General features: G+C 40.0%; 2 protein-coding genes across 2 annotated transcripts; both read left to right on the forward strand.

Annotated features, from left to right (window-relative positions):
- The first annotated feature begins 61,170 nt into the window (after positions 1-61,170).
- On the forward strand, positions 61,171-476,677 carry TRPM3 (transient receptor potential cation channel subfamily M member 3). Its single transcript, XM_054184768.1, has 27 exons — positions 61,171-61,329; positions 336,493-336,572; positions 337,494-337,698; positions 345,064-345,277; positions 348,257-348,381; positions 357,311-357,482; positions 377,834-378,008; positions 391,969-392,092; positions 409,935-410,007; positions 418,238-418,338; positions 420,131-420,265; positions 422,854-422,904; positions 429,304-429,339; positions 429,483-429,623; positions 430,504-430,533; positions 431,655-431,944; positions 432,796-433,024; positions 435,599-435,766; positions 436,755-436,880; positions 443,179-443,319; positions 448,090-448,218; positions 450,339-450,590; positions 455,875-456,049; positions 464,979-465,129; positions 465,688-465,887; positions 467,100-467,232; positions 475,228-476,677. The coding sequence occupies exons 1-27, from the start codon at positions 61,171-61,173 to the stop codon at positions 476,675-476,677; spliced, it is 5,265 nt and encodes a 1,754-aa protein (XP_054040743.1).
- A 60,851-nt stretch (positions 476,678-537,528) lies between these two features.
- Positions 537,529-555,206, forward strand: KLF9 (KLF transcription factor 9). The gene is given in 3 exon segments (XM_054184917.1): positions 537,529-538,207; positions 538,209-538,330; positions 550,714-555,206. Coding segments are annotated over 3 exon segments (702 nt in total). The 5' UTR covers positions 537,529-537,860; the 3' UTR covers positions 550,947-555,206.
- The last annotated feature ends 5,043 nt before the right edge of the window (positions 555,207-560,249 follow it).

The raw sequence follows: 560,249 nt of genomic DNA on the forward strand, positions 1-560,249 counted from the left end.
GTTGTCATCACACAAATGCTTAACCTCTGAATAATCAGCTACACGAGCTTAAGGTCATAGGAACAAGCGTTTGAATGTAAGTGTGGGGTTTTTGTTCACGAGAATTGCTGCACAAGTCACTCAGCATTTTATACCTAAAGAGAGTGTTTAATTCTGCTTCTCTTTTTGTAGTCTGTTGATTCTTGCTTTAACTTTTACTTCTTGCAAACCCTGTTGTTATATTGGATCTATAAGGTTTCTTCTTACACAATCATTTAGCCCAACCACATGCAGAGGAACCATCAGTGAGATTTTTGAGACAAAAAGCCCCGACAAAACTCTTTCACAATGTAACAGTGGGTAGGAAGGATTGTCAGTTTTCTATGTGTACACTGATTCTCTTGCAGATCTGTCTGCATCTTCGCTAGCATTGATACGTTTGCAGTAGTACAGTTTATGTTTTCATGTGAGATAGATAGGTTGTATGGATACAATTGCACATCGTTTTTTTTGGAAGATGGGCAGACTGTTATACTGGCACCAAGAAAACGCAGCCCACATGTACATACATAATGCATTAGGATCTTCAGGATCTTCAGATCGTCAGGACTGGTCTTGAAATCCAAACCAGTAATTATATATATAAATAGTTTAATTTTCAGCCAAGTAGCCAAAGCTCATCTAGAAAGATTCTTTCATTGGTTGTGTAGAGACTGTCCCAGAGAAAATGTGGAGGGGCCACAGAACACCCAGAAAGAGAGCTGATTCATCATGGAAGAGAACGAGTTTAGGAAAGAAATGACTGTAAATGCTGGTGTGACTTTTCTTTTTCAGATAAAGTATGTCACAAACAGGAATGGGTTCCCGTGCAGGAAACAGCTCTTCCGTAAAAGGGGCCAGGGAACAGAGTGTATTAGGCCAAGGCAGTGACAGAGCAAACAAAACAAGTACAGCGGCTACTGATTTCCTTCCTCTGTCATGCCACAGTGTAATTTATTGCAGAGCTGCAAAGAAGCAATTACTCCAGCTTTTAATACAGGTGTCACCTCTGATTCAGATAGAGAGTAATGCATGCTCTCATCCTAAGAGATACTTAGATCAAAAGGTACCACCTATGCAAAGACAAATTCAGGCAGCTGAATATATTTGCTATCAAAATAGATTTCCCTGAGATATTACCAGAAAAAGGGAAGTTGTCTTCTGAAGGAAATTGTTCAAGAAAAGATTAGCATGAGGCTATAGAGTGCTTCGACTGAAGGAAGTAACATTTTTGTACCTCCAGTTAGCCGACACTCATGAAGCAAGAAGCGCTATGATGTGCAAACCCCCAACCTACCCCTACTGATTTTACAAACACTGCCAATAGATGCAGAAAAAGCCCTCCTGTGCATATTGTGGTATCACACTCAAACATACACGAGCTCCCACAAGAGCAGCAGAGGTGTCACACCTGCCTGGCCAGAGCCAGCAGCCAGTGAGAGAAAGGATGTGGCTGGGCAGCCCAGAAAAAAAGAGAATCTGTAGCCAAATATTTCTGAAACGAAATGTTTTGTAGTGAGGCAGGCTTCTTGAAGCACAACTTCCCTTGAGCTTTTTAGGAGAATTAACAGCTCCAGGGCATGTCAGACCCTGGGAGGCTTGCGCCTATGTGCGAAAGGGGGTTTTGGTGTGTCCCAGCTAAAGCCTGAAATGGTTTGCTGATAGGAGCCAGTCTGGGAGGAGCAGTCACTTGCTGGGGTGTGCTTGGACCCAGAAAAGGCAGTGCCAAATGGCAGGGATCTGGTATTGCTCTACTACTTGGCACCAGTCCAGCTGCTATTGCATCCTCTTAACAAAATCTCCCTGCCAGGCAAAGCAACAAAGAAAGGCTTGCCATCACATTAACTGATTAAGGTGAAGCTGCTATAATAAAAAGGGGGTCACTTTAATTAATGGGTTAATGTGAGCCTCTAAATTGAAATCTCGATGGAGGGAATTAGAATAACCTCTGGGTGAACTTAGTTGGAGTTATCTGCCGAGCTTTGCATCAAGAAATGTAAAGCGTGGGTTGTTGTGAGCACAGATGAAAGAGTATCTTGGGTGGGAGCGCTGGGGAAATGAAGGAAGGATTAAAAGAGACAAAACAAATTACTGAAGAAGAGATTTCTCTTGCCTCTTAGCTCCCACTCCATCTTGAGTGTTAAGTTCCAGATGTTCCCCATTGAAAATCTCCAACAGATGTCCATCTTCAAATAAAAACCTGTGAGTAGGCTGTTGAGTAAAATCTGAAGCTGTTTCTCAGCATGACTGAGGATCGTGGTTTGATCAACCAGCAAAGATGTTCTCAGATAGCTCTGCCGTAACTCTCTTGCCATTTTAACATTGTAATTAAAAACACAGCAACAAAACCTCAGAAGCTGTTGCCTCTTGAACAAAACACAGCAACAATGCATTGGAGACTAGGAGCAACTGAACTCAGTTGGGAGGTAGGAGTCTGGTTTGCTTTGCTAGCTAGTGTTTTTTTCTTTTAAAGCTATGCCTCCATCAAAGTAACAGCTATTAGTCCGTGGACTCTTAAAGAGCAGATCTGCATGGCAATAAAGAGAGCTTCAGCCTTTCAGTACCGGATTGAAAGGTACAGATGGAGACCGAGGATGGCAACTGCACTGGGATATTTGGTGCCAGGTGATAATTGAAATAACAGCCTGCTCCAAAAATGCCATAGCAGACCCTATGGAGCTGTTTATTCCTAACCCAGTGCCTATGTATCTTCTTTAAGTACTGTGCAAGGGTTCAGGCCCCATGCATTTCCTGGCACGTCAAATCTGAAGGGGCCATTTCCACCTCTGTCATCTGAATCCTTTCTTCCTTGCCTTTTCCAGAGTTCTTCCTTCTGGATCAGTTTTTCTCCAGATGTCAAATGTCTAAAGCTCATTAGTCGACATTAGTTCAGCCTTAAACATCCATAAGATGTTCTTCTCTCTCCTGTTCTTAGTCATCGTGGTTTCACACACCCATTAAGAAAAAAGGCAGTCAGCAAAACGACACTTAGTATTAACCCTCCCATTTCCAATGGGAGGGTGAGGTTAAACACTAACAGCATAGATATGATCTAGAGAACATCAATAAAAATCAAGTTTTCGGACTTTGTACTGCCTATTTTGAACTACTGCCCCCAGTTTACTGCGTTCTTCCTCTATGTAAGGGAAAGATATTTCCGCCGACATTTATATCTGCATCACTAATATCAGTAGCGCTTCTGAGGTTTTTTCATGAGCCATGCTGGACAGTTTACATAGCAGAGCAAAAAAGTTAGAATCAAAATTGTTCCCAACCACATTACTGTGAAGGGAAAGCCTAAGGTCCCAAATAGCATTTCAAAACAATTTTTATCATTTATATGTTGAATAGGAATTTTGTTATTCTTATGCCAGTTTGGTGTTTTTTTAGATATTGTTTATTTTCTCATGTAGGGCTTTAAATTTCAGCAGAGGGCACTGTGACCTTACTTAGAACTCAATCTGTTAATTGGGCTACTTGAGCATGAAAATAAATTATACCATTTTTCCACAGTGTCAGTCCTTAAATCACAGGGTTATACATGCAGGATTTACTTATTCTCCATTTGAATCACTGCCTCATCATCGTGGCTAAAAGGCTGGAAGTGAGAAAAAACACTTCATGGAATTAATATATTAAAAAAATAAATAATCTCCTTACTTTTCTGTAGGGGAAAATTAGCTAAATGAAGGCTTGGACATTTTTTCCCCCTAGGGTAATAGTTTCCCACAGTACCACCCCTGGTGTAGGCATTTTAACAAAGACTTTACAGCAGCTGCTACATCAGACAATAACAAAAAAAAGGCTTCAAAACTCCCAGACCTCACTGGTATATACAACTCCCTGAAGCACAACCTGCTGTTCTGTGCATTACCACCCACACAGGGCAAAAGCACCAAACCCACCTACACTGCAATTAAACCTGGGGGAGGCCAGGAGAGACCATCAGATTGGCATCCCCGCTCTCCTCTGGGAGCCAAGCCTGAGCTGCGAGCCTCAGCCAGCCCCCGGCTGCCTTTTGGCCTCAGCACTTGCATTTCAGCACAAGCACATTGGCTTCCAAGGCTTGCTTTGAGTCTCGGCCGCTGAAGGAGTAGGTAAGCACCAGGAGTTTGCTAAAATAAGGAAGATGCAAGGAAAAAAAAAGAAGGAAGAGGGTTTCCGCTGCCTTCCTCCCCGTCGGGCAGGGATGTCTGGCATTGTGCCAGCTTGCTCTGCGGTGGAGCCTTTCATGATGAATGTCTCACAACTAGAATGGCAGGCTCAGGTAAGAGCAGCAGAGGTAGCGCAAGATGGTGCCCTGTGGTGCAGTGAGGCCACGAGCATCACCTACTGCAAGCCAGCAGTGTGCCCTTGCCCTCACCAAAGGTATAGCAGCCACAGAGTCTCTGGCAAGAAGCTGGGTGTGAGGCGGTCCCTACTTTGTCAAATGGTGTGAGCTGAACAACTCCTGTGGGAATAGGAAGCAAAGGTGTTGCTGCCAGTTGCACTTTTACTGATTCAATTTATTCATCTGCTACACAGAAAATGCCAATAAAAGCATAGATAGCATCTAATAGAAAGAGATCTTTCATGTGAGGTGGTTTAGATAGCTGATAATATTCCCTAAAAGATCGATCAATCATTCTTTCAGGTGTGCATGTGTATATTTGTAGCTATTAACAAAGAAAAGACGAGGTCAGGATAAAGAAAATAGACTAATATAAGCTAGTAACCCCATCCTTTAAATTTTCTGCATTGAGTGGATTATATCCAAAACTTTTAGCTGCTATTTTATCCAAAGGTCATAGTTGTATTAATTCCTCAGAGACCATACATAAATTATCAGGAGGTACAATGGTTGCTTTGAGCTCCCCAACTAGAAAAGCTTATTTAAGGTATTTCCATTTGGTTTTGATGGTAGCATATGTCTGAGGAAAAACAGTTTGTTTTCTAAGAATGACCGTGTTCTTTGCCTCCCTCTCTGGGATTAAATGTGCTGTTTCTGCAAAGCAGAAATATGAGGAGCAGTCACTTGTGCTTTAGACTGCAGGATTATAATGCTGGGCACTAAGGGGTGCTGTGATGCTAGACACCTATTATGTTCTGTAGCCTGTGACCCACTCTGTATAGCTGACCAGCTGGTGTTGGTTGTGATCCATTTATTCACCAATTATGTACCAAAACACCTCTGGGAACGTGAGGCTCCTCGTTATTTACGGGCATCTAATACCAATGCTGGAAACATGTAACACAAAAAAGGAGACTTTCCTCTGGGCAACATGTTAGAGTCCTGCCATGCTGGAGTCCTATATCCTAAGCGTTATTTCTAGCCCCATGGGCATGCAACATACCTGGCAAGCACAATGGATATGCGTTGTTTGTAGCCAAAAGTTTGTGGCAAAATTGCCCACCACCTTGTTGACAGGGTGTCTTACTAGAAGCCGTCAGCAGAATCCCTCTAATGAGACAACTATTTCGTCAAAATGTACTAAATAACAGATCTACCTGCACATAAAAGCCATGTGCCATGCAACAGTGGCCTCTGGCTAGTTATTGTTCCTATTCCACCCACAGCACCCATGGGAAGAGTTGTAGAAGTTCAATTTCTCTGACCTTTTCTGTGTGTTTGGTTTTGGGGTAAACATGACAGCTGAAGCTGACAGGGATGCTCTGTGACAACTTGAGAACAATGTCTTGGTTTTTACTTCTGTTACTTTTGTTTTTCATTTGACGTTTTACCACCCTTGCTGCCGTCAGAAGATTGATGGGTTTCCCAGGCCGGCTCCATTTGCCTGGTACATTCCCCCACAGCCCCCTTCTCTGGCCACTCTGGCCAGGATGGCAAAATCAAGCAACTTCAAAACCATAATGACCCTAGCATTGGTTGCTGATTCTAAATGATGCCTTTCCCATCATGTTCAAAAGCCTCTCTGTTGTGTTTTGTTGAGAGTCTGTAGGTAGTGCTGGTTCCTAAGAAAGCAGTCTCAACTCTCTACTCTGAACACTTACAATATAGCTGTCACTTATTCTTTTCATTGGTGTTTTGTCTTGTGAAATGTACAAAGAAATCCTACCTATTACACTGCCTTTTACTTGCCACCCCCAGGCCTGTATAAAATGGGAGTCATGGAAAATAATAAGGTGGGTTGTTTGACTTTTAAAGGAAGTTCTAAATGATTATGGAAAGGAGAAGGAGGAAAAGAGACACACTGTGCACCTGTACTGGCTTGAAAAGGAACATGGGATGACCACAGTGATGAGAACAAACCATGGCATGACTGGTATAAACCCTTCACTTCATCTGAAGATGGAATCTATGTAACCAAGTTGTCATTTTTACCTATGGATTTCTCAAAAAATCATATTTTTTAGTTGATTTCTAATAATTTGTGGCAAATCCGTTGCAACAGAAATGAGTTAGAACTCCAGTCTGCCTGTGTAGCATTTTAGTCATGTAAGATTGCATCTCTTGTGGGTTAAATTTCAAATTGCAAAGTCCATGAAAGCACAGCTGTGCCCTGTCAGTCTTCAGCAGACTGCAGAAAATACTGAGTTTGGTGTAACAGCATTTCATAGAATCATAGAATCTTTATGGTTGGAAAGGACCTTTGAGATCATTGAGTCCAACCATACACACACAACCCCCCAAAAAAACCCACGAAAAACAACAATAAACCCAAACAAACCAACAAACTAAAATCTCTGCCCTTCAGCACATGCCCTGAAGTGCCAAATCTAGACACAGAGGTGTGTCTGAGAGGACAAGGTGGTCTGAGAGAGGGACAACAGTGCAGAGGAGCCGCTGCGGTGCAGAGCAGGTGCTGAGACATGGGAAACACAAGCATGAGGTTGGGTGGCCCCATCAACCCCAGGGGTAGTTGGGGGTCTGCAGGCAGGAGCTGGGGGAAATGCAGGATTGCTCACAGTGGCTGTGGGCAACTGGGGCTGGTGGTGGAGCTGGCTCTCTCAGGGCCAGAGAAGGGAGTCCAGTGCCCTCAGGGCAAGAGCATCCTGTGTCTGAGCGGTTTCCTGTGAGATCTCCCCTCAGCTGCATGTTTGGGGCATATTTCTGCCATGGCCATTGGCAGACGAAGGAGTGGGGAACTTCCACTGGGCAGAAGAGAGTGCAAGGAGACTATGGTGGGGATTTCAAGAAGGAGAAAGGTGATCTGGTTCAGCATTTGTTCCCCATCAGCTCCTTTCCTCTGCCCTCTCTCTTCTTTTCCTTACATACTCCTCCCGCAGAGGCAGCATCTCTCCCAGTGTCCCTATCAATTACACTAACTATGCTGATGACTCTGAATATACTAATATGTTTAAACCATCAATCCTATTTGATTCTTTCCTTGCAAATTGTTTAAATTGCTCCTTCAGGGCTTAATGTTCTTCCCTTTACAAATATTGCAGATTCTGTGATGATGGCTATGTTTTCATTTAAAAGGGGTACAAGGTGTTATTAAATTGTGATTATTTATTTTGTAATCACTTTTGCCTAATTTAGATCTGATAGCTGTGAAAGTGATTCCCCCTCACAGTTAACACTGGCTGTGGTTTCTCGTTAAAAATTGTGTGCAAATCCACCAATTGTTGCTGATTTCTTTCTGCTCTCCCCTTCTCCCAGTCTTTAATACAGTTCTGCAGATTTTTGGTTAGCTCGCTCAGCAGTGCTTTTCATAACAGATTTTTGTAACATCTGCTGCTACGTACACAGACTGAGTCTAGCTATTACAAACTCTCGGGATGACAACACATACATTTCATTGTGTAATATGAAGGGGGATAGCTGAAAATTGCATACCTGTTTTCTGAATACTGAGAGGCTAGCAAATATTTGCAGGCCCTGGATGTTGTGATTTAATGTAACTTATTTCTCCAAGCAGAGATTTGGTTGTCTTCGTCTAAACAGGCTACAAGACAAGCAAGGCTTTATGAAAATTTGTTGAATACAGACACCGGTTAAAGAGAAGGGTCTTCTCTGTGCTGAGGCTTGGAAACTTTGACCTGAACAGAGTGGCATAGTAAGGACAGTAAAATCTTGAGTCAGCCCAAAAGCAACTGCTTACAAAAGTACGTCCTTCAAACCCATGAGTTTACGATCTAAGCACATGTTTAACCCAGCAGGCAACACTGTATTACAAACGCTCTCAAACACAGTTTAGAGCCAAGAGCAGCAGACTATGTTTTTACCTCAAGACCTAGCTTTGTTACCCTGCAATGCTGATGGCATGAAGATCTCCAGGCATATTCACATAGAATCATAAAGCTACAGAACATCTCAAGTTGGAAGGCACCCATAAGGATCATTTAGTCCAACCATATGACTGAGACTGTCATCCAGAAGCTCCTTGAACTCTAAAAGGCTTGGTGCCGTGACCACTTCCCTGGGGAGCCTCTTCCAGTGACCCTGCTCTGTACTACCAGGATCTGATGAAGTGATTTTGAAAAAAGCCTTTCTGTGGGAAAGACATCTATTTTGGCCTGTGTAACAACTGTATTTCCCAATTAGTTCTTCTTGCTTTGTAATTGCTGGTTTCGTATTATGGCAAGAGTTTCGATGGTTGTTTTAGCAGGAGAGAACTGTTAGACAGGTAGTTATTACAATACAAATATTTTTAAACCTGTTATTTTCTGCAGGCAAGAAGTACTGTTCAGATACTGAGATACCATCCACAAGACAGAGTAAAAATGGATGCAGATAGATATTTACAGATATAAATAGTTGTGGGATCCTGGCAGTAACTTTGGCTTTCAGTGCTCATATGCAGCATGCACTGCAGCTGCTCTTTGGGACCCTCATTTGCTCAAGTTGAAATATCATCAGATTCGTGAAATTATCTCCCTTACATTGGAGGTAATTACATGAAAGCTTTTGTATCCCAACTCTGCAGAAGGCTTTTCTCTATTTTGCTCATTCCTCATTTATCACATATCAACTTGATGAGGAAACTTTCTTTCCTGAAATTTAACTTTTCTGTCACATAGCTCTGCAACAAGTAAATAAATCTTAAATGGGTATTTTTGGGAAAAAATCTTTTGAAGCAAGATTTATTTTTTCATCAAATACCTTCGAGCTATTCAAGTTAACCATGCATTTCACTATTCAACTTCCCCTGTTTATGTTGGACTTCATAAGTAATTGTGTTTTTCTTATCATGATTTAGTTCTAGGGAACTTACGGAACAAATCATTTTTCCTTTTTTCCTCCTTTGTTTTGATTCTCTGTAGTATTTATCTTTTATTTTTGTTGTTGCTCTTTTTCCCTTGTTTTGCAAAAGTGACCTAGACACAAAATAGCCTTCTGCAGAAGAGCGTGTTCTATGCCCAAAAGTGCTGGATTGCAGATTGCACAGATACTTGCAATAGGTAAGTATCGCAAAGGAGTGGTATCAGTAGCCCTCATGTGCTAGGATTCTGCTAATCGGCTACTCTAACTTAATCAGCTGCAGAACTGATGGAAGCCACTGCTTTGACATTTGAAGAAGGAAAGGGAAAAGATGAGGATCAAGCCAGAAGCAGTTTATAGGCTGAGTACCCTGTGCTCCACACCGGTTTCCATGGATGCCACAGGCAGACTGCCCTGAGGCTTTTAATGTCACTGACCCCATAACCATCCCCTTTTCCTTCTGACACTGGCGCTGCTTTGCTGCTCAGCACCTTGGGTGCTCTTACCTGCGCAAATGCCACAGCTGCTTTCTGCTCACAGCTCCATACCCTTTCACCCAGGCTGTGGAGACAGCGTTTCCCAGAGCATCCAGTGCAGTATTTTTCCCATATTTTCTCCACGCTGCTGTAGATACGCCGTTGGTCTCACGGCTTGGCACGTGCCCACCCCTGTGCTGTTGTTACTGCAGGTTCTCATGGGAAGAGGTTGCCGATGGCATGAGATCCCTTCCCTCCTTTCGCTATCCTGCATCTGCAGCTCTGGCTTTCACTTGGAGACACAGTAACGTGCCTGCACAACCCTCAACAGCTGGCCAGGTGTGCAGGACCTGCCCACACCAGAGCACACTCCTGCCAGCAGTGATGGCAGCATAAGCACAAAAGCCAGCAGGGAACTTCATGCAGGTCCTGATGAAAACCTGCAGTGTTAATATGGCAAGTTGTTTTGAGGTGGTATATCATCTGCTGCACGAGAGAGGACACCTACACCTGGGAGGATGTTCCTATGAGGACGCTCCAGCACTTTCTTCTCTCTCTCTCTCTCTCCCCGCCCCCCTTCTTTTCTGCCTGGTTTTTGTCTGTAGGTAACTTTGACCATTAGAGTTAATAAATGCCACCACCTACCGACTCTGCCAACATTTCTTTGTGCATGGGAATCTGTCTCAACACGTTTTGTACTGTGACTTTCTCCCACTGCTGTGCATTGTTGTGAAAAGCATTTTTTTGAGGCCTTACTTAAGCTGTGTAAGAATTTATAGATATGCTATATTTGTTCAGCATGCTTAGCAGTTCTGAGCCTGGAAAAGAAATAAAGGTTTTTGAAGCAAAATAAGTCGCATCCATCAAAAAGTTGTCAGATTCAAAATGGTTATCTAATTAAATTACATGCTGGGTTGCTGCCACCAATGTCTAGATTTAACCAGTTAGCCTTGTAGTAATGCTTTTTGCTCTCTGTCCTACCAGGGATACAGGGACAGCTATCATCTTATCCACTCCTTCATGTTCCTGTCTATCTCTTAAGAGTGCTTTCAATAATGAAAGCAAAGAGATGATAATGAAAGCAAAGAGATTATGCAACATTTCATTAATGGCCTGCCTGAAAAATAGAGATTTATGTCTTCCACTAAGGTTTCCAATATGTTTTTCTCTGATCATATTCTGCTCTTCCCTCTCCTGTCCGACTACATTCAAGAAGGAAAACTGTGCTCCCTGTAAGCCTTTTGCTCCAGTCTGAAGCCTGTTTTGGCATAATCATTTTCCTGTGAGTTGGCATATCACACATTCGTAAATCAGCCTTAAAAAAACATAAACTAATGAACTTTAAGATGTTCTGTAATAGTGCATGCCAGACTCTTGTAAGAAAAACATTTGATTTCAAAAGCAAAAATACTGGTGGAGATATGGTTCTTTCATGTTTCTTTCAGTTTGTGAGGACCTATATGAAAGCGAACTGTTTCGATTGATAAAGGTCATGCTCACATGGGCCCAATGAAAAAAATTGCGTGCATAGTTGTGATGCAGCAGCTACCACGTCTGCCAACTGATACAAAAGCTTTACTGTTTTCACAGTGTAAGTTCATGCCTGACTAGGGCTTTTTCGCTCACTCCAAGGTTACGTAGACATGGTAGAAAGACAAGTTCAGGGTAAGAAGGACCTCCAATCCTTGAATATGCTATTAAGACCCACTGAAGTCATCTTTGCTTTGTGAAGGGTAAGGAAACATCATGGTGCTGTTTGCAACCACTTAATGGCCCAGTTGGAGAAGCTCCCATTAGCTATTAGGAAAAATCTTTTTTTCTGTAAGAGTGGCCTGTGGCTAAGTTGGGTGGACAGTTCATGGTATCTCCACCCTTGAAACTATTACAGATGTGACAAGCTCTGAGCAAACTGCTCAAGACAACCCTGACTGAGTAAAGGGTGAGACTAGAGATCTCCTGGGGCCCCTCCAGCCTGCCAACTTCTGTCCTGTAACTGTATCAGCCCTCCACTTCCTCTTCTCTTCACCAGACTGAACCAACACTCCTCCCTCAGCCCCTCCTTGTATGCCAGGGGCTCCTGCCCTGTAACCACGTCAGTAACTTCCACCGATCATTTATGGACATCCCTCTGGTGCTGGGGAGCCCCAGGCTCCCTTCCCTCAGCCTGATGCCTGCGCTCCTGCTAACGCTGCCCAGCATGTGCTTGGCCTGTACTGGAGCTATTAACCTCAGTACTGCTTAGGCATCTCCCAGGATGCAAAACACGCAGTGCTTTTATTTGTACCAGTGAAACCCTTTGCTATTCAATAATAAAAAGACTAATTCCGGTTTGAATTTTGGAAGGCTTATCTTAATTTTTCTTGTTCAAAGTATAACCACCTGGCTCTATTTAAATGAAAAGATACATAGTCACACAGAAAAGCAGACACATACATGTATGTCTAACTCTTGCAGTCTTTTTCTTTCAAGTGCAAATATATGCCTTAAAAATATTGCAGGTGCTATACGGAAACCCTTTGAAAACTTGGCACCTTGTGCTGAAATTATTGGACTACCATTCTAGATAGTCTGAACATGTTTATATTGCAGAATACTAAAACTACACAGCTCAACATAGTCTTCTGGCTCAGTTTTATACCTATTTTAGGAGATAATAATATAATTGGAAATCTTGTGTGAAGACAGCAGTGTAGCATGTGCATCACAGTCTCCATTTGGCCTAATCTTAAACTAGACTTAAAACTTTACCTTGGCAGAAAGAGTAGAAGCACGTATTCAAGGATGGAAGTATAAGTCAAAATTTTGCAAATGACTTTTTCTAATGGCTTTTAAATATCAAGAATTGCTACCTTGCACATGACTTTCAGAACATTTTGCTGAATGAAAAATCACCGAATGAGGTTTGTCGGTACCATTTACCCTTACATGAACCCAAGCCAAGCCCTGAGTAAGTGGTATAAGGTTGAAGCATAAACATGAAATCAGAGTTATATTAGCAGTCCGATTCCTCTATGGATAAACTTTCTTTATTTGTTTTGGATTATTTTTCCCTCTCTTTGAAAGAAATTTAACACTATCTGGAAAGCTGCATGCACTATTTCACAATTAACATCCACTGTCTTGTTTTAATTTTACTGTAATATACTGATAATCACAGCTGCGTCTTATGCACAAAAGAAGATTTCGTTTCCTGAAGACATCACCTATAGGAAAGTAAATAGCAGGAATTGTGCAGCCATGGTAGTCTAGGTATGTGAGTGAGGCAAGTCTTGTGGAGACTAGTGTATAGTTTTGGGAGAGGGAGAACATTAAGTCTCAAGGACATAGCCCTATTTGGAGCCAATGTGAGGACCAAGAGGCGTTTGGTCACTTTCAGAAAAGCTTTGATTACCTGCAGTGTGAAAGTTCTCTTCCTCCAGAGGTACTCTTTGAATAGGAAAGCATGTAGTTCCCTTTGTATTTCTTTAAGAAACAGTGTTGCCTGTGCTTTGCTGCGTGTGAAATTCTGTCTAGGCTATAAGGATTTGAAATAGAACGTTATTCTAGGGTCCTCTGTATTGTATTTTATTTTGTTTTATTATTTAATGTAATGTAATGTAATATAATTTAATTTTATTTATTTATTTATTACTTTAATATCATATATACTTAATTTAATTTAATTTCATTTTACCGTTAAGGTTAACCTTTAAGATTAACCATGGTGCTTTCCCTTTCTCTCAAGTTATGAGTTAGTTCATTTTAGGTCTGAAGTGGGTAGTCTTGCCTACTCAGCACCTTAAGGGGATGGCTTTCCTAGCTGCTCATCTCACTGTTCCCTCCTGTTTCCTTGTTTTCCAATTGCTCTGTTTGGTCCAGCTCCTGCAGTGCTTCTCTTGTCTATGGCAGCAGCCCCCAGTGGCCCCCCTAACCCTGCATCCCAGCCTGTGTCTCTTCCCTGCTGATCTGGAACTTGTTCCTGCACCTGCCTGGGGCCATGGTCCCAGACCCTCTGCAGCTACTGTGTGTCTCCCCCAGCGGGAATGGGAGGCCCTATGGAGCAGTCTGCACCTCTTCCTACCGCACTGCTTCCCACCCACCACTTTGTTCTCACCCTCTAATGATGGTTTGCTTTCTGTATGGCTCCAAAGGTTTGGTGTGGCTTCCTACTCTGGACTTCCCACCTGGCATGCTTAGTGAATTTTATTTTGATTTTTTAGCTCTGCTTTGATGTTACCATCTGATAGCCATCTTATTTTGTGGACAGCAGGAGAAAGGACCTAAGACTGCTGTAGGAAAAAAAAAAAGGCAGTTTGAAAATAAATTGAGTATAAAATGCAAGCATCCTATGAGAAACTTGAATATAAGAAGTTCCATCTAAACATGAGGAGGAACTTCTTTACTTTGAGGGTGGCAGAGCACTGGCACAGGCTGCCCAGAGAGGTGGTGGAGTCTCCGTCTCTGTAGACATTCAAAACCCGCCTGGACGCGTTCCTGTGCAACCTGCTCTGGGTGACCCTGCTCTGGCAGGAGGGTTGTACCAGATGATCTCCAGAGGTCCCTTCCAACCCTGACCATTCTGTGATTCTGTGAAATGTCTGATGTAGTTCTCTATAAATTAAAAAAATTCCAGATTTACAGGTTTTTTACATGGAAAATATGGCAGATACTTATTGCAGATCCAACCATTTGTCCTCTTCTGTCAGCTGATTTTTGATGCAAACCACCTGTATTTTCAACAGCATCATCTAGTTTTCTCCTTTGTGGTTTTATTCTATATTAGCCACAGTGACAGGAGCATCCTCTAATCTGTCACTAGACTCTGGAGAAGGCTGGACTGTTTCAAAATTGTGATTAGACCCTGCTTATCTTCAATCGTTTAATCAGAAGAGCACACAAATGTAACAGGAATGGTGTAAATATTTATATCCATAACATGGTCATGACGCAGTGGCTCTCTCATCGTGCTAGTTTATTCTCAGATTTTTACTACTAGAGGGTACAAACATGAGAGAAATACAGCACGGAACTCACAGAGGCCACAAATTCTAACTTGCTGTTAAATAAATGACAGTGATCTTCATAACCTTTATTAGCATATATGCAGAGTGAATCTGATACCTTCTGCTTGATCACTAACTGTCTTTTCCAAGTCCTCCATAGATATAAGATATGTCTGCAGTGGGAGGGAAATTCTTAAAAATACAGAAAATTGATTGACTCTGTACCAAAACAAGTAAGCACCTGTAATCAGTGTACAGAATTATGTTTGAGGTGATATAAACAGCTACGAATGCTTAATTCTCTTCTCGTTAAATGCTTGCTTACACAGATTGAGTAACAGCTTAATTTGTTAATGAATCCATTATCAACTAGGTTGTTCCATCTACCTCCAAATATTAATTTGAAGCTTAAACAAAAAAACTCCATTAGTATTTTGTCTGTAAGTGTCCTATCATTTCTGAGAATGAGAAACATTGGCCAAAAAGACATCTGAAATCTGGGATTTTTTGAGGGATGTTCCCTTACAATGCCAGCCCCTCTGGAATCTTTCACCTTCCTGCATGCTGGTGGTAGGTTAGGACATCTGCTCTGCTTGTCTCAGCCATGGACAGTAGACTGCTTCTGCTACTGAACTGCAGCCACTAGAGTTTGAAAATACTGTGGTGTCTTTCTGGAGGTCTGATGTAAGAGTCTGTACATGAGCGCCACTAAAAAACAACATGCCACCTAGCTGGCTCCTTAAATCTTGGTCCAGACTCCTCTCTGCTTGAAGGATAAATTTTAAATATGTTATCAAAACAAGATGAGAAGCGTTTTGCAAATGAATTTCTGATTTTAAAAGAATGGACAAAAGTGAAGTGTCATGAGTGACCCATGTTGTCTGTCCAAGGGATTGTATTTCTTACCAGTTATATAGTTCGGAGAATAAAGTATGTGAACCATACAAAAATCTGGTTCTGTTCAGAAGTGACAACAGACGTTAACTTTCCAGGGTCAAAGGAGATAGCACCCCAGATAGGTTTTCTCAGCCAACACTAGCTATTTTGTTTTTAATCTTTTAATATACAGATTTTGTTTGAAGAATTTTAAATTACTTCATAAAAAAACACTACTCCCATGCTTGTGCTGGGAAAAAAAGTCGTTTCTGTAGTTACAAAATGCATCAGTAGTAGAGTCCTTAGTGTAGCTAGGTCTTCTGCATCTCTTCTCCAGTTGAAAGCACTGAGAATTTAAAGAAGTCTTGTCTTAAGGAAAAGTAAATAAATAAATGAAATAAATGAAATATATAAATGAAATAATAAATATATAATGAAATAATAAATGAAATTCAGAACAGCCTCACGCAATTCTATATATTTTTTAAATTATTTAAAAAATTACTATTGCCTAGTTCCCTTTATACAAGATAAAATTCCCAGCACAAAGTGCAGCACTCAGTTTTTCACAGTAGTGAAATGGCTCAAGACACCAAATATTTTCAATCTCTTTTTGAAAGTGTTTTGCATTATGGATCATCCACAAGACTACCATGCTGATCCTTTTTATTACCTAATTTACTACATTCATTGTTTTGTTTGCTTACTCTGATAATGTCAAAATCAACTATTGTTCGAACCCTTGGTGATAGGGAAGGAGAGTTTACATATGATGTTGGGATACAGAGTGCAAACGATGGCTATGCATGTTATATAAGTAATCGGTTCAACTCTCTTATTTCTGTGGGGAACAGGCTGTGCAATAAGTTCCCTGTAGTACTTAAGTGCTTGAAATGCAGTTGAAGTACATTGAGTGGTTTAGTTTTTACATCAGGGGTACTCTGTTCTGCATGTTTACAAATAGACCAAACATAACGATCTTTAGGACATAAAAATTATGTATCTTATTTACAGTTCTGTACCCAGAAAACTACTTCTTAATACACTTTTTCTAAATGTTTAATTATTATTCTCCTTCACTTAACTGAAGGAGAACCGGAAGGAGAGAAGCATGTAATGATTTTCTCCATAAAACACAAGCTTAGGTTTGTCACAGACTGAGGATGGGACTTCCGAATCCCAAACCCTGGGGTGCTCTTCAGCAGTGCACGCTGTCCCGTGTCTCCAGACAAGTTCTTCTGCAATAATAGAAACTCATAGACCAGAATAATGTTCTGAGAACAGGGCTAGCAGTTTCTGAAATGTCTGCCATAAGATCTGTAGGTCACACAACACACACGGATGGCATTCCCTTCCCATATGGCAGTACGAATGTATCATCGGACAAACGGTTCAGCTGAGATTGGCTAAGGAAGAAGCCAGGCCCTCTGGGTGCGGAGGGTGGTTGGTGCCTTGCAGCAGTGAACCCCAGCTCTTCTCTGATCTTTCACACTCACCCGTGGCTCTGAGCGCAACCAGCCTTGGGCAAGGCTCCCAGGACAACAGAGGGAACGCATGTCGTCTGGTTTACGCACGGATTTGGGGATATGTTTATGTTGATTTAGAAAGGTTTGTAGCTCTTTGGCTTGCATCAGTGAATTTATATTATCATCATGTGGCTTTCCAACACGATGGGTGATTGTTAATATTCTCTGTTGGAAAATAAAATATGGAACATTGGCTAGCTAAAGAATTCCTCCTGCCTGCTGTTCTTCTGTTTGCCTAAGATTGCCGCAACTTTTTATGAAGAAGGACACACCTTTAAAGTAAATCTCAGCTGGAATATTTTCACTAACTTTAAAGAAAGGAAGGGACAGGGTGGCAGCCTGGAGTTTTCACTGAAATTAACACAGGTGCAAGCATGTGTTGAGGGAAAGGCAGTTTAAGGCCATGTGCAGAAGCAGCACTCTGCATTTAATCAGTCTATCAGTTTCTCCCGTAGAGGTCAGAAAAAAGCCTTAAAAATGCATTTCTCTTTGCCATACTTCTGTATTTTTTTTATAAGGAGAACTTGCAGGCTAGAACAAATGCTAAGACTTTGTTGTTTAGATAGCTAAGAAAATTGGCGAAACTTAGATGATCCAAAATTATCAGCATTGCCCAGCTGTCAGCCAGCAGGGCAGGTGAAACAACTGAACGTCAAGAATGCAATGCTGGTTTTTAAAACCATGAAAAAGCCTTGATCGTTCAGTACTTCTGCTATGCATTTTCTCCGTGTCATCTCAGAGTGTTCAGAGTGGGATAGAGAGCTATCTCCCTCCTGGTGAAGAGTTAACACTAGGCAGAGATGGCAAGATGGCATGCTGAAGTGGCTTGACAGCCTCAAGCCAAAGACAAAGGGATGGGGAAAGGCATACCTGAATATTGATGTGGTTTTCTTTGAATTTGAGAAATTAAACTGTCAAGCTGGGATGCAATCTAAGTATAAAAACCCCTCAAAAATCCTCCTCGCTGTTCTGTGAACAACATCACTAACACCTTTGTAACCCCCAGGAAGACTGGTGGGTTATGCCTTTTCTAAAATTGTGTTACTGTAAGTCAAAAAACCACCAACAAAATCGTTGCTTGTATTCATTGAAGATTAAATGTGAGTGTATCTCCTGTTTAATTTTGAACCTCTCCAAAACTTACTTGCAGTTCTAGGTTTCAGCTCTCTGCTCAGCCTTTTCTCCACAAAAGCCTATCCGGCTGGCACTTCCCTTCCTTTCTTTTAAACTAGGGAAGACTCAGTTTTTGCCATGTCTGGAGTGTGTGACTACACTACCCCATCTGAACACTCAGCCTCATTTTTCTCTGTGTAGTTGCCAGCAGGCAGCTGGAAATAATGTAATATTTTTAACTTTGCAAATAAAATGGATTTTGCCTTGATTATTTTATAGTTACCTTTTTCATCAAGCTTTAGATGTCAAGAGATAGTATCTTTTGGCTCAGAGCCTGGACAGGCCTTGCCTTCAAGACTTATCTGCTTTTAGAACAGCAAAGATAAAAGAAAAGAGCAGGATGTTCATCACATCTAAATTAATTTCTGCTTTGCTGATGGGTAATTTAAATGTTGTGCTGTCCTGTGACAGGGGTTTGCATTTTGTCTTTCATTATAGATATCAGCTACATGCCAGTTGCAAAGTTTTAGCTAGATGTGTCTGTTAGAAACAGACATTTGATACAAAAGTAGATGTTTTTAGACAGAAACTCTTTGTGTTTCAGCTTTCTGGCTCCATAGAAAAGCCTACATCACATCTTAAAACTATCTTGAATGAAAGATATTTATTCTCCTTAACTTACAACATTAAAACTTTTCTTCACCGTTTTCAATAGTAGTTGAAATTACCAACTATCCCTGTAACATTTAACTCATAAAATACCTTTCTATGTGCAACCATACTTCATACAGCATCAAATTACTTTTACATGCGCTAGGTTGATCATGTTTCTTGTGTCTTTTTTAACATTTATGAGTGTTCCTAGAATAGTCCCTGCCATGTGAAAAGTACTACTGAATTTTAGACTTACTAAAGAAAGTAGTTTCAACCTAATTCAATCAAAACAGTGTTGCAGTGTATGATTCTGAGTCACACGCTATGTCTAATGAACTTCAGAACCCGTCTGTATGGTGGTGAAAGTGAAATTTATGTATTAAAATTTCCCAAGAGGAACGTGCAAAGCCAAAAGCCCTTGTCTTTTGTATCTCTGGAGGCCTGAAGGAAAAAAATGGCTTTCCAGAATCTTCAAGGCAGTTCACCATGTGGGCAGGAATCTGTGATGTGAACAAACGGGATACACAGCTTTCGCTTTCCTCTTTGCTCGCATGGTGTCTTCCAGCAAGCATAAGGGTCCTGCAGAAATTCTCCTTGTGACGTATAGCCGTGTTTCCAGCTCCTGCTCTACTACAGTCTAGCAGCCTGCAGACACTGAAGTGTCTGCAGACACCTTGCTCTTTTCAAATAGGTGCCATTTTTTTCTCCTGTCATCTATATTTCTTAACTGGAAAAGATCCTTGGCTTATTTTTTTCCCTATTTTGTTTCTGTTTTGAAATGTGTTGAGACTTGATGTGATGGGCTATAATTTACAAATTACTCAGAGCTGTAAATCACACCTATGGGTTGGAAGTGTTAAGAACAGCTTTGTGTAAATATCAGAGACTCCTTACAGGGAGCTCAGTTTTGATGTCCGATTCATCAGGAATGGTCACAAGAGATTCCAAAGTGCAAGCAGTTTGCTGAAGGAAGCACAGCACGTTAGATGTTAAACCAAGTTAGGCAGAAAATACATAATCAAAGGGGAGCTGTTAATAAGAATAACCAAACTGCAGACAAGATACAGTATTACAGCGGAATCAAATCCAAGGGAACAGGGGGGCTTGTGCCAATCCCAGAGCTCTTGGGTATGCTTGCATTTCATCTGTGCACTGCAGTGGGGCTGTTTGGTAATTATTGCCAATCGTGTGATACCGATGAATATTGTGATCCCAAACATGTCAGTGGTCCACCAAGGGTTGCTGGCTTCTCTCCCAAGCTTGCTATGCTATGCTGTGTTTGATCTTTTGGGCGGAGAAGATAGCTACGAAACCTCTCTTTTTAGAATCTAGGAGTGTGAAATCTTCAGCAGCTACACGGGAAAACTTGTTACTCTCAAGGCATTCCTGCAGCTAATGAATACGCACAGAGGCGGGCGTGGGGGGCGGGGGGTGGGGATGGGGGAGACAGAAAAGAGGCAGACCTGACAAGTGTCTTATTTGCAGTAAATAAGAAAATCACCACAAATTTGTTTTCATGTCACCGTGTGCAGAAAAAGATGGCAAACAATGGGTCTAGTTTGAGATGGGGAGAAAGAGCTCGAAAAGGACCGTGGTTGCTTATTTCAGAAACCAGTCAGAACAAAATGGGTTTGCATTGTTGCCTACAGGTCCTGCTTAGCATCAGTTAAAATAATAGATGTAATTTTCAATGCAAAAATATTTTTTTTCAAAATATACTCTGATTTTTCCTCTTCTGTTGACCTTGTTTCTTACAAAAAACTGTCCTGAATGCTCCTTTCCTGCATCACTATGTTCCTGCTAGACTTTGAGGGAGAGAGTGCAACTTTCAGGTGAAAGTGGCTTCTTGATTTTTCCACTATGCATATATCCAGAAGGTAACACATTTTCCCTCTGGGGAGGAAAAAAATATGCAAAGAAATACGAACACTGATATTAGCTTAATCCTTTTAGATTAGATCAGACAAAGCCTGCCAGTACAATCACTTTACAAGGCTGCAACACATCCAGCGAGTCCTTCCCTTTGAAAATGCTCACTGTGGCCTCTGGTCCTGTCAGAACTTAATCTGGAGGCACAAGTCCTTCTCTGAATGCCCCTTCCCCAAGACACTATGCAATTTCACTAGTTTAGATGCCTCCAAGTGCAAAACTCTGTATTTGCTACTTAATCTTAAAAGCACCTTCAGGTAGCATCCTTCTGTGCTGCTGCTTCATATCTTTAACAGGTGTTTAGCACCTCTGCTTCTGCACCCATGTGTTTTCTGACCCCTGTTTGCACCTATCCTTGCTTCCTCTGGCTGGGTGACGTTTATGTCCTGAAGCCTTGCCTTCTACCCTCTCCCCTGTGACTCCCAGGAGCCTGCACTTCTCTGGCCTGTGGACGTGCCCAGTCTCTGTCACGCTGTGGTAACAAATCTGGGCAACAAGTGTTCCTGTAATTCGTCAGTCTGCACAGTCCTCCCAGTGCTGGGGAAGAAACAAGGGGGTTTAGTTTATACAGCAGCAATAAATTCATCGAGCTATTTCCTTGGAAGCTAGGGGGCAGGAAGCAAGGAAGGCAGGTGAGGTAGTGGTGGCAGGTTAAGCTTGCGGGGGGTGACTCACAGATTTGCATTTTATCTCTGAGGTTCCAGTGATTCCTTCTTCATACGAACTATCAGAGAGGATTAAAAAGAGATAGGATAAATAATGCATGGTGTTATTGGCTGAAAAAATATTGCTAGAATTCACTTCAAACAGCATATTCTATTATATTGTTAGATTTTCAGAGCCCTTCCATTAGTGCACATTTAAACATGTAATATTTTCCAATTAAATGTGTTAGTAGGAATTATTCATTTTAATAATTAAAGCATTTCCAGAGCTCCCTGAAGAGCGTTACCATGGAGGATCGGACCCTCTGCTGGGAACACTCACAGCATGCTAGTGTACAGTATAGGCCAGCTGCTTAATGTCAGTCGTGCAGAAGCATGAAATCCAATCCTGAGGCACATTAGCGTTGGTTGCATATATCTGTCCTTTCTGTGGCTGTGTCAAAGTTAGTTTTTTGAGGTAGCTTTTGAATTCTGAGGCTTATGGAGCCTGCTACCTGAACACCCTCAGACAGGCTGCAAAGCTGCCTGTCTCCCACTGCAGTTAGATAGATTCCTCATATCTCTGACTCCTCTTCGGTCGTTCATCAAAGACAAAAATGATGGCTTTTATGCTCTGATTATTTGCCTTGTCTCTCTTTTGGAAGACTGATAGTCCAGATCATTGACGAGCTGGCATTGCCCCTACCTCTGCTAACCTGCGTTGTTGCCATGCTCCTCGTCTTTAACGATCAGAAATTAAAGCCATCTGCTCCTAGTGGATATTGAAAATCCCATGCACACTCTGGAGAGGAGGGTTTGATGTGGCATCCTTGGCCAATATTCCCCTTCCCCACTGCCATGCAGCACATTGGCTGGCTACCAGTCGGCTTGTGTGGCTGTCACCCTCCCACTAGAGATGGCTGATGCTCTATGTTTGTGTGTGGGCACATGAAATGAGACAGACAGACTGCAAAGTGCTTTAGAAACAAGAGGTATGATACAAAATTAAGCTTCACTACCATCGGAAGATATTCCATATTCAAAGACACAAACCCCCGGCTAAGTTGAACAAAAGGAAACTTGGCAAACGACAAGTGAAAATGGGTCACAGGGGCCATATATCCTTCCAACATCAAACTGTTTCTGTTTTTACTTTGTATAAATAAAAAGTAAGAGGAGCAGGGACGGTTAAGATGCTATGTTCTTTCAGGCGAGCAGACAAACCTGAGGGAAGATAAAATTATATTTTTTTGTAGCTAAGCTAAACAAATAAACCAATAAAATAATTTAAAAGATCCAAAGGGCCACAGAAAGAGCTGTCAACAAAATCATTTTATTGTTATTGCAGATCTCCTTGCACTACCTACTTCTTTATCTACAGATAGAGAAATCAGATCAGTTGGCAGTACTGATATCCCTTAAAAATGTAACAATAATCCAGACCTCCTACATTGTCACAGTGAATCAATAATGCTGTGAAATATTCAAAGGTTTTCTTCATCTGATTTTCAACATTTATTTCATACCCTCGTATCTTTGGAATGCTTACAAATAAAATTCACAGTTTGTGTTCTACAGTCTGTGATATGGAGATGTATGAATGTTTATCAACTGTTTGTGGGGAAATATCAGTGGTCAAAGCTAAAATATTTCTGAATATGTTGGCTTAAAGAAATTCCCTGGCATTGAAAGAATCCTTAGGAAAAAGAATTCTGAAACCAGCACAATCCCACTGGCAAGAACTGAGAGAATTTTTCATCTTGAAAATATCAACTAATTATATAAAAAGAGCTGAAATCTAGGCAAAACATTCAGGGCAATTGTTTAGCCATTCCATTAAGAACCAGAAACCAAAGTCTTGTCTGAATTTGGGATAGACTCTTTTGAAAGGCTTGAAAGTTCACAACAGAGAGGAAGATAATTTCCTGCCTACATATAATACTTAGTAGCAAACATTTTTATTCATTTGAGGGAAAGAAAAAAAAAAAAAAAGCCTTTCTGCTATAACGAACTCCATTTCAAGGACAAATACATTTCATTGGTCTTTCTTTTCTGATGCCTCTTTTTTTTTCCCCTGGAGAGTCAAAATACAGAATTAAATTAACTACTTACTGGTGGGATTTGGAATGCTAAACTGCCTTCTCCTGTATTATAACTGATCACTAACGTGCACACAATATGTGAGTGGAAATGTGATTATTTATTTTGGTATCTAACCAGAGCCATTGGGATATATGGGTTAGTGTACTGGCAGTACTGGCTTCAAATCTTGCCCTTTTTGCACCTAGGAGCTGTTTGACAGGAGTTAGCAGCCTGCTGCTTCAGCAGGCAAGGCAAGTAAAATCCTGGCCTGTATCTGCAAGGTCATTACTAGCAGAGGTAGAGACGTGATCATCCCATTCTACTCAGAACTTGTCAGGCCACACCTGGTGTACTGTGTTCACTTCTGGGCCCACAGTTCAAGAAAGATGCAGACAGACTGGAGAGGGTCAAAGGAGAGATATGAAGATGATCAAAGGACTGGAGAACCTGCTCTTTGGGGAAAGACTGAAGGAATTAGGTCTCTTCTCCCTGGAGAAGAAAAGGCTCGGGGGGATGACATCACAGTATTCCAGTACTTAAAGGAAGGATATGAAGAGGATGGAGGCTTTGTCTTCACAAGGAGCCGCATGGAGAAGGCAAGTGGCAATGGGTGAAATTTCCACTGGGAGAGGTTTCATCTTGACTTAAGACAGAAATTTTTCACAATCAGAACAATCAATTACTGGAACAACATCCCCAGAAACATGTTGGAGTCCCCGTCGCTGGAGGTTTTCAAGATGCAATTGGACAGGGTGCTAGATAATTTCACCTAGGCTCCCTTTCCCACAAAGGTTGGACCAGATGATCTTTTGATGTCCCTTCCAACCTGGACTGTTCTGTGATTCCATGATTCCATGGTACTGGAAAAAAATTAAACATGAAAAAAAATCTGTTTAGATAAATCCACTCATGTTTTGTGTATTTTGTATGTATCAAGTTCATAACTTCCTCTAGAATGTTATCTTTTCTTTAAATCATTCTAAAGTTACTTGAGTGTGCAGAAATAAAAACAAGTTTTATAATCAAGACTGGTGCCTGAGAGACACCAAACACAGCTAGGCTCATTTACCCAGAATCTGCACTAAGGATAGCCTGGGTCTGGCTCTGGCTCTGCTTCTGTGTAGCCTGAATAGTGCAGTCTGTATCTGATCCTCTCTCAAATGCTTCTTTGCCAAAGAAGTGACTGCCCATAATTTTGCGTAAAAATTTGTGTTTACCTGCATTTCATTATCACTTGGAAACCCTTATGAAACTGACTCTGTGAAGTGTGGGCAATTAATTCTTTGTGTTCTTTGTGCTCCTTAACTTATCATTGACGTTATCTGATGAAAACAGACTGAGCTGAGCAGCATTGAACTAACAGACAGTAAAACTTGCTTAAAATAATTCTCATTTACAATTACTTGTATTGCTGAAATGTTGCACTCACAGATGAGAGAGGTGCAAGCAGCTGATGTTACTTACACATCATTGCTTTAGCCTTGAACACTGTTTTGCACAGTTGATTTCCATCTTCTCAGTGACTTGTCTAGATGTGCAGCTTGCAGCAGGAAGCTCATTCAAGACTCTTGTTAAACTGTGGTGGAACTGGAACAAGTGAGTCAAACTAGGGGGGGAAAGAAGCAATTACAGAATCACAGAATTGCTTTATAAGTTTTAAAAAAGATAATCCACAAAGCTGTTTTACTTGTTTGATCTTCTCTGCTTTTACACTCTAAATACTGCAGCCTGCTTCAGAGCTGCCTCTTATGACAGTTCACACTGGTGCCTCCGAACTGATGAAGCAAGGTCACAGACACTTGGCAGTCTTGTCAGCCTCTTTTCTAATGGGTGAGCACGAAAGTGGCCCCGTGACAGAAGAATCCAGACTAACACCACTTAGGCAGTCAAGTGTTGCTAAAAAGTGTGGTACAGGAGAAGAAAATAGAGAGAGAGAAATAGCCCTGGCAAGCAGGCAGCTGAGTACCCATAGCTGATTAGCTGAGTAAAACAAAGCAGTGATCTCCCAGCAATGGCTGGAAACCAGAGGAGGATAACAAACTGTTGCCTTCTTCGCAGTGCAGGGATTTATTTCTGGTACACCTCACAAAGACGGTTAAATCTAAGATCAGATCTTTGTCTGTCTGTTTTAATCAGGAGCCCCTTCAGTGACCATCCCAGCTGTCAGCATATGATCTGGCACTGCATCCTCCCTCTGTGTTTGTCATCGCCACGGTTGACCTCTCCCAGCTCAACATGCTCTAGGTTGTCCCCACAGCTAGGACCAGAGGGATTTCAGTGTCTCTTGTCTCAGACATCAGCAGGTTAAATTGGAAAGGTTGACACGGTTAAAAACCCTCCAACCTGTACCTGGTAAGACCTAACTGTTCGAGACGCTTTTCCTGATCCTCTGAAGTTCACAGCAGAGTCTATAAAGGCAAATGAGCAGTAGTTTCACTGCTTCTGTCTTAATCCATCATAGCATAAACTACAGCCAATGAAGAATGATTTCCCCAAGAGTTAGGTTCATAGAATCACAGAATCATAGTATGGTTTGGGTTGGAAGGGACTTTAAAAGTTGCCTAGTTCCAGCCCCCTGCCATGGGCAGGGACCCCTTCCACTAGACCAGGTTACTCAAAGCCCCATCCAGCCTGGCCTTGAACACTTCCAGGGATGGGGCATCCACAACTTCCCTGGGCAACATGTTCCAGTGTCTCACCACCCTCATAGTGAAAAATTTCTGCCTTATGTCTAATCTAAATTTACCCTCTTTCAGTTTAAAACCATTATCCCTTGTCCTGTCACTACATACCATTGCAAAAGTCCCTCCCCATCTTTCCTGTAGGCCCCCTTTAGGTACTGGAAGGCTGTTACAAAGTCTCCCTGGAGGCTTCTCTTCTCCATGGTCAACAACCCCAACTCTCTCAGCCTCTCAGCCTCTCTCTCCTCTCTCAGCCTAGGAGAGGTGATCCAGCCCTCTGATCATCTTCATGGCCCTTTGCTGGACTCAGTCCAACAGGTCCGTGTCCCTCTTATGTTGGGGGCCCAGAGCTGGAGGCAGTACTCCAGGTGGGGTCTCAGGAGAACAGAGTCACCAGTTCTGATCCCATAGGAACTCCCTATATCTGGCACTCCTTTTTTAAGCCCAAAGCTTGCAAATGCTGTTGTTTTATAGTTAATTCTTCAGGCACATGAAGATGCATAGACTGTGACTAGACTGAAACATAAACAGTAAACATGCTTAGTGGTTGGTAACAAACTCAAATATTTGGCAAAACCATGCATGTCCCTACAAACATTTTCTTTATCTGAGTTTCTCCACCACGCTTGGTCATGGGTCAGAGTTTCCTATGTAATCCAGGGTTACCAGTCCTACAAGGGGTTTCTTCACCAAGGAGAGTGCAGAGTCTGAGTTTCTCTCTTTGTCCCCTCCATTTCCCCATAATTTTTCTTTTGCAATTAGCCACGCAATTAAACAAGAGCTCTATACTAGGAAAGCACCTTTCTTCCTCACTTCATTATCACTTCCTAGCTTATTAGACTGATACTAGTATCTCAAGCTTTGCCTAACTTAAAAAAAAATCATTATTTTGGACACCAGTTTTTCTTGAAGCTCCACCTGTCCTGTTTTCCCCAGCTTCACCTCAGTGGGAGCCGTTCAAAAGTGTGAGTCTGTGTAGTTACAGCTTGTGTGAATGCCATAACGTGGGAGAATTTAAAAATTAAAAGTTTGCATTCTGACAGAAAGAAAATTAAGGACCTAGTGCATCAAAGAAAAGTTCTTAGCAGTCCAGTAAGAGGCCCTTAATGCCACTGCACACTTTATTCTCTGTTTTTCACAATCAGAAGGATCACAGTGGCACCATTGTTGGCCAGTAAGGGCAACCAATACCTTTGAATGTATTCAAAGGCATTTCCCCCACTTTTAAAGGTAAAGGGGGGAAATGGAGAGAAGGGAGACAATGGCTCATTCTCACCAAGAAAACTTGTCTTGCTTGTTAGCTTCTAGTGTCAAGAAAAAACCCTCTGAAGTTAGTGAAGTTTGGCTGCGAAGGCTTTGAACTGGGGTATCAGGTGGCTGTCGGAGCTGGTTTGAGGAGGTGAGAGGAGCAAGCAAGAGGCATTGGTCCAATTAGAGAGCTGAAACTCATTTCTACAATGCCCTTCTCTTGTTGGTATCTTCCCTGTTAGCTGACGAGATAATTAGAATATATATAGCTGTTACTTACACCTTCCCCCAACTTTGCGGTGCAGATCTGACCTGTTTCTTCTCCACTCACCTCCCCCTCCACCCACCTCCAACTGGCTACCAATCTGTGCCATTTTTTGCTCATTTGTTACAGTTGTGCAGGCTGGCCCTGCTGTGCATGGAAAAACAAACTGGCTCATTTCCTCTCTGCATTTCTACCCCATATGCACAACATCAACACGGGTCTCTCTCAAACTATATTACTATAGCAACGGCTCTCAGTATCTCTCAGACCTATTGTTTCAGGAAAAGCATTCACAACTATATTAAAGGTTTTCTTCTGGACATATTAATCTTTTCCATTTGACCTTATTTCCAGTTTTGGTTCTGGAAAAGAAAAAAAGGAGAAGAAAATGTTCAGAATTAGAGAATCGATAAAGTCATTGGGTATCTGATAACAGACAGCAAGATAAACATATAAATGAAAAATAAAAAAGAACTAGGGTCTTTCACTTTCAAACTCTTACTTCAGGTGAGATCTTCACTTCAATTTTCAGTGTTGGAAAATCAAACACATTCTAGCAAACCTTTTCAAAGTTACTTTTCACTGGTAATAATTGTACAAGCTATGACAAGGAAGACTCAGGTTTACGAATTCAGATTTTTTTGATTCCAAGTCAGCTACTCAGCCTAATCTCACAGATATTTAGTTATGTGATTACAAAGACTAATTCTTTGAATACATGAGGATTAAGCAAAACCATGTGTTTGTAGATCCAAGTCTAATACACGATTTTGGAAAAAAGCTTTCTTAATGTGCTTGTTGTAAATTGAATGCTTCTAACTGTAGTTGGGTATCTAATAAGATTATTCCAAGGTTTTGCACTCATCGTAGTGGTGTCTCCAAGGCTTTTTAGCTGGTGAAAGTCTCAAAAGAAAATGTTGTAGTAGATTTGAATGCATGCATGCACATTTACATACCAAGCAGAGTTTTAAAAGGACAGTATTGTACAACACAAGAAAAGCATCTTTGTAAAGATGGTAAAGAAGCTTGTAACTTACTCCTATATGCCCAAGCTGCCAGTGATCATCTAGGCAAGCCTGGGAATAGTAGTAAAGTTCACAGAGAAATACTGTGTATGTTTATGGCTGCTCAAAAAGGGTCATGAATTTTAGTGTAATTAAAAAAAAAAAAAGGAGGAAGATACATTACATGCCACCTCCTTGTCATATGTCACCTCTGTTGCATTACGCTGCAACTGATTCTATGATTCCATGATTCTGTGAACCGCATGTCACTCGTAAAACAGCAGCAGCGAACGACTGTAGCAAGGGTTAAGAAGTTCTGGTGAGGTTACCCTGCTGCTTGCAAGGAAAGAGCCACCCTCATTAAAAGCAAAAATAACTTTGACTTCTACACAAGAGTAACTGTTCATTGCATTATGTGTTATAACTTAAATCCAGAGAAGAGCTAATGGCAGTGAATGCTTTGTTTATGGAGCTTACCATTTCACTTTCTTTCACGTTAAATTTCAGTGGCTACAATACAGTTTGGCCATTCTCATTGTTATTTTGTGTTTTATGCTCCAAACCAAACAATTTTAATGTCAGCCCACCACAATATTGAAACGTAAACCCTACCTTTTAAAAACCCTAAAATGTTTTAAAAATTTTTCACTGCACTACATACATATACACAAGTGAAAACTATTTCTTAAATAGTAACGTATTCATAAAATGTGAAACCCAGACATTGCTGCATGACTGAAAGAGAAGAACATAATAAATAATACAATAAATTTTCTTCCATTGCCACAACATAGAAGACTATGAGTTGTGAAGAGTGCGTGTTTTTGACAGGACAATTAAATTCTTAGGATTCATTGATTTTAGACATATTTAAGGTGGTAGGGATAATCTAAGTTTTTACATTGTAAGTTTTTAAGCTTGTACTGTAGCTTTACATTTTAATGAAAAATCTTGATTATTTAGTTTTTCTTAGCAATCCTCCTATCTTTTGTTTTAGAATAAACTGGACTTTAGTTGTTCTTCTCTCCAGGATGAAATCTGGAGAAAGGTCTGACTCACACCTGCTGTTTTGTCCACATGTTATCTTAGCTGTCAAAACCTTCGTTGGAAGCAAATATGAGTGAGATGAAGATGATGTATCTCGCCAAGATAATGTCTTTCTTTCCTTTCTTTTTTGTTCAATAATAGATATACTATTGAAAAAAAAAATTTTGTTCAAAAATTTAGAAATTTTTACCTTTTACTGCAAAAAGAGTAAAAGTCTCTGCAAATATACAAAAAATGAAGAATTCTACTTTCTTAAACATTTGACAAAAAAAAAAAAAGGAAATGTAGTTGAAATGCAGAAAGGGTCTGGATATTTGATATTTGGAATGCAGGTTTTTTTGTACCTGGAATAAAATTTGGCATGAGAACTCTCTATGTATGGTGCACCTCAGACCTCAGTTCAAAGCCCTCTACACATTGAACAACAAACTACCCGAAAACAGCACTGCCTAAAGCTAGTCAGTAAGAAAATACTGATATGAACAGGGACTTTCATTAGAGTTTCCAAATATTACACTCAAGGCTGCAGAGAGGTGTCTACACACGCTCCAGAAGAAATTCTTGAAAGGACCTGGTCCTGGTATCCTGTTTTTTCAAGGCAAAAAAATAAGACTGGCTTATAGATGCCGAAAATAGTGTTTGGGTGTCATTGTGTGTAATAGTGTCTAGAATTTCCTGAAAAAGAGAGAGTTCAGCTCCTTTCTTTGCTGTGGAGATCCACATATGAAAATCCACATGTGTATGAATGCAGTCTGCCTGCTTGGGGGGTGGTAGGCACCTGCGGGAACCCAGGGACAGGCAAGAGGAGCCAGGAACCTTACATCCCACTGGAAAATGTTCAAGGTCTGCTGGCATGGTTTGCAAGAACAACTGTTGCTCTGGGAGCAGGCAACAAGGCTGTGTCCTGCACGGAGGGAATTCTGAACCCCGTTTCTGTGATTCCTAACATTAAGTCGCCATTGGACAACACATGCATGTTCTAGCTTGTATAACAAGCCTTTGTGTGGGGATCAGAACCTGTATCCCCTCCAGGACACTTGAGCTGCACAGGGGTACCGTCCTCAGTTTCTCGCAGTCACACATGAATCTTGGCTTGTACGTTGCAGTGAAGCAGGCAGGGTGACTGCTGTGAGATGGGAGAGGTGTTTTAGATCCTCTGGAGCAGAGACAGGAACTGAATTTGGCTTTGTCATGTAACAGGTAACGCTGCTAACTGAGGGAGCTGTTTTCCTCCTCACCAGCCCTTCGTGACCATTTTAATTGGCAGCAGTGTTTGCCAGCATGTTCTGAACAGACAGAGGTCTGCTAAAAGGCTGTATCTATATTCAGACTGAGGTATAGCTTGTCTCACAGAGGCCGTTGCTAAGGAAGCTGAGGCAGGAATGTTTCTGGCTGAAGGTCACAGTCAGGCCTATGTATGAAACCTGCACCTGAGGTTCCTGTAGCTTCCTAGTATCTAGAAGGCTTTAAGGCTAAATGAATATGGGGGTATTTAAGGAACTTAGTCAAGTTTTAGAGAGTGGCAGAGAAAAGGGTCTGGGTTTACTGAGTCACTGAACTTTTTCATATTTGGTAAAATAAAATTAAATGAAGTCACATATAATTTACGGTAAAAAAAAAAATCTCATCCTTATTATTATTTCTGCTCAGAGTCTTATTTTTTACTTCACCAGTAAGTTGTTCAATATTCTGCAACTTGTGCAAAGTCACACTAAGGCAAGCTTTAGTAACACAATACAATTTTGTTCTTCTTCTGCTAACTGTGACTTGAAATGTCTTAAATCTCCTTTGCCTGCTTATGAAGAGGTGAAATGATCTGATGAGCATGTTGCTTTTGAGGGCAATAAGCAACGCTTGAAAGCAGAGCTCAGGCTGTAGGGGTGCTTTGTCTGGTAGCCCGTGACCCTCAAGATGTTAGAAAACAGCATCTTCTCAGTCCCCATGTGACACCGGCAAAGCTGATTCACTACAGCTTTTTATTTATTCAGCCATAAATAAATAAAGTGAATTGTTAAGTAACCACCAACTGTTTTATTGTAGTTTGCCATTAGTCTGAAAGGTTTGCCAATTTATGCATCCAGAAAGCAATGATACCTACTAGGAAAAGGGAGGCTCTTCTCACAAGGGAAAACTCCTGTCCCTTCCTGTATTCAACATAACTCCATAAATAGAGGAAAATTAATCTATAAATAGACCAAATGAACTCATGTGCCACAATGCCTTTCACACCAGTTTTAATAATCACGATCAGTGTCATTCATAGATTGCTTTAAGAACCAGCTGGGATAATTATCACTCGGCTTTGAATCCAGCATTAGTACTAGAATTAGGAAATTGATCATTTTATCTCAGGTGACAGGTGGCAAAACTTCTGTCCTCCCCAGGTATCGATTGTCTCCACAGTTGATAAAACACCAGGGCTTGCTGCAGGAGGCAGCTCGAGGTGCACAGTGATCAGTTGCGCTCCCCAGCTCAACAGGCAGCAATGTCAGAGGAGAGATCAGCTAAAGCCAGTCACGGGAACCTGCAGCAATAACAACACGCAAGAACTCCTAAACTGCTGTGAGGGCTGACTCTTCTGCCTCCACCCCTGCTTTTTCTGCCTCCCTGCTGTAGAAATGCACCCATGTTGCACTCTGCTGATGGACTTGAACCTGCCGCATCTCCTACGTCTCCCAGAATGAGGGGTAGGCAGCTGGATTCATAGCAGTTCATCTGTGGAGAGTTGGCTGCCCAAATGAAGAATAAACAGGTGAATTTGGTGAGTTACCCGTTATATTTAAACGTATTGAAATGAAGTAAGAGTTTTGTTGGTGGTGATTTTTTCTAAAAAAAGTTAATTTCAAATATTGGGATTGCTCTTTCCTAAGTCTCTAGAGGCTGCTATGGCTGGGAAACTCCGGAAAGGAAATTTACTTTAATAATTCCCTCTGAGATCAGGTGCACTGTGTAGCAGAATGACTGTGAAGCCACAAATCTCCGAAAATATCAGTCTTCTTGGCTGATGCAGTGTCAGGGTGGTGGAGATGTTGTATCATGCAGTGATAAGCTGTTTTCAGATTTGTTGTTCCAGGAAAGGCAAACAAAATAATGAATACAGAAAAGTTTCAAATCTCTTAAATTGACACTGTCCATGGAAGCGAAAAGATGAAGTTCAAAACTACCACACAGTTTAATGTAATATAACTTTGTTAATTAGTTCATAATGCTTAAATAATAAATACAAAATAAACAAAAGTTACATTTTTAAAGCTATCAAAGAATATTAGTGTCTTTCCTTCTCTATTCTGATTGTTGAATGTTTAATTCATGTACACAAAGTGTATACACAGAGTGCACGCTGATTTGGTCTTTGTTACCTGTAGAATTTTTGTACTTTTTCAGTAACATTTGTTGTATGGGATAGGAAGTATCCACTAGACAAAATGACAGCTTTCTTCTGCTCCCTGTTCTGTAAGCGTTATGTGAATGCCTTTCAAGGGCTGACATTTAACTGTCGAGAACTTCAAACAAGGGATGTTGGTTTTGGATACAAGTGAGAGGTTTTCATCTGGGGTTTTGCTTTGTTATTGCTTTGGACTTCACAGTTTTATATTTTAAAGAGACTATTTTATGTGCAATAATTATTTTTTATGTAATTTAGGTGATAAAATCATAGAAACATTCTTGCTCTGTGAACTGTACTTTAAATGGAACATATTCATGTATGACTAAAACTATACAAATAAAAGGAATTTTCCCACAGAAGGCTGATTTGGAAAGGGTTTCCAACTATGGTAAGACATCTTAGTACTTCTTAAAAGATAAACTGTGATGTGATTTGTCTTGCTTCCTGTGCTTTCCATACTATGATTTTATCAGAACTCTTGGTTTAGAGGCACTGCTAAGTGAGGTAAGTGCTGAGAGCTGTTGCCTGACAGTGGAAGTATTGGTGGGTGCTGAAGGAGACATTTTTGTACAGAGTAAGGGCCGGACAAGAAAAAAATATACAATATGTGGAAGCGCTGACACAGCCCCCTGGTGTAGGGGAGCAAGGACCGGCATTTTAGGTTTGTGGCTTGCTGTTTTGTTGACTTCATTAAGACCTGTCTATAGATGGCTGGAAATGGTAACATTCTCATTACTGGGACAAGGGACAGATGAAATGAAAAATGGATTCTTTGAGTCTTTCCACTTCCACCTCAGGTTTTAGAGCACAAATTTTTGAGATGCAAGAGGGGGGAGTGCCAGGTCAGTCTTGCTTCTGTGCAGTGCAGGAGGAAGAGATGTAGAAGCTTTCACATTGTAAAGCTTACCAAGGGAGCTGAAGACATCCATAAGTATTTCCCCAGCAAGTGAAAAGTATTAGAGCTTAGTTACTGCTTCTGAAGGATTCTTAAAAATACATGTTTACATTGTTAGCTATACTGCTATAAGTCTCTTTGAAAATTATATGGGGAGGGGGGGTTGGGGACCGCTCAGGACTGGACATCAAAATGGTTTGTAGCCTCCGGATCTCAAAGATACTTTCATAGTAGCTTAAAATTCTCTATAAAATTTATTTTGAAGATCTCATTTTTTATAGCTTGATGATAGACAAGAACTAGTTTTCTAATCCCACTCCCTCCATGCAATTATAATCACACAAATACCCTTTGAAAGTTGCTGGGTTTCATAAAATTGTCTCATGGAGATCTTCTGATATGCTTTTTGTATATTTATACTTTCCTCTTTTAATGCAAAGAATTGCACAAACCTAAGGTATCTGGTGATTTTTAAGGTCCTATTACTGCTGATCTCAGTGTCACATTGTTCTCCAGAGCAATACTAAATGTTATGTCACAAATGATGGAGGGGGTAATAATCAACAGGAGAGTATCACTAAAACAATAAACATAAGTTCACATGAGAACAAAATAATATTAAAAAAGGAGGAGAAATTTAAAAAAATGTTGTCTGATAGCAGGAACTCTTCTGAAGGGCAAGGCTCCTTTCAGAAAGGCAGCAGTACGTTTTATAATGGATAGGAATGAAATTTAGAAGGTTCCATTTATAATAAAGATAAAGATTGAAGGATTAATTGTTTGCATGTTTTGCTTCCGGACGTTGAAATGGGTAGTTCAGCTGTGCAATGGCACGCTCCCATGTTAAGTTTTCAGTACAGTCAGGCCAAAATGCGTGTGTGAATTAGACAACACAACACTTCCCATTCACAGATTTTAAACGGATGGATGCCTTCCCGAATCAGTACCAGATGGATCATTTTCTTGACCGTGGCCATAGCAGCCCACTGGCTTGCAGTGATTGTTAACACTGCCATTTTCCATCCATCTGGGTATCAATGCGCTTCACTTTCTGACACTGAGCTCTGCTGGTCGAGTGATTGCCTCCCTGCTTTTGGAGTGTTCCAGAGGTCAGTGCTGTTGCCGATGTGGTGTGCTGCATGGATCCTCAGTGCATACCAAACCGTATCTCACTGGAAAGTAAATGCTCTACCAGCAGGCTCACTGCTTCAGGCTGGAGAGGTAATATGCCAGTGTCTGGGCCAGCAGATATTTATTAAAACTGAAAACCAGCAGTGGTGATGGGTATGTGTGTGTGGCATGGGGGGTTGGTTATTGTCTTGAGAAGCGTTCCTGGCATGAAACAGCCTCTCCTCACTTTTGCCATGAACAGCTGGCTGCTGCTTGAGAAAAACTGTGCTAACAAAATTAGTTGGAAAGTTTAAAAGGGCTGATCATTAATTTGATTTTGTATGATCACTAATTATCTTCAGTATGAATAGCACACAGAGTGGGAAGAACATAAATACTTTGGAGGACACTGATCTGAAAGAGAGAAGGGAAGCAGCCTTTATGGAGGGCTAGGGACAGGTGTTTTGTCTGAAGTTCGGGCAGATGCAGGTGCATTTTGGTTTGCCTTAAATGAGACCTTCTCCTAAAAGATCGTGTGCGTGAATGGTCTGAAATACATTTTGGGGACTGGATACTTTCTATGGAAGAAACGCATATTTGCTAAGTTTTTCTGATAAACTTCAAATAAAAAACATCCTCTAGCTATCATCTTCAATAGGATGGGTTCTCTTGTGGCAGCTGGTTACTGTACAGTGCTTTCAGATGCGCTACATGAACACGGTGATGGGGGTAATTCAGAGCAAATAGTTCTAGAGATGAAGTTGCAAAGCTTTTCCCTCTCTAAATAAATGAGACTTCTACAGTGCAGTATCACTTAATGAGTTCAAATGAAGAATCGAAGTGCCTAACATGAAAATCATTCTGTTCCTTTTTCTCATGTCCTCCTTAATTTCTTACAGCACAATGTTTAAGATTCGCACAAGCACTGAAAGAGGTTATTAGGTTAATGAGGCTGTTGTCTAATTACACCGCCAGGCCTTTGATTCCTGATCCCAGAGATGCTGAGGCTTTCCTGAAGATGGGGTTTTTTTGGCTGCCTGGCGCTTGCAAATAGTTACAATCGTGACATGTACCGTGTGAACTGCGAGGATCCAGGGAGTTGCCAGGCTTGTCCTGAAACCCACCGCACCCTGGGCTGCAGGACAGAGCCACGGCGAGCTCAGATGTTCATGATCTGGCTTTGCCCTCTGGTGGTCCCCTCTTGAAAAATTCACCGGGCTCCAGAGAGGAAAAGGCTTCAGAGGCCGAAAAGAACCGACGAAATAGCAGGCTTGCATGATGAACGTAATAGTAAAGATTAAAGGATGGGGACGGCTTGCAGACATCAAGACTGCAGAGGCCAAGGAGGATGCTGAGGAAGAGTTTGAGACAGGAAGGTTCAGTGTTCCTCTACCGAGGCAAGCTTAACGAGGAGTTTTGCTAACATGCGGTTCCTTGATGCCCTGAGCAACGCTTTGACATGACAAACGCTTACAACTTTAAAAACCAAATACTGTTTTATTAAAGCTCAGCTCCTTACCTGGTTATGAGGTCATATCCCGCGGAGACTCTCCTGTAGCTCAGTAATAGGGAGAACTTTTGTGAATTGGGAACTTTAATCAGAGGTATTCTCTGACTGGCCTTCAGAAAGCTGCTTGCAACACTAAGGGGCTTTCATGAAGTGTGGCTGGCCTTTCATTTAACAAGAAGAGGCATTTTGAGGGGAGGTAATGGTTTGATTTTTTCCACCTGGGCAGTTTATGTGCTGGCAGTCCTATGCATGTGGGAATAAAACTTCCACTCTTGAAAAAGGAACTTGCAGCTATTTATAGCATATAAGGGAGAGAAACGCTCATCTGAGAATGTGGTTCAGATATAAATCAGGTGCTGAGCAGCAATTACAACAAAGAATGGTGTGTTGCAGTTTGAGAAGGAGAATGGTTGTTACAGGTAATATCAAAAAACTGCACGATTTGAATGTCTTGATGTAGCTTTACTTAATGTTTTCGCTGCTTTTCATGCTACTTTAAACTAGGGAGTAAAGAGATGAATACTTTTCAGAGAAAGAATGGGTTTTTTTTCTCATTAGTAAAAGATTTTTTAGTTTGGAGGAAAAAAGTTCAGAATAATTATTGTTATAACTAGTCATATAAGAAAGCAAACCAGGTCCTCCCTCTTTACTTCTTTTAGCATTCACAAGCAGAAAGCTGCCAGCTAAATGAAAATCAACATACTTACACTGGATATGCAAATGCAGGGCTAATCTGTGCAATAATTCTTTGTGGAAATATCACACAGGGAAATAGCTACTGGTAAATGACTAAATAACGTCTGGAGGATGGCACAAGAGTACTTATTTGGCCAGGTATCCTGGTAGGATAATTTTACATCACCTTCTGAAATAGCCTGGGTATAAGAGACAGACCATGGGCCTTAGTCTTGTCATGCTTGGACATTGCAGTTATCATAGCCTCCAGCCCACCTAGCTGATCTCTCAGTTTAGGTAGTTGTTACATAAACACATAAACCTCCCTTTTTGCAAGAATTTTTTTTCTTTCCTCTGTTCTGCATCCTGAATTTAATTATTTAAGCCTTGCAAAGCACTGTGCTCTGTAGAAATGAAGAGTACTGCTTTTTTTAGTCTTTCAGTATCACATCACCTGAAACCGCTCCAAGCACCCCTACACTCAGAAGATACTGTCCTGAGAAAGATGTCAAAGCACTAATAATAAGCAAAAAGCCACAATGCTCTGGAAAGCTTTAACCCTCGCATAGATCAGCTGCTTGTTGTTTTTACACCAGAGATTACAAGTTTTTGTTTACCCAAAATGATGCTGTCCATTCTATTGTAACAGGGTCCTAGAGACATTTTGTACCCATGGTAGGAGAAGGAATATACTAGAAACTGAAATATACGTATTTGCGAATATTTTAAAGTCAAATAAGATCTTTCTTGTTCTCAGCTTCAATTTTGCTGGTTTCCTCTTTAGAAACAAAAGAGAAATTACTTATCTTCTATCCCAGTGAAAAGGATCCACATTGCTATTGGTTCTGATTCCAATCTTAAAATCTTTGGCATTCCATTTTAGTAAATAGGGTTTTCTTAACATAACCATGCCTGTAATGCCCTGAAGTAAATCACTACAAGAGAAATAACCCATATAATCAGAGCTGCTGTATCAGTTATCATCTATGGTTTTGGCAAAAATTGTTTATACACTTTAAAAATCTTAAGATTTTCAGGTTTATTACATTAAAATGCTGGATGAAAGGGTGAAATAGTCCCTCCAAAACATAGCCTTTCTTTTTTTCAGTCAATTAAATTCTAGATGCTACTTACTTTAAAAACATGCTTTTCCCAATTGTTGAAGATAAATAAGCAATGCACTTCTCTTTCTTTTTTCCCTTTTCTCTTCCTTAAACTTTTATGTTTTTCTATGGGTATTTTTCTCCTTCCAAGGATAAAGGAATATAAAGATGATCGATAATTGCGTGAATCTTACAAAGCAGACATTAAGCCTGGATTTATAAACTCAGGTGGTAAGAATATCACTTATTCTGTACTACATGGAGCACTTCTCTGAAAGTAGATGACTTTGTGTCTAGCGTATGGCAGCTAAAACCACATAGAAGTACTCGTGAAAAAGCTGGCAAATGGGTAAATGAAACCACATAGAATAAATAGAAAAAAAAGAAAGATAGAATAAAGAATTGAACTTGAAGTTGGTAATAAGATTTTCACATTTTGATGCGTGAGCTGTTGGAGGGTTTCAAGAATTAAAATATGGTGAAAGTTGTAAGTAAGGAAAATGGCTTTGACAGGCACTTGATAGATGCGGCCAAGTCGGTGAGGAGGAGAGAAAATCGAGACAGATCGGGTACCTGCAAGACACGGGCAAAGAGACAGAAGGTATCCTTCTGCAGTTTGGATACCAACAGCTTCTGCAAACACTTAGGTAGTTGTGATTTGGGTTGGAAGGCCAAGTTTATTCTCTGCCTTCTGCTGCAGATGCCTTCACCTTCTGTCTGGCTGTAAAATCCCTTGCCTTTTTCTTTAGCCTCCGCCTTCTTCCCACTTCTGCTGGTTGCTGTACAAAATAGGGCAGGAACAATAAATTCTGTAGTAGAGTCACTTAAGCTTAGTGATCTTTTCCATATCGTAGTTTAAATCAACACCCAGCATATTTTAACAAAGTATCCAAATTAAGAAGAAATACAGTCACAGTTCCTTGCTATTGGCACAAGCTTGCTGAAGATTTGAGAAGCATTTTGTGGCTTAGCCGTTTAATCACAAACAATTGTAATTAGATTATGGGTTGGCATTTATGTAGCACGTAATGGCAATCTGATGACTAAATCCTTCTTGGAGAATCTGATTTAAAGTGTTATCAAGCTTCTTAAGTATCCTAATACGTGTAAATCTTTTTGTTCTGATACAACTCTTATTTTGTGCAGCTTACCCATTTATAACCTACCTTTAATGTAGGGTATAAAAAATCTAGTCTATGAAGTACTACCAGTGTTTTGTACAAGTCTTTGACTTTGACTTCAGGATACTTCTGCTAATCAAAGACTTTACTAATTCAAAATAGTCACATAAGCAACCTGAAAAAGACTTTGTCCTGATATAAGCAGGTTGATTACATTAGTTAAGCCACATTTCTATTTGAGATGGCTTCAATCCTACATAAGGCTACATGGATGATAATTTTGAGAAGATTATTTACAGTTCCAGGATGAAATGTCTTCCTCCTTTTCTCCTAAACTGGAAAGGCTGATACAGAACTCAGTCACACTAGCTTACTTAAGTATTGTAAAATCTTCATATTTTGGCTACAACGCCAAATCGTTCCTGGGTCTGTGCAGACCTGGATCTCTCCAAGGCCACTTCCCTGCCAAAACTGATCAAGAGTTGTGTTTCAAATGTCCAATAACCAGGCAGGTCTCATTCGATTAGTTCTCATAGTAGGTCTCACACAGACTTGTATGATTATAGCCTTCCCAAAATATACAGTTCTTCAGCAAAATTTCTTGTGAAATATGATAACCAGATAAGTTGTTCTGCTCAGCACCACCAGCTGTGGTTGGAGTATTTGCTCTGCCCAGGCTGATGGGGCTCAAGCACCTCCTGTAAGGCCTGGGAGAGCCCCACTCAATGATCTGGAAGTGGGTTTGAGCAGGACAAGCCCTGCACCTTCTTTTGAGCTGTGCCCTTGTGCAGAGTTAGGGTTCGTAGGATGCAGGATGTCCTCAGGTGAGTTTTCTGTTCTACCTGAGTGCCTTATCTTAGAGCCTGTGTTCTCCTGGATGATGCTTTGACCACAGTTCCACAGTTCTCTGCCTCTATATAGGGATGCACAATTTTTTTTGCATGTTTTCTCTTTAGTACCCTGGTACAAACTGTTTTATGACCAGGGAACAGACTCTGTGTCCAAGCAGAATGTGTTCAATAAAACGAAGCTGTTTTTTTCAAATGCATGTGCTATGCAATGTCTTCCTCTTACTTGTAATAACCTAAAAAACCTAGCAGGCACAATACTGCTATTAGCTTCATAAAATCCTCGTCACAGAGGCTCTGGCATACATTCTGAATTAGACACTTACTTAAATGGATTTTAGAGCATTAAGCCTTTTGTGACTCATTAACCTGTTAGACAAATCCCAGATGCAACAGAGTAACTTTAAACAAATCTAAGCTATTTCAGCTTCAGGTAAAATAAAGATCTAAAAACCATACATTTTTGAGTTTGTGAATTTGGGGAAGAGACTATTGTCTTTGTTAATGTTAAGGATTCTGTGAACTACATCAAATTGTGAGGTGGTATTAATGTGTTATGTTGTGAACGTAGCTGTTTGTCTGTTTACAGAGTACGTAGATGACAGAATAACACATAAATCCCCTTTGGAATTGACTGAAATTCAGTAATCAAAACAGAAGATAAAAAATAAGCATATGGCTAGGCAACGCATTATCTGTTACACTATGCTTTAATTAGAGCTAACTATTCAAAGTGGAAAGTTTCAGCTGTGGTGTCATAAACCTACATCATAATAATAATAAGCCTAACCATATTAAATTTCCCAATCTCTATGACAACAAGCTCTGTGACTTAAACCAGCAGCATTCAATTACTTGTAGGTAAGTAAAGCACAATAAAATACAGTGAAATGTTGTTAAGAGAAAATTTTTCCTGTACGGATTGGGATTTTCTCTCATAACTTCCACAGTGAGTACAATAGTAAAGACTAGCAAGAGGGCTTATTTAATTCCATGCTTTAAGTTTAAAAGGGAGAGACTTTGGTCCTTCATATAATTTGCTGTAGCATTTGGACAAGGTTTTTAAAATTTTAGTCAAAGCTGCTCAGTCTTACTACTGAAAAACCCCCTTGCAGGCAGATTGTTTTCCAAGTTCTGTTACCGAAAGAAGATCGGTTAAAAGAATTTGGACCTAAGCTCAATTTATGTTGCATAATGCACCAAAAGGTACTTGCATCTTTTCTGGTATGGCTTCTTTTTCCAAACCAGAAACTTAGACATTTTCAAAACTAAGCTTCTGGGGATAAAGAATTTTGTTGTAAATTGACACTGGATACGTAATGTGTATTCCAGGTTTTCTGCTCTCCTGATGATGAGTCACAAAGATAACATAGTTGAGCGATTTTGATTCTTTTCACTTTAAAACATATGCAGTTTTGGAAAATATTTACATACCTTACTGTTACCTCTTAAACTTGCCTGGAACTTGTGGGTTTGGGTGGTGGGGTTTTTTTTCTCCCCTTTTCTCCTTTTTGTCACCCAACATGCAGCAGGAAGCTTGTTATTGGTGGTTAATAGGGCAATGTTACTGCTGCTTTTGCAGAGGCCAGGTGGGACCAACAACCTTGCAGTATGTTCCAGGAGTCAAATTTTCCTCTTTCTGATGTCCTCCTAGCAGAAGGAAACTACAGGTGACTCTTTCCCATCCAAAATGGAGAAAAAAAAAGGTGGAAAGGTTGTCTCGATTTTGTGATTTGTAATCATAGAAAAGATGTTAAGGGGAAAGGTCTTCTCTCCCACCGCCATCTCCCACTCCAAAGCATGCAGTGTTTTACATGAGTTACTGGGTCAGGGTTAGTGCATTAATGTGACTGGCTCACTGAGCGATTCCTAGGAGTGGAGAGGATGTGGGTGTCATGGAAACAGCAATCATCCAGGGATGGGAGGGAGGTCAGAGCACCAGCAGATTCATCTACAGGTGTATCCATTTACAGATCTTAATGCAGGTAAGGGTGTAAGGGTTTATATAGAGGCATCTGTTTCATTAACCATTGTGATTAAGAATACCAATTTAAAATTACATAGCTACAGCTTATTTTGAAATGACCAAAGGAGTGTCAAATCACTGTACATCATCTGTAATAACTGTTGAGTATACTACAAAAAAAAAAAAGCCTCCTGGAATATGAGTACCACATACGTGCAAAATCCAGAAGGAAAATACCACAAAAATATAATTTTCCCTAATAGATTGGATAACTTTATTCTCAGTTTTTTCCTACTTTGTTATAGAGTTATTCTGCCAATGTGGAAAGGAAAGCTATGTCTGGAGCCTTTCTGGAGGAAAGCTATGTTCTGGAGCTCCTCATCCTCCAGCTGTCTCACATGGTATTGATCAGTCAACACAACTTCTGTCCTTGCTTTCCTGTGTGTCCTTGAATGCTTAGAGTGCCTTGGGTCACTTCTCATAGCACTGAACTTCATGCAGTTACCTTACAGAAACAAAAAAAAGTATCTATTATTTTATTTTCTAGATGACTCTATACCAAATGCTAGCACTGGTTGTCTTCACCTAAAACTACAAGGTTACTCTGTTACAATACAACCCTTTGCTTCATTCTTTTGCTCCTGCCCTAATTACTGTAATATCCACATTTAATTTGCATGGAAGGATATGCGATCAGCCCCCTTATTTTCTTTTTAGTCTTTCAACAGTTATGCGATTGGGCCTGACTGGCTGTATGCATGAGAATAATCTGTGCTGGAGGTCTAGGAAATATAATTGTATGTAGTTGCTATGGTAAAGCAAAAAGTTGGGGGGGAGGGGCTATAATTAATTTGGATGAATGGTTTCTTCAGGTTAGGATTTTCTCAGCTATTTGAATTATCTAGATTCTTTTTTATTGTTGTGGGACAAGTGAACATGTGTATTTAATGCTAGTGAATATATCTTACCTACATTTTTCAACGTCCTTGTTTTCATCCCAGTGGAGGGAGAACTGTCTTAGTAAACTCTGTACAGCTGCTGCTCAGTTTCCCCAGACACATTTTTTCATTCTATATTTTTGCTGAAAGTTACCCACTGGCAAGAGATATGGGATGTAGCTTTTCACATCTTATGCACCAACATGAGGAAAGGAGTTCACCAGAAGGTCATTAAATTTTCAAGATGTGCAGTACGGAAAGATAATCTTTAAAAGCAACCAGTTTGGAAAGAAACCAGCCTGAAACGACGTTATTCCCCTGAAGGCTGAACCAGGTGTAAGTGTGCCCTACAGGAGGCGACCCAAGAAAGGCAGGCAACACTCAATGAAAACCTGAGAGAAACTTTTCTCTCAACCAGGAGATATCAAAGTGGATACAGTGGGTTTTTTCCTTAAATGCAGTGTTCAGCTCTGTGACAACTGGCAACTGAGGATGCTAAGGGAGTTTCTTGGGTAATCTTAGTCATACTAAGATTCCCTCTTGCCTCTGTGTTCCTCGGTAGGTAAAAGCTCTTAGTTCCTTCCAAGAAAGGTTGCTGAACTTCAACTCCTAACCTTGTATGACAGGTATGGAGGGCACCAGTCACATAAATGTTACTTTCTACTTTAAATCAAGAATAGGCAAGTTTTATTTCACCTCCTTTCTTGTTTAAATCCTTGCAAACGAGGACAGATATCTTATGAGAGCAAAGCATTAAGTATGTAAAATCTTGGAGGATTTAAATATGAAATTGAGATTTTGTGTTCTATGTGTCTAAAAAAATATTTGAATAATGAACAAAAAACTGACTGGAGCTCTGCTGAAGGCTTCCAAGTGAGGAGGATTAACTACACATATCTTAAATTAGAATAGCTCAGTCATTGCAAAGCACTTCCCGTGTTGAGTATTATTTAAGCCTGGCCTGAAAAGTTTGAGACCTATTCTTAGCACCTTATTGAATGCCCCTTGCTGATGTCAGTCAGACTGCCACTAGAGGCTTTAATTTCAACCAGGCTCTGATATAGAAATGAAGGCCCTGCACCACAGAAACTTCCTGTAGTCACAGGAAAGAGAGACTAGAAGAGATCTGGGCCATAAAATCTCGTCATTTATTCTTGTTGGCAGCATGTTCTGTCATTCATGTCATATGTCATTCATGTTCTATGTCGTTCATGTAATGTATGGAGCAGATGCTCCTGGAAATTATGCTAAAGCACGTGGAAAGTAAGGAGGTAACTGGTGACAGCCAACATGGCTTCACTAAAGGCAAATCAGGTCTAAGAAATTTGGTGGCCTTCTAGGATGACGTTACAATGTTAGTGGATAAGGGAAGAGCAACTGACACCACCTACCTGGACTTGTGCAAAGCATTTGACACTGTCCTGCATGACATCCTTGTCTCTAAAATGGAGAGACATGGATTTGACGAATGGACCACTTCGTGGATAAGGAATTGGCTGGGTAGTCACACTAAAAATGTTGCAGTCAATGGCTCAATGTCTGGGTAGAGAGCAGTGATGAGTGGTGTTCCTCAGGGGTCTGTACTGGGAACAATGTTGTTTAACATCTTCGTTGGCAACATGGACAGTGGGATTGAGTGCACACACCCTCAGCAGGTTTACCAATGACACTAAGCTATGTGGTGTGGTCAACATGCTGGAGGGAAGGGATGCTGTCCAGAGGGACCTGGACAGGCTTGAGAAGTGGGCCCGTGAAAACCTCATGAAGTTCAACAAAGACAAGTGCAACGTCCTGCATGTGGGTTGAGGCAATCCTAGCACAAATACAGGCTGGGCGGAGAATGGATTGAGAGCAGCAGCACCAAGGAGAAGGACTTGGGGGTCTTAGTTGATGAGAAGCTCAACATCACCTGGCAATGTGTGCTCTCAGCCCAGAAAGCCAACCGCATCCTGGGCTGCATCAAAAGCAGCATGGCCAGCAGGTCAGGGGCGGTGATTCTGTCCCTCTACTCGGCTCTCCTAAGACCCCACCTGGAGTACTGCTTCCAGCCTGAGGACGCCCAACACCAGAAGGACATGGACCTGTTGGAGCAAGTCCAGAAGAGGGCCATGAAGATGATCGGAGGGCTGGAACACCTCTCCTAGGAAGACAGGCTGAGAGAGTTGGGGTTGTTCAGCCTGGAGAGGGGAAGGCTCCTGAGAGACCTTGTAGCGGCCTTCCAGTACCTGAAGGGGGCCTACAGAAAAGATGGAGAGGGACTCTATATCGGGAGTGTAGTAACAGGATGAGGGCTGATGGTTTTAAACTGAAAGAGGGTAGATTTAAATTAGATATTAAGAAGAAATTATTTGCTCTGAGAGTGGTGAGACACTGGAAGAGGTTGCCCAGAGAAGCTGTGGAAGCGCCATCCCTGGAAGTGTTCAAGGCCAGGCTGGATGGGTCTTTGAGCAACCTGGTCTAGTTGTCCCTGCCCGTGGCAGGGGTCTTGGAACTAGATGATTTTTAAGGTCCCTTCCAACCCAAACCATTCTATGATTCTATGCTTTGACCTCTAAAGTGGCTTTGGGAAAGTCGTGGGAAGTTTTCACATTTACCAGTGCTAGTTCTTAATCTTAGCAGCTACACTGCTTCATTTTGCACCAGTAATCAGGCTCTGCAAAGAAACGTAGCACAAGTCATCAGGGTTAGATTTTTTCGCCACTTCTTTTTCGGCTGTGAGTCTAAAGATGCCAATATGTATGCAATTTCTGTCTAGTTCAGCTCTTTTGATCATTAGCTGTGAAGAATGCTGATGTGGGTCTTTGCACGGGTGGTTATTTTACACAGAACTTCTCGAAGTATGCTGTCTTCACACTATATTGGTGAAGTTAATTTTCTTCTGAATTAACTAATAGAAATAAAAGGGTTTTATTTGTCGCAGAAGAAGGAGGAATGCAACAGTCTTCAAATTATGAGAAAAGCTCGAATCTTAAAACTCCTGAGAGTGGCTGGTGCTTCATCCATACTTACCTTCTGCATGTTGAACAGCTGTAGAAGACAACTGGAGATTTGTCAATTTTGAAATATCTTTGCCTGCACAAGTAATGTTGGCTGAGATATACTCTGCTACATATCAAGATATCGAGTGCTTTCAATACGACGGAAACCTCCTATAACACTGAGTCATAAAAGGCTGAAGTTTCTTATGTTTTTTGCATGTCTTGCAATTACAGGTTTACATAATTTTCAAAAATACCTGGTATTACTAAGCTACCCTCAACTGATACCAATAAACATGTAAAGTACCGATTTTTTTGCATTATTCTTTCAGCATAGTCAAGGATGACACAAGGAATCATTGCAATCTGCATAAATAGAGTGTCTTCCACATGTCCAGAATATCAACATCATTCATGTTGCTTTTCGTGAAATGGCAGTCTTGTTCTCAGTATTTTTATTTTGCTGGGTTTTTTTACCTGAGATCCCAGGCTTCTGTGATGTAAGTCACCTTCCTCTTTTACTGGAGTGAAAAATCATTTTTTGTTCCTGTGGTTATGTCTTGTCACCTAGTAAAGTTATTTTTGTGAGCGATGATGTTCAAATGTTCTTGGTGCTAGCTTCATTGTTCCCCACCTGGGGGACACTGACTGTCCCTACTTGAGTTCACTTATTCCTTTCAGTTTAAAACTTCTAGGGATAAAAAATGTACTACTTTCTTTTTTCTCTCTCTCTTCTCCGCAATTCCCTCCCCCCGCTCCCCCCCGGCCTTGACTCATGTGCAAGATAAATGAGAATTTTGGTGTAAGCAATTTAGATTTTTTTTCTTTAATTTCCGAAACATAGTGGGAACCATTAAGTTAAGAAAATATTGTTAGACTGCTTTTTACAGTAAATGAATTATGCAGTGCTTGACGCATTGACAGAGAACTTAGGAAGTTGGTTTTCCAATGTGTCTAGGAAAACATCTCCTGAACTGTAGTCTAGAAGCATGTCAAAAGTTTCTATTAATGTAATATATCTGAATTAGATTTTTAAATTATTATTTCTGAAAGTTACAAACAAAACCTGTTTTATGCATACTTTTTAAATAGCTAAACACTTCTTGATACTGAGTCTGCTGCAGCAGCACAACCAGTATCCAGAAAAATAATGTGTTTGAATGACCTTATTTTTCTTAAGTGTATAGAACAAATGTGTTCACAGAAAATAACTTGTTTGTTTTCTTATTTTTTTTTAACCTGTTGAGGGCGTCAGCAGGTTCGCAGATCATCATCATAATTTGTTATATGGGGACTGCTGGGGATTAGAAGAGGTCAAACTAAACTGTTTGCTTTTCACGCTACCATTACTTCCTAGAATTGCTCATCTGCAGAATCATAAATAGATGTTATGCATAACAAGAGCAGGTGGCCAATTAAAAAAGTACTGTACAAGGTGTTAGGGAGCTATGCAAATCAATGCAATATTAAGAATCTCAAATTATATTTTTTTGTGTAGCGTCAAATTAATGCATATTCTTTATTGGTAAATATTTATTTATATTTAGCAGGATCATTCAGTAAAATTAAAATCAGACTCATGACCCTTGAATAAGAGATTTTCAAAAATAACTTCTGCTATGTGTATTCCAAATATCAGTGCAAGCTGGGATGGCCTAATCACAACCTCTTCTCCTTGTTTTGGCAAGAGATTACAGGAATTATGCCCTATATTTCCCCACAATCTCTAAAATTACAATGGAGTGGTACACTGACATGGCCATGAAATGGGCGTGCACTATTACACTGCCACCAATACAGTATTAACCAGCAATGTCTCTAATTGATTTTCACTTGTATCTATTGATGCATACGTACGCAATCTTTTTGGTCATGAGCAATTTCAGAACCCTCTAAAATCCCTTTCAGAACAAATATCCATTTCACTTCCTTTTTTTTTATGATGGAAATTCTTCGGAATATAAGGCTTCTTAAAGTTTAAAAAAAGATCACCTTCATCACCCCTACACACCATGTCTTTATGACAGCTCTTCTCTGGCATACCGTTTTTCTCTTTGTCTCATGTAGGATCCTTTTGGCTTGTCTTCTTTTTTCCTTCAGTTCCTTGTGCTTGCTTTCTTTTCTTTCCCCATCTTCTTCCCCATCCTTCCAAGCTCATTATTTAGTCAAAAAAATAGGCTAAAATAAATTGTCTTCCTAAATTTTGTCATGCACCCCCCCCTTCTTGTTACAGCAGATTTAATACAAGATCTGATGTAAAAAACCCCTCAGCCTCAATGTAATCCCTTTATACCTGTTTATAACATCTGAATGTTTAAAAACTTCTCCTGAGACATTACAGATTCTGGGGTCTTTTTTGAAAAAGAATAGCCTAAGTAGTTAATGTTATTTGCTATATTTTTTACTCTGATACTCGCAGAAAGAAAACCCTCAGTCTGTACATTTATAACTCCGTACCTGTAAAAGCAATTAATTGCTGTGATGTGTGCCCATCCTCCCCTCATTCCACGCCCTACTAGAAGCTCTTGTTCCAGCTGCACTGTATGTACATTGAACCAGATCCTTACACTGATATGGACTGCTCATTTTAAACATTGAAATTCCTTGGCTGAGTGAGGTAAGTTTTGGCATAAATAAAGATGATTCTTTTTTTAGTCTCTAAAGTGGAGGGCTGTGGCACAGATTCTGTGTCCTCTATCTTTTTGCTTCCAATCCAAGTCTCCAGCTGGCTCCAGGGACTTTTGGACTCTGAGCTCTACTTTCTCATTGTCAAATGATCTTTAAGAATTATGCATATGTTGCAGGAAAAGTAGTGCAATATAACTCAGCGTGAAATCTTTTGGAAGGAAAATGTGATGCTTGTTTATAAAATCTTTAAGTAAGTTGGTTTTATGCATTCACACTTGTCCTCTCATGGTCTTCATGCACTCACTCTTTCACTCTCACATGCACATACTCACAAGCATCAAGATGTATGTATCCAAGCAGACACGCATGTGTTTCCATTCATACCTTACTGCATTCATACAGCAACTTTAATATTTCTGTTAAAACCCTCTACAACATCAAAAGGCAAAGTATTTGGAAAAAAAGAAACTCTGAATACTTTGCTTAGCTATCTACCTATTGTATAGTCTATGTCTTAAAAATAGGTAAAAAATCATTAATCTGTATTTCAATGTAACAAGAAGCTCTGCTATAAAATCAAAGTGACTGTCACTTCAGTAGAAAAGAAGAATGTTAGGTGGTAGCAAGCATTCTCTTGTTTATATAAATCATCAGTCATTTTGAGTATGTGATCACATTAAATGACATACCAGTACCAAATCTGTGAAAGAATTAATCTGCTAAAAGAACTTGGGGTACCATGGTAACTATTATTTCCAGAATTCACAAATTACAGTTGGAGTTGAAAAGATGTCTATCATTATTTATGGAAAATAACTTGCATAGGATAACAAGATAAAGCACAAGAAGTCCATTGTTTTATTTTTCATCCCAGTCCTGAGAAAATCTTCTGTCTATATGTTTAAGACTAACAAAAATCTTTTTACTTGTAGCTGTGTTGAAAGACTAACAACTTTTGACTGCAGTGTAAGACTTAATAGTTTAAGGCCGACATATAGAACATTAATTGGAAACAGCCCCTATAGGTCCTTTCCCCACTTATTAATTCAGTTTTTGCATAAAATACTGTTTTCTTCTACTCATTAATTAATTTCCCCTCAAAGTGCTATAAACAAAGGAATGAATAAATAGAGTAATGTCAGTGGTTCTATTTCGCAAATGTTTGTAAAGGTTCAAGTGCTAATCTATTTACACTTGTATATAGCTTCAGAGATAAACTCACCAGTGCCCAGCAAGTAATTTTTGTAATCTGGAGTTGTATCTAATAACACTATTACAGAACACAATGTATAGGACCAGCTTGCTCATCTAAAATATTGATGATGTGAAAATCAAACCTTTAATATCTTGCACTTATGTATTTCGTGTAGCTATGTTTATGTATTCAGCAGTTCTTCATGAAGCAGACGTGTAGCTTCAACAAAAATCACTCACAGTTCTATGACTTTGAAGTTCAATACGGGACCAAGTGCTTTGCTGGGTTAAGATCTTAATTTTGTTTGAAACAAAATGTTATGATGTTCAACTCAATAAAAGTCATAGTCTTCACATATGTGAAAAATACATAAATTATTAAGCTCCCTTCTGCCAGGTGTCAGAAGTAAGAATTAGATTAAAAGATCACAAAATTCTTCTTATATAAATTTAATGGCTAATGTTGGCTGGACCGTTTCAATATTGATCCTCTTCAGGGCTTCTCTTCTGCAAGGACTGATGCACAGTAGCCAGATGAAGCAGTGCTGGGGTCACTGCCATTACAGCTTGGCCTTAAGTCTGGCAGAAGGGCTAGAAGAACGAAGGCAGGCCTAAAGTGATGGATAAAGATCATGGTGGTTTTATCTAGAAAGGGGAATTAATACCTTTTGTGGGTGAGACAGACCAGTTCTGTCTAGCAGATAAACACAAACCTCATTCAAGCTGGTGACCTCTCACAAGTGTTGGGAGGTCCTCTGTGAAGAAGGGCAGTATGGCACCTCTCTCAAGGAATTCTTTTGTAGAAATACAGAAATTTTAGAAAAAAAGGAAAAAAATCTTTTAGATTAACCAAGATTTCCAGAACTTTTGCACTGAATGCCTCTACCCTTTCATTAAATAAATAAAAAGGACATTGCAGGGGCCACAGAACTGCTGTCCACTCTACGGGAAAATCGGATAAATTAGTTGAAAAATATTGTCCCTCCCTCTTTCCCTGGAAGATTTTCTTCCTTTCTTGCTAACTGTTTTCTTGATTCTGTGAGGTTCATCCTCTGCTATTCAAGCATTTTTATGACAAGATTCCTATAGAAAGAACAGACCGGTGAGTTGGTTATGATTCTGGGCGTTAGTAGCCTAACAGGGAAATGCAAATGCAAAATCAGAGCAAGGACTCAATTTTCTCTGGTCTGAATGGATTAACCTTGGCATCACTTCTGTTCCCCTCAGTGCTTCAGTGTTTTATCCCTGACAGCCAACCATGTAGCCAACGAAGATCCTTTACTCGCAATTTAAGTCACAAATACTTCAGCAATCCAAAACTGTCACAGGATGGAGTCCAGCGTTGCAACTCGTTTAAGGCCTAGTTGCATCCCAAAACTTTGCATACATTTACTAATGTATAATTGCAATAGTGGGGTGTAAAAGCAAAAGAGATAAACTTGCACAGAACATCATAGTTTGCTATATTTTTTTAATTGACAGGAATTAATTGAAAGATAACAAGTAGCAGTAGGATGAAACCTACTACTGACAGATGCAGAAGCTATTTTTTTCCATCTTTCATGTTGAACATATGGTAAATTAGTATACCTGTTTTTTAGTGAGCAATAAGGAGTCATTAATTCATATGACGAGGAAAAACACTCACTTTTTAAGTAGTGACAAAAATTTTTAAAGACATGTAACAAACAGTACTGAGATTAATCTAACTATACCGTTGTGCCTTACTTGGGACTGAAGGATTAAATACTGTGGACTTGTATTAGCACAAAATTGTTGTGTAAGGTTAGGATCACCACTCATGCTGGATTGTGAAAGTGTGATTTCATAAAATTATTGTGTAAATGTAAATTGTAGGTCTCAGTGCAGTTTGAAACTATAACTCCTCTTACTCTGTTTGAGTTTTACATGTGTGAAGAAAAGTCACTGAGAGTTGTATCCAACAATATGGCCTGACCTGCAATGCAGACCAGGGCATATAGCAGATATTTGCAACCAGGTCTTTATAGCTGCTATTGAAATGTTTTTTACCGGTGTTGTCTTTGTTCCATCACCTGCTATATTGACTTCTTTATTTGTCTCCATTAATTGACAGTTGCATATTTTTAACAAAAGCATAAATATTGTGAGAATGCCACAGTGTTTCTTAAGCACTTGATATTTTGACAGCACGCGTCCCAAGAGGAGCACTGCTTCCAAGCCTTTATATATCTTGAACTGCAAGGGCCCCTCTCGTGAACGCAGAATGAGCATCTGTGCCTTCTCTGTAGAGTAACTTTAGGAAGCATTGTTCACTTCTTCCATTACAGGCAAGTTTCATGGTCTAGGCACAAATATGTTGTGTCATCAAATGTTCTCTTTATGCTGTATTACCAACTGCTAAATGTGTCTTGAAATGAATATTCAATTTAACATTTCTGTAAAAAATAGGCTAAACTCCAAGTCAAGTGATTCTTTGTTTCCTTCTGAATCTCCTGCCTGTTTTTTTTGCATAAGATGAACAACAGCCTTAGCAAAAATACTGTACAGTATTTGTTCATGCTGTCTGCTCTCTAAGGTATTACAAATGTTTCTGAGAATACTGTAGTGGAGACCGTGACCTTTTGATGCGAACAGACGGGAGAAAGAAAAACTGAGTGTAATTAAAACTTAAATGTTGAAAGTTTGATCTTGCAGTCTGTACTCAAAATGACTTCCCTCTGTAGTGGGAGTTCAGCTTGAATAAACGCTACACTAAGGGCTTCTAAGAAACCGTACAAATCATGCCTTTGTTTATCCTGTCATACTTTAATGAGGTGTCCAGGCATGTTTCAGAAATAGATGTTATTAATTGCCACTATTTTTCTATACTGCTTCTTCCAATAGTGAGACAGAAAACAAACTAACTGTTTGTAGTGTCCCCCTGTCTAAACACTCCAAGGCAAGAATGATCAGGTGGCTTGGGCATTAGACAGAATTCAGACGATACAGGTTATCATCACCTGGTTCAGTTTTAAAGTTGTCATGACACACAGGAGGCCACTTTTACTCTGGTTTTCAGACATAAATTGCCACAGTGCTTTCCTCTTTATTCCACTATCCTACAGCAATGACTCAGGTAAACGTAAGGATATAAAGTTCATTTTCTAATGATCTGGTATAACAAAGTTCTACCTCAATATCTTTCATAAGATCGAAGTAAAAAAAATGAAACTGTTTTAACCTAATGTTTAGTTTGTTTTGAAACAAGAAGCTTATTCCTATTTGGGTTATAGAGTTTTTTTTCTATCAATGACACAAGCAGTATTTAATGTAAAAGGTTTCATCTATAACCTCCAAAATCCAGAGACTGCTGTAGCTGCGCGCTTTAGAAAATCAATTTATTGTGGTAATTACCAAGAATTTCAACATAGATATCTTTATTACCTAAAATCTGATATTTCAGAACATTTTGGTGGCCCAGTCAGAATACGAATTCTAAGTGACTTTCAGGGCTGGTTTTGTTGCCTGACATGGAAAAGTGAATGACCACCTTCCTTCATTGTGCAAGCAGTTAAGACTGGTCATACTTTTTCTTCCAAAATCAAAGTTTTGTTGGAGTCCTACCTCTCTCAAAAGGTGTTATGGTTGAACTAAACAAGCATTTTGTAAGTTTCCACCAAAGAATATTGGTATTGGCCTTGATTTATCCATCTCTCTACAGAAATGGAAGGTATAAAAAAAGAGAAAAATATGTGTTAGTTAGGCAATACAAATGATAAGCAGCAACTGTAGTACAGAATTTCTGAAAAAGACTCCTCCAAGACTTTGTTTCTGGTGTATTTAACTTTTTCTAATTAAAACCCTATAAACTGGAGAATGGAAAAAAACGTTCTATTATGCAGATGATAAAAAGCAGACGTGTATGACCCACTCCTAGCAGCAGATACATGAAAGAAACCATAACACTGTTCCCATTTTAAGAGAAGTGAATAATTTACATCTGCTCTTGGATTAATATTTTTTCTTTTTCTGTAGAAGGAGGAAACTTTGTGAGGAACTGCTTTTTTTCTAAAATGAAAAAAAAGTTTGGCAGAGAAATTTGCCTTTGAAAAACCTGTATTTTTATATTATGACCTGCACTTAGAAAAGGAGAATTCACAGACAACCCTTCCACCCCTCTGCAATTGTGTAATATCCTTGAAGTAATTACTTCCATAAAAAGCTAATCAAAGAAAACATGTAATCATTGTTTATGTCTTTTCATGGAGTTGGCAGAGTTTATGAAATAGTTGCATAATTTTGTGGAGCTTGAGGTAGTCATGAAAGCATGATCAAAGGCCTAAGAATGAAAGCCCTGCAGATATTTCATACTTGTTATCTACTTGTGATGTAAGATCTTACAAAATGTTCATACTGTAAAATAATAAAAAAAAAATGCCTGTCCAGACCCTTCTGAATAGCAGCACTGCCTTCCCCTCAGGGATCCACTGCTTTCCCTTGATGTGCTATCATTTATGAACTTACTGACAGGAAACTCCACATATGTCATTAAAGAGATTAAATAGTATTGATCCTGGAAGGATGCTACTAGTAACCAGACACAAGTTAGACTTTGTACTAACTACTAAAAAAAAAGTAGTATAGTACTAAAGTACTATACTTTATGCTGATCATAACAATGATTTAGCAGTTTCCCATCCATCTTATTATGTACTAATACAGCCCATATCTTAGCAGTTTAGCAAGAAGGGTACTATGGGAAACCATATAAAAGGCTTTGCTGTAGTCAAGCCATGCAGCATCCACTGCTCTTCCCTTGTCCCCAGAGTCAGTTATCTCATCACAAAAGGCAATTAGGTCAGTGAGGCTTGATTCCTCTATGGTAAAAGTATGCTAGCTATTCCTAATCATCATCTTATTCTTCATGATCCTGGAAATGGCTTTCAGGAGTATTTGCTTCATACTTTCCTAGGGATTGAGTTTAGATTGACTAGTCTGCAGTACTCCAGGTCTTCTTTCGCTATCTTGAATATGGGTGTGATGTTTGTTGGTTTGTTTGGTTTTTTTTTCCAGTCATCAGGAGCCTCCCCTGATTGCCATGACCTTTCAAAGGTTAATGAGAGTGGCCTCATACACTGACATCAGCCAGCTCTCCCAGCACCCTTGGATGCACCCTGTGAGGTCCCATGGACTGGAATGTGTCCAGTGGGTTAAGCATACCTTTACCATGGGCACTACCTCTGTCTTATAGAGTATGCTATACATGCATCTTAACTTCTGTATTTCTGCAACTAAAGACAGAAAACAAGAACAAAGAAGCAAAGAATTTTTTCCACTTCCAAAAATATGGATGTGACTACACATTCTAAATTACAAATCCTTAGTGCATTTTTAGTTCCACCACACTATTTCAGCTGAATTATTTCCCAAATGTCTCTGACAATAACTTTTAATTTAAATATTTGTAATTTTAATCTTGTTTATAGTTAGTTTTTAGAAGGAAAGCAAAACTGAGGAAATGACTATGAAGTATAACTAGACACTTGAACTGGTGTCCTTCCTTCCTTTTCAGGAAAGTATCCAAAGAAAACAGGCTGTCTTGTCCTCCTCTGGTTTCACTACCTAGTTTTTGAACCTATTGACCAGTTTTACCCAAACAGAAAAAAAAAAAGGGCAAAAAGTCTGATAGTTAGTTAAATTCCCATAAATCTCACAAAACAAACAAACAAAAATATTGTGCTTGTATTAAGTAGAGAGATATAAATAAGCAATAACAAATCAGAGGTTTTACACTGGCCAGTTGGGTGCTGACAAGCTATCAGTGTTCACCCAGCCCTGTGTGAGTCGAAACAAGTGTTAGCTATTGCCCAAGGAGCCTGCCACAGGAACTATTAGAATAGCTAATCATAGGTTTGCTACTTCAACGGAATGTAGAATAAGTTAATAGATACTAACACATTTGCTCCTCTTTGTTCTTTCCTTATATCATAAGAACAAAATTAAACATTTTATAGACTTCCTCCCCAAACTGCCCATGTTTCCACATGGACTTCATTTTTCCACTCTTTTGCATTTGTTTTGGGTAGTTTAGGTGCTACTTTTGATCTGTGCTAACTTTTGATCTGCTCAAGTTTCTGCTTGCTTGGTTGTAGTACACAACACGTTGTATACAAGACCCATGTAATAGTCACCATCATGTCTGATGATGAGTAGCAGAAACTTCCAAGCTTATTTGTGAAGCTGCTGAAGTAGCTTTAAAATAGACATTACATCTTAGGGTAAGCACAAATTATTTCCAATGACCGTATGTTGTAAATAGTTGGTTTTAAGAGGTAATAAAGAATAAAAATGCTGTGTTTTGGCATATTGCTCCACTGAAAGATTAAAATAATCTATCTTCAAAAGTGAGTGTCTCTTCACAGTTGATTTCATAATTCATACACATATATAGAATAATTAGTTGCAACTGTTTTCCAAGCATACGGATGCTGAAGATAAACAAAGGGACAAAACTCATCCCAGACTTTTTTCCATTAACATCAAAACCAGACGAAGGATTTGCCATCCCCTGGGAAAAGCCTACCTCTCCTCTCTCCCAATCTTAGTCTCTTTCCAGTTCCTACTTTCCTCACCATGGACCAAGGATCCTATTTCGGCAGTGGCACCGTAGCCTGCATTTAGGCTACACTCACATCACCTCGGTGCGGCTCACTGCTGCCTCTTGGTTTCATTTTCTGTCAGATAAGAGCATGGAGGACAGAGCCTGCTCTTTAGGGCCTCTTGCTTCTCAGCTGTTTCCAGGAGGTAGGCAAGACTGTCTCACTGCAGGCACGATCAGCTGAGATCGTGGTCCCAGGATTACATCCCACATATGTAGCTCCCAGGATTACATCCAGGCAAATGGCACTCCTCTGCTCTGCAGCAGACTTATAAGCACTCACCAGCAGCAACAGCGTGATCTTTTCTCTCCTGAGTTTGAGGCAAAAGCAGAATCACTTTCAAGCCACCTGTGCCAAAAGTCAGTTGCCCGTGCCCTACAACATCATAGCAATGATAGACTTGCAAAGACGGCAGTCCCAAGGAAGACTCTCAATACATCTGGCAACACCATGCTGCTGTGACAGCAATCTGACTCTGCCTAAAGCAGACATATATACAAATAAATCCAAGTCCATTCTTCACTAACAGGAACGGGATGCCAAAAACTGTTCTCAGAAACTTGGCAAGGAATAGTACATATTTACCCAGTGTTTATGACTGCTTTTCTTTTTTATTTCTTATATCACAAGTACATCACAAATATGAAATATCCACAGGGCCTTCATTCTCAGGTCTTTGATCGTGACATCCTTGCCTGATTCAACATCAGTTGGGCATTTGCTATCCTAATGTCATCCCTGTGTGCTAGGACAGTATCTCTGTATTCCTCCCAGGGTACCTGTCCCTCCTTTCACCTTCTCTATACTCACTTTTACGTCAGAGTTTTGCCTGGATCTCCTTGTTCATCCATGCAGGCCTCCTGGTCTTTTTGCCTGACTTCTTTTCTTGTTGGAATGGACCGCTCTCGAGCTCGGAGGAGGTTATCCTTGAATATCAACCAGCTCTCTTGGAACCCTCTTTGCTTTAGGTCCTTATCCCATAGGACTCTTTCAAGCAGATCCATGAAGAGACCAAATTCTGCTTATGCCTGGCTGCAGTGTTCCTCCAGCAGATACTGGGGTGGTCGAAGCTCCCCTGTGAGGACCAGGGCCTGTAAATGAGAGGCTACTTCTAGCTCTCTGTAGAAGGCCTCATCCACATGACTGACAAGAAAAGACTGGTAGAATAGGCTTGTTCAGCCCGAAGGACAGAGCCTACAGGGAGTCTCAATTGTTGCCTCTAACTGATGAACGGGAAGATGTAAAGAAGATGGAGCCAGACTGTCCTTGAAGGTGCACAGTGAAGACCGAAGCGGAAACAAACACAAGCAGGAACACGAGAAATTTCCAATCAGCTATAAGAAAAAGCTTTTTCACTGAGACCATGCTTAAACACTGAAATGTCCAGAGAAGTTATGAAGTCTTCAATTCTGGGTTTTTTCAAGATCTGGCTGGACAAAGCCTTGAGCAAGCTAATCTAAGGGGACCTAATTCAAGCAGAGGGTTGGACAGGTGACCTATAGCGGCCATTTCCAACCTAAATTACTCTCTGACTTCTGTCTTGCTAATGCAAAGTGAATTTAAGACATTTCATGGGCCCTGAACAACTGCTTCCAAGCCTCTGAGTAGTTCAAACTTGTCCCAGACAGTTCAGTGGGTTTTGGATTCTTCTAGGCTAGAAGATATAAACCAGGCAAATGGAGCCCTGTCACCGCCTATTGATGTGCCTTCTTGTAATTCATGATAAATATTTGAATGTACTTGTAAATGACTGTGAAGAACAAACATGTAGGTGGAACGAGAAAGGCTGAAATAAGGATATTGGGCTACTGTATACATAACATGCCGTCATGTCCTTCTCTGCTTAGGATGAAAATACTTTCTTGCCAGGCATACAGTATGCCTGATTAAAGCCATAACAGCAATGTTTACAAGCGTATGAGGAATAAACATATGGTGTGTATAATATAAATGTTAGAAATCAATCTCCTGTGTAGGTGGTTATTAAACATACATGTTGCATTAAATCCAGTCAGGCCATGTAACAAATTGAAACTTACTGTTATGACGGTTTATAGAAAAGATGACTGGCCTTTAGATCGTCAGGTTCAGATGAATTATGAACTGAAGTAAGAAGAAGAAAGATGTTTTCTGTGCTGAAATTTCAGCCTTAACTTCGAAAAGAAACAATATTTTCATGTTTATTGACATCTGAATTGCTTTTCACAAAATTTGACCTTCTGATGTTACTTAAATGACCCGTGTTATGTATGAGATTTACCTTAAATTGCTTTTGCTTATGATTTTGTTCTATTTTAGTTTGAAGTTTGTAGCCTATTTAAAATGGCTTTGCTATTTTAAAGAAGGATGTTTGCTTGCTTTTCTGTTGTATCTTACATGGTACTGTCAGCTGAGTAAGTAGTATAGCACTGTCTGTGTAACTAAAAAGGTGAAGGCAGCAAAATTCACATTCCAGCTGCCAAAGAATTAAACAAAACTACTGAAAAATCAGTAACACAAATATTTTTGTATCCTGTCCATGAATTCCTTTAGAGATTCTTATTCCTTGTCCTCTCAACACGACTCCTTAAGAGCATGTCTTCTGGGTTTTACGTAATTTGAGGTTTTAAAAAATAACTTGCTTACTATTTTTGTGGGATTTGAAAACTTTAGATTCCTCTAACGCATAATTAAATAAAAACACTGGAACTGGGAAATTTGATAGTTATGACTCGCAGATAGAGGAGACATCAGAGGACTTGATCTATAGATGTCATTAAAAATTATAAAGCTAATTGACTTAATCAGCAAAGCTGACCAAACGCTGATGTGCCTCAGTGGGGAATAAATGAAGCTAAAAGCACTCACGAGAATAGTTCACCCAAATGAAGTAACTTGCTACAGTTACAGGTGCTGTAAAGAAAAGACACTCCAGCTAACATTTATGTCCACTGAATGGAAGGTACTTAATCAGTCTGGAGTCTGATTAGGGGTGTGGAAGGCATTAGACTACCTAATGCCATAACAAATTCCTTAGTCATTAGTTTCCAATATGTATTTAATAGAGAATTTAACATGTTCTTTGGAAACTCTGACCCATCTTTCTTGCTTATTATTATGGAATTAGATACACTGTGAGGAAAATATATCCTCACATAAATCATTTTAAGTATGGTGGCTATAACTAGAATAATATCATCCATTATAATGTCATATCATCTTTTTATAATAGAAAGTTCAGCTACTCGAGAGAGTAGCATACATCTGACTTTTTCAGCAAAATGGTGTTCTGAGAAATCTCTGTAAGAATGGTTAAATCATAAGTACAAGTCAATGATTTACCGCCTACAAAAAGCTCACTGTATTATTAATGATCCCTGAAAACCCAAGTGTCTATCTAGATGTTTTATTTTTTTTTTTTACATGGCTGTGTAGAACAAGATGAAATGTTTACCTTGTAATGCTGTTGCCTGAGCTTGTAGGCTAACACGCTGACTTATTTCAGCCGTGGGGACTTGAGCATCCTCTCACCTTGTGAAGAAAAATCAGCAGTGATCTCAGAGGGCAGAGGAGAGGCGGCTTTCCGCTGCAGCCCTGCACCAGTGCCCTGTGCTCATCACACAGAGCTGATGAACTTGATGTGCATGTTCCTAAAGCCCTAAAGTGCCTGGTAGGGCATATTGAATCTGGGACCCTGGCCAGGACCACAGGAGACCCTTCCAGTGTTAGTGGAGAGGCTGTTAATTCCAGCGATGCTCCTCGTTGAATTTAAGAAAGAAAAGCAGGCCAGCCAAAGGTGTACCCTACCAATGGGTACCATGCTGTCTCCTCCTTCTGACTTGGTGTTTCCATCCTCCTAAGTGTAAACAGGAAGGTAAAACGCTGGAGTTGGTGTGGAAGCTGTGCACCTGTTAAGTGCTGTTGGACTTTACGAAGGAACATGTTTTATTATGGGGAAATAACTTAGTTCCATAGAACTAATGTAGTTTGGTAAGAAGAAGCCTCCTGTCAAGATTTTGACAAGATCTAGACCCTGAAGTGAACAGGTGTTGCAACCTGTCACGTTTAAGCACAGTACAGCTACCTGCCCCTTTCACTTACCCGGCTTGTTTCCCAATTCCGCCAGGCACCTTTTTCATCTCACGCCCCAGATCAAAACTTTAATTTTGCCATGGGATATGATGATCTGTAATTGCCACCAAGCACCCCACGCCTGCCCCATCACCACCCCCCCTCCCAACCCCAGGCGGGTGTCCCCCTTTCAGCCCTCCTGCAACTGCTCCCCGGGGTGTTCTCCACCCCCCCACCCCCCTCGCCGCCCCCGCGGAACTCGCGTCGCTCGCCAATCACCGAGGCACCGGGGCTCCCCCCGGGCAGTCCCGCGGCCGCGGAGGGCGGGCGACGCCGCTCCGCCCCAGCCCGCCTCCCCTACTCCCCCCCGCGCCGTGTCTCGGCAGCATCGTTAAAACTACGGGCGGCGCGCAAAGCCGCGGGGCGACCAGCCGGGGTCCGGCGGAGCCGCGGGCCATGGGGCAGCGGCGGCGGAGCCCCGGGGCGGCGGAGCGGGGCTGTGCTGCCGAGGGGGCGGCGGGCGGCGGCCGCGGGCGGCTGGCGGAGTCCTGGCGGCGGCTGAGCTCCCGGCGCGGCTCCGCCAAGCGCGGCGGACCCTCCGCGGCCGCGCCGCCGGTGAGTGCCCCGCGGCCGCGACCGGGAGCGGGATCCTCCGTCCGGGCACCTGGTGAACCCGAGCGCTGGGTGGGGGTGGTGTTAGGAGAACCTGGTGTACTTTGGGAGGAGGAATCCCCCTTCCCAAGCGCTGGTTGTAGTTACGACAGGTGCGAGTCTCCCGTTTTGCTTTCCGAGTGTGCCCGAGGGTACCTGCTTTGCCCCCGGGGGAGAGCAGCCCCGTCGCGGCCGTCGGAGCCGCCCGGCAGCGCGGCCGGAAAGTAGCGGCTGGAGGCTTGTCCTGGTGTTGTGCCGCTGAGAGGGGAAGGGGCAGCTATCACAAGCCAAAGGCTGGAAGGCAGGTAGGCTGAAAACACACGCTTGGGAAACGGAGGTTTTCTTGGGAAGGTGTCTTCTTCCTTCGTGGTGTGTCTGCCTTCAGCCAGCTTGGTGGGATCTGTCGGGAATCTCTGAGGTGGATGGCCAGACATCTTGATGAGGATGCGTGCCCACGGCATAGATTACATGTGAGGAAAACGAACATCTTGGCAAGATATGCGCGGAAATTGAGAGAATAAATTGAGTATTCAAGTAGAAGTGAGTGACGTTTATTAGAGTGCTTGACGGGCTTTTTCCTTGGGATCAGAACCCTAGTGCTAGGTGCTGAACGAACACATACAGAGATTTTGAGCGAACTGCTCCCTGTCCAAGTACAACCACACTCCTCATGTGTTTAGAAACAATGTTGTGTTTTCTTACCGAAAGCTGACTCTCGGAGATCTGGAGTGATATATGTCTTATTCAACAGATCAAATGTCTTGTTTCAAAAAGAAACATAGATTTATGAGCTTTTGAGCCGGGGAGAAGATGCTCACAGGTTGAATGCCAATTGGGAAAAGAACATGAGGGTGAAGAGACCTACAGTAGAAAAGATGCCATGGCAACAAGAAAGCATCAGAGAAAGTAACAATATTCTCATATGGAGGGAGAAGAGGAGGAGCATTGCATTCATCTGTACCATGCTGTAGATTAAAATACTATAACCAAGGGTGGGTTTTTTTCAGAATTTTTTCAGAATACACTGCTTTGCAGTAGATGCCTTAAACTTAATTTCCAGGTAAGGGTTCTATCACCAGAACTATCAGAAAAATGCACAATGCAGTGGAGGATTGAGGTTTTTTTTGTAGGGCTCGTTGAGTTTCTGTTGTTCTAAACAAAGTGGTTCTTGTTGCTTACAGCAGAGCTGAATTCTTTCTCCAGGCAGAAGCCTGAATGAGATTCAGGTTTGGCCAGAATTAAAAGTCAGTATTAATCTTTGATTAATCTTTACATTTTGAGAATCTTTCTGAATGGATGAGCAACTTCTTCCTGTTATCTTCTCTAAAGCAGTACTAAAGTGGTGTATTTATACTAGGGGATTTGCATTACACTTAAACTACTAAATTCCATAAATTGCAGGATGGATGTGAATGGTTGATTCTCAATGTTTTTTAATTTGTGTTAGTTTTTTTTATAAAACTCATTTTTTGTGAATGGGTAGCCATTAGTTTGTGTTTTCTTCATTTATACACTTCTCTTTTTTATGAGAGCATAGGATTTCTGAAGTCGCATTTTACTAAGAATAATTCACTTGGGATCATTTTCCAAAGCAATGCCAGAAAATACTAATCCTTAAGACATTTCCCACCACAAACTTCCTTTTTGTTCCCCCTTGCTCCCAAACAATCCCTGAAAGAAAGCGAAAATTTAAATCCTTTCAGCATTATGGCCTCTCCCCAGCCCTGCCTCCCTGGTTGTGTTTTTCTTGCACTAACTTTTGTTTGTCTGCCACAGTTTTACTTTTTAAAGGTTGTCACTGGTCTGAGGAGGACTTTTGGGGGTCGGTGCTGAAGTAGAAGACTGACACAAGTGACACTATGCATGTGTATTTTTTTGCTCATGGTTCTTCCCTAATCTTGTCTTAATAACAGTGTTATGGGGTCTCAGATGATTTCTGTGCCTTTTTAATTAAGCAATGCTAGTTTTGGTCACCACTTATTTAGAGCAATTGCTGGGGTTTAACCTATGTGACAAACTTACTTCTATAAAATTAAGATTTATGCAAAAGAAAAGGCAGAGTAACCAGGGAGGAGGGTGTGTTTGTTTTGCTTAAAGGATCTCATCTGAATGTCTTGCAAAACCTTTTAGGTAGCTGTTCTTGTTGTGCAAGAAAAGGCAAATTCTGTGTTTTGAAGATCTAATTTCCTCCCTATTAAGGCTTGCTTTAGTTTTTCTGTCAAATGCAGAAGTTTTAAATTAGTAATTGCACATCATGGCTAGTAGTAAGAATAGCTATGTTATTTTTCTGCGTCTTTCTTATCAGCTGCTGTCTGCCAATATCTGAATTTTCCAGCCTTCCTTTTCTTCACATGATTGTCGAAATTGCGGATCCTGATTTCTCACTTATTCAATGAAAAAGTAACAAGGAATAATCCTAAAAGTTGATTTTTTTTTTTCTTTAAGTGTTAATTTCTGAAGAATAATTTGTAGTCTTATTTCGTTACCAAAACAGTTTGTTTTTAAATTTTATTTAGCTTGTTTTTATATTAGTCATTGAGTGATAGAGAGGGAGTTGTTTTATTGGCAGGAGCTGAGGAAGGGAAGGATATTTGAGATAGAAAAGGTTTGCAAGAGCTAACATTGGCTAGATCACACATGTGGCTGCCTCTAAAAAATCTCGAACTTTAAAGCCCTTATCTTTGTTTCTAATGTACTGACTTCAGTTACATTGAGGGACTAAAGTACGGGTATTGCTTTAGAAATGAAGCCCTTGCTGCTGTTTTCCTCTCTCCGTCATCTGCTTGTGTAACTCTGGTAAAGGATAGCTGAGTCGGAACCCTGCTCAAATTGATGAAAGTTTTGCCATTCAAAACAGCAGATCACATTTTGGATCATTTTAAATTTCTACCCATAAAGAGCAATGTCTGACTTCTTTCTACTAAGATCTTGAGTGTCATTGGTACTTATGGCCTCTGAATTATGTGAGTTTTTAAACCCATTTTAACCAGGGGCTGCACAGTATAGTGTTCTAGTTTAGTAAAAAAGAAGATAAATGGCTATTCTGCTGTACAGTTTCTGATTACAGCAACTTTTTTTCTTTATTGTTCAAAGATAATATGTTTTTCTTATTGCTTTTGAGCTGAATTTTCCCACAGGATATTTACAGTAGCTCAGAAACAAAATGACAAGTGAGAAATGTATGAACACATGAAATGTAACTTTTCTCTTTTATTTTGCTGTGGCATCAATGGAATTACAGCTGTGAACCAGGTCATTGGTCCTGTCCTGGAAACTGAAAATTAGATGGGCTGAGTACAGAAGATTGGCATGGAGAAATCACGCACTTTATGGCAGAGCTCAGCTATAGTTACATGTCTATATGGCTGGGGAACGGTATACATACAGCAGTTGTCACCCAGTGAGTGAAGAGCTGGATTTCAGAGTGACTTGTGGAGCAGATTAGGGGGCCTTGAAAAAAACCTCAGCTTGCCCTCTGAGTTCCACGTTTGTGAACTTAAGAAATCAGCTGTCATTTTCTCGTTCTCACTTATTGTGGCAAAAGCATCTTTGCCAAGAGGCTGTCCAGCCTGGTGAGGACACTGTTAAATTAGGAGTGACACACGGAGAGAGATTACAGCCTGGAGTTCAGTGAGAAAATGGTGGGGCAAGGGCAGAAGGCAAAAATGCAGGGCGGGGGGAGCAAGGCAGAGCTCATGCATGTTAAAACAGGACAAAATGACACCCACCTCCAAGGTGCGTGCACATCCGCACACAGCCTGGGAGCTGAGCAGGAGGGATGAGAGCTCCGCATATGCTGATAGAGCTGCAACATTGCTGGGATACCTGTGACGTGGTGGGACAGCTCAGGTGGCTGGAGTGCTGTGACGGATGGAGACGAGCCTTTCAGGAGAGACAGGCAGGGAAGAGGAGGAAGGGAGCTGCCCTCCGAGTGAAGGAGCAGCTGAGATGTGTGGGGCTGAGGTCTGGCTAAGAGCTTGTGGGTCAGGGTCAGAGGAGAGGTCACCAAGTGTGACACTGTGGTGGGACGTGTTACAGACCACTGACTAGGGTAAGTGCAAGAATTAGGTGGCGCTTTCTCGGAAAAACCTGAAGAAGCCTCTGTGTCACAGAGCCCCATCCTCACTGGGAACTTTAATGTGTCAGGACACCAGCCATTCAGGAGATTGCTGGAGGGTGTCAAGGATAACTTCTTGTTATCAAGTGGTTCTCCAGTCCTCGTGCAGCACACCGTGCAGACCCTGTCCATAGAAAGGCTGACTCATTTTGCTCATTCAAGCTATTATACGATGTTCTTCCAAGGAAACAACTCTATTTGTCTTCTCTGCTTGCAAGCAGAAACAATGTTCTCATGAGAACTTCTTGCTGCACTTTTAGATGAACACAAGGTAGTGCAGGTGGTGTAATTGCCAGTGATGAGTGGGAGCTGCCCGCAAGCTCCCTAAAATTTGTTGGCTGAGTTTGTCCTGCGGCTAAGCAATTTGTGCAGCACAATGCAGCCTGAAGGCCAAGTCATATGTGTAGTGCAGTGCAGCACAGCATGGGCAAAGGTGTACTCGGATTAACTGGTATGTGGATCACTGACTCCTTCACGTGCAATGGTCTCCCGGTCAGGATCACTGCAGACGGAGAATGCGCTACAGCAACAGCAGACCCAGAAAAGGCAGGTCCTCACTGCCGCCTTTGTTGTCGCCAGCAATGTCTGTCAGGCCTCTGTGCTTAGTAACAGGGCTCAAGGAGGAGAGGAGCTACCAGCTGGGGATGATGGTTGAGTCTGGGATTGCTAGGGAGGACACAACCCATGCATGTCCCTGGGACCTGTCAGGCTGCACCCCAAGGTGCTGAGGGAGGTGGTTGATGTCCTTGTGCAGATGCTCTCCATCAGTTCCCAAAGGTTGTGGAGATCAGGGAGGTCCCCAACAACTGGAGAAAGGCAAATGTCACACCTGCCTTCAACCAAGGGCAAAAGCCACCCTGAGGAACCACATGCGAGCCGTCTTCCTGTCACTCCCAGGTAAAATCAAGGAGTGAGACCTCCTGGCACCCATATCTGGGAACAGCAGGGAGAAGACAGTGCCAGGGAGCTGTCGGCAAGGGTTTACCAAGGGTAAATCATGCCTAACCTACCTGACTGCCTTCTGCGACAAAATGGTGGGAATGAGAGGAAAGCAGCAGATGCCACCTACCTCTGCTATAGTCAGGCTGTTGGCACTGTCTCCCCCAATATTCTTGGACCTGGGCTGGGACATTACAGTCTGGGAAGGAGGACACGGTGGCGGGTGAGGACCCAGTTGGGTGGTGGACTCACGTGGTGGTGGTTATGGGTCAGACACTGCCTGGAGGCTGGTATCGAGTGGGGTCCTGCAGGGTCTGTGCATGGCCTGTCCTCTTCAGCATCTCCAACTTGCAACCTGGAGGAAGGGATGGCGGGCATGTGCAGCCCTGGGAGGGGGCAGCTCTGGGGCATGGCCCTGGGTGCTGGTGGGCAGTGAGCCAAGCCAGGTCTACCCGTGCGCCCAGGCAGAAATGAGGGCCAGCGGTGCCTGGGGTGGTGTGAGCAGAACATGGGCCGAGAGCCAGGGGAAGGCAGGGACTGTCACCTCTGCTTGGTGCTTGTCAGACCCTGTCTGGGTGCTGCCTCCAGTGTGGGTCCCCAACACAGGAAGAACGCTGACAAACTGGTGGGAGGTGAGGAGAGGCCACCGAGATGGTGAGGCTGGAGCCCTTACCCTACAAGGAGAGCCTGCAGGACCAGGACCAGCTGTTGGCAGGAGGAGCAATGGCTTTGGGGGCACCTAACAGCATCCCTGGCACCTATGGGAGGGGATGGAGGAGACGCAGTTGGGCTCTTCACAGTGGTGAGCAGCAGGAGGGTGAGAAGCAGCAAGACAAGCTGAAACATGGGAGGCTCAGGCTGGAGATAAGAAGCCTTTTCCCCAGGAGGACGTCTCAGTGGTGGAGCCTGTGCCTGGGGAGGGTGTGCCGTCCTTGGGGGTTTCATGTCCGGACTGGGTGAAGCCCTAAGCAGCCTGGTCTGACCCCCCAGCCAAGCCTGCTCTGGGCAGGGGCTGGGACTGCAGACCTCCCCAGGTCCCTGCCAGCCTGAGTTACCCTGTGATTGTGCAAATCAACAGTAAAAAGTCCTTTGAGAATTAGTTTATAAGACGCACAGTAGCACATGTAGCAACTCTTGTCTATAATCTTAGTAACTTCTTGAAAAACTTAGAAAAACGTACCAACAGTGGTTATCAGTAATGAAAATGCTCTTCTTAAGAAAAACAAAAAGAGTAGTTCTAGCTCAGGGCATGGACTGGTAAAATAACCTGATAACATTGTGAAATGGAAAGTAACACTTTGCCTGGCCATTCTCCCTCCTGCCCCGGCGGGAGGGTGTACGCCTCTCTCCTGCATCCCGCCCCCACCAGCCCAGACCAGGCTCCTCGCTGCCTCGGCCGGCTAGAGGACTTAGCTCACAGGAGCAAGCTAAAAGCAGGTGTCCGTTACTATTTTTATTATTTGAACGTAATACTTTTCTGATCATTTCATTCCTCAGGAAGCACAGCAATAAAAAAATCCAATAAAAATGGAAGCGAGAAATCTCTGTCAGCGGTGTGACCAGGAGGTGAGGCGAGGGCTTGGGTGGGTGAAGCCTACGAGAGGCGCTTGCGCAGGTTGCAAGTCGGAGGTTGTGCTGCTGTAGGGCTCACATCATGAGATGAGTTGTAATGAATTTTACTTCTGATCTGTTTTTACCATCTTTGAAGAAAATATTTATTTTTATCATGAATTTTTTAAAGTTCTTGGTAGCTGGAGAGAGCATAACTAATTCTTTGCACAAATACTTTGTCGTGTGACAAATTGGACATTTTGAACTGTTCCGAGGAAAATGTTTTGGCTTGCCTGTTGCCATTCTTGTGAAGGAGTTCTCTGTTGTGTGGACTGAGCTCTGCCTGATGTTGGAAAAACATCCATAATCCTCAGTTATTAGTATGAAGTGACTTTGAAATTGCTAAATTTGGGGCTGAAGGAAAAGCTTCAGATTTTGGATTTAAATAATTCTGGAAGATGCTTATATTAGGCAACCCTCGAAGTCCCTTCAATGATAAATTATGGTATGATTGTAGCTTTTGAAAGTAGTACTCTCTACCTGGTAGAGCAGAGTGTGGCATAACTGACTGCAGTCATATGTGATGGAAGTCACTGCAGAGCTAGGATGTGATTTTTAGCACAGAAGATGAGGAAAACAGGAAAAAAAAAACCCAAACGCAAATGAAGAGCAAAAACGAATTCTCATTAAAATGATAAAACAGAACAGTCGTTCAATATCCAGAATTCTCATCTGTTTGTCTCCCCTGCATCAGGGGTTATTATATTGAAGACATTGCGTCTAAGAAAATACTAAGAACTGAAGTTACTTTGCAGACTTCTTTTCTTTCTTGCGAAGATAATAATTATTAATTATTAATGTACAGTCTATTCTGTATCTGAAATCAAAGTACATGTATTTCAAAAGGAGGTGGAAGTTTAATAATTACAATGATAGTATCAAACTCCATAGGCAGAATTACAAAAATTATTAGTAATTGGGGATTTCTGACTTTACCTCATTTACTTTTTTTGGGCCTGATAATTTTGAAGTGGTGGCTGGCCTTCCTTTTTAATGAAAGATTGATTTCAAACTAAACATCCAGAATCAACAGACATCTTTTAAAATCTTGAACATTTCTAATTGTATGATGAGTTGGTGACATAGAGGTACTGTTGTCCCCAATCACCCTGCAAAAAGCCAAAACAGCCCCCTGAAGGCTGGCTTTCCTATAGGACCTTTTATCTATTATCTGTTCTGTACACTTTGCTCAGGTCTTGCCTGAAAATACTGGATTTCATTAAAAAGAGAAAAAAGTTTTAAATTACAAACAATAAGAGTAAGGAAAAAGGAAACCAAGTGGTATGGGGAGATGAGAAATCCCTACACCTGTGACTAGGACCACGAAAACTTGTGTCTAGATCAGGAGACGCTTTTACCTTTCACAGTCTCTTTTGCAAGTGAGATCTCAGTGGTCTTTTGAGTTGTGTGGTACACTTTTTTAACTTTTTTTTTTCTTCATAGGAAGAAACTACTGTGAGGCATGCATGTAGGCTTTTGGAGTTCACCCGAAGGTTATAGGATATTCTTTTATTCATCACAACATAATACAGACGAGTACTTCTCAAAGTATCTGAGATGTTAATATCAGTTAAGAAAGCAGGAGCACATTTTTAGACACAACTTGCACTTTTTAGTCTAACACTGGCTGGAAAGTGATGCAAGCGTCCCCTTTTAACCTATTTGCTGTGTTTGCAGCTGAAAGCAATGCTTTAGAGACATATATTTAATACTTCTGCTGAAGCAGCACTTCGACAATCCTTTCACTTTTCAAAATGAAAATGTAAAAAAAAAAAAAGTCTTATTCTTTTCCTGTACAAGTAGTTTTTTCTGTTCTTCTTATGTTCTTTTTGCTTTTAGATAACGGATTTGCTTTAATGACATAATGAAGTGTTGTGTAAAGAATATGCCAAGTAGGTGATCCCCTGTTGCAACTTTTTGAAGTTTATCATGAATTGCAGAGAAACTGTCTTGTTATAAAACCCTTCGAATAACAGTGACTTCAGAGGTGCAAGGAGAGAAAAATAAAATGTCTAAATAAACAACCAAATTAAAACTTTCTGCGATTTATTGCCAGACTTTAAGTGCTTGCTCTCTGGAAATAAAGTGTAATGAGAAAAAGTATCTGATGGTAATGTGCTAATTCATTATAGCTATTTATTCTGTCTTTAGTCTCTCGTTATTTCCACTGAAAATGCTAATAACATGATATTTACTGTGACTATTTTTTCAACGTTTTACTCATATATTTAATTATCTTTTATGAACACACATCAGATGATAGAGAGTTTTTATTTTTAGTGGCTGTGCTGAGCTGGTTCATAGACCATCTCAGGGAAAATTTAGGTTTTATGAAGATAGGTGAAGCTTCAGTGATGTCAGGATATTTATGCTTAATCCTGTTATACATTTAAGGTCAAGAATAAATGAATGGAGAAATATGTATGTATATATTTATATTTGCATATGTATTTCTCAACTTACTGGAAACTGATTTCCAAATCTGAGACCAAGAAAGGCAGAGAAAGTTCCTGGGAGCAGAAGCTGATTTGTCTTTATAAATGGTACCTTACTTCCAGTTGGTCATGATATTAATGTTGAAATATTGTTCTATTCATAGAAGGAGCATTAGCAGTGTTAACTAAGAGTTGAATCGCACAAGCTGTTTCTTTGTAGTTATCATCATCTGCATGTTTTAAAAATTAAAGACCTGGTTTTCATTGACTGGCAGGTCTTATGTATCCATACGTATCCATGTACATGCTCTGAAAATTTTAGCTATGGAACGATAAAGTCTGTGAACTTCACGCTCTTTTGAGGGGAGGTTTGCATTCAAAGCTTTCAAGCTTTGATGACTAAAACAAGCTTTTGACTAAAGGCTAAACCCGGACCTTCTTTATGAACAAGCAGAGGTGACTGTAATAAATCTGTGGATCTAATAGCCTAGTATTTCCATTCTCTGACTCCAAGCACAGACCTCCATTAGTATTCCTTGCAACACCAGAATGTGCCCTTACGCTGACCTAAAGGATATTCTGGCACATGGTTGACTTGTAATTTCCAAAGGGGCTGGTGGGAAGCTTTGGGTCTCAAAAATTTGTCATAGGAAATGTGTAAGGCTGTAAAAATACCAGAAATTGTGAATGGATCTTGGGGACAAGTGGAAAGCTACTGAGGCAACAAGACAGGCAAGAAAGATTTTAATGAGCTCAGCTGTGAAGGTAGATGCAGTGAAGTCCTCCTCACAGAGGTGAACATATTTATTCCCCCATTCAATTGTCAAAATTGTGACAGGGCTGGATTTGATTCAATACAATTGTTCTGGAGACAATGGCCCTTTGATTTAAGATGTGCATTTTGGTTTGAAGAAAATATTTTGCTAGTGTTTAGGTATTAGAGTTATTTTAAAAGCTAATATTAAAAGGCAGCTGTCAATCATTTACATTGACAACAGAAGAACACAGATACTGTGTTGTATGAAAATACAATTTAATCAGAATTCAAGTTTTCAGCCTCTGGACCAAGACTACAGTGGCTCAAATTCATTCCTGCCACAATGTGTTTGAAGTTGGTGGAATGTGCCCTGATGGTGAGCATATAAAACCTTTAGATATAAGAATGTAAAAGTGTAGGGACACTTGAAAGCTTTTAAAAGGTCATAGTCTTAAAATTAACTCATAGAAGCCATTAAGAAGGGAAGCCCTTAGTTATATTGTTCTCTCTGACAGTAGATTTCACAACCTTATTAAAACTCCCTGATGGTTATTTCTCTGAGGTACTGAGAGGACTTCAGAGATGTTCTGTTTCACACTATTGCATCAATTGGGTTATGATGCAAGTAGAGCAGTAATGATTTGTCCCTATGTCAGTGCTGGAGTGTGACTGTATAAATGCTAGTTCACGTTCCCAAGTAGGGTGGCACTACTTAGACTACAGAATGAGTTGGTGAAAATCTAAGATGGTTAATTAAGAAAATGCAGAATACAATAGGTGGATTGCAGTGCACAACATTCGTAAATGATGGCACAGTAGAAAGCAGTGTTTTCATTAACTGAGACACAGTGCTGCTGATCACATGATTTTTCTGCAGTAGTTAACAGACGGTAGAACTGTCAAAATACTAAAATTACAGAAGTATATATTCAAAACCTAATCGGAGAATACCCCTCTGTTGCTCAAATAAGGGATGAATTTTGAATCAGTAAAGAAGCACGCTCATTATTTTTGTTCATCAAGTGTTTTTCTTATTGTTACGAAGAAGATGCTTCTAGGCTACAGAGATGCTGGTTTGGGTTTTGGTTCAGTACAGACACAAGTTCATCACTGCGGACCAAATACACAATGGCTATGAGATATAAATTAAGTGTAAGTCACTGCTTGCGTCTCTGTAATCTACCAACCGCTGTATTGCAATTTGGTTGTGGTACCTCAATGGGAAAGTCATGGCAAAGTGGCAGCTGTACAAAAATGTCTTTTAAAGCAGAAGCTTGCCTTAGCTATTCCTTTTGCTTTTTAAAAGAAGGAGAGAGTAACAACCATCCTCCTCACTGGTGCATACTGTTGGAGGGGCTTCTCATTTGAAGAAAAACTTAGAACCCTTTAAAGATCCCTATGTGCTGTGAGTTAACTTGTCTCAGGAAAAAAATGCAGTTCACCCAGTTCCTGTAGATCGCACTAACTAAAATATCCTTATACTTCTATTTTCCCATCATAAGCACCTCTTTGTGCCACTTTTCCAGTTTCATCACTTGTGGGATGAATGGTCTGAACCTCCCTCAGCCCAGTCCCCCTTTTTAGGAGTTAATTGTGTATAGAAATGTCAGATTTTTCTTATAAGTCAGTGGTTTATCTGTGTGTGTCTTCCTTGAACTATCCTCTTTGCATGTGCTAACTGTTCTATTCTTTCCCTCAAAGAGAGACTTTCTGCAACACTGAGACTACCATCTCTGCATATTTTTCTCTTCACACTCCAATTTTTATATATATAAGTGTGTGTGTGTGTATGTATGTAAAGTCTTTTTGAAAGTTGAGTCATAAGGATGTGTTTATATTGTGCTATTTTTGGAGAATGAGCAGAAGTACTATTATACTGAAAAGCGTTGATGGGCTCATCCCACTTTTTCATTGGGTTTTAGATCTGTAGACCAGTACAGGATGCTTGAAGCAATGATTCTGCACCGTGGTTGATTGCATATCTCCTACCCACTATTTTTCTTTTGGTTCCCGCAGCCTTTCCTCCTTTGTTTCTTCTTCTTACAAACTACAGTTTAGTTCATATTATGATGCCCAAACTGTTACCTGGCTCTTTCTGAGTCAGGCGAGCTGGAGCGTGGGCTGGAGTTACAGTTGTCTCAGACCCAGCTTGCTAGGACTGAAAGGGCTAGTGAGAATATCTGGTACTACTCTATATAGTCACAATTCTTGTGACATAAAACAAATCATTTAATGCTGAAACTAGAGGCAAGGCTGAACAAAACTCCCTGTCCAAATATGTGTGACTGTTTGGCTTTTTTTTTTTTTTTAAACTTCTGGCAAAGGTTAAAAGAATGTCATGGCAAATTTGTATAAGGACATTTCCTAGACCATTTCCAGCTGTTCCAGCTGCTCACTTGGCATTTTAACAGGATAGCGAAGTGATTCTCATACCTGGACAGAGACTTCTGATAGAATTAGTCTCATAGCTGACTTTATTTAATGCCATGATATTGAGGATAATCTTTAGTCTCATGCTGAAAATATCAGGTGTATTCCCTTTGCATAAAGGTTAAAATATTTTTAATTTCCTGGAGGCGGTGACTGTAAAGAAGTGAAATCATACAGTCTTATAGGAGTGTTTTTCTCTGCTTAATAATATGGCACTAGAAAGCTATAGCTAATTGTGCCTCCTGTGCTAACGACCTTGCTGAGTATGATGTTGTCATCATACGCAGCTAGGGAGATCGCAGTTTATTACTAGTGGCTGGGGTGTGCGTTCCACTAACAGCTGCATATCTCATCACAGAATGCGTTCTAATGGAAGGAACACTTCAAGTCAAATTAAGAAAGTTGAGGATATTTCATTGTTCCAGTAATATGACTAGATGAGATGCCTATACCTTGATAATCAGATCCAGTACACTGGGAATAGGGTCTCAAATTAATTGTGTGAAAATCCATAAGTGTTTTCTTAATTCAGTTTATTAATGTCAGAACTTCAGCTGCTGTAATTGCCAGGCCCCTGGATCTTGATATTCCCCTTAACTAGAAATTGCTGTTTTGCTGTCAGATAGGGAAGGAGGTGATGAGTCTCGAATTTTGTGGGGAAAATCAGACGTTAAAATGTTGATTCTGCTGGAATCAACTGTTGTACTGCTGATGTGATAGATATGCATTCATGCACACAACGCAACATTGATGTTAAGGGCTGGTAATAGATACACAACTCATTCAGTGTAGTGGCTCTGGAAAGTATAGCTAACATGTATCTGAGTATTGTAAGTAAGTCCTCCACTTGCCTCCACCAACCCTTGTTCAATGGGCTTTGTTTATTTTTCTGGTATTTCCTAGATATCCCACAGCTATAGTTCCAGATGTGCTGTTGAGTGTTCAGAATTTCAGGTATATCTGGTACCTGTGTACATGTGTAGATGAGACATCTACCACAGGTACAGTAGATCCAATACAGATAGAAAACAAGAGTTTGCAAAGCTGGCTTGTGCACATGTGGTACATCTGGCATCTGATGCACTTGGACTGCTCTGGGATTGCACACATGGTATATAGCGCATCAACTGTTTTCTTCTTGAAAAACTCACAGTCCAGGACAGGACTTTGATCTGCATGAGGATAGGGAGGCTCTACAGAGACACTTGGATAGATTGGACCGATGGGACAACGCTAATGGAATGAGCTTCAACAAGGCCAAGTGCTGGGTCCTGCACTTGGGCCACAACAACCCCATGCATCTCTACAGGCTTGGGGAAGCGTGGCTGGAGAGCTGCCTGGCAGAAAAGGACCTGGGGGTTCTAATTGACAAGCAGCTGAACATGAGCCAGCAGTGAGCCCAGGTGGCCAAGAGGGCCAATGGCATCCTGGCATGTATTAGAAATACTGTGACCAGCAGAAGTAGGGAGGTGATTGTCCCCCTGGACTCAGCACTGGTGAGGCCACACCTTGAGTATTGTGTCCAGTTCTGGGCACCTCAATACGAGAGAGATATTGAGGTGCTGGAGCGAGTGCAGAGGAGGGCAACGAAGCTGGTGAAGGGCCTGGAGAATAAATCTTATGAGGAGCAATTGAAGGAGCTGGGACTGTTTAGTTTGAAGAAGAGGAGGCTGAGGGGAGACCTCATCACTCTCTACAACTACTTGAAAGGACATTGTAGAGAGGTTGGTGCTGGTCTCTTCTCACAGGTAATTAGCGATAGAACAAGAGGGAATGGCTTCAAGCTGCAACAGGGTAGGTTTAGACTGGACATTGGGAAAAAATTCTTCACAGAAAGAGTGGTTAGACACTGGAACAGGCTGCCCAGGGAGGTGGTGGAGTCACCATCCCTGAATGTGTTTAAGAGTCGCTTAGATGTGGTGTTGGGGGATATGGTGTAGGGGAGAAGCTGGTAGAGTGGGATTGATGGTTGGACTCGATGATCCCAAGGGTCTTTTCCAACCTAAATGATTCTATGATTCTATGACTTTGTCACAAAAGCTGTAGCTGAATTAATGAATTCATTATTGAACTAATCCACCAAGAGGATTCCCAGATTTCTAGATAGAAGAGTTTGTCCTAAACACAGTCCCCCATTCCACCGTGGTTTTAAAGTGGACTCTTCTGCTGAGGTGTGACATTGTCAAAGCCTTACTGCTTTAAGAAATGGAATATAATCTTTGTAGATTTTCCAGAGTTACTTGTCAGTACAGATGGAATTTTTTTCAAAAGGAAACTTTAGAGATAAAAGAACAAGACTTCATTTTGGGATGAGCTTGTTGTGTAAAAATACAATTCTTTTTTTAAAATTTTATTTTAGATAACTGTATGACCTCTGCATTTGTTAAAGTATGAGTATTGGACAGTGGAAGAACATGCATCTATGGCTTTCTCATATATGCAAGCAATGAAGTAACGTTTTCACAGGTGCAGTAGGGGATGTAGTGAATTTTTATGCATATTTGGAACAAGGGAGTAGTATATTTATGTGGAATTCAAAGGAAAAATGAAGAAAAATCTAAACTTTGTTGAAAAACGTACGTTGTGTTTGCTGCTTGACTTTTCTACCTCTGATGGATACAATTGCTTTTCACATTTAAATAAAATCTTTGTGACATTTAAATAAAATCTTTGTGCAGTTATCAGCATACTTTTAGACACTGATATTGTCCATCTTCTTACATAGAGAGAAACAAGACCATACACTTCCCAGGATATTGGAGAAATATTCAAAATACCTGAAATACAGATAGATGGCAATGTCACAAAGGTATGTGTTTGAAACACTTTTAAGACTATATGCTAAGTAACCTGGCATAGCAGCAATTTGCAAATAATTAAGAAATACATGGACATGAAATTGTGTCCTGGTAGTGAGAAATTCTTTCATCACACAAAGTCTTCCAAAACTGAACATCTTCATTGTTTATATCAGAAGTATGCCACTAAGAAGCCTCTCTTATGACTTATGTTTAAGGGTCAACAGTGCTGAAATCTGGAAAGGTACAGTTCTCACTTAAGAAGGAATCTTTTGTTCTTTCCCAACCCGAATTTTAAGCAGTGACTTGTTATATTATAAAATACATCCTATTGCTAACTTTAAAATTCTTGGAGAGCTGAGGATAATATGGAAGAAATAGGATATTTTAAAAATCTCTTCCAAAAAAAAGAGGGGTTTGAGGCCCTATTACAACAATGTAGGCAACCTGAGCCTGCTCATTTGATTTCATAAGACTTGCTCTGAGAGATAAGGGTTATAGTCATAATTTCAGGTAGTTTAAAGATCAAGACATTCGCTATTTTCAAGTTGCTTTTATAAATGTTTGTGTGCAGATGACCATTTGCTTTTTCTTCGTCTGCTTCAGCCTGGTACCAGGAACGGGAGAGGTCAGAAATTCTGGACTAATCATTTGCCTTGTTTCAGTGAAAGAGAGGTCAGAATTGAATTGCTAAATTGTTACCTCCACAGAGGTAAGATGAAATTGGGAAAGGGAATAATCATTGCGTATATTTTAAAACATAAAAATCCAGAGAGGTCTTAAACAGTCAGTACATTTGAAGTGTAGAGATGCTACAGAAAGGACTTAATTAAAAAGAAATGCTTAAATAAAAAGTCACTCTTGGTGTATACTGTTGTTAGTGTTTCATTTGTAACCTCAGAAATATTTATTACAGAATTATCCATCGAATTTGGAACCTGTCAGCAAATGCCAACAACAGAAGGAAAAAAGAATCCAATAAATCTGTTTTCAACACATCGTCAGGTCTGCCCTTTAAAAAAAAAGTACTATAGCTTTTGGGAGAGAAAAGAAACATAAAAAATTAATCTTTTTGAAGGGCACATCTCATCACCATTCTTTTTCACTGAACAAAGAGGACTGAAATTTTTGTTTAACATAGTCATCCAGACTTATTGTGGGATGTGTCTGGAGAACATTAGCAATAAAACATTGAAAACTTTTATTACTGTTGTAGAGAAGCACACAGTTTAGACATGTATAAATGTGTACAGGCTATGGTCTACCTATTGCAGCAAGTGGACTTAGAAATTAAAATTTTATAATAAAAAAATAACCCAATGCATTAAATCAAGTATTTAGACTCTTCAGTTCTGCATCAGAGTTCTTTATGTTAGAAAGAATCTTCTCTGCCTGTGTGCAGTGCAAAAGTGTAAATCTGATGACTTTTGTATATCACATAGAAATTTCCACTCAAATGTAACTGTATTGGACAGTATCACATGAGAACTGATTAACAAGCATAGACATAGAAGGTTAGATTACAGCCTCTCCTAATTAATAATTTTGTTTCAGCCTTGTTGGAGAGCACCTTCTGCCTTGCAAATAATTCTTGAACAGAGTCCTCAGAAACAGAGCAGAAGCTGAAGAAGTCCTGTCTAAGCTGCACAGGCGAACAAGTATTAGTCTTCTTGTTTTCAAGGGGCCCCGTGTGCAGAATATTTCAAGGCCTTTTGCGTATCATTTCTTCTGAATAGTTTGCTCTTAAGAGTGCCCTACAGGTGGTGGAGTTCCACAGAGCTTCATATGTTTTCTGCTAGGCTGGAGGTTCTTTTCTTAGATGGTAATGATTGATTTCACAAAGTTCTGTGTGTGAACACTTCAATTCTTGATTTAACCTAAATAGTATGGGCTATTGTTTGTGTGCTGTCACCTCCACAAAGTCTTCAAGCCATGACACTTGAAGAATTCTGATTCCTCTTTAGCTGCATACTCAGCGTGATACCACAAGTCAGTTGGGTTGCTTTTACTCAACCAGGATAGTATATGGAAGTGAAGCATAAGACTGGTATGTTGATGACCGGGGAATTTGTAACAGAACCTAAACACTCAGCAGACAGAAATACAAAAATTACTTGCCATTTCTAGATTCAGTTATACTTTATGTTCTAATATAGTTATACTATGTGACTATACAGTCTACATTGTACGAAGTTTGCCTTTGCCGTATATACTAATCCTGGCATCATGTTATGCATGTGTATCCTTGAATGCCTGTAGCTGTTCTAGATATCCCAAAAGAACAACGACTGATGCACAGGAATGTGAGAGAAATGCAGTCTAGGCTTCTCACTTGGTCTTGGTGACTTAGAAAATGTCTTATCATTTCCCAGTTCACATATAACTGTGCAATCAAGCTTTATCAAATTCGTAACTGTTTGTCATTTTAACAGCTACCCTGTGATTCAGCTTATGCTCAAGAGCTCACTTGCACAAGCATGTTTTGTCCTTTTTGGAAGTTTAATTTAAGTGAATGCCTGTTATGATTAGAGATGTCCTTTAGGGACCTGCTAGAGGAGATCAGCTGCTGAGAGTTTGTTTAATGTGGGCAAAACCTCAACTAATTCCAGTGTTGACTTGTATGTGACAAAAACTCTAGTTTTATGAAAGTGTTAATAAGAATGTTGCTGACTTGATTTCAGTTCCTGTAAGAACAAAAATTTTAAGCATTTTTTTTCTTGTTTTTTTAACATTTGAGACTAATATCACCTCTTTCCTTGACAAAACTTCAGTTACACAGTTCAAATATGAAATCAAAGGGGACCAGCTTTCACTCTGAAGGCTGTTTATGCCCTTATGATTGTTGGCCCAGTGGTCTGCTGTGAAACCAACAGGGGACCAGCATTCATTGAAAGCATGGAAGGTGTCTTTTGCATTGCTCTGTCTACTTTCCCTGTAATTTTAAGTACTACATTATGACCCTTTCTTAAGTATATTGATAATCACTTTAAAAGCAGCTGTGTATTTTACATGGAGTTGTTACCAATCATTCTCCTCAGTTCTAGTCTAAATTTATTCATGGCCTTGTTGACCTATTTGTTCTTGTTTTGATGTCAACCCTGAGATGAGATAGGGTTTATCCTATTGGTGTTCTTAGTAAGTGGCAACTAGAAGCTAATCTAGCTCTCCTCTTCAAACATCTTTCTCCCTCAACAGCGCTTCTCTGTGCTTACACCAAAAGAAGTGCATCTTTTTTTTTTCTTTTTTTGTTTTCAAGCATAAATGCTTAAAGACTACAGGTTACTGCTATAGAATTCAAAAATTACTTTTTCTCCTGGAAGTTTATTTCCTCATAGATCCTAGGACTCGGTGCCACATAGTCTTATCCTCTAATCCCTCTTGTCACTTAACAACTGTTGAGTGTATGATCTTGCCTTTTGTACTGTGAAAACATGTTGCTTCTGTTGGCTGACATGGATAAGTCATCCAGGTATTTCTGTGTGTGACTGCTACTTTCCAAAATTCTGTCATTGACAAATGTGACTGCTGTGGCTGGAACCGTTTTTTTAAGTTAAGGCAACTAATGAAGCTGTGGAATAAGAGTGGGCTCCAGAATGATACATGAGGAAATCTGCTGGTAACCTCCCTCTTGTCTAATGCATTTTTATGCCTAACTACCCTTTCATGTGGTTGTTTCGACTTTCTTTAAGAATTTCATTCTCCTGTAGCTTATCTGATCTCTTGCTATGTGGCAGTGTATCAAATGTTTATTACAGTCAAAAGACAAAATTTACTACACTTCCCCTTTGTTCAGAAATCTGGCTCTTTTTATCTAAGGAGCCTGTTTGGTCCATCTGACATGCTTTGTATTTGCCAAATTTCCTCAAATTTTTAGTCCTAAATGTAATGGAAACAATTAGCTGATTTTTCTCCTCAAATGTATGGAAAAGGCAGGTATTATCTTTTTCTTGGTTTTGTGGAGGAGGGTTTGGGAGGCTCCAGAAAACATATGGATGGACTAATACACTAGCAGGACTACTGATGGAGTTTAGTCTTGCACTTAAGTGGGTAAGAAGTGTCTTTACTAAAGAAAAGAACCAGGGAGACAAAACGAAGAATGAGGTGTGGCATTTATGTTCAAGCAGCCTTTTGATTGCCATTTGCATTAAAGTGTCTACAGACTCCCACATATGTGTATCTTTTCTCTTAAGTCTTCTGCTTCCACTGAAACAAGTTATAATTAAAAAATAGTCTTGAAACCTGACATATATTTGGCTTGAATAAATAGCGCTATTACATAAAATGCCAGACTTTTTGTAAAGGCAAACACTGTCATTTGTGATACAAGTTTGACAACTTACTTGAATTTTCATACTGAAACAAAGGCAGTAAGTACTGAATACATTTGACAAATAAATTTTGCTAGCAGAGGATGGCTCCCATCCTCTCTTCTGAAGAGATCTTGCTTTACGTTCTCCTTTCTGTGTATGTGAAGGTTCCTGGAAAGATACCGTGTCATCCTGGTCAGGGAGACAGAGAAGGAAGTTTGTAATGGAGTCAGATGAAAGAACCATAATTGGAAGAGGTGAACCTTCCGTGTGGCAAAGGAGGTCTATGTACATAAGTTAAAGAGAGCAGCCTTGCAAGAGCATTATGGCAATACGTGAATAACATCAAATGTAACTATGTGGCCAAGGCCTTGATATGCTGATCTGGAACAACATGGGCCTACCTTGAAATGAATTGTGTGATGTGATTTAGATGCTGCAGAGGACATTGTATGATAATTTTGAGGGACCACTGCATATCCCTAAAGCCATTTCCTCAGACCAGTCACTCACACATGACAGTAATTTTTTTAAAGTTTTAGCGCTAACCCTAGACTTACCAGAGGTGTGTAGTTTTTTGCTCTGTGTCCAGATAAGAAGGTTGGGCACATCAGAATTGTGTAGCCAAATGCAATCTGTTTTAGCCGTAGTGCCTCTTCCTTACTGAAGAATGATAACTATTTGAAGGTATCTTATATTTTATTTTTATCCAATGTTTCAAAGTCTCCATAAAAAGGCAAGGAATGTCAAAATGACAAGTATAAAACTGAATTAGATTTTTTGTACTCCATATATAAAACAGTATAATTTGCAGCTTTTGCCATCATTAAAACTACCTTGTATTGCCAGAAGGGAGAAAGCAAAGGAACCACTTCACTGCTGTTGACTGGGCAGGACATCGCACATACCTGTGCGGATCTTGCGGTGGGTTGTAGGACCTTCTATTGGAGGAAGTTGCCTAGTTGAGAGCCTGCTGAAGTTAAACCAAATTTTTTTTCAGGTTCTGTTCATGAAGTGGAATATAATCTAGATCTTTGCTAATTTTTTTTTTCTTTGCTCGTGGTCACTTCACTTCTCTGAAGGGCATTTCATACTTTTAACGAAATGGTAAATAGAATTGAACTGATTTAATGGATGGAATGGGCAAAGGGCTGACACAGTATGAATTAGTGCATGAAAGGTAATCTAACCAAGCTGAGAAAAGTCTAAGATTCTTGTTTCAACAGATTCTATACTTACTAAAGGCCTACTTACTGTTCATGAGCTTTTAAAAATTATTACTATTTTAATTGTGGTGCATGTGCATTGTGTTTCATTATACACATCAAGTTACTGTATAATTTGGAGCAAAGATTTCAAAGGTTATGGCACTGCTAATGTTTCCTAATCTTCCTCTCTGTATCTCCTTACAGTCATAAAACATAGTCAATAAAAAATTGCTATATAAATAAGTATTGTTGCATACTTAGCTTTAATATTTGTGCTATAAAGTAAATCTATTGCACAGCATTTTGTACAAGAGTGTTTAGAAGCAGTGTTGCTAAACTGCTTATAAACATTAATACGCTAGGACTGTTCTCCAGAGCAGAAGGTCCCTGATGAGGGCTAATCACAAGGAAAAAGCTCATCAGTGCATTATGTGGTTTAATTTCACCACCTGTATTACCTTAGTGTTACAAGTAATATTTATCTGACTCTACAGCCGATTTCAGGAAGCTCAGTTATTAGTTATTCCTCTAGATAGGGCACAAAGACAAAAGACTGGGAAACCATTCTTTCAATCCTGTCACTAAATAAAGTTGATGTTTCAACACTGGAAAATATCAAAGGCAATTCAAGTATTGTTTTTTAAATATGGTCCAGTTACTCCTACTACACAAACATTATTTGAAAATAACCTCTGAAAACTAGTTGAACATGTGCATTTACAGAAAAAAAATCCCAAACCAAAATAATGAAAAAACCGTAACTGAAAGTTAAAGCTGTAGTATAGAAAGAAGTATAGACTAGGTCACTTAGCGTGGGCAACTTCTCCAAGCAGCCAAGTGCTGTAGTTACAGCAATGTTGCAGTAATATTGCAGGTATTTTGAAGAATATGGGGGAGGAGGTGGGGTTTTGTGGTGTTTTCTTGTCTCACCCCTAATTATTAAATGCCAGCTTTTGCTTTTTGGAGTTTGAGAGTATGCATTATTTATGTAACAAAGTGGGCAAAAATTTCAAAGATTTTGAATGCTGGCACCCTTCCAGGAAAAGATGAGAATCCTGACATGGAGCAGATGCCCTGATTAATTCTTTCCTACAAAACTGTAAACTTTATTGTTTGATATTGTTTTTAAACCTTTTACAGTTTAACAGTAGTGGTGATTTGGCATACATCTTACAGGTGTGTGAGTTTGATTTTTTCCCAGGGCTTAATTTTATATCTATAAAGGGATGTTAATAATTCACACGTGTCCACTCATTAAAAAAAAAAAAAATTTAGGAATATATTTGTTGTTTGCATATATGATATGGATTACTTAACCATATAAAAACCAAGAGGAAAAGGCTTAGTTATTTGCATTTTCTACATTGTGTATTCTATCTGCTGGAGTCCTTGGGACCATTAGACCTCCACTCAGCACAAGGCAAGAAGGAAGTGACGGCATGATTTTCAGCACTGTAGCTCACAATCACAGATGTGTTTAGACAATCCTGTCTGTCATTTGTACTGTACGTGAACAGATTGGGCCCTTGAAAAAGTTTCTGCACTTCATTCTGCAAACTGGCACTCCAAAAACCAAACCCCTCTTCATAAATTGACATGTTGTTTCCCCCATGAAGAACTTGTGGGAGGGTTGCTCTGAGCTGTGCTGCAGTGACGTGTGATTGAACATGGGCTTCCTCTGCTGACGGCTCAGGCATCTCTGAAGGTATTAAGGGAGATAATAGGCTCCTTTGTGCATTTTTGATGAACTCGTTCTACTTATAGCATAATGAGATTCTGTTCGTAGTCTTTTCTGCTGTGTCATGTCTTAAGGCACAGGACTTGCAATAAGGGCAGGTAAGACAGGTATTGTTTTAGGTAGCACAACTAGGCTAGAGCTGTTTTCTTGCCTGGAAAAGATAACCTCTGTTCAGTGATTGGTTTTTATAGCTTCTACATAATGGGAATTAGATTTTGAAAGCATTCCCTAGACTTGGTATGAGAAATTGTGTCATTTTAAAGGGAGAGTTTTTATCTTGGTGGGTCTAGATAAACTCCTTGAATAAATTGGGCTGCTGTTGAGGCTCCAGTCAACTTTACTGTGATGTAATTTTTCACAATACAAAACTTCTCCTTCTAATATACTCCATAATTAAGAGTTTGCAAAAGGACCCTCAAAAGATTTATCTGGAAACGCTATATCAATTTATACCAGGTTAGCCTTTCTTACAATGTACATGGCTGTAAAATGGAGGGATCTTTTCCTGCCCTTATATAAAGTATAAAATTGGAGCTGACAGGAAAGAATGGATAGGTACAATCTCATGCTTATTATAGCTCTTGAATTTTAGTATTCTTAAATGAATAACATGGGGCCAGCTTGCTCTCATAAGAAGTCGACTATTCCCTGGGCCAAAGTTTCATCTTATTCTAGATCTTTTTGACCAAATACAGCCCCTGACTTAGTTTCATAGAATGGTTTGGGTTGGAAGGGACCTTAAAAATCACCTAGTTCCAAGACCCCTGCCACGGGCAGGGACAACTAGACCAGGTTGCTCAAAGACCCATCCAGCCTGGCCTTGAACACTTCCAGGGATGGCGCTTCCACAGCTTCTCTGGGCAACCTCTTCCAGTGTCTCACCACTCTCAGAGCAAATAATTTCTTCTTAATATCTAATTTAAATCTACCCTCTTTCAGTTTAAAACCATCAGCCCTCATCCTGTTACTACACTCCCGATATAGAGTCCCTCTCCATCTTTTCTGTAGGCCCCCTTCAGGTACTGGAAGGCCGCTACAAGGTCTCTCAGGAGCCTTCCCCTCTCCAGGCTGAACAACCCCAACTCTCTCAGCCTGTCTTCCTAGGAGAGGTGTTCCAGCCCTCCGATCATCTTCATGGCCCTCTTCTGGACTTGCTCCAACAGGTCCATGTCCTTCTGGTGTTGGGCGTCCTCAGGCTGGAAGCAGTACTCCAGGTGGGGTCTTAGGAGAGCCGAGTAGAGGGACAGAATCACCGCCCCTGACCTGCTGGCCATGCTGCTTTTGATGCAGCCCAGGATGCGGTTGGCTTTCTGGGCTGAGAGCACACATTGCCAGGTGATGTTGAGCTTCTCATCAACTAAGACCCCCAAGTCCTTCTCCTTGGTGCTGCAGCTCTCAATCCATTCTCTGCCCAGCCTGTATTTGTGCTTGGATTGCCTCAACCCACATGCAGGACGTTGCACTTGTCTTGGTTGAACTTCATGAGGTTTTCACGGGCCCACTTCTCAAACCTGTCCCTCTGGGTGTCCCCCCACCTGTCCAGGTCCCTCTGGACAGCATCCCTTCCCTCCAGCATGTTGACCACACCACACAGCTTAGTGTCATTGGTAAACCTGCTGAGGGTGCGTGCACTCAATCCCACTGTCCATGTTGCCAACGAAGATGTTAAACAGCACTGTTCACAGTACAGACCCCTGAGGAACACCACTCATCGCTGCGCTCTACCCAGACATTGAGCCATTGACTGCAACATTTTTAGTGTGACTACCCAGCCAATTCCTTATCCACGAAGTGGTCCATTCGTCAAATCCATGTCTCTCCATTTTAGAGACATGGATGTCATGCAGGACAGTGTCAAATGCTTTGCACAAGTCCAGGTAGGTGATGTCTGTTGCTCTCTTATCCACCAATGCTGTAATGCCATCCTAGAAGGCCACCAGATTTGTCAGACATGATGTGCCCTTAGTGAAGCCACGTTGGCTGTCACTCCTTATTTTCCTTCTTATTTTCCATATGCCTTAGCATAGTTACCAGGAGGATCTACTTCATGATCTTGCAGGCACAGAGGTGAAACTGACCAGTCTGTAGTTCCCTGGGTCTTCCTTTTTTCCCTTTTAGAAATGGGGGTTATGTTTTCCTTTTTCCAGTCAGTGGGGATACCACCAGACTGCCACAACATCTCAAATATGATGGATAGTGGCTTGGAACTTCATCCATCTGTTTCCTCAGGACCCATGGATGCATCTCATCAGGTCTCATGGATTTTTGCACCTTCAGGTGCCTTAGATGGTCTCAAACCTGATCTTCTCCTACCGTGGGTGGTACCTCATTCTCTCGGTCCCTGCCTTTGCCTTCTGTGACTTCGGCAGTGTGGCTAGAGCACTTGCTGGTAAAGATTGAGGCAAAAAAGTCATTTAGTACCTCAGCTGTTTCCATGTCCTGGGTGACCAGGTCTCCTCTTTCCTTCCAGAGAGAACGCGCATTTTCCCTAGTCTTCCTTTTATCACTTATGTGCCTGTAGAAGCTTGTTGCCCTTGACATCCCTGTCCAGATTTAGTTCTATCAGGGCTTTAGCTTTCCTAATCTGATCCCTGTCTGCTAGGACAATTTCTATTTATTCCTCTCAGGCTCCCTGTCCTTGCTTCCACCTTCTGTAGGCTTTCTTTTTGTGTTTGAGTTTGTCCAGGGGCTCCTTGCTCATCCATGCAGGCCTCTTAGCATTTTCCCCTGACTTCCTCTTTGTTGGGATGCATCGCTTCTGAGCAAGGATGAGGTGATCTTTGAATATTAACCAGCTTTATTGAGCCCCTCTTCCCTCCAGGGCTTTATCCCATGGCACTCTGCCAAGCAGATCCCTGAGGAGGCCTAAGTCTGCTCTCCTGAAGTCCAGGGTAAGGAGCTTGCTGTGAGCCCTCCTTGCTGCCCTAAGCATCTTGAACTTCACTATAGAGGAGCGTCATCCTCTCAGTGTTCCTGGTCAGATGGCCTGTAGCAGGCCTCCACTGTAATGTCCCCTGTCCCAACCCTCACTTTAATCCTGACCTGTAAGCTCTCCTTTGGCTCCTCATCCATCCCCAGGCAGAGCTCCATGCACTCCAGCTGGTCACTGACATAGAGGGCAACACCTCTTCCTTGTCTCCCCTGCCTGTCCTTCCTAAAGAGCCTGTTTCCTACCGTGCCAACACTCCAATCATAGGAGCCATCTCACTATGTCTCCATGTCTAGTTTGTGGAAGCTGCTTCAGTGAAATTGCTAAGGAAACAATTTTGGTTCCTTTTCATCAATAAGTAATGAAATGTCAGCAAAGTCATTGTGAGAAATCCCACAGCCACAGTTCTGTTGAGGCTGGCAGGCAGCTCTGAATATTGCTCAGTCCAAACCTCAGCTCAGAGTAGGGTCAGCTGCAGCAGGTTGCTTAGAACCATGCCCTTTTGATTCTGAATGTCTCCAAGGACAGACACAGCACAGTACTTCTCTGGGCAAGTTGTGCCAGTGCATAACCACCATTACAACTGAAAAGGTTCTTCCTTCTATTTAAGTGGAATTTCCTGTATTTCAGCATATGCCCATTGCCTCTTGTCCTTTAACTGGGAACCACTGAGAAGAGCCTTGGTCCGTATTCTTTTCTCTCCCCATCAGGTATTTATATACATGGCTAAGGTCCCCCGACCTTTCCCTCCCCTCAGCCTCTCCTCATATGACAGATGATCCAAGCCCTTCACCATCTTCATGGCCCTTCACTGGACTCTCTCCAGTGGCTCCATGGCTCTCTTTTAATGTGGATACCAGAATTGGACACAGCGCTCCAGATGTGGCCTCACAAGTGCTGACTAGATGCAAAGGATTACCTCCCTCCACTTGCTAGCGATGCTTTTTCTAATGCACTCAATCCCCTTGGCCTTTGCTGCAACAGTATGTTGCTGGTTCTTGGTCAGCTTTGTTGTCCACCAAGACCCCCAGGGCATTTTTCTGAGAGACACATTCCATTTGTTCAGACCTCAGCCTGTGCTGGAGCCTGGAGTTATTCCTCCCCAGGGATAGGTGAGAAATTTGTTGAACTAAATGAGGTTCCTGTAAGCCCCTTTCTCCAGCCTGTCAGGTTCCCTCTGAATGGCAGCACACCGATTTGGTCTGTCAGCCACTCCTCTCATGTTGTATCATCTGCAGCTCTAATGACAAATAGGTCTGTGCAGAAAAGCCTAATTGTCTTGCTGGAAATTACTCTATGAAGGTGACTTTATTTTCTTTCTCAAAATGCTTCAAAACTTCTGTATTTATGTTGTTACTAATCTGATTCTGTGAATTGATTTTGTCAATATCTTCAGCGCTGGCTGTTGGATGCTATTGCATTCCGTGCTGAGAAGGACAAATCCTCCTTCCACTGTGTCCTGGTTTGAGGTAAAACAGAACAAATTTTCTTTTCTGTAATTTTACTTTTCAGTTAAGTCTCCTCTAACTAATTAACTCTCTGTTTTTCAGAAAGTGTCTGCTTCTAGCAGATAAAGTCTGATGTTTATAGTTAATACCAAGGAATGGTATGCAGAGAGGCTACCGCTTATACATATTGCCATAACAGACAAGGTCAGCTCACTTTGTTATGTATCATATTGGAGGGTTGGAAGTGGGAGAATGTAGAGGGGTCGCACCTGTGGGGAGGAGCAGGCAGGATGGGTTACCCAGAACTGACCCACACGTGTTCCATCCCATCAGCAGCATGCTCAGTATAAAAGCTGAAGGGTCAAAGGGGTCATCTCTCTTTCTTCAGTGGCCGGTGTCTGAGGAGGACTCTGTCTGTTCATCTGCCTTTGATCCTGATCTGTGCATTCCTGCATCCAGATCTGGGATCTGAGTCCAGTCTGGAACCTTACCAGGGCCTGCTGGTAACATGATCATCATCCTGGGAGCTCAATATGGTTTTGTATATATTGTATATGTTTCATTATTTTCTTATTAATATTATTATCTTTTCTTATTTTTATTTTATTAATGGCATTTCATTAAAGTATTCTAGGTTCCTTTTTAATCCATAAGTCTCTCTCTGTCTCTGTCTCATTCTTTTCTCCCTTGGACGAGAAGTTAAAGAGAGCATCTGTTGTTCATTGCGTGGCCAATCCAGGCCAAACTGTGACATACTGTCAGCTCAGAAGGCTTTGAATATATAATTGAAACAGTCAATTAACATCTGAAATAGTTAATGGTATTCAGAAGATCCAGGAGACTTATCATCTGATCAGATGTCCCTTTTATCAGATCTGCCTGATAACTGAGCTCTCAGAGCCTATAGGTTACAGGCTAGGAAGGAGGTCTGATCTCTGTGAACAGTAGCATGCCAGTGCATTGCTTTCTTTCTGCGATTTGATTGCTTGTTAAACTACATCAAGCTGTATGAAACAGTTAGCCTTTTTTTTTTTTATTATTTCCTTGAAACAGGTCTTCATTCATAATTATATGGATAGAAAACATTTGATATGAATGTGATTTGAACACTTCTATTTTTTAAAAGCAAGCAAGTAAGCAGTGGAACAACCCTTAATCATCTGTAAAATGCACAGTAAAATGAAGAAAAAAAGGAAGGGAACATTTGCTTCTGGTGTGTCTTTAACTGTATTCAAATTTGTGGTTTTGAACAAAGGATATTCAGGTTTTTTATATTGCTCATGCAAGAGGAAATGAGGAAAACATATCTTGCAGTAATTTACACTAGAAGAGTATGTTGGAATTCAGTTTGAGAGGTTCTTAATAAAATGTTTCTCAGTGGCCTTTATTTCTGTTTCTTCTTAGAAGTCAGACTCTGCACCTCTTCATTTCAAATAAGCAATTCAAATAGCCAATTCAACTAACTTGCAGTGAAATGCTTATTGCAAATGCTTGAGATGTGCTTCAGGGAAGTCTTTAGGTTACATCCTTCCTTTCTTTTCAAGATGAGAGCTATTGTACTAGCAGTTTTCATTCTTTCAAAATCAAAGTGAGATTCTAATACTTGGTGATTCTAATTACTGGTGAGGAAGAGAAAATAACTTACTGGGTCGAATAGCATTAATTTGCACAAGTGTATGTGAAATTAGTCTAGGCAATTTTTAAGTAAATCCTGCTATTTAAATTACCTTTTTGTCATGTTGATCTTTGACTTCTGGATTCTTTCAAAGCTAAATGAAAATGCCTGAAAACCTCCAGCTATTTTGATAATTATTGTTTGCCTGGCTGCCCTGCATCACATTTTGGTTACAGACACATTGCAAATTCAATGTAAAATGAAGTAGGATTTTACATAGAACTGACATTGCAGAACTTGATGTTAGCTTTCCAGCAAAGCAGTCCAGTCTGGTCTCTGGCCATCACTGTGCCTGCAGCCAGTCTGTGGTGAAGGCTGTTAATGAAGTTCTGCTTCCAATCCAGCTGAAGGACAGCGTAACTCTAGTCTGGGTAACAGCACCCCCTTCCATCCCAACTCCCAAGGGAGCACCGCAACCTCCACCCCCTCCCCGTGTTCTCCTTCTCTTTGGACATCTTTGAGGAAGCATCTGCAGGGAGCTTCTCTGTGCAACTCCTGAGAAATCTGGAGCCTACTTGCATCTACAGACTGAGAATTGAGCCCTGGGCATGATTTTGTCACAGTGAGGAGCCAACGTGTCTTTCAGCTCCTTCAGGGAGTTGGTATGTTCAGCCTTCACACAAACAGGAAATGTAACTTCAATTTTTTTTTCAGATAAAGTATTGAAACCTGCTGACTGGCAGGTCTGGAGGACAAACACAGGTGAACAGAAACTTCTCTTCAATCAGGGACTTCTAACGGCCACGATGAGAGGGGTACACTGGTGGCTAATGAAGAAAAAAAAATGGCTAAAAAATCAGTTTGAAATTTAGAAAACTAGAGAGAAAGGAGTATGTGTCATGTTAATATATACACCTGAGACAAATGAAAAAATAAACAAAATGTCTTAGTAAACCCAAACAAAGTGTACTAAGTTGCAGGTATTTCTTGAAACTTTCTGTGTATCAGCAGATATTGGCAACTTGTGACTTCAAATATTTAGCCCAGTATTTAAGTATTGTTGTTTGTTGATGGCTCTTCTGTACACAGGGTAAAAATGGTGAAAGCTTCCAGCTGTGCGTATTGGAATAAAGGAAGGAGGAATACAGCAGTGCAAGCAGAGAGAAGGTTAGTCCTCTAATTGGCAGGGGCTTGTAGCCCAGTGTTATGGTTGGAGAAAAGCCGTAACAATTTATTGTTGTTTAGACAATTATTCTGTCATCTGATGACTCCTCCCCACCTGGAAAGGGGAGTCGTGGAAAGCAAGGGAACACAAGGGTTGAAATATAAATAGATTTAATAGGATAAAACTAAATAATTAACAATAGTACTAAAGAACCAGTACTAATCCCGATACCGATATAAGACATCCAGGGATTGCAGTCAGCCAATTCCACCAGCAGGAAGCTGTGCGCTCCCAGCAGTGGACAGCAAACGTGGGACACTGCGAGTGCAACGGCTTCGGGAGGAAGGGAAGGGCTCAGGGGTCCGGCACCAGGGCAAGGAGTTCGCTGGACCTCTGCCATCAAGGGAGAGAGAAACTTCTCAGCAAACTTTCTAATTTATATCGAATGTGACATTCATGGTATGAAATAATCCCATTGGCCAGCCTGGGTCAAGTGCCCAGGCCACGCTCCTCATCCCTGCACCTGGCAAGGCTTGAAAACACTCAAGCTTTGAATCCCACACAGCCTAGCTAGCAATAAAGTAAATATTTTCACAAATTCAGACACCAGTGTCTTCCAAAAGTGGAGTTTTCCCCAGCATTAGAAGAGAAATTAGTCCTGTGTCGCTCAACCCAGGACACCCATCTGTACCCCCAGGCTGTAAGGCAGAGAGGAGCAACTGTGAAAAATAGAATTGTAGCTTTATGGAGTTGCGAGTAAGAACTAGAGAGTGAAGAAAAGTTTCTGAAGTTTGAGAATTACAGTTGCAGCATATTTTTTTTTCTTCTGGCAATGTACAAATGTAGTTACTATTGCAAAGATTATTTTAGTGGGAAGATCTGAGATATACACGGACTCCGTGGTCATGTATGATCCTGACTTGAGATAAATTAGAACTGCAAGTGTGATTCCAAAGTAATCACTGCAGTGCACTTTCTATCTAGCAAAAGGGTTAAGATATTTGTATTATAATCCCACAAAGGAAGGTTATTGTCATGAAGTTAGTCATGAAATTACATTTCTGGTTTTGGAAGCAGTACTCAGAATTACAAGCAATTCACTGGAATCTTTCGGGAAAAAAGAATAACTTTCAAATCTGTTGCTGTTTTATGCAGCATATTTTTCATAAAGGTAAAATCAGATATTTTTCTTCTAGTGCTGCAGTTGTATTATGATGGTTAAGATAATTTTTTTATGCACTGTAAACCAGATACACTTACCTTTAGGGGATACCTGTTTTATTCTGCTTTTATGAAGACATTATTGCAAGACAAAATTGCAGTGTCAATTAAGATGTTATACATTTTAATGAAATAAGTCTAATGCTGCAGAACATGTAAATCATTACGAAGTGGATGTAAATTGGGAGAATCATTTGCAACCTACCAAATTTTATTTCAAAATTAATCAAATGGGTCAGTGAACATGACAGACAGGTTTTGTGTGTGTTAATGAAACAGCAAAAGTAAAAATGTGTTCTTCTGTAATATAGCAAAGGTGGCTGGTGCCATCTTCTGGCGGTGGCAGTGATGATTCAGAGCACCTAGGATTCTAGACTGAAAAACGCAGTTTTAAATGCAGTTCAGGATGTTTCAAAAAAAAAAAAAAAGTATTAGCTACAAAGCACGGAAAGAAGACATGGTGCAGCTCAGTAGCACTTGATCTATGTGGGACATTTAGGGTGCTTTTGCAGGGCTGGTTTTCAATTTTTGGCAGCCTTGACTCAAGATAGCTAGAAGCATTCATCTCTTTTTCACATAAAATGATCTCTTGGAAGTTATCTAACATTCTACACCAAATGCCCAGCATTCTTAATTTTTTCTTTGGAGGTATATCAGTACCGTGTGCCAGAGCAGAGGTCTATCTAGGATAGTTTTCCCAGAAGCAGCCTAGCCATAGAGCTGTCGGTGTGTAGAATTGGAAAGCCGTGTGGGACCAGGATCCCATCTGCTCTGCGAGATCACCATCAGGTTTTGTCATTCCTGGCAAGTTCTATTTTCACTGCTCTTGGATAGCCACGTGTTTTCTCAAGTGTATCCTTACTCACTTGTTCAAGTGAAAAGATGATATAGTCTCCTTTAAAAAAACCCATGTCCTGATCCATATTTAAATGCTGCAATTTATTCCTCTTTCTTCCATCCCCTCATTTCTTTGACAGCTGAGACGGAGCTTGTCTTCACAGTACAGTTCTGAACCTTTTGTAACAGGGTCATGTAACTTCTGTAATTCAGGCCTGCTACTTGCATAAAAGGGCTTAGAAAACAAAGCAAACACCACAAAACAAGAAAGGAAGACTGTAGCGGATATGTCTCTGAGCCTTGGGTTTTTTACAATCAGAGGGGAAGACTAGTAATTTTATAGTCTTATTTCAGGCTTCGCTACTTCAATGAGCCTCATTTTTTAAAGTTACCACTTTATTAGAATTTAATGATTCTGTCTTCACTTCTCACAGTGGTTTTGAGAGACAGACCTTAGGGTCTTGATGGGGAAACTACTGTGCTTGGCTTTTAGAGGAGGTACAGAGCAACAGCGGACAGTGCAACTGCAGAACATGGTAACTGGCAGAACGTGTTTATTTTGGTTTATGTGCAAGTGCTGCACAGAAATTGCACCCGATAGTTAATACTGAAGTAAAATAATAGATGGATGCTTTTTTTTTTTCTAGAGAGCATAGTGTCCTAGATGCTAAAGGTTGGACTCGATGATCTTAAAGGTCCCTTCCAACCTCAACAATTCTATGATTCTATGATTCTATGTTTGTGTGGCTTTGTTTTTTGTCTGTTTGTGGTTTGTGGTTTTTTTTCCCATTTCAAATTAATATGTAGAAGAAAAAATCAATCGTCTGCTTGCTGTCTTCCCTTCGGTGTTGCTGTGGTAGGATACTGCTGTGCTATGCTGGTTACTAGAAAGCTACTTAAATATGGGCCAGAGTATCTTATGCAACTTGCAGCAGGGGTCTCACAATTATGCTTTTATTTTTGTAATACGCTAGTATCCGGCTGCTAATGTGAAGGTAGTTGTTGCTAATCACCTTTCTAAGCACAGTAGTGTATCTTTTTTTTTCCCCCTAGAACACCGTGTGGGTACCTTGTCCTTAATCTGGTCTTCTGAGTGTATGTTAACGGTTGCATAGAGCAGTATAGCTTAAAGCTATACTTTGTAACATGTAAAAATGTTCATTGTTAGTAAAAGCATAAAAATCCCACTAACACAGGTCAACTATTGCATAGCTTGGTGACACTGTATCTCCTGTAGTGCAGGCTGATTCGGGTGTAAGGTGCCGAATGAAAGATAAATGCACCTAATGCTATTTAATTTCAAACCAGGTTCTTATTTGTTTGTCACTTTCTCAAAAGGTAATTTTTTCTTCAGATGTCACTGTTATTCTTGAAAGATTGTGTTATGCAGTGATGTAGAAAGGCATTGGGTAAAAACACTTCCAGTTTAAATATATGGGGAAAAAAATTGCTCTTCTAATTTGAAACATGAAGAAGTAGAAAATAAAACTTATTACTGGTATGTTGAATACAGAGAAGAAAAGTTCAGATGTCATATATGGTTGAGCAAAATTCAGTGGAACTAGTAATTAAAAAATCCCCAGCCAACACTCAGTTATGATTTAATATTCTCAGGAGAACGCCAGGATGGTCGAGGTCACTTTTAAAATATAAATTCTTTCACTTTGCAGAAGAAACACAGCATTAGTGCAGAAAAATAGCTCAGTCTTGTAAAGGGCTGAGTACCTCCTGATGTTTGCTTCAGTAAGAGGTGATGTAGTGTATATATATACATAAATACATATATATCATTCTTGCAGTGTGAAGCCCATATATAAAGCCATTTATAAGTGACATTAAACACACACAGGCTGAGGAATGTGGAAGAAATATCCTTCTGAGAAGTGCTAAGCATGTTCAACCTCCAGTGGGTAGATTTTGTAAAACTGGATTGCACTTTAATGCTTCAGGTGAATATTGAAATGGTTGAAAACAGCATTTCTTCTTGGAAATTCGATGGGGAGGTGAAAAAACAGTTTCTTTCGTTTCTTTTGGAGGGAGGCATGAGACCAAAATGCTTATTGACTGTACTGTTAATGTGTGCTCAGATAGTGATGACTCTGTAAATTAATTTGTCTGGGATTGTGGTAGAGTCAGAGATATAATCGTATATGATTAAATGACTATATGTCATGGTTTAACCCCAGCCAGCAGCTAGGACCACACAGCCGCTCACTCACTCCCCCTGGTTGGGAGTGGGGAGAGAATCAGAAAAGTAAAAGTGAGAAAACTCATGTGTTGATATAAAGACAGTTTAATAGGTAAAACAAAAGCTGTGCACACAAGCAAAGCAAAACAAGGAATTCATTCACTACTTCCTATCACCAGGCAGGTGTTCAGCCATCTCCAGGAAGGCAGGGCTCCATCATGCGTAATGGTTACCTGGGAAAACAAATGCCATCACTTGAACATGCCCCCTTCCTTCTTCTTCCCCCAGCTTTACATACAGAGCATGACGTCATATGGTATGGAATACCCCTTTGGTCAGTTGGGGTCAGCTGTCTGGGCTGTGTCTCCTCCCAGCTTTTTGTGCACCCCCACCCTACTCCCTGGTGGGGTGGTGAGAGGAGCAGAAAAGGCCTTGAGAGCTTAGCAACAACCAAAACCACCAGTGTTTTACCAACACTATTCTCATCCCAAATCCAAAACATAGCACTACACCAGCTGCTAGTAAGAAAGTCAACTCTATCCCAGCTGAAACCATGACACTATAGTATAATTGAAAGATACTAAAAGCTCAACAGTGTATAAGGAAAATATGAGAAATTACTAAATGATTGCTTTGCCAGCTGCTACAGATGCTGTGTATGCAAGGTACTTTGACATCAGGTGAGAAGTCAAGTTGCTTCATTGTCTGTCAGTAAGTATATATGCATGGAGGAGTGTCTCCTCTGTGCAGCCACACCAGGAAATTGTTCTAATTGCTCTCTGAAAATTTTCCATAAAGGCACCATTAATTGTCTAGTCAGAATATATTGAAGTATTTTTCTGGTAAATAGTGCTTGTGTAATGTGCTGCAATTATATAAAAATATACATACACACAATATATATTTATTAAAAGTACACATTTCCCTGCATATTTGAATTGCTTAAGCTAGTTTTTTCTTGTTATTTGTATCTTCAGAGAAAAACATCACATTTTTCTGAAAATATATATTCAGTTTAATTATAAATGTAGTAATTACAGTGTTTCTTTCTCAGCAGCATTTGGTTTTTTATTTAAGAATACTTGTAACTGGGAAATTGTTCCTACTGCTTATCAGTGAAAAATATTCATTCTATTTATCTGCCCTGCTGCAGTCTGCTTAGATTAAATAACAGGTTAATTCTTTACTGTGGCAATATGACAGTCCGTGGAGGCTTTGTGCATGATGCCATCAGTTTGTTTCTCAAGTCTGTAACATGAGAATTTTATCTTATTGCACATGCTAATCCCGGTCTTTTCCTAAGAAATATTGCCAAAGTTTTTGCCTATTTGTTGCTTTCAGCAGTTCATCTTCTGTCTTTCATTATCTTCACATCTTCTGACTCACTCAGATTGCACATCATTCCTGTTTTTCTGTTCAAATGTAATTTAACTGCTTAAATCGTTTTGTTTGACAGTACTTGTCACTACTCCTTTTGAATTAAATGAAGCACCTTCAACATCATGCACAAATTTTTCTAACTTACTTTCTCACCTGCTTACTTTTTATCATCCTTGCCCAGGCCTCTTTACATCATTAACGACGCTTTGACAAGATGTTTCTGTTTCCCCCACAAATGTTTCCCTGCCTCTGTCTATAAGCGCAATATGTTAAACGTTCTTCCTAAGTTAGTTTAGCTGGATAGTCTTCAAGTTTTCAGAATTAACTGTAGTTTTTTTCTCCATCTGGATCTTTATAAATACACAGACAGATCAAGGCCTACTTTTATTTATTTAATGAATGTGGCTCTTTTATTCTACCGTTTCTTGGATTTTTCTCTGAGCATATGTTCTGTGGGGAAGGACAAATTAGCCCTCTAGTATTTGTACAATATTTGGTATTCTGGGGTTTTAAAAATAAATATGTGCTTGGCAGTGCCCGCACGTAAGAGATAAATCTGGCGCCAAACCTACAGTTTAATTAAATCCATTTCATATTTTGTGCTGAAGTTTGCAGGGACATAAGGCACATAAAAATGGAAGTAATATAGTCAGGATATAATACTGACAATCACTAAGTTAACAATGCTGCCCTCAAATAAGTGTTGCAACATATGTGGGGTATGTTTAAAATCATGCTTTTACAGACCAAGATAGTTTCTCGTCATGCAATTCTGGTTGAAAATCTTGAGTACATCCATTAAAACCACAAGAGTAATCCATGGAGTTGTTACAGCTGTCTAACAGAGATCACTGTTGAATCAGAAAAGCTGAAATTGATTAATTTTGGGTTTAGCTATCCTGAGTTCATCTTCAAATTGTTGTATTTTGGACATGTAGGAGTAGATGTTTTAATATGAATGCTGTATGTAGAATATCTTACGGATTTCTAGATTAGTTCCCATTTTGGCGTATGTATTTAGGTCTGAGAAAAATAGACAATGCTGAGGATGGGGCTTTTTAATTAATTTCCAACATCTTTGGAATACTAAAAGAAGAACTCCCTTGTAGGAGAAGAATTCCCTGCTCTGTCAGAAGCTGCAGCTCGTGTTCTTGCATCAAAGCAGCATGTTGGGATATGGTCGACAGGATTCAAGACAAAGAGACAATGCAGATGCTGGTTTGTGTTGGCCTAGGTTCATGAAGTATGTTGTCAACTCTTGCAGATGATGGGCCAAGCTCAGAAAAGCTAAGATCAAGTGGGATGTACGTATAGACAAGAAAATTTAATATTTCAAAGACTATACTCTGGAGTGTTTGAAGTTTAATTACTCCTCAAATATCATTGCAATATTATTTCAAATTTATGTTTTTCTTTTAATGTCCTTTGCTTTTTAGCAGGAACGTTGCATCTGAATTCCATAATAAATCTTCATTTTTGTGGGACATGTAATTTCAATTGGAAATATTGACACAGCAAATATTCACAACTCAGTGGGAGCAAAAATATCTATTGAATGTCTCGAAAGTCGACAGTAGTTTTCATTCCTTTTTAACACAAGTTGCCACATCTCAATGAAAGGAGCAGAAAGAGAACTTCTGATGCTCTTTTATTAACTTTTAGTCATCTATGCTTCAATAGCACCCAATAAGTGTAATAATAATTAGAAAAAAAAGAAACAAAAACTCAATAGGACAAATGTGGGAGAAAAAAGCTGATGCACAGGGAAAATAAACAAATGAACAAAAAGATAATTTTAATACAAATACCTGTGTGTGTCTAAGTGATTAAGCCAAAGTAAGGAAAGCACCTATTTTGAGTGATGTTTTTTCAAAGCTATGACATAGCTGAGAATGGGCCTTCTAATTACTAGAACAAGACTGAATGGTGTTCAGTAGTTCAGGTAAAAACAAGTAGCTTCTTCCAATAAGGGAAAAATAACAGTTTTGCATTTGATCTTTTACCTCTAAAATATAGATAACAGATAAGTTGCAATCAAGAAGTATGTTGACTTTTTACTGCTTATCAACACCTTTGTTAAAATCAGTGGTGACTTTAATAAATACATTCAGGTGATGTGCATATTCTTAGATTAAAAGAGTCTTCAGTAAGTCATGAGCTTTTTGAAACCTAACATGAAAGCTAATTGTAAGATGAAGATCAGAGTAAAAGATCATTTCTACGAACTTTCTTGTCATGTCTAGTGTAGGAAATATGCTAGGAAGTGCTCCCTTAGGCATTGATGGGTATTTAACCTGCTGTTTATAAATGTCACTGCTTGGCTGATGTTCTTGTTGCTTCCTCTCCTTAAAGGCAGGAGCAGTCTCTGTTCTTAGCTCTTTAGGAACAATAATTAACATTAATTGGTGAGTCATATAATATTCTGCTGCAAGAAATAAAAGAGAGGCTTAACTCTTCTGCCATTCAAATTGCTCACTCCGAAGTATTTCCAAAGTTAAAATAATCTTTCTAATAGATCAGTGCAAGCATCCCTCCCCTGTTAATGCAGACTTTAGCTAAATTTTGTGAATCTCCAAGGGGTCTCTCTTGTTGTGAAGAAGCCCCATGCCTGTTCTCACCCATCTCACAGACCTCTGGCATGGCAGAGGGAAATCTTCACTGAACAACCACTTATGCAGGAGGTCAGCTGAGATGATTGTGAGGGTCCATGCTAGTTTACCAATGTATGAATATCATCCCAAAGTTATTGGAAGGTTTAACCTTTCATACATGTTTAAGAACTTTTTGTCCCCTGGCTGAAGTGTTATGAAGGTGTAGTGGATTGCAGCAGCATAGTCAAAGTCCTGATTAATTAAGAGAGTTTGAAAGGAAAAATCGTGAATGTCGGCTAAATGCGTGTTACACAACCACAACTATCCTACAGGTATTGTGTCTTTTGCATATCCAAGTTTTCAGTCAATCTCTATGTAAGATCTCAGTTTTGTTATTTGTTTACTTCTCAGGTGATACCATAATTTTAACTGCAATTAAAAGCATCTACTTAGAATCTACTATCTCTGCTTCTAAAAAATTACTTGTGTTCCTGCCATCTCTTTGCTGTGTTTCTGATACGTCCAGTCTTAGTTACATAAAAATTTCTATAACATTTAAAAAACTGAAGATAGTTGTCCTTTTGATTGCTGTTCTCAAATACATTGCTTTTGATGAACCAGTGCATTTGATTTCGTGAAGTCTTAAAATAGTCTTGCATCACAGGCAGAAAGGAAATGACGAATTATGTAAACAAAGGGTGTGTCTAGGCCACAGATTCGACCAGCGCGCGCTCAATTAGCTTTATTAAAAACTGTTGTGAAGGCTTTTCGAAACAAAATGCTGACCTGTGTAGACTGAGATGCCCTATGTAGCTGATCTGGTTTTTTATTCTCCTATACAACATGTGTTTGCAGGACAGTAGGAGTTTGTGGAGACAGTGCTCTTCTCAGCAGTGACTTTCCAGTATCCAAAACTTGCTGGTTATTCTCTGCTTCAGGTTTGTGTAACACGGATGGGTTATGTCATTCCTTGCTTAATCTGAGCCAGATTGCTGTGGAGCTTCCTGGCTGCCTCAGACTTCTGTGTACTTCCTCCTCTAATCTGTCATCAGTGTCCATCTTCTCTTGGCAGTGGTGAACAGCCGACGTTTCTCTCTTTTTATGCAAAACTTGTCAAAAGTAGGTGACGCTAATGTTAAGAAATAACGCAACAGTGCTGCAGTTAGACTTTTTGAGTGAAGAGATTTTATGTACTAATCTAAACTTTGAAGCTGAAGGAATAAAAATTTAATTTTGTTACTACCAGCAAAAAAAGCTGGAGGAACAGTTTTGGTCAAGGGGGAAAGGGCAAAGGAGTTTCTTTGGTGAATAAAAAGAACTATTTGAAGTCTTCTGACCATGAGAGTCTTGGGTAAAAGTGGAGCCTAAATGCTGAGAATTAATATGTATATTTTTCCTCTTTCCCATATAATGGGGTTTTATATAGCAAAGGATTGGTAAAATGCACTGTACTTGGCATCTTGGGAATGTCTTTGGCTTTCTCTGATGTTTTCTATACTCACTTACTCATAGTTTTTCCTGGTATATAGCTGATCACAAGCTTTTGATGAAAAATCATCAGTTAGCAGATGTCTTCCTTATTTGTGTATCTCCATTTTATTTGTTTTTGCATGAACAAACAAATGCACAATTACACACATCTAAAAACCATCTATTTGGTTTCTTTTGTGAGTTCATATCTTTGCTATAACAAGAAACACTTTGACGGGTCAGAGCACTGGTCTCTCTGCCTCAGTAGTCTCTCTCTGGCAGGGGCAGTAGAAAAGTCTGGTTAGAGAGAAACCACAAGCAGAGCCGTACTCTCCCGTATCATCAAATGCATCTGTTGCATCCACAGATGTCACGATTTTGTAAGCTCCAGGTGTGCTCTGCTCAGCTTTCTCCTCTCTAAATAGAGCAGTCCCTACCTGCTTTAGTCTCCCCTAGTAGGGCAGCAATTCTGTCCCCTTGATCAGTCCCTCTTTTCTGGACCTTTTCTGATGGCTATCTCTCCTCTTGGGATTCAAAGACTGGAATTGCATGAAGTATTCAAGATATGAGCACACTATGGTTTTTTATAGTGATGAAATAATGTTTTATTTCTGTTCTGGTCAACTGTTCTGACCAGCTGAAGGTCATCTTTATATATCTATTGCTGAAAGTCATTAACAATATTTTCACTAAGAACCACTATCAAAGGTTTGTTCCACCTCCATCTGAGGCTGGGTAATAAATATTCCTTCTTTTTGTGGGACGTGCTCCTATGTAGTTTTTTATAAACCCTGGAAGAAGAATGAAATTACTAGCTCAATGAGTGATGTGTATCTCCATGGAAAAAAGACATTCTATTTCATCAGGCCCCATATTGCCCAGAAGAAATGAAAATGAAAACTACAAACTGACCTGCTATTTCAGTGGTCTCAAGAGCGTGTCTCAGGTAGCAGAGCAATTCATGTGCTTGCTCAGAAGAGTGGGAGAAATCTATAACTTCACTGAACCCTGTCATTCAGTGCCTGTAATATCTGCACTTTAAAATGCTCTTTGCTTGGTCTCTGAATGTCTTTGTTTCTTTATCAGCATGGTGGAGGTCCAGAAGGTGAGAGCTGCTCTTAGGGCACTGACCCCACCATTGAATACAGTTGTTTACTAAAAGCTATTGTATACAGCATACTAAAATATCTTTGCTTTTTCTACATCGCAAGTAGAATTGGATTTCTGGAAATATTCTCATAATACAATATACGTTATTACGGAATTATATTAGGTTTATTTGAAATGCACTCTGAGTTTCAGTAACATTTAAACTTCAAAATCATAGCTCTTTTACAATGTTTAATAGTGTTTTACACTGCCATTTATTCCCCTGAAAGATTTCTCTAATGAAATATGACACCACTTGCTGATTCTGTGATCTTTCTGTGAGTTAAGCACAAGGCAGTTTTTGAACAGATAAATACTGTTTTTAAATATTAAGCTTAAAGTGATTCATATCTGTATAAAATCTTTTAATTGAGTAGTCGTATTTTATACTACACAGAACATGCTGGGGGCTTATCACAGTAAGAGGGGATAGCTGATTGAATTTGAGAGAAAAAAAGCAAGTTAAAAAGGAAAATGAGCAAAAATAGTCAATTTAGGATACAAATTAAGACAGCAAACCTGTTGGTGATGTATTGTGAAGAAATAGTGGCAGTATTTCCCTACATTTTGCATCCTGACAATACTGTTCTAGTATATATAGTTTTTTCTGCTTGAGAATTTTGATGAAAACGAGTTCAGAAGGAATGTTGTTAATGTTTTATTCACTGTATTATTTTTCTTATCAGAGATTTAAAAAAAAGAAAAAGCTCCAAACAGACTGGGAGGTGTCTTATGTCACAAATATGTGGACTAAGAAATCTGTGTCTCATCACTTGCACACTCTCCTCATATCAAGGAGTCCAGCTTTATTCTAAAGCATGCACCTTACTTGAAAGGACTGTTTAATGCCTATAAGCACATATAAATTTGATTGAAGGTAATAGTCCTGTGTGGTGGCACATGCTTAGTGATGCTAAAAGCAAGTTTTTGTAATGAAGTAGTCATTGTTCAAGACTTTTAGTGACTGAGTATCTTGAATTGCCTGGTGGTCTTAGTGCAGCTGATAGAGGATGTGCTGCCCTGGGACTTCATGGCCGTTTCTTGGCATATGTCGTAAAGAACCAGCATGAACAGGAAATGATTGTGCCAAGCCATGGGAATTAAAGGCCTGTGCAGGAAAAGGGGGAAGTGTGGCTTCCCGAAGAAAACATAAACCTGCAGAAAACAAGCACGAAAACGGCGATCATCGTTGCAGCAGTGATGTCTTCTGATTGTCACTCAGTTCTTCTGAAAGGTGCTGTAGCCTGATACAGCCTGTAGCTACTATTGCTTGGCAAGAAGCACCCCTGTCTCTCTCAAGGCCACCTGTGTTTGTCTTAGGAATGCCTCTTAAGATTTTAAACAAGTGTTGGCTATTTCATTGCCGTTCTCATGCCTATGTACCTTTCCCATCTTTTGTCATGAGTGTAATGTAAGGAATCAAAAACATGGGGTTTAATTCTTCCTCAGTAATGTTCTGGATTTCTAGGTAGAAGAAACTTGATTATGGAAGTTCCCAGGCAACTTGACCTAACCTTAAAGCTAGCCTTGCTTAGAGTAGGAGGTTGGACTGGGTGGCCAGTGTCATCAAACCTAAATGAAATATGGGTTATATCATTCCATAAGCCACATAACTAAGTAATTTGAAGAAAATCAGGCTGTCTAAAATTGTGTCCTGTGTATGGGAAAAAGCAGGAGCTTGGATCTCAACAGCACTTTAGAATTCAACAGAAGAGGAAAGCGAAATCCAGTCATCTAATATAAAGTTGCAAAGGAATTTTGTAAACGCCCACAGCTGGAGAAGCTCTTATGCAAAACAAGCTGGCAAGTGTGTGTATGTGTGCATGTGTTCAATTTCTAGCTCCAGAGCTACTTTCCGTATGGTCTTGATTATATGTATGTAAGACAAGAGTGAATTACCGATATTGTATCACGCTAGTTTTGCCTATATTGTCATGGCTTGCCCAGAGAGAGCAAACTCCTGCTGCTAAAATTTGTTCGTGTTACAGTGACTTGGAAAAGTCATTGTTTATGTAAGTATGCACTAATACTTTGATAGCTCTCTCTAATAGAATTTGGCTTACCAGTACATCATTTGTTTAGACTAAATGAGAGATTTGAGACTACCAACTCTTTGTAAATTTATGATTAAGTGGTTGATCAGTGTTAAATGTTAAACATTAAGAGAAACTGAGTCTTCTGGAAGTTTGTCTAGTCAAATAGACAGATAGATACAATCTAATACCATCTGAAGAATCAAATTGTGATGTTTTTGGACTCTAAATACACTTGCCATCAACTTATTCTATTAGCAGCAATTGCTGCAGCTAAATTTTCATATCATCTTTCTGGGATTTTTCCTCTCTGGGTACAGTTGATTATTTGTTCGATACATGCCTTGCTTTCTTGTCTTAGTATTCTGGAGATGTAGGATAGTCATGTAGTAACTATTTCTATCAGTTCTATTTCTAGATTCTGCTTTTTTTTTTTTTTGAGATTAAGTTCATCTGTAGGTAGCTATGTCTACAACTTTAAGTGGAGTGGGAAAGAGAGTGACTGAAGCTCACAGAATATGACTAGAGGAAAAGAGGTGTTTGGGGGCCTATGCTGCAGACTTCACTCAAGTAAGAAGACCAGTGCACCTCCTTGACTTGACCTCCTCCTCCAGTTCCAGGTCAGAAGTCCTGAACTCCCTGTACCTTGCTGGTCTATTGTTAGCTCTGGAGTATCGTGATTACAACTTGTCACTTTTAACACAATTTTATGTGCTTCCCGTATACTGTTTTGTGGTATGGGCTCACCTGCTGAGGAAAACAGCAAGTGCAATTGTCCAGTGCGAACTTCCAACAGACAGGTCCGATATAGAGTACCTGACTCCATGGGAACTCTTAAGTCCTGTAGGATGGGAATTGAATCCAATAGGAACCAGCCAACCAGCCAGCCAGCCAGCCAGCTTAACCAACCAAATTCATCTTAATATTGTCTGTGTCTTTCTTTTATCAGAAGGGTGGTTGTCTTGGCATCTTGTTCAAGCTTGTGTTTTATAGACAAATGTTGGAATATGTGGGATCTTGAAACCTTCTATTCAAACCCTTTAGTTTGAAGTTCAAACTTAATGAACTTGGGTACTTGGCATTAAGCACAAAAAGAGGCTGTAACGATGTTTTGTTTTAAAATCAGCTAATTTTCAGGTAGTTCAGAGTGTGTATATGTGTGTGTATGTGTGTGTACAATATATAATCTCCAGTTTTATGTGTTATAAATTATCACATAAAAAGCAAAAAAGTCTGATATAAATTCATTCAGATCTGAACAACAAGATATGGATCTAATCCCAAATTCTCACAGAATTTTGGGAAGAGGCTTTGTGTATGGGATTTAGAGCAATTTACCTTCTGTTCCATATCAAAAAGCAGCTTGTTCTTCTCAGGTCTCATTTCCATTGTGTTGTCTTTTGCTTTACATTTCTGTCTTGTTCCTCTTTCTGACCTTCTTCCTACCCACTCCTACACACAAACAACCTCTCTTGGAGACAGGAGCTTTCAGAGTAATTAAGTTTTAAAGCCCTGCCCCTTACTACTACCTGCTCTCCTTGTTCAGCTTTATGGTGTCTCTGTCCTGCCCATTCTACCAGTCTTTCAGGCTTGTCAGCTGTCAGGTAGGCGTACAAGATGCTCACCAGATGCACTTGCTCATGGCTCACCCACACGTCCATTGCCCTATCTAGTTTTAATCAGCATGATTAAATACTCACCTTTTTTTTTCTCTGCCTCTTCCTGCTCTAAGTCAAAGGCTCCTAACACCCTTGATTATGCTGTTTAATACTTTATCCTAGGCCTTTGATTGACATTTTTACCCACCCACTTCCCTACTGTTGTCTGAGAAGCAACCTTCACAAGTGAGTATGTGCAAACATTTAGCCATCTTGCTTTTTCTCTCCTTAGGCTGTTTTTCCTCCTCTTCCCTCCCTCCTTCTTAGACAGCTAGGGATGTGTCTCAACATGCAGCGAATATACTTAACATTCTGTTTAGATATGCTTGTCCCTTTAAGCGCATTGAAACAGAACAATAAACACATCTAAATAAGGTCTGATTCATCAGTTCCACAGTCCATCTATGCAGATAAATAATGGAGTTTCCACGATGTTTCAAAAAAAAAATCTTCCACAGATACCTACTGAAATATCTTGGGATGCTGGAAATTCTGTAACAGTTGACACTATTTTGATAACAAGTGATTGCATTTGAAATGTGGAATGCATATACATTCCACATTATTTGAATACATTGTCCCTCTATCTTCTACTCCTTTTTCTCCACTGAATTAGAAAACATAATTTTAAAAATTTTTTTTACAAAATCTGTTAAAATTTCAAAGTGAGGTGCTAGCATGCCAGTTTCATATGAACTGCCTGGAAAATGAAGGCCTACAACTGGAAAACTTTTCCAACTCCTCCTGGAGTTTCTTGAAGTCCTGTTGTAGTTCAGCATAAACAGTGATGTCTGTGGGAGAAAGACAAACCAAGTTATCATGTATTATTATTATTACAAAATTGTTGTGTATTATACTACAATTGTTTGTCTGCAGAAGAGGCAATGAGATCTTATGAAGGATGGGACCTATCTGTTGACAGTAAAATCTTATTGTATTGCTGTATTCTAGGGAAATGCGTCAGATTCGTCTTTAAAAGAGTAACTTCACAATAAGGCGTTGTCAAAGTTTGTTTTGTGCAGTGAAAGAAACACTTATCTGTGCTGAAAGAAAAATGTGCCTGGGGTAATGAATGTATTAGGGGTTTTATTTTTGGTCTTTTTGGTTGTGTAGTGTAATGATTGCTTTAAAGTACAAAATGTTTTGTTTTCTGAATGACAACTGTTTCTATAGCAGCTGGTAGTGATACAGTAAATGTTTTGTGCTAGATTTTCTGATGTAGATTCAGACACGTGTGCATAAATCCTCCCTTCCTCCAGCAAATGATACCTTCATCAGAAATTTTCTGTTTATGTATGTGAGCCTACCCTGAATTATTTTATTCTGGGGGGTGTCCCTGTAAATTGCAAATGAGGAAAATAAAGAGCTACAAGAGTACAAATTCTTTCAAATATAGAACAAAATCAAAAGAAAAAATCCTATTTAAAAGGAGATCTCTTTCTTTTAATTTGATCAGAATTTTAGGTAAATCAAAACATGCTTTGAATGGATGAATTTGGGGATGATCTTTTGATTATTGATGTGTATATTTCTCTATGTAACGGAGTAACAGTAGACACAGTGTATTGAGGTTTGTAGATGAAGTTGTAATATCATTAACATTGTGTCTGGCATTCCCCCCGCTCACTCCTCCCATATGTTCGGTTCACATTAAATTTAGCATTCATAACCTTAAATTACAGAAACACTAAATTACAGAATCACAGAATGGCAGGGATTGGAAGGGACCTCTGGAGATCATCTAGTCCAACCCCCCTGCCAGAGCAGCCTCTAAACGTTGTTCTGTTTTGTTTTCAAATGGCTTTTAGAAAAATACCACAAAATAAAATAATTTAATAAAATAATTTAATAAAATATCACAAAATCCCCCAAATGAAGGAAAAATTTTCATTTTGGGTAAAATAAAGAATTTCTAGTAAATGAAAAACATACTATTTGTACTTCCCCACTCAACTCTCAGGCAATTTAGGGGTGAATGATAGACCTGTTAAATTTTTTAGCTTCGCCATGTTTTGTCTCATGCTTTGTCCTAAGTAGTCACAAATTCTTAACTATCCGTACTTACATGACTATATTAACTTCCTGCTGAATTCACTTCCTTCTTTTCATTTTTAAAAGAAATAATGTAGTCCCATGATTTGCAAGTTAAATCTGAGGAAAATGTAGAATTCATCTTTATTTGAAGTCAATAACAGATAACAGAATTAGTATCTTGTGGGAAGTCAGTTGAGGAAGAGATACATGCTCACCTAAGCGTTGTTCTGAATTCTTTCTCCAAAATCTGTGTTTTGAGATGCAGGGTTAATAGGAACTGCATGAAAAGCATGTAGTGGGACATCCTGAAATCAGCTGTCATTTCAGTAATGGGTTATGAGACAGGAAGTGTTAAAAATGGCTGCTTTCAATACCTGTGAAGTGCTGCAGAGTGCAGAATACTGAAGACTAATAATTCAAAAGTGGGTTGAAGAGCTGTGAAAAATTAATGTGCCCACATAGTATATGCCCATAGCATAGAGTAAGCCTTTATGTACAGCCGTCTTCATTGCTGTAATGATAAGCATTCGAAAATATACAAAACCCCAATCTTTCAGTTGTTTAAAAAAAAAAATGCAAAAGACCTAATTAGCTGTCTGAGTTAAAATCAGTATGCTGTATTTACAGTGAATTCGTATTGTTCACAGCCTGTGGCTGTTGAAGGGGTGATATCTATCTATGAAGACTAAATCAAGGAGCCTGAGAACTATTTCAAGAAAACAAGTGTTTAATTTCACTGGAAGCACACCAGACTGCATTTTGCATCCCTAGAGCCACTGAGCTCTCTGTTTATTTAAAAAGTGAATTTCTTGTAAAGTCTCATATAGCTGCCTAATGTTCAAACAAAACACTTCCTGATGGTAAGTAATACTGAGTTACAGAGCAAAAACAATCATGGAGGAACATTAACTCCACGGTGAACATTTGCTATAATTTGAGTCTCCAATCTTTGTAAATAAGCAAATTGATCTTTCTTGAGAAACCTCATCTCTTTATCATCCGTGTAAATTTTATATGCAAATATCTGCAAACTAAAAGCAGCTGGAAAATTACCTTTTTAATGTCATACATTAATGCTTGGTGTTGTACTACAGATGGTGCGTTTCTAGTCTGGTAAACAAATGCCAGTATGATTAGGGTCTTACAAACTTTAAAAAAATTTTATTTTGTGGTAAATATGCCAATAATGCTGTTAACGTTCTTTCTAGCTGCATGTAAAGTTAGGTCTGGGGTGGATCCCATTATATTGCTATATTCTGCAAGATTGGTAGGGTGAGGTAAGTGCCCCTTGGCCATGACACCATGACGCACTGCGTGCTCCATCTTACAGCTGGAAAGAAGCGGACCCTTACTGCACTTGATGCCATGCTTAGGGCTAGGAGTAGATTAGTGTTTGAGAAATTAAATTAAAAAGATCCGATGTTTTATTGGACTCTCTCTCAGACTGGAAAAGGGACTGATGTCCTTTCAAACCCAGTTTTACCTCTATTTTACTTTAACTGGTGGGCCAGTTCCAGAGTGAGTGTAGCATTGATGGGCTAGGTTCTAAAGCTTAAAATAAATATTTACAGGTTTTCCCTGTGTATGTATTTCATATAGTTTTGAGTACAGTTTTTCTGTCCTACCTAGAGTAATAGTGCACATACTTTTCTTTCCAGTTTCTGGTTTCGATTTTTCCTGACACTTAGCAAAGATCATGATATAATGATCAAATAGAAGTGCTCAAGTCAGACAAAAGAGCAACAATATCAATATTAATTCCATATATCAAGAAAAATGAAAGGAAAGATTCAATATTTTCAAAGGAGGAAGAGGCTGATTTTCTAGGTATTTTATAATTTTAAAATCTCCCTTGACTCCAAATTGCGTAATTCTTATCATTCCAAAGAAAGTGAAATCCTTGGTCTAAAGGACTATAACTTAAAAAGTAAATGTCTTGTATTAGAGTAATTCTGTGATACAAATTTGAAAGTAATGGTTACATTACGAAAAGTGTACATATGTGTGTGTCTTTGGTAAATTGCTAGAAAATTTTAATGTGGAGAATTTGAATTCTAGTAATATAACTGAGGTGTGCCTTCATTACATTCATTGCCATTGTTGTGGATTGACATCCTTACAATGTACTGAATAATTACGCTTTGAATCACAAATTGCCAGTAAGAGAAAGAGTACTTTTTGCAGTAATGTTTTTTAGTAGTTTTAGATTAAAACTTTCAGCAGTAAGACCTGTAGATGCAATATTTTCCTATGTAGCATCTTTTAGATAGAAGATTTCCCCTCTTAATCATTCTGGTAACGTATTTCTTAGTTAATCTCTTGTAGAATGCTTTGGCAACATACATATATTCCATGGCTATCTGCCCTTAGGGAAGCAGAGTCTTACAGTTCATAAATGAGAGACGTGGGTGTGAGTGAAAGAACAACCCTCCTATCCCCAAATACAACCTTTCCTGATAGGCAGATTGTCCATTCATAGGTGTTGTGTGAAAAGGGGCAAAGCGGTTTTGGCAGAAGATAAACCCCCTTGCGTTCTAACACTCCTCACTGAGGTGGGAGGCCAGGTGCGGCTAGGTTTAAATTCTGAGTGATGCCCAATTCAGCACTATCAGTCCAATCGCGTTTAATATGTATTAAACTATTACGATTTGGATACACTAATAGTGGACTGCACCTTCAGTCTAGTCATGCTCATGAACTAGCATGGCCACTCTTGAGTCTTTGGTCGCGTTCAGTGAGAAACCAAAACGACTAGCTACTTAAAAAAAAAGTGCAGTTTATTTAAACAACAGATATATAGGTTCTTAGGATTGCCGGTGATAAATACACTGTCTGCAAAGCACGTGCAAATGAAAGTATTGTTACATATACAAAACACGCGACAAAGTTATAAACGATACAGCCTGGCTCTAAATGTAGAAAAAAGAGTCTCCAGAGAAATTTCTAAGTTTCCCGAGGAAGCACTCGGTATAATCTAAGTCTTACCCAAAGACGTCCCTATGGGGGGGAAGAATGGCTCAGCCCGTCGGCTGATCCCAGAAGTCAGTGATGTAATTCTTTATGGTGGTGTCTTCCCTGGGTATCCCCCCTCTCTCGGGCTATTTTTATACTATATGTTATCTTCAAGGTGGAGTTTGAGTGACTTTAGTCATACATACTTTTATCATGATTGGTGTAAATTTCTCTCGCTTCACAATTAAAGGTATAGTTTACGAGAAATTCAGGGCGCAGACTCAAGAAGGAGTGGTCGCACCTTGGAGGCGGGTAGCCTTCGGGATGGGGGTGTGTTTTGGTATTATAATGACATGATAATGAGCAAAGTTCGCACAAAGGACAGCATTTCATCAAAATTTGACAAAATGTTGGCTCTGAGCATCTAGCGGGCAGCTAATTGGCAGCTTATCTGTTTCATGGTATCATCCCATTCCCGTATCCGCTATACATCATAAGGTAAAGCCACGGAAGAATTGCATCCCGTCCCGTACCTCATGTAGCTTATCAGGGAACCACAGATGTTGTGTCCTTCATGCCAGCTGCGGCTATTTTCTACCTCAGAAGCCTCTTGATTTTATACTTTTCCTTAATGTGTGAACAATGCTGTACTTTTGTATTTTTTAGCCAATTTAGTGTTTATTCCACAATAGGTTGACTCAATTTTCTTTTCCTGTATATTATGCCCAATTAAAGACACAGTTTTATATACATAATCCACATTCTAAGGAAATCCAAGTTACTGAGATAATTTTGCACTTAAAGTGCAGTTATCTATTCTTCTAATTGTCATTTTGTTAGAAGATTAGTGGATGTAAATAGGAGTCATCATTTCAGGATTGCGTTTTACTGGTTTCTAGTACAGCTTCACATTTAATCAAACTTGATGCATGAACTTCTGATATGTACATGCACCCTTAATTCTTGACAGTGGAGACGCCAGCATGTATTTGGCCTGACATCTCTGGTTGCTTTAGTTGATCATAATATTCCTATGTCGTCAACCTGCAAGTTTATAATTAAATACCAAGGACTTAAATAGTAGAAAATGTCTCATCGTGTGAAGGTGCACCAGGGTATGCTGGAGCCAAATGCTGTCATCCCATGGAAAAAAACAGTTGGGTTAAAGATGATGGCCTTTCCTCAGTCTTCACATTATCACCACCACAAGCTATGATCTAAAGTGATTGCATTTCTAAACTACACTGTCCCATCCCCTCAACAATTTTAATAAGAAATAGTCAAAAAAGAGATTGTGCAACTTCTCTTTTTTACAGAATGTTTTATTCTGGTTAATTTTCTGTATATGCAATCATCACAAGATAGTTCTGCACACTGAAACTCAGTAAATGTCGAGTGAAGGTGCTACCACAGTAAATCTATTGCTGATGTCAAAACTTCCTTGTGTGGCATCAGGTTTGCAATCCTGAGCAAAATGGATTGAGTCAAGGGGTATTCTATCATCCTAATACTGATTGCCCCTACAAATGCTTACTCAGATCAGAGATTACTGTTTACATATGTCTTCTATCATGGACCTATGGTGACCATAACTAAATTATACATGTAATTATACATATACTGTCTAATGTATCTAAGGAAAAAATTAAACACTTTCATGCCCTGGTGACTTACACAGAGCTGATTTGTGTTTACACAAGGAGGAACCAGAACTGTCTTTCTGCAGAATGTATTTTTGAGTTCCTAGATTCTCTGTCTTCTTCCCCACTTTAAACTAGTCGAGTATAAGAGGAAAGATAGCATTTGAGTGGCTCTTTTCCCTGAGAAGGAAACATAGGATGAAGGAACTAGGCTGTTACATTTCTCTGGAAACAGAAAAAACTGACATTCGGTAGACATACCTAGGGAAGGATGGGAAATCTCATTTTGGACAGCTTCTCTCTGTCCACCTGATGTCTCATACAGTGACAAGGAGAGGTCAGTCTCATAAATTGTCTGGGTGATTATTGCTTTCATTAGGTATTGTGGCAAATTCTTGTTGCAAAAGTTGATGAAGTGCTCAGAGGTTAACCATTGCAAACTGTCAGGAGAATATAACTAATTTTTCCTTTTCAAAAAGATCTACGACTTTCTTAACTCCAGCAATTTGTATAGAGTCTTTTGTAAATCTTGATATATGAAAATTACTTACATTTGGGAATGTTTTGCTTTTGGCTGATTAATGGTGCAAATCATAAGTACTTCAACTGCTTGATAAGCGTGTTAAATAACACAGCAACCCTTCTAAGTCCTAGGCATTGCTTGTGCTGCTGCAGAGCATTACATCCTGTGTTTCAGGACGTAGTAACCTCCATGTGCCTCTGTTCTTGGCATGCTTGTGGACACGATTCTTGCTTTACCATTGCAGTGACTGTATTGTGTCTCCTTCCCACACCTTGTTTAAACATGTAATCCTTCATGATAATGTAATGAACACATATATGCCCTTTTTTTGAAACCCTGAGAAATATTTTTATTTGGTCTTTTTTTCATGGTGAGCATCTTAGAGGTTCATTTTAATGCAAGCCTCTCTTTGTTTAGACTTCTTTTTTTTTAACTTTAATTTCTTTTTTACCTATACCATGCTATCTTGGTGTAAAATGCACTGTAAGTTTATGTATTTATTTACACATTTCCAACTGGGGACACAATCTTAGGAGGCTTTCCTGCAGGTGGAGAATTTTAATATAAATTAATCTATTCCTCTGAGCTGGAACCATCATGAAGGGTGCAGCTAGGCGTCCTGGCCCTCTGGCTCATCATCCTGTTAGATTTCTTGAAGTCTCTTTGTGCTAATACTTTGCTTTCTTGAGTAGGTACTGTTGTCTGCTTTACATGCTGTGCACTGCTTTAAAATGAGAAGTTAGTCAACATAATTTTTTCTGGTGCTGTAATTCAGTTTATAAGTCTCTGAAAAAAAGTGTAAGTTTTAAGATGTTGCAATAAAACCCTTTTTAAAATCTTTGTAGTCAACTTACGTTATGTCAAATATGTTTTTTGCAAGTGGTAAAAACTTATATGATTGAATGCTAATAATTTGGTAGGAATTATGCATACACTCAGAGTTAGCCTTGTCTTTTTATGTGTATAAATCTTTTATGATTAAGTTGCCATTTCTATTAATAAACTAATGTCATCTTAGGGGAAAAATGTATTATACATTTAAAGGGATAGGTTATATGGACTGAAAATTGGAAGAAAAACATATCTTTGGCTCTATGCTGAAATGCATGCACCTAGAAAATACAGAGTTGAGTTAATATTTTTCACTTTTATATTAAGAAGTCATTGAGTAAGGGACTTAAATTGAAGTATGTGCATTTCTCTGTGAGCCACACCACCTGTATTGACACTCACCTACTCTGCAGGGTGCAGTAGCTTCAGTGGGGTTTTCACAGTGCCCAGCTCCAGAGGTTTCTAGACAGAAAAGGTTCTTCTGACATAGGATCTGGTCCCATTGATTTTCCTGTCCCCTTCTGCCGTTACATAGCAATGCAATTTCAGCTCCTTTGGCTTGAGCACTTCTCTCCACTGTGGTTTAAAGCACAGCAGTTCATGGCCAGCTCCAGGCTGGTATTGAGGGTAGGTTCGTTTGTATGCCACTTTATGACCATGACAAATACCCTTTCCACATTAAGTAGGCTTGCAAACCACGCCCTTATGCCCCCAGCAGGATTTTAACTGCTCCCCAATGTGATGTGGCTGAGGGAGATGGATATGTAGGGCACATGGCTGTTAAATTTTTGAAATCTTGTCTCTTTTTTGAGCGGCTCATTCCTAATGAGTCAATCAGAACTAGCCACACAATGCTTCCCCTGCTACCAGTTGCACAGACTGTGCAATAGTCCTCAAAATAGCTATGTTGTGTTAAAGTTAGAATTTTAGATTACTAAAATTAGATGCAAAAATGCATCCAGCTGATGTAGATCTTCTCCCCCTTTGGCCTGCAACATAAACATTTGAGAGTTCACATATGTATCAGAATGGAAATGAGAGATTTAAATAATTTCTGTTTAGAGTTGCTCAGCATCTTTGAGAACTTAAAAAGATTTCCAAACCAGAAAAGGGAATTTAGATGGCCTGTGATACAAATTTTGTTTTTGTAAGGTAAAATGTACTTGTTTCCTAAATAGATGTACTGAGGAAATGTGTTGACTTTCAGTAAGATTTACCAGGAACAAAAGAAAAGAGTCATCTTATCTTGTACTTCTAGCCTAAGGGAGGATATTATTTCGCTGATATGGTACAATTACATTTTATGCATTCGATGCTTCTGTTGTGTAGAAGTGGTTTCTTCTGGGACATAGACTCAATCCATATCTATGCCTCAGTCAGTAATTGCTGTTGACACTCTGGTGAAATCCAGCGGTGATTTTAAGGAGTGTAATGCACTTCCTTCGTGTCTCTTTTCATCTAACAGATTTAAAAGTTTAAGCGGAAGCCATAATTGCATGGTTTGGGATCTTGAGGTGTCAGATTAAGTTCCACGTTAATGACAACTAGGTATTATTGCCTGAATAGGGGTTAGGGCAAACAAATTGTACAAAGGTAGGAGAGACACTAAATGAGCAGAAAAGCATCTTGTTTCAGAGAGCTCGCTCAACCTCCTGGATGGGATTTGCTGGGTTAAGTATCATCTGTAAAGTCTGAAGATAGTGGAGCTGAGGCATTACAGGTATATTAAAACTGCATGAATATTAAATGAAGATAAAATCTTAACACTTTTATCAACAAAAATAATTAAACATCCTGAAGCGTATGGTGCAGCATCATTTTTCTCCAATTACGTGTTTTGGAGTTTGTAGAAACTCTCCACGAAAAATGAAAAAAAGTGCGTTTTAAACTGATTTCTGTCTAGTTTGAATAGCTGAAGGAAACAAAACATGGAGACAGTTTGTAAGATCAGAAGAATTTTATTTCCTTAAGGTAGATTCTTGTGAATGTAAGGTAGATTCTTGTGACTATATTAGTATAACGAGTTATTACCCTGTGTGTCAGGATGGAATATATACACCAGTAAAGTTTTCTTTTCGGATCACCAAAGCTAGACTAAAAAAACTTTGTCTCGAGATAAATAAGCAAGCCCTATTTGAGGCAGAGGGTACATTAGCTTCATACAGACTAATAATTAACAGAGAGGAAAGAGATATCTAGAAACAAACACAAAAAACTTTACAGTATTTCTAGACATAAAAAATCATGCTTTAATTATTAATAAACCCAATATTATCTTTGTGATCTTATAAAGAGCCTAACAGAATAGCTCTGAGAGAAGTAACCTCATTCATTTAGCTCTTGAAATGTAGATATCATTATTTAGGAGTTTTACAGGTAGAGAGAATCTTAGCAAACAAATTAAACTTGTTAAATATTAAAAAACAGAAAATCTTTGAATGGTTATTACATAGTAACCATGGAGGCAGATATGATTTTCCACTTCTACATGGAAGAACTGGAAGAATTAAGGATTAATTGGACAAAATAATGAAGTGCAAGCAAATATATTTTCAAAGAGGTACCAGAACCCTTTGCCCAGATCAGAGGTTTAGAGAACTGTGCTCATTCCTGCTGTCTTTGAATAAAGTCATTCTTTGTATATGAGCAAAGGCGAGCCTGTGGATCAAAACAAATCAACTGTTCACATTACAATCTCTGTTATCATTCTACTTTTTTTTGTAAAACTTGTGATGAATTCTGCAGTGCTGACAATGTAATCCACTTTGAAGATTCTTTCAGATTATATAGATTTAGGTAATCTTTTAGCAAATTAATTGGTTTAAGCTAATAAATTTGAACTAACAACAATATGGCAGCTTTTACAATATGGCTGTATTTGATGGAATTTAATTATAATTGCATCTTGAGCACTACAGTGTCTGTATTTTATATATTAATAGAAATTATGAGAAACTAATTAACAGAAATACACGCACAGGTGGAAATTTATATATAAACCTTTCCGAGGTGTCACAGCTTCTCTTCCAAGAATAGCATTACACAAACATTTTGAATACTGAATACAATTTTCAGCAATCTTACCTGAATAATAATTTTTATTTTTATTTTATTTGTTCTCCAAGGGACATAGTTTGGTAACATGGGTGCTAAACTTTTTGAGAGAAGGAATTTCTCCTTACGTATTGCATAGGACTGTCTGGATTGAGATAGCATGAGCAGAGACAACAAAACAAGAAAGAATAATTTTGTCAAACAATAATATAATTTGTATTGTTTGAAGGAAAAAAATAGAGATGTTACTGTAATATTTACCTCCAAGAGCTAAATTTTTTAGTTAAAATTGCCAAACATCAGATACAAATAAGTAAATTGAAGATGCTGCTTTACTATGTTTTTGTCTTGAGGACACGCTAGCCTCTGCTGTGACTCCCAGCTATTCACATTAACCTGGGACATTTGCACAGCCACATGCACCATCTATTCCACTTGCTGAAGCATCTGTCACTCCTTGAGCTGCAGCATAAACTAGAAAGTATGATTTGTTGTGTTTCAATATCAGCGAATGTGCGATCACTGTCTATAGCAACCAGCAGGCACACCAGTCTAAATGTGCCTAATAGTGCTCTGACATGTTTTTGTCTGAGATTTGTGCACGTATATACCATACTATTTTCATCCTCCGCTGTTATTTCAGACTTGCAAGTGATCTGAATTAGTATTCCTGTGACCCCAATGGTCACAATTTTTGCATTCTGGTTTTGAAGCAATGTTGTACTGGGCTGCTGTTAAGGCTGTCTGTCATAGTTACAGCCATAGATGAACACAAAAGAGTCTTAATGAAATGAACAATTTCCACTGTTGATACCATAAATGAATTGAAACTGTACAAAGTTGAGCCTAAATATCTGCAGAGCAATTGTGGGATTACATTGCTGGGATGAATTTGCATGAAGAAGATGAAGGATTGATGTAAGTGATCAGCTTGGAGTCTAATGGTTGTTAAGTAGGACGGCATTTCCTGTCACCGATGTCAGATGAACCCCATATTTTAGCATGGGCTTCACTGGGATGGATTTGAGTTCAGAACCCTGGATATCTGCCATAATATGGTTCTTTCTACCCGGAACCACCATGGTCAAACTCAGAGCAGGAGTATGGGGACTGAAGGCTCTCACCTAGGAGAGAAACCAGCTTCAGTAAATGGGTGCAGTTCTTGGAAGAACAATTGACACTTTTCAAACCCAGGTAACGGACTCATATCTTACACTGGAAATACTAAGTTGATGTCTTGGTTAGGAAGAATATTTGAATCGGTTCAAAGCCTGTAACAATAGGTCTGTCTTCTAACCGATAAGTTAGTTAATATGATTCTTATTTTGCCTGCATTCTACTTTTTCCTTCCATACTAGATTATTGTAAAAGCAGCAGATAAATAAAAGTGGGAAAATGCCAGCCCTCAACTTAAGAGTATCTGGATAAACGACATTTTAAAACAGAATTTTATTTCAAAAAAGAAGTATGTGTTGCAAATTGCATCCAAAAGACATGTTATCACAAATTACATTTACTGACATCCTACAGCTTTATTTAGGTGGTGTGCAACTGATGTAAAAACTGACTTCTGACAGATGCTGATTTGCCTCAAATCCCAATAGGCTGTATAACCTCTTATTAACTGCTCCAGTAGGAAACAGCAAAAGAACATCTTCACTGCACTGAACCTAGCTTAATTTCTGGAATGGCTTGTTATCATCTGCACATCTTGAAGGCTAAGAACAGTTGCTTAGCACAGTGGTCCATGAAGGTCTATGAAATAAAATGCAAAATCTTGCCCATTTTACATCCAGGCATAAGAAGCCTGGGCATGTACTTTAGGGACCAAAAGTTGATGGGATGTGAATATACTTCATTGTGTTCCAACAAGTCTCTCTGGTACACAGAGGGGAAATGTAATGAAAAAGTGGGACAAGTCAGCACTGTATTCTCATGGCTATGTGGGTCACACGGGCACTAGGTGGCTTAGTGAGGGGTGAATACACCATGCCGTAAACATTTTTCTGCCTTGTTGGTATTGGGGGTGTTGATAATTTCTCTTGTTGCCTGGATTTGGAAATTTGGTAACCCATGTCACTCAAATTTCTACATCTTCAGTTATTCAAGCAGAAACAGTCCAAAATCTGTTTTTATGGGCCCCATCTTCAGATATGCTTTAGGCATGCATGCTTCGGCAAAACGAAATTCATAAATTCATAATGCTATAGATGAACTGATTTTGTCATAAATGATAATGTTAGTTGTCTGGGAAAGTCTCAGAATGAGGTAGTACCATTTTCTCTGGGATTGTGTCCTCTAAGTGTGACAAATGGTGATGATGTACATTACCATCTAGTGAGGGAAAAAGCATACTATCTAATGGATGGACTTCTTAGCCAGCTGCCTTAAGGTACATGGATGCATTTTCCTTTGACAATTTTGTGTCTGTTACCTGTATAGGTATTTACTGTCGCTATGACTGAAAGACAACATTTTTTTCAGTTTATTTCTTCATGCATTTCAGAGAACAGCACAGTATAACAACAGCCACAGTTCTTAGAAAAAATTTCCACTTGTCCAAGAGCATCTACTCTAAAAAACAGAAGTAAAATCAAGACACTGCAGATACTGATGTGCACTGCAAGGAAGAAAAGGGGGAAAAGCATGCAGTTGCTTTGTGCTGCACGCCTCCCCTAAAACTCTTGTAAATGTAGTCAGGCATAACCAAAGCATTATGAAGTTGTCCAGTCTTAGCCTTACCCTGTGTCCTTGTCCATAAGCCATTCTACTGGAAGTACACTCTAAGATAGCAGTTTTCAAAGGGACTTATATAAAGCAACTAAGGTCTGTGGGTTTTGGTACGTTACAGGAGATAAGCGTACAACATGATTGACTTTAAGTTTTGGCTGAATGTCTTGGCCAGTGTTTACTGCACAGACAAAGCAAGACTTGGATTTAATCATGGATTTCAGTGCAAGTAATTCTATCTTTACCCGTTCCGTGAAGACTCATTGTGATGGAAATGAGGAAAAACTCTTTCCTGGGGATATCTCAAGATAAACAGAAACAGCTGGCTGGACTTCAAATCCCAAGGAATCAATTATCTCACCACAATGTGAAACCCTATTGCCCCTTGCTGCTTAATCTCTGTGGATTTTTTAAATTGAAACTTTGCTGTATTGTTTTTGGCCCTTTTTATGCCTCACTTGTCACTTGTTAGTTCCATTGACAGGGCACAGCAATACCGTTAGTGTCAAAGAACTCTGTTCCTATGGTTGCTGAAGTAAATTAGTTTGTAGTCAAAGCCAGAGCATGACACCTAACCTCAGTTAAAGCCTTAGCTAAATTAAAGAGGAATATTACTTAAATCTTTATATTAGAGCATATATGTGGTGCAAAACCTATTTCACCTACAGCCATCAAATGAGGGATTTTGTTTTCAATTACATGACAGCTTATTAATGTGCCGTGAGATTTGTACTATGATGTGTAAGAGGTTCTTATTGGCTGGAGTTAGTAAATATTTGCATTATCAATTGAATTTAAATTATATGTTATTACAGTTCTGGTTTTATTTCCTTGAATATTGTGTGCAGGCATTTGCTGTTCATCGGTTTCCTTTCTGATGAAAACATAATTATGGGTTATGCAGCAAATATCTAGAGTATAAGAAAAGCGTGACAAATGATTAAGTAGTTAGTATTCCAGCATTTTGAATTAGGTATTCCCAGGTAACAATGGCAGAACACATCTTAAAGATATCTTATTAAAATTTCAGGTGAAACCTAGTCAATGATCTGAACATTTACAATATCAGGAGAGAAATAGCATGGGGTGCTTAAACCCATGCTCTTCATGTTTATTTGCATTTTGAGTGTGGAAATCCAGCATGATTTTCTCAGCAGAATATGGGTTTCCAGGTATTGCACATCTATCAACAAATGTCACTTCACTGTAACAGGTGTTTCTACTTAACTAGAACAACTTTTTATTAGGGTACAGACAGAATTGTTTTCAGTTTTCTCTAATACAGATATAAAGTTAATGCCATTTTCTAGAATGATGGTATAATATTGCATAATCACTGACAGCTAGCTGCTTTTTTACAATTGTGGAAGTTAAAGAGTTGCTGATTTCAATAAGCACTGTGGGGTAATTAGAATCATAGAATTATAGAATGCTTTGGGTTGGAAGGCACCTTTAAAGATCCACCCCCCCTACCATGGGCAGGGACATCTTTCACTAGACCAGGTTGCTCAAAGCCCCATCCAGTCTGGCCTCGAACATTTCCAGGGATGGGGCATCCACAGCTTCTCTGGGCAGCCTGTTCCAGTGTCTCATCACCCACATTGTAAAAAAAAGTCTTCCTTGTGTCCAGTCTAAATGTACCCTCCTTCAGTTTAAAGCCATTGCCCCTTGTCCTGTCACTACAGGCCTTGGTAAATGTCTTTCTCTGTTTTTTTTTAAGCTCCATTTATATATTGAAAGGCCACGGTAAGGTCTTCCCTGGAGCTTTCTCTTCTCCAGGCTGAACAACCCCAACTCTCCCAGCCTTTCTTCATGGAAGAGGTGTTTCAGCCCTCTGATCATTTCTGTGGCCCTCCTCTGGACCTGCTCTAACAGGTCTGTATCTTTCTTGTACTAGGGACCCCAGAGCTGCATGCAGTACTCCTGATGAGAGCCTCACGACAGCGGACTAGAATGGGAGAATCACTTTCCTCAGCCTGCTGGCCATGTGGTTTTTTGTTTGTGCAGCCCAGGATATAACTGGCTTTCCGGGCTGCAAGCACATATTGCTGGATCATAGCTAGTTTTTCATCTACCAGGTATCCCCAAGTCCTTCCCTGCAGAGCTGTTCTCAATCCATTCATTCCTCCGTCTGTATTGATATTCCTGATTACCATGACCCACATGCAGGACCTTGCACTTAGCCTTCTTGAACTTCATGAGGGTCACATAGGCTCTCTTTTCAAGACTGTAAAGGTCCCTCTAATGGCATCCTTTACCTCAAGCTCATCAACTGCACCACTGAGTTTGATGTCATTGGCAAACTTGCTGAAGGTGCACTCAATCCTGTATGTCTATGTAAGTGATAAAGATATTTAAAAGTATTCATCCCAGTATGGACCCTTGAGGGACACCACTCACTACTGCTTTCCATTTGGACATTGAGCCATTGACTGTAACTCTTTGGATGTGGCCACCCAGCCAGTTCTTATGCATCCATCCATCAAATTCATTTTTCTCCAGTTTAGCAGCAAGAATGTTGTGTGGTACCATGTCAGAGTCCTTACAGAAGTCCAGCTAGATGATAGCAATTGCTCTTCCCTTGTCCATTGATGCAGGCACTCCATTGTAGAAGGCCATGTGGGATGCATCTGATCAAGTCCCATGGACCTGTTTATGTTCAGGTTCCTCAAGTCTTGAACATCGTCTTCTCCTACAGTGGGAGGGACTTCATTCTCCCAGTTTTATTTAAGAAAATATTCCCATACGTTTTGGGTGATAAGAACACTGATATGCTTTAAAAAGTTCTTATTTGTTATGCACTAGATTTTATCTTACATTGCTGCCTGGACACGACCATTTGGTAGTGCTGTAATTAAACAAAAGCGTTAAGATTGGAAAGGCTGTTAGGTTGGTTTTGGCTTGTGTACTCTTAAATAAAGATAACCATGAACACAAGTTGATTCCTTTTACTTTTTCTCTAATAAGTGAAAATCTTTGTTGTTACATTTGTACATTTTAACATTTAATATTGTGCTACTAACAGTAAGTAATTACTAGTGATGGACAAATGAAGAGCGTAGGTAAGTGCTGGTCATTTGTTTGCAAGCTAATACTCTGAATTATCCACTAGTGCACTAGAATAATTCCCTTGAATTAACTAGTCAGATATCAGCATTAAGTGGTGATCCCGCTTAATTTAAGAAATATTCCTCTAATTCTTATTAGAAGAAAGCTTTCAAATCCAAAAGAAATAATCCACTTTCTTCTGCACGCTATTGCCTACTAGACATACATGAGCTCACTTTATTTTCTGGTCATACATATTAAAATCTGGCTATATTATAGTAAAATTCAGTTCATTGGTAATATGCTATTGTTTCCTGTCAGCACAAACCTGGATATAACTGAAGAAAAGACAAAAATGTTTCCAAGAGGCTTTTAAAATCTTATGTTGTTTTTCTGTGCATTGCATAACTTTAGTATTGCTTGTAATTATGTGTTGCTTCTTCTGTAATGATGACAAAAATGTACAGTGCCTGATTGTGTGTTTGATTTTTCAAAAAATGTAATTATTTATTTGAATTGTTATCTTTCCATATACTGACAGATCTAAAAATCACTTCAGTAGTGAAGTAATTTGTTTTGGAACTGGAAAACTTGTTGGCCATACTTGGTGATGTGACAAACCTGGAGCTATAGGATCCAGGATGAAAGAGATGATGCTTTTGTCCTTTCTCATGCTGTGTCACCAAGAAGTACCATTAAATGAGACAAGTCCTGTTCAAAGCCCATGGGAGAGAACGGAACATTTTAAAATGGTTAGGAAGAATATTCTGAGCATCTAGTCTGTTCATTTTGGGTTTGTTTACAATGCTTTTCTGAAGTAAAATTGTAGACAGTTTTATGCTAAGGCACTGAAAAATTCTACAACATCTGAAATAAGAAGCTGTATCATGAACCAAAATTATGTGAAGTTACCACGTTTAAGACCAATGTGAAATACTGTTTTTCATTGTTTTTGTCTAGTTTTGTTCTTAAAAACTCAGCTGAAAGCATTAAAATAGTCAAAAACAGCAGCATTTTTCTTCATCACAAGAACAGCTTTTACAGCTATTCTAATTTCCAGTTCCCTCACAGAATTATTTGGGAAACCTGCCCCAACTGCTGAGTTAATTAAGGGAAGGACAAGGCATTTTGAGAGTCAGATTTTGGGTTTGGTTTGGTTGGGGTTTTTTGTTGTTTTGGGGGGCCAGTTTGGTTTGTTTAAATGAAGATTTTATCACATATTTCTTCTACTGATGCAGAATCCCTTTATTCAGATTATGTTTTACTTCTGATTCTCTCATGATAGTGGTTAAATAAAACTTCTATCTGTTGTCCTCAAAAATACCTTTTTTGCTTGATAAAGTCCTCCTGAACTTTTACAAATGTCACTTGAAAAAGACATTTGCTTTTTCCAGAAAAAAAATGACAACAACAACAAAAGAAATCAGAGTAATGACAGGGAATTTCATGTGTATAGAGATTTCATAGATCTAACAAGTAAGCTGAATGTCCTGTTTGGCATATCCTGTATATGGGGACTGCAGAGCTATTTGGAACTTAATGTCATTCTAAACAGCTCCTCCAATCCTTAATGTTTCACTGTTTAGACACGAGGATGACTGTAGTAGACGATGAGAATCTAACTGGTGATGTTCCTGTTTCATGTATTTTTTGAACGACAAAATAATTTAGTCTGGCAATGATATGGTCTAAACTTCCATTCAAATTAGGACCAACTTTGAAAGTTGAATCAAATTACTCATGGCCATGGAGTTTATGTTCAGCAGCTTCATTATCAAGGAAAATATTAATCTCCTCATGTTAAAGGAATTTTAAAATGGTGGTATTAGAGGAACCTGAGATACTACATAGCATTGTGTGAGAACAATGACATGAACACAAATAAATAAATGTTTCCTCTTAATGTGGTCTCATAGTGAGACTTGGATGAATGGATTTCACAAGGATTAGTGATACAGATGCTCAATGAGAGAAAGAGGCTGTATAAGCTGTGCAAGTCGCTGCTTATGTGCAGTTTCTTTTTAAAGTTCTGTAGCTTTCTCTGTTTCAATTTTATGGCCTGGAGAGAAAACCTGCAATGGTATGTTTTGTATTACAATATATCAGATTTTTATTTTATAACAACCCAGTTGAATCAGATGGATTACAGACTGATCTAGTTTGAAGAATTTTTGGAAAGAATATAAGGGCAAATTAAGCCTATGAGGATAATTATTCACTGTGCTTTCTAAACTCCAATTGGTTGCAGCTTGGAAATTTCTTCATAGTTATAAAAATTTAAGGAATTTGTATAGAATATATTTGAATTTTAATGCTAAATATGAGGTTTATGTATGCCTCTCTGCTAGATGTAAAGTTCCGCTTCTCTGTGCAATTTGATTGTATTTGTGTTATTCTTGTACTTCATAATGGCAATAAAATCCCTTCATTTTTAATGGAGGTGGTTTTTTTTTGAAGCAGGTGTTTCAATCTGTATTATCTTTTTTGGATTTGGTTTTGCGTTTGGTTTTAAAAAAAAAGCTGTTTTGAAAGTGACTGATTACTGCCAGATTTATTTTTTGGGGGTGGGGATGTGGGGACAAGTGAAAGGTCACTTCTAATACGTTTTGGTAGGTGTGTCCATTTTGTCTATCATTACTTCGGTGAGATGTTCAAAAACTCTCTTGGCAAAGGGGGAAAGGAGTAAATGTCAGGAGCTGCTTCATTCATGAGACTGTTTTTACTATATTAAGTTGCAGGGAATTGGCCTCTGTGGGGTAAGATCTGACTCTTTGAATGTAGAGTGGCTGACGAGTACCCTAAACTAATGCTAAATTAACCTGAAAACTAATTGTGTGTTCTGGGCTCTTGTATTCATTTTTATGTTTGAAGTGGTGCTGTTTTTGAATAAATTTACATGTTTTATGTGAAACACTCTTGTACCCTGAAGAAATTCAACCCATAAACCAAGACACATCAGAGGATTTTGATTACAAATGAGATGTTCAGTGGGCTTCAGAGAGCAACAAGTTTCCAACAAGCCTGGACATTCAGTGTTTTGATGTCCTTATAATGTCTGGAAAGTGCTCACTGGGATGAGCAAAGCATGAGACATGATTCTGTCATTTTCATTTAATTGACAGTTGCTCATCTTTTTGGTTATGTTATACTTTGGCATAAATGGATACTGCGCAACATCTTCCTTTTAGATTAGAGAATTAGATATACATTTCCATTGCATGTGCTAGCAGAACAATCCTTGTAGTAATTTTTGGGTTGAATACAGGGCAGGGGGGCAGGACAAGCTGCATTTGCTGAAGGCTTCCATGATACTGCTTTCATTGTATCTGCCTTCAAAATGCTTTTCCCTTTCCAGCCATTTCTGTTCCCTCTGTGTTTTAGTAACTGCTTGCTTGGAGTCCATACTCTGAGTCCATACTCAGCTCCCCTTTCTGTTCTGGTAGTTGTCCTGGTTTGAGGTAAAACAGAACCAATTTTCTGTTCAGTAATTTCACTTTTTAGCTAAGCCTCTTCTAACTAACTAAACTCCAAAATTAACAGCATATTGTGCAGAAACAGTTCGTTCTCAGAATGATAAGACCTATGTTTATAGTTAATGCCACTTAATGGTATGCAGAAAGGCTGTTGCTTATATTTATTGCTGTAACACCCACGGTCAGCTCACTTTCTTATTTGCCCCATTGGAGGGTGGGAGAGCGTAGAGGGGTCACATCTGTGGGGGAGGGCGGACAGGACAGGTGACCCAAAACTGTCCACCAGGGTGTTCCATCCCATCTGCCCAATGCTCAGTATAAAAGCTGAGGATCAAAGGGTTCTTCAGTGGCCAGAGTTCAAGGAGGACTGTCTCCATTCGTCTGCCTTTGATCCTGATCTGTGGGTTCCTGAATCCAGATCTGGAATCTAGTTCCCATCTGTCACTGAGGCCTGTCTGGGACTTTCCCAGTGCCTGCCAGTGATGTGATCATCATCCTGGGAGCTTGATGTGGTTTTGTAGATATTGTATATATTTCACTTTTTAAAAATTATTTCATTATTATTATTCTATTAATTTTTTTATAAACTTATAAATTTCTTTCTCTCTCTCTCTCCTCTCTTTGGAGAGAGACAGGTGTTGGGGGGGAGCATCCACAACAGTACTTAATTGCTATCGTATCTCCATTGATATGTTCATCACCAAAACTCAAAATTAGCACGATTGCTCTGCTTGGACTGTCAGCTGCATTTGCTGAAGGCTTCCATGATACTGCTTTCATTGTATCTGCCTTCAAAATGCTTTTCCCTTTTCAGCCATTTCTGTTCCCTCTGTGTTTTAGTAACTGCTTGCTTGGAGTCCATACTCTGAGTCCATACTCAGCTCCCCTTTCTGGGAGCACAGGAGCCCTTGTGCCTTCTCTGAAGAATCTCTCCTGACTTGGTTTCCACAGCTCTGACCAGTCCTCGTTCATCTGATGACACTTAAAGCATTTTGTCTATATGACCTTTTTCTCCCCAGGTTACTACTATAGGTCCCCACCTCTAGTGCCTCTTTCAGAAATTGTATTTGAAAACACAGAGTTAGTTCCTTTCCATGTCGCATTTTAATAAATCTCTCCACAGAGCTTAAAACTTTGACCACTAACACAAAGAGAAAGAAATGTTGTCTTGAAAACAGACCTGTGAATCACCCCATTGCTTCTTCCTTCACTTCACAGTAGGCAAAACTTATTTCTGTGATATTCAGCTGTCCTTTTCTGAACTCTTGAAATTTATTTCATCATTCAAGACATTTTCCTTCCTGTACCTACCATGAAACTCACATCATTTGAGCTCTAGAGGTAGTTTAGGATTAAGTAATCCCAGCTGCAGTGCAGTTTTATCTTATTTGACGCATGGTGTTGTGTTTGGGATGCAGTATATTGAATTGAAACACTGGCACTAGCACTATGCAATCTCATTCTTTTTTTCCTTTATATGATGATTTAAACTCTTTCATTTTTTTCCTTTATATGATGATTTAAACTCTTTCAGTGATATTTCTGGACCCGTTTTCTAATGTAAATATACCAGCTGCTTTTTATTATTAATGTGAAAACATGGAAAGCAACAGTTCATAAAGAAAATGTTTGATTTTAAACAAATGTAAGAATTGTTTTTAAAGGCTGTATAAAACTGGTTGAGGAATCTGTTTCTATGTCTTTGTTATGAAAAAGGGATACAGAGCTTTGTGAGGTTTTTTGTGTTGTCCATCTAAGATCAAAAGATATTTCTTAAAAATTTAAGACATGCAGCACATACTTGTTCTACTGATTCTACTTGTTCTAACCCTCTTACTGACAGCTATGAATTATACTGGAACCAGAATATTTTAAATTTCCTTTTCTGTTTTAAACAACAGGATAGCACCTTTCGTATAGAACATTGACTTTCTATTGGAGTCATAGCAAGAAACTTATGATGATTCGAGTGTTTCCAAGCAGATTTTCAAAGGTGGAGGTCGTGCGTTTTGTATGCTGTTAATTTGCCTCTATCATAAATGGAGCTAGAGACATCTAGTGGTTTAAATGAAAAAATACGGGTAATTCTACAGAGCTGAATTTTGCGTCTATCAGTTATGAAAATAGCACTGCAAACAGCATATGCAAAATATCATAATATCAAAACTAGCACTGACAATAACTAGAATTTTCACTTTTGTTGTGAATGACTGGTTTTACTCCATTCACTCATTTATTTTCAGAATAACAAAAAGTTTCACATTTTTTTGACTCACCTTGCAAAATAACTGGAAGTGCAAAGGGACATTACCTCAGGTCTCATACAGCACACGTTAATTTCTTCATTTTTATTTCTAGCGATACAATACAAATCACTTCACAGAAGGAAAAAATCACGTGTTAGTAACTTAGCAAAATGTGTAACTTAGTAATGTAACTTAGCAAAACCTGCATACATATTCATGTTGCAGGTCAATGTAACCTGCTTTTGTCTTAGCAGTGCTCATGTTCATGGTCCTCTTGTGGTCATTTCACGGCAGACTGTATGATAAGGCTCCCACTGCACACAGTGTCTTTTTCTCCCCATGGCTGAGAGAATGTCTGTAAGGACAGGTTTAATAACCTGTATGCAAGAATAAAGCCGTTTGTTTGATTAAATGCTTGGAATTTATGCCTTATGCAGTCATTACCAGTCATAATGCTGCAAGGAAAACCTGCATTCCCAGTCATTTTGCAAAGTGATTAGCTCCTCTTTGGCTTTATTGTATGTATCAAGTCTTAAGAGTAATAAATCGGCTTTACAATGTATGTCTATTCTTAAGAGTAATAGATAATATGATTCCTGTAGTATATATAATCTCTAGTATATATAACTGTGGTTCATAAGTACCCCAAAATTATTTTAATGAGTTTGACTAGCCAAAAATGTAGTTTTCTCTGCCTTCGAAGCCTTTGTGTATGTAAGACAGTTGCAGATGAGATACATATACCGTCTTCATCTGGACAGTGGCTAGACATGAGGCAACAAGCTCAAATTGTTTAAGGGGAAATTCTGTTTGGGTATTATTAAAAGATCTTTGCCATGAAAACAACTGAACATCGGAATAGGCTTCTGTCACCTCAGACAACTCTCCTTGCAGCGCGGAGGCAATGAAATCCATCTTCATTTGTAGGGTAGTTTCGACAATTAAAAATGCTGGTATAAGTGCTTCCTTTTTGTGTACTTGTTGGCAGTACTGCTTCATTTCTGAAGTATCTTAGCACATAAAGGGCTGCTTTGTGAGATTAACGATAGGTCTTTATTCGAGTTTTGCAAATGAGGAAATTTGACTCTCAGCCTTAGGTGCTGGCTTGTAATTCTGTGATTCTGGTTAACCTCAACTGTCATCCAGAAATTGTCTTCATTTTACATCAGTATAAAAAAAAAATCAAGGAACACTGGACTTCCTATGGAGTGCTGAGACAGCTCTGCCTGTTGATGGAGGGAAGGAAAAAGTATTGTTCTTTGTTTCGCTTGGATGAAAACTGGCCAGTTAAACCCCGCTCTGCTCATTGTCCTTTTCTCACTTTATTGCTTCAAGATAATACTACTTTGCCCTTTAACTCCTTAGCACTCTGTCATTTTTGGAAACAAAACCCCACCAAAATTAAGGCCCCCTTTGTGGATTTAGAGATACTGTCACCTTATTTTCTTAAAGCTACTACTTGGACATGCTAAATGAAATGTAAGAGATACAATTCATCTTTTGCAATTAAAACGCTCATTACCTCACAACTTCCTCTAACAAGGAACATTCTAGAGACAAATTGTAATTTTCCTGATGCTTACATTAATTTCCTAATCATAACCTTAACCAGCTCCGGTCAGCATCAGTCCTTCATTAGCAATCTTACTGAATAGCTGAAGATTCTTGTCACTTCATCACTGTCAACACTGTTTTGCCATTTTTTTAGGAGCTGGTTATGGCTGAGCTTATGGCTTCCCAGCTCAAAAGCAGGTCTGATATAAAGACTACTGACAAGATCAGATGCTGAAGCCGGATTTAGGAATACATTTGCTTTTACAACCAACCAGAGAAGCCACTAAGAATGAAAAATACTGCTTGGTGACTCTTCCTCTGCAGGCACATTTCTTTATGTGATTTAGTACGACTCTTTCAGTAGATGGGCAGCAATACGTAAAACTTGTTGTGTTTTGGTTTATGGTCTTTTTGTTTTTTAAGAGAAAAAAAGATTTACTGGAAATTTGGTGGTGGCTATGACAACACAGTGGTTTGCGCATTTTGAATGATCTGTTGCTGTCTGCTGTGTTTTTTAGATTAACAGTTTAATACTAGTTCAGTTATAAACTGGACATGGGAGCTACCAGGTGCTTATGAACAGGAGTTCTTCTGATGTTCAAAACTTTATATGCTTTCTTGCACATCTGTCATCAGCTGTAGAAATTCCATAAAAACTTAGAGATGTTTGTTAGTTTTTAATGATCAGTTTAGCAATGTTGCCTATTTACTAAATTCTCTTATGTATTTTTATTTTCTCAGTCTCTGGGAAAGCTTCCCTGTTCCCAGAAGAGTGTAATATTTTCTGTCTTGCACCCCTAATGAATAGTTGTTCATAACTAGTGAGAAATCAAAAATTTTTTTACTTTTCTCAACCTTCTAGAAGTCTTTGGGTATATGCCATTTGGCATGGTGTATCAATGTATTGATGAACTAGATATATTTCCTTCACTTAGCTTCTCAGTAACCTTCCTTAATGGATGACACAAACCTTTGTGAAGACACTCACCTTACAGATCCTTCTTGTTTGCAGTGTTTTCTGTAAAATGCCTTCCTTGTTTCAGCACAAGATTTAGTTGAATTCCAGCTTTTGCTCTTTGAATTTTATTCACCTTTGGGGTTGCTGTTTTCTGGAGTTTGAGGACTTTAGTTTTTTCCTGATACTTAAAAAATTTCTGCAGGGAGGCTACAGATGAAGATCCAGAAAGAAAATCCAGGTTTTAGGTATACTGCTGTAATCCACTCATTTATTCCTTGTTTTGTTTCTGCTTCCAGCTGTTATGTTGTGGTTTATCTTTGATAGAATCTATTGTCAGCAAGTGTTCTCCCATCAATACTACTGTACTCTGATCCAACTGCCTCTTCACCATTTCATTAAAATACAATTTTAAAAATTGTGTTTAAATTATATTCTTCTATGGTGAGCTATAATTAGCACTAAGATTGAAGTAATTTCCAAGGATTAAAACAAAACCAAAAAATGTTCTGCTCCAAAAGGGTGGGTTTATTTCTTCAATTTTTGTGCAGATGGTGCAACAGATGTCTCTTGTCAATAACTTCTAAACTTGTAATTCTGTTTTGAAGTTTTCTACATATGTAGATAAATATGCAAACAGCTTTGTAATTTTTTGGCACAACTTGTATTAGAGAACAACACTGATCTATACAGGAAAGGTGAAAGCTGCTTTAGGTTTATAAATTATTTTTGTTGCTACTGACTAATTTAGCAGAAATAGAGACAGCTTGTGTGAAACAGCATTGGAAGGTTGAATGCCATGGCAAAATATTCCAGGAACATCTTAAAACTAATGTGTCAAAGCTTTCTTCAGAGATTGAAAAAACAGATTGTTTTCCATTCACTGAACAGGTTCCCCATGATGTGATTTTTGCCATCTGATGTGTTGTTACAGTTGAGACTGGAGCTCCGAATTCCAAATATATTTCAATTTGTTCATTTTCATAAATGACTAGTTCTGGTAATTATAGTTCAATTTTTCACATCCCGTAGGTTGGATAAAACTTATTTAGCAAATCAGGATGGTGTCCCGTAGGCGTTACAGTACCTGTGTTGGCAGGTGGGACTTCCCACGTGTGTCCTTTGTGCTGGAGAAGACGGGCACCTGTCAGCAGCCCAGTAGAGACCCATCTGCTGTCTGTACCCTAGACCTGTCAGCCCTGTGCGACTCTGCAACCAAGGGGATAGCATACCCCCAAAGCATATACACAAATACTTTCACTTTAAAATACTTTATTTAGTTAAAATCACAATCGTTCAGCTTCTTTTCTAGGCTTAGATTCTCAAAAAATGGTTGTGCATGAGCTTGCCTAAACACAGAGGGTGCCACTGAACTTGAAGATTAGTTACACATTCAGAGCTAAGTGTCTGTATTTGTAAATTTTTGTAAGTTCAGAACTAACCCTTTTTTGCTAAACTGTTTTCTTTTTGGTATTTCGTTAGTGATTTTTAGAGCAAGAATGTGACTTGCCTCCAGAATTTACTTTTAACAAGAAAGTGTAGGGAAAAAGTCTGCAGGTCAGTACAGAAGGCTTCAGGATCCTGTGAGACCATCACTGGATAGGGTATACGGATGCTTCTTTGGCGCTTTATGAGAAAGTGTTGATGGAAATCACAGGAGATGATAGTATAAAGGACACAGTAGAGAAGGAATAGGTGGTGAATGACTATGAAACTGGTGACAAGTATTTAGCAAATGGGAGCGAGGAGAGTAGTCATCAAGTCAAAGCTGTATGCTCAAAAAAAAAAAAAAAAAGAATACCTGAACAATATTTCAAACATAAAGAAGCCAACAAGCCAGTCACAAAGTAAATCTATCTTTCTTCTTTTGCTGAAGCTTTGGTAAATAGTCTGATGTTACTTGTAAGCTCTTCTTAAACCAGAAGCGTAAGACATATGGAAATTTTCATTACTGGCAGGTCACTTCTTGTTTGACAGTAAACCAGAGCTGTGCAGAGGACAGCAATTTTATTGGATGAAACTTTACCATTTGTCTTCAAGTAAGAAAATCCAAAGTATGAAATGATCACTGAAGAATTTTTCTCTTTCTTCTTAGATTCTTCTTCTTGGATTCTAAGAATTCTTCTTAGAATTCATTTCAATCATTGTCATTAGGTATAGGTAAAGAAAAAATATTTTTAAAAAAAGAGATTAAAATATTTTCTTGATTTTTCCTCTCCTTTTTTCTTCTTCTTTCTTTTTAAAAATCTTTTTTAAATTTCCTGTGCTATCTCTAGCATAATGCTTTAGAAATGTTGCAGCTGTTGTATAAAGGATCTCGCCTTTGAAAATTTGAAGACTTCTTTGTGACTCTACAATAAATAGAAGCTTTAGAAATGGGTATACGTTTCGAAGTTGGCACAAGTTCGCATATGAAGCTGTATGCATCTATGACTAGAATGACTAGGAAGAGCATTGGTCTAATGGTATTAGGCATTTAAATGTTGCATGCAATCATTCATGCACCTTTTTAAACTGGCAAACTAATTTGCTTTTCTCTTTGTCAGATGATATTTGAAGAGTTATGCAGACAAATGCTTTGATGTTATGCTAAAGATTAAAATAAGAAAAAAATCAATTACAATTCAAGGCTCTAAACGTGTCAGAAAAGACTTTCTCTTTCCTTTGTATTTATTCTTACCAAGAGAGAATGCTGCCCTGATTGTTATAAAATTATGTGCCGAAAGAAGATATTTCTTTACGTGTATCCATGAAAAATTACTGAAGTAAATTGCAAAGATGCAGAATTTTCTATGCTATGTCAGCATTACCTTTTTAGGCCATGGTAATGTGCGTAGTCATTGTCCCAAAACTAATCTTTGAAATCTTTTCTTAGAACATTGGTTCTGACAAAATGTGCATCTGACTATATATGGGTAATAAATAGCAACAATTTCATTCTTTATAAAGGTAATAACAACTAGACCATAATACCTTCTTGTTAGCATCATTAGTTAAGAGCATTTTATATGAAAGATGCTACCCAAACACAAAGCTACTCTATGAGATAGATAGATACAGATATGTAAGAAATATGAATCCTACTTGGACTTGTGTTGCGTGAAAAAGGGCCAAGTGGTTTTGGCAGAAGATAAACCCCCTTGCGTTCTGACACTCCTCACTGAGGTGGGAGGCCAGGTGCGCTAGGTTTAAATTCTGAGTGATGCCCAATTCAGCACTATCAGCCCAATCGCGTTTAATATGTATTGAACTATTACGATTTGGATACACTAATAGTGGACTGCACCTTCAGTCTAGTCATGCTCATGAACTAGCACGGCCACTCTCGAGTCTTTGGTCGCGTTCAGTGAGAAACCGAAACGACCAGCTACTTGAACAGTGCAGTTTATTTAAACAACAGATATACAGGTTCTTAGGATCGCCGGTGATAAATACGCTGTCTGCAAATCACGTGCAAATAAAGATACTGTTAATTATACAAAACGCGTGGCAAAGTTTTGAACAATACAGCCTGGCTATAAAGGTAGGAGAGAGATTCTCCAGAGAAATTTCTGAGTTCCTTGAGGAAACACTCGGTATAGTCTAAGTCTCACCCAAAGGCGTCCCTGTGGGGGGGAAGAAAGGCTCAGCCCGTCGGCTGGTCCCGGGAGTCAGTGATGGAGTTCTCCTGACTTGTTCACGATGGTGTCTTCCCCGATATCCCCCCTCTCTTGGGCTGTTTTTACACTATTTTTTTATCTTCAAAGTGGAGTTTGAGTGACTGTAGTCATCAATACTTTTATTACGATTGGTGTACTCAAGGAGGAGTGGTGGCACCTTGGGGGCGGGTAGCCTCCATGATGGAGGTGTGTTTTGGTACATTGTAATGAGCAAAGTTCGCACAAAGGACAGCATTTCATCAACATTTGACGAGAAGTTGGCTCGGGTAGTGTGTAGGCCGCTTATCTGTCCCATAGTACCATCTCGTTCCCATATCTGCTATTTGTCACAAGGGAAGGCCACGGAACAATCACATTCCGTTCCATCCCTCGTGTAGTTTCGCAAACAACCTTGTTGCATTCTTCGTGTGCCAGCTGCGGCTGTATTCTACCTCAGAAGCCTCTTGATTTTATGACTTTCCTTAATGTGTGAACAGTGCTGTACTTTTGTGTTCTTGGCCAATTTAGTAATTATTCCACAGACTTGGGACACTGCTGTCCAGGTACATAATTTTTTCTTTATATTCCAAAGTATATTTCTGATCTTCACCTTCCTGCTTGGTCACACTCTAAGTACAGTTATTAGTAAAAACATTTTTTCTTGAACTATACCTTGCCATCTGTCAGTAATTGTTGAATCTTTTGAAAACTGTATATACTTGCAAATGATTTTCAATCCAAAACAACTCACAGTGCATTATTTTATTTATTGATGTTCTACCATGCACCTTACTCAGTATATAGTGTCAGTTCTTTATGTGCACTAATACTTTTATTGATTTCAGCAGATTTTTGCCAACCCGTCCTACTTTATAAACTGTTTTAGTGTATGTGCACAATGAAAAACATTGTCCCATTAACTTTTGTATGTGATTTTTTTTTTAATTAGCAAAGCATTTTTGTATGCTTTCCCCAGCATGATTCCTCTCTATCTGTTTTTTTCAAAAGGGAAGGTAGTCAGATATTTTCCAAGAAATCTTTTAAAGCTGGAGTGTCCTTCCTCTTAGATAAGTATAGTTACAAAGTTAAATAGATGACCCTAAAATGGAGGAAGAGCTTTTTTGCATAGTGATATGTAATGCTCAGAAGGTTTTAAACTTAGTGTCTTCAGAAGACCACAATGGTACATACTAAATACTGTAATGTCTTTCATCATCCATAAGCAGGGTTATATGAGCAGAGATACACCTCCTTTTCTCAGCAGGTAGATTCCCTTAAGTGAATGCAATTGCAGCTGCTCCTAGGGAGCTTCAAAAACTCAAAGAATATTGTTAAAAATGAAAAACGTGTTGGAGTATATATTATATAATACTGTATTGCCAGCACTCAACGTGGATTTTTTTTAAAGTGCAGTACTTGAGATACTCTGATTTGTAAAATACCATTTTAATTAATTTAATTTTAATTAAAAAAATAATTAATTTTCCTGTCAGAGAATTAATAATCTTTGACTTTTAAAAGTGCAAGATGATGTATCTTTTTTCAACCTACATAATCTTACTGAAATCAGGAACAGAAAGTATTTTATTTATTGCACTGTAAAAAGCAATTTATAGAATCTGAATATAGTATAGTCAAGCACACAAAATATGTAGGCTTAATGCAAGGTAACAGTCATAAAAATAAAAGATCATATACTTCTACTAAGAATGCCAATATCTTTCCGCCTACTTACCTACTTTGTTAAATCTTAGGAGGAGGTAGTCATAGATCATAATAGCAGCAACTGTTTTCATCCATTTAAAATGACAGCAATAGTTGCGACACAAACACCCAGGAAAAGTACATTGTACAGCTAGGAAGGCTAGCTACAGAGAATAATCTTTATTTCTGGCCAACGCTACTTATTTTATTTTATCATTGAAGAAAAATCTTAAGGTAAGAGAAGGAGAAATTGAAAATACACTTTTGCCTAGTGCTAAAAATGAATTGCACAACAACAACTGTATTATTACACAACAACCACCTTATCACGAAGTTCTAGGATCCCAAAGCCATTATTTTAAATTTTCTTTTTTATTTCTAGAACCACTTATTGTAAGAGAAATATGAACAGAGAGGCACAGAGACACTATTGATAATCATCCAACAAATATATGTGATTGCAGGATAGGATCATAGGATAATTAAGACTGACAGTGACTTCAGGAGGTTCTCTAGTCCAACCGCTTCCTCAAAGCATATGAGGCAAACCAATCTTAAGGTGTAGTCCAATATGAGAATAAGGTAAGACTTGGAACGTTTCTTCCCCTCCTCCTTTTCCAGCAGAAGAAGATAATTCTTTCATTAGGTTTAGAAAATGTTTCAGAGACATAATCAGCACGTACCTTTTAATAGTTATTTTGAATGAAGTTACAACTTCTTACTTGTGAATATGAAGAAATATAATCAGTGCTTAAGAATGAAGTGTATGCTACTGACTGGCTGTATCAAAGATCTCATTCATTTGTTATTACAGTTTTAATTGTTGAGCATACTCTGAAATGATGGTATTGCTCAAGGTTTAAAAAAGGCATTGGTGAATGTTGTGTCTTCTCATACAATGCTTGCATTGTTTTCTCTGTGTGTTATTAATCTTTTTATGTTACTCAAGAAACATATTACTGAATACAGAATAAGCACTTGGTAGAAATGAAAAGAAGGAAAAGTTGTTAACTCCTTGTATACAGATTTATTTCTTTATAGCCAGAGGAACTTTTCAAAGAATTCCCCAGCAGCAGAAATAACAGGAGCAACAATATTTTTTTCTGAAGGGAAAAAAAGTATGTCCATGTTATTTTATTCCTTTTGCAGTCTGCATCATTTTTTGGTTTTAGTACTACCCATCCAAACAGCCAAACAGTAGTAATTGAATCACAAAACCGTATGTTGTTAAAAATGAAGAATTCTATTTATTTCAAGTACATTAATTAATTCCATTCTGCATTAAATTCAGAAACTATATTTGTAGGGATACTTCTGCGTATCTAAGGATCATACAAATTTTTGAAGATGAACCCTTCCGCCTTAAACACTGTTTTTTTTGTCCCTGAATTATTCCCACTGTTTTGATAGCTTTAAACAACTTTTTTTCCTCCTTTCAACAACTTCTTACACTGTCCACAAAGATACTTTCATTTGTGCAGTGTCCCTCATTAGATCTTGAGAAACTGCTGATAGTAAGCAGCTAAGCTATTGTAAAAGACATATGGTAAAACCAACAAACATTTGATGCCCAAGCATACTGGATTTCTGACTGGTTGGTGCTGGGCTTTTGGGAAAGTGGAAATCGGGGAGGGATTGTGTGGGTTGTTTGTTTTCCACAAGACCATTGTAGTTGCCTCTCATTGCCCCTTTTTCTCCTGTTCCCCCACCCAATTGAAGCCATGGGCTGAAACAGGTCCCTGGTGATTTTTCTTTTTATTCTGTCTGGGAAACAGCCTGTATTCCACTAGGAAAGTACATCACTTGTCTGTTTTTCCATTTTTTCTTATGGTTTTATATCTCACTCAATATAAATGTAGAGATAATGCATTTCATTTCTATTGTCCCAAATTTTTACAGTGACGTTAAACCATTGCTTAGCTTGAATAATTAGCACCAGAAAGTGCACATAGGTTTTCTGCAAGATTTAGCATATACAGTATAAAACTACTAACCTCTAACTCAAATGACTGTTCCATAAATAATATTTTTCTAGGTGCAACTTCTAAGGTGGTGTTTCTAAGTATTAATCTCTTCTATGTGCTTGTGTCACGTATGGCTCTCTATTGCTCTTGGGCTGAGGTTGAAGGATACCTTAGACTGCTTAAGAACTGCTAAGTCTTTTTTTTTTATAGTTGGCAGAGGTCATGCTCAAGTAAATAAGTTTATTGAGATGAGAGAACTGAATATAGAAAACTTTTTATTTTTTCTGAATAACTATGATAGAATAGTGCTGAGAGTACAGAAAATGAAAACACTGAAAAATATCCAAATCCTCTATGCAATCGTGATTCAATCCATACAGCATGGTCTTGATTCAGGAACCAGTATTGCATTAAGATGTATGGGTTTAGACTCTGCTTTTTAGTATGCGCAACTGTTTGTACGTGTTAGTTCCGTTAAATCCTATTAACTTCTGCAGCAGCTTTTATTTGAATATTTCAGGATACTGACATTAGAAACTGGATTGCCTGTAAAACTAAAAGAGTGTGTAAGGATCACTTCAGCAGCAACCAAAGCAACATTACCAGAGACTGTAGCTGTTTAGCAACAATGCACAGTAGCTTAGGAAATGTAGAAGAAAGTTTGACTAGGGCTATTCAAAATATCGATTATTCCTTTAGAAGTGGAATTCACTGGTCACAGTTGCTTGGATTACTGTATTGCATGCAACCTAGGCATATTATTGTGTTGCATGGAAATCTATACCATTTTGTCAAACGTCCACTGGTATTTTAGTCATAAAATTGAACATTCAAGGCTTCAGTCAATAAGCATTTCTCTTCAAAATCTTTCATAAGATAAAAATCATGTTTCAGTGAATCCTGAAAAACGTATATATATTAAAAGTGGTTTTTCAAAATCCTTTCCTTCCATGAAATGCAAATGCTTTTATTCTGATTCCTAAACATTTGTAACACTGTCTTTTAATATATTGGTGAAATAGCATTAATTTTCATAAAGGTATTATTCAGTGCAAATAATTTCATTCTCATTTTTTGTGCACATACAAAAACTAAGCATCATTTGACACTATGTTGTTCTGTTCTTTTAAAAAGCTGAAGTTCTAATTAGAAGATAGATTCCTCAGGCTACTTTCCTAGTTTATTCACTCATGAGAATTGAATTTTTGTGTCTGAAAGTTTTTTTTATTCTGCTATTACTTTTAGAACAGCATTTCAGCAACATAATTACCAATTCCTTTCAATACCCGGGATATTTTTTCCAAAGAAATCACAAGATGAATGATTAATGTGAATAATATTTTGCAGAAAAAACCGTAATACTGAATGAAGAAATAGTGGAATTGGGGCATAACCCTTTCTAGCTTCTGCATAAAGAAAATTCAAAGTCAGCTTTTTCTTAATTCATACTCAAGTAATATATGCACTCAATTTGCATATAAGAGACTTGGGTGGGTGTTGCATGTTAGGCAGAAAGAACAACTTGTTCTCTTATCATGCAAATTGAATTTTGCTTTTTGTCAGAATGCTTCACAACCAGATTTTATCTGCCTGTTCTAGACATTGGTAAGAAAAAAATACACCTACTCTCTGCTAAACTTTTCCCAAGATTTTTATATTTACCCCCTCACATGTTCCCCTCTTTCTAGTGCATTATCTGTGTGTTGCACTTTGTGGCAATAATATCTTTGCCTGGTAATAAATTGTAGGTAGCTGGATAACAACACTGAGTAGTGGAAGATTTTAAGAAGGCACCTGCTATATATTTAAGGAAAATTATACAGGTATTACAATTTATTTTACTGGAATATCTTTAGAAGTGTTAGTAGTGCTAAATGATTCTTACCATATCATTTTTTTTGGTATTTTAACTTCCAAATTCACAACTACAGAAATGAAATAAAGCTTTTTATCTGGTAAATGCATCTAATGTAGTTTGAACCTCAAACTGGAGTTCAGGAGTGAAGCCAGTCCGAACAAATTTGGAAATATGTTGCCAGTTGTACATTTTCGTCTCAAAATAACAATGCATGACATTCTGGTAAAATTAACATTTGGATTGGAAAAACAGTCCTGATGATGCCAAATTCACAGTTTAATGGTGTAATGTAACAAGTTTAGAAAGTATTTTTTATATAAAAATACATTTTTTTTATAAACTATTTTTTCCTAGAAAAGTGGGAGTTTTTCTTAGCGAATAGTTTGCAAGTAAATAAATTCAAAGTTACCCTTTGTGCTCTGTGGGCTGAGTTAGAGGATGGACTCGAGAATACAGAAAAAGCTTTATAGTTTGTTGGAAAAAAATAAATCGCCCTTGGTTTAATTTAAAAAATCCAAACAAACTAACAAACCCAAATGTGACAACACTAACTTGTCACATTACTAGGACTTTAACTTCTAAGAAATGTATCTTTAAATTAATACTACTAAGGCTTCAGTATTTCTTTAAATAAAAAGGTCAATAGTTTAATATGAAGAACTGTTACCTCCTGCAGTCAATACAGCAGGAAACCATATGGCACAACTGATGTTCAGATACTTATCTTATTTATGTATAGCTTGACCTTTTATTAATAAATATTGCTCTGCCTGATGGGGGCAACTTCCACACTCAAAGACTGGCCCACAGAAGCGGGGGCAACTTCCACACTCAAAGACTGGCCCACAGAAGCGGTTTTAGATGATGGGTGGGGTCTGGCATCAAGCTCCTTTAGCAAATAATTTGAGCATTTAACCAATTTTTTAATGGGATTGTTTTTCTACAATAGTGATTGATTTATTTGAATACGGGTTCAAGATTCCTGTAATATTGGCTGTATAGAACTCTGTGTGTGTACGCTAGCTATGGTTTAGCTAAATAAAAACGTGTTATCATAATGGAGCCATTGTTTGATACCAGGTAGTTCGGGTGGCCAAACAGTATATCCTTACTGTAGGACGTGCCCTGTTTGTGTTAAAAGCTGTATTCCTTTTTTTTTTTCCATCCTGTCCACTCCTGCTACTCCTTCATTCTTACTCTGATCTTTTTCTCTATGGTGGGTTTTCTTGTGTTTTCTTTTTTTTTTTTTTTCACTGTATTTCTTGCATTTATTTATTATATTCAGTTTGTCCTAGACTAAACTCAAAAGAAAATAATCTGTGCATGTGCATGAGTATTATTCTTTCAGAGTAAACATCAATGACCAATTGGTTATCTGTTTTTCTTCAGTCTGTTTATTTTTTAACTAGATGGTGTTCTTACTCCTATGCTTTTACAGGCTTGACATCTAAGGCATGACTCCTCCAGGTTTTGGTTCACAAATCACCTGCTGTTCTTTCCATCTCCCATATTTCAAAATGAAATTCCCTGCACTTGCGAACTACAGTCTGGGTCTTTTCAACACTGCGTTTTTGGGGACTGCTGCCAGCGATGCCACATCTCTGAGCAGGAAAGCATAGCTTTCCTGATTACAATTTATTTCTTTATTTGCATAGCAATTCAGCAGTGTAATGTGTTGAACCAACACTATGATTCTTACTAATGTTGAACCAGAGGTTTAGTTCAGAGACGTATAGTGGTTGATACAACATGTACATAATTTGTACAAAATACGTAAAGCCTATAAGAAAACGTAGAAGTTACCACTTTCTTCTTCATTTAATGTTTATCTTAATTGAATAACGCTTTTCAGAGAACCTTTGTACTTGATTTAAAGACTTTTCAAAATGTGAGCACTCATTCCTTGTTTCTATGGGATCACTATCTGTCAGGTCTTTTTTGAACTGGCATACAATGTAATTGATAGTGACGTTTGTCACATGAAGTAACTAAGATGCAGCCCCTGTCTCCTGATGGAGCTTTTCAAAAGTTGGGGGTTTTTTTCTCCTTTCCCTCCTTCACATCTGGTGAGCTTTCATTGAGCATGGTATTCTTGGAATCTGCAATACCTGCATTGCAACAACTCGGGATGATCTCTTCTCTTTTAAGGCTTTTATCAGAAACAAAAATCAAATACATGCAACGGAAGAAATAATATGAAAGAAATAAGAGGAAAAGCTTCCCCCAGTTACTGAATTCATATTTTAATATAATTGGTTGTAAGGAATGTACAATGGATGTTTCAGACTTCATTTATGAGAGTACTCACTCCTATTAATACAACAAAATTATGATAAGCTGCTACCTATATTGCTATGTTGCATATAAAAATAATATGCTTCTGCAGAAATGTAATTTGTCCGATATACCAATCCATAGGGTATTTTTAATAGGGATTCCAAAGCCTCCTATAGCTTGCATTCTACAAGAATGCTTTTGGATTAAAACCTATAGGATTCATGAACCAAGTGTTACCTTTAAATGTCTTGTATGAAACTTAGCTTTACAAGCAATACTAATCTGAAAGCCGTTGGGGTAATAGAACTGTATTCATAATTTCTTTATTATTTTTGCTTTAAAATAATTTTTGTGAGTAACATATTCAGAATTACTAACAACACTGAATGATGTGCTATGACATGTTTTTAAATGAAAAAGAAATAAGATACAGCAGAATTACAGAGGTGTATTTTAAATCATACGGTGGATTAACTTGTATTTGAGTTAAAATTAGAAGTAACACTAATAAAACATCCTCTTTTTAGGTAAGTCTTCGAAACTTGTTCTACCGGTTTGATAATTTACGCCACTAGATGTCATTGTAGTTGAATCCAGCTGCCAGTTTTATATTAACTCTATGCTGCCTTCAGCCACTGGATGGCATCTTTCAATTGTTTTCAGGTACAAGGCTCTTTAATAAGCTGATTTACACAAAGCAGATTATTTTAATGCTTTATTTAATGCTAGCGTGCCTCTAAAAGCCTATGTTGTGTTTGCAGACAAAAACTAATGTGGATGTCTGAATTTTAGATTTTTAATGAAGTCTGGAAAGATAATACGCAAAAGTGAACTGTGAAGATGTACATTTCAGTAGTTATTCAATAATCTTGCTTGAGGGGTGGTTCTTTTTGATGCAGTTTCTGTGAGTGTTAGGGACATTGTGATCTGAGGAATTCTTTGAGCCTCATCAGAGGAATTTCAGGTTTCTTGAAAAGAGTATGCAGTGTACTGTGCTTAGTATGGTGTTGGAAACCATCTGTGTACTTGTTTATTTGGCATTTACCTAGCACAGTAAGTGTAATAAAGCTTCTTTTAGTACTAGGACAGGTAAGAAGGCATAGGCTGTTATATAAGCATAACCTTTCAGCAACACAAATGTTTAATAAAGAATTAAGAGTTTGGTTTTGTTGAAGGGTCTGGGGTTTTTCCAGGGTAGGTGTCTTTGTATTTTTTTCCTTCGCTTCTCCTCACTGTCGTCAATTTCCTGATCTCCTGCAAGCTCACCTCTGGCCTGGCACCAACAAGCCGACCAGGGGAGCAAGACTCCAAAGCCTCCCTCCCGTGGCCCCAGCCACCCAGAGAGGTGAGATCTCCTGCCCCCAGCTCTGGGTGGGGCGTTTTGTCCTTGCTGTATGGGTGGGTGTGCCGGCGGTGCCAAATGTGAGTCACCTGCAGTGAGAGATGGTTGGCATCCTTCGCATCTGCAAGCAAAGCCCATCTGTGCAGAGGGTGGGGAGAGAGGCTGTGCCAGCTCCTGCCTCCCTTGAGAGCCAGCAAGGCATTTTCTTCCCTTGCCCAGGTTTCCCTGCTAATCTATGCTGTCTAGCTTGTATATTTGACCGTAAATTAAGCCTATGCGTAGCTGGGTGGAGATTCGCCACGTCGTACAAGAGATCCTGCTTGGACATCTTGCACTGCAGCAGCAGCTTTGCAAGTGCTCCTACTTCCCCAAAGTTGGAGGCAGATGGCCGCCGGGCCTCCTCTTGGAGACCCAGGAGCACAGGCCATTCTGCTGATGGGCTGTGACTCTCAGTAAAGGTGTACAAGATGGGTGTGCACAGCTTTTATCTCAAGGCTCATCTCTGCTTTCAGGGTTATTTTTGCAGTACTCTCTTGTGAAAAAATCATTTTATTGGTTGTTTAATATTACATCAGAGCAATTTTAAAGCCCATTGAGATAGGGGAAGATGGTGCTTAGGTCTTCACACAGATTTTAACAAGCCCCATGGGTCACAGTGCTAAATTCAGTCTGGCTTTTTAAAATTAAAATTCACAGAATCTATTGCTTACACACCTGTATTTACTTTATTTACCTGCAAGGGACTGTAAAGACCCCTTCCTCCAAAAAAAGAAATTCAACTTATCACTTGCCTTCACATATACATCACTTTAAGTGTACTTTTAAATTGTCTCTAAAATAATAACAAATTTAATCTCCAATGTGAAATTAATGTTCTTGTGAGGTTCATGTTGATACCTGGAAACCCGGTATTTTTTCCACCTTGACTCCCTTTGCCTCAGAGTTAAAGTGTGACCTATTCTGCAATGATTTGCATGTTAAATCTAGAAGCAGAGAGATGCAGTTAGCCTTAATTATTGACAGGAACCTATCAGTGTACTTAATGGGAGAGGTATGAACCTGTCAAGTGTATCTTCATGTTTGAACAGCAAACATAATTGGGGATACCTGAGGAAACCAGAGGAATATTATGAAGCCTCAGTGGAATGCTTTCAAGCAAAAAAGTTTCAATAAATTGAGTGAATTAATTAATGAAAGGTTAAATGAGCAGCCTGAATCAGCAGTTCAGTGACTGATCATTATAGTCATAATGATAAGATTGCAGTGACTTAACCCACTAATTTATACAGTATAGTATCTACAGCACCTCCAGTTTACAAATAATTGAACACGACTTTGCTAATCCAATCTCATATTAAATCTGAAGTGATTTACTTTATTTTAGGCTGTTTGCTGTCTTCACGGTGGAGCATTTTGTACCACGACCTGGCAATTTCCTCTGCGGAGGGAAGGACTCCGCAACTTCTTTTTCTGTGTTCCTTTTTTCCGTGCCCGCTACCTGCCCCTCCAGCCCCAGCTGTGCCTTCTATCCCTCCGCGTGGACCTCTCTGCAGTAACAGTCACAGCTAGTGTTGGACTGGACAATCACCAAGAATTATGCCGCTGAATCTTCTACTTCTTGTTCTCCTGCTCCTCCTGGCTGCGTTGCCGTAGCACCCAAGGACACCATTTCCATTGTGGGAGGTGCTGTATACAGCAAAGAGCCTTTGCTGTGAAAACCAAGATCTTCCTGTTTGTTTGACATGATCAAGGTGTCTTCAGAGTGATGTGAGCTCTCAATAGCAAACTTTTTTTTTTGCTGCTGCTGACTCTTCAGCACAGGTAATTTCAGCCTGCTGGTTTTTTCTGCTCCTTACCCTATTTCTAAAATGCTTGTTTGTACCCAATAAAATTGTCTGTATTTGTTTCACTGACAATTTTATGTGGTAGGTTTCTTTTTTTGGAAATTGAGTTAAGATTTCAAGAAGAAATGCTGAGCTTCCAAATAAATTCAGAGGGGGTCAGAATTTTACCTGTTCTGCGTTATTTTTACTAAGTGTTAAGTACAATAGAAAAGTAACACTTCTGTTGAGACAAAGCTTTCAGTCAGTGAATTGAACTTACTCCGTATTTAAATTGTCTGTGAAAGTCTATTCCCTATGGTGCGATATATTTTTTACCAGGTATTCTGCCGTAAAGACAAATAAAGAGGGAGGGCAATGTGAGGGAAAAGAACAGCTATATTTGAAATCCAGGATTTTAAAAGATGGATTTAGCCTTACTGAACTCTCCTGCTCTCTTAGAATTTTAAGGAAATTTTAAGGATGTAAAGCGTACTTTTACTCCTTTTTTCCTTCACTTCTCCTCACTGTCTTTGGAGTCTCCTGACTCCGAAGGAAACCTTTGGGTAAACTGAATTCCTATCCCCTATGCCGGATTAGGAAACATAAGGATTTTTAATATCTGACAACAGAAAGAATGAATCATAGGACATTTATAAATAAAAATGAACACTCCGGTTTTCATTAGAAATTGTTGATAAGAGCTCCCTATGAAAAAGGGGAAAAAGAAAATAAATCTGGATCAACCCATTGTGTTTAAAGGTTAGAAAAATAGCTTTGTTCAATAACTTCTTTATGTGTAGTCCCTGCTTTCATTTATTATCATGCTGTTTGATGTGGCTTGCACAGGACTGCAGCAAATCAGTGTATGCGTGAACCCAGTGTGTTGCCATACTGAATTATACTCTAGAAAGCAGCAGAAAAGAGCTTTCAAGCAGCCTTTGCTGTTCTGCCATGTTCTCATGCACTAATTCATAACAAGATGCCCTGAATGTGTTCCATCAAACTTGATTTTATCATGTTGAAACATGTTTGCTGTTATAACCTTGAAACGTTTCTTCATGTCAGTCGTACAGTCCCTTCTGGGTGTTGTAACCCTTGACAGGTGCTGCCGTATTAAAAGAGAACCAAAAATGCTTTTGCTAAACAAATAGGACACACAAAAATGGTTCTGCCAGATTTGTAACAGTATCTGTAATTTACAAAGATCCAACTATTGCTGTAATGTAAGTTATGTGAGAATGATCACTTACTGTTTCCTGGTGCCTTTCAGAGGAAAAAAAATCCATAATCTTTAGCTTCTAACTAATAATTGAGAAACTAGGGAATTAAGTTTCCCTTTAAAATATGCAGAGAGGAAAAAGTATAATTTGCATTAGTCTTTCATGTTTAGTATGACTTAAATAGTAAGTGACAACGTGATAGTAAAAAAACCAAACCAAGCCACACTCAGAAACTGGTTGCAGTTTATTTATTCAACTAGGTTGTATTTCATTTACCAGAAGGTCTTTTTAGAGAAGGACATTGAAACATTTTTCTCAGATTAATATCTTGCTATGTAATTCTCTTAATACATTTGTAGAGCGCCTCTGTTTAATGACTTATTCTGTTTTAAATTAACTGAAAGCATCTTTACACAAAATCTGCATAAGTAAAGCTATAGGAGACTTAAACTTGCGGGCCATTAAGAGAGTGCCTGTTTGCAGAAGGGTGTTTCCTTTCTGAAATCAATAGGCTTTCTTAGTTACGTACATTATCTGACTGCGTCACTTTATGATAATGAGTGACACTTACTGAAGGGCTTTGTGTGACAGTGCTCAGGGTCTGAAAAGCACAATCCCTCTTCCAAAGAGCTTTTAGTTTAATGTGTAAGGCCTGGCTTTAGTGTATCTTAAAATTCTGCAGTGAAGCTTACAGGTGCCTTGAGGTGGTTGGTTTTTTACATGATTCGTAAGTATTGGCTGCGGCCTTTTTAGGAATTTCATACATTTGATGCATTCTTGACATGTATAGATTTTTTTGACACATAAATACATTTTGTTGCAATACTGAAAAGGCTGTATGATACTTCAAGGATGTGTGCTGAAGCTTTGCTTCAGTATTGGCAACTGTCAGGATTTGTGGGTAAATGCTTTCAAAACCAGTGACAGAATTTACTTCATACAGACTGTTTTGAATAGTTGCTCTCATGAGGTTGGGGAGATGTCTGTTTCAATCGAGCACTTAGCTTTCTGATTCCTTAATTTAACTGCAGTGCAGGTTTTATGCATTTATAATGCAGTTAAAAATAGAGGAGCAAGAACTAATGTTGTAAGAGTGATATATGCATGCAAACACTGTACCAACTCAACTGATAACTAAAATAACATGTCAAAAATAGGTATTGTTTCCTGTGGAGGATTTTTTCCCCCATACTAGAGTATAGAGTGACATTAAAGACCAGGGAGACACTATACCATCCAGTTATCTCAGAAAGCTCAATCCAGCAGCTCCTCAAAGGGAAAGTTAGGAGGGGATTTGATCAGTGTCAGCGCTTACTTGGTAAGAGGACATTATATACCAGGAGTCGAGGATAGAAGAGGGCAAGTTTTAATCTAAAAAAAGCACGTGCTGGCAACAACCACAGTACTGTCCATTGCAAAAGATCAGTTACCAGAAGCTACTGTTTACTGGCAATTTTTAAATTAGAATTAGATGGTTTGTGCCACATATGCATTTCCATGCAGTGGGGATCCATTCAGGAAGGCACTGCTGTTTATCCACACAGGAGATTGAACTGAATGACTTTTCCTGACATTTATAGACCCAGTATGAATCTATCCATAGCAAGGTATTTGTGCAATGATGGGTGATTTCATTTAGTTGCACTTAAACTTACTGTCATTGCCCACTTTTCCCTCTCTAGATGGGATTCAACTTTAATAGCTGAGACATTTATTCACTGGCGTGGCTTGATTCTCATGCTTTTATGGGAGCTGGTTTATAAGCAATAGGTTTGTGTTGAGGAAAACCCCCATATCCACAGTGCAGTAGGAGCAGACCCTGCTATGTACTGAGGGAGGCTGAGCGCCGCTTCTGTGGTGAGTGTCTGGTGATGTCTCGTGTTGGGTGAAACCCCACATCAATCCACCAGGCAGAGAAAGGGTGAAGGAGTTTGTAGAGCAAAAGTCAAGCACCTGTAGACAGGCTTTTAGGTGGAAAAATTGCCTTTACAGATACTGTAACTCAACACATGTTATGCTTTCATGGATAGAAAATGTAATTTTACAAGGCAATGAAAATACTCCTTTTTTAGAAACGCAGCATGAATGCATTTTTAAAAATATGTGGATGGAGGGGAATTCTAAGCTAAACAAAAGGATAACCGTCAGTGATTTCAGCACCATTTGTTTGGAAGAAACAATATGGATAGCATAAGAATTTGGGTTTGAATGCCTGCTATTGTAATGCAAGACATTTTTAAGCTGCTCAGAAATTCCCTTCTGTACTAGTTTCCTGGATCTCTATCATTAGGATTGTACAGGGCATTCATTTTAATAATGCATATTTTTTACACAGTTGTCATGTTGTTTATAAATATTTATGAACAAGTTTTTTCTGTAGTACAGATCCAAAATTGTTCAAACTTGGACGTGTCAAATTTTGGGAGATGGGCCAACATGTAAAGGGATTCTAAGTGGATGTTTTGATGTTCAGTTAAGGGTAGAAAGACACTTGAGGTTCTGATTTTATCTTCAAGAAGGTTCTGGTTTTATTTTCAGTTTTATTTTCTGAACCTTAGAGAAGATCATGGCTAAAGAAGGCTACAATAGATAACTTATGGGAAGTGTAAAATTGTAATGGATGTCTCCAGGTTGCATGTAACTATTCAACTTAGTTGTTAAATATGCTGCTGCATTTGTTGAGAAAACTGCATTTCCCTGTCCCTCTTCAGTGGCTAAAGTAATCTACCGGCATTATTTATTCATGCACAAAGATGAAAAAATCATCCTATTAGCAATTGAAAACTACAGGAAAGCCTTTTTTTTTGAAAAATAAACTCATGCTTCTCCTCAAGTTTCATAAATACTTAAGGAATGTGGCTAGTTTAATGAACTCATTATCTTTTGGCTCATGCTTTCACTTTTTCATTTTAAAAAAAAAAATATTTACTACAACTTTTCACTCTAAAGATAGTGGAAACTATTTCTATTAAAAAAAAGGAAGAAAGAAAAAAAGAGAAAAAGATATATTCCACCCTTCCCCAAATATTTTGTGTGTTGAAATTTGTCACCTCATGCATAATATGCTGAGTTTCTGTTTACTTAAAGATCAGCTAAGGAGGATTTGCTTAAGTTTTCTAGAAGCATGAACTGTGTGCATACCTCCAACACCTTGCAATAAGCTGGATTTGTTTAGGAACCTATATTCTAGTCAGCAGTTTTATGTTTCCTTTAGCTACTGAAATTTGTTAATTCTTTTTCAGTTGCCACTAAGATCTTATTTTCAGAATTCAAACATGATTAAACCCTAAAAACTGTCACATTTTGAGATCTTAGAATTGAACTTACTGATGCAAAGTACTGGCGACTGGAATGCTAAATGAATGCTGTTTCTGTGTAGTATGTAATTTTAATACATATTGATCATTGTCAACTTCAAAATACTTAGTGTTCTCATATGGTAAATTATTGTCAAGGTTATTCCAAGTACCATATCATATTAGGATTTATCATTTGCTGGTATCAGGACAGTGGAAATGGTTTAGAAGATTTTGGGATTCAAGCTCCTGTACAAAGTATGGAATTTCCTATCTTTCCTATTGCTACACTTCTTGCCAGCATGAACTGCTATATGGCTGTCATGAAACACTTTGTTAAAGAAACATACAATTTTTATTAACATCACGTGGCTTATGTGCGGCAAAAATGGGCATGTGTTACTAGGGGCTAAGCGAACAGGGAAATGTCTCTCAAAGTATTTTAAGATTTTTCATGACTGTGTCTGACAGTGCAGGGTGATTTGTCTTTTTGTTTTTCTGTTTTGCAGTAACATATTTGATGCTTGCATCTATTGTGGGAATGAGATGATGCTGAGTAGGCTATTAATGTTTTATAAATCACTGTTAAAAAAATCACACTCATGCTTTTCTAGCACACTCTGGATCCCTCTGATGGCATGCTGTTCCGAACTTTTGTTGGAGATTAAAGTAATAGTGGTGTAAGTGGGAAAAAGGCTGTGGAGCTAAAAAAGAAAAGCAAACGCCCAAAGCATCCCTTTTACATCACATAAATTAAATTCAATTTTTGTATTGTTCTGCTCGTTGTTATAATTTATTTTTTTTATTGTAACTCTTTGCAGCTAGAACACTAGGGCAATATTAGATATCTATGAGAAAATTGAGAAAATATAGGAAGTACCATACAGAAACTCTTTTACAATAGAATTAATTTCATCTGAGACTTTAGGTAGAGCACATCAGTAAAGCCTGGTTTCCCCAGCATGATTTCTGTATAGTCAAGCACCCTTCTCCCTCAAGTCCTAAAATGACATAGGCTAGTGTGATACAGTGACCCTGTCGACTGAACATATTTATGGGTATTAAGGTTCTGATTTAATGGTACTTTACTGATTTAACGGTGCTATACGAGATGTACACCCTCTTCAGTGGAAGAGGCGAAATGATACAATGCAGAGAGTCTACAGTCTTCGCAGGAACCTGGTACACTCTGGGTGTTGCTCTACAGAGTTTCTCTTGTGAATCAAGAAGCTCTGACAGGTTCTTAGTGGGTGGATACATACTCCTTCAGTATACATTCAGCTGAATGACAGATGTACCCTATTTTGTGATCAGGTTATGAAATCATTTGCTTCACCTTTTTAACAGAATTATTGGAGACAAGAATTGTATTCACAGCCAGCCACGAGTTTCCACTCGGTAGGTGTTTGCTTTCATGCCAGCAAGATGTCTGTGGCATTCTACAGATAAATTCTGAATGACAAACCACTGAGTGAAGGAGCTTGGCAGTCTCAAAACAAAGCGATGCTTTGTCTCAGGAAAAGCTGTGGCATGGGATGAATGTGGTGCGAGCACCTGTATGTATTACTCAGGTATCACTGTTATCAGGACAGTCAGAACATTTCAGGTCACTTTTTCATTGTATTTGCAAATTAAATAAAAGATGGAATAAATACAAGCAGTTTAGTAGAAAAAGTCTGTGATAGTGGAGAAGAGCTAAGAATCTCCTTGGCAAGAATTGGAACAATATTCTTGTCTCCCTCTTAGTTGGATGGATACAATTAGACTCTTCACCTGTCTTTTTCCTCATGTACAATAATACTTTGAGCTAGAAAATGTGTTCTTTATACTCTGGAATGTGTTCAGAGATCCAAAAAGTCATGTTGTGTCCAGATTCCCTCTTCAGATCAGTGCAAAGCTACCTTTTTTGGAGGAGTACATTTCATGGGTAATTGTCCTTACTGTGAACTTAGGATGAACTTTTGTAATCCTTTTGATCCACATACCCATGGGTCTCGCCCACAAGTGACTGCAGTTTAATTTTTTAAGTAAATAAGAAAATACAGCACTGGAAGCTGCAGCTCTGCAATTAGAACTGCTGTTATCCATCCTCTTGTCTTAAATGAAAGCAGTACTAAATCTTATTATTGATCTCTATGCTGAAAGAAAAATATCTTTTGTTTCTCTGAGTATTAATTTTTCCCCACTTTCATTTATCCATGAATTTGAGTTTCAACGTTTAGAGACTCTTTCATACCTCATTATGAATTGATTTTGCTAGCAATCTCAAGCTTATTCGGATTGTAGGTAACTGGCTTTTTCCATCTCTAATGAATTGTTCTCATTCTCTGCTACAGTGACCAGTTCTGTATGGCAGGAAGGATGGGCTTTAATGCAGTGCTGACACTGGAAAACTAAAATGGGGGCTATGAGCACTCCTCTCTGCAGTGAGCTCTGAGAGCATAAAGAGTAACTGTGGCCTCTCTCCTAGACCACAATGGGACTCAGTCTTCCTGGCCAGCAGGGATGCCAGGCATGATAGGATACTGAATGGCATATGGGAATAGGGCCTTGATGCTATGTCTTTTTTTGCTTCTTTCTTTTTAGCATTTCCTGACTTTCTTCCCCACTTTCTTTGGTTTTCTTTCCATTTCTTTTTTTTTTCTTTTTTTTTTTTTTTTCTGATTTATTTCCCGCCTTCCTGCTCTTTATTTTGTTGTATTTCTATTAAGTCACTGCCTAAAATCTCCATTCGCAGATCTTGATATTAGCTATTCAAATACATTCCGATAGGTTGTTCTATTCCCCCTTCCCCACCCAAAACCCCAGAAACTGAAGTGAAATATATTGATGTTATAATAGTGAGTGAAAATATGAAATGAACGAGAGAAATAATGAAGTGAAATTGAGGAAAATACATTATTTCTTAAAAAAAGGAAAAAGGGAAACCTAGAGTATTAATGGGGCAACCACGGTTAGATCAGGTACCATGGAAGAAGAGAGCTGTAAGGAATTATTTAAAGAATGCAATAAAAAAGTGTTAGTTATTAGGGAGAAGATGCATCCATGTTTGCAAGGTAGCAAAGAAGAAAAAGTAAAGTCCAAAAATTATTAAATGGAGAATGAAGTCTAGCATCTTGATTGAGGCAGATTAACGCATTGAAGTGTGTTAAGTTTATGCATTAGGAGTGATTGCCTGTGAGTGGACCAGCACACAAGAAGCAGAAGGGCTTAATGTGGTAGAGACAATCTAGCCTTTATTCTAGCATTGAAAGTACTAGCACTTCCTCTTTAATTTCTTATAAGACTCAGAAACAGTTCTGTGGCATTTTACTTGTTTTTCAAAATTGAGAGTTTCTCTGAAGAGTTTAATAGTAACACTGAACTCTGTTTTAATAAATACATTTTGCTGTATCTAGTGAAAACAATGTATATTGTGTAGACTATATTTTTGCTGTCAGGTAAAAATCTTTTATCACTGCTGAGTGCAAAGCTGATGTATGGGTTGTAAGAAGGGATGTGTGTTGCATTCATAGTCTAACTTTTCAGGTCAGGTGCAGCTAACAGGTAAATAAATAGTATAGTTTTCTTTTGATTTCACCCAATATTGTATAAAATATCCACTCCCATAAGGGTTGTGATGTGAGCTGAGAAGTGATAACTTGATTGTAAAAAATCAGGAAAAAATTATTACTTTAAACAGACCAAGTGCTTTAAAAAAAAAAAAAAGCTAGTAAGAAATAAAATACTGGCAGACATATTTCCTCCAAAAAAGATCATTCAGAAGCAAAACTGATCAGGTTTAGACTTCTAAGCCTTAGTTATTGGGGCATGGATGCAAGCAGTTGACCCCCTATGTATGGAAGAGGTAGTGCTGTCATGAGCATAGCAATGTTATGCTGTGTTTAAGGTACTACTAAGGAATGGGAGGGTGCCAGGGTCTGAAAGGCTTATTGGTGTGAGAAAGGAAAAGCTAGTCTTGAGCTGGAGGTAGTTGAAGCAGATGAAATTGTGGAAACCAAACTCCAAGCCCCCAGTTTCCAGACTGACATGCGATGCGCAGTGGGTGTTGTGATCTCTTTGCCTAAGGATGTGTTGGGTAGAAAGAAGGAGAGACCAGAGAGCGCAGTGGAATAAAACATTTAAAGAGGGCATGTTAAATAGTTTCCATCTGGGAAGGCTGCTGAACGTGACAGCAGATAGAGGATGGAAAGATGCTTACAGGAAAACCGGTAAATGACGGACTCTTCCCAGGGTCTCTGTATCTTCCAATGAGAAAATGTTAGGCTAATTAGTGTGAGTCAGTATAGCTATTTTTAGGGAGGGGTATAAGTTCAGGGAGGCAGAAGTCTGAAACTCTCAACCCCGTTGCTGTGTAAGGTTGCCCATCATAGCGTGTGCTAGAGACCTTCCAGTCCCAAATTCTTTATTCTTTTTAAAGAATACATGCAATGTTACATTTCCTGACTATTGCTGCTGATCTTGAAAGCTCCCTCAAGATGCTATGAAGCTTCTAATGTCTCTTCCGCTCCATGCGAAGACTTATGTTGTATTCCTTGTTTTCTGCCTTAAAATCTGCTACCTGTACTTGTAGGATCAGAAAACTTGACTGAAGGTTCTTGAGTGTTTTGAGACCAGTGGGGGATCCGACAGAGAGGGAGAAAGTGAACTGTCATGACAAAGGGATGAAGAGGTTAGAGGACACTGTGGTGGAAACAGGAAGACAGGAAATTATACTGAAGCATGCTTGAAACTGTTTGTCGATTGCTGTTCTAGTGGGACTCTGAAAAGCCTACAAATTGGTTTGACTTTCCAAATGACAGTGGTAAAGAAATAAAAAGCTATTAAGAGAGAAGGAAATAACAGGGAATAAAGGTGCTGAAAGTCTGAAATTGCCAGTTCACTTAGGACTTGTTATTCTTGGTAGTAGAGGTGTTCTGAAATATTTTTTTAATTCACAGAACTCCTTCAGGTAAGACTTCTCTGCCAGTAATTGTGAAGGATGCCTGCGCTTCACTTGTATGAAATGTGAAATTCCTCAGTTTGCTTTCTCTTTATTTTTAGGTTTGGTTTTCTCATATGTGTTCAGCTGTGTTTTCTCTAAGAAAGGGAGAAGGAAAATTGCTTTGATATAAGGCTAAAGTACTGGGCACAGTAAGAATGGGCTCAACTTTTAAATTCAGTTGCTCATGATGTAACTTTACCAGTGACTGTTATAAGACCTGTCTGATTCAAGTCAAACAGTTCTCTCTCTTAGTGGGTTATGGGTAATGTAGAAAGCAGCAGACATTTTTACTGTCTTGACAAGTATTTTGTACAGTAAAAGCTTTTCTTTGCTAATGAAACCTCTCTGTATTTTAGTCTTCTGTTATTTCTGACCATTATGTCTCCCTTCTCCTTTCTGATCCCTGAGAAATATTCTCTGCATTATAGCAAAGTTGCCCTACATTTACAGTCCTCCTGGGAGAGCCTTTGGAGTTTCCTATTTTTAATGTTTAAAAAATATATAGTAGTGTCTGAGTATCATCATTTCCATTATAACTCATGGGAGACGTTATCAGACAGCTGTGTTTACACATTCAAATTGCAGTTTAAAGTCTGAGACTTATGGTAATCCTTCTCATCTAATCAGATACTTATTCCAGCTAGAATTAAAACTCTAGAACTGCTTACTCGTTATCATTATTATTTCAGTAGATATCTATACAGCAATAAAGTAGGTAGGAATTTTTTGATGAACTATCTATTGGGCAGACTGAAAAATTTCGGTTAATTTAAACCAAGACTGACTTTTTTTTTTTTCCTGAAAAAAAACCCAGCCAAAACTTTTTCATTGGATCAAGAAAACTTTTTTCATAGGTTTAAGAAAATGTTTTCCATAAATGGTTGCATTAGTCAAAGGAAAAACAGAGATCTGAAACCCCCGAGCCCTCAATGGTCAGCTAATGGCTGAAGTGTTCACTGTAAATGCAGGAGATCAAGCTGATGTTTCTGTTTTACCTAGTTTACAGCAGGATCTTGAAATTGCATTTTCAGCATTGCATATTGCTGTTCTGGTCAACAGAGTATAGTGATGCTCTAGTATCAGCCTCTTACTGCCTTGATGAATATTTCACAATTAAACAGAGGGAAACATTCCAAACAGAGATAATGGCAGGAGTTATGGGAAGAAGAAAATCGCGATAACCAGATAGGCAAGGGACGATCATCTGGTCTATGGAAGACACAAATAAATGTCTTTTCAATAATTTTGAAGAAAATAATAAAATGTTTTGATCCTGTCTTTATGGGCTTTTCTTTTTGTTGCATTTTTAGTGGATTTTGTGGTGGTTGTTTTTTGGTCTGGTTCCTGATAGCCTCTACTACAACTTTTACTTTAGCTAGACATTGAAATACAGTATTAATGATATACTTAATGGGATACATTAACAGATGTAAGATATCCCTTAGTTTTCATGTTGAATGAACGATGCATTTATGATGAATGATTGTTGTACTTTTAACTCCTTAAAATACATCTCAATATCGATGTACAACTTCATTGGGTAGACTGCAGCGACCCCATTATAGAGCTATAGTATTTTCAATAGTAAATCCCTTGTTCTGTGACTCACAGGTTGATTCTTAAATAGAGTGATCATGAGTAATGATTAAAGTACAGATACAGAATTTTGAATTAATTTTATGCTGTGCACTATCCACCTTCCTTTGTATCCTTCCACGCAATAGGTGTGAATTAAAAAAAAAAAAGTGGAAATAACATGTCTTACCATGCAAAAGCATTTGGTTTAACATGTCCACTTTCCTAACCTGCTTTTTTCAAATAATAGAAAAATAAAACATGTCAATTTTTGTAAGTAATTTTCACTACCAAGAAAGTACTAGTCAGCAGACATTTGAGAAGTGTGCAAAATCTGGGATATGCCTAGGTTCAAGAAAAAAAAATATTTGCATGTATCTCTCTCCATCCTCCTTTTGTTGATTGCTCTCCTATGAAATTTTAATTCAGGCTGTTCCTGCATCTGTTACCCACTCTACCCCACCTCACCCCTAGGGAGATAAGAACCAGATAATGCTTTCTGCTTCAGAAAAGGTTAACTGGTTATGTTTTGTTTTTCCAAAAAAAAAACATTCATAGCAAATATTGAGAAGTGATGAAAAAATAATGATGCTGGTTGGTTTGCCCTAAGGATTTTTTTCTTTTTTTACTATGTAATAATTTCTGAATAACATAATTTGAAATGGTTTTACCCTGATGTCATTCCAACCTAAACTGAAAATGTAAACCAGGAAAAATCAATTAGGTATGCACTGGTTAGGATTTTGAGAGACCTTTCTAAGAATTTAATGTCAGAATTTTTCTTAAGCTCAATTACTGAACTAATCCAAGAAATATATATTTAATGCATTCCTGCAGGTTTGTCCTTAAAACTGCACTTGTTCAAAAGAAGTAAGACCACTGGCAGCAAGCCTGGATTTCAGAGCAAATAAACGGAGTGCAGGGAAGCTGCTTGCAGCCTTATTTTCAAATATGCTGAATATATAGCTGCAACTCCCAGTGCTTTAAAGCCTGGATGTGAGGCTGCAGCTGAAAATCAGGCTGTAAATGAACTCCAGAAACAAAAGGGGAAATAGTGTTCACAAACTCTTGTTTTCTGTTTTAGTAGGCGTTGATATTGTGCCACTAATTTTTTAACATACTGCTTTAATTAACACTGTTTGCTGAGGCCTCCTGTTCAAGCACTTATTTTTGCTACATTTACATAGACAGAAGGTAATGTTTTTCTGAAGCTGAAGTAGAAAAGACTACTGTGCATAAGTAGCAAATGTCTTCCTCAAGTGTCAAAAACAAACCCCCAAGTGCTAGGGATGTGTGAAAGATGTTTCTTTTTAACAGCTCAGACTAAGCACATTACTAGTTTAACAGTGAACCAGGGCCCTATGGAAAAGGATGCACTTCTAGTAGACATGAAGTCAGCCAGAAGCTTTCAGTAATTGCAAATGATATTTATATCATTTTGACCTTAACACAACAAAGCTTGGGGATATAGCAGATGCATGCAGGTTAAGTGGACACATTATTTTCCAGGAAAACACATCTGATCTGAGGCTATACTAGCATCAGTCAGATTCAAGGGTTTTCAAAATACTTGGTGTTAATAGCATCCTGTCACCCAGAAGGAATTATTTTCAGTTTGATAAGGACCCAGCTAGGACACGGTTTGAAGATAGTTATATAAAAAAGTAACTATTAATGTCCAAGTAAGATACAGTCTTATTTTAAGCATGAAGAAACAAATCCTAAACACTTGGAGCATCTCAGGTAAAAACCTATTTGGAGTTGGCTTAGGCTATATAGGATAAATAACCTGTCCTTCACCTAATAATAATTTATTATTCAAAGGCATTGTTAAAAAGTTGGCTTTTAAATTATTTTTTGCCTAGATGTCTCTAACACAGCACTAGGATGGAAGTATTATTAAGGTACCGTTCAGAGTTTAACAATGAGAAAAATCTTTCAAGTGAACACATGGAGTTTCAGGTCAAGGTGATGTGAATTAAGATCATGGGGAACCTCCGCACACCTATAGAGGTCTGGATGTGATGGTGCCTCGTACTAAAAAGCTACTGCTGAAATAAAATTTCTTTGTGATGATCCCAGGTTAATTTATACTTTCGTAAAAGTTGTGGAACTGAAAGCACTGATGGCTGTTCATGCTTTTGAAATAGTGCATGCACATGTCATGGTAGTGGTAGAGAGCCACTGAGACTTCCTTAATCTAGAGGAATGATGGAAAGGATAAAATCGTCCAGTACTACCCAAGACAGACAAGTTAATTGGCAGCTAAACCACAACAGAGTTTAGCTTGCACTGGATGGGCTTCTGCAGACAGTGAGCACTTCCAACAGCCAGAAGGCAATTACTTTTTAGGTTTATAAGGTAGAAAGAATGATTGCAAATTCGCAGAGTATAGAACAAAGCAGAAGCAACAAAAAATTCTTCAAATATTCCTTGTTAGTATTAAATAAACAGATTTAATTTCACACCAAATTGCAATGGAATTTGAATAGCAGTCCAAGATGATGTGTTTGTGAATTATCAAGGAGTTACAGGTACGCAATTAGTGCTCTGTGCTTATTTGGAATTTCCAAGTTTTCAGTGACATTGATGGGTCATATGATTCTTGCTGCTTTCACAACGATTGGCAAAAATGCCATTTTTCAGAGGTTTCCCTTTTTAAGTTCTTGCTGGAGTTGTATTTCAATTTGGCAGGTCTTTTGAACTTTCTGTTTGTAACTTAACATATGTTTCTAATAAAGCAACTACTGTCAATGTATCTGTTTTCTGACCAAAGCGATTCTCAGCTCCTTTCAGTTCTGTAGAGTTGGTATGCTAGTGGAATAAAGGCCTCAACCAATTTGTATGTTAGATGAGACTTGGAAAAAAATGTGATTGTGAGAAGCCAAATAAGAGAAAAAAGTTTCTGGATTTTTTTTTAAGTTACTGCCTAGGTTTTCAGAAAAATCATCTTTTTATTTACAAAAAAGAAGGTCTAATATGAGAGCCATTATTTGAAATAATGATACTTTTTCATTAACTTTTCATACTGTAACTGTGTCCTCAAAGCACTGTGACTATGATAGCGGTGATGATGGGAAAAATGCATAAGCTGTGAAATACCCTGAAATATGGAATCCAAGTTGCACTATAGAGTTAAAGTAACATATGTCAAAAATATTTCTAGAGGGACCTGAGAGAAGTGTAATCTAAGCTTTGAGAAAAGCATAGATTAGTTTTAGATAACGTCACTGGTTAAGACCATGTAGATGTGTAAAATAGTGATTTAATTATAGGGATTTTACTTCTAAATTTTCATTGGGTGCCTTGATTTGTGTGCCAGTCATAAATTAACAAGTTATAATTTCTGAAGTAATTCAGGATTCAGGAATGAATGTAGATTGCTTCAAAGTTGTTGATTAAACTAGGAAAGTGTAACTTGCTAACTGTGTAGCAAACACCAAAATTCACCTCCATTCAACATGAAGCCCCTAAAGAAGGAAAAAGGCATGTTCATAGATGTATCATATGCAAAAGCAATCATTTAAAAAAATGCACCAAACAACAATAAAGCACGTGGAAAATATCTGGAGTTTTTTGAGGGTTTCACAGAATTTATTTTTTGCATGACCCACCTCAATGGTGTTGTTGCAGCAAATACTTGAGAGAGATTGTAAGAGATCCATGAAGTTTCATAAATCTCTCATAGGAAAAAAGCTCAGCCTACCGTCACAGACTTCAGATGCAAGAGAAGAGTTGCAGCACTACGTCATCTAGGCTAACCATGTTTCTATTAACTTTCTTGTGAGACCACCCATATTTTGATGTAATTCACTGTCCAAGACTGCCCACTTGATAATTAGTGAGTTTTTACATTTTTTAAACCTCATTACATTCCTCCTGGCATGTAAGACTGAAAAAAGTCTTGCTAGTGTTTTGTACCCTTTGGACCAAAAAAACCCCAAACCAACCCAGCAACAAAATAGTCTTTCTCAGGCGAGTATACCTATTGAAGTTTTAATCTGTTATCATTAAATAAGGGGAGATTTAAAAAGTTTATCAGAAGAGATTAAAGAACAGTTTGAGGATTATCACATTGGAGCACCAACTCTTCAAAGTTACTGCATATTCCTGCATGAAATACAAGAACAAAATAACAGAGTGATACCACAGCTTTCCAAGTAGTGCACGAGACCTTGAAAGCAGTAATCATGCCAGGCACACAGGAACTTTGACTCGTGCAGATATTGATTCTCCCTTAAGATCCATGAATGTTTGATCACATGGCTAGAATTCATTTTCCAGTCAAACCTGAATGACATCTGCTCATGCCTGTCATCTGGCTGCTTTCCGTGCTGCTGCAGCATCTCTGAGCTGCCAGTCCTTTCCAAGCCAGTGAGGGAGAAATGGTTCGGCAGGAAAAAACTCCATCAAGCTGGAGGGTCCTGGCACACTGCATGTAATCCAGGACAGGCGGGTCAAGCTTTGAATTAGAGCACAGACACGGGAAATCTACCCACAGGAAATTATTATTCATTTGTGTAGTAGTAGTAGTAGTAGTACCAAGGGAAGCTCATTAGGAATCTGGGTCAGTTGTCGTAGGAACAGTGTGCATAATTATTTCTAAAAGAGAGCAAACATTTTAAACCATATCAGAAGCAGAAGAGCTTCTGCTGATGTGAGGGGTACTTATTAGTTGCATTCCTGTTTTCCAGGGTGTTTTCAAGGAGAAATTAGGAAACATCCTTTCCTCTCCTCTGCCAGAGAAAGCCGGGGTAAGAAGTGAAGGGATAGAATAGGGAAGTACAGAGAAGACTCTGTGTAGGAGCCACACTTCTCAGTAAAGGTGCCTGGCACTCAGGTGGAAAAGCAAAAAAGGCTGGCATATTGTTGGAGGCAGGGGGACCACTTCAGCACCTGTTTAGCATAGTACCATGTTTTTCCTTCTTGCTGGTCCACCTGTTAGATTTAGAGATCCATCTGGCTGGTTTTCAAGGTCTGAATAACACATGCTGCCAAGTCCAAGATGGCATAGAAAAATTCTCTGAGTGAAAGATGGGTACAGTTTGAATACTGCGTCGAATTTGGAAGACTGCCCAAAATGTCATGTCACTGGATGCTGTAATCATTTACTCTGCAGGAAAATGGCACTTATAGCAGTAGTCAACAGCTGATTCTGATGCTATTGGTGCTTAGGTGGGTTTTCAGTTCAAACTAAGAAGGATAAGTGAAACAGCACTATAAATGCTTTCGGAGTTTATCTCTAATAAAGCATATTTGCATAAAAATATGAACAATAAGCTTTTGAATGTAAGCAAGTTAAAAAAAAATTGAGACAGAGTGGATCAAAGTACTTACATCTAAGAGGGCAGTCAAAAATTTCTGAAGGCTAGGCTGAATGTCTGTTGAGACACTAACTCTGGTTCAGGCTGTGGGATAAAACACTCAGCGAGACAGGCCTTTCTGGGGAAAAAAAAAACAACAAACAAACAACAAAAACAAACCCACAACAAAAAACCAGAGCATTTCACCAAGCAGGTCCTTTGACACGTACCAAAGCATGGGTTGGTTGACTCTGCTTGAGACTGTATGTACTATAGGGTGCTACAAGCCAAAATCCGAACAAGAACTCAGTTGGACACCACAATACCATGAAAACAAACAGACTGAGTCAATCATGGCTTTTGGGCAAGGCAAGCCCATTTGGAAACAGATTCAAGAACTTAAATGGATTATATCCCTTTAGGGATTTGGCAACACCAGCAGGTGCTGCACAGCATATAGAAAGAGCACAGTATGGTTAAAGGCCTCATCAACATCTCTGGCATCTCTCTGGTGTAGGAAGAGAGCAGAGACAACACTGAATGATGAACTGTGCAAGGAGACTTGTGCCAAAATCAACCACGACATGAGACTGCTGTTCTGAAAAACTGACTGTGGGAAGCGATCCTGAGGGATGGGGTTTGAGAATCAGAAAAAGCATCATTAGGCGAACTTCGCTAAAAAAGATTAAAATAAGAAATGTGCATTAATATACAAAATTGCTCAATGAGGTTTTGGGGGATTTTTTTTTTAATTATTATTATTTAAGGATGAATCAGTATTCAGAAGAAAGTGACCGTAAGGCATGTATACAAAGCAAGCTGCTGATCTGAATGTTATTAGCAACTTCTGTTATGTTTTAGGGTTAGTTTCATGGAAGGAAGGAACACCGGGAAATATAAAAATCCTCTTTACAGACCTTTTGTATGAAATTATTTTGTTAATTGCCTGGTACATTTGACTCGAACATTGCGATTTGCCATCTGCCCTTACATAATGTGCCTGCTTGTTGCTGTCTTTAAATAGTCACATTTCCCACAGGTTCTTATCCCAGCTAGCTTCAGAAATGCAGAATCAGGGTTTACTTATAAGCTTGTTGGGAGAAAAGTTAGCAGAAGATGTCATATGACAGTAAAGCAAGTATTCATAGACAGGCTAAATTACATTCCTTCCTGATAAATTAATTCTTTCCTTGCAAAGTATGACAAGGCAAAGAATCATATATAGAAGTGTCTTTATTTCATGTGATCCTTTCTCCCCTCTGACTTCTGACCCTTTGAATAGTAATGAATGCTGCACAGAGCACCAATCTGTGGAAACTTATCAAGTCTATGCTCTGGATAGCCACAGGAACAGCTGAGAAAGCCATTGAAAAATTGCTAGTGTTTCTACACTTGGAAAGTTCAAGCTAAAGGTGATGTGAACTAGAAATGTGTATTATTTATAGGACACATTTGCATGGTGCTTTTATGATTAATCACAATAGACTATTGCACCCTTTCTGCCCTGCTTGTGCTAAACTGAAAGCTAGCAGTACTTAAGTAATACTATATTTTTGTTACAAATAAAAGCTGTGTCATTACTAATAATATAATTTTGTAGCATATGAACTATCTTTTTCTAAAGTATAATTTGCAATTCCTCCGTAAACTACAATCCAGGTGAATTATACTGTTGGGTAAAAAGCCCCAATGCATTTTTAAAATTTTCTTGTAAAGACATAATATATCTTAACACCATCTCTGAAAGCTTTCAGTCTCACGTCTTTTTTGTTTCTAACAATCTTTATACCCAAAAAAATATATTCCACAAACATTACAGTATGCTAGGTAGGTACAGAGAGCTGTGGATTTAAAAATGTACATATGCATTATCAATACTATATAGGGCAGGAGTTTACATGACTTGCCTACTCTTAGCTAGTTGGCAAGCATATAATGTATGTGTGGGGATGTCCTCCAAAAAACTATATTTCCCATGCTGGAAAACTCGCCTCTCTTTCCTCATTGTAAAAAGAGCCAAGGTGACTAGCTGAGATGTGGTGCCTGGCTGGTGTTGTTGTTAATATCCCATTCTTACTTCCTTTCTTAACTTAGTTTTTATGCAAGTTACTGCTTTGTTGCTTTGTTGTCTGTCCCTCAAATGAAAACAGTGTCTAGGACAGCATTAGGGAGTAATACAGTACACATTTTCCCAGTGCTGCTAACAGAAAGAACATACTGGATTACGTGGAACAATATATGAACTACGGCGGCCGTTCATAAATAGGTGGTCTTGCTTACTGAGTTCGTTTTTTCCTCTTTTTAACATTTCTTTTTTTAGCCTGGGCATTCTGTAATCATCTGTTTTCTAAAGTATTTTCCAGAGGTGAATTTTTCAAATAGTGAAAAATGTTTGGCAGTCATTATTTATTTATGTGGTGTAACCTTGGTAATGGGAACACTTAAAATGAAATATTTTTAGTGTTATATTTCTGACACAACATCAACATCATTCCTTCATCCTATAGTTTTAATCTAAAGTGCTCTTAATGTAAGCACTTCACTATAATCCCTTTGAGTTTTTAGCCAGTGGCACCATGCCTGTATGTGCAAAATTTATACATTTTAATAAAATTCCTTAGAAAAACAGCAGCAAGGAGCATTAAAACCCATCCTGCCTTTATTTTCTGATACCTGTGAAATTTTCAAGCCCTTCCAGAATAATTCTCTGCCTGGCTTAGAGAGATGTGTATTTGTCATGTATACTGTCATGTTTGTGGTAAAGTTTCTCATTAGACCCTCCTTTAGTGCCATGTTTATCATATCAGAGTAATCTAACATGTTCTGGAATGTTATTTCTCTCTGTCAGTATGTGCAACCCATATTTAGGATCCTACTAGATCTCAGTTAAGATCTTCAAAGGATACAATTCCACTTGCCTTTTGTTTACTTTTACCGTTCTACTTGGAAGGACATTGTTAGCTTATTTATCTTCTGTATTATTCATTTCCTACTTCTTATTGGACTCTTAGATTTTTTTACAGCAAAAGCAAACAGAAATATATTTAAAGTGCAGGAAATGTAAGTAAATCTAGAAAAAACAGAGACTCACAGACATCTGCAGTATCTGAAATGATATGTAGACAGAGAAACTGAGAATTTTGAATAATCGGCTTTAACCAGACCTGCAACTTGTTGCTGAAATGAATGTTTCCCCGAAACTCTTACAGATTTTTCAGTGGCTGGCTAGGCTAGGTTGAGTCAAGAAGAGGAGAAAAACATGTAAGTTGTAGAGAGCCAGGGCTGATTCACTGCTTTTCATGATCCAAGACTGAGCCTCCTACTCATTCCACATCACACTTAAATTTCCTAATCAGACACAAACTTTCCGCTCCTAAATGAGCCATGTTGGTTGTAATTTGTTTACAAGAAAAGAAAACTTGGTAGCTTTCCCGAATCTGTGTTTTGATTTGTGATAAGTGTATTTGTTTTTAGCTGTGACAACCCTTAGTAGGCTTTAGTGTCCTGCTAAAACTGTGCTGCTAATGCTCTTTCTCTGACATTCTCTAAAAATAATTTCCTTGTCCTTTGCTACCTGCATATGTGATCTGAATCATTTTTGGTGTGAATCGTGACTGCACCTTATCTTGGCCATGTGATTGGCGTTTTGATCTCCTCTCAAGTTTGTCAGCTTAGCTCTCACCTTTCATCTTCTCCACAAAAATGCTCCATCACACAAGGAAACGCAACACAAACAGTGAACGGCAGAGTTAACGAGTGGCCCTGCAGGTGCCTGCTCTGGCGAAATGCCGGTTCAGGACAAAGTACCTGTCCCGAGAAGCTTGTCTGTCTGAAGTTTTCAAAGCAAAATCTCTTGCGAAAGGTAACTGCCTCTTAAGATAACAGTTACATTGTTGGAAAAAAAAATGGTCAGTCCTTTAGGCACATTTTGTATACCCATGACCTCACCTGTGTTCTTTTTGACAAAATACCTAAGTCTTTATAAAAAAACCCACGTATTAAGTGACATAGACCAGCTTGCAGTAAATCTGTTTACTGCCTAAGTTACCCCACTAACGAGCCAGGGGTTGTGATGGTTCATGTTACACAGAAGGAAGTGTGCAGTCGTTGCATTAATGATTTTTAAGTTGCTGTGTTGCTGTTAGAAGCAGGCCAGCCTTCTGATTTATCTATGAATACATTGGATGTGTTAGGAAAAATAAGTTGTCTTCTGTCTTCTTATCTCAATACTGCTCTCCTCAGTTGATTTTAGCTTATAACATGCAGATATAAATTGAGTGTACTTATGAAATTCGATGCTCAGTCACTCACATTTTTCTCACTCTGCAGTTTTCTGGCATTTTGCATGAAAACTCAGACTCAGTTGTAAAAGGTGAGTGAAAGAAGATGCCAGTTTTAGCTTTTTACTAAAAAAACCTAAATGGTGCTGAAAGCTGAGAAAGGCTTAAAATCGCATCATTTCTAATGACTGATGGAAATATGTGTAATTAAAAATATTTCCTATAACTTTGTTGATGACTGATGCTATACACAGCATATCCTAAATTCTAGAAAAATTAATTTCTGGTCGAAAGTAATTACATTTTATGGAATATAAGAACAGCCATAGCTTAGATCCCTCTGAATTATATGACTGGCTTTATTTTAATGAAACTGCGTATCCTAGCCTTCATTGCCAACCATCTCTTGCTCTCAGAAGATGCAGCTAATAAATATGTGACGTATATAAAGCATAAGAAAGTGCCAATATTTTCACTTGGGGTGAGATTCAGCTGATACTCTTCCTAAGACTTCAGTATATGGTGTTCATAGTGGGATTAGCTACATGTGATAGATTTTCCACTAGATCTATTTTCCTCCGTCAGGAGCAATGCTTTTCTGACAGACTTTTAGTCTGCCCTGTAGAAGAGTTCTTGCGCAGCTGCTTGCTGATAAACTTTTCTCCATTAGAAGCAATTTTCCTGATACTGATCCTTCCTCACATTCCCCGAGTCTCCACACCTACTGTTAAAGCATTAAAGAGCCTAAAAAGTGGTATTTAAAAAGTCATCACCAAGCAGCAGAGGCAGCTAAAAATAACCTTCAATCCAAACTGCAAAGCCACGAAAATGAATTTCTAAGCCAATGAAAGTCTAGCTTTGCTACTCCTCTCCCTAAAGGGATGCAGCACGGAATGTGCACCAGAAGCCTAACTTCGTTCCCCTCCTCGGTCTTGAGTCCTTGCATTTTTGGGTGCACACCTTTCCTTTCACAGCACAAGTTGTTAAGCCAAAATGGGTGCGTAGGATGGGAATGCCTGAAGAAAGGAGGAAAACTTTGAACTGGCAGGTTCTGAGGAAGACTCTTTTAAGACAGGTGTGGTAAAATGCCTCCCCTCCCCCACAGTGTGCAGAATAGTAATACGGGTATATAATTGGTGACTTAATCCCTTGTTTTTTCACTTTCTGTGTCTTGCAACAAAGGTATATGTAGAGACGTGTCTTTTCCTGAAGTTACATCTCATATATTAATACTTGCATTGTATATCAAATTATATTACACACTACTCCCAGCCACTGGCAGCTCCTCTGGTATGCGCTCCTGGTGGTGAATGCTTCTATAGCTGCTCCGGAAGGAGCATGGTCACAGTGTTTTCACAATTGCTTGTTATTTTAGCTGCCTGTCAAAACTTTTTGAAAGAGCCCTTGCAAGAAATGGGAGAAATGAGCTTTTTATCTCAGGTAGGTAGAGTACAGCTTCATGAGATGTAGCCTTGGACACTCTCCTTGCTGTATTTGAAAGGCTTGCCTCAGATGATGGAGATATTCAAAAAATCGTAGGAATTCTGTGGCCTGGAAAGTTAGAGGAAACTTGAACACAGCCATTGCTTATTGTAGAGTCATGTGTATGGAAAAAAAGTGGGTTTACTGTATAGACCAAGAAGCTTTGTAATTAAAAATGCTCTCGTGGATTTGCTGCTGCTTTAGGCAATATCACATGAAACACTTGTCGTTGTTTCTAAACAAACAGACAGGATGAGACACTACTCTACTTCAGACATAACTTAAATTTTGCTACCTCAGTATTTTTTTCAAAGCAATAATTAATACTTCTGAAGTAACAGGTACAGTGTCACTAGAACAGTCTGGACATTTTGTGAAAGAATTCTTGCAAGACTATTTTTACTGCCTGCTAAAATATCTCTTAATAAAGGAGGGGAAAAATCCATGAGCATAAACAGCTTATGTCATGATATTGTGTAGATGTACTGCAATTTGTTAATCTTTTTCATAGGTCTCTGAATCATTTTATTTGTAAAGCTCAGGGACTTGGGCCGCTGCTGTTCAAACCATGCCAACACAGGTTTCAGTGACTTGGTGTGTGCGGATGCCCCCACTGCACGGCCTAACGGGACTACTCATATGCCTTGCACTACTCATGCACTCATTTGCAGAATGGGGGCTTTTATCTGCCCCTCAGCATACTTAGGCATTCATACAACTATGATTTCAATTTAATGAATTCTTCCACTTCCCCTTAAATGCTGAAGACAAATGTGTGCAGATAAAAATTAATTTCTACTGCCTAGACAAGAATACTGTAGCCAACTCACTGTTCCTCATGGAGGAAATGTTGGGGGTTTCTTTCTTTTTTGTTTGCTTTAACAATAAGTGAAGATAGTTTTCTTTATTATTATTATTATTCTAAGTATTCTTACTATTTTATTTTTACAGTCCTCTTGTGCCTTCTTCAGTGTTCATTTGCCGATTGTACATCCAATGATTAAAAAAGTTATCTGTGTAAAATTAAAAAATACTCCAAAGTTCAATATTCATGGACATTTCTGCATATCCTTTCCATATGACACGCTAAGCTAACGTAATCCTCCTACAATATTCAAGAAACTGTCAAATAAGCATCTCATTAAATAGATCAGTAAGCCCTCTTGGTTAAAACCATAGACTTAGGCATAAATCCTTCCCGTGCAGTGAGATTCTGCATGGAGTGACAGGATGGTTTGATTGTAGCAGAAACTCAGTATTCCTGAACCACATGAAAGTCTGAGATAGTCATTTATTGCTCAACATTAGAATAAGAAATGATAGCTTTAGTTTTCTTTGCAAAAGAAATAACTTTGAATATTCTAGAAATCTTTATAATGTGTTTTAATTTTTCATTTTAATGATTTTTTAATATTTTTCTTTTATTTGTTCTGATTTGTGGTTATTTTGGTTTTGTTTTACAATACACCAGTGAAAGTAGCACATTTTATGACAAGTACTACAATCTGACTTTACATAAGGCATATAAAACCTCAGAAATATTGCTTTATTCATTAATTTACTACTCATGTACTATGGTATATTAAAAAATTAAGATTATTTAATGACAGCATTTGGTGTGAAACAATACCTTAAAATTTTGCTGATGCTGAATTCTAAGTAACAATGTTTCCACTTTTTAAATTTTTTTGCAGAAAAAGACCATTAATTAAATAATGCAATATAGATAAAACAGATTAATAGCAGACAAAGTTCCGGGATTGTTTTTTTATTTCAATTATATGATTGGTTTATAATGCATACTAGAAAAAAGGGAAAGGTTTTTCTAAGTAGTACAGAGTCTGGGGTTTGTGTAATACTTCAGTCATACTTCACAAAAGAAGTAGTTACTAACTTGACATGTTAGTCTTTCTGACATTTTATGTCTGTTTAAAAACAATTAGAGTTACCAATATAACATATGCTTTAGCATGCTTAGTAATATGCTTCTTGATATGCACAGCTTTATTTTATGATTTCTTGGTAATTTTTTTTAATGAAGCTAAGCTGTGTAACACCACTACCTGATGCTGTCTCGTATGTGTATTCTTAACATGTCTGCGTCACCACAGAATATTTTTGGTGTTTGTGCAGCCTTTTTCCAGCATAAGCTCTCAACATACACCATAAGTATTGATTAATTAACATTTTTGTGCAGAAGGTCATCACACTGGGAAGTTTGATCCTGGGAAGGATTGAAGAGCCACAGAGAGTGTGGCTCACAGCTGATTCCAGAAGCTGTCTTTACTACTGCTGCTAAATGCAGGATATTCTGCCTTCGCCTTCCAAAAATGAGTGGCTTTTGAGGCCTAATGGTTAGAAATCAACAACTGTTATTTTAATTTAACTTCATCTACCGTTCTTCAACAAAGGGAAGAAAGAAATTCAGGGGGTGGGGAGAGCTAGCAGGGATGTAGTTGTGTGCCTCTATGGAGAGAAATTTCAGAAAATGGGTGTGATGAGGCTTGCAGTACAGAGCCACAGACACTGGTAACAGGACTAGATGTCAGGCTGTGACCTGCCTGAGTCTGTCCCCTGCCCTAAAAAGCTGCTTGTGTTTCAATAGCCCCATCCAGATTGTTGCTCTTCTCTGCCTCATTATGCCTCTTGTCTCTGGCTCGACTTCTACCACTTTCTAAAGCTACTAATGAACTCCATGCATTTCATTCTTGAAAAAAAATTAGCAATAAAGAATTTAAGCATTTGCATGGTCTGTTTTCTTTGTTTCCTCTCTCTTGTCTTTCTTATAAACACATGACTCTGAAGTTGTATCTGAAAGAACTGCTGGTGGGGCCACATGAAAGAGAACTACTTGCATGTGAGGAAACATGTTGGGAAAATTGGGTAAATCTCTTTTGGTTGTGGCTGGTGGTAAGATGCTGGTCACCAGGAATTTGAGAAGCCGGGCCAGAAGGAAGGAATTCCTTTCAAGTGCAAAGAATGGCAGTAGTAGAGAAGGTCCCTTATGAAAGTTGTGCCATGATTCGATAGTTGGTGAAGATTGACCCTGAGGAAACTACACTTCTGTCTTTATTAGAGAAGAAAAAAAATAATTTTCAGAGTTTTCGTGGTGTTTATTTGTATTGTATCAGTAGTCAAAATTATATTAAGATAAAAAGAAGCCAAATTGATCCAATGAAGTCAGGAGATGAGAAAAATGTTTTGGAGAACAATGTAATTTTCTAAAAATATGAGGAAAATATTTAAATATTTCCAAAAGTCTCTGCATTCTCTTTTTGTACTCTTCAACTTTTCAATCTGTTCTAGATATAACATTTAATTTTATAATTTGTTTTCTAAATATCTTTGTGTGACCTTTTCTGTAGTATTAATCCTTCAAAACAGGACTAGCTGACATATTTGTTGTTGTGCGCCCTTGCCCAGTAACACCCTGTTGAAACATTGAGCATCAGCAAGGCATGCATTCTTACTAGCACTTCCTTTAAATAAATCTCTTGATGGTGTATTTGTAGACATTTGTTTTGTCATGTAGGACACTAAATTCAGCTTTGTGCGTAATCAATTTTAACAGTACCTATAATGAGCCTAACATAGTCACAGATTGAAATAGATACCTTTCCATGACTTCGTTCTGTTCATGGCCAGAAAAAATCCCTGGAAAAAATTAAAAAATGCAGGCGATTTGAAGTCAGTCATCTTATACGCATTATTGCTTAAGCTGAAATATTTGTGGAAGGAAAGAAGAAAACAATATGTTTGCAATTACTTGCTATTAGAAATGCTAAGGAAATTATTTTGGTTCAATTTTCCATGTGCTAGGTATGCAAGCATGTAGTCATGATGGTCTAAGAGATGAAGCTCTCCAGGAAAAAAAAAATGGATTTAATTAAATGACTAATTTTTTTTTTTCTTCGGAGGAACACAGTTCCATGATGAGATGAAAGGATTCTGTTTGAAGATATGTCATCTAATTTTTTCTGAAACAGTGTACATCTGAGTGAAAAAGATAGAACCTGCATGCTTTCTTAGTTTTTCATTAGTCAGTGTTTTTTTCATTTGTCAATCTGTTTTGATCTATAGCTAAGACACACCCAGCTCATTTATAGATAGTTATTGATAACATTCAGAATTCACACATTCAAGCATGAACTCATTTTTTAGCAAAAGACAAAACAATATTCTGGGGGCAGGAGGGAGTGGAGGGTAGTACAGTTTGTCAATCTGCATTGATTGTCAATCAATGAAACAATACCTCATGTTGAATGTCTACTCTAAAAATTAGTGTTAAAACATTACTTATACATGTCTGATTTCAACAAACAAGGAAATAGAAGTTGGGCCACAGGAATCAAAGTCGGAAAATATTTGTTTGATTTACAGTCATTCTGATTAAAAGTCTCTGTCTGAACTGTGATTTCAATGAATCATAGAATTATAGATCATTGAGTCCAACCAACCAACCTACAATCTCTGCCACTAGAGCATGCCCTGAAGTGCCACATCTAGACATTTCTTAAACACCTCTAGGGATGGTGACTCAACCACCTCCCTGGGCAGGCTGTTCCAGTGCCTGAACACTCTTTCAGTAAAGTAATTCTTCCTAACATCTAATCTAAACCTCCCCTGCCGCAACTTCAGACCATTTGCTCTGGTCCTGTCATTATTCACCTGGGAGAAGAGGCCAACACCCACCTCTCTCCAACCTCCTTTCAGGTAGTTGTAGAGGGCCATGAGGTCTCCCCTCAGCCTCCTCTTCTCCAAGCTAAACATGCCCAGCTCCCTCAGCCTCTCCTCATATGACCTGGTCTCCAGACCCCTCCCCAGCCTGGTAGCTCTCCTCTGGACACGCTCCAGCACTTCAATGTCCCTCTTGTACAGAGGGGCCCAGAACTGAACACAGCACTCGAGGTGAGGCCTCACCAGTGCCGAGTACAGAGGCACCATCACTCCCCTGCTCCTGCTGACCACGCTATTCCTGAGACAAGCCAGAATGCTGTTGGCCTTCTTGGCCACCTGGGCACACTGCTGGCTCATGTTAAGCTGGCCGTCCACCAGCACCCCCAGGTCCTTTTCTGCCGGGCAGCTTTCCAGCCACTCTTCCCGAAGCCTGTAGCGCTGCTTGGGGTTGTTGTGACCGAAATGCAGGACCCAGCACTTGGCCTTACTAAACCTCACACAGTTGGCCTTGGCCCATCGATCCAGCCTGTTCAGGTCCCTCTGTAGAGCCTTCCTACCCTCAAGCAGATCAACACTCCCACCTAGTTTGGTGTCGTCTGCAAGCTTACTGAGGCTGCACTCAATCCCCTCATCCAGATCACAATTTTAAGCCTGGTATAATACTGAAATATTTTCAGTTGGTTCATAGGTGTAGCTTTTACTTGTACAGAAACATCCAAGAAACAAAAGGTAGTGACTTAGTGTTCGATCTATTTGATGCTTGTCATTTGATGAACAATAGTGTTCCTGGCGAATATTCACTTTCACTTTTCAGTGGTCATTTCTCAGCTAGGCAGTCAGCTTGTCTGATACAACATTAGTCATGGGAATTCACTGAGATTGGATAACAACATTGTTGCATTGACAGTAATCCTCCTTAATTTTAGCATTCAGAGAGAAAATAACACTACATTAGAGCTGTTAGTAACTGTGGATAATAACAGATACATATCTAATTATGCAGTTAAATGTGAAAACATCTGATAAACTATATTTAGCATCACAAGCATACTATAATCTCCAAAATAAAGTTAAAAGATAATGTTTAAATCCCAAAATCCAATATCCTCTTCTGTTCACAAATAAAAGATGCCAGAACAATAATTTCAATCAATACAGAATTCTAACACAGTTGGGGAATGCTAGAAAGCGTATGGGTTATACTCTGAAAAATAATATGCAAAGCTGCTTATCTCTTGCCTCAGAATTTGAAGTGTTTCCCTCTGCAGGGATTCCAGCTTGATCTCTCCAGATCAGGAGGGGTTTCTTGCAGATATCTGCAGTACCAGTGTGGAGAAGCAAACTAAGAAAATTTCACTGAGATTATGGTATTCTTGCAGGAACACAAACAATGTCAAAATGTATTTTTAGCTCTTCAAAATATCACTGATAATCTTCATTAGGCAATAATGTCAGAAGCCTGTGTTTATCCAAGGTAAATCTTGCATAATCCCCAAGGTATTGTGCATGTTGCAAACCATGGAAATGGCACTGAATGTTTCCTGATGTCTGGTTCCAATCTATCTCCGCAGAAAGAAGAGCAGGACAACCTCAGGCACTTAAGTTAGGACCTGAGAAAAACAGGGAGGCAAGAAGAGGCTTAGAGAAGGGAAGAAAATCAGATGGTATGGATAAGGATTCATTATTAAGGGTGAATGTTCTAAATAATTTCAGCTGCGAACAGATTTCAGTGCCATCTGAGACCGACATTAATAGTTTTCCCTCTAAATAAAAAATGTGGAAGTGCATTTACTTCTAGTTCCAGCAAATGAAATCACTGCAGATAGGCTGATATTGTATTGCTCACAATGATTTTTTTTCTTTCTAACCTAGGATGTTTATTTAGGTTTAAACACTATTTTTTTTTTTGTTCCTCTGCAGAAAAGAACTCCTGCATTATTAGGCTTCATGCTTTAAAAATAAATGCATCGGGTTATATTTATAGCAGAGCTTTGGGGGAATTTTTTATGTGATTTTTATTAGATTTCTTCAGTGTGTGCCAGCATAGAAGTATGTACATCTGTGTTTAAAGCAAATGCGGCACGTGGTACCCCATAGTAACCCCATGATTTCATACAAAAATCAGAAGGAAAAAAATAATTCTTCTTCTTACTGGAATGATAAGATGACTTATAAAAGGCTGTACAAAATGTACAAAAGAGTTAGTGTTTGCTGTTCTCCTTTTGCAGCTAAATCTATTAAAATTGTAAACCACTTTTTACGACATGAGTGTATTTTTTTTCAAAATATTTATACAAGTAATTTCATTTTGAGAAGAATAATGTCAAATATGAAATATAAACCATTCAAATATCTTTTTCCTCCACACAAGAAGCTTTTCCCACATAACTGAACTAATGTATGCAGTAACAGTTTTCATGAATCTCAAACAAACAAACAAAAATGCCTGAGGAAACTTAGGTAGGATCCCCATTAGCTTAATCAGTATTTAGACCTAAGAGATTATTAGACAGTCCTATAAAGAAGTATAAAGCTTAAGTGCATTCTTCACTGCCTACCACCAGTATAATATGGCTGGTTTTGGCTGGGAGAAAGCCCTGTACCTGGGATTGTTGTACAGTATGACTTTTCATTTTGGAATTGTATTACAATTCTGTGGAGCTTACTTATGTCACTTCCTCTCTTATTTTTGTTTCTCACCTGTATATTACTGGACTGTTTAATCTTTTTCGCTGTTTATCTGATGGTGTTGGGGAAATGTTAGGCCTTGAGTTTTGCTTTTAGTGAGGGAAGTAGAGAGTAGAGCCTTCTTTACAGCTGTCTTCACATAAGAATATATTCCACTTTAATTTGGGCATTAAGTCCTATAACTTCATAAAAGGAAAATAGAGCAAAATAAGTGTGAAGAGAGAATAGAAAATGTAACAACAGAGAACTCTTGAGGTGGCTATGGGACGGTTGTACGTGCCTCGTGCTTACTACTTTGTCATACTGTAGATGACAGTTCTAAGTAGTACCTAAATTTTTCACTGAGCAGAGCGTGGAAACCACGGAGAGATACAATATAGAGATTTTCAGAACAGACAGTATAATGTTATTTCTAGCTGGAATAAAACAGAAATATTCACAGTTGCAGAAATAAACTTGTTTTGTGCTTTTGGATCAATATTCATCTTTTACTTTTTTCTTCTTGCAAATTCAGATTGAATTTACGACAGCAATACGAGAGAGAGAAGAAGATATCTTTAAAAATCTAATTTTCAGTAAGGCAGCTATTGCAGAAATTTCAAGATTGCCACATTATTAAAAGGAAATCCACGTATAATGTTCAAGTATAAGCAGGTTATTGCAAAAGTTATGTTCACAGCACCTAATGGAAAAACACGAGCAGCTAAAGTTGCGCAGCTTTAAGGACTGAAGCATGGATTTCTCTAGGATGCTGTTACCATTCTCCCAGGCTGCTTTGTCTTCAAGACATCGGTTTGGTTTTCCGACTCACTCTGCAGCACTCTTCCCTAACCACCGGGGAATGCACGCGATGCTTGAGATGCATTGGAGCTGCTTTGCTGAGGCTGGCAGAGAGCTGTGGAGATGGAAGTTGGCAAAATGCTGCAAGGTACCCTGAGGAAAAGCATTCATCCACAGCCTTTCTTTTTAAACAGACTCCAGCCATATTTCTACCTCACCACTCCCATGAAAACAGTGTCCAGTGTAAGGGAAATGCAGTGGGGTTTACATTTGTGTTGTGCTCATGTGTGGTACACGCACCTAAATAATTATGGTAGCCCTAATGTCTGCCCACTGTAACATTAAAACCTGAAACAGTGACTTGTGCTTTTCTTAGTGGTAAGCACAGAGTCTCAGCGAAACACTGAGCATCGTGCCAGGATAGCTGATAAAATCATCCAGTGACTGCCTTCTGTTCACTGGTGTCAACTTGTAAATCTTTCCATTGCGCAAAGAGATCTCTTTATTCTTTATGTAGACTCCAGCAACAGAATGTGTGGGCAGTGCAATGTTCCCTGACTTCAGAAATTACTATTTGCTTCTAGTTTGAGCCAGTGTCAGTAGAATGTCACTAATTAAAGTGAAAAGTTAAGCTTCTCAAAAGCTGTAGAGAAAAATCATGTCTTCTGGTTCAGCCTTATTTCTCTTATATACCCTGTTCATATCTAAGGAATGTTCTTACTCCTTTCAGGATTATTCCTTACCACATATTATCCAGGAACAAAAGTAGCAGTAAGCTACCTTGAGCTGATTTTGCTTTAAACAGTAAACCTAATGAGGTCCTATCCTTCTGCAGGCGCAAACGACAGATGTCATTACAGTGAGAGTCTGAGGTCATTCTTACTACCGTACTAGTAAATTACATAGCCATTCCCTACTCTTCCAAGATTCAGAGGCAAATTTACCATGGCATGCTTCCCTGGGAGAAGGGAGCACAGATCCTTGCTCTCTAGGTAGGTTTTTATTATAAATAGTCTGTATGACTACAGTCCAGAACAGCCGAGAGACTTTTCCCCAGCCCTACCTTGGAGTTGGTTGTCTAGGCTTTGGGACAGTTCAGAATCCCTGGTGATTCCTTTGGCTTCATAAATTAGCATCTGCTCTGAGTGGCACCAGCAGAAGTCTGCTTTTTTGTCAGCTTCTACATTTCACTGAGGGACTAACCAATGTTTAGTGCTTGTCTTGAGGATTTTTTTCTTAAGATAATGAAATAATCCTTTATAAAATTGATTTTGTGCCAAAATATTATCTTCAATCCATCCTTTTAATCAGCCATGTATTCTGTCAAACTCATGAGCAGTTTTTGTAATCAGGGAAATCAAATTCACATTTCACAGGGCTCAAAATCTGAAGGATCTTAAGTAAATACCTGACTATTTCCTGAAATCTAAATGTTCATTTTTTATGGATATTTGCAAAGAATTTTTACTTATCTTCAGTTTTACACAGTAATTCAGGTGTTTCAAGAACCAGAAGGGTGACACTGCTTAAGTCAGCCTTTTAGCCATAGCAGTCTATCTCCAAAGGAAAGAAAGTTAAACATACCAATTATTAAATGCTTTCAGATAGATTCTTCTTAAAAAATGTAAAGGAAATGTAGGCAGTCTAGACCCGGAAAAATAAGAAATTGCCTTCAAACAAAATGCTAGCTGAACTAGAAACAGACTAGAAATAGAGAGAAAATTTTCCTTATATGAAGGAAATTCAAAGGAGAGTGTTGATTTCTTCACACCTTGCTAGAACAAATTGTATTTCTAGACAGCTGCAGATAATCTATATGGACAAAGTCTATATAGATGTCTATCAAAGACATCTGTTAAACAAATGAAGTGAATCATTCTTGCAGAATAAAACTGTGGTTAAAACTACCTTATGAAGTTCTCTTAGCCTCCTTTGTCAATGTAAAAATTGAGGTCATAAAATCAATCAACACAGTGTTTTTCCTTTCTAATTTTGTGTTTGTGTGACATTTCTCTGGCAGCGTTATCAGATATGCAGGCTGCATAAGCCCCACAGGTCAGGAGAGGAAGACAACTGAAGTACTCTGAGATTTCAGTTTCACGTTAGTGTTCCTAAATTTTTTTATTCCCTTCCATTTGGGCACTGAAAAATACCACTGGCACCAAAAAAAAATCCCAAACACCAAAATAAAACCAAACCCCAAAGTAGACTCCACATAGAACTTCTACTAAACTGTGATGCAAATTCATTTTCTGTTACTAAGCACAAATGAAAATAGAAAAAGGGCTGAGCCTACTAGCATTTCTTTGTTCTTCATTTGTGCGCAACATGCCAGAAGTAGGCTAGGTTTTTAACAGAGAATAAGAAAACATTCCTATTATATCTTTCAGATGGCCAACACAAAGGAAATGATGGAGTGGTGAGGCTTACATACAGCTTGCTGTTTTCCCTTTTAAAAAAATTTCTTTTGATCCACTCATTTTGACAACCCTTGCTTGAGAGCAAGGATATAAATGTACAAAAGAGAGAGAAAATGGCGTGCTAATTACACATTTGGAGCTGAAATATGAAATGATACAGTATGGATTCAAGACAGTGTAGATTCTAAGTGGTAGAATCCCAGTGATCCGGTTTTCTCAGATACGATTTCTGTTGTACAAATTTTCATTGCACAATGTCACAACCCTTTCAGATGTCAGTCTATTACCTGCTCAGTTTCCCTCTTACCTGTTATGTATTAGTCACTGGGCATTGATTCATAGAACAATAATATTTTTCTAGGAAAAAAAAGCAATTGAATAGATTAATCCAAGGGAGCTTTTCTCATTCGTGCATATGCAAATGCTAATTAATACTTTACAATAATATCCAGTGAATGCTGACATCTCCAGTGGGTTGGAAAATCCTGCCACTCACTCTGTGAAGTTGGGAGGAGGGGATTCTAATGGGGAAAAATCCAATTTAGCAAGATTATACATTCAATGTGCAACTGCACCTTCAAGAGTCAAAGAGAACAAAGTGGCTGTGGACTTCTTATGGAGATGTTAAATGCCAGAGAATCTGTACACCAGTTTTTCACTCTTTGAAAAAAACAGCCCACACAATTAGTACTATGCTTGCTTTTCAAAGAACTGTTAGCTCATGTTCTATCCACATGAATGCATGTATCAAAAAAACAAACTTTCTAGGGGTGTTTATGGTTTGTTTTAATAGACATAAAGCATATCTCTATCTCCATAGGTCATACATCTCAAACTGCATATATAGAGACCAAATTATTTCTGAAATTTTCTAGTTGTTGCTTCTGTGGAACTTGCAAAGCATGTGCACAGTAAATTCCTTCCTTCCATTGTGAAGACTTACAGGGCTAGATTTGTATGAATAAAGCTAGTTTTGTGTTAGTGCAATTCCAGTGTTGCAGTAGTAACTACCAATCAAATGTAAACAGCGAATAAGGAATGTCTGGACAACACTTTTAGTCACATGATTTAGCTTTAGGTAGTCCCACGAGGATCAGGGAGTTGGACTCAATGATCGTTATGAGCCCCTTCCAACGTGAGATATTCTATGATTCTATAATTTTATGACTATACCAATGTGAGGTACAGAATTATGTGGGAGAAGGGGTTGTTTTTCTTGTTTCAGGCATGCTTGTTAGTTCTTACAAGTAAGGTCTGTGTCTCTGTTTCTCTTCACCATGTCAAGACTGAGCTAGGAGGAAAGAGCTGAGGAGAAGCTGTAGGATAGTGGCAGCAGTTTGGGGTTGTCCTGTGGCATCCCATTCACTCAGTGCTGTGTGATATACTTATTGTTGTGTAGCTATGCAGTTTGTGCACACACACATACACACTCATGCATAAATACATCTAACATCAGATGAGATGCCATGAAGTCTTAAGAAGGTTTGCCTTGCCAAAGTAGCAGTGCTTTCACCTTACTGCAGGTCAGGTAATCATTTGTCTGAAGACTTAAAATGCTTTCAAGTCCTGTGACACAGGCTTACAGCATCTTCAGCTGCCTTACGCATCCGACAGTGCCAATGCAACTGCAGTACGGTTGGATGGCCAATGATTCAGATACTGAATACTCCATTAAATAAAGGAGTTACAGACTTCTTATAGCAGACAAACAGACTCAGTGACCCAGAAGGTCCCTTCTGGTTTGGTGCAAAGTGTTCTTCTTATCAGGACAAAGATCCCTTTCTGTAGCACATCCTGACAGCATCTCTCTTTATGAAGTGGGAAAGAAATACAAAAGTTTCTGCAAATGGTAGCTATGGTAATAGGGCATGGAAAATGAAGAAAATGAAGCATTCTTTTAAGTAGTGCAGTATAGAGCTGGTTTAGGTTTTATGGGTCACAGTCTTAAAGCCAACCCAGGTAGAAGCAGGAGACCCCGGGATATCACAGAACAGAGGTGGTATATATTGTCTCTTGGAGTCTTACTGCCAGCAAGCCGTATTCCCATATTCTGTACTATTTTGAGCTCCTAAGCAGATGCAGTCTGTATTGCCTCCTCTGATCTGAAGAGGCTTTTAAAAGCCACAGTTTTACTATCCAGTTTGGATGTGAATATTCACACGTTAGTGTGCTTCTTTCAGGCTCTTATGTACAAATTATTTTAGTTCTAATTTATATTCTGTTAATAATGACAGATTTTACAGTATGTTTATTTTTAACGAGTCAATGCTATGGTAATTATCTAGGTGTTTGACCAAGGAGAGTGAGGCCTTACACATAGAAATGGTGTTATGTTGTGCAACATGATGCCTGAAAATTGTAACTCCCAAAAGAAATGGAGTACAGTTTACAAACATTAGAAGCTTGATTATTACCATGCTGATTCATCACATTAAGACAGATTTCACAAGCTGATGAAAATGTGCTTTCCTTCCAAACTGCAAATATAAAGGGATATATAATTATAGATGCTCTGAACTGTGTTGCTCCTTCTAAGTCTTTTCTAATGCCTATTGAAATCAAAGAGAGTACTCCCCCAGCTTCAATAATCTTTAAGTTTGGCCTTTGGTTATCTTCTTTTTGGTTGTGTTCTGAAACCATTTAATCAGCCATGGTATGTAGGGCAAGTTGCTGTAAATAGTTGCTAACTACACTAAATTCTACAGAACTTCCTTTTCACTAGATATCTTATAATAGGTAACAAATTATCTCTGCTTTTGCAGTGGTTTATTTAGATGTTATTTTTAGTGGAAATTAACCTTTTCAAATGTTTGTGATGCTGAAACTTGTTTGCAAGTTGCATAACGGCAGCCTTAGGAAATGAGTGTGACAGCTGCAATAATCAGGCAAGCTTAGGAAGAGATACACTTCTTAAAAAGTAGTTTTTTCCTTGCTGAATCATAATGCACCTTTGTTACATCATTTATGTACTCTGACTTTTCCTCTAACTGCCTTCTTGTGGTTAGCAACTTGTTTTACATTTATTTTAATAAGTTGTTCAGTCTGCTGGTATGGGTACCAGACTTTCCTATTCTTTGTGGTCTGTAATGTAATTGTAACCTACAATTCCATCTAATAGTGGGAGAGAAGGAGTTGGAAAATATTTAATTCCCTCTGTAGACAGAAAGCTTTCAAGCTTCCTTCATTTTTCTTCTTTTAAATCAGCATACTGCTTGGTGGGGTTTTTTGCTTAAATATTAATATGGCTAGAAATTTCTAGACCTTTTGAAGACAAGTTTGTACAGCAGTCAAGGTTGCTTATCCTGTAGTATTTGTCTATAAAGGTTATCGTATCATGGCTAAGAACAGTCACTACCAAGGTCCACCCACGCCATTTATCTCTCTCCGATATTGCCCATTAGGGAAGACTGAGAACAGGACAACCATACAGTGAGACTTATTAAGGACACCCTCCAGCCTCCTGCATTTTGGCACAAAGTCATTTAGACCACAATTTTGTCATTCTGTATTTAACAGAACTTGATGGACTTTTTCTTTCCCCCATGAATTTGTTAAATTTCTTCCAATACCACAGTGACTTCTGTGTACCTGACATGTCCTGGGACAAAGCATTCCACACTGAGTACAGGCTGTGCAGAGGAGCAGGTTTTTTGTTTATTTTGTACCAGCTAGTTTTCTTTAATGTCTCTTAGTTCTTGTAAAGAAGAAAACCAAATTCAAAACTGAACAATTGTTTCCTGTGCACTTTTGATATTCCATTGGCAAGTTTATGTCTTGCTATCGTACCTGTTCTGCTTATCTTTTTCCCAGGGCAATGACTCCTTGTCAGGTTAATCATTCCGATTTATGCTTAGAATTATCAATGCCACCTTCCTCAGAACTTTATGTACTGTTTTCAGATGAAGAATCAAACCCTACTCAATATTGAAGATGAAATGTACTATGGATTTATATAGTAGAAAATATCATTATGCTGTTAAGCTTTTTCCTTTCCTAATAAATCTAGCATCTGATTTACTTTTTTTTATCTCTGCTGAGCTCTGAGATGACAGTTTCATGGAACTACCTATTATAGTCCTGAAATCTCATTTTTAAGTAGTAAAAGCCACCTCAGAGACTATCATTAGATATATAAAAATAGGATTGGGGTTTGTTTGTATGCATTACTTTGACTGCATGAAAGTTCATCATTTTATCAGTAATTAAGTCTTGAAAGGTCTTTCTGACTTTCTTCGTGTTAGGGCATCATCTTTAATTTTTTTGCCTAATAGCAAATGTCAGAAAACTTTGTCACTTACTATTTTTTACTTTTCTAGGGCATTCATAAATCTGATGAATAGCATGAGAACAAAACACAATGTGAATATTGCTGACCTTTCTCTAGGGCAAAATTTGCCTTTCAACTAATTTTTTTTTTTATTCCAGTAGTGTTTAGCTGATAGTTTTCCTGGTTTTAGTTTCTTTAAGGATTTGTAATATGAAATCTCTCTCAAGTACCTTTTGAAAACTCATATAAACTTTGTCAGCCCCATTTGCACGTCAAATATCCTGAAGAACTCTTGTGCTTGTGAGGATTGTCTTTCCTGCAGAAAACTCTGTCAATGGTTTTACTATGTCTGTGTTTCCACTGGTTCTGTTCTAGAGCAGCTTGCCTCACAAATGCATGAGCGTTTCTGGCGTTTTCTTCCCTAAATCTTCTCCTGAACCCTGTAAAAATTTTGTCACCACCTTTGATGCCTTATAGTTTTTCTGATGTTATGCAGTTTCAAGCCAGATGAACATAAATTGAATGTAATCTGTCCCTAGTGTTATATTGTTGTTCATTTTGTCAACGCATTTTCTATTTCATTTGACTTCACTTTAAGTCAGAGGTAATTCCTCAGAAAGGACTCCAACATGAGAAGCATCCTTCTGCTGTCCATTGTGAATGTAGCTATGAAAAATTTGCTTGCTTTCTGTTATAAACTTATCTTCTCTGGGAGATCTTTTATATTCTGTCAGTCATCTGCTAGCTTTACAAACTCTATGGCAGACTTCCTCCTCCTTAATGTGCTTAAATACGCATATATATATATTTATACCTTCTGCAAGAGCTTCTCAAATTCACTTTTTGCTGCCTTGTGTTTTTAACCTGCTAGAGTTTATAATCCTTTTTATTACCCTTCCTTAAACATGCCTTTGGCTTTTTAAAGATGCCCTCTTATTTCTAACATCCTCTTTTATCCTGTAGTGCCATGCAGGCTTTATTTTGGTCTTCCTGAAATGTTCTTGGACAGGTGCTGTGCATTTGACCTCAGTTGCTAATAAATACTTTCTGTTCTGTCTTTAAACATTTTAGTTCTTCTTCATTGCTTCTTTTTAGAGCGTTTCTTCTCCAAAGGACTAGCATAATGAAGTTGTTGGCTTTTTTTTTCTCATGCAAGGAAGCTGAATCAAAGTATACTTTTGACATCTTTGGAAACTTTTCACTGGAAACATTTTGAATAAAAAGTCCTGTGTGCTACTCAGGATAGCTTTTTCTCTCCTAGGTTCCCTGTATAATTCTGCCTCAGCGTTAGTATTTGTTTTCGTATGGACTGAATCTAATTGGAGGTAGTCACAGTCTTCTTTTGTTATCATGTTTCTTGCCCTCCCAGACACACTGATCTCCCTAAGCAAGTCATAGTCACTTCCTATCTTGGTAAGTTGATAATAAGATTGTATATGCAAAAAAGTCACTTTGCTTAGCTGAATTTCACAGAGATAGAATTAATGTTACCATCAGAATTTATCTCAGTCCCAATAGTTTAAAATCTAAATCTAAAAAATTAAATTTCAGGACACAGTTAGTTCCATCTATTTGGACATCAGTGATCCACTAAGCTAAAATAGGCAGTAGATGGGGCTATTTAAGTAGACTCAAAATTCTCCTTTTAGCACATTTCTTGTATTCCTATTTATGAAATATTAAACACACATTACTATTTAAACGTGTCTGCAGTAGTATTTTGTTACTGGTTAATAGCTCAAATGCTGAAACATACATACCTGCTGGTCATGTATCTTATGGATAAACAGCACAGAGAAATGCTTGTAAAGGTCACTGTATTGAAATGGTGACATGCTGCAGCATCCGTTCTGCTGATTCTTTGCTTTTTTGCCTGAACAGCACATTCACAGTGGAATCTGACTTTGCTCCACTTGTTCCCATCCTTGTGCACAGCAATACAGCAAAAGTAGCTCAGCCGTTGCCACTGATTTACCACATAAGGATCTTGTATGCTGCCGCTGGTGATCACTTTTGGTTAGTGTAAGAATCAGACTTTTCCTCACGTCCGTGAATTTCTCATCTGTCGAGTGCTTACCTGTAGAATACAACAAAGAGATAAAACGGAGGTGTGAATCTAGCTCGCAGGATTATAGTGGGTGAAGGCATCTTGTGAGTGGGCACATACTGCTAACGCAGACAGCTGGATTGCATAGGCAAAGTCACTTGAGAGTACGTGCTCTGGTAGCTATGCCAGACATGGGTTATACTAATACAGCAAGTGGTGTGTGGGAATGAGTTTTGCTGACAAGTGGTACAGCTTATGTACCAGGAGCGGTCTGTGACTCCCAAGGAGCTGTGGAACCAAGTGTTAATCATTCCAAAACTGGTTAGTTCTTCTGTAGTGATTTCAGTATGAATACCTCTTCCTTGTTTGGAACATGCAACACCATATATATGGTAAAACCCCACTTTTTACAAAACACCCTCAGTAACTATTTGAGAATAACTCACAGAAGAAGGTCCACAATGATAATTAGTCACTTAGGGTTCAGACATGAATAAAATCATCAATATTATTTTTCACTATGTAAATTTTAATAAACTAGTGCTAAATTGCAATGGCAAATTTATAGGTTTCCACTTAGACTTATTTATCCTAATCCCTCTCCTCAAAAAAGTCAAAGTTCATATAATCCTCACTGGTCTTTATTACCTGATCGTTATTTAACCAACCACAGCAATCTCTTATATTGAAACCTCTGAAAGCTCTTAGTGTGGCTGCATGGATCCTTTTTTAATCCAGGTCTGCCAGGAGAGTGGCTTGTAGACCTACTGTGTAATGGATAAGTAGAAGTTCTACTGTGTGGTTATTTATACATTTTGCAGCAGTCTCTTGAGAGTGTCAATACCTTCACCATTCCTGTCTTGGGTAACTATTTGCATGCTGTTTATCTCCCAGTTATAATACACTATGGAAAAGGATTTATTAACTGGACTCATTTCCTTTCCTTATCTGTTGCATACAGTTGCTGTGCAAAACTAGCTAGTCATTCATATCCTGTGGATAGGTCTACCTTTCAGTGAAAAAGGACGTGAGATGATTAAATAGGGATTTTAAAAATTTTAACATTGAAATGGCTGAATTTTTTAATTTTTCAGGATGAAAAACATTGCATGAACTTAAATTTACAGCCAGTAAAGTTCCAGTGTCAATCAAAAAATCTGCCATTCTTCTTTATAAGCCTAAAGAGGCTGTTTAAGTACCTAGAGTTACTGTAAACCAAACCAAACCAAGTTCAACCCAAAAACGTTCTTATGTAAAACACTTCATGAGTTCAAATGGACTTTGTGTAAAGTCTACCAGTTACAAAACATGGTTTTAATTTGTAAAAAAAGAACAACCAGGCCTTACTGGTGTGAATGTACCTTACTGTATCTCATCTTAGAACTTACAGTCCTGCAATGGCAAGAGGCAAGCTACTCCAGGATTCAGATATCATTGCTGTGAGCCAAGGAGCATTTGTTTGTCTCCAAATGTTCATCCACAGACTCTGAAGGTGTGAAAAGACTCGTATCCTCTCTGTAAAACCTGTCAGCTTCAAAAATAAGAATAGATATGTTCTTCAAGGCTGGAGCATGTACCTTTTCCTGATCAGGAAGACAAAGTAGTTGGTGTCTCCTTCAAAAATGGGAAGAAACCTCATGTTCACAAGTCTGGGTATTCTGAGAGTGTCTCTCTGGGATACTGAGACTTGTATCAGACTGGTATCTGCTAGACGGGCAGCACAGGAAGCATGAGTGATCCAGGAGGTTTATGACAGAATTAATCAAGGAGCCAAAGAGTTCCCCTCTTTACAAAGAGCTCCATTCTGCTGAAACTCATATTTACAAACAAGGATGTGAAGGGTCAAGTATGGCTGCAATGACAATCAGATGATGGATTCCAGGATCCCAATGGCAGGAGAAAAAAGCAAAAAGCAAGATCACAACCCTGGACTTCAGGAGCACAGTTTGGTCTGTTCAGGGTCCTACTTGGAAGAATCCTATGGGAAATGGTCTTGGAGAGAAGAAGGGTCCAGGAGAGATGGTTAATTTTCAAGGTGATCCACACCCAAGATCAAGAATGGCCTGATCTCAACAAGCTGGAAATCATGCAGAAGGCCTACATGGATAAACGAGTTGCTCCTGACAAAATTTAGACATAAAAAAAGAAGTGCATAAGAGGCAGAAGTCGGGTTAGGTGTCCCAGGAGGAATTCAGAGACACACTCTGAGCATGCAGGGATGGGATTAGGAAAGCCAAAGTTAGTTTGGAGTTGAATCTGGTGAAGAAATTGAAGGGTAACAAGAAAGGCTTTTATGGGTGTATCAGCCAAAAAGGAAGAATAGGACACGTGTGGGCCCATTAGTGAACGGGGCAGAGAACCTGGTGACAAAGGAGACAGGAAAAACAATGTATTTCTTGCTTTCTTTGCTTTAGTTTTTGCTGGGAAGACTTGCTCTCAGGAATCCAAGGCCACAGAGACTACTGGGACATTCCAGAGAAAGGAAGACTTACCTTAGTGGAGAAGGATCAGGTTAGGGAGCATTTAAGCAGATTGAACACACACAAGTCCATGGGCCCTGATGGAATACACCCACAAGCAAGGAAGTTGGCTGATACCGTTGCGAGATTTACCTGGACCCAGTCCTGGGTAACCTGCTGACCCTGCTCTTTGTCTGTGTTAAGTATGCAATACTCAGGTGTTTTGGGTGCACTCAATTACTGGTCAGTCATAACAGTGAGTTGTTCATCAAAAAAAATCATGATTTTGAAGAGATTTTTTTATTTTCCATTATTGGCTGATGGAATTATCAAATAACTTGACCAGTTGATCAAATGTATATATGATATTTTTCTTTAAAGTATTAATCAATTGCTCTTAATTTTTTTGTCAATTCTGGTTATATATATAGTAGTTTCATATTGTTCCTGAAATATGTTCTTAATGATATTCCAAAAGCAGCTGTATGATTTAGCAATATTCTATTTGGTTTCGTAAAAGGTATCCTAAATGCTTAATAATGCAAGCTAATATGTGCAATGCTATTCTTGAAAAAGGTCTTTTTCTTCCTCTAATTAGAGTTGCTTAGTAGCATTTAAAGTAATTTCACTGAGTTGGTCTTTCTAACTCAGATGAACATGGAAAAGCAGCACCAAGGCAGACGACTGAAATTTGTACTAATAACACTTATTTCCATTTAACATTTCATTGTGGCCAGCCTTTGTCATGTGACATTGTTCAAGCTTGCTTCGTAAGAGCTGTTAGACAGGAACCATATTTTAAAGTGGTCTTTGAAAAATTGTAACTTTCAAGGTAATTTTTTCTTGTTATTGAAACAGAGCAAAAGAAAAGCTCTTCATTTGCTGTGTAGAGGATAACTGTAGACAACCAGATCCAGATGTAACTTTATGGTATCTAAATGTTTTCCACTCCTCCATGCACAATTGCTTGACACTGTCTTTAATCTACACCAAAGGAAACACATCAAATAAGCCTGATTAATAATTTCAAATAGTGCACTTAAATTGCACAGAATTTTATGTAGCATCACTCTTGCATGGCATGGCATCCTTATGAGGGTTTTAACCCTCATAAGCATTTACATATGATGGCCCTCAAGCCATTGCTATCTGCACAAAAACAATATATGTCAATTTTATTGGTTCATGGGTGTATGATAGGTAATATATTTAATGGGCCACAAATTAACTTCCATGCAAAACCATTGGATATCAGAGGAATGGACAGTTTAACGAATTATGCTAAACCTACTGCTAAACTTACCATCTAAAATATGAAGAATAAAAGTTGCATAAACATATTCTAAAATTTTCCTCTTAAAATTTTCCATTTACCAAACATCTAGCAATGTATAAGGTTCTTAGCACTGTAAATTTTATTTATTACTTATGATTATATCTGACTAACAACACAAATTCAGATGTGGCTGTGTTGCTTTTGTGATGCCTTTGTATGTTTTTTGACGCAGGCTCTTTAGAAAGGATGACCTTTTCATTATAGGTACAGGCATCTAGTTCAGTCAATATGGGGCAGGGCAGGACAGGACTCGAGATCGTCTTGTTGCATGTGTATGAACTAGCAGCATTCTCAAGACTTTTTGTTGAAATGCATGTTATTGTCACAAAATTTCAGGAGAGATTATTAACGCTGATGGCTCTTGATTAAGGGATTTCATTTCTGCTGCACATTTTCTGCTCTTTCATGGAGAACTGAAAGAAGCTAAAGACAGACACAAGTTTGTACGATATTAGTTAAGCTAGAAAGTGTTGAATAGTGTCAATAAATGACATTTCATTAAATAAAATGTAGCATTGGGCTGTAGAAACTCATTTACTGTAGTATGCCAAGAAAAAGAAATTAAGTGAATTTTTTTATATGTTTATAATGATGTTTTGGTACCGAATCCTTCCCATAAAATCAGTATCCTTGCCTACTTAAGGCTCTTACAGTATGAAAGCCTTACGTGAACTGTGACCAGAAATATTTGTATGAGTGACTAAAATTACATTTCGCTTATATAGAAAATTAGTCTTCAGGTTGCCCAAACACAGCTAGAAAAAAGAGCCAGGGAGCTGCCAAGACCCCCTCGGTTCTTACTTTGCACATCCAGGCCATTGTTTGAGATAAGAAGGGAGAGCCATAGAGTTACTATTTCCCACCCATCAGGAAATGAGAGAGGAGACAACAGGCCACAAAAGACCAAGGCTGACCAGCTGGGGACACGTGCAGGGTAAACGTCCCTCTCACTTGCTGGTTCTGCTTCAGGAGCATGGTCTGGAAACCTCGTGCCGTCCCAGTATCTGTTATTTTTCTCTGTTATTTTTCTGTGGTTGTAAGAGGATTTTGCAAAATGGAGCTCATGGCGGGGCTGTGGTCCTTGAAGCCTATGTATGGGTCTTACAGAGGAACTTTGTGTTGCTGCATTTGATGGAGATACTGAATTTTACTTTAATCTTGTGGGGCAGCCCTTAGCTAGATGTCACTCTCTCCACTGGGGATCCCTCATGAACAGAGCCCCTGAGGCCCCGGTGTGGCTGTAGGAATAAAGAACCCACACCGTGCCAGGCTGCCTGGCAATGTGTCACCCAAGCATTGCATCACTGATGTAAAGAACTTTTTCTCTCAACAGAGAGTTCAAGGGAAGACTCTTTTATGAGCTTGTCTTTTTGCTTTCCTGGCTTGGAGTCTGAAGCAGTAGACTCTGCTCAGAACAATTTTCATAGAGGCTGTAGTTGTTGTTAACGGCACTTAATACTTTGCAGCGTGTTAAAGAGTTAATGAAATGATGGTATCTCTCTTCCCTCAGAGTCTCTTTCCAAGGTAGATAATACATTGATTTGACAAAAATGCTAGGGAAGTCGCTGATATTCGTTTTGGAAAATCTCATGAAGTGTCTTCTCACTCTTTCCATTTTGTACTTGGAAATTGCCTGCTGTGTTAATCTAGTATATAAATAATATACAACGCCCGTCAAGTCAAACTCAAAAAGAAAGTATGAATAAGAGAAATGCAGTTTTAGTACTGCTCATATAGTGAAAGCAGGCCCTTTTCCCTAGGTAAGAGAGAAAGAAAAAAAAATAGGTTGCCTGTGCCCAAAGCAGTCCAGATGGAATCCCAGTAGGCAGCACACTAGTGTAAATGAAAGGAGTTTTATTTATTTCAGGCAATGTACGCTTCACATTTCTGTTATGCTTCTTTACTTTCCCAACTATGGCATGCTAATATTCAATTAGTAATTCTTCAGCGATTTTTTTAATTTCCAGTGTGCTTTGTCATAAAAAGCTTCTACATTTTCCTTGTATTAAAAATATGTTTACTTTATGACAAGGCTGTTTCAAAACACTGCACGGTGCTTTTGTTTTCCTGTATGCTTCAATATAGTTGAAATACTACATATTATGCCAAATAAAATACCTCAGGTAGCAAACCATCTTATCTTGTTACATTCTTTAAAGTAATTTATGTAAGCTGTGCTGTAACAACTTTCTGGAGCTCAAAATATAAATCTAGGTTGTCATGGATACACGCATGAGAAGGCTTTCTTTATAAATATGTTATGAGTCTGACAATTTATTTTTAGTACATAAAAGTAGATTTTTCAAAAATAAAGATGTAGTACATAACTAGGGTCATTATTGGTTACTCTGATTGCACTTAAATGTAATTTCTTTTTCTTCCTGTTCATCATCTCAAAATATTTTTAAACATTGAGGTTTATGTGGATTTCAAAATGGCTGATGAGAGCCCTAGGCTTTTCTCTCACCCGTTTGACCCCTCTTTGTACCAAGTATGCCTGAAGTGGCATTTGTATATTGCTTACTACCAGTTAGAAAGTTAGGCTTTTTTATCTAGCACCGGGTCCAGCAATGCTTTCAGGTCTGAAGATATTCCAGCTGGCATTTTTCTCTCCCAGTAGCTAAACTGGATACAGTAATTATAACATGTAGCTGGATAAGCTAAATAATTCATGGAACTTTCAAGTAAGTGGATACCTTCTGGTATCATATGTTGTATTTTGCTCCCCCTTCTCTGCTGCATCACTAATGCAAGAGGCAATGCCCTAATATGTGATTTTCTGCTTCTGGTGATTATAAAACAGAAAGTGATAAGCCTGTGATTAAAAAAAAAAATAGGAAAATAGATTGCTAAGAATAATTCACAGTAATAAAATAAAAGTTCACTAAACAAATGATGCTTTTAACACTTTTGATCTGTAGATCTTTATAGAACACCAAACAGAGGAGATGCTAGTTTAGAACTCTCGAACTGGGTGTGTCTTGATATAAAGTAAAACAAAACAAAGCAAACCCTTAAAGAGGGTAAGCGGAGGATTTCCATAGAATAAGCACAAAATATTAACAATTATTTAGAAGATCACATTTCTTCCAAGAATACATAAGTGCTGATCTCCTGCTTGTTGCATGAACTGTGGTGGAAAGCCAGATTGTATTTAGAATTTGTGCAGTTCTTTTCATGGAAACATTATGTTAACCAGAAATTTATGAAAAATTCCACATATGAAAATATACTCCCAAGGGCTGACTTGGTTGAAGTTTGTATCAGACATCAAATAATTTTGAAAAACAGGTATCAAAGATGTTGATGCAAATACTTGTACAGATGTTCATTGTTATTTTCTAGAAGGCTTTTCTCCCAAGAATTTCTAACTTGCTCATGTTTGTCCAGCTTCAATAGTCAGTTTTCATTTTTTTCTCCTCTGAATTAGCTTAATAGCTGTAGTAAAATGGTACATAAATCATATCCATAGATGCTCTGTTCCATTAAGAATCAGAAAGTCTTTTTTATGAGTCTGAAAAATAATTCATTACTTGTATCCTAAATATAACAGATACTTTATGCATAACACAATAGCTGCATAAAGTCTAGTGCCAACAAACCAGGAAGAATCTGTTTGTTTGCCTTCTGGGACTACGGCATAAATCACAAAGCCAAAATTTCTGACCTATCATATTAAGAAAGTGCTAAAAACATGAAAGAGTGGGTGAAATCGCAGTCCTGGAGAGAATATGTCATCTGTTTGGCTGCCAGCATCACCGTTTGATGAAACAGAACATGGGATTACTACAATAGGAAACTGCTGTCCCTCGATTTTCTTTTCAGGTTCTAGTGGTAGAGAAAGGGCCTAAAATACAATATACATGTACTGCTTTTGCTTGTGATTTGAAAATCTTACTAATGAGGATTCAGAAGTAGGAGTAGAATTAGTAGAATTGTACAAATCATGTGACTCAAATAACAGAGTGCTTTAAAAATAACTAATATGCTATGCCTGGTGGAAGTTACAAGACAGTCTACAATGAGGACATTAACTTGACGGAGACTTGGCAGGTATGCCAAGAAAGCTCCTCCAGAAAAGCCTTCAGCATCTCTATATTGCCAGTGGAATCTGTCCTTTAGCTATTGCCATGAGCGGCCAGAGTTTCGTAGTAGTGATAGGGGAGCCATGAGCACACTGCAGTGTTAGAAAATGCATGCTTAAAGGCTATGGCAAAGACCAACTGCATAACTGAATGACAGTTTTAAGAAAAATAATCCTCTTTCCTCATCCTTTGTGCTGTTTTCCTGCTCCTGTGGATTCGCTGTTGCTATGTCTGAAAAGTTATGTGTGTTCACTTTGGAGATGTGGAAGAGCATGGGCAGCTTGTCTCCTTAAATAAACAAGTGTTAGTCTGTTATGAGTAGTATTACAGTTGTGCTCTACCAAAAAAGATAGATTCTTTTGCAGTGCAGTTTTATATGCCAGTTCGACTCTGCTGTCTGGTTTAAGAGTTTGGAACTGCATGAATAGGGGACTATAGTTGCTACTCACTTAGTATGGAGGTTCACAAACAAATATTTTAAAATCACCCCCAAAAGTGATATAGTTTGGGCAGACATTTTGGGAGTATGAGTAATAGCTTTTCAAATGGACTGATTTCATTAATCCATAAAATGTGAATCGGATGTGATGCAATGTAAAAATGACAAGGAGGATTTAGTTTCTGATTTCCTAATTTCTGTGGTTTCTTTTGAGCAAGGAACTGAACTATGCTTTACATCTGAGCAGGGAAAGAGTTTAAATCCTGTAACAACAACAACAAAAGGGATTTAAAAAAGACAAGCAGAGTTTTATACTATCTTTCCAAGAAAAAAATTACTGGAAATTGTTTCCTCCTGACGAGCAATTTTTTTCAGTAATTTCCCAGTTATCCACAATCACAGGACTTTGTAAATATATCATTTACATGCAATATCAGACTCCAGTAATAAATTGCCTATAATATAAGACACTATGAAAGAATGTCATGTTTAATGATGGTATATGCACTTGATAGGTTTGAGTCTTTTGTCAGAACTAGAAGGATTTTTAGTAAGCCAGTGCCGACCATTCCTCTAATTTTTACAGGCATCTGCCTTGGTGCCGTCAAACAGCATCCCTAGGAAGCGGTTAGGCAAGTGCAAGCTGAGAGTACAGCTTATTTGGTGTAATTGATGCTTTTTTTACTGTTGCCCTCATCTGGCACTTTTCGTGTCACCCATCTGTTGTGTCTGGGTAAGAAACTAGATTACTGTCTCTGGAGGGCATGAACTACTTTTCCTACAGCCTTGATCAGTGATCAGCCTAAAAGGGCCCAAACTTTGGTTTTGTCCCCAGTGGGCTACTGAATGCAAATACATAAAAAATACACCAGACACTATGAAAAACACCTATATTGCACAATCCAGAGTTTGTCACTGTCCAGATGTGGTTATAATTGTCCCAGTGAAAATGTAGGTGTAAAATTGCAGGTCTAAAATTGTGGGTGATTGTGAGCCTAAGATATAACATAAATGTATGCGGACTTGGTATGTGACTTTAAAATTAAATCCAAACAAAACCTGTAAAGTGCTAAAGATAGACTTGATTAAGGTGGTCAGTTTGAAAGTGTATTTTAAAGTAGACCACAAGAGTTATTTATAAATGTGTGAAAAGTGTGGTTTTGAATAATACTTTTTGTTGCATAACTTGGTCCAGCTTTTGCCATCCCCCTTTTGTTTAATTTCGCGAAGATCCCAATCTTAAACTTTTCCTTGTGTTGTTTTTTTAAAAGGAAAACATAAATTTCTCAGGGGATGCAGAGGATCAGCAGCTCTGTAAGTCATCTTCCTGTTGTGTGGTAGAAGACATTGCTGCTGAAAATGTGTGAGGAAAAAATAATTAAAACTCTCGTGCAAACTTTATTTTCCAGTGAGTCTGAAACTTCTGTGAAGGATATCCTAATAAATGTTCAAGTATACAGTTAGGCAATTTGTAGCACCTGTATCATAAGCGTAGTTTTACCTCTTTACCAAAGACTTTTTCCTTTTAGTTGCTAGCACTACACCTGTTTGTATTAAATTGATTTGACAGTCTTCCTGCAGCTGCCCCGGTGGTGCTACCTGCAGTGTCTGTCTGTTCTGGGCCATCAGTCATTGGGGTAAACTGGCAAGTGCGAGGATGCCCCAGTATGGTCTTTTCCGTTGTGGCGACTGAACCATTCCACTGGCAGGCACCCTTCACCATAAGCACTTGGCGGACAGGTTAGTTCCTCCAACCGATATGAATCCTGGTACACAGCTAACTGAGCAGCTGGGGAAAGTACTAAAGGCAGCGCAGGATTAGCTGTATGCACTGATGCATGCTGGAGGTGATAAAAATTTGGTGGAAGGGAATTCTCATGAAAGCAGGCGGGCCAGTAATGTAACACCAAATGAACTCAACCCTGCAAGTCTGAGCCAAGTGGCTGCAGGAGGCTTAATCATGAGAGACAGTGTCCACTCTCGGGCAGGGCTGTTGTCTTTGGGAGGAGGGTAAAGCTGCTGTGGGGGATGCGTGCAGATACATGGTCCATGTGGAAAATACCATTTGGTTATCTTGGTTCCCTATCACCCCATTGCAGAAGGCATTAGAGATTTTTGTAATCCTTTGCCACTTTCAAAGGATACTAAACTACTTTCCAGTTCTGGAGGACTATGAGCTGAGGTGAGAGAGATGCTCTCGTAGCATACTGCATCTCTCTGTTGCAAATGAAGAGAAGTGCCCTATTGCAAGATAGTTGCTGTGTGGGGTCTTTGTTGAAATGCTTAACAGTCCAGTTGAATTACTCCTTTCCCTGAAGTTTCTTTTTTTTTTTTTTGCATTTTGTTTACCAAGATAATCAAGACTAGAAAATGTTTCCCATTTATCCATAGGAAAATATTACGCCAACATAACTCAGTAACTTGATATCTGAGCTGGAAATGACAGAGAAAATGAGGTTACAAGTCAAAACTGAGAAAGCATTAACACAAAGTTAAAGACTGCAGATAAAACTGGTGGCTTAGATGGAGAGAAACTTTTAGCATGAACAGAAATCTGAATGTTTGAGCAGCCTAATTTCTGCTGTATACTGTAGAGGTTACAGAACTAACAGCTTGCCTACACTTGAAAGTCGATTTAAATTAAGGTAGATTGCAATTTAAAATGCAGTATTTGTTTCTAAGTAACATCAACCATGGGTATTTCTAGTTCCAAAATACAAGTGTTATAGGCCTATGTGTTTTAATCCCTTTCAAAGATAAACTCTAAAAGACTGCAAACTGCGATTAAAGGGGAATGTGTGGTGAAATACACCATTCAAGGATACAGCTTCAATAGTTAGTGGTAGGCAGATTTACAAGTACCAGGAGAGCAACTGAAGGTAAAATGGTGCAAATTATCAGGACTTTCTGACAGTAGTTGCGGAAGTGAAACCACAAATAATGGTGAAGGCTGCTGGTGACATGTCTGCTCAAATTTCCATTTTCTGTGTGTATCGTCTGACTTTGAGCCTGCAGGTCCCCTTGCTTATTTTGGAACCAGGAACAATCTAACAGGGTCTCTAGGAGAATACAGGGGAGCATGGGCTGTGTCTGCACCGCCCAGACTTGTCTCACAAGTCCACTGCCCCTGGTTCTCTGCAGTGGCTGTGTGCTGTCGTACCCCAGAGATCTCTTGTGGTAGCGCAGTGACATCCTTTCCCAGGCAAAAGCCAGATGCAAAGCAGTTAAAGGTGGCCTCAAGGGGGTAGTGAGCAGGCATATAAAATAATCTAATCATATTTGATATTCACCACACACATGTAAGTCTTAAGTTAACAGAAAGAATAACCTTTATTCTTCTGGCTTTTCAGTCAGTTGCCAAAAGCCATAATTTATAGCTACATACAATACTGTTTATGCGTGTGCTTGAAACCGTCTACAGAATTGTCTGCATCTAGGACAAATTATTTAATTAATATTTAATAAGTATATAGACATTACATTAATATGTGTGCCTGTGTCTGGGGGAGAGGGAGTAATGGATATGAGCATGTGGCAGAAGACCTGTGAAATACCTTAGCAAAGGTAACAGCAGAAAAAGCTACCTCAGGCATGCTATGAATAAAAACGACGCGAGAGCAGTGGAGAAATTTTATGAATTATCAGTTGAGTTAAGCTTCAAGAAAATCTGAGTCCATTAAGATGTTATGGCAGGCATGAACTTAAGCATAGTTTATCCAAACTTTATAACATTTCCTTATCTTTCTATTCTCTGTTTTTTGCAAGAAAACACACAAAATAAAGGTAAATAAGGCTTCTGTTCATTGATGTACTCTTCAATATTGTTTAGTTTACAGACCTGCAAAGCGACTGGGTAGTAAGATGGCCGATACTTATTGACTATACCTTTGTAATGCTTTGTTAGCTCTGACTTTTAAATAAGAGCTTCTGAATGACTTCTTTTTTCTATTGCCATCCTGACGTTTCCTCCGCAAACCTAGAAGATGACCAAAGTGTGTTGTGAAGAGCCACCACCTCTGCTTCAGCATGTCTCTGTAGTACTCCCGTGATGAGCACTGCAAGCAAAGGGGTCCAAGAGTAGCTCTGTTTTCTCTGGTGTTTTTGCTACCTCACTGGGCAGCGCAAGCCCTTGGGGAAGCAGGAACGGTGCTCCAAGAGCAAGGTAGCCTTTGACAAAGTGGCTCTATAGCCACACTGTGAAGAGGATGCATCTTTCTTCTCACTTCTGTTGATGGGACATGGGAAAAACAGGTGTGATACCATGGGAAAACTCTCCACCTGGTGTTTGTCCCCAGTTAGGCAGTGGCTGCACAGAAGAAGTTGCCTTCTACCATGCTGACCAATACACCTTTCTGGTTTCCTTCTCCTGCACTTTCTGCTTTTCATTTACACAGCGTCTCTTATTTCATAAGGGAATTGTTAACTGGGCAGGATATGAGAGCAGTGTCTGGGTTTGTAGTCCATAATACCTTTTTCGTTAAATGTTTGCTCTCAGGTCGAAAATGTTGTACGTTCCTGGTGTGCTGAGAGGAGTGTGGATGTTAATGGGCTTCTCAGCAATTTTTCATTCTGTAGTATTCCCAGAGGTGTTAAAGTTTACTGTATCAGAGCTTTCTAAGTGCAGGATTATTATCAAGTTAGATAGCAGGAATCTACAAAGAGGTGCTCTTAAAAATGCTTTCCATGAACAATAGGTTTAAGAAGAATAGAAATCTCTCTGTACTGCAGGAAGCAATGGAATTTATCTTGTATTTGCTGTGCTTTCCTGTGGTACCAAAGGTGCTACTTGGCAAGAGACAAAGAAGTAGATGTGAATACTGATGGTGCAGTGGGCATGCTTCAGGGATGAAGTGTTTTAATATGAAAGTGGCAGCTCTGTCTTTTAGCTCTAGCAAAATAAGAACTTAAATCCCACTGGGATTGCTACATCTCTGCATCTCCTAATGGGCCTCAGATTGCAGAACAGCTGACCTGAGGACTTGCTTTTTCCAACAGGATAGAATAAGAAATTCAAACTCTGACTTCCTCACTGAAGTGATAAAAATCTCCACAAAACAGACCAAAATCAAGATCTCCCTAATCTTTCACTATATTTTTTAACCATTGTTGTCAGCACCTCTGAAAAAAAAGCTTTTCAGAATTTGCTTCTTCGCTTCCTAACCCTTCACCATTTACACTTACCAAAAATTGGTGGAGGCTGCTGCCAAGACAAAGAAATCTCCTTGCTCGACTTTTCTCAAATTTACACGCAGGAGCCCCAGAATCACTGCAGTATTGCTTCCAGGTAAGAGACACACATTAAAGTTAAAATGAATTAAAATGAAGGCCAAGCAGGGATTAAATAAATGATCTATCCAAAGGCACCCAAGGACTTTGTGGTGGAAGTGAAGCTTCTGTGTCATGGTAATGTCCTGTCCATCAGAGCTTCCTTGATGCCACTGACGGAAGTTAGTATTCTTGCACTCACTTTCTGCAGATATAAATGACTAGGCAAGGTACAAGGCCATGGAAAACAGGCCTGTGAAAGAAGATTGGTGCGTGTTAAACACCGCAGCACATAACAGCTCTTGTCCCTGTGGTACTGTTTGCAGAAGAAGGCAATGATCGAGCTCATCTCAAAGACAGGAAGCTCTGTGGAAGCTAGAAGATACATTGGGCTCACTATTTTTAGTTTATTAAAGCTGTCTATCTGTTACGTTTCTTTATTGTCTTCAGCTATCTAGCCTCCTCAGAGATTTGTTACTCTACTCATTGAAAAGAAGGGCAGCATGCTGTGGTTCCTCTGTCTTCTTTATCCGTATCACATAGGCTGAACATACTGGTTTATGGTAGAAACCTAATGCAAAACAGATGTGAAAGGGTCAAGGTAATGATGAGTCTGGTACCTTCCCAAGAAACTCTTTCCTGATCTTCAAAGGTAAAGAAAAGTTATCATCATGGCTTGGCGGGTGAGCGACAAGGGAAGGGAGTGGTCTTGCGAGTGCTGGGAGTCCTTGTTTCTGATTTGTTTGAATCTTTTACCTTTTTTTACTGTGAACCCCAAAAGCTTAATCATTAGATGTTGTTACCATTATAACTGAAAAAAGTTATCATGCCGCACATGTTTTAAGGTGCATGCTATTTAAAGTCAGGATTATTTTTTTCTAATGACTTCATTTTGCCCCTTTAATGGAGCCTTAGAAATGTAGTTTCAGAAAATCCTATTTACTTACTCAGGTTCCATTTCACTATCAACAGCAAGGTTTTTTCCCTCCTTTTATTAAACAAACACATTCAGAAGACATTTAAAGATGTATAATTCAAACTAGCTGCCCAGTCGTAACCAGAAATTCATCTGCACACGTTTTGTCACAAGGGAATGGCTCTTGGTCTTCTACCCATTGCGTTCCACAGACAACCCATGCTCTCATTTCTGCATCTTTGAAGTTGTATAACTTTTCCAGGTACAGTGGGGTGGAACAGGTGAGAGAGCTCTTCTGGTACATAGTCATCCTTGCACTATGTTCTGGAACATTATATTCTGGGCAGAAGAATTTTTTGTCCTACACTGAGGTTGAATAAGAACATTCATACAGTTCTTTGAGAGGGTACAGTGAGGAGGAACTGGCTGGTATGCATATGTTCAAAAGAGTCATAAAGGCACCAGGCTTCCACTTCAAAGCACATGGGCTCCTTCTCCATGGGCCCCAATGTATAGGCTTTGGAGAATATCTGTCTCTGTGCAAGGACAAGACTTCCTTTGGAGAGGAAGACTGGGGTGTAAGCACTAATCCTTAACTTGCTCTAGTGGGATAACTTCAGTGTTTTTAGGATCCTCCATTCACCTTGGAGGATATGATGGTATTGACTGAGGTACTGACTTTGCCTGTTCTCCCCAGAGTTGTCTGTCCTTAAACTTTAAAAAGCAAACTAGAAGTATTGTTTCATGTTGGAGAGTTTCAGATTTGCAACCCTACTGCAAACCATTACAGACAGTAATATGTAAACCAGGCAGATTAGCACAGCCTCCTGTAAACAATACTCTTCATCTCTTTCCCCTCATTTGGAGAATTATTCAGCTTTTGCTGATGAATGTAGGTGCAATAAGAAGAATAAATTATAGAGAAGAAAAATATGTGCACTATGGGGATTAAAAGGAAACATGAAAATGGCAGATCAGTGAAATCTAGCCAAGTAAACTGAATGTGTATTTTCTAACCTGAGTGATGAGAGATTTAAACTTTACTGAGAAGTGTCTGTTTTCCTCCGTAATCTGGGTGAAACCTGGTCATTACTGGAAAAATAAAAAATTCCCCATTGCTTTATAAGATGTTTGCTTTTGCACTTTCTGACTCTTCCCTGATGTAATCTTCATCCACTCAAAAAGATAGTGGGGAAAAGGTATTTCTCCTGTAGCTGGAGATCTGGCATTAAGAGTATCTTCATTAGCTAGGAAAGCCAGTTACTGCCCCAAATGGAAACATGCTTTGCTATACTTCAATTGCCCCAAATGGAAACATACTTTGCTACACTTGAATTGCCCCAGCACCATTGCTTCATGTGTTTGCACGTCTGTAAAAGAATTAGTCTGCATATAGGTTTAATATTAAAATGAGTTGAATTCTGAACTTGGGTGGGGTTTTCTTTGGTTTTGGGAGTTTTTTTTTGGTTTGGGTTTGTTTCGGGTTTTGGTTTTTGGTTGGTTCATTGTGGGTTGGTTTGGGGTTTTTTTTTGCCAGAATGCGCACGTTAACACCCATAATCTTACAGTACATCTTCTAACTGCTGCCACTTGCCGCTAGCACGTCAGTACTATGCCAGATCAATGAAACTATGCTTTCTAGGTCCATTATATCAGTAAATCAAGAGTGAATTAATTCTTTTCCCCCTCTCAATCTTTGCTGTCTGAGCGTTGGCCCCTCCCCTCATGCCGGTTTCCCTCTCCTCGCAATGCTTTGGGAAAGAAAGTGCAAGTGCCCCTCCGCTTGCTTTGTTTAAATTATCTCCTTTCTGCCCTGCCTGTCGCCCGGGGAGAGCGGAGGAGCGCGGCGGATGGCTCCCCTCGCCGGGGAGCGGCTACCCTGGCAGCTCTCTGAGGAGGGCAGGAGGGAGAGAGCGGGAGCGGGAGCAGCAGCAGCATCATCTTCCTCTGCAGCCTCTTTTTTTATGCGGGCTGCCCCTTTCCGCCCAGGCGGCGCAGCCTGCCCCGTGCGGCGGGCCCATCGCCTCCATCCCGCCGCATTTGGTATGCATGAGCACTGCCGTTCCCACGCAGGAGGTTGCTTTCTTAAGGAGGACCGGCGGTGGCCGCAGCCGCTCGCCCAGCCCAGCCCAGCCCTCTGCCCGCGCCGGGCCAGCCCTGCCCTGCGGCACCGCGGGCGCGGGCGCACCGCGCGTGGGATGCCCGCGCCCCGGCGGGCGGTCTCGGCGGTCGGCGCTGGCAGGTGGGCGGCGGAGCTCCCCGTGGGGCTTGCCGAGGGGTCATGAATCAGACCGACGCTCCTCGGCCACTCAACTGGACCATCCGGAAGCTGTGCCATGCCGCCTTCCTCCCCTCCGTCAGACTCCTGAAGGTAGCGGGGGAGAAGGGAGGGGTGGGGGGCGGCAGCCGCCGGCGGTGGGTACCCCTCAGCATCTGCCCCGAGGGCTGCGGGCGCCGTTGCTGGAAAGTTAATTCAGAAATAGTCACAACTTTGCTGTTAATTAGCCTCCCTGCTGGCTTTAACGCCCCTTGCCGAGTACCTGAAGATGCTGAAATGGTGTGCCCCGACCCACCTGGGGAACGTTTTTCTCTCTATGAGAGGGGTACAAAGGGAGGAAGGGATGGTGGGTATCGTCTGTGCTTCTCTTTGCCTTGCCTTAAAAAAAATCAAGCCGTGAACTTCTAGGGATGAAAAAGGAGCCTGTTACTAAGGTGTGTTCCTTTGTGAGCGGCCCTCTGCTATGTGTTCTTTGGGCTTATCTAGTCCCTAGGAAATACCCGAAGGTCCGCTACTACTCAGAACAATTTGTCAGTGGAACAGTGTGTGAGTGGACAAAGATTATCTTGGTTTGCTGAAAGCTGTACATTGGAACAGCATCAGTTAAAGGCTGGCAATGCAAACAGCTTCAGTGAAACTTTCTGATGGTGATATTTTTTTGTTTGTTTGTTTAAACCAAGTGGCACAGTTTTGATTGTGTTTTTAAAGGTGTTTTAAATGTGCTTTCCTGGGAGGCAATTATTAATTATTTGAAAAAATTAGTAGGGATTGTAAACAGTGGAAGGCTCTTAATCTCAGCACACAAAGTACTACTACTGCGTGTCCCACTGAAGCTGGTTTAGAGGCATTTGTAACTGGAAATCAAAATACATTGAATCAACTTTTTGAAGAAAAAAATGTTACGTTAAACTGGAAAGTCTTCTTTGTTCTTGGAACTTCTTCATTAATTGGATGGTACAATGAAAACTTAAACAATATAGTCGGGTCCCTTTAGGCTTCTGCACCTGTAATACGTGTTATAAAATGTTGGATTAATGACACTAATGATCTCAGTTCATCTCAGTACTTGATAGTTTGGCTTTGAAATTAATATGCAGCCAGGTAAAACATGGCTACTCTAACACTGTATTAGAAGGTAATGTTTGATATAACCATTTGATTTTGTGTGGGTAGCTTTGAAATTAGGTCAGTCCTTACTAATGCAACATATACTTGAACAGTAGTGTGGGCTTAGCAGACATATATTGCACATACAGTTGTTGTATATGTGATACACAAGTGACCATACTGTGTATCATAACAGGTATTTGTCACATCCTGACAGGAAAGGGCTACCCTTGAAAAATATTTTTGCTTACAAACCAGATGTATGGCTGCTGGGAGGTAAATTGTGAGCAGCTCCAAAGAACAGAAGAAAGAGAAAACTTGGATTGCTGAAAAATCAAAATATAACTAACACAGAACAAATCAGAAAAATGGTGTTGATTCTCTTGGAAAGGCTTCCCCCCTTACCCCCCACCGCAGAAGCACACATTACAATATCCATACTCTACAAGTCAGATACATTTAGGAAAACATGATTTTCCTGAGGTGTGAGAACACAGATGTGGGGAATTTTATTATTATTCTCAGTATCAGGAAAGAAGAAAAAAAAAAAAAAAGTCTGCAATATTTCTTTTTTGGCAGACAAATGTTGCCCCCTGTGTATGGTTTCTCTTCATTGCACGTTTTAAGGGTGAATGTTGCAATTAATTATTAAAAGAGCTCACTAAAAATTATTTTCTGAAGCCACACCTGTAACCTTTTAGGGCCAGATAGGGAGCGGACCCTGCAGAGTTAACAAGAGCATGGCGAATAAAGAGGGATAAGCAACCTCTGCACGGAGGGGTGGGAGAGACCACAGCAAAGGAGGTGGGACTCCAGCACCTTCCTGAGCTGATGCGCAAAGCTGGTTGACGGGAGATGGAGATGCATATATCAGCATCTTCAAGGCTCCCAGTCAGCTTAAAAATTTTGCTTCCAATATATACTTCTTATCTTTGTCTTTTATTGTTTAACCTGTTCAAAGACAGCGAGGCACGTAAGAGCAGGGCCCTATTGTCCTAATTCCCCAAGAGATACTATAGTCAACTTGAAGGACTTCTCCCATCATGAAGAGCTGTTAAGGAAAGAGTGTGATAACAGCAGTATTAAATTACCAGATGAGCAGTATAAATACTTTCCTGCTTTTCCTCAGGGTATTTGAAAATTTTTATGTATAAAAATTCATTCATCAGAAGGGTGTCTGTATTCTTTTCTCATTTGTGTCTTTCTCCAAAAAAAAGACAAAACTTTTTTTTTTTTTTTTCTAAATGCAGGGTGCTCCTGTAAATCCACAGACATTGGGAAGGCAAGTGCAATAATCTAAGCTATTTTTTTAATTGCCCAGTTTCCAAAGGATTAAGTGGTTTTAAGGGCTAATGCAATATTGTTTCTCAGTGGACATCCTGTAGACCCTTTTTTATACAGCCTTTCTCTGCAGAGAATGCCCTCAATAACAGAATAAACTTTGCCAAAACTGATATGTAATGGCACATTTTTATTATTATCTGCTTTATCTATGGTTGCCAAACTCTATTTCAATGTACACTGTAAATTTATTAAGAGAAAATAAAATATTGTCATTTCTTTGTCGTTTCCATGCTTTATTTTAGTCTACCAGAACAAAACAACTAAATGACATCATTCAGTTCAAGGATACACCTTTGCCTGAACTTGTAAGAATGAGAGATAGCAGAGTTTTCCTGTTTTACACTCAAACAAATCACTGTGGCATGACCTGGACCGTGGTAATAAACAGCACAAAATTTTCAGTTAATTCCGTGACTTCCTAATGAGAAGTTTAAAGTTCTTATCCTGTGGATATAATTTTAAGTGTAGCATCAATCCTTTCACACTGATGGATCTAAATAAACACTAGAATCTAGGACTTGCACGGAGGCCTCTGGCTTTGTATTAGTCACTAACAAATCTATAGAATTGTCTTGAAATGATTGGTTTTAAATAAATAATAAAAGGTGTTACTCCACAGGTAGGCTGTGCTCTTATTGTGTTCCGTTGAAACAGTGTGCGGTGCTCAGTTGCCTGGACTGACATTTGATATGGCTCTGGCCACACTGGCCTCATTTGATTCAGATAAACTAGGATCATTAGCAGATGCTGTCCGGCTTTGCTCCCTGTGCTTTTCTTCCGGGCGTGTGTTCCTGTTCTAACCCTCTTCACTAATACCCTCATGTTTAGGTATGGTTTTATAATCCCATTTTCTCAGTTTTTCATTTTCTGACAGGCACACAGACCATTTAGGAGCTGTATTTGAAGTACAGATTGAAACAAATTATTGGAGAACATTTTTATGACTTGTGTCATCAGCTCATCCTTCACTGCTTCCATTTTTTCCCCAAATAAATATTTTCTGTAGCACATTTCCATCCTGGTACTTTTTGTAGTTGTTTCAATATGCTTAAACACACGCTAACGTACTGTCTAATGCCTTCCCGTCTGAAGTAAGAGGATTAAGAAGTGCCTTGAGCATATGTGGAGAGAGGCCAGCTTTGTGCAGAGGGAACTGTCATTCTCTCCTGAGGCAGTCAGGTTAGTTCCCAGAGATGGCTTTCCAGCAGTGACTTTTCCAGCTTCTGTTTCTCCACCTGAGCGCTGAAGCTTGTTTCTTTGTGTGTTTGGCCAAGGTCTTGTTACCTTGATACTTTTTCATTTCTTTTAAGGAAGGGTTAATATTACTGGCAGGCAGTCCTGATCCACTTTGTGCCATTGTGTATGTTGCAGTTGCAGAAAGCTCTAGTAGTCACATTTCTGTTTGCTTTATGGTGTAAGAGAGTTTCCGAGCCTCCACATGTCAGAAGAAGAGGTTGCCTCCCAAGAAAGGAAGCCAAGTCCAAATGGCAGAAAATTAGAGAAAACAGACATTTTAGAACAATGTTGTATGCTCTAAAGAAAATTAATGAATGACATCATACTAAAGACTTCACTCAGAGGACCCTGTGCCCTGGGATAGACCGCAGATGTTGCGCTTCGGCTTGGGACAGATATGATACATGCCATGGGATCAAGAAATAAGCAATACACTAAAAAAACCCAAACAACCTAAACCAAGAGTAGACAGATGACTGTACAACAGAAGATCTGTAATGTGCAGTAAACTTAACACCACAGATTTAGAGATGTGCATGCATAGAAGTGCAGTATTAAAAATTTGGAAAGCAACAAATTACCCAGATGATTTTTTCTTAATAAGAGTCCTACATTTTTTTTATAATGAATTTGAATTGCATGTCAGTAAGTAGACTTGGAAGGCAGGAGCTTTGGAAGGCTCAGAGGAAAGGAAACAGATTGAATCAGAAGAAACACTGGAGAAAATGTTTTGGCCAATTTTTCCCAGCACATGGCGCAGTAAAAATGCCAGCTCAGCTCTACTGAATAAATACAAAAAAACATTTACCTACCCTGGGCAGCAGCTTGATCTAGCTCCAGAAACTGCTGGAAACTTAAAGAGATCGGACACTAAATTTCTTACTAAATGGAAAACTCAATCTTTTTTTGTTAATTATTTTTATTTGATTGCCCTACCAAGAATACATATGGTAACCCAAGAGAAAACTAAAAAGCTAAAAAATGGTACATTAGGATGATACACAGTGTCTTTTAAGTGTGACAATATGTACACATGAAATTCTGTCTGGGATGAAATATGTAAAATAGAAGTGTGGGCAATATTTCTCTGGCTACAGCAAGTTTGGTTATGTTCATAAAGAAGGTATCTACAGCAATAAAGACTGGGCAACACTTGGCAAACTTTATTAAGGTAGATCGTGAAATACTGCACTGTTCAACAGCTTAAAGCAGCTAAAATGTGATTGCTGTTTGATTACCAAATGCAACTTTATTTCAGGATAGTTTTAAAAACATCTGATTTGGTAAATTGAATGAAAAATTTGCTTCTCCAGAATGATGGAAGAATGAAACATGTTCTTTATAAAACAGTAAGTATTTATGGTTCTGAGCCCTCTACTGTGAGAAAAAGGAACTGTAAGAAAGAAGAAATATCTTTTGCAGCTGATTTCATTCCTCATGTGTATTTGAAAAAAAAAAAGATTATTGGACTGATAGAATAGTCCCATAACTCAGGGAAGATAATTATGATAAATAATTTTTAAAATTACTTGTAAGTGGATTTTTGTGCCATAGTCATGAGATGGTAATGTTAGATTGTGTTATGGTCTTCATAAACAGAAATGTAAGCATTTTATGCTATTTTATTCACTATCAATGAGAAAATGAGCAGAAATCTAGACACAAAGGCAGTCAAAATGTGTAGATTTTTTTTCTCTTAGCTAGTCTTTTGATGTCCAGTTGGCAGTGAGGTCTTCTGGTTTATCACTGCTTAATAGTTAAGTATTGATTGTGATTCTTATTTTAGTTAATTTACCCCATCCACCTTTCAAACTGCAACAAAATGAGAGGGCAGGTTTACTACGTCTTGACTGAAAAGCTGAGATACTTGGAACAAATCCTAATGCATACTGTTATCATTAGTGAGCTGGCACACTAAATGTTTCTGAAAGTAATATGCACATTACCGACAGTAAAATGAGGGTAGTGATTTACCTGTGCCTGCACTCAGCTGCTTACTGACTTAAATTGTAATAACAAATGAGCCACTGCTATGCTTCCTTCAGGAGGATTTGATGCATTCTGGGAAATAATGACAGTTCAGCCCTTAGGATCAGACTGCTTAAAACACAGGCATATAGAAAATACCAGTCAATGTAACAATTTTCTTGTAAATTCGCTAATAGAAAAACTAGTCATGCCTCTTGGTGTGGTGGGATTCTGTAAACGGTATGAAAGATAGATGAGTTTTAAGAGTGCAGGTAAATTCCGTTCAGAAAGAAATTATTTGATAAGCAAACTTCTGTTTTCCTGCCAGAGAGATCGTAGTTATACCTATTACAGTTGTAGTAGATGTTGCATGTTTTCGACTGTAGTTCACGTGTTTTCTAGGGTGCATTTTTTGTCCTTAGAAACCCAAAAGCCATGTTGTCAGCAAAGACAAAAATTCTGCTTTCTGTTGTGTGTTCCACTCCTGTGCTATCAGTTTCATCATTTAACGATGGCAGGAAAAAGGCCTGGCTAGGGCATTGCTATGTCTTTGCAGTCTCCTGCTTTCTCGTCAAGAAGTTCATTTAACACCCCAAATCAGGGGAGCGGTGGGTGTTGCAAAGTCGCTTCACGGCACCTTTGCACAGGCGTGCTTGCATTAGTGCTGCTCAGCTGTTAACTGCACCTCTAGGACTTCACCTTTTACAACCAAGTAATGGCAGTGTCGTGAAGACATTTTACAGCTGGGGCTGAAGAACTGATCACATGCCTTTTGGGGGCTGCACATTCCCCAGAGCTTCTTATTTCTTGAAGTCATGCTTCTCACCAAAGGTGAAATGAGCTGATCCTTCTCACGTGGCAATTGGGCATGTTTGCGTGTAAGGAGTTTCTGACAGATTACGTCAGTTCATTTTGTCAGAAAGGGAAGGAGATGTGGAAGCTGATAATGATTTTTCCTTTTTTATATACAGACATAATCACTTTGTGTGGTTAATTCTTTAGTGCAGCATATATTTTTATGTGATCTTAGGTGAATCAGAGCTTGTTATCAGTTTGCCTTATTGACTGAATCTTTTCCATGAATATGACTCAGGTTGGTGACCACTGACTTGGAAGTGATGTAGCAGCAAATCAGTTTCCACAACAAGAAATATTATCCCAATTAAGACAAAAGAAAGGGAGAGATCAAAACAAAAAGCCTAGTAGTAGAAGTCATGTTTCTATGGGATAGCCTACATGTAAAAGAGGTAGATGCATCAGTGCCATTTTGAAGGAGTAGGCTGTAGTCTACTAATCTCATGTACAGGGAAAAACGGTTTTGACTTTCAGTGATGAAGATGAGGTATCAGAGAAGTCATCCAGGGTTGTCTGTGTTTCCGGCACGCAGAAGGACTTGGCTCATAAATGATCTCTGCTTCCCATGAGGCTCAGTCTTTTCAGATTTGAATACTTACAGCAGGTGGCAAGTGGCCTCATTCCCACTGGCCTTTGCAAGAATTGATAATATATGAAACACTGCAATAAACTTGCTTATCAGAAAGTGAATGCAAGTTTCCTAATTTGTGACTGCATGAGAGATGCTTTATGGTCTTGTTTCCAGAGAAAGTAAATTTTTTAAAAAGTAGCATTTTTGATATATGTTAACACAATAGAAAAAAAAAAAAAGGCTGGTTCTGAGCAGGTGCTATTGTTTTAGAAATAATTGAAAATGCTACTAAGTACATAAGTCATACAAGCAAGAGGCTACAAATACAATGCTGCCTAATGTGTTGGTGGAGTGCTGTATTAACAGCATAAGAATCTAATGTTGATCCGCAATACCGTTCCTTATGTTTGAAAGGGTGGCGTGTGAAAAACTCAGGGCACGAGACCATAAACTGAAGCTGAGTGGTTTTATTCCACCTGAATTTCTAACAAGACTATGCTACAGTGCAAAAAGAGATGCCCTTGAGGCTCTTTGGAAATTTATGTCAAAGCTGGTAATAAAGCATGAAATAAAATCACTTCATCGAAAATATCTTTCATGCCCCCCCCAATAATACGTTGACATGAAACAGTCTGACAAAGTGCTTTTAACAGTGTCAAGGAAGTTACTGCAGAAAATGTCAGGATTCTTATAACGTAATTAAAACAATCATCAGACTGATTTTACATTAGTGAGAAGGTGACTGAGTGAAAACACTGTCTTTTTGTTGCCTTTCACCTGTTGTTGGTAGATCCAGGGGGCAGATGTAGTAACTTACTGAGCCAACATAATTAAGAATTTAGGGAGGATGCACTGCATTGTTTTGTTATGGAAGGATGCCATTTTTTGAACTTTGTGAATTGGCATGTTATGTTGCTGCCGGGTCTGTTGTAATGCAATATCACACCTCAGTTTCTCAGTGCGATTGCTCGACGTGCATCTTTGCATACAGCCAGAAAGAAAGACCAGAACTACAGCTGGCTACAGCTGGATGAACTAATTGCAGGATACACCAAGGACCTTCCAGACTGACTTTTCTATGATTGCATGTAGAATTTTCCAGGTTTTCTGAATCACAGAAGGCATTTTCCAAATACATTCTTGTTCAGCTTTTGCGTTCAGTACTTCACATTACTAGGTGGTGCCTTAGGCAGGAGGCTGTATTTGATGAACAGGATTTTTTTTTTCTGGCTGCAAATTCTGTGTTACCACATTAAAACTGTGAAGATCTGCACAACCTAGCCACAATACTACTGCTTTTCACAGTGCTTGTGCTTTGTTTGGAAACTGGCTAGTTTAATAGATCCGCTCATGACATATGGCTCTTTGTCGTCCTCCAACATAGAGTATTTATTCATCTATTTCCTCCACAGAAGTTAGACTGAGATTCCCTTGCTACTTGCTCTTTTCTCTTTTTCTCTAGTCTTCAGGTGTCTCACTGGAAAGGCCAGGAGGGACATGAGGAACTCCTGCTCAATCTTCCATGCTAATCCTAGCTCTATAAGCTGGGGAAGGGTTGATAAGAAAGCAGAAGATATCACAACTCTCCTTCATTTCTGTCTCCTGAAGAGGAGACTCTGTTAAATTGCCTAAGAGTCTTCCTGATTTAACTGACTTTACAAGAATGTGAGGTGACTAACAACTATCAGTCTTCAGCGAAGGCCTTGGGGGACACAATTGCTTTCTATTTGCACAGTGGAAACATTCTTTTCGTTTCTTTGCATGGTAATAAAACCAGTGCTTTTTAATGGTTGCATTAGCCAAGAAATTTTAAAACTCAATGTGGGGGACAATCAGCAGCACAGTACTTATTAAGGCACTAAACTTCAAGCAGATGTGCTATCTTTATTACATACAAATGAGGAAATTTAATGTTTATGTGCATTTCTCTGGAATAAAAAGGTGATTTTGGTCCTTCTGACACAAACTTGGGGGGCCACAACAAAAAAGGTTTTCAGATATATCCTGTGGGGAAATTAAATGGGATCAGGTTATTTTATCTTGATACATGTGATTATTTAAGAATAATTTAAAGATAAAGATCTGATCTATCAAGCTGGAAATATCCTGTGCGATTTCTTATTAATGGTAACTGTGGGAGCTTTAGCTTATTCAAGTTGGGAATAGCAAATTGTTCAGAGGATTGCTTTCCCTTAGAAACTGAGGACTACTGTTACTAACATCCAAGTATGAGGTTTTTTCCTTGTGGTTACTTTTATTTCTTAAGTAGTACAGATTTCCAGTTTTATTTAATGTTCAAAAATTCTCAAGCATTACTAAAACATCCCGTGATAAAATGAATGTCTATAGAGTTAGAACAAATGTGAAGAACTACTTGTTCACCTACTATTGCAGTCTCCCAGGGATGTGACTACAATAGGAAGTCTTAAAGTACTGAAACTTAACAAATGATTTGCATCAAATTATCTGACAAATTTAAGATCTCAGTGCCATGAAAAGTGTTAGCACAGATAGTTTTCATTCATTTATTTAGGACTCCTCTGAAATCCAATTGAATCAATGGAAACAATTTCACTGATTTTTTTGGGGGGTGACCCTTATTTGCCAGGCAGCAGAGCTTGAAGTTTGAAGCAGACATACTGCAATAGTCCATGATATGTATAATGTACATTAAGTTATTTTGATTCAAGACCGGGCATATGTTTAAGTATCTCTGCTGCAAATAGTTGTGTGCATAACTAATGCTGCAAATATTCTTCCGTATCAAATCCCAAGTTTACTCTCCCCTTAAAGTAAATGAGGAGGGCAAAAAGCTGAAGCAAAGGACTTAGTATGATTAAACAAATATGAGTAGCTGCAGGGAAATGTGTGGAACATTTTTTAGTTAAATTGATTAATGGCATAGCATAGAGGAAAAAAATGCTTTTTCATTTTCTTTCAGCAATGAGGATATGCTCACTATCCATGGCAAGCCTAGCCCTTGTTTGCATCGATGCAACACAAAATGACATTTTATTACAGTGTTTGCTCCTAGTACGTTGGAATTGCATAGTGTAGTGTTCTACTTTAGGTTGTTTTGTGGAATATGCTTTATTTCAGTATCAATGTGGTCACTTAATATGACATTGCTTCCAGCCTGGATAACTAGATTCTTTGTCAGTCATCCCAACTCTAATTCTGCTCTTAGTGTTAGTAAATGCTCATTGAAATGCTGAGTTCCCTTCATGTCAGGAAGGATTTCTCCCCAACGGTGGTTTAAGCTTGGTTGATGTGGCAGTTGGACCCCAGTTCTGGGACACATTCTATTCCTTGGTCTTAGCCAAAGCAAGGCTAATACTGCAACACCACCTGAACTAAGCTGGCATACGTCTCTTCTCCCGTAGCATTTCTTCCTCATGCCAAAATGCTATTGCATGCACTGGATGTATATGTGTAGTCTAGAAAAAGGTCTCTTGCAGATGAAAAATGCCAGTTTGGAAGCACCTATTATGTATCATCATGAATAAAACTAGCATTAACATCCTCAAAGTTGCTTTTTAATGCCTTGTTTTTGTGTGCTCAGGATTAATATCCCTTGGCCCTGAATTGATTTTTCAGAAACCGCTGAGGCATCATTCCCTGGAAATAACAGTCCCAATACAACTGTAACAACCTATTGTCTAGTTTCCTGAAGCAGGAGAACTCAATATCACTAAGATGAGGGACTTATAATAGGTCTGTATCAAAACCTCTCCATTAAAATTTTAGCTCTTTCTGGATTTCCTGTTCTGTGCTTCCGTGATGTAATAGCTATGACTCTGAATTTTGAGGTCTTCCTCAGATACTCAAATTATCTGCCATTAAAACACTTGCTTCCTGCTGTGGGGGCTTTCAACTTTTCACTGGGAGGCCGCAGGCAACGTAATATATTACACTTGTTTCAGTGTAAAAAGGAAAGAATTCAGTAAGGAATGAGATACCCATAATTAATTCAGGTAGTTGATATGTGATCTGAATACTCTGTGAATACATAAATGCTCAAACACATTATGCTTAAAGCAGCAATTATGATTATATCCCACTTGTTTGGATTACATACATATCAGTAGATTTCTGCTTGTACTAGATTTTTTCCAAATTCCATTGATAAAAGTGGGTTATTTAAAAATAAAAAAAACTGAAGTAGGTTAGCAATAGAAATATTGAAAAAATGTTACAAGTGAAATAAAGCAGATAAAACCAGAAAAGTTAACATTAACTGAACGTCTTTGAACTTCATGCACAGGATAAAATACAAATACATTTTAGAATGTCATATTACTAATACCAGTGTGTTGCAGAAAGTTTATCTAATCAAGTCAATCCTTTCTCTAGCTGCTGTTTGTTGTCTGCTTCCTGATCTCATTTTGGAGATAGCAGAGTACTAGTCCCAGATCTGAGCTAAAATTAGTTATCTCATCCATGGATACTTAGAATCATAGAATATCTCGAGTTGGAAAGGACCCGTAAGGCTTCTTGAATCCAGCTCCCTGCTCCTTGCAGAACTACCCAAAACTAAACCATATAACTAAGAGTGTCACTCAGACACTCCTTAAACTCTGACTGACTTGGTGCCATGACTACTTCCCTGGGGAGCCTGTTCCAGTGACTGACTGCACTCTCAGTGAAGAACGTTTTCCTAATATCCAATCTGAACTTCCCCTGTCACAGCTTCATTCCATTTCCACCAGAGAGAGGAGATCTGCACCTCCCACTCTGCTGCCCCCCTTGAGGAAGTTGTAGACTGTGATGAGGTCACCCCTCATCCTTCTCTTCTCCAAGCTGAGCAAACCAAGAGAGCTCAGCAGCTCCTCCTAAGTCTTGCCCTTGAGGGCTTTCACCATCTTGGTCGCCCTTCTCTGGACATGCTTTAATAGTGTGATGTCCTTCTTATATTGAGGCACCCAAAACTGCACACAGTACTTGAGGTGGGGCCACATCAGTGCAATGTAGAATAGGACAGTCACCTCCTTCAACCAGCTAGCAATGCTGTGCTTGAGGCACCCCAGGACACGGGCGGCCCTTTTGGCTGCCATGGCACACGGTTGACTCATATTTAACTTGTCGCCAAACCCCCAAATGTCTTTCTGTGGGGCTGCTCTCCAGCCTTTCATCCCCTAATTTGTATGTGTAACCAGGATTACCCCTTCCCAGCTGGAAAATCCTACACTCGCTCTTGTTAAATTTCATATGGTTGGTGGCTGCCCAGCTCTGTAGTCTGTCCATATCCCTCTGTAAGGCCTCTCTACCCTTGAGGGAGTCCACAGCTCCTCCTAGTTTAATATCATCAGCAAACTTACTTAATGAACATTTGGCTCCTGCATCCAGATCATTTATAAAAACATTAAAACATTTCTTGACTTCCCATTTGCTATTTTACTCTCAATACTAGAAGTAGTGGTGGACACTGGAGTTGGTGGTGAACAGCAAGGTTGAACATGAGGCAGCAGTATGCTCTTTCAGCAAAGAGGGACAGCTGCATCCTGCACTGCGTTAGGACTATAGCCAGCAAGGGTCAAGGGAAGTGACCCTCTATTCCCCTCTATTCGTAAGACCACATCTGAGTGCTGCATCCAGTTCTGGGCTCCCCGAACAAACATATGGACATGCTGGAGTGAGTGTGGTGGAGGCCACTGAACTGGTCAGGGAGTTTTGCACATGACATGCAAGAGAGAGCTGGGTTTGTTCAACCAAAGGAAGGGAAGATGGAGGGGAAATCCGTTTCTGGCTTTCTGTACCTAAAAGTGAGGTAAAGAGGAGACGAAGCCAGAGGTTTTTCAGAGATGCAGACTGTCAGGATAAGAGTAATGGAAACAAGTCATGGTAAGGGTGTTTAAGCACAGGAACAGGTTGTCTGGAGAGTCTGTAGACTTTCTGTCCTTGGAGATGCTCAAAACTGAACTGTATGGGGCCTGAGCAGCCTGATCTAACTGGAGCTGTCTGGCAAACAGTGTTTTCCTGATCTGATACAGTTTGCAAAATGGAGCAAAGACTGTTAATCTTCAGAGAAAATGTCCTCAGTTTTGCAGACGTCTCTTCTGTTTTAAATGTGGGCAGAGATATATTTTTAAACACTTTCTTAGGCAGTGCAGAACAGCACTGCAACTGCTAGGCTGTTATCACAGGAGCTTCTTGAATTCAGGAGTTGTCAGAAGAGTCTCCTGAAGTTACTCTCAGTGCTTGGTGACAGGGGATATATCAAGGGTGAAAGGGGACAAACTTTCTATGTATCCTGTGGATGTGGAGCAGAGTGGTTTCTACGTACACATTACATTGCAATTACCTTCCGAAGTTGTTTTTGCTGTAGCAGCTTTGCAGCTGAGTGTCTCACAAATTTGTTTGGGTGGCTGCTTGTATCACAATTGTAGAAACTGATTTACAGCAACAGGCATCTTTCAGAAAGTTCAGACAACCATTGTGTCTCTGACTCTTTAGCATGCTAACAGTTGAGCTAGCAATTTATATCAGCTACATGCTGTCAGGAGGTTTGTTATCTGTGACCTACTTCATTTGAAATTGAATATTTACTTGTTTGTGCACAGCTATGCACAGCAGGGCTATCAGTCATTTCTTTGTCAGGACTTGTTTTGATAAGTCTTTACGAATAGGGCTAGGCACCACTGGCAGCTATGGTGGAGGAAGCATCTCAAAAGATCTTCAGGCCCTGGCTATCTCCTTCCCAGAGAGAAGCACAAGGATCCTGATTTTATGCTAACACGGAGGTCGTGCTGCTGCAACCATGCCTGCCAAGGATGATAGGAAGATGGTATGCAGGATGAGGAAGGATAAAGTGTCTGGGGGCTCGTGTGTTATGGGTCCCCTTTGGATAATCCTGCTACCTAAAGCAGAAGCAGTGGTTGATGTGGGGCACAACTGGGTAGAAGCTGGGGCCTTCTGGGCAAATTGAGAGGCCACAAAACTATGGGAGCCAGGTCTGACAGAGGCCCCAGCCTCTGGGGCAGGTTAGCCCTGGTCATCTCAGGGGAAATAGCCTCAGTTAGTCCTAAACTGTAGTGGGCTCACTGCCCCACACTCAGTTTCCACAGAACTGCATGATTTGTATGGTGAACCATGGCCATGGGCACAAGGTCACAGTCCCCAGAGAACTGCTCCAGGGCACAGCATAAGGATTTGCAGACAGGGATTGCTGTGGGAACAGCAGGTGTTAGAGAAGCTTGCAGGGCCGTGACCTGCCTCTGTCAGAGCTGGCCTTGGGTATGGGCTGCCAAACCCCTGGGAGCTGGAGAAAAGAGGTTGCAGAGGAGGATGGCATAGAGAGATGGTTTCGGGTTGGTCAGGGCAAGCAGAGCTCAAGGCCTTGGACAAACCCTTGCATAGGGATGAAATAGTGATCAAATTATTATGGAGGAGGAGGAGGGAAGAATAGAGAACCAATAGGTGCTGTGGAAGACTTTCCAGTCTCGCTTGAATCAACGTGTCATTCCGAGTGTTTGCTTCATAAGGAACTTAAAGCAATCTAGCAAACGGAATATTTCATTAATTCCCGGCTATCTTTCCCATTCTCTTTAGATAGGCAATTTAAACACCATTATTTGTATGGGTTTATTGTACATGTACTCTCAGTTCAAGCATATTTTGGAAAAAAAAGCTTTTTAAAATCTGAATTGTATTTTACGAATAATTTTCACTTAAGATGAATGTATAGTAGAATATTTTTTAATGTATATATATTCCCCCTTGCAGAGTGTACTGATATGACCAAATTTTCAGTGTAAACCACTAAGCAGCTGCACTGTATTTGAAGCACTGATTAAGGTATTAATATGGAAAAGACAAGCAAAAGTTTTTCTACGTTAGTGAAAATACTAATTCAGTATTTTCCCTGTACTCTCAATCTTAATGTTACTTTTTCAAAGGAAAACATGTATGGTATGTTTCTGAAAAGCTTGCAAATTTTTCCTTCACTATTGGTATTGGGGCTCTTACCCATCAGTTGCTGTTTGTAGGGCAGGCCTTTTTTTTTTTTTCTGATTGTTACACATTCCATCACCTGAAGCAGTCTTCTCTTAAGCTTACTATGTATTAATAAACCAGTGCTGTGGAGGATTCACTGAATTCTAGCTGAGCGAGGTGTATTCACATATATGCTCATGCATCTCCTTGTAGTCATAATGCTGACTATGACATTGCATCTTAGAATGATTGTGGGTACGGTTTGAAGAAGGCTATGTGAAGTGAGAGATCACAAGTGTAGCTACTAATCTTGTCTCATAAGGATAAGGAAAATCAGTCTGTACCTGCTGAAAGGTATGTTTATGCAGCAGAGGGAACAAGAAGTCTTCAGAAGTCTCCAATCTGCTATAGTTCTGTGCTGAGATACTGACACTCAAGCCTTCTGACTCAATATGGTTTCAGATGCTCTGGAAGAGTTATCTCCTGTTCCTCTTCCTAGGAGTTGTCCATAAGCTGCTTTCCTTTTCTTCTCCTGTCCTTGGAAGATGAGCTATTGGCTGTACCTGGCAGCAAAATATCAACTCACAGTCAGCTCTTCTGAAGAGTCCTGGAGCATCCTTTCTGAAGTACTGTAGTAGTGACACCTGCATTTCTTTCCAAAGGTAGACTATCTAGTCAGATAATTCCCCTTCTGAAGCATGGAAGATTAATCACCTGTTAAGGTTATGTAGCCCTATCCAGCCAGATGACATATGAGTTATTCACCAGTTATTCACTTGGTCATCGATGGTGCTTTGAGCTCTGCTGTTTCTTCCCTTTGGCATGTGACAAAGGGTTTGGTGAGGATTGAAGGTGTTTTAATTAGAACCAATTCAGCTAAATACAGAGATCTATAATATACTGAAGGTCAGATCATATTATTTCTCTTCTGAATGGCTTTGAATTTTTTAACAATATTAGAAATGGATCTCATTTTTCTTTTTAAAACATTTTGTCAACAGGAGGTGGAAACAAAATCTCATTGAAGTGAATTAGAAGGATGGTTTCCCCCTCCATATTTAAATGAAAACAGAGCTAGAGTAATATTATTTTTCTTAGTAAATATATGGTCTGTTGTATGACAGAAAGTAGCAGTTCTGGTACAATTCAGGTAAAAAAAAAAAAAAAGAATTCTTGGATTCTTAATTTGGATCATTCAGTGTGTTTTAATATGATGTGCTCTATCAGTAGTCATTATTCCCATTGACAATTAGATGCCTAAGAAACATTGTTTTCACCTCTCAATATTTTACAAACCCATGTTTGGATTTGTACTCAGGAAAAGTAGTAGGACCCCAGCACAGTACCTTCTCAGTTTGTGATGCTTTCAAGTTGTATGAGCCAACAAATTTAAGACTGATTAATTAACGAAGAAATCTCCACAGAGCACTCAAAGGAAGAAAGAAGGTAGCATTAATGATTCAATAGATGATTCTATGAGTTGTGAGCCAGTGAGCTGAACCAATACTTCAGTATAGTGTTGGAAGGACTGTGTAGCTTCTTCTGATGGAAAATCAGGTTTTGCACATTATATATAATTTGGAATGGTTAAGTATTTGTCAGCTTTGAATGACCTGTATTCCACTGGTAAGTTTACCTAATCATCTGCGTATTCCAGTCCAGACCTCATGCTTTCTTGTGACAGAATACACAGTTTGCACAGATTTGTTCTTTGTTCAGGTGGTTTTTTAATCTTTTTTTTTTTTGACCCTTCATGGTGAAAGATGGTAAGTTACTGTATCCAAGGCCATGCAGAATGAAGATATAAATAAACTGTTTATGAAATATGAATCTCTAGCCAAGAAAATGAAAAGTTTCTGATATAGCTACCTTAGAATTTTTTTTGGTATGTGAAAATTAGATGCATACTTGTGAAACCTTGACAAAATTAAAATTGTCATCAGAATATAAGAGCAATAATAATAATAATCTGCCTGTTCTTAATCTTTGCAGATCAAATCAATCACACAATCATACATGTACCTGATCTGAATAAAACAAGATGCTGTGTTTTCCATACCCAGTATCTGCATGTAAACAACCAAGTAAAAAGCAGTCTAAACAAAATGATCTTAACCTAAACTCTAATTTTATCCTAATCTTGTAATTGCTGCAAGCAATTACCTGTTAAAGGAAAAAGAATGAAGAAAAACCTTGCCACTCTTTTCAGAATGACTTTTTGTTAGGAAATGCTTATGCTACCCCAATAAATGTGTGTTAATAAGCTAATAATGAATACTTTTCTCTTTATCTTACCTCCAAGTCCTGAGGGATTTCACTGAGGTACATATACACACAGCATGGAGACCTGTTGTATCAGAGAACATGTGTTGTTTTAATTTGCAACCTTGGCTGGTTTTGCCTCGAGTAGGAGCATGTAATCTTTTTCTATTTTATGGTTCTTGCAGCTTTTCTGGCTAGAGCCATATAATTGCAAAACAGAAATGAGGGGAAATTTGGCCCTGAATTCTGCCTCTGTTATTCTGTAGACTCTGGGTTACCTCTACCTATGATACAAACCTTTTGCTGTGGTACTGGGATACAAAGCTATAAAATTAATTATGTTGTAAAAAAATGAATGGTGATTTGAAAACAAAGTCCAAGGACAGCTTCAAGGCTAACACCAAAGTAGGTAATTTTTAAAAAAAAATAGATAATGCAATGCACAAGTATTGATTGCTTTTATTTGTGCCTGTATACATAACACAAATGATACTTTTACTCAAAAATATAAAACAACAATGCATTTCTTAAAAAGAAGAAAGTGATAACAACCGAATAAAACAAACAAAACACCTGATAGTACCTAAGTTTTACACATATTTGAATTCTTTTCATTAATTCATGCACTTCAAAAGATTTTTCTCCAAATTAAGAATACCCCATCATTTGCTATGAATGGTAATATCTGATTCAGAAAGCTGAAGTGTAAAGATTGCAGACTAAAATTAAGGTAAAATAGTAAACCTGCAAGAGAAAAGATTAGAAAGGTGACGCTGCATTGAATATGATACCTCTATAAATACCATTGCATACATTCTTCATATAGTAAATCTACGCTGCACATTCAAATTTACTCCTTTCATATGGTAATCTATCATATCCAGTTTTTCATCTCGAGAATAGGAAGTGTTTCCCAGGCTGCAAGATGGATTTTTACAAAGTAGATTCAGCTTTCATTTCTTACTGTGAGATTGATAATTTTTGCTTGATGTAGGTCGTTTGTATATGTATAGCAGTTTTGTTACTTATTCAGAATTTTCATAAGGTAATAGCGTACCAACAAAAACCATGAAGATATAATTTATTTTTTTTTAATTTGTGGTATTAGTCTATAAATTTCATTTGTTCTTGATACATTGCTGTGGAGATGAGGAAGCTGTCTTTATTCTGAATAGTATTAGTCTGATGCATTTATGTGCTATCTTCAAACATGGATGGACCTTGCAATAGTCCAGATCAAAATCATAAATCCTATGGAGTTTATTAGAGAAGGTGCTTGTAGAGACTACACTGAGGCCACACTCAAATGGCACTAATTTATCATTCCCTGTATCTGGATTATACACAATTCTGCTAAGATGTAGTGTCTTATTTTGTAGAATTTATGTGATCTATTTTTGTGTACTTACATGCAAATAATTTATGACCAACTGAAAAATTTCACTTTGAGCTGCTAGTGAAAAATGTCTCTCTCATGAGTCCGCTATGCATTATTTTACAGGAAACACAATATCATATTTTCTTAGTGAACTGCCAACATTCTTATCTTTTTGGTGCATTTAAGTATGTATACTATTGAATTCACCTCAGTTGTGATTGTTGCTTGGGTGTTGAAAGTAGCAAAACCAAGAAGGCTTCCACCATCCTTTTATGATATGAAACTCAATTTTTGAGAGTGATGCAATTTTTTTCAGTTCTCTTCTGAGTAAGTCTCATCCAACTATAGCGTTACTGATCTCAACTGGCAAGGTTTGTAGGTCTCTGGTATTTTCATGCACTTCATTTGTAAGATACGTGCTCCTGCTCAAATCAGTTGGCAGCCCCAGCTGTGCTAATTGCACGCTGTTCTGGAGGCGGGCAATGACTCCGGTTCATTGGGTTGCATATAGCATATGAAGATTCAATTGACTTCTTTATTATCACCTTATGGACCATCATGAGACATCCCTTGAAGAAACTGATTTTTGTTTGATTGTCTTACCTAAAACCCCACAACGTGAAGATTTTTGACATCCATTGACAGCTTTCTGGCTTTGTTATAAGAATACAAATCTCTGCAAATACACAAATTTCTATTGTACAGGACATTTGCTTTTTTGTGGAATGGTTTACTTTATAGAGCATCTTTTCCATCTGGGTGACTTGTCTTTTCAGGTTACATGCACTTTGTTGCACATTCACAGTTTGCATTTTTTTCCTGTAAGGCCTGTAAATCAGACATTCCTGGTTGTCCACTGCGTAACATGAGATCTCTAAGGCAGATTTTTGTCCTTGGCATGACATCATAGTTACTTGCGATGGAAATGTAGCTATTTCTTCACATCATCATTTTGTCTGTAAGATTTACCTCCTTTGTCTTTGATTTCCAGATATTAATATTCAACTACTAAACCAGCATTAGGTTGCTTTGTGGACATATGTTGGATATGATGAGCTGCATTTGAGTATAAAATGTTTGGCTGCTGCTTGTGCATACAAAGTGTATGTTCTGTGTATATTTTCTGGCACTATTTTTTTTTTCTTTTGATATTTTTCTAGCGTGCAGCTTTTTATTGTTACAGTCCTCAGTAGACCTGAACAGAAAATAATTTCCTTACCCTGCCAGAAGCATTGAGATTTCATAAATTTTGTCCTACTCCAGAACAAACTTGAGGTCGCCACTCCTTCCCTTGATGACTCCCAAGACATACAGGAAACCTCAGTTCAAAAGGTCCTCTAGTCAATATTAAATTGTTATATCATCTTCCTTTATTCTGTGTTCCAATAAGTAACTTCTGGTAAATTCCTGCAGATTATCCAGGGGGGGTATTAGTAAATTACCTGTTCTTTAATTAAATAAATTTTTCTTCATTATAATTTAAACATCCTGAACTTTTAGGACTTTTTTTTATATTTAAAAAGACAAGATTCTTATATAATTCAATGAGCAGTTTAAACATCCATTAGAAAAATAATCCCATAAAATATTAAATACTTCAAATGCCTTTTTTTTTTTTCATTTGAGATGAATTTATACTTCAGAAACTACTTCTTTTTAGGATAGGATCTTTACCAATTTCTAAAACCTAAATTAAATTCTCATTTATAAAATGCAAATTAAGAACTACTAAATGACAATAAGTCAGTAGTTTAGGCCCCAGTTCAGCTTAGGCAGGGGAGAGAGACCAGGCTGTAGGAGCTTGCAGGCATATTACACAAGCCTTCTACATGACATAGGCTGCTTATTTTTTCTGTCACCCAAATTCTGTGCCCACTCTCATCTTGATCAGTATTTGTTTCCCGTTCAACAAAGAGTAAAGGAACAAAACATTCAACATTACCTAACATGGTTTAAGTTGATTCTTTCAAATCAGACAACTGTATTTTTCGGCCTCCATGGGGAAACAACTTTTCAAATTAGGCACTGTAGAATTTCTTTCTTTTTTAAGGAGTCCCCTTATGGGTGGTCTACATCTAGCCCTACCTGCTCTTCTGTTTTGAAATGGGCATCTGAGAATTTCTCCCAGATGCCCGTGACACCTTCTCTTGTAGTACTGAGCCAGCAGCTCCTCTCAGTCTTTAAAAGTACAATGCGTTTTGTTTATATGTCTTTACAATGGATCAACAGGATGCCTTCTGCAAGAATAAAAGGGAAAATAACAGAAGTAGATTTTGGAAAATGGCAGGATTTGGTTCAAAGCCCAGTCGTTTATGTCTGAAAAAAATGCGTGATATAGCTCATTCCCCTTTTCCACTTTTCTTTTGTACACCTGACTTTAAGCCAGATCATTTTAATCTGGCAAAAGCCAATGGCTGTTGAAAGGGGAGGACCTTTCCTGCTTTTTCAATGCCAGCTGCTTTTTCCCCACCACCTCTCTTCTGACAGTATCAGCATTCATGTGGCCACATCCTGAGCAGGGTACCAACAGATCTAGCTCAGAAAGATCTCCACTTTTATCAGCAGAAGGGGAAGCAATGGGCATGAGTTACCTGGGACAACAAAAAAGTGTGATCATCCTTTTTGGATTTTTGCTAGATTAAAGTAGCAAAGTAATCACGGCTTTAATGGATGTCTTTTCATGGCAGACTATTCATACTTCTTTTGAAACCATGTTTGTTCAATACAGTGAGTGCTTGATACTAGCTCTTCCTTCATATGATCCTTTGCACTTCAGGGTTTTTTTCTGTTTCTGCAGGCATCAGTGAAAATCACATGCTTCCTCACTACCAAGGTAGCAAATTCAGTCAGCATTATTAGCATTTTGGATACCGCATATATTGATATTTCTTTTTAGTGGCAAACCAGCCCAGTATACTCTTGCTTTCACCTCTGTTCTTACCCCTATACTCATATTGCCACTGAAATGCTCTGGGTGGTGCATTTCCAATGTATAATTACATTTCTTGAGCCTTTAAGTTATTCTGTCTGTGCGCGATGTGCCTTAGATTACCATCATCAGCATGCAATAATTTCCAACCAAATGCTTTCTTTTCATGTCTTACTATCTAAATGAATTATATTCCATTGACTGTATACGTAATTGTCTAAAAAACTATTTCATGGTCCATGCCTGAAAATTTCTGTACTCTAATAATATGTGTTTTGATATGGGGCTTTTGCACTCCTTAGCTTTATTCTTGAGCAGCAGCAGTCAGAAGTGTTGTTGACGGGGTCAGTGGGCACATTGCTATGGTTGCCCTTATTTGTTCATTGTGTCAGTACAACTCATCAGTCCCTGTTTTTCTAAGTTTGACCTGACTTTTAAATGCTTCTGAAAACATAAACCCTAATGGGCCAGACTGTTCACTGTCTCACATCAGTCTTACACAGCTAGCAAGTCAAAAACACTTGGTGTTGGTGTTCGTATATAGTGCAGCCTCATGACAAATACATCTAATCAACTTAATTTTAAATCAGAGAACTTCCACACATTTTCTTTTGACCTTTCTTGTTTAATCTGTTTTTATTTATTTTGAGTGCAAAAAGTGGGTGTGCACATATAAGTATACAATACACTGTGCAGTTTACCTATGTGTAAGTTCAATATATAAATGCAATTCATTCTCTACGCATTTTATCAGTAGTGAAAGTGTTATTACCAAGAAGAGTAGAACTGAATAAGCAAAACAGATGCTCTCTTTAAATCATCTTAAATTGTGACCTGAGGGAGGATCAACAGCTGTGCTGGTATCGTCAAGTGAGCATATGGCAGATGTTACCATGATTTTGTTAGAGCGCTTAATACTAAGAGATCACTGTCTTAAAGGTCCTGCACACAAATAATTGTTTCGAAGGGAGAGAAATAGAAATACAGGTGTATCTACAACAATGCCTTTTTTCCTTATGGTTTACAGTGAATTTTGTTTTCTTTCAGATAGGAGTTTTCACTTTTGATATTATGCCCTTCTTTTTCCTCTATCCTCAGTAAATCTTGTTTAAAAAACAAAAAGACCCTTCACCAAAATCTATGTGAATTTGCACAAGCCATTTACAAATACATGACATTTTATCTTCCTGTGCCCTTTTTGAAAAAGTATAGCCTAAGGACCTGAGGACCCTAAACAAACCTGAAGATGATCAGTGTGCTTTTCTATATTCTCACAGGAGTGGAGAAGTACACTGTAGCCCAGTGTTAGAAAGTATGGACAAGGAGATAGATTCTTCATCTCTGTCCGTCCATGAGTGAGCTACTAGTCTGAGGGAAGTATAAGCATGTAGGCACAGTTTTCTGTGTGACGCTAGAAAAATGAGAATTCTGTAAATCCTGAATTCTTTGTAGGAAAGATGCTAGCCACTGGCAAATGCTGCTTCCTTTTTCCCCTTGGAAAGGAGCATTTGGAGCCTTCCTCATTCCATTTCTGTCCTCGAGGAGTGAGAGGAGAGGTCTCTATCTGAAAATACCGGAGCTCCTGGGGAAAAGAGCGAGTGACTAAGGGCAGTCTTGCAGCGCATACCCAGGAATGCCCCAAAGCTGAAAACTTGGGAATTCCCTAAGTTTTGCAGGCTGGGGATTGCAGCAGGCACTTAGATGCAGTTCTGAATGCTAGCTTTGGGGTTTTTTGATTTTTTTTTTTTAAAACACCGACATTGTAAAAATTCTTGAAAAGTACAACTCAGCAGGATGTTGTTGTGACGGGCACTGTACAAACATAATATACAAATGAGTCTAAAATTATGCAAAGCATCAAGAAAGAAACAGAGAGATCAGTGCAGAAATTGGGTGTTTGTATAACCCATACCGCAAGCAGTGTCTTGGAGCAGCCCAGCTGAAACCCTGCTGCTTCCCCTGCCTCTTTAAAGAGTTGGTGATTTCTGTCTCTCCTGGGGAGCTGCAATTGGTTACTGTGAAACTTGAAACTGGCTGCAAAATTGATTCACTTGAAACTACCATAGCAATGGTCTGTCTCATAATAAGGATGTTATGGGTTAATTTTAATATAACACAATTCTTAAACGATATTTTAATGCTCACTATATTAGTACAGGTCCAGTTTAACAGTTGTTACTGTTACTGTGCTGTTACATGTTATTAAAATATTTATTAAAAAATTTTGTTTAGTCTGTAATGTGTCCAGTAATGCTCTCTCTCTATATTTTAAATCCTATGGGGGACAGCTTCTTTATGTGTTCATGATCTTGATGGCCTTGAAGTCAATTTGTCCTGAGTTACCTACAAAGAGTTTTCCTCTTCCATGGGATAATAATTTCAGGATCTCTGCCAAGCTATTTGACTTCTTTTCAGAATATAGTTTTTTTTTCTCCTCAACTAACTTCTGTTGTGACTATGGTGTACCTATAGACTGTAGAAAAAAGGACAAATGTTCCCAGAACATTCTGGTATTTGAACTTCTTGAGTCTCTGCTCCTACAGTCTTTCCCAGTGAAGGCTCTTTTCTTTGAATCCCGTCAAACTTCCTTTAATGTTGACATTTATGGCAGTTTGACATTTCATGTTAGGCAGTCTCATGTGAATACTCTTTTTTGATAAGAAAGTGTAAGATCTTTTCTATTGCCATCTTTCACAAGTAGCTACTCTTTCTTGTAAGTGGATGAGTGAGTTACAGAAATGCTTAGATCACAGAAGAAAGACTTGTGCCACAGGGAGGATATAATCTGGAAGTAAACACAGTAGTGATGTGTTTCAGCTACTGGAAGATGGAAGAATTATCGTGTGTCTTTTCTGAGGAGAAAAAAAATGTTGATTTGGTATTTGATAGGTTCAGGTCTCTCTGAATTTGTAGCACTGACTTTGAAATGTAAATACACTAATAAAGTATATCACTGTGTACCCAAATTATGATATTTTTTTTGGTTCAGTAAGTAGTTAATGGCTCCATTTCCAATAATTATTTATTTGAGATGAATTGTAGGTTAGAGTAGTTTACATAGCTCTCAGCTGTAAGGAAAACTGTGCAAAATATCCATAGTAATAGAACTGATATCTCATTAAAAGGTTATCAATCTCTTCCTGGCATGGCAAAAAGCCTGTAGCCAGTAGTTCTTAAGCAAAAATCATCTCTCATCTCCCCCCAAAATTTGATAGTACTTCTTTATATCTATCGAGTTGCTCAGATCTCATGTATGTTTATAACAAATCGGAGATGAAATGGTTATCCGCCATGTATATGTACTATATAGAAACAGTATGAAGGAGCATAAAACAGTCATAATCTACCCATGTCAAATTCAAACATGGCAAGCAGTTATGCTTCAAACACAGCTTCAAACATAGCAAGCAGCAAAGCCCTCAAAACATCAGTGTTGTCTCCAAAAAGTGTTATCAGTGGGTTAAAAGCACTGTGAATCTCTGCAACAGCCCATAGAGATTCATCAGGGTTGGCTGAAAGCAAATTTTTTTTCCTCCATTGAAATGCTGTTGGCTTCACCAGATAGAAGAAACAAGATGAAGTGAACCCAGAGCACTTTCCTCCTTCTGAGGATTTTCTCTCCATTGTCATTGCTCTAGTTAAATAACAAATTATAGTACTATAGTCCAAGTGGCAAACTCTGTGTTATCTAGACACTTTTCTAATACTATTGCTTACTTCCATTACACATCGTTCTTATATATGGGGATTTCATCATTTTTACAGATATCAGGAGCTCTGTTTGCATGTTGGTGAAGCAGCATCCTTTTTAAGACGGGTCTTCTTAGAACTGAGCTGTGACTTCCTCTAGGGAGATGTCATCTAAGAGTACCTGTAAATTTATCATAAAGGAAGTCCTTGCTTTCTAGATTCATGGTATTAAATGAAGGTTTCTCAGAACTGCATTCAATTTTGAAAGTGATGAAATGGATAAAAACATACTAGCCTTGTTAAAAAGTAGCATATTATGACATCTTCTTGACACATACAGCTTACCTATGATAACACATTAATTCTTTGACAACACTAGTGCTATGTCAAGAATTTGAGGCAAATTTCCTACAAATATAAAGATGATTTTTATTCTAGGAGTCAGCTAAGTATTTTACTGTTCATATACTTACAGGTCCATGAAGTAGGGATATTTTAATACATGCTTTTTAATTACAATTTTGAGCAGCACAGGGTTTCCAGCAATATTGAATTTATTATCTCATTAGCATTTTTTAAGACAGTCTTTCTGCTGATATTTTGGCTTGAAGCCAGAGCAGAAGGGCTTCCTGAGAACGGAGGTTGTATTACCTACATTGCTCTATTTCTTCAGTGAAGCAGCTTGTTATTTGTGTTCAGGGAAGAGATGCACATGGCTATATTTTGAGCTATTTTATAAATGCAACATTTGGTTTAAAAGAGAAATTTCAATTTAAGCATATCAACATGAAAACTGACTCTCTACCAGAATATCTATTTTTGCAGAAATGAAGAAAAGTTATTTTAAAAAAAAATTAACAACACACATCTAGATTTCAGAATAAAAGGGATTTTTTTCTCACTGTGATTTTTAGAGAGGTCACAAGTCTTCAGATTATTCTTTTCAATTTATTTTTTAAATTACTGTGTGCTGGAAAGGAGAAAAAGAGAAGAGAGTCATAGATAAGATACCAAATAGCTGAATAAAAACTTTACATGGGATTTAGTTAAGAGGAAGGCGTTAATGGTCAAAACAAATGCTAGTCTCATGGTTATTCAGAGGTCTCTCTCAATTATTCTTGCTGGATCTGTTCTATGTTGCATATATTAAATCATTATTGAACCAGACTTGAGCCTCTTACTTGTAAAGGTGAGTTACTGCCGTATCCACCTACAGATATGTCAGAAGCAGAGATGGTGGCAGAGAGGAAGGCAGGCAGCTCCCACAAAGGTCATGTGCAATCCAGCAGTTATACTGTGGTGGTGGAAATTTCGCATAAACCAAAAATCTCCTCTTCCCTATTGGTCATCATCCCTAACCTATCCATTTTTTCCCATGTATGAACCACTGCCACCACAGCAGTGAATAATGGTGATTGCTGAGAGAAGAAGCTATTTAAATGGAAAATAAATGAAAATTCCACACATTATATGCCATGAATTATTCCTTCAGTATGCACAAATCTTTCTGTTTCCCTCTATCGAAAGAAACTATTTTTACTTAATTGACTTGTATCCTGTATTATAAATCTGTCTGCTCATTAAACTCAGGCAGAATTACAGTTGAATTCAATACAGCAGTAGCTATTAATAATCCCCAGAATTTAGCGCTTAGTATTATCCCAACTAATGCCTACCAGACAGAATAATGATATTTTTGCAATATTAAAAAGTTGTAAAACATGATCTCAGTGTTACTCATGCTGGGACCCTCATTTGCAAAACATCCAGAGTCTTTCCACTCCTGCTCTGCTGAAATGTGTGTTCACATCTTCGTGGAAGGTGTGGAAGAAGGACAGGATTTTGCAAACACAACCAGACACAGTGGGCTGTACTGTCAGCAGCTGTACTAAATCCAGGAGGTCTAGCGCGTTAGTAGAGCAAAAAGCCTGCCCAGAGCTGTTAAGACCATAAACAGTTTGGAACTGTTTCACTTTGTACAAATATTCATTTGCTGTGGTATATTAGGGTGGCAGGAACAGTGTTTAATTAGGACACCAAAATACAGACCCTGACATTTCTTTACGACTTAGATGGGAGGCACCTTTGCTCTTCTGAAAAAGTGTGGAGTGAAAAAAAGAAAGAATGAGGGTATGAAATGTGAGACCATCAAAAGAAGACAGCATGCAAGTGGTAAGGAAAAAAAAAACAAAACCAAAGATTATTTTTAAAAGGAGGAGTTGAGGGAAAACTGCAGGAAAGACAAGGTATTGGAATCCAAGTGAAAGACATTTTTGTCTCTATCGTGGGTACAGGGAAGGAAAAGTAGATGTGCAAATCAATATTGTGAGAAGAACATATTGAGCATGAGCTCTCTTCCAGCTGTAAAAGATGTTCCAAAGAAAGCTAGGCTAAAAATTGGTTTTTAAGGTCTATTTTTTCAAGCATCCTTGGTCCTTTATTACAGAAATTCTTGCTTCCCCTCCTGCGCTCCTTTCCTTCACTCAAAACCTAATGATGATTTAATTTCTCACAGAAACAAGTAAAGATAGTGTCTGTTAGAAATATGAAATGTGTATTTTGGAGAAAGTTAGGATACTTTTTTAAAAATTACAAGTGCAGGAATCTTGCTGATTTTGTTCCCAATTGAAAAAAAAAAAAAGTAATAACAAATATTTCAAAGACATGTAGAAGCAGGAAAGATATTTTACATGTTTATTTCACAAGTGAAAATAAAATCTAGAGCCAATGTATAAAAAAGCAGATGGAATTAGAAATGAGCAATGCACTGCATTCTGCAAAAGTGACCTTCATGTAAGTGTATGCATCTTTCATGATCTCTCATAGCATGCAAAGCATATAGCAGCCAGCAATACTGGAACACATCCCTCACCCAGCCCACCTCATTTCTGCTGATCTCACCCATATCTTCTTTTCCGTTTTTTTTTTTTTTTTCTGGAAGACAAGCTGTGTTGTGTAAATATTTTACAATGTTTCACTCTCATTCTTTCACGGCATTCTGAATAACACATGCAAAGATTCTGTGCATCTTATCAAAATACACTTTCCACCTTCATTCCTTTCCTCCCTCTCCAAAAATCTTTCTCTTCAAACAAAATCTTCTGTCTCATTTATCATCATGGACTCCAAAAGGAATATATCTTGTGTAGAGAACCCTTCAGCTCTCACAAGTATTACGAAATTTGACATATTGTTTAAGATATCAATTTCTGTTTAAAAAAATGCAATGCTAAGCACTAATTGCCTTACAGGCCAGACTGTGGCTTAAAGCTGTGTGAGATGGCTTCATAGCTTATTGCTACCTGGTGTCCTTGGGGGACTCTCCAGCAGCATTCTTCCCCTCGCACCAAACACACGTGCACTGGAGTAACGTCTCCATCTCAGCCACTGAAGGGGTGCTACCTTCTGTAAGACCAGCTTTGCTTCGATGCTCAGGGAGGGAAAGGACATTGCCCTACTTTTATACTCAGTTTTTTTCATTTTTGAAGAAACTGGTACCTTATCTGCTAGGATGCCAGTATTGGTTATAACTTACAGTATTTATCCAGCCAGGAGTCAGGCTGAATACCCCTTGCACAGGATTTGAGGGGAGCGAAAGGACTGTGTATATCATCTCCTTTTATGCACCCACAAGAGCCAGGCTCAAGCGGATTACATCTCTGTGGCATAGAGTACCCAGAGGATGCTGCTGTATACTGCTACTGCGGGTAGCTGCTCATCAGTGACAATTCTTGTACATATTTCTAGGAATCACTGTTTAGCATGCAAATATTTTGAAGAGTTGTTCATAAATGTCCTGCATTTTCCTTCCTTTCATTTTCCTAAAATATGTGGCCCAGCTGTTTGCAGAAATTTCAGAGCAGGGAGTGAAAGTACAGTACAGATGTCCTTAACAGACTTGGGCATAAAGAGGGTTAGATTTCTGAGATCTCTTAACCTGATGACGTTAATCCTATGCGTTTGGTAAAGCTAATGTATAGCTTCTCTTCTTGTGAGCACAGCTTGTGTTTGTGAAATTTTTCCTAAATATTGAAATGTATTGTGAGTCTGAACAGAGAAAGAGAGGTGCAAGCTGTTACAGGTTAAGGTAATATGAAGTGTCATAAAGCAAAAATATGTTCCAAACAGCATCCTCTCTCTGACAGTGATGAATGCTTCCTCCTTTTTAAAAATGCTCAGAGTATCCTACAGACAGAACGGCCTACTAGAATGGCAAAAAGTTTCAGCTTTACCCTGAGCAGTAAATGTTTGGCATATTTGCAGAAGCGTAAGCGTGTACATATATAGCAATCCCATCTAATGGAACTGTGAATGGTAGCAATAATTTGAATTATATCTAATTCTAATTAAGTTCTTGTTTTCCATATTATGTGGAAATAAATTTGTTTAGTTAATTATTCCCCAAGTTAGTTTTCTTTCACTGGATTTAAATTTCACTGAATATCCCTGTGTTTTTCCAGTTTTCGCTTACAATTCATGGTCTTCATAACCATTTATCTTGATCTCCTCTTCAAAATAAATAGTTCTAATGTTCTGTCCTTCATATACACAATACGTCCTTCCCACGCTTAGTGCATCGGCTATTCTGCAATTGTTTTTTTAGCATACAGTGAGAACCCTAAACGGAACAGAGTGAGACACGTGTATTGAAACTGCATCCTTAAACTCACCCCTCACTATCCAGCCAAGATAACTGCTTTTCTTTATAGAATTAACTAACCTTCTCATGCACGTTTATCTGAGTAACTGGGAGTTTTTACAAAGCTAGTTGGTTTGGGTTTTTTGGGGGGTGGCTTTTTTTTCAATTTATAGCTGTGCTGTACTTTGATTATGATGCAAGTTTGCTCCAGGTACAGTTCGGTAATTCTTCTACCATCTAGCTGAAGGGAGGACTCAGGCCATCCCTTACTCAGGTGAGTAAGTATTGTGTATGAAAGGAATCTCTGTGACCACCATTGCTTCCGCACAAGAGGTTTTAAAGCCAGATGCACAAAGTTCTCGCAACAGGGTTGCCAAAAGTGGTGGAACCACTTAGGAAATATCATTGCTCCCTCCTGCACATACACTTATATGAGTGCAATGTGTTACGTATAAAGTATGGGGAGCAGACTGAACACCCAATCATCCAAGAGGAAGTGGTGTAGCGACCTGCTACACCACTTAGATGGGATCCACCCAAGAGTACTGAGGGAGCTGATGAAAGTGCTCGCCAAGCCACTTTCCATCATTTATCATCAGTCCTGGGTAACCAGGGAGGTCCCAGTTGACTGGAGGTTAGCAAATGTGACGTCCCATCTAGAAGAAGGGACACAAGGAGGAGCCGGGGAACTACAGGCCTGTCAGTCTGACCTCAGTGCTGGGGAAGGTTATGGAGCAGATCATCTTGAGTGCCATCACACAGCACACACAGGACAACCAGGTGATCAGGCCCAGTCAGCATGGGCTTATGAAAGGCAGGTCAAGGCCTGACAAACCTGATCTCCTTCTATGACAAAGCGAGCCGCTTGGTGGATGAGGGAAAGGGTGTTGTTTGCCTAGACTTTACGCTTTCTATTTCTGTATATTTACTTGTAAAATGGGGACTCTTCTCTCCCCTAGTGTGGGCTGCCATCAGAGGTAGTGGGGAGGTACTTTCTAGCTTGGAAACATTGGAGGCAAGTGTTTCCCTCCCTCCTCAGCCTGCCATTCACATGGTTTCCCTGAGCTCCCCACCAGCAGCTCCTACTCCGATTTCATCCTGCAGCCAAGCGGCCCTCTGCTCCTTGGGGACCACAGCCCTGGCAGCAGAGGCTGCTCAGAGGAGATGCGCACGTGTCTCTGTCCTGTCCCCAGCTGGCCCTGGGGACCCTGGGGGCCCCTATGCTGGGTCCCAGGCTGCTGCCAGAGCAAAAGGCAGGCGGTAGCTGCCAGCACAGCTGCCCTCCGCTCCCAGGAGACCCCTTTCTGCTGGGACTCTGCAGTGGATGTCTTGCCAACACTGTTAATCAGGACCCCATTTTTTCATAACTCTCTCTCTCCGCCCCCCCTCCCCCCCACCTGGCTTTTTAAAATTAATAATAATTTAAAACTGCAATTGCACACGTGGAACATTGCGGATGTGGCTGTTTAAGCTGGATGTTCAAATAACATCTGCCCCCTCAGCCAGCGTTTCTGTTTTGTTTATCTTCTGCCAGGGCAGCCCATGAGGACATTAGCAGAGACAGTGCTGGAGACACAGCTCTTAAGCCTGTCACTTTCTGTGTCAGTGGAGGCTGCATCGAAGGGACTTGTCAGAGGAGAGCTAGCTCTACGAATTAGTTTGTAACAGTTGGCTGCTTCAGAAAAAGGGAATTTTCTCCATTGCCAGATCCCACCTCATCAATATTGTATTGCTTTTACTCTCCCTGGGTAGCCAGAGTAAGCATAGTACATCTCTACCCATTTGCACAGTACATCAGAGAGCTTTAATGACATTATACTGCCTAGAATGGAAGTGGCATTAAAAAGGCTTTAGAAAGTGGTTCTGCTGTATCTTTTTAATGTTCGTGCACGGGAAGGAATGATTGCAATTAGTAATAGATAACATTAAGTGGAAAGTAAGAACTAATTTGCTTCTTTCCCCTGAAATAAATTAAAGGGGCTTTGTGTCTGAAAGAAGAACCATATGCAATTGAAATGACTGCAAAAGCTTACAAAATTTTAAGTACTTCCCAATTATATTTGAACACCATGGGGGTTGTTCAAGTCTGCTCATTATATGAATAAAATAATAGTGTTTTGTGTATATTTTATATATATGTTTCGTTTGTTGTGTGTGGTAGTATCTTTTTACATGGGGATAAAGCACGTATTTAATGTCTTGTTTCACATCTGTACACCACAGCTGGTTTTAGACCAGGAGAGAGAGCAGATCCTGTGTCTCCTTGGATTACTAGTTTCTATGACAGCAGAAATGGAGATAATGAATTTGGAGGATCTGGGTTTCTTTTATAATTTGCTGTTATAGTCCCTTCCAAAACTGCTGTGCTTCACTGCAAGGGGTAGGAGGCAATGACCTCTGTGGAATTACCTAGAAGAAGAAAGAAAATCAAAGCTGATGATTCCCCTAAGACATTATTCAGATTCTCTGTCCTTACTTACTAACCAGCAGTTCATGCAATCTATCTGGAATAGTTCTATACATTTTCAGCACCTGAATTACCTTAATAGTACTCTAGGAATTGGAAAAGATGATGCTGATTGGATATTATTCTTTAATCCTACCGCAGACTAAGCACACAGAGGAGAAAAAGATCACCCTTTGTCTGCCCACTTATGCCATCTTCTTTTTTTTTTTTTTTTTTTTTTGAGCTACAATGTATTTGCTTATGTTTAGGGATAGGGGAATGTTGCTGTCATGGCAAACCTGGAAATTGTGTGTGATTCAGCTTGCATTTTCCTTGTGATTACTTTAAAGCATACTCTTCCCCCTTTAAACAGGCCACTATATAGTGTTCTTGTCTGCTTCTTGCTTCCTTGCAAAACTTAGTGCTGATACCAAGACCAGGAATGTAACTGTTGTTCTTTAGAAATAATGTGAAAGAAAGCAAACAGCCAAGTAAATAGTTATGAATCAAAAAACACAATTAAGTACAATTAGGAAATGCACTTAACTGTTCAAACCAAATTGATATTTCTAACATATCAAAAGCATTATTTTTGTGACTATAGGTTATGTGTATTCTAACGTGTATCATACTATGGCAGATAACTTTCAAGCCTTTCCTCTTTAAAACAGGGCAAAATATTGAACAGAAATAGTGTTACCACCTCAAAGTGCAATGTATGCAGAAAAGTCTCCATATTTTTCACTTATATGTGCTGATCTAGCTAATTGTATTAGTCTTCTCTACAGATTTTGCCTTTCAGGATTTTTATTTTTTTTCCCAGGAAGTAAAAACTTGGATTCCCTATGGTTAGTGTTGCTCCAAAACCATCTGGATGGCTGAGCCAGGCCTATGCATCACTAACCATTCCTGTTCTGGGAGAGCCAGAGAACAAATTTCTACCTCCCTTGAGCAGCTTCTGTGCACTGGGCATGCATGGGTTTCAGACTGTCTGGTGATAAACACCCTGAATGTCAGACATACAGCATGTCTTTTCCCTTCAGCCATTTCCACAGTTATATGGGGAAAGCCCACCGATATTTGAATTGCTGCCTTCTTCCAAGCCACAGACTTTTTTCTTTTCATCTGTCTGGATGCATGTGTGTACTCTACCTAACGCCTTGAACATAATGAGAAAGATGCTCTTCACTGTTGTAGACATCCAGAGGTCATCTGGTCCAGCCTCCTGACAAGCAAGACAAATTTCAAAGCTAAGTCAGATTGCTCAGCTCAGTTGTGAAAATCTTCAAAGACAGATATACCACAGCCTGCCTGGGCAACTTGTCCCGGTGTTGACTACCCCAGTGGGATTTTTTACCTATGTGCATTTGGAATTATGCTTATTGCAACTCGGGACAACTGCCTCTTGTCCTTTCACTGTGCCTCTGAGCAAACTCTGACACTGTCTTTTCTACAGGTCGCTTTATGTAGTGGAATTCAGTAATTATCTCCCACCCTTAACCTTCTCTAGGCTGAATAAACCAATTAATCTACTCCTTATATGTCATATGCTCCTATAGTGAGCTTTTTGTGTTCTTCCTTACACTGAAATTACCTCAGTGGGGCAGATTAACGTGAATGTTGCATATCACAACCCCTTGTTACTACTGTTGTAGCTAGCAAAAGCAAAACTGTCATAAAGAAGCGTCTGTTAGATAACAGACGTCTGTTAGATAAAGAAAAAAACCCGACCCTTTTGTTTTCTTTATTTTCCTCATGCAGTTTTCAGCTTGCATCCTCTTCATTATGCATATATGTAGTTGCCGTCTCTGACCACCCAGCTTCATCAAGTCTGTGACCATACCATTCAGTCTTGTTCTATCTATGACACATGTGTCACCTAAAATCCCCCCGGCATCAAGTGGAATGGCTGGCCCAGACAAAAGCCTTGAGTAGCTTTTGTGGACCAGCCTCCCCTGAGGCTCCTTCTCTTGAACACAGGAGTCTGAGTAATGGCAGAACTTTCTGGATGAGTTTATTGGAACAGCTATGATTAACTATGAACAACTATGACATGTGGAAGGAAAAGTAGTGTTTCTGTGGATTTCATCATTTTCCCAGGTTATAGACACTCTTACAAGGTAGCCACCACTGAGGCATTTTATTGCTAGATTGTAATTTATAGCAGTAAGAAGAATAAAAAGAGAGAAACCAGGAGTAGCAGCTTCTGTCTCAAATTCAGTTTGGAGCATTACAGAACTTTCCCCAACAGCCAAGTTCTGCCAGCCTCTTCCTGAAATCCTATCTGATTTCATCTCTCATTGTACTTATAAACAGTTTTAAACAAAATTAATAGCCTTTGAATGGTGGGTAGGTGTATGTAAGTTCTGTGCTATATAAAGCATGATATTTCTGTATGCGTGTGTGTATATATATACACATATAAAAAGAACATTGCAACAAGTGCAGACTGTGTTAGTGGCTGAGTATAGAACATAGCAAAGTACCAAACACAATTTTCTTGCATTCCTTATCTTTCCCTTACCTTCCACGACCCACAAAGCTGGAGAAGTCACCTGGGACTAGATGTACCAACACAAGGAATCATTGTTTGGCTGCTTGTCTAATTTGTCTTAAAGTAGCATTGAATAAAATGCCTTTATCCTCAAGCTACAATCAGTCTCTCTCTCACATGTTTGTGCATACACAAATTTGTTGATCACTTTGGTCAAAATCACAGTCCCAACAGGAACTGTTGAATTCATTATTCCACCCATAAAGAAAATAACCCAAGCTTTTGGAGTTTGGAGGTTTCTCCTGCTAGACTTAATTCTCCAGGAAGACTTAGCTGCCTATACAAAATTTATGGCAGCAGAAATTCAGTTCCATGCCTATGCCTAACAGAGATGCTGCTCTTTCTTGTGTTTGGAAAAAGTGGGAGAAAAAAAAAAGGAGGATTTTTTTTTTTTACATTGGCTTGCCACATGATGTTTGTGTTTTTTTTAACTTCGAAAGGAGGTGCTCTTATGGCAAAAAAAAAAAGGAACATAAAGACTTGAACTGTGTCTAAGTTGATGTTTTATGAGCTTTTCAGTTGAATTGATCTAGCTCAATAGGCTTAATGTAGTTGAAAATGAACCATTTCCCTGTTCTAAGCAAGATATGAACTGAAAGTATCACAATAAAGAACTGAAAGTTGTTGTTCTAGTAAACATTAACAGCTGAATCTTACTTCCTTCTATACGGCTGTTTAAAACGAGGGAGGGAAAAAATTCCTTTAATAGGTGATAACTAGTTTCCAGTGATGAATCAGGAGAACATACATTGTTTATTTGCTAAACATGAACAATGTAGTCAATGTTGCATAAGGCATTAAAAGCAGTCTCTGCCTCGAAGAACATTTTAATCTAACAACACAGATGTTGAGTAGGCAAAACATGCCATAGTCCCCAGCAGTAGATAATTGGTATTTTTAGTCAAATTTGTAATTAATATAATTTATTCACTGTTTCTGGGCTCGGCTGAAAAGGTCTTGTCTAAATATTTACTGAGACAAGAGTCCATTTACCAAGCTGTATGAAAACATACTTAATATGAGAAGTGGTTAGTGTAATTTCATCTGGCATCAAGCAGATCAATGAGTGACAGAACTACTTCTTTGAAATTATTTGCTTTACTCAAAGCACAAGATACTTCTTTGTACATGAAGAGGGAAGGGAAGAGGTATTCCCTACTGGAAACAGCAATTGGTATTGAATGTGAGCTGTTGCTGTTACAAATTTCAACAGTACCTTCTTGCTGCTACTATCCCTTTCATACCTGCATTACATGGGACTAACACTATTAAGTATGTGAAGTCAAGGGGACTACTTGTTGGCTTCCTCTGGATACAGATGTTTGGGATACGAATCCAGGAGGGAAGAGATCAGCTGCATTCTCCATGGGCAGTGAGCAGCAGCTTTCTCTATCTGCCTTGAACATCTAGGCTCTGTCAGGCAGAGATGCAGAGCCCTTGCAGCTGCAGTCAAGGGAAAGGAATTGTTTTAAATAGCAAAGCTCTCTCTGTGATGTGTTCTAAAAAAACCCCATAGTGTTTGCTTATTTGGGTGCCCAAAATTAGAATGTATGTTGGCATGAATCTGTCTCTGGCAGACAGATAATGCAACTGCTGATTTCACAAGTCTTGTGAAAATTGGTATCTGTGAAGCTCTCAGACATCAGCGAAGATAGATGCAAAAAATCATTAGCATAGCCTGTTTCTCCATTTATAGTCTTATGCAAGAGAGAAGAAAATGGATATCTACTGATTTTTATAAACAGTTCTTTTGCATAAGCTCAAAAATAGCTGTGTGCTAAAAGGCTGAATTTTCCTGTAACTGGAATTTGCTGAGGATAATTTTTAAAATTCCATTACAATTTCTAGATGAAAAATTATTTGTTGCATTTTCCTACTGATGTATTGAAAGTTGGATGACTCAGCTGCAGGTGTAAAAATGTCTTCTGTCTTCCTCAGTCGAAATTTCTGGAATCCTAAGGATTAGGAGTGAGAGAAGTAGCTTCAAAAAGAGACGGAAAACCAGCAGCAAGTGGTGGCCGGCAAGGCTGGGGCAGGGCCTCTCCCATGGGATACAAGGTGCAGCCAGTGGAGCTTCCCAGTGCTTGAGCTGAGAGAACAGGGTGGTGGAGGGGCACCTGGATTACCGCTTCGGATTTAAAAAAATTCAGCAATTAGAAGAGTACCAGAAAGCTGCACTAAGGTATATCCACCCCACCAAGACTAAGAAAACATTTTTTTCACATATACGTGAGTGCTATTCTGGGTTCTCGTCTATTCATACCACAGTGATACTGCTGTGATGGTGGGAGAGCTTGAGTTTCACCCAGCATGAAAGAGGCAGCATTGTGGTGGTGCAAACTCATGAGTGTTTGAGTGGGACGATAACCACGTGCATAAGTCTTGTCCTGAACGCATGAACCTTGATGGATCTGGTACTGGCCACTGGATTTTGTAATACAGGAGATCACCTGCAGGACAAGTAAATTCTTCAGTTCCAGTAGTGGAAATGCAGCCTCCTTAGGCCATGCCAGAGTCCTTGCATTCTCAAACTGGGAAAGGGGGACTGCTTAATATGCTAATGTTATGTGCTTTGTTTCTAACTTTATTCTTTTTGTAGCTTCTTATGATGAAGATGATTGCAATAGTCAATTTTTCCTTTGAGCAAAACATTTCTCTTGGCAGGTATTTATTGATTTTTTTAAATCATTGGTGTTCTTTGGGGTAAAATAAAACAGGAAAAGTAGGAAGAGAAATTTAATGCCATCTAAAGAAAACAACAAATGGGGGGTTTCTTCCTGAAAATAAGGTATACTACAAATTAACCTTCAGAAATAACAAAAATATCTTCTAAATGGTACTTTTAAAATAGGAAATATCTTTTGCCTAAACATTGTGCAGTTTACTTGAAGTGAGTTAAAAGTACTTAGCTTCATGTAAAGTCATTCTTTATTACATTATTGATAGGATTAAAGTCAGCTCTAAGCAACAGTATTATTTAATTAATTAGATTTTATTTTAAGAGCTGAACTAACATGGTATTAGTTGGAAAGCAGCACTTGTGAATCAAAATCTTTATACACCCTCTGATCCTGCTTCTTTTCCAATTCTGTTTTCATGCCTATTACTAGCATCAAATAAATAAGCACAAACGTAAAGTCAGTATAGCCCATTTAGAAGCTTGCAGTGAAAAATACATAATTTGCTAAATACAAGTGTACTCGTATGTAGAACCAGCAAATGTATTTTAAATCTCCTCCAATAGCCATTACAGTCATTTCTGAATCCAGCTTAGCAGTTCTGTTCATGTCACATCTCATTTTATTGCTTGCGTTTTAACACACAGAGGGGCTTTCTGATGATCTGTTTATGATTTTTTCATTTCCTCAATTGGTATGTGTGTAATATTTATTTAAAATCAAATTTCATGGTGTCAACCACAACCATTAAATATTTGAAGCGCAACATATGGCAAATTCCAGCTTCTGCTCAGTCAGAAAGAGATGGGAGGTATAGTGAACGTTGGCAAATAAGAGACGGCACATGTGCAGATATTTTTATTTATGATAGGCAGTTATCAGACATAAATTTTGGGTGCAGTTAGGAAGACACGAATAGTATTTAGCATTCGGATACTTCTTTCATTTCAATAAAATAGTGTATTTATATGGAACAGGTATGGTGATTTCAGAGCTGACACACAAATTTAATGGGAAGTTGTGCTGTGTCCAGCACAGAAGCCACGTGTAAAGTTTGAGGTTTTTGCTTCTTTAAACTGTCCTTGTGTCCGAGTAAATCTGCTTGACACTGCAGCACAGGCATAAACCAATAAGCTTTACAGCCAGTTTGGAGTAATCCTAATGGTGTCTGTAGATATAACTGTGTCGAGGTACCTCTTGCTGCAGATCTATAAGGAAAGGGAAACGGGATGCATGCTTTGGGATGCTTCATTTGACTTTTGGCAGTGGCTCTGGAAATTAGAACTAGAGGCAAATAAATTAGAACCTGGGCATCGCTTTGCAAATCAGGCTGGTTAGCAGCCTTAGTCCCTCTGCAGGCAATCAGAAGAGGCAAAGACTTTTCCAGTTAGTTTGGTTTTCCCTTTCTGTTCTCCAAGTGGGTTTGCTCCCTCTATGTTCAAAGAGCAGTCAGATGGAGGCAGTTTACTTCTGTGTATGTGTTACTCATCATGTTGTAACGACTCTTCTTGTTTGTGCCTTGTTTGGCAATGTTTTTCATGTTCTTCACTTGTTGGGATCCTGTAGGAGCTAGGAAACACAGAAGAAGGCAGTAAACGCACCATCTGTGGCAGTACCCTGCAGTCTCTACTGTTTCTTCCTTTATACATGATAAGGAATTTGTCCTGTTTTTCTTGGGTTTGTTTTTTTCTGTTATTGTTGCTTCCAGTGCTGAATTAGTGAGCAAATCTTGTTGCCCAGGAGTTTGAATCTCACTGCCAGAATGTACATGTGTTCTCAATGGAAACATGCCATTATAGGAAATCTCTGCTGTTCAATGAGAAAGAAAATCAGTGTTCTGGCTGCTTTTAGGAAAAACAAGCTGGTCAAACTGTTGGTGATAAACAAACCATTCAAGCACTTGGTGCTTTTGTGTATATACGTTTATATAGGTACGATATTTATTTGCATGTATGAAGTGGAATGAAGGTACTAGGTAAGACAACATCAGCCAGTAGACTGCTTAGTAATGTTTCATAGGAAATTCTCAATAAACAATGAGTTTAGGTACATAATAGGATTTCTGTTCGTTGAGAGAAGAGGAAGTGAATAAAGAGGAAATTGATAAGTTCAAATTACTGAGCCTTGCTACAGTGCGGGTAGCATATATTAATGTTTTCCTTTCAGGTACAGCTTTGAAACATTGCTGTCAGAAAAAATAGGGCTGGTAGTATTTTGGAAATACATTTAAATAGAATTTTCTTTTGAAATGAGAAATACAAGGTAAGACACTGCTATGTGTTTGGTATTTCTATTTATTGGGTCAGTCACAAAAAGGATAGTCAGTTCCACCTGTTTCACTTAACCTCTGTCTTCCTGCCCGTTTCTCGTGGTTGCAATGAGTTTGGTCACTTACCCTACACAAAGTTACTGATGAACTGGGGTGTTTAAATCAGCCATTATCACCATTGAATAATACTTACAGTGTGTTTGGCGGGAAAGGTTTGGTCATATTTTAGGTCATTGCTATGCTTAATTGCACGTTGTTCAAAGTTTTTGCTGTAAGCAGGAAGTAGGAGAAGATACCAAATGTCCAAGGACAGCACTGACTCTTTGGGAAGCAAGGTATGACCAGGATTAGAGTTTTGTCTTTATATCTGTTATATCTGTTAATGCTCCTAAATGACCTGTGAGCTTTTGACATGAAAAACAACTATTAGGCTGTTGTGGCTTCATGTCCGTTTTTTTAGCTTAATGATAATAAGACTGTTCTTGCATGCAGGAAGCAGGAAGTGAGAAGCTCTGTGATTCCAACAAACTAACACTGATGAAGTGAATTTTCCCATAAATGTCTGCAGTACCCTCAAAAGACTTTTCCATTTTAAAGTACCAAAGCTAAGGCTGAGAGAAAGCCAGAGGAGAAAATTGTCTTCATGCACATTTTCCAGAGCCAGATCAGGCCTTATGGCAAGTGGTTCCCATGGTGGCTGCTGGCACATAGATCGCCATAAACACACACACACATGCATGCAGAATAGGGTCCCTTGCCCAGGGAAAGAGTTAGAAATGGGGTTTAATGAGAAGACAAGGCAAACTGCACTGATCAGGCACAGTCATATCAGTTAAGTGCACTAACCAGCCCTCTTTGCACATGAATGGCCCCTTTTGCCCCAATTTGTCTGCGCTTATTCCTTCTCCATGCTCATTTCTCTGCAAACCACCATGATCCCTTATAGTTCTTCCCCTGAACATTCCATAATAGGTCTTGTACAAACCCAAAAGGCTTTTCCCGGCATAATGAGTCTCATGGCTCTGTTGGCCATAGCCCTGCAGTATGTGTGAGGACACAGGGTCAGTGGGCCCCAGCATCACTAGTGGGGCTGTCTGCTCTCCTGCTGTCACTTGAGGAGCCCAGCCAGGAGCTCCTGGAGGTGACCAGGGATCCCCACAGTCTGTTCCCTTGCACTCTCTGTGTTTGTGGAGACCAGCTTCTAATAGCACAGCCCAACAACAAGGAGAGAGGAAATCTGGATTCTTTAGAAAAAAATAATTGTGTGCAACACACAGATAAATAACGGACTACTAGCATGCAAGGCGCTCCAAAAATGTTATGAGAACTAGGCCTTGAAGTAGCAGGAGGGAGAGAGGGATGTAGTTCTTCATATTGCAAGGCAGAAGGGAACTGGCTCCTGCTTAGGGACAGCCTGCTGCTGATTCACAGTCCCTGGCTCTCCTGAAACAGAGGTCTCCTTCCTCATGTCACCTCACGTCACTATGGGAAGTCGCTCTAGAATATTTCTCAGAGAAGTAGTTCTCCAATATTTCATAAACAGACCTCGGTAAATCTCCAAACATTCTATATTGGCATTATGACCATTATGCTTTCAACACAAGCCAATGAAGTGACTGAAATGAAAGGAAGTTGAAGTGAGAAAATTGAGTGTGATAGAGATTTTGATTTTCAATATTTTTTTCCATCAGATCTAAAAAAAATAGCATAATGCCATGAAACATCTTTACTTCTAATTGTAGATATTTACACTTCTTAAATCTGGGAATCTCTTATGTCCAAAACTGTGTGTTATTTATAACATAGTACAGTATAATATAATACAATATACTACCATAGTGTTTTTAAAAATGTGTTTATTTTTACACATAGATACGCATAAAAATGTGTATTATAAAAATATGTATGTGTTGGTCATAGTATTTTCACAGTGCTTCTCAGCCCCAGATTTTCTGTTTTATTAGTTTTTGACATCTCCTAGCGATAAAAGAGTGGTTTCATTTTGCTGGAGTTTTACAGATTGGGAAACTGAGGCAAAATCCAGGATTAATTTAAGTAAGAGTATTCAGGAACTTACCAGCAGAGCAGTATTTTCAACCTCCAGCCATCTCTCTGAAGGTCTGGCCATGCTGCATCTTGGATACAGTGGTAGGAACCCCCAAAATTTCCTTTTGCCAGAAACACACCGTTAAGGTAATGAGGTTTAAGTATAGAGTGACATCCAGTGGTCAGACACATTTTGTTTTGAAAACTGTTTTCATTCCTTTGGCTAAACACCAATAATCTAAGTATAAACCAGGTTAATTTAGCCCCACTTTTTTTCTGAGCATCTTCTGTGGAAAGACAGATTTTGAAAAATGTGTGCCGCTCAAAAAACAGTTCAATGGATTATGTCCGTGAATCCATTTTGGCATCGGGACTGCTTCAAAATTCCTTAGTTACGATTATTGCTTTATGTCTCTGCTGATCATAATTTATAGATTATAATTTTGGATTGATGATCAAAGGCTCATGTGCTAAAATCCATTTACTGGATGTGTCAGACCTGCTGAAATCTTGCAGCATGAGATGTGTGTTTGTCTGTGTGTGTCTTTATGGGCATATTCCATTACTCCTACTGATCTTTGTCTCTGATGCTCCACCTTTTCCATTTTATTATACATTTTGAGAGCAAAAATTCACCTAGGGAAGACTGAAATGTGTGACTGGAAGTGACCACATAACATTAAGAAATCCACTTTGCTGTGGGCAAGAATACTGTCTAATCCCTTTCAAGTATGTCTCACAAAACAGGCATCCACAAAGAAAGAATACAAATATAGTTCTGTCAAATAGGCTTTTTACTCTTACTACTCCTGTCATTAAATACTTTTGCTTTCTTTTACTCAGATTTAGTCATTGCTGTATGTATCTCCTAAGATCTCAGTGGTTTCCCCCTTATCACATAACAAAGAAAAACATGCTCCTCAAATAATGCTGAAATTGGGCAGGGCACGGAGGGGACGGGATTTATGATAAATGCATTGAAAATAATCTTTTATCTCTGGGGAGCAAACTGATTGACTGAAAATGTATACGGTAAGAGAGGAAAGTGTTATAGAAGAGAGGTGAAAAATATGAATTCTGGTATTTTTAGAGCAAGAAAAAAGCTGACATTAACTCTCCCAATGAAATATCACCAAACTGTGTATTTGAAGATAAGTTTTATGTGCTTTTTTCATTCATTTTAGACATGAGAGTTACATTTCACACTTTTTTATTGTTTATTCCACAGATGCAAATTAGTGTGTAAGTTTTTGCCTGATACCAGGCTGACACCACAAACTCAACTGATGTGTATTCCTGTTACAAAAAGTACTTGGTGGGTTAATAATTCACTTAGTTTCTGATCAACTAACATAAGGTGAGTCAATGAACCAGGTCTGCACTAAAAGATAACTGAGTCACATGATTTAAGTGGGATACTTTATTTTAGCAATTAAGTATCTGGGCTGCAATGAAATTACATTCAGAGAGGTGACATGAGTGTGTTTGTTTAGCCCACGCTGCCTTTTTTGTTGAGCTGTAAGTTAATATTATATTCTATCTCACAATGAATTGCAAATCAGAATCTTCTTTCTCAGGAATAAAACAGCAAAACAAAACGTTGGTACTGAAGTAAGAAGGTATTTTGTTTCTAGTAAAATTATTTTGAATTTTATTATTATTATTGCGATTGGGAAAGAGCTCTTCTAATGGAATTGTCATATCAATTTGTATTAAGATATAGAGGTGTCTGTATTTAAGACACTACTTTATTAAAAACCCTACTATTTCATTTAGGTATATAGAAAGGCATTCTGCTAGGTAAGACTAATAGATAAATATAATAAATTTAATTTTTACAGTAGTAGTGAAGTCAAACTCTTCCTAAAAATGGAGTCCTAAGCTTGGATATCCAAGTTACTAACATACCTAAATTCATATTCAGAGGGTGCAGTTAAGGGATGTTTAGTTTATTTTTGTTTTGTTTTGTTTTTTTTTTGGGGGGGGTTGTCACACACTTTAAGACTTTGTTTCAACATAGTTCAAAGTTATTTTTGTTGATCTTCAGAACAGCTGGAGGAGCAGTTTGCTTTTTGTGTTTTGGGTGAGTTGCCTTTTTAGAGAGGTGAGCACTGGCTAGGATAAATTCATTTTGAATTTTATATTTGTTTATCTATTCATTTATTATTTTTTTTACTGGCTTCTGCTGGGTCACAATGGTGATAACAGAAATTACTGCCTTGCGTATGGGTGCATTAAAACATTTGATCCATTTTTCTAGGCATACTTTGCCAGTTATTTCCTTTAAGATGTATGCTTAGAAAAATCAGTGCCCTTGTTTTTGGAGGGGACTAATGCCTTCAGGAAAATGCAAAAAACAATTTTAGTCTTCTGTTTTTGTCATAAAGAAAGTTAAAAAACATCACATGGTAAGCACTGATTATTATTTCTGGCTGAAAGCCTGATCTAGTCTTCAAGAGTAACATTTTTTGCTCATTGCATTTTGTGGCAAAATAGTCATGTTTCATGTAAAGCAGTAATAACGTAAGGCTAATAATTGCAATGACAGAAATGTAGTGCTGCATGCAATATTCTGTGTTCATAAAGAACCTTTTATCCCCAAAAATGTCAGTGCATTTCACAAACTGGGTATGTGCTAAGGCTATATTCATCACTGAAAGGGGAAGATACACATTGTCTGTCATTACTAGAACATATCAAAAGCCAACTCACCAAAACTAGGCAAAACACGTAGGCCCTTATCACTGAGGGTGACAGCAGAAAGTTACCTTACGTGGCGTGTTGCAATGCAGTTGCAAAGAAAGGAAGAAAGTGGTGATAATTGACTTAAGAATGCCAAGTAAATTCTCCTTTGTAGTACATATATAATAGAGATTTTTAATATTTGGGAGGAGTAGACATAGGGTTTAATGTGAAGTGTTCTGGTGTTTTTTTCTGGTAAGACTGCAGAACTTGCTATGATTAAAGAAAGTAAAGCAATGTACAATATATACAGTGTGAACTCAGCATTCCACAGACTGAATGTTGTGTGTTGAAAATCACTGGGATATATTCAAAGCCTTTGTTTCCAGAGCTGACATTATCTTTCTCCGCTGATTGGAGAGGCTCAAAAATCCAAACTGACACCAATAAATAATTGCCCTCACCTCCCCTGTGAACAAGTTGTTCTTGTTTTCAGTGCCACAAACAGCAATCCAGGGAAACCTTAAATTTTAAGGTACCCCTGACTTGACTTGGTATGTGCAAAATCAAGGACATAAGGCAAAATATGACTGCATGGACATGCAATGTTTCCTTTCCTGCTCCTGAAAGTCGTTGTGTAGGTTCAACAATCCCCTTTTTCCTTTTAGCCTCAACGGGATAAAACATTCCCCTCCCTATTAGCTTATTCACACCTTCACTAGTTCCATCTTTACCTGCCTGGAGTTTACCACAACCCCCATTCCCTGTTCCCCTGCACTGCTTGCAGGAAGGAGGTAGAGAAATTGGGAGCGAAGCTGAGCCAGGGAAGAAGGGAAGGGTTGGAGGAAGGTGTTTTTAACTTTTTAAGTCCTGTCTTATGTTACATAACTAGAGAAAATAAAGCAAACCACTGCCTTTGCTAATTAGCTCCTCCATACAAATAAAGGAGAATCAAATGTTGAGAGTTTAATTAGTTGTTAAACAAACAAAGAGAGTTGCATTCTTAAATAGTTAATAGAAGTTAATGTTAGCTCTCAGAAAATCAGAGGTGTGGTCTTGAGGACTCTCAGTTATCTTCTCCCTCAAATACACATAAGTTCGTCACAGGAAACCTTAAATCTTACTCATGTAATTTTATGCAGACAGATTAACAATGAAGGCAGAGGCAGAGAAGAAGCATAATCAAAGATTGTAGTTCTTGTGACCTAGAGAACCTAGATACTTATTAATTTTATGTAATTAGTTATAATGAATTAAAGAAAACTCACTACAATGTCATCTGCCATCTAAAATGAGTTATTCAGTGTGGTGAGTGTGCAGCCACCTTTCAAAAAAATTACCGGTTTTCAAGGAAAGTCTTATCACAGTTAAAAGACTTCTAACATTTCTGTTGTAAAATTATTTCCTTTCATAAATAGCATTTCTACTGTAAATCTCTGAGTAATATCAAGAGGGTAAGCAGCGCTTAATCAAATTGAAAATTAAGAGATGTGATTTATACTGAAAAGAAGATTAGTTATATTGCAGATGTTTAAATGTTGCCTTTCATATACAGATAAATAAATGACCTCTGTTGCTTCTGGTTTAATCATTTTTGTTCCATCTGAAATAACAGTATGTTATTCGCTTTGGTGATATTACAGTGACCTCACTGTGACTCCTGTACTTACCAGTTATATTTTATCCCTGGAGGAAGTACTGGACATTAGCATAGACGATGGTTTCTCCGGACAGAGGTAGCTCATCAGTTAGTGTAATCAGTGTGACTCTCCTGAAGTTGATCTGATCCTGCTTCATTCTTTTCAGAATCAGTTTTTCACTGTCAACGTTAGAGTTTTGTCACAAGCAGTAGGCAGTCTCCTCAGGTCATGTAACCTGATGAACTCTCTATCAAAGCAAGAACACACCCTGCAGTGATTACACCATTGCTGGCCACTGTTTTACCCTGCTCTCTGTTGTGGTCAAGCTTATCTCATCCTTTCATGCCTATGATATCTCTTCCATATTTGGAACCCATCAGTGCACAAACGTGCAACTACTGAAGCTAGATGCAAATGAGTACTGAGATGCTTGTTGAAGCAGGAGCAAAAATGCAATACTAAAGGCAAAAGTAGAGAACGCACAATGAAGTTAAATAGATCAGTTCAGGCAGAGGAGCACACATTGTATAACAAAGGCAGCTTTTTGCCGTTCACTTTTAAAATAATTAAGATATCTGTACAGCAATTTTGAGTAAAGTAAGTTGGAAATTTTGATGTTTCAATTTTAAAATATTTTCACTTGTGCTTACAGACAAAGTGATTGTGTTTTAATGGGGGAACTATTTAATATTTCCTTTGTCCCAGTTTCTTTTAATCTCATTCAAAACATTCCTTAACAAAATTTCTTCTATGGAGTATAAGAGTAATAAATACATTCTAAATTAGTGTGCGCAAGAAAAAGCTTCAATGTTTATCCATATACAAATCAGGCTATATATGTGATACTTTATTAAATTGGATTCCTATGGCTAGTACAGACTGCTTTGTTATTGTTTTCGACACATCATACGATATGGACAGCTGTGTGCACAGAGATATATATGAATATTTCTTTATACATTTAGGAAAAACTCAGAAAGTATTTATATGACTTGTCACCTCTCCTGCCTCAACATTTGTAATTTAGATAATTAACTAATTAACATTAATTTTACTTTTCCTCTCATGAAGATTAATCATTCTAACATTTGAAACTGAATAATAATGTTTAACTAAAAAGTATGCTTTCTGATCTTACCATTTCATTCAGCTTACCAGTTAATTAAATGCTTTGCTTCACGTTTGAGGATCTCCAACACTTTAGTAATGAATAAAGTACTGTTGCTCAGTTTATGCAGATACATTATTTTACTAAGAATGATTTGAAAAAATTGCTTTTAGTTTTTGATCTGTATAGGTTTATATACAGAAGCTGGTTTTGTGCTAATACCTTCAGCCACCTCTTTTTTGAGGCTTTTTCAACATTGTAGGTGAGATATTGATGAGATATTTGATTCTTACTCTGATCCTCTTAAAGTAAGTGATAAGATCAGCCCCAGTTGGAAGAGAGAAGTTCTGCTCCCTGGTGACCACCAGCACCAGCTGGCAGCAATAGCAGTGAGGATCCACTCCCAGCCCACCTGGCTTTCAAACTGGGGGAAGAAATGAGCCAGCCCCGAAGGCTTGATTTGAGGGTGCTGTCATTGACAGCCAAAACTGCTAATAATTTGGATGAGGGACTAGCAAACACCAAATCCAAGCACTGATCCAGGGCTATCCCACTTGCAATGGTACATCTTCTGGTAGCACTGAAGCAGAATTCACAGCACATCAGTGACGCTGTTGAAGTTGTTTCCCCTCAAGTTTAAAATGTTTCATTTGGCTGTATTTTCAGATTCTTCAGGCTATTTTATGCATAAATTGTTGTCATAGGGTTGTTTGCCTACTGTGTCAGAACTCACCGGCAGTGCCAAATTTCTGGTGTGTATTTTTTATGTTGCCGAAAGCTCCAAAATTATTTCTTACAGAAGCAATGGATTTGTATTTTATGCTTTCAAGAGTGCTGGCTGTCCTTAACCAGCTCACTGATGAGTTGAATGACATGAGCAAGAAGTTTTTAACCCATAAGAAGTTTTGAACCAAGAACAAAGTTGTTAGTTGATTTAGAAAAGTACTGATACAGCTTCTGTTTATGTGACGTAGGATGCATTACCTGAAATGTGTAATGGATGGCTTGTTACTTTGGAATGAGAAAAAGTGTTGTCCATACAGTGATTGTTAGAATGCCTGATTGGAAATCAACAGGAGACATCTCAAGCCTCTCCTCTATGTATTCTTTACTCCCTTCCTCCCTCTCTCCCTCCCTCCCTTCCTACCTCCTTTCCTCCTTTCCTCTCCTTCCTTCCTCCATCCCTTCCTGAATATTTTTGGATTACAGAAGCATTTTGAATATGTGTGTGTTGATGGATCTTTAGAAATCTGGATGTTACCATTTTCATTCATTTGTGAGGTGTGAAAGAAACTTAATTCTTTCTGGGAAAAAGAATTTGTGATGCAGTCTGGAGATATCTTTGTCCTAATAGTACAGTCTGTTTTCACATACCATGTTGGCAAATGAAGGTATTCTTGAAAAGGTACAGTGCTAGACAGGAAGCTGCACTTGCAGAAACAAATAAAAATGAGAACATGAGGCTATTCACTGACCTCACCATCTCTGTGGTTTGTCTTCTGTCATCTGCCCCTTATTGCTTTCTGAACTCCTCATTTTTACTCAAGAGGGGATCTATTAGAAATCAGTGACCTTCCTTCAAAAAAGCCCTCTAGGTATTTCTTAGCTATTCTTAGCTTACTCTTAGCTATTTTGGACCTCAGAACTAATTATTGCCAGGTGGAAAGGCTTTTAGTATTAGTTCAAGTCCAAGCCTCTCTTGGACTTAGAGAGGTTCTTTGACCTGGGGACATCACACTTCAGGGACTGAGCACTGTCCTGCAGTTTACAGTGTGTTGTAGCAACTTCTCCAGATGAAATAGACAAAAAACCTCTAAGCAACAACATGATATGCAAAACTGAGTTAGAGCTAATAAACTGTGTTTGCACATCACAGTCCATGAAAACCAATAAGCTGAAGAAGAAAATGAGACCTTTGTGCAGAGGGCTTGTGGCAGAGACAGAATTGGCATCAAGATCTCTTGATTTCTACTTCAGTGTGATAATTGGCAGAGCTATAAAACCTTTGAATATCTGCAAGAAGCATGTTCTGTGTAAGAATGATAAGCAGCAGCAGATGCAAAAGGAAAATAAATTAAAATTATGGCAACTATAAAATTATTTTCTCTAATATATCCCTCAAGCTTTTTGTAGACAGCAGTTTAAAGGGTCAGTCAGGATCATCTTCCAGAGCAGTGTGTTTCAGATATTTTGCTTAGAGACACTGATGGTCTCTTTCATTAAATTATCATTTTATTAATCTTTAAACTCATCCATCTTTAATTAATTCCTTTAGTGAACTGTATTAATGTGTTTCACAGTTTGAATAATACTCTAGCTGAAAGAGATTTTTGTTTTTACACTTGCAGTAAAATAGGGAATTACCATTCCCTGGTCCCTCTCAACAGTATTCACAATACCTTTAGATTTTTATTGTATTTTTCCTCCCTCTCTCCCCTTTATTTGTCTCAAGTGGAAATACCTTGTCTCTTACACTATGTAGGACTATAAACGTATTGCATACCTGTAATCATCTCTGTTGTCATTTTCAATTTTTTCATAATCATCCTATATCTTTCTTAAAATCAACTAACTAGAGCCATATGACTTTTTATGTTTTGTTCTCAAATCCTTTCCCAGTGATTTGTAAGTTTCTGTTTGACTTTCTAATAACACTTGGTGATGAAATTATGTTTTCCAGGAATTATCCGTTTCAAGATCTTTTCCAAAAGGGAGTGGCTGAGTCAGGAGCCATGCTTGTGCTTTTCCCCTTGGTGTTACTGTGTGCTTTCCAGATTACATTTACCATTTTATGACCAATTAATTCAGTGTTAAGGGAAGTCTGTATTTCCTAGTTGCCTTTAGGAATTGTGAGTTCTGAATAATTCTGTGTTATATAGCATCCCCTTTTTAAGTAATTTTCCAGGATGCTAAACTGTTCACAGTGCCTGTAACCTTTCCACATTGTGATGTCTGCTTCATACCTCAACCGTGGAGAATGTGGAGGCTCCCTTCCACCGCATGACGGCTTTGTTTGTTTAGGAGGCTTTGCGACAGACTTGTTACGACTTCCCACAATATTCCCAGACGCTATCAGCTCACCCACCTGCTCTTTTTATCTGTCAGAGAACTCTACCATATTTTTGAGACATTTTTATCTACAAAGCTGTATTGAATTCTTTCCAATATGGTTTCTTTACCCTTTTGCTTTCTGTATTTCATCCTTATTGTTTCTGATAGTTGCCTTGGTACAGATCACAAACACACCAGTCTGACTTTTTCATATCATTTCCAGACATGATTTTGCAACCTTTAGAAGTGCCGACTGCACTGGGCCAGGATTTTACTCAGTGATCATTATGTCAGAGAGGCTGAAGGTACCAATTAATAACATTTCAGAAATACATTCAGATATGATATGTGCAAGATATTTGTTTCAGCAGACTAATGCTTGGTGATTTATTTCCTTTGGCTGTCTTAGCTGTCAGTTCTGTTTCATGAATTATTATTACACCAAATGCCACAGTAGCCAACAGCTCACACTCTCCACCTGCTTCCCAATCTGACACATGGATGCTTGATACTAAAAAAAATATTAAGAAGATCAAATTCAAATTGGAATGTTCCCTGTTTTTTAGTATCAGCAACATTTTGCATTGAAACATTTGGCTTGTGAGCAGACAGGAGATAGCATAAAGATAAGAGCATTCCCAGAAGGTTAGAATGCAACTTGTTAATGAAGGAAGAGGCAGCATGCATGTCATGTGGGACTATCTTTAAATATTACCATAACAAAGTTCAAAGGCTTTGCAGAGATTCAGTTAATCTTCCTTAAATAACTTTGCGGTTCTAGGTGTTTGATAATAACACCTACAGCATGTCAAGTGCTCACTGTAAATGCACAACCAAATTTTCAGCTGTAGACTCTGCAGGTTTTATTTGCAGTTAGGAAAGTTCTCAAATATATTCCTCTAAAATCATGACTAATATTTTATTTTTGTGGCATTTGTCTACGTTTGTGTATTTGGCACTTACTAGTAAGAAACATACAAAGTGAGTGGCTTCATCTGCTTCAATTAATTTTAGAAGGAACAAAGCCAGGCCCTGAAATTGCAAGGCATCATCCCTGCTTTTATGTAAAACTTGAAAATTTTGTTGTTCGTTGTTGTGGGGAAAAGACTCTGAAGAATGCTTGTCAAATTTATAATCTGCTCAGCATCAGGACCCAGGCTTTTCTCAGAGAAGGATTATTAACTTTGCAACCTGCTGCAGTCAACACTTGCAAATTATACTCTGGCTCCACTCAATTTGACTAATTAACAGGGGATTTTCAGGTGTCTTCATGATGTCTGACAAATAATTCTAGAGAATGCTTTTCTTTAAATAATAGGAGGACTTACAGAGAGCAAAAGGGAGAGGGTTGTTGAGTGGTTATCCTGTTCTTTGGAAGTAACTCCTGTTACGACATCTTGCGTAATCAACGTAGATTTCTACACACAAAACAGTGTTTTACAAAAATCCAGAATAACATTTAATTCTTATAAATATAGAAGCCAATTATTTATCTGTTAATTTTATTTCAACAGATACTTGCTAAACTTTGTGATTTCAGGTTTATCTTGTAGTAGCTTTTTTTACATTTTTATAATGATTTTTGAGAGACCGTGCTCTTACATCTATATCCATTTAGCATATAGTAGTCCTCTGTTTCATTGCATTCTTTCTCTCAAGAATCACCTATTGTAGTATAGTTTACATGAGCTCTATCGCTCCATGAATCCAAAATTCAAGATGCGCAGGATTGTCTGCTATGGCTTATGGGGCTACTGTGCTTGATGGTGCTTCTGTTTCTGTACTGGCTTCTAAATGCTTTAATGATAGAGTTTAAATGTGGAAAGCCTTAACTGGTTTTCAGCCCTGGGTCCTAGAAAACAACCTTTCTCTTCACGTGACACCAATGCAGTGTCAGTCAGTATAGAGACTGAGCAATATTCACTTCTGAATGAAAGAAAAGAATAAAGGGTCAGTGCCTCTGAGGTCTCTCAGCTTACACTGCTCGCAGGGGACTTCAGGTATAAAAACTGTCACAGCACCTCAGCAAATGTTATTCTTTCTCCCTCGCTGGTGCAATTATTTGAGGTGGCTTAGTTGCATCTAATTACTAATTGATACAGTTTTATCCTGTTTTTAGCTCAAGCCTTCAACATTGCATCTGACAGTAGGTATCAAGCCTACCTCAGCACGCTACAACATTAGTCAGGCCAAATCATCTATGGGAAGATTCTTTGTAGCTGGGGAGTGGGGATTTTGTGTTCTGGCCTGATGGAGGGGTATGTGGCTGCCCCTTTGGACATGCACAGGTAAAGAATCTAATCTGTGTTAGATCAGATCGAGCTGGGAAACTGAGCACATGCCTAGAACATAGCAGGTTCTTCTGGCGCAGGAGTCTAAACTATGTAACAGAAAACACTAATAAAATTTATTCACTAAGTTAGTCAAGGACAGCTTGAAGGCTTTTTTGTTTTTTGTTGGGTTTTTGTGGAGAAGAAGGGGAAGGGACAGCAGAGCAACATGGGTGAATTTCCATGTTTTTTAAAATTATTACCTAGAGTCACTTGTGTGTTCCTAAATAAAAAAGCTCTGATTTTCTGAGGCAATACATGTTTGCAACATCTACTGGTTGACTCTTAGAAATGTAAGATTTTTTTTTAAACTAACTTTGGGTTTTCAAATTTTAATCTGTGGTCTTTCTTTAGCTTGAGAAGACTCTAGCATGCTTATGCAGTATTGATGCCTGAAAAAAAACATTTTACCCCTCTCATAATTGTGAAATACAAAACCAGTAATAGATGCAGTTTCTTGAATACTGTATCCTATTTCCCCTTTTTTTTTTTTAACTTCCCTACCCCCACCCCCAGTACCATTGCAGAATCTTCACCCTGATACATTTTTCTCTTTGCTGTTATCTCTGTTCACTGCATGTATTCGTTTTCCTTTCTCTCTCTTTCCTTTGTAAGCAAAGCAATCTGTCTCCTTGACCCCACCCCCCCATACATATATTGTATTTGCTCAATATATGCTTGCTCATTTCTTTCCTTTGAGGTGTATGGGGCAACCCTTTCCATCAGCAGAGAGTAGTTCCCATTAGATCTTTCTCTTCTGATCAACCTGTATACTTGCAGCTCAGCAGAAGAGCTCTCAGATCTTCTAGCCTATTGAGATGCATGACTTTCCCTTAAAGAATGTAAATGAGTAGTTATATACAGGAAATTCATTTAGGCACTCCACAATGATTTATTAACATCCTTATTGCGAAATTCATGTTTTCAATCCTATAATTCGTGCAGTCTTTCCCAGCAAAACATATTTCGTTAACCAGACTGAAGATAGTTTTCTAGGTGGGCGTAATAACAACCCCTTAGGTTTTAGCAAATAAATTTTTAATAGGAGCACAGCATGTTGTGACACAATGTGTTAGTGCATCCACACATCATCTGAGAAGATTAAAGTTTCTAGTTCAGACCATTGAACAAAATGAATTTAGGGAGTGTTCCCATAATCTTAAACCAGTTGCAAGGTTTGAGTGTTTCATAGTGTTTCAAGGGTGTTTCAAGAGATGATTAATAGCAGGTGCTCAGTGCAGCTTTAGTTATTTAAATAGTTAGTCTCTTACGAGGATTGAGGATGCAATGGTGGAAGACTGTATCCTTTCAACACCCATTTATGTCACAAAACCAACAGAGAGCAGTAAATAAATTTGAAGTTCTAGCAATGTTTGCCAAAGGAAAACCTTAAGATTGGTACCAGGAATTGCAGTTCATGTGACTTGGCAACCTTCCTGTATAAACTAACTTACATAGTACCCACCTGTACTGCATTTGGTGTCAAATATCATTGATTTTCCCCTCACTTATATGAACAATGAATACTCTTACAGAACACAAATGAATTTCAGATTTCTGCCCAAATACATTAACATAATATGTACTAGAAGATTTATGATAAATTTTGCAAAATATGAAATCAGTAATTCCATTTCTTTAGAGACAGAGACTTCAGAGGTAAAAATAAATCATTCTAACATTATTTTCAGGGGATCATGTCAAGACTCATGTCTTGCCTAATGTTATGCGTGTAGAGATAATATTCTATATGATTCTATGCACCCTTTCATATATTTATGTGAATAAAGATTGAAATAATCAGAGGCATAGTCTGTGTTGTTACAGACACACACAAAAAAGAGATGCATCTGTAATGGCACAACTCAAACACCTCTGTTTTTAAAAAAGCATATTGAAATGCGGAGCTGTGCCAAATGCTATCAGTTTTACTGGTGACTTTAAATTTTATTGGAAGCTGTTGATCTGCGTACACGTTTACTTGTCTAAATTATTTTTGCAATTATTGTTTTGTTTACATTTTGTCCAGACCTAGGATGAAAGTTCTGAAATTCAGGCTTAATACAGAATCAGTCATTACCATCTTTCATTCTCTAGTATTTAGTATCTCACAGGGAACACAGCCTATGTATATAGGAGTTAATTTACATTTCTTTTTGTCAATAGAGGATAATTTTTCTTAACCATCATATTTATTGTGAAAGTGCATAAGTTTTTATTGTTTGATCTCCAGCTGTAACAGACAATCTAATTCAGATTCAGTTCAGCTGCAATACTGCTACTGAACATTTCTCCATCATTAATAATTTTCTTTTATTTTGAATTCTTTTGTTTAAGAAATACTGGTAGTAAACTGACCTTGCTGATGAACAGTCTGGTGATAAATGAACAGAACAGATACGTTTTACTGTCAGAGACAGTGAATTTGTTATCAAAAAATGAATTGAAAGGTGGTGGTAAAACCAAAGAAAATAGGAAGGGATTCCCAGAAGTCCCTGCTATGGCATAGAGCTTGGCTGTTCCCGGGACTGTGCTGCCAAAGAATATTATGTTTTGAACTTTAAACAGGTTAATTGTATCCTGAGTTTTGACATTGTGTGTGGACTCACTGAACTAGTTTAGAATACTTAAAACTTTACAAACCATATTGATACCAGTTTCAGAAAATCTCATCTGACTTCTCTCTGTTTTCCATGGGCTTGCCGGAAGAGTATACACTAAATTTTCTGTTTGTGAAGTCCATGTGCTGTGTATGAGATTGGAAGATGTCAGGAAATATAACAGTGAAGTGTCTCGAACGACAGTAAATTTAAAAGCCGTAGAGCATTTAAAGAAAATTAAGAATTACAGCCAAAACCTGATTAGTACTTTGTAGACTGGTAAAACAGCAAGTGCTGGTTTGCTTTGTTTGTTCTTGGATACTGTGAAAGCACTTTTTAGATTCCTTCCTTGGTGGGGGAAGCATGGAGGGACAGATATAAAGGTCTGTGTAAAGCCAGAGAGACACTGTTATGGTATTTCTCTGGGAATTAACAGAGAGTAAAATCAGCAAAAGGTTAATCTGATAATAACGTCCTTAGGATCTATGCAACTTAAACATATCATCAAAGTAGATTTTTAAAAAGTACAAAAGGGTAGGGTTTTAATTTTTTTTTTAAAAAATTGCACCCAGAGAAAGCTAGGAAGAATATTACGTAGAAGATATCAGAGTATACAGCATGGGTGATATACTTCCTGGGTAAACCAGAGAACTTCTTTTCCTTACATTTTCTAAGGGCTTAAAGCTTTATAGATCTGTACCATCAGAATTTGGTGTTGTAGCCTTCACCTATACCAGAAGTTCCATTAAAATCTAATGATGTGGACAACTATTGCGAAATCTATCCATGAAAAAATGATAAACATTTTTTTAAAAGGTAAATCTTATGGCAGGAGTTCTGATAAAGTGCATTTAGGCAAAAAATATCAGTAAATGTATAAGTCTTGGTTGTACCAGTATAATGACTGAGGTTCTACAAAAATATGACACCTAAATATGTAATAGTTCATGTGAATGCGTATTCACTGGAGTAAAGGAGATTTAGTTGCATAAATAACATTACTCGTGTACACACATTTCTAAATAGGAAACCAAGAGTACTGACATGCTGAAAGATTTAATGTAACACTTCTGACTGCTTTCTAAGTAAAAAGTACTTCTCTCCTTCAGTCACCTGGACAAGTTTCACACTTTATCGCAGCAAATCTTTCCCTCAGTAATGAAAATTACCGACTCCCAAAAAATAACTTATCTTCTTAAAAGAGTTATACTCTAAAATTTCATAAAGCTTGAGATATTTCTTACTTTCTCAGCATCTCTGAACCCGCTAAATTTACTGAGGTTTCTCTGAATATTGTCACCTTCTTGCTACACGAATTATTTATGATCTTGAGTTGAGTTATAAGGTATACTGGAATTTGAAATTTTCTGGATGATATGAGTCATGTTCAGAGATTATATAAAGTCATGTGAAAATAGTATTTTTCATCCAAAATACTTTGGCTATGGAAGAAAACCCCAAACATTTTTTTTTAGACGTATCTTGCTCTCTGTTCTTTCTTCCAGTCCCAGTACTTTTGCTGACTTTCCTTACAGTAGGCTTTCTGCTTGTGTGATAACCATTTACACAAGCATTGCCCTTTGATAACTGTGATTCACTTATGAGTTTTCCCTGATATTGAAATTAAGTTTTTGGAAATATATTTCTGCTGGAGTGTATGCAATGTCTTGTAACTGCAGTTGCATGAAATGAGCTGGCTTGTTCAAGTTTCTCTTCAAGTCAGCATTGGTAAACAACATATAAATCATGACTTTAGATTTTCACGTCCCATGGATTGACTTGGAAACATTTTGAAAAATTGACAGGGTTAATTAAAAAGTACTTATTTTGTCTCTTTTTTGCATTAAATGGATTTTTTTATGATTCTGCGTTAATGGGGTCTGCTGTGCTAACATGAAATAGTGACAGAAAGCCCAGCAAATGTCTTTCCAAATTGTCACCAGAATCTGTCCGAACAGTATGATAAATGTCAAGTTTCAATAAAAAAATAAATGGTTCTGTCCTGTAGAGACAGCTACGGAGATGATGAGATTCGTGTTATTTTATATGCTGTATACAGACAGGCTCAGGGAGTAAGTAGCTATTGTGGATATTGAGCTCTTCCTGTTTTAATCTTAAGAGTGTCTACCTGGGACGTTCATTGTTAAGGATGGTATAGTAGAATTTCAGACTAAGTTTTACATAGCTAAGGAATATAGCTTCTCTTGAAAGAGCACAGAAGCTCTTTAGTCCTGCTTTGAGGGTACTTACATCCTTTTAGATGTCTTTGCAGGTTTAGGTTTGCCCATTCTCTTCTTTTGCAACACTCATTTTTTGCCCACTTGGAGTAAATTCCAGAATCAGTCTCACTTACTTTTGCTGTAAAACATGTCTGACAACTGAACTGACACCTCCAAACAAATTTCACACATTGTAGGTAGAGCTTGCTGGCCTTGCATGACCTGTAGTTTAGGAGATGGGTTTTGGTGGTGCTCTATCTGCACAGAGTAGGACTGAGAAATTGAAAAGACAGGTTTCTTTTAATATTTATAACTTTTCTGCCTAGCAGCCGTGATGAATAAAGGTCATTTGCAGATCCAATTTTTAGGTAGATTGGTTATTTTACAAACTGAAGTGTTGTCTTCTAGAACTTACTCTTTTTTTCCAGTAAGATTGCCCGGAAGATGTTCATATAGAACTAACAGAACTTGCAAGGAGGCTGTGTGTTACTTTTATAGGGTCCATAGAGTCATAGAATGGTTTGGGATGGAAAGGACCTTCGAAGATCATGTCATTCAACGCCCCTGCTGTGTACAGGGACATCTTTAAGTAGATCAGATGAAAGATACGAAGAACAACTCTCTGTCTCTGCCTGTACTAAAGGTAATATCCTGTAAGCTCTGGTTATTCCAAATAAAAAAAATATAAATATAAGACTATGATAAAGAGAGATTGCCTTACAAAATATTAATGATTATAAATACAATTAAAATTCATGCAAATCTGTGATAACTAGAGAACTTAGGTCCACAGAAATCTTCTCCAGCAACTGCTGTACCAAGCATCCCTCTGTACAGGATCATACCCAACACAGTGTTTGTCAAAGTGTGGAGTTAAATGTCTCCAGTGACCACTGTTGCATCTGTTTTCCCATGCAGCTTTAAGGACATTCTCTGAAAACCTTCCTTTTTGTTGCCAAGTTTGATCTTATTATGAATAGTCTGAAAACAAGCCCTGTGCTTTGAGCTTGCTCCAACAAGTTGGTGTATCTGCATGTGCTCTGACTCACTCCAAGCTGTGGTGCTGACAGATTATCACTTGCTTTAGCTTTTCAAGTACCAGTCGTGTCTATATACTTTTTCATGATTAAAATCTAAACTGTTTGACTTTCATGATAAGAAAAAAAGATATGTGCATCAATAATGAACCATTTTAGATTACACTTTACTTTTCATGTTTGCTTGCTATTTAAGACGGAATATATTTTACCTGGACAGACTGTAAACAAAATAGCTGCCATGTTGTGTACATGCAGAAAGTAATGTAATATTTTTATGTTCAGAAAATAAATAGCATCAGACTGTTCAAATGTGCAAAAATACTTTGAAAACAATACAGGAATGTGAGAAGAGCAAGAGTAATGTAACCTACCAGCCCTATCTTCACATGAGAAGAAATCATGTCATTCACAAAAGAATGAAGTGAAGGAATTTTACTAATGTTGTTCTTAAATCTGTGTATGTGCCAAAAATGCTTTGAAGCTTTCGATATAGAAGGTACATGCGGGGTTTAACTGAACGTTCAAGCTTACAGAAGGTCTTTGTGTGTTGGATATGTCCAGTCTCATATTAACAAGCACCTTTCTGAAACAGAGGAGATATTTGGAGGTAACTAGGTCAGCCTTTTTGGAGTTGTTCAGGAAACTTCCAGTGCTTATTTTCTTCTATTCTGACTGTGAGAGAAGCTGGAGATGGTTACTGTGGTACTCCAGGACTCATTCTGGAAGATCAGGTGTATGTTATTAACCAAGTAAAGAAGCTTTTTCAAAAAGGGGGGAAACAAAGACGGGTTGATTAGGGGTGACTTGCTGACTGGTGATTCCAAGATTTAAGGGAAATATTCTTTTCTGTATGTTTTTGATTGCTTCTTCCTGCTGAAAGCTGGGGGTAACATCTAGAAGTGCTCCTAAAAACTTAATATAACTTTACAGTTACCTCTTCTTTTTGGTATAATTCTCAGGAAAGACAGAAAGGAAGTAAAAATGTTCTGAATTTCCTTTATGACCCGCAGTGATGCTTCTACAGTAGTGCATCTGCACCTTTGGGAGTAAACCTCCTGATCAGCCCCATTTACCGTGGTTGGCCCCATTCTGGAAGGATCTCAGAGAACACCATAACAATTTCTTTCAGATGAGACTAAGTAGGAAAATGCATGACAGGAGCATGCATGTTGTGCTTCAACTTCAAATGGGCATTCACTCCCTGGGAGCAGACCAAGACAAGTCCAAAGTTAAATTCTGCTGAAGGCATACATTATCAACCCTCAGCAGCAACTGTTTTCACTCTCCTGATCTTCTCCTATGGGCTAACACTTGCTTTTGTATACATTGCCTAAACTTATGAGCTGCACAAAGTTCAACGACTCAGACTAAAGCAAGTTACTTAGAAATTAAGAAATTACCTTAATATGAAGAAATAACATCCTTAATATTGTTTCTTAAACAAGCATAATATCACTGGAAATCATAAAACTTATACTAAAACCAATGAGATTAAAGATATGCTGATTCCATTCTCTTCTTCCCTCTGATTTTGCTCATTCAGAGGTCTCTGTAAATTCTTCCAGGATGCAAATTTTTTCAGATTTTTGTCCATACATGAAAGCAATGCAGGCTTCTGGATGCATTGAGATTAGTATGGAGAACAGGACATTTTCAGCTCTGCCACAACAGCACATGCAGCCCAGTTAACTGTAATTGAAAGTCATTAAAGTCTGAAGATCTTGGCCCAGCAAGCATAAAACTAGTAACTTTACCATATTCTAATGATTACAGAACTGATTTTCCATCTTTTTTTAAGATTAAACCCAGTACACTCTGCAATCATCTTCCATGGAAAGCACAGGTGCATGCCACTTCTGAAAATCAGGTATTAAGTGCATATCTGATGGCAAGAATCCTCCCCCATCATCTTATATTGCATCTGTTCTGTCAGAAGCCAAGATCTGTCTGACAAGAGGTTTGATAAACCACCCTCCAGTCCCCAGTAGGGCACTATAGATGCTTATGCTTGCATTGTCTATATTACGCTTCTGACAACTGGGGTTAGAGATCACCCTTAAAAGTTGTCATGCTCTTTTTTCCATGATAAGGAAACTTATTCAAGTTCTGTCTCTCTTCTCCCTTTTTCCACTCTTTGTTGCAGTAGATGGTGTCAGTCTATTTTTAGCATTATCCACTTAACTCTGGCCCTTGAGACATCTGATTGAAAAGAGAATGACAATGTGAAGATAGCTACTGATGATAAAAAGTAAACGGATCATTTTACCACGCCGTCACTGATTTTCAAATCTCTAATACTTGGAAGCCTTTTGGGATGCCCTCTGGAACACTTCCCACCACAGTCCATTTCTTGAGGGAGGGGAATGGAGTGCTTCTGTTAAAAAAGCTGTCAGTTTGACAGAGGAGAAACAGGCATTGTATACGTAATGAAGGTACAAACTATTTTTGGCACAAAATTGTAGCACTTTCAGAAGATTCTACATTTTGTCTAATCGCAAGCCTCTAAAGAGTGCTTTTAAATGCCTTGTTGTTGTTAGATAACTTTGAATTGTTTTGAGATAGGAATATCTGCATTTTGAGGTAACCCCATTTCATTTCTGTAATTTTCCTCTCCCTGTGGACATTTGTTCCATTATTGGAACAGCATCATTTAACAAGTGTTTCTGAAAGCATTAAAACCAGTTTCCCAGATTTGCCTTTCTTTGGTGACTGACTTTGTTGTTTAAAATGAGGCAAAATTTAATTCAAACTTTTCCTGTTTTGAGGGCATTTCACTCTTTCTTTTTTTTCCTTCTTCCACATGGACCGACTGTGCCAAGTAATGCATATGCTGCTTCTGCATTTTTTCTGCTGTTGCCAACACCTGTGGGGTCACTTCCTTCTCTATAGGCTATTTTAGGACCTCTCTTCTCTGTGACCTCTTTTATCCTGACCAGTTTGGATAAACTCAGTCACTTGGGTCAAAAGCCTTGGATGTAGGGAATGAAAAACATGTCTACATGAATCTGAGAAGCCAAGCTAAAAATAGGAAGAACACTTGCCTGACTTACTTTACTTTCCAGTCTCTGGCAGGTCTGGGTCTGAAAGTAATGGAAATTCTATAATCGGACAATTCAGGAGATTTTAACAAAATCCACTCAACCGTAAGTCACATACCAGTTCCAGGTCTATCGAGATGCTTTCTGCCATGTTTCCAACAACTTCATCATATTTTTGCTTTTGGCATCCTGGAGACAAGAAAAATGCTGAGAAATACTGAATTTCCCAGAGCAATGCAAGACATCTTACATCTGAGATACTGACCATGTTTAGGCAAAATTTATTTTAGCTCTATATCCATACTGGAGATCATTGTACAATTAATGGCTATTGACTTCATGTATTCTGTACCTGAATTTTACCAAGGTTATGATAATGAACCCTGTACCTTATGCTGGGCTTAGAAACTGGTTTCAGAGTTAACAGGATGTGAGGATTTGTCAAGAAATAGAAGGCAAAGTCACTACAATGACAGATTCTGGGACTAAGAGTCCCTGTGAGACAGAGTTAGATTGAAAGGGTAGCCACACAGTCAAATGAAGTTGTTGCCCCAAACAAATATATACATAGCTAAATATATGCCTTGAGGACATATAAAAATAAAACTGCGAATAAATTGAGATGCAGATTCTAAGCCTGCGGAAAAGGGGAATCAGTAATGCTGGTGTTTTGGGTGAATGGTTCAAGTCCATGCAACATCCTAGCAACTAAAAAACTAAACTCTCTTAAAATAAAATCAAGTGCTCAATGAAGGTATCTGTCAGCCTCCTGAAACAGAGAATTTGGAGTTTGAGGATGGAAGGATGGTAGACACTGAATCACATTTGTTCTTTGGTAATGGATGTGAAAGAAGTTTTCCTACCACCTTGGGCCTGAATGTCTTGTTCAGGTAGCGGTAAGGCAATCAGGGGTGCTCTTTGCTTCCTTGATTATCTCTGCCAGCAATTATCCAAGTTTGCAAGTATTCTTGACCAAAGAGTGAGCAAGAGAGACCTAATTCAGTAGGTCCATCCACCTAGGAGATGAGTGTCTGACTGCAGCAAATATATGTCTGAGAATATAAGGTTAACAAGGGCCTACAGTACCTGATCCCATAGTATCCTAGGACTAATAAATAACAAATTTAGATTCAAATTCAGACTGAGGAGGAAATTGAAGTTGGGTTTTTCATTTAAAGAGGTGAAGTGGCTTTACTGCCATAATACTTTGTGGCTATTTTTCCCATCTGACTCTAATTGACAAAATCTGGCCAAATTCATTAAACGTTTTTGAAAAGGTATGGGGTTTTTTGGTTGCTTTGTTTAATGGCTAAACCGTTTAACATATTATAAGACTGAATGCTAAGAATTGATGTATTTCAGTCCTCCTATTACCTAGCTTAAGGGACTACCCTCCTTGAAAGCACATATGTAGTTTTGATTTGGAAATAAAGTTGTCTTAATGAGGATGGTTTTTACTCAAGGGTTGAGCTCCTGCCTGTTTTCAGGTATTTTGAAATAATATCAGAGAATGAAAGAAAGTTTGTTCTGAACTCCACTGTCAGACGCTGAACATTTGTGTAGATGTGCCTGTAATCAAAGACCTGTAGAATTTGGTTACTTTATATTTCCATCTGCAAATATCCTAAGTCCAGAAAGGCAAATGGAAAGGAAGAGGTTGGAACAGGAAAGAAATGAGACAACGGACAAAACGAAATAGTAAAGAGAAAGCTAGATGCATGAAACAATGTGATGAAGGAGAATTCTGTGGAAAAGTATTAAAAACATATATTATACATAAACAAGAAAAGCTACAGAAAGGAAGATTTCCCAACATTTTTTTTTTTTAATTTAAAACTTTGGTCAACATATAGGTGAAAAGAGAAACAATGAAGTGGCATTGTGGCAAAGAATGACTTTTCTTAAGTAGGTTAGTCAAGTTGGTGTGGCTCAAGCAAAAGGATTGTGCAGAGTCATGTACAAATGGTCATTAAAAGAGACAGAGAAAGACAAGCGGGAAAAGACATCATATCAATTGCTTTCAGATTTTTTTTGTTGTTTTATTTATTTTTAATTTTTAAGGTAACATGGTTTGAGGTTAATTTTTTCTTTTTAGAAAAGACTTTGAAAATTATCATCTTTTCCCAGGATTCATCATCACCAGCTGAATCAATTGCTTACTTTGACATGTGCCGTCTTCTCCTCTACAATTTGAATTAAAGACTTGATGTAGACTTTGATAAAACAGAGCAGCGGAACAAAATTTACCAGTTTTCTTTCGAAGTCCATGGATGCTCCCAAGAGTCATTGCCTTCTGAGTAGCAGCTGGATGTTCATTGTGCTGAATCAAGTATAATGAGAATAGAAACTGTATGTACTGCTCTAGCAATTGCTCTGGGAACACCCTTGAGACATTCTCACCCCCGTAATCTCTTGCAGAAGGAATCAAATTGAATCTGTCAGTTCTGCTTACATACTTATGAAAAAGGGCTTTAATTGTTGCTTGGTTAGATTAACATTATACTTACAGTACTTACATGCACAGAATTTGGGTTTATTTCTACTCTAAAAGAAAAATTCTCACTTACTCAGTGGTGGAATGGGTTAATACCTACCTGGTATTTACTGTCCCCAACTCTCTTTGTAGTCTTTTTACTATACATTTAGTGTAAATTATCTGGTGAATTATTTTCAAGGAACAATACCTTGTGAAGGGCCACATTGTATTTGTTTCACAAGTCATGTTATTAAATTATGGTAATTTCCTTAAAACTTCTGTAGTATTTGGTGTTACTACCCTGAAGTAACGCTTCTGGTAAAATTGATGGTGTGAAACAGTGTTGATTAAACTGAAACTAAGTCTGTTCTGCCTGTAGTATAGCTGTTAATTACAGCATTTCATACAAGACAGGTAACTCTGCCACCAAAAAAAGTCTTTGGGATCAACTTTCATGAACCCATTTAAATTTAATTTCTAGAGAAAATGTAACTGTATGTGGATGCTGAAGGAAATAGCAGAAGCCAGTTTTTTATTTTTTTTTTCTTCTAGTGCGTGTCGTATGTTGTTGTGGAGACTTACCTGTGGCAGGAATAATTTTATTTTTAAGGGTCTTATAATGCTGTTATAAAAATGTGCTTTGGGATGAAGATGGACCAAACCAGTTCCACTACTGAAGACATTGTTTATGAAGCTGAACTAAAGTAATTCATTATGTGCCTTAAATAAACTATCAGTATTGCAATTTCAGTGAAATGGCAAAAAATCTTCACTTCCCCATACAAAACCCTTGATCCCATACTGGAAATTTCACACGTCTGCAACTTTGCTGAAAGAACATCTGAAGAGAGACACTATTCCACAGCCCTACTTTGAAAAGTTGGTGTTCTGTGCTTATATTTTTAATTCTAGAAAATGAACAACAGCAAAGCACTAAAATAGAAAGAACAGTGTCACTACAAGAAACTAATTCATTTAGCTCCAGGCAAAAAAAGCATTTTTTTGCCTTGCATCAACAGAAGAAGGTGTTTTAAACAAATGTTATATTTAATTCATACCTTTGGTTATGCTCATGAGTCTCAGTTTCCTTTCCCTGGCAACAGTGTAAATTAAGAATAACTTGATTGAAATTCATCGAGTTTCACCGACACAAATAAAAGGAGAATATGACTGGATAATTATCATTCATAATAAATAAGTTTAATACATGGGCTATTAAAGCTGATTAAAAGTGGAACCCATAAAAGGCCATTTTTGCAAATAATTACCAGATTTTGAATTCAAAAAGAAGACATTAAATAGTCTCACTGTTTCTTTAATTATTCCCCATCTTCTCATTGAAGGAAGAAAAACAAGGAGGGAATAAGGAGTAGCAAAAGAGAGAATCAGAATTCAAAAGAATTCCTCTCATTCTTCTGACGTGTGAGAAGGAAATTTCCCTTACTGATACTGTTGGATTTTTACTGTTTTATGTGAAAGGCTGTTGATGTTTGTATTTAGTTCCAACAAGGGCTACTAGTCACGATGCATGAACTGTTATCATTCCATCTGTGCTGGCCCATCTTTCTGTTCTTCCTTACCAGGCAGTTTCTCAAGGTATCCACTTGTGAGTTGGTTAGACACAAGTGCATTTGGATGATATTTTTTACATATTCTCTGTGAAATGTATACACCAATACACATATTAGAAATTTAGAGTTGAATGCAAGTAGCTTATTTTTAGTATACATGTAGCCTCTAAGAAAAGCATTAGTTACATTATTGTGCATAAACATTTTGATCTACCTAATGTATCCCAAAATTGTTCTCAGATTTCCATTGTGGATTTACACATCAGGAGAAGTATTTGTAAATTTCTGTGAATGCGAGTAAATTGATTTAAAAGAATTAGCCATGATATAATCTTGATCTGAATGTTTCTTTTTGCAATTGGAAGGATGTGTTTAAAGTATTTTGGGAAGACAGGGAAATGGGAATAAATATCTATTATAAAACCATAAGGAAGCATTGCACCTGATGTTTTGTTTTAAGTATCCCGAGGATAAAATTATAAAACTTTGCAAATATTATTTAACTACCAATACAAGATGACTGCATAGTATTTAGCTAAGTGGATAAAATTTTTGTGAGATATGAAAGAAACATTATGATTAAGACTGTGTGTGGGAGAGTCATCAAGAAAGAGAAATACAAGTTTTGGACATTATCCCTGACTTTTCTGTTACCATCTTTTGCAATAGTGTTTGTAGGACAATACTCATGGATTTTTATTTGCTGTTTTCTTGTACCCATGTTTCTTCATTTGAGTACAAAAGTGGAAACAAAAACTTTACAAAATCAGATCACCGGCATGTTCTACTAGCTTTCCATTTGCAAAAATGACTACATGAAATGCCAGAAAACTGATGAATTCCCTCTTTGTTTTTGAATGGGTATGCTGCTGATCTGGCAGGGCAAGAGGTGGAGTAGAAGAAGGAGTTGTTGTTGTCTGTTTCAGACAAGGACCCTTCCCCGAAGTCATGTTCAACATGTACTATTTAAATGTAGAATCTAGGGGAAAAAAAAAAGTAATTCACCTTTCTTATCTCTAGAGCATTTCTTTTCTTTTGATGAAGTCTTTTGCAGTGGGCTAGAGGGAAGAGAAAGCTCGAAGTGTCTTCACTGGTGGGATTCATTAGTAGGATGATTTTTCCAAGTTTGGCAGGTGGCAGGAACATTGTGACATTTGTGTCTTAACACTGGAAGAAAAGTCCTGGGTTCCTCTTCATGTGTGGGAAGCGACTGTATTACTATCAGCATATTTTTGACAAATTAATGAGAAAAACTGTGGTTTCTTAGAGGGAAGGGAGCACTGGTGTCCCTTCTGTGCCACGTTTTCCTCCACTCCCCAAAGGACTCCTGTAACATGCCTTGCCAGCATGATGAGAGATTCTCTTTGTTTAAGGGTGCTGTGGATAGGAATGAGAGCAAGACCTCTTTACATGCTTACATCTTTACAATACTCTTCAGGAATTATGTTTTGAAAAAATAGAAATCCAGGAAGGATGGAAGCAGTCTTCAAAGTTTTCTTTAACTGATGAACTGAAAGGACATCAGAAGTTTAGTATTCATTCTGAAAACTAACTTTCCTTGCTTTCTGTTTGAGATTTGATTTCAATTCTGTTAGAAGAGATTTATCTGTTGGATTAAATTGCAAAGCCAAAGCTTCCCGGAGTTATATTACATGCACATATAGAAGAGAAGAATGTTGAATTAAAGACTTGTTTTTATAAATACTGCATTGTAAGCCAAAACTGATGTTTTTTTACTCTATGAAGCTGTAAGAATTTTTTGAACATTGAAGAATTTGACGTGTCTATCAAAGGTCTCTTTTTAAGTAAGGGACTTTGAATTTCTGTAATTACTGGCACAGACTCACTACATGAAAAGCCTTTGTTTTTTATAATGATAGTAATCTGCCTTTCAAACAACTGCAAAGTGTGGCAACCACTTCTGTCTTGAGCTCTTGGCTATCCAAATTTGGAACAATATAAACCCCAAATCATACCTATTTGAGATAATACAAACCTGTAGATACTTTGTAAGGTGTATAACACGTGTTGTAAAGGGATAGTGATGTCCACTGAAAAATATTTTCTAAACTCTAGGCTTGATGGATTCCAGGTTCTGCAGATATGTCTGTGGTTGTACATGAATACATAGATAAAGAAGTCTCAAACAACTTGAAGTTCAAGACATCTTTTTCAGATGTTTTGGCATCAAAGTTGTCCAGGAAGTTCTGCGGTACAAATCCAGTTAGTGAAAAGTTGTTCAAAAACATAATCTGTAATATATATTTTTTGAATAATTCTTACATTTTGAGAGTCTCTTTATATATTTCTTAAACAGTAAATTTCTGTTTTCTGCTGGTAGGTTTATACACAAGTGAGTGTATATTGCCAACACTTTTTACAAGAAACATTGTGAATCATATTTTATTTTTTGGAAGAATGTCTGCATATACGTACGCTTAAAAAATGGCACAGTTTTATACAATGGCATGTATTTATCTTATCTTCTTGAAAAAATGGTGCAGAGAGAAAAAATACCTACGATGAAAATTTGATAGCTCACAAAACACTGAAATTGCACAGCAGCCGAGACAAAATGTAGTCTCCAATTCATCACAATGGCATCACAGAATCACAGAATGGTTGAGCTTAGAAGGGACCTCTGGAGATCATCTTGTGCAACCCCCTTGCTCAGTAAGGCTACCTAGAGCCTGTTGCCCATAACTCCACAACTTCCTGGACAACCTGTTTCCCCCTGGTGTCTGGGACCAGGGATTCCCGAAGGCTGATCTTTCTAGTAAAGACTGAAATGAAGGAGGTATTCAGTACCTCAACCTTTTCTGTGTCCTGTGTCACCAGGGCCCCTGCCTCATTCACCAATGGGCCCACATTTTCCGTAGTCTTCCCAATCACCCATCTACTTACAGGAGTCTTGCCTGTTGCCTTTGACATCCTATGCTGGATTCAATTACAGCTGGGCTTTGGCTTTCCTAAACTCATCTATGGATGCTTAGGTGACATCTCTGCATTCCTTCCAAAATGTCTCCATACTCCTTAAATAACTGTTTCCCCATGCCTATTCTTTATTTGTCCATATGGAGACTATCAAGAGTAACTCAAACCCGACTAAAACACGGTCTCTCTTTATCATGAATACTGACTCTAGTGAGTGGAACACCCAGTCCTCCATGTTGTAAATGTTATGCCATAGGCAATACATAGATAGCACTTCAAATGTAGTTATACAGAATATATACATATACTCACAGAATACAGTAACCCTCAAAAAATATGTTATTAGCTGTACATATTAAAAAGGTATTTAACTGGTTGCTCTAAATTTCTTTATTTTGGTACATTTCATATAGATATCCATGAGAACAGAAGGTGATTTTAGCATGGATTTGAGCTTATTTGGGCTTTCACGTAGGTAAAAGACACAGTTGTACCATCAGAATGACATGTGAGATGACCTATTCTGTCACTCCTATTTCTCCCTCAGGGATAACTGAGAGAGAAATAACTTGATTTCTTGAGGGGGAGCATATGCTGCTCTGCATCAATATTTTTGAATGGCTTGTTCTACTTATTTTAAGGGGCAGTCTGCTCACCAGTCTTCTGGTGGTAGTTCATATGTTTACTCCGAGATTACAGATAGTTAATTTATGTCTGGCCTTCTAATCGTTTTCATGCATTCTATTTAACTGTTTTTCTCTTCCTTGTCACTGTCAGCAGTGTAGACAGTTTTACTATTTGGTGGTCTAGCTCAAAACATGGTGCTGGAACTGTATTAGGAACTGATTTGGAAAGAAATTCATTGTGGTGCAGGAGTTTACGATAGGAAAATATATCAGAAGGACTTATCCTGAAGGGGTAAAGTGACAGCCATAAAATGTTCTTTAAATAACACATTATGCTCTGATGTAGCATTTTTTGTAGGAAAGGTTGTAATTCTCACAGTGGCTGTGCTCAATTTGTTTAATAATCAGACACTCTAGCAGCAGAAGGTTTTTATCTTTAATTTTGAAAACACATGCTTGGAGCACGTGCCTCAGTCCATTCAGGGATCTGGTCATAATTACTTAGGAAATCTTTTACAGAAAGACAGAAGTAATTCTAGACTATTTAACAAGCAGGTTTCACTGAAGGAACATGCATTTATGTAACACACTGTGTCTTGTCAGAGTTCTGGAGAGCCATTTGCTGCCACTTGTCAACTGCTTTGCAGGGGTTCTTGTTACACACAGTTGTAGATGTAGCAGAGGACTTCATGGTGTTTAGTCCAGGTCTGTGATTTACTCGCCTTGACGGGTGATCCCTGTTTACTCACAAGTTTAGAACAAATATTAGGCAGCCTCTCTACTGACTCCCTCCACGTGCTGCTCTTGGTTCATTTGTTAGGAAATACTTCTGGGCTTTGACAGCCGTCATTCTTCTAGACTGACGCTTTACAGGGTGGCCTTTTACAAGTAGAAGAGAAGGCTTCACTAGGATGGAAGCTGCATAAAGCAAGTGTTAGAGATGTGTATTTTGACAGGCTTAGGAATGGGTTTTTTTCCCATCAGTTTGTAAGAGGATAACTGGGACTTCTCTGAACTTGTAAGTGTAAATAAGACCTTAGGTTTAACTGCTTGCTGGTTCACATTTCACCTCTGAATCTGTCGTGTCTTGTTCTGGTTCCTTTCTTTGCGATTATATTCTATTTATCATATTCTAATTCAATTTCCAGCAAAGTATCAATGAAAAGATATGGTGAAATAAGACTGAAACTGGACCTGTGTGTGGCACCTGAATTCCGGTAGAACTCAACCTGCTATTTCTGCTGCCTGCCCTTTTCTTTGGTTTTGCCTGAGATAAACCGGTGTCATTTTCATGGAGGTAGCAGTACTGTGAATATGCATATTGTTGTCTCTGAACAAGAAATGGTGATGTTGAATATTGATTTGTGGCAGGCTGGTATCTTGAAAAAGAAAAACACACTCCCAGAATTCAAGGAAAAAGCTCATCACCATCGAAGGTTCAGGCTGTAGATTTCAGGCTTTGTCATGGAAAAGTGTTTCTATTCAAGGACTGATGTGAACAGATGTACCTGTTACTAATGAACTATGATGCCATGAAATGAGGTCTGTCTTTGTGTACTTTTGGCTGTATGTCTGCCAAGAAAAAAACTATTTATAAGGAATAATTGGTGACTGACTTATCTACAACAATTAGTGAGCAAATATAGCTGACAGTAAACAGGTCATTCCAGACTGTCAAATGTCTACTTGGGTATTTTCAGTGCTGAAATAGGCCTGCTTCTTTAGTTGTTCTCCTGGTTTGAGCAACACAGGACTAATCTCTCTTCTAATGCTTGGGAAAAGAAGACCATAGTGTCTGAATTTGTGAAAATATTTACTTTAGAGCCAGCTAGGCTGTGTGGGATTCAAGGTGTCAGTGATTTTGAGCTTTAGACAGGTGCAGGGATGAGGAGCGTGGCCTGGGCACTTGACCCAGGCTGGCCAACAGGATTATTTCATACCATGAATGTCACATTCGATATAAATTAGAAAGTTTGCTGTGAAATGCTCTCTCTCCCTTGATGGTAGCGGTCCAGAGAACTCCTTGCCCCGGTGCCGGACCCCTGAGCCCTTCCCTTCCTCCCAAAGCTGTTGCACTCGCCGTGTCCCACCTTTGCTGTCCACTGCTGGGAGCACACAGCTTCCTGCTGGTGGAATTGGCTGAGTGCAATCCTTGTATGTCTTATATTGGTATCAGGATCAACACTGGTTCTTTAGTATTATTAATGTTAATTATTTAGTCTTATCCTATGAAATCTATTTATATTTCAACCCTCGTGTTTCCTTGTTTCTCCCCGATTCCTCTTCCCAAGTGTGGAGGGGTCATCGGGTGATAGAATAATTGTTTAAACAACAATAAATTGTTGTGGGTTTCTCAAACTGTAACAGTTGTCCTTTTTCATTCATGGATGTGGTTGAAGTACTGTTTCACCTGTAGTGGCATCTCCTCCTGCTCTTTTGGGGAAAACAAGACAGAATCTGGCATCATCCTACTACCAATTTCTAGCTTGAAGGTACTAAATTGACTTGCTGAAATCTCAGCTATGGTAATCTGCTTCCCCAGGAAGACTGAACACATAATTGTCCCTTTTTTTAAAATTTCACAAAAATCACTGCAGATAGCCCTCTGGGCACTGTGGCAGTCTGATTATCTCAGAACTTTCTGAACTTTCCTTCTGTCTGCTTAACTTTATGACGCACTGAATTCTTGATCTAAACCAGAGGCTGGTTTTAAGGTCTGTGTCTCTTGTTTCTTTACAAACTGTTGAGACATCTTTAGACTTCATGTACATTTGGCAATTACTTTTTTTTCTGTCCTGCTTCTGTAATATCTGTAATTATACCAGATGCGAGATGTGCTTTTAGAGGAAGTATGTGGAAAAAGCTTCCATTTCTGCAATGCTCAGTGCGTGCTTGGCCTGCTAGACTCATTGACCTTCACCTCTGTGCTGTCAGTGTCATTAGCATATTGCATATTTTTAGTCCCAAGAAGCCCTAACTAGGGAAAGAAAACATTGTATGTGACAAACTTTAAACGTTACGCCCTAATTTCTCTATGATGGGTTACCTTGTTTTTCCACCGTTGGATGAGAGGGTAGAACTAGTTCTAGAACTGAAACAGCACACGTTTTGAAGCATCTGCAATCCTTTTATATCATATATATTTTTTGTTCTAAGTTCCCAGGGGCCTTTACTCTCCAACCCCCACTCATGTTTCACATATGCTTAAATGTGGAGGTGAATCTCCTACTGAGTGGCACGTCCTCATGAGATCTTTCTAAATCAACAAAGAAATGATGGAACAGAGGAATACCATATAAAAGAGAAGATAATGATTTTTGCTGCATCTGTTTTTGTGGTCATGAGTCAGGACCAATTAAGTGAGACATCAGAATGTCCCAGAGTGCAAAAACACTGAGATTAATGTAAGCAATCTTTCATTTTTCAGGTAAAATTTTCATTTTTCTTCCTTTAACATCTGAAGATTCTTTTAATCAATACACACTTAATTTTCCTATATAAAGAATGCAATACTCAAAGGAATAGATGGGCGTGGTGGGAGGGACAAAACTCCAGCCTGTGCGTATTTAGGATAAAGATGTATTTCTAGTTAACAGAGGGTGAGGTTTTTCTCTCTAATGATATTTGGGGCTGCTTATTGACTTTCTCCTCAAAACGATTTTTCTCCACTGTGTTAGTAAAAGAGATACCAGGATAGAATCCCATCAGCTAATAACAAGAAAAAAAAAATCAGAACTGTACTTTCTAGGGAAGGACAGTTAGGATAGTTGGTGGTGGATTGTTTGGTTTGTTTTTTTTCCTAGGTTGTTTTTGTGTTTGTTTTTTATGAAGTAGTTTAGAAGGATGTGTTGACAAAATGATCTGTGAGGATCGAGAGAATATTTTTAAAATACAGGATAGAGGAGAGCTCCTTCAGCTTAAAAAATCCAAATGTTTGGGAAAGTGTCTGTAAACATCGTTGAATAAATAGGAGAAAGGATGAACTAGTTAATCCAGCAACAGTTACGGCTTTTCACAGAAAAACAAATGGTAAAAAAAGCATGACAATAGTAAATGTACACTGGGAAGGGGGGGATGCCTGTGATAGGTGTGCACAGGGCCTAGGAACAACCGGATGCTTCGGTCACCAAGTCCTGTTCCCTGTCATGTTGGCAAACAGATGCATCTCTTGGGTTACTGGAAATATCCACTGGTTTATCCTCAAATGGCCAGTAAAGGATGAGATGGGGCTTTGGATTCCCTTCTTAAAAATGCAGGAAATTGTACTAGCAAGTTTCCTTAAAGCTGGTTGCTGAGGCTTTTCCAAGCCTTAATCCTAGTGGAAGTCAGTGCCAACCTGATGTGCAGATTTCAAGGGGCACAGCCTAATTAGGCTGTGACTCCTTCAGTCACCAGCTGGTCTGCAAAGCCAGGAAGCAGTTTTCCAAATGACTGTTTCCCAAGGTAGTCAGGAAGTTAGTTCCAAGTTAGTTCTTGGAACATCTGCTGTTAGACCTTTTTAGGGGGGAGGCAATTTTGTTTATTTGGTTTTACTTTGTGATCAATGAGTTTGTGTAGAAATAGTAAGAATTCAGAATTCTTAAATAGTTTTCTCTGAATGACTGGGATCTGTGCTCTGCAATCCCTTGGGAACAATTTTGTCTAATTGGATTGAAGAGGATACCAAATGCCTGCAGCTCCTTCCATGCTGTTTCGAGTCCTTATTACTCAATTACATGCTTTTACATTAATTTTATGCTAATTCTCCTTCTTCCATCCACCACACATCTGCCTCCACTCATTTTTAGTTTTGTTTTTTTTTTTCCAAGACCTTCAGGTATTCTGCTTTGAATTTGTCTTGCAGATTTGCGGTTTTAAGATCCACTTCTTTCTTTTATAGTTTACTTTACTTTGGTTCAATTGTACATATTCAGGGTAGGCCACCATTTTAACTGTACAAACTAAGGCAGACTGTTTAATCAAATTTGAGTGTTAAAAACTGAGGCATCTACAGCCACAAAGATTGTACTTATTCCATCGACAGGTTCCGTGAATGTCTCCCTCTACAGGCTCTTCTGACAGAGCAAGTAGAAGCCTGCTAATGACTAACTTTTTGTTGCCTGAAAGTTTGGAGCTTGGCTTAGTTCCAACTGTTGGCTGCAATGTCTATGTACTCATTGATGTCTCATCACACTTTTTTTTTTTTCCTCCTTTCAGGTATAATTATTTCTTATTGTCAAAGTTAAATTTGGACTAAAATAGTAAAAATATGGTCTTCTGCTTTTCATGCATAGCCATAAAAATCTTGCGTTGTACTCATGTGTCTTCTTTTTTTTTACATAACACTCTGGGGAAAAAAAAATCACACCACTTACATAGGTTTGGAAAAGGGTCTTTGCTTTTGAACATTAACATTTTCATTGACTCTTTGTGCTCCAGTTTTTGCATTTATACCAAAATAAGGGATCCTTGAAGTCTCTCACAACAGACATGAGTATTCTTTTTTTTTAATTTTTTTTAATTTTTTTTTAATTTTTTTTTTCTTAAAGTTGCATCTTTCCTAAGGCTTTTCCTGCACTATTCTTCATTTAGCAAATGTCATCTAGACAGTCGGAAATCTAAATAATCAGTGACATTACTAAGATATTACACAATCCTGTTTAGCCTTGCTCCTGTTGTTATTTTCCATTCCTGTACTCCTGTTCTTCTTGCATGTGTGCACAGGCTATTTAAACTGCATTCTTAGAGTAGGAAATCTCTTCTTTATAACTATTCATAAGGCTCTTTGTGTTTTGCTGGTGCTATGTGATCTTTACATACTACAAAAATCTACCCATAATAAAAGTCTGCTGGAATTAATATGAAAAATGAATTTAGAAAGAATAATTTAAGCTTTTTTTTTCATTTGTGTTTGTTTGTTTGTTTCTTTTTGCTACAGTGCATCCTGCTTTTGTTCCACTTTACCCATTTACAGAAGAAGAAATTACTCTGGTGTCTACAATACCACAAAAGATATCTAATGGAATTATCTAGAAGTTGTATAAACAAGTGTACATCTTTAAAACACTTGTTTACAGAAATTCATGACCATAAGCATACACTAAATTTCATTCTTTGAATAAATTCAGAGAAGTTACCAGTCATGTGGAATTTCTTTTTGTGCTGCTAGTTGTAATCTGTAGGTAATCTTGTTTCTTACTTTTATCCTTACCCCTTAATATGTGGTTTCTGTCTTTCTTTTTTAAGCAAAACATTGTGTTTTGAAGACCAGTTCAACAGGTGCCGGCTTACCTGATTTTTTCTGAGCTTACATCTATAAATTGCCTTATATTCACTTCCAGGTCCTCTCCATTCCTGTAACTCCCCTTTCCTTAAGCAAAAGACTTAAAGTTGCCAGAGAAAATTCTCTGTCAAACTTCCTCACATATCTTTCCAGCCGTTTTATCTAAATAATTAATCTGTGAGTATCCAGTAGCCTAGTCAGATACCTTTGCAAAATACCCCCCTTTGATTGACAACATGTGATACACCCCTGTTCCTCCTAATATAAACATAGTATTTTCATTTGAAATCTACCCATAATCAAAAAAGGTCCATGTCAGGCACTTTCTCATATTCCCTGAGAAGTGGCTTCAGGTGATTCCCTTTCTAAAGCACACCAACTTCTGCACTTCGCTTTCTGCAGGCTCAATTTAGGGGCCAATTATACAGTACTTTTGAACAATATTCAAAAGATCCTCTTTTGCAGCCTCTTTAGTTTAGGTGTGGGTCTCACTGGTTGTCCCTTTTTTACTGATGAAAGTAGTAATGTGTGATGTGCCATTAAAAGCAGCTGAATAATTTACATGCACTAATAATATATAAGCCGTGCAGCTATTTTAGGGAGAACTCTGAAACAGAGACACACGGCATACATAACAACCTATATTTTTTCAGAGGGAAAAAAAAACCAAACCAAACAAACAAAATGACCACAACAAAAACAACAAATCAAAGAAAAAAACAGAATTTCGCACATCTGTAGAGAACAATGAGCTGCACATTGCCAGTGCAGCCCTTTACAGATTACATGGATAGCCTCAAACTGGCGGTTCTTTCCCTGCATTTACAGCCGTACACTTTCAAAAACAAAATGTGGACATGCATATCTAATCAGAATGCAGCTTTTAGAAATGTGGTATTATTAAAAAAAAATATTCCTTTTGGTGACAGTTCACACACATAAAACAGGGTTCAGTAAAGAAATAAGTATATTGATGTCTTCTCAGATGATTAAGTGAATATTTTTGGTTAAATATTGCACTATTGGCTACTTTCTGGTCTTACATAATAAAAGGATCCACTGCTAGTAATTCTTGTATCAGAAGCAGGAGGCAAGTTTGCATTTTAGCTTATTTCGAAGGTCAGACTTCCATTACGTTGAATCTAGTATCCAAAAACTTAATTTCTTTTGAACGAGTTTTCACAAAAGGCATTACCCAATGAGAGTCTGTTTCACACTGTGCTTCTACAGTTTATTTCTATGGCAATATTGATAATGAATTAGATACAGTTGAAAACCTGGCAGGGAAGAAATTAAGGGGTTTATGCAGTTTCTTTTTCAGTTGTGCTACCTATTACTGTGCTAGTAAAATTGTAATTAAATGTAATTTGAAGAGTTCACTACATTGTAAAGTTTGACCAGGGCCTCTAGCAGTTTATTTGTGGCAAATTTTTCCTTTGTTCAAATGATTCTGACATTCTGGTTTTAACCAAATGTTCTTCTGTTGGCATGTCTGTTCTGTTAGCATATGAAAGAGCAATGTATAGAGTTGAAAAATGTTATGAGAGAAGGTAATTTCCTTTTACTTTTTTTTTAAGGGATCTAAGTATGGGAAAATATTCTAGTATCTGAGATTATTAACAGACATACCTTCCCCATCCCAGCCACTGCATATTGTATAGGTTTGTGGCTTTTGGCCTTGCTGAAGCAAGAGTCCTAACTAGGCACCAACCTGAGCTGAGACATCTCTGGAGATCAGCATGTGGCCATTTGCATGGGGTTTTGGGGTGGCAGCAAAGTTAGAGAGGGAATATTTTGAAAATCAGCTGGTTCTTGGCATCTCCACCCGTTCACAGGAAGCCGACGGGAGGAAACATATGTGCACAGCCTGCGCGAGAGCCCTGTTGGACGGGCTGTCCTTGGTGAGCTCGGGAGCTCCCGTGTCGACAGGCAGCTGGCAGGTAACCAAAGTCAATTAGCTGCGGCTAGTGTTATATAAGCAAATCCTTAAGTAGGAAGCAACCGCTGCAATGGCTCCGGCTTTCTTCTGGCTGGCCATGTTGTTAACAGGGGAAAGGAGGTGTTGCCAGAACATCTTCAGATCTAGTTAGGGCTGAATTCAGAGGCAAGAGGCTCTAGAGAGCAGGTGTGTATTCAAGGGAGCAGTGTGGTCCCCTACCTCCTCTCCTGGCAGCTGCATTGAACATTCTTCCTAAAAATCAGGCCAGCATTGCTCATTTAAGATGAGAAATCATTATGTGCAAGACGAAGCATACGTCTGTTAACTACTCCCAAAAGTATTTCTGTCAAGAATCATCAAATTTCCCTATTTTACAAATGCTGTTTTTCTTACCACCCTTAAGCAACTAGTGATATGAAGCCTTTTAGGATAAAGAATGAAATACTGGAGAATCTTCTACAGGCTTTTTACATCATTTACTTAGAGAATCCCACTTTTGGCTTTTTTTTGGCTCATGGGGTTTTTGATGTAAAATATATAGATTTCATGTATCACTTTGGCTTCTGTTCTTGAATACATGGTAACACTTCACTATTCCTGTGAAACGTTAGGTTTAATTTTTTTTCTGAAGTTCTCCTGCATTCCTGAGTCATTTAGAATTCCAGATAAATGCGGCCGCTCTAATGTGCCTCAGGGTAATGAGCCTTGCCATGATGTTTTGATGAGATGTCAAACCTAACTGTTAGTTTGTCTTTGGGATGGTAATTAGTGGGCCCAACTAACATAAACAAACAAAGGTTTTGTGGCTTTTCCTTACTGTGCCATCTGAGAGGAGACATGAGACAGAAAATTAAGAGAGCAGGGAGACTGAAAAATTGTAAAAGAATGTGAAAGAATAGGAAGCCCCTGTTGGAATATAGCCTTTTATAATATGCACAAAAACAATGGTGTTCATCCAATTTAAAATAATCACTCCGGATGCTGGTATACATGAAAGTTAATCCATAAAGCCTCAAGGTGTTTCAAAGAGGAAAACAGAAGAAACTGACATAGCCAAACCTAGAAGTTGGTTGAAGAAAGAGGAGAGCAGGAAATAATGTTCAAGTTCTGCAGCAGAGTTTGCATTACTTGTAGAATTTTGAAATCACCATTACTCTGAATAGGCAGGTCCTTCTTGTGGCCCAATGACATGGACATATGTGTACTATATACAGAGCACTCTGATTCCTTTCTTGCTATAGTTTGCAAGCTTTGGGTACTTCCCCCTTACCCCTCAAACTGCTCATGTTAGCATATTATACAGCACATATGCTTTTGTATTTCTAGTTATATTTTCTAGCAAACAGCACACCTACACTTTACTCTTCATTAACCTCAGCTGTTAAAACTATTGACAAATCAGCAGACAAAATTGCCGTGTATTTTCTTAACCAATGCTAATATCAAAGGTAAGGAAGTTTTGATATTTTTACTGAAAGGAACTATCCCAAATACTCTAAAATGAAAATTATGGATCTAAGTATGGACTTTTAAAGCAATTTGCCAGGATAGTTACTACACAAGATCCCTTTGGAAAACTATAATTTGTGATATACAAAATAGTTCCAATTATTAATTTTGAATACTGTGTGAACTATAAATTATTAAAGATTTTCAAACCTCCAAAGAACTGACAAATAAGTCAATATTAAGAAATATTTAGTATACATTGGTCATTTAGAATTTCGGGATTATTCATGAACATATTTAACAATGCTATTGACAATACACCCAGGAAAAATCAATGCAGCAGAGTTTAAAAAGAGAGCTGCTGTCACAGGCATTTCTTGATACAGTACAGATGTAAGTGGGATGCACTTAGAAACAACTGGAACAGACCATACCTCACTGAAGATAGGGACATGTTAGTGCTTTTATCGCAAGGCTCAAATCTTAATTCAAAAGGCTTTTATTTAAAGCATCTGAGGTAGCTGGTAATTAAGTATATTTAATGTTTAATTGTAAAGAAAGTCTTTTGTGTGTAGAAATTAAACACATCTTATCACATGCCCAAACAGCGTGCAAAGGATGTAGTATGCATAATATTAATGAAAAATTAACATTAAACATTTAGCTTTCCTGGTGATAAACATACTTTTAAGAAAAGCTGGGGGAAGTGGCATGATTTCAGCAAAATCATGCTTTCTATAGAAGGAAAATAGTAAAGTTATAAATAAAAATAAATTATGGAGAAAAATAAAAGCAAATAAAAAATATCAGTACAAAGGAAATCTTTATTAAAAGTGGTAATTTCCCTCCAAAATGACTGTTTTCACCAAGATTTAGAGATACCATTACTTGTCTAAGAGCTCTTCAATAATTTCATGTTTTATTTTTTTCATGATAAACACTTCATAGTGTAAGATCTTGTACTAAATAAGGAAATGTTAAAAGTCAATATTTAAAAGCATACTGCGTTGTACTTGCTTTGCGTATTCCATTGTATTAAGTTGATGAGATCTAATTAACTGAAATGAAAGCATCATTGATTTCGTCAGAAATTACTCTAAAAGAAATGCTTACATTTAACATCACCTTTGTTTTTATTATTTTTCTGCGCAGAATAAAATAAAAAACTGTCTTTGTTTCAAGGAAATTATTCCATTAGACTTGGGATGAAATATATTATTGCTGGCAATAGAAAGGCAAAGCAAAGTAAAGTCTGGAACCACCTTTCTTGCCTGTCTGCTGGTTAGATTATTTATTCAGGACATGGGAAACAGAAGTCAACATTGGTTTAGTTTGTCTAAATAATTAAGTGCTTCTTGGAGTCAGAAGTGTAATTCTGGTGTCCCGTTACTATCCCCCTTGAAAGCTGTCCAAAGTCAGAAAGCCATTCTGATTATTATCACTATTTCAGCGGGTCAAATTTTATACCACAGAAACAGACATATTGGATATTCAGCATATTTTATTTCAGGGACAGAAGTGAGGGAACTTTTTTCCAAAATTTTAGTCCCACTTTATATCCATGACTAATGAAGTACTAAATACTAAGGGCAAGAGGGAAAATACCGGACTGCTGGTGAAAGTACTCTTTGGGCATTAGCAGCACTGGATTTCCATTCTGTACATCAGCGAATGTTTGCGTATGTAGAGAAGAGTCACGTCAACCGGACAGGATGGGAAAACCCTGCTCCGAAACATGCCAGTGGTTAGCAGTCCTTTTCTGGAAGGAGGGAAATGTAATTCGCCAAATTCACCTGCAGCCTACATTTCCCTTTTTGAGTAAATATCATGATGTGGCTCAAAAGTTGCTGGAAAAAACCTTTCACTATAGGATAGTATTCATAATTCCTCAATATCTATTTGTCTTTGTATCTACCACCACCTCTTGATTTTTATTGTTTTTGGGAAGGCTTTCTTTTAGGCATTGTATCCCTTCATTGCATGAAGGACATGTCAATCATATTAATTATTTTTTGGTCTATTTTTCTGTTACCAGGGTTTTAAGTATACGTTACTATGTATTTTTCTTGATGTATACAAAATACCCCAGAGATATATACAGTGAATTGAAAATTTTCTTAATGACAGAAGTAGGCTAGTTCAAAATTGTTGTAGCCCTGAGTTAGCCAGGGTATTAGCTAAACCATTAATTATAGATTAATTAACACTGAAAATCACAGATAACTAGTGGATCAGTACAGAATAATGCTATGTGAGGTTTCCTTAGGTGTAATCTTACGCCAACAGACTAAGCAGATTTGATGTTTTATACCAGAATATACTCTGTTTACTCAGAGTTCATTTCTGTGTAAATTCAAAGAAAAAGGAAAATTCAAAACTTAATTTATTATTCTTCAGATATTGTATTTTAAATATAAATATTGTTACACTGTGTTGTACAGAAGTCTATGGTTTTGCAATCTTGCCTCAGATTCATTAGCAACCTAACAAGGTTTTAGATTCTGAGGTCTATACTTCTGCCATCCAGTCACAATAGCAATGATATGGAAAAATTGCATATGTCTGTAAATTGCAAGAGCAGTTGGGGAGGTGTATTGTCCCACTTGCAACTCCTTTTTCACAAAATGCGCCTTTATGGGGTAATTCTTTCTTGTAAGGAGAGTTCCCACTTTGTCCTGTAGAAGTTCTTTATTGAAGAAGTTAATCTTGTCCTGAAATTATCTGTAAAATGTAGTTACTAAAGTGCATGCTTTAGATAATTTTACTTCTGTAATATCATTTGTCCAGAAAAGAAAAATCTTTTTGATTTTTTCAAGGTTTTCACACACACCACACACTTTCTGACAAATCACTGTTACAACAGCCTATGCTTCCTTGTCAGATATATAGATCTACTTATTTCTCCTGCACTATACCTTCACGTGGAGGGGGTCCAATAATACAGGTGTCCTGGTTTGAGCAACGCAGGACTAACTTCTCTTCTAATGCTGGGGAAAACAGCACTTTTAGAAGACTCTAGTGCTTGAATTCATTAAAATATTTACTGTGTAGACAGCTAGGCTATGTGGGATTCAAGGTTTGAGTGTTTTCAAGCCTTGCCAGGTGCAGGGATGAGGAGCATGGCCTGGGCAGTTGACCCAGGCTGGCCAACAGGATTATTTCATACCATGAATGTCACATTCGATATAAATTAGAAAGTTTGCTGTGTAGTCTCTCTCTCCCTTGATGGCAGAGGTCTAGAGAACTCCCTGCCCCGGTGCCGGACCCCTGAGCCCTTCCCTTCCTCCTGAAGCCGTTGCACTCGCCGTGTCCCACGTTTGCTGTCCACTGCTGGGAGCACACAGCTTCCTGCTGGTGGAATTGGCTGACTGCAATCCTTGTGTGTCTTATATTGGTATCGGGATCAACACTGGTTCTTTAGTATTATTAATGTTAATTATTTAATCTTATCCTATGAAATCTATTTATATTTCAACCCTCGTGTTTCCTTGCTTTTCCCCGATTTCCCTTCCCGGGTGGGGAGGAGTGATAGAATGATTGTCTAAATGACAATGAATTGTTATGGGTTTCTCAAACCATAACAACGGGTTTCACACATATGTTCGTTTCTCACTGAGAAATCTCATATGTGTCTTTCTGTTTCTGTGTAACTATCTGTGCTACGTGCAGTGGAAGCTGCAATGTGGGGCCTGCAAAGGAACAACTCCTTTATTCACTCTTCTAATGGAAGCATCTTCACAGAATCGCAGAATCACAGAACGGTAGGGTTGGAAGGGACCTCTGGAGATATCTAGTCCAACCCCCCTGCCAGAGCAGGGTCACCCAGAGCACGTTGCACAGGAACGCGTCCAGGCTGGTTTTGAATGTCTCCAGAGACGGAGACTCCACCACCTCTCTGGGCAGCCTGTTCCAGTGCTCTGCCACCCTCCGGCAAAACTGCTGGTTCACTTTCCTAATGTAGAAAAGCTTGAGCTCCTTAAAATTCAAACCTACGTACTGGACAGGGCATCTCTCATTCTTAACTGTCTAGTTGCATGGAGTGCTGTGGGCACCTATCTCTCAGTTAGTGTGTGTGCAGATCAAGTAGTGCCTTCTGGCAAAGAAGGTTTTGTTCCTGGCTATAAGAAATCTTCTTTCCTATTTCCTTACCAAGATTTTTATCCTTATCCTAACATCTTCATATAATAAATGCATAAGAGTTTAAGTAAATTCTGAAATACCATTTCATTAAAAAAAATATATATATATTTGTGTGAGTATTACAAGTGTGCTTGTGGTGGGTTCACCCTGGCTGGATGTCAGCTGCTCACCAAGCTCCACCTATCACTCCCCCTCCTGAGCTGCACAGAGGGAGAAAACTATGACGAAAAGCTCGTGGGTTGAGGTAAGGACAGGGAGATCACTCAGCAATTACCATTACAGACTCGACTCGGGGAAATTAATCTAATTTATTACCAATCAAATCAGAGCAGGGTAATGAGAAATAAAACCAAATCTTAAAACACATTCCCCCTACCCCTCCTTTCTTCCCAGGTTCACCTTCACTCCCGAATTTCTCTACCTCCTCCCTACAAGCAGCACAGAGGGACGGGGAACAGGGGTTGTGGTCGGTTCGTCACAAGTTGTTTCTGCTGCACCTTCCTCCTCAGGGGGAGGACTTCTCACACTCTTACCTGCTGCAGTGTGGGGTCCCTCCTATGGGACACAATCATCATGAACTTCTCCAACATGGGTCCTTTCGATGGGGTGCAGTTCTTCAGGAACAGACTGCTCCAGCGTGGGTCCACCACAGGCTCATGCTCAGTATATAAATGGGGGTTGGCTGGGGGGCAGGAATCCACAATCACTGCTCAGGACAGTGCCAGTACACCGGGCGGCGAGAGAGACTCATGTCATTATTATTATTGTTAATATTATTTTTTTCCTTTTCTGTTATTGTTTTTATTAAACCGCATTTAACTCAACCCACAAGTTTTTTGTCCCTTTCACCTCCTTTTTTTTCCCTCTTCTCCCCAGCCTTGGAGAGGATGAGTGAGTGGCTGTATGTTTCTACTTGCCAGCTGGGGTTAAATCACAACAGTACTAAAGCCAGCAGATAAATACATCATTTCAACAGAGAAACCAGGTCATAGATAGCCAAGTGGTGGTTTGTATAGAAAGGTTTGAAGAAAGAGTAGGCAACTTTTGTCTTGGTTAGATTGCAAGGGGAGAACACTGAAAGAAAAGGAAGTGCCATATTGATTGTCAGGAGGTAGACACAGAACTTTTTCTTTCCAGAAAAAAGTTATGTCGTACTCTAACACTCTTCAAGTGCTAAGAGTCTTCCACAGGAACAGACCAGCTACGTGAGACAGCAAGAGACATAGGTTGAAAGTGATGCATTGTTAAAAAAATCACCAACTTGTAGCATAGAACTGTCTTAGAAACAAGTTTAGTAAGTTCAGGATGCAGGATTCTAGTCCAGCTGCCATAAGCAAGGTCATGCAACACCCCTCAATGCTATAAAATTGTGTTTTGACTTACCATCATATCCTCGTGTATAGCAGTTTTGATGTTTTCTGAGAAAAATCCAGTCTGTTGTCTGCAATGAAGCAGGAGGGAGTGCAAGAAACTAATAAGCACTGAGCAAATGCTCATGGGTGTCTCTCATACGTGGAATATTATCCTTTTGGGGGCAGAGATTTGCAGAATGGTTGCTGTTTCTTCTCAAAATTTCTGGCAAAGAGCAGGCTATGATTAGGTAGCAAATTAAAGTCTTCCTGTTGTGAGTATGCAGAAATGCCTATCAGTTACAGATTATCCTTGAATTAGAGTAAGCAAACCAACAGAGTCCTTACTTTACCATAGTACTGTGTAGCATGGCCAAACTACAGCTCCTTATCCAGAAGTAACTGTTGGTAAGAAGCAAGTATGTTGCTTTATTTCACAGTTTGAAATCTCAGTTTTTTTCTGGCATACTAACTAACTGCTTTAATTACCAGATAAAAACCATAAATGTATGATTATAAATATATAAACAAGTCTTTGAATGCCTTTGAATGTGTCATGCAGTTTCAATGGTTTTCTGTGTCTTGTTCAGACATATATTTTCTTTGCAAATTATGTATCTTATTACTTTGCAGAAAAATATTTCTAGCTTAAAAAGTAAGCAAGGCAAATCAGTATTTTTGCAGGAAAAACTATAACCATGTGTTATACTTCAGTTGTACCACCTGGCCTACAGATATTTTAGTAGTAAGTATTAGAGCGTTAGTACCTTGATCAGTGGTCACTGACCTTTCAATAAGGTATTCAAGTTTTGGATAGACTCATTTTTGTGCTGGAATCTCTGCTGTCATTGAAATCAGTACTGAAAGCTTGATTTAACTGGAAGCAGTCCTTTGATTATTTAGGAGAATGTACTGGGAGCAAGGCAGATGCAGGAGAAATGCAGTACATAAAAAAAATTTAAAAAATAAAATTACATAATTCTCTAGGTACCTCACAAAACAGGCACAGACAAGCTTATGTAACTCAAAGACTTTCTTTTGTTGGCAAAAGGTTGTACAGTTATTTAAAATTCACCAGCTTTTAAACCAGCATTTCCCTTTTTATACCATTTTGGTCAAGTCCCCTTTCTATTTTTAGTATGTGAAAGTAGTGTTTGAGAGTACTTTTTCTAACAGCTGTGTTTTCTTAAGGTAGACGTTGATTTCCTTTTAGGCCAAATAGTGCTTAAAACTGGAATATTTTTATCAGGAGGTTCCTACAGAAAATCTACTAAGTGTCATCAATATGTACTAGCACATATTTTAATGTGCAGTAGCACATCAAAAAGCTACCATTTCTGGGCTTGGTACCGAGTTTCAGCTCCGTATATGTCACTGAGGTGCGCGCTGAACGCATTAAATGCTCTACAGAAACGAATCCTTTCATTGCTTGCTATATAACGTAGGTAGTGATTCAGTTAGTAAAAAGCTAACAACGTTTTCTCAGGCCATGTGTAACAAAAATACCTGTCTGAGCTGTGATATAAACAGACATAGATGAATAAATGCTATTACTTCCAGGATAAGAGGCAAAAAAAGCACTAAAACTTCTACAAAATAGGAAAAAAAATTACTTGAGAGTGGGTAGGAAGTAAATATAGTAGATAATGTGAATTGCATATTTCAGAATGACAGCTTACTAGGCAAATCCTAGCATTAAATGGTCTCAGCTTTCCTTTCAGCTAGTACTGAATTAATAAAAATTGTATTGATCCAGCTGGGTGTTGGAAAACTGACAGAACAGGATGACCATACTGAAAGGAAGTAAGATACAATTTAAAAGTAATCCAGGCGAAATGGCTTTGTATGAAAGAGAATTCTTTTATCTGGGTTTATCTTCTGCTGTGGTACCCTCAGTAAGCAAAAACAATGTCCAAACTGAAGCTTAAAAGATATGAACTACTGTACATATTTGCTGTGCTCTGAGCAAGAGTTCATCTGAGCAAAGGAAAAGTAATGTTTTCAGAAATATTTCACAAAGCTCAAACTGTTTCTTCTCCTCATGCTTTATGTGAAGTCTACTGAAATCCTGAAAAGGATCACATTGGCTTGAGTTATTTTAATTCCTGCCTTTACTGTGCAGATGATCTGGTACATACAGAAAATTGGCTGTACTTGGCCTGGGTTCTGTGTAGTCTCTCCGTAAAAAGTTAACCATAGAAATCCCACTGTGACGACAGAGAAGTTTTAGCAACAAACCTGGCTTTAAAATAACGTAACAGAGGATGCTGGACCATGAAATGCAGTAAAGAACAGCTTTGGAGTATAAGAAAGTATCTTAGCATGGAGCTGGTGTTTAATATCTCATATGGTTCAACCATGGCCTCATAATCACTGCTTGGTAGAATCTGTGTATCTATTTAAAAATTAAGTGAATGCAGTAGAAAAATTCACCCATCCGGTTTTCTGTATAAGCAGAAGCACCTCTGGTCTGAGTCCAACTTGATTATTAGACACCTCTGAAAAACATCTGCTGTGTTTCAGTCATGTTAAAACACTAAGTCTTTTATCAGAGTCTGCAATAATAGGCTTAGATGTAGGGCATATTGTATGCTGCTATTATTAGGACTTTCACAGTCATAATGTATTTTCTTTGATCATCTGCAGCATTTTGGAAGCTGCCCTAGTATACCACTTTCTTTTGTTCTTTTTTCTTTTTTTTTTTTTTTAACTTTCCTATATCAATTTTTCTTTTGTCATCTAGGGTAAATTTCTCTACTTAAATCATCACTGGAGTGAAAAATTTGGAATTTGCAAACTGAGACCTTGAAAGTCTCAGAAGAAAAAGGGAGTGAAAATTTTGGTTTAGAATTCCTGTGAAATATAAAGAAACAGAAGCGGTTGTGGTTTTTTAAATTGTCACATTCTTCTTTCTCGGAGCAAGCTCAAATAAGGATTTTGTGTCTTCCAGGTGTCAATGTTGACATGCATTGCAGTTCAGGCATCCAAGTAGCTGAAGAACTAAATTGGGAGTGAGAAGACCAATCTACTCTGAATCACAGAGTATCTTTTCTTTATAATACTCACGGGTAGATGGAATTCACAACTGTTACTTTCAGCTGTGCTGAACCCCCTAGAAGTGTTTTGGAAGTCCGGGTTCTCAATCAGCTGACCTACTTTTCTGTAAACTGTTGTATTTACCTCAGGAAGCAATTTTTGTTTTAAATTAAATGTGTTTATGAGTTGCTGTGAGAGCTTGCCTCATGCAATCAAGAGGAATTGCTTGAAGTTTGCTGTCCTCGCTGTAGAAAGACGTAGCATGTTCTTGCTTTAGTTAAGGGTGATTTTCCTTCCATTGTAATTCCTATTGTTCTCAGCAGGAAAAAATGCTTCTTTGCATTTTCTCATTGCTCAGAGAGACTACGTTATTTTAAAAAAAGTGTGTTTTACTTGTAAGACCCTGATAGAATCTATGCAATTTGCATCTGCTTCTTAGTCTTGACAGGTGTATATGCCAAAAAAGATTCTATTCTTTCTCCAGCGCTTTTTTAGTGTTTGACAGCTCACAAACAGTGTTCTAGTAAATGCCTAGTGATATCTGACACTGCAGTTTTCACAATGTATTTCTTAAATATAGCATAGTCAGATTACATTTGCAAAATATTTGGTAATTTGTTTATGACTAAACATCTGCTGACTTCTACAATTTAAGAACAATCTGCATTCATGGAGGGAGTTCTGCCTGGCAACCTTGAGCCATTGTTTCTCAAACAATTACTAAGTGTGAAATCCCGTTGTGAAGCTGCGTGCATACACAGGGAGGCAATCCTGTTGTGGAAGTCCAAGTGACTCGCATATAGTTTTTTTATAAAGTCCGGTACTAGCTCTGTAGTGCCATCTGCTGAATAGTAGTGAGGACCCACTGGTATGTGAGCAGAGATTTCCAAATGACCCGTTCTTGTCTTGGATGGCAAATTCTCACTTCCCTCATACTTCTTTGCCTGTCTACAACATTCACTATCATTTTGTCTTAAGTTTGTTTTTATTTTTATTCTTATACTGAATTTTCTTGTACTGAATCTCATTCAGTGGTGTTTATGTAGCAAACCCAGGAAAGTTAAGACACAGACTAAAAACATTTCGTATTAATCAGCCAGAAAAGTTTTTCTGAAACTGCATTGTGCTCTGAGATTCCAAACATAGATTTAGAAGGAAATGGACAATGTAAAACAAGAGGTGGTTTCTGTTTCCAGGATCCCTGGTTCTGTTGTGTAATACCACCAGTGTGGGTTTCTTGCTTGGGTTGGTTTGGTTGTGGGTTTGTTTTTTTCTGTCTATGCTACATGAAAGCACAATCTACCTCAAATAAAAGGTCTGCATCCATTTTTTTCATAGCCCTTGTGCTCAGGTCTTGCTACCCTTTTCTTTGCAACCGTGTCAGCTGCCTCTCATCCAAACAAATAGCTAAAGCCTGAAGGAGAACACACAGCTCAACGTCAGGAATGGTGGAGTCTGGGTATGGGCACTGCCCTTCTGACAGAGCAGGGTCTGCCATCCTCCCTTTGAATACCCTCTGTCAAGAACACCCTCTCTCAGTGAGTGGTGGGTGGCATAGCTCTAAAGGTGTCTCTAAGGCATGATTTTTAGTGGATTCCCAAAACCTAAAGACAATGACAGCTTCAGTCCTGTAGGAGTGGCTTCAGGTCTCATTTACTCAGAGCTTCGAAAGCTGTTCGGAAACAAAGGGATTCCGAGGCATTGTTCTCACTTGTCATGATATTGTCTTCAACAAGATAACTTTTTCTTAATCAGTAGCTAGAAGTGCTGAAAGTGGGCTTTAGGTTGGTGAAGAATGTTGTTAATGCCTGCAAAGAAACAGAGTGGAGAGAAGTATGTGCATATAACAAAATGCTGGGTGATACATTTAAATGCTAATGAGGGAAATTGAAGGTCTTAAAAAATATGAAAAAGCAGTGCTTTTGCTACTCGTGATCTGACACTCTTAATCTCCAGTTTGTCATAATGGTTTGTTTCTGTCTGCATCAGTTCAAATGAATATATATGTAAGGAAAACAGCACTGCAAGTGACTGTCAAGGAGGAGCACAAAGCTAGAAGTTTCATTTTACTGGGAAAAATATCTTTATGCCTCTTTGATAACAGAAGTTAAACCAATAGGTTTTCAAGACTTTTACATCTGTAAACTTTTTTCATTAAATGTAATAGTGTCAAAGCAGAGGATAAATCATGGCAAGAACATTAGTATCGAAAGCAATATGATATAAAAAGCATCTAAAAGGACAGTAGAGTTCAGAAGTTGGATAGACAAATATTCTAGGACCAGAAAACAACGTTCCATGTGTTTTGCTGTAATAATAATACTGATTTGAAGTTAGAAATTCTCCTTTAGTATATGGACAAAGAGCAAGATCATTGATAAAATACACTATTGTCTTCTAAGGGTCTGAAGACTAGAGACACAGTGGTGCAGAAAGTCACAAACAAGAGAAAGTATTTATAGAGGCGGATTAATAACCGTAGGGGAGATGGGTCCCTTGGGGTACTTTCTACACATGCTGATGCCTTATGGAAGGGCACATTCCATGTGAAATAGACTCAGCCTCTTTGTCAAAGGTGGCTTTATGGCTCAGTCTGACTAGAGATTTCATAGTTGTTTGCAAGTCCCAGGTCTTGGGTTTAATCTGTTTTGGACTGGAAAAATATATTTTGTTTCCATAAAAACAGTAAGCACATGCTTGCATCAACGCTAGTCATGAAGATCCTGGTTTCTGTGGTAAGCAATGCATGATCACACCCTTTCCCTGTCCGATTTGAGAGACGGGAGGTAATGAAGGCTAAGAAAGCTGCGGGCCTTTCTCTCACCCGTCCCTTGGTGAATTCAGGTCAGGTTAAGCAGATTCCAGGTCACCTTTTTGTACCATTACCTGCAGAACTGGAGATTTCTTCTCACATTTGCCAGAAAATATTACCAAAAATGTATCCATGAACCATTATAGCATTGTCTCAAAATAGTCTGTGAGAATTACATGGCTAATTTTAATGGCTATGTCAGCAGATGGTCACTGTCATTTATTTTGTTTTCAGAGACTAGTATTTTTGTGGTGCTGGTTAAAATGGCTTGCCGGCCATTCAATTGTTTGCATTGAAATAACACTTCATTTTACTGCTCAGGGATCCATAAAAATGGATCATTGGAAAGAATTTGTGTCAAATCAATAGGGTCCTTATCTAAACTCCCAAAGTTTTTCTAACTCAGCCTTCTCAGGCAGAGTGGTAAGCCCAGCTTAGTGACTTTGTCACCAGCAACTTAATAAACAACTGAGAAAAAGAACAGTCCAAAAATCCAAACTCGGTTTACTACATATCCCATTCAGCCGGAATCAATTAAATAATCAATTTAATCTAATTAAATGACCGTTCAATTAATAAAGGAGAAAATGGTTTCATCAGAGAAGAGAATGTCCATTTTACCTTCAGACCCTAATATTAGGATGGCCAACTAAGTTCACAAAATGCACTCCCACTACTCAAAGGGTGCAGTTTTAACAGCAGTTGAAAAAGAGTGAGTCAAAGTGCTTTGTATAAAGATGTCACTTGATCAGTTTTGGTAAAGTACATTTAGAAACTTTTATAGCTAACTACTACTCTTTTATCTGATTTGCTTACTTTATATACAGATACATATACTTTGCTCAATAAATTTACAGAGTCCATTTTCTGATCATTCAGCTCGTGAAGAATTTTTTATTATGACTTTTTGTTAATGAGAAAAGTGCTTGCTCATGACTGATAAATGATGTGACTGCTTTCCAGAAGTAAGACATCTACAGAGTTGTTCTTTCTGTATTTTTTCAGTTGCCATTTTCATGTGGCTTAACTTTTCAGGCACGTTATGTTTCTGACTTTAAAATCCATATTGTGCTACATGGTCAGAAAGGGACCTCTGCATCCTAGCATGAGTAAGCATAACCTCAAAATAAAGGGAAACAAGGGTTGTTAATTTCAATTTCATAGGTGTTTTCCAATTTTGGGTTTCAGTTTCTTTTCAAGTTTTAAATTTTAGTTTGCTATGACATGTGAACTTCTTATCTCAATTCCCTTTTGTTTTCTTCTGCTTTTAGTGAGCCATTTCTGATGTCCATAAGAACGGGTATTTTGCTCAGGAAAGCACAGTGCTGCTGAATATTTGCAGCACAATATATAACATAAAATTGCTATTGGCACTGTTAGCTGTGGAAATACAATAGTTGAGATTTAAAATATGTTCAATAATTAATGATATTGCTTACAAGATGGCTCAAATATTTTCATCTGGCCATTATAATTCAAGAGCAAAATGTTTGGTTATGTTCTGAAATGTTTTCCATGTTTGAGATGTTTGTGTTTATTCCTGTGTTTAGAAAAGCCTTTGGATTGATTTTCTTCTTAAAACATGTGATTCCTTATGGACACACACAGCTGTAAGTCTCTAGGAATCTTGTGTGCTTGTGCTCCAGAAAATAATTTAGTCCTCAGTAGCAATATAGGTAACTTGAGCTGTCCGTTGTGAAGGCAAAGTCTTTGATTCAGGGAAGTAATTTCGCTGGAACTAATATAAAATTTACATGATGTGCATCTCAAATCCGACATGAGGTAACAAGTGGGATCTGCCTATCTAAATTGAATAAAAATAGCTATAATAGAATGAGAATAAATACGTTGTTAATTATGACATTCTATTAATTTACTGAATGTTGCTGTACCATCAGCTGTTCAAGAATAGTTGAATTTAAGACAGTAATAAAACTAAAATTGACTTAAACTTTTTAAGATGGTCAAGAAAACAATTTACATAAACAAATGTGCATACATACTCTTCTACACATTTTGATTAAAATTCTGTACACAGAATTAAATTGGGGACATTGAGTAGGAAAAGGCAAAAGACTTAAAATTATTTTTGTATTTGGCTTCTGTTTGTCTGCTTGAATAAGCAATTTAAAAAAACTGAAGAAAAAGTTGCATCCTCATGGGACTACTGAGCAGAGAAATCATCTTGAGATATTTCTCTACTAGAACTATGTCTACATTAGGAAGAACCATGTTGCATTCATGCAATTGGAGCCGAGATCCTCCATTAATGTGACATGCACTTTGGAGATTTTACTTGAGCCAAACTTTAGACCAGTCCCCTGCATACAATACATTTGTTGTGAATAGGGTTGAAACTGTGCAGATAAAAATTGCTCTTTTGACTGTGAACCCTAAGTGGTCCAAGGAGTGCCACACTGCCCTTTTTTCTGTTTCCTGCAGAAAGTGGTACGTATTACTGCAACCATGGTAACCTACCACTTATCTTTGTTCCTGCTCAATTTCTTCCATTATTTCTGTTTGTCCCTGTTTGTTTCCAAGTGACACCACGGTAACTGTGGCCTGAATCTCCTGATGACTCTGAGGAGCCCAAAGAAGAATGGTAAAGAAAAAGGGTAGTGAGGCAGGCAATATCCTAACATGCAGGTACCACTTTGGCCCTGGGACATTGAATAATCGATGATGGATTCAAAGCTCTCAGTTGCAGAGCAGCACAGCTGAAAGCTTTTGCCAAGAGCCAGTGCCTTGAGTGTGCTACTCTTGATGAAATTTTGTGAGGTTGCCCATATCTGTGTTCAAGAAAGTTGCTGTCACCCTAGTGACCCTAGACACCCAAATCAACGGCTAGCAAGGTCAGGGTGGCCTGCAGGTAAGAAAATGGCTATTGATATGCAGACCTTGGGAGAGTAACAAGGAAAATTGAGGGACATCTCTGCTGCCTGTGCTGGAAGAACTCATGATGCCTGTGCTGGAAGAACTCATGATGCCTGTGTTGTTCATCATGCTGCCTTTAAAAGAGGATGCTGATACCTCCTCTCTGTGCAGTGGCATGATCCTCTGAAGAATGTGGCCACTGATCTAAGTTATGGCAATACTACGTGATCTAACTGCGCCTTCGGTTTGTGCGTGAATACTCCAACCATGGTGTAGCCCGGATGCTGAAGTGCCACCAGAAAACTCCCCTCCTACAAACTCTCTCCATTCTAAAAATGTATATAAAATACTTATTCTGGAACCGTGATCACCGGCAGAGGGGGTTGTTCACGTTAGCTGTGGCCAGAAGCACCCCACAGAGGTGTTCCTGGCCGACACACCACAGGGAGATGATGCAGGGTCAAGGAATGCAAACCCCAGATGATGAGATCTCCTCCAGGCTCTCCTGAATAATAAACCTGAGTTTGTAGTGATGGGCACCCAGGCAGGCAGCAGGATCTGCAGTGTGCTTATACAAAAGGTCTGTTCAAGACAGTCACAGCATGGGCACATCTCCAGAGTGTGGTTGTTGTCCCAGATGATCGGTTCAGTGATTTTTCTTTTCTTTAATTTTGTTGATCATTTATCCTCATATTGTCTGGTATTACCACCAGGTTACCTGATCATTTATCATCTTTTTGCATGGTAATGCCGCCAGATTACCTGCTATCAGAGAAGGCTGAAGTTTCTGTGATTCTGTGATTCTTTTGACACCTGTTGGTGAACTTTGCTGTTCCCTTGGGGACACAGACTGCATCAAGCTGTATCTTTCTGGAGACCAAAGGGACCGATATGTCCATCAGGCAAGTATTAGAAGATCAATAAAAACAAAAGGATGGCAATAGATGAGTTGTGGGGATAGCAAGTGAAGGTAGAGTAGGCACATAAGCGGGAAAATTGCCATATTTATATGTTCATGAGATCTGGGCTTTACAAGGGGCTTGAGATGCTATAGATAATCACACAAAATACGAAATAACCAGTGCAGTTTGGTTTGTTATACATACACAAAGCACAGCTACCTATTCATTGTGGCAGCGGAAAGTTTAAAGACCATCTGTTAGCACGCACACTGTGTATTATGTTCTGGAGGACTTCATGGTGGTACAGCTCACTCGTCAGACCTGTGTCCCCACTTGGGTCTAGCACATCTTTGGAACCCACAGAGAAAAGGTCTTCCTATTTAGTGTTTTCCAAAAGGAATTTAATTCAATTCATACTCACCGAAACTGGTTCACAAATCAAACTAATGAGGGAAGTAATATGGGGATTTAGTTCAGAAACTCACTACTGGTCTAAATGCTAAAGTGGTCACAGTGTATGTCTCAAAATAAGGAAAATTTTGCTGTCTTTTGTGTTTGATTAGTGACTTTTGAGAAGAGAATGTTTGATTGGGGTTTTGTTTGTAAAGCTAGCCTTGAATAATGCAAATTTCTAGAAAAATCAACAAGATATTTTAAATTTAATAATCAGATGGTGATTTATAGCCATTCTCCACACTAAAAGAAGCTGGAGGCTTGCTGTTTTTTAGTGAAAGCTAAAATAAAATGTGGCATTGGTAGGATTTCAAATTAATTGATGAGGGTACTGTTCTATTGGCATCATGAGGGCCCAAAGGCTGCTGTCTCTATTGACATTGCTAACAGCATGGGAGGAAAGTTATTTTTCCAACTGTCATACTCTAATTTTCTTGCTTATGAACTCAAAGATCCAATATTGTTATTCATCCATAGGTAATGTACTGAAATCATGTTATTTAATGTTTGTATTTTTCTTTTCATCTCCAGAAAGAGGCTATGTTTTGCAGTCTCAACAAGGAAATAGAAGAGAGTTATTGTGAGGGAGAAATTGAATTTCCCTTCTTGTCTGCCCTGGGAGGTACTGCTTTTTTAATACTCAGACAAAGGAAGAATAGGGGTGCTGTGACTTGGGACTGACCCATACTTAAATTCATCAGGGTAAACTTAGGTGAAAGTGTATGATACTTAACATGGTGGATCTCCACCGCTCAATCACAGTTAATTTTTATAATAGTAGTAATGCAGCTCTTTAGTGGTGTAGAAGGTGCTTGGTAAAATAAACAGAAATTCACAATTTAAATTTTGCTTTAGCAGAATTTCTCCCTCTTTGCTTAAAAATATACAATTATTAATGACTTACATTTCTTCAAAGTTAAGTATTACAAATTCCTAGTACAACTTTATAGCAGTGAGATAAAAGCTTATAACTATTAGCAACATAAACTCTACGGCTGAACTCCTTTATGTTTTCTGCAGAGTGTTTGATGGGGGTTTTATTTTTGCCCGAGGTAGTCTCTAAATTGTTCTTATACTTTGGAAAAGTGGATACGAACAGTTCCATTCATGGCTCTCATGTGAAAGTTCATGACTCATTATTTTAAATAACTGAGGGTAAGATAAGATCTTGTAATTTGAGAGAGAAGGGAAAAACTATCACTAAGCAGGGTAGTGATCAGATTTAAGTTCTGGCATATCCTTCCCCATCCCCCTCCCCTCATTTTTATTTTTTTTTTTAATAGTGCTGATTTGTCACGTATATATAATGGCTGTAATCCCCACAACCAAACTTGTCAGTCATTCATTCTCTACGATAATAATGTGCTGAGATTTTGAAAAGTCTGGTGATGAGTAGGATCTCATTTAAGGAACAAAGAAAACTCAGATAATTGTTTCAAGTGCAGAGCCCTGCTGCACTGCAGACTATATCCCAGTCCTCCACATTGTCCAGATTCAGTGACCTAGAAACAAGAACTCCAGTACTAACAGAGAGACTTGAAATGTCAGGAGTTTCAATACAGAGAATGCAAGGGAGTAAAGGCATAGAGCTTTTCACATGTAGCTTGACACTTACATTTTGCTTCCTTTAAAGGATCTCCAGCAAAAACTTTCTTTTTTTTTAATTCTCTCTAAGGAATCATCTAGTAAGAAGCAGCTCTATAAGGGGAAACTGGAAGAAGGTATTAAAATGCAGTAAATAGGCAGTTTTGAGGTTTCTTATGCAGTGATAGACACTGGTCTGTTTTAACGCCCCAGGCTTAGAGCTGGCCTTTATTCCTGGTAAGCACCGGCAGAGAAAATTTATGAAAATTGCTGACCTGTAGTTCAGATGTCTTGACTCTGCATATTTGCATGCTCTAATAAAAAGTGTGATTCAACTCATGCTGATGCATCCAAGATAGCTTTCTGCTAACTAATGTGAGTGACGAAGTTAAGCCAGCACAAAGGTTAGCATGGCTTAGTGCTTGACTACTTGGTCAGGCTCAGTTTTGCAGCTCATGCTTTACTTAGGTTTCAGTTATTACATGATTCAAGCTTGCAAACTTGAATCTTGCTTTGTACTTCTGCCTGCTGTAAGGCATTTGGCCGTGGTAACAACGTGGTCCTAAACTGATTCATGATGGAGTGCCCTTACATTGCTGACAACCACTGCCAACGTCAAAGCATTGCTGTATAGCTCCTTCCACCACAACCCACCAGTGAACAATTTTTCCTTGCAAAGATACACCATGAATAAGTTTCTGAGGCTGTAATGAGTGCTTATGGGCTGCTCTTCATTCCAAGACATTTGATCTTGCAGAGCTTTCTCCGTCATGTCAGGATGACCTCTTGCTTTATCCAGAGAGGTGATGACATACAATCAGTGACCTCTGGAAAAGAATACAGTGAGATGTATTGTGTATACTCTGCACATCCCCAACAATAATTTTGAGCTCAAAGAAAAGAAAGAAAAAGGACAAGGAAGAAAATGAGCTACATGACCTGAAGTCTTCTTTAAATTATAACTGTTCTTACTGTGCTACACAGTTTTCTTCACATCAACAGATGAGAAGCTCTGTTTACTAGAGAAAACATTCCCTGTGATGGCATAGAAGAGCTCTTATCAACCTGCAAACTATATCACACCCTTATCAAATCACAAGTGATGTCTGTGCAGATCTGTGACAGTCACTCCAAGCCTGAATGTTCTACACAACATGTGCAACTGAGCCAGGCTGATGAAATGGAGACACGTTGTGGAGTAAGCACCAATGAACACAAATTAAGGAAAAATGTTTGTTTTTTGTGGAATCTAAGAATAGGAAAGGTTGGAAGGGAGCTCTGGAGATCATCTAGTCCAACCCTCCTCCTCAAGCAGCATGAGCTACAGTAGGTTGCTTATGTCCCTGTCTAGTCAGGACTTGAACGTCTCCAAGGATAGACACTCTACAACCTCTCTGACAACCTGTTCAAATGTTCAAACACATTTATTTCCTATGTTTAAACAGGATATACTGTATTTCAGTGGGTGCCCATGGCCACTGGTCCTGTCAGTGAGCACCACTGAAAAGAGCCTGGCACTGTCTTCTTTGCAGCTTGCCTTCAAGTATTCATATACATTGATAATATCACCCTGAGCCTTCTCTTCTCTAGGCTGAACAGTCCCAGTTCTCTCAACCCTTCCACATAGGAGAGATGCTACAGCCCTTTCATCATCTTAATGGCCCTTTGACGGACTCTCCAGTATGCCCATGTCTCTCTTCTACTGTAGAGCCCAGAACTGGGCACAGGACTCCAGGCATCGCCTCACCAGTGCTGTGCAGAAGGGAATGATCACCTCCCTCCACTTGCGGGCAGCACTCCAGGATGCCATCAGCTTTTCTTGCTGTATTAGCACATTGCTGGCTCATGTTGAACTTGGTGTCCACCAGGAGCCCTAGGACATTTTCTGCAAAGCTACTTTCCAGCTGGTTGAGCCCCAACTTGTGCTGATGCCTAGGGTTATTCTTCACCAGGTGCAGGACTTGGTACTTCCCCTTGTTGAACTGCATGAAGTTCCTGTCTGCTCCTTTCTCAAGCCTGTTGAGGTCATTCTGGGTGGCAGAACAACCCTGTGGTGTATCAAGCACTCCTCCCAATTTTGTATTGTCTACAAATTTGCTGAAGGTGCACTTGATCCCATCATTCTGACCTATTAATGAAGTTGTTAAACAGTATTGGGCACAGTATTTACTCAGATGGACTTTAAAACACCCCTTTCTTTCTTCCTTGTTAATCTCAAGTTTCTTTTTCAAAGTGGTGAGCTCCACAAAGATTTTCAGTTGCATAATTGGCAACATTTTTTCCATGGACAAGATTTGTTGAAAGATTTTAGTTCAACTTTCAGAATGGTCTTTCTATCGTGTTTGGGTTCTGAAGTTAATGTGGGTTTTTTTGAAGCTGCTGATTTTTTTTGTCATATTTCATAGAGGCCTTATCTCCCTAAAATTATTAAAGATCATATATAAGATGATAGCTATGACCATTAAGCATTTCCTTTTCACTTTTTCCGAAGAAAAGTTTTAACCCCTCCCTCTTTTTTTCCTACTTTTTGTTGCATTTCAGAGTTTGTGTGTAGATTGATGCTAACTAAAAAGTGATTCACCAGACGAGGAGCATAGAATTTTACTTTGCATTACAAAAGTGACACACAATTCAGATCAATTAAACAAAGAACCTTTATGCCCTATATACCAAATGGGGAAAGAACATGTCTGAAGGCAATAAAAAACACAAACACGTGTTAGCCAAAAAAAAAAAATGCTCTGGAGGGTGTAGTAATTGGTGGTGCTGTGCTACGTCTATGATGTTTGTAAACGTATTCTGACTAAACTAGGAGTGTAGATTCAGTATTACATGGAAATAATAACGCGAATGGAGATGAATTTCTGACCATTGAGGGAAAAAGTCTGATATACTCTGTACTTGTTCTGGTAAGAAGTAAGAACAAAGGAAACATTGAATTGAAGTATCCAGCTGCCTGGACTTTTGCAGGCTCTACGCTTCAATGGCAATCTGCTGCAGCATAAATTTGTCAGAGCAGCTAGAGACGCAAGCTAACAGGTGAGAAAACAAGTTGCTTTTAGCTAGAAGCATAACTAGATGCTTAAAGAATGAGTGAGTCATGTACAGTGCCTATTTCTTGGACCCATGTTAAGCCCTACTACGAGATCCATTTAATGCTTGTCATAGCGAACTTTCCTCTGTCAAAGGAACTGCCCTGGGCTAACGTATACAAGGTATATGAGATGTAGTTGTGATCTGGATTGCATGTTATTTTCAGGATAATACAATCAACAAACTCAGAACATGGGTAGGCAAAACGTATCCTAAGTTCATTTAGCTGCTTTCACCTGGAGCAATTTCAAAGAGTACATACTTTAATCTCTTTAATCTAGTGCAACCAATGATGTGTCTAGGTTTTCATAAGTTTTAATATCCCCTTTTTGGAGTATAATCATGCCTCTTTCTCATAACACATCCACTCTTAGCACAGCATATGAGCAGATTTCTATCTGACCAAGTTGCATAGTATTGAAGAAAAATGTTTTAAAATATTGAATTGCAGACAAGCCATACTTACCAGTGAATATTTCTGGTATTTCATGTAGGCGCATTTCGTGATCTGTCTCCCATGATGTGGGACTCTGCAGTGTCTGAAATATCTGTGTGAAACATTTCCTGCTACCAGTGAGATTCCAATTGTAGACTGAGCTCTTGCTATGCAGAGCTGTCTTAAAATAGCAAACGGAAGAGTGTATTATTAGTAATGTTTATGAGTGCCCAGGGCATAAACGTTAAAGATGCACAAGGATCATATTAAATACAGTCCCTGAAAACTGGCTGGTAACCCCAGGCCTTTATCTAACTTAAGACCATTTATAGCATAAGAGAGCTGATAGGAATCCAAGGCCAAACCATGGGATAAACGAGGGCCAGTCAGAAATAAACTGTGTGGATGGATGTGACTGAGTGTTTATTAAGGGGTTGAATATCTGTAGCAACAAACAATTGTCAGATACACAGGGAGTGGCAAGAAGAAAGCAAGGTGCAATCAAAAGAAATGGCGAGACCTGAGATATATCCAAGAGAGGCTTTGGGAGAACGATTGGTGGCTTAAAACAGGCTATGGCTATTAGCGAAGAAATCAGATTACAAGATAACATTTTTATAATGGAACATCAGTGGAAATAGATGGAAACCAAGTTCTAATATTTATTTTGGTGCTGCCAGTGCAACCTTGTGTTCCCACCCTCCACCTTTGCCTGTGTTTACACTTACTCACTGTCTAGCCTAGTCTGAGGTCTGAGTCCCTGTTTTTCCATGTGAAGTACCTCCGACAACTAGATTCTGATTTCAGATGCTGGTCCTATTAGTTAGTGCAATATAAATTATTGATAATTCAATTAATATTGCATAACTAAATTCATACACTTTAGACACTCTGTTTCCTGTCTATAAGGCTTTCAAGTAATAATATCCCCAGCTTACAGAGAAACAAATGGAAGCAGGGAGACAAGCTGGTTTGCTCAGTGTAGCATAAGAAATCAGTTAGCGAAACTGATTCCCAGCACCATTATGTGAATGGCAAGTGGCACAGATGTGCTTTTCAGAAGTTACTACTTCTTCTATCTTCCTTCCTTGACAAGGCTGCTTTAATTTTCATACAATCTAAAAAGAGCTAAAAAAGTTTCTTCTCCTTTTTTTCTACTCTTCTACTTTGTTGATTCTTAAATTATTCATTACTTTCAGGTGAGAAATAGTACCTGTCGGAACAAATGTCACTGAACCACTGTCATAGACTGTCTTCTACTTTCACTACTATATTACAGAGGAGGATGATGATGACTAGAGTGTCATGTATTTTAAAGTATTATTTGAAAACAAAAAGTTTGCAGTTTCTTTAAATCATCTGAGAAAATATGTAGTATGAGGTACACAGTTACAGGAAAATAAAACAGCTCTTAGGATTTTTTTTCTTCCAGAATCTCTCATTTTGGGTGTCAATTTAAGAACTGAAGGAAAATTATTGTGGATGATACAAGGTATTATTATTAAGCAACTTACTTTTTGAACCCCAAATTGAAAATGCTATTTGAAAACTGTTATGTCTATTTGGTTCTTATCGTTGTAGAGACCAAGTAAGAAAGGCACTGAATCATTTCCGAAATGGTACAGAAAACTTAAAGACTGGGTAGGGGAAATCATTCTTTGGTTTCCAGTTCTTCCTTCTACTTTTATACACTTTTGGCTGATAGAAGCCATTTAGTTTCCACTTTCTTAAACTTATGATATGACTGGAGGGCACTTTACTGCTGATGAAGTAAGGGAGGTTATTTGTAAGGGTGAAAGTGCTTGCAGATCTGACAATCTTTGTCAACAATCAAATTAGAAATTATTTGCGAAAGTGTCAATGATACATTACTGTTGGAAAGTAAACTTCCTGTGAATAAAAAGGTCTGGAAGCAGATGGTGAAATTGTCACTAAACAATCAAGAAAATTCTTCTGGAAAGCTGCTGGATTTGTTGCTGTTGTTGTTGTTTTTTTAAAATATCCTACAGAGAAATTTTGAGCCTTGTTTCAATAGCATCAGTTCTGGATCCTCTTTCTCTTTGCCAAAAGAAATCCAGACACAAAGCTTTTCTTTGAAGATAGTCCACTAAACCACCATCATTATTGTATGTCAAATATGTCCTCCAGATATATTTTGATACCTTCTAGGAATTAGTTGAAGTTGGAGAAGAAGTTTACAATAGTTGATACTTATTATTTGTAAGAAGTGACATTGATATTATAGTTCTTCCTGTATATTTATCTCTTCCTGTGTATTTATCTCAGGTTAAAAAGTAGGTCATGGTAAAGAAAAGAAATCCAAACCACTGTTAAACACAGACATAAGTGTGGGGTGGGACTTATTGAAATGATGGAAACAAACCCAATTCAGTTTTTGTCTTTGTCGTTGTGGCCGTTTAATCCTATGTTTCAAGCTAACAATGAGTTAGGAATTACAGAGTTTGTGTCAGCGAGCTGCTGAACTTCCAAAAGACTCAAACCTCTAGGTTTGAGGAGAGGAGAGGAGAGGAGAGGAGAGGAGAGGAGAGGAGAGGAGAGGAGAGGAGAGGAGAGGAGAGGAGAGGAGAGGAGAGGAGAGGAGAGGAGAGGAGAGGAGAGGAGAGGAGGGGGGGAGGGCAGTTTAGCTTCTCCGGTAAGACAGGCAGCAGCGGGAGCAGAGCTACCAGGGGGTTGTTTTCATCAACTATTTTTGCCAAATGGAACTAACTTGCCGCATGCACAGCAGGGTAGCAGCCTAATTGTATCAAGACTATAAATAGACTGTAACTGAGAAGGATATTCTAAATTTTGAGTCATGGATGTAGTCTAATAATCAGAGTATGCTAATAATTCAACACAACATAATACAGATGGTGATGCTGCAGTTTGTGTTTACTAAATGTCTTCAAACTATTTTAGAGCTACCCCATCTTACCACAGTCTTATTTCTTAAGTATTGAGTTCTACAAGATACCCTCAAAAGTTAGATGCCTGTAGTGTATTTGATGGGTTGCAACAAACCCAATAGCCATCTTTGTGCATAACCCTTAGTAGATCAAGGACTACTTGTCCATGGAAATTCTGCGTAACAAGTGACAGTAACCTTTTGAATATGAAGATTGTTTTGTAATTGATCATCTTTGTTAACGCAGTACTCCTCTCCTTCTGCATAATCTTCATGCATATAGCACTGCCCTGTGCCTAGATGAGCATCTGCCTGCCCAGTCCTGTTAAGTAGGTATGGAGATTCTGAATGCATCTACACCATCATGGAAAGATTGGAGAAAACGTCATTAGAAGTGGATTGCCTGTTGTACTCTGAGCATCAAAAAGAGTCAATAGTTGTTCTAACAAAACGTTAACTCTGTATTGCCACAAGTGTGTTTACTGAGTTCACTTAGTAGGACAGTATATTGCAATCCATGAAGCCACAGAGCTATGATAATTCATATTGATTGGTATTCATATAAAATTTATTGAATTTTTATTTAACCCCTCCCTTTTGCTCACCTTCATGTTTTTCAGTGAACCTAACTGTAATGAGGCTTAAAATCCTCTATATGTTTGGAGGTTGTTTATTTTACACTTTAATTAGTTGATTGGGTTGAACACCCAATGGTCAGCTTCTTATCCTTAAACGTATGACTGGGTCCCATGGGTACACCTGTCGTGCTGTGTTTGAGTGGGTGATACGTATGCTTTGGAGGCTGAATTTAGTTCACTTGCATAATGCTGGATCACTGTAAGCGCAATTTGAGTTCTGAGCTTAGATCCCATTAGTTTTCAGTGTTAAAGATTGTAATTATGTTGACCAACATAAAAGACTTTTCCTGAAGGGGATTAATCTAGCTGAATCCCTCCAACTCTACCTGAAACACCATCCCCGGTGAAAGCCAGTAGAAAAACTGCATCACAGTAATTTTCCCATGGAAATACACTGTTCAGTTTCTATCTGCACAACTGAACAGTCAAATATTGCAGAGGGAAAGGGTTACCTTGCCAGCAAAAGCAGAGCAAACCCATGGTTTGTCAGACTGTAAGTCTGGCAGCAATTAAAGACAAACTAGGCTGGATAAGGAGTATTACATGATTGCATCAAATAAATCTTGTCTAACAAAATAGTTTTCAGCTCTTCCCCTTCCCAAATAAACAGGGAACAATATCTCAGGGAAAATAATCAGAGCATCCAACTTTATTAAAATGCAGACAAATTATGGGGAATGGCAAAGGATGAATGTAAATATCCAGTGCAAATAATCTAATTTGCAATTCTGAACATTTTGGTTAATGTAATGTACTGTATTGGAACTGTAATGGAACAGACAGTAAATTATGTCTGATTTGTTTAAAATTTTATAGAACAGGAACAGGAAAAAGACAGGAAAAGTGTTATGTAAAACTAATGGAAAAAATCAGCTGAATAGTACTAAACAAAAATTTTCTTTAAGGGTACTTTTAAAGATGTCCTTTCTCTGCTTAAAGATAAGACAGAAAATAGTTTTCAAAATAACTGAAATTTTAGTCATAAAGAGCACAGACATACTCTTCAGAAAATGATTAATCCAATTTAGAAATGCCCTCAGCTAAAGAGACTGTCCTTTCATGCAGGAGAACTAGACTGACCTAATAAGAGTCTTTAAAGATTGTTCATGAATCTTGGCTTCTGACTGAAACACTGAGCACAAGCTCTTATACACCAAGCTACTCCAGACGTGGATTTTAAATTTATTTGACATAAAAATCCCTCAATGGAATGTAAAAGAGAAGCAACCAGAGAACAAGCTGCATTCAGTCCTTTAGCTTTTTTCTGAGAAAAACAGACCCTTGGTTTGCTGTTCATTTTCATGCAGGCAAAGTTAAAAGTTGCAATGTGGCCGAGAAAGGCAGTTGGAAGACTGTTGGTTAAAGAAGCCCTGACAACGCAGCATGCTTTTTCACTTTCTTTTATATGTTATAGGAGAAACACTGCACTTCCTTCATATGCTTCAAATAGTTGACACTGTTTGATGCCTCATCTCAAAACCCTGGTTTGTGTTTAAGCACACAGTCACACAGTCACTGGTAGGAGTCTTCCCTGTGTCAGGACGGAAGGTTAAAGCTACCAAGGTCTGTATTTATGTCCTTAGGAAGTATCTACTGTTAAAAATTAGTATTTATTAACATCACACCATAACCAGTCTGCTTTAAGGAAGGTGTGTTCTCGTCCACAAAAATACATGCAAGGAGGGAGACATGTTTGTAGGTAGGTACCCCGCTTTCCAGAGTAAAACTCCATTACTGTTGTTCATGAACACTGCCCTTTTTGCTGGTTTCCGTGCTGTCATTACATATCACCATTGTTGGTCTGACATTATTACAGACTTCCAACACAGGCCTGCGTTTGTATGTAGGCTTGTTTTCCATGGCATATGTTGGAAGCTGTTGACAGTTGACTCAGCATCTCTGGCAGATGATGTTCGTTCTTTATAGCCCTTCACACGTGATAGAATCACAGCATCTTTAAATACCTTTGACCTAGTGATTTCAATATGGAAGAGCAAAGAGGATGATATGAAAGTTGGGAAACCTGAAAGGAAGCTTGGAGACAAAAAAATCTTGTGTGTTAGGCACGATGTAGAGTTGACTTGCTGCTCAAGTGATAGTCTTACTCAGCACTCACAGTGTACTGCCATCCTCCGTGCCAGTCATTAGCTAAAGCTTTGTTTTCTGGCCTGTTATGTACCCAGTGAAGCCTCCTAACCCACCAGCAGTTGATGCAAAGCGTGACCAGGGACCACTGACTTGAAGCAGTGCTCAGCCAGGTCTGGGCTGCCCGCGTTGCCAACTTAGGGGTCAACAGAGCAAGTTAGAAAAGAGCAGAACAGGTGCAGTGTGGTAAGAGTGAAAAGAGGAGGTAAGTAGGTAGTGTAACCTAATAAAAACAAGTAAAGGGAAAGCAAGAGAGAGGCTGAAAATTATCCAGGTAAAGATGAAGCACGATCTATTATTATAGGGAGGGGAATGAATGAAAACCAGGACAAGGGAAAAATACTACTAAGAAATGCATTAAAGACAAGGCTAACTTGAGAAGTTTACTTTATTATAGAGTATCCTGCTCCAGTTTCTCTAAACTGCAGAAATGTGTGGTCAATGGGGAATCACCAAAGCACTGGTATTTTTGAAGCTTGTTGCTAGGCCAGTTGATGTTGGGTCAGATTTAGATTTTCGAGCAATGCTTTGCCAGTTCTGTTCTGGAAAAGCAAAAGATCACTCCAAGTAAGGACACTTATTTATTTCCCTGTGTGTCTTACATTTTTACTTTTTATTACAGTTTAGTTGTTCAGCGTAAATAATAGTTTTCCTATGGCATTAAATTATTTTGCTGTCTAAGAAAAATACTTGTTTCCCTCCTTGTATTTGTCTCACATTAAAACTAATTAGTGCATTTTAATAGCTAAAGAATTTATAAAGTCCAAGACTATGTGACTCTGGCAGACTGTGGCCTTAAGCCAGGAAAGCATCTCTATTTGGAAAAGTATTTAGGTAAGATTCATTATATTGTTGATTTAAGATTTAGAAGAACCTAAGATTTAGACTCTTAGATTTAAGAAGACATGACTATTGAATTTGGGTGTGTATACAAACGCTCAGCCAAATCAAGGCCTAAGAAACATGCTTTGAGAATAGGAAAACCTGCAAGCCCATGTGTTCTGCCAAAGATGAGATGATAAAGTAATCTGTACGTCTGGCATGTGGAATAGCAGCCGCCCAATGTGTCCTCTGCATTTTCACTGGAGACGAAAATTTGTCTCAACAGGGAGACTCCAACCCAGTGTCTGTGTGATGGCTTAGCTGTGTCACACCGGGAGAAGTCAGAGCTGAAATCCCAGTTCCATAGGGCACAGGGTGGCTGCAATATCCGTGTATTTCAATGGGAACTGCGATCATTCAGCATTTTCCAGACCAGGATCTCTAGGATAACAAAAACAGTGACCCTCCAACTAATGTCCGGTATATTTTAGTGTTTACATCAACTTTACATCATAATGTTGACCCTTACATTTTATGAGCATCATAATGACTGCTATTGGAGTAGAGCAAAATGCAGTTAATATTCTCACTTTTGGCCGTACAGAGCTTTTTGAAGTCTGTGCCAGAGATAATTAAAGGATGGTTCAAATGGCAGTCTCTAAGGCTTTGAAAATATCTGTGGGAAATAAGCTGTTCAGTTGTTCTTTACTGCCATAATGTATTAGAAGTGACATTACTAAAAATGGGCTCATCTTTCTGTTCCAGTAGACCAATTGAGGCATTCACGTTTTCCAACCCATGATTGCACAATTGTTAACATCACTTCTCCCCTTACAGTAGCTTTGTGGAAAGCCCTATAATATTATGTGAAGCCTTTTAATATCTGTGTTTCACAAGGAAAAAGCCTGTGAAGGTGTTGAGAGTGAATGAGAAGTATAAGCTAAGGGATGTTTTTTGACCATGTATTTGGGCCATACAAAAATAAGTAAATTTCACATACTGCTTACTGTAACCAAATTAAAGGGAAAATTGCAGTTCGTGAAAAAGGGAGCGGCATTGAAAATAAAATCACTGAGTTCTAGTGGTCTTGATTTCAGTTTGGCTTAATGACTGTTACTTAGATGTCTAAAATTAGCCTTCTGGAGTCACTGTTAATTTACGTTTTGCTGCCTAAAATAATTTCCTTTTATTAGCCCTAATTTTGAAGGCATTCATTTAGCAAAAAGAGAACCCTGATTCACTAAGATACTTACACATTTAAAATAACCCCACGTTCAGAAATCCTGCATGTTGCTTTTTAGCTATCATAGCTTTGTTTAAAAAAAATGCTGGTATCCTATATCTGCATGCACAGTAGCAGAACTATCTTTGCAAGGCTGACCAATTAAGTATTTCCAGGATAGTTATACATCTGTTTGATCAATATCTATCTTTCATAATCCAATTAGGTTTTCTAGAAGTGCATTCCATAGTCTCCATTAATTATTATATTTTGCAGCTTTTAAAAAGAAAATCTAATACCCTCATTAGAGTTTTTCAGTTGCTGACTGATTTTTCCGCTTTCAATTTCCTCTTAATTTTGCTTCAATTCTAGTAGAATTTCAGTGTCTCACAATAATTTGCTTCATTTATGGCAGATCTTATTTTAAATAATCTTGTGATATAGGGAGAGGAAGATGAGTGCAAAAGATAGAGTGTGAAAGTTCTTAAAACACGATCTCCACTATTTGCCAAACTTATCTAGTGCTTGTTTTGGATGCGATTCAAGGTGGAGGTTCCTGCTCACATGTTGGCCAATAGTAGTAGTCATTTTGTCAGTAGTAAACCATAACTTTGATCTCTGTTGAAGCTAGAAAAGCTGAAAACATGAGTTTTGCACTCATGAGAATTTATTTCACAAGCCTGAATTTGGGACTGTATATATTGGATAAAGCATACTGCTGCCAATGATTTTTAAGCAAAATTTCTCAGCTTAAATTATAATTTGCTTCTTTTTCTCAAAAGGCTGGTGGTCCTACCTATAATAAGTTTTGTGGTGAAAATTTCAACTTGGTGCTCCTACCTATAATACGTTTTGTGGTAAAAATTTCAACTATCAGCAGAGCGGTCTGAATAGAGTCACACAACTTTTTTCACCATGTGAGATTGTTAAAATAAGATAAATAGCAGGACTGCGTTATACAACCTGTAGTGAGGCCATGAGGCACTGGTGATACAATGGAGATGAGTTAATTGCAATACATGACTGAAATTGTTCTATACATAACTCTGTAAAAGCATCACTAAAACAGACTTTTCCTTTAAGAGATGCCTTTGTTATGATTTCATATGAGATCTTCGAGCAGCAGATCATGTCACTGTAATTGCATTAGTGTCGGTGTTTTCAGAAAATGATTTGCAGTACAGTTCATTTGTAGTAAAAGAAACTGATGTGGCTGGTGGCTTATTTGGTACATTTTTACAGGATGGAGGAGACTGGTGGGGGAGAATAGGGGAAGCATAAAGGACTTGCTGTCTACTAAAGTCTTATATCCAATTGAATTTACCTTAATGCACAGTATAAGACAACTGAACCAACTATATATATTTGCATAGTTGAGCAGAAGTATCAGGTATTGACAAAGCATAATGATTTCAGAAATTTGCAAGACAAAGGTGGGCTGTATGAGGTCAGATTATATTACTCCATTTTCACAAAGACATCAGGTATCTTCCTGTTCCAATACGTGAGGTAGCCTCCCTCGGCTTGGGTCCTGTGGCCAGCACATCCTTGCAGGTGACAGCTCTGCTTCACTCTCACCTGGTGTCCTGGGGCAAGAGAGAGCTCAGAGCTCTCTGCATGGTCCCTGTTGGGTACGGGACAACAGGGCACAAGAGAGCGAGGGTCTGCCACGCACCTCCAGCTTGCATGGAATCGAGAAGTGAGAAGCAGGACAGAGACCACCCTGAACAACCGGAAAAAGCCTCTTCCTTCATCTCCCTTAACCCTAGCAGTGTGCTGAGTTAGCTACATCAGCTGCAGAATCTCTACTACAACATGCTGATTCACCACAAATTTTCTGTATGAAATCTCTGGCTTTCTAAAGGACCACCTCAGAAGGAAGGCTTTGGACAACTTTTTATTTTACTTTTTTTGTTGTTGATGTTGGCTGCTTTTTATACACTGCTTTTAAAATGTTAGGGGAAAGAAAGTTAATTTTAAGAATACTGGTGTGATTTCCCAAAAAGTCCTCCGCAGTGGATTTGGAATGTGTTGATTGTAGCAGAAACCTATACATATAATAAGCTGAAGTAAAACTTCAGACCTAAAGCATCCCAAATATTTTGCTGCTTGAAATATTGAACAAGGTTAAGTAGAGGATTCACGTTTATTTTTCACCATCCTGAACCAACAAAGTTGATTTCTGTTCAAGAAATGGTTACAGACACATGGCGTTCAAATTGCCCTTTTACAGGGTTTTCCGCTTTCCCCTTTGGATCTTTGTGGCAATGTGTTGAAAGCGTGCTAGTGTGTTTACTGCACATCCTGGAAGTGAGATCCCAGCAATTACGGAACATTGGGCCAGCCTTGACACATGTAGAGTCCCAGGGTAAAAAGACATTTACCCCATTGTTAAATAAGCAATGAAGATTTAAAAATAACCTTCAGTTTTCTCCCTTGACACAAATATAAAGAGATCATTGATTTCTGGATGCTGTTAGAATTAGTGCATACAGGATTTATTCTTTTTTTTTTCTTTTTTTTTTTTTCCAAGCAGATTACCTGAAAGGCCCTGCACAAAGGCTGCATAAATCATTCATGTTGTAACTAGGGCCTGAAAGATTTAATGCAGGAGGAATAACATTGTAGATTTGGCTACAAAGAAAATTAATTTTACAAGATATTAAGCCTGTCTGGGCAAATAATTGTCTCTTGTGTATTTTGGATCAAATTCACCTTGATGTAAGCACACACATCTCACTTCAGTCAACAGAGATTGAAACAGAATTTGGTTCACTATGTTTAAATACAGATGCCAGTCATTTATACATTTAGTCACAGAAGAAAACCTGTGATTGAAGACTGAGGATAGATTTTCAGTCTTTTGATTGATGCTAATTGCAAAGCAGTATTTGTCTTGGAAACTGGAGTTAGCAGTAACAAACCTCTCCATATTTTCTAACTACCAGTGAATTGATCTCTAAGGTTATTTCATATTGTGCTTATATTCAAATCATTATATGAAACATTTTTAAAATGTAGTGAAATGGGTAACTAGCGCAACAGAACAAATATTAGGTATTTAACATAGTTCAAGCTATGGCCTGAAGCTGTCATGACTAATTACTAAATATGAATTTCATAATTAGTTTCAAGCTTAAAGAAATTGAAATATATCTGAAATCAAGAAATTGTAGAATCTTGCCTTCCTCGTGCATTGAAATCTATGACAATTAGTGTTTTGGGAATACATATGTGGATTACCAATGATTAAATATGCCTGCAATAAATATGCATGCAATAAATATACAAAACCCCCAAGCATCCATGACATTCACAAGCATACTGCCATATAGGTAATGCTCTGGCAATGATTTCCTCCTGGGAAAGCTCTTCTCAGGCTTTTAACTAAACATTTGTTGCTGGGAATGAGGTCAGTGATAGGTTTTTTGGCTACATGCCTTGAAAACTTTATACGAAACATCTCATTGCCTGTACTGTTGCATTTTACAGTCCTTCAAAATCTCAGGACCATATATATTTACTTAAAATAGTGCTTCTCAAGCTGCGGGTTATAGTCTTGAAAGAGCTGTGGAAACTTCAGTGAAGGTCATGTTGGTCTCAGTCTTAAGTCCTCTTAAATATAAAATTAATTAACTTTTATGTCGACTTATTGCTGACATCACTTGAGCTCCTTCAAGGACAGTAATAAAAAAGCTACATAATTGTCTGCAAATACTTGAGATAGCTAGGGAACGGACAGCTACCTTTAATTTCTGACAGCAGCTCAACTCTGTCGAGTTGTGTGTGTATCAACACCTGCAGATAGGAATCACAGCCTTGATCTTCCTGCTCTCTGTGTCATAAACATCCCATTTAAAATTTAACCACAAATTTTCAGCCTGTTGAAGTCGATAACAAGATACCCTCCCTGATGACACAATCAACTAATTATATTAAACAGCAACAGCCCTTACAGAGGTACACAAAATGTGCCTTCTGAATATTGACAAAATATTTCAGGTTGAAACAACATACTTTCCATTAAAAAGCCCAGCTAGTCAAAATTGCCAAATTTACATCAGATTCAAGATTCTTCACTTTTGAAAAAGTTTGGGAGGTGTTATATATATATATATTTATTTTTTTTTAATAATATGTGTGGGTTTTTCTAAGGGAATAAATCCCTAAATGTCTAAATACTAATAAAATCCCATTCAGTCATGCAAAGCTAAACATGTATGGGTAGAGACATTCTTCTCCAAATCTCTGATATTTGCTTTTATTGGGGTTTGCTTTTTGCATCCATTAAGGAGAAAGAAGTAGGCTATGCTTAATTTTAAGCCTCAGGCATCCTGGTTTCTGAGGCTTGTACTGAACATTGGTAGGTTTATATCTACACAAAGAAGGGTTAAGTCACAAAACTTAAGTATTTAAAAACCTGCAAGTTACTGGATTTAAGTACAGTGTAACTACAGATAAAACTTAGAAGTGATAAAAGTTAAATGAATGATAGCAGAGTTGATTATAATTATGGAGTGAGGGCATGTACATTTATTTAATCATTTCTTGCCTTTGAAAAGGTTCAGATTAAACTAAACTCCATCACACTACTGGGGGAATTGTTCTTTCTCCATTGTGAAGTAAGAGAGAAGTTGAATTTATGGATAATAATAAGAGAGAAATCTGCATAAAGCTTGCTTTAAAGTATACCATGGGACACATGGTTTGTTATTAAAAACTCATAGCTGATCTTATTTTTCTATGATAATTGCACAGAGAAAATGCATAACAAAACCATAAATGAGCTTCCAAATGACCATTCAAAATCTTCTCTGACTCAGTTGGAAAGCTTAAAACAGTGGCAAGAGGTATCCAGCATTAGGTAACTTTCTGGTGGCAGCTGAGAAAGGAATGAGGAAAGAGAATCACTTCCAAAGGCAGCTGCCAAAGAGAGAGTGGAAGAGGTTTCACGGTTGTGATGTTCACTGTCCTCTGCAACACAAAATTATTCCCACTGAAACAGCAGCTGTGGAGTGGGTGGGAACTGTGATTTCCTGTGGAAAGGTTTAAAAGAAAATACAGGATTTGTTTGCTTTGCTTTCCAGAGATGAGCTCCATCCCACCTTAGCAGAAAGGTATTCTGTGGAATGCTCTGCTTTTGAGCTTTGAGCCAAAAGATTTTTCCTCTGAAAGATCCTTCTGGCACATTTACTAATTTGGCTGTTTTTCGGGTATTGGAAACAAGGCATTTTCTAAGTCATACATATGTGTATAGGGCCACCATTGAGTTTAGCCCAGAACTTTCACGAGTAGTATCTATTCTGTAGTAACACAACTAACCTTTTCTCAAGCTGTGGTCACAGGGAAAGTCTGCTTGATGGTGGTCTCCAGAAATGCCAGTACCGGATCTTTCCTTTGTTTTGGTGTCCTCAGCTCTGTTAGCTAAAACGTTAATATTACAATATGTGCTTTGTGGTAAAAAACTTCAAGACGTCATCAAAAAGATAAACCGGGAACAAATTGTTCTCATTGCAAATGTTACATTACAGAATAACAAGTCTGTTGGGCATATTTCTTTGTAAAATATCCTCTTTTCCTCCTTGTTTCTTTATGCTTTCCCACAACATTTGAATGGCTTTTACAGTAGAAGTCTAATGAAACTTCTAATGAGGAAGCTTTAGGGGAAATGGAGTAATAACAATCTGAATGAAATATTCAGAAACTTGAGATATATTGTGATAGTTTTCAAATACAGTGCTGTCCTTTCATTTTTTATTCTGCATTGTGGTTATTTAAGTCTTGCAAATTTTTTTCCCCTGTAAAAAATAGTTTTCATATCTTTTATCTAGCTAGCTATCTGCATATGAAGGTAATGTGCTAATGAAGGCTGGGTTACCATACAGAAGAAGGCAATACTCAACATTCTTCTGTAAGTTGAGAGAAAGATATTTAAAGCAAAGAGCAGCTCTACTCTGAGCCTGTAGCTTCCGGATTTTAAACTTACTGGAGTCCTATGGCCATGGAGTTCTCAGAAGTACCTTAGCTTTCTAGTTTGTATGATATAAACTTAAGAAATCCAAGTTTATGTCATAGAATCCAGCTATCTGTGCAGAAAATAAAGGCTAAACCGAAGAATACTGTGAACTATATTTCCGAAGTATCATAGCTGCTATTTACATACTCTTCATTTGGATAAGCAAACTGTCCAAGCAGCATTCTGAGTCATAAAAATTGCAATTTAGTGAAAAAAGTCATATAAAATTCCAGAGGCTTGATGAAGCGTCCTCACAAGAGAATAACACAGAGATGCGCATTTTTCATAGGCAGAGCTTGTGCTTCTGAGGCTTACAGTGTGAAGTTCATTGATGCAAGGTTCTGATTCTTCCTTACCTTAAGCCTTTTGCAGGCATGGAGAAACATAAAATACTGACACTTGGGACAATCGGTGGGGAACTCTTGTGGGGGAGCATTTAGACTTCTTCCTTTTGGATGAAAGACCTAGCTTTCAGGGGTTGATCTGAAATGTTTGCTTTAAAAAAATACTTCACCTAGAGTCATGGTGCAGAATTATCCACAAAGTACCACTCACATTTTGGCTTCTGTCTTCTTGGTAGAATCATTGGTGTCTGAATTTAATCCTGAACATTTCCTTTGCTAGGAGGTCTTTGACAATTATAACATGCAGATGAGCAATTAACGAATGGCAGGAGGTTTGCAAGATGTTGCTGTGTGTAGATGCTTACTGTACCTCAGCGATTAATTCTCTGGCAATACCTTTAAAGCGTGAACTCTAGGGAACAGGAGATCTATATTGGATTTGTTTAGGAAATGTGAAGTTTCCAACAAGTGTACTCCTACGGAGTCAGTGAACCATTGGCTTTGTAAGACAAGGTCTTACAAAGAAAACTGCCCAGTAACATACTGACTTACCAACCTGACTGGCAGAAATATCATGGCAGGGCTGCTGTCGGGACTCCTGGCTGCGCCCAGGTGATAGCTCAAGGATAAGGCTGCCACAGAAGCTTGAGTCACCTTCATCATCATTGTCCCCACAACCAGCAGGAGCAAAGAAAAGCCGATCTCAGAGATCTCCCTCAGATCTCTTTTCTTTACTGTCAGTGTTGGTTTGGGGCTGCTGATCTGAAGCGCCAATTCTAACACAGAAGTCTGTGCCTTTGGAGCTGCGACCTTCCCATACTCTGAATGAGTCCTTGTGTTTTCTCCTTGCATAATTAATAAGTGCCAAGAGCACTTTAAATCCTCAGAGATTGAGTGTTTCTATATCTTTTTCTTTTTTCCCTTTTGAAAAGGTGTAAAATTACTGAGGACACATAATAGAGCAACGGAAGAGAGGAGCATTCCCAGTTGTGTTATGGTGCAGTCCTTTGGGTTGCTAAGAAATCAGACTTCCCTCCACAGCAGCACCCACTCTGGCTTGACCTGTCAGTCCCGTCTGCAGACTTTTCAAGCAGATGTGGCTGATTTGAGACTCGTTCATGCTGTGAATCTGTGAGTTTCAGCAGATTGAATAAGATGAACCACGCTCACTTTTTGTTGTAGTATGTCCTGCTGCAGATCCTCTCCTGGAGATGAAGTAACAGACATATTAGCACTGTTAACTCTACATTATTACATACGAGTGTTGCCTGGAGTGACCCAAGGAAGCTCCATTAGAGAGTACTAAATTCAAAAACCAAAGCCTGATATATACTAGCGTTTCTAGGATTGAGATAAAATCAGAGAAGTTCAGGGACAAATTCATCTCTGCATTTCATTGATGCTATGCTACTGATTTCAGTGGCTCTGGCTGTCAGAAACTAAAAGTAAAGTTTGGCGAAATGCAGTCTTCACGTAGTGTCACTTCAAAAGATAGAACTGAACTTCAGATACCGCCGAGTTTCCCTCTGAAATTCTCTTAAGTCGTTTCTACTGCAATGTTTATTTCCTACTCTACTGTCTGGTGAGAAATAGTACGAAATTCCTAGTACAACTTTTTTTATTATTATTTTTAGTTATACTTGGTGTGAAATGTCTCATTTATGGAATATAGACTAAACTGTTCTTAGAGTAAACAATGAATCTCTATTCTGGTAAACCTACCTTGCCATAACAAGGTTACTTAATTTTGAATTATTTTGGATATGGAAAACATAGCAGAGTTTAACAACAGCAATAGTAATAAATCAAGTGTACTTATTCATTTTTTCTCCAAGTTGGCAATGAACAGCTTTCACCCCGACCAGAATCCCACTGTGCTGCAGACAGTATCGTTGTATAGAATATATCTGTTGTATGCAGCCACCACAGCAACCTTACTCCACTCTTACCAGTTTGCAAAGCTAGCGAGAGCTCTGTGTTAAAAGAGCAATAAGAGGTATCCCTGTAAGACTCTGAACTGAGCCTTTCTTCACTGTCCCTTTTAGATTAGCAGGAATTCTTCTGCTGGCCGAAAACAGGAGCCGTTTTGTTATCACATCTCTCTCATAGAAGCAAAGGTATTTTTTCCAGGTGTTTTAGATACAGTTGCTTTTGGTGAGTTACTTTCTTTCCTTTAACCCTCTTTTCCAAGTCTTACTAAGAATTAGGTTTTTTTTCTTTCAAAGATTTTCCAGTGTAAATCAGTCACAGACTAAAACACACAGTATATTAAAATTCACATGACCTATTATTTTTAATTGAATTCAAAATTATCATTCCGTAAGAAGTCAACAGTGATAAATAATGGGGCAGACATCTTCATTTACAATCCAAGATTTTCTAAATAATCTTTTAAAAAATTAGTCTTCAATGCCTCACTGTCACACTTTAATGAATCACTGACTGCAGTGGGTACAGGATTATTCCTTAAGATTTTATAAACTTTCTTAATATTGCTGTTCAACTGAGAATAAAGTTGTCAGGTAAAAAACTATTTACAGAAACTCTTAGGAAAATTATTAAACTTAATATAAGAATTAAAAATGTTCCAGCACATATTCTTTTCAGGTTTTTCTTTTCTGATCAGAGAAAACAGTGCCAGATTTTAGTCACATATTTGGTAAGAAATTCTTGATAATGGCCTTACTTTATTCTTTCCAAAAATTGAACCAATCCAAGAGCGTGCTGTTGGATCAACTTAGTCTCTGACTTTGCTGAACCATAGGCATCTCTGTAAGTTAGAAAACTGCCAGTTTAAAATACACAGGCTAAAAGCCCGATAGTAATGTCACACTCAGTAGCCCAGTAGAAGAGGTGATTATTTCATTCAGTGTTATTTTTTTTGTGAGAGAGCAACAAATTAAAACAACTAATCCACTTCACTGAACAAAATTTAGCAGAGCTCAGAGGCTTCAATTAACCACAGTTTAATAAAGGTACTAATCTGTATTAAATGAAATCCTTCAAGGGCTCACATTGAAACAATGCATAAGTAGTAATCACCAAGTCCTGATAGAGGGGCCTGCTGGGGCAGATAGCTGGAATGTGCTGTGTAATCAAATTCCAGGAGATTTAAACCCAACAAAAAAAGATAAATTGCCCAAGCCATTTTTAAGTAATAGGTGTTTGCGTGGGTTTCCCCCCCCCCGCCCCCGTCACAAGACTTTAATACCAGCACATTCAAAGCTGCATATTCTAAAAAAAAAAAAAAATTACATCAAGATCCTTAATTCAAAGTCAAGTCAAAACAAGAAAGTAATTTAAAGCTACTTACATGCCCTCCCTGTGAATGACCCCCATCCATCACACAACTTTGCAAATAATAAGACTAAGCTCCTCAACTGTTTTTTTTCCATCTCTGTAATGAGTATTTACTAAACTCAGAAGCTCTAATTAGCTGCAATTTCTGTGTTTAATTCCTTCCAGAATCCTCTGGAACATTGCAAGCTGCACTCAACATACAGTGCTGGGGAGCAGAAGTTATTTTTATTCTCAGTTATACGTATATTTGTGAGTATGTAGTATTCAATAACCTTGTAGAGTTCAACATGGTTAATATTAGCACTGTATTGTCTTTTAACGGACAATATTTGATTTCTATTAATTTAATGAAAGGCCCATACCACCTCGCCTTCAAAAGCATTTTCAGCACAAGGAATAATGGTCTTCAGCCATGGTTGTGTTCTGATTTCTGTTGCTGCAGATCTTAGTGCAAGTCTCATAGCAAGCAGAAGTGAAAAGAACCTTAAAAAAACACAACCCAAAAAAACAACCGAATTGCCTATTAGAAATGTTCACATCAATCACTTTGTGTCTAGAGACTCAAAAATCTAACTTTGTGATGAGTGGATGAACAGACTGCCAATTTTGTTTGTCCTGTCTGACCCCTCAGCAGCACTGAACTCCACCCTAATCTTTGGGGGGTTGCAGGGGGGAAATTGTACTTCCCATACCAGTGGCATTAATGTTTTACACTACATGGTCTAAGCTACGTCTTACGTCATAGCTCCACTTTCTCTCGTATACCTTTCCAAGTAAATATAGTCAGCTGTGACTAGCCAGACAGACCAGCTGGTAGCCCAAGTCATAGCAACACTTATTTCCTTGAGCCTATAGCTTGCAGCTGAGCTCAAGGCTGGTTTAAGGAAGTCTAATAGCCTTTATAAGGGAGAAGGAAGAGGGGATGGATAGCCTATAGAAAATATTTCAATACTTCACAGAAAGTTGTTCCACAAACTGTGTCTGTTGAAATTAAAATATTTTACTAGGTACGGGAGGAAAAACAGAGGATAACGTCTACCAAAAAGTAGAGACAGCTCTCTTCTTCCTGTCTTCATGTTCAAATGTCTTCACCGTGGCTTGCCAGGCTGTTTCCCATAATGGTGAAAAAGTTGTAACCTTAATCCTCTGCAGGTGGATATCATCCATCAACAAACTTTGCAACAACTATTCATTTCAAATTTAGGGGGAGAAAGAGATATGAGGCTTAATCCCAGAGAGTGGGGTCATTGAGTGATGAAGGTTCACAACATTTTGCCCATGAGTCAGAGTCTCTTCCCAAGGCTACACCTAGTGTGTTCATGCTTGCGGTTTATTTCCAGATTAGTGTAATGGAGAGCCCTCGCCCCAATTGTGTTTTATGCCTATACATGTATATATACAGTTGCAAGAATTATTGCATGTAAGGAGCCATGCAACGGCAGTATCATTTTCTTGTTGAGACCCTTTGTGGCAGGTGGTAGATGGAACTAGTACACAGAATTAGATAATTGTTGTGGCTAAAAGCACAAAGAAGTATGGTAGCAATGTGAAAGCACAGGCCTTGTTTTCCTCATTGCTAGGGTCCAGTCCTTCAAATTTGCCGAAGTCATGACACTGTGTGTTGCCCACACAGAAGAATTTGCAGGATTTGGGATTTAATGAGGCCCACACAGGTTCACTATAAAATTGTAATCCTAATATTAATTCAAGGATTAGAAACGAAACTGTTGGACTGGTTTAATAGTCTTGTTAAGTCAAGGCCAGAATAGGCTGAAAGAAGGCCTTCCAGTAAAGCTTTCAAACATCAAGCAAAGTTAAATCCATAAATTAAAATAGGATGGAAAATCCAGTGAAATATTTGCTATTATGTATAATGTAGGTCACAATTATGTGTTGATACACATCATGGTTATTATGCTTAAATTCTGATATAGATGACCTTTAAATTTATTTATTACACAAGAATTTAAAATTAAATCCTGCTTGAGTTTTTATATCATGTCTTTGGCTTGAGGAACTCAGCAGATTGAACCAAGTTTCAAACTTCCTGAGACTAAGACACTAGCTGATTTTTTTCAGCAGTCCTTTTAAAGTATGACCTTCTGTTCAGATCAAACAAGAAACACTAGAAGCACCTACTTAATTTATATTTCCTGTGATTTTCTTATTTTCTTAGTGATTTAATAAGAAATTCTGTCTCAAAGCTATTCTTTTCCTTATACTTTGACCCTGAATAAAAGTCATGAAACTTTATAGCATCATACTTGGTGATTGTTTCTTTGTTATTAAAGAATACTATGTGTTTACTTCCATTAAAGCCACATGTTTAGGACTAAACATTAGGGAGAAAATAGGAATAATGTAATCATGTGTACAAAAGGAAAAGCCTTGCTAAAACTTTTATTGCACACATCTTGGGAAAATGTGTGTGCTTTTACAGTCATTCTGGAGTCACAGGACAGTCGGAATAACAATGACATTGAATATAACTGATTCTCCTTTCCCAATTAAGAAAGCGCAGGCCGAGGAACAACCTGTGAAATTTCACATTTCCACAGGGAAAAAGACAAATAATTATTGTACACATGAACCTATATAACAAAAAATATCTTGCGTCATGCACTTACCTACAATTGGGCTCAAAATTTAAGTGATAGAATTAGGCACTTTTTAATTCTCCATTTTCAGAATGTTATAGGGCTCTTGTATTAGATAGTCTGCTTTCATCTGAAAGGGGGAAAGAGTTGATAGCACTAGTCACAGTGATCTTTATTTGTTAATTGAAGTTGAATCAGTATAGACTGTTGACAGTAAGAAGGAAAAAGCAATGTTTCATCCCCAAGGAGAGTAAAGGAGCAGTGATCAACACTGGAGCATACAACCTGGATGAAAAATATCGTAGTGTAATCTTCAAGTTCTCAAGCATAGTTAAGATTCTAACTGAGTCAAAAATACTAGAAAGATAATGGAAATTCCTTGGCATAAAAAAGAAAAAAAACCTTGTCTCTTGACCCTGACAGATATGTGCATGGCATGGAATTCTTCTGGGCTAAATAAAATCAGAAAACTATAAATATGCTGCTAGTTTTTGCATAACTGATTTTTGCACTGATGCAGCAATGTAGTCACAAAATATTTTTTCTGAACCTTTTAAAAAAATAATATTGAATTACATAATGCTATATATGTTTTGTAAAGATTATAGCTAAAAACAGAGTGACAAAATCTTTGTAGTTCTACGAAGGACTATCTAACTATTACAGATCTGCTGAACTATGACATTTTAAATATGCAGCTTGCATCATTACACAATTACACACGCTTTCCCCATGACAGCATTGTATGTTCAAAGCCTAAGTGAAGTACATAAAAACAGTTTCATGTACTGTTCACAGTATCTAAATCAGGGTTTATCTGACAGTGTTTCAAATTGATCATTCACTCCAGTAGCTTCATACATGCTGATATTCTCTAGATGTTTCCAACTTCTTCACTTATAGTTATGCAAATATGCTGAAGGTGTTACAATAAAACCGTGTTTTTATAAGGAAAAAGTGTCTATAAGGTATTCCGATACACCTGATTAATTCAGGAATGTAATCATTACATTATGCTTTAGTTGTGTTTTTCTTAGTTATTTATTCCTGGACTGAAACATTGCATTAGGTGTACAATTGAAACTTGGATGTCATTTTTCAGGAAACTCAAATGTCAACAATCTCTGAGTACTTAACAGAAAAAAATAAAAATATGTTAACTATACAGCTAGCCCTAGATTATGATAATGCCTAAATATTATAATGCCAAAATCCCTAGGAAATAGAATACTATAATGCCAAACTTTGTAGAAGTTTTTCTAAAAGAAATGTAACTGTTACTGCAGGGAGCAAGTTTGCTTTCTCAGAAACAGGTCTATAAGAGCCACACTTTGGATTTGCTATGTGTTTGCTAGAGCAACTGGCTGCAAAATGTTTTTAATGAATAAAAGATTTTTCTGCCTACTGCCCTCCCCAACAATAAAAGCAACTAAGGGTTGCATGGAAGAAGATCTATCAGGCAGCACAGGACTTACTCTGATATTTTCCATTGCGTTGTATCAGGCAAGGCAGGGAAGAAAGGCCTGAACTTGTAAGAGAGGAATAGCTGTTCATGCGGTGGTATGGACAGACCCAAACCTTCTAAAATAGGGTTTTGGGCAAAAGAGCTGCCGAACTCCTGGCTGCAGGAGTCACTGCAGTGGCCGGAAGGCTGCTCTCTCTTCCCCTGCCCACCTCAGTGGTGCTTCCAGCTTCTTCCTGGAAGTGTGTCTTCTCTCTTTGTTCTGACCAGACATGGGCAGGTAGAAGCAACAAAAGTGAAAAGAAAGCATTTACCTTTTGTAACGCATTATATGTCTGAATGCCCTCCCATTCCTGCTTAGTGCAAGCATCAGAGTAATAGCTGTGACTTGGATGTAAGCTCTCAAGCTTAAAAACTTGTCTTTACTTCCTCCATCCACTTTCATGTTTGGTGAAAGGCAACTGTGATTCAAAGTCAAAATATGCATTTTGACCTAATCTGCTGAGAAATGTTTTCGTTAGCTCTATTTGTTATCACTACCAAGGCTTGCTAGCATTTTCCTCAGTTTGGTTTCAAATTTTATGTCACTGGCATAGTTTACTAAGTTCTTCCCTTTATTTAAGAGTTAGATAAAGTAGTGCGTTTTGTTTCAGCTCAACATATCACTGAAATCAAAGGTCACAACAGATCACATAACAAAAAGTGACATCTGAAACAAAAAAAATATTGGAGCTGTTCTCTTTAATGCCGTTTGAATGGTAAATTCAAGTGCAATATTGTCATAACTTCATTCAGAATATGTCCTCCATCTCCTTGCAAGAAGGTATATAAACAAGCTAATGTTGAAAGCACTGTTATCAATGCCACAATTTGGCCATCAGACTCTAAATGATAGATGGGCCTTGACACATGCCTGAAACGTGCATCTCTGTTATTTGATGTTTCCTAGGGCAGAAATCAGTAAAATCTGCTGCGTAAAGTACTGGGAAAAGAAAATTAAGAAACACAGGTTATAGAACAGACTACATATATATAGGACCTGCGCCCTTTAGTACCCAAGTTTTGTATGACAAAGTTGGTGAGTAGCCTGGGAGGGTACCCCTCCTGTTATAGATTGTGGCCCAATAATTGACAGGAACCAGTCCAATTAATCAAATTAGTTTATTAAGCAAGCGGCAACAAGCAAAACAGCGCTGGGCGGCCGGGGAGTCTTTGCTCCGCCAACGGCGCACACCCACTCCCCGAAAGTAGTTGATTATATACTCTTCTGGTTCCCGTATATGTGTCAATCCTGGTATATTCCGTGCCTAAGCGACGTGTTGCTAGGGGGTCGGTCTTGTCCCGCCTCCTGATGGTCGTGAGACTGAAGGCTCCTCATCTTTATCAGTGTTCTTGGGGAGACTCTTTTCAGCTTATCTCACAAATTAGCTCTTCCCTTTGAAGTGTTAAAACACACCAGATGCCTGTGATTTAGGCCTTGAAGTGTCAAAGTGCCCCAGACAGCACACCGGATGCCTGTGATTTAGGCCTTTAGGTATCAAAGTGCACCAGATAACACGCTGGATGCCTGCGATTCAAGTATGTGAAGAGTCGAAACAGTGTAAGTTTTCACCAGCCTTTAAGAAAGCATGATTTGATTAACAAACATGATTCTATTTATCACACTCCTACCTTCCAGCACACTCTGCACATGCCAATGAATCTGACACGAAGATAGTTACAAGAATAGCTTAGAGATCCTGGCTGAAGTTTTATCAAAATCTGGGGACAAAGCTCTCTATCTGACATCATGTGTTTAGAGCCCGGAACCCATGTTTCACTCCCATATTTTGGTGTGGTTGATGCTCTAAATGGTTTCCAATACCAGTGCTGATTGTGGATTTCCATGCATGGAGGGTGCAGTGATCATCTCTTCTCTGGCTGTACAGGATTTTGTGTGATATCCAGGAAAATCTTTTAAAAAGTGAATAACTTCTGTTGGTAATATCTCATCACAGTGGAGGACATGCCTTGCAGCTGTGCTGTAAAGAGAAAGTCCATATGTTCTGCCATATTGTTCTCCAGACTGGAGCAGGATTAAGTTAGTGCCAGTGTTCAGTGAATTAGAGTAAACCACATTTTATTGGTGATTGCTGTCCCATAATGGTTTCTCTGAAAGTCTGTGCTTAGTGCTGGCGTCATTTCAGCCCTCTGGGGATATCTGCTGTGCACTAGAGTTTTGGACTCTTAACGTGATTCAAGAAGTGTGTTTTCAGCCTCTTTACCACACCCAGTTCTCTGGTGTCCGTTCATATACCTAAAGACTTTTCTTTTTCATTTTTTCTAACCAGGGCTGTACATAAAAGGTGAAGAAACTGCAAAATTGCTTTCACGTTGACAGTTTCATCATGCCAGGTTTCCATTTTAAAAAAAAAGCTATGTTAATAAGTTTTGTGGCTATTGAAAATTTTCGCCTTTTTTTCTTCAATAGTGGAAGTGATTGATGCGAGTCCTCTGTCTGTCTTTGGAGTGTTACTATGTCCTGTTTTGTGAACTAGTCATCCATAACTACTGCTTCCACATTCTTCTGTCTCTCTCCATCCCAGTAGAGATCACTTGATTTAGCAGCAGTTTGCAATTTTATACAATGAACTAAGGAAATCTTCACAAATGGTGTCTTTACAAAGTTGCTAACAGAGACATTTGAAAAAATAGGCATGGAACTTTCATTATTAGTGAAAAAAAGGAGGGGAAAAGATGGGCCTGTTTGGGTCAGTCACCTACTATGAGCAAGTTTCTTTCAATTTATACTTTGGCATTCTAATGTAATTTTGTTGTCTCACCAGTTTCTAATTATTTCTTAATGTGTTAAAAATTTAGTCATTTGATCTGTCCTTGCATTTTCTGAAGTGTGTCTTTCTTTGCAGAAATCTCTGCTCTGCTACTTCTGCAGTGGAGGTCCACTACTCTACAGAGTTGTACTTTAAGACAAAATAGAGAAACTTGGACAGTCTCAGTTTATGTCTAACAACCTTGAATATCTCAAAAAATGTCACATTAGTCCAGCATATCTCATAGCAAATTTACAGGACTGGTTTTGTTTTCTTTTTAAAATGCAGACCATATAAATAAATTTCCATTAGAGAATGCAAAAAACATGAGTGTCAGCCTGAAATATTGCCATAATGTTTTATTCCTGCTTCATATGAGATGTTGGTATATCAGATTGGCCTATGTACAAAGAATAAGTATATTAACAAGTTTCTCTGTGCCTGTAAAAAGCTACAGCTATGAAGATGGAAGACAGAATATCTGCTTCCGGTTCTCTCATGGTTTCAGCTAAAGTCCACTTAAAATTATTAGTCCAAGGAGGTAATAGGATTAAGACTGTGTCATTAAATCTTCCTATGTCATTTGAAACCGGTTCAATTTTTTCTAAGTTAATAATGCAAATTGCCTATCTGCTTAATGATGTGACATAATCAGAAGTCATAACATGTTTCATTCCAATATATGCAACTTGGGCAGTATGATTATCAGCAGAAGAAATCACAATGCTGTTAGTTTATTCCATATCAGACAACTGACTTTATCAGATCTGAATAATAAGGCCTCATATAATTCAAAATCACATAGTACCAAAATGCCAACAAAAAACAGAGGTAAGAATTCCCCCTTATGAAACAGGAAACCTAAGAAGCACCACAGCTACACCAGACTGTGCTACCAGGGTGAGAGATGCTTCTCCTTGGACATTTTTGTCCTGTGTCTATTTTGTGATGGTGTTTGTGCAGGGAGATGGGTGGCTGTTCCTCCTGCCAGGATCCTGACTGTTAGTCCCTCATTCTGTGCCAAGCAAAATGGAAGAGGGGAGTTATCAGCAGGACAATGCAGAGGAGGCAGCATCTTTCATGCCCTTGGTTTGGTGAATGAAGGTGTTTTCAAACAGGGTGGCACATAGAAGGAGACTCCTAAATGCAAGGAGTCTCCAGGAGAAGAAAGGGAGGAGATGGTGAAGAAGCACGAAAGGGTGTAGAAAGGGAAAAGGATGTTGTCTTGCCCAAAAGAAGCATCCTCTGATGTATTGCCTTATGGGTGTTTCAATGGATGAACTGAATTTTTCCCTTCTTCATCTAAGGCAAGCCTCCCTTCTTCTGCAACTGGGAAAAATATGAATTTGACTCAGCAGAAGAGGAGGGAGACAAAAGAGCTGATCAGCAATGTTGTTTCGTCTCTTATAACCAGCTCTTCTCTTGTTCCACTTCTCCAAAATGGTGTCTGGAGGAAGGCTAGAGGGCGGTGGAACCGGGACCTCAACAAGGCATCCTAGCAAAGAATGCCTGTGGGGCTGCATTATGCAGGGGGCTCAAGAGGGACTTGTGAATAATTGCAGGGATGGAAGATCAGATGGAATGTGAACAGTGGCATGTAATTGGTCCATATGAGTGTTTAGGCTTGAGGAACATCTGGAATCCCCATTCCTTTAGGCCATTTCATACAATTACGTACAATTTAATTTTAATTGGTTCATCAACTCAGCACCCACACAGTGTCTAGCAAAACCACCTCACTCTACTGAAATAGCAGACAACGTTATAGCTGTCATACATTTGTGGGGTAGAATGAGCAATTTAGAAATCAACTAGTTCAGGCCAAAGTTAAATTCAGTGCAAAACTCCCATGTGTGCATTTTAACCTCACAATTTTTTATTAGGGAGAAATGAGATCTGTCTTAATGTGAAGGCTATTTCCTTTTCTTAATTTAAGGAGTTAGGAATAATGCTACAATTTTTTAGAAGCCAAAACCAAGTTTACTGGTTTAAAAGATATATAGTCTGCCAGCACTGAATGGCAGAAAAAGTTTCTGGTATATTCTACTTTTCAGTTATGTATGTGCATCTCTAGACTTCTGTGATATCACCTTTCATTATGATTTGCTAGGCTACGTTTGACGTAAATTAGAACTTCATATAGGTGTATTGCTGTTATGTCAGGTTTTGATTAAAACAGCTTGATTTTGATAGCAGTTTTTTACTATTAATATTATAAATTCTTTACTGCATTGGAGTGAAATATTGGGGTTATGTTAGATACTTCCGTGAAAGCGTTACCACAGTGCTCAGCAGTGGTGGTTGAGAAAGTAAAATCATTTTTTAATAGGAATTATTATGAAAGGAATAGATACCAAAACAGTGAATGTCTGCTGGCCACAATAGCCATCTATAATTTACCTTTGGTGCAGAGTTCTGTTTCCTCACAGGGGAAGGATAAAATTTACTGGAAAAGGTTTGGAGAAGGGCAGCAAGGATGATAAAAGGTAACAAAGAGTTTCTATGTGAAGAAATACTTAGTAAGTGGTTAATCTGGGCGGAGGGGGGTGGAAATTAACAATGTATCTTGAAAATACATAGGCATTCATGCTGGCTTGAAGAAGATGAATGGGAATTGACTATTGACTGCCTCTCTCAGTAATAAACATCGTGGGAAAATATGACGAGTCACATTCAAAATAAACAAGGAACTGATTTCCCCTGCAGCGGGGAGAAGGTTGTTAAGGATGCTGAAAGTTTGCATGAAATCAGCACACAAGTTTGCCTAGGAAAGCCCATGGAGGGTTACAGGACACGCAGAAATCACAACAACGCAGGAAGTCTATGAGCAGAAAATAGTTGCTAGCTGAGAAACTATTAGGAAAAAGCATTATATATATTTGATGTGTTTCTTCTTTTCTCTAACACCTATTTGTGGCACTTGCAGAGACAGATAGTGGGCTAGATGCACCCATTATCTGATTAAGAAGGGCTTGCTTGCCAGAAAAGATTTACTTATTTAAACAACTTTAACCTTATAGCAGATTTGCTGAAATCAAAAATATTTCTCTAAAGAAATATTGTGAATGAAGTCTATGGGCTTAATTCTTCCCCTCATACGTCAGTATTCACAAGAAGGAAACGGGAAATTTTGAAAGTGTTCTTCACAATATATCCTTCATTTTAATAAGCTGTTATTTAAAATTTTCCCTTTGCACTTCTACTGATCTTGAGGGGGTCGGTAGGAGCCTTGATGTCCACACCAATTTTTGGATCTAATCATTTTCCCTCATTCTTTTTGAAATGTCAGTTAATCTTTCCAGTTAATTTATCAGTAGCACAGATAATAACGACTGGTCTCAAATGCTTTGTCTGTATAATGTTTTGAACATATATAAAGGATAAATGCAAATTTGCATAGCAGCATTAACAGAGACATAATTTTCATTTCCGTTATCTTGCAGAAAGAAAAATGTCATATACAATGCTTAAAATTATAAACTATTGAGTCAAAAGTCCCTGGTTATTTTTAAATTACTCTATTTCTTCTAAACACAATGTAAAAATTACATCTGGTAAACAATGCTAACAGATAAATTCTGTAACATACTGTAATAATAAATGACTGCATTCTATGCCCTCCTACTCTGTACTGAATACAGATTGATTCTCAAAACAATTCAACATTGTTCTTGGAATGATTCTCGTTATAAAGTGTTTGGGAAATCATTTAGAAGAAGAACAAAATGTACAGAAGTACAGCTCTAGTGGGTAAAGGCCTGATGGCCAACCTCTAAGATGCTACTAGTAATAAAGGTCTGTTAGAAAATGAAACATTTTGGGACAGTCTAATGATCCCCATCTTAATGTCCAGACATGTCAATTCCTAATGCTTCAAGCAAGACATAAAGATGCTTGTAGGGCTTATAATTGGACAACGCTGAAAGGATGGGTAGAAATTTGGCTTGAGCACACGTAGTGATAAGGTTATATTTAAGCATCGCCATTCTTTGTACTAATCTAGCTACAGTAGTTTTCAGATGCAGGGTCTTTACTCAGAGACAGCAGGATTTGTAAAAGTGCCCATTTGATTAAGGAACACTAGTCGCATCAGCTTGCAATAGCAGTGATGCAGTTCAACCAACAGATGCTCCTGGAAATCCTATCTGTAATTTCCTTTCGTAAAACTCCATTGCCTGTCCAGCTGCTCTGCCCCACTGCAAGGCAGAGAAAGGCTTTTAACAACACCTTTCTTGCCAAAATGAAACCTGTCTTACAACCTGGTTACTTGTTGGAAATAAACAAAGTTGGGAAGCAGACGGTTAGAACTGCCTCCAGTTCTGCTCTGCCACTGAAATTGCAGGTTTCTAAAATTGTCACTCTTGGTGCCCTTTTTAAAATAATGTTAATTCGGAGGTCAGCAGTTAAGCATCTCAGCTACGTAACATGTTAAAATCTGCCGGAATTTATCTTCCTGAAAAATTTCTATTCTTGATTAATTTTTAATATTTGCTCTCCTCTTTTATGAGGCGTCAGTACTGAACTAACCAGCTAACTGCTGTTTGAGAGTTTGTTTCATTAACAGTGAGCTGGGTTGAAAATCATAGAATCATAGAATGGTTAGAGTTGGAAGGGACCCAAACATCACCTAGTTCCAACCCCCCTGCCATAGGCAGGGACACGTCCCACTAGACCAGGTTTCTCAAAGCCCCATCCATCCATACCTTCCAGGGAAGGGGCATCCACAACTTCCCTGGGCAGCCACCCTCACAGCAAAAAATTTCTTTCTGATATCTAATCTAAATCTACCCTTTTCCAGTTTGAAGCCATTACCCCTCATCCTATCACTGCATGCCCATGTAAAATGTCTGCCTCTAGCTTTCTTGAAGTGCCCCTTCAGGTACTGGAAGGCCACTATAAGGTCTCCTCGGAGCCTTCTCTTCTCCAGGCTGAACAACCCCCAGTCTCTCAGCCTGTCCTCATAGGAGAGGTGCTCCAGCCCTTTGATCATCCTCATGGCCCTCCTCTGGACCTGTTCCAACAAGTCGATGTCCTTCTTGTGCTGAGGACTCCAAAACTGGACACAATACTCAGGGTGAGGTCTCACGAGAGCAAAAGTAGAAGGGAGCATTGCCTCCCTTGACCTGCTGGCCATGCTTCTTTTGATGCAGCCCAGGATGCAGTTGGCCTTCTGGCTGCAAGCATACAAAATGTAAATAGTGTTTATGTTTGTAGCATTAAATGTGCAGCATCCACGTCTCTGAAAGCACTATTTTGCAATTGCACCATAATGACAAAACAACTCTCTCTGCTTATTGACTGTTTCTATATTATACCTCAAAATACAGGAGTACCTATGGCACTGGTAGTTTCATTGCCAGGGTCATAACATTAACGCATCTTTGAATGAACTGTGGCAAAGACAGTTGTAATTTTCTGTAGCATCAGTGGCATATGCCAATGCTACCTAAGTCCCGATGTATGACACATCCTTCACAGTGCCACCAGGTGACATATGCCAATGAGCATAACTGTTGTTGCTTGTCTTGGTTTCTTAAGACGAGAGATGCGGCTTCTGCCCCAGGTTACTTTGCAAGCTGAAACCTGAATCCAGGAACAATCTCCAGAATCCTGTCAAGTCCAAGTACTGGAGTTTCACTTCAAAGTCAAATTTGGATTTTTACTCAGTTATCTCAATCATGTGAAATCTTTCCTCCCCTCATTCTCTCTCTGCCCTCTCAACCAAACCAAATCTCCATGTATTAAAATGCAGGCACTCCTCTCGCTGACTCCCCAGTTATATTCTTTACCGTATTGCGCTGTTTACTAGCTGCTCTCTTGACCCTGCAATTTTCTCCACCTTTGCCGTTCTCCACAGACCATCTTTGGTCTGATCCTGTGCTAAAGAGATCTCAGAAGTTGTGCACATGGTCTCTGTTGCTCTGAACTGTGTGGTAGAGAAATCTCACAGGTTGTAGCTTTGCTGGAACACAGTGTGTATATATATGCATACACAATTCATATATACATTACATACAAAATAGTTGTATTTATTTTACACAGAAAACTCAGGGAACCAAAAGAGAAAACAAATCTCATGGATTAACTAGCCTAGCAGAACCTTCTTGACATGTGTGATGGTATAAGAAGTTTAGAAGTTGATGTGTATGCTTAGCCTTGCCCATCCTGGGACCACCAGAGCTAACGTACGTGCAGAACAGTTTAGTGCTTGTGTATTCAACAGTGCCAAGGGTGGACAGAGTGTTTTCCATGCATTAGATGCAGCCTTATTGAAAAGGAAAGGAGGGTAGGTATGCATATGTAGGAGTAGAGAGGAATTCATCCAAACTTGGGGCGGGGAAGGGTGTTGCGTGAAAAAGGGCCAAGCAGTTTTGGCAGAAGATAAACCCCGTTGCGTTCTGACACTCCTCACTGAGGTGGGAGGCCAGGTGCGCTAGGTTTAAATTCTCAGTGATGCCCAATTCAGCACTATCAGTCCAATCGCGTTTAATATGTATTGAACTATTACGATTTGGATACACTAATAGTGGACTGCACCTTCAGTCTAGTCGTGCTCATGAACTAGCACGGCCACTCTTGAGTCTTTGGTTGTGTTCAGTGAGAAACCGAAACGACCAGCTACTTAAACAGTGCAGTTTATTTAAACAACAGCTATATAGGTTCTTAGGATCGTCGGTGATAAATATGCTGTCTGCAAAGCACATGCAAATAAAGATATTGTTAATTATACAAAACGCGCGGCAAAGTTATGAACAATACAGCCTGGCTATAAAGGTAGGAGAGAGATTCTCCAGAGAAATTTCTGAGTTCCTTGAGGAAACACTCGGTATAGTCTAAGTCTTACCCAAAGGCGTCCCTGTGGGGGGGAAGAAAGGCTCAGCCCGTCGGCTGGTCCCGGGAGTCAGTGATGGAGTTCTCCTGACTTGTTCACGATGGTGTCTTCCCCGATATCCCCCCTCTCTTGGGCTGTTTTTACACTATTTTTTTATCTTCAAAGTGGAGTTTGAGTGACTGTAGTCATTAATACTTTTATTACGATTGGTGTACTCAAGGAGGAGTGGTGGCACCTTGGGGGCGGGTAGCCTCCATGATGGAGGTGTGTTTTGGTACATTGTAATGAGCAAAGTTTGCACAAAGGACAGCATTTCATCAACATTTGACGAAATGTTGGCTTGGGTAGCGAGTAGGCCTCTTACCTGTTCCGTAGCACCATCTCGTTCCCATATCTGCTATTCGTCACAAGGGAAGGCCACGGAACAATCACATTCCGTTCCATCCCTCGTGTAGTTTCGCAAACAACCTTGTACAGGGAATCACAGATGCTGCATTCTTCGTGTGCCAGCTGCAGCTGTATTCTACCTCAGAAGCCTCTTGATTTTATGACTTTCCTTAATGTGTGAAGAATGCTGTACTTTTGTAGTCTTGGCCAATTTAGTAATTATTCCACAGAGGCGGACAACACTAAAACTATTTTATATTTGGAAAATTATTGAAGTAAATAATTGAATGCATATCATTGCCATGTACTGAAGAAATCTAAGTGTTGTTCATATGAAAAGGTTGTTAGTGTTGACAACAAGAGGGTACAGTAAAGAAGTAGTCTGCAAATTTGTAAATATTTAAGTTGTGTTTTAAGTTATTAACTTTTAATTAAGCTGAAAACAATGCAGTTGCTTGTCTCGGAAAGACAAAGGTTTATATTTATGACTTTCTGAATACAGTACAGCAACTATGGTGAAAAAGAGTGACAAACTCCAGCCTCTCTGGACAAATGCCATTGTTGATTAATTGCAATATATTTTGACTGTGTATAGATTTCTCACAGTTACCCAATAAACACACTGGTTTCATTCTTCAGAGATTAACAATCTCTCTTGTGTGCTCAGGGTCTTTCTAGTTTAGTACACTGTTTCTTTTGAAGGATTTGTTTTCCTGGGTTGAACTTAAGAACTCAGAGCACCTTATCACGCTTTCACAAGCTCAGGAAAGAAGAGGGGGAAAAAAAGCCCGTCAAGGCTTGTGCCAGTTAAATCCAAGGTTTCAGGGGATTTGTTTTTCTTTTGGCGTCAGATTAGATGTTCAAACCAAGCGTTGGTGTGGGGCTGCAGATCGGTGTCCACCAAACCCTTAACGAGGCTAATCCCACAGCGGCGCATTCCAAGCAGCTCATGGGTGCAAGGGCTTCACTCTCTGTCACGTCTCTGCGCTGCGGACGGGCTGAGTGCCTTGCTCTGGGTGCAGTCGAAAATGTGCTGTTAGCGATGACCAGCAGCAGGGAAACGTGGGCAGCAGAGTTTGCTCCGGGACAGACTTAAACGCCAAGTTTGACGCTCAGGTAAAGAAGAGGGAGAAAAAAATGCTTTTGGTGGGATTTTGCAGCTAGGTTAATAAAGAGAGAAACTTACTTAACCTAGAGATCCAAGCTCTGAGTAAACTAAATTCAAGTATAAGTATGGCATGTGCTTTAGGAATTCACTGTGGGCTTTAGATTGTCTTATGAGTTAATACTGAAGGAGTGTTTATGAAATTAAAGAAAGAGAAGACAAGCTTCTTGTTCTGCTATTCTTAAAAATAGTTTGCTGTACTTTTCTAAACTTTTTACTACTTTTTTAATTCACATTATAAACAAGAGTTTAATGCAGACTGTTTTGTTATGAATGTGTTGATTTCCTCAAGTTATTCTAATTTTGTTATGAAGACTCTACGGCAAGTAACATAATTTCTTATACCTCTGAACCTTGTACTTCTTTGCAAATGACCTCTGTCACAGAAAGACAACAGGCATGGAGCAATGAAACCCAATGCTTCCTTTTTAATTTGGAAGGACAAGGAATTATGAAATGAGTAAATTGGGTATTTTGGCATTATGACTCTGTCAGGTAGGATAGTATATTGTTTGAGATCAAAAAGCTGGAAAGTCTTTTTTCCTGATATGAAAGAAGGACTTTTTAAATCAGACTATTTGCAATATTACATTTGAAGAAGTATGATAAAAATTCAAATGCAAATTATTATTGTATTTAACATAGCTGTGTTTCTTCTCTACTTGCAAAGACAGTATTAAAAATAGTACGGAAACAAATTTTAAATGTCAGTTTCTTGGTTTGTGAAAGCCTGCTTGTATACCTAAAGAAAGTTTTCAGTGAGGTACCTGTTATGGTACCTTTTTGTATTGTATCTTGAGGCTTAGAGAAACTGAATTAGTGGCCATCTTTAGAAAAGATACGTTAGGTCTATGTAGTAAGTAAGTTCACCAAGGTAAATTGTTTGCAGAAAATTATGAAAAATTTATGAAATTTAATAGAGGTTATTTTTAGTAAGTTTTGGCAACATGAATGATAATCATATGCTATGTAAGTTCTGCAGTAGGGACTGATTTTGGATCTCAGGAAGAAAAGTTGGTTTATAAAAGCTTTCCATGCTTTCCAGAGGAGACAGAGTATATTGCAGGCATGTATTTAGTGTTAAAACAAACAAGCATGGGGGTAAAAACTGGAATTATTCTATAAATGTTCCTTTTTTGTCAAAAGTTTACTGTATCTATATATACAACAAAGGGGATTCATAAATCTGCAGCTTCTTATTAGTGTGTGTCTTCTTAAGGCAATATAGAAAGCTTGTGTACTCTCAGAGCTCGAAGGGGAGAAATTTCAAGAATGTGTGGTCCGTACAGTAAAGTATGTGGTTTCAGTGTTAGCATTGAAATATCTGAATAATAATTGCAACTTCCTTTCTTTTTCTACAACACTCAACAAAAAAAAAAACCCTAATTTTCCACATAGTTTAGCTTCTGCAGTAAGTTCTGCAGTAAGAGGACCAAATGAAGTTCATGAAGTTCACTCTGGATGCCTTGACGGTTCTAGAAAGTTACTTTATAAAAAGCCTTTCTTTCCCTGAAAAGGGAAATTACTCAATGATCCACTAGACTTCTAAGCTGATTTAACTCTATAATATACAATGTTGTGGTGATGATGATGATGATGATTATTGCCTGCATCATAGGTTTGTAAGCATTCAGAAGTTGTCATAAATTAGAACTTCAAGGTAATCTCTCCTACATAAAGCAAAACTTTTTCAGATTTTTCAGGTTTTCTATTTAACTGTCCTCTGCTTTAATATGAAACAAACCTTGCTCCACATTCGTTAATATATTAATTTTCTGTTTGCTACAGTAAGGAAGAACAATCAAATACAGTTCCATTTAATGTTTTTAATAGACTTTTCTTTTTCCTACTGTAAAAGTCATGTTAGAGTGTCTGCCCTTTCTACGAAATATGAAGTCTAGCAGATTTTTCAAATAAAAATGCAACTAGAGAAAAGATAAAATATTGTTACGTAATGTGTGTGACTACAACATCCAGTAAGGGATTATCTTCTGTGAAAAAGGCAAAATAATAACTTTTTATGTACTGAGAGTGATAAGTAATGAATATAGCTAGAAATTCTTATTATAGTACTTCACAGTTTTATACTAGTGACATTCAATGACTCCAAGAAATTTCCACAGTTCACAATGATTTTCAAAATCTGGTTTCTGGATTTAAATAAAAAAAACAGGATGCAGATTGAGTTGACAAAAACGTAACATTAGATAGTTAGTAAGGTAATATTAGTTAGTAAAGGTAATAGTTAGGTAGGTTACTATCTAACCTTACATGGTAAAAGGTAACATTAGTTAGTTAGGTGATGTTATAAAGGCAATTTCATATTTTCTTTTTTTATAGAGGCAAGATGCTCAGACTTCCTTTAAGTATTCTAAAGCTCATTTCACATTACTTAATTCTCAGATAACTTTGTCATAGTTCAAAGTTTATAGTTCTGTTTATGCTGCACAATTAAGTAGGTAATTTTTCGGTTACATACATTTTATGTAATTTATCTGTTTGAAATGAAATTTTAAAGGAAAATTTGAACTTATCTCCTTATTAAATTAAATAATTTAATTATGTCTGGGGGGAATCTTTTAGAAAGTTTCCCAGAATTCATATTATATGGAGTGAGGACTACTAGATAATTAAAAAGATTTCAGAACTCAGGAAGTCTCTTGTTTGTTGTTTTGATTTTTCTGTCTTTCCTGCCCATCTCTCTTTCTTTAAAAAAAAATCTCTTGTGTATCTGAAAATTAAGACTACACTGAGGAAAATTATTTGCTTCCCTGCAAATATCTGGGGGAAGATCTTGAGTGTTACGAACAGGCATATCTTCATTGAACTCAGTCACTTTTAGAGGTTACATCAGCTGGTCATCTGACTCCTAATGTATCAAAGTTTTTTGTGTCTCATTTCAGTAACAGATTTTCTTTTTTTTCTTTTCTTTCATTAAGTTGTCCACATATGAAAGTGTATTTTCTGGCTCCATGTTAAACAGCACTCTCAGTACTTGTATAAAAAGATTGCATTGGTATCATGGTGTTATAAGTTTTATCATGAGATGTTTATTTTGTAGGTTCTGAGATTTTTTTTATTATTGCTGACTTAGTTGTATCACTAAAATGGAAATAGGTTTTTTCAAAATTATTTTTAATGATTAGGTGTTTTATTTCTCTACCATGCAGATAGCTTTACAGTTTGAAATAATCCTTCTCCAGTGATTCTTGCTATGAGAATATAGATGACAGCATCAAAGTCATCTGGCTGATGAATATGAAAACAATTGTAAAAGCTTGTGTCGGGTACTCAGCTCTAGAAGAGAACAATAGTTCTAATGGAAAATGTTTGCTCTGTGCAAAATTTGCACTGTGTATCTGCAAAGTCAGTGAAGTTTTCTTTTATGTTTGAAGTTTCTCTTCAGTTGTACTGTAAGTTGTGTTTAATAAGAAACAGAGCTCACGGCATTTCGTTTCTCTTTTTAGGCACAGAAATCATGGATAGAAAGAGCATTTTACAAGAGAGAATGTGTTCATATCATACCCAGCACCAAAGACCCCCATAGGTAATTGCATGATACTTGTATGAAAAATGGAAGTCAATTACAAGAAAATGTCTATATATGTGTGTGCATACATATTTATATGGATATAAATAGTTTGTAAAGACTTATTTGATTAGAACGTGGTCGAATTACATCTGGAGTGATGGATTCCTATGGGCACTACTTGTTTACATTTCAAAATTTATTTCATCCAAATAAAAGATAAATTAAACGTGGATGAGCACCTATCTTCAATTTCCTTATCTTCTTAGTTCAATATTCAGTGCCTTGAATATTTACCTAAATTGGATGCATGACACACAATACTGTCAAAAGAAAATAATTACAGTGAACTAAAATATATACTAGTCCATGCAGAAGCTGATTGTTTGGCCTGTTGTCATCTGAAGACATACTTAGAACAAAGCATGATTTTATTGAAATATCACAGAATCATAGAATTGTAGAATAATTTGGGTTTGAAGGGACCTTTAAAGGTCATCTAGTCCAACCCCCCTGCAATGAGTAGGGACTTTTTCAACTAGATCAGGTTGCTCAGAGCCCCATCCAACCTGACCTTGAATGTTTCCAGAGATGGGGCATTTACCACCTCTCTGTGAAACCTGTTGCAGTGTTCCACCACCTTCATTGTAAAAAATTTCTTCCTCATATCTAGTCTAAATCTACCCTCTTTTAGTTTAAGACCAACAGGCCCTGCTAATATAGGGGAGTCCAAAGGAAACAACATCATAGGGAAAAAAGGTAATATCTGTACTATGTTGTTTCCACAACTAGAGGCCTTAGATAGCAGGAAAGTGGTCAGCAGAGTTGAAAAAGGGTTTGGTTTTTTTTGAAGATTTGTAGGCCATTTAAGATAGTTTTTTTCCCTGTTCACTTTATAGATGCACGTGACTCAAGTTTTCTGTTTGTTTAATGTCATAGGTGTTGCTGTGGGCGTCTAATAGGTCAACATGTTGGACTGACTCCAAGCATCTCCGTTATTCAGAATGAGAAAAATGAAAGCAGGCTTACTCGCAATGACATCCAGTCGGAGAAGTGGTCCATCAGCAAGCACACGCAGCTCAGCCCGACGGACGCTTTTGGAACCATTGAGTTCCAAGGAGGGGGCCACTCCAATAAAGCCATGGTAACCATGTTTTTCTCTTAGATAAATAATGCTTCTAGCTCAAAAAAAGGCATTCACAAAGAATAAATAGCATTCTTTCTTAACTTCATTTTAAAGTATTATTTAGTGTAAGACCGTACCATATGTTTTTATGTATCATGTGCCAAAGAATTGGTGAACAGAATTAACTGTAAAAGCTGGAGTGCTGCATAGGAGGTGCTACCTTTATGAAGACTGAAGACATGCTAATGTGCTGCTATCTCAATTTTCTTCCAATAGCTAGCCATCCCTCTTTTTCTGAATAACTTTAGAATTCAACTGAAGTTTCCCATTGCTGTGTGCATCTGCAAGGCTGAAAAATTTGGAGTATACCGAATTTCTTTTAATATTCCTCCAAACATCTATCGGAGGAGAGACCAGTTAGACTTACTGGTTCATCTTTCAATGAAATAAGAGGCCCAGTAAGCGTCTAGGCTGGGAACTGGGAAATCCCTATTCTGCCACAGATTTTCTTGAGCAAGTCACTTAATCACAATACAATACTATGGAGAAATACCAAAGTATATCAATCGGAAGGTATTGCTCCACTAAATTTGAGGGATGTTTCCAGCACCCACACTAACCCATGCATGTATTTCTTCTGTGTGGCATTACATGAAAGGAAGAATCTCTCTGGCTCTATCTAAACTGCAGAACCTGTGACATTGGGATGAAAAATGAGAGTCTACCTAGCACAATTGTGTCCCAGACACTGCTTTGAGCAGCAGCGAGGGCAGAAGCAGAACCCCTGGGTGCTCTGCAGAATAACCTGCCCAGGAACCCAGTACAATCTTCTTTGCCTGAATTCTTCCCAACAGGTCTTCCGGATCTGTTGTGGTACTAGATGGATTAGAGACATTGAAGAGCTCAGGTACTATGCTAGCAAGAGCCAGAAGCTCCAGAAATCCAATCATCCCACTAGTGGGCAAAGTGCTTCAAATTAAACAATTCACTAAATATCTCTTTAATGGGTGTCCTGCTTGGTTACCACCAATGAGAAAAACAACTTTCATATGAGCAAAACACAGATAAGGAGGTTTGCATGACCAGTAATTGTGCATTTTTTTAAATGGAAACAAAATAAAGAGCTTTGTTATGCTATACAGGATGAAGGTGTCCCTATGGTCGTATTTCCAAACCCAAACTCAAACATTATTTTAGGGTAGATTATAGTCAAAGAGCTGCCTAAATAGCTGTTGCACTTTAATTAATAGAAAGAATGAAACTCCTATCTCTGTATTTACTGGGTAGAAGGTCTTTCCCATAACAAATAAATATAACTTACCAAATCAAAAGCTTTCTGTGATAGCCAAGGATTTGCTCAGTCAAAACAACATAACAATTTTGCAGCAGAGAAGGGGAAAAAAAAGAGCATTTAAATTATCTTGAAAAATAAGGCTTGGAAAAAGGAACAACTACATAATAATCCTTGGAAACATTCTTGTTCAGACAACGTATTTTCAAACCCAAAAGCAGAGAAGGTGGAACATCAACAGGGGCAGGAGGAGAGAGATAAAAGGGAGAAAACATAATAAACAGTCTTTTCTGAAAATATGCTACTCAGTTATTTTCTAGCTACTGGATATCAAATATCCCTGTAGCATACATGCTGATTTTTGCTCACAATCATGGTAGGTTAATATTGTGCCTAGTAGAATGACCCTATAAAGCTACAAGATTCAGCAAGCTGGCCAACATCAAGGAAATCCTCAGGGGAAGAATTTGGCGTAAAATTTACCACCGGTTCCTCACTTTATTTTGTGAAATGGATGCCCACACATAAAAATTATTAAGCAAGGGAACCACGAAACTGCATAGTATTATCGTGGTCTGTGCTAACAGCAAAACTGGTAAATTGGTAAATTTTTCTGAATCAGGTTGCAGGGAATGAGATGGGATCTATTAATGGAAGCCGTAACCTCAGACTTATAATTGGGAAACTAGTAGTTAATTATTGGAACAGATAAGTGCGTGTAAGACTGGCGGATAATTATTTCCTCTGTTGAAAGTAACAGAATTAGATTTTAATAATATATATACTCATTTGATAGTAAATATATGATACTTTGCATGTATATTTGCAAGCTACAAATGCAATGATGTAATGCAACTATCAGTTGCCACCAGACAATTAACAGTGGGATTTTTAGCTATGAAAATGAACATTTTACTGAAATTACACATGGATTTAGAACAAAAGAGACACAACAATGTAGATTTACATATTGCCAATAGAACTAACTGTGCCATTAAGTTCATTTCCACAGCCACATAGAACAAAAATTCTCAAACAGCATGAATTTTGCTAATACCATTGAGTTGTTAAAGTATCTTAAGTGGGGCTGCACTAGGCTACTTAAATCAATAATGTGAATAGCCGAGAGTGCAGCAGATTATATAGAAACACATAGCCAAGATTAGATAACATTGGTTAAAGAGATCAGTTACTAAAGATCTTTCTTTCAGTCTTCACGTAGCCAGAGGTGATCCTGCAACAACACTGTGGGTTTTAGATCTCTATCAGTCTTATATTTTCTTTACAAGTGGCTCATCCCATTAATGTATAAGACACACATTTAACAGTTTTGCTGTTAATATTTACACTGGTTTTATGGCAGATTTTCAATTTTGACAACTGTAAAAAGATCTGAGAGGGATGTGGAGATACATAAACCTTATTAGCAGCTTTTGCAATAAATCAGTGGATTTAAAAAATATAGGAAAATTAATAAAATGTGAACTGCTTATATCAGTTGGCTCTTAGCAGTTTAAGAAATAACATGGATGAGTTTGTCTAACTATATGCTGGCAATTTATTGTCTTAACTCTGAGAGCAATTATCAAACTAATGTGAGTGATGCCACTCCAATTATGAGCAACATTCTGAACAATTTCAGAATAGATTCTGGTCATTAATGGAATGGTTAAGACAATCTAGCTGTGATGCATTTGTTACCTGAATTTGTGACCAAACTTAACCAATTTTTTTAATTTACTATCTGCCTTTCCATACACAAAAAAAGTCTTATCATTCTTTCATTAATTTGTGTGCCTGGATTCCATATAAACATTTTTTAATGGACTGCCCTTTACAGAACTGAAATTTCTTTGATCATATTTTTTCAAGGTTAGGCAGAAGATGGCTGTTTGGAAAGCTTTAGTAAGTTAAACACATTCCTCCTAATTGAATGCATTCCAATGATACATTTAATATGCACAATAAAAAGCTAACATATGTTTGCAGCTGTAGAAGAAATAAAGTTTCCTTCAATGTTATAAGCTTAACCTTTCTTATGGTGCATGGAAACATGAAAGAACATCGGTAGAATTCCAATGTACATAAACAGTTTCTTAAACACAATTTCTAATATGCAGGTCCTCAAAACATTATACTTTATTAAGGGTATTTGTAATCAGCCACGTAAAAAGGTATATTTCTGCTTTTAAAATATACTGAGATTTATCAAAACTGTGTAAAAAGGATCTTAAAAGCCATCAGTGCTTTTGAGAGAAAAAAAAGAGAGAGATAATCCTGTAACTTGCGTAAACCATGAAAAAGGCAGGAAATTAATACTTAGGCGGGAAATAATACTTAAAGAACATTTACGGAATTTAAAAGATGGTGTCCTATGTGGAGAAAAAGGGGAATTAACACAGGAAAAAAAGCATCTACCAAAGCCCATTTAAATCAATGAGGGTCCTTCCACTGACTATTTAGTAGAACCTGCATAAGGCCTTAAGGTGTTAAGAAGAATATTAACTTATAAGGAACCAGTCTGATTTCAGCCTAAGTGACAGTTTCTCTGTTGAATTTGGTGAGAATTACATCAGGCCTATTTTTTTGTGAAGATCACACAGTGAGGGAATCAATCTTTACCTTGAAGAAGTGTCTGCAGTGATGAAATCTTATTTGAGGTAGGTGAAATAACTATCCAGCACCTGCATGCATCAAAGAGAAACAAAGGAGCAAAGTTAGACTGCAGATCAAAAAATGTTCTCTGAAGAGATTTTCTTTGAAGAAATACAACAAAATTCTGAATCTTTCTATTTTATTCACTGAGAATCTCATCTGCAATCATTCACCATGTACTTTAATGAAACAGCTGTGCTTGAGTAACAGAGTAGTAATTTTACCACTCAGGAACATTGTCTTTCACCTTAGAACACTGGAGTCCAACTTGCAAGCAATCTGGCTGTTTGACTGATGATGGGCACAGTTGTTTTTTTAGGAAACCACTCTTTAAAACAGTGAAACAACTATTGGCATCAAGTGGCACTCTTGCTCACTACGTCTGTGCTAGTTTTGGGATCATGGGGTCTTGACGGCTTGAACTTTGTGATTTTCATTTCACAGTGTTATGCTGATGTCAGTCAGGTCAATCTGTATGTTTTGTGGTTCAAAACTGTAATTTTGCTTCCTATCTTGCATTGCTCTGCTGACACATAACAACTGAATTCTTGCATCTGCTCCATCCACCACTGCCATAAAGAAGGGTTTAAATCATTTGTCACTAGAACTGATCATTTCTACAGCTGACAGATACACCAGACATGGAATTTCAGGGTAACAGAGGACTGCTTTGGCTTAGGTTTACATGTAAATTTTAGATCTGGCTCCAGAGTCTATAGCAAAAGAATTCAGGAATGGCAGAAACACTTATTAAGATTCTAAATAAAAACTGAAAAGGCCGAATGTTCTGCTACAAGTTTGAAATAAATGAATTTTTAATATGGACAAAAATGGCCTTAAATGTGTTTATTCATAATTTAATGCATACTTTGAAAGTGATGACAAAGGAATTCTCTTGTACTTACTAGTTAAATGGCCAAAGAGTAATCTCAAGCATACCAAACTGAAAATGCCCTCTGAAAAAGCAAAAATTAATCAGACGGTCATAAAAATTTAGGTCTATGCACAGAAGAAAAGTCACAATATTTGGCACCATTGCCCTTCAAAAAAATTCTGAAACAGTGAAGCTTATCCATGATGATTTAATCATTTTATTATTTTTTTTTAAATCAGATTTATTTTTGCTTAAATTTCCTCTTTATAAAGTAAAATGAACTCATCATAAGTATAGAGGGGTTTTGCTGCAGTGTAAAGAACAAGCAGCTTTTTATAAGAAAAGTTGTCTACATTTCAAATAGATGTAAGAAAATATTTCTTCTAACTTTGTGATTCACTATAAAGATTTGTATTTATTGAAATTCCGAGGTCTTAGGGGATAAGAAAATGAAAGAGCTTTTTCCAATCAACACATAGGCTTAAGAAGGTGGGGACAGTGAAGTCACCCATTCTGGGGTATAAAACAATGCTAGTGAGTCAAAAAACATGGTAACTGGCTGCATTAGATAATGCACACCTGATGCCATTTGTACCTTCATCTTAATATCACCCCGGATGATGCAGTCCCCTCTGTTTTCAGCAAAATTGTATGGTCATTACTAATATAAATTCACTTTAATCATGTTCTTAAAACTCCCACTCTGCCTTCACCAAAAAACAGAGTACAGTACCAGTGATTCCAAAACATAATCTCCATAGTTTGACCAGCAGAGGTTTCGTGTAGGCCCCCTGAAAGGGTTTTGTCTGTCTATTAAAGCCTGCAGTCTAACAAGGCATCGCGCTTTGCAACCTCAGCTCTCCCTAAGGGCAGAGACAAAGGGAATAAGAATCAGTCTCCTTAAAACCCCCCTGGTGTGTTAAAATGATTGGCTTCACCACCTGGTCAGTGGGATCAGGTACCATGCAAGACTTTCCGAACTCCCACGCAGCAAATTGAATGGGTAGCTACTGAGGGTGCAGTTCATGTATATGTAAGCTCGAGGTTACATTGTGCTCTTGCTAGGCATGAATATTGCATGTTCTTTGTCCATTAGCTGTTACGAATTTGCCTGGCAGCTGCAGAGAACATTATTGATGCACTGTGGTGAATGTGCGTTCTCAAGTTCTTGCTCAGCTTTCCGTTTGACGGTGTCCCCCTTGCTTCCCTGTGACTATTTGCCCAAACGGGCTTCTGCTTCCAGATGGGATATGTTGAGGATGGCTGTTCATCGTGCAACAACCCCTTCTTACAAAGAAACCTGTCCATTATGAATTTCTTCTGGAAAAACTCAAGTCGTTATTTCTTATTCAACTAGAACGGAGTCCACTTCACTGTCATACAATTTACTAAAAAAAGAACAATCTTTTGGCAAGTACTGATTAGACATGTTAAAAAGGGACAAAGTGGTTACATAATGTATGTGGATATTATACTACCTGGCATTTTACAATAAATAAGTTAGAACTAGGCATTCCGCTGGCTGAAAGTGAAGGTGCCTGTATTATACACCTGATGGCTGTGCTGACAGGCCATCAAGGGAAAGACCACTGAAGTAACTCCATATGCATCAGTTCAATCAGAATTTTGACAGATGAGTGGCTTTCTACAAGCTGTTTTATTCAATTAGGAGACTCCTTCCACATTTTGCCAGCTATAGAAAGAATTTTACCCTCTTACGGCCCATTTCTGCTGTGCAACTAGAATTCAAAAATGTGTCATCTGCCCTGTCACGGGTTTTGTGAAACTCTTCATACATCAGCAGCAGAAAAAGCAGGAGAAAGAGCCCCAGAGAGAAAGGCTCGTCATGAAGAGACAGGTATATGTGCAACATGGTAGTGCTGTAGAAACTTTGAAGACAGTTCATCTTTGAGAAAGCGCAGATGGGCATGATCTCCCTTGGGGCAAAATGCTGCAGATGTAGCACAGAAGAGCCAAGAATTGGAAATGTGTAAATGTGTTTCAAAGCTCTTTTGGGGTCCTGTGCCAAATTTCTTAGGCAAATTCATGAATCTGTAAGAATCAGTCCGTAAGTCATAAATTAGCATTTGTTCATCTGAAAAGTACCTGTTTAATAGTCTTGCTCAGTTTAAACTTACTTATGCTTGAACAACTGGGTTTGTTTCTGTTATTTCCTATCTTTTGAGAGTTTGGTTTTGTTAATTTGAAAATAAGGTAAAAGTGAATGCACCGTTGTGACTCTGACTACATAGGTTATCTTTGGCAGACCACTTAAATTTTTGCTTTAGTTTTTGCACCCGTTAATTAAAGGCTTTTATTTTTTAAGCACTGCTAAGCATATTGACTTAATTTCCTAAATAAAGGAAAATTGTCTAGCCCATGAATGGCAAGTATTCTATTATTCATAGTTTCCTAACTTTTGAAAAATCATCAAGACAGCAATTAGTGCTTTTGTCATAAAGGTTGCCTTTTTCCAGTGATCTGTTGGGCATAGATCATACGTATTAGGAACCAGTGAGTATAACCAATCTTTTTTTCTCTATCACTGCCCTTATTTCTGCAGTATGTACGTGTGTCCTTTGACACAAAGCCTGACCTTCTTCTGCATCTGATGACCAAAGAGTGGCAGCTTGAGCTCCCTAAACTTCTCATCTCTGTGCACGGGGGCCTTCAGAATTTTGAACTTCAGCCAAAACTCAAGCAAGTCTTTGGAAAAGGCCTCATTAAGGCTGCTATGACAACCGGAGCATGGATATTCACTGGAGGAGTAAACACAGGTAACAGCAACATTGAAATGAAAGTACAGTGGCATCTAGGAGATTTCATCACAGAAAAAAATTAGGACTGATGAGATTAAGAAGCCATTCCTTGTTTTATTTCATTAGTGTTGGCTGTACTATGTGCAAACAAGAAAATGCCATGTCCAAACCAGCCTGGCAGCTACCAGGGAATAAAAGGTTTGCTGAAGCATGAAAAGCGCACTGGGGAGCTGAAAATAAAGCCTCCTGTGAGGCAATTATATTAGTATATTGCCAGTGAAGACTTTATAAGATCAACAGTAAGCTACAGGGAGGGACTACTAACCAGAAATCGAAGAAGTTGAACTCTTATTACATAAAACAGAAAAGATTTTCATCCAAAAAAGACTTTTATCTTATAAGATGATCTGAAGTATGAAAGGAAAAAAGGTTCTGTTTTATGGATAAAGTGGGAAACTTTATTGTGAATCAGTATCACTTTTTTCCTTTCTTGTAGACAGCTTGACCTATTTTTTTTTCTATTACCCCTGCAGCAACAGTGATAACATTGCCATTTCTATTCAAAGTTAGGAACATCTGTAACATACCATATGGGTGTCCTAATGACCCAAGATAGCAGCTGGCCCAGCTCTAGTGGGAGGGAGCATGTAGGTTTTGGGAATAAGCTGCAAAACATAGTTCCCCAGATAAAAAAGTTTGGGCAGTGGCTTCCCAGTTACCTGAAGGAGACAGAAAGGAGGAGAGAATCAGGGCAAAGTCAAAGAGTTCTGCTAGAGATAAGTGCAAAAAAATTTGGTCTGGGACATGTACTTGTAAATTCTTATGTCATTCTCATTTGCTGCAGTAACAAAGCTATAATTTATAGCTTTTGTAATCCCACAGAGTGTATCCTCTTATTGTCTGTGGAAAACATTGCAATCACTCTATCATGCATTAATTTTAGTGCATTGTGGATCAACTCCTACATACTTGAATATGAATGCTTAATAGGAGTCTTGGGCTTTTTAGTTTCCAGAGCACATAAAATTTAAAACAATATTCAGTTTTATCACAGCAGCAATACAAATAGCAAAGAAGAAGCACAGCTTCTGGAGTGTTAGGTAGATAAACAGACAGACTCACACGTGTGTAATATCACCCACGTCTCTGCAGGACAAGGGAGAATATCAGGTTCAGTGTTGACCTGTGTACTGTGGTGATAATAGTTATGTTAGTTGTCAGATACTCCTGTAGTGATGATGGCAAAGACAGATACTAATGTTAAGCTGAAAGCACATTAGAAAACTGTAGATATTGTACACTGATTGCAGTGGATTACCACAGGAACTGTAGAAATCAAACTATAGAAATTTTTTGAACAAGGACTGACTATAACATTTGCATTTGACAAATGCGCGACTGCTTCATACCATTTTCCAAATCATCATAATTGCAAACGCCCAAACAATACAAATGAACCAGGAAAGTCAACATAGTTACTGTTGAAAATGGTTTTTTTCTCTGTAATCAAAAATTATCTAGACAAAACAATGAAGTTCAAGTTGCTGTGTGTTATTTTAAAAACATATATTTCCGGAAGAAGTTCTGCATTATCAGTTACCTCTCGTTGCTGTTTTAGACTTCTGGAGCAAAGCAGTTGATTGCTTGTGGGCGAGGTTTTCAAACTGTGTAGGTGAAAATTATGTGGTTTGTGTCTATGTGAAATTGTACAAATAGAGGATTTCTGAGTACAGTCTGTTCTGTTGATGATGAATTTTCAAATCAGATACTCTGAAGGAAAAGTATAATTGCAAAATTCTGAAATACCACTGTTGGACTGAGAATCAGTGATGTGACAGGCATGGTACGTACCTGGGTATAACGATGACTTTTAAATCACTTAAACAAGTTGTTCTGAATATTCATGTTATGCCAAAAATTGAGTATTCTAAATAGTAGAAGTTTTTGCAGTCTGTACAGATTTTCTGCTTTGAATCCCTTGGGTTGCTAGATCATAGCCTAATTCTTAGGTACATGGTTGTTTTTTTCCTTTTCCACCACAGGAAGGAAACTGGACTCCAGGATTTATAGGATTTGTTAGATTGTGGTTTTTTTTCTTATATGGTTCATTTATAGTGTAGAAAAACTATGGCTAAAATCACATCTATTTTGTATTTTGTGACCATTGTAATTCCAATCCAGTCATCTTGAAACTGTGGAACCTGAACAAGAAGCAAACATAGAAATTGAGTAACAGATAACATCTGCAACAAATCCACAGGTCTGCTTCTGTGCAGCCACATCACAAAAATAGTTATTGATACACAAGTGAAAAAAATATTTCATGAAAGGGAAGGAGTAATGTCATTTGTCTGTCGTCTGCACAGAGATACCACTGAAACACTGGCAAAGCTGGCCTAAAGCACGCAAGGAGTGTTATCAGAAAGCACTTGGAAGGGAACTGGGGAGCAGTCATTGCTTCTGTACTAATTTCTGTTTTCTCACTGATCCCCAGGGGGGGTTCTAATACTTCTACTGGGAACTATCTCAGGTGACTGAGTTTGTTTGGAAAGAATGGTAGACTAGTTTACCACAGGGCAGTGTAATGATGTTTTCATATTTCCATCCTTTATGCAGACAGAAGGGACCATTTGTGCGGAAGCTGCATTTTTCTTTTTTGGCGGGGGGGGGGGGGGGGGTTGGTTGGTTGGTTGTTTTTTAAAATCCTGTTCTTCTTTCTGTGCTTGGGAAGGATACAAATGCTTGCATGCACATATGTTTGTGAACACAAGTGCAGATAAACAAGTTACAGTCAGCTGTCAACATTTCCAGTCTTATTTCTAGAGCGGTGTAATTATTTTCTTGCTACTTAATTTAATATTTTTTAGATTAGGTAAAATGGATTTACAGTATTACTGTAATAATAATCCCTAAAAGAGAATTCTAAGCTAAATCCATGCTATAATGAACAGAATGGACATAATTTTGAATTTCTATTTTATGCTGTTTCTTTCCCAGGAGTCATTCGGCATGTTGGAGATGCATTGAAAGATCATGCCTCAAAATCTCGAGGGAAGATCTGCACCATCGGTATAGCTCCCTGGGGAATTGTGGAAAATCAAGAGGATCTGATTGGCAAAGATGTAAGCCCTATATGGACATAGAACACCTCCAATATATATAAATCTTCCAGTAATTTTTCCTTTCCTCTCCATCCCTCACTTAAGAATTCCTCATAGAATTAATGTCTGCAGCAAAAAATCAATACATACACAGGTTTTCCATTATGGTTGACAGCAATTTTGACGTAGCGACAATAAAAATTCCTGCACTGTATGTTCTTTAGAAATAAATTATAGAGAAACTTCATTAAATGCTTCTCTTGAAAATATATTAAAATTTCATCCTTAGAACAGGAGGAACCCTGAAAAGTGCCTAAGAAAACTCTGGTTGCAAAGCTGGAGATCTGATTTATTTTGCAACAGTACTACAATGTGTTGGCTAAATTCAGAATTGCAGACTGTCCCCTTTATAATACAGTCGGTCCTATACATGTTTATTACCACAATCGTAAAAAGTCTTATAAATGTATTGGACATGAGATCAGACATCAAAGAATCATTACTTCAGTCACCTTCTGAAGAGCAGAGTGAGTGTTTTTTGTACTCTTTCACATCATTCTTCTCTTTTAAACCTATATTGTCACTCAGAAATATTTTAACCCCCGATTTTAAATACATAAATAGTTTACTTATACAGGTTACAGGTTACATGTTACCTGATGCTTTTCTGAGCCCTTTTTTTTTTCCTCACCTCTGGCTCATTCCCAAGCAATCTGCCTGAGAACCAATGGCTAATTGTGAGTGAGAAGAGATACAGTCTTCATTCTGCATAATGAACATTTTTCTTGTCTACATTACTCTGAACCATTCTTCTCTGAATGTTCGTCCATTAGCAAGTTAGGGAAGGAAGAAGATTGAATTATCAGTTAGGTTAGAAGGAAATTCAATGACTATGAAGAAATTGATCCAACTGGAATTCATTGCATTTCACTATTAAATTATAGTCATTAGGAGGAATTGTATTAGTGGGGGGTTTTGTACTCTAATACCACCAGCGCTTGTATGATAGGGTTACCAATACATACAAACAAGCAGGATGGGACTCTGCAGCAGTAATTCTGAGTCACTAATGAACTCTTCTGAGATGCAGTGTGAAAGGTCACTAGCAGAAATAGCTAATCACAAAGATGAGGTGCATCTTGCTAAAAAAGTGTAATGTACACATCAGTTTCAAATAAGCATTCTTTACTGACTGTGCATGGAGTTCCGGAAGCATTGCAAGAAGAAAGAAGGCAAGAAAGGACATCAAATTAGTCATGAATTTTGGGACATTGTTGTTTCTCTATTAGTTATTTCCAGCTGTTGGAAAGCTACCTAATCCTGTTCCCAGTTAGTTACCACTTGTTAAAGGGGCTCTGGAGCCTTCTTTTACAGAAAGAGTTGAAGAAAGAAGTTGGTTTCCCAGCTGTTCCAGTCAACTGATTTCTGATTTCCTTAGGAGACGTTTTCTTCTAAATATCCTTCCAATTTAACAGGAAACCAAGAACTTGTATGCTAACTATTTTTAAAAAAAGAAAAGCTTTCTGGTAAAACATACAATATTAATACTTAGTCTGATCATCAGACAGAAAGTTACAAAAGCTTAAAAAACAGTAAAGAAAACAAATTTGGGTGAAGTCTTCCACAAATGCAGCCACAATTATATCAGTAGGATTGCAATTACAGGGTCATCACTAAGAACAAAAATAGTTCCAGAATGTATCTGTGATTGAAAAAATTGAAACTTTTCCTCCAAACCTCCTGGCCCCTAATAGTTTCATAAAATGATTGATCAATGGCATGATGCAATGCTGAAGCCCTCTAATGCACATGTAATGATATTGCTTTATGCTTATCAATATTGAATTTCATCTTCCATTTTATTGCCTAGTCAGGCTGCTTTATGAAGACTTTCTTTAACTCTTCATAGTCCACTGAAATATCTGTAAGCATTTCACACTCTTATTAACCCCAAATCCCTTACAACTGTGTTGAACAGAACATGACCCAGCTTGAGGTAGGCCACTTATGTCACTAAATCTTCTTAGTAACCCTCAGTCTTTGCAAAAATTAACTTTTCTTCTTACTGTTTTCCCTCCCGTCCCCCCAGCTTTCCCCAGTTACTAATCCCTCAAAGAACTTTCCCTCTTATCCAATGTGTGCAGTTGTTTTAGAAGCATTTGGTGAGGAAGCTTTTCTGAAAACTTTTTGAAAAATCAAAGTGTACTATATTGACTGGCTCATTAGAGGTGAATGCTGTGAAATGAACCAAGAAGGCGAAATATAAATAGTACTATAAGCATGTAAAATGAATCATCATTAAGCGAGGAACAAAGGCCACAAAGGATTATGCGGGGGCTGGGGGGGGCAGGGAAGTCAACGAATAGTAAAAGGCCTGTCAAACTCCAACATTAATGTGGCTTTATGCCTATATGCACTATGTCTAGTTAAATTATGATCAAAACTGAAGAGTTGTCAAAACATACCCTTCCAGCATCAGATAGATACAGAAAAATATCTTAGTCATGGAATTTGGGGAAGGGAAGCAGGGGAGGGTGAGTTATTGCCATTGCACATGCCCCAGTGCATGTTGCCTCCCTGTGCTTTGTTGCAAGTCAGGCGTGCTCAGCGGACCTGTGCTTCTGCTAATGCCCCAGCCCTTTCCTGGCCCGTATGGATCTGGAAGTCATAGCTGAGGAGTTTTATTGCGTTTACCAGTCCATCCAAAACAGCCAGCTCTCGGGAATCCCAAGGGCTTTCCTTAGAGCCATAAAGAGAACCGGCCAAGTTAAGACAAATATTACTGTTGTTTGCTATTTGTTATATTGTGCTGGCTAAAGATCCCTAAAAAGACTTCTCTTACTCCAGTACTGTAAAAGCAATATAGCAGAAAATAGTGTCCCTCTTAACACACTTAGATTCTAATTTAAAAACAAAGCACGCAAGGGAAAGGTAGTCAGTTGACTTATTTCCAATTTTCTGATAGAAGAACTGTGAAAGCAAGGTGGCTTGCTCAGTCTTGTAGAGAACTTGGGTTATAAACAAGTTTCTACCTACATACAGAGACATTCTTCCTGTGCGCTTTGTCAGTCTTTGTAACACGCACGTCTTTCCTTTCAGAGTCTATTCAGTCCTCATTTGTTTAGTTCCTAGTCACTTCAGTAGGAATAGTTTTTGGATCACAAAGAGAACACTGATTTCAGTACTTTGCTTTTTGTTCAATGAAATCATTCAAATAAGTTTCACTTTTAGCCCAAAGAAGCTAGTACTTGAGGCTTAAATCAAAATATGCTTTTATTGTGCAACTCAGTGAGGACATTTCCAGCATACTGTGATATATCATTGATCAGTCAAGTACATAACCTACTAACTTAAATAGAATGCATTTTTTAACAATAAAAGTATTGAGAAAAAAAATCATTTTTTTTCTTACTGAACTAATTTAAACTAAAATTGAGCTTCTGCACTACTGCGCTGAATAACTGAAAAATCCATGACACCCACTCTTCCATGCCTACTATAAAAATCCTTCCCTACATGGATCCATCAGGTTGACATAAGGAGAAATTATCTCAAATTTCTTGAGTTTTATTTGTCTCACTTAGAGTGCTATTATAGCCATGGATTTCTCTCCCTATATTGCTACATTGATTTTTCTGTTACAGTCAACAACTAGACTATGGCAAAACTGAAGCTCAGGAGAAACTTTGGAAAAAAAAGAATACTTATTATTTTTAACAAAGGCTTTAGCCAGTGAAAAGGAAGCAATAGTGGTCAGCTTTTATCATTTACTGCAGCAGAATGTACAACACAAAATACAAGTCTAGTCTGTAGACTTGTGCATAAACAGGTAAAAGCAAGAAGTGTTATCAGAAAGAAAACTACTTTCTCAAGGCAAATTTAAATCTATATAATAAATATAGATTTATTATATGTACAAATATATATAACATATATCAACTATAATATATAATATAACATAGGTTGTATTATATTATTTATAGCTCAGGTATGTTATATATATATATTTTTTTAATATATTTATCAACCTCTTTCATGCACTCTGTGTTCCAGAATAAATTATATTTTTTTATCCTTAGAAGTCAAATGCTGGAAGCACGATCATTGCCAGTTGTGGATGTTCTTTACGGACTTCACTAATAACAGATCCCTGTTCTTTTGTACTGATCAGAATATTCAGAAAAAATAAATTTAATAAAACTCAAGCAATGAGTATACTGCTGCTTGAAACCTACTTTCCTATACAGCTGAAATCACAAAAATAAGGAGCAAATATTGTCCCTTTTTATGTAAATGCTAAATTTATATTGGACTAAACGTAAGTTGAATCCAAGCATCCTTAGGTTTTTCTTTTGTTAAAAAATAAAATCTGGCTTTCTCAATCTGTTTCTAGATAATACTTCTGATTTATTAAAGCCTGCAGTTTCAAAGTAACCAAATTTTATATTAACACACTTGCTGATTTTTATAAGAATAACTGGAGGTAAGAACACGTAATCAGCAGTTTTCTCTGGGATGCTCAAATGTTACTGCAGGCTTGCTACCAGAATGTAGCAATTATTTAGATTATTCACAGCAGAACTCTGCCGTCTTGCTCTACTTGCTCATTTGTATCTTCAGCTTTCCTCAGTATTGATTTGAATGGTGCAATAGGGAGCAAATTTAAAACTGGAAGGTTGTATGCACTTCAGAGGGCAGGGTCGCAGTGGAGAAGTTAGAAGTCAGCCTGTCATGCAGCAGGTGCTACCATCAACTTCTCCAAATCCCTGGACAATAACAGACGAGACAACTTCTTCAGGAAAGGTGGGGACCTTCTGTGTTGTAGTGAATCACCAGGTAATTATTAATAGTTAACAACTCAATTACATCATAACTCAATGATGTTTCAGAAAGATGAGTATTATGCTGGAATTTAGTAACAGGACTGATAAATAACCTTGGGAATCATTCATTTTTATGGTACTGGGCACAGGTGAGGCCAATGTCTAGTTATTAGACAAGTCAAGGAAATAACAGCAAACAGGAGGTGCAGAAAACATAAACAATGAGGAAAGTTTAAAGCTTAAATTGTTTGCTACATATTACAGCTGAACTAACTGAGAACGGCTTATTTTCATCAACACGCCAAGTCCTGCCCATTCCCCTCTCCCTGATCCCATCTGTAAATGCTTCATTATAAAGGACTTCACTCCGCCAGTACCAAGTCCCCTTCATTTTTAGAATACTACCTACCTCCTTGAGATTACCAAAGATTACCCAAACCAGAAAAAGTGTGCATTCAAGAGTAAGTGTCGCCTTAGAATTAGTATCATTCATGTATATGAAAAAAAAACAACATATAGCTGCAAGCTTGATAGGTATGTAGCCAGAGCTCACCACTTTAAACCACAGTCTTTAAAACACATTCTGGTGAGTCTTATCAGTGTTCATATTAGCTGCTCTCTTTGTGTGTACCAGGCAACAGGGACGTCAGACTCTCAAGATGGGCTACACATTTCCTTTTCATTCTTTCATAGTAATCCGAATTACAGCGTTAGTTTGTAGCATGAGAGTGCTTCCTTCTGCCTCTCATACTTCTTTGGTTTTATATTGTCAGAAAGATTACGTTTTGCTTTAATTATTTTCTGCAGGTTTCAGAATAACCATAAAAGTTACAAATCTCAGGCAACTAATTAGTAAGTGTATATTCCTTTATTGTCATTGGATTTCTTGTTACCAATTTTCACTTGGTTTTGGTAGATATTTTGCAATTATCCTGCAAGAAGATTCTTTGAGAAGAAATTAAATTGCTGGGGAAAAAAAAAAGATTACAGATAACTACAAATAGTTACTTCACAAGGTTGTTCCACTGCAACTTTTATCCAGTGTGAAAGTATCAGAGGCCCCTGGCAGGCTGGGTCAGGCAATAATTACTCTAAGGACGGGTGTAAGGAAAAGAGATTCAGCTCTCTCTCATTGCAAACTACAAGGTGGGAAGCATGCCTGCGGCGAAGCTGAGGACCAGCATGTTTGTAGTATATACTGAGAATTTGGATCATGATGCTTCCAGGATCCTCTAAATTAAACCAGGAACTACTCTGCTCCCTGGTGTACCCTGGAACAGTGAGGCTGCGGAGAAGGCTTAATTTGAACAACAGCTGCTACTTTTTCAGAAGCAAAGCACGCTCCGCTCTCTTCTTTCGGCCACTAGTCTGAACTCACTAAGTTTGCTGTAAATTCTTTGCCCTCACGTAGACTGCTCAGATTCGCGCGTTGGATGACACAAGACGTGCGTGCTCACTGCCCATGATGAGTTACCCTGAGTGATTTTTCAAGTGCTGTCCCTATGTTGAGCGCTGTGTGCCCACAGGGAATGTAAACAGAGCATACTACTGCTTTTAATCCAAGCTTGCGGTGCAAAGGCAGCTGCTGGGGTTATCCCAGCTCCTCACCTATTGACAGAATGCCCTCAGCCCCTGCAGCCTGAGCACTGCCTCACAGCATGGCTGCCGTCACATTCATTAACCTATATTTCAAGGGGTTGCCTGGAGCATAAATGCTTCCTTTCAACTCTGCAGAGGAAGATGCCAGGGGACATTATTCCCTCTTCTCAATGCAGAAAGAGGATGAGAAGACATTAAAGTCAAAGTTTTCCCAACCTTTTAACTTGCTTGTAAAATATAAGGGGTTGAAAAGAACAAAGGAATGGGAACTGCAAGAGTGAGAAATTTAAAATCTGCTGAGTGTTGTGGAAAAACAATTCACCTCAAGGAAATAGCCTCAAAGCCTAGGATTTTCTTGCCTCCCTGAAGATTTTTTTTTATCCTTTAATCAGGAAGAGTGTGACAGTGTTGTTTGTGAAATTTGTTATTGAAAAAAAGTATTTCAGCTGTTGAACTGTGCACACCGTGAACAGGTCAATTGAAAATAATTGTATTCCTATTTTCACATCTATGAATTTTACTAATAATATTATTCTCCTTGTAGCTAAACAACAGACACAGAACCAAAGTGTAGCCTTCTAATCTGCCCTGCCGCAGCATTGTTAAGTCAGTGTGGATCCTTCAGTCCCCATTAGCAAGTTTTGAGCTGTGTCTCCTGGGGACAAACCACAAGCTGCCAGCAGAATGGCATGCACAGTGGCTTGTAATCATACAACAAATGGGCAACTCAAGTCATTCTTCTTCCAGCAGACCTTGCTGGCCTGTGCCCTCTATATATATTGAGAGGTGTGGCAGGTATCAGTTTAAAAGATCTGTAACTGTTTTAATTTGATATTATTTGATACTTAGGTGTGTGAGAAAGAACCTGTGAGCAAGAACCTTTTTCTTTCGGACTGTGAACGCATGGTTTCTGTGTCTGTCAAAGCTAGTTGATGAACACATTCCTGCAGCATATTGATATTTGTTAAGCTATGTGTGCCTGTAGAATAAATGTTTCATGAATGGGGCACCAAAAGAAACAGTATACAAGAAATTTGAGCAAAAGCTATCACCTCTTCTCACAGTGGAGAACACCACCTTGCTGTGGGCTAGCTGCCCTCTTAGGCTTCTCAGACTTCCCTTTTGCAGGACAAACACCTTACAGAGTGACCTCTGCGTGACAGTTTATAACAGCAAAAGAAGTCTGTGGGTTTCCCCTTGACATACAAGAATTGACTGAAGTGCTGCAAGCATTCACAAGCAAAAATAATAGAGATAGATATATATCTCTTGCCAAAGAATTAGTAACGCACATTATTTATAAAGATTTATGTCCCAGAGAGCTCTTCAGAATAACAAAAAGGGAGAGAAGTTTAGGAAGAAATTAATAGGTTAATGTATTTCTGACTGTAAGCATTTCTGTCAAAACATGAATGTATACTTTTGTGCATTAAAAAGCACAAGGTTTTGTTAAATTTGCAAAATGAACAATGCCAGAGCTGTGAAGAAAATTCCTTGCAGATGAAGGATAGCCCAGCTGAGTTTTGTAACAAGTCACTTCAGCATTTCTTCAGCTAGGACTTCATTTTACAAATTTTCAGGAGTTTTGTCTTTCCAAAAAGACAAGACATACGTAAACAATGCAGGGAGCAATATATTTCTAGCTAATGCCTTTGCATGATCAGCCAGGGTCCCTCGACACAGCACCAGTTCTTTTGCCACATCAGTGCAGTCTTACCTATGTCACTGGAGACCCACCAAAGCAGCTGACAGACAAATGTGGCCCAGTGATATTATTTGCTCTGTCTGGAGGCTGTGAGTGGGATAACTCTGCCACAATTTACTCTGTGTGTCTGCAGAAGAGTTTCTCCTGTTGAAAACAAATCAAAGGAAGTGTGGCAAACTCCCCATTGAGTGGAAACTTTCTAAATTGTTGTGACCACAAGCCACTGCCTTTGAATTATGCTAAGAATTGCCCAATAGATTTTTTTCCAAGAAAATTGAAAACGTCGCGTAATATCATGTGTATACCTCCCCAAGAGTGGAACTCACCTGTAGAAGGGTGTCTGGTGGCTCTGAATGAGGAAGAACAGGGGGCACGGTGCTGGGTGGGGTCTGTGAAGAAAAAATCAAAGCTTTTGGTCAGATGAGGTGTAGGATTTACGGCAACACTACCGAAAGACATCAGCAGACAAGGTGCACAGGGCACGTGTGCAGTCACACAGACTTTTGGAGGACTGACCGCTAGCTGGACTTAACACTGAAACAGCGGCCATTGATGCCATTTAAATAAATTACCACGGAAAACCCTTTAGGCAGTGCCTGCATCAAAAAACTTGGTGTTTACAAGAGACGGCCACACAGGTTTAAGTGCTAAGCTTATTTTCTACTTTACACATAGAAGACAGCAGTGCCCAATGACAATACCTCAAACAATTTTGATTTTTTTTTCTTTTATATCATCTTGTCAGCTGGTATCTTATAACTGATTTAGTTCCAAGGGTCTTTTCTGTTTAGTACTTTTTTTTTCTTCTGTCTCTAAAATGCAGGTGGTCCGACCATACCAGACAATGTCCAATCCCATGAGTAAACTGACAGTGCTCAACAGTATGCATTCTCATTTTATTTTGGCTGACAATGGCACTACTGGTAAATATGGAGCAGAGGTGAAACTTCGTAGACAGCTGGAAAAGCACATTTCACTTCAGAAGATAAATACAAGTGAGTAACATTTTGCCTGTATTGTCTTATAATTGCAATTATATTAAAGACACTATGAGTTTAAATAGGCAATAAGGTCTGAATATTTGGGGGAGTAGTTCTACTGTCTAAAGTGGTGAGTGTGAGCTAATAAAGGCAAATAATGGTGAACAAAGCTAATAAAATGTAATTTTAGAGTACTGTGGGTAAGCGTACAGCACAAATAGCTGAATTTGTTTCCAATATGTTTTAAACGATATTTGTCAAGGCTCTTCAGGTTCAACTTAGATCTTTGGTATCCGCAACTCCTTAAAACTGTATACAATTCTGGTCCCCTCCATTCTGTAAAGAATACAGTGGAATAAGAAAAGGCAGAGAAAAGGTTGACAAAAAGTTAGGGTGAGCTTTTTATGATAAAGACTTTGCAGGTTGAAGGAGAGATGACTGAGGTATATAGAGGTATATCTAATCCTGCATGGTTGCAGGAGAAATGACTGGACAACTCAAGCAGTTCCAGAGCCATTGCTATTTAAAGGCAGAGAGGGTACCCCATAGAAGTGTTACTATATATTTGCACTATGCTTATTAGTTTTTCCTAAGCAGCTGTCATTAGCCACAGCCAGAGGCAACATACAAGGTTAGATGCTCCTTTCACCTTATCTTTTACAATCATGATGATACATTCCACATCATGATCAGACTGAAGCCCCCTTTTTTCTCTCATTTATAATTTCTTTTCCTTTATAATCATGTACCACTTTACTACATAGAATGAAAAGTAAATAATCACCTAAGTAAGCACTTCTGCTTGGATAAAATAAAATATGATATCTTAATATTAGTATTATTATTTCTGTAGTGTGTAGGTGCTTAATTTAGATGGGGAGTTAATTACTTTCTAGATATTTTGGATTTGTTTGTTTGTTTGTTTCTGTTTGCAATCATTTAGTTTTCAGAAATTTCGTGCTATCAAAAGGAAAAAGGATCAGCTCTAGAAATTGAACCTAGGCCATGCATAGGGAAGAAATCTTCATTTGGATGCTAGCCAGGCAGGAGTTTTTTCAGTCTCACAAATAAAACCTCAGTGTTGTACCTGTATAAGCTACCTTTAGGAATGAAAACAGAGCTCATTTTTCACAAGTGATTATATGCACAGCCTTTCTGCTGGTAACTCTCTCTAAACATGCAATTCTGAGGCCAGGAATGCTGATGGTTTTTGTGATACAGGCACTTGAAACTGGAATGAGACTAGGAAACATATTTAGATTCTTGGACATCAGATGACAATGAGTTATGGGCAGGCCCAATGGGGTGAACATAAACTGCCATGATAAAGCTTTTTGTATGAGTATAGTCTGTGCTTAAATCAAAATTATGTGCTACCTACACTTTTCAACACCACTGAATGAACAACACACACTACAGGCTTCTTGTTTTTACAGTATCAGAGTATATATTGCTTTTTCTCAGATAGCAGTGTGTAGATATGCACAAACGTGTGTGGATCCTAAGCAGTGTATGCATGCCTATGCATTTCCTTGGCAGATGGAGATAGTATGATCTAATCCTAGGTTGACCAGCAACAAAAATTCACATTTGAAAATGGCATAGATCATGTAATCAAATTGTAAAAAAAAATGTGCTGTAAGTAATAATTACCTGAGGACATTTATAAGAAAAATATGAGCTTTTGCAGTTTACTGCACAACATTGTGTTGGGGAAGTATTTATGTTAAAATATAAATCTCTTTAGAGGGACTTAACTTAATACAGGTTTGGATAAGAGGTTTATATCTTAAAAAGTGGTTGATGGATGAACGTCTAAACTTTGGTGTTCAAGTCAAATGCTTGCCTGACCTCTTCAAACACCTACAAAAAAATGAAGGATTTCTCTTCTCTGGTTTCTCTCTGATGTCCCCTAATCTCTCAGGGCTATGTATCTTCCTTTTTCTCTTCCCTTTTCTCTGTGACAAAGTCTCTCTACCATTTAACTTCTCCCTCCCAAATCTCTCTCTCTTATAAATACAAAAAACACTTGGGTCTCATAACAGTCATGTGAAAGAACTGTTGGGAAGGAAGGCTGTGGTTAAGATTTGTATGCCTTGGTCCAGTGACATCCAGAATGTTTCTGCCACGTTTTTTTTTCCTTTGTTTTAAAAGAAGGTGACTGAATCCTGCCCAGCCTCTAGTTAATAGAAAGGTGACCATATGGATGAGAGAAGGACCACCTGCCCTGTTGGGTCAGCCAAACAGATGGCCACTTTCTGATACCTTTCCTTACCCTCATTCCTAGCGGAGCAGTGGAGATCCTTGGCCCTGTGTGTGCAGGGGCATGGCTGCAAAGAGATCTTCAACCACTTGGGGAGTGTGTGCAGCCATGCATGTGTGTTCTTACTTACCATTTTCCAGCACTAAGCACGTGGAGTGGGGAAAAACACTGACAGCACCGGACTTTTGTTTGCTGGAGAGTAAGGAAAAGGTACAATTTTTGGTTAATCGCCAAACAAAAGAGCAGAGGGCTAGAAAACAGAACAGATTTAGGAAATAATAACCAGTTGCCAATTTCTTCTTTCACAGCCTGTCCCTGTACAATAGTTCTGAAAGTAGATTTTATTCTTATTTTTAAGCCTGCCTGACTTTTACATGCTAGGCTTGTCATTTCTTCTTATTTACTTTCCTTTGCTTCAACTGTATCTTTCTCCAGTGCAGTGATAGCTCTCCTGGATATTCGGGATCACACACTATCCACAAAGGGAAACTTCAAGCTTGTGCTCACCTATTAAAGACACAGAAAACAGTATTCCCTTCAAATAGATTAGGACAGTAGCAGTCTCTTTTATAAAATTTAGAATTAAATCAGATCATTAGGTAGGCCAGATAATTCTGAAAGACTCAGATGTTTTTGTTCCTAGCATGGCAACACTCTCAGTCATTAAGCGGTATTTAATTTTCTGAATGAAATAATAAAAAGCTTGCCTTATACCCCCTATGAACACTGGAGAAAAGATTTCATTGAATTCTCTGTTTCCACTCTACCTTTTTAGCTTTTATCACTTCCATAGCTCTTGTTTTGCCCACAGCAAATATTCAGGAATTAGAAAATGCTTTCCAGGCAAGCAGAGAATACAGTTGCATCTGTAGGTCAGTCTGAGTCTGCAGGCTCAGGACACAGTCACTCAGTTGTGCATTTAGCTAGAGGTCAATTTGATGCTTCAATGCCTAGGACGGATCTTTCTTATTTTCACTCATGAGGACTATTTTAACACAGCCCAGAAACCGTTTCTTGCACTGAGCCACAAGCTGTCTCAAACTCATGAAGTTTCAAAGTGCATAATTTTGTGGTTAGAAATGGACTTTCCTAAAACTGTTTCAAAGTCAAAACGAAATATTGAAGATGATCTAATCAGAAATGTTTGTGGTTTCCAATTCACACAAACATTTGAGTCCTGGACTTTTGGCAGGAATTTAAAGGTAGGGAGATCACCGTAAGACAAGCTCCTCTCATCTACAGTGTTCCTTGATTAAAGTCATTCTAAAGTTTTATGTTTCAACACTCAATTTTATTCAGGAGGAGTCAGGATCAATGTATCCTCTAAAACGTTGAGAATTTCTTTACTTTTCTAGAATCCCATACACGATACATTTCCTTCTCCTCTGGTGCCTGAGAAGTCTTTGTCCCCTTTGCAGCTGCTTTTTCCCAAATGCTGTATACTTAAAACATTTTCCAGTGGGTCACAAAGGTGCAAGGAAATGTTTCAAAAGCAACTGTTTAAAATAAAAAAGGTAGAACAATTTTCACCAGAAAACTGTCATTGGCATTGGATTAGAAATCAATTAATATCTTATGATCCTGCAAGATGTAGAAGTGCAGCTAGTCTTTTTTTCCTACCCTGGGAGAATACTGGTGGCCAGCACAGAAAGAGAACTTAATGTATCGCCAAACAGATAATGTAATCTGTAAACAGAGAAAGGAAAGAAATGAAGCGTTTGATTACAAGAGATGACATATTGCGAATTCTCCAGTTATGACATTCCTAGACACTAACAAAGCATTTCTATGAAGTGTGCTAGAATGGCCCGGTCATTTGCTAAAATGTACATCGTCACCACTTCTTCAGAGCACTGATGAATAACACAATAGATACATCAGTCTTCCCTCCAACCAGAAACACAAAAGAAATCTGTCTACAAAATGTGCGTTGGAAGTTACAAGTCATTCGTACTCATATACAAGGCATAAAATATTCATTTCTGCTGCTCCACAGATGGTTAGGTTAGAATAATTGCCAATGTAGCAACTCAGCTAATAGGTCTGATCTGAGGACTGTTAATCACTTTCAGGCAAAGTCACTCCAATAGGTTGACATGCTGTGGGTTTTACCCATTTTGTGATTAGCCAGAGCAATGCTGTCTCATTAAAAAGTGTGTTCTAGAATTACTTCTTACTACATAAAAAGACCCTTTAGCAGTACTTACAGAATCTTCAAAAATCCTGCCTACAGTTTCCCCCTTTTGGCTCTGCTCTCATGCTTACATTTTTATAATATGTTGTTCATTCCTCCTGTTTGCATTAAGGCCTTCATTCCATGTGGTATAGATGTTACTATTAACTGCATTGTTACTACTAACTGAAATATTCTCCAATCCTTAAAGAGTTTACACATGATTGCCGAGCACTTCCATCATATAAATGATCTTACTGGAGCAGCAGAGAAAGGCAAGGATACACATGATTTATATACATAAGATGATTGCACATAGCCTATAGAAAAGTTTTTAACTTGAATGAAAGAGGTTGTGAATTATCTAGGAATGTTGTAAGTTTTTCTTTAGAAGCACAAGTATAATTAATTATCTGTCAGCAGAATCAGCACCTGGACGCATAGCATAGCAATCATATGTGCTTACACAGTATGCCATAGTATGTTCTTGTGTATGTGTAACTATTTAGGGAAACATACAATCATTTCCTTTGTCTTGCATGTGTCAGCACATACATATCAGTAATAAAATTTGTGTTTAGAATGCATTATAAAGGAGTAATGTGTTTTCAGTAACAATTAGAATGGCAGAATAAGCTTTTGTGTTATTTGCAAATCTGACAAATGGCCTTGAAAACATATTCATCATGTGCTAGTGACATATTTCTTTTAAGTCCAGACATCTTTCTTATATTGAAAACTTCATCTACCAAAATATTTAAATTTTGATCAGAATACTGCCCAAATTTTCTGTTCTCTGTAGTTATCTGACAGAGATTTTACGTCCTTAAAATTTGCTTTGGAAATAGATGAAGTCCATCCAGTGAGGCAGTGGTGTTAAAATTGGGGTTAACATCTACCATCACAGACTAAAATGTAAAAAGATCTAATGTTTGCTCTAATGATAAAGAAGAGTCTCATTTACTTGTCAGCTTGGACTACCTAGCTTTCTGCCATTTTAAAGTATAAAATAGAGACATAACCTCAAAGAAGGAAAGAGTAGAGATGAGGTAAAAGGACTTCACTATCATGAGGAATGAAGATAACAAGAATATATAATGTCACCCAGACAGCAGAAGCCCAGACATTGCTGATGATGGGGGAAGACATTTTTCATTATGAAAACTCCTTGTTCTTCGTGAAACTAGCTACCACCTTCTTCTTCAGGAGTAGTTATGCAGAAAAAACAAATCCTTTTTTGAGATTTTTAGAAATACATTTTCTAGAAAACCCAAAAATAAGGTAAAAATGAGGATGTGTAACCAAAGACATATTTGAAACCAGAATGTTAAGCCAGAGGACATAAAGGCAATGCACGTTTAATTTCAAATAGACTCCTTCAAAAAATCAGAATGTAATGAGTAGATTGGCTTATTTTGTATGTTATATAAATTCCCTTAACAAACACACTCTTTTAGCCTTTTCGAAGCTTAAAGATCCAGAAAATGGACAAAAGGATTTCTTCCTCAAAGCCAAATATGCGCTATAGATCAGAAGGGATTCATTTGCATGCAGTTGGCCACCCTTCTGGTATAGGCAGATTGTATCACAAGGCTTTGAAGAACAAGGTGTACATTTATGTTAAAGCTAAATGTCCGTTTATGTTAAAGTTGACACAACAGATGTATATAGTGAGCCTCAACACTCCCACTCTCCTGCTGCAACACTAACACCTTAAGTGTTACCTACATTATGATTCATCTTCTCTGCACCATATGAAAACAACAGAAAAAACACACATATTCTGTACCACAGTTTTACTTAGGGCTGATGCCTTGCCCTCTTTCCTAGAAACTCTAGAGACCTCAGTGGTGTGGTTTTTATTTCTCTCAGAAAAAGGGGGGGGAAAACCAAACAAACCTCTGTGTATTTTGCCCAAGAATCACTCTGCACTGCTCAGTCAGTTCCACGCACTGAGGCATGTTGATATTTCTTAGAAAGATTACCACACCAAATCCTTAGGTTGTGTAAGTCCACCTTGCAATATTATTACTCTTCTTTTGATTAGTACATTTCTGGAAGAATTGTCTCCTAGACCATGTAGGGCTTCATGTGGAATATTACTATTCATTGTCAATCTGCAGTTGTTCTTATTTTAAACATGCTGTTTGGTGCTGAAGGTTTACCCTACCTCTACAGTATGCTGTTTGAAAACAGACAGGCCACAGACATTGGTAGCTGTGTCCTTGTATTTATTCTTTCTTCTTTATAGAGTTGGTGAATATAGTTGAGTTTTGGTAGGCCTATGAGAAAAAGTTACCTCAGAGTAAGGAATTGATGGATAAAGTTGGGTGATTTGACTGGGTAGAGAAGGCAATTTGGACAGGGTACTATGTCGACAATATCTGTTCATGTGACCCGTGGACTTCCCTTTGTCATCCTATGCCTGAGAATATATGAAGGGGGCTGGGAAGGCAAAGGGACGTTCAACTGTCATCACTGGCATCTTCTCTGACCATTGCACCATCATCAAATGCATTGGAATTCTCATTTGTTTCAGATTTTTCCTTCATATTCTGTGCAGCCCTAGATGCATTTTCATAACTACATAGCTGGGAAGGTGTAGGTACAGACTTCTTTCTAGGAAAGGAAGCCTACTGCAAGTTTGACTTCTGTGAAATCTGAGTAAAACTCAGAACTGTTTGAAGCTTGACTCTTTTGAGATTTTGTTAGAGATTGGAAACTTGGGCCTTTTTCATTAAAAGCATCATGATGTTGGTGGATCAGGCACTGGAGACAAAAATACCATCTCAGAAAGGGATAAGAAAGCACATGCAAGTTAAAAATTGTTCTTGAAGTACAGATAAATACACGATTGAGTGAAAGTGAATCCGTGAATTCCTCTCACGGACTTGACTTTCAACAGATGAGTGTGTTGAAAACATATGTGTTTTCATATGACTGATACACAAGCAAAAGAACATAGGTCAGCTTTATAATGTTTAGCCATTTTTATTGAATTTACCAGAAAAATCAGAACAAAGCCATACAACTAAGAAACAGATTATTTCAGGGTGAATATTTTTTAGCAAAATTCATGCTGTTCCGTTTCTCACCTGTTATAATTTTTTACAACAGGTGAGAAAAGAGGGATAATTTTCTGATAGTGTCCAATATGTTGACAAATATGTAAAATATGACAAGGAAAAACTCCTCAATATGTAATCCAAGGCAATGTAAAATTTCGCTATGTTACTGTGATAACTTTCTAAAGTGCTGGCTACAATGTGTGGTAGTGCTCACATCCAAAGGGAACTAGGAAAAGTAACGAGGAAGATGAGACAGAATGTGAAAATTACTGAAATTTTAGTTGCTCCTGAGTCTCTTAGGCTGTTACCTACAGTTGATGAGCTCCAAGAAGAGCAAAACCTGTTAGGTTCTGTAGTACTGGCCTAATAAATAGTTGACTGCTATAACAGATAGGATGTTTTGACTGAAATCCGTGAAGGTTCTTGCATGTGTGTCTTTGAACTTGAAGTACCAGCTTCTACAGGATGTTGCCATCCTGTAGAAAGTAAACAAGTGAGTTGTTACTGGCTTGTGAGGCTCACCAATCCCAAGGTTTAGTCTTACATAGACTCTTCCCATATCTTGCCTGTCCTGAGGACTCTCTAAACTTGGTCCTTTTGCAAAGATAGGTATGAAAATCAAAAGAAAGTGTCATACATTTTTCATCAGTTTTTCTCATTACCATCCTTGATGTCCTTTGGAGACGTTTTTAGGATCTGTCCAATATTAAATGAAGATACGGTCCAGGTGTCAGGTCCACAATTTTTTCTGCCAATGACACACCTGGTAGGATGGCAAATACATCACAGGGTGGATTTAGTCAGGTGAGGAAGGAGCACTGAACAAATGAAAATGAGGGTGAAAGTACTGAGATGAGGCAGAATAGAAAGGAGAACAGGCTGGGACAAGTGAAATGCAATCATACTCTCAGTAAACAGGAGAATTAAAAATAGAGGAGATAAAAGACAATTATGGATTAGACACAAGGAGACAGACAGGAATTGAAAGTGTGATTTGGATACCAAAAAGGAAATCAGAAAGAAGAGAATGTAGAACAGAAGTGACCATAATAAGAACAAGCAGAATGAATGCAAACTACAAGAGAAACAATAAATCTGAAAAAAATTAAATTTATAATAGTAACATTAAAATGTGGTTGAGAAGTATGAAAAAGAAAAAGGAAATGATAGTAAATGAGATTCATTGAGCCTACAGCAGAAGAAAAGCCAAAACGTATATTGAAAAGCAAAAATAAGTCCAACAGTTGTGAGCTTTTCTTTATTAGTAGTGGTTCTGTGTCATTCTGTCACACATAATCCTTTAGTTCTGTGAATCTGAGAAACACAGCAAAGATTCTTAGAATTTGTTGTATTGGCTTACAGGTCCCTTTTATTTCTGTAGACATAGGGCATGTAATGAGACTCCAAACAAGTGGAAGTTCCACTTAATTTATTAAAATAGAAAACTGTTAAAGTTGTTCAGAAGAGGGCAGAATGAGTTTGGCCTCTTTTTTTTTTGTTTGTTTGTTTGTTTTTTTAAATCTCTACATTTCTCTGCTCTTATTACTGAAGAATCCTTTCAAAGATGAAAAGAAATATCTGTATCATCTTTGGATTCTGCTCTGGGGAAGATACTGGAGATAAGGGGTGAGGAAAAGGGAGAACTGGCTGTAAGAAGTACCACGGTGTGAAATTAAGTTTGAGATGGTTGTGGCATCAGGGGACGTTCCTGTCTCTGGAAATAAGACCCAGCATCCCTCTCTGTCATCCTGTGAAGGCTACCCTCCCTTTCTGCAGTCATGTTCACTTAGTAGTTAATAGTGTAATTGTTCTGGTGGTAAGCATACTGCAGCTGTGATTCACAGAGTTGGGGGAAGCAGATTTATTGTATATGCAGGTGATCTTATCTATTTGCTATTGATGTTGATATTTTATCCAAAATTGTTTTGTACTTATCAGGAGGTGTTTCCAAAAGGGTCTGAAGGCTGAAAACAATAGCCTGACAAAAAAAAAAAAACAAAAAACCAAAAACAAAAAACCAAGCTGTAATGTTATTTCAGTGTAACCTAATAGGAAAGATCTGGATTATTTCAGGATGTTCTCTGTTATCACTTAGCCTTTTTGAGGCAGCTGGGACCATAAGCAATACCACATAGATGTCCAGGGGTGAAGCAGATACATTTGTGGGGGCAAACTTTTAAAAAGATTGTTGTAAATCCAATACCATTTTAAATCCATTTAAGCAGCACTTACCCTGTGGTTAGACACACTCTATTAACAAACAAATAGCAGTATCTGTTGACTCTATTACTGTAAGGCAAATATTAGGTCAGAAATTTAAAATTACTTCCCTCAAACTTTTAAGCTCATGCTGGGTGGACTTTTGCTTATTAAAATTCCAGAGCATATCTACTTGTTTATCCATTCTGCGTTAAGTACCTCTCACTAGGATGTCAAAGTGCTACGCAAACACTTGGACCAAAATGCTTCTGAAAGCCATCAGATTCATGTGGTGTGTTTCTTTTAGCCTTTGCTGATGCAGCACGCTGCTGCATACTCTGCTAGCCCCATGAAATATGGCCTGGAAGTGGAACTTTCAAGACAGACTTCTATATTGAGCTGAGGACTTCCTTTGGTTTTCTTTAATTTCCCAGAACCCCCAAGTTCCAACTGGAGTTTCAAGACACCATAAACCTCAAACTCTGCAAAAAAGTCAGAAAGATATGCTCTTTTGCCCTGTTTCAAATATGAATGATTAATGCTTGTTAGTTGATTTCCACTCAAAAATCATAGTTCTTCTCACATATTTAGGTTAAAACTAAGATCAGATTTGATCAAAATGTAGTTCAAAACTGCCAAAGAGCTGGTAAGCACACGAACATTTTTGTTGAGCTTCACAACACTTTATCAGCCTCCTGTTGGCAGTTAAATGGGATTGCCCACTAAATGCCACTGATAAACAATCCTTGCATAAAAAGTCCTGATCTGTAACCTCATCTGTTGAATAAGTAACCTGTACCTGTGAAACACATCATCTGTTTGGTGCAATTGGGGATTTGTTACGCTGGCACTTGCTTTAGGATTAGAGGCCCACATGTGCAGGCTGATTTTGGTGTTTCTGTTCCAAGTTAGTGGGATTACATGTATAAATTCATAATTTCATCAACTTTTTATTAATTTTTTATTTCGATTTAGTAAATATGTATCCACATGGCATTCAAATGCAGCAGAGTTTTGTTTTAATTGTTACACATCCAAAATAGTTGTAACAAACAAAGAAAACCAAACCAAGAGGTACTGGTTAATATTTACCAAATTAAAGTGAGTATCAAGATACCTGTTTGTAATAGAGTTGTAGTAAATATGTTCAGATTGCATTTGTGTTAGGATTAAATAAATCTCTGAACTCAAGTTTTAGTTCAAGGCCAACTTGCTAAAAACTTGTATTTCTGAAGTTGGTTGCCATTTTACAAACTTGTATTTATGAAGTTTCTTGTTTCGATCATCATTGTCATACAGTTCGTTGTGAATGTGTATGAGGGATATCGTGTCTGTAAGGGGAGGGATCATAACCTTCATTATGTTAAAAGAAAACATATTCCCACTGGTTTTACCACGCTGGCCATTTGCCTTTGCGTTTATCATTACAGTTGACTAATGCTTAAACCAGCCATACACCACAGACTGGGGCCTTAAATGACAGATCAGGCTGCAACCAAGGTGGGATTGGGTCATACCTCGGAGCAACACAAGTACTTGCTGTCTAGTGAGAGCAGCAATTTGTCAGGGGAAAGAGAGGCACCAGCACAGGGCTTGTGAAACAACCCTGGAACTCAGGGAGATTTTAACTCCAGAGGTATGGATGGATAGCACAAAGTTCCTGAAGTCATATGTGCAAAGGAAGCTGTGGCCCAGATTATCACTTAGTTAAAAGGGCAAAGGTCAGAGAGAATTTTTTCTTAATATCTTTGGGCAAACCTGGTGATTCATTCCTTATAATAAAGGAGCATTTTCTGTTATCATCTGGAACAAAACTGAAAAATAAAAAAATAAATAAAAAACCCCCACTAAAATTTTCTCCATAAAGCTGATGAGGAAGACAGGAAAATCTGAAAGAAACACAGGTCCTCATCATGTAAAATTGTATGTGACAGGAAAAGTTTAAAAATACCTGGCTTTGCATGCAAATTAAATTTACTTTTGCACATGAGAGGATATAAAGGCCTCACTTTCAGGAAACCTATGGGGCCTTTGTGCTAAATAACCTCTGCAAAATCGTCTGTATACATGCCTTTGAGTGCGCTGTGCATCTGCAAATGCTTGCAGACACATAAATATGTATATATCTGTTGATTTATATTATTGGATTTCTATTTTATTACTGTGTTTGTCAGCCACTAAGAGACCATTTTGTTTACCACTTACAAAAGCCATTGCTCTAAAAGAATTTTGCAGGTAGAAATGCAGCTGTTGCCTACAAATGGTAGACCTTTTGCAGGACACACAAAAGTTAGAGGCCTGAAACAAATCTAAAGCCTGTCACAGAAAAACCACTACTAGTAGTACTACTGCTACTAAAAGTCCATTATCTCAGACGAGCACATGACAACCTGTGATGTGATGGCCAGTGGAGAAACCTGTTAATTTATGTACCCCACCATCCACACTACATCTAGGTCTGGGAAGGTTCAGTAACATGTGCACCTGGAGGGTGGTGCTGTGTAAAACCATAGAGGCCCTTGAATATGCAAATATACCCGCTTTCACCAGGAACCGATGAGCCATTCCAGCTCAGTGTTGCCTTATACATCCCCATACAAGCCTGCGGTATGTTTGGGATTTCTAAGAAGAATGAGAATCCTGTTTGCACACTGCACAGATGAGCCACGTGTGCCTCGCTAAGATTTCAGATGTCAGTCTGACTGCACAGGCACTGTGTTTAGGTTCATGGAGGCTTGCTCTCCCCACCCTGTGGGACAGTTTGGACTCACTGGGTATGTCCATGGTGACTGTCTCTTACATGCAGTGTAAGACAAGTTCTTACATTACATCCAGCTTGTGGACAATGTGCTCTACAGCTGCATGGTGTGTGCAAGGTATGACATAGATGTGACGTAGATTTCCAGATGTACAGAATCACAGAATGGTAGGGGTTGGAAGGGACCTTCGGAGACCATCATCTAGTCCAACAACCCTGCCAAAAGCAGGTTCACCTAGAGCAGGTTGGACAGGAAGGCATCCAGGCAGGTTTTGAATGTCTCCAGAGAAGGAGAGTCCACAACCTCTCTGGGCAGCCTGTTCCAGTGCTCTGTCACCCTCAAAGAAGTTTTTCCTCATATTCAGGTGGAAATTCCTATGTTCCAGTTTGTGTCCATTGCCCTCTTTTCTTGTTGTTGGGCACCACTGAAAAGAGTCTGTCCCCATCCTCATGACACCCGCCCTTTAGATACTTATAAGCATTGATAAGATCCCCTCTCAGTCTTCTCTTCTCCGGGCTAAACAGACCCAGGTCTCTCAACCTTTCCTTGTAAGAGAGATGCTCCAGCAGCTCCTGTGCCAACTGCTGTGCAGAAACTCCTCCAGTGGGACAGCCACAGGCCCCAACATCCCCAAAAAATCCAAATAATTAACAAATTCTCCAGCCAAAATTTCCAAGCTGAAAAAGAAAATGAATGTATGGGAGCCCACATCAACATGTCTGACCTGATGAAGGAGCAAAGGTGGCCAGCAGGAAATCAGTTCAGATGCACCTACCACCATCCAGTGTTAAGATGCAGAAATGGGAGACATTTCTGTCAAGGAAAATGAACTAGACCCCCTCGGTTTTGTTTGCGCTGATCTCAGGGGTGAACTTAGTACACAACATACTGATACGTCCTAGTTACTCTTACAAGCACACTTAAAAACAGGAGTAGTAAATGCATTTTGTAGTAAATGAGGCATTTTATTCACTTGTTGGTCTATAAAAAAATGGGTAACTCGTGTTTAGCTCTTCATAAAAAGAATTAGTAATAATTTATAAGACTGTTATAGATTATTTATAAATATACTCACAGTATAAAATATTCATGTTTTTTCAAGAACTGGGAAAACAAAGTAGGGCTTCTGCAAAGCATGGTAGATTTTTTTAAAATCCCTTTTCACACAGCACAGGCATTATGCAGTTTTCCTTGCTTCCATTTCCAAATTCATTCATTTCTTCTAGTTTATTGTTTAAACTTACATATTCATGCACTACCGCTGTGTGAAGGGGAAAATGGGATTATTTTTCTGTGTAAACATGAAGACCTACAAGTTGCTACTGATGCACATTAGGACAAATGTTCTGCTGTATGTCCTTCCTGGCATCACAATTGCCGGAAAGTCTCTCACTGACTCTGTTGCTGGCCACAAAGGCAATAACACAGTAGTGGAGCTTTAGGTTGAGTGTATAAATCTTTTGTATGACATTGCGGTCTAATTTACGATATTGTGGTCTAATTTACAATATTGCACCAATAATATCCACAATAGGTGACAGTGTGAAACACTTATCAATCTAGTCTACCCTGCAATAATCTATGCTTATTGAAATGCTCCAAATACAAGTTATTGTTTTAGAAATTAAGATAGTGATGAGCCTTAGAAAACTTATTTAAACTCCTGGGTCTTTGATAATATTTCTTCTTCTTTTTGGATGAATCATTATATAAAATGAAAATAAAGCGACTATTTTGCCTGTATTCTATTAATTAAGTCATGAGAGACTTTCTGCATTTATAGCAGGAATGATAAAATTTCAGTATGTGAGATGGAGACCTTATTAAATGAGAAATAGTAATATGCAAGTTTGTGTGAGGTGTTTTACGTATACCCGCTCTTGAATACAAGCTGCATATTTCCTTTGAATACCTGAGGAAAAAAAATATCTCTGGCTTACAAACTATTTTCAATAACACAGAATAAAAATTCTGAGACCATTCTTAAGTAGGGAAACCTTTGATTTGGGATCAGACCTTTAACATCTTGAAACATAAGCGTAGTTAACCAAGAGAGAAACCTCACAGTGGTAACACAATACCAATACCATTCCCAGCTATTCTCAAGTCTGCAGATATACTTCGAGACAAGAAGATTCCTCTATATACCAAAAGGAAAAGGAAAAAGATTTGCTGAAACCAAAGCTCATCCTAGAAATGCTGAAAAAGAACAAAACCAAAAAAACTGAGTAATTTAAAAATAAATCATCCATGTAACTGTCTGACGGGTGGAAAACACCATAATTTTTCAGATATTTTAAAATCATTCACTTGAACTTAAAAGAGGATGAGTCTTCCTCTACAAAGGATGTAGAAAAAGCTGTGTTCAGTTTCAGAATGGACAATATTTCAGTGGAGTACATTACTGCTACTCTCCTTCCTGTTAATAAAATGTGAAATAAACAATTTCTAAGGTTGTATACTTAAAGAGGACTTAGTGAAAACAGCAGCATTGTTGGAGATAGCCCTGCAAGATGATTGCTATCCTTAGTTTTGCCCATACTAGGGCAATTTTGTACTAAATTCCACTGAAAAACAGGAACGTAAAACTTCTTACTTGTTGATTTATTGGACTGTCCATTTTAATACTTGGCACAAAGTTCCTGCCTTCTGGATGCATGATAGGAGACAGCAACCCCAGTAATGTAGTCCAGTTTTTCATCAGCATGGTTTTATCTTGGCATTGCCTCATTTCTGACAATGTCAACTCTGCAAGAAACTCTTCTTGTAATGATGATGTCCTTGGCTTTGTAAGGAATGTATTACCTTCAGATTTGGCATCTCGCTTCCCATCCTGACATTCTCCTTCTGAATGAAGTGGCTGAAACAAGAGGCTCTCTGTGGGTATATCAGGCACTTCCACTTCTTTGCAGACTATTGTGTAATGTGCATGCACAAGCTGAAATAGTGCTCTTGCAGAGAATTCCTGACTCTTGCATACAAGGAAAAATATTCTGATTAGCAGTTAAAGAGAAGTTCATCAGCTACCTTCTTCCCAAAGTCAGAGGTTCGGTCTATTGGCATCACATGCCAACATTTTTCAAATTGGTCCGGTGTTACAGTAAGACAAGGCATGGTCAGTTCTCGATATCATAGATGCAAAATTTTTAGCAAATGCTATATTAATATCTGATCAGGAATGGGCAATCAATATTTCCTACCCACTGAAATTTTTCTAAAGATTGCATTCATTTCCAAATTCCTAGTATTTAGTGGCAAAGATGCATCCAGGATTTTTGGTATCAAACCATGTAAAAGTTTAATTCAAATCTGCTCTGTGTGTTGCCTCAGAGTTATTGAGAAGCATATTTCTTTGGTATAAGCAGCTAAGCTTCTATTCTGAAGCAAATATAATGTCACAAATAGTTTAAAAGTGGTTGAGAACATCGTAGAAAACTGGGAATGTGATAATTCCCACTTACCTTCTTTTTCAAATTTTAAGTTACTCAAGCAGATGTGACTTTTTTCTCCCATGTCTATGGACTGTCTTTCACACACTGTGGATACCATCACTGCTTAGAAATTAATCATGATAAATCTGGAAAAGCTCATAACATTAGGATTCAGACAGCAGTAGTCTAGAGAGCTTTCCTGAAAGCCAGAAGTGGTTATACTCTGAAGATATATCAACAATGTGTTATTAACTGATTTTAAAATGTTATATCTAAATCCAGAAATGTACTTTCTAATTTTCCCTCCAAACTAAGGAAAGAATATATTTTTCCAAACCAAAACTTCTTATGGAGAACAATGAAAATTACAAAGAAAAAAAATTCGATTTCGTGAAACTCAGGGAGGATTTCTAAAAGGAAAATGAGATTTGGAAATCAACTTTGTGTTTCAAATCTTTGCTGTTTCACAAAGAAATCTACCAGAATAATTGAAAGATTTGCGTTTTAATCTGGAACATAATCATATAAAAACCTCAAAGCTACGAAGTTTCATTGAAGGGTGGATTTGGAGTGCAGTTGTTTTGCTTTACTAGCCTCAAATTAGAGGGTTGTTTTCACGCTGGATGTGTTTCTGCAGGATCAGGGAAGAGAAAAAATGCCATCTGATTATTCACAGTGAAACACAACTGGAACACTTGCAGAGAACTGTTATATGCCATGCAACTGTTGTGACTATAGCAGTAAAACAAATTAAAAAAAAAAAAAAAAGCAAGAGATGGCCAACTCATTGACCCCAAAAGGCAAAAATAGTTCAGCTGTATGGACTAACCATCACTGTTTATATTATTAGAATTATGTAGCTGATCAATATCCAGCAGAATACACTGAGACTGAACAAACTTCCAGTAGACTGAAGCAACCTGCTTTTAGGAACAGTTTGAGATACATAAGGTGACTGCATCTATAATGATTATTGAGCATCACTCCAAACTCAGAAAGTTTTTCCCTTTTAGTCTTACTACAAGGCTGTGAAGATTTGACACCTCTGATAGACCGAAATCTTCTGAACTCCATCTCAAACTATTAATGGCCAATGTGCTGTATGTCATGGGAATATTCAGATGTATTGTCTTTCACTCTTCAACTTGCTAATGAAGATGAGCCAAACTCATCTAAATCTTGTCTCATAAGATGGTGTCTTTATTCCCCATATACTCCTTTTGGCTTTTTCCTCAATTTTTTTTCCAGTTTGTTCTTTTTGAACATGGGTGAGCATAGCTACAGACAATATTTTGTGTGGAATTTCATGAGCTACTTGCACAATGGGGCTGATGTGCCCATATTTCCTGCTGAAAATGCTTTGTTTTGTGTATTGCAAGATCATACCTGCTGTCCCATGGTCTCCTGGGATCAGCTGGATTACACCTTTCTCTTTTCTAGTATTTCTCCTAATGACTTCCCAGTTTACAGTAGAATTTATTAATCCCCAAGTAAATGACTTTGCATTTTGCACTGTGAACTTTCTCCATTTCTATTGCTCAATCCTTAATGTCATCCAGACCTGATTTGACTCATTACTGAGAATACTTCTTAATACTATCTTATTAGCAGATGTCAGTACCAGTTCTACTTCTTTTTTTGAGGTCATTAATAATTATCATAGGATCAGGGTACGTTCTTCAAGAAAATACATTAGTACTACAGTTCCAAATACAACTCTACCCATTAGTTAATTATATACTTTCAAATCTGTGCACTTATATTCAGCTTTGCTAACAATTTCATATATAGCATTATAGCAAGTACTTCACAAAAGACAACCTTTGGTAAATGTTCAGATCAGGCTTTTAAATACAGCACTGGGGTGGGGGTTTTTTGTCCATAAGGAAATAAAATGGGCCCTAACAGTCAGTTTCCAGAGGAAAATACTACCCTGCGGAAAAGGAATGCTGATGTAAGATTTCAGTGAGTTGTGGGCCTCCTACTCAGAGTTCATGGTAGATCTGCTCTCTGTGATCAGTCTTTTGAGCAAGGAGGACTGAAACAAGAACAGTGAAGGGAAATACTTATTCAGCTACCAAGAACGTTTCTCTTAAACTACCAGCAGAACTAAAAATGCTAGAAGCATTGGCTATACGATGTGGTGTAAAGAAAAGCTACAGAAGAAGCAGCAAGTACTGATAGAAGGTTCAGAAAACTTGGTAACATTACTTTAGCCAGACCACTAGAAATTAAATTATAAAATATTTCCCTCCAATTCTGTATTAAAATTTTAACTGAAGAGAGTCTCTCATCAGCCACCATGTGATTAGGTTGGGAATTATTACAAAGAAAAATATTCTGCACCAAGAATTTCATTTTTATTCGTCTTCTCATAGCAATTGTCTTACAAAAAAAATAATTCTTGTACTAGACATAACTAAAACCATTTCTTTTGTCACCTAGTAGCAAAGGAAAACCTGGGCAGACATATGACATGAGGGTCTCTGCTGCATGCTTAACTACAGACAGGTGTATCATAATACATCTCTTGTTATGGGAATCAAATCATATTGCTTACAAAATTCTCAGAAAAAAATGGGGGTTTATTGCACTTTTAAGGGATGCAATTTTAAGCATGATTAAAAGAATATGCATAAACCTCAAATTTGCCAAATAAAATTCCTCTTTAATTTAAATGTCTTAAAGTTAATGGAAGTACATGTGGGACAGAGTAACCCATAAGACTTAAAATTCACTCTTCTTAAGCAAGAGTGAATTCCTTTTTTATTTAACTCTGTTCTCCAAAACAGCTTTTCCACTAAAACCTTTGGAAAGAACTTAAGCACAAAAAGTACTTAAGGATTAGGCAGAACAGCAATTCAGTGAAGTCCTTAACATTAATTTAAAAAAATAACCAGTGAGCTCTGTGCAAATCATTCTGTTAACCACCTTGTTACATTCTACCCTTCTTACTCTCTTTCATTATCCTGGATTTTATAACTCTGTTTATAGTTTTCTTAACATAAATAAACACCTCACGCTTTACTTAAGTTATATGATGAAAGAGCCACACACTGACAGTACATACAGCCATAACAAAGCATGCTGAGAGTCTCTCCAGGAGACACAATGTTTGTTAATAAAGTGGTTCAGGAGTGCTTATAATATTTTGCTGTTTTATATAAGAATTGAGTATTTTTCTTTTTTTAAAGAACAGTTCATTTTTTGACAGTAACTCAAATCCTTAAAAATTTTTGTGGCTATCAAAAATCACTTGATTTGTGAGTGTTTCTAGAGGGTCTAACAAGATGCAATGTTCTAGTCCATTTGCTTCTGTGGGCAGCACTCCTTCTAAATGGAAACCTGATGCAGTCACATTAAAACTTGTTGTTGCCTGGCCTCATGCAGTTTTTCCCAACCCAACAGTTAAAAATTTGGGGCACTCTTTTTGTTTTTCAGTGAAACATCAAAATTTTGTGCAGAATACCTATAGTTTTTCTTAAGAAAAGCTAGTTTAAAAGGAAGAGTCTTTCTGTTGACAAAAAAAAAAAAATGCTAATAGAAAATGTTTAACTAGTTCTACTGCCTGAGTCCTTTTGAATGTCCCAAGTCTCAACTGTCCAAGAAGTGACAAGCATTTTCAGTCATGTTAACACCAGCCTGGTGTCAGATTGCCTTTCTCTAAATCCATAAGACTTTCCTGGCAAAGTCTAAGCTGCAACTTTTGCAGAGGACTCCCATCAAATTATACCACAAGTATTGAAAATGAAGACATCTCTCCCCTGATTCAGCACTAGTTCAGCTCTCTGGAGCAATATTCCCTCTGTGGGGCCTGCAAATCAAGGAATATTCTGCAAAATTGGGAGAGAATTCAGAGAAAAACTGTCAGATGGTCTAGAATTGGAAAACAAGTATTGCGTTGACTTGTAACAGAATATGTTTCATTTATCAAAGAGAAGATTACAGGGCTATCCAGCTGCAACCTAAAAATGCACCTAATACAGCAACAAAAAAATCATAGAAGGGATTTTTAAAAAGCAAGGAAAGCTACTGGAAGACTCAATGATTGGAAACTGACACCATGCAAAATCTAGATTACAAGCAAGCTACAAAGTCATGACTCTGAACATGTTAGGAAGAACTGTGGTAGCTTCTCTATGCTTTCAAACCAAGATTTGATATTTTACAAAAAACTCATGATCTAATTCAACCATAAACATGGTACTTGAAACAGAAGATAATTCTAGAAAATCCTGTTTTATGCGGTGGAACCAATGAGATGACTACCCTGCTCCCTTCTGTCACTAAAATCTATGATTTTCCAAATGCCATTTTCTCTGACATAACACTGTACAGTCACAATGCAGCAACTTCAATCTGATTTTTCTTTTTCTGTCTTCTGTTATTTTTATTTGTTTTGCTGGATTTGCATTTTTTTCTTCCTTTTCTTTTTTGTTTGGGTTTTTTGTTTGTTTCTGTCTTTTACTCCAGGAATTGGTCAAGGGGTCCCAGTGGTGGCCCTCATTGTGGAAGGAGGTCCCAATGTTATCTCCATCGTTCTGGAGTACCTGCGAGACACTCCTCCTGTTCCTGTTGTGATATGCGATGGCAGCGGCCGGGCATCTGACATTCTTGCCTTTGGTCATAAATACTCTGAAGAAGGAGGGTAAGTAATTTCCTAGGGTGTTCCTTCTCCATCCACAGGTTCAATTTGGGGGTAAGATACAGCCCAGGAAGTTATTAGCAATATAGTTCAAAAACAATACCTTCCTCACATGGCTGTTTCCATCATCAATTCGGGTGAAATACTGAAGGTATCCAAAACAAACAAACAAAAAAAAAAAAAAAGGAGAACACTTAAAGCAACAGTAAGGAAAGTTTACAGAATAAAACACAGGAGTAGAAACTGAGTCAAAGTTACTTGCCATGAGGTGTAACACATTAACAAGTACAGCATATGGTGTCTTGCAGTTGCAGGTCAAGGGATTCAGTCCAATGGCACAAGGAATTATTTTCACTGGCTTAGGTATGTCATGTCACTCTAATATAGTAGACTTCTGTCTTCAGGTTTCATTCAGCCCTACATGTCCATATGAGTTAGTTTGTATTTGCCTTGCCTTTTGGGCATGATTCTCCACTTACCTGTATTCACACATGACTACTTTTGCACTTGTCTGCATTTGTACAGCCCCACCTTTCTTTGCAGACACCAAGTGAGGCAAGGGTGATATGTAGCTTTTATTATAGAAGATTCAAGTGTTGTTTTTGTTGAATCGGGCTGCAAGCATGCATTGCAAGTTTGAGAATGCATATTATTACCGAATGCCCAAATCTTCAATATTCTTTGCTCTTCTCCTCCACCCCCAAAAAATACATAAGCAACCATAGAATCACAGAACAGTTGAGGTTGGAAGGGACCTCTTGAGTTCATCTAGTCCAACACCCCTGCTCAAGCAGGGCAACCTAGAGCCAGTTGCCCAGGACCATGTCCAGTTGGCTTTGAATATCTCCAGGAATGGAGACTTCACAACCTCTCCGGGCAACCTGTGTCACTGCTCAGTTACCCACACAGTAAAAAAAAAAAAAAAAAAAATATATATATATATATTATTTCCTGATGTTCAGACCATCTCCCTCAACCTGCTGGCAACACTCCTCTTAACTCAGCCCAGGATACCTTAGCCACCTGTTGTTGCAATAGCACATTGCTGGCTCATGTTCAACTTGGTGTCCACTAGGACCCCCTGGTCATTTTATGCCCAACTGCTTTCCTGCTGGAAGGCCCTCAGCATGTACTGGTACATGGGGTTGTTCTAGCCAATGTGAAGGACTTCGCATTTCACCTTGTTGAACTTTATGAGGTTCCTGTCAGCCCATTTCTCCATCCTGTCAAAGTTCGTCTCCCAGAGGGCAGTACAACTCTCTGGCATGACAGCTACTCCTCCAAGTTTTATATCATCAGCAAACTTGCAGAGGGTATACTCAACCTCATCATTCAGGTCATTAATGAGAACGTTGAGGAGGATTGGACCCAGTATTGGTCCCTGGAATACACCACTAGTTGCTGGCCTCCAACTAGACTTCATACCACTGATCACCACCCTTTGGGCCCAGCCATTCAGTCAGTTTTCAATTCACTGTCTGCTTCTCCAGCTCATACTTAGCTGCTTTTCTATGATGATCTTCCGGGAGACAGTGTCAAAGGCCTTACTGAAGTCTTCATAGACAATATCCTCTGCTTGACCTTGATCTACCAAACCTGTCGTTTCATCACAGAAGGTGATCATGTTGTCAAGCATGACCTCCTCTTGGTGAATCCATGATGACTACTATTGATCATCTTCATGTCTTTCATGTGCCTTGATATGGTTTTCTGAATTAGCTGCTCTCCATCACCTCCCCAGGGATTAAGGGAAAGCTCACCATCCGGGGTCCTCCTTCTTGCTCTTCTTGAAGATAGGAATTTAGCATTGTTTTTCTCTAGTTCTCAGGCGATCCTTGCAGTTGTCATGATTGTTCAAAGATTATTGGGCGGCCTTGCAATGACATCAGCCAGCTTCCTCGGCATTTGTGAGTGCATACCATGAGGGTGCATGGATTTATGTGTGTCCAGTTTCACTGACCTGATCCTCTCCCACCACAGGTATGGCTTCCTTCCTCCAGACTTGCCTCCCTGGTCTCTGGGATTGAAGGCAGCACTCACTACTTCAGCCTTTTCCATGTCCCTGGCCACCACATCCCCTGCCCCAATCATTGAGCTTGGAGGAGGTGATACTTGAATATTAACTGGCTTTATCAGGCCCCTCTTCCCTCTGGGTCTTATCCCATAGGACTCTTCCAAGCAGATCTCCAAAGAGGCCAAAGTCTGCTCTCCTCAAGTCCAGGGTTGTGAGCTTGCTTTTTTCCCTCTTCCTCATCTCAGAATCCTGAACTTCACCATCTCATGGTCACCGCAGTCAAGGCTACCTTTGATCTTCACATCCCCACTGAGTCCCTCTTTGTTAGTGAGTATGAGGTCCAGCAGAGCACCTCTCTTCATTGGCTGCTCTATTGCTTGGGTCAGGATGTTCTTGTACATGCACTCCAGGAACCTCCAGGATTGCTTATGCCTTGCTGTGTTGTCCCTCCAGCGGATATTGCTGTGGTTAAAATTCCCCATAAGGGTAAGGACCTGTGAACACGAGGCTGCTCCTAGCTGTCTGTAGAGGGCCTCATCCACTTGCTTTTCCTGGTTATGCAGCCTATAGCAGATATCCACTACAATGTCACCCTTACCTGTCTTCTTTTTAATCCTCTATGTATTTATAATCCACCCCCAGGCAGAACTTCATGCATTCCAGCTATTTCCAGTAAAGGGCAACTTCAACTCCTCATCCTCCCAGGCTGTCTTTTCCTAAGAGCTTGTACCCCTCCACTGCAATACCTCCAGTCACGAGAGCCATCCCTCCATGTCTCTATGATCCTAAGAAGATCATAGCCCTGCAACTACACACAACTCTAACTCATTATGTTTATTCCCCGTACTGTGCACATCAGTATACAGGCACTTTAGAGAGGCACCCCAGCATACTGATTTCCCAGAAAGGGCTTTGGGGATTTCTCCATAATCACAGAATCATGGAATCTTCATGGTTGGAAAGGACCCTTAAGATCATCGAGTCCAACCAAACAACCTACAGTCTCTGCCACTACAGCATGCCCTGAAGTGCCACATCTAGACGTTTCTTAAACACCTCTAGGGATGGTGACTCAACCACCTCCCTGGGCAGGCTGTTCCAGTGCCTGAACACTCTTTCAGTAAAGTAATTCCTCCTAATATCTAATCTAAACCTCCCCTGCCACAACTTCAGACCATTTCCTCTGGTCCTGTCATTATTTACTCGGGAGAAGAGGCCACCACCCACCTCTCTACAACCTCCTTTCAGGTAGTTGTAGAGGGCAATGAGGTCTCCCCTCAGTCTTCTCTTCTTCAAGCTAAACATGCCCAGCTCCCTCAAAGAATCATAGAATCATTTAGGTTGGAAAAGACCCTTGGGATCATCGAGTCCAACCACCAACTCCACTCTACGAAGTTCTCCCTTACACCATATCCCTTAACACCACATCTAAATGAGTCTTAAACACATTCAGGGATGGTGACTCCACCACCTCCCTGGGCAGCCTATTCCAGTGTCTGACCACTCTTTCTGTGAGGAATTTTTTCCTAATGTCCAGCCTAAACCTACCCTGCTGTAACTTGAACCCATTCCTTCTTGTTCTATCGCTAGTTACCTGTGAGAAGAGACCAGCACCAACCTCTCTACAATGTCCTTTCAAGTAGTTGTAGAGAGTGATGAGGTCTCCCCTCAGCCTCCTCTTCCTCAAACTAAACAGTCCCAGCTCCTTCAATCGCTCCTCATAAGAGCTCATCACTACCCATATGAAATACTAAGAGGGGGTAATAGTCAGAGGAGTTTACTAGGGCCGGAAGTTTGTCCAACACATCCCTGACCCGTGCCCCAGGGAGGCAGCAGACTTCCCTGTGAAGTGGGTCAGGATGGCATATTGGCCCCTCTGCCCCCCTCAGTAGAGAGTCACCCACAACAATGGCCCGTCTGCTTTTCCTTTTGGAGCCAGCTGTGATGCTGGGTCCATGGTGACTTTGTTTTTCTGACATTTCTGGCCCGGGCATATCATCCCCCTCTCCAACAGCCAGTTCCTCCTGCAGGACTTCATATCTGTTCTGCAAGGGTAACTGGGAAGGTGGGAGGGGCCAGGAGGGGATTCTCCTGCTTCCCTGAGCAGGGACCTGTTTCCATTCCCCCTCTTCTCTGCGATCCCCTCCTATTGCCTGGTGACGAGAGGGGAGGGGGTCCTCTGACTTGTGTGGGGCCTCACCCTGTTCCCTTTCTCTCAGGGAGTGGGTCCACAAGTCGCTCTCCCTCTCACATTCCCTGATACTCCTCAACCTCTCCACTTCGTCCTTCAGCTCAGCCACCAGAATGAGCAGATCATTTACCTGTTCACATCTGACACAGGTGTTGTCTCCGCTGCCCTCCATCACAAGTGCCAGGCTCCGGCACTCTCTGCAGCCAGAGGCCTGGACGCCCAATGGTGCCCTGTAGGCACTTCCTTGCTGAAATAAAAGTGTTGGAGATGGGCCTGCTCTCACCCTTTGCCTTCTCCAGAGGTTGCACTTATATTAATACTATGTGTGGGCACTGCCTGCATCCCTATTGCAATTGGAGTCCAAGGTTCTTCAAGCTGTTGCATCTCAGAGAAGACCCCGTACATCCCCTTTTCATCTTCTCTGATGCTGCGTAATTTGCTCACTTCCTTCCATAATTCCTGTGCTTGGTGGCAAAGCTCCTCCAAGACAGCAGACCTACAGGAAAGAAGGCCATCTCTCCTGGCAAAGACCCTGCAGCCTGTGACTTTGAGAGATGCATCCATCACCCAGAAGTCCATCTGCATCAAGGCCTCTTCTATGGCAGAGGCAGCTACTCCAGCATCTGACAGGAAAATTACCTTGTGGCATGTCACCGCCATACCTGAAACTATTTACACCAGAGCAAATTCATCTGAGACCCCCTTCTTGCACAAGCAGCTGCATCTGTTAACTGTACTCTTGGCCTGGTTCTTACATGCGCCTCTCCCAAACACAGGTTCCCAAAATGGGTGCCTGACCCTCTCTAATAAGGGGTCAGTTGCAAATAAGGCTACAGGCACCCTGGGTCAAGGGCTCCTCATCATGCTCATTAGAAAATGCTGGAGCTTTCTCAGGCCCACACCCTTGTGGCTGCTCTTACTTTGTCCTTACCTGGCAGTAGCAGCAGGCATCCTCAGAGGGTTTCCAGGTGTTCTAAATGATCAGGGACCTTGTTGCCAGATGCTCCCAAAGCAGAACCCAGAGTCTGCTGCTCAGAGTAGGAAATAATGAATAAGGGAGAATATAATAATTTAAGAACAAAACATAAAAGTGGAACAAAAACCCCCTCAGATTCTTCTAACTAAGAGCTATTTCATGCTTTTCATCTAAGTAGCTGCAGTAATCTTCTGGTCAGGATTCACTGGGGACTCATTTTTGTGTGTTAGAATATATGAAGATATGTATTCACACCTACAACAGAGTTATGCAAACAATAAAACATAAATCCATAAACACTGAGCTGCTCTAGACCAAGCACTACTATGTTTTTTAAAAATAAGTGTGATCATGAACTTACTCAACCTAAGACTCCTACTGGAAATAAGGATTTCCAAAAATATTTAAAGCCATTTTATATTCAGGTTCATGCATAGTCAAGTGCTGCATCTGGGGTAGATCTGAATATGACAGGTTTCATCTGAATCTTTGAGAAGTTGTTTCTCTGTTTTCAGTATCCTCCCTGTTAATACAGTTAACATTCTTAAACATGTTTTATTCCTTTGTTTGATGTGTGGCTATACAGTTTTCATCTACCTTATCTGTGTTCTGATGTCATCGTGAAAAAGAACATAGCAAGAACAGAATGAATGCAACTTATTTCAATATATAAAGGGGACTTAGAAGAAAGATGGAGACTTTTTACCAGGGCCTATAGTGACAGGACAGGGGGCAACAGTTTTGAATGGGAAGAGAATAGCTTTAGATTGAGCATAAGGAAGAAACTCTTTATGATGAGGGTAGTGAGGCACGGGAACAGGTTGCCCAGAGAAGCTGTGGAGGCCCCATCCCTGGAAATGTTCAAGGCCAGGTTCAATGGGGCTTTGAGTTCTGGTCTAGTTGGAGGTGTCCCTGCCCATGGCAGGGGGTTGGAACTAAGATAGTCTTTAAAGGTCCCTTCCAACCCAAACCATTCTATGATTCTGTGATTCTATTTCATCATCACAAACTCCTGCATGTAAGAAAGGCAAATCACTAGAGGCAGAACAAGCACGTCATTTCTTACCTGAGATGCTCAGGTCTTGCTTTGTGAAAGCTATTATTCTCCCTTACCGTGGGTCTTCTTTCTGTGGTGGTGCCATTCCAGGCAGTGCCTGCAATATTATCAAATAGCATAATTTTTTTTTTCTTATTTTTTTCCTGTTCACCTTGCACTAAATAGAGTGCAAAAACTGTGAAATTTTTAAAGCTAGCTAGTGGGAATTTCTGTGTGTTCGCTCTGCTTCAGAAAATATCAGTCTAAAATGCAATGATATTTTTAAGAATATCACAAGTGAAACACTAATATTATTTATATTCATAAAAATATTTTGCCCAAATACGTTCAACTTCAGACACAAATTGGGTACTATTCCCCCCAACAACCTACTTTTCATTAGTGCTTAGCAATATGAGGAGAATACTGAATAATTGGCATGTTAACTGAGTTCAGCTACTAGCTTTTTCTTTTGGATGGAATCTAAGTAGGTTATACAGAACCATGTCTATTAGACTCTAAATCAATGTACCACATCCAAATTGCGTGCAGAATTTAATTCTGCAGTCCGCTGTGCAATCAGACTATGAAGTCAAAAACCTATTTTAATTCTGGCTGCTGGCTGCGAGTCAGGGTCTTCTCTGAGACACAGCATATCTCCCAACTGCTATGCACTGGATATCTGATCTAAATCATTCAAAAGTCACATCATTCATGGCAGCAACAGGCTCAGCACTTGTATGCTGGTATTATCATGCTGGTTCTTCAGTGTCTCAAATTCTCACTCATTGCAGACCAATATGGATTCATTTTCTAGATATAAGAATCTGTGTATATGTGCACTAAGCACTCCTGTGAGTTCTTAAGTCTATTGGAAAGTTTGTTTCCAGGGGGAAAAGAACTATGTCTGGAGGTGAAGGAGGATAAAATACAGCTCTCCGCTTGACTTTCAATCAGTGTGGTGCCAATCTGTCCTCTCAGAGGGATCCTTGAGTGTTGGACAATTGCATAGCTGTCCAACAGGTCCTTTTGTATTGTGTTTCACAGAATTGTGATGTGCCTGCCGTCCCTCTTCATTATTCATCCTTCCTAGTTGGTTTCACATAGCAGAAAAAGGAATGATTTTTTATATTAACCAAGGTGCAGTACCCCTTTGCAATGTCAAAGTATGTGGGTCCTTGAGAAGACAAGAGACAAGACGCTTGAATCTGCCTTATTTTAAGGCTGGATTATAGGCTTTCCTCCTGAAAAGGCAGACATTTCACTTGCCTAGGGCAGTCTTTGGGTGCATATTATAACTGTAAGCAAGGCTTTGCTGCGATGCAGTGGAATGAGGCTGCCAGCACAACTCAGAGAGCTGTGCCTGCACTGCCTTGCAGGAGGTGCTGCCTGGGACTATGTGATGTACCAAGAACAGCTCAAAAGGAGCTGTGAAGCACACCTTGAAGTAAAGATGTCTCTGGAGGTAAATCAGTTTTGAGGCCTCGACTCTGTCATTGGGATTCCAGGGGGGAGGCTAGGCAGATACGCAGTTTCCCACTGTGCTGAGATTTCAGCATTATGAATGTCAGATATGCAGAATTAATGCATGTGTTTTGGGTTTTTTTAAGTTTGCCATAACTTTAATATCAGGCACTACATATTGCCTTGGTCTGAAAAGTTTTAACAGAGTATTAAGAATGTACAAGTAAATAAAAGTCTCAGTAGTAAGCCGAGTATCTTCCCAGTACCTTTTACATATTAATGGCAAACAAGCTATGTACACGGGATAAGCTAAATGGGAAGGTGGCTTAAATGCAACCTTTCGCATGTGGTGAATTGGAAGAATTATTTGGCCGCATCACCACTGCATCAGTAGTGGCCCCAATTTAAAGGTCAGATTCTGCAGGCTCTGAAGTGTTTAATTTCTCTTTTACTTAAAAGTTAAAAATGTGTTGAAGGAAGAGCATTGAGGGGTAAGAACATAAGATTGATCATAAACACACAGATTTAGTCCCTCCTAAGCACGAAGTGAATATCCTATCTCCTCCACATAAATCTGAAGCATTTTTGACTGTATCAAGGATGCCTTCTAATTTCATTCTCTTGCATAAAAGCACGAGCTGGAAGTAAAACAACTGTAAAGTGCAACTATTTATAGGATCATTCAGTAGTTTTTAATCCTTGGAGATTGTTTTTAATTAAATGCTGAATTTAAAATGAGAAAAACTAAACACTGGGTTAAAACTATGTCACTTCTTAGACAAATATTTCCATACAGAATGGGAGATGGCTTGCAATATTCAAATGAGGTCTCCAAGCTGAGTTTATAGCATATTAACTACTCCATCAGTTCTACTCCTGCAAGCATGAGACCCTTAAGGAATTCAGTTCAATGCCATAAAAAATGTACTTCTTGCCTAATGTTCACAAGGAAACATAAAACGTTCTCTGTGCTTTACATGAGCATTCTCATATGAGAATCTATTAAAGACTGCCTTCGGATTGATCTGTCTCTGCATCCACTGTGGCATAGTTTTTAGGCTTCATAACTGAAGTATATTAATTAAATGTCATTTTTTTAATAGGAAAAATATAGGGATTTTTCACCTCGAGCAAAAGGGATCATAATGGACTTATGATGTCGGTCTTCTGTATCCTCCATGGTGTCTATCACATCACGGGGGATCATGGGTACTATTACATGTGAATTATTTTGTAAGATTGTTTTCATATTGCATACGTTGATATCATTACTTTTCTCTTTGCAAATCAAAAGCTAGATAGAATAAGGTAATTTCTTTGTTGAAATATCATCATCTCTCTTTTGGTGAAGAGGCAACCATTTAATAAACATAGTTAGGGAAAAATGGTGTAGAACAACCACCAGCGAAGGGCTGCAAGTAAAGCTGATTCCTTATAAAAGCACCCATAAATCATCCCTGTTTGAATAGAATGCAGGAATAATTACATTTATTTTCTGTCTGTTCTCATAACAGTGCTGTGCAAAATGCGTGGATTTAATAGGTATGAGAAATTTAGTCAGTCCCACAGAGTTGCCCAACTGTGTCTTATTTGTAATTCCAGTGGAAGAAAATATCAGCAGAGCCTCTGGTCATGTTTCTTACATATGGTGTGATTGTCTAAAGTGTAAATCATAATTAAAACAGAAAATCCCCTAAGCTTCCCATAAAGGAGGGCAGGGAATAGTTTTCACATTACACTGATATTTTATGGATGTATTTTCTTTATGCTGAATAAAAAAAAAATAATAATAATAAAAAAAAAAGAATTCACAAATGAAAAGTTAGAAGCAGATTATGTGCCATTCATTGAACGGAATGTTTTATTTATAGAATTTCAAAGCATTTGATAACAATAAGTTTAAAAAAATACATAATTAACTTGCATTTTGAAATCGGGTTAGAGCATAATCATTATAAACCTCTCTATGACTCCAGTGCTAAAAAGAAGAAAAAAGAAAATAATTTAGAGAGCTGGCTATGGGCCAGATCTTTCAAATCCTCTCTGATGTTCACTACAAAATCATATGCCATGAGGCTGAAAGACTGTAATGTTATTGAGTGAAATGTCTATTACCTCCTCAAATACTAGGCATGACTTCAGAAAACATTTCTTTCTAAGGAGAATGGGTGCCAAAATGCTGTCATTTGTCTCTTCTGCATCGGCCAAACCAATGAAGGGACTTCTGCTTTGCTGTTTAATCCCGCAGTATATTTTGGACAGAAATAGAATGTCACTTTATTTATTTTGTCACTTCAGTGTTTTTAAGTGGCCTCTGCTGATGGATCCAAGACACCCTTCTCCCTTTTTTCCTGTGGTAAGACCATACAGATCAGTTCTGAGAGTCTGAAGCATCAAAACTAACGTTGGCATCTTCTTAAAAAAAAAAAAAAGCAGGGGGAAAAATCACTCATAGCAACAATTATGAGTAGATTTTTCTCCTGAAACTAAATGTATGTGGTTCTAGTTCAGATGCCAGTCTTTTTACAGTAGCTATCTAAATTCCATCAGCAATACAGCTCCTCTTGAAAAAAAGAAAAAAGCTGGATACCTGGACTTTTAGGAAAATGGGTTTATCTTAGGTGTTTAGGCAATGAAAGAACAGATTTCATCTCTGTGGGGAGTGTCAGAAAACAGGTTATATTGCCCTTTTGTAGGACATTTTGTTTCGGCAGGTGCAAGTTACCTTCCGATATTACTTCCATGGCAAATTACGTGGAATTCAGGGAATCATGCCATCAAAATACCACTAACAGGACTTAACTGGTATGTTGCAAAATATTTTCTGGACTGAAGCTTAGCAGAAAGGTTATAAAAATACCATCTTCATCTGACACTATCTAATTTTCTTAAAGTGAGAGTATGCTGACTTCTAAGAAAGTCATAGAGTTTCAGTCTGATAAAGTGGGCAGTTTTATGTCTATGGAGCTTTGTGCATATGAGGTTCATATTCCATGACAGAGGCTGCTGAATACACTGTTTTCAAGTTAGTGGCTGGGAATCTCTTGTGTTCTAAGTTAGACTTCTAACCACAAGGCTCAAGGAGCCATCTCTTTTCCCCTAAATCTAAAATTTGGAATCTGTGATTTTAAAGAATGTGTGCTAAAGTTGTATGTGTAACAAAAGTTGTTGTCTTTGCGTAGTAGACAAATCACCACCCCACCTGCAAGTCCCAGTTATTGTGCTCACAATGGTCTGTGAAGTTACTTGTTTTACACGCATTAGGTTCAGTGTCTGCATCATATTTAGCCTTTCATAGTCTGGTACAATTTGTATTTGTCACAGCTGGGTTAAACAACTGGGGACTTTGATCTGATACCTTCTAATATTTATAGATTCCTAAGAAGTAAATGCGATATAGTCTTGATATGACTGATTTCAATTTACAAAAAGCTTAAATCAACTATGATTATTTTATCAGAAAGCTTGCTATTATTGTTTCTATTTCTGATTACAATACTTCAAGTTTTTCATCTCACAAAGACATTGAACAGGCTTGCTGTAGAATTGCAGACCAATCAGATGTTAAAAAAAAGTACTTTGTAAGGCTAGAAAACTGCATAAATCAAATGATGACAAGAAGAAATTTCTGAGCAGTGGTACTTTGACAGATGTGTACCCCTGTAGTTAGGGAAACACTTTTTTTTTATACTTAAAAAAAACCAAAACCTCACACAGAGTTTGCTTTAAATGCTGTTTAAACTTATGATATGATACAGTTTCTGAAAGCTTTAATTCAGGAAAGGAAAGTGATGGTTGCTTACAAAGCCTCAGGACTTAATTCTGCTTTCAGTCAATGCTTATGAAAGGAAAAATCTCTTGCTTTCTGTGTGTGTTAGCCTGAGAGACAGCCAATTTCTGAAACGAAATTTCAGGTTTGGATTCTACGCTTTTTTTAAGGAAAACTAAGTTATGATAAGAAAACAGGATGGTTTTCATCCCAGGATCTTTGGAAATGTTTCCTGAAGTTCTCTAATTTCAGATTCTTCCAACTATGTATTTTTTCATATACTTCATGTACTTTTCATAATTTTGCTTATACTTCACTTTCATGCATCACTTCCAAATGAAATTTGAGCTTTATTTAAATCCCTTTTTAGCTTCTCCAGTTGGTAGTTTTAGGAAATTTGTTCTTAGTGATTAACGCCTTTTTTCTCTCTTAGTTTGAAGGATGGAAAATTTCATAGTTCTGAACCACTTATATTTACAGTGATAGCTCCTTTCTGCACCATTCTGTTAAAAGCAGCCTTCTTGATTAAAGCAAATTTCCAACTTTTTTTTAAAGAGCCTAAAAAAGGGGCTTCAGAATTTTTATCCTATATGACCTACTAATCTGCAGCTCAAAGTAAGTTAGTGCTTTTTGGGGTGTCAGCCTTTCAAGTTGATTCTCTTTAACGTGGACTGAATCTACATTTCTACCTGTGCTCTGACATCTTGTTTCATCTTCCCATGTGCTAGCAACATCCTTACTTCTATACAAGACGTCAGGTTATTTTTCTTCTAACCCCCACACAGAAAGTCCTCTGCTGTCAGATCTCATTGCTGCCCACCAAAAGGGTTGGGCTTTGAACTCATTGTATGTTGTCTTGTTATGAGGGAAGCAAGTCACGCTGTTGGGAATGAGTGCTTACACAGTGAGTGAGCAGTAATGCAGTGTTGTTGCCTCTCCAATATCCTAGGGAAAAGCACACCTGGGGCCTCAATGAATATAAGAAGTACAGAGGTAGACTGTCCATTCAAGAGGAGTCTATAACATAGTAGAAGACAACAGGAGGAGCCAGGCATAGAAAGAACAGTGATTCACAGCATGGTCTAAAACCCCGTGTAAACTCATTTTAATCCAAACACGTTAACAGATGCCATATAGGCATCCTTGTGAAGTGGAAGTCCTACTCAACAGGGATATTTACTGTCAAAGTCAAATTTAGAGAGTAGAGAACATATGCACTCCATATGCCATGCCTTCTATATTCTCCTATGCACCTCTATACCTCTTTCCCACTCCCATTCATTATGTCTTCTAACGTTATATTTGCTGTAGGTATAAAGACTAGATAGTTAAATCATATTTGAAATAAAATTATGTAATGAATGTGCAGTCTCACTTGGGCGTCCTTGCTGGAGAGAAGTACAGGCAACTTTTACCAATAGTATGAAATAAACCGGGGTTTGGTCATTGTTCTCCCAAAGCAGCTGCCATAAGCTAACAATGACTTTTAGATACTGTGCTGCTTCTGGTAATTCTTCGCAGTTGCTGCAGGGCTAAATCTTTGTTTATCTTCTGTCATAAAATATGAGTTATGAAGATGCTCTGATTTTCATTCCCCCAGATGACTGTCAATGACTTATCCTGTAAAACATTCTGACTCAGCAAATATGAAACACTCTAGTTGTCATTTTTAAGTGAGAAAACTGCTATAATGTAGAAGCTTTCACACATCAAAGGATACAGATTCTAAATTTGAGCCCATTGTTTTGTAAGACATTAAGAACAGCAATGTTTCACCCAGAACAGTCCTGAGGAATAGGCTTTTTGATATCAAGGGGGAGGGTTCAAGTACTGATATTCCATGTAATATTACTATTTATTTCTGCTGTTAGGCCATTTTTTGCAAGCACTAACATTAGCACTGAGGAGGAATATAAAAAATGGTTCCTCTTTAAACTCCTGGAAGATCAGCATGAACAAAAGCAAAATGGTTTCTTTGAGTGAAGTCAGGAACAAAGAAATGTTTTTGTTTGTTTTCTTAGCTGATCCTGTGCAGCATCAATAAGTTGAGTTGAAATTGTTGGGATATTCAAGCTAAAATCAAAAACACCAACACAAATATTCCCACTTTCATAAGGAGAACTCTGAATTGAATGCTGCTACCTCACTGACAGAAAGCAGTCTTCAGTTCACCCAGAAGTGTTGGTCTCCCTCAAATCCAGACTGTCAGTGTGGTTCTTGTTTTTGCTAGGAAATCCCACAGAGCTGATAGTTTGAATGACCTTCTGTCATGCAATATGTGGGAACTGAAATAAAAACTTTGGAGATGAGGGACCCCGACATGATAAATGTGTTTTTCTAGATCAATGTTTTCCAATTTATCTCTGATGGTTTCAGCAATTCCTGTCCTTCAAACTTGTCCAGAGAAACCCGCAGTGATTTGTTGTCTAACTCTTGTTTTTTGACCCTTGGCTGAAGTTGCAATATTCCCTCGTATCTGTTTTTCCACCTTATTTTTTCTTTTTGAATTTCAGACTTATCAACGAGTCTTTGAGGGACCAGTTGCTAGTTACCATACAGAAGACTTTCACATACACCCGAACCCAGGCACAGCACCTCTTCATTATCCTCATGGAGTGCATGAAGAAGAAGGAGCTGGTATGTTCACACTTTCCTTAGAGGCAAAGAGAGAGCTCATTGTATTGTTTTGATCAAGGCTTTCAAGTGCCTGTTGAAGGATTTTAGAAATCTGATCACTGTGATCCAGACTCTAAAAGGATATTATATCATGCTGACTTTGCTTTGCTTTAGTCTATATTTTCTCATTTAAAGTGATTAATACGACAGATCTGTTCCCTTTGTAAATTCCTCTACATTTCCTTTGACAGGACAAAATCCAGGTAGTAAGGTATGAATATTGCTGCTTTTCAGTCATCCTCAGGCATATCATGTTTAAAATTCCACATCATTCAACTACAGAAAACCTCAGAAGGAAGCATAATTATCTATCACTGTGATCATATTTTAAAGATGCTGTAGAGTTGCAAAAGTATCACTAGGGCTATTATTTTATTATGGAGATGTGTGAGAGGTAAAGAAAACAGCTTGTCTGCAAAGCTCCTATGCTGCAGTAGCAAGGCTATCCCTTTAACACATACTTACACTTTCTTGAAGAACACAAGACCTTTCAACAATTTCTGGGAGCTCCATGAAGTTGCTTTTGCAGAAGCATTTTTGAAGCAAAATCACATTGTAAAAAAACTTGGGATTAAAATCCAGGGGTTTTTATTTCTTACAAGCTGACTGAATAGACACACTTCAATTTTGTAGCTTAATCTTTCTTCTAAGCTTTGTTTTCAGTTCATATTGCAGCTTCCTGCTACACTTTGTGTAGGGTAACTCTCAAGAGCAAAGACTGACTCAGCTGTGTTATAGAAGTTTCATTTTCTGAAACTGTTCAAGTTTTTTTGTGACTTCATCCTCTGTAATGCGTTTTAATTTCAGTTGAAAATATGGCATAGAGTAATTAATACCACTGGAGGGGAACAGGGAAAAATGGTTAGAAAGTGTTAAAAGAAAAGGCTGCCCTTCTAAGCAGAGCTACGCAAAACAGAAGATACTTCTTTATATGGTTTAACTTGCCAAAAGCACAGTATTCTCTTCAGTAACCAGCTGTTCATGCATCCGTCAAAAAATGGTCAGCCTTCCTCATACTTAACTAATAGCTTACAAGCACCACCATCACCTGGCATATATGTTGGACAATGGCACAGAGGAGAGGATCCCAAGGGCAACCGTTCAGGGAAGACATGGGAGCAGCATGCAGTTCCGTTCTGCCATTGCAAAGTACATGGCTGATGGAACTGAACATATAGCAGTCCCTGCTGTCTTCTTCCTCCCAGAATCAGAGTTGAAACTGTATAGGAGACTTTAAACATCCTTTAGCTATTCACAAGCAGTCAGTGCAGCCCATAGACTAGTCAGCCCTTCCCTAGGTGAACTACATCAAGATAGAGAGTTATTTTTTTCTTTCTTTTTCATTTTATTTTCCCCTCCAAAATCTCCTTTGTATTAAAGACTCACAGAAAAATATGATTGTGCTACAGAAATACATTTGCTATCCATTTATAATTGTCAAGATGTACCATGACCTCCAGGGGACTTGAGTTTGTTTTACATGTGTAGTACATACATGCATCATTCTACCTTAATGCTGAATTTTCTGTAACATTTCTTATCAATGATTAGCAGAGAGAACCTCCTTAGGGAAACAGAATTAATGCTTTTATGCCCATTTCTGTTAATGTAATAATAATAAGAAGAAGAAGAAGAAGTGCATATGGGACCTAATTGTGAACCAGTGTTCTGCATGCAAACATAAAAAACATACTTAATGAGAGAAGATAGAAGAAAGGACTGAGGAAGAAAAGGAGACAAAGAGGGACAGAAAAAGGGAGGGAGCAAGGGAGGTGGGAAGTTAGGAAAAAAGAATAGAAAGTAAAGGCAGACATTGAATTAAGACTGGAAAAATGCAATTCTGGGTTGTTCCAGACATCTAAACCCAGAATTGGTTGTCAGGCTTTGAACAAACTCTGCTACTGCAAAATTAACTGCGAAGTTTTTGTCTGCAGTATTCACATCAAGATTTATATTCCAAGCAAGTCTGTGCATTTGTGACAAGGTTCTTTGCAGAAATGTAACCTTTGTCACCACTGATATTCTTTACCTCCATGTCTTGTGAAGAGCTATTAGCCAGGAGTTTGCCTGAAATTATGTGTTCTGTATTTGAATTTATACCACTAACCCAACCATATGTAAAGGGAATACATTAAAACTAATGTTTCTCTGTGGTACCTCAGTTGTACTCAGTGTTAATTTTAACAGTGGTATCCTAGAAAGGTTTTATGTCTGAGGTATGGTTGCTAGGCTAACGGTGTCCTTTAAGACTCATAACTTTGTATGTGAATGTAAAAGAAACATGATATTCATAACGATGAAGATAGCATTGACAGAGGAGATGGATGACCTTGGAGACATGAAGTGTTACCAGGAACAAGTGGTGACTTCACTGGTTCTACAAAGCCACATCTTCTATATTTCCACATCTGTCCCAGCTCTTGTCCTTCCTAAGGCTTGACCTTCTGATTTGGTTGTGCATAAGACAATACACTGCTTGATGAATAGACTCCATCAGAGAATCATAGGATTGCCTAGGTTGGAAGCGACCTTTCAGATCCTCTAGTCCAACCATCAACTGAACTCTGACAAAAACCATCACTTATCTAAACTGTATCTCTAAGGACTATGTCCACCTGTCTTTTAAATACCTCCAGGGATGGTGCCTCAACCACTTCCCTGGGCAGCCTGTTCCAATGCTTAATAATCCTTTCAGTGTAAAATTTTTTCCTAATATCCAATCTAAACCTCCCCTGGCACAACTTGAGGCCATTTCCTCTTGTTCTGTTGCCTGTTACTTGGGAGAAGAGACTGATCTCCACCTCTCTACAACCTCCTTTCAGGTAGTTGTGGAGAGTGATAAGGTCTCCCCTCAGCCTCCTTTTCTCTAGGCTAAACAATCATTAGTCTGATCTCATCTCTTCATAAAGAAATAGAAGGAAGATACAAAAGATTGTCTCGGAGCGCTCAGCAGCAACCAAGCTGATCATGGCTATTTTCCCTAAGTTCATGGTCAGTGTGCCTAACTGCCTGACTTTGTGGCTGCTGAATTCATAGGGAACAAAGCAGACAGTGCAGGAGAGGCTTGTAATATTACAGTGTGCTGCTACACAATTAAGTGCAAACAGGGTATAGACAGGAAGATGGTCTTGTAGTAAAGTGCATAAATACAGATGAATCACAGATGTGGAGATAGAAAATCAAATGCAAGTTAATCTCTGGAAAGGAACAAAAAGCTGTCTGAAATAATTTTCCCCACCCTACCTACTTAGAATGTGTAAAAATACTGGCATCTCTTTTATAAATTTGAGATAAGTGTGGTGGTCAGGGAAAAAGTATAATCATAACAAAAATTACCCCCTTCACAGCACACCAGATTTTTCAAATTCTGACATTTTTAACTTCACTCTTAAAAGAATGGTATCTGAATTGTATGCCTAGGGATCATCATGATTATGACATTCAATGTCGCATTTATTTAATAAAGTGTAGGTTCATTTATTGAATAAAACCTGAGCACACAAGCTGGATGACAAGGTGAGGCCATAGCAGAGGAGAGATCTAAATCTGTTAGGTTTGCAAGACAGAGCAAATTCCAATTCTCAATTTAATGAGTATTTTCTATTACATCGTATAGTTAGCTGTGTTGCTACTGCAAGCATCAGAGTTTATATTCAGAAATGTATTTGAATGAAGGTGCTTAATGAGGTCCATGGTATAAAAATCTATTTAAAATTAGGTAGACTATATATGCAGGTCTGTATACATAGCTGTAGATTACAAGTGTAGGAAAATGTTTTTTATATAATTTATGGAGATTGTATACTGTTACATTTACATAGAATTCTTAAAAAAAACTTTATGCCAAGAAGTTCCTAAAATAGGAACATGAAAGCTCACCAAACCTAAGTGGGCAGCAGGCAGTATTGTAAAGTCCAGTCCAGACTTTTTTTCCAAAGGCACCATGAAAACTTTTTTGTATGTGTTCCCATCTCCATCATGCAGCTTATGAGAAGCTAAAACAGCCCATTTGATGACACCTTGTCCACCACTAAAAAATAAAATTAAAAAAAAAAAAACGGAGGGGAGGGGGAATTTTAGAAAAGAAAGAAGAATTTTTTGCTTTGGACATTCGCATTCTGTATCAATTAGTCCAAAGCGATAATAAGATGGAATTCCATAAATTAAAAAAAAAAAAATATTTGTAAGTAGAATGAGACAGTCTTCAAGGGTGATTTTTTATCTTTCATTCTATTATGGTTGCCCTGCTGATCTCAGAATAGAAAGAGCAGGTGAGGGCACTGTCTGGCAGGGACATTTCCCACTGGAGCTCAGCCCCAGAGTCACGTCAAGCATGGAAGGGAACCCCTCAGATAGCAGACTGTGAGAGTTCACTTCAGATAGTCCCTGAAAACACGTTATGTTGGGTTATACTTCAGAAGTCTGTTTCCATCTGTGCAAAGGAGTATTTATTTCTGTCTCAGTAAATAAATTAACCTTATTACTTACCCTTAAAGACAATAATTCTGGTGTTCAAGTTTTCTGACAAACACAGGCTGCTCCATTCTTTTAGGAGTACTTCATCATTTTGCTTAGCTTAGACTGGCACGTTGCTGGAGTGCTTTGTTGACAAATCACAATGTGAATTTCTCAGAAGCCAGAAAGAGCTTCCCAACAAGCTGTGTGGGTCCATCTGTGGAACTTCTTGGGGCGGGCACAAGGAAAAGCCACTTTGGCAAGCCAGATAAGTCCATGTCCCTGGAAACAATCACACTTGTTGCAGTGGTATACATTCGTCGTAAAACTAATGCTTCCAAAATAATGCTTTGCGAGTGAATAGACCTAATCTGATATCCATTTAATAGAAAAGGCATTTGCCGTGAATCAGGATAGGTCCAGTCTTAGTACCTTAGTAATCAAAAAATGGCACATTAACATCAGCAGTAAAGACTGTGCACCACCTGCTGGTTAAGTTTGTTTTCTTATTACTAGCATGACCATTTTCTGCTAAATTTGTTTCCTTGAATATTTGAAGGCTCAGTTACCACATTAAGCAAACTGATAGTGTCATTACCTACCACTGCATTACAAGAACGGTTTGCAGAATGGGCACACGTTGGTGTGCATCCATGAATTCCTGGAACTCATTTCGACAAAGAGGCGACAGACATATTTAATTAGTTTCTTGCTAAAAGAGAAATTATAAAATCCCATCTCTATCTCATGTCAGCAAGTAATGGATATTTTTATCTTGCCTCTCCTTTTCTCTGTTAGTCCTGTACCTCAGTGTACGGGCACTGTGATTAACATAATGTCTGCTTAGGGACAGTGGAAACCTCACTTCTGCATTGTGTTCCTGGGTGTATATATATGGTAAATAAGTCGTTCCAGATGACTTCATGACTAACTTGAAACGCTGGTGCTGTCAGATTTAACAAAGCAGGTGTCATGCTGAAGTAGCTGGGTGCATTGAGCTGAGATCAGGACAACCTGCATTACGAACGTTCTTATTCTGTTTTTCCTTCAAAGAGAGATGGATGCAAATTGTCCAGAAATGCACAGTGCATGAGTGGGCTGTATGACAAGGCTAACATTCACACCCCAATATTATCTTACTAATGCAGGGCTTAGACTCAGCTTATTGGTTACTTACCCAAAGCACCCAAAGCTGTTGAGTTTAAGCAGTTTCTTTTCTATTTGGACTACGAATGAGACCTATTCATCTTCAGTGGTTTCAGTTACGTCTGGCTGAAATGGCTGGAGCAAACCTGTCCATGTTTCTGGAAGAGTTTATACTGGGAAGAGTTTGACCTGATCATATACTGGCTGCAAAAAACATTTTCAGCTGGATGTGCAGGTTTGGTAAATTACTATGCTAATTAAACACCATCTGCAACTGCTTATTAGCATACACATAGATATGTTTTGAATTAAATATTAGCTAAATCAGATGGACTTTTAAGAATTTACCAGCATATTGTCTCTTCATTTCTTTGGCCCTTCCTAAAGGTTAAAAAGTTCATTCAGATCCTTTTTTTTTAAGAAATTTGGCTTTGTAAACAAATAAATAATTTCAGCTAATATTTTCTAATGCTGATGGAACCTTTTTTATAGAGGAGGCAGAAGAGGGATTGGTGACCTCTCAAACCGTAAAAATCAACTGTAGTTCCTACAGGAGTATAGTTACTGTGAACAGCGTGTAATTTGGCAGTAGAGATCTGGAGCAGGAAAGCATCATGTAATTACTGGCCTGCTCGTTGCTGAAACAACCCTTGTCTCTCCCATGGAAACACTCTGTGAGATTTCCAGCGAAAAATGTACTGATGCTAATTAGTCCTCTGCATCCAAATGGAGATGCCAGTCCTCTTTAGCAGTGGCTGTAGCAACTCTCCCAACTTTGATGAAGGTTAAATCTCCTACCCAGTCAGTGCAAATCAATAGGATTAGTCTAGTACATAGGCCCTACCTCGGTAGGTAAGCATTAAAATGATAATTAAAAGGTAGTTTTAAATTCTGCAAACCTCATTTGATTTCTTTTTGCTGAAGAGATAAAAACATATTTTGTTTTTTCAGCTGCCAAGAAGTCAGATAAAGTTAGCTGGGATTTGCTATTGACTCCACAGAGAACAAAATCTAATCCTAGGACTGGGTTTTTTATTTCAGTGACTCAGAGAACAAGCTCCACAAGCAAGGCCGCTATATACAAAAAGAAAAGAAAAAAAGAAAAAAAAAAAAAAGGCAAAGGGACAAAGGCAGCTGTTGTAGTACACTGAAGCCTTGAAAAGCTTTTGATCCTACCAGCTGCTTTTCAACTGCTGTCAGATGAGGTAGGGCTTCTTCTTACAGAAAACACAAGAATGTCAGACTTACTGTTGAAGCCGAAGTGTGCAATTTAGGCAGTTATTTGGTCCATCCTGAACCTCTTCTGTGCTATCTTCAGCACAACTCTGCAGAGACCAATATTCCTTTTGTTGCTTACATTCAGTAAGTAGACATTTTCTGGTTTATTTTGTGCATACTGCCTGCACAATTATCACAGATGGAGTGACCTAGTACTGCGAACCTCTTTTCTTCCTACGTATTCTGTGATTAAAATTGCAGCTACAGAAATTAAATTTAGAATGTTTCTTTTCCCTTTAAACATATAAGCTTGTGAAAACCTCCATTACCCCATTTACACTGTTAACAAGTCATTCTGGGAAAGGCACCCTGAATCATTATACAGTTCTGTCAACGGTCCCAGTAATGGAAGTGAAGGCAAAACAGTACTGTGTGACACAGCAAATATAGACCAATTTTTGCAATCAGGGAATTGGAAGACCTTAATGCATTTTATAAACTCCACAATACTGTTCAGAAACCTTTCTTATTCCCTGGCTCTGTTGTGTCTGGGGAGTTGTAATTTCTTTTGCCTTTCTTAGAAAATACAATTACTGTTACTGTGACCTCAGATGGGGCATGGAGACCCATTCATTACCGCTGTAATATCTTAGTCATATATGAGGAGCTCCCCGTATGAGATGCAGGTTCTGTGTAGATACAGCAATAACTGCAAATTTACTGTCCTGTAGGAATATCTTACACTAAGTGAGATGTCTTTTCCAAATATTAGCTACTTAGGCTCACCAGCAAACTGGCTAGGAAACTAATGGTTTGTGGGTGTTTTTGCTGCTTGATTTCTGTGTTCATGAAGGTGTTGTCAACTTAATACACAATAGGCATACACCTGCATCATCTATAGCAAAGCAATCTGGGCATCCGTGTACTTTCACGCTATTTGAAAATATGTTGCAAAATTTAAGATGGAGCAAGAGTCCCCGACTTTTAATACTGTTGGCCACCCACCCAACTCATCATACTTCCTTCCAAGATCAGCATTTTCAGTTCAGATTAGAAGACATATGTGAGTCCTACATACAACATTGTTTAGGGCAATGACTTGCAAGACATAATTTTTCAGTATATACAGCAGTGGGAATATCAAACTGAATTCTTGTTCTCTTAAAGTAACAGAATATTAGGTCTATCCATCTCAGTGATGAGCTTTTTACATCAATCATGGCTTTTTTATTAAACTTTGCCTTGAAAAACAATTCAGCTTTACATTGGATGGTTTTTACAGAAATTGTCCTACCCAGGACTGTTAGTTTAGCAGGAGAGCAGAGGCGTTGCAGATCCAAGGATAGGTGCCAAAAGGAGCCCATTAATTCAAGAGTAAAACTGTCTAAGACTGTGATTTCCTGCCAGTCCTTAGAGCTAATAGGAGTTGTATGAGGAGACCCACCCACATGAAGACCAGATACAACTGTGACTCTAAATGTAAAACAAATCTCAAATGGTATGCACAAGGGTCTTACTCAGAAGGTCAGACACACACAGATAGAAGTTGCTTCCAACTCCTCCAGTCTGTGGCGTGGCTGCCTGCTCATCTGTCAGAAGAAGAGTGCTTTCTGGAAAAAATACCCATTTGATGGAGTTACATGGGAGCTAACATCTCCTTTAAAAGCATTTTATTCAGGCTTCTCCTGAGGATGTGCTGGAACACAAGTATGATTCTTGTCAGTGGATCAATGTTTGTGGATAATAACTGCTTTAGGACCAGTGGGGTTAATAAAGTCCTGTATACTAGGTTTCAATTGGTCTTAACTCCTATTACTCGGGACCCAGATGTCAGGGCCTTCCAGGTGATAAAGCTTCATTATTTTATTCACTGTACTACTCATGTCCCTTTCTACCTATTTAAGTCACTTTATGTTTTCAGAAGTAAATGGATAAAGGTAGTTTCTTGTCAATACCTCCAAGAACCATCTCTACAGTACAAGAGGTGGAGGAAATTAACTACATCACGTGTACTCCACATTTCTTTCTTGAATCAGGGTGATGGAAAGGCTCATATTGCACCAATGTTTGAATGAAAATGCCTATCTCATCACCCAAAACCATTTCTCTCTTTATGGCTGTTCTTAACCAGTTCCAATGCTGCAAGTCTACATGGAAACACATCCGTGTTTATATCACAGTCTGTTGATGTACACAGCATGGTGATTTAAAGGACAACATCTGAATTCTATTCTCCTGCTTATGTGATTTGTGACTTACAATTTATATTTACTCATGTTTCTTCAACTTTAAAATCAGGGACTGGTATTTCACTGCCTGAATAGAGTGATAAATGGCCTCATGTAACAACAGCATGAAACCTGTTGTATAAGGGAAAAGGATTGTTGTCAATGTTTTTACTGCCAAAACTTATTTTAGGTCATTTATTCCACTGGAAAATATGCATATTCCATTCCAAAAAGGTTGACAGGCTGTAAGGCTTAAAAGGTATGTGCACGTTATAAAATATACAGCTTTTTACCTGGGACAGAGCTGTGAGATTTCCATAGCCTTTTCTCTTCAGTCATTTAGGGGTTGACACAGCGTCTCAGCCTTGAACAAAAACTACTAATTACAGGGGAAGCCAAACGTTTACAGTAATTTCTGTCAAATGAGTTTCTGTGCACCTCGATGGCTCCTCAATTGCAGAATTTCTGCTTTTCTTATAGGCACTGATTTTTTTTTGTTTGTTCCCTGCTTCCTAATAGACAATGAGTCTATGGCAAATTATTGGATCAAAGAAAAATGTGAGGTGTTGCAGTGCTGCCACAAAGCAGGAGATGTAAAATTTTAAAACTTTACAACCAACATTCAAACTTCTCCCCTCATATCTGCTCCCTTTTATTTCCACATTTGGAATTATTTCTTAGTCCTCAGAATAGGAGACCACTTAGTTTAGTTTTTCCCTAAACATATTCTCTCTAATATTTCTATTCCTGCATTTCCGCTTATTTGGCCATCCCCTTTCTTCTGCAGTATTACCCATTGACTCACCTGCTCACTTTGATCTTTGTTATGCCTCCACATCAGGCAGCTTTTCCCTTGAGTTAAACAGGATTATTCATTGCAACAAAAAAGGAAATGCTTTTCCCTCTTTATCTGAACCATTTTGAGGCTTTGCATAACTGACCTCCTTTAATGTTTTATTTTATCAAACACTCATTTTTCTTTTCAGGGTAATTTTCCTCTGAAATATTCAGGTAGGCCTAGCTAAATTATAAATGTCAACATGTACTCTGGAAGGAATTGCCTATTTTTCTGAACCAACCCATGCTCTCAAACAGGAGAGTTTCAGGTTGTGTTCGCAATTGCATCTGTTTTTTTTGTAGAAAAGGGAGATTATTTTACTTATGTAACTGAGATACATCTAAACAATTTGTGTGTTTGTCAGAGGTGAGATTTAAACACATTCAAAAATTTTCTGGAGGTAGCAGAAAGAAAATCACTTTCAATGAGTTTTAAATCACTGTATATTTTCTCCCAATGTCATAGTGAAATGATAGTGAGAAACATCTCCATCTCTAAAAGCATGAATAATTTGCAGCATTCGTAAAATGCTATGAATACAGCATGTAAAGAGAGCACTCTTGGATGCTTTTTCCGCTCTCACCACTGCTACCGTGTTTTTTTCCTCTGTCTTCAGTCATCCATTGCCTAGTCAGCAGGCACTGTCAATCTGAGACGTAGAGAATGATTTTTCTTCTTCATCTCTCATCTCCTTCATGACAGAAGGTGGAACGCCCTTCTGTGCAGGTGTGCACTGCATTCTTCCTGCTGATTTGGTGGTGTTTCCTCTCTCTCCAAACAAATAGAAGCTAAAAATCTCATCTCACTCTTCTAACCCTGAAGTGGTTGAGGTTAACCCTACTGTAAAAAAAAAATAAATGATCACATGTAATAGAATATTTTAGAAATACTAAGTGCAGACTAATGCTGAATAGCTATTCAAATTTAATCCTGGGCCCTTATACTGGCCTTGAACAGGAGCTCTTCCATCTCTGTGGAGTTTTCAGAATAAGTCCTAGAAAAAAAGTGGTGTGGCGGAAGAGAAGGACTCATTTTTGGATAGAAAAAGCATTAAAAGAGGAGCTGAATATGCTGGTAGTTGGGAATAATTTTTATGTCCTGTGATTAATTTCACTAAATGCTGTTTTAAACTATTACAAAACAGGTTTTTTTACATTAATTCCCATGCTATGACCTGGCAAATTTGCAGTTAATGGTAATGGTGGCTTCTGACCCTACCTATTGCTCTTGCTTCTCATTTTAGGGTAAAACAAACCTCATCTGTATAGAGAACAAACCTGTTCGCAGGGTAGCAGCTCATACTGCTGAATGCTTATCATTTATATACCCAGCTAGGCCTGAATATAACAAACTGTGAAACAGCTATGCTGGCTTCAAAAGGAGTCTATAAGGCAAAACAAATTTTTGTGTCAAGGTATTTCCTATAGATCTATATGACTTGCTCATCAGGGAACTAGAACTGCTTCTGGCCTGTCTTCTGCTGGAGTCCTGCCCTCTCCACACATGATAGGTCTGCTTCCCCCAGATTAGTAAGGGATAGAAATGTGAACAGTTATTGAGGAACCAGGCAGGGAAACAAATTGTAAGAATTCAGAAATTTGGCGATTAGAACGTATTGCAACCTGTTACAACCTGCTCCTTGTCCTCCTAAGTATCTTAGTGCTCCTGCCACGCCGGGGGTTGTCTCACTGATGACTTCACTTGCTTTCTGTTTGACCGCATCTTCCCTCCTCAGCATCTATTTGAGATATCCTCTTCTTCACTGGTCTTTTATTTGGGAGCTGCCATTAAAGAGACCACATTAAAGAGACCACATCTGCATATAGACAGCTGTGACTTGTTTTTCTAAGGTAACCCTGCATTTACATGCATACAGAACTTGGGACATCCTAAGGAGCAGTGTAATATCTGTGTCTCTCAGTGTGTGAATAATTTCTGAAAGTCTATTTGGTATTCACTGCTCTCAGGTAAGACAGTATTACCTGACTTTGCCTATCAAAGCGCAATGCGGTATCAGTGTGAGGCAGGAAAATGACAGAATGCATCATATTAGGTTAAACTGACCCTGCTGAGCCAGAAACTACATAGAGGAAAGGGAAAGAGAAAGAAAAAGTAACCTGTCAAACAAAAATGGGGGTGGCGTTAACAGAAAGCAGAGCTGTTTTAAAATGAATGCTTTTAAAAAAAAAAAAAGAGTCTAAGGTCAGACAATCTCTTTCCCTTACTCCCCACCGCCCCCACAACCTTGCTTTCTATTCTGCTTCTTTTTTTTCTCCATCTCTTTGATTTTTTAGTTGCTTTCTACCTACCCTGCCTGAAAATTAGTTTTCGACCCTGCTGGACTGTAATTATTGCTGGCAAGTACCACTGTGTGCTGCAATCATTGTGCTTGCAGAGAAGGTCTGTTTTGGCTCAGTGATTTCCTAGGAAGAATTAGGACACAGCTATGTTCTTTTCCTGGAAGTTAATCCTGTTCGCATTAAGATATTTCAGTAAAATCTGCAATGAGGTACAGCGAAGTCCTTTCCAGATCGTTGCAGGGAGCGGGGTGTCTTCCCCTGTTTTTAAGGGCAAACCTCATCCATTTCACTCAGGCAGGTTTTGTGGAGGCAAATGAGACATAGTCTTGTGACACAAGGGTTTGGCTGGTGGGGCCCAACCACCTCCTCCTGAGAGGAGCCAGGCAGAGCTGATGGTCCTTGCCCAGCTGCCCCTGGATTTAGAAGTAGCTTCTATCTACTGTACTTTGCAAGTAGATCACTATGAGCATATCAAAAGAAATCCAGGTATTTAGACTTACATTTGGCAAGAATCTGGATGCCTATTAACACTGTTTTTGCAGGGTTTTGGTGCAACCTTTATTGGTGACTCAGAGTCAGTTTTTGCTTGTCTGTTTCACGTTCATTTTCATCTGAAGATTTAACTCTTTTTTCAGTACGGTACAATACAGTTTTGTATTTGGAAGGAATGTTAACATCCATTTCTGTTATATCTGTAAAGAAGAGAAGAAGAATATATTTTAAAAAAAAGCTTGTTGTTGGAAGTCATAGATGTTCACCGAGATGCCTCAGGCAATTACCTGAAAAAGTTTCTTCAAGCCAATAAATGGTGTGAACACTGAGGAAAGAAAAGACGAAATCAAAAAACACCAATCCCAAAATACCCAAGGTAGTGGAGGAGGAACAGAAAATATTGTTCTTTTAAAATAATTGAGCTTAACATCAACAGTTGAAACTACCAGCTACATGGAAGTAATAATGTGTCCCAAATCACTGGGATAAAAAAAAAAAAAAGAGTATTTGATTTTTGGATTTTTTTATTCTTTGAATGTAATTTGTTTTTTGGCTCAAAAGAAATAGCTGAGTAGGGTAAATGGTAGTTTTTCTCTCTAATATATTTTCATTATGCTTGGAAAAATAGAAACTGTTTGAATCAGAGCAGCATAAAGAAAATCTGTTTAAACTTATCTTCACTTTTTCACAGCAACACAAAAGAATGGCTAGTGCTAGTGTGACTAATACTGCAACTCTTACTCTTTGTTTTCTTTTGGCAAGGTAAGCAAGTCTTAAGCATGTATTACTTTTTAACTCCAGCTTCTTGGGGTTTGTTTTTTTTAATAATTAAATGTCCTGGATTTCGTATACACACCTTACTAGGTTGTTTTTTCTTTTATTTTTTCACTAATGTTGTACAGAGGCTAAGACTCAACAACAGGCTTAAATAGGACTACAGTAGGTCTTTTTAAAGGTGAATGGCTCGTAGGCACTGTTTCTTCATTTAAAGAAGAAAAGCTTTCTTTTTTACTTAGTAATAAGTTATTAAGTGGGTTTCTAAGTCTTTAATTTACTGCAATTTTTGCATTTCAGTGGCTGACACACATTCATCGAGCAAGAAGTAGTTGGGAATAGAGTTTACTGACCCAGATATTTTGCTTTAGCACAGCAGTTTTATATACATTAATGCAGTAGCATCTGTAGCCCACTCTAACACGGCTCTAGTCAATGGACTATTTTAATAGCACCGATGCATTGTTTCTCAGTTGTCTGCACTGATTTACCCACCAGAGTACCTGTAAATGGCAACTAGCAAAATGTCAGATACATTAACGACTCTTGAAACTAGATGAGTGTATTGCAAACACTAAATTCTTACCTCTTAACTGGGGGAAAAGAAATCACCAGAAGAACAGGTCTCCAGCAAGACAGACAGGTAGGTGTTTTGAGAACTAGAGATATCGAACATTTCTAAACATAAAGTCTGCATAAATACTTTAGGATGTGTCCCTATCTCCTCATGCCTCTGACCACAAAAATTAAAGGATGCTGAAAAAATACAAAGACTGTATAAGTAAACAAGTAAATCCATCGTTTAGTAACAATTGCTGTCTCCTCATAACTGTACTCACAAAAAAAAAAATCACTATTTCTTTCTGGAAAGGTCAAGAGAGTCTTTAGCACAAGGCACTAGGGTCTCATCCAACAACAAATCGTGTGTTCTTCTGTCTTTAGTGTTTTACAAAGCTTGTTTGTTTCCTCTTTTTATCCATATTTAAATGTGACAGGAAAAAACAAAAGGACGACATTTGGAGATGCACTTCTAACAGAAGTTGTGAGGAAAGACAGGGGGAATGTGCAGCCCTCTTCATTAATGAATCATTCAGGCACAACAGCAGCCTAACATAAAGCTGCATTGGATAAGCAATATGGGTCTGCTGGAGGTGCTGAGGGTTCCTCATGTGCTGCTAGTCTGGGACTCAAAACATAGCAGCGATATTCCTCCAGTACCGCTGCTTTGTCCCTGGATCATAGTTACTGAAGGAGAACAAAAGCTGCAGCTATGCGGTTTGATAACAATCTGGCTTTGCCAGGTAAAGTAGAAGTGATGATGATACAAATGGTTCAGCTGCCAGCATCCCACAGGTTTAAGGCCCATCTTCCAAAATTCATTCTGCAGAGCCATCAGTAATGAAATATTTTCCTTTAGTCATTTAAAAGCAAATGCCACTATACTCAAACACCTCTGACATCTAATAGTAGAAGCAACAAGCACATCTGGCAAAGATGCAAGGCGAACATGTGATGCTGAAGAAGGCTGTATATAAAGATTACGGTTTTATCAACAAAGATTTTATCAACAGTGTGACAAAGTTGTGACTGCAATTACAGTACAGTCCTTTTTTAAGTCCTCCAGTTTGTGAATGGACAAAACATAGGTCAAGCTTTAGGGCAATAGCGGAAAGAAGAGACAATTGATCTTCCCAAAACCGTGGGAAATCATGATAAGGGCAAAGACCTGCTTATGAGGTCCAGACTGATAAAAAGCTGTTTCACCAGGCTGGGAGGCAACAGTTCAAAGGATGACTAGCTATGAAAACTTTCTCAAAAAAACGTGAATGAGTAAGAGCAGTAATGTGCTACAGGTTGTCCAAAATCATCTTCAGGACCTGTAACAGGATAGAAAGCAGCTAAGGATAGTTACAGTTAGCCCAAACCATAAGGAGAGGCTGAACATATCAGTTTATTGTCCTAAAAGATTCTGTGCATTCAGAACAAGCAAAGGTCCACAGTATCAGCTGAGTCTTGCAGATACTAAACTCGCAGCATTTGAAATGAGGGATCATGATACATTGCCTTGCTTCTGTCTAAAATTCTAGTTCCCTCTTGGGCATGACCCCACACTATAAGAGTGAGGACTCTTTCCATTTCCATCTTTTTTCCTAATTATTTAGCTCCTTTTTCTTTATTTTATTTCTTGAATTATGGATAGATCTCTTAAAAATGATAATAAAGTAACAGTTAGTGTGGAAACATAGCCTTGTTATTCAAAGATAACTACATTATGTAGTTCTATTTTATTTTTAATACAGCAGCAATTTGTTGTGCTGAAGTGGTTTTATTTTTCTGAGGCATGCAGGGAAGAGGGATGAAAGAGAAGCTGGAAATTTAACATTTTACGTGGTCCAATACATGCAAAGTCCTTCCCTTAGTTTTCCTGTGGTGATAAGCTGTTCAGTGTTTGCAGTTTATAGGATGCCTTTTAATTAAGCTTGGAGTTCACTGGGCATGTGTTTAGTTTGCGATGTACTCTGATTTTCCGCTGACCTCCTGTTGTTCAGTATTTTCAGTCCCCAGTGTGCAGGCTGCTTCACCTTTAGCCTTAAAGAAGAAGAATGGCATTTTGCTTCTAGAATCATAGAATCATAGAATTGTTTAGGTTGGAAAAGACCTTTAAGATCATCCAGTCCAACCATTAACGTAGCACTGCTGAGTCCACCACCATACTATGCCCTAAGTCACCTTGCCATTTGCCGTGTAGTGGTGCCACCAAGTGCAGTGATGCAAACCAGACATTCCCAGCATTAGCTGATCTGCTTGCCAGGCTGTCACACTTCCTTTCAGTGGTGCAGATATGACTGTTGCTGCAAAATTTGTGTAGGAAACTGCAAATTGTTGTGAGGATGTTATGATCAGACTGTTATGTGGCAACACTGCATTCAGTCATTGTCTCAGGAACACAACGAAGGGTCAAACTAAGTCTTATTTGAATACAGCCTACTTTAACTGAGGAGGGCACCTAATATAAATGCTATCTCACATTAATTGTTTTAGGCGTCATCTAAATCAATTGACTAACTGAGCTATTATTTGCTATTATTTTACGTAGCTGTACTACTTACTGCCACAGATGCCAAAGTCTCTTACGTCTCTTTGAACACCTAGAGCACCCAGAGCTCTAGGGTCAGACGAAGGTAAAATAGGTGGTACGGGAAGGCTACACTGGATTCCTTGGGATGCACTCTGCAGGGCTATTTCAGCTGGCAAACTGAAGCTTGTCACCAAGGTGTTGTCTTAGCCTTGACCACTTTATATATCTCCTTTCCCCATCACAGTACACTGTTTTCTTGTGGCCTGATGTTTGCTGATCTCTATCCCAGATGCTGCCGCAGTTCAGTGGTGCTATTTGAGTAGGAATTTAGGAATGTGGGGACAATATATGCGGCTGAATATGAGTGTAAAATATGTTTACACAATTCCTAATTAAAGGTATCACTTAATTAAAAAAAAAAAAAAAAGAAAAAAGAGGTAGTCTGTACTGGCAAAAGGAAAAAAAAAAAAAAACAAAAAACGGATAACAGATATTCAGATCAAAATGTTGACACAGGTTTCATTAGTAAAGGAAAGGCACTAAGAAAAAGCTGCAGTCTCAGTTGCTTCACAAGAAGCCGAGGCCCAAGAGCAGCTATTGCCATGGCAACAAAAGGAGCAAGGGGATTTACACTTCTATATGTTTCAGTGCATTTTTAACCAAGAGTGAAACGGGCTTGAAAGAACAGCCCCACTATATTCATTCTTCTTCTTTATGAATTGTGTGTTTCACCTCACTGCCGCAAAGTTTATATCCTATAATGATAGGTCATTGACCACACATGGCTAAAGATGTTTCTGGACCTGTTAGGAGCCTAATTCTTAGATTATTTGCCTAACTTTCTGCTGTATAAAATCATGAGGTTGAATAAATTGCGAATTTTGGTTGAAAATATTTATTCAATGCCATATGCCGTAAATTAGGTCCACAACCTATAATACAGCTAATTCCTCCTAGTAAGGTATTGGGAACACTAAATCTAATGTTACTCTAATAGAATAACATTCCTTCATCTCTAATTTCAGCCTGCAAGTATCACTGAAGACTTTTCTTCCATATGCTTATTAATACAATTTCTATCTTTAGCAAATTTTATCTCATAAAAAATACCGTGTGTTAATCCTATCTAATAAGCTTCTCATAAAATCTGTAAAGTAAGATCATCTTGTAGCCATCAGGACATTTTGAGATCCAAATGATGCTGCCTTGATTTAATTTCTTTTTAAAAAAATTACCTTGTTTTCAATAATGGTATTATCTTTTAACATTTCAGATCACAGTATTTCGCATGGGATCAGAAGGACATCAGGATATTGATTTAGCTATCCTGACAGCATTACTGAAAGGTAATGGAGTTTCACTCCACAGTGAGTCGGTATCAATCCAAATGGATTAACTCTGTGTCTCTGCTGTGCTGAAACCTGCATTTATTGACAGTATCTACCGTACTGAGATGGTAAATTTATACCGTGAAATTGAAGTACACTTTTTGCTCTAACTGCTTTATACAAATCCAGGTCTTGCTTTAATGTTTAAATAGCTACTGGTTTTCCTTTCTGAATTTTTATTCTCCACCCACAATTGCTAATGCATCACAAGAAACATCAGTGGTGACCCCCCCACCGGTTACCTGAGAAGGTTAGTACTTGACAAGCAGACAGACAAAGAACTTCTCAGACTTAGATTGCCTGGGTGGCTAGTAGAACATACAGAAGGAGGTTATCTCCCTTTAGACAAAACTGGCACTATTGTCAAAGTAAAATGTTATATGTAGTCATCCTAGGAAAGTCTGTGTGGGATTCCTTCCAGCCTCCTCTGGTAGAGCTAAGAATTCAGCTTTTGGGGTGGTAGGGGTTTTGATCTTAAACTTCATAAGTCGATAAATCTTTCTAAGCCATTTCATGTTACACTTACGCTCTTAAAAGATTGTCTTACAATAAATCTGCTGTAGCTACAGTTTATTTTAAACCCTGGTCTTGCAGACACACCATTTAGCTTGGCTCCCTTCAAAATATGATATTATCAGGTAATTTAATATCTTCTCACAAATACAGAAGAAGGTGAGATTTTAAAGGCTCTAAAGCACATGTACTTACTCAATGAAGGATTATTCTCCTAAGCAAGGGCTGGGGGGTTCTAGCCCTCCATTTATATGCTATTTTCCCAAATGGGATTTTCACAAATTGCATGTATCAATTACCATGGCCATCTTATTGCTGTCTGGACTGGTTTGTGCTGTGTAATACAGGCCATACTGATTTTAAAAACAAAGAATGAGACATATCAAACAATTCTAAAGAGCAATCTGAGAAACATTAGAGAATGGACTTCCAAAGGTCACTGGGGAAAGTTATGCTCCATGAGGCTCTTTAGCAGTTGTCCTCATGCTATTGCCACCCCAACACCTGAATAAGAGGGTATATAATGCCATGTGTCAGACCTGAATTTGAGTCATAACAAAAAATGTAATAGTTTTACTGAGTATTCAGAAGGTATTGGAAATTTTTCTTGCTTGTTCCAGGGCTCAGTTTCCTTCTCAGTTTCTTCCTGTGCAGGCTCACAAAAGCTCTGTGAAGAGAAAAGGTAGAAAGCCTGAGTAACTTTCACCTAACCAAGCAAGATAGTATTTTACCTGTTACAGAATTATTAATCCCATTTCAAAAATTTTACCTCTAACATTTGAAACAAAATAAGGAGGACAGGAGGAGTAAACAAGCACTGGCCACTTCAAAAGTATGATTGCAAGCTGATAGCTACCAGCCAAGAAAATGAACTGGAATTATTTTGCTCCAGTAGATTTTGTTTCTTTAGGCTTCTGTAGTATTGCTTTCTCCACTTTTTTTGTTCTTTGCGATCAAGATACCAGTTGTTTGTCCTTCAGGTAACATGACTGTTTTGCTCCTACCCTGAGGTAACAAGCTTTAGCCATCTGCATAATTAAATCTCAAGGCATTTTGGATATCTTCACAAAGAAACAATATAAAGCAAGGCGAAGAAAGCAAAAATAAATTAAAAAGCAAGGAACAGGAATTGCATCCATCACCAAATGTCTCTTTTCTATCCTTAGGAAATATTTTAATTGCGGTTTTCATTTTTATCATAAATATAACTGGATCCTTCCTTATCCCCAGTCTAAAGTGTATTCTGTTCACATTTGTTCTTAAGACAATCACTGAAACTACGGCTCTTTATTTCTGTTAGTAAGATACAGATTGTCTTAAAGCTGTGATTCCACTTTTTCTAGGTATATTTTCAAGGTCTGAATCCCAACATAGATCCCTGGAGTCTTTCACCACCTTGAAGTGGTCACCTCTTGGAAGCTAAATAAATCATAGGCCTGGGAGGGATTGTTTTCAGTTTGAAAAGTTCTTTTGCAGTATGTACATGAGCAGCTGTTCTATGGTTGCAGTCCGCATAGATGAGTAGTCCTCTCGGATCTGGAATATCCATTTCGCAAGTACCTAACCGGTCCTGACGTCTCCTTAGCAAAATGAAATTACCTTCTCTGTTCATAACAGTAGTGAAAGACATAGTGAACTTCTGTTAGCTCAGAAGGTGCCTGGACCTGCACAAGTAATTTTGACATCTCCTTTCATGCTTGCCTGACAATCTTGATTTGGTGATCAAGCAGCACTTGTGTCTTGCTCAAGAGCCAGGGGAACTAAAACTTACACTTCATCTTCCCTGCTCCTCAGCACTTTCTGATTATGAAAGCACTCAATGAAGATTAGATTTATGAGATGCCTCTTGTTAATCTGAGCTTTCTGATCACAGGGAATGAAAGTCCATGTAACTTTTTAATCAATGTGTGCAAAGATGAGATCTCTTGTCTCAGGTGAGTCAGTTGTCCTTATCGATACCATGGCTTTGTACAAAGGTTCTGGCCCACCCCGAAAGCGATACTGTCTTTCTGTAAATATACCCCATCGGGCTGATGGATAGTTGGGGTTTTCATCAAATCAAGAAATAGAAGGTAGCAATGCTGAACCACTTGTCTATTGATTTACTAGTAAACAGATTTGAAGACTGGGTCTGAATTTTCTTGAAATTCCTATGAAATTCCTAAGTTTAAATACAGGAATTAACCTCTTTCACCTCTTCAGCAATATGTGAAAAGGGGACAGAGAAAAGCGTGGAACTGGTGAGTGGATATTGGTTGCTTTTTCTCAGTCTCACTGATGAGGTTTTTGCAGTCCTTGATAGCCAGTATTCAAGGCACATACCAGCTAATTACCAATCCCACCCTGATGTGAGGGATTTGCTCATGCAGTAGGAGGAGGACAAGGACTGGGAAACACAAAGTATAATTTCCTGCTTGCTATGTAAAATTTCCGATGAGCTAGTCTCTTTTTAAACCTACATCAGGCATACTGCCAATGCAGGAACTCTCCTGGACGGGATATTCCACAAGCCTCAAACCCTGAAACGAATATGAGAGATTATTTCCTTGTTTGTTTTCGTGAGTCACTTGTTTAATCTTGTCAGCAGATCTATCTTTCTTGGAAGTGATCTCCAATAAACTAGGGAATGGCATCCAATCTGGTTATCAATTTACATTGCATGGATGTCACAACAGCATATGGCTTGTGAATCCCTTTTTTTTTTCTTAATTTCAAGACACATGCAAATGGGGGAAGTAAGTTTCCAATTGCATGAATTTGTAGCAAGTAAATTTATTAGTAGAGTTTAACTTTGTGCTCTCTTAACTTGAACAGTTCGAAATCAAACAGTAATGGATTTTGTCATTTTGCAGCTGCTAATTGAGCAGACGGCATATGACAGGGAAGTTAAAGACAGCATATGGAGATGTTCTAAAATATAATTGTTTTGAAGTGGCATCAAAGATCCTAGTTCACGAAGCTGTTGCAGTGTCTGGAGCATACTAGCAGCACCATCCATGTTTCATCTGGTGCTCCAGAAGCCTTCCCAGTGCAATTGTTAGCATTGGGAAAGAGGTGCTGTGTAGTGTATGCATATAGAAATATTACCGCCATGTAACCCTCTGAGATAAGCCATGTTAGGCTAATGCGGTTCTGATGTCCCTGCATACTTTCCGGCCTGTGAATAAGTCATGGTTCATGCTCACTGAACAGCCATCTTGTGGTATCAGGTGGTCCTGGAAAACAGTGTGATGGTCTGCCAACCCTGAAATCACTGACACCAAAGGATTTCAGAGTTTGGCCAGATACCTGGTTACTGCCCTTATAGTTGTTTTTGCTATCAATCAGCTTTGTTATTGTCAATTGATTTGCTAAATTCCAGAAAGATGTTTGTAGCAAATGCAGTGGAAACACAGCCTTTTCACCAAGGAGCTGCTGAAGCAGAAGACAACGTAAGACCTGCTGAGATGCAAAGCAGAAAGTTAATTTGGATTGCAATTTTCCCTAATCTAATTCTTTTCTTCAAATGATGATGTAAAGAGGACACTGGCATAGAATCATAGAACATTTTGGTTGGAAGGGCATGCTTAGAACCACTGTGGAAATGAGTCTCCAAAACCCATTTCTGTCTAGATAGATCAGTTTTGTGTCATTTCAGCTTTCCAGATTCCTGAGCGATAAGTATCATAGACTATCCCAGGAGAATCCTTTAGAGCTTTACATTGATCACAGTAAACTTTAGCCAGTACTTAAAAGCCTGTAGCCTAACTCTTTAGTAATCTGGGATCCTGCAAGGACGCAACGCTTATTGGCTGACATGTACCCCTGCTCACCTAGGATACAGAGCCAAGTTTATGGTCCCAGGCTTTATCATCAAGGAGTATTGCATTTTTGGTCCAAGATACTGGATAGACCATCTGACTTTTTACCAGAAGAATCTATGCAAGTTATCAAAGCACTCCTGAATGGACACCTAAGAGTATGAAGTTAACAACTGCAGGAGCCAACAGCTGACCCAGATCTCCTTCTTGTTCGTTCAACTTTGCACCACCCTTGCATTGTCTATCTATATCCAGCAATATCTATACTGAAATAAAATACTGCCAAATCAACGCATTGTACCCCAAATGCAACTTTTCTTCTAAGAGCAGATGAAACGAAGGAAGAGTCACACTGCAGACACTAGTCATGTTGTCTTACAACTTTCTTTTGAATGTATCTTATGCTCAGCCAGACACCAGGATAGTAAGAAAATATTACATAGATGTTAGTCATATTGCCTAAAACACTATTTAAAGCAGTAAGTATACTACTGTAATTGCAATAATGCAACACAACTAAGCAGAGAATCTTGACATAAGACAGGATGAAACAGAAATGCAGGGAGCAGAAATGCCAATTTCTCACCACTGACAGTGTTAAGGGCCAAAGAAGGGGTTCCACTGTGATCCCTGTTTTGAGTTGATGAGAGTAGTAGGTTATTAACTCTACTGTGTTTTTTTAATTTCCCAAATATCCTTTGGCTTTGATTTGGGTACATTGCAGTGATGCTCATGAGCAAGATGGGTCCTCAGAGAGGTCATTTTTTTGATTCTTCTTGCTGACTCAAATATGTGGTCTGTGGCACTGAATGCAATCAAGGAAATTATTGAAAGGAGACAGTATCTTAAGAAAGCCCACCTCAGCTTTGTTCTAGGGAGTTTTTCTTATGGTAGTGGAATTCTTTTTACTTCTTAACAGTGGACAGCATTCCACCTGAAGTAGCCTGAATACTTTCTTTTTCATTTGAGTCAAGAGTCATCAGTCCGTCCTGGAACAAAACTGATTAAACCGCATCTGCAGCCCATATGCTGCTCTGTACAAACTTTTATAGCTTTTGTTTTCCTTCTCCTCTTATGTAATGCCAGTGTAATCCACATTCACCTGAAGACCACATAGGGAAGACAGGGAAGAGGAAAAGGATGCAAGGGCTTTCCAGTAACAAACCTCACTCTGGGAGCACTCATCCCACCACGTGCATCAGAGACCCAGCATGCAGACCTGTAGGGCCCAGTCTACACCCTAACTGATGACTGGTTTGGACCTGGAGTACAAAAACCCCTTGAGAAACCATGCATTCCCTTCAACTGCCACATGTCTGCAGCACTCTGTGAGACAATGAAATGAACGGTTACAGTAACAAGCCCTGAGAAGACCATCCTCTCTGGGGCTGCGCATGCACCCACAGGAAAACTTGTCCACTGCTGGTAGCCTTAAACACTATGGAGGGAGGTGGGAAGGACAGAGGCTGGACCATAGCTTGCTGTCGCCTCTGCTCAGTATTTAGTGCAATAAGAATGCTCAAAGAAAACAATTCTGATTAACTGCTGGCCTTGGGGCCCTTTCTGGAGATGCAGCCACTGCTTGGTGCCCCATGCCAGCTGCTCTTTCACATGATCAGATGCAGCAGAAGGCCCTGTGTTCATCTGGCAGCTGGGTCCTTCCTAAAGCACAAAAAGGCCCAGGAATGCTACGTCAGTCAACACAAACTGGGGAAGGCTCACTGCAAGGGTCAGAAGATGTTCACCTGCAGCCTCTGTGACTTGGCTTGAGTTTTGGCTGGACTGAGGGCAGTGTAAGTAGCCCAATTCCTTCCCCAAGTCCATCGGATCCAACCCTGATCCAAAATGGTTTCTAAACCAGGCTGCATCACTGGCTGCCCAGCCTGTAGGCTGCAGTCAGCTTAGGAAAAGCAGGAGGTGGAGCTCCCCCATTACATGCAGAAAATGGTGCCAGGCTGCGGGACTGCCATCACTGCCCCTGGGTTTTGGAGTTCATCCATGTGCCTTCGTCACTGCTTACCAGACAGCTTGCCTGAGCACCTGCCAAAGCTCTTGCTTCTCCTGCAGGCACATGGATGGGAAGGAGGAGATCCAATGACATTTTGAGAGGTTCTGTTGTTTGCTTCAGAGAGGGGGGAGAACTTGCTCTCTGTACTTTACTTACACTATCATACCGATTGTGGGTAGGTTTTTTTCTGTTTTTTATAAGTAAAACTATAGAGACATTTTTTCCCTTCCCAAAGGTAAATATTTTCTGTTCTTGAATGTTGCATGTTGCTTGTATAAGAAACTCAGAAAGGTTCAGATGGTTTTGACATACCCCATGAGGTCACCTGTGAGAGCTTTTGTCTGTGTCGTAGTATAAAGCAATGAGAAGCTGTGTCTTACACAAAGGGGTGCTCCTGTTACTTCTTAGTGACCTTAGAAAGGTCTTTTATTGTTTTCACTGTTTTTTCTTCTCATCTTCATTTTTTTCTATCACCCTGCTCCTGCATCCCTTACCTTTTTATAAAAGCTCATTTCTGTAATAAAATAAAATTGATCTGGATGATCTACAGTCCACCATCTCCCAAATAATCATTGTATATGTTGCCAAGTATTTGGCAAAGTTTCATGGCAGCGAGCTGACTGCAAAGTTCATTATGAAACTCTAAGGCTAAGCTTCACGAAGGCCTGCTGAACTGATCCTTCACAGAGAAATTCAGCGGCCAGCGTGTTATGCTTTATGTCTTCTGTGCCTCCAATTTGAGAGTCCACTTTCAGCTGGAACAGTGCAGGATTTTGAATAGTACTGAAATGGGGACAGAAATGCTTTGAAGATATGAAAAGCTCTTGTTTGTCCTCACTCCATGATATAAGAATTAATAAATACAAGAAAACAGTGGAGGTATGAGGCCTTCAAAAAATGAGCCTTTATACCATCACCTAATTGCTGCAAGCAGCTATGTAGTTAAAAGTCAAAGGGCTCTTTATTTGGTTGGTTGATCAGTTCATTCAGGCCAGTTCTCCCTGTGACACTGAAGCATAAATACTGTTTTATTATTACAAATCAGCTAATAACCATGAAATCCTTAGTGAAATATTAAAAAAGCACAGCAGGGCAGGAATGTCCCACAGCGTCCATTAAAACTACAGGGAAAAACATACCTTCCCTTCCAAAAACAAATACCTCCAAACCCATCTTATCATCTGCATAGTTTCTTATTTAACTCAGATATATTATACCTTGAAACCAGCTTTATAGCATGCTTACGTGAGAGTTGCATGTGTGAAGGGAGGTTTGTCCCACCAAGACCCCTCAGTACAAACAGAGGAGAAATTCCTATGCTTGTGCAGGATCCCCACCTTATCAGGTGGGAATGCATAAAAGATGTGCATAAAATGCATGACTATTGAAATTGGTGGGGTCTGTGTGAGTTGGACCTGTTTGTAATCGCTGGGTGCACGTGTGAGCTCATGGGCATACATGTGTGTGTGTGCGCCCACGTACTGCTGTGGCTGGATCATTATCCCTTCTGGCTTCTGCTCTTGCTTCCCATCCAAGAGGAGGGAAACCAGTTCACTCCACTGCAAGTTGTGTCTGCCTATATCACGTGTACCTACTGTATTTTTCAAGGGGGATGTGAGGAAATAATTAAAGTTTGTGAGAAAATCTGAGAACCATAGATTCAGATTTGAGAACCAGTACTTTATTACAGGGATAACGGAAGGTTTGGGGTTTTTTTAAATGTGAGATCAATTGCAGAAATGACATGGACATATGCGAGACTTTTGACAAAGAGGAATAACGGTGGTGATCTGTTGACTGAGTCTAACATATGGCTTGTTTCTTTTTTCTCCTCCTCTCCTCCCTGCATCCCTATCTGTATACACAGGAGCTAACGCATCTGCCCCAGACCAGCTGAGCCTAGCATTAGCCTGGAACAGAGTAGACATCGCCCGCAGTCAGATCTTTATTTACGGGCAACAGTGGCCGGTACAGTATATATACAGCATCTTCTACTGAAAACACTTTAAACCCTACACAACATTAAATCCATCCTGTTGGCAGGGGTGGTTTTAACACAGTTTAAAATACACTGAGTCATGCTTCCAGCCAAACACAAAGTTCCCATTCGCAGCCACCGAAGACAAGCACGGTTACAAACATGTTAATATTGGCTTGTTCGAGGAAACGGTGACATCTAGCGATGCCTTAACACTGAGACACACCTTTAAAGAAACGGGAAGCAACACATTTATCTTATCAAGCAAGTTGAGAAAAACAAGTATCTGCTTACAGCCATGTTAAAATGTTAGGTTATAAATTAAAGGAAAGGGCAAAAATTTTCTTTGTGCTTCAAGCAATACACTTTTATACACAAATACTGAATTTGATGATGATCAGAGATCAAAAACACGCTGCACAAACATTGAGGTCTTCAAGTGGACCACGAGAGCTGATCAGCAATGTTACCACAAGTGCTGTGGCTCCAAACCTGAGCTGGTGTTAATTTCGCGCCCCGTGCTGCTGTGCATCAATCTGCCTGCTTCTCCGCTGCCCCATCCTACGCTCCAGCTGCCCACTGTAGGGACAGGCTCCCTGGCCAACACTGTTGCCCTGGGCAGAGCTTCTCTGCAGGAGTGGGAGGGCTGTAAACAGAGGGATTATTGAATACTGTGTGGGGCAGAGGAGGAGTAGTCAACACCCAACTTGTGCTGCAGTTTTTACAGTGGTAGAAATCATCCAGGAGAAAAAAAAAAAAACAAAAAAACACACACACAAAAAACCCCAGGACTCTGTCTCTATCTATAGCTCCTTAAAGCCCACCATATCTTCATTTGGAAGGTTTACTTGGATCGCAATATTCATTACTGTGACATTTGTTTTGTCACCGTCATGAAAATTTCATATGTTACCATTACATGAGCATTTACAGCTCCCCATGGAAAAATTATAACAAAAGAAAAGCTTCCTTTTAAAATATCCTTGCAGTAAATGCAGCCCCTTGAAGCTAGTTTCAAAAATTCTTGCCTTTTCATTTACGGAGTGAACAAGACTATTTATCTTGTCTTCAATATCGGGCATAAGTATGCATCAAAACATACGAGGGATTTCAATGGTACTAAACTGTCCTTATCGTTGTTGCTCCATCTCCACGTCATAGCAAAAATTTGCATAACTGCTGCAAGCTGCAATCATTTTGCAGACTCAAAGCTGGAACTATGAGGTAATTTCTGACCCTTCTAACACTCCCCAACCTGCAAGAGATAGAAAAGGAGAGGTTTTGCATAAGAACACCTCTGGCATTTGACCCTTCAAACAATACTAATTGTGAAGCTATTTCTGTTTCCTGAGCATCAAAGTTTCCCTGAGTTTCCACACAGAGGAAAAAGCTAGTAAAGTCAGAATTGAAGTGAGTGGGTGTGCACATAACAAATATACCCAATATAAATAAAGTGTTTGTCTGAGAAGTAAGAAATAAAGATAATAATGAGATGGTGAATAGCGTGGAGGTGTGGTCACCAGTTTCCTGGGTTCCAGTTCCTTAGTCTTAATCTGGATTTCCTTGAGTATATAAATCTTAACACTCTGACACTCATCTTTGAGATGCTGCCCCGAATCAGAGAAACCAATATAGACTAAAACTGTGATTGTCCTATTTTAAGCTTAGCAGAGCAACCTTCAGTATTTTGCCAGGTTTCCCTGCTTATGCCAGGGTGACTGGTCCAGACGGATACGGCCTGCGATGTCCAGGAATGGCCTGAATTAATCGCTTGCTTTGCAGGTGGGCTCCCTTGAGCAAGCGATGCTGGATGCACTGGTGTTGGACAGAGTGGATTTTGTGAAATTACTCATAGAAAATGGAGTAAGCATGCATCGTTTTCTCACCATCTCCCGGCTAGAGGAATTATACAACACGGTAGGGCCAACCTAAGGCACATTTTCTATCTCTATATTCATTGCTCTAGCTTCCACTCTATTGCAACGACATGATGATGCACAAGGCGGCCAGCACCTACTGCAGAAATTTTCCATGTTAGGAGTGCACATTGTGTCTTAGCTTTGTCTCTCATATAATGGAGCCCATTGCGTCTTGCCCACCTAATCTGCTATATGGATTTTGTAAGGCGTGGATTCAGCCACACACAGTACCAGCTGATTTCTGGTCATTGTAATTCCAACATAATCTGAGATTTGGGCAGATGGTACTGGCTGGAAGACAGTAACTGGCAATTTAGGACCTGCAGGATTGTGATATATAGCTCCTGACAGTATAAACCCTTATGGTTTCAGAAAAATCTTGCAACTGTTAATCAAACTCAGCCACTGGAAAACAAATACAAGCAAACTTCTTGGGATAATAATCTGAATTTGAAGTTGAAATCTGATGACTTCAGGAGGTCTGTTACAGTGAAGGAGTTCCCCATGTCCTCACTGAATGTTCCAAAAATGATAGTTTCAACTTTTAAAAGCCTGTTTGCAAGTTTTACATCTTTGACCTTAAAATGAACATAAAACTGCGCGGGTTTAATTTTCTTCTGAGTTCACAACTGCAGAACACATTCCAGCATTCACATCATTATTGCCTACTGAGAGAAACCAATACGTACAGATTTCTTAAGTGATATGGAAAAAATCTTAAAACATCGTCTAGTTCTTAGGATTGCTAGTTCTGTCTGTTGGAGAGAGGTTGTGATATAGTGCATAGCACTTTTCAAAAAGTCATCTTCTGCCAGTACTTTTGAAAGCCCTGCCACCATAAGCTACCACACTGGGCTGTTATCCAGAGGTGCATCATACTGATGGTGACCAGAAGTCAGTCGTTCAAAAATATCAAATATGAAAAGAACTCATTAAATTTGTGCAAACTCTAGAGGAACAGGTATCTGTGCCATCCTTGAGACAGATTCCCATCTGAACTTTGATAAGATTAAACTTTGCCTATCAACTAGCGTCTATGTATTAAGAACAGAAAGCCTGTGTGCTTTCTTGCTACAGAGATAAGCATTGTAGTTCTTGTACTAAAGCCAGTTTTTTACAGGGAGTAAGTTTGAGGAAAATCTTCAGTTTTACAGCTAAAAAAAGGCCGTTTTGAACAAATTTATTGTAAGCTATAGAAATCACCATAAATTATTTATGCAAGAGTTCCAAAAGACCCAGGCTGTGAAACGCCTAGATTACCAATTATGACATATGACCTAGTGCATCCATAATAGCCTTAGAACCAAAAAAATTGCAAGGCCAGTTAAAAAATATCAAATTTCAACATGAGCTCTGAGAGTGACCTGAGAAGCTACAAACCAGTGAGTCTGACTTCTGCCATGGCAAATTTGTAAAAATACAAGAAAGAATAAAATTAATATGCAAGGGGATCAATTTTATGTCAAGAAAGAGTTTATCCGGCTTCTGTAGGAAAATGTTAAGCCTTAGAAATTTGCTACCATTTCCGAAGTCAACATGCAAGAGAATAAGGATGTTGCACTTGGTCAACCCATTTTTGTAAAAACTGTTTGGCAACATCTGAAAACCTCAAAGGTTATTACAGCAATTTAGCTGTCATGGCATAGAAGATAAGGGGCATTCATGGTTTAAAAACTACTTGAAGGACAGAAAACAGAGGGTAGGAGTACATGGTCTGGTATCACTTGGATGACCCTGCCCTGGGACCACTGCTGGTCAGCCTGTTTAGAGATGATCTAAAAAATAGTGACTACTCAAGGGACAGTGTCTGCTGGTGACACTCAGGATAGGCAAATCTGAAGCAGCATATGAAGAATCACAGGAAAGTCTCATCATGCTCAGTGATGGGGTTACATAAAATTAAGTGTTGGCAAGTGCAGAGCAATGGAATATGGAAACACTGACTCTGCACATATGCGTCTATCATCAGTTACAGCCAAGGAGACTTCCAATAAAAGTATCTTAAAATATCAGTAACAGTCAAAAACACAACAGAAAAGAAAGTACTTCTCCACATAACATAAAATTGAAATTGTGGGAGTCTGCTGCAGGATGTTTTGCATGTCAGGTGGAGTCAAGACTGGACAGATTCATGGACTGTGCATGCTGTTAGTGGCTTTCAGACGAGACAGCCTCAGAGGTTCTCTGAGCCACCAACGGTGGAAGCAGAGATCATGAGTGCATGAAGGCTGACGCTTAAGCAGCGGTTTTTCCTTTCGCTCTCCCCCAGAGGCTGTGCATGTTGTGCTGGTCTTCTGCTTTGCCTAAGCCAGAATCCTTATCTGGGATATAGGACCTTAGTTTTCATCCATTGTGGCAGTTCTTGTGGTTTTCTTACTTAAAGGGTTTTTACGAAAGAGAAGTCAGGTCAAATAATGCTTTTGTAGTTGATTTTACTTTTTTTTTAATTGCTAAATGTACAACTGAAATGGTCTCAGTTGCCTGATTTTTAAACTACTAAGGTGAGAAAGCTGTTTCACGATTTCCATCTTGCAGGTCTTTGGACAATGCAAAACTATTTTATTCTTCTTTATTTGTCCTTTGCAGAGACACGGACCGTCCAACACTCTGTATCATCTAGTCAGGGATGTCAAAAAGGTAAGAGTCCAATAGACGGTAGGTTGGAGATAATGCTATGATTGCTTTTTGTAGCTAGATACGATCTCTGTTTTGCATGAGCTTTCAGTCTCTTTTCCCTCCCCTGCCATTACAGAATGTCCTATTTGTATGTACCAAACATGAACTTTTTGCATACAAAGCACAATTAGCAAGTTATTTGGCTTGCTTTCTCTGTGGTTTTAGATGCCTGGGTGATAGTGCTTCTGCTAGCATAATTGTAGGCTATTACATACCATGTGGATTTATGCTGTTAACTGTATTTTTCCATACCTGCAACTGTTGTCAAAGCTAATTTCCATGTTGTTAGTTTACTTCCAAGCCTGTAAAATAGCCTATATCCTTGTGCCAGTTCCTAATTTGTTGGAACAGTTCTTCGTTCTGTGTTGTGTGGTATATTGTAGCCATCTTCCTCACCACATATATACAAAAAGAAGTAGTGCAACTTTCCCCTGTGCCCTTATCAAGTTAATTTCAAGTATCTTGAATTATAAGGAGTGATTTGGAGGGCAGGACAGAAACACAGAAAGGTATAGTGACAGGAAGGAGATACCAAATACCTTTAGCAATGTGTTCAGGATTAAAAGTGTTAGAGCAGCCACAATGAATTAAAATCCCTTATCCTCTAAATATAGGGATCAAGCAAGGAGATTGAGTTTGCAGCTGACCTCATCAGCTTCAATATTCTCCCAAAGCATGTGCAGATTACGACCTGCACGTTACATAAGACGGACCTCAAGGGTAGCACACTTGAGAAAGATTTCTGTACATGGGACTCAGTAGAAGATTGAAAAAGGAATGGAGATTTTTTTTGTAAGAGCACAGGTTTTGGTGGTTTCTTCTGCCACTGACAGCTAAGCAGAATCGAAGCCAACTACAGGAGGCGAGTGGCAATGCTTCATATGTCATCTTTCTGTTAAATAATGCTACAGAATAATCAGTAGTTATATTTAGGGAGGTTCTGGTGGTTTTCTTTGGTTAGTGTGTTACATGGCATGTTCATTGTTCAATTATATACGGTATATTAAGTGACCATCAGAAAGTGTGAAATGCCTACAGAAGAAACTGCAACTGCTCTTACTCACAAATCCCTTTGCATGGAGCAGAGTAAAGCTAGAATGCATTCAGAGTGGCTGCTTCTCTTGAAGCTCAAGTTACCAGAATTTTTTTTTACTAGATGTGCAGTTATTATGTGCCTATAAGGGTTAGAAACAAGCATCACCTGTCATCTTACTTTAAAATGTATTCCTTTTCAAACTCTTTCTCTCCCCCAGCATCACCTTTCCAAGTCCTCCTTCGAAGGCATAGCAATTTGTATGTTGAGCGACTAAATAATATCAATATTTTTTTTCTGAGTCCCTAAAAAAAGGTGCCTTTTTAAAAGAGTTCTTGAAAAAAAGGCATCAAAATAGGCAAAGTTATATAGGTAGGTAGGTATATATTGATAGACCTTGGCATTAAATAAACTTGCACTATATTTAATGACATTATTTTTTCCGAAGTGATTGCTAAATGTTAGGTGATGGTCATTTTTCTATAAATTCATCTGTGTTTCCTCTGTCCATATCTAAACTCTTCAGTAATTCCCACTACATGAAGTCCATATGTACTCTTATTAGAATATAGGTAAGGACTTTAAAAACAAATGGCCCGGTGCAGCCCTCAAGCACCTTCCTCAGAAAACTGCACCTCTAGGGCTGTATCTCTCATTTTGTCAGTGATGAGGAACATTCGTGGTTCACTTGGAGAAAAGTGACAGCTCGCCATAGCCCTGCCATCCGAGCAGATCCCTCACCAGTCAACCAAGCTGTAAATCAGTCAGCAGATCTGACAACAGTTTAAATGAAAACGCCTCCTTGGAAATAACTTCTTAATCACTATCTGACAGTTAAGTGGCCCACTGTGCATGAAAACCAGACCACACTGCTGATGCCAGTTTCTTGAGTTTCTATCTATTTTGATGCCAGATACCTAACCTCTCAGATTTAATTACAGTATCACAAAATATAAATACAAAAAATGTAATATGTCACCTTAAGACAACACTTAAAGTGTATGCATACTCTGGGCTTTTCATGCATATAACCCAATTTTAAAACCTACACTATTTAAAGGATGTATGCTATAAAAGGTTATTTACATCTGCATCATTGTGAATTCTCAAATAGAAAACGGATGCTTGCTAGTCACAGAAGAATTATTTAATTTACTACTATTGTATTACATAGCTATATAAATCACTAGGAGGGGTTTTCTTGTTTGAAAGACCACCCAGCCTGCTTACTACAGCAAGGAATTTGAACAGAAGTCACATTACCACATCCTGCTTGTGGCAGCATACAGACATATATGTGCACATGCGCACGCACACACACGCACAAACGTGTAAGATAACAGTTTATTTTCCTTTTGGATTTCCAAATATCGCTGTGAAGACTGCTAGCCTGGGCAGCATATTGTAAATGCCTGGACACACGGTCTTTAAGAATTAAGTGTAATCAGAGTTCGCTTAAATTCTGCCTCTATCAATTAACAAGACAAAGTACTCCTTAATAACTCTGCTTTAGAGACAACTGTGCTCATCTGTCTCTTTGATTCTCTCAATTCCATAACTATATACGGGGACAAATCTGCCTGCATCTTTTGGCTTTTTGACATCTCCTGTCAGGGGTACGGAATTTGAACTACAGGGTTGGCATCCTTCCCTAGACCGTGCAAACCGATGCATCCAGACTAAGCAGGAAGAAACAGTGGCCGTGCTCGACATTCTGTGATAAGTGGAGGGTCCCCTCTGCAGGTTGTTTTTAAAAAACCCTTCGCTGGCTCAACTACCGAATGAAGATAAAAGAAATTAACAGATTAATGTTTTCTTTAATCAAAAAAAAAAGAAAAAACAAACCCAAACCTGTATGTAATCAATATATTTTAATCCCACACTGGGGTGATATGTTTTCAAAGTTCTTTATTTCGGGCTGCCACTGTATGTCTACATTTCCAGAGAACTAACAGGCAATATACAGAATTTTGAAAGTATTATGTTTTCCTCAGCATGCAAAATGAGAGAGTTGATACCTGCTGAATATAAGAGTGCACTTGAAATGAAAAAATACTATAATTGATTAGCTACAGTTTAAATTTGAAGTTTCTTCAGGAAAAGAATAACGTATTGGCACTAAAGAACTTGTCCCGGCATTAAAACGTTAATCGATTACTGACTGGGGTGGCTATCATGCCCAAAATTCAGACCTTCTCCTCTGCCATTCCTGAAGACCTTGGCTGTACTAGAATTAGCCCATCCAAATTTTTGCTGGTTTTGGAGGCGCTCTGGCCCACTTGCACCACTGTCCTTCATTTACAAGCAGACTCACCGCTGCCAGGGTAGTTCAAGGTGTCTGCTGATACGGCAAATGCTTTGGCACGTGCATAACTCCTTTTACAAGGATGGTCCGATTGGCCTTACTAGGGCTGCTCACTTTGGAAAAGTAATTGTGTGTTAGCATGGAGCCATACATATGCCTATGTCTACAAAATGTATATTTCTACTGGGAATATGTGAGTTTTCTTTAGTAAAATGTCTCAATATTATCTGGGAGGTTTAGATGCATCTTTTATTAAAGTTACTCTACTGGAAATTTTTCATCTATATCCCTTTATGAAATTTTAGAAATCAGAAGAACTACATAAAGAAACTCATGCTTTCTAACACATGCAGCGCCCTGATGCCAGCTGTGCTTTCTTAATTGCACAAGTATTTTTTGCCACTTAACAACATCAAAGCATTTAGTTTTAGTGTCTTACATTAAGACAGCAGGAGTCTGTTGAAGAACTACAACTCTGTCTTGGAGCTACAACTCCCACTTCTGCCAGTGCCTTCATCCTTGTTCTAGGAAAACTCACTGTCTTAATCATTCTGGAAAGAAAAGAACATTTTGAGGGAAAAACCAAACACTGTCATTGTCTTAACCATTCTGGAGAGAGAAGAACATTGTGTGTGGGGGGGGGGGGACACAAACAAACAAACAACTAGCAGGATTTAAATTTTAGATTTACATCATTTTTCTTCAAACAGTTCAGAATAAAAATGACTGGGATCAAATAAACTAGGCTGACAGGCAGACCTGCGGACCATAGTGATTCTCCCATCCATCAGATTAGCCAAGAGCTGGAAGAATGCAAAAGGGTATGCTAAGGGACATCATTACCGAAAGAGAGTTGGCAGCTCACCTTTGGCCACTACATTTTCTTGATCTTCTGTCCCTTTGAATCCCAGCCCGTTGCTAGGCATGGCACATCACAGCACTACCTCCCTCTCTCCTTCCTCAACCTTTCGGCATGCTGTGTGTGCCATGGCGAGCAGGGAGGGAAATAAGCGTTGCTCTTCCTGGCTGAAGTAGAAGAGGAAAGAGGACCTTTGCATCCATTTCATCTCTTCTTGCAGAGCTAGTTGCCATCTGCTCTCCATTAGTGTTTCTCTGCTCTGAATCTAATAAGCACATCTGCAGAGAAGCCAGGCAGATATCTGCAGACATACAGATATTTCCAGCAAGACGTGGCAGTCAGAACATTGTTCCATGCAAATCACTAACCTTCTTTTGATGATCACATAAAAAGAGCTACAGACTAACTATAATCTGTGGTGTATATCATTAGAGAAAATGTGATTATTTCATTACAGTGGACTGAACAAATTTTGAAGCTAACAATTACAATTTCCTGGTCCTTCTGCAATGTTGACTATACAAGTTAATTTTTTATTAGCGTGATTTTCTCTTTTTCTAAGGCTACCACACACAGTTCACAAAAGGATAATTTACCTCTCTTTCCACCTTTAATTTGTAGCCACATCCCTTGCAGAATGACACGCAGGACAGAATGCTGTAAATCTGCAGGGTTCTTAATGAGATCTCTAGGTCTGGGTGACCTATTCACAATTTGCTGAATCAGGCCTTCTTTTCTGTTAGGGAACTGCTCGCTGAACCAGAAACTGTCGTCCGAACAATTTGGAGGCAGTGAATTAGAGAAGGAGGCAGACTTTCATTTGGGGCATTGCCTTCCTCCTGTCAAGTGATTGGATTTTTCCTTGTGGAGCTCCCTGGGGAGAACAGAAAAGCACATGGATTTTGTTCTTCCATTGACAGAGACCCCCAAGAGCACTTCACTGGCACATCCGTGAGACCAGCCCCCCACAAAATTGTTCTGGCCTGCTAGGTTTCACATCAGGCTTACTGCTACTGGGGAATGGAAATGCCCAGTTAACTTAAAGGCAGACTTAGATTCATATGCAGTACGAGACAATCTGTTACTCAGATCTTTCTTCATAGCTTTCCAAGCCATAAGTATTGGAGAACTCATAACCTTAGCGTTGCCATTTTTAGGCTTGACAGTGAAGAGAAGGAAGATACGTGCAAGGGAGTTCACAAAGTGAGGGAAATAAGACGCAGGCATATTTATCCTTTTTTTTCCTGTCAAAATAAAAGGTGCATGCTGAAGACATTGTACATATATATTATATTTAACAGAGGACAAGAAAGGAAAAGAAACAGAAGAGCAAGTATGTGATGTCTTTTCCAGGATCCTGCTAATGATCCCTGCTACAAGCACGGTTCATCTCTTGGGAGACAATCTCCCTGGCACTGCTGGAAATCTGGTAGTAAGATTACAGTGCTTAGAGGGGCTTTCAGTAAAATATGTTGGGAGTTCAAGGAGGGACCATCTAGGAAAATTGCTAGGCCTGGAGTTTTCTTCTTGAACAAAATACCAAGGTATTTTATACTTTCATACTTATTTTCTTACATACAGGTACTTTCCTCATAGTAGGAGTGGAATTTAAGCAAAGATATGTGGGTCTCTGTACATAACCCCAAGAACAAATGCTAACAGACTCTCCCTGCCTCTAGTGTGTAGCAATAATAATAACTCATGCGCTATGCAAGTCCTCTAGAATAGGTAACACAGCTCTTTCCCCCCTGCCCTTCCCTTCCTGGAACATGGGAAGGAAAAACTGCAGGATGGAAGATCACACACAGGATCTGGTTCCATGCGAACAAATGATATCGCATGATGTCACTTCACCATGCCTTGGCAGTGCAGATGAGGCAGTCCAAAGAGATGCCAGCAGAGGTGTGAGATGCCAGCAGAGAAGTGAGATGCCAGGGCAAGAGTTGTGGGGGACAGATGGTGCAGAAAAGGTGCTGTCTTGCAGGACTAGAGTCCAGCAACTGTGCCTGACCTTTCAAGTGTGCTGATCCTCGTGCTTTTTGTTCTGCAGTCATGTTCCTTGTTTCCTCAGCTGAAGAATATGAGTACTGTGTACTGACGTTATCTTCTGTTACTTCCAACAAGTTCTTCACCTTCTTATTTAACTTATGTCTTCTTTCCAAGCGAGAATATCCAGGTTTCGGTTGGATCTATTTTAAGGTGAATTAATTAACCAGCATAATAATACATTCCTCTTTTACCTATTTAAATTGTTTTATTCTAATATCACTATAAAGTATATTTAACAATGCCAGTAATAAGCATTTCTTCCTCCCCCACCATCCTTCTTATTTTCATTGCAGGGAAATTTACCCCCTGATTATCGGATAAGTCTGATTGATATCGGTTTGGTGATCGAGTACCTGATGGGAGGAGCATATCGCTGCAATTACACCCGAAAGCGGTTCAGAACACTGTACCACAATTTATTTGGGCCCAAAAGGGTAAGGAGCAAGTTATTGGCCATCTATATGACTGCAGTAGGTAATCCCTACTCACTGGCAGGGATTAACATAGCTTCTTAGATGGCTCCAGACTGGGGGGATCCATGTGCACACACTACACAGTCTACAGAGTCATTTCCATTACATACATAGCAGCTATTTCACCACAACATACCACAAGCCAGCCACTGATGCAAGCTACATTCTTTATGAATTTAATGAAAAAATTATTGGGACATAAGACAGTCCCCTCTGGCTCTGTGAAATGGTTACAGCCGAACACCTGAAATGGGTTGGTTTGTTTGTTTCCCTGCGCTTGCATTCTTCACTTTTGAGAGGGAAGGTAGTAATTGCAGCTGCTGGGAGTGACTTCCTTCCCTTAGTCACTCCATCAAGAAAAGCATTTGAGTAGCGATTTCACACACACTGAACTAACATACAGGGCAGCTCCACAGCAGTCAATAAAAGTGTGCCAGGGGAATGGCCAAAATACTGATGTACTCCAGAGAAATCCATACAAGCCTTAGCAGGAATTCCTACCTCTTTTCCACTAGAACAGCCCCAAACCAACTGTAATTTTTTACCTGAATACAAATGTATGATTTCTGTAGTGTGTTTTGGTGAAATAGGGTCAAACTCCAGGTTGAATTAAATATATATATGTAATTATTTGATTTATGTACATATGTATATGATATTACAATTACATTGCATATGTTTGTTATATATTGTCTATTATATACTCTATATTACATGTTATACATCAGATGTTACACACATGCATGCATGTATGTATGTATGTATGTATGAATACACATATAATTGCAATTTTTCATCACCCTTCTGGGAGAAATAACATTTTTCTAACTTTTTTGTACAGCCAAAAGCCCTGAAACTGTTGGGAATGGAGGTAGGTCACCTGCGATAAATCTTAATGTCTTTTCCTTCTTTGACAAATATACGCTATATCAAGATAATGTTTCATTTCACTGTAATGGAGGCACAAATAGATGTTTCTAAGTTTTGTGTAAGAAATGTGCCACAGAAATTGTATTTTTCATCCAGATAACTTGTTTACGCCAGGGTCAGATTAAGAAACATTTCTTAATAAAACTTCAACAGATAGACAAGGGAAAAGAAGTCTCTGCCTCCTCTATGCGTCATTTTTCTTTCCACAAAGATTAAGCAAAATGTTTCAGTCTGTCAGGCCAAGCAGAGTTTCAGTCAGATAACCGTGTAACTTTAAAACGTGTTCAGAGAAATGAGGCAGTTGTAGAGAATGGTGCAGAAATCTTCACATGGGCCAAATTTCTGTTTTGTTGACACTTTTGGCTACCCTGACGCTTCAAGGAGATAGTAGTGTTTTCTTGTTTGTTTATTTTTTACAACAACTTTCATTTTGCCCTCCACAGACACAGCACAGAACAGGTCAGCTCATCTGATAAAAGCAGTAAGCTAAAATGGGAAAGAAACTAAAGGCAATAGCTTTCAGAGCTGGAGAAAGAAGGGATAAACATAGGATACAAAGGTAGAATGGGAATGAAGAAAGGAGATTGCTACTCTTGTGAGAAGATGAAGGGAGAAAAGACAAGAATAAGCAGGGAGGGAGTCTTCAGCAGACCAGAACATCCCCTGGATATGTACTTTCTGTAGGTGGAACAAGGCGGATGCATTACAACAGATGTTATATTTGGCGTGAACTCTTATCTTCACTTTAATGGTGGCTTTTCCAAAATGGTTCTGGATATTGTGTGATTGTGCTCCGTGTTCTTAGGGAGAAAGAACAGCTCAGAGTGATAGTGCAAAGCTGTTTTGCCCTGTGTGTAGGTATGGGGTTACTGACTTCTTGATTACAGTGCATGGACCAATAATTTTTTCATCGTTTTCCTGTGTTAAATATTTTGTACAAAAAAGCTGAAGGGTGTAGCCCGCAGGGAATGTGTTTGACATCTCAGGTACTGACTCCAATGCATTGTGTGAATTGACTGAATTCCTTCACTGGTGAAAAAAATTTCTCTACAATTCTCACAGGATGATGTCCCTCTGCGGCGAGGGAGGAAAACAACAAAGAAAAGAGAAGAAGAAGTCGATATTGATTTGGATGACCCTGAGATCAATCATTTCCCCTTCCCATTCCATGAACTGATGGTGTGGGCTGTGCTGATGAAGCGTCAGAAGATGGCACTCTTCTTTTGGCAGCATGGGGAAGAGGCTATGGCTAAAGCACTGGTCGCCTGTAAACTCTGCAAAGCCATGGCCCACGAAGCATCAGAAAATGACATGGTGGATGACATCTCCCAAGAGCTGAACCATAATTCCAGGTGAATTTTCTTTCATGTACACTTCTCTGGGTTAAAAAAATAAATAAATAAAAAAATAAAAGGGAGAGAGACTGCTGAACCTGCCTGAAATTTGCTTATATGTACCTTGCTTCCATTTCTAACTTATAGGGAAAATGCAGTCCCCTTAGAGAAAGTCTAAATGGCTTTTAAACAATCCGTCTGCCAGAGAAGCAGTTGCTAGCAGTATAACTTCTGAAATGACAAGGTGTCAAAATGGCAACGAAATATCTATATTGTGTTCTCCCTGAGGCTTCCAGAGTCAGGCTGCAACCTTTATCTGTGCTATTTCAAGACACTCTGTTCATCCCAAGCAGAACAATTCTTGAAGTCCTGGCGAACATAATATTTGGGCAGAAGTGTTAATTAACCAAGAGCTCGTGCTTGGGTGAGCAAGCCAAGATACTAGATTCTATAATAATCTTTCCTGATGTTAAAAGTCTGAGACAAAGAATTTAAAAAAGGGTATTGGATGCTCCTTTTTCCAGGACGCTTGACCACGTAGCCATGGGCAAACAGCACAGAAGCAATCCTCTAAGCTGCAGATAAACAGAGGATTTCAGCTAGAAAATGTCAGGGAGGTGGGCAGGCAAGTGGGAGCAGACAGCTGGTAGGTGTGGGTGCTCATCATTGCTAAGTCAGGGCACTTATTTATAAGCCTACCATTAGCCACTCACATTTGAAAATGTGGGTTTCCGTGTGTACAGTCAACATCACGATTTGCACGATGGAAGGTGATGCCCCCCCTTGCAGAGGCTGTCAGTTGCCGAGGGGTGTTTTCTGCAGCAGGCTGCTTGGGCTAATGGGAATGAACCAATGTCCCTCTGTTGCAGGGACTTCGGCCAGTTGGCGGTGGAGCTGTTGGACCAGTCGTACAAGCAGGATGAGCAACTGGCAATGAAACTGCTGACCTACGAGCTGAAGAACTGGAGCAACGCCACGTGCCTGCAGCTCGCGGTGGCAGCCAAGCACAGGGACTTCATTGCTCACACTTGCAGCCAAATGCTGCTCACGGACATGTGGATGGGTCGTCTCCGGATGCGCAAAAATTCTGGCCTAAAGGTCAGCACTGTTTTAAAATAAAATTAACAGTCAGAGTAGCTCTAATAGATGGTGACGGGGCTTACAAGAAATAGTAATAGCTGGCTCAATTAACCATGTTTCAGGTGCTTATTTGTAGCGACATTAAGCAGGGTATATTCTCCAGATTCTCATCAGGGAGCTTATCACAAACCCGAGTTCAAAGCACATTACTTAGTTTTTTCATCACATTTCTCAACCCCCCCCTCCAGCATCAGTGAGAGTTATCAGAATAAGAATTGAGCCAGGAGGTTAGTATGTCACCCTGCCTGGATACTTGAGGAGTTAGCCAAGGTTTTTAAAGACAAATAAAGAAAAAGCATGTGTAAGTGAATTAACCGCCAGTGAAAGGTGCTGATCTGACAACCTTCCCCAGAACAGGCCAAAGCAAGCAGTACAAATTTCCTTGCAATCCCCTGCCAATCTTCCTGATGGCTGACCTGAAGGGAGTACCCTAGAGGATCTAGAGGATAATTCTATTTTCAAAGCTGTTTAAGCTTTACTTCCTCAGTTAGCGAAACTGCTAACAGAGCAGGGAGAATTCTGGGAGGTGAATTTTTGTCCATGGGCTGGCATCTCTCGCCTTCGCCAAAGTACTCACCAGTCAGTACGCAAACAGGAATTGCCTCTTCCTCCCAGCTGACTGAGAAATATTTTCGGTAAAGGAATTCTCTCTCCTGCATTAATCGTGTGTGTGAAAAAGGGTAATTGTTCAGCTGTTTTGATGTGTGAAAAGATGTTCAGTAATGGCAAGAATGCTTATGAGTACACACATCGTTATCGTACTGGGTCTAATCCAGTGACAGTGATGAATGAGGATAAGTGGCTGATAGCATTATCATCCTCCTGCAGGAGCTGTGCTTAAATATTGTTCTGCTTACAGATAGAAAGAATTCTCATATTTGGAGACATCTTTACTACCCAGATTTCTGACTCAACTCACAGGCCCATTGCCCTTCAGAGGAACTGCTGCCTTATTCACTTTGCAGAATTGGCTTTGCAGATATTCAAGCTGAGTAGGGAGGGTCAGTGCAGTAACTCATTTCCCACTGTATGCTTTCTGCTTTGCAGCGTGCATCTCTTAAGCCATAAAATAGACCTTTCTTTCACAATGAATAGCTGAAGGTAACAGACTCTGTTTCCTTTCAGGTTCTTGTAACATCAGGACTTCACAAGGATCGTTTACTCAGTCTCTAGTCTGTGTTTTATTTCAATGAAGCTCATTATCAGGGCCTGTTTAAAGCTAAAGCAGGCTACAAACTACTTAAGCATGAGGCAGCATGGCAAAAATAAATTTGCAAGCATGAATCATGGATTATTTCCCATGAACAATTTTCTCGAGGTGGGCAAATGGCAAGAAGGCTGAATGTCATTCTTTAGAGTCTCACTGGGCATGTATAGCACCAATGGGAGGGGGAGGAGCAATTGTTAATCCTGCCCGTTCTTAAAAACAGCCTCTCTGAGGAGCCAGGTCTGCCCATAACCCCCTCTCCCTGGACACATCCTTTTACGACACGCCGAGTGCAGGAGCAGTGCAGACAGCCTGGTGCTCAGCTCTTCTGAGGCTGGGCACAGCGTCCATATATGCTAACGGCTCCTAATTGCGGTACTTCGGATGGTTTCAGCAACACGCATGCTGTCTGCCAATATGACGAGCACAAGCAGTCACCCTCCCTGACCTGCCAACAAGCTAACTAACTGGTTTCACTGCCATTTAGGGAGAGATGTATAACAAAATCATTTTCCATGAGATTACAGCAAAACCAGGAAAAGCCATTGTGCTTGTGACTACAGACAGGCCACTTCTTTTTGCATTGTTGTGATATCTATTCAGTTATACTACTGATTTAACCCCAAGCATCGTTCACTGTGTACATCCACACAAGGTAATTTTAATGGTTTCTGCACTCCCACATCGTAAGAGAGGGAAGGCAGAAAAGAAGGAGCTGTCATTAATGTGAGCATTACACGGCTGCCAGCATACTGAAGCAAAATCTAAGGGGACTGCATAGCTAAACACATCAGCGTTTGCTATCGTTGGCTTTGCCTTATCTCCTCAGATCCACACACACTTAGCCTTGACTACCTGTGTGCATTAGGTATGGACACAGAGAGCTTGAGACCTATTAACCCTCTCTGTAGAAATTAATACTGCTTGTCATTTACACTGATATTTTCTATTAAGTAAAATACAGAAATCTGTAGGTCCAACACTCTTGTGGTCCCACCTGCTGTTGACCTTATGTAATATTTTGTAAATACATTCCGGTATGTAACAATATGCTTTTGATGAGCAAGCAGATAAAATATTCAAGAGGGACAATTAGCCATAGCACTCACAGCAATGCTAACAGAAGTTACGTACTTTGTTTCACTATGGAGCTCTGAAAACATTACCGCAAGTGACAAATACTCTATTGCCATAGAAACTCACATGCATGCATATCTTTCTTTTCCTAAATGTCCTGGGGGAGTTGTTCCATTTGATAATAAGTAGCCATCATGATTGTAATCTGTTTACTGTGATGATTATTGTTATCATTATTATTGCTTTAGGTAATTCTAGGAATTCTACTTCCTCCTTCAATCCTCAGCTTGGAGTTCAAGAACAAAGATGATATGCCTTACATGTCCCAGGCTAATGAGATCCATCTTCAAGAGAAGGAGCCAGAGGAACCAGAGAAGCCAGTGAAAGAAAAAGAGGAGGAGGACATGGAACTCACTGTAAGTACCAACAATAAATTGCCAGCCTCAGTGCTGTCAATTTGCTATTCCCACCTCTGTGGGTGTTGCAGGCTGTCTAATGGCTAAATTTAGCAGGTGATAGGATACCACTCTTAACACTCCCGTCTCCTTGATGGGACTCAAACCAAACAAGTTGGCATCGTTGTGTCTCGGTGTTGCAGCAGTACATGGTGATGCTGAAGCATCATGTGGTGATGGAATATCCTCATATTTTGATTCAATTTGATGCTGCCTTATTGGAAAAAAATTTATGAGATTTCAGAATTGAAAGCGCTCAGCCATGATAGATGAGTGGGCCTCTCTGGTAGAAAAGAAGCTCACTACATCTTCCTTTGGATGAAAATGCCCAAGATTCATAGAAGCTAGAGTTATTTGTTTTCCTTTCAGTTAACTTCATTAGAGGGGAAGTAAGTGTGCAAACAGGCAAGAAAAATGATGAAAATGGTTTTCAAAATTCATTACGAATTTGTTGTCATTGCCTCTCATACATACACACACAGAGTTTTTAATCCACTGAAGACATTAGCAAGCAGTGAGACAGCTCAACCCTTAGTAAGAGCTTCTGCAGCTCAGCAGAATTGTGTAAGGAAGGACTTCTCTGTTATTAGTAACATAACCTTAGAGGAATAATTTGCACCACAAAGAGAATCAGATCGCTAAAGCACTAAAAACTATAAAAGCCACCTACTTCCAGACTCTTGTTCTCAAACTTGTTTGGCACTTTTTAATTTGGGCAATTATCATATGAGCGATAGGTCATATTCCAAGCTGCCTTAGTTTAGTTTGGCTTGCTTTGGTTTGGGTTTGATTGTGGTGTATTTGAACAGCTTAAAACTCAACCCCAGTTGGTCAAGGTCAGGATAGAGGCATAGAAGTAAAAGGGATTTTCCTGGTTAATTTAAAAGTAAAAAAATTAAAATAATTAAAAACAAAAACAAAAACACAAAACCCAGACTGTTTCCCACAGGCAAACAGCAGGAGCTGCCCTCAGGAACCCGTCTGCAGGCAGGCAGAAGGACCTGCCTACAGGACCCAATATGCAGGCAAGCCGAAGGACCAACCCACAAGACCCACCTACAGGACCCGTTTGCAGGCAAGAACCTGGCCGTTGGGAAGGACCAGAAGCCAGAATAGCAGCAATGGGCCGTTCTCCACTCATTAGCTATTAATTGCAATTTACTATCGCTGGCTTCTGATCCACTTATGAAGTGCCTATTCAAATCAAATAAGCACTTTGCAAGCTGCCTTTTTCTTGGCAATGGGGAGAAATTCGGGGAGGAAGTCATTTCCATCTCTCTGCAGTTATCCCAGCTCCTGGTTTCTTGTCTACAATACTGTGTTTCCTTTTTACCTTCTGACTCCGGCTACAAGGAAGTGATGTGCTGAACTGGATCTCTTTTCCAGACGAGTCTTAGATGTTCCCTCCCTTCTCCCTTCCATGTGCTTACAGTCCTATTGCTCTTTCCTGTCTTCGACTCTGCCCTTAATTCCCTCAAATTTGATGCATCATTCTATTGAAGTTTCAGACACAATACAGCCTTTTCTAGAAAATAAGAGTTTCTGTGGAGTCCAGCAAGTTTAGAAACAATATCTTTGGTATACTCCTGCTGACTTAATATTTCTGCATACAATCTATACTGTGCTTTAGGGCTTCTAGCACAGCTTCTTCACTCAGGTGCCCTTCAGTGGTGGGGAAAGATGATTTGCTAGCAAAGAGACTGTTGCATATATTTCTGTGGTTAGATGCCACAGCCAGTTATATTTATTCACCTTCAGGCAGCGTGTCAGGGAGAGTGTTTCTACCTGTCATGTTTTAAAAATAAGGAAATATTTTAGATTGAAGTTTTGCGTTGTTCCACCCTTAGTCAAATGGTCTGCCTTAAGTTAGGTTGGGTCTCTTCTCCACTGATGAGAGAATGCCTGCAAGACTGTTTGGGAAGTGCCTTTGTGAAGTTTCCCTTTAGCCACACTTATATTAAGGATACCTAATTCATAGTTCATTAAGATTAATAACTGATTGTGATGTGATATCACAAATGTTTAATCAATTGCCGAACCCTGGCTCAATAGATCTGTCACTCACCCTAACCATAGCTTATGACTATTGTACTCAAAATGAACTGCATATTTTTCTCCACATTTTTTCCTTTTAGGACAAACAGGTATTATTTTTTTGAAGTGATTACTACAGTTTTTCTTTATTCATTTAGTTAATTGGCACATGATTGTTTAAAATATTTTCAAAATTTTCCCATGGTTTGGGTTTCTGAGCTTTGTTCAGCTTCAAGCTTAAATAAACAAAAACAATGAACTAAAAATCATTTTGGTCACCTCAAAAATCCATTTCTAGCAAATAAGGTAAACAATCTGCCTAAGTGTACTTCTAATCACTCCTAAGGAATACATTTCAAGTCTCCGTATTCCTATGATATTACACCCATATGCATTTTTATAAAAGTACTATTAAGATAAAGAGATCACGTCTAGTCAAGGTCTCTTCATTGATTCCACATGGAGTCTTGTGTGTCTTGCACTGCTAAACCCAGGTGACTAATGACAGGCCAAAAGAGTCAGTTTCTTCCTCTGGACTGCACTTGTGTAGAGTGGGTGATGTACAAGACCACAGTAATTTTTGAGCTATTTTACACCTAATTTATTTACACAGAATAATGTGATCATACAGACTACAGCAACACTGAAGTAAGTCTCCGCATGAGTATGTATTTGTTTTATGCTCCTCTTAAAGGATCTGGCGGGTAGCTAAACATTTGGCTATACTATGAAGATGCAGTGTTTATTCACTGTAAACTACTTTGTTACTCACACCTGCTTTTAACTTCATAACAGATATATGAGGTTGCTGTGCACACATTTATTTAACACCTAGATGCTAGGCAACAGACTTTCCTTATAGCAGCTACTCACAAAAACATGCTTGAATATTGCTCTCATCACCACTCCCTCAGCAACAAGGAATTTACCACTATTTATGCATGGAGCTGCCAGTCACTAATCCTGAATATTAGACATAGAGGAGTAGAAGGGCACTAAAGTCTAAAGACCGGGCACATTTTGTATTTGTACAATGTCCTGACCAGGGCCTTGATTAGTTGCTGATTTTTAGGTCAGTCAGAAACCCCAGCAGTCTACCCTCCTCTTAGAATAACACTGATTCTGGAAGCCATAATTAGGAGTATCCTTATCCCCATTCAGTGCCCCATTGTTTGGGTATTAGAGTTCCCCAGTAAATGGTCTTATTTCAAAACACACAATAACTCATGTAAGTCCTTTAGAAGATGTTTCAGTTGTTGTTTTGCTCATTTTGTTCTAATTTTCCACATCAAATGAGAAGTTTGGATTTCCATGGGCACCACTAAGAGTCCGAGTTAGGACTTTTCAGCGGCAGCAAAGCTGGCTGTGTTGGCCTCTGGTCTTATCTCTGTTGTATATATGCTTAGCTTTTTCTCCGTGGCAAGAACTAACCAAATATTATATCACTAAAAATACAGTTCTTAAGATATGAAAGGTTGAAGACCAATGTCCTCATGCCCCTAGCCCTCTCACCCACCCCGCTGAGGGACAGCGCCCGCAGCATCTCCCATGCCCGCTATGGGAGGGCCACCCCATCAGCTTGTCTGGAAAACGGCAGTGGGAGACACTGTTGGGGGTCATGAGGCAGAAGCACTGACCCTCTCCATAAGGAGAGATTTCCCTCTGTTCTCCGAGAGTTTTGTAAACCTCCCATATCACCACCACACAGCTGCCCTGGCATTGTTCTTTGCTGTCCTCAGCAGCCAGGATGACTGAGCTCCTGGTGCTTTAGCCCTGCTCCTCTGTATTCACCCTAAAGAACCACTGAGCACAGGCAAAATCCAATTTTACACATCTGTAACTCAAAGGCATTAAACCTTTATTTCCTACCAGTATTTCAAGGCAGAGAACGGTAACCCTGGAACAACTCCACAGTATACAATGGGGTATGCAGAGAGAGGTATAGTATATCCACCCAGCTTTCCACAACAGTTCTGTGTGAATATGGGGTAAGTCTGTATGTAGCACGCTGGTTTCACTAAGGACAAAATTCTAAGAGCCTATGATCATTCTAGCAGGACTGAAATCCCTGTTATTTAATTATAAAAGAGATAAATATATTATAGGATCATTAACATATATTAATGCAAATATGCACAACCCAAAACTGTCCTGGTTCCCTAGCAGTGAACAGTCCTCAATTACATAAAACAAAATCTGTCCAAAAAAAAAAAAAAAAAAAAAAGAAACAAAACAGAATCCTGATTAGAAAAATCTCCATGTAAAAGCTATGCGCACATCAATCCCCTCAGGCTAAAATGATGCAGTTGTACTGTACTTTACAATGTAGTTGAGCTGCTGTCGGGCTTACCTTGCATGACTCATGGTGAATCATGGACAAAATTGTGTATTAGAGAAAGAGATGCCGCCCACGCAGAGCAGTGTCTTCAGTTATTCCCACCCTATTGCTTCCCCCTCCAAGTGAAAACACATTTGTTCACATTCGGCATTGCAGCTATTCTGTTAACACTGTCACTTAGGTTATTTCTGTATGTTTCTAATGGGGAGGCTTTTCAGTTTGTTAATCCTGTGATATAATTAACAGTCGGGGACACCAGGTCAAATCTAATCCCCAGTCGTCTCAGAGCAATTCCCCATCTGTGGCATGGGGGTGGGGAGAGGTTAGTATTATACGATACAATTAATTCAAAACTAATTATAACAAGATAAAATTACAGCATCATTTATCAACAAGAAAGCAATAGCAAACAGGAATCAGCATCCATGAGCTAAAGCGGAAATCCAGGTACTGAAAGAGCTTGATCCTAAAAACATCCACAACTTCCTGATTCTAGAAAAAGCTCAGGGTGTCTCAGAATTAGTAAATTTATAAAATAGTGAAGAATTTAAACTCTGTGAAATAATCCCTTCCCCTAAAGCACAGCACTGCTCATTTGTTAAATCTGTCAGTGTTCATTTTCACTCTGCTGCAAAATTCTTGAGCACCAGAGGACAGCAGAGACAAAGCCTTGGGAAAAGCTACAGAAAACTGTAGCACCAGATGGCAGCTTTCCCTAAAACAGTGTCAGGAGGCAGAGAGAAGCAAAGAAATGAGTACCTTCTTGGGTTATCATTTTTCCCAAAGCATTCAGATCATATTCTACTTCTTTTTTCCCCAAATAAACAATCCCTGATATAGATCAGGGAATCACTCTTGTTGTGTAGACTTCAGGTAATGATAGTTGGCGTTCTGAGAAGGTTGCGTAATCTCTGCTACTATAGTTATATTGAGTAAGTCTCATGTTCTTGCAGACTATCTGCTTATCTAATAAGAATCCTTCTCTGCGTAACAGCCACTTCATCTTTTTCCTTTTTTATGAAACTCTTGATGGACTTTTAAGGGCATTTATGTGCTATGTGAGAATTAACAGGAGGTATATTTAATTTTTTAATATGCATTGTCTCATCTGCATTTATGGCAATGAACTTAGAAATCTGCAGGCATTAAAAGGTAAAGGAAATAGGGTAACTTCATCAAAGCAGGCTACAGTTTTAAGAGGATCTCAGCAAGTTAGTTTCAGTGTGGTATACTTGTGTCCTGAATCTTTGTTCTATTTTATTAAGAATGTGCAGGACAGCATCTGTGCATAGTCAAATTCAAGAATATAAGTGACCAAGTAGAAAGTAATAATACCAGAGGAAAAAACTAACTGCATAAATGAAACGAAATATGCAGTAGCCATCTAGGACCATACATGGTCCTAATAATGTTACAAATATCTACACTGACTGAAAGAAAAAAAAAATGTGGTCATCAGTTTGTCATTACAAACTACTATTTTACAAGACCGAAGACATATATGAATAGCTCCACATGAGGTCTAGAAAAGGGAAGGAAAGGAAAGACTGTGATTCTTAGTTTTAAATATGTGAGAAGTGCATCTCATGTTCCTGCAGGGCACTAGAACCAGATCAAATAGCTCACCTGAAGCTGATTAGTTAAATATGTGCTGAACATCCTGTTGAATCAGGGAGTACAGAGATAGATAAAAGAAGGACCTCTTTATTGAAAGACAATATGTCTGGCATCTAATTGTTCTCTTTATGGGCTTGCTTTTCCACTTTGCAGATGAGAACAATGTTATCTTTGGGGATGGTGAAAGTTTGCTTCAGTTAACATAAAAGTATGAAAGTGCTTTGATCTAGTTGTAGAAAAATGTTATAGAAGGATTTAAATGAAAGCATCATAGTGCAATCCCTGCGTACTTACATAGGATGGCTGTATCTCAGTTCTTGCAGTTGCTTTCATGTGCAGGAGTGCCACAATCTATAGGTGCTGCCACAAACTAAATAGTAAGAACTTGCTCAGGGCACAGAGACCTAAAATCCACTCTTAGTCTACTATTCACAAAAGAGTTGCTTCAGAAAGAACATCTAATAGATCGCGCTGTACTCTAAATACAATGGGACACCTTCTTTTAAGCATTAGCTTCAGTGCGTATATAGGTTAGTCACTCCTTCCAGCTCTCTGCAGCTGACCAAGAAAATAAGAGTAAACAAAATATTGCCATCTTTTGCCTGTTAGGTTTGCAGTTATGGCTGAGGACTCCTGAAGTATGTGTTTCTGGAGCTCAGCATAGATCTTCAGTGGATCGGAATTGCAACGGTACCAGTGGGATCAAGCCTAACAGAGGCAGTGCATGAGCAGTCTGGAACTTCATTATGGAAGAAGCTACAATCATATGGAAGGATCTTTCAATCCAAGGCCTTAATGCTGCAGTGAACTCTACTGGTCAGTCCTCTACATCCATGTGAAGTTCACTGTGGGATCATCGCCTTTGACAGATCCGGTGGTCAACAAAAAAAGAGTCACTGACTGCCTCACTTCCAGCCCAGCAACTGCCAGCTCATCTTTCCCCCTGTTGTTCTCTCTCAGTCTCAGCCTTATGAACTTATCTTTGTTTAAAACCAAAACTTATCTGTTTTCTGTGTGCGTCTGTTTATTGTATAGAAGTACACCACAAAAAGCTGTTGTCAGGTAAAAATTTTGCTGTCCATACAGCAAAAAGGAGAAATGTTCTCCACATCTCTCTATTTGTTCACCAATCAAGGATTTCACATCGGTGCTGACAGTTGCTGCCAAAGTATTGCTTTTTTGTTTTACAAAGTATTTAACAGCAAATTCCCAGTAAAAAAGATAATCTAAGAACAAAGTATTTCACACCTAGTTATGGTCACCTGCTTTCGTCTAAAGATCAAGAAATCAGAGAAGTTTTGAATAGCTTCCTTTTTAAAATATCAAAAAATAGCTTAACTTGTCTTTCACAAAGAAAGAAACACAAAAATGTTCTTTCTTGTAGGCAATGCTTGGACGAGGGAATGGAGAGTCCTCAAGAAAGAAAGAGGAAGAGGAAGTTCAGAGCAGGCACAGACTGATCCCTGTTGGAAGAAAGATTTATGAGTTCTACAACGCACCCATCGTTAAGTTTTGGTTTTACACAGTAAGAAATCTTCCCTGTTGTGTTGCTATTGTTTGGACAAATACTTAAATTAGATTATGGTCATCTTGTGTGTTTCACTGAAAGTCTGCATCTGTGTGCATTGGAGGGCTTACCTGTAAACAGTTTAATAAAAACAGCATTTGCAAACCTAAGACTTATTAAAGACTACCATTTCATTCTGGAAGTTAATGGTTAAAATTTGAATGACTGTGTATGTTTTTCCTCAAATACAACAATAAGTGGCAGTTTGCTGCAGTCAGTGCTCCCAAGGAATTCCCAATAGGAGAATTCCCAATAGGAGAGCTCCAAATAGTAAGCCCAATGGGAAGCAGGGCTGAATCAGGATATCAAATTTGATTATAATTGATGAAAAAAAGAAGCAGATAGAGCACATCTTTTCTTGGAACATTTTTTTCTTTGTCCTGTTTTGACTAGTCTGCAGAGAAAGTATGTGTGTAAGTACCCACAAAATAACAAAGACATGAGTAGCAGCTAATGTACATTTTTCAGGAACAAATTATGTCAAATCAGTTTAATCTCCCTGTGTTATAAAGAAACAGACCTTGCGGTTAAGGCAGAAATAAAATGATATCATATATTTTGACTAAAGTAAGACAGTATCAAAAACTTTACTGGATATTCTCATATAAAAATTAATAACTGCTATATTCAAGTTACAAAGTTACAAAACTTTTTGGCAATTAGTCCTCAAGAGTAGATATTAATAATTCACTGTTGATCTGGAAGCAGGTCTCTCCTACATCAGGTGCTATCTGATATTTTCATTCAAAACTTGCATGATGGAGGAGACATTAGTTATGCAATTTGCAGATTGCACTAGAATGTGGAAGGATGAGATCAAAAAGTAAAATGAACACAGAAAGTAATCCTTTCAGTCTCCTTGTCTGGAATATTCTATTGCAGTACAGCTTCTGCATCATGTGGACTGGTTTGAAGGACATAAAAAAAGAACAAGAAAAATGTTTCCAGGGGTCTGTAAAACATGACTTAAGGGGAAAGATTTAAGGAAGTGAGGTTGTTTTCTGAGAAGTCTGCAGAAGGAATGTAATAGTCTTCAAATATGTGTAAGTAGTTGCAGAGAGGAACAAGATGGAATAATCTCCAAATCCTTGCTGAACAGGTCAAGAAGTAATGGTTAAAATTGCAGCAAGGCAGTTCTAGGTAAGATGTTAGGAAACAGTTTCTAATGGCTCTGAGAAGTACTGTCATAAACTGTGTAAAGATACGGCAGATTTTCCATTATTAGTGTTTTCTAAGTCTATCTTATCAAAACATATGTTCACTATGGTACACTGTAATTAATCCTGCCTCAAAACCATGGAATTGGCCAGATGATTTCAGGTGATCCTTCCCAGTTATATTTTCCATCATTCTGCTGAATGCACAGCAAATCACAAAGAATGCATCCTTCCATAGATAACTTCTTGTAAGAAAAATTGCATTGCTGAGATCCAGGCAATACGTCTACAGAGGGCAGGAACAACTCACATCAACTGAGACTAAACTGTGGCGGACAGCTTATGCTAGCAAAAAGCTCCAGTTTGGCAACCTGGAGCAACTACTTGCTGAACTGTGTGTCCATTGAACATTAATCAGGCTGATGAGTCTAGAAACTGCTCATCAGCAACCTAGTCTCATTATCAATTGCAATATGTATTATGCATAACCAGAAAAGTCTTTACGCTGTAAACAGAAAGAAGCATCCTGGCTCTCCCTGTTAGTTCAATTCTGAAATGGGAGAAAAAGATCAATATTGCATTTCCATTTAGACCTGTTCCTACAGTTTTATGTCCTGAGGCAGATCTCAGTCAAGGTCACTTATTAAAGATGGATCTTGGCTACACTGAACTTGAAGAGCAAATTAAGGTGGATTCTGGCTGCAGTGTTGGACCACTTGGGTCTATTGAGAAACTCCCAGAGACTAAAAGCAAAACAACTTTCAGATGAGGGTTAAAATTGCACAGCCTATAACACTTTTTACAAGCACACAGGCAGAAATACTAATCATAGATTTCAAAAGAAATCCTCCAAATTTTATATTCCACAGTCCAAAATGCAAGAAAAGTGACTATACTTATGGCTATTGTATGCTATTTAAAATAATTTGAGTATTCTATATCTTCCTATCTGCTACTACTCTACAGCTATATCCACCTTCATTCTTAAAATACACAAGATCAGGTTAAATGTTGGTATGTTTAACTAAGTAACATTTTGGCTCAGCAGATGAGCCAAAATAAACTGCCTTTTCTCAACCAAAAAAAATGTAGCCTTTCTCCCTGGACATGCAGTAGTTTCAAAAGTCAACTACTCCATTTTGTTTTGTGGCTGTTGCATTGAAAACCAGGACTCAAAGGTTTCATCTCACAGATTGCTTGAGGAGAAGAGGGTGGCCTTCCCCTTTTAATGACTAGCTTTAGGCTGAGACACTAGCAGGAGGTAAGAGGCCTCATTTCTACCTCTTTTGAGGAGGAATAGCTGCAGAGGGAATGGAACCCCAAGTAAGAGTCATCTTCTAAACATAAAAACACCTTTGCCCTAAGTTTTGCATATTCAGACCACTTTGCTTTCTGATCATTTAATTATTGCAATCGGTGAAAAAAGGGGAGGGTATTCTCCCTCTTTAAGCATTCTTCTGTTGCTACAATTTCCAGGTTTATCCCTTACTATAATGAATATTTGAGTATTTTCTATAGAATGGGACAGCATCCATAGGAAGGCAGGGAGAAACCCGTCCTAGAAATTTCTTAGCAGGCATTCCTTTCGTTAGTTTCTTCAGGTACTTCCCTCAAGGGTGAAAATGACAAGCTCTTTGTCAAGCCATGTAAATGCATGAAAAAGAGGGTTCAGCTACTTGGTGTAGTAGCATTTTCAAAGCATCTTGAGTACTAGCATGGGCGGCTGTATTGAGGTTTGACAACACTGTGGGATCAGAACATCGTCCTGGAAGGCAGGAGCAAATTACAGGTCTGGGGAGGAAGAAGGAGGATGTCACACACTATCTGAAGGGTTTGTTTCTTGGGTTAAAGTGGTCAGTTTCAGCATCAATTTATTCTTAAATCAAGACACTTTTCTTCTTTGCTTTTTTTTTCTTTTTTGACAAGCAAAAATTTTCAACAATTTTCGGTAAATTTGGATTGACAAAAAAAACCCCAAACAAATAAACAAATAAAAAAACCCAACACCTCAAAACAAAACCAAGAAGCAAAAGGCCCTAGTTACACTGAGGGTTTTGTGGTTTCTGTCACCTGTGTAACCCGAATGTCCCTATTTTTTTTCCATACTAACTGCAAATGCTCACCAAAGCTATTGAGTCAGACCAAATTAATAAGATTTGCTGATAATTAATTATCAATAAGACCTAAGAGAAGGCGTGTTAGGTGACAGTATCACCTGGCTTTTTGCACTGTAGTAGAAAGTGTTATTTCATCTAGGGAGGTGTGCGTCCAGTTCTGCCTGCCCAGACAGAGTTTCTGCTGACTCAGCTGACACCTTAGAAGCTGACCTAAGTAAATATTGCTCTCTGTTTCCTTTAGGGGTGTTAAGGGAAGACCAAGCTCTAGACCTGAGCGTTGCAATCCGCCATCATGCACAAACTGAAAGACAAATGAGATCATTTCCTCCTGTTTTACATAGACAAGAAGGAGGCGTTCAACTGGGTGTCTTCTCTGTACTGGTAGTTATGGCCCATGTAAAGAATTCTCTCAAGTGTCCTTCAAAGCAACAACTGGAAGAAAAGCCAGAACCCAGTGGCTTTTACACAGAGCAGAAGATATGTTCTCTAAAAAATACAACAGGACTATAAATCCTGTTCTGTGAGGTGCTGAACACTGAAATAATCCTACCCAAAAGTCTCAAGCCCCTCTGTTGTTGTTTCATCTTAAGTCTGACACCAAGTACACAATAGTTGTGAGTAACATGCAGTTGAGAGAGAAAAACTGTATTGAAATGCAGACGTATGGAATAAGCTTTCTGCAACAATGACAAGTGTTAATACACAGAACTCAACCATCTTTTCTCTGATTTAAATTTGGCTTAAGATGCATTTTCTTGTAAGGCTGCTGTTTGAAAGGCTTTTCACTGTATCAAAAATTAAGCCAGAATGCAGATTTACTAGAGAAGGAAAAGCAAAACAGTCGTATGTAAAAACTTGCAAAAAATATAAGGCAATTGAATGTGTGGCTATAGCTGGCTTTGCTGCAGCCATGTTAGTAGGAGTAGCAGTGTCTTGGGGGGGAATAATGGTATAGGTTAGGTCAGTACTACACTGGGTAGGAAGACCTCTAGCAACCTAGGACCACCTAGGACCTTCTGGGCTCCATGCAAGGATTGTGCAAAAACAGCTTGGAATGCCAGAGTCGGCCTAGGCTAGGTGAACACGGAGAAAAAACACAGAGGAGGGGTGTTAGAGGAGTAAAGGGTATTAGAAGCAGGTGATGTTCACATAGGTTGCATAGTGGTATCAGAATTCCCATCGCTAAGGGATGATCCAGGGGGACTGCATTAATACATTTTTGTTGGGGAGGCAGGTGTAGCTGGAGCAGAGGACATTTGTGCATGTATTTTGCAGATTCCACACTGTACGTGATTTAATGTGAGCTTTTACAGACAAGCCAGAACACTGTCTAATTGTTCTTTTGTCCGTTTAACTCTGGTTACAGTGGCATTAGGAACATCAAATTGTACCCAAGAAACTGGTTCAGTTGTATAAATATAGTGACTATTGATATTCATTTTGTTTCTTTACAGCTGGCTTATATAGGCTACTTGATGCTGTTCAATTATATAGTGTTAGTGAAGATGGATCGCTGGCCATCTACACAGGAATGGATTGTCATCTCGTACATTTTCACTCTGGGAATAGAGAAGATGAGAGAGGTAAAATCACCCTGACCAAGAAAGACAGAATGCAAAAGGAAATAAGCGTTGTTTTTATTTTAATATCTGTTTTTATTATTTTTCTCAGGATAATTTTTGATGAACGGGCTTATCATAAAATTGCTCTTTTTTGCACAAAAGCAGATGGATTGTTAAAAGGACAGCACTAAAAAACTATCTTCCTCCATTTTAAAATCAAGAATATCTCTCTTTGTTTCTTTTTCTCCCATGGAATTTCTCTGTTCAGATTTCCATACGATGCACATTTAATAGCATTCACAAGTATGGGGCGGTCTTCTGACATATCTTAAAGCACAGCTATATTCCTTGGAATGCGGCCCAGAAAGTGAAGTATGTTTCAGGGAGAGGAAAAGGAGATATGCTATAACAGAATGGACACAGAGAAATGGTGATAGCATGACAACCAAAAAGCCCGTGTTCAAATCCCCACCCCAAATAGAGTTCATTCAAAACTTATAGCTGTTCCGTCTGTCCAAGTATCTCATGCACAGGCTTTAAATAAAACCAACCATAACCGGGGGAAAATTTAGATCCATATTGAATACTGTAGCACATTTCTAATAGGTTTTCCCCCTTTTAATCATCAAAATTTGTGCTAATTATGTCAAGCAATAGTACGCGTGTCCCTAAAGATGCTAAAGCAGACACGCAGAGCATAGCCGGAGCATTTAAGGTGGCACTGGGGCTATAGGCAGAGTGAAGTTTTTTTGCCATCCCCTGCCCCTCATGGTCTCTCCCACTTGCAGCTACCACTGTGGCCTTTTCACTCGGCCAAACGCGCATTTATTCCACAGTGACACCAGAGGCCAAATTCGGTCCTGATGTGAGTGGGTGCGAGTCCCGCTGACCTCAGCTGAAACAGCACATTTGTACCCCGGGCTGAATTTGTTACCATCTACATTTGTATTTTCTGCAGCAAGTTGCTTTTGAGGACTAGGTTAAAAATGGTCTTGCAACAGCCACTTAGATTTCAAAGGCAGATTTCAAACACTGTATGGTAAACTCTACGTTATAAGTAAAAAGAAGAGAGGAAAAGACACTACTTGTGTGGGCTATCATGAGTGTATTTCACTAACCAAAAGAAAAAGGAGAACAGTGGCCATCGCCACATGAGGACTCTGCAATACTGATGGAGACAAAGCGCCGCTGGCTCAGTAGGTGGGAGACTGCTGGCAAGAACCGTGTGTGCCATTTTTGTCTAATCGTTCACCCCAAATTGTGCTTTCCACAAAAGTTTATCAAGAACGTTTGTCAGAATGGATTTCTAAGCAGATGTTGGAGATTGTTCACAGAATATGAGCCTAAAATTGATTCTGAAAATGAATTATAAGAAAATTATAAAGATGACATTCATCTTTTTAAGGAACTGTATGAGTCTGCTCAGATGTCCTCAAGCTAAATATAGAAAATTAAAACAAACAGCTTGTTAACTAACTAAAAGCTAGGAGTTATTCATAGAAATCGCTTGAGGAATAGTTTCAACAGTAACTCAGGAAAACAATCAAGTCTCTCAAATGATCTTGCAAATAGAATGATGGTAAATTCATAAGCTAAGATTAATTATTTCTGTGAAGTATATTCTCAGCTGTGAAATTTAATTTCCAAAAACAGGCCCAAGTAGTACCTAGTATCTCTCTGCACTAAATGCTAAATCTAGATGTTTATGGTTATTAATTATTTCTTGACAGTTTGATACACATTTTAGAATAAGTTTCTTCAAATCTACAGCTTCTTTAAATGTGAATTTTCTGATGAAATATCTTTCTGTGTTTCCTCCTCTATTCCAAGATTCTAAGTAGGGTCAATACATTTGAAAATCAGAATGATATACATATAGTTCTTCTGATTTCATGGGGATTTTAGAGCGAGTGAGGTTTTCGTCCTTTTTATTTTAAGTATCTAGCATATAGATGCAAGCTAAGAATGGTTGATATGGAAGATTTCTCCGAAAAATCAGAGAGAACATGAGATACTTATATGACAGAAGTCTATCAGCTTTGCTTTTGGCCTGTGTGGCATGTATCTGTTTACTGTAGATTTCTTCAAGTTTAAATTAAGACAGCTCAGCTCCTTACCTCTCCATGTCCTCTGTCCTTCAGATATTGATGTCAGAGCCTGGGAAACTGTTACAGAAAGTAAAAGTTTGGCTGCAGGAGTACTGGAATGTTACTGATCTCATAGCCATCCTCCTGTTCTCCGTTGGGATGGTGCTGCGTCTGCAAGATCTGCCACTCCGGAGTGATGGCCGAGTTATATACTGTGTTAACATAATTTACTGGTATATACGATTACTAGACATCTTCGGAGTAAACAAGTATTTGGGACCATATGTTATGATGATTGGGAAAATGGTAAGATAAGTTGGTGTACTCCTGTGTTTTAACAGCATGTTCTTGACTCAATGTCTTTGGCCAATGACATCGTGGCAGATTTATCTGTATTTTTTTTATACATTAGCATTTTCATGTAAGTTGGAAATCAGTGACTATTTAGCACAGATCCCCAGAACCGAGACTTAGACTCTCCCTGTTCTGTTAGATGGCGTATTGCTTGTCTTTCTCCGAGATCTCTCTTCAACAGCGAAGCCATTCATCCTACACCTCTGTGCTTCATTTGCAGTAGATACAAAGGCTGCTAATTCTCAACTAGTTGTCAAGAAGGGTGGTTTGTTAAGGTTAAAAAAAAAAAAAAAGTGTTTGGTACCTTGATAGTCTCAAAGAAAGTGTGTCGTAACAGGTGTTGTATGTTCAAAACAATAGTGGTTATGATTAAGACTGTCACCTTTCTACAGCTTGCTCCATATTCCTACGTTCTTCCATCTTTCCTGTTCAGGTGTGTCCCTGTGAGATGAGAAATCCACCTGCATAACTGCAGGCTCTGTCCCCTGGCCCTATCACATGTACACAACACAGCAGGACTATGAATAGTTTATGTAATAGTAAATGCACAAGGGAGAAACCAAGAAATATTTGCTGACAGATGTATAACTTTTCACTTTTTGGCTTTTTCTTTTTATGTTTCAGTAGAAATGTTGCATTAAAGCAGCATTTAGCTTGTATAAGTTAAGAAAATGACTGAGTTTACAGATGCCCATGCACATGTCCCTGATATCTGAGTACCTGCACGTGTAGCTAATATACATGCTCATGTTTTATATATGCAGTTATCCAGCCTTTGTTGTGTAAATCTTGGCTGTTTCATGCATTCTGGCGTTTAACATATTTTTTTTTTTAAATAGAATAAAAAAACCTTGAAGCTGGCATTCAGTAAAAAAAGTAAACCGAGTATTAACTTTTCTAAATACAAATATTACTGCAGTCTGACTGCTATGGGGATAATAATCATCAAGTCCAAGCAGGCTGTCTGTTATGTTTGCCTTACCATGGTCCTTAAAGAAAAGACCCAGCCACCCTCCTTCCTCACCATCATAGGAAAAGGGGACATATATGACACCCTTAGCATGGACTACAATCCCTCCTTGATATTACATTAGTCGCAACAAGCTCAATGATTCTAAGCAGGTATAAAACTGAAATGCAAAATATATATCCAGTTAGGTTCCCTACCCAACAGGTGACCAGAGAACCATTGTTTTATCCCTTCAATTTACCTGCTTTCAACTCCAAACCCACAGTGGTGGGTTTGACAAAAACAGAACAGCTTACTGGGGGGGGGGGGGGGGGTGGGGGGGGGAAGATATGGAGGGAAAAAACAGAAGAAAGCGATTGTTGAATCATTATGACCTGCAAACCTGCAAACAAGATTTCACAGTGTGCTACCTTCCTTCAGGGAAGCCAACAGGATGTTGATGGGAGGGATTTTGCAGAGCTCCAGAGTACAAGAGGTGATAACACTCAAGAGCTCTTGCTGGAGGTTACTGTAAAAGGACAGCAGGACAAGAGGAAGGACCAAGGACCAAATACCAAAGGGAAAACACTGCATTATCATCTGTTTCTTTCCTGCCCCACCTGGATTATATCCCTCGATCAGGGGATCTGGTGGTCACTGGGGCTTACAATACACACAGTGTATAAAACTCCTAAAAAATAACTTCCATCCTACTCTTTTGTATTTTTCACAGGTGCCATGCACAAAAAGTTTCAGAGCTGTGGTGCTAGCAAGGGCAGCCTGAAAACCAGTTCAATAATAAACACATTGGCCATGAATAACAAACTTCTAGTAGGCAGTATTATGGATGTCCAAGAGGAGTCCAGCTTCACCAAGAGTATAAACAGTGGTTTATTTTCCTCCTGGGGTGAACACAGAAAGGAAGTGGTTGAGATCAGCAAAATAATATAATTTCCATTCCTTTGTCATCGTCACATGTGTACAACAGATCAAGCCTCACTCCACTTTCTGTGGAAAACAAATGCAGGAAAGTCACTATCCTCCATAGGCTCAGCACCCACTCAGAGCGTGTTGAATTTAGCTACCAGAGTACATTGAAGGTGTGGACAACTATTAAAAGAGGGAAGTTCTTTTATTTTGTGCCTTCCTGTTATTTGATTTTCATACCTCATCCAACTTTCCACGCACTCAGCAACTCTGACATATCCCCTTTGCCCACACATGCAATGCCCAACTGGTTTGAGTTACACAAATCTGCCTCTCACATCTGTTTTCTGGCCAGCTTATTCCCCTGTGTAACGGCCAGCCCATTTATATCATGCACAGACTTCCCTGGGAGCTGCACCTGCTTGCTTCAAGCTGCAGCGGGCTCCCCTGTGTATTTTTGTTTAAATCACGCGTCTATTTACCTCCTTGGGTTCCGTCTTTTTCATTTCATGGCCTTGCAAGTACCATTCAGTACTATGGAGACCATTGGGCTGGTTATACATATTTCTACAAAGTAAGCCACTCACAGCTACTGCGTTCCTCATATTTAATACCCGAGCTTTTATCCTGGGCTTCTATTGTGAGTAAATTTTAGGCTCAGGAGGAGAAAGATGACTCTTTTCATCTTTCCAGTGTTAAGGAACTTTCTCTCTTCACCTGTCCCTACATTAACAAAATAGCCATAATAGGTTTAACCTCTGGGCATAAATGTTGAGCAAATATGCAAGTGAAGGTAAGCGAGGGCAGGAATGGTTGGTGTTGTATAAAAGCAATGGCCTAAAACAAAGGTGAGGATAGGAGGAGGAAGCTGAATGGCCAAGTCTCTTATTATCTACTAAATTCAGTAACAGAATATGCTTATTATAATGTGCCTTTCTGTGCTAACTCTGCACAGTGTTAGAGTTACTTCCCTTTCATTTGGGAATGAAATTAAATCACTCTGGCATGTCGAGAGAGCCAGAGGTGTATCAGTTCCCTTACTGTGTGGGGATGTCTACACTTTCTTAGCATCTCTGCAAATAAAAAAGGGGAAATGGAGCCAAGTTGTTCATAAAACCACGCTAACAGTTCCTAATTTTATCACTTTTTTAAATAGGTCACTAATGAGTTCTTCAGAATGATTGAAATGGCCATTGCCTTGCTGAAATAGCAATTGTAATTTGACCCTACAGGCCAAAGGGCCTGATACAAAGCCCATTAGAGTCAGCGGAAACTCGCCCATCTATTTCACTGGATTTCAGACAAGCTACTGAGGTTTTAGAAAGATACCCAGTTAAAGGACTGGGAAAGCTAATATGCATCTTGAATAGAGAATAGCTCTGAAAATTTTATTTCTTGCAACAAGGTCAAACCTGTGCGATTCCTGAGCAAAAACACAGGAAGTATTTAAGAAATTGTCTTAAATTGCCACCAAATACGCATTATGTTTATTTGCTTGCATGACATTTTAAAATAGGTATTACATTACATCATATCATGTTATATATTTCTACCTGAAAAAAGTTTCATCAGAGAAAAACAGAGGAACCAGGTTTCATCTCCAAATTCCTTCCCTAAAAGCAGTAAGAACTAAATGTAATTATGCAGCTTTCCCATTTCAGAATGCTCTCTGAGGTACAATGATCTGGAATTCCTCTCCACTCAGATTTTCTTAAGAGATTAATGCTTGGAATAACATAGGAATGTTGGTGATTTACTTGTCTGGTTTTTAATTCTTTAAGGCATTTATTTTCCTCTGTCATGTCCACAGGGGTTTTTTTCTTTCTTTTCTGCATTTTTATGGACGTCAAGAATTTTGTTTTCCCCTGCTTTTTTTCACTCGTCCCCAGTTCCTCCTTTCCAGCTCCTTGATTCTCTCCTACCAGAGCCCTGCCCTACAGGTGTCTTTCTCTTACAGCCTTTCTCAGTAAATATGAGAATATCCTCTTCCAGTTGCTCCTCTGTATGCCTCTCTTTTCTCTGCTAAACAGTTTCCCAGCATTACATTGGCCTCAGATCTTTCTCCTTGTTCTTTAAACCTGAAGAACCTCTGCAACAGTGCCAGATCCATCTGCTGCAAATGAGTCCCCTCTTCCACCAGCTCTTGTCATGAGCAGCCCTGCTCTTGAGCTGCAGCAGGTCCCCCGTGGAGTGGTAAGACCACCAGTTGAGGTGCCGGTTGGTCACACACCTGCCTCCCAGGGAAAGCAGAATGCAGCTGAGCCAGAAAATGCAGAGGCTGAAAGGATTAAAACTTATAAGGTTTAGGCGAGCTTGGGGTCCAGTTTTGGCCAGAGAAAAAAGTTACATCCAAAGCTGTGAAAAACAGCTCTGTTGTAACAAGCTTTATAACTAAAGGCCTATACGTAAGCCTGTAACTAAAGGTTTTAAAGGCATCTTGCCAGGGATTTTACAGGACTCCCATTTTTCCACATTCATTCTGCGTTATAAAGCATCTCTTCTGTACTTGCTTGATGCCCATTGCTCTGATCTCCGGAGGGTCTTTTCTAGCACAGCTCCTTTTCTAATCTTCAGCCTCTATTCCACACCTCCTAGGATTGCTGTCCCACTTTTTCCAGGAACATTTTGAATGGGTAAGCCCTGTTTGCAAGCACTAATTAAACTTATGCATATGCTAATGAGGCCTTCAACAATGGATAAGAATACAGTTGAGTGTCTGTGTTATCTGCATTTATTTTTTTTTTAAATATGGCCTTTGTCAGACTCCCCCACCAAGCTGATTTCTAGTCCAGCCAGTATCACAGCTTTCCTTCCTCACTGGTTGCCACCATGGTGTCCCTTATGTTTCAGTTAACAGGCTGTTCTGCCACCCGTTACTCCTTATGTTAGATGCAGCTTTCTTTCGTTGCTCCAAGACAATGACTACCAGTGAATAAAATAATCCATTTTAGCCCTTTTGTTTTGGTACAGTTGCCACTAGGTGCCTATAAACAATACATCATCTCGTGACCCTTGCCCAGACCAGGCTGCTGATTCCATTGAACCTATATTCTTGATCAGGCAATTGGTGTGACCAGATGGTATCTTGTATTTTCAAGCCTATTCATAACATTTAAATTGTTCTGAAAAGCAACACTGGGTAAAACCAAGGACACAATAATACCACTTCACTTCTTCGAAAATGAAATTTGTTATATGTAAAACTGAGAATGTTTTTTTCAAAATTTGGTTTTGAAAATTCTGTTTCTAAGATTTACAACTTTTTTTGCAGCATATAATGATAGGAATATGGACAAATAAGTTCCTCTAATTCTTGTCCCTTCTCTCTCTTTCTCTGTCTTTTCCTGTCATTACATTCAGATGATAGACATGATGTACTTTGTCATCATCATGTTGGTGGTTCTGATGAGCTTTGGTGTCGCAAGACAGGCTATTCTCTTCCCCAATGAGGAGCCTTCGTGGAAGCTGGCGAAAAACATATTTTACATGCCTTATTGGATGATCTATGGGGAAGTGTTTGCAGACCAGATAGACCGTAAGCAAGTTTATGATTCTCATACTCCAAAGTCAGGTATCCAACTTTGATCAGGTGATGTCCTATTAGATCATGTGTGTGTGCTCAATAAATGGCTCAGGCTAGAGGAACTCCTTCGTCACAGAGAATGGTCACAAAAATATTTTTTCAGCTAATATTGGGGTACCAGTTTCAGAAGATGCTTCTGGCATCGCTTCACAATTATTTAACCAGAAATCTGTAATGCTAAATTATCTTGCATAGAAAGAAAGTTTCAAATGGTTCCTTTTTACCAGTTGAGTGACAGGGATACCCTCCCAGGTATCCACCATGAGTTCGTTGGTATACCTGGGATATAAAAAGTCACTTCTTGTTTTCTCATCCGTTGGTTTGATTTTAGACCTAAATACTTTTTACCTAACTTCATACTGAGCATCAAGTCTAATAATACTGGGTTAGACCTTTGGCTCCTACACTTCATGAGGATCTAACCAATGTGTTTTCTTTTCTCTGTTACCTTCTCACTGCCACCACCTTTATGCTAAACCATGTGATGAAATTCTTTGGGAACAGTAGATCCATTATTAGAATTTTGCTTTATTTATTTATTGGAAGGCAAGACTGTGCTCACGTCCGTGCAAACAGAACAAAAGCCAGTATTTCATATACTATCTCCTCAGGATTCATTTGGCTGGTGATCAGGAAAATGCCAGATTTCTATTTAAATTAAGCCTCCTGGTGCCACTTGGCACGTTATGCCAATGGAGAGGGGTGGTCATGAGAAACAATGCAGTAGATGAACAAACTAAGAATCACAAACAATGTATCTTTAGCAAACACTGACATGCAACTGATGTTCATCATTCCTACTTAAATATGTGTAAGCCTTGGCAGCATTTAGAAGTGAGTCTCTTTTCCAGTAGCAGATGGCACCCTTTAAAGCTCTGTTTAGGATTTTCCTTTTTATTCTATGCACTACCTTAGAAAAGGGCAGTGTTTTCATAATTCATCGTCTACTTTTTCAGTATTGACCAAGTTTGAATGGAAAAAAGGTGTTGATTTTTCCTGAGCTGTTTAAGGTAATAAATGTATCTATATCATCAATAATGACCCCCAACTTAATGGAGTTCCTGATGGGCAGATGTATACGTATCACATGGCAGACATTTCAGCAGTTCCATGTTCATTTCTTCTTCCTGGTTAGCACAGAATCATTACTGTGGATACCGACGAAACCTCTTTTTTATGTTTACTTCCCCACTTTGTTTTCAGAGGTAGCATGGCATGCAAGGAAGTAAACAAATACCTAAAATCATAAAGCTTTCTCATTTGAATCTAAGTTTTTACCCGATTTCCTTATTTTTATTCTTTTTCCTATTCTTTTCTTTTTATAAATACATTTCATTCCAAAGGCATAATAGCTGGGGGTATAAAACTTCATCTTGCTCCAAAAGCGTAATAGAGGGATAAAGGTTTATCCCATTAAACTATGACTTCTTCCACAAGCATAATTTTATTTGTCCCTCTACAAGTGGCCATTTATTGATGTTGTACTAAGTAACTACCATAGTGCAACAAACATGGCAATTGGCTGAATAAAAAGTTCCTTGTATTTTTTTTAATGAAATGCTGATTATAGTTTAGAACGCCAAAACCTGAGAAACAAAAGTGTCTTTGAATGAAGCATGGTTTTTAAGTATGAAAATAGGGTGGCAGGCTCCATACCCTTGCATGAGGATTTAGGGGTAGTCTTGTGTGTTATTCAGATGCCCAAGATTTAAACCTTGCAAAAAGGTGCAGTGTAATTACTTCTGAGGTTTAGGGAAAGCAAAATTCCTGATGGTTTCAACTCCAGCTATAAGTGTAGACATGTTGTTTTTCTGTCTGTGTCAAGGAAACTAGGAGTTGCGGCAGAAGTGGTGATGCCAAAATGAAAAGCAGCACCTAGTTCCTCTTTCCTGAGAGACAGATGATGCAGGGAATTAGAATCTGCCACTCTTTCAGCACAAAATGTGTGCAATATGTCATGTCTGTCTGAGGATCGGTTGTCTCAAAAATGTTACCTCTGGAATAGACTGGGAGCATGAGCAAATGGTTGGTGATGTTGTTATACAATCCAAATGACCTGATTGGCACCCAAAAGGTTTTACTAGGATACCTATGTTTTTTCACTATTTGTAAATTTGTTGTTATATATATTCTCCAAGTTGTTCTAAGCTAAATCAGCCACTGTATTCATGTTAGAGTACTACAGTGTTTGTACTTTCTCAAATAAGATAAACATGTTCTAAAATTTTTATGCTACATCTAAACTGCCATTGAACTTTATGGCCTGGAGCAGATTTTTTTATTAGTATTATTTTAGCAAACCAAAAGGGTTTCTTTGTGGTTTTCTTTATATTTTGGTGTTTAATATTGCAATGTTATTTGCAAGTTTGGGATTCAGCAAAAGTGCTGATCTTGGAAATGCATATACATTTGAGCCACACTCCTGGAGATTATCCTAGTGCCTGAGAAATGTACAAAAAAGTATGCTACTCTAAAACTTACTTTTCTTTTTTTTTCATTTTCTGTTGATGTGTGAAGTATGCCATTAAGGCTGACCAGACACAATGTCTAGATACATCCCATCACCTGGCAGCCTGTCCATCCAGTGGGTCTACTCTGATTTTTATCTTAACACACTGCACTGTTAAAACACTAGTGAAATGCCTCACTCGAAAATAATGCATGTTTTATACAGTTTTACCATAATTTCTGTATTCATTTCATTTTTTAAATACATATGTTAACTGGTGTGTGCGTTAGTGTCCTGTTGGCATGTGATCTCATCTTCAACTCAAAAGTGGGGACAGATTATATCCTCACTTCTGGGAGTATGAATAGACTATTCAGTGAGGTACAGAAATACTACATTCCTACAAATTCCTGACTACCAACCAAGGGTTGGAAGAAAAAAGCTGGGGGGGGAGCAGAGTAAATCTTTTAGAACTGTAGTCAAATTTTCAGGTAAATTCAATAAAGAGAGCAAAACCAGTCTCAAAGTGGTTCCTCTCAGACTGACAGTTCATCACAGCCGCGTTAACTAGGAGAGGAAGGGGGATCTAGGTCGGAATTGGTGACGGTATATGCAACTGTCTCACTTTCATGCTGCCTTTCCTAATCCAGCTGAGCCTTGTGCTGCCCGATGAGATCCATGGGGCAGCAGGCAGCCACTTAGCTGCTTTAGGAAGGAAATCCACAGATGCTGTAAAATCTCTCCTTCAGTTCACCTCACTTACTTTGTCACTATTGCTGGCAATTTTAGCTAAAAAAAATTCACAACACAGTTTTCACATGCAAAGAACTTTGTTTTCACCTTACCAAGCTATCTTCCCCTCCAGAATACTATCAATAGTCAAGTATATAAGACATACTGAAGAGGAAAGGATTATTCAGGGAGTGAGTTTGCTTGATAAAAAAGGCAGACAGATGACATAAATGGCAACTTGAGAAGTGGCGGTCACCTCTAGAAATCACATTTTCCTATATTCAGAAGGCAAAGCAACTGAGTGCTTTTAGCCAACATGGGTTTGGGTTTTTTGGCTTGGGCTGTTTTTCAGATTTGTCTGGTGTCTCACATGTCAGATTTGCATCTGGATTTTCTTTCCAGCTGACAGTATTTCAAATGCCGTCTGGAATCTGAAGATCAGTCTGAGTTGTGTTTGTTCCCTGTACCTATTCCCTTATTGGAAAAACCTATACAGTTTAAGAGAAAAAGATAGGGCCTCCTTCTCCTTCACTTGTATTGGAGGAATGCTGAGTAACCAGAATGCAGTTGTTTCAGAAGATGAGAGACAATTATACACAGGTTTTAACTCTCCAATGAACCTGAGAGGAAGGTATAATTAGAATCATAGAATCATAGAATGGTTTGGGTTGGAAGGGACCTTAAAGATCATCTGGTTCCAACCCCCTGCCATGGGCAGGGACACCTCCCACTAGACCAGGCTGCTCAAAGGTCCAGTTACTAGAAAATACTTTTGGTTTAATTCTTCAAATTTCTTAGTCTGTTAGATTTATTTTTTTTTTAAGTTCTTGAAGTTTTCTTAGTATGAATGAAAATTTTATACTAAATTCTATAAAATCTTAGAGGTTTCATGCATTTCATGTCTCCATATGAGCTTCCCGTAAGGGCTGGCATTTGCGTGGATCATTCTGGAATTAGAACAAACAGAGTAGTTTTGCACAAAACAGAATAAATCATACCTGTGCGTATGCGCATATTTTTGCACTTTTTTTTTTTTTTTTTGCATCTGTATTGCAGCTCTGAAGCACAGGCAGTATTTTTAGCATTGTTAGACAAAGACAGAGGATGGATAAAATTTGTGCACAGCCTACACACCATTTTTGATAGTCTCTCTGGGCTAAGTTGCAGTATTCCCCTTCCCAGCACTCCTCTGAGGTTATATTTTGGGTTCCATTTGGTTGGATGTTTTTAACGTGGGGGGTAGCAGGAGGGAGAACGCACCAGAGAAAAAAAGAAAAATACAGGAATTTACTATAAATTATGAGTAATATACCAGCAGATTGGAGAGACACTTCAAAGTAATTTTTAATGTGGCTGAGGGCAAGAGGCAACATGTAAGGTCACGACACTGTAGTTAAAGCAACATTTTTGAAGTAATGAGACACTGTTCAATTCCCTGGATGATTCTGCTGATGAACAGAACAATGGTGTGAGATTCAGAGCTCACAAAGTTCAGTATTTTCTCTGTCAGTGAAGAAGTGGACAGCCCCAGGCAGCACACTTAGCCTTTTTTCAATATTTACCAGCCTGACAAGGTGGTAGGAATGCTCAGACATTCAATTAAAAAATTACAAAATGCTTTCACATCCTTTTGAGTTCAGTGCAGATCAAAATTGGAAGGTGCCTATATACTCATAAACAGGCTGATGACATTGCATTTAAAATGTCCAGACTTGAATTAAAAAAAAAAAAAATAAAGATGGGTTGGTACGTTAGTTAATACATACTTATGGTTTCCTTATTCTTTAGAATTGTGATCATACGAACTCATTCCGTAATTTCTTGTGCTTTCAAACAAATCAACCGGTGTTGTAAAAGCGGTATCCATTTTCACATGTGAGGTTTTCTGAAAAGGCAAAAGGCTATTTAGTAACAAAGCGGTTCAATGATGTGCTTTCCTCTCTCCATTATTTCCCACAACTGCTTTGGAAGGGTGCAGCTGGGGGAAGAGCCATGACGCCGAAATTTGCAAGCGTTATTTCCCAAGCCCTCCACCCAATGCACAGCAAAAATGAGCCGTGCCCATGTCATAACAGTAATTACAGCAGGGAAGCAACTTCTTCCTGAGCTCCTGACGCCGCTTTAGGCCTGAAACACACAGAGAGGCGTGGGTTACTGCTGTTTGCTTTGCAACTATTTGCTGGCCAGGAAAGAGGAAGAGTTCGGTACGTAGCAGGAAAGGCCCGTACAGGAAACTGTAAATGGGAGCCAAGCAGGAAAAATAAGCATAGGAGTAGATTGTGAAAAAGGAAACAAGAGATGCGAAAAATATGTACATCCACAGATGTCAGGGTGCAATATTGGAAAGCTGAGCCACATCAATGTGTGTGATTGAAATTAAAACGCCAGCCATTTATTTTCTAAAGCCTGAGTTCAGGCCTTACTGTCTGACCTTCATCCAGTAGCCTGTAGGTATCAGACTGATTGGGTTTTTCAGTTACCTGAAAAAGGCATTTAGTTATACTCACAGAATTTGCTTCAGCCAAACATTACACTAGAATTAAGTACTACTCTAGGGATTTTTTGTTAAAACAAGGCTGTAGTGTAAAAAGATGACTATGTTTTCATACATGTTAAAACTGTTCTTTGTAAACATTTGTTATGACAATATGTTACTGCACATGCTACGACAAGTGCTGCATTTCTCCAAACATAATTAAAATGGCCAAACCCTGTTACACGTGAAAGGCAGGTGCGGGTCCCTCAGGGACAAGGCACAGCACTCAGTGAGTGAACACCTTGGATTTATGGAAAGTGCAGCATTACCATGGTGGGAGTCCCGGGGCACCCATGTTAGTCAAATGGGGACCCGACGCAGTGGAGCCCCCTTTGGGAGTGAAGCTCAAGGGAAAGCACTTGCACTGCTTAATATATCACGCGTATGCACTGGCCTGTTTTACTCTTTAGCGAAATCACTGATGTAATGCAGCTGCTGTTGGCCGAATTCTGAGATCCGCAGCTGGCCACCATGTTGGTGCCCATGCAGGGTCACCTGGCCCAGGTTACTGTATCAAGGAGATAAGACATCCTTGGGACTCTACATACTCGGATGGGGAAGGCAAACTGTCCCAGGTTACGGTAACAAAGTCTTCTTGAACCCTACAAGCAGAGTTTTAACTTCTTAAATGTAAACAATTACCTTCATTATCTAAAAACAATATCATTGCTACTTTTAGCCTCCTGCCAGAGTCCTCTGTTCTTTTTCATAGAGAGAAAAAATTCTGTTTCTGGTTTCCTGGGAGTAATTATTTTAAATAAACAGTTTATTTAATAGTGGGGAAAAAAATTCTTTAAAATTGTTACTGTTTAAAGATGGAAGAAGACGTTCAGTGATGTGTAGTGGAATGCAAGTGTCTGCATTTTGGACACACATCATACATTTTTGCATGCAGCTGAAGATGTGAACTTTAAGCAGTGGCTTAGTTCTCCATAAAGTAAGGCATGAGATTAGTATTCCCACAACAGAACAAGCAAAAAAGGAAAACTTTTGAAAATCTTCAGGACACGTCAAACATCTGTGCATGTATAGAATAGACTATGGGAACTTGTCTTTGTAGGAAGTCTAATTTGGCCATCACTGTGTGGCATAAACCCAGAGGGATGCATTAATGATATTCTAAATACTCTGTTGTAGGCAAATAAAATTGGAAAAATCATTTTTGTCTTGGTAGTTGTCAAAGCTGGGAGGTTTTTGAGATTAAATTCTCTTTTTTTTGATAAAAAAAATGGTATAATAGAATTATAATCAGACTTTGAGGTGAGTTTTTGATCTCATTGATCTAAGGTTTAAAATATGCTTTTTACCAAGTTCTCCTATTGCTACAAAAGACATTATTTCTTCTGTTCTTCAGCACACAAAAGGGCAACAGGTTTCATCAACTGATAGAGTGAGTGTTGCACAACTGGTGAAGTCATGACAGGTTTTGGTACTGTGTTGTGTTGGACTTTGTAGTTCTGAATCAGCATCAAGTTAGCATTTCCACACAAACACAAATGTAAGTCTCACACTGAGTGCTCATACCAAGAGGTATTGAGTGTCCCAATTTCTGCTGGGTGAAGGCTGAGTTCACATTGCCCCACACCCACAGCAGCTCACAGATGGCATTCTGAACATCTGAATGAAAACACTGCTTGGACCAGTGCGGGAAGCATGAAATCGGCACTAACCTAAAACAATCTGCAAGGTGATGCTTTCTGAGAAATAAAGAATTGCATACTCTCAGCCTGTTCCAGTAATAAAATGTATTTTTGTAAGTAGGAAGGACTGCTGGCACCATGGGTCCAGGCACAACGGAGCTACTTGTAAAAGTAGTATTGCTTGTATTTGGCTTTGACGTATCTTTTTCCGTGAGTAGAATATTTTGGGAGAGTTCTTGTTTGAAGCTAATGTATCATGTATCCCATATGGCTATAATATTTCTATATGTAATAACCGAAAAGCTATATGTAGTGCCCAAAACCAAGCACCCAAATCTCACATAATATATGATTGCCAATATGGACACCCACAGTTGAACCCCATGTTCTGTGAACCAAGTTCAGAAGGACCTTTTTGAGAAGAAGTAATAGTTGGTATTGGAAATCATGGATTTGTTGACATAAGGTGGAATTTTACAAAACATACATCATTGGCAAACTTTGTTGTCTGTGAAGTCAGTGGGAAACTCTCGTTGATATCAGAGGGAATTGAGACAGTACTAAAACTTAAACTTCTTTTTGAAGGGGACAAGGAGAAGCTAGCTGTAGTGGTGCGCTCACTAAGATAGTTTGTATATGAAAGCTGCTTCTTCAGTTTTTTTCTTGAAGAGTTGATTACAGAGGTACTTAGGACCACTAGGACTGAGGCTAGAAAGGCATAAACTGAACCCACGCTTGCAAATGCAGATCAGCCACCACAGCACATGAAGGCAGGTAAAAAAATAAGCAATGAAAAACATTTCACAATGTTTTCTCTCCCCTTGCTTCACTTCTACAACACTAATACTGAGAAGGTTTTGGTTCCAAAGCTTTCGGGGAAGAAACAGGTGGCAACTCTGCTGCCTACATGTCCCTTTCCCTGGTACAGCAAAGACTTGATAATCTCCCCCACTGTTTCTAGGCATGCAGTCAAAAGTCCTTAATAGCAGAGGGTCATTATGAGTATGTCCCAGAGGGGCTCAGGGCAGTGCAGTGCACAGCAACAAATGTCTACTTTTTAATTTACTTCCATGTACTTCTTTTTCCTTATGCTATTTATCACATCCACCTCCATCAATCAAAAAAGACCAAGCTTTCACCATTAAAAAAAAAAAATACACAAGCTTTTTTCCAGGATTAAACATTTTGATCATTTTACTTGCACAGCCACTAATTGCAACCAGAGTACCAGGATATTTTAGCTGTATGCAACCAAGCATCTTACTCACACCAGGCATGTTTCCTGCAATTTCTGAGGCAAATATCCTGATATTCATGACAAATAACATACAATAACAAGAACTGTAGCTTGTAAATTCCGTGATAGCAAGTGCATACTTCTTGGGGGGAGCATCAACACCACTGTTATTTGGAAGATACTGCTTTGGCAGGCAGGCCTTTATAAATATTTAAATATTTCTGTAAAAAGCACTGAAAAAATAAGATTCATTCCCATTTTGCATGTTTTTGCGTTTTTGCTCCCAGCTCCTTGTGGTCAAAATGAAACCAGAGAAGATGGCAAAATAATCCAGCTACCTCCTTGCAAGACAGGAGCGTGGATCGTTCCCGCCATCATGGCCTGTTACCTCTTGGTTGCAAACATCCTTTTGGTGAACCTCCTCATTGCTGTTTTCAAGTGAGTGACACATTTCAAAGTATTGACTTGTGGGGGGTGGACATTATTCACAACCTAGGAAGGCTGCTAAACTGAAGACTTTGTCCGAGACCCACTTTCAGAGGATGTGAGGATGAGAGGGAAAGAGGCAGCAGCTTGTCTCCAGGGAGTGAGGAAAATGCCAAGTTCTTCGTATGGCTTCATTTCCAAGGACAGACACCCAATGAGAATCAGGGCAGAGAAGCCAAAAAAATTTAAAGTTCGGTCATGGCATCATTCACTCCCAATATGGAAAACAAGAATAAAAATATTTTCTCTGTCATTGTGTTGTTGTAAGACTCAGTTGTTGTACAGAGCAGACATACACAGTAGTATGATACTTTGCAATGGCTGATTGCCACTGTGCCTTTCTGAAGCACAAACTTATTCATTTATTTTGATCTTCTTCCTCTTTTTGCAACAAGGGAATATTTGCCACTATTAGTGAAATGTGTCTAGTTAGGGTGCTGTTACATCATCTTCAGCAAAGTACCCAAATCTATTTCGATCTGATGTTATTTTCCTCTTCTTGCCTTCTAGCAATACATTTTTTGAAGTCAAATCCATATCCAACCAAGTATGGAAGTTTCAAAGATACCAGCTAATCATGACATTTCACGAAAGACCTGTTCTCCCACCACCTCTGATAATTTTCAGCCATATGACTATGATATTCCAACACCTCTGCTGCAGATGGCGGAAGCATGAAAGCGACCCAGATGAGAGAGACTATGGATTAAGTAAGCCTTAGACAATTTACAGAGTGGGATTTTCCAGTGCACTTGGTAATATCTAGTGTTTGACACGAATGAAGGCCAAGTCCAGCACCTTGATAACCTTTCCAGCAGAGAACTAATTTTAACTGCAAAAATCTTACTCAGATTAGTTCATTTTTTCTGCATTGCCCAACCCTTAGCTCTCCTCAGAGCATTGATGAGGCTATGTTTTTCTGTGATTTTTTGGGGTTGTTCTTCCCTTCGTTCCTTCAAAGTGAAGGGGTTTGTTTTGCCGTTGCTAGAGATCTGTTATTGCTGGGATTCTTCTTACAGTCCATCGCACTTCGAGATCTCAGTTTTATTGCTGAAAATGCAGAGAGACCATTCCTACTTTTCGAGTAAACAGCACGTAATTCCGCCCAACACGCTTTTTGCCTAGATAAACTGAGAGATGGTGAGAAGTAATTATTTTGTAGACACATGTTCTCTCCTTGACACTGACTCAGACTGGAGGAGCAGTTTCTCCAGACGCTTTAATATGAACTCCCATACGCATGATGGAAAACCTGTCAGATGATTATTTTGATAACACTTTCTCTACTCTTCTCTATCTAGTTCTTCAAAGTGGAAGATCTCCACTTCCCGCTATGCATATGCCAGCGGCAGGCAGCTAAGGCACGTGCATCTCTTCCCCAACATTAGCCCATGCCACAGCCCACTGCTCTGGGAGGAGGGAGCTGGAGCCATGGGATGGCACTGGAGATGCCAGCGCAACCAGGCTGCTCTCCTCCCACTCCCATCACACCGTCTGCCACAGCCCTTGCTGCTGCCTGCAGATGTCAGCTCTTGCCATGTCAAATAGATCCTCTGTAACTCTCGGACTCCTTTCCTAGCAGTCTACTAATTTGATTATATTTGTATTAGGTTACAGGTGGGCTTTGGCTCCCACCATCTCTTCAGGACCTGACCAGCAGCTGTGTTTAGATCTCATGCAATCAAAACACATTCATGTTTGCTCAGCATTTGCCTGCTTAAATGTTTCTGTCTCCAGAATCATATATAATTGAAGCCACTAATTTGGTAATTAGCTGCATCTATCTGCTTTCATACCAAAATGCCAGATACATTTGAAGCCTGCTTTTGAAAGTTTAGTCCATGAATTCCACAATAAGAAGAATGTAATTAATTTCATGTGTTAATACTTGCCAAATCACATTTTTTGCATTGTTTCCACAGAACTTTTCATAACTGAGGATGAATTGAAAAAAGTCCATGATTTTGAAGAGCAGTGCATAGAAGAATATTTTAGAGAAAAGGATGACAGATTCAATTCCTCCAATGATGAAAGAATCCGCGTCACTTCAGAAAGGTGCACTTTGTTTGTTTGTTCTCTCATAAGTTGATCTGGAAATGTGTTTTTGTTGCCATTCTCACCCTTCCTTTCTTTTTCTTGAAAAGGGAAATATTTGAGGTATTTTTTAATAAGTCAACTAAAAGTAGAGTGGTAAAAAGTGGTTAATTTCTTTTCTCTTTTTTTTCTTTTTTACTCAAGTAAATGTTCCTGTAAGTTTTGAAAACATGAATCTTTCCACATTCACATTCAATGATGTATTAGAACACAACTGATGTAGTGAGAAAGACAAATTGTTCTTGCCTTTCAGTTCTTAAAGCAGAACTTTAGGGTATAAGTGGTCAGAATACAATGGGAGAGTAAATGAAAACTACAGCAACAGCACTGACCTGCTAGCCATTCAGGTAAAGAGTGGGACTTGTCTCAGGATGGCCTTGCTAGGTAAGCTAGACATTTCACCCACAGCAAGCAAATGCACAGAGGACAAAGGTAACACGTTAATTTAGTGAAAGTTGTCAGGCTTCAAATTTATTGGTCCTAAAAATTCATAAATCTGTTCATCTGCTGTGGTGCCTATATGTTTTCATCACACAGCAGCTGAGCAACAGAGTTAAATTTTGAGGACAGAGTTTGTTGTTTGATTCATAGCACTGTTACCAATAAATATTTTAGGGCAATATCCTGTCAGATATTCATAAAACTTATGAATCACTTAATACGCCATTCCCCGAATACTCCACTTTAACTTGAATAACAGAGGTCAGGTGAGTTGTCATCGTAATCGATTACACAGACGTAACACTCTTTTTTCTTACACATAATCTTCTAGCACTGCCCCTGATGCAGCTATGCCTAAAATATGATTTCTGTAGGCAAGGAAACACACTTTTAATTTGCTTTTGAAATAAATCTATCCCAGAGCAGGATTAGCAGATAAAATATCCTTTAATCACCTGCATTACTGAAAGCAGCACTCCTAAAGAACATATTTTAGAAAAGGGTATTAGAGGGGAAGTACGGTAAGGCATGGAATGGCTTCCTCATAAAGAATGGCCAAGTAATCCAGCTCTACTTGGTCTGGAAGAGACAAATAAGGAACAAAATGAATGAGGTCTATATAATGATGAGGGCAAGGAGAGGGTGAGTAGAAATCAATTGTTTGTTGTGTCTCCTAGAACAAGATACAGGGAAGCAACAGACTAATCTAGCAGGAGCCCATGTTCAAAATAAACAAAAATAGGTGATTTTTTAATGCAGTAAGTAGTGGAACAGAGCAAATTCTTGAAAGCTGATGAGGTCTAACAGAAGCTGATGATGTCAGGTAAAAGTCCACATGGGTTCAAATGGAGACTAGCTAGCTTATGGAAGGGAAATCCAGTAAGGACTGCTAAATACATAGAGATCATATTGAGCCCATGAAGTTCCTAAGCAGAAAACGTTTAAAGACTGGAGAATGTAGTGGGGGGAAGATTACACATGCTTCAAAGTAACATAGTGGGCTAAATTGATCTGTGGTCAAACTAAGTACCTTTTTTCTTGTGTTCTGATGGTCCAGTGGTCAGAGAAATAACTTGAAAATCATAGATGCAGGTTCAAATCTCTGTTCGGGCACAGTTTTCCTTTTGGCAGCCAAGGAAAGAAGAGGTATGTTTGAAGCCTCTGCAAATGAGAATTAATCCAGCTGGGACCTCTCCTACATTAGGAAAGTGCTCTTAAGTCCTTGAAAATTAATACATAACAGTCTGCCTTTGCACTCTGTGCTGGCCCTGTTTTATAGGAAAGAGCCCTTATTCTATTTTAAATGAACTGCTTAAAGCACCTCGTTCCAGAAGAGAGTTCATGATTATGAGTCCTAAATGAAGACAAGCACCTGAGCCCCAGAGAAAACAGCTCTTTAAAAATCCATCTACCTGAGCCAACAGTGCAATGTGGAAAGCAGCACGCCCCAGCTCTGCGAGGGAGACCCAGGTAGCAGCCCCATGGGGGACAGAGGCCACTCCTGGACTCCTGCACACTACTAGGACTTGCAGCAATGAAATCCCAGGTGAACACAGTTCTCATCTCATAATAGCTCTCTTCTCTGCTTGCCAAGCCAGCTGCAGTGCTCTACCACACAAGACAAGTGCAAATACTACAAAGATCTCAGGAATACTTTAAAGATGTTTGAGGAATCAGGGCTATCTAAGTATCTTAAATAACATGCGCTTTGAAAACTGGATGCCCAGGTCTACCATCTTGCCTGCAATTATAGCCAGAGGAGTATCCCTTGAAGTGTTCTTAAATCTAAAACACCAAACTTCTTTTTTCTAGCCTGTGGAACATTCAAATATTTAAATTCCAGGTTTCCACATTACAGTTTCTATTTAGAGATGCCTTTATACAATTAACGAGATGTAAAGCAAAGAAAACAGAGAAGGTGCAAGACTACACTGTTTCTCTTCCAATGTCCAGTCATTAGCCTGTAGTCATAGACCAAGCACAATACCTACATTATAGCCATGAGATATCAGTTTAACCACCTGTCCAATTAACTCAGCTTTACATGCTAGTAAAATTGAGCCAGAAAGCCCTGCAATTATGAGTGAAGATCCCCTTGAAGACCTTTCATTTGCAAGAAGCTGAGGATGCTGTTAGGCTCAAAGAGAAGCAAGGGCTGGGACAAGCCCTGTGTGAAGTACCTGCACCTGGACCTGGACCGCTCACTGCCTTCCCTCTCCTCCATGCATCTGTGATATGCTCACCTCTTGCCTGAGCAGCTCCTACTTGCAGCTGGATTTACCAGAGTGCCCCAGGTGCTGCTTGGAGGAAGAACAGCTGCACACTGTGGGTGCAAAGCCCAGTACACCTGGAAGAGGAAGTGGGGGGCTAGCACTAGAAGGGAAATGGGAGATGGGAACAGAGCCTTGCTTTGAGGCAAGGTTTGGAGCTCAGGAAAACAAAAGAACAAGAGGTCCTGTTTCTTGCTCCTTGATTTGGGTGTAAATGGACGATTTCAGCTAAGCAGTTGGTGGCCATGCTGGGTCAGGACCACAGCGACTTGTCTATCTCACCTACAACAGGCTGGAGTTTATACTCTTACCTTGCAATACTCCACCCTGGCATCCTGCGGGGCCTGTCTTGGTTCAGCAATCACCTTACTTCTCTTGTAACAAAGAACACCACAGATGTGTCCAGATTTAGTGTCACCGCACAGAATCTCTCCTTTACCTGGTCCTTTCACTTTCAGAAATTCAAAGCATGAAACGACACTTGATGTTTGTCCTTCCCTGACTCCAAGTACTAAGTAACTTGGAGAAGTATCTCGCTAGCTAGGATCTCACACAGGGACATGGAAGTATCAGCAGGTTAGTGACACACGTCAGAGGAAGTGATTCACTAAGCGGAAAAATACAAAGCAGTACAAAGCTGTAAGGTTCTCCTTTAACTGCATTTATCAAGTTAGGCAAATCTTGATGAATATCCTGGAGACCAGTGAGGAACGCAAAGTTGGACAAACTCACTTCATTGCAGCAGAAGAATCACAACTTTTCCTGGAGAGTCTTCCTTTCTAATCACGGTGAAACTTTCAGAGGCACATTTTGACCAGCACAGAGACATGCATAATATAATCAAAAAAGACTGCATTATTTTTCTTGATCTGGCATGAAGCCACTAAAACAATCTCTTCAGTAGGCATTTTTTTCCATATGGACAGGTCTCGACTCTTTCAAACCCAATGCAAAACCTCTTGTTGATTCCAAAGGGAGCTGGGTCACATCCTAACAGTATTTAAAAAGCAGATAAGCTGGTTGGAGTAGATATTATTATGTCATCTTTGGTACTACATGGTGTCCATTACTACAGCACTGTAGTCTGCAGTGCAATGTAAGAGCATCCGTGTGAATGAAGACATAGTTATTATCTTGATTTCAGAGATGGCAGGCTGAAGCGCACAGAAATAGGTTTGGGTTGGTAAAAGGGCGGCTACTGAGCCCACGAGGTCCAGCCACACATGCAGAGAGACAGCAGGAAAGGTCTGTGAATCCAGCAGCATCTCTCTGTGGTCACAAAGAGTTAAGCGGTTTTAGGCTCCAGATGGGAATGCAGCCAGGACAACCCAATGTCCTTAGCCTGCAGAAACCACTGCACCTGGGAAAATTGGCTGGCCACTTGCATCAGCAATGCTTTACCAAAAGATGTCAGGCAAAGTACCAATAGCCTGTTACAGGCTTGGGAACTGATGACTATGTTTTATTTAAATAAAGCCATTCCACAGTCACCTGTAACAAACAGGGCGGATACCCCTGTAAGTGATTTTCAGTATCTACAGTCTTTGTGGCACTTGAAAACAATTTTGAGTATAAATGATGCCTTAAAAATGGACGCGGTTCCACAGAGGGACTTGTGAACCTAATTCTAGCGTTCAATTAAGATGTCTGCTTCTGAAAAGAGTGCCTTACTCCCCTTAAATCATTACTTCAATTAAATTATTGATGAACTGATGTGCAAAAGTTAAAAATAAATATAAGCAAAATGAATGCCAGCAAAAGCCATCATCTCCCAAACCATAATTAAAAAGGCTCGTCACAGGTAATATAAAATCTTTGCCAGGTTCTCAGTTCTGACGTTTTATTATTTTCCTGGTTACTGAATATTGTCCACAAATAGTCCACATTTGTTTCACTATTAGAAATTTTTGAGCTTCAGCAGAACACGCTTCATGCACACTTTACATGTAGCCTCCTCTTCTACTTTTCTCATTCCCATCTGTTAGGACGGCTTGGCACCTTCTCATACATTGCATAAATCTTGCTGTAAGGAAAACCACAGGTGCAATGGAGGCATCATACATGGATATTGTGGATTTGCCAAAAGGTTTATGCTATCTCTAATACATATGGTGAAAAAAATCCAAACCTGGGCATTCTCATTTTGAAGTGGTGTTTTAATTCAAAACTGTTCCTGAAGGAAATACAGCTCTAGCTGCCTATTCACTGAGTGGAAGATCATCCAACAATATGGGAAAATTGAAAATTTCACTTATTAAAACATTTTAAGGACCAGATTATGACTGTATTTCTCCAGAACGTACCCTCTTATGTCCACAGTGTTTGGCTGATGTAATTTTATCCTGTTTCTAGTAGGATTACTCCCAGAGCATGATGCTGTTCTGTGTGATGAATGATTGCAGAACTGAACACCAAATTAATATAAGAGAATATCACTAATTAAAAGAATAAGTATTTGTTAAAAAATCTGGGAGTGGCCATATGCAATATGTATAATAAAAGGTGACTAAATTCAGCTAGTAGCTTTGAGTTTGGAGGAGATCATCATCGCTCAAGCTTCCCAGCGTAAATACATGCATGTACTTCTCAGTTATCTATGCACATCTCTGGTTACCCCTGGTTTCTGAACCCAGACTGCACTATCCTTATCTTGTTGAGTTTCTATATAAATTTCCCACTATCAGTGCAATTACATCTCTGATTACTTCCATAGCAACCAACAGACCACGTAACTCCAAAGTCTCTCTTCATCTTGGCCAGCAATACACTTACACTCTGTGCCTCTGGCAGTAGCTAACAGATCATGTTCAGGGAAGGCAGGACAAGTATATGAATGTGTTCCAGCAAGGTATAACTCTAGGTTCTTCTTGGGATTCATTAGTTGTGTTCAGTAGCATTGCATAGCCCTCACGTGAATGCAGGATGCAAAACTTACCTCACTATGGACAGTTCTATTCACATTCTAGATAAAAATATATAGCCAAGTTCAATTAATAAAATGGCTACGTTTGTTTTAAAAATTATTTCACTTGTGTACATCCCTCAAAGGAAAAAAAAAAAAAAACAACCAAAAAATACAAATTCGTTCCAGTTCTTGGGTAACTGTTGCTGGGGTGAATGTTTTTTATTGGTCGTAATCTGGGCATTCTCAAAGAAAACCCAGGGGGTTTATCAAATTGTTCCATATGTTTGACAGCGCTAAAATTGTTGTATCTGTTCATCATCTTTGAGCAGTTGTTACAGAACCTGAATGAGTGATGAGGCACTCAGTTATTAGCTGATAAATATTTCAAAAGTATAATTGTTTTCATAAAATAGCAGTTCCAATAACTAATAACACGAGGGAAAATTCAACTGCTTCCCATATAAACTGGCCTCTCACCTCACTACAGAATTATACCCTGTGCTTGCAATAACATTAATCTGTTTGGTTGGAGAAGTTGGTAGAACTAGAGGTAGACTGGTGCCTAAACGATAATGAGTAGAATGAGATTCTTTGAAACTACTGGTTCATTTTTAGTGGTGATTACTTCATCATTCATCTATTGAAGTCTTATGACAGCAATACAGTTGCTGCTTCATTTGATTTGCTGTTCTTGTGCTTTCAAAACTCACGATCTTCAACAGAAAAAGCACATGTTTCACAGGAATGTGAGACTTCGTGTAGGGAGTGGTGTCACACTCCTCCCTTCTCTCTTGTGCGGGCGGGTTGCTGTTGCTCATCACCACAAAGTAGTCAGACCTCAGTTTTTCACCAGCTAAAGTTTGTGCATTAATTAACAAGGCATTAATGCTTCCCAATTCGTTGCTAAAATCTGGTTTCCCCCAGGGCAAGTAAGAGTGTTTATGGTGTTGCCAGTTCCAGGTCACTCATGCTGTTGGAAATTCAACTATCAGCAGTAGAAGATGATATTTATCTCATCAGAAATCCTGGGTACAATTGACGGGGTGCCTATTAACATTTCAGTATGAATTGCACTAACAGGCAGAGAGTAAGAGACTTGTGAAAGTGTGGAAATCCTGCCATTTGGCATTTGTCACTTCTCTGTTCATTTTTCAGTGTCTATAGGAATGGGGAAAACCAGAATTGTAGCATTAAAAATCAGACAAAGATAACTATATAAATGTGTTGCTTTTAATACTTCTTTGGCAGATAATGAAGGCCCCTGGTCTACCCTAGGGACTACAACTAGAGAAAATAATTATGAGAAGAAATTTCATAGGTGCTAAAGGCAATTTCATTGTGTAAAATTAGAGGACTCCATATGAATCCTTCAGTAGAGATGTTTTAGAAGCCAGAAAATTGAAATGGTTGAAAGCCACAGGCATAAATTAGTACACCTTAAAGTTGAAAACATTTCAAAATGAGACAGATCAACAGTGTAGAACTGATACACTGAAGTTTAAACTAAGATCACACATTCAATTATTACCTATTAATACTTTAATCTAACTTTTTATTTATATATTATGACAGGTAGCTAATAAATAACTTTAAAATCCATCATTTCTATCCTAAACTATTAATACAGACTACCCACAGCACAATCAGAGTAATGGAGCAATCTTCATGTGTGTGCCCTATTGTAGGCTGTATTTGGTTTGATCAGTGTTCTCCAACCTGCAGTTTTCATGCATACTTTACTTGATATTACCTACATTCAATACAATAGCTGATACATTTTCTTCTACATATCTGAGCTAAAAATTAAACAGAGAGCAAAGAAACTATCTCCTTAGGTCCACATAGCACCAGCTGATGTAAATCTGGGGCAAGCACCAGAAAAAAAATGGGATGTTAACCACCTTCTATGGCACGTTGCCCACTTTCATTACTTCATTTAGTTCTGCAGTTAACTGCTGCAGTCCTGCCTGTGGCACAACTGGGGACAACGTCATGTGGCGTCTGCTTTAAGTGTTATTCATTAGTAACAACCTAATTAGATGTCAAGGCAGCAAAGAGGCAGCAAATCATAGTAACATTTCTGTACTAACCCCTGTCCCTGGGATAGGGCACACCCAAAACACCCTCTACATCACAGCAGACACCCCCGGTTTAACGCACTGGAACAGTTTCCTGAGTGAGTGGTATTTGTTTGCTGAACCTCTTTTAGCAGTGTTTTGAAGCAGATGAGGTGGTATAGATTGGCTTAAGACCTATTTTGTCCCATTTTTTTTGGTGACATATTAGCTGAACATCACTGCTTTGTAGAAATTAATCTGTTTAATTCTTCCCTTTTTTAAGGGTAGAGAACATGGCCATGCGACTGGAAGAAGTAAACGAGCGAGAGCACTGCATGAAGGCCTCTCTGCAGACCGTTGACATCAGGCTTGCTCAGCTGGAAGATATGATGGGACGAATGGTTACTGCCTTAGAAAAACTGACGGGCATAGAGAGAGGTGAGACAACCAAGATACGATCCAGGACCTCATCCGACTGTACTGATGCAGCATACATTGTGAGGCAGAGTAGCTTCAATAGTCAGGAAGGAAATACTTATAAGCTTCAAGAGAGCATAGATCCCACAGGAGAGGAGTCCATGTCCCCAACATCTCCTACCATCATGCCCCGCATGCGAAGCCACTCTTTCTATGCAACAAATATGAAGGACAAGTGTGGTTTGGAAAAGTTTGAAAGCATTTTTAAGGAAAGATCGCCAAGCCTGCATCGGGCTATCAGTTCCCACTCAATAGCAAAAGAAGGGAAGGTTCCCTTAGCCCCTACCAGCACTTTGTCAATTGCCCCAGACTCCAGACGGCCTTCATCTTGTATAGACATCTACGTTTCTGCCATGGATGAGATGCATTCTGACACAGAGCCTCTTGACAGCTCCATAAATATTCTCGGTACCGGAGATGCAGCTCTGCAGGCTCACATAGCCTCTTCCATTTTAGCTAACAGTGCGTACATTAGCAGTATACCTGGCGAAAAAATTTCTGGCAGGAGTCTTGATTACGAGGAAACCTCTGGAATAGAAACAAGAGCATTTTCTTCAGACTATTCGCAAATCACAGATTGCCAAATCCCGTGGGATTCAGACCCTCCCTTGTATCACACTTTAGAACGATCTAAAAGCAGTCGTTATCTGGCTACAGCTCCATTTATTCTGGAGGAAACGCCAATTGTGAAATCTCACAGTTTCATGTTCTCTCCATCTCGAAGCTACTTCAGCAGCCTTGGCGTCCCAGTCAAAACAGCAGAGTACACAAGCATTACGGACTGCATAGACACGAGGTGTGTGAGTGCTCCCCAGGCCATCGCGGAGAGGGCCAGTTTCCCTGGAAGTCTTGGAGGCAAAGTGGAAGACTTGGGATGCTGCCACCCAGAGAGAGAAGCTGAACTAAGCCACCCCAGCTCTGATCATGAGGATATCGAGGCCAAAGACAAGAAGGGGATCCCCTTATCTCCTCAAGATGGCAATGCTACAAGAACTCTGGCCAACAGCATCCCACTTCCAAAAATAGAGCGGGCCAACAGCTACTCTGCAGAGGAGTCCAACATGTTGTATGCACAGCACACGCGGAAGAGCTACTCTATCAGCGACAAACTCGACAGACAGCGAAACGCAACAGGCCTGAGAAACCCCTTCCAGAGGAGTAAGTCCTCGAGACCAGAGAGCAGAGGGGACAACCTGTCCATGAGGAGACTGTCAAGAACGGGAGCCTTCCGCAGCTTTGAAAGCAAGCACAGCTAGGTCTAGACAAATCTCATCGGCAGTCTAAGGGTCATCTGCTCTCCAGTCCATTTTTCTTAGCAGAATTAAAAAAAAAAACCCTCACGTCACCCTGCGTCAACTCCAGTTGGCATTAGCCACTGGTCAAGGGAGCAGTACATTGTCAGTCTCAGCATCGCCCACTGAGTTACTGCATCTTGACCCGGTTGACATTTGCACTTAAAGAAAAAGGGAGGGATGAAAGCTTTACAAAGACTTCAGTAAACAACAGGAATAACAAGCCCCCTTTATGAAGTCACAAGAAATAAATGAGTAGGTTCAGAAATCTGCCTTTTATTAGAAGGCATCATAAGATCTTTGATCATTATTCAAGTTTTTAGGATGCAGAAATTAACTGGCAAAAAAAGATGTACAAATTAGATGTTCTAAACTTCAGTCACGACTTCTTTTTCATCTGTTTCACCATTGTGATGACTGATGAAAAGCATTTGTTGTTTCTGTAGGAACTGGCAGCAAACAAACCTAAAGTCTCCCAAATCCCTTCCATCCCACACTTGTGGAAATGAAGAAAGATGAACAAGATAATAACCATAATGTTCACTTGTCTCTTTTTGTATCAACTTCTAGTGCCACAAAAAGTTTATATTTTCAAGAGCAGAAAGGGAAATGAAATGCCTTTTGTACTGCAACTTAAATAGAGGAAGATTTTATGTTGAAGTATCAGGTGATTTCCTGTATAAAACAGGCATTCTAGATTCTAGCACAGCTGAGCAAGCTCAGGATGAATGTAATTAAGCGGAATAGTATATATTTATTTTTTTACCACATTTGTCATCAATATGTTGTCTCACTAAAACAAACGATGTGATGGAACAGTAAGAACAGGGTGATCAGAGCAGAGCACAGTAATATTGTCAGGTTCTCACTGCTCCGTTTAATTATGTATACAAATTGGGGAGATTTATATACCAGGCTACTACCAGGCTCTTCTTGCTGTTCCCTTTGAGCTGCCGATTTTTCACACCATTCCCTCGCCTAAAAATATACACCTTTTTTTTTTTTTTTTTTTCATGAGGACATGGCCGTATTTGAACATTTCAAAACATACAAGATTTATCAAGCAGTCTGAATCCAGATTAATGCAATTAGACTGAAGTTGCTTAAGGGAAAATGTTCTTGGCAGAGGACTGGAAAACAGTAAAAAGTATATGTGCTTTTAAGGTAGGTTAAAGAACCAAAGTGAAACTGCAGGTGTCTTTAAAAAGCAAAAGCCATCAGTTGCAACTAGGCTTCCACCGTTCAGCAGCATATCGCACAACGTGCATTTTAGTAGGGGAAAGTACATCAGAACGGCAGCGCAGTTGTGGGTTTTGGTTGAAGACAGTCCTAACTCCACCGACCCCACCCACACTCCAAGGGTCCACAATGTCAACCAGAGTTTCAAACTTCTCATGAGAAGATATCACAGTGGTCACAGATGGAAGGGTATGCAGAAGATAGGAAAAGGGTGGAGAGGCATAAACTGCAATGGGATCAAAATTTCACATCCTTTATGAAGGCACAACTTTTAAGCTTGTAAAGAGTCGAAGCTAGTGCTATAAAAATTAAAACATCTCTACAATGACCAACATCTGTGTAGAACCAGCTCCTTTTTGTTATTAAAAACAAACACATGCGAGTGGGGCACATACTTCCCATTATTTAAATGGGAATTATCTTCCAAATCTCTAAGGCAGCTTTGAAAATGCAGGCTGACATTTTCTCACAGGGATCTCACCCTGGGAGACTCCGAGCACTGTACGAGAGCTAAGTCTGAAAGGCAACAAATCCAGATGTAAAAATAATCATCAGCCTCAAGAAAAGAGGCAAAGAAGGTGAAAACATTTAGGTACTGAGTCACTACGTTGGAAAGTTCAGGAAATAAAGAAATGCAGCATGAGGACTTTAAGCACAATGTGTTTCATACTTCCTGCACCAACGTGTTCCTTGCTTTCCTCTATTTGATCAGGCTTTCAATGAGCTAAACTCCACCAAGACACCATGTTTATGCAATTGCCTTGCAGTCCATGTGCAGCATTACGGTCACATGGCAGCACCAAGAAAGGTCAGAAACCTTTCTGTGCATTATGAAGCATGCTTGTGACAGGCTGATTGTTGAACAATAGCAAAATGCCCAGGGGCAAAGGAACTTGTGTTTAACAATCTGCTTCAAATGTGCCAACTTCTGTTAGCAGCCTTTTCCTAAGGCTTCTCCAAATCTGTCTATCCTTGGTGAGTAGAGGGGGATATTCTCACTTTGTTTTCTTTGTTACTTTTACGAATGTCTGCTAAAACTGTTCGTGGACTCTTCCACCTTCACCGTATTACCGACCTACTCTAGAGGAACTTCAGATTCATTAGAAATTCCTCAACAGCGCTTAGTGAATTAGTTCAAGGCATAGGGCTCTCCTCTGGGGTAGATTTCATCTCTTAGTTTGTCAGGGTACAGGAATTTGCCAAACCCAGAAGCTGTATAAATGTTTAGGATACAGCACTTTATTGAGCTGGAGCACAAATTCCAGGTAAAAATGAAACAGGACACTTTATTTACCTCTTAAAATTTGCCATTATATATAAAATGTAAATTCAGATGTTAAAAGCGTGATTGCAAGATGTCAGATCACTACTTTTCCTGAATGTTTCCCATTTATTCTACAATGTGGTGTCTATAGAATATATTATGATGGATGTTAGATTATTTTATCTTCACCTGTTTTTTACACATTGCATCAAACTGCTCCTTTTTGAATTTGATGGTAAAACACCCATTCCTTGCAATGGGACCAGATTTCCCACTCCCAATATTATTATGACCACTTAGTGAGAGTAGAAGTCTTATCATCCATCATCATGTAGCTATAGCATGTGCCATATGACATATTCTGTATCAAATGGTAGCTTATGAAATAGATATATATACACACATATATACATATCTCCCATAGATAAACCAGTATAGTTGTGACATGTGGTAATATTAGTGAACGTTACAGGACAGTTTTAATATCACATTATAAGGTCTTGTTTGTAAATCTGTAACATTCAATAAAATAGCACATGTTGCATCGAGCATTAAGTTCCACTATCCAATTATTAGCTTACATATGGAATACGCATTTCTGGTCACGGTGTGTAAGTTTGGTATGTTTCACACATTTGTCTGTATAGCTCCACTTAAATGTCTGTATGAGCTGATGTATAAACCTCTAACGAGCCACTGTGGGCTGTGACAGGTGAGTTGTGATAGTATGAAAGACGAACTGGCATGTTATGCAAAAGATTATAAGATAAATGAACTTTAATAATATTTTGAAACTCAACTGAACTTAGCTGTTTGTTTACATATGCTGGCCGACTGAGGAAGCGGTGTACAGTATTTTATAAATATTTTCCTATAGTAATCCGTTCTGTTGTTTCCAGTTTAAGTGATGCTATTCTACAGTTGGGGTATACACTTGTCCTAGGTATTGGATTATAGCACATTATTCTTTCACAATAACAGTGTGATATGACTGAAGTAGTTTCTCTTCCTTACAGTCCAGTCTTTTTTTGTGTCAGCGAAAATGCATGCATTGTTCCATGAGTTTCTTTGGACTACTATGAGACTTAACATTTTGCTATTGCCTGCCTGTAAAGATGAATCCAGTTAGGAATGAATTCAAGATTTTGGATGTTTACATTATTTCCATTATGTTTGATCTTTAGCAAAGTAAGTGATTTTTTTATTATTTTTAAATGACAATTGTATTTTATGAAATTGAAATACTCAATACAAAATGCGAACCTACAGCAGTGCTCAGACATTTGGCTCTCTCTTTTTTTGGAAGAGATAAGGTGCTACATTATTGTTCTTAGCACAAGTGCCAGTTAACAAATGGCAGTGAGGGGATAATTTGAAAAATGAAGAACCAAAACATCCATTCATCCACATAAGGAAATCCCTCTGGGTTCCAGATATAGATTGCTTTTTTTTCATTTCCATTTATAGATTTTTTGGTAAAAAAAAAAAAAAAAACAAACTGATTTGTACCTTTTGTGGAATGGATAGCCTTCTGTCAGGGGATAAATATCTTAGTTAGGTATATTTTTTGTATGAGAAGAAAATGATTTGTTTCTTAGAAACTGTCAGTGCATGGAAAATGCAACTACACGAATAACTGCTCAAAAAAAAGTGCTGGTAGCAGCACACAGCCTTAGTCCAATGACTGCAGTTGGAGCAAACAAGTATCTGTCCTGAAAGCAGAAGATGTCAAAGGTATTAGCTTAGAGTGAGCCAGTGAAACAAAATTATCTCTAAACTCATGGTGCAAATTTTCAAAACAAGCATAAATGTCTTGTTATGTTGCTCAGGTTATATACTTAAGAGGATCTGATACTCACCAGAAGGGAAAATGTGAGCTGGTTATTCCTGGATTTCCCTAGGAATACTTAAGTAGTTGTGATGTCTCTCCCCTGCTTAAAAATAATAGTATATTTGCGTTTTTGCACAAATATGCACAATTGTTTCAACAAAGGCCACAGTTTCAGTTTTGTTAAAAGGTACCAGGTACAGATCACCTTCTTCAAAGGAAAGCTTCCTAGCATGACTTTTCCCTCATCCACTTCAAATAACAGCACAGTCCAAACTGGGCAGACGTAAAGCACTGGGGGGGGTCTGCTTACCTAATGAAACCCTTCATTCTTCTAGATGGTATACACTGGCCTTGCCACACGTTGGCATAAAAGCAGCAGTGTTGAATGCGGAGGGACTGAGTTTCTGCACCCCAGTGAGAGTTATCCTGCTTTATAGGTCAGTCACAGGGTGAACGCTACAGGTCACACAGTCTTCTCCGAGATTGACTACAATTATGGTCTCACTGATGCTGGTGAAAATCTGCAGAAAATCCACTGATTTCAATGGAGTACTCTGACTTTTGTTAGAGGATGGATTTATTCTGCGTTCCTAACTCTACATTACTTTGAGTCACAGCACAGATTATCCTAAATCATCATCAAGTGGGCAGTCTAATGACTGAGCCATTGAGCCAGACTAGTTGCGAAACAGTCTCTGACCTTTTAATTTTTGGTGTATGCTTTCCAGTCTCGCGCAGAGCCACACAGTACTTATTTCAAAAAGCTAATAGGAAAAAAATGTTTGATTATGAAATTGCTGCTGTTTCTGCTGCAGGGAAGTGATAACTCTTGTTTATTTTAGTATTTCGTAGGGAGAAGGAAGGGACAGAAGTAGGAATTGGCTGTGAAATACAATTTTATGCCTGCACAAGAGTAAATTGTATTAGAGTTATATCCTTCTTCCACCACTGCAGTTGTTGTACATGAGGAGAGTCTATATGCTGCTACTGCTGTCTGGAACAGTGTTTGCAATATACTATACTAATAGCTATTTAATCGTTTATTATTTGGGCTATCATTTGTAAGTGTGTAACAATCATTTATAAAGGGAGAAAAATGATTAAAATGTCATTTTAAACAAATTCCTACTAATATGAAGCTTTTCAAGTATGATTTGTCTAAATGTATATCACTAGGGAAAATGGTCCTTTCCAAAGGTCTACTGGATTCACAATGCACTTTTAGACTGTGTTTAGATACGTAATAAAAAGCAGAAGTTGGCAATTACTACAGTAGAACTTTCTGAAATTTCTGTAACAATTGTTTTGCAATAAAAAAAGAGATGTAGTTCAAAACATCTGTTCTTACCGGAGCATTTATTTATGGTCATTTGCTTTCAAAGCAATAAAGCAACAATGCAATGGCAGCATCCTTTTCTCTAAGACCTCTCACTGCTCTAGTTCTAACTTTACAGCTTTAAAGAAAACCAAAGGGTTTACACTATTACGCACAGACGTTTTGAATGTTGTAAGTTACTTCCACCTGTGAGATCAGGTGTCATTCAGGTGTCCCTTATTCTGACCAATGTCAAACCCCAGTTTGAACCAAGACAGACATGCTCCTCGGTGTGTTTATTTAAAAGGAGGGAATAGTTTCTTTTATTTGTAGCTACTCTTTCAGCGAGAGGGGAAATGTAAGCATTCCTTGCAGATCCTCTCTAAATTGCTTCCACATAGACTGGAAGAAGCACGCTTCTTTGTATGGCAGTGTCCCCACGTGGGCAGCATTGCTGGCTCTTGTAGCTAAAGAAGATTAATTAAAAACAAAGGATACCAAGTAATCCACTAGGACCTATGATCTCCTCTGAACTGGTATCTCACCTTCCTCAAGAAAGAAGCCATTGTCTCTCTTTTTATGCAGCTACAACCAGCTCTGATACTTCCTCACAAAAATGCTGAAAAAAGGCACTGACACAAAATAAGCCAAGGGCAGGATCTGCTGCGTCCACAAATCAGCCTTCACTGAGATAATAATGTCTTTTAGCTAAATGCAAAAGAAACACAGGAAACAAATATCCGATCTTGAATGAGAAAGGTATCAGATACTCAAAACAGTTCTGCACAGATCAGTCACACTTCAGAGAGGAATGGTTCAGAGAGGTGTTCTCTATTTCAGATTCCTGAGAAGGAAATGCTAAATTCCCTAATCAGATTTTATCTAATCCTTTCTCAGGAACTGCCATTCAATGAAGACTATGGGAGCTTTGAAGCACACAAAAAAAAAAAAAATCTGTGCCAGACAGTTGTCATTATGTTTCTTTCCAGGTAACACTATATTTCTGGTCTCCCTGGGATTTTTCACAGTAACTAACTTCACTGTAATCCAAAAAATCAGTAAATGCTGGAAAAAAGCAACATCACCAATCTTGATTTTCATTCCCACGAGCTGCAGCCTTGTAGCCTTTATTGCAGTGGTGTAGTATCTTTTAATCTCGTTAATGCATAATGGCAAAAAACTCCATTTAACATTGACCATGGCAGTCAACCCTCATTCATTATCCTCATGACTGAATACAGCAAGAACTTACAGTTACAGCAACCCCCACTGTCTTTGCATATCAAGCTCGAATTTCACCCTGTTTATATTTCTGGAACAACAAAAAACTTATTAACCCCCAGAATTTCATTATTTTGAAATTTTCAAATAACTGATTGCAGGCATAAATATTGTATATTTGGATTACATTTGGATATACTTTTGGGAGGCAACAATGACAAGCATTACCTGAGAGAAGGTTACTGCAGTGTGTTTATGTGAAATAACAATAGCAGCCCAAGAACAGTTACAGACATCCCACCGCAGGTGACACAAGCTACTGTGTCGACAACTATGGGTGGAAAAAGAACAGCTATGACAGGAACTGCCTTTGTTAGTCTGGATTTCAAAACAGTAAGTTTGACAGCTGTACAGACGGTTGGTGAGACTGATGTGCTCCTACCACCTTCTAAAACTTAAGTTTTTTGCTACGCCTTTCCTCACTTAAACATGTAGCCAAATGTTAAACAGCCACGTGCACACCACTGAATCAGCCTGTGAAGGTGATGGAATTACCCTCACAAAATATTCCAGTGTTTTTTCTTCACAGTGTGCAAGATGAGAATTTTCTTAGCAAGCTTGGAAAACTAACGTTATCAAGGCTCTAAGGACATTACTGAAAATGTTAACACATAATCTTTTTTTTTTCCCTTTATTTGAAAGATGACAAAAAAAGTCAACTACCTTTGAATGATGAAAATGATGAAAAATTTGAAACTAAAATTGCATCTTTAGCAATAAATCAACCTTCTGGGAAAAAAAAACAGTAAAGCTGATTGAAGAATTACTTCCTTCAAAAACTCCAAAACTCCTTAGAAATATTAGTCACAAACCTGAATTCTATCCCCCAGCTGTTGAACTTAACTTCACTGCAATTCAGGGTGGGGGGGAGCAGGCAAAGGGTGTGCGCATGGGGAATGGGGAAAGTTAGTCCACTTAAATGAAAATATGAACAATGAACTCACATCACTCTTACACTATACGGTTAGATCCCACTTTTTTCCAGAGTGGGTGCTTGAGAATTATATAATAGGTCTACCATTAGTAATAGGGTTAGTTTATGAGGAACCCATTTCTACCATGCTATCTATTTTGCTAATACTGTAGTGTGTCCCTTGGAGAATGAGAATTTAGACAAACAATTTACAGCAACAATGGTTAAACTGTGCTTATTATGGAATAAACAGTCCCCATCTCAGTGGAGCTGTTGAGTGTTCTTTGATGGATACCTAAAAGGACATTCTGTCTCTTTTCTCCAGTCTTATCTGACGGACGGTGAATAGCTGTCCTGTTGCCAGAATGGGCCAAAGATTCAGAAAATGTGGCCCAATGCCCAGTTCCCCAGAAGATCACTTTCTTCCTGAAGTGTTTTGGCTTACTAACGAGAGCAGATTGGCTTCCTCTCCACGCCAGTTCAGCTATGTCAGAGGGCAGCACCAGCCACTTTTGGAAGTACACAGCAATGTAAGGACACTCCTTTCCCTTTCCTCACTGTGCAGAGGCATAGCTAGGGCCTACATTACCACTGCAGTCCTTTAAACATTTAGCTGCAACTTTTGTATACTTACTTGGTTTCTCAATAAGTCTAGAAAATAAACTAAGCCTACCTTAGTCCAAACACAATTTCTTCTACAATGTCTGGACATTTTCAGGCAAGAAGGCACTGTGGATGTTTATGGATAATCGAGTTTTCCTTAACAGCAGCTGATTCTACGCTCTGACCACTGATGATGATAAAAAATTTCAATCACCTCCATTTTGTTTGAGATGATGGAGCAAATCGTGCCTTGCAGCACTTCCACAGTTCCAGATCGGGGCCCCAGCCCTAGGGTGACTTGAGCTGGCCTTATGCTGGCTCTGTGTAATATGTGCTTCACTTGGCCTGCAGCAGCATCAGGGGTGGGTACAAGCCTTTCCCTTGGAGGATGGATGGGTCCACTAGGTCTGTTAACTCCAGCACTGAGTTGGCAGGAGAAAATGGTACCTCCAATAGAAGGAGGAAGAAAAGATGTGGACAGTTTATCACCAGTTTACTCAAGACGGGCTTGACAGTAAGGTTGAGAGACAGGATTATCTATATCCCCATTCTCTTGTGCTCATTCCCTCCTGAGATGTCATGGAACTATGTCAGTACATGTGCTATAACTTATAGGTCAACCTTATGTAAGCCCAAACAATACATTGCAGTCCAAGATACAGATCAAGGGTGGGATTGCAAAAAAAAAACTTGAGTGCTTTAGGCTTGCAAATCCCATAGTAAAGTAACATATCAAGTGCAGATCCCTATATACTTAAGCAACATACACGAGAGATTTTTGCAGCATATTGGAGTATTCATCTCAAGTCATCACTGGAGCACAAAGCTGATCCCTGAGTCTCCCCTCTGGAAGAAAAGGGCATGAAGCTGCTGTCTTTAAAGACATAGTTTCTTCCCCTTGTCTCCAAGAAAGTGTACACATTCATGTCCTGCAGATAAGGCAAAGCAGATAAGCAAGTAATTTATGGATCCAAACAAGGCTTAATGTGAGTTTTACCGAGAACTTTGTTCTGGGTGCACGAGGAAGTTAGGCCTCTATTTTTTAAGTTCAGAAGAAGTTGCACAAAATAATTATACATTCAAAACATATTAATCAAGAAAGGAAGGCTAATAACAGGAGTTACTGAAACATAGCACTGGAATTTCTCTTTTAAATAAGCATTTTCCAGAATGTGAAGTACAATGCAAAATGATACATAGTGTGTGTTATTTGTTAAAACTGTCCTGATAATGCTTTCATGTGTAAGAAAGAACCAAGAACTTTATCTTGCCTCTACTAAAAGGAAGACATTTAATAACTGCTCCTTTCTGTTCTGGTGGAATTAACCCTGCAATCAAAATAGTACATTTTAACATGTTTTAATAGGAGTTATGATCTAAGATAATTGAGGGAAACCACTTGTTCTTTGCACTGGATGCTGAGAGAGGTACAGGAACTAGCAGCAGGCTTGACCCAGGGAAGGCTGGGCTTATGTGGGCCATGTAAATTCTGATTCCCAGACCCCTGTGACTGTGGGCCACCCCTCCTTTAAGAATACATTCCGGGTTGGTCACTGTGCCTCATAATGTGACATTAAGGGCAGAACTGGTTGACTTGCCAGGTTAGTACAAAGCAGTCAGAAGTACTGAAGATGAGTAGATCCTGGGATCCCCATGACATTTTTGGCAACGTGGCACATTGCGTACTGTCGACTGTGAATTTAGACAAGTTCCTGATTTTGGAAGGGGGGTGTCGGTTAGCTCTGCCTATACCTAAAGTTATTTCTGCTGAAGGCATTCAAAAGCTGAATGGAGGGATACTGTAAAACATGGGTTCTGCAAGCACAGCCTTTCAAACCTTCTTCCTCTGGCACCTGTCCTGCCCTCGGGCTGTGCCCCACGCCCTGTGCACTGCTCATCCTTGCACCAGTCTTGAGATGTGATGCCATTTTCGGCAAAGTGGCCGCTGGATGTCACTGTTTCATCTCCGAGAGACAGCCACACTGACACATTTCTCTGGCTCGAAATAAGGGAACTGGGATCCTTAAGGACAAAAAAAAAAAAAAAAAAAAAAAAGGCAGAGCTTCCTAGCCTGCCCTAGGACAGCTGTTTGAAGCATCCCTTATTGAAAGCCCTGGTGAGGCCGCATCTGGAGTTCTGTGTCCAGTTCTGGGCTCCCCGGTTCAAGAGGGCAGGGAACTGCTGGATGCTGGAGAGGGTACAGCAAAGGGCTACCAAGATGATTAGGGGACTGGGACACCTCTCTTATGAAGAAAGGCTGAGGGACTTGGGTCTTTTCAGTCTGGAAAAAAGACGGCTGAGGGGGGATCTTATCAATGCTTAATAAATACTTAAAGGGTGGGTGTCAGGAAGATGGGGCCAGTGTCCTGGTTTGAGGTAAAAAGAACCAACTTTCTGTTCAGTAATTTTACTCTTAGCTAGGCCTCTTCTAACTCTGTGAAATTAACAGCACGTTGTGTCTAAAGTGGTTCACTCAGAGTGATAAAACCAACGTTTACAGCTTGTGCCAAGGACTGGTATGCAGCAAGGCTCTTGCTTATATTTATTGCTGTAACAACCAAGGTCAGCTAATTTCGTTATTTGCCCCATTGGAGGGTCGTAAACAGAAAAGCATAGAGGGGTCCCACCTGCAGGGAGGAGCAGACAGGACAGGTGACCCAAAACTGACCAACAGGGGTATTCCATCCCATCTGCCCCATGCTCAGTCTAAAAGATGAGGGATCAAAGGGTCAAGACTTTTCCTTTGATGGCTGACATCCGAGGAGGACCCTGTCCATCTGCCTTTGGTCCCGATCCATGCGTTCCTGACTCCAGCTGTGGAATCCAGTTCCCACCCGGCGCTGAGTCCAGCCTAGGACTTCCCCAGTGCCTGCTGGTGACGTCATCCTGGGAGCTTAATGCAGTTTTGTATATACTGTATCTATTTAATTATTTTCCTTTTTATTCTATTATTAATATTTCATTAAAGTAGTTTAGTTTCTTCTAAACTCGTAAATCTCTTTATCTCTCCTCCTCCTCTCTGTGCACAGGCTGCCCAGAGAGGTGGTGGAGTCTTCATCTCTGGAGACATTCAAAACCCGCCCGGACACGTTCTTTCTGCAACCTGCTCTGGGTGACCCTGCTGTGGCAGGGACGTTGGACTAGATGATCTCCAGAGGTCCCTTCCAACCCCTACCATTCTGTGATTCTGTGAAAGAATGGGTGATAGAGGAGCACCGGGGAAAGCAGGTCCCCTGCTATAACAGGTGACACTGCAACCCTAAGATTGCTGACTGAACCTTGGTTGAGACATACTAGCAATTAAGCATTATGAACACCAGCAGACTGAAGTGGGAAGTTCTCTGCAGTAAATTCTTGGGACTCTAGATGGACTCCAGATCTTGGGACTTGAGACAGACTGTAGACCATCAGGTGGATAGATCTACCACTATGTAAAGTAAGAGGCTTTGGAGGAAAAAGTGGGAGGACGAGATCTATTTGCATTACCCATGCTCATGACAATTTTTCTAACTCCAGGATGAAAAGTATTGCATAAAAACCGTGACTGAGTGTAGAAATCATCTTAAATTTGAAACTTCATTATATATGGGAATAGTAACATTATTTCTTATATAGGGAAACATTAGGAAATCTTGGTTGTGTTTTAATTGTTCAGAATTTTGCTAAACATTGCAGTCTTTAAGGCTAAAATTTCCTGGGCTGGTTCCTAGTTAGAGGTAAACGTAACTGGGGAAACAAAAGAAAGTTTTGTCCATGCTAAAATAATAATAATACTCAAATTTTTGCATGCATACACTAAAACCAATGAGCAGCAATGTTTTTTATTTTAGCACTAAAACCTGTGGAGGTTTCATAGAATATCTCAAGTTGGAAGGGACCCATAAGGATCATCCAGTCCAACTCCCTACACATGGTACACATGGAGAACTGATGAGGACTTGTTTACAGCTGCAGCATTAGGATATGGTAGGTCATTTTTGGACCAGCCATCAGAAGTAGGAACAGGAGGATTCTCACCCCAGTACTTTACTAAATTATCTACCATAACAGAAATCTGTGTAGCAGATACAGAGGTTTGTAACTTGCTGGTGAATCTCCCTGCTAGAAGGCTGCAGTTGAGCATTCAAAGTTTGGAAGTGCTTTACTAAAAGCAGGTCCTACAACCTTGATTTACTGCCCTGGAGTGTGAGATGTAAAAATCTCACACACAGTCGTACACCACGCAAGTCATGAAACCTTCCCCAGCAAAGGCCTGCCCTGTTTTTAAACAGGGCCTGGGCACAGAAAGTCTGAAAACTGAAAGGCTGGCTGTATGAAAAAAAAATTTCCGTCAAGTGACTTTTGGACATCTGTTGAGACAGGAAGCCTCAGAAAGTGTTGTACTAACCAGGCACTGGGAAACTGGCATCTATCTCTGTCGTGGTTTAGCCTCAGACGGCAACAAAGAACCACGTGCCGCTCGCTCGTGCCTTCCAAACACAGGAAGAATCGTAAGAAAAGGCAAGACTCTTGGGTTGAGACAAAGGCAGTTTAATAGAACAGCAAAGGGAACAGGCAAACAACAACAACAACAACAACAACAACAACACGGATAGGGGAATATACAAACGCGATTACGGAACCGCCGCTCCCCCGCCGCTCGCCGCTCGCCAGCCAGACCCGGGCCGCCCCAGCCCGCTTTTAAGCGGCAACTTCCTGCCCCCTCCCCCGGCAGCTCAGGGTGGGCGTGGCTCACATGGCATGGAATACCAGGAAAAGTTAACCCTATCCCCACCAGAACCAGGACATTATCCACCCCTTATTCCATACCATCTATGCCATGCCCAGCAGGTTCCAATGAATTGCCACCACTTTCCCCTGTTATATATATATATATACACACATATAATACCCTTAGTTTATGGGTCATCCCTCCAAAGTGTCCGTTGAGTTCTTTTAATCCACGGCTTTGGGCTCCATCTGTTAGAACAGTCTCTCAGGGCAGGTGAGATGCTGGGTGGTGCTGGTCTGTTGCATGCTGTATTTTTCGGAGCTTGTGACTGGTGCACCTGGTGTGGCTCATGCACGCAGTCCGTGGGCTGAAGATGTAGATCTTGAGGAAACTCCTGGGCGCCGGCTGCTGAGATCAGTTCTTATCCCATCATCCCTGTGCCTTACTTGTAGTACAACTGATAGCAATTATAGCAATGAGGACATACAGTGACAGTGTTACTTAGCAATTAACAGCACACAATCTGATTCATTGGCTATTCTCGCCCAAAATCAGATCTCCATGAGGTACACATCGGACTTCCCCATCCTGCCGCATCACCCACCAAGTGCACCCAGGTCCTTGGGCAAAAGCAATCCCACGGATGGGTTTGCCTTTGCCTGAGGCAGGACTAACCCAGACTGTCTTCCCTAGCATATTCTTCATGTGCACTACGGGGACTTTATCCCCTTCTACAGTACGTGGAAGTTTTGATTGGGCAGGGCCAGCCCGATTGTTAGATCCCCTGGTGTTAACTAGCCAGGTAGCTTTTGCTAAATGCGTATCCCAGTGTTTGAAAGTCCCACCACCCATTGCTCTCAGTGTAGTTTTTAACAGTCCATTGTATCGTTCTATCTTCCCAGAGGCTGGGGCGTGATAGGGGATGTGATACACCCACTCGATACCATGCTCTTTGGCCCAGGTGTCTATGAGGCTGTTTCGGAAATGAGTCCCATTGTCCGACTCAATTCTCTCTGGGGTACCATGTCGCCACAGGACTTGCTTTTCAAGGCCCAGGATAGTGTTCCGGGCAGTGGCATGGGGCACAGGGTATGTTTCCAGCCATCCAGTGGTTGCTTCCACCATTGTGAGCACATAGCGCTTGCCTTGACGGGTTTGTGGCAGTGTGATATAATCAATCTGCCAGGCCTCCCCATATTTGTATTTCAGCCATCGCCCTCCATACCAAAGAGGCTTCAAACGCTTGGCTTGTTTGATCGCAGCGCATGTCTCACATTCATGGATGACCTGTGCAATAGTGTCCATGGTCAAGTCCACCCCTCGGTCACGAGCCCATCTATATGTCGCATCTCTCCCTTGATGGCCTGAGGAGTCATGGGCCCACCGAGCTATGAATAGTTCACCCTTATGTTGCCAGTCCAGATCCACCTGAGCCACTTCAATCCTAGCGGCCCGATCCACCTGCTGGTTGTTCTGATGTTCCTCCGTGGCCCGATTCTTCGGTACGTGGGCGTCCACATGGCGTACTTTCACAACCAGATTCTCTATCCGGGCAGCAATATCTTGCCATAGGTCAGCAGCCCAGATGGGTTTGCCTCTGCGCTGCCAGTTGCCCTGCTTCCACTGCTGTAACCACCCCCACAGAGCATTTGCCACCATCCATGAGTCAGTGTAGAGATAAAGTACTGGCCATTTTTCTCGCTCAGCAATGTCCAAAGCCAGCTGAATAGCCTTCACCTCTGCAAACTGGCTCGATTCACCCTGTCCCTCACTGGCTTCTGCAACCCGTCGTGTAGGACTCCACACAGCAGCCTTCCACTTTCGATGCTTTCCCACAATACGGCAGGACCCATCAGTGAACAGGGCATATTTCTTCTCATTTTCTGGCAGTTTATTATATGGTGGGGCCTCTTCTGCACGCGTCACCTCCTCCTCTGGTGACATTCCGAAATCCTTGCCTTCTGGCCAGTCCATGATCACTTCCAGAATTCCTGGGCGACTGGGGTTTCCCATTCGAGTTCGCTGCGTGATCAGTGCAATCCACTTACTCCATGTAGCATCGGTTGCATGATGTGTGGTGGGGACCCTTTCTTTGAACATCCAACCCAGCACCAGCAGTCGAGGTGCTAAGAGGAGCTGTGCTTCTGTACCAACTACTTCCGAAGCAGCTCGAACCCCTTCATATGCTGCCAATATCTCTTTTTCTGTTGGAGTGTAGCGGGCTTCGGATCCTCTGTATCCACGACTCCAAAACCCTAGGGGTCGACCTCGAGTCTCCCCTGGTGCTTTCTGCCAGAGGCTCCAGGTAGGGCCGTTCTCCCCGGCTGCAGTGTAGAGCACATTTTTAACATCTTGTCCTGCCCGGACTGGCCCCAGGGCCACTGCATGGACTATTTCCTGTTTGATTTGTTCAAAAGCTTGTCGTTGCTCAGGACCCCATTTAAAGTCGTTCTTCTTCCGGGTTACTTGATACAGAGGGCTTACAATTTGACTGTAATCTGGGATATGCATTCTCCAAAAACCCACAATACCTAAGAAAGCCTGTGTTTCCTTTTTACTAGTTGGTGGAGACATAGCTGCTATTTTGTTGATCACATCCATTGGAATCTGACGGCGTCCATCTTGCCATTTTATTCCTAAAAACTGGATCTCCTGCGCAGGTCCCTTGACCTTACTTCGCTTTATAGCAAAACCAGCGTTCAGAAGGATTTGGACTATTTTACTCCCTTTCTCAAAAACTTCTTCTGCTGTGTTTCCCCATACAATGATGTCATCAAGGTACTGCAGATGTTCTGGAGCTTCACCCTGTTCCAGTGCAGTCTGGATCAGTCCATGGCAAATGGTGGGGCTGTGTTTCCACCCCTGGGGCAGTCGATTCCAGGTGTATTGGATGCCCCTCCAAGTGAAAGCAAACTGTGGCCTGCACTCTGCTGCCAAAGGGATTGAGAAGAATGCATTCGCTATATCAATCGTGGCATACCACTTGGCTGCCTTGGACTCCAGTTCGTACTGGAGTTCTAGCATGTCCGGCACAGCAGCACTCAGCGGTGGCGTGACTTCATTCAGACCACGATAGTCTACAGTTAGCCTCCACTCTCCATTAGATTTTCGCACCGGCCATATGGGACTGTTAAAGGGTGAGCGAGTCTTGCTGATCACTCCTTGAAACTCTAGTTGACGAATCAGCTCATGGATGGGAATCAGAGAGTCTCGGTTAGTGCGATACTGCCGCCGATGCACCGTTGTGGTAGCAATCGGCACCTGTTGTTCTTTGACCCTCAACAACCCCACAACAGAAGAATCCTCCGAGAGACCAGGCAAGGCAGACAACTGTTTAACTTCCTCTGTCTCCAAAGCAGCTATGCCAAAGGCCCAGCGGTACCCTTTTGGGTCCTTAAAATACCCTCTCCTGAGGTAATCTATACCAAGGATGCATGGAGCCTCTGGGCCAGTCACAATGGGATGCTTTTGCCACTCATTCCCAGTTAGGCTCACTTCTGCCTCCAGTACAGTCAACTCTTGGGATCCCCCTGTCACCCCAGAAATACAAATGGGTTCTGCCCCTCTATAGCTTGATGGTATTAAAGTACACTGCGCACCCGTGTCCACTAGAGCCTTATACTCCTGTGGGTCTGATGTGCCAGGCCATCGAATCCACACCGTCCAATAAACCCGGTTGTCCCTTTCCTCCACCTGGCCGGAGGCAGGGCCCCCCTAATACTGGTCATAGTATCCATTACTCACTTCTTGCATAAATGACTTGGAAGTTCCTTCAAGAGGATCAGAAGCAAGATCAGGCCTTCTGCTTTGTCTGGGGAACGGCCCACTGGAAACTGGGGCGGCACTTTTCCTGGAGGGATCCCCTTTTGTGGTTGTCCTTCCTTGCAACTCCTGTACCCGTGTCCGCAGGATCGAAGTAGGTTGTCCATCCCACTTCCTCATGTCCTCTCCGTGGTCCTGCAGGTAGAACCACAGGGTGCCTCGTGGTGTGTACCCTCTGTACTCTCTCTCTTGAGTGGGGAAATGCCTGCTTCTAATAGCTGAGATGCTGGCCCGTGCAGGTGGGGAGTAGGACATATTCTCTTCAAGTTGCTGGACCTTCCGCGACAGTTTCTCCACAGCTGAGACAAGGAGGGAAGAGAGACTTTCTTCATATCGCCGGAGCCGGCCAGCCACCTCATCCACCGTTGGTCCCTCTTCACCTTTCCATTCCATTACTGCCAGGGAGTTGGCATATGACGATGGTGCGCTCCGTACAAACTTCCGCCACATGGGCCTTGTGCATCGCACCTCATCAGGGTCTGTGGGTAAGTCTGCATTGTCCAAGTCATAATAAATCATCTCCCGCACGGCTAATTCTCTCAGGTACTGGATACCTCTTTCCATGGTAGTCCACTTGCTTGGCTGACATACAACATCCTCGCTGAAGGGGTACCTCTCCCTCACGCCTAACAGGAGTCGTTTCCAGAGGCTGAGGGCTTGGGTCTTTTTCCCGATCGCCTTGTCAATGCCGCCTTCCCTAGACAGGGATCCCAGCTGCCTGGCCTCCCTACCCTCTAATTCCAGGCTACTGGCCCCATTATCCCAGCACCGGAGCAGCCAGGTGACAATGTGCTCGCCTGAAAGTCGGCTAAAATCTTTTCGCATATCCCGCAGCTCACTCAAGGATAGGGATCGAGTAATTATCTCTGGTTCTGCCTCTTCCTCCTGCTCTCGTGATGGCCCTGGTTCATCATCATCTCTTACTAAGCGAACTGATTTCTTTGTGTACTTCTTCTTCTGTATGGGGGCAACTGATACTGGCATGGGTTGGTTCCCTGGTTCAGTGGCAGTGGCTACCACGGGGGTTGCAGTAGCCGCAGTGTCTGTCGCAAGGATTGCAGTAGCCGCAGTGTCCGTCGCAGGGGCTGCAGCAGCCGCAGGGGCCGCCGCAGGGGCTGCAGCAGCCGCAGGGGCTGCTGGTCTGGTTTCCATCTCTTCCCCCTGAGGGTGCTGCATAATTCTGAGCAGTGCCTGGTAGATACTGGCCAGGGCCCAGCACAGCGCGGTGAGTTGTGCCTCTCTAGAATAGCCACAGCATTTTCCCTTCAAATATTCTACCACTTTATCAGGGTCCTGTAATTGTTCAGGGGTAAAGTCCCAGACCATTGGAGGTGAGTAGTTCTCTAGGTACCTGCCCATGCTCTCCCACATGCCATGCCACCCCTGACTATCCAGCCTTGGAGCAGATCTCCGGGTGGTAGTCTTAAATAGTCGCTTAACCCTAAACAAGACCTGGAACGTATTCAGGAGACATAGCACTAGGAACACGCTAGTTTGAGTATCCCAAGGATATTCAAAATTCTCAAAAGCTGTCATACCTGACCCGAAGGAGAAAAGGGAGGCAAAAGGGCTGGGGAAATTATTAACAAATTCTGAGAGACGGTGTCCAATGTACGGACAGGACAGCAAAACCACATAAACACCCCAAAATAGCCGTCTGAACAGTGATGTTATCATATCATAAACAGATATCGCACAGGACAGCAGAATGATAATCCTCATCCCTGTTCCAGACATGGTAAACAGCATCGCAGGGAGTACATAAGCCATATAGGAATTTATGTAACACAGCCATGAGAACAAACCAAGCAACATGATGACCAGTGACTACTTACCTAATAAAATAAATGCATACAAAAAAAAAACCAAAACCGTTTTTTCCACGTTCTAGTTGGATTCTGTCATTATCTCAACCCTTCGAGCCCCACGTTGGGCGCCAAAAAGGACTGTCGTGGTTTAGCCTCAGACGGCAACAAAGAACCACGTGCCGCTCGCTCGTGCCTTCCAAACACAGGAAGAATCGTAAGAAAAGGCAAGACTCTTGGGTTGAGACAAAGGCAGTTTAACAGAACAGCAAAGGGAACAGGCAAACAACAACAACAACAACAACAACAACAACAACAACAACAACAACAACAACAACAACAACAACAACACGGATAGGGGAATATACAAACGCGATTACGGAACCGCCGCTCCCCCGCCGCTCGCCGCTCGCCAGCCAGACCCGGGCCGCCCCAGCCCGCTTTTAAGCGGCAACTTCCTGCCCCCTCCCCCGGCAGCTCAGGGTGGGCGTGGCTCACATGGCATGGAATACCAGGAAAAGTTAACCCTATCCCCACCAGAACCAGGACAATCTCGCACTGTGGCACACTGTGGCACGCTGTGACACACTGTCCCTGGGGGTTGTTAATCAGAAAACAACATCCTTGAAGAACAGCAAGGTGATATGATAATATTGTGTCCTTCTCATTCTCTGAATTTTTGGCACCGATTGCTTGTGTACCATAAGGCTGAGCACTCAGGATGGATGGAATTCAGTGGGAGCTGCTCTCTGAGCACGTGCACTGCTGTATAATGCCAAAACTCCTGAGAAAGCAGGTTCCTCATCAGGACCTAAATCTCCCAACAGGGCATTTCTCTGCCTGTGCTTCTGCTCCCACGTTCAAGAAGTAGGATAAAGTGTGTTTATACTATATTCATCCTTCAGGACCAAGAACTCTTCTTTTTACAATAGTCATCCAGGACATGGAAAAATTGGGTACAATCCCTCCTCTAAGTCAAATTTGTCTAACATAAATCCCTCTCTCCCACCTCCCCAGATAGCAGCTAACCACTTTTCCATCTGTGAGTATTCTTGGGCAAACCACTCTCAGTCAGGAGAGTGTTTGAAGCTGTTCATTGAGCCAGAGGGCTCCAAAGCCCAGAGCAAAGCTAGGTTAAGGCATTCCCCTGGTGCAATTTCAAGAGTCTGAGACAGAGAAGAGATTGTAAAATGTAGGAAATCTTTCAAAGTTCAGAGCACTTTTTGTATGCTGTATAATAGAAGGAGACACCAATGACATAACCAGCTGTTTCTCCTGCTCCCTGTTTTATTACGCATGTTCTGAGTTGGCCTATTTTAAGCCTCCTGGGCTTGGAAAGCAAAAGAAAAAGGCAGAGGGAGAAAAAACTGTTTAATGATTCTGTAACAGACTTCATGTATCAGCCAAGCTCCTGGCTGTTTGGGAAAATCACGCATAGAAGGTACTGGGTATGTGTCCCCCAAGAGACTTTGGGAAAATACAGGCAGTTAGGACCTTTAGGCACCTACTGCATTAGGCAACAGCTAGGCAGATTTATCAGACTCATTTTTGTGCATAGGTGTTTCAAGCTGCCATGATATTACATTGTTCTGAAGATCCAGTGCTAAATCACACTGTCCTTCAGTTTCATGTCTGCCAACAGCGGCATTGCACAGGAAAAAGGACTGAAAACAGTGAAGACTAGTATTAAAGACTTTAATCCCCTACCACAGCAATACCACACCTTCAACCGGTCTATTAAGCTGTAATTTGGGAAGGGTCTTCTGCTACCATCTTTTTGTTCATATCTATTTAATGCAGTGCAAAAGCTGAACCACAGGAAAGCTTCACTATTGCATCCACCCACTCACTATCGCTGAGCTATCACAAGACTTCCAGGTTTGTTTCTCTCAGGGCTCTGAGCAGTGTAGGACCACCTGTAACACATCTGCTTCTGCATCCAGGAAAAAAGGGGACTATGCAGGATTGCAAAGAAATCCTGGCAATCCCTGACTGCCAGTTTATCCTTTTGAAACCTTTATAGTTAGGCCTAAGTCCAGCTCACTCCAGTTTACAGCAGGGAGTTGGATAGCTTAAAAGATATCAGTTCCTCTGCTTCACACTTTGAGGTTTCCTCAAATATACATTAGCCAAAGCAGGGAACCAACTGTCAAAGCTCTTATACTCAATACTCTTTACACCCCATGTCTTTCTCCTTTTGCAATCAAAATATTAAAAAATAGTACTAAATGAACATTCAGAAACATTAAACAAGAAACACATGTTATGCTGCTGTGAACCATTTTGTGTTCTCACAGTGGTAAGTAGAACAGCCATAGCTGAATAGAAATGGGAGCAGAACATGCATGTCCAGGCCAGGAGTCAGTTAGCACTGTGGGTGTACAAATAACAAATAAATCTTTGAACCATAGAATCATAGAATTGTTTGGGTTGGACGAGACCTTCAATCATCTAGTTCCAACCCCCCTGCCATGGGCAGGGACACCTCCCACTAGACCAGGCTGCTCAAAGCCCCATCCAGCCTGGCCTTGAACACTTCCAGGGATGGGGCATCCACAGCTTCCCTGGGCAACCTGTTCCAGTGCCTTGCCACTTCTCATAGTAAAGAATTTCTTCCTAATAGCTAATCAAAATCTACCGTCTTCCATTTTGCACCCATTACCCCTCATCCTATCACTACATGCCCTTGTAAAAAGTCCTTCTGCAGCTTTCTTTTCAGATATTGGAAAGCTGCTATAAGGTCTCCCCAGAGTCTTCTCTTCTCCAGGCTGAAATCTTGCTGAAAGCAGCCACCTGCCAGGAATGCAGAGATTAAAATCAATATTTCTCTACCTAAATAAAACAAAACTTTCAGAAATAAACTCATCACAAACAATTGCCTTCATGTAGCAAAAGAAACATCAGTGTTTGTGCTTTCTGAATGGAGTATCAAAAATGCAAATGGAAGGACAAACAGATACTTTGAAGACCAAGGTCTCACCTTGTTTAAGCCCAACTGGTCAACTGTGTGCTCTGCTGAAGTAACCAAGTTACTCAAACTGGGCACTTAAATAACGAATAGCAAAACTCGGCACAACAAATGAAATCAACCTGACCAGCAGTGCACCGCGTGATCAGTGATGTTGGCTCTCTGTTCCAAATAAAGGAGCATCTAAACTCAGATGAGTAAGAGCTGCCTCAAATTTTTCTTAACAGGATGTGTCAACCTTACTTTTCTTAGGGCTTTCTACAAAAAATTCATTTCAGCCCACTTCTCTTATATGCTGGTAGTTCATAAACCATGTGGGCTGCAATGATTCATCAGAATCTACACAGTAGCTCCATGCAAGGTTTTATCTCCTTTCAATAAGGCAGGCCAACTTAACAGCCCTGAACTTCTGTGTAGAAGCTATTGTTAGAGCATCAGGGCAAAACATTGCCCCAGCTGCCAGCACTACAGTCACAGTAATTGGGGCTGAAAGAAAAGGATTTATAATTATCTTCTATTCCGGTTATAGCAGCACACTGTAGGCATACATTTCTATTTCTGCCGTTATTATTGATAGCCACTTTTCCAAATCTAACATCAGTCTCCTAAAGCCTACCTGTGCCCACAAATGACAGTGATTCATACCTGATGATTAGTCAGAGCTGTAATCAATGAAAAGTTAAGGGTAAAAGTCCCTTTTACTCCCCCTTTCAGTCAGCGTTTTCAAGCGATCTCAAGCCAAATCTTAGAAATAAAAGAACTAGAACATTTACCTGTTGGCATCCGCCAGCCCACTGCTGCCACACGTACACAGACGGTACAGAAAGTCAAACCACAAATCATGAGACCAATGTGGAAGTGCAGGGTGAACTCTGCTAGCCAGCTATCACCTTTTCTCCCGGCGACTTCAGGTGACACAGGAGGTGTTGCGGTGGAGGATGTCTGATTAGGCAGCCTTTAGGTGAAACTGCAGCTGTAGCTAAGCACCATACAACACTACAATAATTTCAGATCACTATAGCAATGCTTAGACACAAGAGCCGTAACTACTCACTTAACACACGTCCCAGCCACCCAGCTCCCAGCAAGGAAAGGCTGGGTCACCCCAGGGTCGTGGCTCACCAGCTATGCAGGGAGCAGCGCATGTCACACAGAGACACTGAGGTGCTGTAGGGCTCCAGAAGACTTTGTTACGGTAACCCAGGACAGTTCGCCTCCCCCATCCGAGTGTGTACAGTCCCAAGCACATCTTTCCTCTTTGTTACGGTAACCTGGGCTAGTTTGCTTCCCCCAACATCTGCACATGCCCCTGCACAGGCACCAACACGATGGCCAGCTGTGGATCTCTGAATTTGGACAACAGCACCTGAATTACATCAGCGAGTTCGCTAATGAGCAGAATAGGACAGTGCATATCCATGATATATTAAGCAGTGCAAGTGCTTTCCCTCAAGCTTCACTCCCGAGCAGGGTTCCACTGCATCGGGTCCTCATTTGACTAACATCTGTGTCCCAGGGCTCCCACCATGATAACACTGCACTTTCCATAAATCCAAGGCTTTCACTTGCTGAGTGCTGCGCCTTGTCCATGCAGGATCCGCACCTGCCTTTCACGAGTGACTGCTGTGACTAAGTGAGCTGGGGGTGAGGCTCTGAGGATTTCACAGCTGTACGGTCACTGCTGTCCTAAATGAGGGCATAACACAAACCACCATTCCCTTTCAGTGGGGAAGTGCCTCCAAGAAAAAAAAGACCCGCTTCCAAACCGAAGGCTCTGAGGCAGACATGGAGATCTGTATGGGAAGGGCTAAGCACTTTCTAAGGAGGGTGCTTTAATAAGCCATACCCTTAGATTAGAGCTTTTAGCTGCGATTAGAGTCCCATTGCTTCAGTTACCTACCTTGGGGTCACAGGCGATCTTTGCGGCTTGTTTCCTACCATGCTGTCAATTCAGATGCGTTCATTTGTTCCAGAGCCACCCACGTGAACCACCTCTTGTGGCCCACCACAGGGCCTCAGTAAGCAGATTGCTGATTGTCTTTCTTGGCACAGGTTTACTTGGATTTTGATGCACAGAAGGAGCACAGTTGTGTTGAGGGCTTCACAGGCCACTAACAATGTTATAACGGTTGTCATCTGCACCGTTATCTGGTGTGGGTACGATCATGTGTGTTTTTTGAGATTTGTGCCTTCTTCTGTACAGATGGTGGATTATGAACACCAGCTGAAAGGGCCATAACATGCTCAGATCTCGCCATTCTTCCCTGCAACTTTCCATTTTCATGTTAGAAAAACATTCCGCGGTGCACTCAACCCAGACCTTCTTCCTCCCCCCTAAAAGCATTGACATGTTCTTGCATTTCTGTGGGCTTCTTACCTGCATTTGTACACAACACCCCCTCCAAAAAAACAAACAAACAAATGAACAAAAAAACAACACACAAGTCACACAAGCAAAATAGCATGATAAAAATGATCCTACAGCTTGAAAACTTTCACTTCATTTTTCTAAAAAAGCACTGGAAGATGGGGAAATAACTAAAAGACAGGAATAGTAATGTACTACAACTTAAATAAAAAATCCTCAAGTAAGCTTTGCACAATTATGACTTTTGAGGTCATTTTTGGCCAATATTTTTAATCAATACAGTAATTTATTTTTATGAAGTTCACCTCTGTTAGCAACAGCACATGAACTAGTATTAGTCTTTCAGAATCACTCTCTGAAGGAGCTGTCAAGTATCTGCAAAATGCTTTCTTAGTTTTTGACCGTTCGCAAGCAGCTCACTCTCTCTGACCAGATAATAAAAGAACAGGACATTTTAGATTGTCTGACAAACTGGACTATATCCAAATCCTTTTCTGGGAAATTAATTCTTGCATGTATGAATTTGAAGCATGTTTTGTAAAAGAGTCTGCAACTAGCACGTGAAGCAGTTTCGCTGCTTCAATTAAGGCTTCAAGGAAAACCTGCTTCTTACAAAACACACGGCTTTCAGGTGGCAGGGAAAAGCCGGGTTCTCCCCACTCAGGTCTAGGAAATCACAAGTTAATATTTCTACTTCTATTTAATTAGATCGTGACTCAGGATCAGATATTTGAAGGTGTTTAGCACCTAATTCTTCATGGGTAGTTTAATATGAAAATACTCAAAGACCTGAGCTTTTCCCCTTTAGCCAAACAGTCTTTTTGTAATTGAATTATCGAGGTTATTCAAAAGGGTCACAGATTCATTCACAGTAAGTTATTTAAACTGTAAATAGGTATATATTGACATTCTTCAGCTATCTGTCTAGCTCACTATGGGATCAGCACAATAAGCCTGTTTTAATACGAGTAGTTCAATGGTTCCTATAGAGCTTCAGGTTTTTCAAAACTGTAAGCAATAAAATGAACACTAGACTTTCTTTCATTGTATTTTGATGGTACAGGGAACTCTACTTACAAACTTTAGTTTCTTTGTATCCTACATTAAAAAGCATTGTTAAAGTTGCAAAGCCCTAAAAAGTTAACAATCAAAAGTTCATCTATGCATTCCCTTTCTGCAAAAAAATTATTTACATATTCAAATACAAGATTTATTTACATATTCAAATACTATCTTCCCCCCCCCAAATACCGATAGGACTGGTTGAAATTAATGAGCAGCTATGCTGTTTTCTCATCAATTCCTGCACATTTCTCAGCCTGCTTTGGAAGATAAACTTGTAATTTCACTATGACTTTTTCTGTGATGGTCATTGTTAAATTACCAAGTGTTTTTGCATATTTATGAATTAATTTATTTCCACAACAACTTTGATGTGACTAAGTGTTGATAATCTTGGTTTACAAAAGGGTCTGTAGTTCTGGAAACCCAACTTGAAAAACTTGTCATCCAAACTTCTAGCATGTTTTATACTGAACGTTATCCACTTTAGGTATTCTTGGTGTTTTTTTCTGTCACGTTAAATATATATTGCCTTTGCAAATGGTCTCATGTCAGGTATCTGGAAAACGAGGGAGATTTGGTAACTGTGAAAAGTTTAATTGAAACAACTTAACCAAAACCATCAGAGCTTTGTGGCAGAAGCAGGGACAGACCCCGGGCCTTCAGAGAAAGACTTCTCCAGCAGATTTTATTTGCTTTTGTGGATTCTCTTGTCTCCTTCATGACCACTGACTGGAAGCTTTCCACAGGGAGGTATTTTGTGATAGAAAATGTCCTTTTAGAAAAATCAAATATTCTTTAGGACATAGAAGAACTACAGAGGCAAAACCAGTCCTTCTTCAACAGCCCACCCAAAGCCAGGCAATTTTCTTCTCTGCCTGAGCACACTGACATCCCTCTGCCCGGCTGCCACAGCTGAGCTCCCCCCCAGCCTCCTCCACCTCCTCTGGAGTCAGGCAGGGGAAGGGAGGCGTCACAATCCCCCCCGGCCTCATGGCACCAGGGCTGGAAGGGCCTTGTCATCATTAGTTTGTGCCTGCGGGAAAAGTGTCAAAATTAAACTCAGGCATCCACAAAGCCAAAAATATATCTCTGTTCCCTGATAACTAAATTATTCTTTAAAAAAAAAAAAAAAGAAAGAAAAGAAAAATCTAATACCTCTTTGAGAAGCAAATTTTCTAAAAAACCACACCAAAATCCAAATGCATTTTTCCCCACATGGGGGGTTGTTAGATACTAATCAGCTTTATTCAGACTTCAGAAAGAAATGAAAACCAACTCCTGCAGACAAAAGTCTCCTTTGCTGCACACCTCTTATTCATCCCCAAGGCAATTCCATCCTGTGCACAGACTGAGGCAAAATCCTGTGGATAAAATGGCATATAATCATATAATTAAAAACTGCTGAACACACAAACTCAGGGGTCTAACTGAGGCTATATGGGCACCTCCAAGTGTAGCCTTTCTCAACTCGTGAACGCGCAACTTTGGAAGATTAATTTGGGACATCGATATTATTTGCATTTTCCCTAAAGGAAGAAAACAACCCAAGCAGTCACCTCCCCCCTACCACCAGATATTCCTTATGTGTAATTATCTTGGGCCGTAGCAGAGATGGAGCTTGCAGCATTGCAGCTTTGGGCTTGAATTAATGGAGCGACTGGTAGCAACTGGTGTCACCCCCCGCGGTGTCGGCAGCCGGGAGTGGGTGCCAGGCCTTCTCCTTTCTCAACCAGCCACAGGCAGGATACCAGCTCCTCACCACCAGTTCCCCCATGGCTGCCCCTGCCCAGCTCCCGGCCCCATCTCTCTCCTCCTCCGCACGCCGGCCATCCTTGTCCCCACGTCCTGCCTCTAGGACATCAAAGAAGGACGGGCAGCTGAAAGATGGTTCTCTGAGCTACAGTCCTGCTTCCAAGTCTCAAGCAGTTTGCTTCAATTGCTAGGAAGTGAAGGCTCTCCATGTTGCCAAAAATATGAAAGGGAATATGCCTAAAAGGTCTCTTTCTTACCTGTAACTTGACATCAGTTATATTTCATTTCAGCAGTACTAATCCTGGTTTACCCTCTGATAAAAAGAGACCAGAATTAGGCCAGTGCTTTAATTTGCGTGACACACAGACTCTAAAAGGAGATCGACAACGCAAAGTCTAGTTTTTGAACAACTGAAATTAATTTTAAAGACTTTCAGTAGTTCCTGAGTGCCCCTCACTCCTGCACTGCTGTGAAAGAGCTACACAAAAGCCAACACGCTACCCTGAGGAAAAAGTCAAAGGGAAATTAATCTAGATGCTACGCCAAACACAGAAATGTTAACGAAGCAGTGCAGCTGCTGCTGCAACTGAAAGAATCTTGTATTTTATCTGCAGCAATATGGAAAACTATGTCAGAGAGAAAATCTGACGTTCAAGTTGATTGTGACCTCTTTAATTTATGACCTGGTTTTAAAATTATAGCCCATACTGAAAGCACCTGATCTTACCCATCAGCACAACTGGGGGCTGCATTCTCCCCTGGTTACTGCTGTACAAAATAATAAACTTCAGTAGGAAGCACCAGAGTGGATAGGAAAAGAGTCTAACTCCAGAACTTCTAACTAAGCTGTAACCTAGCAAACTCCAAAATCCAAACGGCCACAGTGGACAACAACCCGTTGGACTGAGCTGCCTTTGCCACGCTGACGGTGCAGACTCTCCACAGTGACCAACCGTCAGGGGCTTGTTGGATCGTATCCATTGGCACATACGTTGTGGATATGACTGCAGAGACATGACTGCCATCCTCTCCTCTAGATAATGCATTTGTTTTCAGTTTCACGCCCCTGCCTGTTCTCTATTTATCCAGTCAGTCATGATGCCAGCCTCTCTCATATGCTGCTTTTCATGCCTGGGAAGGACTCCCAAGGGTTCTCATTACTCTGCCAGAAGTACTTTAAAGTTCTGTGCAAGGCTCAATGCCTACAGAAAACTCATCTGGTCAGGTTGCTGATGGGGTGGTATGGTGCTGTCAAGTTGCTTCCTTCTACTTGTCTCTCTGTTTCCTATGCTCCCTTATGATATAGGCTATGTAATGTAATCCAGGTCTGGTTTTTTAGCTGGTACTTGCACAGCAGCCAGCACAGCGAGGTCCTCCTCCCCACCTTGTGCTCCTCACCTCTGTGCTAACACAGCAGCACAGCATCACCCAGAGAGGTGGCTGTGAGCAGCAGCAGCCTGGGATGCAGCTGCATCTCTCCCCGAGAGGATTCCGCAAGAAGCGCAAGCCCACACAGGTTTATTATCCACAGTTGGGGTGAACGACCTGGTATCTTGGTTTTTGTCTTCGTGTGGTATTTGAAATAGGCAGGGATTTCTCTTCTCCCTGTTCATCAGCTCTTAGAGGGATCTAGGACAAACTGGCCGGTTCAAGTGGTATACTGGAGAAACCTGCGAGTTTAAAAAAGCAGCTTTGCCAGCAACATAAAAAAGAATACCCAAATGTATCAAAGCTAGGCATAAATCCATTAAGCATTCTGTTCTTTTTCAAGCATACCTTGTCACTTTCTCTGTTTACTGAGTATATCTGGTTCATAACAGAGCTTTCTCTATTGTAGGACATGAGTATTACAGAGGTCTTAGCAACTCTTCTTTGTTCTTGAAAAAAAATACAAAATTAGTTTCATTTTCAGGGACAATCATCCTTTTACCTGCAACTGCAAATGATTATAAAGTTGTTGGACTGCACTACATAGCAGGAGTAAGAAGGAAAATGGCCAAAGTCTTCTGCCTTCTGTTCACAATTTCTGAGAGGCTGCCATAAAAATGTCCTCGAAAAATGTCCTTTACAGTGACTCTAGGTGGAACGTACCTTCCACCTTGTGTCACTGTAAAGGCATGATACAAATCTAGTAGCCAGGCTTGTAAACTATCACTCCTTTATATCTGGCTTGGACAAACTAATTCTAAAAAATACTAAAATTTCTCCTGTGTGATCTATAGCCAAAAGAGATTTTGTTAAAAAAAAGTAGTGCCGGGTGATCGGAAAACGTTTTTTTACATACATGGCTTTGCTAAACAAGTCAAATATAACCACCCATTGTCAAACATCTTTAGTTCAAAGTTCACACGATACAGCAGTGCTTGTAAAAGTTCATAAGCTGACTAACTCATGGCCAGGGCTTTCAAAGCTAGACATCTAAATTCACATTCAGACATTTGAGTGAGATCCCTGATTTCCAACAGCCACTGCACCACCACCCTACCAGTTCTACCATTCTTTTGCAGCCTCTTCTCAGGATGAAGAACTCGTCATAAGAAAATTCTGCCTTGCCAGACTTGTTAAGTCTGGTTTCACATACATTTCACAGAATATACGTTATATATTCAACAAATCTGGCAGAGATGAAACGTGTCCCTATACTCATATCCAGGAGTTTAAAAAAAAACAATGATAAATGTATTCAGATGAAAACATTTACATCAGAAAATCTGCCAAGAAAATGTTACTTAATAGGGTTTTTTAGAGTACAGTTTGACTTTCAGGCCATCAGTGATAGCAAGAGAAGCCTACTTAGATATTTCATCAAAAAGTTCTATGCTAATTTAACTTTTAAATACAAATACAACCTCTGATGCTATAGTAGTACTGTCACCGTAAATATACATAACAGTTTGAAAATCAATAAATGTATGAGTCAAGAAATTCAACACAGAAGTTCAGAAAAACAGTCTTTGGTCTGATACATACTCTGCTACCTTCATCACTGGGTACACATGTATTCCTAAAATACTCCTGTATTCTCAAATCACAGATTATATTCCCAACATGAGTCATATCTTCTGCATCTGAAAAAGCTACCCAAAAGTAGGCCCACCTCCAACTCGACTACTTTTAATCTAGCAAGAATTAAAGTACTCTTTCTTGGCCTCCAGATCTGCCAGGGGCTGAATGTCCTCAGTGTCTAGTGACTTCCCCGTCCCACCAGAAAACTTCCATACCCATTCCCACGTATAGCCATGGGTCTGCAAAACCCCTCCACAGCACACCACTGTAATACATCCTGTGATGGCAATGGGATCTGTTTGCCTTCCCACTCCAGACTAGAAAGATGCTTTGTCTAATTGATTTACCCTTTTTGAATGAGCTCCTACTACTTCCATTCAACTAGATGAGAGCTGTTGTTCTGGAGAAAGGGAGAAATCATATTGCATCAAACTGCCAAACTCAAAGCCTTGCAGATTTCTGAACTGGATCCCAAACCAGACATGCATTTTCTAAGTTAGTAGTTACCAACATCACACAAAATGAGGTATTCTTACAGCATTTTGAGCTTAATAGGTTGAAATAACACAAGTACAACCTTCAATCTTAAATCTTACAAAACCAGTCCAGAAGCTTTGAATGCTGTGGAATCCCAGTGCCCTCTGGAGGGTCTAACCTTTACCTTCTAACGCAGGCACTAAACTCAGTTCTAAATGTATTTAGGGATCAGAAATTGAACACTACTTTTTTTCCTGTTCGCCAACAGTAACTTGGTCATGGGTGCATTTGTGCATCATGCGTCCTCGTAGTGAAGTGCTGTAATGCTGTTGCGGCTCCTGATGCAAGTTTGCTACTTATTCAAATGACAGATCACAAAAGAAGTTTGTCTGTCTTCCGGAAAAAAAAGGACAAGACTTCAGCCAGACCTATACACTGTCATTAAGGCTAACGATCTTACGCTAAAGCTGAGGTCTAAAGATGATTGTAGGGAGTGGATGCAAAAGCTGGAACAGTTCTGAATAAGCAATAGCAATGATGATTTCTGAGCCAATCTGACAAGCTAATTACATCAGAAGCTTTCATAAAGTCATCAACTGTAGCCTCACAAAAAACACATACATAGATTCAGCTCTTTTATACCTATATATTGCATATATGTACATATACGCATCTATATTTAACATCTTAATACATAGATTCACGATTATAGAAATGAAATCTCTTACTGTCAGGTCTTGGTGGAACTTGTTTCTTTGGTTCCTCAAAAAAAAGTCAAGATGGAGCGGGAAGAGCTGTAGATAGTTATCAGTGCCTCACTTGGCCCTACAGCAGACAAGGTTTTAGAGGATGGAAAAGCCAGAAAAAGGGGTAGAGAACACTGTTACTGATGTAAGCACTGGACCCCCAGCAGGAGGGAGGCAGGAGATGACAGAGCAGAGCTATGCTGGGCGAGGAAGGACCCAGCGCTCTCATCTTCAAGTGGCATCACAGGAGACCGCACTGTGCACTCCCCCAGGATTCCCAGCATCTGAGTTCACCCTGACCACAACACCTCTGTCTGGAGACTGCTGACAACGTACAGCTGCTTCCTCCCCAGACACAGATGAAAGCTTCACTTCTGAAAAAGGAACGAATTACGACGTTTTTGTTATTTTACATCTGTGGACCTGCAGATAGAAAAAGGAGGCAAGAGCAGGCATTGATCGTCTACCCTTTTCTGCAGCTCTCACTGCTGTCTGGTTATTTTTTATTTATTATGCTGTAACACATGGAAGGCAGCATCGCCCTCTTCCTCCCTCACTGATCTGGAGAGCATCAGTTGTCATCACGGTAACGATGACGAACTCCTAGTCACTGCCGGCCCCGCGAGCTCTACCTCCAACAGGGCAGAGAGCAATGCAGCCACTGAGGAGGTGCTCAGCCCACCTGGCTGGAGGCCCTGACACTGGAAAAAGTAACAGCTTGTTGTGACCCATCATTATCAACAAGGCTGATAACCCCCTCTGCCTTGTACAGTAACCACAGCACACACTGGGGCTATTCTCTTTGTGTGCCAACTTGGTAATGCACAGTCCCAAAGACAACTGAAAATGAAGAAAACAAAGTTGCCTGCAACTTTCCAGAATGCAAGGGAAGTTGACAAAATTGGCAGAAACAGTTAACGACACTTCCCGTTATTGCCCGCTAAAGTGGTACTGAAAGAAAATAACTCAGAATGAGATCTTCCACACTGCTGCATGCAGCAAGCCCAGAGCTATTGGGGACCTACAATCTTCTCCCATGGGTGCACAAAGAAAATCGCAAACTGCTGGAAAGGATTATTCAAACAAAAAATCAAGAGTTCTGCTGCCCATGGAAAAGAATTCACTTGGAGAAGGAACATTTTCTTTGTAAGATCCAGGTGACACGTCACCCTAATGAATAAGACTAACTCCTCCGAATTTGAACAGACATCAAATGGAGTAATTAGGGATTAAATTAGTTTGTGGTGCAGCCAGTGGTCAGGTCAAAGCAAAATTATTGTGACAAATGGCCTTGGCTCTCTGAAGAACATTAGATCTTTGCAGGGTTTGTGGAAATTGAGATTCTAAAGGGAAAGCATTAGTGAGTGCTGAAAAAACTCAGCCCATACAGTTTTATGTGCACAGGAGGACATGAAGGCAGAGCAGAGGGGTAAAGACATGTGCCACCTCCTGGTACAAACGTGAAAGCAACCTCTCTGATGCAAAAAAGCAAAGCTCATTGCAAATGGCAGGAATACCATGAACATCATAAAACAACCGTTTTTCAAGCATAAAACCCTGTTTTCAAACACTACAAAGAAACACACAAAATAAATGAATACATAAATAAATCCCAAAATACAGTTACATATATGTAGCTAGTGGGCAAGTCGCGACATAAAAAAATGTCGCTCCTAATGATACAAAAAGAGAATTCTGCATCAGAACAAAAGCTGAACTTGATGGAGAGCAGTGGCTCCAAACGCAACGTTACCACAGTCACGATCCAGAGGGACGTACCTCACATAATTTTAGAAAGGAAATCCCAGCTTGTTTCACAAAGTGGTGTAAAAAGCTGCAAAGAAAATCCTAAACTCTTTGTGCCAAGTCTGGCAGCTCTGTTACGCACACTGCCCTGCCCTGCAATGGATGGAAAACCAGGAAGCGTTCATAAAAGCCAGGAAGCTGTGGTAGGAGCCAGGCAAGTAAGATTAATTAGCAAACACAGAAAAGACAGGTGTGTCCTAAACCCTGCCTTTGTGTCCAGGGCTTAGATTTAACACTGCCTAGTACTAGAACCCAAAATGTATAGCCTGGAGACCAATGTGTCTCATCAAAGAGCCTCATCCAGCCCATAGACTCAGTCCAAGTAGGAATGCATGCATAAGATAGGAACAAAAGGCTGTCCCACCTCTGTTCACCTTACCTCCAGCTCCTCTCTTCCCCACAGCCTGTAGTCTATAGGCTCAGCCAGGTGGCTGACCCAATCCAGCAGAATAACAACCCAGAAAAGAAAATTTTTCAGAGAGATCAACTCCCTGATCCAAATCAGCTGCAGAGATGCTAGAGCAGGAGTTGGTGCATGACTGGTGCAGGGAGTTGGTTGATGCAGGGAGAACGAACAAGGCTTTTTGGAATGTCCAGGATGCAGTTCAGGTTCAACTGACCGCTGGCACAAAAAGTCCAAGTGATTTCCTGGAGCACCGCGCTTCTGAAGTACGTGCAAACTTGTCCCATCTACCTCCCCCGGCTGTGAAACTGACGTGCCTTGATGCTCAGGGCATGATAACCGTCCATAATTCTAGCCCTTAGCCTGCAAAGAGCAGCTTACCGCTATTTCACAGAAAGGAAGCGACCTTGGATTACTTTTGAATGGGTCTTGCATAGTTACGGCACAGCGGCCTTGCAAAGCACGAGGAAAGAGGACTAAAGTAGCTCTCAAGGCCTGTGGATAACATAAAACGCACAAGGCTGTGAAACAGACACATTAACTGATAAGCAGTCAGTGGAGTGCTAGGCACTAAGGACAGAAAAGCCAAAAGGCAGGGCAGCTGGAAGATAAAGGACAAAAAGCAGAGGGGAGAGGACTGATGGGACATGGGACAAGGAGAAGGGGTGTCTGGTGGTGGAAAGAGAACGAGGAAGACAGATGTGTCCCAGCAAGGGACCCGACTGGGAGTCCCCTTCTCTAGCAGGCGAGGAATGCATGAGGCAGGGCCAACACACACCCGCTACAGCACGTAAGAAGGCTACGCAGCCCCCAGCATCTTAACCCACCCTGCTGTGTCTCCTCTCTGCCCACCCTCCTCCTGATCCATGGGGTGCTTCAGCTCCCAGCACGCTGCTGGGGACCAGCTGGCCAAGGGCACACATCTGACCAAAAGGGTGATGATGCATGTTCACCCCCTTTTGGACCCAGGCCTGGAGCAAGTGCTACCTGGGAGGTTGCTCTTGTGCTTGCTGGATGCATCGGCCAGGAGGCAACCTGCACAACTTGTAGAGGGGGCATGATATAACCTTCCTCACAGTACACTGGGAACAAACTCCAAAGTCAGAGTGATGGGGGTTTTTTCCACATGTTTTCCGCATTTGAGAGGTACAAGACTTATATTTGGGACAACACAGCAGTAAACCAAGGGAAAAAAGGTCCTGGCTCACTGGGGTTGAACTGCAGACCACATTTAGCTATTGAACAGGCTACAAAAGATATTCTCAAAGGATTTGATGAGGTGCTTAACGGACAGGAACACACCAAGGATATAACACATCGTAGTGATATAAATCCTGGTTTGCTACCAAAAAAAAATATGCAGATGGCATCCAGTCAGCAGTGAGAAATAAATTAGAAGTCAGTTAAACTGGACTAGGCTGTGAGATTAGCTACTGTGAAGAATACACAGACATTGAGTGAGTGGGTTAACGCTATGATCTCCGTAATGAAACCAAATTGGAGAGAGGCAGAAAGTCCTTCGAAAGCTGTAAACGTGTGCGGTTTGCATGAAATATGGGAAATTATACAAAAGAGCTACCAAAATCTCCTGAGATTCCTGATTCATTCTGATCCAAGATTGGCACGGAACCGATTGCACTACACAAGAAAAATGCCAAAGTGTGCTGCTAACCCGGGCACTCCTTTTAACAGAGCTTTTATGGAGACAATCCATAGTACTGCAGTGCCGAGGAAGACGCCCATGATGCCAAGGCACCCGTGCCCCGGAGCCTGATGACGTCTTCACCTGTTGCAGGCTGAAGCTGCTTGATTTGCTCCTCTACACCTTTCATGGGGTACTTTGGTCCTGACAGTCCCACACAGCCTCGCCTGAGAGCTGCACCACGGCGGCACAAAACTTTGGCCTTTTCTATCTCAGGTGGGGTCACTGGTACTTTCAGTTTCCTTTGGGAAAGGAACTGAAATATAATGTTCAAGGCGGGGGGGGGGGGGGGGGGGGGGGGGGTAAAGGAAAAGTACTTGTTTAATAATGGCAGGCAGCCAAAGAACAACAGTGCCATAAACCTACTTCTGTAAAAGCAGGCTTGCTGTGCTTTTTTCTTTTTCTCCATCTTTTCTCCAAGTACAGTTGCTTAGGGATGCTGATTGCCTTGCAGTTTTTTGTTTGCCCTTTTCTTTTTTCGGTACTCAAACAAAAAAAAAAAAAGAAAAAAAAAAAAAACAAAACACCGCACCCAACCTAAGCACTTACGCTGAAAGAAACCCTTTGCGAACTTCCTTTTCTCCACCCACCGCTTCCCCCGCTGCTTGTCCTGGGCTCCGTCCCCCTCCCCGCCTGCCGGGCGGTGCCTGCGCCGTCCCCGCGGCGGGGCGGGCCGGGCTGGGCCGGGCCGGGCCGGGCCGGGGAAAGTTCAGCCGCGGTTCGGGGGCGGGCAGGGAACGCTGGGTACCCGGCACGGCCGCCGGGGCGGCTCTGAAACGCCCTCAACGACGCCGTCTCCATCGGCGGCAGCGGCAGGGCCGGAGCGGGGAGGGTGGCGGGGGGGCGCAGCGGCCGCTCGCCCTCCCCGCTCCCGCCCACCCGGGGCCGGGCAGCTCTTCCAGCTCCGGCCGGTCTCCCCTTCTCCCACCTACCACGCCAACGCCTCGCGATTTCCCCCCCCCGCGCTGTAAAGTGGGTGGGGAAGGTCCTTTCCTTCTTCACCCCGCCGCCGGGTTTGATGACAGCAAAAGCATTTCCACGGAAACGGTGCTGCCCTTCCCACTTCCCCGCTCCCTCCAGCGCGGTTCGGCCGGGGACTGGAGAAAAGGCTCTTTGCCCGCCACCAGCACCTCAACCGCAGCCTGGATCCGTCCCTGGCTCCGCCTGACCGGCCTCAGAGGGACATCACGGAATAAACGAGGAACACCTCCTCCTGCCCCGCAGAGCCGCGGGTGTCCGAGTCACCATCCCTGGATGTGTTTAAGAGTCGTTCAGATGTGGTGTTGGGGGATATGGTGTAAGGGAGAACTTTGTAGAGAGGGTTTGATGGTTGGACTCGATCCCAAGGGTCTTTTCCAACCTGAATGATTCCATGATTTTCTGATCTTCCGTGGGGCCGGCGTTCCCGTGTGTTGTCAGGGCCTCCCCCCTCCCAGGGATGAAAGCTGTGACCTCCTAGTCTCGCAACCTGTTAGCTCTTTAAAAGGATCAGTAATAGGAAAGCATATGTATTGGGCTGGATGTGCCAAAAGGCGGCTGAAATGGGAGTAGTAAAGCAGGGTGTTGATTGAAGCGATGTTTTCAGCTGTGTGTGGATGTCCTCCACTGACCTGTATATGTAAATTACCATGATTCATTACTTAAGCCGTCGCTGGATCTTGTTGTGCTTTAAATATGGAAAAGTGAGACTTGCACTATAATCTCATCATCTAATCTGGTTGGGTTTTTTTTTCCTGTTTCTTAAGAAATACAGACAACTGCAAAAGCCACAAGCATTTCACATATATAACAGCACCGAGGATTATTCTTGCATAATAACCTGTAATGAAACCTGGGTATGAAAAAAAGAACCCAATGCTATTAAACCCCAAGTTTACTCTTCTGACGGGTGGTTCCTGGTGAAAGGGGATGTCAACGAAATGGAACGAAAGGTCACCAGAGTGAAGGCTGAGAGGCAGGAAATGCCATGAGGAAGGAATGATCCTTGTTTTTAATAATGGGGATAATAATGGAAGGCCAGAGGTGCCTGATAGGGGAAGGCAGGCAGCAAGAATCGTGAATCTGCAGAGAGACACAAGAGCCCAGGCCACTGTGCCATGGAGATCCCTGTACAGAAGCAGGCTCAGGCAGTGGTACCGCACCGCAGGCTGACAGCTCCAGGGCAAAGGGACACTTTCCAAGGATGTGTGGTGAAAGTTTTGTGGTACTTCCAGTGCCTTCATGTAGCAGCTTCCTCGTTGGGTAGTAAATGGAGCATGCTGGCAGGCAAAGGTATCTCCAGCTTTACCTTAGACTGACCAGAGTCATTGTCAGGTTAAAAAAAAGCAAACATTACTCATTCCTAGTATTTCCTTCTCTAACAAAAATACATCTCTGGCCCAAAGACATTATTTCTTCATTCCTCTCCTCCAGGAGTGAACTGCTGGCTCGTTGGTGCATGAGCTTCAGAAAGGGTGGAGAGAAACTTTGAAAGGAATCATGAAATTTACAGCCAAAAGAAAATACACTAAGTCCAACTGCATAGCTCAAGCATTGGCTTTCTCACTGAGCAAACAGGCCTTGGCCGTTGCTACCATTTTATTGTACATGTATTATTTTTACATTGTGCAGTTTTTATAACTGCAGTGCTGGAAGCTGAAGGCCACTAGATTCCCACAGGGTCAGATAGGAGATTATAGGGAAACCGAGAGTTTACTATTTTCTACAAATACTTTTTGCATAACCTCCCATACAAGTTTCTTCCATTTTTTTTTAATGTTTGTTCCATGTTTCATCTGGTATCATTATTTATTTTACACTGTCACCCTTTTTCCCCCTCACTGACTGTCATCTGTCTCCACCAATTTCTGCAAATATACAAAAAGACTTTGATCATTTTAAGACGGAAAAATATTCCTACTCAACTCATCCGTGCTTCCTTCCTTAACTGAACGGATTAAAGTCTCTATGCATATTGCCAATGCATTAGTATCCAATTATTCATAATTAATCTCTGGGCGTAACTATGTTTTTATTTCAGCATCAAAGGAATGATTTCACAAGGCTTCTGTCTGTATCCTTTATTTTTCATAGTTAATACGCTGCCCCAATTCTACAGACGGAGGTGAAATACAAGGAGGGTTTTCTAAACATTATGTATTGGCAAAAAAAATGCAGTGAACATGAAAGACAAGCACATACTCTTGAAATACTTTGAATTGTTGCTTTCATATAAGATAAATTTAGAGATCAATAATTACCATACTATAGCAAACCTTCTACATCACGTATGTGTCTGCACACAACACACACGCACACACAAACGTATTTTCCATGAACCTGCACAGTGGCTAGAATAGCTTTTGCAGTGCTGCAAACAGGAAATAAATTTATGGCCTACAGAAGACCAACAAGGTCTTTTCATCCACATTAATTTTTCAGGCAGAAATACCACTGTTTAAAACTCAAGAGGAAGCATCCTATACCTCTCAGGCAGGATTTTGTGAGTCTCTGCATTTCATCACTTTCATTTTCTAATTCTGGGTTTTAATTGCAGTGTATCCCAAAACATTTGATATGCGACATACTATACTGTTCTACTTAAATCCTAATGCTGAGCTTTGAAGGCCCAGGCAAAGCTGTCGTGTATTTGTCCCTCACCCTGAAATGCAGCTGAAACACTCTGCCAGCCTAGAAACTGCAAGGTGCTAATATATATGCATAGCTAAACAATGCTATTACAAAGGGGGGAGGCGATGATCGCACAGCATAGTAAACAAAAGGGAATGTAAGAGGCTGAATCACAGAGAATGCTGAAAGTGAGCAAGGGCGTTTGAACTTGTTGTGTCTTGAAACAGCAAATTGGTGGAGAAAATCAAGAATGAATCGAATTGTTCAGAAGTATGCTTGCACTGTCATGCGTTGAATGGACCGGAGCTGGAGATAAAGGCAGAAGAAAGGGAAAAAATATGGTGGTTGCCCGCAAAGCAACATTAGGATTTCCGTCAAAGCATTAGCAGTAAAAGCAGGTGTTGAGATTGGAGAATGCCCGTTCTTTTCCTTTCTTTTCAGAGGTGAGGCCAAACTTTTCAATTTGCCTTTCATCCAGCAAAAGAGAATGGGGAGAATAGCTTCTTCTCAAGCATCTTAACTTATTTGTGTCATTTCCAGTCTTCCGTCCGTAACACTTTGTTTAAACAATTTGTTCTTAAAAGAGTTTCCTTTCCTAATGGTGGGATATAGTCCTCCATTTTCCCTGTGCTCATGGCTGAGCTCCCAGACACGAGATCTCTTCTTTTGGCAGTCTGTTACTATAGAGACAAAGTAAAAGAAGTATATACATCTATCATGTCACTGTGCTAGAGAACACCCCCTGGTGCCAACAGCGGAACAAACGAAAGACATAGCTGTCGTTCTCCCCAGCGTAGATATATGTGGTTATAGCAGGTTCTCCAAAACAAGAACATTCTTTATTGATCTGCATTTTCCAGCAGAACTCGATGCAGCCTCCGTGGTGAAGGGGGAGGCCGTGCAATGGTACAGCCTTTGAAGATGGAAATCAGTCACAGCCTAAGTAGCAGGGAGGACTGTAGAGATGCACAAGTGCTGTCTGGCAGCACAAGAACGTGTGCTGTACTACTCGGTGCTAATAAGCGAGTCGAGTTAGGTTTAAAGTCCCATTAAAACCATGACTTGGCCGATTCCTTCTCTCATGACATCTGTGCTGACCTATAAAGGTGTTAATAAGCAGTTTGCTGAGATCCTTTGGCCATCTCTGTCAGTAAATCTGCCCTCTCACCCGCTATTCAGGTTTTTTCCTAATTCTCTTCCTCTGGTTTTCACTCCCTAGGGACACTTTCCTCTTGGAATATGAACACTGAGGAACAAGCCTTTAGCAATTTATGTAAGTTCTTATGATTATTTTTTTTAACTTCAATATTCATATTGTGGACAGGAAGCAAATATCTGACAAGCTGTGGGGTCAGTAAGTATATCCAAATGCTAATCTGCTCTGATATTGTCAAGGGCAATGAATTATTTCAGGTATGAGACTGCTGCCTCTCAGCAAACCCGTGTCTCTTGGTGGCACTGAGTGGCAGAGGAAAGTTTGTCTTGATTTCCCTGCAAATGGCTGAACAGGCCCAAGTGATCACGTTTTTGTATTAAATCAGAACAGGGGTCAACAGGCTTTTCTTTCCTGGTACCATAGAGTAAAAGGTCTAAATATGAGAGCACAGGGAAACAGAGTGTGCATCTTAGCATCAACTCAAGATTAAGGGAGAATAGTGGACCACAGTTTAGCCAGCCACATAAAATTCTGTTCACTGCAACTTGCACTTCTTATATTCTAGTAAGGAATTAAAAAAAACAAACTTGCACTTCTTATGTTCTAGTAAGGAATTAAAAAAAGCAAACAGTTACACCAAAGGAATATGACGCAGAGTAAAACGCATGCTCAGAGACACATTTCAGTTACCCTTCTCCTCTACGTTTATTTATTTCTGTGCACAGTGAAAGACCTAGTAACTGCTCTTGCTTAGCAATTGCCTCGATCCTTAAAAGCAGTAGGAATTTGTTCATCCACATATTAAAAACATGGTAGGAGTTAGCTTTGATTTCTTCTCTTTTGTTTCAGGGAGATTTGTTCTTAGCATGTGCCAGCCACAGGAATAAAAGTAAGCACATGAATGCTGCCACTGCAGCTATGGACTGTTTCTGGCTGTTTTGCCATAGCTGTGCCAGAACGGTTTGCAGTCAGAGCTTTATGAACAGTGGAGTATGGGGGCATGCACACCGACACGCATGTGTGTGCTTAGAATCATAGAATCATAGAATGTGTTGGGTTGGAAGGGACCTTTAAAGGTCATCTCGTCCCACCCCCCTGCAGTAAGCAGGGACATCTTCAACTAGATCAGGTTGCTCAAAGCCTCATCAAGCCTGGCCTTGAATGCCTCCAGGGATGGGGCCTCCACCACCTCTCTGGGCAACCTGTTCCAGTGTCTCACCACCCTCACAGTAAAGAACTTCTTCCTAATGTCTAATCTAAACCTGCCGTGCTCTAGTTTAAAGCCATTGCCCCTCATCCTATCGCTACGTGCCCTTGCAAACAGCCCCTCCCCATCCTTCCTGTAGGCCCCCTTCAGGTACTGGAAGGCCGCTATAAGGTCTCCCGGGAGCCTTCTCTTCTCCAGGCTGAACAACCCCAACTCTCTCAGTCTGTCCTCATAGGAGAGGTGCTCCAGCCCTCAGATCATCTTCGTGGCCCTCCTCTGGACCTGTTCCAACAGGTCCATGTCCCTCTTGTGCTGAGGGCTCCAGAGCTGGACACAGTACTCCAGGTGGGGTCTCACGAGAACAGAGGAGAGGGGGAGAATCACCTCTCTGGATCTGCTGGCCACGCTTCTTTTGCTGCAACCCAGGATGCAATTGCCCTTCTGGGCTGAGTGCACATTGTTGGCTCATGTCCAGCTTTTCATCCATGAGTACCCCCAAGTCCTTTTCCGCAGGGCTACTACCTATCACATCGTCCCCCAGCCTGTATTGATAATGAGGATTGTCCCACCCCAAGTGCAGTACCTTGCGCTTGGCCTTGTTGAACTTCATGAGGTTTGCACAGGCCCACCTCTCTGGCTCATCCAGTTCCCTCTGGATGGCATCCCTTCCCTCTGGCATGTTGACCACACCACTCAGCGTAGTGTCATCTGCAAACTTGCTGAGGGTGCACTTGATCCCACTGTCTAAATCATTGATGAAGATATTGAACAGCACTGGTCACAGTACAGATCCCTGAGGGACACCACTTGTCACCTCTCTCCATCTGGACATCAAGCCATTGACCACTACCCTCTGGATGAGACCATCCAGCCAGTTCCTTATCCACCAAACAGTCCACCCATCAAATCCGTATCTCTCCAACTTAGAGAGAAGGAAGTTGTGGGGAACCGTGTCAAAGGCCTTGCAGAAGTCCAGTCCAGATAGATGATATCCATTACTCTTCCCTTGTCCACTGATGCAGTCACTCCATTATAGAAAGCCACTAGGTTGGTCAGGCAGGACTTGCCTCTGGTGAAGCCATGCTGGCTGTCTTGAATGTGTGTGTGTCTGTGTACACATGCGGAAATATGATAGGCAGGTCAGAAATATTAAGCTGTTTTTACCCTTCCTGTTACCACTGCCTAGTGGTAATGGAAATGCATGGCAGTCCCACTTCCTCACCTTTTCTGCTATGTCTGAGAAAGAAAATTACAATTACCAGTCTTCTTCCTGTATGTTATAGAGCACACAGAGAAATATTATGTATACCCTTTTTTTTTTTTTTCATTAGGCATTGTGAAGAGACTCATCTGGAATATTCACACAAATCAAATTCTTTTTGTAGTTTTAACACAAGGCCATTTGCTTGGGATTTCTCTAACTAGCTAGATTCCGTAGCCTTGGGATATTTCCTAGCCATCATGTCAAAAGGTTTTTCCTCAGTGAGATGCCATAGGTGCCTCATGCATATGGACATAAATTAGACACAAGTTCAAAATCCATGGGCATTAAGATTTACTGAAGGAATAAGATATTCTGGTCATGTAGAAGAAAAAAATGAATTAAATAATTTAATTGAGAAATGGAGTTACTTGAATATAGCAGACAGCTCTAAATCTTTTGATGAGGCACACTATGTTTGGGCAGACAGGAAGCATATCAGATACATTGCCTGCAGATACCCACGCTGTTATCAATAAAACTTCAGTGGTTTTGGTTTGGAGATGGTATGGGAGGAGTACCTCGTGATTAAGCTTTTTTTTTTTTTCCCTTTTAGGTTTCCGCAGCATGCATGCCAAACACAGCGCTTCCTGCACAACTGAAAGCAAAATGGGTTAAGACTATGTGAGATTTTTAGGCTCTCTGTTACATATTAAAACCAAACTCTACAAACATCCAGCTATGTGAAAAGTTTATACATTTTACAAACATAGTAACTGTATACAAATAGCTAAAATATTTGTTGGCTTAGGTCCCAGGTCACAACCACTTTTTCTCACTTATTTATAATATAATCAAGCCTATTATTTATCATCGCCAGCCCTGTTGAGTAAGCAGTAATAGAGAATGGGGTTTCTGTTCATCAGCCAACATCCACACTTTAGGTGCAGATGAAACAAAGATAAAGTACTAATTAGTTTTTATTTTCTTTTTTCAAATATAAATCCTTTGCTAGAGAGGAACAACACTTTTAAACAGTTGTAACACTTACTTGTTTGACAGTAACAAATGGCAGCTTACAGTCGTGGCTGTCTGCGCAAAGCTTTGTGCATATCAAACACCCCAGTCTTCTCCAGCAGTAATGAAGACTCATTGTTGCTGGAACTGGTTTCACAGTCTCATCATCAAGAGCTTCATTATTAGGCTGCTGGCTTAAAAAAAAAAAAAAAAAAAAAAAAAAAAAAAAAAAGCAGTGGAATGGATGTACATGCTCTAAGCTGCAGGTGAGGAAAACAGGAGCTGGGGGGGATGGGGGGGGAGAGCATCAGAAAGCTGGGAGTCAAAAGTAACTCACTCCCCTACTAAAGGTAGCCCAGCAGTGCTGCAAAACCCGCCCTATGTGCATGTTGGGAAAGAGAAGTGTTAAAAGAACTTGAGCATTAAAAACACATACATGTTTTTAATAAAAAGCATTGTCTAGCAATACCTGTTTGACCAGAGCTCATCGGCTGAATCATGATGGGTCTGACCAGTAGTCAAACAAAAGACTTCCAGACTTCTTATTTTTTCAGAAAAATAACTTAAATAATTCAAAAGATAGCATTGTTCCACATTGGTCAGAATGAAACCAGCGGGAATTAGAAATAATGGAGTTAGGAAATGCTGTTCAGCTCTCATTGCAGAGAAACTCATGTCCATATGAGGTAGCTAAAAAGTGGCCATTGTACTTTTCAGAAAGAAAGATTGGAAGCTGAAATCTCCTGTTCAAATTCCAACATAAATAATTACACTCTGGATGTATTTCTGCAGCTGCATAAAAAGCATTCCTCAGTTCTTGCCCTACATTTTTGTGCTATTTGAGAGTTGACTTTTCTTCATTCCTGTGAGGAAGTAGTTCCTTTCAGCGAAGGATGAAATTATGATTTCCATGCTTTGCTCTTCAAATATTTGGAGATTCTGCAGGAGGGAACAACACAGAATGAATATCATGATCATCTGCTAACTCTCTTGGCAGGCCAAGATGAAGCTACACAGTCTTAAGTATCTCTTTACCTGGGTTGCCTCTCAGAGACCCAGGGGATGCTGGACTGTAGGGATCTTTATTTTCCAAATGCAAATTGCAAATAGCTCTGGACCAGGGATACAACACATACCGCAGGATTTTCTGGCATCATCTGTATAAAATAAGTTGGCATTGCATACTCAAGTCCTGTTAGCCACTAGGCAGATTTCTCCTGCTTTCTTATAGTTCCTTACTGCGTTTCGTTGGAAAATAAAAATGTCTGCTTGAAGCAGCATTAGAACTACTCTGTTAATAATTCCATGAATCATCCACTTATCAAGAGCAATATCATGAACGCGATGGAGTTCATCTGGAGGGTTACTTCACTTTCGAAAACCATCTCTAGAGCATCAGAAAAAAGTAACTCGATAGAAACTGAAGTTCACTGTCTACTGACACTCTGAGATACTGTACCTTTTCAAAAAGAAAAAAGAGAACTGATACTAAATTGACATATTAGTTTTTAAGGTTCCATTAATTGCTTATTTCGATAGGTCAGATTAGCATCAATCACTGAAACACAATGTTGTTTCAAAGATACATTAATTTATGATAATTATGCGCCTATCCAGCCTCTTCCAAAAAGTGTAAGGCTTCATCTTTCTTATTGATCACGATCAGAATGCCTTACTAATGGGATACCTCAAGGGTTTAATTTGGAGAAGTAGACTCTGTTTTACATCTGTCCTAGGAGATTGTTTTCACTATATGCTGTTTTTGAAAAACAACAACAACAACAAACCCAAGAGTGATGTTTGTTGCTTGTATCACCTAAAAATAAATAGTACTGCATGTCCGTTGTGCAACACTGAAAAAAGGGCTGATACCGTGAGATCCTCGGCATGTTAAGTCTATTCTAAGTATTGTGCTGTGTCTTCACAGAGCTACAAATCATTCTGGACAGGAGTGAAAACACCAGGCACACGGAGAACTCAGTAGGACAAACAACCCAAATCCATGGAAAAGTATCAAGTGATCAACAGACATCGTGACTACAGAGAGGCTGCTCAGGGATGTATGTGCCAGCTTTTAAGAGAATTCTTGAGTGAGCTGTTCCCAGAGGGAGGACGTTAACCGCTGCTCGGGAGGGAGGCTGTGCGTTCCTGCATTCCTGCATGCCGAAGGAAGCTGGAGGGCACTGGACATGTTATTTAGATCTCCACTACTATAATCCAGCTAAGGCAGGTAGTGTTTACGTTTGTTCCAGTATTCGCCGCTCAAGCGACGAGAAATATGGGCTTGAACCGGTGATACTTTATCAGAGTGTTTCCCCGTCTTTTACGTTCTTGGAGGACAGATTACTCCACAATGAAATATTGTTAGTTATTAAATGTGGCAATCACTTTGAAAGTATCCGGCCGAGAACAAATGTTACAATGATAACTAAAAGTTATCATTGGCTAAAAAACCATCTTTAGGAGAACAGTGGATTGCAATCCCCAAAAGCCCAAGGTTTGTGTCTCAACAGAGTAAAGACTACAAAGTGAAGATACTGCGTGATCTTATAGACACAAACTTCTCAATGGCAACTGTGTGCACTCTCAGGGTCTCTAACAACTGACTGAGATAAAATGCAGTTTGCATCTGTTGGAAAGAATTAACTTTTTCTGTTTTCACTCTGATCTCAATGCCTATTCCATAAAGTGCATTTATTTTATAAGCTAAGAAGGGAAGAAGATAATTAGGGAAATTCCAGCTAGTCCCTTCTGCAGCCTGAGAAGCAGGTAAAATTAGCTCTCAGATTGTGTCCTTATTGGCACCTGCTGAGCATTATTGTTCTCTGTGGACCCTCTCTGGTACAGCAGATTGAAAGTCAGCAAACTTTCAAACTTTTTACCTTACATGTAAAAAAGGAAGAGAAGTCTTTGTGTTGGTCTTTTTTACATGCACAGTAAAATAGATGGGAATTACGAGTTCCTGCTCTTTTTTTTTTTTCATTTCAGAAATAGCAGCTGTAGTAGAACAACATAGGCAGTGAAATCAACAGCTGTGATTCTTAACATGCACAGAGAGTAGGCTTCTCAAAGTTGTATGTACATGTAAGTCTACCTAACTGCACATTTAATCACTTTTCCTGCCTTTCATAGTTGGGTGACTCCTGGGAGGAAAAACAAAGAGGCATTCATTTTTGCAGGAATACCAAAACTTCTTTTGTTATCATGTAATAGCCAACGCTGCTTTGGGAGCAATAGAGTAGGAAATACTTACTTGTTTGATGAAATGAATGCTGAAATTCTCAAAACAGCTGCTGGTGTAAACATCAACAGGTAAATTGAATTTCCTTTTGCACTCTTGCACAAAATACTGCATGGCACATATTAAAAGGAAGAGCATAGTCATTTAATGTTATTTCTATGGGTAAACGTTTACTGAAGTTGACCTTTATTATTTGATCTTATATTAAATTCTAAGCTGGACAAGTTGTGGATTTGAACAAAGCTGTTGGCAGATTCAGCGTCGTGGGCAATAAATTCCTTGTATGTGTAACTGCTGGGTGGAGCTAAATGACCATCACATATGATGAAGCACCACTTGCTCTACGCAGAGGACTACTTAATTAGCAAGCTAGGTCATTTAGATTAATATTTATAAAGAACTTCATGTGCAATGGAGGCAGCAGTGCTAATTTTATTATCATTCTGTTCTTGCAAACAGTGGAAGCATATTTAAATGCCTTTGAGCTTTAGGATGCTGGAATCCAAACTAGAAGGGCAAAATGTGTATTTGCATTACAGGTAGTTGGAAAACTTTTGATATTTTCAATTTGTATTACTGCTTCTGGCTGGTGCGACTTGTCCAGGAATTTATTAAATATAACTGGACTTCTGATTCACATCCATTTCTGAGGGGAGGTTCTCAGCCAGAGTAAACCTGGCACATAAAAAGGAGAGTTTTCCAGGTTCTGCCAAGTCAGGTGAAGGGAGCTTCACGGCAGTAGACAAAATTAAGAAAGCCTAAATGGTAGACTTGTTCTGTCTCTCTAGCAAACTCCTTCAAACAGTAAGAAAGGATATTGCTGTACTTGCAGCAGCAATAGTTGCTCCTTGAACAGTATTAGTGAGAAAATAATAACTTTTTCACAGAGAAAGTTGGTTTAGAAGACAGACCGAGCCATGGTGCTTGAAGTGCTGTCTGATTATTCCTGCAAAGTTCCCTTGCAACTGTCTTGTTCAGTTGCTTTACTCAAAAACTAAATCTCTGCAGCTGTTACACAAAGTTAAACTATTTGTTTTCGAACATCAGCACCATTATTTTACAGTCTGAGGCCAACAGGAACTCCTTTTTTTCACCAATACAGTCTTTCTAAGGTTTGTTCTCTCTGTATCTTGAAGAAGACGTAGGCAAGTTGGTTTAGAGTCAGACAGACCTACCCAACCTGGGCCTGGCTACTCCTCTGAGTGACCAACTCTACCTGAAATGATAAACAGCACCTTCCTAATCTTGAAGTCCCACACGCTGGCTTTCTCACAGAGCTCTGATCCCACAGCAAGATGTGTCATTTATCTGATTCAGCGTTGATATTTGTAACACAAAAAAAAAGTAGCACTCACCTTAATGATATGAGCACTAATTACTGCTCTTACTAGGTTTCAAACAAGTGAAATATATATAAATAGCTGCACAGGCATATAAATAGCTGCATTAGAGAGAAGGAACACACATACCTAAGAGAATCACATCCTTTCCTAATTGCTAACCTCTAGCACCTTTTAGATCATCTGGTTGTCCAAGTCATAGAATCACAGAATCACAGAATGATTCAGGTTGGAAGGGACCTTAAAGATCATCTAGTTCCAACCCCCCTGCCCTGGGCAGGGACACCTCCCACTAGACCAGGCTGCTCAAAGCCCCATCCAGCCTGGCCTTGAACACCTCCAGGGATGGGGCATCCACAGCTTCTCTGGGCAACCTGTTCCAGTGCCTCACCACCCTCCCAGTAAAGAATTTCTCCTTGGAGCCTTCTGTTCTCCAGGCTGAACAATCCCAACTGTCTCCTCATAGCATAGGTGCTCCAGCCCTCGGATCATCTTTGTGGCCCTCCACTGGACCCATTCCAACAGGTCCATGTGCTTCTTGTGCTGAGGACTCCAGAGCTGGACACAGTACTCCAAGTGGGGTCTCAGCAGAGCAGAGTAGAGGGCCAGAATCGCCTCCCTCGACCTGCTGGCCACGCTTCTTTTGATGCAGCCCCAGATGCGGTTGGCTTTTGGGCTGCAAGTGTGCATTGCCTGCTCATGTTGAGCTTCTCATCCACCAAGTCCTTAGACATATAAATAAATTCAGCCAACTGACATGTTGGTTAATCTTTTTTCCATTCTCTTTGCAGTTTTTTCTCTACATACACGAGCCTGCGATGCACACATGCATGATGATCCACTGTGGTAAAGTCACGCATGCTCACAGAAAATACATATATGAAGATGGAGCCTGCGTTATGGTTGTGATGTCAGAGATCCTCCACTGTTACAGGCATCAGTATTTGGGAAGATTTGGTGGAAATCATTTGGCAGCTCTGAGGTGGGCGAGGTGGAGGGGAGAAGAAAAAGGTGTCTCTGCTGCAGACAGTGATGTAACTGTGGTGACAGCTTTGTCACTCCTGAACCTTTGCGTTGACAGGGATCCGCTTTGCCAGTCACTGAGGCCGCGCTGAGGCACCTCGTGCTGTGTGTGTGACAATATCTGTGCGCTTTTCACGGACGTGTGGGGGTCACAGCTCTGAGGTGGGCACTTGAGGTTCCACAAGGGAGAGAAGAGCTGGGTAACTGGGGCTTTGCTACGCAACCTTGCTCCAGCACTGCCCGTCCTCCAAACCTGAAGTGGTGTGGCCAAGTCAGCACAGCGAGCACCACCGAGTGTCCTCTCTACCCCCAGCTTTAATTTAGCACTGCGTTAACTGCCCACGCCGGAGCTGAGTTGCCATCAGCTCTCTTGGAAGCAAGGTCAGAGCATGCTTTTGTCTGCCCTACAGGGGCAGCCTTGGAGAGGCTTTCGGGTGGAGTGTGCCAAGCACTGGGACATCTCAACCAGCCACGAACAAAATACTAAGGATGAACAATTACCTTTAGCCACACTCCTCTCTGGAAATTAGGAGTCTTATACAGTCAATCCAGAAAAGGGCTTCCCCCAACTCACGGTCTCCAGCCTGGACCCCAGCCCTGGTGTGCTCTGAGGCTGCGCCTGTCCACAGGAGCCCGTCCTTAGAGAGAACTGGAGTTCCCTATTTCCTGAGGGGATCCACACCCACAGCTCTCGCCTTGAAACCAAGCACTCAGCCTGTTGGGCTATTCTGGAGAAGATGTTCTCCACCCTTCCTTTTAAGACCATTTGACTTTGAATGAGAGAATGAACCTCTTCTATAGGATACTTGGGTGGAACAGGGTGAGATCTGAATCCTAGGTGCTGCTCTAAGGGCTCCTTAGTGTTTTGCAATCAAAGGCAAAGAAATCACAAAGCCTCTGAGCTGCTTTGAAGCTTGTTTGAAGCAGTTTCTTAAAGTCTTCCACAGGCCACTGCTACAGGACAGCACGATGGGCCTGACGGGCTGGCTACAGATGCCTTGATGCTGTTAGCAGGGGCTGAAATCTGGGCATATTTACAAGCCAAATACTTATTTGTATGTTTAGATACTTATGTATATACTTCTATAGAGATATATATATACTTTATATATTTATAATACTTATTTATGTATTTAATTGCCTGAGGGTGCACACAGGAGATGAGTATCAGGGAAAGTTAAGAGAAGTTAGGAGTTTAAGCTCCTTTAACATTAAGAGTCAGTGGTGAGGCAGGTCTTTGCCATTTTGAATTTGCGTAGAGTTTATGTGCCCATACGCTGCCCTAAGTATCTCAGACCTCCTCTGGCTCTCTTGCAAAACAACCAAAATCAAGTTAGCTAAAGCTGATTTGCCGCAGACTTTAGCTTAAGCAGATTTGAGTGCAAGACTGACTAGAAGAGATTTTACCTAAAGTCAGTACAGGCTAAGGTTAAAACAGGGGCATGTTAAAGGGGTGACAGTGAAAGTCAATGGCTTATTGTTATACAGAAAAGCATTTTGTAAGTATAAACAAACCAGTATTTTCTGCAGTTCAGGGTTATAATAGCATTTTTCACATTCTGGGATAAATGCAACATTTATCCCAGGTAACCTAAGGTAACCTAAACAAGTAAGACAATGTTCTTAACTGATTATTACTAAACAAAGCTTGTACAGGTACAACCAGACTGCAAGATGGGATCTACTATCATATTGTTGAAGTACGTCTTTGTAAGGCAAATCTTTCTTTAACAGGGATGATAGAATCACAGAATGGTTCAGGTTGGAAGGCACCTTAAAGATCATCTCGTTCCAACCCCCTTGCCCTGAGCAGGGATACTTCCCACTAGACCAGGTTGCTCAAAGCCCTTCTTTTAGAAAAATAAAGGGACTAGGAGGATGGGTTTAAGGCCAGAGAAGACTTTCTGCTCTCTCTTTCGTCCTTAGAGATGGCTTACAGTTATGTGGCATGTATGTGCAAGCACAGGCGTAGTCAAGCACAGAACAGTTCACATTGTACTACTACACATACACAGGCTGCGTTAGTAAGTAAATCCTAAAAGCTGAAAAAGCATTAGGGACATGAGCTGTAGAACCCACAAGACCCCTTCACTGGCACCAGTAAACAATGGAGAATCAATACGAGGCTATGACCCAGCAGTACCCAAAATTACGAAAGGAAGTTAATTTGTTTAAACCCTTTGCTGTTTCTGTCACATATTCCCAAACACTGACTCCAAACCTGCACTGACTGACCCATCCAGCTGTCAGATCACACACCGACAGACCGGTTGAGGTTGGAAGGGACCTCAGGAGATCATCCGGCCAGGCTCCCCTGCAGGGCCACCTACAGCCAGCTGCCCGCGACCACGTTCAGGTGGCTTTTGAATGGATGGAGACTCCACAACCTCCCTGGGCAACCCGTGCCAGCACTCAGTCACCCTCACAGTGAAAAAGTGTTTCCTGATGTTCAGAGGGAACCTCCCACGTTTCAGTTTGTGCCCCCTGCCTCTCACCCTGTCGCTGGGCACGTCGCTGGGCACCACTGAAAAGAGCCCGGCTCCGTCCTCTTTGCACCCTCCCCTCGGGCATTTGTACACATTGACAAGATCCCTCTGAGCCTTCTCCGCTCTAGAGTCCCGCCTCTCTCAGCCCCTCGTCATAGGAGAGATGCTCCAGTCCTTTCAACGTCTTTGTGGCCCTTTGGTGGACTCTCTCCAGTATGCCCATGTATCTCTTGTACTGGGGAGCCCAAAACTGGACCCAGCACTCCAGGCATGGCCTCACCATCGCTGAATACACAGGAAGGCTCACCGCCTTCCTCCCGCTGGCAACACTCCTCCTTATTTGCCTCAAGGGCACATTGGTGGCCCATGTTCAACACGGTGTCCACCAGGACCTACAGCCTTGTATTGCAAAGCTGCTTACCAGACACTTATTTTTGTCTGGGAAGGATTTCTACTGGCAAAGAATTAAATTTCCCAAGGAAAACTCTCACAGCGAAGCAGTCATGACACCGGCGGTGGCAGTTACAGCATGACGGTAAATTTAGTTGCCAGTACTTGCAGTTACAGCATCCAGCATGGCTTCCCAGTGCTATAGTTGAGAAAGCTCCAAAGCCAGCCTGTGCTACTGCTTCAGGACTCCCACTGCTGGAGGATTTGCAGTAGTAGAGACGCAATGGTGGGAGATTGCAAAAGATCCTCGCTTCCTGAGGAGAATTGTCCGGGGAGAAAAATACAGACGTCTTCAATTTCAGCCAGAACGCTAGGAAAGTCTAATGTCAAGTCAGACAACACCCACCCCCTCCCACCCCAACACCGCTTTTGTTTCTGATGAAAAACACCAGTAAAGGGGAGGGAAAGGAGATACATTTCTGCACATAACTGGGAACTAAATACTGGGTTGGTAAACATTTAAAAAATAACTTTGATATTCAGGATATATGACAAAAAGCATTCCCCGGGTTGTTCTCCTGCCTCTCACCCTCCCCAAAACCTTCTTGTCAGGAGCTGTTGTCATGCAGAAAATCTTGAACGGTGAAGTTGAAGAAGAATAACCTGCTGTATTAGCTGTGCAGGCTTTGCAGAAAATTAACACTTTGAGGAACTGTGTGTGCACCGCGTCCAGGAGCCACGGGGAAGTGCGGGGGGTCTTGTCGCTGTGGTAGGGGGCCGCTGTGGACCACTGTTGCTTCACTGGTGAAGGTGACTCCTCACCTCTTGGTATCATCTCAGTTTCGGTGATGGGTTAATGTGGTACGGTCTCAGTCTTTTTGGTGGGTTCATGTGATGTCTCAATTTTAGCAATGGGTTAATATGGCATCGTCTCAGTTTTGGCGACGGGTTAATACGACGTTGCCTTGGTTTTGGTGAGGGGTTAATGCAACCATCTCGGTTTTGGTGTTGGGTTAACGTGGTACGGGCTTGATTTTTTTGCTGGGTTAACGTGACATCTCCATTTTAGCGATGGGTTAATGTGGCATCGTCTCAGTTTTTGGTGAGGGGTTAATCCGCCATGGTCTCAGTTCTGGTGAGGGGTCAACGCGGCATCGCCCCAGTTTTTGCGACGGGTTGATGTGACTGTTAGTGTGACACCACCTCGCTCGGAAGGCCCTAAAGGCAACGGGGCCAGGGAGGCGGGGGGGGGGAAGGGGGGCCGAGGAAAACCTCAAACCCATGCGGGTGCCTCTGCAGAGAAATGCCGCCTTTTCCCAAAATAAACCCGCGGCGCCCAGCAAAGGAAGCCACAAGCCCACAGAGGGCCGGGAAAAGGGGGATGCCGGGGTGGTGGGGGGAGACCTGCGGGTGGGGAGGGGGAGACAGGGAAACGAAGCCCCCGACCGCCGGCCCCGGGACCGCCCGGCTCTCGGCGGGGGAAGGCGGCGGAGCCGCCTTCCCCCGCCGAGAGCCGGGCGGTCCCGGGGCCGGCGGTCGAGCAGGTCGAGGGGAGGCGGACATGTTAGCAGAGGCGTCCCCCCCGTCTGCGCCATCGCGGGGGCGGGCGGGCGTTAAGATGGAGGCGGCGGGCGAGCGCGGCGGCGGAGGGCATCTGAGGTGAGGCGAGGCGGAGCCAGCGGCGGGGACGCCCGTCCCTTTCCCGGGGAGGAGGAGGAGGAGGAGGAGGAGGATGGGCTGTGGCTGGAGGAGGCGGGTGGCTGGCGGGGAGCGGGGGGGGCGGGGGGAGGGATGCAGGGACTGGGGCATCTCCGCAGCACAGGCAGAGGCGCGCCCGCGCTGCTATTAATAACCCGCAGCAACCCCCCCCCCCCTCCTCCCCCCCCCAAAAAACCTTCACACACACCCCCCCCAAACCCTCGCACCCCCACATCCTCCCCCCCCCACCCCCACCCCCGCCTGCGGTCCGATGCTACGCTCCGCCACCACTCCCCCCCCCAAAAAATACCAGCCAAACGAACAAAAGAATAGAGAAAAATAATAAATTTAGCTTTCTCTTTTATGTATTTATTATTTAAATATGTGTATGTTCTGTTTATCGTATATGTATTATGCATACGTGAAGTACGCTATATGTAATACACATGTACAATAGGTATCTATGTATTGCAATATATAAAAATATAGAAAAATGTGTGTATATAGATTATATTCAGATATACTATATGTTAGGTAGCATATAGGTTATATGTTATATATTGTTTTTCTATATATACATGTAAATTATGTATAAGAGAATATAATTTTTATAATTTTTTTTTTTTTTTTTGGGGTGGCAGTGGCCGCGGGGAGGGGGTGAGAGGGATGACGCCGCGCGCTTGCAGGGGGGCCTCCCTGGAAAAAAAAATTAAAAAAAAAAAAAAAATACTACTGATAATAATAAAAAATAAAAAGCGCAACAACAACAACAAAATATACAATAAAATAAAATAGCTGTGATACATCACGGAGAGGAAAACAGCCGCAAAGCCGCCACCCCATCCCCCCCCTCCGTATAACGCCCCCCCCACCGGAGCGCGGTGTCACGGTGGCAGCGGGTGCGGGGGCCGCGGGTGGGTGTGGGTTGCGGGGGGGGCCGGGGTCGGGGGCGGGGGGGGGTCTGTTTCCACGCGGCTCACGTGGGGAAGGCGAAAGGGGGGGTGTGTGTGGGGGGGAATGGGTGGTGGTGGGGGGGGGGCACCCCCGATCTAGGGCAGTTTGTTCAACTGCGGTAACGGGAGCTCGATGTTCCCGCAGCGCGGGGATTTCTGAGAACTGGGGCTTGTGTCCTCAGATGAACTCGGCCGCCTGCTTTTCCCCCCTCCCCCCCCGCCCCCCCCGCCACCCACCCTTTGCCTGCTCCGGAGCCTTAAAGCGGCGATGGTGGAGGGTGGTGGGGACCCCCTACCCAACTCAAGGGAGGCCGCCGACACGTACGCAGTGCGGAGCGGGGCTGCGGGGACATCATGGTGGTGGGGGGAAGCGCTGCCCGGCGGCCCCTCCGCCCGGAGACGGTGACCCTGGACCTCGCCGAGGAGCCTTCGGCTCCTCGGCGAGGTCCAGGGTCACCGTCTCCGGGCGGAGGGGCCGCGCTTGGGGGTCCGCAACCCACCCCCCTTCCCCCAGGAAGACCCACGTCCATCCTCGACAGCCTCACACCTTCTTCATCTCATCGCCTTTCCATTCCTCTCCTTTCTCTTCCCTTCATTCATTTCAATTAACACAACATCGCAACGCCTCGTCCCGCTTTGGGACCGTGGGCCTGAGGGTGCTGCTCTCACCCCTTTTCCCCCCCCCCGTGGGCAGCCTTCCATGGCGGGAAGTCTTCTTGTAACGCCCATTAGGACCAGCAATTAATTAGGGAGTTGCGGAGGCTGCGCGCTGGCCAGGCGCTCGGGAGCTCGGACCCCAGGCGTTCCCCGATGGAAACGGCAAAAAAATGTTCTTTTCACCTGGCGCAGCGGCACGCACTTTGAGGTTGGAGGGCTGGAGTGGGGTTTTTTGCGTCAACTTATGGAAACAGCGTGAACCCTTGAGCCAAGCGGAGTCACGTCCATTAAACCGAGCCATAAATTGAGGCTGACCCCCAGCCCGCGCTCCCCGCGCACGCTGCTGCCTCCAGTGCGTTTCTCCATTGTGTGCCTTCGCTACAGACGAAGGTAGACATTCCCAAATTAACTGTAGTCTGGCTTTCTGCTTTTGAACTTGAGGCTCGCACACCCATACGCGTGCTGAAGGATGGCGTCTGGTGCGGGCTGTAAGATCCATCTGGGCTGCTGGGTGCGTACCCGAGCAGCTAGCCCACGCTGAGTTCAGTGCTGCCATGGCTACACCGCTACCGGTACCCAAAACGAGCTTAAATCCAGATCCCCGGTGCCCGCGTGGGCTGTGATTTCATTGAGGCATAGACATCCCCAGGGGAACTTGCCACCTGCAGAGGGTGAGCCCCGGGAGGGAGGAGTCATCCTTCCTTCTGAAGTTCGGGATCAGCAGAGTCGGTCACAGTTAAGGACATCGGATGCAATTCGGGAGACACAACAAAGAGCTCAAGACTGAGACCCGTGATCAACCCCACTGTGCAGAATATGGATGGAATGGGGCCAGAAGTTGTTAAAGGTAAGAACAGGGAAACGCTATTTCTCGAAGTGGCAAATGGTTTGCCCCCCTGAGTAATAAACGGGGAAGGAGTGCCTTCTCCGGTACAGCTCTGAATCCCCGACACTTGATCTTAAAGAAAGTTGAATTTGAGACCACTAATCCTCATACTCCTGGATTTTGAGGCCAGAAGTGTCTTCTGTCAGTAACCTTCTACCTTGTAGCTGCTTTTAACATGGAAGGCCAGTTTGCTAGTGTAAAAGCCAAGTTTCGGCATACTTACTGTTTCTGCCAAGCCTTAATATGGCAATCAGCTGTGCTGACCCTCGCTTTCCCTTTCTGATCTAGGAAAGTCAACTTCGAAGGCTTCTGTTACTTCAGATGGCTTCACAAAGCAACTTTTTGTCCGCCCTGTGTGTTCAGTGACTGAGACGCGTTTCTTCCAAAGGTTAAAGCACTTGCTTCCTACCATGCCGGGCTTTGCAGTGGGCAGTTGCTGTAGTCTGATGGAAGAGGTTGCCATATTACCCTCATAACAGATGCGGGCAATCTGGGCAACGCGTCAGTGTGAAAGAAACCACATACGAGTAAAATACTTTGCAACCTGCTCATATTTATACAACTGCTGAATATTACCATTCTGCCAGGATATCTGTCAGGTAACAAATTTTCAGCATGGTCACAGGCTTTAAGAACACGGGTCGGGCAAACAGGCCATTTGTCTTGGCATCTAATTTCAGCCATTTCTAACCATCGATCAGTCCTCAGCCTCTTGTCAAATCGTACGGAGCTCATACCACACGTAGTTTCAAGGGCCCAGGAGAATGAAGAAGGCGAAAGCAGAAACAGGAATAACACTTGGAGCCGCCGGCCTTCAAAATATTAGAAAATATAAATAGAGAAGCAGGATGGATTTCTGTATTTTGTCTTTGGAGAAAGACACTGGCAGAGAAGAAACTTTGGCGCTCTGTAGAAGAGCCCATGGAAAGCAACTGAACAGGGTTTGAGGCACGACTGATTTCTGCCTTTCTTTACGTGCCCGCTTGCTCCTCAAACGAAAAAGCCATCACAATCACAGCAGCACTAGAGGTCATTCACACGAAGAGGCCTTTGGAGCACAAAAACGAGGGGGTTCCTGCAGAATGTGGATCTCTCTGAGCACACCTGCCACGCGCTTGGGTGCCGTCCTCATCCTCCAAAATAACAAAAGGTGCAGTGTTTTAGGCTAAGATCAAGCACAGGGTCAGGGTGTGGGAGATGTGCTATGTTCCTGTACCTGGAGGCCGTGCAGAGGGCAAACATCTGCCCATGAGGAGCTGGTCCAGAGCTGTAACCAGCGGGTTGAGTTTGGACTCCAGGCTTGGTCAAGCAAGTGCCATTTGCTGCTGAAGGCACCCAAGGGGTCAGGGCCATATTGAAGTGCCATAGTGGGTTGAAGCTATTATCTTGACAAGCTATGATAATCACCCTTGATTATCTGAGGCATTGCAAAAAAAAGTAGCTTTGCTATGAATTAAAAACTGAGCTAGAGATTAAATGGATGCTCTGAAACCAAATCCAGATGTTACCATCACCACAGTCGAATCCAAGTTAAGGCCCCTATCACCTGGATCGTCTGGAGACAAGGGAGTTTGCCAGCACAATCCCGTTCCCCAGCACGTGTGCGCTGCTGCTCAGAGAGTAGCCACGGTCATTCTGACACCATCTCCAAGTATACAATTCCGCTGGCACCACTTCGTAAGTGTCATTTGGACCTAATTAGTTTGGAGTCTTGGAGCTTCGGACTACTACATACATCAAAATGAACAGTGTTATTTTGTCTTTAATAGGCAATGTATTCTTGGAGGCATACTGGAATTATTTTAAAAGCTCGGTATGCTTCCTCATTATGGAACTGTCCACAGATTATTTTCCAGCCTTTAAACTAGATGCCAAGAGTTAGCTTAAAACAAAACAACCTAGAAAACAAAAAAAAAGTTGGTCATTTTTTTAATTGGATATTAACACTTCCCTCTCTGAACTGTATAAATTAACATAAGAGGTATGCAACTGAGGATTTGTTGACATGATGAGCAGGCTCGAATTAGGCAAATCATCTCCTGGGAAGCGTCTTTCATGTCGCTGAAAGGCGGAAGACGACATCTCCTAGCGGGAACTTTTGGACAGCATCAGCCAAAGAAGTTCTGAAAGTGCTGTGGAAAAAGCTGATGAATGGGCAACATGAAGCTCTGTCCTGGATATCCAGATTAATGAACTGGGTGGGCAGCTTTCTGTGGAAAATGGTGTTGCCCCTCTGAAGGAAAGAGAATGCTGCAGCCACCAGTACTAAACAGAAAAAGACGTATTTATTGACAGTATCATCGGTACAAGAACGACGGTCCTTTCTGTTCCCCCTTCACATCAGACCCGGAGATCAAGGCCTCTTGTTGTGTCTGACGCCGTGTAAGCACCCGAGGCCAACGGATGCCGGATCAGCTGAGAAAAGTGCTTAGAGAACAGGGCAAAAGTGACATTCACCCCTTGACGGCTGCCTTGTTAGGTAAATTGCTCAATTCATGTTGTCTATTTGATCTTCATCACCCTACAGATGATCCAGTTACAGATGGAGCCACATGTTCTTTTGGTTGGGTTGTTGGTTTTCGTTTTTTTCCTCAAATATGATATGCAAAATTGTTCCAGCCTTATACCAATTATCCACAGCAAAGGATTATTATTATGCCCGAGGCTGTACCTAGAGATTTAGCGGGCTAGCCTACAAAATGGCTGACATCCACTCGTTTTTATTTCCTGCAGGGAGGGAGCAATGCTGCCTCATTTCTGTAGCCGCTTCCCCGTTATTTCCATATTCGGTTAAAGAGGTTAATAGCAACTCATAAAGCTCTTTACCATTTGGGCCCTGCCCGTGGGTGTGGGGAAGGATGGGCTGCAGCTGAGGATGGCAAGGTTCATTTAGGGACCCTGGGCAGCCACAGCTCAGTCTTCCTCAGCCATGGTTCACAAAAGCAGAGGAAAACCCCGCTGTCCACCAGGAGCACTCCTGCGGCTGCACGATTCCAGAGGCAGCCTGGTTTTGCTTTGACTAACGCCGGCCTGTGTATATTATAGCAAAGGCAGCGCTTTTCCCCTTCGGACACTTGCAAAACATAGGAACAAGCATACTTGGCATCTCGGTACTGCTGGGTTACGGACGACGGCAACTCCTTTCCCTTTTTTTAAATAGCGCTTGCCTGGAAAATGGTTTTTCACTCTCTCCTCTCACGGAGTGCAGCTCCGTCAATCTCGGCCATGCACCGCAGGCTCCACGTGTTCACTGGAGCAGGAGGAGATGGGGGGAAATGTTATTTGGGTAGAGAAAGGCTATTTTGGTATTTCCCCCTCACTACAGGAAAGACATGGAGGTGCTGTAGCAGGTCCAGAGAAGGGCAATGAAGCTGGTGAGGGGTCTGGAGCACAAGCCTTATGAGGAGCGGCTGAGGGAGCTGGGGTGGTTTAGCCTGGAGAAAAGGAGGCTGAGGAGAGACCTTATCGCTCTCCACAACTACCTGAAAGGAGGGTGTAGAGAGGTGGGGATCAGTCTCTTCTCCCAAGTAACAAATGACAGGATGAAATAAAACGGCCTCGAGTTGCACCAGGAGAGGTTTAGGGTGGATATTAGGAAACATTTGCTCCCTGAAAGGGTTGTCAAGCATTGGAACAGGCTGCCCAGGGAAGTGGAGTCACCGTCCCTGGAGGTATTTAAAAGACGGGTAGACGTGGTGCTGAGGGACATGGTTTAGCGGTGGATGTGGCAGCGCTGGGTTGATGGTTGGACTCGATGATCTCAAAGATCCCTTCCAGCCTGGATGGTCTGCGGGTTCCCCAGGAGGGCAGGGTGTCCCCGCTGCCTTGAGCTGGGCGACGGCAAGCGCCTCCGAGGGGTGGCGAGGGGCGGCAGGGCCCCGGGGAGGCCGCGGGTGGGGGGTCCCCCCGCCACCGCGCAATCCGCGCCTCGGCCGTGAAGGCACCGCGGGCTTCGGTGACGACGCCGTGACGGCCAAACGGCATCAACGCCACCGTGTTTCTTCTCCTCCGAGGGGCTCCGCGGGCCGGCACGGGCTCGGGGAGCCCCCTCAGGGACCGGCCGAGCGGGGGAAGGGGGGGACCGCCCGGTCCGCTTGACGCCTCGGTCACCGAAACCCCCGCCTGTGGAGGGGGCGCTTCCCCCGGGGTGGGGGTGGGGGTGCTCCGCCGCCCCGGTAGCGGCAGGGGCGCGCGCAGCCGGCGGCGCGGGGCGGTGGGCGGGACCGCACGGCTCGCGGGGCGCCCGCCGCCTTTTTACAAGTGTTGCGCACCCTTTGGGGAAGGGGCGCGCTGATTGGCTGGGGGCCTCGCCGGTGACATCAGCCGGCTCACTTCCCATTGGCCGGCCCGTTGCTGGGACCCGAGGCCTTCCAGGGAGGCACTTAACCCCTTCGGCGCCGACCCGGCCCGCACGCCTCCCCCCCCTCCGCCGCCCCCCCACTCCCCCCGCCGCCTGCCGCGGCCCCAGGCGCCGCCGACCCGGCTGTGGAGCGGTGGCGGGGCGGGAGGGAGCGGCGGCGCTGCCGGTGAGGCGGGGGGTGGGGGAGAGAACGGGAGCGGTGCGCGGCGGCGTTGCCCGTTTAAGCGGGCGCGGCGGGGCGCCCGGAGTAGCACGCGGCCTGGGGAGGGAGCGCGGGGATTGGCGGGGCGGCCGGCGGGCGGACACACCCCCTCCAGAAACGGGGCGCTGTGAGTGGCGGGGGGAGAAGGTAAACAGAGCCGGCCGGCCCTGCCCGCTGACCAATCGGGGGGGGCGGGAGGGGGCTCCGAACCTTTGACGTGATGGGACTCGGCGCGGCCGTCCCCGGGCAGGAGCACGCGGGCGGCGCGCGGCGCGGGGGGCGCGCGGCGGGCGGTCTCCTCTCCCCCGGAGCCGCCGCCGCAGCCGGGACCGGGACCGGAGCCGGAGCCCGAGCCCCAGCCGGAGCCGGGCGCGCGGCGGGCGGCGCTCCCCCCCCGCCGGCTGCGCGCCGCCCCCGGGGGGCGGCGGTGAGGGACGCTGCCCGGTGTCCCCGCTATTTATTTCACACACCCACTCACACGCCCACCCCCCCCCGGGCTTCTCCGCGGGCGGGCCATGGCCGGCGGCGGCGCAGCCGGCCCGGAGGGCGCGCACTGAGAGTGCCCGCAGCCGCCGCCCCCTCCACACACACCCACCCACCTTCACACACCCACCCACCCCCGGTCGTCGGGGCGCGGCCGCAGCATGTCGGCCGTCGCCTACGTGGACTTCGTGGCGGCGCAGTGCCTGGTCTCCATCTCCAACCGCTCCGCCGTGCCCGAGGCGGCCCGGCTGAAGGTGCCCGGTGAAGGGGAGGCGGCCCGGGAGCTGCGCGACCCCCGCGACGCCTGGAAGGACTACTGCGCCCTGCTGGCCATCGCCAAGAGCCTGCTGGAGCTGAACAAGTACCGGCCGCTGCCCGCCCCCTCCGTCTGCAGCGACAGCGTGGAGAGCCCCGACGAGGACGCCGGCTCCGACAGCGACGCGGCCACCGAGCCGGGCTCCAGCCCGCCCCGCAGCCCGCCGCCGGGGCCGCCCCCCCCGCCTGCGCGCCGCCGGGGCCGCCCCGAAGGGGAAGCTGGCGGCCGAGAAGCGGCACAAGTGCCCCTACAGCGGCTGCGGCAAGGTCTACGGCAAGTCCTCCCACCTCAAGGCGCACTACCGGGTGCACACAGGTCAGCGGCGGCAGGCGGGCGGGCGGCGGGAGGGGGGAGCCAGCGAGCGAGCGCTTGTCCTCAGATGAACCCGCCCGGCGGCGCGCCCGGCGGTCCTGCGCGCCCCCGCCGCCCTGCCTTTCCGCTATCGCGTGCTGCTTTTTTTTTTTTTTCCTGTTTTTTTTTTTTTTTTTTCTCCTTTTCCCTTTTCCTCCCCTCCCTTCCCCCTTCCCTTGCTTTCCCCTTTCCACCCGGACCGGTGCTGGGGGTCCGGCGGGAGCGGGCGGGGCTGCGGCAGCGCCCTCCCGCCGCGCCCTGCCTGCCCCGGACGGGGGGGAGCCCGCCCGACCCCCGCCGGCGGCCGTCGTGGGGCGGCACGAACTTGGCGTGGCCGGGGGGCGGCCGGGAACGGGGACGGGCGGGGGGTCGCCGAGCCCGCTGTGGGCGTCGGTGGGGAATTCAGCGGGGCGGCGGGAAGGGGGTTTGTCCCGCCGTTGTGGGGGGGCTGGCAGCGCGGCGGAACGGGGCGCCGACAAACCGGGGGCAGGACGTCCCCCGCCGCGCTGCGGAGGGGCGTGTGCTGCCCGCCGTCCCCCGCCTCCCGCCGCTGCTGCCGCCGGTTCGCCCCCACCCCTGCCCCCCCGCGGTGGGCGTTCGCAGAGCCGCCTTTGCCCCGTACTTCGTTGGAGGGGGGCTGGACGCCGCGGTGCCGGGGCAGGGAGGGAGCGGCGGAGGCGGCACACACACCCACCCCCCTTCAGCAGCCGAAGGGACCCCGCGGGCCGGAGCGGGGACGAAACCCGGGGAGCCCATCCCCAAATGCGGCTGTCAGCCCCACCGGCTCCCGGTGCGCCGCCGGGGAGCGGGTGCCCCGGCAGGGGACCGTCCCTCCGCCCTGCCCCGCCGTCCCTGGCGGCGTCGCTTATCGCCACCCGGCCGCGGGCTGCTCCGCAGGGGCTCGGCTCAGCGGGCTGCTGGCGCCCGGCCCCCGCCCCCCACCAGCTCGTCCGTCCGTCCGTCCGCTGCGGAGGGTGTGGCAACATGGAAACCTGGAGATAAAAAAATACATGTATCTGCTGCAGCCGTTCGTACTTCCTCCGTCTCTGCCCGAGCGCTGAGCGGACAGCAATTGTACACTTTTCTGTTTGTTTCGGTTTTGGTTTTTTTTTTTTTTAATGTCTCTAGTGCAAGTGGCTGAATAAAAACCTTTACATGTCTGAACTGCAGTGCAGCTGGGGTCACGGTGCAGTCACAAGACTGCTTAAAAATTGCCCTAAGTTAAAAGGGTTGTGTGCGAGTATGGGAAGGAGCGGATCAAAGGAGACAAAACACTCCCGACACTTATCTGGTGTCCTTTACGTCTGTTCTGTGGATAGCGGTTCTTTTCTGGATTTGTGTCTGTTGGTAGTGGTGGTCAGTGGTGAAGTACAAAAGGAGTTTGTCACCCGCAGAGTGTAGAGCGAGGCATCGCCGTAGCGTTTTAATGCAGCCTGGGTCGGGCATGGCCAGTGTCTGAGCCCCAGCGAAGCTCCCGTCGCTCCAGCTCGCCTGGCTGTGCTACGGGCACTGCAGAGGAGGAGACCCGCTGCTGGTCGCCTACCTGTGCCTGGCTGGCAGATCTTGCTGGGTGCTTAGCTCGGGGGGAGGAGGAGGATTACTGGATGTGGCTCGGCGGTGAGCTCAGCGGGCAGGCAGTTAAGACTGTCTGCGTACGCTGGGAAAGCGGATGGTCAGTGGTGACCCCGTACTGACCTCAGGACTGGTGCCAAGGATTGTTGTGTGACCGGCTCAGAGGCTGTGCCTCGGATGCTCTCTTGGAGGCTGGATGTAACTGATGCCTCGCAAAATGTTGGCTCACGAGTGGCAAAGAAAATGCGTTAGCATCACTTCCACTTACTACCCCATGCTGAGATATCCACCCCAATGTGGGAACCAAAATAGGCATCGGCTGGGATAGCATTCTGGGTGATGACATGTAAATTAATGTACTGTACAGCCCACATGGCTTGCTGTAAGCAGTAGTGTTATAATAAGTACCTCCTGAAGTGGCATGAGGTTTAGCGTGTGCTGCTCACAAGTGGGTGGCCTTAGCTCCAAGTATGAGATGTTTGACTCAGACGTGCTGATGTACCATCACGGTAGTTCTGTGTGATTAAAACCATTACAGACATCCAGCAGTAATGAACTTTCAGAGCTTCGTAATATGAACAGTTAATTGTAGCTAACTAAAATGCTAAACGATAGTGCTAATGTTAATTATTTTTATAGATGGCAGAACAATTCCTTAGCAACAGTGGGATTCAATGGGACCTCTGGAGTTATTCATAACTGTGTATTGCAGAGTATTAATGCTTCCTCCTCACTACCGTTTCCCCCCCCCCCCCCCCCCCAAAAAAAATTCTCGTATATCTGAGCCTCTTGAATCACTTTCATCTACCTGCCATTTTTCATCAAGCCACCAGCCGGGTTTCTTGCTGCTGTGTAGTCTTTAGTGGAATAAGTACGCAGTCACCAATGGAAGCTTCCTGGTCTTAAATTTTTAATTTTTAATCCCAGTCTCTCTATCTTGAAAAGCGGCTTTCGGATCTCTGTTCACAGTCGTGAGCTTGCTTGTAGCCACAGCTCTCTTTACTCATGGATACTAACCAAGAAAGTTGGAAAGCTCTGGATACTGCTCTGTGCTGAGCAACACTGTGAATCTAAAAGCTCACCAGACCATCTTTGGTAAACTAATGCAAAGGAAGAAATTAAATACCAAATAAAGGTAGAAGAGTAGAAGACCGAAGACTTGATGCTCAGAGGTTAGAGGTCTGTATCTTATTAATGATTCTTTAAACTTGTTGGTTCAAACGCATTCCATATTTCAGAGGCTAAAAATATCTGTATAACTGTTTCCTTTAAGTTTGGGCCTTTGATGATGACTCTAGTTCAACTTCCAGAAGACCCAAATTAGCCATCCATCAGAATTTGTCTTCTGTGTTGATCTTAAGAAAAAAAGGTCAGCGGGTGGCACTGCACATCCTACTTGTGCAAACAGCCCCCTTGCTTGCGCCACCAATCCCACTGAACTTGGCGTGACTTAGTAAAGCGTGATTTGTAGGAGGAAGCCAAGAAAGTCCGAACTCTGCTCCTTCCCCGGGGGGTAGTCCTTTCATTCCTCGCCAGATCCCTGGTGTTTGTGAGATACGATCAGGCACTTCTTCATTCTGACATTTATGTGTACCTACATTCAAAACGCATTAACTTGCAAAGGCGTGGGGATACAAGGACAAGTTTGTCACTGAAACTGAACTATTGCATCCCCTGTCCCTTTGCTACCATCCAAAAGTAAGTTGGAATTTATTATTTAAGTTTTGGTGTCTTGAGCAGGAAGAGCATTACAGGTAAGGTTGTTCTGTGTGAGCTGTTTCCAGTAGCACCTCTGAGGTGCATGGCACTTGGTGTCGGAGAGAAAAGACAGCACTGCCCCTGATGGCTCGCAAGCCAAAAACTGTTTCTCGGGAAAGCAGGTGGAGGGATAGCTCTACAACCTGACCATACCTTAGGTTTCCCCATCCCTTATGGCATGGTGCTATGGAAGTATAGGACACAACTCTGCTGAAGTTTGGCAGTGGCAGGAGGGATTACGAGTGGTGTGTCTGCTTGGGAGCCTTGAACACTGAGATGGTGTGACCGAGTCTTGCAGACTTTCCCTACACAGCATAAAAAAAAAAAAAAGCCCCGGCAAGGCGTGCAGGGGACCTGAGCCCTGGAAGCAGTGCCGAGGTCAGGAGAAAGCGAGGGACTGTGCTGACCAAGAAAATTACAAGGAATGGCAGATATGCAGTGAGTTACCTTGAAAATGCACAGACTTCTCTAAATAGGTAGTTTCTGAGGTTTGATTATGGCGGGTAACGTGTAGAGTTACTATTACCCTCAAACGCTGCAGGGGTGGGGGGAGCAGCCTAACAGAGAGGGATGTGCAGGCCAGAGGGTTTCCAGGGAAAATAAAAGCACACGAGAGTAAACAAGCAATCTCAGTCAGGAGGCTTGGGCAGGGAGCATGGAGCAAAGGGCAAGATACCAGCAGGGAGACAAACTAGCAGGAGAAACAAACTTTAAGGAATGTACATTTGCTATGATGCTGTGTATGCAAGCCAGTTAAAGGGCCCGTGGCTGCTGAGAGCAGATCCTCCTGGTCAGGAAAGAGGGACAGACAAGGTACCATAAAGCTAGTTTGTGAGATGCCTCCTCATACAGAACCTGTAGGAGTTTACGTGCCTGAGGAGGCAAATCCCAGATGCTTCTCAATACGTGGTGCTGCGGACCGATGGGAAGTTCACGTCTGCATCAGGTGCCCTTAATGAAGAGGTTAGACACAAAAAACCCAACCGTGTGTAATGTTCTCCCTTTTCAGCTAGGCTTTTCAGCCCAACTGCATCATTGCGTAGACTGGGTCCAAACTATACCAAGAGTTTTGTTACATCGGGTGGCTGGTGCACCCTTGAGCTCTCCTGGCACTTGGCTCTCACTGGTGTTTGGTAGCTGGGTTGTAGGCGGAGGTGCTGACCTGTAGGTTGGAGGTCTGCACAGTGAAGCTGAGGAGCATTTCTGGTAGAAAGGAAAGATAAGTGCTGCAAATGCCTAGTGTTGCAGTCTATGGGCATCACGGCGCTGATCCAGCCCCGGATCAGTTTTGGTTTGGCTGTGCTGCCTTGTTTTTTGTGTTCTAGACTATCATTAGCTTGACAGACTGTACAGATGCTGGTATGCTGACAATCCTCTGCTCGCTGAGAGCTTTTTTGGGTATTTTGTGGGAGCATAATCTGAAATTTAGCATTTTAAGCCCCTCTTATCCAGCTCATGCAATGTCACTTTGCCAGATCCTTTAGAATAAAACTGAAGAGCAGAAAGTGGAGCCAGCAGGACATTTTTTTTACTAAATTCAGACCTCCATCTGAAACCCCAGTTCTCAAGGGTTAATGCAAATGAGCAAATTGCTGGAGTTCTAATGGGCGTGTTTCCAGGTCTCAGAGAAACACGATCATACTGACCAGAAGCTTTGCCAACTGAGTAAGGTAAGGTAGGCAAAAATCCTCAAGATTAAGTTCAGTGTTGCCTGACGCCCAGTTGTTTTTTAGTTGGTTTTTTTTCTGTTAGAAAACAAAAACATTAAGCAGGCGCATGTGCTGCAGTGGGAAGGCGCTCCAGAAAGGTTTGTATATTAACTGAGTCAACGTGAAGAAGTGTGCGTGTATGACAGAAGCAGTGAGCAGGCATCACCCGGAAGAGTGCGACTCCTGTTTCCAGCTGGACATATTGCAAATGCAGCTCTACCAAGCTCCTGCCGGCTGTTGGGCTGTGGCGTTGAAGATTGTGTTGGGGGCGTCACCCGCTCCTGTTGGCGTGTGCGTGTCTTGCAGCCCCAGTAGTTGGGATCCCTGCAGGAACGATCATTCCCCTCCGTTGCTGCTGTACAACAGTGCTGTTCACCAGGTTGCTACCCGGGGCCTCACAAAGCTCCCAAACCTGCGGCTGGAAGAGCAGGGAGGGGCCAAGTGAAGACAAAGCAGCTGGAGTCTAGGGTAGTGATGGCAAAGCACGCTTCAGACAGCGTTTAGTTGTGGTAGTGTGGCTCACCGTCTATATTCAAGTAATGATGACTGAATGGCCTGAGAGCACTCTATAAATACCTTAAACTTGAGGGAAGAGTCTGTTGAAATACTGGCTAATAAATTCATAGTGAAATGACAAAAATTAATTATCTTTCTGAATGCATGTAGAATTGCATTCCTCCTTCCCCTGTTAAAGGTGTTTCCCCTTAGCGAGCATGTAATCACTCAGACAGGACAGGAGCCTAAACCCAGTGCTCTTTGATCGCAGGTAAGTGCCTTAAGCAGGCTAGAAGTCCATCTCCCCCCATTGCTTGGTTAATATTAAAGTATTACTGCAAAACAGAGGAAATTCAAACGGAGATAAGATAAGATAGGAAAGGAGAAGAGGTAGGAACTTGTCCCACGTACCCAAGAGCATACTGCTGAGGGCAGTCCTCTCAGCTATGAAAGCATGGACTTAACTCTCTGCTGAATTTTGGGGAGGTCTCTCCTCTCCCAGATAGCTTCCCCAAATGATACGCAGATATATAAGGAGGAACAATCGCCCCAAAGAAAGCCCCAAAGGCAAGCAGGGAAGGTTGTGATCTGGCAGAGAAGCTGTAAGGATTTCCCTTGCATCTGATGCTGTGTCACATGGGGGTGACAGCAAGATTGCGTCTCGCTGGAGTTTAGGCTCTCGGCAGCGGTGGGTTTTAGCAGGTGGTTCTGCATGTGATCTTTTGGAAGAGATTCAAACACCTGCATGTGCAAGCAGCTGTTGAGTGGTGGGTTTGAGGATGTCCAAGCAGTCTAAATACTTGCTGAAAGCAGCATTTTAACACCTGAATTGTCGTGTGTTGTTTAGTCCTGAGTGCTGGTGGAAGAAACCCCATGCTGCAACCCATCCGTCCACTACCTGTCCCATAGACAGTGTCTGTTTGATCTGTTGCCAGACCAGATGGCCACGGTTTAGGTGTTGCAGAAACCCTTGTTTAAGGCACATGGTACCTACTGTCCTCACTGCTGATCTTGCTCTTGTGCTGTTTCACACCAGCATCCGTACTTTGTGGTTGCCACGTGTTTTAATGATCTGATTTTGGAATATTTTAGAAGAGGAAGAAGGCTGTTTGAAAGGTCTCTGGTCTCTCTCTGCCCAGAAGTGGATGCACAGATGTCTGTAAGATCCATCTTCACCAGAACATCTTGCATCTGGACACTCAGTCAAAATCCTGTGTCCTCCAGGAAATTGCTCATTCGCGGTGTGAGGGGGCAAGCAATGCACTGGGGGAAGGAAAAGTGAGAGAGACCTGGGATAGTAGCTATTCTGCAGCAAGGAAGATAGCCTGCCTTATTTTTTTTTTTTCCTCTTGCAATAAGCTGGACTATGTTCTTGATACCCACCTACAGAACCTGTCATACTTAGGAGACACTGAGACACGCAAGAGTAGTGGCTGAGTGGGGTCACAGGAAAGAAAAAAAGCAAAATATTTATCATTGTCATCTCTAAGTCAAGGATTGTGGTTCGGGACCAGTTATTACTAGGGTGCCAAGCTCTCTTTGGAAATTTTGAGCTTCAGCAGGCACAGAGGTGCAGGAGGATCTTGGAAGATGAAGGTGGAGGTTAGATTCTCTCATTTGAACATGCAGTGCTGATTATGCCAGTCCTGTTTTGCCAAGTAGTTTTGCACTCGCCTGGTGGCAAGAGATTTCACTATTTGGGCTTTCTGTATTTGCGTGCTTTCCTTTCTCCCTCTTTGCCATCAGCTACTTCAGGTTTCTGGCAGGAGGGGTCATCCTTGCTGGAGTTTGGTCAGGCAGGGCTTCGGGGCAGGTGAGGTGGATGTCCCTGCAGCAGGAGGTACTGGCTAGATGTGCCAGGTCTGGGGCCGGGCAGAGGGTGGGAGTCACGCACAGACACCACGTCCCAGAAGTCACAGTCTGAACCGTTCTTCAGTTTTGATACTTAAAATAGTCGCTGCCATGAATGCCAGGCAGCACGGCCCTACCATGTGCTTGGTGGCCTCATCTTTAATAACATAGGTCAGTTAAGGGTGTCTGAATGGGTGTCCATTCATGCAGCTGTAGCTGAGGTCCATTTGGCTTTCTAGTTAATGTACGTCATTAGCCTTATTTGACAGCAAACTGTTCTGCGTTAGCTAGTACTTGTGCCAGGCTCTGGACTCATGGCTGTGTCCAGCCTCACTTCTGTCATTGAGGAAGACCGTGGGATCCTAGCAAACCATTCACCTTGGCCAGACTCCCACCTACACCAACAGCAATCTCTGAATGTCTTCTGCAAAGCCAGTCCTCAAACAATTTTAGTAATTCATGTCAAATCATTACTTCACCACAGAAGCTCAGTGCACTCCAGTCCTAGCATGTGTCCTGTTACACGCCAAGAGGTTTGACCAAGTGTGTGATCATCGACTTTGCCCTTGTCTTTTTCAAACACATCCACACCCCCCTCTCCCTCCCCCCGGAAAAAAAAGTCACTCAGAACTTCTCTATCCCTTGGTTTTCCAAACAAATTCATCTGTGTTAAAGCCACCACAAGCTACAGCTCCTAACCTCAGTCATCCACATCTAAAGCACTGTTTTGTGGTGAGAAGGCAGATGATGAATCAGGATAGCAGTAGTACCTGTACTATTAACAAGTCTGCTAATGCCTACTCAGTATTCTTTTTTCAGAAACCCTTCCTGCTCAAGACTACAATGTGGGAAAATCTGGAGTGTCCCAGGGTAGGGCAAAAAAGCTAAATAATTTACTGTCCACTCAGAATAAAATGGAATAAAGTAAAGTGGATCTGCCTCAGGTCATGCAAAGCAGCTTGGAAACAGAGTTTAAACTCACAGAGAAAGAAGAAACTTCACCATTTGCAGTAGAGGAAGGGAGACGGAACAGGGAGAAAATGTCAGGTGAAGCAAGAGAGCAAAGATCAAAAGGATCTGCAATGGCTTTTATATCCATATGGGATTTAAAGTGAGCCAGGGCTGCAGGAGCAGGAGTTCTTTGGACTCCAGAGAAGACCCACGAAGAGCCACCATTAGCTTGTGCTCAGCATAAATTATGTCTCCTACTACATTCCTGATGGCACACAGGACAAAGAATGCAGGTGCATTCCTATTATTCCTATAACCTGTAAATCAGCTTGTTTCACTTGTTACTTCTGTAAGTTGCCCTGGAGATATATGTGTATATATTTTTTTTAATAAAATTGTTTACATCTTGTTTCTCTTGTGTTCAGATCGTATCACACATAGTTTTAAGGAATTGTGGCACACCATTGGCCATTCCTTCATCTCTTGATAAAATCCCATGTAAGGCGTATCTTAAAATGAAAGTAGCATACTGCCACCAAAGGAAATGGCGTATAATAGCATCCCGTTTTGATGCTTTGTTTTGCTTGTTTCAAGCTTTAGCATTACTACTTCCATAACTAAAGGGGAGAAATCATATGGAAAAGATACTTCCTGTCTGAGATGTGACACAGGAATTCGTGTCTCCAGCTGGAGGCAGCATTAGCTTGCATTGCAGCTCTGTGTGCCGTTGCCGGCCCGGCTGCGTGTGAGTTGCAAGACCTGTTTGCTCGGTGGACCCTTCTGCAAACATCTTTGCTGCTTTCAGAAAAATAGAGCGTCAAACACGACCAGCAAGTACAGCAACCAGCTTTGCGGAGTGGACCATCATCATGTGTCATCAGGCATCTCTGCCGTGCCTTAAAAGCCTCCTGGACGCACGCTCCACCCCTGCTCCGCCTATGCCAGTGATGGACCTATTAAGTCCATCACTGAAGCACTGTCCCTGTGGGCTGGTGTCATCGGTTACAGCGTTGTGACCAAGGGGAGCAGCACATCTTCAGGCTCAGAGACAACCCCTGCGGGCTTGGAAAAGCCTCCCCCCCCTTGTCTCTCTGCTCTGAGAAGTCTGGAGTTTAATGCGTCCTGGTGCCGGGGATTATGCCTGGCCTACTTTCATGCAGGCGCTTCCAAAGCGGCTGTGACAGCCTTGTGTGGCCGAGGTGGGGAAGCTGCTCTCCACCACTGTACCTGGGGGCTCAGCAGCCGGTGCCGGTGGTACCTCTCGTGCATCTCTGCTGCACTCACCTCCCGCTGCACGGCGGTGCTCCCCTAGGGAGCAGGGCATGTCTCCACCATGCCAGGCTCCCCGTGGTCTTCCGTGCCCACCCCCCCTGCCCCGTCTGGTTCCCCGGGGACTGCAGTGCCGAATGTACACAAGGGATCCTGAGTGAGCCCTGCCTTTCCCCGGAGCCTTGTGGTTCCACTGCATAACCTAAAAGTGTTTTCCCCTGGCACGTGAAATGGGTGTGTGGGGTTGCGATGGTGGAGGTCATGCTGCTTCTGTCACGTTTCAGAGGGAATGCCAGTAACCAGACTCCATTTTGACTTCCCATCTGCAATTCCGGGGGGAGGTGAGCCCAGTTTCTCGAGGGCTACGTGGGGTCAGATGTTTTTAGGCACCCAGGTTGGATAATACTGTGCCTAAAATGAGGATGCTGCACTCCAAAGGCTGTGATCCTTGCTGTCCAGCCTAGGCGTCTGGTCTCCCTGAGGCACTTCTGCAGGCCAAAGAGCTGTCCTGGGGTAGATGGTTGGAAATGTGGCTTCTGGGGATGGGGCAGGGTGCCCGAGGAGCAGCTCCCACTGCTCTGGGGTGTAAGTGCCTGACATAGAGCCACACACTAGGTGCCTCCACACATGCAAGATGTATAGCACTTCTCCTACGTTCCCGGGGGGAGATAGAAAGCTGTTCTGCACCTCCCACTGCTGCCTGCTTCCAGGAGCTGTGACAGAAACCGTGAGATAGATAGCAAAAGAGCAGTGCGAGTGAAACACTTTCTGCAGATGCCAAGGGTGGGCGCTGGGCAGGGCAAAGCCTGGGGAGAATGGTGGTCCCCAATGCGAGTGCTCTGTACGGCTCACGGTGCCGCACGGCTGGGAAACTGCCGTTGTGGCCTTCACGCACGCACGAGCCTACGTACCGTTTTAATTAATTTCTTTTATGCAGGCGGTGGTTGTTCAGAAAGGCTTCCAACCATGTCTAGCAGCGTACAGCAGGGAGCCAAAAAACCTGCTTATAAAAAAAGAAAGTAGCCCAGGGTCAGGATGGCTGGCAGCTGTGCCTCCCCTGGGCTCAGGCACCGGGCTGGCCGGGCTCCCCCTGCATCCTGCTCCTCGGACCAAGGATCAGCATTGCTGCGAGATGAGGGGAAGCATGGCTGGGGCAGTGGCTGCGCTGTGGCTGCCTGAGGGGCTGCTGTGACCTGTGCCATCCTGCTTGTCCCGTAGCGCCGGCCGATCCGGGACGGAGCAGCCACCTGTCAAGGAGCACCGTATAATTTGGAGCCTAAACCATGAAAACGGCTGCATTATTTGAGAGAGGCTCCCTAGGGTTTTCAGGGCCCATGGAGTAGCTACATCTGAGTTCAGCTGGTCCGTCCTCATCCTCCTTGGCCCTTCGGGTGCCATCACTCACTCCCCCCAGCCCCCTTTCTTCTCCCTACAGCTCTGCCGTACTTCCCACTTGCTGGTTGTCCTCCTGGCATCTGGGCTGTTCATTCCAGCCTTTAGCCTTTTGTTGCTGCTATTGGTGTCTGGGGAGGACGCCAAGGCACACTTTCTTGTGAATGACTGCTTTTTCTGTGATCTCTAAGTGTAGAGCAAGCTTGCCGGTTGTGCCAAACTTCACAGTACCAAGAAACTCTGGAGTTCTTGAGTTTCTTTCCAGCTCTTCCAAGTTGGAAAACTCCTGGGATAGTTCTTACATTTCATGGTTGACTATAAATAGCTGTCACAATAGCTGTCATTTATATTCCCTTTAGGAGACTCTTAAGGAAGTGAATTAAAGCATCAGACTGCAGTGGTGCATGATGTCTGTGACTGAAAGCTTTCATGAGAACTTAAACGCCTTTGATTTCCGTCTGTGCCATGGACTAGTCGGCCTTGCCGTCAGGAAGCATCAGGTCTGTGCCTGTAGGCAAAGCCTGTGTGACCCATAGAGGTGACCTGCAGGGATGTGGGGTGCCAGGAAGCTGACAGCAAGTGCTGTTCAATCCTTACGCCTCTGTTTTTAAAAGCAAAGGTGCGGTGTGGTTTAGGTTAAGGTGTTTGGTTTGGTTCTTCACCATCGTAGCAAACATATATACTGACAGAGCCATGAACAGTGAAGTAGTCTTCCTGTCCTCAAATCAGCTGTCTAAGAGACTGAGGGGAGACCTTTACTCTCTGGAGCAGCTTGGATTTCTAGGAGAAGGGAGGAGAGGGGGACGCGGCACTTCTCCCTGCGGCTGCAGCGGTTTTGCTCTCTGTGTTTGCAGCCCCGAGGCTGCGCCACTCTCCCCGCTCTCTCCCCACTCAGTTCTCCCCAGGCTGAATGACTTGACCCAGGTGAAAGATTTTTTTTGGCTTCTTTTCTAACGGTTACAAATGATTTTATTCAGCAGAATGGAAGTGTCAGAGGAATAACACTGGTGCTCTTTTCCCAAACCGCCGTAGTGAGCCTGACATGAAAAACGTACAGGCACAGGCAGAGCTCATCTGTTGTTTTGACAGTCTTCGGGGTCATATAAGGTTCTGCATCGGAGTGCGAGTTTCATGCGGTTGGAGGGTTTTTTGGCTTCTGCTGGAGGTGAGACTGAAACCTGATGAAGCGAGTCATCAACAACTCCGCAGACGCTGGCACCGCGGCAGGAAACAAAAGCAGCTTTTTCCCCTCAGCAGCGTGTTCCCCGGCTCCTCGACAAAGCTGGTATACGTGCTGGCCTGCTTTACCCCCGCCCCCCTAAATCTCTTGTCGTCCTTTCCTCCCCGCAGGCGAGCGACCGTTCCCCTGCACATGGCCCGACTGCCTTAAAAAGTTCTCCCGCTCCGACGAGCTCACCCGGCACTACCGAACCCACACCGGTGAGAAGCAGTTTCGGTGCCCCCTCTGCGAGAAGCGGTTCATGCGGAGCGACCACCTGACAAAGCACGCGCGTCGCCACACCGAGTTTCACCCCAGCATGATCAAGCGATCCAAAAAGTCCAGCTCTGGCAGCTCCTTGTGAACGCGGGGCTGGCCCAGGGAGGGGAGCTGGGGGGCAGGCGAGGTGCGGGCTGCAGCGCCGGAGCACGAGCATCCGTCGCGGCGCCGGTCGCCCTTGCCATCCGAAAGCACATGTAGCCAACGTTCAAAAAAAATAAAAAACAAATAAAGTACTCCGAGCCCCACTCCCTGTCCTCCACCTCCCCACCCTTTGCTGGGAACGGTGGTGTGGGGCGAGTGGATTGTGGGGTGAGAGGAAAGAGGGGATGTCCAGCAGAGGAGGTGACCACCTCCTCTCATAAAAAGCATTGATGCTGGTGTACATACGTCTGACTGGATGGTCTGGCCTGTGCCACCACAGTAGTGTGACTCCAAGGTCTTTGTGATTGCTGTGTCATGAACATGTTTTGTTGAACAGTGTAATGCTGCTTGTATTTAGAGTTTGTCGAGTAAAACCACTTTCCGAGTCACATAAATAACTCTCAGATAAAAACTCCATAGCACATTGTAGAAGTGGGTTTACTTCTGTCTCAGAACGATCCTGCATTTAAAGAGACTGTTAAGACAAACATTACATATGTTACTAATAGCATCTGATTGATATACTGAGATAAGGTGAATTTATACTCAAGAAGGCCCATTCACGTAAATGGGTCTTTTTAATTTTTCTTTGTATTAACTATACTTTTGAATATAAGCTGCACTTTTCCAGTAAAAACATGTATAATTCAAGCAGATACTTAAAGCAAAAAAACCCAACCCTACAACAGCTCAGTCGTTTTCTGACCGTATGCGTATTTAATTCTGTTATTCACTTACCTGGAAAAATACAAGTCAGCCTAGATAATGTGTTGGGGATGTGGGAGCAGAAGCATACGTCTCTCAATTGATCCTATACTTTTCATTTGTCAATAAATACAGTACTGTACTATAGAAATGCCACTAACAGTGCTTTATTCTGCTGTGTTTTGTTTGAATGGATGCATAACAGCAGCTACCATCTTTATGAACTGCTGCTTTTTTAAAGTTTTTTTTTTTTCTTCCTACACTTGCCTTAAAGATTTATTCTCTTCATACCCTTGCCTAACTCCTGCCGAGTCCTATGGGAGTTGCGTGTGCTTATGGAGAGAGTAGACCTTTCCTTAAGAGCACTCTGCTAATGGAAACAGCTGAAGTTATTGTAAGGAGCACTTCAGAAGGGCTCCTGTATCTTTTGATCACTGTTTCTGTAGACTATGGGGCAAAACCATGGGCTAATTGGAAATACAGCACAGAAGGTATGTCGTAATACTTCTTACGACATAAGCTTCCCTTGGTACCTTGGGTTGTACCTGTGTCATGCGTGGCACATCAAATAGTGATAAAGGCAATATTACTTTTATTTTAAAGCTACATTTTGCTCTTTAAGAGGAGCAAAAAGATCACTGAAGGAAAACTGGTGGTCATTAGCTGAGTATTTCATCATTTTTTATGTTAAAAGCATGAACTGTAAGAGGTTATCGATTATTTTGTTTTCTTCTCCCCCACTGCATATAGGGGGGATAATTCTGTTTACACATTATTTTTTCCGGAAACATTCTTCTGTTTGGTTTTTACCCCTTCCTCCAGAAGAGGAAGGGAAGGTGCAGCCCTACTATAGAGACTTAAGGCCAAATTCATCTCGTGAGTAATCACACTGAAACCCAAAGTGTTTCCACTGCAGATGAATTTAGGTCATCTTGTAAAATTCTGTACATAAAAAAAAATCTTGTTAGTACACCTGCAATTACAGTATCTTATTGTTTACCTGATAAAAAGCTTGCTTCCTAGAAACGAACATAAAGAAAATGAACTCAGAGAGTAGAGTGTTTTCTTCTACAGTTGTATAAGGCTTTCAGCATTAGAAATCAGTTTGCATATAGTGTTTTTACCTGTGTAGTTCATATGATAAATTCCGTCTATGTGAAGAGAACTGTTTTTAAGGCATTAGGGATATTGAGCAGTCTATGGAGTAAAAAGGGATGTGTTTTCTTCAGTGAAGACATCAGGAAACCAAGCACACTTTCTACCTCCGTTTCAGGTTTTTGAAACATTTATTTTAGAAACCAAACTTTAATTTCTGGTGTCCAAATTGAGTCATAGGGACATACGTTCTTCCTAATAAAAAATAGGTAGCCTCAGTATTTCTATTGATCTAGAAATACGAAAAAAAAAAAAAATGTTCTGCTTACCAGTACTGTTAATGCTGCCTTGCTGAGTGGGGTCAGGGCCAGGGGTAGCCCGGTGAGATTCAAAGGTGCATGCACATTCGTCTTCATTCTTCTCTGTGAAGATCAATGCAAACTTTCGGGTCCGCCCTGCAATGTGGGTTGTTGCCATTTTGTAGGACAAACGCAGCACTTGGAAAATTAAGGCCTGATCCCGTGAAACACAAGACGCCCTCACGTCCTATCAACCACAATGGGAAGCCACAGCTGATAAGCAGCTCCTAAATCAGTACGTAGATGTTTTGGTCACTTAGCTACCAGCATTAACTGACACATGGAAGTAAATGGCCAGATTTATGGTTTCCACCTTGCACGTTGGGGGTAGAATGCACAGCTAAAGAAGCATCATCGTTCCTGCTAAGTCTGAAAGAATCAACAGGCAGGAGGTACTTTGGTCCGTGGGACCTGCAGGCGGGTGTCGTCATTGCGTGTGGCAAGATCCTGTGTCTGAAAAAAACCTTCCTAAACGGTAACCCATTTGCTCTAACGCATGCTGTATTTCAGCATCGGACAGACGGGATTAGTGCGATTCATCAGCCACTAACAGAATAACATTGGGGATGATCATGTTTGCAGATTTTGTCTTACTGTTTTGTTCACTTGGGGTTTTTGGGGATATACTTCTAGTAAGAGCAAACAATGTCTCTAACACATAAACTGCAGGTTAGTTCTTTGCATCTTGAAGTTAAGTTTGGAAGAGTGTTGCAAATGTTGGGAAAGAAAAGGAAAATCAGGTTCTCTAATACCGTATGTACTTGTTGTACGATTTTGGAAATAGTTAATAGTGCTGAAGTTAGGACAGCTCCTCTCCTTGGTTAAGAAAGCCCATTACTATAGAGAAATCATGGCTTTAAAGGTATAGCTATACAACATCTTTTTTCAACAGTTTTCCATGACCTGTATTACAAATCTGTTTTCAGTTTGCAGATGGACTTAGCCCAGCATACACCAGACTGGACACATACTTCAAAATGCTGTTTTACAGACTAGTGATCTGTAACACTGTAAAATACCAACTTCCAACAGTTTAATCAGTTTTATTTTTGTACAGTATTCGTATCCTTTATAAGTTATTTTGCTGTCCTGTTTTGTAAATCACATGAAATTGTAAAAAAAAGAAAAGGAAAAAAAAAAGTAGGCATAGATGGTTTTGTACATATGTATATATATATTGTCCAAATAAAGAAAAAAGGAATTAAAAAAAAATAATGTTGTTTTGAATGATTGGAGTCAAGAAGCGGTCATGTAAACCAGTCTGGATGATTTTGAAAAAAAATACTGCTGCATGTGATGAAATCCATGAGTCATGTGGTGGATGGACCAGCTACAAGGGTCCAGGTGTTGCTAGTCATTATTTTGCATGGGTCTTGTTTCTCTATTTTTCCCAGGCGTTTTCACAGCTATTCCTTCTGCCACTGCCGCAGGAACACAGAGACACAACTTGAAGTGGGGGAGAAGCGTCCCCTCAGCAGCATGCTCCAGCTCTTAGGAAGTGGGGGTGGAGGGTGGCTTGAGAGCAGCCCTGAGGAGAAGGACTTGGGGGTGCTGGTGGATGAGAAACTCACCATGGGCCAGCAATGCATGCTTGCAGACCAGAAAGCCAACCACATCCTGGGCTGCATCAAAAGAAGAGTGGCCAGCAGGGCGAGGGACGTGATTCTGCCCCTCTACTCTGCTCTCGTGAGACCCCACCTGGAGTACTGCATCCAGCTCTGGAGTTTCCAACATAAGGGCATGGAGCTCTTGGAACAGGTCCAGCGGAGGGCCACGAAGATGATCCAAGGGCTGGAGCACCTGCACTATGAGGACAGGCTGAGAGAGTTGGGGTTGTTCAGCCTGGAGAAGAGAAGCCTTGGGGGAGACCTTATAGTGGCCTTCCAGTATCTGAAGGGGGCAGGAAGGATGGGGAGGGGCTATTTGCAAGGGAGTGTAATAATAGGACAAAGGTTAACAGCTTTAAACTGAGAGGGGAGATTTAGATTAGATGTTAGGAAGAAATTCTTTACTGGGAGGGTGGTGAGGCACTGGAACAGGTTGCCCAGGGAAGCTGTGGATGCCCCATCTCTGGAAGTGTTCAAGGCCAGGCTGGATGGGGCTTTGAGCAGCCTGGTCGAGTGGGAGGTGTCCCTGCCCATGGCAGGGGGGTTGGAACTAGGTGATCTTTAAGGTCCCTTCCAACCTGAACCATTCTATGACTCTATAACAGTTTCTAAGTCTCTCTCCCATTGTTCAGTAGGTTTTGGGCTCAGACTGGTGGTCACCCTCATGCCATGCAGCTGCTCCACGAGCCTTCAGCCTGTGAAGCCACACTGCTGCCTTAAGATTTCCATGGGTTTGAAGGGACTGCTGATGTAAGGAGAAAAAAACATCTCCTCAGCCTCTGAAGGAAGGAGAGGCAAGGAGCCCTCTGCCAAAAAGCTCACTGACATTTACAGTCAGGACTAGCTAAAAGCAGCTACTTACACAAACTACGTTAACGTGGCACATGGGACCGGTGCTAGAGCGTGCTTGTAAGATGAGACCCTGGAATCCAGGGAACATGTAGCCCTCCGGCAATGCAGGTGGAGACAGAAGGGTAGAAGAGAGCCATCTGCATCTGGAACAAAACTTGTAAGCAGCCTCCAGGTTTCAACTTGATGCTGAGTTTGAATTTTCTGTCCTCAGGTTGGACAGCCAAAGGCGAGATACGACAAACTCCCCACAGGGCTGGTCCAGTTAAATGCCTGCAGGGTGGTTCAGAGGCCACATGCCTCTGTGAACTTGCCTGCTACAGTGGCTAGGATCACTTTCACCTCCGTAGGAGTAATGTCGTTCAGCACTCGCTCATTCAGGGCTAAGGAGTCAGGGAGGTTTCCCTTCTACATCAGAGCTCCATAACAACTGCTACATTCTCAATGGCTTTTGCTTTGGAAACAAAATCTCTTCTAGGGCGAGCTCCTCACACCTCCCAACCACATCTGACAAATTACATCGACAATAATTTAATGCAAACTCTCAACTGTCAGAACAAGGCACTTTCGCAAGTGCTCTTTAAGGGACTGCCTTAAGCAAGGGAAGCTTTCCCAATGGCAAGAATTTTGCAGCTACTGTGCTTTCAGTGCCATGCTCTGAGAAACTCCCTGACCCCTACAATACCTCCTCAAACACTTCCACAGGGGCTATGGAAATCTTCCCATGTCAGAAAGGGAAGGTCTGACTGGCACCAGTTCTAATCCTTAATAAACACTTGTTTCTGTATTATTACACACTGTATTTTTCCAGTTCATGTATCTCTGTATGGAGCTCATGTATGCCTTTTGGGGTGAGAGAGAGCAGAGTCCATATTGCTTTTAGCTTGTATTTTTGACATTGTTACAACTGTTACTGTTGGGGACCACTGGCTTGTGGCCCCCAACTGACAACTGATAAAACATCCTATTGCTTTTCGTATCCAAAGGCATCGGTTTCTTTTGGTATTGTCTGTTGCCTCTTAGTCCATGTAATAGCGATCAAAGCAACACCTGGATGTTAACACATCTGAATACGAGGTACAAAAGGAGCGGAGCGTATAAACTGCAGGACTAGAAGAAACACTTGGTAGGTAAGGACAGTTTTGTGTCCCAAGATGCAAAAAGCCCTGTGGGAATTCAGAAGGCACAGAGAAAGACATCAAAGAGCACAGACAATACCAGAGCCCTCCTGGCATCGTGCTGAACAGGTGCACTGAAAAGTCTTGGGCTTCGAAATTGGCCTTTTCTTTCCTCTTCTGGCTCACGGTTTAAGTTACATCAGAGCTCCCTGGAGAGACCACATATAGGAGTTTGGACTCTTCTGCTGTTGACTGCTTTGGTGGCCTTGTGTGGAAAACACTTTGGAGAGCCTGTGAAAATCCATGCATAACTGCTCTGTCAAAACCACAAGGCCAGGGAAAACCACAATTGTGTTAGTAGTCTATGCAATGCCGGTGGTAAATCACTGCGACTGTTTTACTGGATTACAGAAGAAGAATCCAGGCCTTACCTAGAAACTAAGCTGCATTCGGCTCTTATGTCCAATGAACCATTTTTCCCAGGGGTGTAATTTTTTAACTGAAACATCTCAAGCAGGACAGCCTTACTGTAAACTCCTTCAAATTGAAATAAAGGAGATTCTCCCAATATAACTTACTCCAATAATTTTTCATGAGCATACTGATTTCTGACATCCTGATTCTTGAGAAATTGCATACACACCGTAGGCTGTACCACTTTAATTATACTGGCATCAAACCAGTACATTTTATACAACAAAGTGTATTTTAAATAGTACAAACGTTCTGACCACAAGAATCCTTCAGGAAGAGCACAACTGGGCTCAGAAGCAGACACAGAGGGGATCCAGACTCCTCATCCACTGGGGCCCATAGAAAACCGTAACAGTGGCTTTTCACCTGAACAGAGCTTTTAAGCACCACTGCAGCAGCAGAGAGAGGGGCCGACACTGCTGACGGTGTCTTAAGAGCAAGTCCCTTTGTGCTCCCTGTGCTCATCATCTGCTTTGGGTTTACGCTGTGTTTGTAATTATTCCGTAAAACCAACAACAAAACCAACCACACAAATACCACAACCAGCCCCACGATACGTAGTAACTACTAAATGACCCCCTGCATGCAAAACACCACCCTTCATCCAGGCTGTCCTAATACAGAAAGGACAGCTGGATCAATGAGCCTCACAGGAGAAATGTGGCTCTTGGCGAGCCTAGTCTGGGAGTGCAGCAGCCGAGAAACCTTCTTGCTGTTTTCTGATGTTCAGGCTGGGACAGGGGGAGGATTTTTCTTGGAGCAGAGGTGGATTTAATTCTCTTTCCCATCTCCTTCCTCTCCAAATCATGATGCACTGAATCCTGGTTTTATTCTGAATTAGTAAGGCACTGGGGAAAAAAACGCTTCTGTAACAAAAAGTTCTACGAAAATTTATTTTGGACATTGTGTTTCAGTGAGTCAGAACTGAAGCGAGTAATTTTGGCTCAGAGTTATTTACAGTAAAGCTGGAGTGCCAAGGTTCCCCCCCTTCCCATGATGTAGCTTCCCCGCCAGACACCTCCCATCAGACGTTGTGCCAATCAAATCAGAAGAAACTAGTTGGCCAGCTCCTTGAAAGGTGAACTGTAAAGACAGGGGAGAGGACAGGGAAACGATGCATGCAACATCAAAACAACTTCCATAAAATCACAATAAATGTTGATGTAGAGTTACTAGGATGCTCCTGAGCCAATACAGCCCTTCACCTCATTGTGGTGCTCCTTTCCCAGCACAGGTGGTGGTGAAGGTTGTGGCGTGCAGGGACAAGAGAAGGAATTATGTACTGCTGGGACCATCCCTTAGCTGCTCCCCAGGGTCAGCCAGAAGACCCCTGCTCAGCTTAGAAAGCAGCGAGCATCTTTAATTACGGATCTCCCTCTCACATTTCCTTCCCTCCCCCAGGTAAACCCCACTACCCAAACCCTAAGCACGGACAGCAGAGATGGTATCAGACAACATGTTAACATTACACAAGTGTCTGCAAAACAGAATGACAAGCTTCACATAGAATCATAGAACTGCCTAGGTTGGAAGGGACCTTTCAGATCCTCTAGTCAACCATCAACCGAACTCTGACAAAAACCATCACTAAACCACGTCTCTAAGCACTATGTCTACCCGTCTTTTAAATACCTCCAGGGATGGTGCCTCAGCCACTTCCCTGGGCAGCCTGTTCCAATGCTTAATAACCCTTTCAGTGCAAAAATTTTTCCTAACATCCAATCTTAGGTATCTGTTTGCTCTAACACCTTGCTTTCAAGAAGACACCACGGAATGGCATGGAAATTGAGCAAGGAAGGTGAAAATTAAGGCCTCCTAGAGTAAGAGATGTTCAGAAAATTAAGAGGCCTTGCTAAGGGAACAAGCAAGTAACTGCAGGCTCATGGAAGAAACCCAAGTCAGTTTCGACAATCCATAGGGAGCATTGTTTGAAGATGGTCCAGAAGCTTCTAGAAAGGAAGCATCAACCAGAGAGCTTAGTAACAAAAGAGAGGGCATCCTGGCATGAACCATACACGAGAGCCTCCAGCAGTGTTAACTCTAAGTAAAATTTGCTATCAGGCCTGGAGTAGGTGCATACCCAGGCCTCTAAAGAGCACCCACCATACTTTTCAGTAAGCATCCTGCAGCCCAGACCAGCTCTGTGCATCCCATCATCTCTCACTAATGCCAAGACCTGGAGAATAGATCATAGAATGCTTTAAATTGGAAGGGACCTGAAAGATCATTTAGTTCCAACCCCCCTGCCGTGGGCAGGGACACCTCCCACTCGACCAGGCTGCTCAAAGCCCCATCCAGCCTGGCCTTGAACACTTCCACGGATGGGGCATCCACAGCTTCCCTGGGCAACCTGTTCCTGTGTCTCAACAACGTTCCAGATGTTCCCAGTCAGAAACAGCCTTAACAGGCCTAATTTACTTTTCTCCAAAAAAAAGCCCAAGTTTCACATAAGCACATTAATAGTACTGTAGCTGTGCAAGGGTCCTTCCTTATTCTAGTTTGCTGCTCAATCTGACTAAGCAATCTCTCCCAGTTAACAATAACGTGCATGCTCGAGTGCCATTTTCAGAAATAAAATAGAGTAAAGGGTGATTTATAAGTGCTTTTCAGTATTTGGTTCCTCAAGATCTTTTTATTTCTTGTAGTAAGTCACAATTTCCATGCTGCTTTTCTCTCTCTTTGTCTCAATACATGAGCAGACACAGATGTTTGTCAGAACTGCAGATGGTGGTGGAAGAGAACTTTGGCAAAGTCTTCAGCTGGTCTAAACAACAGGGAAAAGTACTTATTTTTGGAGAAAGCTCAATTTACACTTCAGCTGACAGGACTATCTGGGGTCTTTCCACTTGTACATTTTTGAGAGGTCCTGCCTAGTCAGCAGGAAAAGCTGGATACTACGTGTATATTTAACCTAAACTCCCACTCATTCCCTCCTCCTCAAAGTTATACTGAGATTAATTCCACGGGTTTTTATAACAAGGGTCCCTGAGGAGCTGAAGTAGCAGTAGCAAAGCATGAGGAAGAGCAAGAAAGCTGG

The sequence above is a fragment of the Rissa tridactyla genome, chromosome Z, assembly GCF_028500815.1.
Source record: "Rissa tridactyla isolate bRisTri1 chromosome Z, bRisTri1.patW.cur.20221130, whole genome shotgun sequence".
In the NCBI taxonomy this organism is placed as follows: Eukaryota; Metazoa; Chordata; class Aves; order Charadriiformes; family Laridae; genus Rissa; species Rissa tridactyla.

What these genes read in the sequence shown, in the direction of transcription:
- TRPM3 (XM_054184768.1), top strand. Translation starts at nt 61,171, where the DNA reads ATGGGGCAGCGGCGGCGGAGCCCCGGGGCGGCGGAGCGGGGCTGTGCT. An exon ending in GCATGAAGAAGAAGGAGCTG is followed by an intron (nt 392,093 to 409,934) that starts GTATGTTCACAC and finishes TTAACATTTCAG; the next exon opens with ATCACAGTATTTCGCATGGG. An exon ending in CCTGACAGCATTACTGAAAG is followed by an intron (nt 410,008 to 418,237) that starts GTAATGGAGTTT and finishes CTGTATACACAG; the next exon opens with GAGCTAACGCATCTGCCCCA.